This window comes from Triturus cristatus, chromosome 3_1 (assembly GCF_964204655.1).
Source record: "Triturus cristatus chromosome 3_1, aTriCri1.1, whole genome shotgun sequence".
Classification (NCBI taxonomy): Eukaryota; Metazoa; Chordata; class Amphibia; order Caudata; family Salamandridae; genus Triturus; species Triturus cristatus.
This window is the reverse complement of record NC_140583.1, coordinates 1,066,364,783-1,066,922,293: the sequence shown is the minus strand read 5'-3', so window position 1 is coordinate 1,066,922,293 and position 557,511 is coordinate 1,066,364,783. Positions and strand designations below refer to the sequence as shown.

Genomic DNA, 557,511 nt, shown 5'->3' with positions numbered 1-557,511 from the left:
AGGACAAAGGCCTGCGTCCTACCTTAGACCTCATGTACATCAACCGATTCCTCTGGAAGGAGAAGTTCAAAATGTTAATTTTGACTCCGGTCCTGTCTGCTCTCGACCCTGGAGACTGGATGGATCCCTGTCTAACCTGCCCACCGGCGTTACTTATGGTACATGGTAGGCCACGAGCATTTGCAGATTACCGTGCTCCCCTTTGGCCTTACCAGCGCCCCTCATCTGCGCAGATCAGGGATTCCAGTTTTCCCCTACCTCGACAACTGGCTGTTGAAGGCGGGCTCGCCCCAGGCTGTCGTCTCCAGGCTGCCGGGTACCTCCTGCATTGCTATCAGTGTGCCAAGGTCGCAGCTTATTCCCTCTCAGAAGCTTCTTTTCATCAGAGCAGTTCTAGATACAGCACAGTTTTGGGGCTATGCTCCCGAGCAGCGGGCTATGATACAGATGTTTCAGCCTCTATCCCAGATTTCAGAGAGAATGACTGAGGCTGCAGGGCCTCATGGACTCCTACATCCTGCTGGTAGATCATGTCAGATGGCGTATACGGGCTCTGCAGTGGGACCTGAAGTTCCAGGGGGAGCAGCATCAGGGCAATCTTTCCGATGTCGTCCAGATCTCGGAGGCGACTGCAAGTCAGTTCGAATGGTGGCTAACAAACCAAGATTGGGTCAACGGCAGAGCCCTCTCCCTTCCCCAACCAGAGTTTCACAGTGGTGACAGATGCGTCACTCCTGGGATGGGGCGGCCACATGGGAGAGGCGGTGATCAGAGGCCTCTGGTCTCCGGCAGAGTCTGGGCTCTACATCAACCTTCTGGAACTTTGGGCGATCCGTCTTGCACTGAAGGCATTCCTTCCTTCTGTCAAAGGAAGAGTAGTGCAGATGTTCACAGACAACACCACTGCCATGTGTACTACAACAAATAGGGCGGGGTGGGGTCATGGACCCTATGTCAAGAGGCTCTTCGCCTTTGGACATAGCTGGAACATCAGGGCATATCCCTGGTGGTTCAACACCTGGCGGGTTCCCTGAACGCCAGGGCGGACGCACTCAGCCGCTGGTGCATGATGGATCACAAATGGCGTCTTCACTCGGAGGTGGTGCAAGGTCTCTTTCAGCAGTGGAGAGAGGCTTGGTTAGATCTATTTGCCAGCGAAGAGTACGCTCAATATCAGCAGTTCTGTGCCTTGGAGTTTCCAAGGTGGCACTCGCTCGGCAACGCCTTTTGTCGCAAGTGGAATTGCAGCCCCCTGTACGCCTTTCCACCTGTACCACTTCTACCCAGAGTGCTGAAGAAGATCAAGCGCGACCAGACCCAAGTCATTCTTGTGGCTCTGGACAGGGCACGAAGAGTCTGGCACCCCGAGCTCTTGAGCATGGCCATCCTCCAATCAGACTGCCTCTTCAGGAGGATCTTCTGTCGCAGCAACAGGGGACGGTTCTCCGCCTGAACCTGTCGAGCCTCCACCTCCTTGCGTGGAGATTGAGCGGCGGCAGTTGACAGCTTTCGACCTTCCTCTCCATTTCTGTAACGTCATCTTGGCAGCCAGGCGTCCCTCTACTAAAATGGTATACACCTGTAGATGGAACAAATGTGTGGCATGGTGCACAGCAGAGACTGTGGATCCCCTTTCTCCCCCTCTTTCTGAGGTTCTCCTCTTCATTCTTTCCTTGGCACAGCAGGGCTCTGCACTGGACACCCTTAAAGCCTATCTTTTGGCCATTTCTGCCAATCTTTGCCTTCCTGATCAGCCTTCTCTTTTTAGGTCTCGGGACCATCCGGTCGGCAGACCGGAAGTCCGGAGATTTAATGACTTGGGAGAAGAGGGGGTTGAACCCGCCCCTCTTCTGCCCTGTTCTCCATTGGCTGGCCTCGTAAATCCTGGCCAGCCATTGGAGAAGAGGTCCCGTCACTCCAATCATGCCCCGTCCTTTTCGGATCGGGGGCGTGTTTTTTGCGAAAAGTCTCAAGGAGGAGACAACAGCAAAACACGCCCCCGAATCCGAAAAGGAGGCTGCCTTTCTCCGATTCATTTCTGCTCTGCCTTGGAGAAAGGCGGTGGTGTCCAGCATCAGGTTCGTGCAGCTCGCAGCTTCCTCCTTGTTTATAATCTGTCCCTTTCCTGGAAGAAGAGGGTTTATTGAAAAGGCTCTCTGGCAGCAAAGCTGCAGTGTCTCTCGGGTCTGGCGGTGATCTCAGCGCTCTCCCGTAATCCCAGCGCTCGCCGGTGATCTCAGGCAGTTCTCTGGTGCTTGGCATATGGTGTATATAATGACGAGTGCGTTAAGGGAAAATCAGATGTCTTTAAATGTAACAGCACTGTATTTTTCAGCTTCACGTGAACTTGTTTGTGCGCGTTTGGTAAACCACCAATTGTACAAACACACGCATGCGTGCGCCTAAAATTCAAAAGCTTGCAGAGTTCACACTGAAAGGCTTGCTGAATTCACAGACAAGCCTCCACAAACAAATGTTAGGTTTTTAAAATGATAACCTCCTATTTATCATGAGTTATATGAATACCGTTTGGCATTGCCCGCTACAAGCAGCACAACCTCCTCGTGAGAGTTGAGGCGCCATTTGCAACGGTTTAAACAAGAGATGAACGTGCTGGTGATAGATGGTGGCAGTGGCAGCCCACTCCCCCCTCACAGCAGCCTGCTCGAGTCCAGCGGACAAGAGTACGTGAGAGGAGCGGAAAGCTAGCTACGGAAAGAAAACATTAGGAAACCACAATAAACCACTGTTTTTAAGAAGCTTCCCATAAGCGAGCTGCCTAGGCTCGACGTAAACATGACCCATGCAGTAAGATTTATGATAGAACTGTTAATTTCTTCAATACTAGAGAACATTGAAGAGAGCGACATTCCATATGAAAAATCAGCAATGATTTAATGCTGTGCTAAACGCACATTGTGCGCCCCATGTGTATTTTTTTTATTATGATGCTAGGGGGCCCGTTTATTTAATAAAGACGTTCATTGTAGTAAGAAAACAAAAAACTTTAGGATTATTTCTAAAGTAGCGAACAGCAGATGGGTGAATGTTAAAATTGGGAAAAGCACAGGTTTGACCAATGAGATTGGGTGTTGCACAGCCATCCCCTCCCTGCAGGGCTTCAGCAGCTGCAGAAGCAGAGGCTGGCAAACAACCGGTGCTCCGGAGCGGCCCAGACTAAGAGATAGATGTGCCCTGAGGCCACTGTAGAGTGGTTAGCAGCGCTTTACAACAACCCAGCATAAAACAATTTAAACTTAAATAAAGGGATGGGGAGATGAATGGTTGAATTGGCGCCCTCTTTAAAGCACTGCATATCTTCTGAAAAAACAGGATTAAGGTATAGAAAACCCAGTAAAATAGCAAGAGGCGCAATCAGAGCGATAGACAAAATATGTCGACAGTCAGGGAATTAAGTATACGGCAAGAAGAATGACTTATTTTAAAACGCAGTACAGGATACGTGTAGCCCTTAAATTGTGTATATTATTTTTATAAAGCGCTGACGCTACCCGGGACGCACATAAATCACTGAATTTTCAGCCTGTTACTCTGCTCCTCCACTCAGACTGAGTCCTGGTGAGGTGCCTCAGTTCAACGCCTTGAGGGCGTACACGCAGTGCATCAGAAATCAGTGGAGAAAAGTGGCAGGTTCCTTCAGAAAAGCGGAGACCCCCGTTTGCAGTCGAGAGATATACAGTAAAAAAGAAAGGTGGGTAGCCGCCATGAAGATCAAACGCGCCGTGCTGCACCGCAATAAAATATATATATATATATATATATATTTTTTTTTTTTAAAGGGGTTTGGGTGAGTCTCGCTATAAGAAAGTTGCGCGGCCAACATTATTCAAGCTCAAATGTAGCATGCCAGTCCGCTTCAAAAAGTTTGGTGAGCTGCGTGTAAGAAAAAAAAAATGCAGTGGCCGCCATGGTTAAAGGTGAAGCATGGCGTGACCCGCTGCTTTGCTTGGATAATGTAATTAGCAAAATAATGCTCACAAACTGTAAATAACAGATCCTGAGTAACAACACATGAAACAGAGGCAGTCTTTTTGGAAGGGTACAACAAGCATGCATGTTCACAAAAGGACTCTAGCACATTTTTTTCTTTGTTGTTTACTGATCTGAGTTGGATAGGGAAACAAAAAGAGAAAAACAAGCATTTACAATGCAACGGTCTCGGCATTGTTAAAGTTAGAGCTATTGGCATTGCTCATGACAATGCCGTTTCTTTAAATGTTTTAAAAACAAAAACATAAACAAAAATAATGTCATGAGCAATGCCAATAGCTCTAACTTTACCAATGCCGAGACCATTGCATTGTAAATGCTTGTTCAAGTCTCCTATTGTTAACAGATTTCTGAAGGGCATTACTCTTTCCTCTTAATCCTTTCGTAATGCCCCAGTGGGACTTGAATTTTGTCCTCGCATATCTTATGTGTGCTCCCTTTGAGCCACTATATAATTGTTATCTTCCTCTTCTTACTTTGAAAACTGCTTTCCTGCTCACTATCACATCTGCTCGCAGGGTGAGTGAGTTTGAGGCTCTTTTTTCCACACCTCCCTTTCTTGCTGTCCATCCGTACAAAGTGGTCCTTTGTACTAGGCCTTCTTTTCTGCCCAAGGTGGTTACCTCTTTCCACATAGGCCAGACGATCACATTGCCCACCTTCTTCTCGCCTCCGCACCCTTCCAAGGAGAAGGAGAGACTCCACCATCTGGACCCAAAACATGCACTGTCCTTCTACCTTGACAGCACTAAAGAATTCCGGGTGGACGATCAACTCTTCGTGGATTATGTGGGCGCCAAGAAAGGTCGGGCAGTACACAAATGTACCATCTCTCGATGGATTGTCTTATGCATTAGAATCGGTTATTTGGCAAAAAAGGAACCTCTAGTAGGACTGCGCGCCCACTCTACCAGGGCGATGGCAGCCACTACTGTAAGAGACATTAGTAGTTATAGATTCCTTACCGCCCCACCCATCCTCCGCTTTCTGCGAACTGACTTCTAGGGATAGGGACTACCCTACAGGGCCCTAGTTATGTGCACCAGTGGTCAGTGTCTTACATGGCTTTGCGCGTGGAAAGTCGTGTCAGAACTGATAGCGCGCAGGAGCGGCATCTAAATAGACACTGCAATGGCATCCTGGCGACCACCACGCTGACGACGAACGCGGAGTCGACTGACGCCACATACGTATGGGCAGGGGTACTGCTACGAAAAAAATCTGCCAGATCTAGTCTGACGCCTGGGGGTAATTCTTAAGGTAACTTCTAACGTCTCTTACAGATACATCGTTACCGAAGGTAAGTAACTTGTTCTTCTGATAAATACCTCTAATCACAGATTCCTCACCTCAGAATATCCCCCCAGGGGCCAGACTAGAGACAGATTTTTGTGGCAGTGTTTCCGGACAGCGCTATGTGGCATAATGCACCTTCACCATGACTCCAAACCTCTCTACCTCCCTGGAGTGATGGAGAAGAACCTCATATAAGAGCCACCCCTGTGCAGTGATGGCAGTTCCTTTCTTTCCAGGCATTCCGATGAGGATCTGGAGCTCAGCTTCTGGCTTTGAATTTTTTCTGAGGACTCCAAAAGCTATCCACAGTGTTCTAGTGAACGATGTCCCCACTGAAAATGAAAGGGTTTAAGCTGTGACGCGACTGCAGGAAGCAGATGTCCACGAGGTGTGAATGTAGTGCCTGGGTTCAGGATACAACCTGAAGTGTGATAAGTGCACCCTCATGCTCCCTAGGTGATTCAAGACGGAAGCAAAGTTGTATGTTCCTGAACACAAGCAATAGTAATGGCCTTTATGTAGATCTCACTCCACATTGCGGACCAAGTCTCGGTCACAGGGCCGTTCCTGTGACTGTTCCACTTCCGGCTCAAAGTTATCCTGAAAGTAAAAGTCCAAGTACAAATGCCAGCAAACAGAAGCGAGGCAGGACTAGACCCAATCCAGCCACTCTGACTTCACAGAGAAAACACCAAGGTGCCAAGATATCTGTCGCGCTCCATTGATGTCACTGGACATTGGGTTGATCCTTTAGTTGATTCCAACGTGCTCCAAATTTCCTTGGCCGTCATTGATCCAGCAGGAGTTTGAGGCCTTCAAAGAAACCAGGCTGCAAATTTTCAGTGTGCTTCCAGCTCCCTTGGGCATACCTTTGGGCCCCACAGATCAGCAGGGATACTGCTGGCGGGTCCTCCCTGTCAGTCTATCCCCTTTGGACCTGTTAATGAGCCTGTACTGACTAAGATATTGACTTCCACCCTGGGCCAAGAGCCACATTAGACCCTCACACGGTGCAGACACCGGTAGCCGGCCTGTTGCCAACGCTGGTGAATGATACATTGTTGATGCCCATGTTGGATCCTGAACTAACTTCAGCTTGAGCTCGACTGATGTAGCACTATGAAATTACAAAATCATAACCTTCTGCAATGCACTCTGACTCATAACCCTGTGCCTCTAATGCATCAAACCCATGAGCAGAGGCTCCAGTCTGTTTTGCCTCTGATTCTGACCCCGTGTCAGAATAGGATACACCAAAGGGTATTTATGATGATAGGATGGTTGCCAGGTCTCTCATTACACTGATAATGCCTTATACCTTCATTTACAATATACCAGTAGGCTTGATATCTCCTTTTAGACAGAGCTTGATTTGCCACATGGGCCCCCGAATGGAAGAAAGTGCCTCATTTGCAGTGGTGGTTCGGAGGACAGTCGAAGTCCTCCAATTACAGCGAACCCACAATGAGTCTAAAAACATATGTTTTGACAGAAATTCTATAGCCTGGGCAATCAATATTTGAGTCTTTGCTCTCATTTACTGAATCCCTTACAGAGACTCTGGGTTACCTAGTCAAAACCATGTTTGTGCCTACCCAGGAACAGGTAGATAGCCAGACGTCATAGACAAGTGCCTGGTGATCCTTATTTTCTCATCAGGCATCTCACTCCAGAGATTCTTATTGTACAGGCCTTGACCATTAAGGTGAACTCTAACTCACTGCCGACCAATCCTTCGAACAGAGAATCCAAAAGGATTGATGCTTTTGGCGAATGTGTTTTCCTCTGCCAAATTGGTATTGTGATCCTTAAACTCGGCCTGTGTTGGGCCAATACACTAATGCCCAATGAGGCATGCCAGTGAGATGATACCAGCAGTCCCAGAGGATCTTACAATCTCTCTGGCTCAGAGAATACATAACTGGTGGGATACGGCCAAGTATGTTATCCATGATTGTCTGGATATCGCGGCCTGCATTCGCAGGGTAGTCTGTACCAGTGCTGTCCTTCGTAGACCTGCCTGGAATGGGTTCCCTGGTGTTGTATAGGCTTCACTAATGGACATGTCAATTGATGGGCCTTACCTCCTCAGAGAGACTACAGGTTCCACTGCTTTGTAAAGCTTCCAGGCTAGCAGAGCTACACCATGCTCTTAACATTACAGGCTGTTAACCCCTGTCAAACTATTTCCACACCTGTTCTGGAAATTCAGGCTTTATTCAAGAGGGCTGGTGTATAAGCAGAGACAGCTTTCTCAGCCAGTAATGGAGCGGATACCTTACTCCTTTTGGAACACAGATCCACTAGGCAATATGAAGGCGAGCAGCAGTATCAGTCTTCAAGCTCCTCTTTCTATGCTACAACGGCTAACAAAAGGATATAGTCTGCCCTCAGCGACACCAACTCAAGCAGTGGGTGGCAGGATTCAGCTCTATGTGCCAGGCTGGGTCTTGCAAATTGTTCAAACAGGCTATGCCCTACCTTTTCTCTCTTCCCCACCCAACATTCCTCCCACACCAGAATGAACTTCAGCAGAGCATCTACCCATCCTGCTACAGAAGTACATCTGTTGCTCGCCAAGGGTGCAAGAGAAAGGGTACCAGACTCAGAGAAAGACACTGCTTGTTAATCTCACAGTTTCTTCGTACCGAAAAAGGATGGGAGCCTCAATGCTCATATTGGCTCAGATCCGATCTGCTCTGTACGAAAGGGACTGCATGGTGGCCTCGGGCTTTCAGGATGATCATTTTCATACACCTGTCCGGCAAGCCCACATGCGTTATCTGTGATTCAAGGCTGACAGGCGCATTTTCAGTTTGCTGTGTGCCCCTTCACCCACACCAGCACCCCCTGAGTGTTCATATACGTTATGGCAGTGGAAGCTGCCCATCTTCAGAGGTCAGGAGTTCCACTATTCCCATACCTAGATGACTAGCTGCTGAAGACTTGCTTGTCGCAGTCAGTAGTGGACCACCTCAAGACAATGACATAACTTTGAGCATTGTTGGTTTCCACCATAAACGAGCTCAAGTTCCATCAGTGTCCCTCAAAGTGGCTTCCATTTACTTGGTGATGCTGGGCATGATGGTGTTCAGGATTTATCCTAAATAGCAACAAGTCCAAGACATTTGGGCTATGAACCCCATATTTCTGGCGCGATTGTGAATCCTCTACATCTCAGGCAATCACCTGGTCCTGAAGGCCTTCCTACCCACCAACAGGAGACTGGTACAAGTTCTAACAAAAGCTCTGCCATGTAGTACTGCAATAAACAGGACCTAGTGGGGTCCTTGGTCCTGTACCAGGAGGCTTTGCCCCTCTGGAGGGGCATTTTTCTGGTCGCTAACCGCCTGACAAGGTCCTTGAATGCCAAAGTGGATGTACCAAGCTAACATTGTCCGGCAAATGACAAGTGGTTTCTACATCCCGTGGTCGTGCAAGGTGTGTTTCCCCACTGGGGTGAGGAACCCTGGAAAGATCGTTTTACCTCTGTAGAGAACACAGTGTCTAACAATTTTGTACATTGGAGTTTCAGCTGGTATACTTGTTAGGAGACACATTCCGGCTGGAATGAAACAAGGGACTCCTGTACACCTTCTCGCCACTACAGCTTCTGCCCAGAGTTCTGAACGGGATCAAGCACGAGCATGCCCAACTCATACTGGTATCTCCGGATTAGGACAGCAGAGTATAGTACCTGGACATCCAGAACATGAGCATATGTTCTCCTATCTGGCTACCACTTCAGGAGCACCTTCTGTCCCAACAGCAGGGCAGGGCCCTCTATTCGAATCTGCACAACTTACTCCTCTATGCATGGCGCCTGAGTCGCAGCAGTTCACTGCTTTTTATCTCCCAGCTGAGGTTGTAGGTGCCACCCTCCCCGCCAGATGTCCCTCATTGAAATACATCTATGCTGGGAGAAGTTTGTAACCTGGTATGGTGCCTGGGACACCGATTTCTCTTTTGTTTTATCCAAATCCCAGCAAGGCCTTGCAGTGGGCACTGTAAAGGGTTATTAGTCAGTCTTCTTGGTCTTTCTACATTTGATGGACAAAGCGTCCTTGTTTAAATCATCTGTTGTGATGAGGTTTATTAAAGGTTTGAAGCATATGTTGCCTCCCTCCCTCTTTGTGTAGCTCCATACCTTAATTTGGTCTAGACATTCCTCATGTACATATTTCAAGCCTATGCATAGCTGCTCACTGTGCCTTCTGACCGGGAGGACTGTTTTCTTAATTGTGATTACATGAGTTTGTCCCATGAATGAACAGCAGGCACTGTCCGTGCAATATGGGGACACATTTTTTTATGGACTCAGGCAGCCTTCTTATCTCTTATCTATAGTAGTGACTCTCTTTCACGTTCGGCAGTCTTTCACTCACCCACATTTTTGGTCCCCCTCCTCTGTCGAAAGAGGAGAGCTTCACTGGTTCGACCCCAAAAGGGCTTTACCTTTTTACATAGATTGTACCAAGGACCATCAAATAGCCAATCCATTTTTTGTGGGGTTCTTGGGTGCACAGAACGGCAAGGCATATAGTCCTCTATTAAGAATTGCTATGCACTGGTCAAAAATCAGCCCTTGGAAGATCCAAGGGCCAATTCCACTAGACCCAAGGACACTATCATTGCGGTGGTGCATTGGTGTCTATCCTTAATATCTGCCAGGCAAAAACGTGGTCATCTGTACATATGTCTACAATCCACTACGACACTGACAGCCAGGTCCGGCAGAATGGGCACTTCAGCTGCTTGATTCCTCAAGACTTTTTTTGTCTAAGCTCACTCCACAGACTCTCAAATTTGAGGTTGTACTAATTTTGCATCTTGTCTAAGGTGAGGAATCAGTAGTTAGAAGTATCCATCAGAAGAATAAGCTACTTACCCTCAGTAACACTCTTTCTGGCGGGTACTTTTATTTAACAACATATTTCTCACTGTCCTCGCTTTCCTGTTCTGTGGAGTGGCCTCATCTTAACATCTAAAAAGGTCCCAAGTTAGTGGCCAGCACACTGTTACTAATATCTGTTCATGCTTCTCAGGGGTGTCTCCTTTATGCGCCTCTGTCAGTCCAGAGCCGCGTGTTGCCACCTAGTGGCACAAGGGAGCACTGCTAGAAAAATGCCTGGATCCAGTCTGGCACCTGTATATATTCTGAGATGAGGAATCTGCGAATAGAAGTATCCATCAGAAAGAGTGTTACCAAAGGTAGGTAACACAATAACACATGAGTACATACAGAGGAGCTTGACATATTGACCATCGAATGCTTTGTTTCCCTAAAATTTGGCATCTGATCAGAAAACGCACTGATTTTTAATAGGGTGCTACTAAGCAGACTCATTTCTAATATACTGGATATTGCAGCTTGCTATTCATTTTCGATTTTAATAGTACATAGAAGTAGAAGTCAGATATCTGTCATTTTCGGAGCTTGGCATTTCTGTTTGGTTAATCCACATGCTTTCCATACCAGCAGCGGCTCCTCTGCTATGGCGGAAAAGTGTCGCCCAACTTCTCTCCGAGCTGTTCAAACAGGAAAAATAATAATGATAATAACGCAATGTTATTATGATTTTATTTTTCTGTACTGCAGTAGCTCAGTTGGTTTGTTTCACGCGGAGCGGAGCTGGGCTAGCCGGGGGGAGTGGGGGGGGGGGGGGGAGGGGGAGTGGTGGGCATGACAGTTTGGCCAGTCATCTTGGGCCGGCCAAACAGTCCTGCGCACTTAGCATGTTCTCCACCAGGCTGTGTTTTACATCCTGGGTGGAGAACATGTACAGGCTCCCAGTCCCTGTCTGAGCGCCAAACTAGGGCGTTCAAACAAATCACGACGCTGCTGACATGCTGGTGTCAGCAGCGTTGTGATTGGCTAGGGGAGTCAAGGAGTCCGGGTGCTTCCTGCTGCCGGTAGCCAGAAGAGAAGAGGAAGGAGGAGAGGTGGCGGACGGCTGTACCCAGGTATCTGCTTTTTAATTTTTTTATTTATCCCACCCGCGCCTCACCACCTCCCTTTGGTAGCATGCCGCCACTGTTACATACTTCTGCCAACAATGGGCAAAAGTGCCACGCTAAACAGAGAGAAGTAAGCCTAGCCATACCTGCAAGTCTCTGAAACCCCCTAGTTACCTCTGTATGGAAAGTTGGTGTACCATTGGTTACGATTACAGTAGCATACTGGCTATATTATTCAAGGCCATTTATTAATAAAGTGGACCTCTGGACTAGGTTTTACTGCTTTTTAAAAAAGGTGCTAGTCACTCACCTGTTGGATGCTATCAGGCTGCTGGGAGACCTTAATGTTGACGAGTAAGGAAGTCGCCATACAGATTAAAAAACTTAAAAACTTACTTGATGCTCATGAATTCACAGTAGTGAACAGATACCAGTTTCATATTAATAGACACTGTATGCTGTAATGCATAGAAACATGACTGCTAGACTAATAAGGTGACAGGCGGCTGTCAATATTTGGGGAGTTTTACTGTTCGGTACCAGTGAGTAATCGGGGCAGACTCCGTGAGACGCTGTAAAATATCAACATATAACTTAGCCTTGGAGCAAATGGAACATAAAATCTAGGGAAAATATTCAGTCAAGTGTTGAATATGAGCCTAGGATACTAAAGATGCTTCATGTTACATGAACCATGCATGACATCGTTGCTCCTCCCAGATTCATAAATGGAAAAAAGATGCCCCACCATGGTTTAGTTCCACTCCAGAGGGCATATTCATAAGGGAAGTGGCGGATTGAAGCATTAGCCTTCCTGGCTTAACTCCTCACTCCGCCACTTCAGAAACGCAGGGCTGCGCCATATTTACAAGAATATGGTGCAGCCCTACATTTCCCCCTGCGCTGGCGCTGCACTTACAAGCCTAATGCCAATGCAGGCACCCTTGCACCATAGTGCAAGGGTGTCTGCGTGCAGGGGAAAATTGTTTATGTACAGGAAGGTCCTCCCTCCTGCACTTAAACAATCTTGAAATGCCATTTTGTAACTCCTATGTGTGCTGCTTAATGCAGCACACATGGAAGTTGCAAAACGGCATTTAAAAAAAAATATTGTTTATGTGCAGGAAGGGGGACCTCTCTGTACATAAACAATCATTGGCCTTTTGATGTTTTCATGTGTGGTGCGCAGCGCACATGAAAACAGCAAAAACAAGGAGAAATGAAAGATTCTTCCTCATTGCGTCAGGATAAGACCAGGTTTTCCATGGTCTTAATTCTAGCGCTATCTCCTATTTATGCTGCCCTTGTAATAGAGGGAAGTGTCAGAATCAATGGGTGTTGCGGTGGAACGCCCGCTACAATACCCATTGCCCTCCCCTTTCACGCTAAGCATAGCGTGAAAGGGGGCATTATTTTCAAGGCAGCGCTAAGCCACGTTAAGTGGCTTAACGCTGCCTTGTAAATATGGTGAAGCCCCTATCGCCAAAGGAACGTCGTAAAAAGTGACGATCCCATGGCGATAGGGGCTTGTAAATATGCCTTTGGAGACTTAATGACAGGATTGAAGGCGTGAGACTAAATGGAGTAAAACTAGAATGCTTGTGGGAAGCTTAATACCTCACATTAACCTATTTTAATACATTATGGCTTGCTTGCTGCCCAGTCTTACCCCCATTATGACTCAAGCAGAGGATTTCAATAACATCTTTATTTACATTTAAATTGAATTGGTAGGTCCATATTAGGAATACAGGTAAAAAAATGTGAGAAAAATAGAAGAGTGGTCAGAAATTCTATCTTCAGTCACACAGTCCCTGTTCTTCCATGAAGTCATGGAATCTTTAATAACCCCGGGCGGAGACCTCCGCTCTGCCCGCGGAGTGTGCAGAGATTTGCCTTCTCCACGTTCTCCAGTAATTTACATTTAAAATGATGATCCAGTAACTGGAGGGAGCTAACACACTGCACCGGTGTGCCGTTGGCGGCAGCACTGGAGTTGTTCAACCTGTAGAGTGCCAGAGCACACCAGCCTCTCCACGCAGCTGCTGAGCCTTCAGAACCGATGCGTAGTCGTTGTGGCCGCGACGAGGCAGCCCATACGAATTGCTGCTCGCCTCAAAGCGAGTGCCTGAAGAGAACTCTCACCCTGCTTGAGTTAAAATTGCTTTAGCGCATGGTGACAACACTGGTGGGGTCCAACAAATTACTTTCAGTGCAGCCACCGGCGTCAGTTAAGTCCGAAGAGCCTGGTGTCGTAGTAGCTCTGTGACAGCTGTTGGTGTAATCTGGTGCTGAAGGGTTGGGCACGTAGCGGTGCGCGGCCGGGGCGGACACCACTCTGCTGCTCATTAAACATTTTTAGGTCTCGCCTAGCGAATGCAGCGCATGCGCTGCTTTCGCCTTGGCGAGACTATTGTTGTCAGTTTTTCTAGCGAAGGGAGACCATGTGCGCGCACAGACAGGCGTTGTGCTCGTGCATGGCTTCTCCTCTCATCGAGCACACGATGAAGGGAAATCAGTGACTAGAACAGCAACTGCTTTTTTTCTATGCAGTGTCTATGTTTTTTTTTCCTTTGAAGACCTCTTAATCTTATGTTCATTTCAGGAGTTTTTTTAAAAACAATAAGCAAAATTAAGAAGATAAAAAATATAGGCACTAACTGATTATCATAAAGTCAGCAATTCATTCCCTAATCTCTATGAAGTATGCTTGCTAACTTGCAGCTTGTTGGCGAGGATGAAAGTGTAGGTAAAGTTATTACTTTAACTGTTGTATTTCCTCTGTACTGTGGTTGTATTTTGTAGGCACTATTGATTTTTTGTCAATTTGAATGAAACCTTAACAATTTTTTTTGCCTAAGGAATTTCTTTGCTTTTGTACTTCCGAATCTAATCCTGTGGCATCTAGGCACTCTGCCCTTTATGGGATTCAATGTTCATTGGCAAGAAAGAGCCTTAATGGGCTAAACAATTAATTACAGCTAGTCGCCCTAGGTATAAACCGCTAATGAATGGACACCTTTGAGTACCAATGGGCCCAGGTATTAATAAGGATTAATGGCCCCAGCCTGTAAAGAGATATAGTGGCCTAATATATTATTGAGCCTGTATGGCTCAATGCATGATTTGCTTTAATTGCCATTTGGAATGATGAGCATCATATCACCAGGCAATGTTCCCAGGGGTAATAAGTAGGAATGTCCTGTGACAGTACTGCGCCTCAATGAGCATTTGTGTGGTCAGACAGTAGTGAGATTCAATCGATGTAGGCCTTCACTGGCAACAATATAGCCAGCTATTAGGAAGCTTCAGTATTGGGAACAGGCAGTAAGGAAAATCCCTTTTTCCAAAAAATAACGCTTACTAAACCTCAGCAGTAATGTACTGCAGTGGCTTCCAGTATTAATTGCCCCGTGCAGGAACCCTTCTAGCATTCTACAAGGGTGGAGGGGATTTCTTCATCCACACTGTTACGCCTCAGTGCAGCAGGTGATCACGGCTGTGTTAGCTGTGAGATGCCCTGGTGTCCTTTCCATGTTTGCCAGATGGGCACCAGGGAGGTTGTATGTGGTCCTTCCCTGCCACCTCTTTTTACCGGAGGTTCCAGGACAAGGAAGTTCTGCAGAGCATTGTAATTTAACTTAAATAATTTAACTTTTTTTGCCTGGTGTGACCATCCTCTATCCTGGCCTTATGTGACAGCTGGGAGGGTTGTGGGTAACCATTCCTACATTACCCAAAGGTGTGAGGAAGTGTATTTGTGACAAAGACCCAGTCCATCGTTTCCAGGGCAGTTAATGTGGCCCGATGCTCTGCTCCACGGCATTGTGTGGAGGCAAGGAGGAACATGACTACATTAGAAATCTTTGACAAGGGAACACCAACACTAGAAGCAAAGCTATAAATGCTACAGTTTCTCCTCAAGAACAAGAGGGTCTCCCAGTTTAAGAGAAGAAAAAGATTTAATATTTGCCAAGGGAATGAGTATTAATCTTAATGGATTTATTTTTCAGATTTGTGAGACCAATTAACAGTGTCTTCTTCCAGGTTACATACATTTCATCTCCAGGATATCCATTTAGGCCACAAACCGTGGTACCCAGAGATCAAGACAGCTAGTGGTCAGAGAAGTGAAGTGGAGATTGGATTGTTTGCTTTAAGAAGAAATGGCAAGCTCTTTCACTTCTCTTTGGCAAATCTCACTAAACCAGCACTAGGTCCTCCTCTAAAATATGTATGTAAAGCATGAAGAGGAATTGAGCCAGCAAGCAACCCAGGCATTTGCGCTTTGCTGAACTGATATGGTCAGAGCATTTACATTCACTGCGATACCTCACTGCAACTGAAAGTGAGTGCATGCTCTAGCCCCTCAAGCCTAGCTGGACAGAAATTATTTCCTGTTTCGTAGCCCATTCTTGCAACATCTCCAGTAGGAATCAGCCTACCAATGTAACTGTATAATCCGGCAGTTAAATTGGACTTCAGCGATGTGGAGCATCCTAACTACTTGTTTTAAAAATTGGAAAGATGTAGGGCAGGCCCTATTACTGGGGAAACTTTAATGAACCACAAATGGTGTGTACTACCCTTCCCGAAGGAGACCCCATTGGTCTTAATTGTATTTTAATGTGCAGTGGGACACCATCCAGGACGTATACTAAACTCGTATTTGCTGTGCTGTTCTTTATAGTGATTAATATTTCCTGCAAAAAAGAGGACTTTATTCTGTCAGTCTTCATTGTCACTGTTACTTCTGTGTCAGGCTTGTAGAACCTTATACTTTTGAAATGTATTCTCTCCAGAGATATAACTATGTCAAGTTGTGACTCAAAAGTATTCCATGTGCATTGCTAGCCACTAAATACCAAACTTTCATAGAATTTTCAGCACTGCAGGGAACGTTCTGATTGACACATGCCACTCTCCTACTTTCCTGCATTGATGGTTTTCTTATAGGTAAGTGTTGAAAGTCACATTTCTGCATGATCATGAGGCAGGTTTTTAAGGCCTTCCGGAACTCATACACAGCTTTGCTACAAACACCAACAAATCTCCCAACCTTGTGTCCAGATAACCTGTGTTGCTCCAATCACATTGTATGTTAGGTAATTGGCTGCTTTATCCTATGGAACCTGCTGATACCGAGTTGTTTCAAATATTGTCTTGTAGTTCCTACTATTCCGTAGGATCTGCGCATTGTTTGGACACCATAAACTTAGGGCTTGGTGTCAAGACTGGTTCCGGACACCCCCGCAGGATATGTTGCCCTATAGACTAGCTATCTCATAGTGCCACCATAAGCCCCCCCTAACCTTACCAGGGAGCGAACTGAGTCTGACAACCACTGAACATGAGAGCCCTGATCACTCGGGGATCGTGGAAACCGTACAGACTTTTTCGCTCAGTCACTTGTGCTTACTTTCTCTCTGAGCAGTATACAGAATACACAGTGGGACGCTTTCAGTATATTTATTGAACCAATGTTGTTAGAACTGGGGTCTCTTTTTGGCAGAGGTAGGTACCTTTGATCAAATAGGGACCCTTGCTTCTAGTCAGAGTAAGGTGTATACACACTTTGCTCACCTTCTTGGTAGTTTGGCACGAGCAGACAGGCTTATCCCAAAGGCAATGTGTAAAGTATTTGTACCAACACTCACAGTAACACTGTGAAAACACCACAAATGGACACCACACCAGTTTAGAAGAATAAAATATCTTTATCTAAACTAAACAAAACGACAAAAATCCAACATACAGTTACTTAGTAGAATGTCTTTAAAAAGGTTGTTGCAAAAATAAACTTGTAGATGATAAATGCGACACTTGGTCTCAAAGTTCCTGGGATGCGTAACACAAAACAAACAAAAGGGTCGCAGAGAAGGCGATGTGTCGATTCTTCCTGCGCTCCGGTTCCGATGCGACAAGATGACGCCTCATTGCGGTGTGACGATCTGGTGCGATGCGACAAAATGGCGTCTTTGATGCGATGCGATAACGTGGATGCGATGCATGCATGCCCGATGGCCGTGCGGTGAAATCGGTGGCTTCCTGTGCCGCGACAGGCCCTGCGACACGCTTCTCCGGTGATGCGACGGCACCCTCGGTGGTGGCGGCACGTTTCTCCAGTAATGCGATGGTGATCAGCGGCGGCACGCTTCCTCAGCGATGCGATGGGCCCTGCGACACGCTTCTCCGGTGATGCGGCAGCGGTGACACGCTTCCTTGGCGGTGCGACAGCGGCTGCTGTGGCGGCGACACGCTTCTCCCTCGTTGTGTCGCGCTTCCAGCTCCCAACAGCAAAGGCCTCACACACAGTTACAGGCACCTTTTGGTAGGTCAGAACTCCCAGCAAGGAAGTTCAGGGAAGTTGGGGGGTGAAGTCCTTTTGTTTCTGGGACTTCAAAAACAGGAGGCCAGCTCTTCTCAGGCCCTTGGAGATTTTTCTTCAGATGGACACAGCACACAGCAAAGTCCTTCCTCAAGCAGGGGGACACAGCACACAGCAAAGTCCCTTGGTCCTCTCCTCAGCAACAACAGCAAACTGCAGGGCAACCCCAGGCAAACAGCAAGGGCAGTACTTCTCCTCAGTCTCTTCAGCTGTCCTCTTTGGCAACAGGTTCCTCTTGATCACGAAGTAGTCTAACTTTCAGGGGTTTCAGCCCTAGTATTTATACCCCAAAAGTCTTTGTTCTCTATGTGTGAGGGGTTCTGGACCAGTCTGGGTGCACTCTGCCAGTGCACAACTTCTTCCTTTGTTAGTGTGGGCCAGGGTCAACAGACACATCGCAGGAGGTGGAGTCAGCATTGTGGAAGGCAGGCCCAGCCCTATTCAGACCCAGGTGCTACTCCTCCCACCACTCCAAATGCAGATCGGCCTATTCAACCTAGTGCTGATTCACCCAGACTCCTGGAGCCACCCCAGCCCCTGTCACTCTCAAACCGGACAGTCAATCCACAAACAGGCAGAAAGGTCGGAAATAGCCACTTTCTAAAAGTGCTATTTACAAACACAGAATTTAAAAACCATCTTTCCTAAAAGATGTGTTATTAAATTCTGAGTTCAGGGATACCAGACTTGTTTCTATCTCACTCCTATGGGAAGATATGCAGGTACACATGTTACACAGCATTCCCCATTCTGTCCTATGGGCAAGATAGCTTTTCAATAGTGAAAAACGAAATTGGCAGTATTTCACTATCAGGACATGTTACACACACCAGTACATGTCCTACCTTTCACATACACTGCACCTTGCCCAGGGGGTTACCTTGGGCCTACCAGAGGGGTGTCCTATGTGGAAGGGAAGGGAAGGGTAAGGCCTGGCAAGTGGGTACACTGGCCAGGTCAACATGGCAGTTAACAAATTGTGCACAGGCACTGCGGTGGCAGGTCGGAGACTCATGTGGGTGGCACCATCAGTGCTGCAAGCCCACTAGTAGCCTTTGAATTACCAGCCCTGGCACACTCGGTGCACTTTACTAGGGACCTACTGGTAAAACAAATATGCCAATCAAGGATAACCAATCACAATAACAATTTACACAGAGAGCATATGCACGTTAGCACTGATCAGCAGTGGTAAAGTTCCCAGAGTCCTATAGCCAACAACCACAGGTCAGGAAAAACAAAGGAGGAAGAAGCAAAACGTTTGGGGACAACCCTGAAAAAAGGGCTATTTCCAACAAATGTTCAATACGTTCAAATACATGTGCTGCAATGATTAGGAGACAGAAGCAAATAAAGGAGATTACAACCACTGAAAGAATGAACATTAGATACATTTCTACCCTCATGCTGAAGCAATCAATATTTGTAGGCATGTATGCAAAATATGGTAATCTAACATCCGCCTATGATGTGTACCTAGATTGAGTATGGGTGTAGAGCCAAGAATCCCCCCCATGGAACGATCCAACCCATTACCTGATCGAATAGAGTGAAGGACCCTTCTTGGTCTCGAGCTGGACACCCCTCACGGAATGTCAGACCGTTGCGTGTCAGCAGAAGTACCTCTTCTACCAATCACACTTCTGCTGACACTCGTTCAGTGTCAGCAGAAGTGCCTCTTCTACCAATCTATCTGGATGCCTATTATTTATAATAAAAGCATCCTTTGCGATGTGCGCGTTAGATTAGTGATGTTATGGATATGTAGATAGCGCTGTCGCCCCATTAATGAAGATAGAACGACTTTTGCTACCTAGTGCAAAGAAAGGCCTGGTAAATGATGATCAAGGCATCATGATAATGTTGTGTGAAGCTGAATGTGCAAACAAAGTAGCTTCAGAGAAACTAATCTAACATTGTCGTGCATGCAAATGTGTGCAAAAGTTCGCCGCTGGCATGTTATTTTCTAGTTGTGTACAACAAGAGTACGAAGTTCCTCTGTGATCCAGAATAAGGATGGAGAGATACTGTAGAATAGAGTGAGTCCCTTAAGACCACTGTTGTGTATGCAAAGAAGGGGGGAATTCCCCTTATCGAACTAGGGCTCTCACAAACCCAGCAAGCTAGGTGTCATGCTTCATCATATGAGCCTGCCCCTCATCAGGTCGGTGCTGCAATACCTGACGGGCACCCAGACCGGGGCTCCTTATCGGGGATCTTTTGTTCCTGACGGTGGGTGCGGTGAGGGTGAGGGGCCTAGTGTGTGTAGATGTGAGGGGTAGTGAATCTAAAATAGGTCAGTTAGTCCTAGCAAACAATTTATTAAGAAGGTAATCTGCCTAATTTAAAAGAGCGAGAGGGGCAAAGGACTAGTGACAATGTATCTAGTTGTTCGTGCCCTGCTCTCAAGTGATCGACATGTTTCGTGCCATAAGTGTCAAATAGATCAGGGCACTTCCTCAGGATCAAAATAACGCTATCTACACTAAAAGGGTAAGTGAATTCTACATACCACGTTCTCTGGCTGATAACCTATACTGTCGTCAAGTAACTACTTGCAACAGTAGCCGGCGGTTGACAAGGACACCGATTGGGTCTGGCGTAAAAACACTTCAGGCGTACGACCTACCCTGCCACCGGCACCGGGATGAAGATGATGATGATGATGTTAATGTTATTTTCTAGGACAGTGTAAGGAATAAGCTATTTCGCTACATGGGCCTAACTTGGGAATATAACAATATCAGGATGGACTCTCCAGTGCTCCTAGGGAAGTGTAGCACTATCTTGGCAGTTACTTTATGGGGGTCAATCTGTGACCATTCTAATCTTTGGCCGTTGAAAATTGTTTTAACTCTTTGTTTAAACAAGACATCAGAAAATAAGATGTCAGTGTTGTGTAGGAGCATGTCTGACCACAATGGAAATCGGTCACTGTCCCTTCTAGCTACCTCAGAGCTATTTATGCAAATGAACATGGTCACTGAAACCAGAATATAATCAGTAATACTAGAGGCTTCTAGCTTAAAAGTTTATACTGGCTGGTATTTTAGTATAGTGGAAACCATTCTCACATAAAGTTATTATTTGTCCTACCTTTAATTGACAAGGTTCTAACATTTCTTGTTCTAGTTCAGCCATTTCATCAGAGCCCAGTGTATCCCGGCCTATGCTTAGATTATCACTACCCTCCTCCAGCACTATTCTCCCCAGTGAAAGGGACTGTCTGGCATATTTGGTAGCGGACATTTGTCCAAGAAAATTAATTAAATTAGTAAGGTGAGCTGGAATATTGCTGAAATAGATCCACTAGCGAAGGGAGACAAACCATGTGCGCGCACGGACAGGCGATGTGCACGTGCATGGCGTCTCCTCTCTGTTTTACAGGCTCTCAGCGCGCGCTTCATTTTTTCAGTTCGAAGAACAGAAACCGAAACAGACGGAATTGGGAGAAAGAGGGCACTGACAATGACGTTTCAGAGCGGCGACATGTTCCTGTGCGAGGGATATGAGTGTGTTCAAACGGTGAGTAATTTTACCGAATTCGAGTTGTGCAAACATGAAAAACAGAGCTGGAGATGTTGTTAAATAAAGTGCGCATTACCCTCATTCGCTTTTCTTTGCTCAGATCTCAGATGAGCCCTTTCTCTTCTTCGTTTGCTGATTAACCAGACAGAGCCCCTGCCCCCATACACTCCCTTCTATTCCAGAACTTTTAAGCTTCCCAGATCCACTCCTTCTGTACAAGTCTTAAGCTTAACCGTTTTTGGGTCTTGTAGTTTTCATTTCATAATGGGATCATAGTGGCATAGTTAGGTCTTGCATTACTGAAAATTAGAGCTATTGGTGTTGCATTATTATTTGCAACGCTAAAAGCTCTAACTCTAACTGATGCGAGACCTGTTGCATTGCAAATGCTTGTTATTAGCGAGTCTGTCCACGTAGGACCCAACCTGTGAGCGCCAAGGCCCCAGCGATTTCATTCTGGCGCCGGTGTGGAATCAGCTAGAAAGTTTACTGTCAGGGTTACTACAACACCAGGCTATGTTGACTTAATTGGTTAATTTATGATAACCATTTATGATATAAATGACCGGCCCAACAAATTACTTGAAGCGCAGCCAGCGTCGTCAGTTAAATGGAAACATTGACAACATGTTCACCATTTAACAGAAAATTGAAATAATTATTCATGTTGTCAACATATATTAATTTATGATATTTAGACAGCTGGCATCATTTAAGTCAGGTAATAAGATTCGTGTTAGGGGCCCTCAGTATCGCTAGCGCACGGTGACAACACTGGTATCGGTTATCCATTTATATGTGACAATTAAATAGTTTCTTTTAACATTCTGGTAACTTTCTCGACAAACCGGGGCCCCAGGTATAGCTGCTGCTGCCCAGAGCTGGCTGAATTAAATTACAGGAAGACCGACGCTTGTGTTCGACCTCCTGACCTCGACACACAAGTGCAGGTTAGTGCCCTTCCATTTAGAGTGCTTTGCAGCAGTTTAAAAATCTTCTTTGGGTTTATCGTTGCTCAAATGTGTGTAATTGCATATATATATATATTCACTTAAAAAACCATAGGTTTCACACAGGTTATAGTTAGGTGGACATTTCACTCGTAAAAAACCAATGAAATTCCCCCGTTATAGTTAGTTCAGATAACTATAACTCGCGCGCCCGCATTCCACTGCTCATGACGTCACATATTACATCACTCATGACATGGTCAGTGGCATCACTCATGACATCACTGATGACATCATCCTTGTGATAGAGTGGCGGTCGCGCGAGTTATAGTTATCTGAACTAACTATAACGGGGGAATTTCATTGGTTTTTTACGAGTGAAATGTCCACCTAACTATAACCTGTGTGAAACCTATGGTTTTTTAAGTGAATTTGCAAGGTTTTTTAAATGCTAATTCCTAACTATAACGTGTGTGAAACCTATGGTTTTTTAAGTGAATTTGTACGTTTTTTTAAATGCTAAGTTATGTATTTATTAATATATATATATTTTTAAGGTTTTTCACCGTGAACGCACCGTGCACCGTGCGCGCACGCCACGATTTTTATAAAAAAATATAAAATGTTTATTTTACCCATGGGGGTCCTTCTGTGACCCCCTGACAAAGGCTAGGGGGTCAGGAACTCTCTTCCCTGCCCCTTTTCACGTTTTCCACCTTTTTTCCCCCTTTCCTTTTCAGTGCGAGAGACAAAATGGCGGCCGACACTTCCTGATTTCGACCGATTCGAATGTTGACTGACATCTAACAACCAATCAGAATTTTGCTCACGCACGGCACTGTGCGCGCACGGTGCGCGCACGGTGCGCGCACGGTGCGCGCGTATAGATATTTATATGCTTTTAAATGCTATTTTCTCAGGAAATACTGAACAGATTGACACCAGACCTGCAAAAGGCACTTCCCTGACCTGAGGACTACCAAATTTCAAGTAATTCTGTTCAGCCGTTCGGGCTGTACCTTCGACTAAAGGTCCTATGGAAAAATGCATGGGGAAAACGCGTTTTGGGACCCCCCTTTTTTCTCAGCCCCCGCTTGATGAATCACCCCGAGACTTTCAGGGTAGGAGCTGAGTGGAGCGCCCCATTAGTTTTGAAAATTTCGCGAAGATTCGTCAACCGGCGCTAAAGTTATTCAAAATAGAATTTTAAGATTCCCTATGGAAACACGGTCCTAACTATAACTATCTACTGGCGACCGCCAGTAGATAATATAGATAGGTAGATATATGTTTCCCTCGTCTTCATTGCTTGATTTTGCTCATTAGAAAATGTCACTCATAGGCATTGAAATGTCATTAATAATTTCACAAAAATTATGAAAATGTCACACATGGCAATCTGAAACCTTGGCAGCTTTGCAACTTGTATACCACCCTCTCTGCCACCATACACCAGTCCATACCTCATTTCCAGTCTCGGAGCAGTGGTGTGGATATTGCCCCCCACAATCCGGCTATGTTTTGTTTCACAATCATTATGCCCAAGGAGACCTAAGTTTGCTCCCTGCGGCTCTGTGTAGTATCCTCAGCTGAACAAGATGAAACTGTACTCCAATCACCACCTCTTTAAGGGAGGCTAAGGCCTCTGGCCAATCCTCGCCTGCTAGGTCCCTCAGATCTGTCTCTCAGCGGCTTCATAACTGAAGGAGTGCATCTGGTGAGTTATTAATCAATTTTCTATACGTTAGTGAAATTGCTTTATGGGTCATTTGATCATCTAACAGCCTATCTTCCACTAGTGCCAATTCAGGAAGGACCTCTCCCCTGAGGATCACTGCCTGTAGAGCATGTCGGACCTGGAGGTAGCAGAAGATTTCTGTGACAGCGAGGTCATATTCACTATGTAATTCAGAGAACAGCACTCCACCAGCCCAGAAATATCCTACCTTGGAGATGCCTATCAAGTCCCATTTATCAAAACCATGTCTCTGTCCCAACATGCCCAGTCCCATAACAGTGTGGACTGGGTAATCCTACCTTCTCAACCCAGTCTTTTCAGAGTGGCGTGCCACAGATGGACCGCGAGTGCCAAGGATCTCGTCAGGGTCGAGCGTTTCGTGGAAGTATATAAGGCTCGTGATTAGCCATCAGGATGCAAGGTAAACGGTCTATACAGTACGCCGGGTCATCTGCGGGACTATGGACCCATTGATCAACAGTCACTAATTGTGCCGCACAGTAATATTTTTTAATAACCGACAGAGCTATTCCAGCATCATACCAGTCTAATGTCAGTTTATGCAAAGTTATACGAAGGGCACCCCCATTCCACAACAAGGCCCTCACATTGCTTTCTACAGTCTTGAAGTAGGTGTTGGGGACAGGGAAAGGTGTGCTTTGCAGCACATAGAGAATTTGCGGCAGTGCCATCATTTTGAACAAAGTAGCTTGTCCAAGCAGGGACAGCGGGGGAGACATCCAATGGTGAAAGTCTCTCTTTAGTTGCTGCGAATGGCCTTGAAGATTATTGTTGTTTAAATAGATCGGGATTAGTGGTGATATAGATAGCCAGGTAATGAAAGGCGACCATGCTGCCCGTGCCCCACAGCCCGGGCCAGTACTGGGGCTTCCCCACAAAGAACATATATTGTCAATTTAGACCAATTGATGGTGTACCTAGAGTATTTATCGAAGGCAGTGAATATGTTCAATATTCTACTGACTGAAGAGTGCAGACATATAGCAGAATATCATCTGCCTAAAGGGATATTTTGTCTTCCCATTAGTCTGTCCAATGCAAGCCACAGATTAAGGGGTCAGAGCGGACCTAGGTCACCAACGGTTCCGAGATCACAGCAAATAGAAGTGGCGAGAGAGGGCAGCACTGCCAGGTCCATGGCCACAGGAGATACTTTCTGGAAGTTTTGGCATTCACGACTCCCTGGGGCAAGGGATCAGCATACAACTGCTGCACCCATGAAAAAAAACTTAAGCCAAAGCCCATTCGTTCCAATACCGTAAAAAGGTATGGCCATTCAACAGTATCGATGGCCATTTGGGCACCTAAGGATAGAATGACTGCATCCTCTTGGATCTTATCTGCCTATCCTAGCACTCTGCAGAGTCGCCGTAAATTCAAGGCCATATTTGTGTCTGGACTGATCGGGATGTACCAATTCAGTGATAATTTGTGTCAGTCTAAGGGCTAACAACTTAGCAAGGGTTTTGGTCTTAGCTTTGAGAAGTGAGATGGGTCTGTAGGAAGAACATTTCTCAACCGGCCTGCCCTCCTATACTATAGAGGCCTACCTTTGGTCGCTTGGGGGCACACCCTTCTCCTGTTTCTCCATATACAGCTTATGGAAGTATGGCTTTATGATAGGTGCTGTAAGTTTGTTGAATTCTATTGGGAATCCATTGGGTACCATTGCCTACTACAAATTGCCTGGGCTATTTTATCTTCTGTTTTGGCATTTTCCATAAAGGCTCTGTCTTCAGCAGAGTGGGTTGGTAGTCGCAAATCACGGAGGTGGTCACAGGCGTCGCTCACAGTAGTCTAACAGGCAGGGGAGTAGAGAAGCGCATAGTAATCTGCAAAGGCATTTGCAATATCTTGGGGGATCTGTAAGAGGTTCTACAACCCTCTAAGAGACCCCAGTGACCCATTGGTTTGCCCTCTCTTTTATCCAACCACGCAATTAGTTTTCCAGCTTTGTCGCCAAGTTCGTATATGCGGGGCTGTGTCACATGATGACTGGTCTTAGCGGCATTAGTCACTAGGTCTCTATGTTCCAGTTGCTTAAGGTCTAGGTTATGTTTAGTGTCACCAATATTATCGAGCCGCAGCTTAGCCTCAAGAGCCAGGATATTGCTCTCAAGTCTCGCCACCGCTGCCCTAGTCTCTTTTTGATGCCCAACAGTCAGTGAAAGTGCACTTCACTTGATAACAGTTTTATACGCCTCCCAAAAGAATTGAGAGGACTCACTGAGACCTCATTTTCTCTAAAGTAGTTTTCTGAGGCTTTTATCAGGCCCTCTTTTATGCCTGGGATTTTGACATACCATGGGTTTATCAGGATAACCTTTAGTGTCTGTTGTTTATCCAAACTATAAATTGCCCTTACTAGGGAATGATCAGATATCCCCCTTTGCCAAGTGGCACACATAATGAAAGTGTGAACACGGTGGGCCAGTATTAGAAGGTCAATACGGGAAAGGCTACCTGAATGAAACGTAAAATTCTGTGCTCTGGGGTTGTGTGTGCCACCAGCCATCTGATATCCCCAGAGCTGAGAAACAAAAATCAGTCCATTGAGTGCAGGAGGGGGCTGTGTGTCCCGAGGCAATTGATCTATAGTGTTGCAAGTAGTCATGTTGTAATCTACCCCCATTAAAAGTTCTCCCGCTGGAAGTTCAAGTAGAAGTTTACCAAAATCCGGGAAAGCGACACTGTGTAGAGTTAGGGGAATATATATGAATAGAATATTTGTTTCCCCGTCCCAGAGAAGGCTGCATATCTACCTAATGGGTCAGTCCGTGATTGGTTCACCGTCAAAGGCAGTTGTTTCTGAGTAATATGCCTGTACCTCTAGAACCTGTTGTGAATCCAGCATAAACAATCATCTTGTAACCCCAGCGATCTAGGGCTTTGCAAGTGTTACCCCTGAGATGAGTCTCTTGGAAGAGGACAACCTCAGGAGAGTGTTATTTAATATATTGCAGCACTACTCCTCATTTGATTCTTTCACCCAGTCCATTCACATTTCAGGACATGAGTCGGATGCCAGAGTCGGCTCCTTTAGCCATTACTGGGACATCTTAGTCTAAAATGGGGCTTCTACCCTTCCCAGAAATTGTTGTCGAAAACCCAGTGGAGCTAGGACTGTTTGCATATGACCAGTTAGATGTAGCCAATGTGTCCGGATACAGCTGGTACCTCGTCGTCAAGTGGATTAACAAACTGACTCAACTAATCCCTCTCCCTCCCTCCCTCCCTCCCCTGATCAACATAACTTACCAGAACTGAGTCTTGAGTGAAGGACCCCTGCCTCTCTGCATGACTAACTTAGAACTGTTCGCCCCCCACCTCTGCAGAGTGCCTGTCGCCCCCACCCCAACTTGAAAATAATGAAGAAACTGTGGGCAATCCAAGGAATGTCCCCCTCCCCTGCTTCTTGGAAAATAAATATAGAAAGAAGTACCTCAGGCCATAATAGTGTACATCATGTATATGGGATATAACAAGGCTAATGTGCAACTTCACTAGTATACTTCACCCATTCATATATATCCATTATACCAGTCACCAATGAACAGGACTCATTACTCATCATCTGCGACATTTATCAGACAGTTCACAACCATGTTAACCTACGTCTCTCAGTGAACAAAATAATCGTCACAGACCGAAGTGTACAGTTTATGGAGTGTGCACTGGTGACACATCTGTTTTCCACATTGCAAGTCCCGGGCCTGCTGCTCAGATTAGTCTCTGAAGCGGCATCTGCGGCATCATGTTTGCCTACAGTTCTCCAGCCACTCCTAGGCTTCCTCAAGGGTCATGAAGAACCGAGGGACATATTAACAAGGAACGGGGAAAATTAACGCTAAGGGCGCTTAGCTTTAATTTTTTTAACGCCGGCTATCGCTGGATAATATCACCTGGTTATCGCGTTATTAACAATGCTAACCGCCTAGGCGATAAAAAATCCAGCGATAGCGACATTTTGGGAGGTTATCGCTGGTAATGCAGCGATAAAACTCCAAGGATAGGGATATCCTTGTTGATAGCCCATGGTGGATTTAGCCATGTAATCCACCTCCCATTGGATTACATGGCTAAGTCTGAAAATTAGCAGACGTAAAACAGCAGCGTTAACCGTGGTTAGCGCAGCTTTTTTTTGTTTCTAACAGGGTTAGCGTGAAGCTTGATAATAGGAGAAATGTCGCTTAGCGGCATTTCTCCTATTATTTTGCTCTGGAACGCCCACTTTGCATCTCATTAGAGATGCAAAGGAAAGCGTAGTGAAAAAGGGTGCTAACATGCGATTTTGCATGTTAGCACCCTGTTGTTGATAAGGCGATATTTTTATCTCCACTTTTTTGGCTTTTAATGCCAAAAAAAGCGGAGCTAAAGCCCTTGTTAATATGCCCCCAAGTCTTTCCCTCAGACTCCACCCTCAGGCGAGCAGGGAAGAGCGTTGAATATTTCACCGCTTTGTCTCTCAATACCTTTTTGACTTCAAGTAAGCTGTGACATTGTCTCTGGACCTTGAGTGTAGATTCCGGGATGAAGGTTATGTGCATATTCTCATAGGTTACTAGAGGCACACTGCGAGCCGTTTACAGTATCACATCTCAGTCCCTGATAGGTCGGGGAGGGGCCCCTGGCTTAGGATGCCCTCCCGGAACCCGATAGGCTCGTTCTACTGTGAAACACTAAGAAAGGCCACGTGGCTGCAGTTCCTTAAGTACAAGATCTTCCACAAAGAGGTCCACTGCTGGCCCCTCTGTGTGGTCTGGGACTCCCAGTATTCGAACATTGTTGTGTCAAGCCCTTTTTTCAAAATCTTCTAGTCCAGCTTCCATGACTGTATTCACCTCCTGTAGGCCATGAACTTGGCTTTTTAGGGTCTTAGAGTCTAGATGGAGAGAGTCAGTAATTTCCTTCACCTCTTTGACTCATGAACTCATAGCTCAAAGATCCCCTCTTAATAGAGACACATCATTTGTGACTGAATCTATGCACATCTCCAATGAAGATTGCAGCCCCTGGATCGCCGCCATGATATCGTGCAATGTCAAGGGTTCTCTCTCAGTGGACGACGTGGTGGACTGCGCCTGCTCACAGGCCTTACTTGCAGGCCTGCATCTTCCATTAGCCCAAAATGATCTAATTTCATCTGGTGGGCACCAATCTGGCCCTTACTGCCTGCCATGCTGTCACTGTGGGGGTACGATAGGAAGGGGAAAGACTAGGGCTAGGGGAGGTACTCACTGCTGCCTGCCCATGGGTGATGATGCACATTATGCGACCTGTCGGCTTTCTCACCACGCAGGGACTGGCCGCACAACTCCGAAGAATGCACTCCTCTGCAACAGTTACAAAGTCACCCCTAAATGAGGTCTAGAGTGGCTCAGTGGTTGAATGGGGAGTTTATGCCCCCAGGCAGCCAGCTCCGGGCCATAGAAAGGTGAAACACTGCCAATATTAGTGTGGGGCTCACTGCAGGCCAGTAGAATGATAATGAAAGTCAATTGAGAGTCCCAATAGAGGGTTCAAACTGAGCCTCTAGTCACTGCATACAGGGTGGATACCAAGGATCCAATATTACCCCTCTGGGGCACGCACCACTTCTTACCAGTACATGAGATAGACCAGTCACAGTCATCATTCCCTGATGGAGCCCCCGGAGGTGGGGGGCAGCGGCTAATCCAGCCCGTCACATTGCACGTCAATGGGTGCAGCCTGTTATTCAGTGCCACAGCTGGGACTCACGGCCCTGCAGTTACTCAGGTCTGCCTCAAGGAGCCCCCCCCATCGACTAGGGCTGTCAGAATCGAGCTCCATTGTTCCGTGTAGGGGCAGGAAGCTAACACCATGAGGGCCCCTTGCCACAGCACCAGCTCACACCGGTGACCCGCGGCGGGCTTCCTAAAGCCAATCGCCACCTGCCGTACATGTCACCACATAGGCAGTAGCGGGTCAATCCAGGCCAGCTCCTCTCATATTAAGCAGGGCCGCCACAGCCCGTATGCACCTATTCTTATCTTTGTCAGCACAGCTGGGCTCAATGAGTTCCCTTCAAACCTGTGATCAAGATAACATTAGTGGATCGCAGTGAGTGGGCAGATGTATGTGCAGATATTGCGGGAGAATGCAGCTGAGGCCAGCAGCTCTACAAATCGTCCTCCTGCATTGCTGGATGGCTACACCCCCATCCAAATTAGCCTTGACTTTGCTGCAGTGGGAACAGCCCAGCCAGAACTGCCGGGCCAGGTCCTCCCTGAACTGAAACACATCCAATACAGGACTGTTTCGCCCTGGCTAGGGCTCATAAACCAGGTATAGCTTGTCTCTAGTGATAGTGTGAACGGGACCCACGTCTGCGCATACCTACTAGGGAGAACACATAACCTGCATTCCCTGTTTGGCACGGTTTCGGAAAATGATTTTGATGTGGGTGATGATATTGGACAGTCATATCACTAAGAGAATTGGTATGATACCATACAAGAAGCTAGTGGTCTTAATACCTCACCTTTGTCTGGACTCCACTCATCCCCTGATCCTGCCACTTAAGAGAGCACTTTTCACACCATGGTGATGTGTAAGGCGGCCGAAGTCCTTGACTTCCAGCTCCCCACCTTGGAGGTCATAACTAATGTCCTGACAGAATACTTGTAGCTGGGGCAAGCATCCACTGATCCCTCTTGCCTATCAATAAGGCACCTCCGGAATACCTTGTTGGGGCTGGGCCAAACCTTGCTCTGGCCCCAAGTCAACAGCCAGATCAAAAGACTCCACTGCCCTGCCTCGGGGACTCTCAGGTTTTATTTCAGCACCACTCCCTTGAAAACCTGGTGGTGCTAGTGTGGACAACCAGGACAAACCCAAACACATTCACCACCGCCGGTTGGGAAGAGAGTTTTCTGAACCACCAGTGTGGCTTAGATTAGTGAATGCAAAACCAACAATTGATGGACAGAATGCAGAACAATGTCATACATTCACCCCAGTACAGAGATCTGGGCCTAAATCCATCATTTTTTTGCTCACCATGCCATTCCAGTTTGAACCCAGCCATATGCAAATCAGTCTTGACCCTGTGCCCCATGGGAACAGTCCAGCGCGAACTGCCAAGCAAGGTCCTCCCTGGACTGGAATCAAGCATCCTAGGACCGGTTTCGGGCTTTCAGCCCTCGTCAGCCAGGATAGCTTGATTCCAGTGGCATGGAGAGCACGGGACTCACGTCTGAGCATACCCTTCCCACTCGGGGTGACAAATGCAAAACCAACAATTGATGGACAGAATGCAGAACAATGTCATACATTCACCCCAGTACAGAGATCTGGGCCTAAATCCATCATTTTTTTGCTCACCATGCCATTCCAGTTTGAACCCAGCCATATGCACATCAGTCTTGACCCTGTGCCCCATGGGAACAGTCCAGCCCGAACTGCCAAGCCAGGTCCTCCCTGGACTGGAAACAAGCATCCTAGGACCGGTTTCGGGCTTTCAGCCCTCGTCAGCCAGGATAGCTTGATTCCAGTGGCATGGAGAGCACGGGACTCACGTCTGAGCATACCCTTCCCACTCGGGGTGACAAATGCAAAACCAACAATTGATGGACAGAATGCAGAACAATGTCATACATTCACCCCAGTACAGAGATCTGGGCCTAAATCCATCATTTTTTTGCTCACCATGCCATTCCAGTTTGAACCCAGCCATATGCAAATCAGTCTTGACCCTGTGCCCCATGGGAACAGTCCAGCCCGAACTGCCAAGCCAGGTCCTCCCTGGACTGGAAACAAGCATCCTAGGACCGGTTTTGGGCTTTCAGCCCTCGTCAGCCAGGATAGCTTGATTCCAGTGGCATGGAGAGCACCGGACTCACGTCTGAGCATACCCTTCCCACTCGGAGTGACAAATGCAAAACCAACAATTGATGGACAGAATGCAGAACAATGTCATACATTCACCCCAGTACAGAGACCTGGGCCTAAATCCATCATTTTTTTGTTCGCCATTCCAGTTTGAACCCAGCCATATGCAAATCAGTCTTGACCCTGTGCCCCATGGGAACAGTCCAGCCCGAACTGCCAAGCCAGGTCCTCCCTGGACTGGAAACAAGCATCCTAGGACCGGTTTCGGGCTTTCAGCCCTCGTCAGCCAGGATAGCTTGATTCCAGTGGCATGGAGAGCACGGGACTCACGTCTGAGCATACCCTTACCACTCGGGGTGACAAATGCAAAACCAACAATTGATGGACAGAATGCAGAACAATGTCATACATTCACCCCAGTACAGAGATCTGGGCCTGAATCCATCATTTTTTATTTTTTTTTGCTCACCATGCCATTCCAGTTTGAACCCAGCCATATGCAAATCAGTCTTGACCCTGTGCCCCATGGGAACAGTCCAGCCCGAACTGCCAAGCCAGGTCCTCCCTGGACTGGAAACAAGCATCCTAGGACCGGTTTCGGACTTTCAGCCCTCGTCAGCCAGGATAGCTTGATTCCAGTGGCATGGAGAGCACGGGACTCACGTCTGAGCATACCCTTCCCACTCGGGGTGACAAATGCAAAACCAACAATTGATGGACAGAATGCAGAACAATGTCATACATTCACCCCAGTACAGAGATCTGGGCCTAAATCCCATCATTTTTTTGCTCACCATGCCATTCCAGTTTGAACCCAGCCATATGCAAATCAGTCTTGACCCTGTGCCCCATGGGAACAGTCCAGCCCGAACTGCCAAGCCAGGTCCTCCCTGGACTGGAAACAAGCATCCTAGGACCGGTTTTGGGCCAGAAACCGATCCTAGGAAGCTTGTTTCCGGTCCAGGGAAGGCATGGCTTGGCAGTTCGGGCTGGACTGTTCCCATGAGGCACAGGGTCAGACTGATTTGCATATGGCCATGTCTGAACTGGGGTGGCAGAGTGGGCTAAAGAACGGTGATGGATCAAACCCAGATCTGTTGACTGGGTGTGTTTGATTGGTTCTGATGCTCCGTCCATCACCACCCCCTTTTGTACCGCTTTGTTCGCCATAAGTTGGCAGGGTATGCTCAGACGTGAGTCCCTTGCTCACTTTGCCACTGGATTCAAGCAAGCCTGGCTGAAGACGACTGAAATGCCAGAAACCGATCCTAGGAAGCTTGTTTCCGGTCCAGGGAAGGCATGGCTCGGCAGTTCGGGCTGGACTGTTCCCATGAGGCACAGGGTCAGACTGATTTGCATATGGCCATGTCTGAACTGGGGTGGCAGAGTGGGCTAAAGAACGGTGATGGATCAAACCCAGATCTGTTGACTGGGTGTGAGTGTTTGATTGGTTCTGATGCACCGTCCATCACCACCCCCTTTTGTACCGCTTTAGATTAGTGAATGGCAGCTGCTTCCTGAGGTGTTATTTCCACGCTCTTTAGGATTCAGTCTCTCTACTCTTCCCAGGTATTCCTGAATCTCTCTGACCTGTACTCGTCCAGGTTATACAGGACGGTTGTGATGTGGCCAAGTTCACAAATCGTTGTGGCTTGGATGCCACCAATTCCATTGCACTAGTGTTGGCATTCAGTGCCACACCTGGCTGCAGTCAACTAGTTTATCAGGTGATATCCAATTATCCCTCATGGACACTCTCCTTTTGGGAGCAAGGCAAATTCCACTCTGGAGCGGTTCAAGGGGAGTAGGGCCACGGCACGATGCCTGGGCTTATCTGTCCCACCTCCCCAACCGCTTCAGCCCTATTGCATCCCGTACCATCAGGAAATTCAGCCTAGGCAATGTGCCCAGCAGTTTCGAAGTCGAGGCCATGGTGGTCACTGCCCTCGTGGTCAAGGTCAACAGGCTGACCAGTCCACTCTTTCACCACACCCCCCTACCTACCAAACCCCCCTACCTACCAAAACCCTTTAGCATGCTCTTAATGGAGTATGTTATATAAAGTACAATGGTTCTGTTGGGTATAACCACACAATTACTTTGCTTTGCAATAGAATTTGAAGAAAGCTGAATATATCAATCGACAAAAAAATCAAACGAAAATTACATTTAAGAGGAACACATGAAAATAATAATAAGAATGCACAGACCAGGGTAGAGTCAGATTTGCTGGGTGGTAAGGTATTCTTTATATATAAATTGCATCATTTATATTATCACCCATATAATTCTTTTTAGCAAAAAAAGGCTGCCAAAGTTGTGAACATTAGAGTGAATTTGTGAATAAGTGACATAGTGACATAAGTGACACAATAGGTGCGTAATATATACAGAGTGAATAGAAAAAAATATATATACACAATAAAACAGGCCAGTATAAAGAAGAGCAATGACACTGTTTCCAGAGATAACTTAAGTTCTTTGTTAAACAAGGTCTTGAACTGGGCCTAGGTGCTGTCGACGTTTCAACCCTATATATGCGATCTTAAATCATCATGCGGGTCTTCATCAGGACTAAAAATACACGATGGCAACCTGCAAGGGCAAGTAAAGCACATGTCAAAAATGATCCTTGATTCAAGAATTCATGTGTTCCAAGTGCCCCCAAATTATGGTAACAGAGAGGGATGGCCATAGCTCACCTAACAAACAGTCTAGGCGGGCCTTGTATTGGCACGATGTAGATTAGAATCACTCATCCAATGGGATTCTACGAATCAAGATTTAAAATAGAGTAAGTTGTTTGTCATTTGTACACTGTGCAATCACTTTAGAATGAGAGATTGTTAATCGTCCAGCCCCCACCAACTATGCAATCAAGCACAAAAAGCAGTCCAGAACATTACATGACGCGTATGACCCTTTGCAAACAGATTGGTATGCAATAAACGGATAGCATGGAGAAATCCATAGAGAGCTAGTCGGGGCAAGCGCATAGCCATGCACACATAGGAAAATTATTTATCAAGCGAAAAAATGCTGCACAATATGTCGAAGGGTTAGGTTATCTCTATTGTCCAAATTACCGCTCTAGTTCTGACCAAGATAACAAATACTGGTAATGGTGCTTAATTGGATGTAAACCAATCGTCACGGCCAATATGGAGTAATGGCTGGTCAATGAGCATATTGTGGGAGTGTTTAAAATGAATCAGACGCATATTAAATTCAATATTATGGAGGACGCAGTCAATTATCGAGAGATAATGAAACCTAGTCGGGGCTCACCTTAAAGGTAGATATCAAGTGCTGGCTATGAAGCTCAGCCGAATGTGGAGTCACCGTCAGACTCAATTTAGAAGGAATGTTGTTTGAGGTCCTTTTACCAGCGTCTATAACAAAAACAGACCCATGCTCAATTAAGCGTACTAAGGGACAAAATCAAGAGAGACCAATTGGAAAGCTACTCAAGTGCTCACCTTAGTAGATGAAAACCGGAATACATCACGGTAGCCACGTGGGAGCAGTATTAAATCCTGCCGTTCAGCCACCTTTCGTCAATGTACAAAAGCCGCGTTTGAACGGCAACTGACAAGTCGACTAATAGTTATCAGTGTACGCATACACGTCCCTACGTGACGTGAAACGTAAAAAGCTCCGTAACGGTTGCTAAGCGAAGGGGGTAAAAAAACACAGACACAGCAGCTGATAGAAAAACGTATCAGCACGCACGTCCGTGAGTGACATAGGACGTCTAGCGTGAAGAGTTCTGTATTAGTTACAAAGCAACAAGGGTTGCTGCAAAGGGCCAGACCACGCAACTGATAGAGAGGCATAACAGTGTATGCCCACGTAGGCGACTTAAGGCAACTATTGCTCAATATATTGTTGGTTGAACCAAACGAGTCTCAATGAGGTTAACAGAACAAAGTAATCTTGGAAGCAGAAAAAATCTTGAAAACAATTTCATGTAACGACTTGAAAAACAAATAAACATAGAGAACAAATTTGTTTCACTACAGTTTCAACATTTCACCACAAATGAAGCACGTGGTGGTAATATGTCATAGCATTCTTACATCCAAGACACTAAAACAGACAATTCACCTTAAACATTCAAGTATGAGCGGCACTACTAAGTGTTAGAAATCCAACAGAGTAAGGACACACAAAGCTTTTAAAGTATGTATCTCTGAAAGAGAAAACACCTAAATTATAGTGCAATAAGTTTACAATTAAGATGTACACCTAAAAATCCATGGCGTGTTGTAGTGCACAGATCATGTAACAGTATCCACATTAAAAGCCTAACCTAATCAGAAGGGTAAAGATCAATAGCTGGCCATATTTATGTGGTACCAATAAAACTAAGGGCCACTCAGATCGTTAGGTTTGACATAAATGAGGTGGATTATAATTGACCCATCTGTCTAGACGTCTCCTCAAGCTCATTCAGACCCTGTTGGACAGTATTCAGAGAATGTATCCACCTGCATTCCTTTCTCTTTAAAGTTGGCGTAATGGACCCCCCTCTTGGAGCTGGGCTTACTTTTTCTAACACCCACCATCTGATACTTTCTGGCTGATGGTTCTGAGAGAGAAAGTGATCCACCATAGGGGCCCCTTGTATTCTGCATCTAATGCGGCTCATGTGTTGGGGTATCCTAGCTTTTATCTTTTGTGTGGTTGGACCCACATATAGTAGGTCACATGGACAACTTATTGCATAAATTAGATTAACACTGTTGCAATTTGTAAAGCACAATGATTTATATGTTCTTTCATGATAAGTAAAGGAGGAACCCTCCACCGTCAACAGACAGGCTTTACAATGGCCGCATTTATGATGGCCTGTGATTGGAGCCAGGCCCAGTTGGTCTCTGAGTCCCAGAGATTTTGGTGGCTCAAGGTATGCTTTGACCACGTTATCTTTTATGCTCCTACCCCGTTTAAAGGCAAATAGCGGTTCCTCTGTGGTTGGAAGTTCACTGGCAACGAGATTCCAATATTTTTTCATGATCTTCTTCATCTCGTTACTTTTAGTGTTAAACGTAGTCACACATACAATGTTCTCAATTTTTGGTGTTCTCACCTTCACCTCTAAGAGTTGGTCCCTCAGACAATACCAGGCACGCTTGCGTGCACATTTCAGTAGGCCCATTGGGTACCCCCTCTCCTTTAAACGAATAGTGAGGATCTCTGTTTCCTTAAAGAAGTCAGCTCGTCGTGTACAATTCCTTCTCAACCTGAGGTATTGACCATATGGGAGATTATCTCTCAGACTACGTGGGTGGTGGGAATCATATTTGAGGAGGGTATTCCTCTCTGTGGGTTTGCGGTACAAATCACAAACTAACTGTCCATCTTTAACTTTGAATGTTAGATCCAGGAAGTCAATTGTTTTGGTGTCGTTCAACATAGTGAATTGAATATCGCCCGATCTTGCATTTAACCAGTCATGGAACCGCTTGAGTTACTCCTCAGTACCTGACCAAATCATTATAACGTCATCTATGTAACGTTTCCAAACTATCATTTGGTTGATAAAAGGATTTTGATGACTGTAAAGATGTTCCTCCTCATATGCATCCATGAAGATATTAGCCAAGCTGGGCGCATAGGTGGCCCCCATCGCAACGCCTTTGCATTGATAGTAAAATTGTTTCATGAAAATAAAGTAGTTGTATTTCATCGCAATTTCCAAGAGACCAATTAGGAAGTCAGTTGGTATCCAATGAGGTCTTATTCTCCTATCAAGAGTAGCTCTAACCACTTCAAGAGCCTCAGCCTGGGGAATAGAAGTGTAGAGCGAGGATACATCCAATGTAACGAGTAATTGAGTTTGGGTGTCAAATGGTTGTCCTTCCAACAGTTGAATAATGTGCATCGTATCATGCACATATGATTTAGTCTCGGGTATCCAGGGTTGTAAAAAATGATCTATAAACTGATTGAGTGGTTCCAAAATAGACCCACAACCGGAGACGATTGGTCTGCCTGGCGGTTTCTCTAAGCGCTTATGTATCTTGGGAAGGGTATAGATGGTAGGAATCCTAGCTTCCCTTTAATTTAAAAAGTCACATTCTGGTTGACTTAAGGAACCCATTGCTACTCCATCCATGGTTATTTTCTCAATCAGTGATTTTACCTCTGCCGTAGGATCCCTCGATATAGGACAGTAACTGTCTCTGATTCCCAATTGGAGCTCCATTTCAGCAACGTAATCTTGTGTGTTCTGCAGGACCACGCCCCGCCCTTATCAGTGGCTTTGATGACAATTGCCTTGTTGGTTCCTAATGTAGATAATGCCAGTCTTTCTTGCTTACTGATATTATGCCTTATGTATTTCTTCTTTTCCATCAAGGCCATGATTTCTTCAAGGACAATTCTTTCATATGCCAGTATTTTTTCGCTCATCATGTAAGCACTTGGTGTGAATGTGGAGGGAGGTCTGAATGGTGTAGCTGCCACTGCTGGAGCATAGACATTTTTACTAAAATAATATTTCAAACGGATTTTCCTAAAGAAACGTTGCAATTCAACTTTGACGTTAAAGGAGTCATGCACGGTTGTGGGAACAAATGTTAGTCCTTTGGCAAGGATCACCCTTTCCTCTATTGATAGTGTATAGTCAGAAAGATTAATTATAGGGTCCAAGATTCCAAATGTCAGTGGATCAGAAATTCCTTGAATAGTTGCAGGACAGATATCGTTTTGAAAAACAGGCAATGTATCGTCAAGAGAATTAGGCTGAGGGACTACTGTGGAAATAATATCAAGATTATCCAACTGAGGAGTTTCTCCATCTGTGCCAGGGACCATCAAGTTCAAGGTCGACTCATATGTCTCGGGTCTCCATTGCAAAACAGGTAAGGGCAGGGATATACCATAGGTATCTGGGTCTCTAGAAGTCTGTGGTGAAATAGTCGGACCAATACTAGTTGAAATGCAATGCAGATTGGAAACAACTAGAGTATCCATATGTATGTTCACCATCTGTATGTTTGTCTGCGAGTCGAGATCTCGCCATGTGTTTCTGGCTAGAAGAAACGGACCCGTGAGTTGTTGCGCCGAGTGTTCCCACCCCTGTGACTGTTCCATCCTCTTGCTCGCCCCCAGAACTGGTCTGGACCACCCCCCCTGTTTAACTGCCAGTGGCCCTCCCCTAAAAAATGGGCCCCCTGGTTATCCTGACGGCTAGTGGAGGGTCTATCTATATCTGAGTCAGAACCGCTGCCCACTGAGGAATCAGAGAAGGTCTTGAATCTCCTGGGACCCTGCCTACTTTTATTAGAAAAGAAGCCCTGGCTGTCCTGTTGATAATAGTCGTCAGCCAGGTATGGGTATGTGAATTTATCGTAATTTCTTATGTCTTTGGATAATTTGTCCAACTTTTTATTGAGGGTTATTGTGTTAAATTCTGCTAGGACCTTTTCTGCCCTATCCAAAGCCTCCTTGGCATTCGTCAGGGCGCTGTCCCCCAGTATTTCCCTCTTGAGTTCCGCAATCTCTTGCGTGAGTTTCTTAACGTACTCAATCGCAGTTTCTACTCCAAGCACCATCCAGTGCCTAGAGCAATTATTGGCCACGTAACTGAAACCTTCCCTGAACTTTGGTACATCTATGAATATAGCTGGCTCATTTCGAACCTGCAGTCCTTTGGGAATTATATTTGATTGTAAATATTTGGTTAGTACGTGCCCATGCAACCTAGATCGGATTAGTTTCTTCTCCAATCTCTCAATTGTAGCCAATTTTTCATTCAGAACAGCATCTACTGATAATCTGTCTGAACCCAAAAGGAAGTTAGAAACCCCCTGCTCTTGTATAAGGTTTGTTATGTATTCTTCGCTGTATGCCAATGTCTCTTTATCTGACATAGTATGACTAACAAACAATTTCAATGTAAGGACAAAGACTGAGAGTAGGACTCCTCAAGTATTTACAAAAGCACACTAAATGAGAGAAAAAACCCTCGCAGGTCAGCACCTGCACAAAATATATTTCATAAACAATGGGGTGACCCTGTGTCCCTCAGAACCTGGGTATAGATTATATAAAGTACAATGGTGTATGGCCACCCGGTGGTAGGTAGGGTCTGATGATTCTTGCCGGGTTGGCAAACAATAACATTAGACAGGTGGGTATTGAAAATTGTTTAGAAGAGGTATGCCCTTCTCCAACCAGAGTGGACAGTGGGGACCCATGCATCCCTTCTGCATTGGGTTGGCCATCTGGCAGAGAAGGAGATCAGATGTGATCTAGTGGAGTCCCGGCTCCATATCACCCTTCCAGAGCTGAGAGTCATCTACTTGGCATTGAAAGCATTAATTCCGTCCATCCAGGGGAGGCTCACACAGGTGCTCAAAGGCAATGCCACTGCCATATGGGACTGCAACAAACAGGGCATGGCAGGGGGTCACGGACCCTGTGCCAGGAGGTTCTGCACCTCTGCAAATGGCTTAAGCAACTTTCTTGGTGATGAACCACCTGGCAGGATCTTTGAATGTCAGGGCTGATAAGCTCCGATGTCTGGGCCTAGTAAATCACAAGTGGCAGTTAGAACTGGAGGTGTAGCAAGGTCTCTTTTGCGAATGGGGAGAACCTTGGCTCGATCTGTTCACCGCCAATAACGTGCAATGCTAGCACTTCTGTGCTTTGGAGGTTCCAAGGCATCTCAAGCTTGGAGATGCATTATGCATTCCGACTCGAGTGAAATTCAGTACTTCTATATGCCTTTCCAGGTTCTCAAGAAGATTAGGACTGAACGGGCCCATATCATCCTTGTGGCTTGGGATTGGGCACAGAAGGTATGATGTCCAGAGTTTGTGCGCTTCGATCAGGCTCCCCCTGTGGAAGGATGTGCTGTTGCAGCAGCAAGGCAGGGTTCTGTTCTCGGCCTTTGCACCCTCTACCTTCATGCTCGGAGATTGAGCAGTGATAGCAGGACACCTTTGACCTTCTTCAGGAGGTGCTTGACGTAATCTTGGAAGCCAGTTGTCCCTTGACAAAAAATGTATACTCTTGTTCTTGAAACAACTTTGTGGCTTGGTGCGTTACATGTTAGACCCCTTCCAGGCAAAGTTATCTGACATTTTGTTGTTGGGTTTGTTCATGGGCTGGCAAGGCTTTGCTCTGGGCACACTTAAGGAGTACCTTTCGGGCTTTTTACTGTTGCCAGATCAGCACTGATTGTTTAACTCTTCAGTTGTTAAGCACCTTTGTGAAAGATTTACAACATTTATTTCCTCACTCTTACTTTGTTTTGCCACAATTGGACCTCAGCTTTGTCCACGCATAGCCGGTGGGCCTTCCCTATGCTTCCCCCCGAACGAATCCACCGATAGTTTGTTCTAGCTAAGTGCAGGCAGTTACCCATGACATGAATATTAATACCATGTTAGTACGTAAGACAGACATGTCTCTTGGAACTGGTGATACCACCCCTGACAGTCTCAGTGCACCAAGGCAGACTCAACTTGGATTGTGTTTTTTTTTTTTCTGCCATCAGGTTCCGATGTGTTCTGACACTCCATTCTGCTGTGCATCAAAGATCACACTTCAGTGACAGAGGACGCGTGCCTCATTCCAAAAGAGACTGAGACGTACAAGCCATTGTTGCAGAAGAAAGCAATTCTGCCCTTCCGTTATCAACTCCGTATCTCTTTCAAACGCTGACTGCTTCGGAGTCAAATCAGTGGAAGGTCATATGAGGCTTTATCTGGCGCCATGACATGGAAAACAATCCTTTTAGGTCCTGCCCATCCTGTAATAAAAACTTCCCATGGTCAGACCAACATTTTGTAACCTCTCTGTGAGGAACCGCAATGAAAGTGCCTGTTTGGCTTGTAAGCCCTTTAGATCTAAAAGACCATCTGGGATCAACGTGCCAGAAGGTAAGCGCATTACACCCTAATGCAGCAGAACTCTCAACTGCCCATCAGCAGTGGTTCCTCAGGAAGTCGAAGATGACTCCGATGTTGGAGGTTCATCCTGTAGCCTGGAAGCTACACAGGAGCGGAGTACTATTTAATGATGATGGCTACTTCTAATCTTAGATTCATCACTTTTAGAATACTCCAAAAAGTCCTGCTCCCAACTTCCGCTTAGTACAAGTCAAAGATCTCCTGTAATTGCAAAAAAAGCCAAGCAGAAGTCAACTCCATCTCGAAGCCTGGTGAGCTGGTGCAAGGGTCGCAAGCTAAAGATCTCACTCCTTCAGTGCCACCTAAATCAGATGTAGTCTCATAATTTTTCCCAGCGTTCCCCTCTGAACAGATAGCAACTTTCAAAGAAGCCTTGCTGCAAATTTTCAATGCACTTCTGGTTCCTCTGGCATGCTTTCGGGCCACAGGGGCCCCCAGCTGGACTTCTGCAGATGGGTCTGTGCCAGCATAGATTGTCCCTTTTGTATCCCTTACTGGGCTGTACCAATGTTGATTCAGATGTCCACGTCAGTATTGACATTCACACCAGTCCCTTCCATGGTAACATCAGTGCCAACTTTACAGTTTCAGGATCCGAATCAGATGCTGGTCCCAACCCTGAATCAACATCTGGCCACTGCAGGCCTATGGTACCCTATGAGATAACAAAGATGCAACTAATTATTCTTCAGCCAGAAACAAAGTGCTTTGAAACATTTGATTTTGATGTTGTTCTGCGCATACATAATGTCCTTTGATGATGAGGGGGCAATTTACTTCCTTCTCATTATATTGATAATGGTTTATTATTGGACTTTTACAAAATGCCGGTCGCCTAGATATACCACCTGAAATGGAGCTAGACTCACCACCTGGGCCACCAACTAAAGAAAGTGTCTGTGCCTCTTTTGCAGTGGTGGTGCGAAGGGCAGCTGAAGCCCTAGACTTTCAACTGTACTTATGAAACTGGGGCTGCTTTACCTGAACACCTACTGCCAATCTATGATGCCCTCACAACACCTTCATAGTGACATGGGCTAAGACTTGTTATGGCAAACCAGTTAGCTGACTTCTGTAGCTAAGTGAATTTAACTTGCACCTGGTGATCTGGATTTTCTGACAAAAAATCCTACACCGGAAAGCCTGATCGCACAGGCATAAACAAAACAATTGATCCAGAATTATTTTCCGAAAGTCCTCCAGATAAAGAGTCAAACCATATTGGTGCTTTTGGAAAGCAAATATTCCCCTTTGCTAGCTTGGCCCTTAGATCCATCAACACAGCATGCCTTTTCGGTAGGTACACCCACTGTTTATGGGACATAGCCAGTGAGATCTTGCTGCCTTTCTCAGACTACTGCATGACCTCATTAACCTATACAATACAGGATGCGGAGTAGGTTTGGTGTGCTGAACTGTACGCTACAGACTTCATAAGTAGAACTATTGGTATCAGTGTCGTACTCGGTAGGCCTTGATGAGATAAGCAGGGTTTTATGGAGACATACAAGTGTCTGTACTGGCCATGCCGCTTGATAGGTCCGGGTTATATGAAGAGAAAGCTGATGGAGCCATTAGAGCCACCACATGACCCTTGGGGCTTTTTGCCGCAGCAGTTCCTCCAACCATACATACATTGTAGGGTTTATTCTAACTTGCAATCAGCACCAGCCTTCACACCTTCACCAGAACCAGCCCTTTCAGGGCAGAGGACATGGCAGTGAGCGAGTCCATCGGCAGCAGCTGGGGCACTATCCGTCATCTCCTCATCCCCTGCTGCAGTGACTGTCAAGCCACTTTAGTTTGCCCTCCCAGGCACCAAACACATGCCAAGCTGGTGGGAGGCACGCTATGGCATTTCCACTTCATCTGAGGATCCACCATATCCAATAGGTTCAGATTTTTTCAAAAAGGCCTTGCCCTGCCCTTCACTTTCTCTGCCTCTGCTTTCTCCCACACGAGAACGACTTTTGGAGAATCACAACACCGTCTTGATGTAGGAAGCCAACCTTCTCTTTACCAAGGGTGCCACTGAGCGGATGGCAGACTCAGAGGAGAGGAGGGCTACTCGTATTATTTCCTCGCTTTGAAGAAAGACTTAGGCCTGCCTTGGACTGGTGGTCATTAAATACCTTTCTGAGGAATGAAAAATTCAGCACGCTCACTCTGTCACTGATTCTTCTACTATGGAGCCAGGAGATTGGATGCATAAAAATGTATCAGACCTGCAGTCCCTCAGGCAATACCTGCGGCTTACGGTGGTCTAAATATTTCCAATCTGCAGAGTTCTGGCCTTGCATCTGCCCCTTACGCGTTCACAAACGTGATGGTGGTGGCCACTACCCATCTTCAGAGGTTTAGAATACGTGTGGCCTTACTTCAATGACTGGCTCCAATGACCCGAAGTCTAAAATGTAAAGCACACAGATGATTCCCTTCATTGGGAATTTTCTGTCCCCCAGTCCCCCCCCCCCCCCCCCCGCACGTATCTGCCCCTGCAGTGGGATGGATAGGGAATGTTTGCTCTCAATTTGACCCCTACGGAGAGGGCAGAAGTGCAAAGAATCAAAATGGAACAACATTTTTGGTGTGGAGTGACCCCCTCCCTTGACTCTTGGTATTGTGTGTTGTTGGAGAATCTACATACCCCATAGATCCCTGCAATCAGAAGGGTATAGCGGACATAAATAACTGTATATTTCTTTTGTAAATCGATCCTAGTGACAAAAAGTACAGATAAAAATTTCATCAAAATTGCTGTTTTTTTCTATTTTTCTTTTTAATTTCAACTGTCAGTTTCTTTGCAAAAACCTCAAGGGGTCCACACAGATGACCCCTTGATGAATTCAGCACTTTGTCTACTTTTCAGAAATGCATAGCTTTCCAGGATCCCCCATGGGTTTCACACTTGCTTTCCACCATAAATTGTAATTAGGTTGAAACTCAAAACATTAAGAAAAATGGACTGTATTAGTAAAATGGAATAACGGTGGTATTTTTTTCATACAACTCTGCTTGTTCCTAAAAGCTGGGAAGATGGTTATTCTACAATAGCCAACATTGTGTTGTCATTTTTAATTGCAGACCCCAAGTATATCTGCAAGTCTTATCTGGCACCTGGCCACCACCCTTCGGATTGTGACTCCTGTACTCCAAAGATTCCAAAAGCTATCTGCGAGTGGGAACCCAAAGAATTTGTCTTGGACCCATAAAGACCCCAAAATAAAATAAACAAAGAAGGGGGTATCCTTAAATGAGAGAAGGTAAAAACCTTCTGTCTGTTAGAGAGTTCTCAGAGAAGACCCCTCCAGACATTCCCAGCCTGCTCCTGGCAAGGAGACGTACCTGTATATTTATATGATGCCACTGTATGTAGCCATAAAAACCTGTTCTATGCAAAGCACTCTCCCTAAGGCACTTAGGGGCATATTATCAAGGACGGCGTTTAAATTATCGTCGCTTTAGCGGCAGGAAACGGCCGCTAAAGCGACGATAATGGGCTTGATAATATGCCCTTGAGAATTCCCATAGAAGCCCATGTTCTGGTGTGAACATGGGCTTCTATTGGAATTCTCAAGGGCATATTATCAAGCCCATTATCGCTGCTTTAGCGGCAGTTTCCTGCCGCTAAAGGGGAGATAATTTTAACGCCGTTCTTGATAATATGCCCCTGTGCTTGTTACCCAAAAAAGACAAAATAAAAAGAAATTAAACTCCCAATATGTATGATCAAAGTTAACAAGAAAAATCGGACTTTAGCAACACCAGGACCATTGCACTTGATAAACATCTAAAAAGCTAACAGTAATTTCATAATTGAAAAATATCCGCAAGTGTATGAAGCCAAAACAAAAAGTTACATTTCTCGAGCCTAGGAAATACGTAATTCCTAAAGAGATGGACAAAATAGAGGAGAGGGTAAATCGAGGAGGTCGAAGAAGGCCATAATACATGCAGATTATTGTTGTGTTATCAGCTCCTTAGGTAGGCGCGGAATTTGTTGGACCAAAGGGTCTTCCTGCAACAACAAAAAATGAGCAAGGATGTTACTCTTCAAAAACAGTCCCACCCCTAAGACTGTTCAGAGAGTTGGTGGCGCCATTACTTGACACCAGTCTCATTTTCATCCCAACCTTGGTGCTCTTGTCCCGAAAAACAAATAAAACAAACTTAATGCCTTGGTGCTCGTTCCACAGAAGCAAGCACCCCGAGTGGAACGGGTATGCCCAGACGTGGGTCCCGTGCTCTCCGGGCCCCTGGAGTCAAGCTATCCTGGCTGAAGAGGTGTGAAACCCCGAAACCGGTCCTAGGATGCTGGTTTCCAGTCCAGGGAGGACCTGGCTTGACAGTTCGGGCTGGACTGTTCCCATGAGGCACAATGTCAAGACTGATTTGCATATGGCTGGGTTCAAACTGGAATGGCATGGTGAGCAAAACAACGATGGATTTAGGCCCAGATCTCTGTACTGGGGTGAATGTATGACATTGTTCTGCATTCTGTTCATCAACTGTTGTTTTAGCATGTGACGGCAACATTTTCTTCTGTGCGGATTTCAGCACCATCTGTAGTGCTGCTTTTAGGAATGTTGGAATATATTCTTCTGTTTCTAAGAAGAGGGCAATTGACTTCTTTGAAGACCAGACACTTGCCGAGCCTCTTTGAAGGGCAATGAGTTTTGCACAAGTGGAAGGACTCTTCAGGTCGGATTCAGATGCGCGGTACATGCCCAATCTGGATTTTATTCACATCAAGATTGACTATCTTGTCATCGCATCACATCTCCAAACTGCCAGCGGACTTCATATGTCGCATGTAGGTGGCATCTGTACCTTTTGGGTCTTCTGAGAAAGTGTGCACCTTCATGGTTCTTGTGCAGTAAGCATTTGGAGGCACATAAGCTCTTTCCATCTGCAGAACCAAATCCAGCGTGTGAGAAAGTGCCATCTTTCTTGCATGGTATGCCCCCACTTTTTGCTGAATTGCTGAATGTACTTTGACTTAGTGTGTCCTGGGCCCCTGCCAATCAGGTGCCCAGGGCCTATGTTCCTTCCCTAAAAACTGTGCGATACCTAAAACCCAAATTGGCCTGGCCACATGTAAGCCCCTGGTAAATGGTACACTATGTACCCAGGGCCTTCTGACCAGGGAAGGCCTCTAAGGGCTGCAGCACTTATTGTGCCACCCTTAGATGCCCTGTACCCTGGCACAAACACACTGCCCTTGCAGGATGAGTGTCTGGGTATAGGACAAAACAGAGTCTACATGGCACACATCCCTGTGTGCCATGCCCACAACATACACTGCCCTGGCATACATCAGCCACCCCTCTAGCTGGGTGCCCTATGCCAGTGGTGTGGGTATAGGAGCATGAGCCCTGTGCCCCTACAGTACCCAGGTCCATTCCTGGGCACTGTAAGTGCAGTGCTGCCATTTAAGAGTATATGGTGCTGGCAGATCGTCAAACACAAACTCCACGGCTCCACTGAAGACTGAGAAGTTTGGTATCAAACTTCTCAGCACATTAAACCTGCACTGATGCCAGTGCAGGATTTAATGTACAATGCACGACAGAGGGCATCTTAGAGATGCCTCCTGAACCTAACCTACAATCCACGTCTGGTCTGAGGGGCTGCCTAGGCTGCCAAACAGCAGACATGTTGCTGGACCCCTGGGTAGAGAGCTCTCCTGGGCCTGCAACAATGCACATCCTGGGCGGGGTGCTAGGTCTCCTCCCCCAGGATGGGCAGGGGAAGCTTCAAAGGCATGCCGCCTTTGTGAGCTTCTCCAGGCCACTTGCTGTACTCAGCAACTGGCCCCTACCGGTTCTAAACCTCCACTCTGGCGAGAAGATTGGCCGGAAACCCCAAGGAAGGACAGGGGGTGTGCCAGCCTCTGCCAACCCCACCCCTCAGGTGGGGGACGCGAGGTGAAGCACATCTCCAGGCTATCGCCATATTGAAGATGGGGAGCCCTTCCCAATCAGGACTAGGCTACTGCCCCCCTCCCACAGGAGAGTGGCAGAATAGGGGGTGTACCCACCCCAGGACAGGGACCCATTGGTCCCTGCCCTTTACCTACCTGTAACACCCCTAAATCTAGCATTTAGGGGCACCCTGAACCTTCCTTCCCCAGATTCCAAAAAACAAAGAAGATCAAGAAGAAAGAAGACCTGCCGTGTAGCTGCTAACAAGAGGAAGACACCAACTGCTTTGGCCCCAGTCCTACCGGCCTGTCGACCCTCGAACCTGCTCCTGCTAAATCCCGGCATCTCCCATGGTCAGCAAACTCGCAAACCCCGGAGGACCTGGCTACCTTGTGACTCTGAGCATCTGGGACTCCCACGAGCAGTGGTACTGCTCAAAAGGAAGTAACTGACCCCTGGCATCAGCCAGGAACCGCAAACTCTGCACACTCTGCACCCGCCAAGCCTGGCCTGTGCTGGAGTGGACAAAGACCACGAGGACTTCCCCCCGGCGACTGTGACCCTGAATATGGCACCCAAGGACCCACCTCAATGCTCCTGATGACGCCTGTAGCCTCAGAACCAGGGACCACCCCCAACCGCGATCAACAGAGGGTAAGATTTCCCGACACCAAAAGGCACCCCTGCACCCGGCACCCTGTGGCCCCCTGTGCCCAACTCCTAGGTACCTACCTATCCTCCAACTACCCACCTTACCTTTTGAAGTGGTGATCGTGGTCGCACCTGAAGAATCTTCGTCCCCGAGCTTGCAGCCTTTGTTCGTTCTTGAGTTTCCATTGCAATCCATTGAGCGCCTGACGGCTCAAAAGCATCCTGCACCCAGCCGCCCGAGTGGCCCTGGCAGTGCAACTTTTCCTCTAACCTACTTTCCCATTTGCCCTGAGCAAGTGACCAGGAGCCCAGCTCCCACAGCCGCGTGGCTTGCTAGTCAGCAGCCACCAACCACGGGCCCGCTGCCTCCCATAGGATAACATTGGGCCTACCTCACTCTGCACCCGGCTGCCCCTGTGCCGCTGAGGGTGTAGCAACTGTACTTACCTGACCCTGGGAGACCTGTGAGTCTATGCCCAGCACCTTAACTCTGCCAGTCGAGTACTTACCCAAAAGCCAATAACTCACTTTTCTTCCATAGGGTAACATTGGCTGGTTTCACTTGGAAATTCTTCTAAGTGTGGAGTTTCTAAACTTTAAAATATTCACCTAAAATCAACCGAGTACCGAAATCGAAAATACTCACCTGCTATTAGGAGAGATCCCAGTGCTGGATCTTGGTGCCCAGCACTGACCCTGAAAAGTAATTACAACCATACTTACTGCTAACTCAATTTTCTCCCATAGGAAACCATTGACTGTTTTTCTGTGAAATTTCTTCAAAGTGTCGATTTTTGTAAACTACAAATATTCTTTAAAAATCGTACCAACTGTGAAAACGTAATTATTTACCTGTTGTAGATAGATGTCCCAGTACTGAGCCTAGGAGCCCAGCACTGGATTACAAAAGTAACGAGAACATACTTTACCTGCAACTTGAATTTCCTTCGCTAGGATAACATTGCCTGGTTTTTGCTGAAAAAGTTTCTAAATGTCGATTTTGCAAAATTACAAATATTCGTTAAAAATCGCCTGTATAAGCTAAATGCATTCTCTCAACTGCTTACAGGCGGTACACTAGTGCTGGATCCAGGATCCAACACTGAGCTAGAAAAAGTAACAATAACCCCACTTACCTACTAAGTGAATTTCCTCCCATAGGATAACATTGGTGATTTCATTAGAAAAAGTTTCTGTCAACTTTTAAAATACCAAAATATTGCTTAAAAATCACAACAGTAACTAAATCGCATTTACTCATCTGTTTCGAGGAACTGTCCCAGGACTGAATCTAGGATCCAGTCATGGAGTTAGAAAAGTAATCCTAAAAGTAATCAATTGCATTTTAACTTGAAATTCCCATTGCGCTCAATGTATCATTGTGTTTGAAATTGTGTTACCTATTGCAACAAACTAACTATTGCATTCAAAAGTCAATTGCCTATTGCAAAGTATTTAACTAAAGCATCTCATTCTGAGAAAGTATATTTTGATACCTATTGTTGGCTCTAAAATAAAACAACCATATATTTTTATATACAAACCATTGGCCTAGATTTCAGTTCTTGAGTGTGTGAGACCATTTGCTGACTGAGTGTGTACAACAAATGCTTTACACTGTCCTCTGATACTGCCTTACTGCTCGACCAAGCTACCACTTCAGAGAGTAAGGTTATATCTAACTTTAGCCTCTGCCAAACCTCTGGGGACTGTGGACTCTGTACACGCTGTACCTATTTGGGAACAGTATATACAGAGCCACTTTCCTACACAGCGTTCTTACAGAAATCCTACAACCATGTTCACAGTTCTGAAGCCTCTTCTACTTTTAACCCCTTCAGCGCGGCGCGGATTACCGCGCTGTGCTGAAGGGTTCGTACGCGGGCGGGACCGTGATGGAGTGGTTCCGTCATCCGCACAGCGCGACCGACGCGCATGACGGAACCACTCCGTCACGCGCATCGAAGGGGTTAAACTAAGCTCAGCTGGACGTTGTTTGGCAGAAGCCCCTTCTGAGCCCAGCTGTCCGCTTCCAGATATCTCAACGCCATGGCTCAGTGTTTCTAAATTCTTGTCAACCACCTGCTCTCCCAAGATTTTGATGGTGCATGCATTTTCTGCAAAACCAAATCCCAACATCTTCCCCTTGGCAGCTCTGGACCTTCAGTCCAAACACCTTGACTTTATGGGGTGCGCAGAGATTTCACTTCTGTCTGGCTCTACGCCTCGTAGGTATTGTAACTTAACACATGGTGGAATATTACAAACCTGATTATGACTAGCCTCCTGGACCACTGTCTCCAAACTAAGTCTTAAATATAGTCCAGAACTGGAGGACGCAATAGCGCGATCTTTGGCTCCAGCAGCTATCCACCACAAGTTTTTCTGGATGTGCACAACTGGATTTCCTAGGGACACACTGGTTGACTTAAAAGACATGCCCATCGATTAGGAGAGGCTCTGCAGCAGAAATGTGGCCTCCTCTTTGGAGCACTTGAAGAACAGTCTTTCCATAGCGCACTCTGACCTATCCAGCCGATCAGTTCCATTAGCAGCATTACACACATTCATGGCTTCTCCGGTGGCCAACCTTTCTGTTTGCATCCACTCGCAGCTGGTTCAGACCTCACAACATTCCTCCCACTCATTTCATGGGTAAAGTAGATCTTAAGGGCAGCAGCTCTAGTCCCCCTTCTTTTGGTGGTTCTTTTACCTCAGAACTACTGTAATTTTCTCTATGTCCACCATCAACTTACGGTCGTGGGGACTTGGTTTCATTTTCTTGCCAACTGAAAGTCCATAACGACAGATCGCTGGTGCTCCACTTGGTCCATATAGTTATGTGATACCCTTCTTAACCTGATCCCGGATTGTCCATTTTCCACCTGGAAGTGCACGCCGACTCATACCTTGTTCTTGAAGGCAGAAGTTCTTGCCTTAGTGCAAAAGCTGGCTATAGAAGTGATGCTCAGGAGGAGGAGAAAACGACACAGCATTCTTCTCCTTTCCTCCTTCGTTTCTAAGAATGTTGTGGGACTCGGCCCATTCTGGATCTGAATCGCTCTTCATCAGGATAAATTCTAAGTGTCATCCCTGATTTGGGTACTCCAGGGTCTGAATGCAGAGGATTGGATGCTCTACCTAGATCTCTAGGATGCCCTTTTACATCTGTTGGTCCTCACCAAAGTATAAATTAAAAGAAAAATATAATATAACTTTACTTTGAGCAGCAAGGTCAGCTAAATTGACATATCCTTAAATATGCTCAGGGTAATGCCGGAACCACTTGCCCCGGAACAAATGGTCAACTGGCTGAGGATGAGCGACAGACTTCAACTTTAGAAGTGTAGTGCATGGGGGAGTTGGAGATTTTCCTAGTTCACTTAGTTTTGGTTTTGGATCACATCTCATGCACCAACACACAAGCACTCTTTAAATTTGTAGTACAGTCTAAACCCCCCCTTGACAGACATACTAAACATCTTGGAAATGCTCTCGCGGAATGTAAAATGCTTAAATAATAAAGTCAAGAGTAGAACATTGTTTCAGAACCTTAAAAGATATACCCTGCCTGTAATACTTTTACAAGAGACATTTATTGGCCAACTGCTGCCCCTTTCTATCCTGCGCAGGCGGCACTAGAGAGTACCACAGTGGCCACACCAATACGTCCAGGGGCACAGCAATTCTCTGCATAAACGTTTTTCGCTGCAGGTTACTGATCTTGCTATGATGACCTCGGAAGGTTCACAGCGCTAGATGAGAAACTGGTAGACACACACTGGTCCATCACGTCAGATTAAGCACACTTAAAACACTTACAAAAGTTCTATTGTACTCTCCAGCAGGCCACACATTTGTGGGACGTGATATCAACTCAGTGATGGTTACCAGGGTCGACACTAATAGTCTTCAACCTCTTAAATCACTCTTACTAAATAAATAGGGCCGGTCACTGGCTAGCTCAGATGCATGACAAGTACTACACCTGCATGTTAAAGAATTTATGTTCTACTCCCATTCCCACAAGTCTTTATCCAGGATTGATTTTTTTCTGCCCTCTGCAGACGTGAGTACGCTGGAAGATCACATCCTTCCCCAAGCTTTACCTTATCATGCCCTGAGCTTTAGCTTATCATGCTCTGGTACCTATAAAGCTTAAGTTGCCAGGAAGGAGGCAGCCCAGAATATGGCCTGGTGCTCCAGGATACCCTGTTCAGTGATTTCCTTACACAAAACATCATGGATTATTTTGAAATTAATAAAGGCATGGTCAACTCCCCAACCATGCCCTGGGAAGCTTTATAGGCAGTATTACGAGGCCAGGCTATCTCTTATAAAACTGTGGCTAAACAACCAAGACATGGAGAAATAGAAGACTTGGAAGCTGCTATAGGCTCAGCTGAAGCTCAACCGGTGAGTTCCTCCGAGGATCATTTGAGACACAAGACAGAAATGCTGCGACTGTAGCTCTAGCAGAAATTGTTCGACTCTGCATATCTGGCCTATTCGGCAACACACTAATAAGATATAGGAGGTTAGAGATAATGCGGAAGTTGGTCAACAGGAATCAAGAATTTAGGACAGTCCCCAGTTTTGTCTCCCGATACAGGACACACTCTCACAGACTCCAACTTGACTGCCCAAGAGTTTGCAGCCTACTATGCCCACTTATATGCTAGCCAACTGCTGTCAGCGGCCAAACTTGACTACCCAATTGTAGAACACCTGATAGTGCTCAGGCTCACCCGCACAGACATGCAGGGACTAGAGCAGCCCCTGACTGTAGAAGAAATTAGGACAACCATTAACTCACTCCCTTCATAGAAAACCCCAGGACCCAATGGATACCCACTCCAACGTTCTAAGAAGTATGCTTCAAATTTGATCCTGCCCTTAGTGGGCATGCATGAGGCAGCGTTGGGAGAACTTCCCTACGATTTATGCAAAGCTATGATATAGGCCCATTTCTTTAATCAATCGGCAGTCGAAGATCCTCGCACAGGCATTGGCTAATAGATTGGTAAAGATCACTAGAACAGTAATGCACCCAGATCAAAATGGGTTTATGCAGGAACATTGCACGTCACTGCCTTAGGTGCCTCAACACAAATTATGGTGTCAGCAAATGCAAAAGACAGAAGGGCCTTAAAAACTATTGATTTTGAAAAAGACTGACTCGATTCAATGGCATTTCATTCTTTACATTCTGGAGCGCACAAACTTCCATCCACTCTTTCGCAAATACAGATCAATGCTATATATGAAACCATGGGCATGGGGGGCAGGGTTAATGGGGAATGGTTCCAAGCCTTTGCCATCAAGCGGGGTACATACGCCCGTTATCTCCTCTCCTTTTTGACCGCTGGCGGAATAGGTTAGGTGGGATGCTCAACTAAGTGGTTTCAGATGGTCTGAACAAATTGAGGACTACATTTCATTATATGCTGTTGATGTCATGGTTTGTGTCAGTGACCATGACACCTCATTGCCCCAGCGGATGCAGATGCTTAAGGTATATGTTGGCGCATCTGGCTTAAAAGTTTATTGGAACAAATCGACATATTCCAATGAGTGCGACATATGAGGACATACAGGCTGCCACGAGTCTAGTATGGACTGACCAGCATATTGAGTATTTGGGAATGTACATAGCACCTGTCTAACACCCTCCCAGATATGTTGCAATAGGTCAACGTGGGAAAGTCTCCCTCTAAACATAGCAACAAGGGGAGGGCGGGGGAAGGGGTGGGCTGTTGAAAATCGTGCCCCCTCCACGACTGCTTTACACATTGCAAAACTTCCCTCCAATATACTAAAAACTTGTTGTAGTCCCTAAACTCAGCTAGTTGTGCTTTCCCCCTTGAGTGGCAAAAGATTTGGGGCCAGTGGAATGTGTATAAAGGTATTCCATGCTCTGCTCTCATTGTAATGTCCTCTGAAATGGACATTGCTGGGAATGCAGCCATTAATATATGTAGAGACAAAGTTATTGTGATGCAGAGAATTTTCCTATCTGGAGCAGTATTGTAATGTTGGTCATAATCATTAAGTCAAACTGTACCCGATGTGAAATCTTCATTTATTGTCGTCATGTACTTAATAAAAAAGATATATAAAAAGACTGATGTTGCATATGACTTTGTTCAAACGGAGGCAGCATGGTGTGCAAACTAACGATGGACTGGTGTAGGAAGGTGGAATCTGACTAATGGTTGCCCCCAACTTTTTGCCTGGTATTTGAGTGGTTTTTGACTAGTCTGGCTTGGATCCTGCTATCCAGGACCCCAGCCTATCTGCTTTCTCCCTAAAACTAATGTGAAGTACCCTAGGTACAAACCAATTGGATGCTGAGGGTGCCCTGACAGTCCCTTCTAGATGGTACCCAGGGCATGGGTCCCTCAGTGGGCCTACCAGGGCTGCAGCACTTATTGTGCCACCCTGGGACAGCCATACAAACTGACACCACCAGACCACTACTGTAGTCTGGGTAAGGTGGTGCTAGCACCCCTTACAGGGATATAGGTACCCTATATCCCACCCCATTACAACACATGTACTCTCATAGGTCACCCCTATAGCAGGCCTTGCTAATCCTACAGGGCAGGGTGCTGAGATATGTGTGAGGGGGGACCCCTACCTGAGTAGGACCTCTCTGCAACCCTCGTAAAAGAATTGCTGGGTTGTTTGTAGTGTAGCCATACCATATATTCTTAACTGCATTCTAAGTCTATCGCGATAACTTGAGAATGGCTACACAGAACCATATCGTGTTTGGTGTCAAACATGTAGGAATCATACCCCCAGTCCAGCCATGGGCATGAGGGTACGATTCCCCCCTGCTAGAGGGGCGATATGGGAAAAGCGGCAGAATTGAAACACCAATTTAAAAGTGCACATATAGTACAAAATGGCTACTACCCGCCACCCACACGACTCTGGCTGGCTGTTGCTGGGGAAAACCCCAGCCTCGCCAGCTGGACAATAGGGCTCTTGTGGCAGGGAGGTGCTAGCATCTCCCCAGACAGGATAATGTGGATTGGAACAGGGTGGGTGCACCGAATGTCCTTTCAGAGTTGCACGTAGGCAGCTGCAGAGCCCTCATTCTGCATACACCGCTTGGAACCGGTTCTGGGGCATCCTGCCCCTCGCCCAGGCGGGAAACACACAAAGGGGAGAGGGTGTAGCCACCCTTTCCCGCCTCACCACTCATTGGTGGACACTACTCTGGACACTCCCCTAATCTTGGGGATAAAGGTGAATAACGTGGCCCCAGAGCCTCAGATTAATCTTGAACTTTACAGTCTTGACCTTTGACTTGCTGCTGCCCAGCTGACGGAAGAAATCTCCCTTGGGATAAAGGAGTTATCCCCCTGCTTGGCAGGCACCTGAAACACTGCAAGTGACCTGGTTGGAACCTCGCTGCTCCTACGGACTTCGACGACTTCCAGCACCCTTGAGGTGGGTTTCCAGCGCATCCCAGAGGCCAGTGAGTGTGCTCAACGAGTTTGGGCACCATGGACCGCGTGGGTGCCGAGATCCCCAATACCCCAGGACACCGGCCACCTCTTGCGTAGCACACGACCCTGACCAGTGGGGAAGTTGTGCTTTGGCCCGTTTGAGCCAACCCCTATACAGCAATTGTGCCAAAGACCAGCACCCTAGCCCCCTCCGGTGGCTCGTGGGTGCCCTTTTACGCACTCCAAATTGCCGCCTCCCGCGGTCCCTTGTCTCTCGACTTGTGGGCCCTAGCGGAGGTCTATTTCTACAATCAAGATTTCGCCTGGTTGCTCCAGGCCTGCTCTACAGTCTCTCCAAAGGAGACCTCTCCCAGACCTCGTGGGTCTGCACTGTAGCAGATTTGTTTATTCTTTGTGGGTTGCGGTTGCCAAGGCTTAGTGGATCCAATCCGGTCACTAACACCGCAGCGACCCTCATCCGATGTGGGACAGTCGCCCTCCGGAAGCTGGCCTTCCTTGAAGCCTCCCGGAGCCCGTGGCTGCAGATCCAAGCTACACCACTTCGCACCTGAAGCACCCAACATCGAAGGGCTCTTTGCTTTGAGCCTCCTGGTCACTTTGCCGGGACCCAGACTCTGTCCCCTCTGCTTTCAGGTTCTTCTCTACAATCTTCACATCTTTAATCTTCACGGCATCATCAACGCTTTTGGCTAGCAGCACTTTTGAACATTTTCCTATAGAAAATCAGCCCGCGACCCAACACCAGAATCGACCTATGCACCGGCTTCCCTGGGGCAGGTAACAGTGGTACCTCGGTACTCTCGTGGTAGTGGGCTTCACAAAAGCTTAAGTCTAAAGTTTTAACTTTGTACTCCTGCTAGAAGTGACTTTAATCTGTGTAATTTCAACCGCGACATTCTCCAAAGACTATAATAGAGATCCCGATAGCAGCTACTTCCACTGCACGCGCCTCCCGTGGGTCCCCTTCCCCATAACCTAGGGTGGATTCTTAAGGGGCCAGCGATCCTAAATGCCCTAGGCATTGTCTGTAGAATTGTCGTGGTTCTTATACCACTTTTTTGATATATGGTTTGGTCCCCCCCTGGGGCCCTGTGATTCCTGTGCTATTTATTGTATTTATAAATGCTTGTTTGAATGGTAACTTTGCCACTAGCCTCATAAAGAGACTGTGGGATTCTGTCTAGAATAAATACATATATTTTATATATATACCTGTGTGGGCTACTCTTTCATTTGGTTATTCAAGAGGTTATTATGGTAAAACAATAAGCTTAACACTCCTTCAAGACTTAGCCTGAAGGCTGCTCTCCACAGCTACCACTAGGATAGCTTTCTTTAAAGGTTGTCTTAAACCTATCATCAATAAGAGTCGAATTGAACTGGTGCAAGGTGTCCCTATAACTAGGAGACAGCATATGCCAGGCCAACTTCTCACAACTGGGATTTGGCAAAGGAATTACCAGTGCTGAGATTAATACAAGCATTCCAACCATCACTTCCACACTTTAGTGTATCCCTTGTGGAGGCGGCAGGTCGAATGGAGGAAGAGGTGCCTCACCAGCAGCCGGGCGTGGCCTTGGTCAAGGTCAAACTGGCACTGACTGAGTCAGAGAGTACAAGTTGCATGGTAGGCTCAGATGTTAATCAACTTCGGAGATGTATGGTGCTGGCCTCATGCCTTCTTAGGAGAATTTGAGTGGCGGGGAAGGTTCACAGTCTCACTAAAAATGTCTTGATTTTTCTTTGACTTGCCTGATGACTAAGATGAAGACTGACTTCTGGAATAACTTCAAGATCTGGAATGTGACCAAACTTTAGACTTGTACCGGTCTCGTTGTGGAGTGTTTTGGTGCTTAGCGTTGTAGAGTTTCCCCTCACGGTCTCGTATGGCCTTTGGGTTCATCAATGCACAATTACTGCAGGCCTTCGTCATGACTCTACCTCAGGCACCCACATGCAAATCTGATGAGGATGTGTCACAGACATTTGCTTGCGACAGTCTTTACACAGCTTAAAAGCTGTCATTTTGGGAAAAGACATTTCTCTTGCCCGATGAAAAGTTGGATATGATAAGAGTCTCAGGGGCGTGGGTAGTTCTGGATCTTAGTCTGGTGGCTCGGATAGAAAGGAACTGATGTAAACACCTACAAAATAGCCATTTGCAGTTAGAAGTCTAGATCAGAAGTTCGGTTTTCTGATGAGTGCTCCATTCCCCAAGTGTGAAGCACTTGTGATAATGGTAACTATGTGAGGTGATTGTTTGGAAGGCCTGCCCACTGTAATGTCCATTATGTTGCACTCCTGTTTTTCTTTCAGTCGCTTCTCTGTGATAACCACTACATCCTCCCCCAGAAACCGGTTGCCTGTGACTACTGGTTCTGGAGCGATTGCTGGATTGGCCACATGTGTAGCCTGACATGCAAAGTAATTGGCATGCAGGATGCCATCATGTCCATTCACTTCTACACTGTCCTGAATGTCCCCTCCGAGCAAACTTGCCTTTACCAGTCATTGCCAGGATTCTCTTCAAGACCGGGAACACTTTGGCCTCCCTCAAATTTAGCATTGCTCCCAGGAGCACCTTTTTCATCCCCTGGGTTTTAGGGATGACTTTTGTAGGTTTAGTGTGACATCCAGCTTGTGAAGCATTAGCATCGCCTTGCGTATGCTATCCTGGCACTGTGTTTGCAAGCTCTCTAACCAAACAATCATCCAGGTAGGGGTGTACATGCATTCTCCTGCCTTCTCAAACGTGCTGGTAAATCAGCTAGACATTTTGTAACAAGCTTTGGCATAGCCAATAGGTCTCGCCTTTGGGACCTTATAAGTATTTAGTTATGCAGCACAATATCCTTGGTGCAACAACATCAACTGTTGCATGGCTAAACACTTATAAGGTCCCAAAGGCGAGACCTATTGGCTATGCCAATGCTTGTTCCCTTTGTCACAGTTTTTCCTCTTTTTTCTCTTTCTCCTTCTTTTCCCGCATGTATTTTTTCCCTCTCCTGATCTGGGTCAAAATCTTATGAGGAAATGTAAGTGCCGGTCCCTAAAAGGACAATGGGTGAGCCCGACCTGAATACACCTGCTCAAATTAAGGACTGAACCCTACCCCTAGAAAGCACCTAAACCATACTATGCTCTTCAAATTATAAGCAATAGTTATTTGTTGTCCTTTAACATATTGATGATAAGCATATGGCTGTCACATTTAGGTTGCAACGTGTTTCCTTTTTTTTCTTTGTTTTAATTTATACAACACGTCTGCAATATAATATAAAAAAGTTAATTGCATCAGCTTGTGTTTTTTTTTTTAACCTATGCTTCTCAGCCCCATATCACTTAGTAGTCAAAGCCAATATCAAACAGCAGTGGCATGCCCTGCTCCACCTTAAAATGCGTACGGCCAGGCCTCTAACCTCGGACACCCAGGTGAAAAGACATCCATCCACCCTGTCTCGATTCCTTTCTTGCCAGGGTGTCTGTTTTTTAATGACCAAGTGAAAATAGTGACCACCCGAGGGCTCCTATTAAGATGCAGATAGAGCTTCAGCCTCATACAGGAGTAAGGCAATGTATGGTACCGCTATAATTCTATTAGCGGTTTGACTCTTTCTCCCAGGTGTGTTGTACTTCTTGTATGTTTATGTCTGTTTATGAAGATCGTACAACAGTTCTTTAAACTCCTCTCACTCTCCCCGTTTTTAGTGTTTGCTACCCGTGGTGTACCTGTTGGTATGAGTGAGATATGACTGTGTGATCTTCCTCTTGCTACTGCCACCCTTCCTTTATTCTTTCTGTTAGGGAATGTTGAACAGCTATTGTTCGTGCTGTGCTTAATTTGAGCCGATGGATTCAGGTGGGGTCCCCATGCACTTATTTCTGTACACCGGCACTTACTTTTCCTCATCCAACTCAAACACAGGTCAAGAGAGAGAAAAACAAAAAAAGAATAAAAGAAATAGGAAGCGAAATACAGAAAAACAGCGATAAAGAGCGAAAGTAGGGGTGAACAATAACCTGCAATTTTGAAAAAAACGAGCAGAAAGTGGCTGGTGGTGGATGAAAGAGGCAGGCGTGAAGTGTCATCGGCACTGCACAGCGCTAGTATTTGGCACCCACGCCATTGGGTAGTGCCGATCACTGGCATCTCAGACAAACTTTGGGCCCGCTAATTATTATGGTTCAAATTAAGCACCGTTGTATCTTAATTGTTGAGTGAACTCCGGAATAAAACATCTAAGTCTAATGAACTTCCATTTCTCCACCACAACTTCCATTTGCCAGCTCAACAAACTGTGCAGCCCTCAAACTACACTCTTTCCAAATAACCGCCACAGAGTTTCCAACCGTGATATGAAAAGTGCAAAACACCCACCGTAAGCACCAGCAGAAGGAGCGCCACGGGCACTCCGGACATCATGGACGGAAGAGTCCGCCCCCCAGGTCCGCCGGTGCCAACTCCTGGGCCTGGCCGCCCCTCCTGGGACTGTCGCTGACTCTATCACCCTCCTGGCAAACTCGCCGCCTCCGGGCGCGGTGCCCCCGCTGGTGGCCTATGGACGACAAGGAAGCAGTGATACCCGGTGCCCGGCCTTCAGGGACCAACAACGGGTCGGTGCCCTTCCTGACTCGCTGCCGGTTCCAATGCCCCGCCTGGCAGCGTTAGTACCCCCGAGACCCGGTGCCCACGCCTCCAAGGCCTTGGTGCTCCTCTGCAGGTGTTTCTCGGGTTCGGTGCCCTCCTGAGGTCTCCCGCGGGAACGACGACTCTCTAATGTCACCTGTTGGGAGTTCTTGCCCCTTCAAGAAGCCTCCTTTACTTCACACCTACTGGTGGTGTAAAGTTCGCTCTGTCCCGTGCTCACGGTGGTTGAACTGCCCACCTCAGTGCGCTGTGCCCTCCTCTTGGACCCAATGCGCTCCGGTAGGCTGTAGGCTTCAGACTGAAGCAGAGCGGCCGGGGATCCCCAGGCTCGGCTTCCTGCCCCCGGATCCACACCGTCTGCCTCCCTGTCCCCGCCCCAAAGTGCGGAGGGTGTAACTCTGATGCAATATCCTAGGAATGCCCCGCAGCCGGTTTGTCCAGGGCTCACGCCAGGCAGAGAAATGAATGGCGATTATGCAATACCACTGTGAAAAGTACATTTATTTTAAAGCGGACGTAAACAGGTTTAAGTTTAAGAGCGAGAACTGTTTTTATAAATCCGGCCTTCAGGGAGGGTTGCGATGATGTATAAAACATTAAAAAAATCAAACTTTAGTATGCTTTTATTGGTGATTTCTCAGGTAGAAAAAAAGTGTTTTACAGAAGGGCACATCATTTGTACCTACAGCGGAAAGCAACCTACTTGAACTACATATCAGCCTCTACAAACTTATGAGGAAACTTAGACTTCGCCACTTCTTTGACAACGTTCTGACAACCACGAAAGAACAAGAAGAGGATCCCCTAATGGGTTTACGGTCTAAAAGCACCTTCATGGCACCAGTTAGCCATAAAAGCTTAGATTTATTTGAATCAGTTGTGAAAAACGACCTATCTAAACTCAATTACAACAGAAACAGATCCAAACACAGCAACCTCACCAACAAAGAGATAGGTATCTTAAAAACCATCGCACACAACCCTAACATCATTTGCACCAAAGCGGATAAAGGTGGAGCTCTCGTTGTACTTAATTCCGATTATTACAACTCCCAAATATCAACTCACGTCCAGGACTCTGAAATATACATGAAACTGGAAATTAATCCTACAACACAATACAGAGACGTCTTATCGGCAATTGTACAAGGTGCAGTTGACAACGGCACCATAAATGAGAAGGTCCAAAAATTTCTTATTCAACCAAATCCAAAAAGTCCTACTATCTTTATGGTACCCAAAATTCACAAACACCCTACCAAACCCCCCTGCCGACCCATCGTATCCACACGAGGAAGCCTTCATGAACCAGTTGGCAAGCATTTAGATCGCCATCTTCAACCCAGTGTTATCTCCATGAAATCATTTCTCAAAGACACCACCGACTTCCTCATTAAACTCAACCAAGTTACTATATCACATGACGAAAACATCATCTTCTGTACGGTGGACGTTAATTCCTTATATACCTCCATCCCTCATCAGATGGGCTTGGAGGCTATCGAACAGGCATTACTGCACTCGAAATATCCACACAACTTGCAGGTCTTCCTTATGGAATTAATGCAATTTACCCTTTTTCACAGCTATTTCGAACACAACAATGAATGGTACCAACAACTAACGGGCACGTCTATGGGAAATTGCGCAGCTCCAGCGTATGCCAACATTTTCATGAAGCAATTCGAAGAAGATCACATCCTCACCATACCCACATGGACCAACTACCTAAAAATATATCTCAGGTTCATTGATGATATATTCATCATATGGAAAGGTTCGGACCAAGCTCTCAAAAATCTTCTAGATGACCTCAATCACATTGACCAACGATTACAGTTCACCTTCAATATTCATCCAGATTATCACCTTCTTGGACGTCACCATCACCAAAACATCTACGGGATTTGAGACCAACCTATACAGGAAAAGCACAGACAGGAATAACACCCTCCATTACCAAAGCTTCCATCCGCCATCACTCAAACAACATCTACCATATTCCCAAATGCTACGTGTAAAAAGGATTGTATCTAACCCTATTAAATCCTTGGATCAACTCAACATTCTCACACAAAGATTCAAATCTCGTGGCTACCCTGATCAGGTACTACTAAAAGCGAAAGAAAGATCCACCACCAAGAATCGTGATCAACTTCTTACTACACAATCCAAACCAACCAGTAATCAAATCACGGTAGTTTCTAACTATTCCACCATGAGTACAAGCTACAGACGAATAATCAAAAAACATTGGCAACTACTTAAACTAGAGCAGGACTTTAATCGTATTTTTGACGAGGAACCAATTTTCTCTTATACAAGAAACAAAAACATCGGCGAAATTCTGAAACAACAAGACCAACCGTTCACACACTCTTCAATCAAAGGAACTATCCCTTGCTTGAACTGTAACAACTGCAATAACATTATAAAAGGCGACCACATCACACATCCCATGAGGGGACACAAAATCAAACTGAAGCTAACGGCAACCTGTGACACATCCAATGTTATTTACATGCTCAAGTGCCCCTGCGGCAAAGTTTATGTAGGACAAACCGAAAGAAAGATGAAAGTAAGACTCAATGAGCACAAATCTAACATTAGGACTAAACAACCCAAATCATCAGTCGCTCAACACTTCATGGAAGCTGGACATAATGTTAGCCAATTTAAATTTTGCATTCTTGAAATCGTCACAAAAAAAGAAGGGAGAGACAATCGCAACTTCATGCTACAAAGAGAAAACCACTGGATTTATTATTTAAATTCAATGAAACCGGACGGTTTAAATGATCGCACTGAATTTTCATGTTACCTGTGATTACACATTCTATATCTTGTATTCATGAAATTTTATTATTAATGTATGTTTAGTCTTGCACGTTTTACAGACTGATCATTGACTCATTAATAACTATGTACCACACATCAACTACCACACTTTATTCTTGCTTTACACTCATCCCCTAAATCCTTTACTACTGACGCTTCTGTTTCCATAGGTTCCGACTTCGACATATCACTACCTCTTTCTTGGCATTACCATCCCTACCATTTACGCTTACACCCACATAGGCATTTTTTTCTTTTTCTTTCCCACTCTTTATCACATTAATAGAACAACTACATCTCGCCGTCTTTTCTCCTCTGAATCTAACAATATCACCAGCATGGTCCGTTTACTGTTTTTACATCACCACAGTCCCATGTCTACTCTTATGGCCACCCCCCTCGACGCACGTCACTCACGTCAGCTTCCCAACATTTAAATCCATTCGCGCACAAACCCAGATGCGGAACACCACATACGGAAGACGCGATGAGGCTTTTCAGCACTCGGTAAGAATATTTTACATGTCACGATCTGCATGTTTTACGGTATGCCCTTTAACACCCTAGTAGTCGTTCACTAAGATTTGCTAGCTTCCCACACCTTGGATAGTATCCCGACGGGTTTTCCTTGCACGTTTTTCACTTTAAAAACTCCCCAACACGGAGCTATACACCCGCAAGCATTTTCCTTTCACCACGAGTGCGTTCACGTATATCCCCATGATGCACTTTTTGTTTTATATTTAAATCCACGTTTATATTTCATTATTTACCCACTAGACCTATTCCACCGAGCGTAAATAATCGCCATATGTCTCACTGTTCCTACACATAGCATTTACTCTACCTTTTTGCTAATCGTAGATTTCCCCTGACGAAGGCTCATGCCGAAATGCATTGGAAGCTCATTACCTACGCCTCTGCTATCGTAATGTGATTGAAATGAACGCCAAAAAAATGATGACAAATAAAGTTTTTCAAATTGAAATTCGATGAACTTTCAAGTTTAATCTTTTGACAAGCATTTGAAACCTCCACGAGAGGACAACAACTGTGCCCGAGGGACACACCCCAAGACTTGGGGAGTGCAGTTCTTACGTTTTCACTTACTCACTCAGATTTCGGAGAGTGAGACCTTGGAGCACGTAATAAAAGACAACCAACTAAATAACCACCAGGCAGTGCGTGTACTACTCACCTCATTTGCCATGTGTTTGGCCCCATAAAGATAAAAAACCTTTTACTTCAGAAGGAAAGCAGGCGAGGCCGTCCAAGTGGGACGGCAGAAAAAGTCGAACGAAAACGTCACTACCAACTCTTTTCCAATGGCTGGCCACCGTTTAACATAAAAGGTGACGCCAGCCAATGGAAAAGAGGGGCGGGGCTTAATGCCCTTTACACAAAATACCCCAAATCATTAAATCTCGCCAGCGAGACTGCGCATGTACGCAGCCTACGTCAGGCGAGACCTAAAAACTAAGGGCAATATTTTAAACTGATAATGTACCTCATCCACGCAGAACTGCAGGAACGTCCTGTGCTTGGTCTTCATCAGTGCATGCAGGTAGGAGTCCTTGATTTCTCTGGTTGCAAAGCAGTCCCCAAATTTTCAGGAGAGGTATGGCCCTCTTGAAGCGTGGTCAATTCTGGAGTTTTATTAATTTGTTCCACCATCTGAGGTGCAGGATAGGCCTTAGTATCTGATCTGATTTAGGTACCAGCAATATACCCCTTCCTTGATGTCCTTTTTTTGCCTCATAATAGAAACTTCTCCATTTCTTGCTGCAAGTGAGTTTTCTCTGTCTTGGTGTGGCCTCTTGATTTTAAAATTGTTAATTGGTTGGTTGTTTTGTACTTGTTGGAGGCGACTTTCTTCCACTTCTGGGAGAATTTCCCTTTTCTGCTCCCCTACTGGAGTTTTGAGCTAGGGGCATAGTGCTGAAGTCACAATTTATTGCAGGCCAGTGCTCTTGGAGTCTTGTCACCTTCCTCCTTGCTTGAACTTAAAAGGGCAGGCATGGTGTTAGGGGGTATTGCCATTGTGGTGCTGTGCTTTTCTGCTACGAGAACAATGTCTGAGTACGACTCGTCTGGAACCAGCCTCTATCAGCAGGTCTACTGGCCGATGTGGTGCCTCTGAACTGAAAAGCTGCCAAAGCGTTTGCTGTCTTGTGTCCTCAGTTTGTTTCAGTGCCTCCTCTACCTCACTGCTGAAAAGTTTGTCGCCTGTAATTGACACATTAATTACAGAAGCTTGGGCCTCCGATTTAAAACCAGGCACTCTCAGCCAGGCATGTCTACACAAGGTTGTTCCAGTGCATATCTGCCTACTTGCTGTGCAAGCCGAGTCCACCGCTGCTCTTTCCATTTTTCAACCCACCATTCCCACCTTCTTAATCTTCTTGTCCATTGACGAGAATATGGAAGAAAGGATTTTTACCATCTTACTAACTGATGTCATTTGTTTACCACTGCATTCCCCTTGATGGAGGAGCGGTTCTTGGATGTGTGCCTGAAATACTTTTCAACCCTCTGGGTCACTGCCTTAGAGGAACCTGGTTGTCTAAATGCTTCCTTTCTCTGGCCCTGGATGTGAGAAAGTGGCTCTGTATATACTGTTCACAAATAGGCACAGGGTGTACAGAGTCCACAGTCCCCAGAGGTTTGGCAGAGGCTAAAGTTAGATATAACCTTACTCTCTAAAGTGGTAGCTTGGTCGAGCAGTAAGGCAGTATCAGAGGACAGTGTAAAGCATTTGTTGTACACACTCAGTCAGCAAATGGTCTCACACACTCAATAACTGAACTCTAGGCCAATGGTTTATATATAAAAAATATATGCTTGTTTTATTTTAGAACCAACAATTGGAATTAAAATATACTTTCTCAGAATGAGATGCTTTATATAAATACTTTTGCAATATGCAATTGACTTTTGTAAACAGTTACAAGTGGTTGCAATAGGCAACACTATTTTAAACACAATAATGCTTTGAGTTCAATGGAAGTTTCATGTTATTTGCCACAGATTACTTTTAGGATTACTTTTGGAATTTCAAGACTGGATCCTAGATTCAGTCCTGGGTCAGTACTTGGAATCAAGTGATAAAAGTCGACTTAATTACTGTGATGATTTTTAGACAATATTTTGCTATTTTAAAAGTTGACACTTAGAAAATATTCCTGGAAAACAGTCAATGATTCCCTATGGCAGAAAATTCAAGTTGCAGGTATAGTATGTTCTCGTTACTTTTGTAATCCAGTACTGGGTGCCTAGACTCAGTACTGGGACCTTTATCCAAAACAGGTAAGTAATTACGTTTTCAGATATTATACGATTTTAAAAGAATATTTAAAGTTTGTAGAAATTGACACGAAGAAATTTCACAGAAAAACAGTCAATGGTTTCCCATGGAAGAAAATTGGATTACTGGTAAGTACAGTTGTAAGTATTTTTCAGAGTCAGTGCTGGGCACCAAGATCCAGCACTGGGAGCTCACCTAAGAGCAGGTGAGTATTTTCGTTTTCGTTACTCGGCTGATTTTTGGTGAATATTTTAAGTTTTGAAAAGTCCACACTTAGAAGAAATTTCTGAAAAAGACAGTCAATGTTACCCTATGGAGAAAATTGAGTTATTGGTTTAAAGGTAAGTACTCGACTGGCAGAGTTAAGGTTCTGGGCATAGACTCAGGGGTCTCCCAGGGTCAGGTAGGTACAGTTTGTTCACCCCCAGCGGCACAAGGGCGACCGGGTGCAGAGAGAGTTAGGCCCAATGTTATCCTATGAGAGGTAGGGGGGCCTTGGTTGGTGGCTGCTGACTAGCAGGCCACGTGGCTGTAGGAGCTGGGCTCCTGGTCACTTACTCAGGGCAAGTGGGGAAGTAGATAAGTGTAGAGGTTGCACTTCCAGGGCCACTCGGGCGGCTGGGTGCAGGGTGCTTTTGAGCCTTCGGGCTCTCAATTGATTTCAATGGGAAATCTCTGGTTTAGAAAAAGACTGCAAGCTCGGGGATGAGGATTCTTCAGGTGCCACCACCACTTTGAGAGGTAAGTTGGGTAGTTGGAGGATAGGTAGGTACCCCGGGATTGGGCACAGGGGGCTGCGGGGCGCCGGGTGAAGGGGTGCCTTTTGGTGTCGGGAAATCTTACCCTGTGTTGATCGCGGTTGGGGTGGCACCTTGTTCTGAGGCTGCAGGCTTCTTCAGGAGTGTCGAGGGAGGTCCTTGGATGCCAGACTCGGGGTCACAGTCGCCGTGGGGTCGTCCTCGTGATCTTTGTTCACTCCGGCACAGGCCAGGCTTGGCTGGTGCAGAGTGTGCTGGGTTCGCGTCTCCGGGCTGCTGCCAGGGATTAGAAGTAGATTTTGAGTAGAGCCTCTACTCATGGAAGTCCAAGGGGCTTAGAGTCAAAAGGTAGCCAGGTCCTCCGGGGTTTGTGAGGTTACTGGCCACAAGAGATGCCGGGTTGGAGCAGGAGCCGGTTCGCGGGTCGACAGGCCGGTGGGCTGGGGCCAAAGCAGTTTGTGTCTTCCTCTTCTTAGCAGCTGCATGGCAGGTCTTCTTTCTTCTAGCCCTTCTTCGGATTTTGGAATCTGGGGAAGGAAGGTTCAGGGTGCCCCTAAATACTAGATTTAGGGGCGTTACAGGTAGGTGAAGGGCAGGGACCAATAGGTCCCTGTCCTGGGGTGGGTACACCCCCTATCCTGCCTCTCTCCTGTGGGAGTGGGGCAGTAGCCTAGTCCTGATTGGGTAGGGCTTCCCATCTTCAAGATGGCAAGAGCCCGGGGATGTGCTTCACCTCGCCTCCCCCACCTGAGGGGTGGGGTTGGCAGGCTGGCACATCCCCTGTCCTTATTTGGGGTTTCCGCCAGAGTGGGGGGTTGCGGTAGCCTGGGGAAGCTCACAGAGGCGGCATGCCTTCGAAGCTTCCCCCTGCCCATCCTGGGTGAGGAGATTTAGCACCTCGCCCAGGATGCGCATTGTTGCAGGCCCAGGAGAGCAGGGGCTCTCCTACACAGGGGTCCAGCAACATGTCTGCTGTGTGGCAGCCTAGGCAGCCTCAGAACAGACGTGGATTGTGGGTTAGGTTTCAGGGGGCCTCTCTAAGATGCCCTCTGTGGTGCTTGGTACATTAAATCCCACACTGGCATCAGTGTGGATTTAATGTGCTGAGCAGTTTGATACCAAACTTCTCAGGCTTCAGTGCTGCCATTATGGTGCTGTGGAGTTCGTATTTGACAAGCTCCCAGCACCATGTACTCTTAAATGGCAGCACTGCACTTACAGGGCCCAGGAATTGACCTGGGTACTGTAGGGGCACAGGGCTCCTGCCTCTGTGCCCACACCACTGGCATAGGGCACCCAGCTAGAGGGGTGGCTGATGTATGCCAGGGCAGTGTAGTTTGTGGGCATGGCACACAGGGATGTGTGCCATGTCGACTCTCTGTTTTGTCTTATACCCAGACACTCAGCCTGCCAGGGCAGTGTGTGGGTGTTGGGGTACAGGGCCTCTAAGGGTGGTACAATGAGTGCTGCAGCCCTTAGAGGCCTTCCCTGGTCACAAGGCCCTGGGTACCTAGGGTACCATTTACCAGGGACTGACATGTGGCCAGGGTTTGCCAATTTGGTTTTGAGGTTTTTGTTTAGGGAAGGAACATAGGCCCTGGGCACCTGATTGGCAGGAGTCCAGGGCACACTCAGTCAAAGTACATTCAGCATTTCAGCAAAAAGTGGGGGTATACCATGCAAGAAAGATGGCACTTTCTCACACTGGATGCTTGCCAGGATGCTCAAATAGTTTTCATCTAGGTTTCTAGTAAAAAAGAAAAACATGATTCTGCCATATCACCTTCCAGTGGTACCCAATAGGTGTCAACCACCCTTTACATGTGAATTGTAGGATGCCAGTTTATCAGGCAGGACAGTGTTGATAAATAGAATTAGGTTCCCTCCTCTGGTGGCCCAAAACCAAGGTCTTTTCAACCCTTGTGTGCTTTGAGCTCCTTGAAGGATGCCTCTTCACCTTGATCCTCTTCTTAGTAGAACACCACCTCCTTCTCTTCCTTGTGGAGATATGGTGTTATTAGGGGCTTCATCCTGGTATGCTTTTCTCCCCGGACTGACTCCATCAATCTACTTGCAATGTGAAATCCCTTGAATGACAACTCAGGGGTATATTCACAAGAACGTGTGATAACTACTGCAAGAGTAGCGTAACACAACTTCCAATATCGCAGCCCATCGCGGGAAAATAACCCCGTGTCAACGTGATATTCACAAGGCATCACCATGCGATAGTCCGCCGACACCGCGGACAATGTCTGCGATACAACCACCACGACCGAGATAAAACCACAAACCACAACACCAAAAAACACACGATGGGCCAAAGCATGATGAGGAAATCAGCGATAAGCAGCGCCAGGCCTGCAACACACACCTGGCAGGCCGAAAAAAATCACCATAAAAGTAGAAAAAACACCCACACCCAAACTAACCTACACCCAAGCACCATGGAGGCAGCCGGAGCAGGCGCAGAGGACGAGCGCAACCCCACAAGCACCCCGGATGACCAGCCTGGGATATCGGGGACAGGGTAGGGCAAGGACAAGAAAACGAGGAAGACTAAGTTTAGTCCGCTGGCGAACAGGATCATAGTCACGGAGGTGATGGAACACCATCAACAACTCTACGTCACATCCAACGTGTCATTGGGCACCAAATCTGGAATATGGCAGGACATCGTCGACAAGGTGAATGCCGTCGGAGAGCACAAGCTGACAATGGACGAGGTCAAGAGGCCATGGAATGACATCAAGCGGAAGACCAAGGAGAAACTCTCTGCCAACTAGAAGGCAGCAATGCAGACCGGAGGTGGGGACCCAGCGCCACAGCTTGTGCTGGATGACATAGAGGAGCTGGTGTCTACAGTCATCAGTGTGGAGACTGTGGCCGGAGTTGGGGGACCGGACACTGCTCGACAGGACACAACACAACCGCAACAGGGTGAGTGACCACCAGGTACTGGAGGGACGGGTGGAGATGGCCACGATGGCACACATGCACAATCAAGCAGGGCACAGTACACACCCACAATGCCCTGGCTCCTCGCCCAGACCCACAGACTGTCACAGTGTACAATGCCATGCTGTCAGAATGTCAACCTGTGCCATACGGCTACATACATGTGGACACATTGTAATACACCATCTCCCCTTCACATCGCAGGGGCATTGTCAACACCTCCTGCAGAGCAGTCCCAGCCACTCTTCACTGATGACAAAGAGGACAACACCAGCATCAACGCACAAGCCCTCCTAGGCATCATTGACCTTATCCGCAACTCACATCCAGGATCAGGGCAGCCCAGGTACATCTAGGAGACCCCACCCACCACCCAAATCACCCAGCAAGAGGCACCCACAGTCCCGGCACCCTCTCAAGTCCCCCAGGAACAACAAATGGCCTTCCAACGCTGTGTGCTGGAGGGCCAGAGGGAGACCGCTGAGCAGGTGCGAGTGGGGTTCGAACTCATGGCTGCCAAACCGGACGCCATCCTTGGGTGTCTATGTCCGCCCCATGGTCTACAACGAGCCCTGACTGATCTCGCTGGAGTCATGACGCGGAGAATAGAACAGCTGTTTGCTCAGAGTGGCTCCAGCGATACCAGTCGTGAGCTGGAACACATGCGGAGGCTCATGGAGGACATTTTGCGGATGGAGGCGGAAAGGATGGCAGCCACCGCTGTACATCATCGACATGTAGCTGGAATCTATCATGTCCTGCAGACCTCCATCATGGCATTTCTGCCACAAGGTGTGGCGCTGATGAATGCTGCTGACCCCACACCATCCACATCCTCGCCCCCTGGTGTGTCAGTGCCTCACAGTGCGGCAGACGTTTCCACTCAGGCCCCTGATGTGTCAGTAGCACACAGTGCCGCAGCCAGTACTGCAACACCCACAGGGGGGGCAGGGCACACATCCGGGGACTTCCATTTCCGCCACCTGTCCTGTTCCTGCTTGGTGCCGCACATGGCCCCATGACCTTCTACTGACCCCCGATACACTCCGATGCACTCACCTTAGACAGCGACATTGACTGCCACATCCTGTTCGACGACCAATGACACGGCGGACAGACTGCAGACTGTACCCTTCCTCTTCCGCAGTATGTCATCCCCGGATGGACTCTGGCTGGCCCTCCACGGGCCCATAATGTGTAGTGTGCTCGGCATTGCCCTGTACCGCTCCAGCTGCATAACGGCACTGGATGTGCAAATAAACATCCAGTGACGCACTGCTGTGTCATGTCCTACATCATTCAGGTATGGATGTATGGATGAATGTGGGGACAGTGCCTTCCCTTGCATCAATGATGTTCATCCTGTGGGATGCGAGTCAGAGGGTGCGACATTGCATTTTGTGTACCTGGTCCCATGAACACAACAGGGACACACGCATCAGTCACTTCCTTGTCCGGACATGGACTGGACCACGCCCTGAGCCCATGAGTCATTGTGGCAAGCCCTGTGCTGGTCCGGCAGGCCAGACCACTCCGATGACGCACGAGGGAGGGCCATCATTGCTACCCGTCGCAGGCATACTCGCTGGTGGTGTGCAGGTCACTTGTCTAGTCGTCAGCATGTCACAGCCACTCCCTGAGGGCAGGTTTGAACACACACCACACCCATCCGGCAAAGGCGTCACTGGCCATGTGACTCCGCCAACATAAGGGTCCGATGACGTCACATTCCTCTCTTCCGGTGGTGACTGGATGACGGCCGCTCCACGCTTCTCATTCATAAAGGGCCCATGAGTTGTTGCGCACAGGGTTGGTGGCATCCGAGGCATGGCGCACGACGCGGGCCTACCGCCAAGTGGTGCAGACTGGGGTTGCACAGGGTTGGTGGCATCCGAGGCCTTGCGGACGGCCCAGGCACCCCGCCACGGGACGGTCACTTTGGGTGCACTGAGTCAGTGGCATCTTAAGCTGCAGAGCGGGTGTGCAGCCTGCGATGATGCCCCTTCCCGGCGGTCCGGCCAGCTCAGGTTTAGTGTGCCCTGCTGGACCGCAGTGAAGGCCAGAGCCAGTGGGCAGCACGGGACTACCGCCACGTGGTGTCGTTTCCGGGGTCCCAGAGTTAGTGGCACCCATTGGGCTGAGCGGGTGTGCAGCCTGCAATGGTGCCGGGTCCACTGGTATGTCCTCTGCCATGGAGTAATCAAGACCCAGCACCAAACGTGAGACCTGTTGGCCTGTGGAGCGTGGCTGCATGGTGTTGAGAGTGCCATGTCTACAGGCCCAGGCTTGTGGTGGCACGTGGTGGGACCTCCCGTCTACGCACCGGTGCCGGGAGGTGAGCAGTGAGGCCTGGGTGTGCATGGGCGGGCATGCTCCAATGGGCAGCGGGAGGGTTTGGGGTCCCTCTGCCTGGGTGTGTATGGGTGGGCAGGCGAGGTCTTGTGTAGGTGTGTGTACTGTGCCAGCCATGTATCTGGACTCTGTTTCAGCTGACGGCTCTGACTCAGATGTGTGACCTGGTGAACTGCGACACATACCGGCACGTGGTTGGAGACACACCGGTGGCAGCAGGTGAGCAGTGTGGCCTGGGTGCGCAGGGGTGGCACTCTCTCCCCCTCTTCTTCTCTCTCTCTCTCTCTCTCTCTCTCTCTCTCTCTCCCCCTCTCTCCCCCTCTCTTCTCTCTCTCCCTCTCCTTTGCTCTCTATCTGTCCTTTGATGTGCGCAGGACACACCTTCTCATCATGTTTTTTGTCTTGCAGGCTGGGACCGACGGATTGTCCCGAGGGGAGCGGCCATGTGCCTTCATTTCATTTCAGTGTTCATTTTAATAAAGTTTCATTTGTTGCTTCGAAAGTGAATGTGTGCTGCTCATTTCTGAGTCGATACATGCATGTCACCAGTTGTGATTGTGCAACGTCATTGTGCATGTTTTGGTGTAGCTGATGTGGCATGTCTTTAGTTGGGGGGTGCCAGGGAGGGGTGGTCCTGGGGGTTGTGTCGGTGGGTGTTGTGGCCCTCTTGGGTGTCCGGGCCGCATGATGTGTGGCTCCATGGCATCTGTTGCCTTTCCGATGTGGCCCTGGGCTGTGCTCCCTTTTGTTGTGCAGGCTGCCGTCCGACTTTACACCAGGTCAGAGCAGGTGTAGATTTCCTGGTGCTAACGCGCCTTATCGCCTGTTTTGTGTTTTTATCGCAGCTTTTGGCACGGGAACGCCCACTCTGCATCTCATTAGCGAATGTGCGGGGGGGCTCTGTGGCGATGTGTTTTTGCGGCTGCTATCGTGGGTATACCGGTGCTGTGAGCTGTTAACACCAGCTTGTGAATGGGGCGATAGATTTATCGCAACTTTGGCTGCGATAAAGTGCCGTTGGCTCGGCGATAGTTCCTTGTGAATATGCCCCTCAGTCTTTTCTTTTAGAGGTGGATTGCCATTTTGGCCAAGGGCACCTCTTGACCTGAAGTGCTTCAGCGTCAGCAGCATTTTCTTGAGTCTGGACTGGATTCTCTTTTACCGTTATCTTTCAGGGCTGAGACAGTTTCTGAGGGTCTCTCTCAAATAATGTCTTTTTGCTTGGACTAAGCGGCTCATTTTGCTACTTTTTAGCCGCAAAGTGTTTTAGCGGTCTTTGATTACTTTGAGTCCAATACTCTGCCCACAGTCCTGCTGTGGTTTTGAGGCATTACCTGGTAGCAGTTCCAGCCTTTACGCTCCTTCACTGACGTTCACGAACCTTTGTGTTTTTCGAAGTCGACACTGTCCTCCGCATCTGATCCTTCTTGCGCCAACTAGTTTCTTTGGGGAGGTCTTCCTCATCGCTGGATAAACAGAGTTTCCTGATATAGGACGATTTCAGCTGCAACTACATAATTGCATAATGTGAGCTTCTTCGTATTTTCAGGGCCTTGGATAGAAACTCAGTGCACGCTTTGCAGCCTTTGGAGCTAAAATGCTTTGGGAGGCAGAGTTTACATACCTTGTGTAAGGTAAACAACCATTATAACAAATCTTTTACACCGCATACCATGACAACGCAAATACCATTACTCCGCAATGAGATTACAACGCATGGCATTACATTTTATATGCTTTTACCACGAAATTCGTTGTAAATGCATGAATGGTAAAAGCATGTTTTTATATGTAAGTATAAGGTAAGTATAGGGTTTGGGGTGTAGGGGTATATGTTATGGGGGTTCAGGGGTAATTTTAGGGTTAAGTGTATGTTTGGGTTTTGGGGTGCTGGGGTATTTTTAGGGTTTAGGGGTTGGGGTACTGGGGTATTTTTAGGGTTCAGGGTGCGTTTAGGTTTTGGGGTGCTGGGGTATTTTTAGGGGTCAGGGTGGGTTAGGGTTTTGGGGTACAGGGGGTATTTTTAGGGTTCAGGGTGGGTTTAGGTTTTGGGGTGCTGGGGTATTTTTGGGGTTCAAGGTGGGATTAGTTTTTGGGGTGCAGAGGTATTTTTAGGGTGGAGTGAGAAGTTGGCCTGGTATATGCTGTCCACTAGTTATAGTGGGCAACTTGTACCAGTCCAAACAACCCTTATTGATGAATAGGTTTAAGACAGCCTTTATTGAAAGCTATCATAGTGGTAACAATGGAGATTAGCCTAAGTCTTGAAGGAGTGTAAAGCAGCTTGGTTTACCAGATTATAACCTCTTGAATAACTAAATGAAAGTAGAACCACAAAAGGTGTATATATACATAAAATATATGTATTTATTTCTAAACACTCTCTACTAACCGCTTTATGAAGTTAGAGAGCAAGGCACACAATAATACAGTTATAAAACGACAGTAAATAGCACAATATACAATGGGCCCTAGGGGCGGACCAAACCATATATTAAGAAAGTGGTATAAGAACCACGACTTGACTAGACACAAGGCCTAGACCCTGTAGAATCGCTGGGACCCAAAGGAACCACCCAAGGTAGTGACACAGGGGACCCACGGGGGACGTGTGCAGTGTGAGAACACAGCTGCGAGCTCTGTTAGCTTCTAGGGGAAAGTCGCAGTTGGAATTTTAAAGTTCAAGGACACTTAAGAGAGGACTTTGAGAAAACCCTTTTAGACTTAGAAGGTTCTAGGGCCAGCACCCACGGGAGCACCGGAGTACTCGTGTTACCTCACCCAGGGAAGCCGGGTGCATAGGTGTCAAATGGTGTCGGGAATCTTCGTTGTTTCCTATGGAGAGTTGCTGCAAAGTGCTGCTGCCGTGGAGAAGAAAAGTGCCCGGTGTGATCCAAGCCTGGATCGAAGATGTGAAGAACCTGAAAGCAAAGGGGACAGAGTCTGAGTCCAGTGACCAGGGGCACGACAGACTTATGCCCACCAATTTCAGGTACGAAGAGGTGAAGCTTGACTCCACTGCCACGGAGACCAGAAGGTGTCGATGACGACCACAGTCTGCAGGCTAGCTGTCCCGCTAAGGATGTCGAGTGCTGGGGGGTCAGTTTCCGGATTGGAGACCAATATGCCTTGGCAACTGCAACCCACGCGGTGAGAGGAAAATGGCTTCGGTGTGGACCAGCAAGGTCCTGTGGACTACCCAAGCGATGGAGAGTCAAGGCACATCTGGAGCAACCAGGAAAGCCTGTTGAAAGTTAAAGCACCCTTCTCAGGGACCCACAAGTCGACGTACAAGGGATCGCGAAGGGACCTCGAGAGGAATCACTAGATACCAGCCCATGGATCACTCGAGGAGTGTAGGCCAGCAATCCTCGGTGGAATCACTGCTCGGGGTCTGGACTACAAGTAGCCCAAAGCACAGCCTCAGGGATCGCCAAGAAGCATATGCTGCTGCAAATGGTCACGGTGTCCAGGGGTTAGGGTTCCACGGTCCCCACGAGGGCTTTGGATCTCAGAGTTGCTGAGAGCATGGATCGGCCTCGGGGAAGCTTTGAAACCCACCTTCTGTGTTGCAGAATCGTCAGCGTCCTTAGGGAGCAGAGTTGATGCAAACCGGACAGATGCGTCTTTGGTGCCTGCCTTGCAGGGGAGTAACTCCTTTACTCCTAGGGAGATTCTTCGGTCATCCAACGCCGTGTAGATAGTAGAAGTTCTGGGATTCTGTAGCAGACTTTCGTCCAGGAAAATCTAAAGTCCTGTAGCCAGGGGTTCCTACTTTATACCCAAGGAAGGGGTGGGACAAACTCTGGGGATCCACCTATGGGAGGGTCAGGAAAGAGGGGGGTGGCTACACCCATTTCCTTTGTCCAGTTTCGCGCCAGAGCAGGGGCTGGTAGCCCCTGCAATCAGTTTGCCCCCAGTGCAGACTTCAAAGCACTCTTGGAGTGCACCCACCCAGCCCCAATACACTAAAGCCTGTCTGGGAGGTGGTCACACCTCCCTGTGACAGGAAACCTATTGTCCAGGCCTCTCCTGACGGAGTTCCTTCCAGCAGCAGGAAGTCAGACTCGTGTCTGTGGCTGCAGCATCCACTTTGTGATGCCAGGGTTCTGTTAAGCTGGTACTGGGTGTACCGGTGCAGTCCAGTCATGTTTTTCCCTCTAGTAGGGTGGAATCATACCTCCCACACCAGTCACTGGTGTGGAGGTATGATTCCAAGGTGTTTGACACCAAACACAACATGTTTCCATGCAGCCATTCCAAAGTTAGCCTTTACCGCGGAGTTATAATGCACTTAAGAGTATATGGTTTGGCTGCATCACAGACAACCCCGGAATAAAGGTTCCGAAAGCTGCAGAGGGTCTCTGCTCATGCATGGGCACCCTCTCACATGAAAACCATCACCCTCCCTTCAGGATTGTTAATGCCTGCCATAGGGGTGACTGATGAGGTTTACATGGGTAGTGATACGGAGAGATATAGGTAACCTATATCTCAGTAAGGGGTGCATACACCACCTTACCCAGGCTGCAGTAGCAGACCTGTGGTGTCATTTTAGAAGGCTTCCCAGGGGTGGCATAATACATGCTGCAGCCCCTGGTAGGCCTCTGGGATACCTATGCCCTGGGTACATAGTATACCATATTCTAGGGACTTATAAGGGTACCCCAAAATCCAATCTGGAGTGTACCTAAAGTACTGTAATCAATTTTAGGGAGAAAGCAGATAGGCTGGGGACCTGAATAGCAGGATCCCAGCCAGACGAAGTTGAAAACCAGCAAAACACCAGGAAAAAAGTGGGGGCAACAATGCAAAAACTAGGTAACAAGCAACAAATCTCACAATCCCTTGGTTTAAAAGGAAGGTAAGGGAACTAGGAATATGAAGCTATATATGCTGTAGGCAATGCAAGCTAAGAACGGACATTAGCTTGAAGGGCTCCAAGCCTTCCAGCATCCCATCAGGCCATTTAGGTGGCAGTTACCTCAGATGTTTCTTTTATGATTTATTTATTTGAAAAGTTTTATAAATGGAGTCGAAATATTCGAACATGGAGATGACATTAACTTTCTTTATTTGATCTCTTCCATTAGGGAGAAGGGTGGATTGCTTATGATTTTAATGGAGTTTCTCCTGAAGGAGAATGTATAATGTCTTACCTGTAGGTGTAGTTTTGCAGCTTGAAGAATTTTCTGGAATCACATGCTGTGCATTATTCCACCATTTAGAGGTTGGGTCCAGAAATTTCTCCCATAAACATTTGTCCTACTTTTTTTGTGTTTGTTTATGGGCGGCATTGTACCTCTATTTGGAACTCATTGTGACATCATTGTGCTTCCTCCGGAAGCTCCCACCTTTGGTTACCATCTTTAGATTCTTTCTTTTTTCCCTTTAGATTCCCACTCATCTTCTTGGCAGGGGAGGGTGGGTTAGCTTGTGAATCCAGAAAATTCTTCAACCTTCAAAACTACACTGACAGGTAAGAAACGGTACGTTTTGCAGCATGAATCTTTTCTGGATTCACACGCTGTGCATAGATTTTGTAGCTGTGTTTTACTACAGTGGTGGCTGGGTTGAAGAGAAGCGTTGCATTTGAAAACATGTTGTAAGCACTTTTGTACTACTTGAGCTTCTTTGTTCATCTGAATGTCCTCACATTAGTGTTTTGTGAACATGTGCACTGATGACCATGTTGCTGCCATACAAATGTCTTGAAGTGGAGTATTAGCTAGGAAAGTGATGGTAGCTCCCTTCTTTCTTGATGAGTGCACCAGGATTGCTTTGTAGTGTCACACCTGCTTTTTTTTTATGGCATAACTAAATTGCTTGTGCAATCCATCTTGCAATTGAGTTCCTTGTAACGGGCCTTCCAAGGAAACGGTTTGCAAATGACACAAAAGTTACTTTGTTTTCCTGTCAGCCTTTGTCCTTTCAATGTAATACATTACTGCCCACCTTGCATCTAGAGTGTGTAATGTTCTTTCTGCATGCATCTTTGGTTTCTGAAAGAAACTTATCAGAATATTTTGACATATGAAATTGGGAGATAACCTTTGGCATGAATTGTAGGTCTGTTTTTATGATAATCCTGTCTTTGTGTATTTGAAATTAAGTTTCCTGTAATGTGAGTGCTTGTAGCCCACTAATTTAGCGTAGTGATGATATAGCCAATTAAAAAAAGGCAGTCTTTAGTGTGATTATTGGAAAAGTTGCCTTATGTAATGGTTCAAAGGTTGATTTCATTAATTGTGTGAGCACGATATTTGAATTCCATGTGGCAGCTGGCCCCCTTTTTGGGGGTGCAATTCTCTGGTCTCCTCCTAAGAGCCGTTTGAAGATAGGTGACATGAAGAAACTTCTTTAAATGTGACTCCTAGGGTAGGCCACTACTGCTGCCAAATGCACCTTTAGGGAGGAATGTTAGATTGTAACCTAACGGGTGTATAAAATATCTTAGCACTGTTTTTTGTACCTAGAAGAACAAGTTAGTTACCTTCGGCAACAATGTATCTGTAAGACATATATTAGTTATAGATTCCTTACCTTAGCATTACCCCCAGGCCTCAGACTGGATACGGAGAATATTTCTTCAGCAATACCCCTGCATGCCGGTAGGTGGCATCGGTCGACTCTATGTCTGTCTTCGGCATTGTGATTGCCAGTGTAGTGAAGATTGCTATCTGCATACGTACAATGCTGAGTTAGCACAACCGCGTTAGATGTTAGAAAGCCATCTTGCCGCTTTTGCACACGACAATGTAGTCACATGTTATTAATTGAGAGATGCTTGCTCGACTTTGCTTCACATGAGAACTGTCTGTTGTTCACATCCCGAACAGTGAGCAGCGACCTTGGTCTGAACATTGTGTAAAGAAACAGTCTGGGTTGCTAGACGGTGCATGCTGTTGGGTTCAGGTTGATCGGCCCACTGTTTAGCCATAACACACACGCAGCTGCAAATACCTGAAAGTCGGGTGCTTTTAATATTGCAGTGTTGCATGTTTTTCATTACATTCGGAAGAAGAGCTTTCCCAGGAGCAGAGTCTAGCTGATCCTGTGATGTGATTCCACTAAGCTGATCTTTACAGTATGGGGTTCCCCATTCAAGCCTAGAGACCTTTTATTAGTAATAATAATAATATTAGTTTACTAGCGAAAGGAAGGTGGCTGACATCCACTGTCATTTTATTATGATTACTCCTTTCATTTTCTATGGTATTGTAACTATGCTGATGGTTTTGATCTTAATCATTTGTCTGCTTATGTTAGCCAAAGTACTGCATCTTAGGACACGAGGTTTATAAAATAAACTCTTTAAACTTTACCGTGTCTCTGTTTATTCTGTTGTGGACTGATATGAGAATAATTACGAACAGGTATTTCTGATTCCCACCATTCCTGAGAATACCCTAAGTCGCTTGTTCTGGGTTGTCTATAGATTGGGACCGCCGAGATAAAACTCGGATAACGAATGGGACACTGATGCTGGTCGGATAAGGGGTTCTGAGGTGAGTTTTTGGTACACCACAATTCACTGAGGTCCTGGTTTCCTGTGCATAGTTCTGTGCATAAGCAGAATCCCTGCAACATGGCGCACCTAACCTTTGGTCTATTGATTTGAAACGCCTTAGTAGTGCTTATATTAGTCCACAACACCCTCACTCTGGTTTCCGGTTAACGGAAGTGACGGTTTAACCTACCTGTGTTTCGACTAATAGGTTCTTTCAAGCTTGATCATTAAAAATGTTACTTTTACTGAACCCCAGTGCTACTGTTGATATCGTTGATACTCTTTAGTGTGTCCTAATGGCGGTCGAGATATCCGCGCATAGTCGTACACCTCTACACCGTCATTGGACGACGTATGGGGTGCCAGATGATGGGATGGTTGTTATTTTTGTGGTGAGCGCTGATGCGTCCTCTTGGGTGACTTTTCCGGCGGTGGATGACAATGATACGTTTCATTCCTTTACTCCCACGCAGCTCCCTGCAGTCTATATCCCGTATAGGACACAAGAAATTCCTATCTCTGCCTGGCAGCATACCATTTGGTTTAATGGCGCCCTTCCCCATGCGGTTGCACCGATGAGGATGGGCCAGTTGTCTATTGCAGGGGCCACATGGCCGGTGGTGGCTGGCTTTACGCCTCATCCCCGCTATCTCACGGTGGCGGTGGCTGAGTTGCGGGTACTACACACAGCCCTGATTACAGTTCATAGGGCTTTAGTGCAGTACGTGTCACGCAACGTGCAGGTGGGGGCACCTGCTGTTGCGGGACAACCAACGGACCACCACGCGGTGGTTATTAGTCCCGTTATGGTTAATTCGGTAATGGGCAAGCGCCCCCGAAGTAAGTATGATTTTCCTTATTGGCTTACTGAGAAATTTGACCAACTGGAGGCGGTTTTTCCGCATACCACTCCTGTGGAGAAACACGAAAGACTTAGTCCCAGATATGGCTGATTGCACAAACTGGGCAAGGTCTTTCCCGTGACCTACTCGAAGTGCTTCGGCACTCCGTCTATGTCTGCACTACCCTCCGTCATCAAACGTGTTCAAGAGAATCACGGTGCGGAGGCTGCTGTTGAATTAGGAATGAGGCTTGTCGGAGTGTTCGATGTGGTGGCTTCCATGCTAATGGGCAACCTCAAAGGCAATGCCATGCAGTTCCAAGTAGCTAATAAGCTGGACCGCGTGGATGAACTCGACAGTCCCAAGGAGTTCGCTAAAATAATTGCGAAAGCCTATAGGACCGTGGGCCATAGTGCTTTGGGTGTTAAACCAGCCGTGGTAATTCCTGATATAGTACAGCAAACTAAGGTGAGCTCGTCTACTAAAGACGAATGCCCACATTTTCCTAAACAAAGTTGGCGAGCAAAGAAACAGGGGAAGCAGCAACAGAAACAGGGGTCTTGTCCTGCCTCGCCCATGCAGTCGTCCAGCGAACGCAAATATGATCTGCACGATCAATCTCGTATTAAGTCACCTGATAGATTTCAGGTTTCTGAACAACGCTCTCGTCATTCTTCACAGGAAACATCGGCTTTACAATCCGGTGGCGGAGACCGTGGGAAAGGAAGGGGTGCCCAAAGTCGTGAGCAACCCCGCCAGACACACGGCAAAAGCAAGCAGGACGAGTCTGCACGTCAACGACCCCCGTTTCAGAAGAAGAAAGTTGCTGCGCTAACAGCAAGGTATGCCACAGATGGTGCGGACACAGCTTCAGAACCTGACATGGGCACAAACGCTGCTCGACAGCGCGGCGGAAGTTACAGTAGTGCGACAAGCACTGCGTCCATATCTGGTGGCGACAGCAACTGATACATTCATAACTGTAGAAACTGCTGACACTAGAGTGGCTCCCCCTGAGAGACTATATAATATAGTCCTTTTAATTGAAGGTGACATACAACGCACGATTAAAGGGATTTTTTGGGATAATCTGACCTCTTCATATGATATTCTATTGGCAGAGGCTGATTGGCCCCCGGCTTTCATTTTAGATGCTCCTAGAGGGGAGGAGGTAATCCTCCCGTCCTTCGCGCAAACAGTGCCAAAGGACCAAGCTAAAAAGTTAGCCGAGGAGTGGGCTCTGGTGCTTGCACCTGCGCTGTATCGTAATCAGGTAGGCTGGGATAAATTGTCCCCCAGCCATGAAATTCCGTTGCGGTCCACGCCCCAGCCACAACCCCAATATCCCATGCGTCGCGAAGCAAGACCTCACGTCGCGGCTATCCTTGAACAATTGGAATATCAAGGTGTAATTGAAACATGTGTGTCACCGATGAATAATCCTTTATTCGCTGTGACGAAGCCTGACGGGTCGTACCACCTAGTTTTGGATTACCGGCATTTAAACTCTCATTGCCGGACATGCGCAGTACAGAATACCCACAGTTCGGCTCTCGTCGATAGTCTTGGGAGAAAACGGTTTAAAACCACACTTGACATTTCCAATGGCTTTTACAGTCATAACCTGTCCTCTCTTAGTAGTGAGTGGACGGCATTTACCTCGGGTGGCAAACAGAAACATTTCAAAAGATTACCGATGGCCTATAAAAACAGCCCTGGTGTCTTCGCCGCTCGCTTGGTCTCTCTGTTAGAGAGCATAGACCCTGATGCGTACTCGTATGTGGATGATATTTATCTCACAGATGACGAGTTGGGACCGAATCTCCGTCGCGTTGATCGCATTATTCTTTTGTTTGCAGACTTCGGGTACAAATTCAACTTTGCGAAGTCTCACATTGCGGAATATACAGTGTTGTTCTTGGGATACGAACTCAACAATGAAGGTCGAGGATTGGCTCCGCACTTCCTAGAGAAACGCACATGCCTACGTGCTCCTACGACACTGAAGAAATTACAATCTCTGCTGGGCTTTCTGAATTTCGGTCGAACGTACATTCCTGATTATGTCCAGCGTATCAAGCCGCTTTATGCCTTGGTACAACCTACTTTTTCCAAATCATGTTGGCTGCCAGAGCATTCAGCTATATTGCAATCATTGCAAGCTGATCTTCTTGCTTCAAAATACTTACTGACGCGTGATAACCACACTAACCTGGTGATAAGAATTGTGCCAGGCGCAGCGGGTTTCACATACTTAACGTTCAATGAGGGCGACACCGTCCCCATTGCCTACAAATCACACTTGTACACTTCGGCTGAACTCCGATTTTCCGCTGTTGAGAAAGTTCTGACGGCAGTACAGATGGCGATTCTGAAAGAGCGAGCGCTATCGCAAGGTAAACGCATGTTGGTGGTAACACCATATCCTGCCCTTGAGGCAGTGACAAAAGCAAGTGTACCTAATTCTAAGGCTTTGCATCCAAGGTGGCTACAATGGGCCACTTCCTTGACATCGCCGGACGTCACATATATCTTTGACGCGGCTCTTCAGACTCAGGAGTTTTTACAGTATGAATTCGTTCATCCAGCTCCTCTGTCTTTGCGCCCGCTCGAGGATTACCATTGTGTCATTTACACTGACGGTTCTGCGCAACCGGCTACTGGATCGAAGCATGCCTATTCAGCGGCCTGCGCAATTGTGATCGGTACTTTCGTGAATGGTGAATTCCAATCCGATGTCGTGCATGCGCAGTCATTGGGTGATTGTACCGCACAGTTGGCGGAGCTTCGTGCTCTGGTGCTTGCACTAGAGTTTGCTGATCCCAGAGTCACTACTCTTATAGTGAGTGACTCATTTTATTGTGTCCAATCTTACAACGACAAACTACATTTTTGGTCTCAGAATGACTACCATGATTCCAAAGGTAGCACGATTAAGCATAAAACGCTTTGGGTTCGAGTGGCAGAACTTAAAGAACATCTGCCTCTCGTGAATGTTATTCACACTCTCGGTCACCAACGAGTTGGTGTCCATGCTGTCGGCAACAGCCTAGCTGACGAAGCAGAAAAAACAGCAGTGGCGACATACTTAGTAGCAGCAGTTACAAGATCACAAAGTAAGATCGATGATGACATCTTGGCAGCTATTGCTGCTACAGAGAAGGGAACAAAATATCCTAGAGGTTTCCCTTGTTACCATTATCGCTTAAGTCCTGATAATGTCCCCTTAGTGAGGATTACCGACGTTGGTGACAGATTGATTCCCAACGCGGACTGCAGACCATCTTTGATATTAGCAGCTCACGAGGGCATGGCGTCCGCGCATGCCGGCGTTGCAGCTACTGTATCTCTGTTACAACAACGTTACTGGTGGTGCGGTTTATACAAACAAGCTCGCGCTTATGTTCTTAATTGTGACATTTGCCAGCAGATAAAACCTTCAACTGTGGCGCGGCCGCCACAAACTCAGTTGTACATATCTAATAAACCACTGGGTTGTGTTTAATTAGATCATTGCGGTCCATTTACCTCTGATACTGCGTACAAATACATCTTGGTTGCAGTGGATTCGTGCACACGTTTTCTGTGGGTGTGGCCACAAAGAAGTGCTGATGCCCGTACTGTCATCAAGGATTTGCGTGTCTTTGTTGAAAGTTTTGCATGTGGTACCTTTCATTCTGATCAGGGCCCTGCGTTCGCCTCTAAGGCGTACAAAGAAGCCATGAGAAATTTGGGGGTCCAAGTCAAATTTTCGTCTCCATACCGACCTGAGGGTAATAGTGTAGTGGAGCGAATGAACCGTGACTTAAAGCAATCTTTGACAGCCAGGGTTTTAGGTACTGGCCGGAACTGGCTAGCCCACTTATATGATGTGCAACGTGCACTTAATAATCTCCCTAGAAGGTCTCTGGGTGGGCGGACCCCATACATGATGCTCTTTGGCATACAAATGTTTGTCCCGGACCTTGATGGTCTAGACATGGCGGCGTCGGCCGCACCCTTTGACGTAGATGATCACTGTGCTGTATTGCAGAATCTTCAAGAAGCCAGAGACAGTCTAGCGAAGGAACACGTACCCTCCACATCTGATGCTGCGCTTCAGATTCCGGTAGTCGGCTGGCTACCTCGAGTTGGTGATCTGGTCCGTGAGAAGGTGGAGAACAAGGAGGAGTTCGGCCCCTCTTATCGTGCACCAGTTCCGGTGCTTGGTGTACAGGGAACACATACAGTCATTTTACCTCCACTTCCTGGTCGAAAGGATAACAGGTACATCTCTATTAACAATGTCAAGCTACAGCGAGTAGCCGATTCTTCTTAGTATGACACCGGCAGTTTCTTGCCCTTCGATGCCGAGAAATTCGGTTGTGGCCCCAGCTTCTAACACCTTGCCTGCTGTTGCCATCGAGATGCATACAGTTACTGGTCCTTTATTGTCACCGACACCTGGTGGTCTACCTGAAGATATGGAGTATGCTTATCCTGCGGATGTCCCATTGCCTGTTTTACAATCCACCACAGTTACCCAGTCACGATACTCCTTTGACACTAATTCAATGACTTCCATTGCCCCGTCCAAAGTTTCAATATTTGTTGCCTGGTTCAAAAGACATTTTTTAATTCCCCCTTGGACTTACATTTGGCTGGTGCTCATATTTATTTTTTTGTTTATGTCCATTGGCTTTGTGGTAGTGTTTTTTAGACTTATCAATGGACACTACCTGAAAGAACACTCTACAATTCGACTACTTGATGGAACTTTGGCCCCCCACTCCTCATCACATATCATGAAAAGGGACCAGACTTTTGTGAACATTACTGCCTGGCCTGTACGTGATGGGATCGCTTGGGATGCTGTAAAATTTCAAATTCATGACCCACTGAAGTAATCAATGTGCCAAATGTATTTCGTGTTTCTATGGGTGATGTAGTTAAGCAGAACATCCACTCGGATGATTGGGATGTACAAGCAATAGAAGCACTGTTTTCTGATTTGAAATATTATGCTGCATTTGATGCTGAAGATTTGTATTTAGATACTGCTAATTATGATGAGCAATTCTGCTATCAACATTATGGCACACATTTCCTACACAAAGCAAATACGTTTAGAAATTTCGTAAATTATACACAATGGGAACACTGTCCCCCCCCCCTAGGCTGGGCAGCTCCACCACGTTAGTGGACAAATTCACATATTTTTCGGATTTCAGTGTGTCAAATCCGGCCTCCTTTTATTTTAAGGTTGCGGCTGAGTCTGCTTCTAAAGTTAGACTGACACACACCAAAGTGTTGTATTCCAAGTCCTTTATGGACAAGTTGGCAATTGGAGGATATGATCTGTGGAAAGCTCCTATCGATCTTAAATCTGCTTGGGGTTCTAAACCGTGGCAGGTACAGGGAACAGAAGCTTTGCATCGTGCCTGCCTCATTTCGAACCACATGTTATTTTTGAATTTGTCAATTTTTCAGACCACCTGTTTTGGATTGGCTACTTCTAAAAAATTAAATTCTGCCTCCACCCCGGGTCTGGGTGCTTATCCTAATTGGGATAATCATACGGATCTGTCCCTTGCTACGTTGCAGTCATACCTTTCCAACACATCCTTCAATATTTCTGAATTGAATCCGGAAGGGTGGTTAGTGTGGCAAACAAGCTCAGATTCCGGTCAACATCGGTTTCTGGATTTAACACCGGGGTATACACAAGTCCGTGTAGCCCCCCGATTTGAATCTTCTCACACTGTAACTACCTACTCACTAGGGAAGTTTTGCCAATCTTGGCTGCAACATTCCACCTTAGCATCTGTTAAAACTCATTTATCACAATTGAACGACAAAATAGATTTGAATGATTTTGTTAAGGGTCCTGCGGTTGGCAGGTCCAAAAGATGGGCATATGCTATTTATAAGGAAGTTTGGAAGCTATCACAGATTGAGGCTGCATCCAGATTACGAGCTAATGATCAAGCCAATATGGAAAAGGTGTTGGCTGTAATAGATAATAGCATTAATACCCTGTCTTCCAGAATTTATACCTTGGATAATATTGTTTCATCTGTGGTAGACATTGTGCAGGATGATTATCTGTATTGTATCATGGTCAGAATCAATTGCGTTCCATTATGCAGTTCGCATAGACATTGCAAACGTTAAAGGCTGGGAAAGTCCCTTGAGATTACATGAATACTTCATCTTTGTTCCTCCCTTTTAATTTAATAGCGAAACAACAACAATTCCTGTCCATGAAAGATGCAACATATTCATTGCTGCACATTGAAAAGTTAGAACCTTTACCTTTCTCTGTTGCCGAATTAAACTCCGCTGTGTGGCTTATCCACGGGTTGATAACGTTACCTTTCCCCCTGTTTAAGTTCAGTTCGTGCATGAAACATTATGCCCTTGGCAGATATGAAAAACTTGGTACTGCCTTCCTGCACGAGGTTTGGTCACTCCCATTCACGTATAGATGCGTGAGGGACGGAAAAGAGGTCTATTTAAAAGGTGAAGAGTGCACTTCCACGCCAGATCACTCTGTAGTGTGTAGGCACATTCAATTGCATGGTGCATGTAATGTGCACGCTCCTAATTTAACTTGCGTCCTGAAAGGGAGCCCTGTGCCAGTTATAACACCGTCTTTTACGCTGCTTGCTAACGGTAGTTATTTGCTATTAAATAATGAAGCTTGCTGTGGGATGTTAGTGGGAATTCCCTACATAGTGACTGTATCACAGAGAGTAGTTTGCTGTAATAACGTCCTTTTCCCACCCCCGCAAGCAGAGTTCAATAAGATGAGCAGAATAAGGGCTCTATTGTCTCAAAAAGAAGTCGTGTTGACTTCGTCCAGGGAAACATTTGTCCTTCACGTAGCAAATACGCGCACAGAGGTGCAAGCGCTTTTGAATACTGATCTCCCACTTCATTTTGGGGCCCTGATTCAGACTATCTTTAATGCCTCGTCAACAAGTGGCCTGGCTAATTTTTTTTAAATTGTGGGCTCCGGCCTCATGACCTCCTTTCAAACTATTTTTGGTGTGATCCCTGCATTTTTTCATTCTATTTTTTCCAGCGTCTTCGGAGGTCTCCCTTTGCTTCTCGCCCTCGTAGCTGGGGTGCTTTTGTTGATCTGCGTACAACGCTATGGATGCACAACTTGCGTCACACAACAGCAGGTCCCGGCTGCTCCATCTTCGTAACCGGATGCTTGAATACTATGGCACTTTACCAATGGGCTCTGGATTTGAACCTGTCGAACTCTGTGTCTCCTGTCCCGGATTATGATCGGCTAATGAGCCCCTTAGTGGCTCATGAGTTGGACTGTTCTGGCGTCAGGATTATGGCCTGTGGAGCAGCACATGGAGTCCTTGGGAATTGGGACATCGGAACGGCTGCAGCTAAATTCTTAGCGAGAAGTTATCTTGAAGAACACACCAGTTATCCTCGAATGGTGCTGGAGGCTCCGGTTGTCGATGAACATGTGTGTTCCTTTCCCTTGCTAAACTGGATGGCAGTTAATTTTACAGAACGTTCCAATGATTTCCTCTTGGAAGCTTATTGTGCTTATACATTGATGGATTGACTTTTTGCACCTTCATTCAATCATACGTCCTTCAATGATGTTTTATCCTTTAAATGGTTTTTTTTCCACTCTTTTTATTTTTTCTTTGTTTTTTTTTTCTTCGAACTTTTTCACTTACCTTATATGGACTTGCAATTTATGCCCTTGGTTCCGTTCTATCAAACTTGAACTCTGCGTTCTTGCAAGTGCGCCCCTACTGGTTAGTGGTCCGATCAAGGGGGGGGGGTGTAGTGAAGATTGCTATCTACATACGTACAATGCTAAGTTAGCACAACCGCGTTAGTTGTTAGAAAGCCATCTTGCCGCTTTTGCACACGACACTGTAGTCACATGTTATTAATTGAGAGATGCTTGCTCGACTTTGCTTCACATGAGAACTGTCTGTTGTTCACATCCCGAACAGTGAGCAGCGACCTTGGTCTGAACATTGTGTAAAGAAACAGTCTGGGTCGCTAGACGGTGCATGTTGTTGGGTTCAGGTTGATCGGCCCACTGTTTAGCCATAACACGCACGCAGCTGCAAATACCTGAAAGTCGGGTGCTTTTAATATTGCAGTGTTGCATGTTTTTCATTACATTCGGAAGAAGAGCTTTCCCAGGAGCAGAGTCTAGCTGATCCTGTGATGCAATTCCACTAAGCTGATCTTTACGGTATGGGGTTCCCCATTCAAGCCTAGAGACCTTTTATTAGTAATAATAATAATATTAGTTTACTAGCGAAAGGAAGGTGGCTGACATCCACTGTCATTTTATTATGATTACTCCTTTCATTTTTTATGGTATTGTAAGTATGCTGATGGTTTTGATCTTAATCATTTGTCTGCTTATGTTAGCCAAAGTACTGCATCTTAGGACACAAGGTTTATAAAATAAACTCTTTAAACTTTACCGTGTCTCTGTTTATTCTGTTGTGGACTGATATGAGCATAATTACGAACAGGTATTTCTGATTCCCACCATTCCTGAGAATACCCTAAGTCGCTTGTTCTGGGTTGTCTATACATTGGGACCGCCGAGATAAAACTCGGATAACGAATGGGACACTGATGCTGGTCGGATAAGGGGTTCTGGGTTCTGAGGTGAGTTTTTAGTACACCACCATTCACTGTAGTCCTGGTTTCCTGTGCATAGTTCTGTGCATAAGCAGAATCCCTGCAACACTGGGATGATGTTGCGATGCCTACTTCGATGCCGCCCCTGCCAGCGGACGTCAGTTCTGCCATGACTTTCCATGCCAGAAGCGCAGAGCCATGAAAGACACTGACCACTGACACTAGGGCCCTGTAAGGGTGTCTCTAATCCAAGAAATCAGTTCGCAGAGCGGGGAGGATGGGTGGGCGGTAAGGAATCTAGAACTAATATACGTCTCCTTCAGATACATCATTACCGAAGGTAAGTAGCTTGTTCATCTGAAAGAGACCAGTAGTTATAGATGCCTTACCTTTGAATAGATGCCACAGCAATACCATCCCCGAAGGAGGGTCTGCGAACCAAGGTTACACCAGAAAATCTTTGAGGACAGAACAGGCAGTAATGTCTGGTGAAGGTGTGCATAGACGCCCACGTGGCCGCCTGGCAGATATCAATGAGTGGAACTCTCCGTGACAAAGCAGTTGATGCTGCCGTAGCTCTAGTGGAATGAGCATGCAGCCCCATTGGAGGTTACTTTTTAACCAAAGCGTAACAAATCTTGATACAAAGGACTACCTATCGAGAGATTGTACGCTTCTGCACAGGCCGACCTTTTTTGACACCCACATAGCCAAAAAAAGTTGATTGTCCACCCGGAACTCCTTTGTATGGTCAAGGTAGAAAGACAACGCACGTTTTGGGTCAGACGGAGGAGTCTCTCCTCCTCCCTGGAAGGGTGTAGAGGCGGAAAAAGGTGGGCAGAGTAATAGTCTGCACGATGTGAAAGGGAGTGACTACTTTAGGCAAGAACGAGGGTCTTGTTCGAAGCACCAGCTTGTCCGGATGGACTGAAAGGAAAGGAGGCTTAGAAGAAAGAGCCTGAAGCTGGTGATGGCAACAAGAAAGGCAGTCTTCAGAGTGAGAAGCCTGAGAGGACAGTTGTGAAGAGGCTCGAAGGGAGTGCACATAAGGTAAGTCGGACAACATTCAAGTCCCACTGAGACATTATGAAAGGAGATGGAGGAAAAAGATGAATAATGCCTTTAAAGAAGCGACTTTAAATAGGGGACTTGAACAAAGAGGGCAGATCTGGCAGTCGAAGAAAAACAGAAATGGCTGCCAGGTAGCCTTTATGAGTGCCCAGAGCAGAGCCCTAGTGGGCCAAAGAAAGAAGGAATAAAAGAACCTCGGAAAGAGGGGCAGAAAGGGATCCACAGCCTTTGCTGTGCACCATGCCACAAACTTATTCCGTCGACAGGCGTATACCGTTTTAGTGGAGAGACGCCTGGAAGACCGTCCCCTGCTGCTGCGACAGAAGATCCTCCCAAAGGGGCAGTCTGATCGGAGGATCGATGGCCATGTTCAGGAGCCGTAGGTACCAGACTCTTTGCTGCCAGGCCAGTGCCACAAGAATAACTTGGGCCCGGTCGTGCTTTATCTATTTAAGCACTAAGGGCAGAAGTGGTACAGGCGGAAAAGCGCAGTTCCACTCGTGACGAAAAGCGTTGCCGAATGAGTGCTGCCTTGGAAAGTCGAACGTGCATAACTGCTGAAATTGTGCGTTCTCTTCAGTGGTGAACAGAGCTAAGGAGTAGTTTCTTTTCTGTAACTCCAGTTCTGTAGTAGGGGTATCTCTGTTATAGTCATAATCTAGTGAATAGTCCCGCCCATGTGCGTGGACCCAGGAGCAATAAAAAATAATCTCTAAAGGTGACAAATCATGCAGACCTGCATACACCTTTAAGAGAGAATTTAATTTAAAGACAGATAATGCAGCCTATACCCACAGGCTACACTGTCCAGTACTTCAACTAGAATTCCACCAACATCCACAAACAGCACTGCCTGTCTAGCTTTTCTCCACATAGGAAAAAACCCTGCCTCTACCAGCAAAAGCCTCTGGAATGATAGAGAGGAAGGAGTGGACAGACAAGCCCCATAGGCTGCCATTATGTGGCTTAGAACAGGATACTGTGCCTTTAAGAAAACTTTCCAGATTTCCAGAACTTTCCCCAGTATCCCAGAATGCCCAGCAGGTCCCATTTACTTTCAGTTCTTTTTGAAGGAGTAGCACGCCAGACCTGTAGCATTCTTCATATGAATAAATATCTCTCCACCGGGGAGGAGGGCGGGCGCTTATGACAATAACAGAGATACCCCTACTACAGAACTGGAGTTGCAGAAAAGAAACTACTCCTTCTGTAGTAGGGGATCTCTGTGTATAGTCATAATCTAGTGAATAGAATGGCAAGCCCATCCCCACACAACAACAGCGGTGGAGAACAACAAGACAAACCCACACCTGTGCGAACAAATTTCGCAGCGAAGCCTGCCCAACCTGAGCATCTGCCCTGGCATCCGAGTCCAGACAGTAATGCGCAGCAAAGGTATGGACCGACTTCCAGGTGGCCGCCTTGCAGATTTCCGCAATAGGAACATTACGCAGCAAAGCCGTCGTGGCAGCTTTGCCCCTGGTGGAATGAGCCTTAGGCTTACCCCCTAAGGTCTTATTAGCCTTTTGATAACACAATTGTATGCAGGACACAATCCACCGAGAAATGGACTGCTTAGAGGTCGCAAGACCAGTCCTGACTGATCCATAATTAACAAACAATTGGTCAGACCTACGAATATCCTTGGTCTTATCCAGATAAAATTTCAACACCCTCCGAACATCCATGGAATGGAGAGACCTTTTCGCTGGCGAAGAAGGATACTGAAAGAACGTAGGTAAAGTTATGGTCTGGTTGACATGAAAGTCAGAGATAACCTTAGGAAGAAATTTAGGGTGAGTACGCATCACAATCTTAGCAGCATGAAATACAGTATAAGGTTCTTGACAACATAATGCCTGAAGTTCACTCACCCTGCGGGCCGATGTAATGGCCACTAGGAACGCCGCCTTCCAGGATAGGTGCTGCAATGAAGCCTTGTGAATGGGTTCAAAAGGCTCCTTCATCAGTCTGGACAGCACCACATTCAAGTCCCAGGAAGGCGAAGGAAGTCTGACGGGAGGAAACACTTTCTTCAAGCCTTCCAAAAAATCCTTGACCACAGGGATCTGAAAGAAGGAAGTCTGTGAAGGGCATTTCCTGTAAGCAGTCAAAGCGGCCAGATGAACCTTAATGGAATGGAAATTAAGGCCAGACTGCGCCAGATGTAAAAGGTATGGAAGGATGACATCTTCCTTACATGTCGTCGGATCAAAGTTCTTGGACTTACACCAGATACAGAACCTCTTCCACTTGTAAGCATAGGATGTCCTAGTGGAAGGTCGTTTAGACTCCTTCAGTATGTCCATACAATCGTCTGGTAGATTCAGATGGCCATATTGCACTATTTCAGGAGCCATGCCGCCAAACTCAAAGACGAGAGGTTGGGGTGCACCATCCGCCCCCCCGAACTTCGTGAGAAGGTCCGGCCTGCACGGCAACCGCATGTGAGGAAGGAGAGACCGGTGAAGTAGGTCCCGGAACCACCACTGCCTAGGCCACTCCGGGGCGATCAGGATCATCCGCGCCTTGGACTGGGACAGCTTGATGAGCACTGCCGGAATCAGGGGAATGGGTGGAAAAGCGTACAGAAAGCTGTTCGACCAATCGATCCATAGCGCATTCCCCAGCGTCCCCCGCTGGTAGTACCTGGATGCGAAGACTCGGCATTTGCTGTTTTCGGCGGTGGCGAACAGATCTACGTCTGGAGTCCCTCACCTTGCGAAGACTTCTCCTAGTACTTCGTCGTTTATGACCCATTCGTGGTTTTCCTGAATCAGCCTGCTCAAGGCGTCCGCCTGAGCATTCTGCACCCCTGGCAGATGCGTGGCCGTAATAGTCAGTCCTCGGGCCAGCAGCCAGCGCCAGATCGCCTGCGCCTCCTGCGACAGAGTGCGCGATCTCGACCCCCCCCTGCTTGTTGAGGTAATACATCGTGGTTGTATTGTCCGTCCGTATCAGCAGCGAGTTGGTCTGGAAGGACGGAAGGAAGGCCTTCAGTGCCAGGAAGAAAGATCTGAGTTCCAGGAAATTGATGTGGTACGTCGATTCCAAAGGAGACCACTTTCCTTGAATCTGCAAGTCCCCGGAATTCGCTCCCCAGCCCTGGAGAGAAGCATCCGTCACAACACTCGTCGTGGGAATGTCCTTGTGGAAGGGAACCCCCTTGAGGAGGTTTTCCGCCGAACACCACCACTTCAGAGACTGAAGAGCATGCAGCGACAGTCGTATCTTGTCGTCCCAAGAGCCTGTCCTCTGATCCCACTGATCCTCCAAGCACTCCTGCAGTGGTCTCATGTGTAGCCGTGTGTGAGGAAGATACAGGAGGCCATCGATCCCAGTAGAGAAGACACCTTCCTCACTGTCGTCGATGGAGCAGTCCTGAGGTCCTGAGGCTTCCGAAGGAGTGATAACCGTCTCTCCTCCGAAGGAGACACGCTTGCTGACCGCGTATCGATGGAGGCTCCCAGGTACTGTATGCACTGGACCGGAGTCGGGACCGATTTGGACATGTTGACGTGTAACCCCAGCTTGTGCAAGAGAGCGCACGTCCATCGGAAGTGATCTTGCGCTTCCGAGAAGGATGAAGCCTTGATCAGCCAATCGTCCAGATACGGGTAGACAAACACCTTGTTCCTTCGCAGATGTGCCGCCACCACTGCACTTCGAGAAGGTCCTGGGCGCAGACTTTAGCCCGAATGGCAGTACTGTGTATTGATCGTGATTGGCGCCGACTTGGAATCGCAGGAACTTCCTGTGCTTCGGTGCTATGGGCACATGGAAGTACCATCCTGTAGATCTATGGCACAGAGCCAGTCTCCCCGTTGCAGCTGAGGGTAAATCTGGTGCAACGATAGCATGCGAAACTTCTCTCTCCGAATCCATTTGTTTGCCTGTCGCAAATCCAGAATTGGCCTGAACTCGTTCTTGTCCTTCTTGCGAACGAGGAAGAACCGAGAGTACAGACCTCTTCCCCTTTGAGACAGAGGTACCTCTTCTACCGCCTTTTTTCTCAACAAGATGTCTGCCTCCGCCTGGAGCTCTCTCAGCTGGAACCGAGAGCTGACCGGCGGAATCGCTGGAGGCGGGCTGATAAACCGAAGACTGTATCCATTGCAAACAATATTCAGCACCCACTTGTCCTGAGTAATTTTTCTCCACTCTGCCGGAAAAAGTTGAATGCTTCCCCCCACTGGAGTGGGTAACGGTTGAGGGGGAATTAGCCGCTCAGGGCCGAGACCCGGCCGGGCCCTTGGTAGTGGTAGTAGCCTGCTGGCCTCCTCTACCCCTCTGGCGCTTCTGGAAGGGCTTCCGGAACTGCTGCTGTTGGTGCTGCTGCTGTCCCGAACCCTGCCCACGCCCTCTGCCCGAAGACCCGAACCGTCTCTGGAACGGGCGCTTCTTCTTCTCGGCCTTCTCCAACCCGACGGCCGTCAGGGTTTCCGCCTCCGCCTTCATGCGTGCCATCTCATCATCCGCATGTTTCCCGAACAGGGTTTCCCCCGAGAAGGGCAGGTTGGCCACTCTGTGCTGCGCCTCTGGTTTGAGGGACGTCAGGCGCAGCCACGAATGTCGCCTCTGGTGGACGCCATGACAGTAGGCGTGGGCGGCCAACAAGGATACATCCGCCGCCGCGCCGATCACCTGATTAGAAACCAGCATGCCTTCGCGCACTGTTTCCAAGAAGTCCTCCTTCCTGGTCCGGGGCAGCAGGTCCGCATACTGCTGCAGGGACTCTCACAGGGCCCGGTCGTAACGGCCCAACAAAGCCCCTGCACTCGCCGCCTTCATGGTGGTGGCGGCGGTCCCACACACCTTTCTGCCCGCAGAATCCAGCCAGCGGCTTTCTTTGTCAGGCGGGACCGTCGATGAAGGGGCGGTCGCATGTTTCCTCGCCGCCGTCACGATGACCGAATCCGGCTTCGGGTCCACACTCAAAAATGTAGGGTCCGACTCCGGGGCCCAATACTTTTTCATGAGCCTGGAGAGGGCGGCCTTCGTCACCGCGGGAGTGAGGAACAGCTCCAACGCGGGTTCCACCAGTCCTGGTACAAGGGGCAGTAGAGGGCGAGACAGATGTTTCTTATGAAGTGTCTCGAATATCACGGACGTCGTGGGTGTTGGAACCGTCACCGTGATACCCAACTTTGCTGCCCCTCTCAACAGCACCTCTTGGAAAGAGACCAAATCGTCCACCGGAGACACCCTAGTCCCCGGCGAGTCCGACAACGTCGGGGAAAAATCTCTGGTCGAGGATCACGTGTGCGACCTGGACCTGTGCCTCCTACAGCGCCGTCCTGAGTCCGACGATGACCGTCCATGGCTCCGTGATCTTCTCCTGAGAGAGCGGGAGCGCGACCTCTTCGGCTTCGGTCTGCCCGCCGGTCTAGCCGGTCCCGGCGACCGCGGGCGTCGTGGCTTCGGAGTCCCCTGCGGCGGAGTCGGGTACCTCGGAAGGGAAACCGACCGCGGGGGAACTGCCGGCAGCCCCAATGGAGTGCGTGGTAACGACCGAGGTGGGGGCGGCGGAGGCAGTGGCCGCGGCTGTGGAGGCGGTGGTGGCGGTGGTGTTGGCGGTGGTGGTGGAGGAGGCGGAGTAGGCGGTGACGTAGGCATCCGAGGAGGCGTATACACCACAGAGTACACCGATCCCGATGACTCCCTCTTCCTCGACGGCGACCTTCGCCTCGACGGCGACCTTTGCCTCGACGGCGACCTCCGCCTCGACGGCGACCTCCGTCTCGACGGCGACCTCCGTCTCGACGGCGATCTTCGTCTCGACGGCGATCTTCGTCTCGACGGCGATCTTCGTCTCGACGGCGATCTTCGTCTCGACGGCGATCTTCGTCTCGACGGCGATCTTCTTGACCTCGAGCGTCTCAACGCCGATCTCCTCTTCGCCGTCGATGTCTCCTCTTCACCGACGGCGAACGGCGATCTCTCCTCGACGGCGAGCGCCGAGTCCGATCTCAACGCCGACTGCTGGACGGCGCCGTAGACGGCGTCGTCGCCGAAGATGCCGATGTAGTAGACGGCGGCCTATTCAGGTCCCTCGACGTCGACCGTCGATGCCGCTTCTCCCCAGAGCCCTGGGGAGACGGCGAACAGATGGTAGTCATCCTCCTCGACGTCGCCGTCGACGCCCTCGACGGGGAGTGGGAACGCTTACTGGTCTTCCTGCCCCTGGGGAGCCCCCCAGAGGCCTCAGTATGGGCCAAATCAGCCCCTCCAGACCCACCTGGTGCCTTCAGCCTTCTCTCCTCCAGGACTTGAAGCCTGATTTTCATTCTGTCCCTCAGGGTCCTGGCTGAGAACGAGTGGCAGATATCACAATCTTCAGGCACGTGGGACTGGGGAAGGCAACCTATACACACCTCGTGTGGATCAGTTTTAGCCTTCTTTCTACCACATTCCGGGCACTTGTCGAACAAGCCAGGCATGTTGACAGTACCAGCCACTAAGCACTTGAAAAAGTGACAAAAAGTGACAAAAACTACAATAAACCCTTGAAAAGGGGAGAGCTCAATGCTCCAGGGTCCTGCTAGCAGGAGCCAGAAAAAAGAACTGAAAGTAAATGGGACCTGCTGGGCATTCTGGGATACTGGGGAAAGTTCTGGAAATCTGGAAAGTTTTCTTAAAGGCACAGTATCCTGTTCTAAGCCACATAATGGCAGCCTATGGGGCTTGTCTGTCCACTCCTTCCTCTCTATCATTCCAGAGGCTTTTGCTGGTAGAGGCAGGGTTTTTTCCTATGTGGAGAAAAGCTAGACAGGCAGTGCTGTTTGTGGATGTTGGTGGAATTCTAGTTGAAGTACTGGACAGTGTAGCCTGTGGGTATAGGCTGCATTATCTGTCTTTAAATTAAATTCTCTCTTAAAGGTGTATGCAGGTCTGCATGATTTGTCACCTTTAGAGATTATTTTTTATTGCTCCGGGGTCCACGCACATGGGCGGGACTATTCACTAGATTATGACTATAACAGAGATCCCCTACTACAGAACCAAGGCTCTCCCCACTGCTGAAAGAGACCTTGCACTAACCTTGAGTGAAGAGACCATTCGTGATCCACCAGGCACCGGCGGCTGAGTTAGTCCTCCCTGGCGTTCAAGGAACCTGCCAGGTGTTGAACTGTCAAGGAAATGCCTTGACGTTCCAGCCATGTCCAGAGGCGCAGAGCCTCCTGACATAGGGTCCACGACCCTACCCCGCCTTGTTTGTTGCAATACCACATGGCGGTGGTGTTGTCTGTGAACACCTGCACTACTTTCCCCTTGAAAGAGGGAAGAAATGCCTTCAGTGCAAGAAGGATCGCCCGAAGCTCTAGAAGGTTGGCATGGAGCCGGGACTACGCCAGAGACCAGAGGCTTCTGATCTTCGCCTCTCCCATGTGGCCGCCCTATCCCAGGAGGGACGCATCCGTCACCACTGTGTGCTCCGGTTGGGGAAGGGAGAGGGATCTGCCGCTGACCCAATGCGGATTCCTGAGCCACCACTGCAATTTTTGTGCATTGGGGACAGGTTCCCCTGATGCTGCGCCCACTGGAACTTCAAGTCCCACTGCAGAGCCCGCGTAAGCCATCTGACATGGTTGGTGTACAGGATGCAGGAGGCCATGAGGCCCAGCAGCCTCAAGGTCGTCCTGACCGAAACACGGGACGGGCTGAAAGATCAGAATCATAGCCCGAATGTCCCGGAGTCGCTGTTCGGGAGCATAGACCCGAAACTGTGCCGTGTCCAGACACGCTCCGATGAAGAGGAGCTTCTGAGAGGGAATCAGGTGTGACTTCGGCACGTTGATGGAGAACCCCAGAAAATGCAGGAGGTCGGCTGTACTCTGGAAGTGGGAGACGACTGTTTGGGACGAGCCTGCCTGCCTTCAACAACCAGTCGTCGAGATAGGGGAAGACAAACCCCTGATCTGCGCAGATGAGCTGCGACCAACGCCATCACTTTCGTGAACACCCGAGGGGCGCTGGTAAGGCCAAAAGGGAACACAGTGAACTGAAAGTGCTCGTGGCCTACCGTGAACCGCAGGTAACGGCGGTGGGCCGGCAAGACGGTGATATGAAAATAAACATCCTGCAAGCCCAACACTACCATCCAGTCTTGCGGGTCTTGGGCAGACCAGACTAAGTGTGAGCATCTTGAACTTCTCCTTCCGGAGGAAGCGATTGACGTTCCGAAGGTCTAAGATAGGACGCAGGCCCTTGTCCTTCTTTGGAACCAGGAAGTTGTGGTAGTAACAACCACGGCCTACTTCTGGCGTCGGAATGCGCTCTATGGCCCCCTTGGCCAAGAGGGCCGTAACTTCCTGCTGGAGAAGTGTCAAGTGAACCCCGACATGCGGTGGTACTGTGGTGGCATGGCTGTAGGGGTAGTCTCGAAGGGGAGGGAGTAGCCCCTTCGGACAAGCTGCAGAACCCACCTGTCCGATGTGATGGTGCACCAGTGGTGGAGATGATGGCGAATCCTGCCACCCTCTGGCGTCTGATGGGCCTGAAACACCGGACTAGGAAGGTTTGGAGGCAGTGGCTGCAGGGAGGGTTGTGAACTGACCTGCATGCTGGCCCCGTGACCCGCCTCAGCGGGTCCCACGTCCGCGGCTGCGCTGAGACTGTTGCTGCGCAGTCCTGTGGCTCTGAAACGAACGTGCCTGAGCACCCGTTCCTTGTCCACGAAAGGGGCGAAAAGCAGAAGCGGAAGGAGTGCGTGTAACTGAAAGGCCTAAGGACTTGGCCGTAGCCAGTGAGTCCTTAAAACGTTCCAATGCTCAATCTGCTTTATCGCCGAACAGGCAAGTGCCATCAAAGAGCATGTCCATCAATGTGTTATGGACATCCCCAGAAAAGCCAGTCGTCCGTAGCCAGGCATGACGGCGTAGCGCTATTGTAGTTGAAATCGCTCTGCCCAGCGAGTCAGCAGTGTCTAGACCACACCGGATGGTTAACTTGGCTGGGTCTCTCCCCTCAGCAATAGCTTAGGAAAGTTTTGCCCGAGCCTCCACCGGACACTGTGGCAGCACTTGCGCAACCATATCCCACACAGAATGAGAGTACCGGCCCAAGAGACATGTGGTGTTCACAGACCACAGGCCAGAACTGGCGGAAGAAAAAAATCTTATTCCCTATCTGCTCCAGTTTCTTGGATTCCCTGTCCAGAGGTGCGGAAGGGAATGTGGTTGGTGACGCAGAGGCTTGGACAACCAAGCTCTCAGGGGTGGGGTGTTGGGAGAGGAAAACAGGGTCGCCCGGGGGATGGCGCCGGGCCACGTTCTTGTCCACAGGAGCCCCTGTGTTGGGCCTGGACCAGGTGTCCAAAAGAACATCAGAGAGTGCATTGTTAAAGGGCAGCAGAGGCTCCGTAGAATCAGAAGCTGTCCGAAGCACCTCTGTCAGGAGGTTAGCCCTGACGGCCATAGTAGGGAGCTCGAGGTGGAGAGCCTCGGCTGCCCTACGCAACACCATAGAATATGAACCACCCTCCTCCATAGCCACGGTAGAAGGAGACAGTGCGCCAGATTCCGGCACATAATCCTGGTCACCTGCATCCCCCGGATCCTCATCCCAGTCCGGGTCTAACTCGCATTGAGTTGCATGAGGGTCCTCAGACCCCTCCCAGTCCTCCCCAGCCTGCCGAACAGGTGGAACATAAGGAGGTGGGTGAAGAAAGAGAAAGAAATTGCCAAACTGTGTCAAAATCGGCATCGTTAGACACCCTACCGACACCGGCCCCATGCCAGAGAGGAAACCAGGGACTGTGTCGGCCGGCGCCGGCGGTGGAGGTCGAACAGGGCCAACCGCAAAGGACGGGGCTCCAGGCCTGGATCCATGGGGGTCCCTCGGCGTCGAAACCGGCGTCTTCTACTACGTCGGGCCGGAGCTGGCGACATCGAAGAACTAGGACCCCCAGCTGGGCCCGCGGGGCCCCAAGGCGCACCGGCGGGGCCAGACAGTCTGAAGACACGTGCCATGGCTGAAAGGAACTCCTGCAGCTGTGCCAGACTCGCCGATGGACCCGGAAAGGGCGGGTAGGCCATTGGCAACTGTGTAGGTTCCGCCAGAGCAGCAGGGGCAGCACCACCTGCACCCTTTGCTGCGTCGCGCGACCGGCTAGAGGCAGGCGAAAAGCGACGACGCTGCTTCGCCTTACCTGACTCAGAGTGCGAAGACTTGAATGATGGCGATGGCTCCGTGGCCGGTCCCTTGACCTCCCACGGGACCTTGAACAGCACGGAGTAGACTCACAGGCCTCGAGCCACTTTCGCAAAGTTTTCGGAGCCATGGCACGGCAGTGGGGGCACGACCCGGAGTCTTGGTCGTGCCCCACGTGGTAGAGACACTCACGGTGCGGGTCCGTCACCGATATCGTGCGGGGACAGGCCACTCAGGACTTAAAACCAGGCATCCCTATGCACCTGTAAAGTGATATATACTAGAAAACAGAGACAAAAAGTTCCAAAAACTCAGTCAAAAAATGACTGGGGGTACCGCTCTCTCCGGATCTGCGCTTGCTGGCGTGGAAAAAGAAAGAACTGACGTCAGCACGCGTGGGCGCGTCTAAGTAGCTCCAGCGACGTCATCTCGGCGGCTACGACGCCAGCGACGTACGCGGAGCCGTACGACGACGCCTACAGACGCGCAGGGGTACTGTTGACGAAAAACTTTCCGGATCCAGTCTGACGCCTGGGGATATTCTAAGGTAAGGAATCTATCACTAACGTGTCTCTTTCAGATTTTATCACCATCCTCAGGGTGATAGGGAACAACTGGGATGAAGAAGGGCACAAAAGTACCCTCCGACGTTTAATTCAGTGTCGGCCGACGTCAATCCGGCTCAGGGTCCATCTCAGGGATGAGGACAGGGATGGCGTCGTCACTGGGATGGGCGCCGGGGAAGGTCGAGTGAGGTCGACCGGCGTCAATCCGGATTCAGGCCTGGATCCACGGGGACCCTGTGGCGACAGGGCCAGAGCCGCCAGCATCGAAGGCCCAGGGCCCCCAACCGCCTCCGCAGGGCCCAAAGACTCGCCAAGGAGTCAGGTTGCCTAAAGATGGAATGGAGGACTTTGTAAAATGGACGAAGCTGGGCAGGGGGCGCCCCGGAAACGGGAGTGGGTGGGGAGGAAAGGCTCGGAGTTGTGCCTGAATCACGGGCATCAGTTTGTGACAGGAGTCACAAGGCTTGAAGCTGGTTCAAGGATGGGACATCCCTCGGGCACCAGGAGTCGACGATTCGAAAAGAGTATGGTTTGGTTTGATTTTCAAGCATGAGACAATAAAGCTTGTCTGCTTCTGTGTTCTTCCCTGGTAGGTGAATAGCCGAAATGTCTATTTTTGTTTGGAAGGCCCAGATCCACATTTCTTGTGCTATTTATGACATTGGTAGCAACTGGATCCCCCTTTTTTGTTTATATAAAACATGGTGGTTGCTTTGTCTGTTTGAACCCATGTTGATTTGCCCTAGAGCTTCTTTTGAAAGGCCTTTAAAGCTAGGAATACTGACCTTTAGTTTTAGGAAGTTGATGTGCTGTACTGCATCCTGGGCCTTCCAGACTCCCCTGACTTTGAGATTGTTCAACTGTGCCTCCCCCTTCTCAATTCCTTCTGAGAGGTGTCCGTTATGGTCACAGTAGAAGTTGGCAGTGTGAGATTCCTTCCTCGTAGTATAGGTCTTCAGTTCTACCATGCTATCTCTTCCTCCATTTTCTGTGCCACAACCAGATCTTCCAAACTCCCTGTTGATTTTTACCATTGACTCTGCAACCATTTCTGAAATGGTCTCAAGTGAAGCCTTGAGTTTGGTATGAACAGAATGCAAGAAACCATCACTCCGAGCAGCTTCCCCACAGTCCTCACTGTCAAGAGCTTTCCCGTTCCAGCAGAGCTGTGTCTTCTTCAGAAGTGCTATTGTTCGCTTCTCACTAGGGGAAACCTTCCCATGCATTGAATTTATTTTTGCACCAAAGAATATCTTTTCTTGTTCTGGTTCAGGTGATGACTTTTCTCTGTGAATTGAGAATCCTAGTTAAAGTAGTGTTGCCATATGCCGTTTGCATTTTCTGTATGAATTAGCTCTCACCAGCCAAAAGTCCAGCTAGGGATAGACCTGTTTTCCCCGCCTCCGCAGATGTGCTGCTACTGTTGCTAGAGCTACCGACAAGGGATTTTGTTTGTGAATAAAGTAATTACTTGGTTCTATTTCTTAATGAATCCTTTTGGGGGTGTATTTAAGCAAATTATACATCAACAGTAAATGTTATCAACAAGAACAATCTTCAGATAAAGAGTACACACACGGGATTTCTTTTTTTGTGAATAAAACAAATCTTTTTATATATAAATCAGAGTAAAAAGGAGTACAAAAGAACCATTGGTTCGAGCAATAGATCATGAAAAGCGGGTTAAATCAGAACCACATTTCATCAAAAGACATCTATTTCAGTACAGTTATGACAGAGACCAATCTCATCATTGAGAAAATAATCAACTGCATTTATCTAATATTGTGAAATTAGATGATGGAGTCGACGTTTCGGTCTTGGATGGCAGAAGTCCGCCAGACCATCTTCAGGACAGATAGTTATTGCATGAAAAGACCCTTCGTGAGTTCTAGGAATCCCACGATACTTGTGTTTTTGTTGTTTTATTATTGTCAGGACGTTCTGGTTTAATACTGTAACCTATCAATTTTCAAACTTTCTTATGATAGGAGATCGATCGGGGGAAGTCCTTACTCGTTCTGTTTTCAAGTGATTTCTAATTCTCATTCAAACGCGCCAAAGTCTGCCAGGCGTTCCTGACCTCGGCAGACTTTGGCGCGTTTGAATGAGAACGAGAAATCACTTGAAAACAGAACGAGTAAGGACTTCCCCCGATCGATCTCCTATCATAAGAAAGTTTGAAAATTGATAGGTTACAGTATTAAACCAGAACGTCCTGACAATAATAAAACAACAAAAACACAAGTATCGTGGGATTCCTAGAACTCACGAATGGTCTTTTCATGCAATAACTATCTGTCCTGAAGATGGTCTGACGGACTTCTGCCATCCAAGACAGAAACGTCGACTCCATCATCTAATTTCACAATATTAGATAAATGCAGTTGATTATTTTCTCAATGATGAGATTGGTCTCTGTCATAACTGTACTAAAATAGATGTCTTTTGATGAAATGTGGTTCTGATTTAACCCGCTTTTCATGATCTATTGCTCGAACCAATGGTTCTTTTGTACTCCTTTTTACTCTGATTTATATATAAAAAGATTTGTGTTTTATTCACAAAAAAAGAAATCCCGTGTGTGTACTCTTTATCTGAAGATTGTTCTTGTTGATAACATTTCTGTTGGTGTATAATTTGCTTAAATACACCCCCAAAATGATTCATTAAGAAATAGAACCAAGTAATTACTTTAGTCACAAACAAAATCCCTTGTCGGTAGCTTTACTTTTTCAATTTATCCGCCTAAGCCCTCAAGGGTATATTGGGCTTGCCCTTCATCTGGTGCTGCTACTGTTGCTAGGCACTTGATGAATACTCTTGGTGCTGACTTTATTCCAAAGGCCAATACTTTGAACTGGTAGTGTTCCTCGTTTACGACAAATCTGAATAATCTTTAGTGACTTGCATTCATGGGGATGTGTAAATAAGTAAGGGTCCTTTAAATCTTTTTTGGCCATAAAATCCCCCAGTTGTCTTTGTATTCCCTCCTGTGGCGTAGTCATTTTGAACTTTTGAGTTCTTATGACTTTATTTAAAAACCTGAGGTGTAGAATTGGTCTGAGCTTCCCATCTACTTTTGGAATTAAGAAATATGTTGAGTAGTTCCCTAGTTTCTTTCCAGTTTCGGTACTAACTCTATAGCCCCTTTTGTCAGAATCTCCTTTTCCTTGTGTAGACGGGCCGTCTCTTGTTTTGAATGTACCTTTTTTCTTGGGGCTTTGCTAGGAGGTACTTTGTTTAATTCTAAGCATTATCAAAATTGTATTCGCTTTAATACCCATTTGTCTGTGGTAACATTCTTCCATTGTTGGAGGACATTTTGTAATCTGCCTCCTACTGGTGTTGAGTGTAGGAGCTCTTGTGTTTGAACACTTTTTGTTGCACTCTTGGGTGTTCGCGGAGTGTCATTTGTAAATTGTGAAAAAATCCCATGCTCGATTGTCCCTGCCCCCTGTGGTTGTCCTCTTCTGCGTGGACATCCACGAAAGGACCATTTACCATGTTAGTACTGCCAGCCGTGTGATTGCTGCTGCGGTCCTGACTGATTACCTCCCTGAAACAACTATTGGTACGATTGGTGAAATGCTGCTGCCTGGAAGGAGCACCTTGATGCAGGCCTTCTTGATGGTATTGATCCCTGCACGTTACCTCTGAACTATAGAGCCCCTATTGACTTTGCAGCAGTAGCGACCAGCGGCGGCTCGGGAGTGGCGGGGCGGGCCATGGGGGGTGTAAAAAAGAAAAAAAAAAGTACCTCCTCACCGCTCTCTCCCAGGTCTTAATTTCTCCTCTCTGGGCCTACATGGAGAACATGCGAAGTGCGCATGAAGGTTTGTCCAGACCTAGTGGGCCGGCCAAACTGTCATGTGCACTTAGGAGTCGGTAAACAACTTCTCTGCTCTCAGAGAAGAGCAGCCCCACTCGGCGGCGATGCACAGGAGGAACAAATACAATAATAACCTTGAGTTATCATTGCATTTGTTCTTTCTTTCACTGCTTTGCAGCAGTGAGGTTACGCTCCTCCGACTTGGCAGAGTAGCCGCCACTGCTTTGCAGTCTAGTTATCCTTCTTCATTTGATTCAGTGTATCGTCCACTGCACTCCAAAATAGCTGTTCTCAATTAAAGGGTGTCTTTAGTATACTAGCTTGTACCTCTAGATTAAAACCTGTGATTCGTAGCCAGACATTTCTTCTCTCCATGATCCCGGTCATCTACCTTCCTGGTGTTTCTGCCGCATCCAATGCCGATTTTAAACAGGTATTGGCAATGCCCTTACCATATTCCACCAAGTGACCTGCCCTCCTTTGTTACTGCTCTGGGAGGCATTTCATCAGCACCCCTATTTCTTCCCAATGTTGGTAGGCATGGCGATTGAACAGTGCATTGGAGTCTGCAATGCGCCACTGGGTTGCAGCTCTTCTTTCTTTCTACCTTTAGACCTATGATGTCTATTCTTCTGCTCTCCCTATCTGATTTGATCTGTGAATTTATATAGCGCCCGATTGCCCATGGGCGTCTTGGCGCTGAGTAGATGCAGCGAGACCCGGAATCTGCCTAGACTAGACTAACAGGAGATAAACAACCAGGTTTTTACCTCTTTCCTGAATGAAAGCAGAGATGGACTGTTTATGATTGCAATTGGGAGAAGATTCCAAGCCTTAGCCAGACCTGCTTGTATTTTGGCACTTGAATCAGTTTTGCTTGACTAGATCTCAAATTCCTGGATGGCTCATAAAGTTTCAAATGTGTTTTTAAAAACTGAGATCCCTTCCCATGAAGGGCTTTATAGGCCAAACACACACACTTAAATCTTATTCTTTTTTCCATTGGAAGCCCATGGAGGGTTCTTAATCTGTGTGCAATAGACTCAGATCTGGGAATATCCAGCACCAGCCTGGCTGCTGCGTTTTGGAAGCGCTGCAGTTTCGCAAGGTGCTGGGTCTGTTTCCCAGCATACAGAGCATTCCCATAATCTAACCTAGATCAGGCCAGCGCGGTTACCACCGTTTTACAGGAATCACCAGGAATAAACGGCAGGATCTTCCTCATCATTTTCAGAATGTACCATATGGTAGATGCCAATTTATTTGACTGAGCGTCAAACAACAGTTTGTTGTTCAGAATCACTCCCAGATTTTCTAACTTTATTAACTGGGGATGGGCAATCGCCTAACTATCTGGAGGTGGTCCTGTGGTGCTTGGGACATTTGGCTCTTTTCCTCGCTGGAGATGCTATAATCAATTCTGCCGGGACAGTTGCCTTTACCCAACTTGGGTCTTTTAAATAATTTTGTACTTCTTCTCAGCCCTAGGCGCGACTATCTTACAGTTCCAGTTGTATGCCATATGTCTCCGCTGCCCTCTTTATTACCCTATTATAGATACCAATATAGAGACCAGCACCCTGTAAAACGTATTCTACCTCCTCCTCTGCGAAGATTATAGTCTTCTTGAGGCTCAGTAGTTAGAGGTGGCTCTAGTTCTTCAAGGTCTTCGCCCATTTGCTCTTTCGAAGTCTAGGACTTGTTTGGAATTTGGACTTTTTAAAGACTTTTGTTGAAGTCTTTCTTCCTTTGTATGATGTTGGCCATTTCGGCCTCGAGTAATCTCCTCTTCGTTTTGATCTCTTCTTCTTGCTGTTGGCTGTCTACATAGTGTGTTTGTTTTGCTGACGAATCTTTAGAAGACAACGTGTTCACCAAACCATTTCGTTCCAGTTTCGATGGGTTTTTTTCCTCATTCGTCCTTAGACGTCATGATTTTTCAGTGATCTCTACCGCTGCGGTGTCCTTTTTGAAAGATCCAAGGGAATTTTTATCTTTGGACATGCTTGCAGTCGTTGATGGTGCGGACACAGTCTTCGAGGTTTTAGCCTCCGATTTTTATTTCTTGTCTACTAACTTTAAGCGCGGAGTCCCTTGCCTCTGATTTCGGAGTCTTCCATCCCCCTTGGTCGGTGCCCATGATCCAAATGTCAGCCTCTGCATCATCCTCTGGGCCTTCGGCAAAGTTCTCCTCTTCGTCACTAGATAGGCCCAAATCCCAGAGATGGTGTTGAATGTTGGCCCTGCATTGCATGATGGGCTGTTCTCTGCCGCTGTCTTACCCTCAAGTCTTTGGAGCAAATACTGAACAGGCGTTACAATCTTCGCTACTAAGATCCACTGGTGAGCAAATTTATGGTGGTAGTTCGTGCAAAACTGGAATGGTGTCTTCTTACCAAGTTCAGGGAGCCCCCTGCATGCGCATGTTCAGCATTCGTTGATGAAAATACCTTGCTCTGATCCGAGAACTTCTCTCATGGAATTTCAGTGATTCTTCCCGGATTTTCAGTAACTTTCTTCTTCAGGTCACTGGAGATCCTCCTGCATGCATCCAGACCCAATGGCGGAAAAGAATCTGAAGATGGCGACCAAAGGAGGGAAGTAAGACGACGTCACAAGGAGCACCAAATGGAGGTATGTGAACGCTCACTAACAAACACAAAATTAGTAGTAGGAGAAATGTTTTTGGGAGAATATTCCGTACCCAGCCACTGGATGGCGGAATAATGCACAGCATGTGAATTCAGAAAAGATGTATGCTGCACAAATGGAACCTATTGAATCCATTTAAGGATATACCTACTGATAACCATAAGCACTGAATAGAATAGCACTCTGCACAGCTTGTATGTGCAAGAGGATGTGGACTTCCTGCTGAAGCTTCTCTAGCTGTGTTGAGGATCGCAAGCATCGCTGGGACAGCAGGTTTGAAACCGAGATAAAAGGCACTTGGAACAATATTCAGAACCCATTTGTGGTTTTTGATGGGTCTCAAAAAATGCAAGATTCTTCTTCATACAGGCTTATCTGCTGCCGATTGTGACCTACTTCAGCTTTGGACTAGCACCCCTGAGTTTAGAAAGGTCTCAGATGTTGATGCTGCTGACCCATAGACCACTGAGGAGGTCTGAAAATTGCTGCAACAATCCCCAAAACACCTCTCATATTTGCCTCATAGCACTGTGGCACTCACATACTTCATAATGGTAGCAGATGTGCCATGCATCTGTCCTCCTACAGAATCAGGTTTCCAGCTCTATCTGGTACCACTGTGAACTAAGAAGAAGTGGCATGATGCTTTTTCTCCACCCTAACTACTGCAGAGTCAGGTGAAGGATCCTTCTGGACAAATAGTGGATGTGGATTCTGGTCAGCTTATTTGTATTTCTTTTGCGGTCTGGAAGGATGTGCTTTTGCTGTGGCTGGGGTTAAATAGTTCCAACTGCAGGGGCCAATAGAGCTGTAAATAAAAGTGAGCGACTTTTGGTTCGAGTCTTGACTATCACTAAATGAGATGAAATTAGAGGCAAAGAATACTTAGTTTATTAGCCCTTCTGATGAGTACCTCCTGAAAAGTGTTGATACAGAAGAGATTCTTGCGGGAGGAAAATCGGTCAAGCACGGTAAACATCTACCAGTCACAGAGGTTGGTGGATACCATGAGGAAGGCAAGCATGTTCTAGAACAATGTCAGGATCTACAAGAACGAAGCAAACACAAAGACATTATGGACGGAGCACTGAAACTTTTCAGACACTCACCCCCAGTCACAGATCTGGGTTGAATCCATTATAGTTCTTTATCTCACTTCGCCAGCCCAGTTCAGACCCAGCCATATGCAAATAAGTCTTGACTCTATGCCTCATGGGAACCAGACAGGCCAGGTCCTCCCTGTACCAGAAACAAGCATCCTGGGACCGGTGTCTGGGTAACACCCCTCATCAGCCAGGCTAGCTTGAATCCAGTGCCAAAGTGAGCAAGGGACCCACTTCTGGGCATACCCTGCCAACTTAGGGCAAACAAAGCAAACACAAGGAGATGGATGGAGCTCTGAAACTTTTCAGACAGTCATCCCCCGGTCACAGATCTGGGTTGAATCCATTATAGTTCTTTAGCTCACTTTGCCACCCCATTTCAGACCCAGCCATGTGCAAATCAGTCTTGACCATGTGCCTCATAGGAACAGTCCAGCCCGAACTGCCAGGCTAGGTCCTCCCTGGACTGGAAACAAGCATCCAGAGACCAGTTTCGGGGTAACACCCCATATTAGCCAGGCTATGTATGCCCCAAGTTGGCAGGGTAGGCCCAGACATGGGTACCTTGCTCACTTTGCCACTGGATTGAAGCTAGCCTAGGGTTGTTACCCCAAAACCGGCCCCAGAAAGCTGGTTTCCGGTCCACGGAAGACCTGATGTGGCAGTTTGCGCTGGACTCTTCCCATGAGGAACAGGATCAAGGCCGATTTGCATATAGCTGGGTCTCAACTGAGGTGGCAAAGTGAGCTAAAGAACAATGATGGATTCAACCCAGATCTGTTACTGGGGGTGAGTGTCTGAAAAGTTTCAGCGCTCCGTCCATCATCTCCTGGTGTTTGCTTTAGCATCTACAAGAACACCTGGGTAAGAGGAAGGTCTGGAAAGTCTAGAATGGCACATCCATGATCTTGTTCTGGATCTGTAGGGAAATCTACCATGACATGACTGTTTTAGATCTCATTGGCAGATTAGTGACTGGTGCCAAGGGTGGTCTCAAAGGAAACAGAGTCCAGAAAGACACTTGTAGTGGTGATCTGGATAAGGATGGCTCAGCAGATGTGGTTGGATTTTGCTGAAGAGGTGAGGCATTGGAGACAGAGGTGACGGTTAAGGAACTGGAAAATCTGGTATTACCACTTGGGATGAAGGTCTGGATAGTGAATAGGCTCTCGATTACTCAGAGTATGAGGTTGCAGATAACCTCTAATCTTCATCTTCCCAAGCCATTCAGCGTACTTCTCAATGGATGCAGTGTGCCTAAATGTCGAAAGGTTCTTCGACTTCATGGCCTCCCTCAACGCCGAATGCCTCCTTGATGTTGACCCAGTTGTCAATAGCAAACATGTTGGAACAATACTTTGCCTCAGTGTACTCCAAGAGCATGACAGTTTATGACAGTATCTCCTTTTATATCTCCTTCTGGAGGACTCCTCAGAGATGGGCACCGGAGTACTGGTACAAGGGACACCCTATCCTCACTCCTCTGACCTCCCAGTTCTTACTGATGGGGACCCCAGTCTGGGCTGAGATCACCGACACCTACAGGACAGGATGTAACACTGGAGGACTTGGAGCCCTTAAACAAGTGTCGGTTTACAGTCTGGCATGCCTGCAACCTATAAGGCTATTTTGTCCCAATTTTCCCTTCAGATCCTTTAAAATGAAAGGTTTGTTTTAAGTGATTGCCCCCCCATTTATCTGTTTTCCGTTGACATTTTAATAGGTTTCCAGTTTTCTTTTTTTTTTTTAAGTAAATAAAGGAAGTTGGTCAATATAGCCGGTTTTATAGGCTACTAAATTATTTAATATTTAAGGTAAGGCCTTCCTTAAAGGTAAAAATGGAATAGAGATATATTCTTTAAAAGTGTGCTCAGAGATCCTGCATGTGGACGATGGAGGAGACTATTCATGATTAGCAATGGGACTCCCCTAAAGGAGAATAAAAGCTTAATTGTACCTTACTAGTCTGAAAAAAGTTAAAATGGGAGTACGTTTAAATAGAACATTTTAGATTTAGTTACAGAACAAAGGTCAGGGAGTGGTGCACTGTTAAGATAATGATAAGGAAGGTGTTAGGAGAGAGTAGGTTAGGGCCAGGGCATTTAATAGGGTTAAAGGTACCTTATAGCATCTATGAGTAACTAACAACAACATTTCTCATTTGAAGTGAATAATTTTTACATTTTTGACTGTCAAACTGAATCACATACACTGCCTTAATTTGCAAACTAAGTTTCTCGCTTTCCGTTTCAAACTTTTGGCTTTTCATAATTTTTTACTTCAAACTTTCAAGCTATAATCCCCCCTAAGGTAAGCAGGGTTGGAGAACTGCGGATGAAAGCAACAGTTAATGGTGAATGCAGAAAACTCTGCCAGTGGTACAGGGTGACTGTCATTTCTGAATTAAAGGGATGGCAGAGATTTCTCTTGGCAAACAGTGAAAAATCGAGAGCTCACCTTTTTCTACGTCCAGTTCAATACGTAAAAATATGGCCTTCAAGCCAGGAGAGGCATAGTGCGAACATAACATTAATGCATACCCCAGGACAAAACAGTGCTACTGCCCCCAATGCTTTGTACCTGGATCATTCATTCATATGCACCCCTAGTTTAAGGATTACTTCCCACTCAAAAAATTATTTTCTCACAAGGAATGATGCATCACATGTTTGCTACAACAAAGAAAATTTATTTAAAAATAAAATGTTTTTTGTTTATTTTTGTTTTCCTGGACAGAAGATACATGATGACTCCCATCCCAAAAAATTATAATAAAAATGATCAGCTCTTTAGTGGGCAGCGTACACTGGGAAATTAATAAATAACATTAGTATAATTTCTAGACATTAATAAACGATGCTTCAGCAAACCAAAAAACGGGACACCCCAATAAAACTTAAAACTGTTCTACTCTTTTGTAAGAATATTTATCTTCTGTTTTATTAATTCTTTACAAGTTGACAGGATTAAATACAGCTAATAGAAAAGTCTTATATTAATGTCCTTATAATACTTGCAGTGGTGACCTGGGGTCGCACCGGACCTAGTAAAGAGGTTAAGGCCCCGGTGTGAAGAAGAGCAATGACCAGTCATGGGGCTTGCTAAAAAACGTTAAGGCCCCAGAAAGGAGACAAAGACTACAGCAGACAGATCTTCATTGCTCAAGAGGTTAGCGGCAGATTACATTTGAGCTGGCAGACACTTAAGGGCCTGCTAACATATGGTTGGTGTAATAGAGTGAAACAGAAAGAGTTAGTCAGGCCCTCACTCAGCCAGCTAAAGTCATTAAGGCCTCAGAGTGAAATCGAGCATATTTTGCCAATTGGGTTGTTAGACCAAGTTAAGAGTGACGAAGAGCACATTACCTTTTTTTGTCTTGACTGGATGTGCAAGAAGGTATCTTGAAAATAACAGGAAGGGTGTGCTGTCTCCGGTAGGTCTTTAGAGGTGTGCTATAGAGGTTTCGGAGTTTAATGGCCACCATAACTTTGGACAATGACCCAGCACACATTACTCTACAATCCCTTACCTATGTAGTATTTTGTTAGTAGTTGGGCTCATGTGTTTTGCATGCAGTACAAGTAGGATACTTTACAGTATTTGGCACTAAAAGTTATAAGTCCATTCCTCCGCCCCCCCCCCCTCAACTATACCAGTACGCAAACCCTTCTTACTGGATCCCCAAGTAATTTCTCACACCAATTCGACCAATCACAAAACCTGCAGCGCTAGACTGATAATATTTAGCCTACACCCATTATTAAAATCAGTCACACAATGGTCCAAAAATTATCTGGAATGAAATGAGTTGGACTTTGACTCTGCACCAACCTAGTCATCTGAGGTACATAGATCTGTCAGTGCAAGCTGTGATATTGCCAAAATATCACTGCAGCAATAAGATCGCCTGGAAATTAAAAGGTTGGGGGAGGCCCATGCATTTAAACAATGGTAGAGTTTCACAGTGGATCGCTGCCATCATGCCCATTGTTTTGAGCGAAGCAGTTACAATCTGCAGAGTATCCTTTTTCACACACCACCAGAATATCCAGCGCTGCACAAAGCAGCGATATCAAACTCTTCCACTTTTTAGTCAAGTGAAAACGTCTGGCAGAAGAAGGTCAGCATTATTGGAAATTTGCCAACAAAGAGTAACCTCAACCAGACAATGTCCCTGAATGGAACGAACAGCTTATTCCAGAGTGCAACATGGCCAGGATAAGACAATCAACCACACATTGTGCACAACTGGGCTCCATGTTGCTTACTGGAAAGTATGGTCAAGTTTGGACAAAGGCATGTTATCATGGGTTTCACATAAATGAATTATTAAAGTAAGATCACACTCTGTGTTTTTAGGTCTCGCCTGGTAATGAATGGATTATTTAGGATTTGTAGGGCAGCTACTCCAAATACCTATTGGGAAATTCCAGTAGTGGCCCCATATTCTTCAAATTACCCGCCTGAAGAAGGAAATAGTTTAAAAACTGAGAACAGTAGTTCTATTAGGTTTCTTTAGGAAACTCAGTGACAGTCAAGTGTCGTACCCCGGGGAAAAAAGAGAAACTTGGAACAAGTTGCTTACTGATGAAGAGCAGTAAGGGAGTACAAAATGGTGTACTTTTAGAGAAATTTTGTACAATTTCTTTAACATTTCCCAAAATTACACATTGGGCAAAACACCCACAAATTACATTTCGCTCAAATGTTTTCAAGCAAGAGTCCAGTTTGCTTAAAAAAAGTTTTAAACAATACAGACAGGAGACTAGTTCGAGCAGAACATGTCTATCGGCAAGACATTTCTGTCATGAACAATCATACTATGCAAACTACACAATTGTGTAATGCGAAATTTCACATAATGAGAAATTATGAAATTGTATAAATTTCAATAGCGGAATTAAAGATTTCCCCAGGACTAAACAGGATGCTAAACTGGCAGATTTTCTGTCATACAAAAGAACCACCAGACCAGCAAAAATATCAAATTTAAAAAACTGGTTTTAGCAAATATCAGATGGCACAGAATGCCTATTCACAAAACTAATAAAAAGCCCGAAAACAAATCACAGTGGCAGTCCCTATGATGAGACAATGGAACTGAGAAGAACAGTCTGTCAAATGGTTTTGGGTTACGGAAGAGCTACACTCCAAAATCTCAACTAGGCGCAGAACTTCAAATGAAAGTCACGTTGGAAAATATGAAATAAGAGAGCATAATAGCATCTTCTCAACAAATGCAGAAACCCAAGGACCGCTGCAGTTACCATAGCATAGCAAAGAGCAGCTTGTTAATACACCAATAGGTGAAAAAGTATGGGATATTAACAAACTAGCTGTTTGCTTAGCACTGCAGCAAAGGTGAACAGAAGCTACTGCGCATCCTTTCTCCTAACACCCTCAGCAGTGGAAGCAAAAAGCTGCCCTGGACATGCATTGTGCTTTATATCTACTGATTACTGTAGATTGAGGTCTTAAGAGAACCACCACTTGCCAACCAGAAGGAAGTTTCCCTATGTGGGAGGTGAAAACTAATTCAAGGGTTGTGGTTGAGGTTTTCAACAGGATACAGATTAGACTATGACCTGTAACTCTGAGGTCCAAAATCAACCTCAAAGTGAAAAAGTTCCACACAACAACCAGCCTCCAATATAAGACCTTACATGAAAACAACTGTTGATAATCTAGAACTGTAGTACAAATTTAGGAATGCACGGCCTGTAACAAGTTGACAATTGTAAAATAATTCCACATCTCTGCTGGACAAGACTTTAATCATAGTACAGCTTTGCAATGGTCAGTTGAAGCACACGGTGATTTTTTGCGAAAAACACCAGGTTCATCTAGATCAAACCTCTTCTCCAATTATTTTTGATCACCAAATTCCTAAAAGAACACCTGAATGGATTAAAATAAGGCAAGGATGTGATTAGAAAAAACCAGTAGCTAGGCTCGAGAAAACAGCCACTTCCAAATGAGCACAGATTCAAAGAAATACATACTTTTTGTAGGGCACAGGCCCCAACAGTTTGGATTTTACACTTCAAATGGTATTGAAGCTGGCCTTTGCATCTAGAGAAGATACATTTGTGGGTTGGAGGCCACAAAACCAAAGAAATGATTAGGTGTTCAAACATAAGGAAATACAGCAGTGTCAAAGCTCCTATATGAGCAGAGTTTAAATTCCCTGTGCTATTTTTAGGTGCATCAGCAATCCACCAAAGTATGTGGGGCATAAAGGACTTCAAGCAATGCTGCAATAAATCTTTGCACAGCCACAAGGAAAATGCCAGGAGGCTGAAAGGTGGGCTGCTTGCCTTATAGAAATTAAGTATTTTCCTCCATAGCAAAGATCACTTGTATTAGAAGATTGATGAACAGTGTAAGAGTGGGAACAAGTGACAACGGTGGAACGGTTTCGATTTTTTTCTTTTCAAGATCGGTAATGGAAGTGGAAACAAATTTGCATTAAAGCAGTGAAACGCCCATTCTGTGGGCATGAGGCTGGGACAAACCGCATTTTTAAGGAAAGTTAGCATATTGCACATAAGTAACTGGCCTTCAAAAAAGGGAGAAGCACTCAGACATGGGCCGAGTGCCCAGTATGAGGTGAATACCATCCCTAACGTCAGCTCAGCATCTATGCATCCTTCATTGCTGGTGACCACAGACGTGGCCTTTTGATGGTGTGAGAAAATCTCCATACTATTGTCCTTGTCTTGGCCACCAACCTTAAGGTACGCAAAAGAAGAAATGATGTAGGAAAGCCAAGACTGCAACCTACTTACTCAATACATTCCTGAACAGAGCTCTCGCTGATAACGTAACCCAGTATGGGTTGTCATGCACAGCGTATTCATTTTCAAAGCTTAACAGCATCTTCTGGAGCATGTAGCCTAAAGTTGCTAAACCAACAAGTTCTACAGTCACTTTGGTACAAATTCAACAGCTGCTCCTTAGGAGGTGATGCTGAGCAAAGTAACCATCGGCAAGCAATTAAAAATCCTATCATAGGACCTAATGTGTGAAAAAGAGTATTACGAATAAAACTGAAAAATATCTGGGGTAACAAAAGAAGAAAAAATGGAGCTAAAGCTAATCAGTCAGTGGCACAATCAACGAACTGGGAAGAGGACGGGTAGCGCTGGTTCTCCACGATCATCTAAATTAAGTTTCCAAATCACTCTTTCACCGAAGGACATTCATGGATGTCTAACACTAGAACCACAGAGTTCACTTTCCAGACTTTCCAAACCCAAATGCAAAGACCAGACACACCAATTTGATCCGTGATGTAAATTGCAAAATGTACTCTTGCATAAATTGTGCATCCTAGAATGAACCCTGTGTGTCGGCAAGATTGGAAACGGAGATTTGTTTTTTCTTTCAAAGAGAAAGTAGAGTTCTGCATACGTTTTGTAAAAATCACAGAGTTTCTAGTTATTCATCAGAGAATCTCAATTCTACAAAAGGTAAACTGTACTCCATAGCTATGACAGTACAACTGCAGGTCAGAGTTCATCAAAAGGGTGCATATTGACCAGCACAAGCAATAAAGGGCACCCTTAGTAAGAATGAACTGGTCAAAGGCAGTTCTCCAGCAAGTCGGGGGTGACAATCATGCATGCCAATATCCTCAAGCAATGATTGTTCCATTAATGCCAGAGAAAAATAGCTGGTGGCCTTGACTGCCACGGCAAGAATAACCATCCCACCATACAGAATCAACCTACTCTTACATTCCCAGCAATGGTCAACGCAAACTCCACCGGGACCCACAGTCTAAGCACACGGCCAGAGCTTCCCTACAAAACCTCAGGTCAAGCCATTTGTCTTCCAAGCGGCCATGCCCACTTAAACAAAAAATCATTAACCATTGCTTTCCGCGTACATAGGTCCACCCCACACAAAGCATTCAGCTGATTAAGCAGAAAGTTGTTTACTAACACCACACACACCGAATGGAATGGGCAGCTGCATAAGCTTTGAGAGCCTTACAAAGCATCCACTATTTTCTGTCATAGCCCGCTAAAAGCGAGAGGAGTGATCTGACCCTATATCATGTGCAATGAGTGACAAATACCAGTTGAGCATTCCCTTGAAAAATTAAGAAACAGCACTTTTGCATCTGAGAAAATTCCTTCCCGCTCTCCAGCACGGACAAGGAATTCTCAAGTCTTCTTTAAATTCACAGCTCCTTCTCCACCCTCCCATCCTACACAGGGAGAATGGAACCTGAATGCATCACCTCGGGGGTAAGCCATGTGGTGATGTGCACCACCACCACAGGCAAATCTGCATGGAAATGAAACTGGGAAAAAACAGCCATGTCAGAAATGACTTCTCCCAGAGGTAGCCTCGTCCATTTCTTCCGACAGCCAGGTCTGCGAACACAGGCACTGCTTCACTGTAGTCCATGTGGCAGGGCTGGAGCATCAAGTCCCTACGCACAGGGCTTCGCAGCTTTCTAGGCACATAGACACTGAAGCTGTAGAGCTTGTGGCTCCATTGGTCCCAGAGAGTTCACATACAGGGGGAGAATGCTATGTAGCCACATGAGCACGGAAAACAAACTCACGAAGAATATTCTTTGCCATATCAATGTTGTTGTGTGCTATAAGCAGTGCTTTCTGGATGTCCTGATATGAGTAGCCCTGGCTCAAGAGAGACTCTATCTCGCCAGACAGCTGTGGTGGAGTGGATGAGCTGGCTGTGGCCTGTGGAGAGCTTCCAGCGCGACGCTCAGAGTTCATCCGTCGTGGTAAAGGTTTTGGCGGTCTCTCTGGAACCTGGGACGGATCAACAAAACCTACAACAACAAAAATGCAGGTTAATTTCCATGAACCAAAGTGATATACAAATCTATTTACAGGCATTAGTTAACAAAAGAAGTGCTGGACATTGGCAAGAATGACCATACAGAATGACAAATCAGAAGCAAAGGTAAGCATAGCTACAGTAGATATCAAGAATGATAAGTCAGTAAAAAGGTAGTGTGGCCATATGAGACTGAACGAGTTCTCATCACAGTGCGAAGTTGAATGTAGGAACACACATATTGAACTGACAGTTACTGTTGTGATGGTGTCGCACCTGTTGCTGACGCCAACTGATCACTGTCCAGAGACATCCGATTGAAGGCAGGCAAGACACCAGCAACATCGGCGAGCGGGGGGCGATTGAGTGCAGCTGACAAGTGTGGCCTGGGAACATCATAGAAGTCCTCCTCCTCCTCTGGCTCTTCAGGCCCATTGCTGAGGAGCCCTACTGGCAAGTCCTCATCACCTGAATAGAGTTAGACTTAGTTAACAGTACATTCACATATACACTGGCAGACAAGCAGGCAAAAATACATGCAGAAATATATTAAATGGGCACAGGGACATCAACCCTTTGTATAACTTACACTTCATCAGACTCAATGGAAAATGTTTAATTTAAATGGCATTCATTAACTTATTAGACTAGTCTCTCTTGGGTTGAAAACGTCCTTGCATTCAGTCTTACACCACCATATGCAACATTAACTACTAAAGACACTGGGTTTACCATAGCAACCAGTGCCAAGGTGACTGATATTTAAAATATTGCGTAATTAAATCAAAAATCTATTCTGATCACACCCCAACTGTACTCCAGGGTGTGTCTAAGGGAGGCACTTTGTTGAGGTTGCATTTCCAGGTTGGGTCTCTAGTCTTAAATGGAACCCCTCAGCACATACCAGACATGGCAGCAGGTTCGGAAGCCGTTGCTTGCGCCTGGATTGTGCCCATATGCTCATATCGTATCTGCTCAATCAGCGGGTCACACTCGAACGGTCTGTAAATCAAAGAATGGTTGAAATAAGATACTGTATTGGAGAGAAATCACCAATCATGCAAAGTAAAGATAGCCAATACTATAGTGAATAGCCAGCTGTAAATTGGCGCTGTTGCTGACAGCAAAGACTCCTGCAGCATGACACCATAGTGTCAAACCTTTACTTGGCCTGGCATTTACTTCCAACACCACCATTATCTGCATTAATCAAGTTGCAGCACCACTTTGCTCAATGCATGGGGTCCACTTTTAAGTCAAGTATAATTGGGTGTCAGGATATTAGAAGATGAATTATATAAATGTAGTTTTATTTAAAATAGGGCTAGCACTAAACTTTAATGTCAAATTATTTATTTGAAGTAAAAGAAGGGTAAGTGTTAGATTAAACATATTGGATATGAAATACATCGATAACCATTGCAGTTTTAGTTTGTTTCTGTATCAAAATAATGGAATACAATCAGTTTGAAACAAAGTCCTTAACAAAACAAATGGTTGGCATTATTTTTAGGGCCAGAATACAACAATTATTCCTATTTAATTTAGTTTAATATTAAAATTTAACTAATTCTTGGGTCTGAGATTGGATTGCAATATAGAGTTCAATTCTTATTTATTCAAACAGAAGAAAAAATAGGTTGAGAGCTTGAATTTAAAATAATTTAACTTAAGGATATGATTTGTATAAGAATGAGGGAACTTATATAAAAATGAATGTAATACGATTTAGGATTTTTATTAATGAAATTTAATGTAATTAAAAATATGATTAAGGAAATGATCAACATAATAAGAAATCGGCGCACATTCACGCAATACCGTTGGCAGGGAGTTTGTGGAGCAATCAGGGAATATGCGGGTCCAACAGCACGATACCAGAGTGCCAGGAAAGCAAGGCATGAGGTGAGATGTAGAATTCCCTGTCACTGCCCCTCCCAGGGCCCTATTATTAGCCAGATACAAAGGCCTGAAAAAGCAGATAAATCCATGAGGCTTGCGCTGGCTGTGGCAGACATCATGTGATGATGAGATAGGCCTGCAGGAAAGATTACCTGAGCTTTCCACGACATGGTAACGCGACTTTTTGAACTGGAGAACCTCTCATAATAGAGATTACAGCCCTAGTCTCCCAAATGGCTAACTCAGTGGTGCATGGGATGCTTCAACTGTTCAACTCCAAACCCCACAAGCCATTATCACACTGCAACAAGAGCTACATAGCGCAAGAGGATCTCTCACAGCGCGGGCCCGTCACCCCCTTGGCTTTTCCATCAGAACCATTAACTATCCATTTGGCTGCCGCTTCCCTGATAAGGTACTTTGGATGCTATTTACAAGTCTATTGCTTCTTCTGTATGTGCCAGAACTGGTGTTAAATCGGTGTTTTAAACACAAGACTTTCAATTACTGCTTGTCCACTCTTGGGCAGGTATTGTCGCAACTCTCTACAAGCTATTTGGCCTAGACAGTATGAGAAAGATTAAATCTGCACTAAGCCCCCAGGACATGCAAATTATGAAAAGGGCAGCCAAGCATACTGCAGATATTGGGATCTAAAAGAGGAAGCAGAATTCATGTTGGGTGATGGCCGCTCAGTGGAAAAGTCAAATGGAAAATCAAAAAAAGCTGTCCAAAACCTGAAAAGAGAAGGAGCCCTATAGATCCACCGCTTAGCCTGACTCCTCAAAACAAAAATAGTTGCAATGTACTGCAGAAGGTTTTAACAGGCCTCGGATCCAAACCCCCACGAGGCTAGGAAATCCAGTTTAAATTAGTTAAACCACCCCCCTCCCCCCCCCCCCCCCCCCCAATATCCAAATCCCACTTCACTGTGATATAGATGAGTAGTGTTATGCATATTCAAATGGTGAATGGGATTACATCAAAATTACTTTAATTGATATCACTCTTGCTTGGGGTTCAACAATAGGCCTCAAATCCAAACCCCCTGGGGCACGGAAATCCAGTTTAAATCAGCCAACCCCCATTACATCCAAATCCCATAAAAGCCCAAGGCAATAATCCTACAGATACAGTGAGAGTATTACGTAAAGCTGCAAGCTGTTCAGATCAGACATATTACAGGACACGCTGACTCAAAACAGACAGGAATTTTGAAATCATTAATACTCACATTGTCTCTAAAAGACACCCTCAGTATGGATATAGACCAAAATTTGGAAAGATTAACTTGTGTTAAGATAAGCAATTTGAGTACAACTTCCAACTCTCATTCTTTCCTAACTTCAACTAGGCCAGAACATATCTGGCCTACTAGCTATTTAGGCTAGGATATACAAGTTTTCAAGCTGTGGCCAAAAACTCTGCTGGTCGACCTTCTGAAGGCTATATACAAGGATAGCAACTCTACTCCAATGTACTGTAAAAAGAAATCCATAGTACCTCCCAGTATATACTTGCTGTAAAGATATTAAAATATAACACAAAAGCCATTCTTTTAGTCAACATGTATAATAGGACTACGAACAAGGGAGCAGATTTTGCTACTTTATTTTACTGTCTAGCTTATCAAAATCGCATAGCAATGATTGTGGTGTTCTTGTTGGGGTGATTTTAATGCTCATTTTGAACCATCTGAGCCTGCAAGGAACCTAGCAAGAGACAAGGATGCATACTAGAGTATTCCAGAACTAGATGCCAGCCCCATAAACATCTAACAAAGGCGGATTACAATTTGTTGATATTACTTTGGTGCACAGCCTACATGCATGCAATGGATGCGCTGCTTCAGACCGTAATCCCAGTCCAACCTGTAGAAGGGGCTCTTGTAGGAGTAACATAGATTATATTTTCATTTGTGTTGGGCTGGGGAACCAGAGGGTCGATATGATGGTGGTACCAAGCCACGAAAGAAGAAAAACATAAAAAGAGGTACTATTGGAAACAGAGGTAGAACTAAACCGAATATATGACGCCACACTCACAGCGCTAGATCGTTTTAAAATAAATCTGAATTGCCCTACTAGATCGCTGGAAATAAATGGTAAGCTGTTTAATGATCTTAGGAAAATGTTTATTTAGAACATTGGGGGGGAGGGGGGGTTCAACCCAAATTGTTGATCTAGTTAGACCAATCTCAAATGTAATCAAGTCAGGTGATAGAGGCAAAATAAAGGCAATGAGAGTCTCCCTTAGAAAAGCCCTGCTAACCGCTACAATGAACGGTGAAATACAAACTGGGAGAAGCTCTTAGATGAAGCCACATGCAATGACGCGGTCCTTTTGGCATTTAGTAACCCATGGGGGTCGAAAACAGCACACGAGACCTGAGATATATTTGAGTGAGCGCCCTCTATTGTGTGGACCCAGACGATACACCAAGCGCTACTACTGTAAATTCCTTCTGTAGGAAAGTGGCCCTTTTTGTCTTGGTCTCCCCCAACTTTTGCTACTGGTACTGTTTTTCGATTGATGTGCACTGGGTCACAGCTAACCAAGCCCCAGTACTCCTTCCCTAAAAACAAGGTTAAATGGTTGAATTGTAACAATTTGCACCCACTTTTGCAGCTCTGTAAGTCCCTACAAAGTGGTATCTCTGGTACCTAGGGCATGGGCACTAAAGAAAGTCCCCTAAGGGCTGCAGTATTTATTATGCCACAGTAAGGGCCCCCATGCAAACCGCAAGCAGCCTGCCATTGCCGACTGTGTGTCATGGTGCAAACCATGAGCGAAAAACATAACATTGTGTGTCATGCTAAAGTCACTGCATGTAATATATGTATGTCACCCCTACAGCAGGCCTTGTAGCTCTAAGGCGGGGTGCATTAAATTACATGTGGGCACTTATCTGTAGGAGCAGCTATGCCCCTATGCTGTCTAGCTCAATTACTAGATGGTACAAGTGAACAAGGAAGCCTTCTAAAGTATGTGTACTGGGGCCTGGTCATTACGAGTTCCCCAGTTACATGATGGCATACTAAAACCCATGGTGTTCAGTAAGAAACACCTTGTCTTAATAAATCTGCACTGGTGTCAGTACTAGATTTATAATGACATGCACCCAGAGGGCACCTTAGAGTTGTCCCCTGAAAAACCTAGCACTATCTAGTATACTTGTTGACTGGTATCGTCCAGCCTGCCACCACAGAAACGTTTGACCCCCTGCAGGTGATAGCCTGCGCTCTGAGGCCAGAAACAATGAATGCCTGCTCCAGAGGAAGATGTTCAAATCTCCTACAGCAGAATGGTTAGAGATTTAGCCTATCAAGGCCAGGGCCTTCAAAGCCCCTGCCTCCTTTGATATGCAACCTCAGCTACCCCAGACCTGGCAGATGCCACTCACTGCCCTGAGGCCCATTTGGCATCAGGACTAGAAGAATACATTAATTACTTTCTGTAATGCCTGGTCTGGTAGAGACCAGATCTAGCCACAGATTCCTTATTTTAGAATTATCCCCAAGAGCCAGACTGGATCCGGACACTTCGGTAGATGGCGTCAAGCGACTCCGAAACAATGTCATCCACAAGATGTGATGTTAACAGAGTCCATATATGCCCTCCCGGGCGTGCGGACGTCAGTTTCTTCCATGACTAATTTCCACACTAAAAAGAGGAGCCACGTATAGAAACTGCTATGAAAAGTTGCCCAAAACTAATCTATTTGAAAACAGTTTATAGATCAATTATTATTTTATTTATATCAATCAAACATTTGTAAAGCGCGTTACTCACCCGGGGGGGGGTGGGAGGGTAGGGTGTATGGGAGAGGGGAGCAGCTACTGATTAAACAGCCAGGTCTTGAGGAGTCTCCTGAAGGTCAGCAGGTCCTGGGTCTGTCGTAGTGGATGGGTAGGGTGTTCCATGTCTTGGCGGCGAGGCGGGAGAAGGATCTGCCACCGGTGGTTGTTCAGTGGATGCGTGGAACGGTGGCGAGGTTGGCGGAGCTGGCAGTTGGGGGTGTAGACGATGAGTCGCTTGTTGAGGTATGCTGGTCCGGCGTCATGGAGTGCTTTGTGAGCGTGGGTGAGGAGCTTAAAGGTGATCCTCTTGTTGGAGCCCCTCGTGTATCAATGAAAGGCACAAGAGTGCACAGAAGGGATTTTGAAGAAAAAGAGAATCAGTTTATGGAGTGGGGAGGATGTGTGGGTCGGTAAGGAATGGTCTATACCAAATAAGGCGTTAACGAAACCAAGTAACTTATTCATCTGATAGAAACGTCTAGCTGCAGATTCCTTACCTTAGAATGAGATACCCAAGCAGTATCATCATGGAGGAGGGTCTGTAAACCGATTCCAAGAAAGATCCAAGACTAGGCTATTTGGTCTGTATAAGAGAGAGACCGGCTATATATCCACACAGAGAAATTTTAACTGTATAATAAAATGTGTCTAAGAAGGGTACATATAAACAGCCACATCGGTCCTGGGCCGAAGATGGTACAACGGCAAGCTGGCAACCAGCCACATGGCCCAGTATGAAAGGGAGAAGTAGGGGGTGGAAATCACACACCCCAGAAAACTAGGTGAGCAGATAGAAAACACTACGACTGAACGGTTACAATCAGGCAGTCGAGAGACTAGTGAAAAGTAAACAGCAGGGTAGAAACAACCCCACTAGAAAAGAGCAATAAAGACTACAGTAGAGGACTATAAACTGGGTTGAGTTGAAGGAAGCCAGCACAGGAGAGGCCCAATCAGATAGCTAGTACCCATCTTAAAAGGAAGAATAGAAGAAGGAGAAAGGACCCGGCTGAAGCAGCGGACAAAAAACTGAGAACACAGTATGAGAAGACCAATGCCAGAGAAGGTCCAACCAAAGAACCAATGTAAAGAACAGACGTAACAGATGCAAAGGTAGTGCCTATAGCCTAACAAGCGTGGAGGTCAGAGCAAAAGAAGTTCTCGTTTGTACAGAACGACCCGTACCTGGCCAAAAAGCCAGGTAACCTCGTGAGTGAGGATCTGGACGTCACCCAAGAACATATTTGTTATGCTCATTAGATTAAGGGAAATCGGACCCACCTATGCACCCAATGTCATGGCTAGAGTTCAAGTGGCCCACCGGTCCTGCGAAGGTTCCCCAGCAATTCTGAGCAAGTGTCCATTGTGGGTTGACCCCTGCCGGACTTCAAGTCGACACCCGCATCCTCTGCACAATGATCCACCCCCCCCAACTACGTAATGCTACGGTAAGCCCCTTTCCAACCTCTAAAGACACCCCTGCACCAGAAACCCCTGGGCCTTGGGGAGCCTGGCCAACGGTGTCCCTAATGTCCCAAGCTTCCTTACTTAGCTGGGCAGCCATGGGTTTTCTTCGTCCAGCCTCCTACCCAGGACCTGCTGCAGCCTTTTTCAAAAACCAATCTCCCTTTTGATTTTCATTGGGTGCCCAAATCTGTGTTGGCACTCTGCGCCCTGTGCCGCTGAGGGTGCAAGTTTGGAGCAGTCTTGTGCCCCCGTGTGCTTATCTTAACCCCCGGAGACTGGGTTAATAAACCGTGTTACTTGCCTATAAGGAGCATCTGTTCGATTACCCCCTTTCTCCATTGGATAACATTGGCACCAGATTCCAAATCTGAAACCTGCACCCAGACACTCCTGTGACGCTGGAGGTGCAGTTGTTACCTACCTGAACCTTACCTGGTGTTGATTCAGTACCCTGAAAGCCAAGACTGGAAGTCGTATACTTACTGGCAAAACTGCATTCTGGTTTTCCTCCCATAGGTTAACAATGCTGAACTGAAAAATTGCACTAAGTGTTCACTTTTTAAAATGAAAAGTATTTTTATTGAAAAACACTCATCTTTTAACGTAAATCTTGTCCTTGAACCTAGAAAGAAGCTTATTTTTCCAAAATCGGTGTGATCTCCTTTCTGGGGCGTGTGTCATTTATTAATCACTGTGCGTATAACAGATGTCTCACAATACCACAAATTGAGCACTTTGGGTTTTCATAGAAGCCCTGTAAACTTCTGGGTGAACCTCTGGACTCTTTATGCGATATAACCAATTATTGGTATTTCACAAAAAGAGACCGCTTCCTACAATGGAATACACACGAAAAATCCTGTCGGACAGGGAACAAGGCAACAGTACATCCGCACAATACCATGAAAACACCCCAAGCAGAAATTGGGTCGAAAGCAAGAGAACACGGTGCAGTCATCGGTGTAGACACCAAACAGAGCCAGAAAATAAGACGCGGCCCAAAATAACCAGGGACCACAACTGGTCATCGACAGGGTAGGAATGCAAGAAGCGAAAATACCTGCCGGAGCAGGAGCACCACAACGCATGCCGCCTGGAGGTGACGAGTGGAAAAAAGAGGCAACTAGCACTGCTCTACAATGGCTCACACAGAAAATAAATTAAGGAGACTATCCCTAGCCAGACAGAGTATGAAATAAGAAGACGGTATAGCAATCGGGGATTCAGATTTCAGTCCACTCCAATTATCTAGAAAATGGCGTAAAGCAGCGACAGCCTGAGACACAAACGAATATTAACCATCAAAACGCATGACAACAAAGACGGACTGAACAGCCTCAGAGAAGCCAGAGGTGCGCAGCAAGGCATGCCAGCGAAGAGCTACCGAAAAGACTATGGCTCATCTGACGGAATCTGTGGTATCCATGCCACAATGAAATAGCAATATAGCCGCCTGACGACCATCCTGGACCGGGAGTTACCAGGGACGGAGGGGAGCAAGCCAAGACTCTGCCCGACAGGAGTTCAGATACAAGATATAATAAATGGACAAGGGTACATAAAGGACTAGGATAGTCAACTCCCCTGCACCCGCAGGCATAGACTGCAGCTGCCCGATACACCATTCTGTCGAACCCCGGGCCCACCGAGGGAGCAGCAGCCCAGCAAAAGGTCTGTGTGCTTCAGGAGGTCATATCAGTCTCCTAGCCAAGTCGAGGTACCAGAGCCAGTTGCAAGCACCAAGGCTTGTTTGTGTTCAGTCGGAACACCACCACTGCCAGAACTAACCTGCACGTCGAGAAGACTCAAGAGGACAGCTCCACACGAAGAGTGGCCCTGCTGTTTCTTTTCCATCCTCTGCAGGATCACAGAGACCCATGAGATCTACTAACTCACAAACCCACTGGACAAAACACTTCTGCACCAGAGCTCCCCAACTCGGGCTCATGTAAACAGACTGCGGTCCAGAGACCCTCAAGAGCCGAAAGCACCTCTACACACGGATAATTCAGGGCAGGCAAACAAACTCTTGGTGCTTTTTTTAACCTTGGCCCCTATTTACCTTAAATCCAGAAGAACAGTCCTGTAAGTCATCTGTAGGTGTACCAATGTAGTGTATGTTTCTCTAATAGGATAACATTACCGCTTCGAGGCTCATGCCTCAATTCTGACAGCTGTCTTTTTCTACTGTTTCCACTGCAAAATTCTAAAGTACTTACCTGATTGCGATTTGGTGTCTAAAATTATATAAAACTATATATTATTTTTCTAAATTAGTCTTGATTTCTTCTTGAGTGAGTCATTTATTGACTCTGTGTTCAACATAACAGTACCCACTGATCAGCCTAAACTGCTTGCCCACACTACCACAAAAGCACGCATTTGGGATGAACTAAAGCTCTGTAAGCCAATAAGGGTTGTCTGGACTTTCTACATATTGTACCTCATTTTAGTACACTACACAAAGCCATCTTCCTACAATGTCCCAGAACACCAAGAGTCAATCTTTAACTGTTTTAACATCTCTTCTCTCTCTGCTACATCAGTGCATTTTATGGGCCAGAAACCAGGGAAGGTTCCAGGCCTTGGAAGGACCCAGCTGATCTCTTTAGCTCAGAACATGACATACATAAACGCTCTATCTAATGCTACATTAGCAGGCACCCCAATATAAAACTACATGAAAGGGAGCAGAAGGGATCTAGCAACCTACCAAGTAACAAACTGCCCGATAAGCCTGATCGATAACCTGCAAAAAATATTCTGTAAGCAGGTACTTAGTAAGATTATACTGCTTGGATGGCAGACAACAATATTCTGAGCAAATTCCAGAAAGGATTCAGATCAAAGACAAGAACTATCGAGAATGCTTTTTGATTCCTTTTGATCAGGTGGAAGGTTGTAAAAATTTGCTGGTGCAACTTATATGTTGTTTTTGTTGACTTACGGGCTACGTTTGAATTAGTCCCAAGACACAAGCTGCGGCAGGAGCTTTACGAGTTGAGAATGCACTGTGACCTCCGAACTATTATTAGGCGCCTGTATACTGATAATTCGGCACAGATAAGATATGGTCCAAAATGGCGAGTTTTCAGAAACCATAGATATTTAAAAAAGTCTTGCCAGGGATGAGTTCTAGCTCTAATCCCGTCTTCTCTTCATCAATGGCCATGTGGATTTCTTAGTCAACAGCATGAATAATTTGCCACCATTAGCATGCCAGAAGGTACCAGCTGTTTTTTCAGATGGCACTTTATTCATTTCTGAAACACAGAAAAGGCTCCAGAGTTAGCTTGAGAAAGTTTGACTTTATTTTGCAATAACCATGGGCTGCAGATAAATGGTTAAAAAAACAAACTTATGGTATTAACCCCAGAAGAAGTTGAGATGTAGGATACATTTGAGTGATAATACCCATGAAAAAGCAAAGGAATTTGTCTACTTGGGTATCAGATTGTCTAACTCACACCTGTGATGCGAACAAAGTGCAAAGAGAAAGTTCTTGTTAAATCATAGGTCTGCGCCTATAATTAAGTTTGCTAGACAAGCATCAAACCATCCTGTCTCTCGCGCCCTAAATTTCTATAGAGCGAAGGCTCTCAACATCGCCCTGCATGGCTTGGAATTATAAGGTCACTGTGGAGTTGGAAATCGTGGGAGAGCTGAAAATGATATAAGATCATTGCTGAGGATGCCTTGGAGCTCCTGCCACTGCGACTTGATTTATCTGTAAATCCTAAAACCGAATATGACAGATTGAGGCCCATCCTGTATAGGATAAGAATCTGGACAACAGAAGAATATAAACATCACAGAAGGTGGTTATGTGTGGTCATTGGTAGACCAAAACTGATCCAAATCCCCTGGCTGAGGCATGTCAAGTCTTTTACAGACCAGGGGCTAGGGGGCTATTGGTCAAACACAGTCTATTTTAACAGAGGTACTTATTGCGAAAAAGAGATTCCAAGGTTTCCAAGATTAACAAATTACCTCTAACGCAATGGGGAGACTAACAAAATGATTACTTACTGGTAGAAGCTTTGCAGCTTGAAGAATTTTCAGGATTCACATGCTGTGCATTATTCTGCCATCTAGAGGTTTGGTCCGAAATAGTTTCCCTATTGTTTCCTTTTTTCCATCGGCGTTGAACATTTGGGTTTAAACCCCTCCTTATGTGACTTCAGATGTGTACCCTAGAAATCTCTTGATGCAGTCGCAAACTTCAGGTTCTTTTTTCTTTAGGTTCTTTTTTCTTTAGGTTTGTTAGGGTTCATAAATACACCTCTTCTAGTGAACATGGGTGGGTGAGTAGTCGGTGAATCCAGAAAACTCTTCAAGCTGCAAAACTACTCCTACCAGTAGGTAACCATTTTATTTTGCAGCGTGAAGCTTTTCTGGATCTACATGTTGTGCATTGATTTCTAAGCGGTATTTTCTCCTGTGGGTAGGCTGGGTGTTTTGGAGTGTGAATACAAACATATGTTTCAGCACTCTTTATCCCACACTTCTGACTTTCTGTTGATCTGAAAGTCCACATGGTAATGTTTTGTGAAGGTATGTATAGATGACCATGTAGCAGCTGCACAAACTTTTTTAGTGCTACACTGCCTAGGAAGGCGAGGGTTGTTCCCCTTTTCCTTGCTGAACGTGCCTATAATTTTTCTGTAAGTGCTTCTCCCCCTGCTTTGTGACAGTACTGTATTGGTTCCACCAACCATCTTACAATAGTTTCTTTGATAACTGAGAATCCCCTTCTTGCGTGTGAGAAAAGAGACAAAGAACTGTTCTCCTTTCCTGATGGGTTTTGTTCTTTCCAGGTAGCACATAATTGCTGTTAGCATGTCTAGTGTGTGCAGTGCTCCCTGCCCGCGTTTTAGGCTGCTGCAAAAAATGCACAGTGGTTAGCTTGGTTAAAGTGGGACTTCGACACCACCTTAGGTATGAAACCTTGGGGTTGTCCTCAATACAGGTAGGTATGTATGTATGCATGCATGCATGTATGTATGTATCAGTAGATATGGCTCCTGGATGGTGAGCGCTTGTATTTAATATACTCTCCTTAGTGAGGCAATAGCAATGAGGAATGCGATTTTGAGAGTTAGGAATTCGAGTTGTGCATTCTGCAATGGCTTAAAGGGTGATGTCATTAGTTGCGCGAGTTATAAATTCAGATTTCATGTAGGCATGGGCACGCTTTTTCGGGGATGCCACCTTCTTTGCTCCCTCCATGAAGTGTTTTACAACTGATGAGATGAAGAAACTAGTATGTCTCTTGCGTATGCTACAATGGCTGCTAGGTGACCACCTAACCCCCTTCGACAGTATCGTTAGCACAACTTGGTGTGCTGGGAGTGTTATATACTGTCCTTTGATATCTCCACAAGGACTAAAAACCATGTCTATTGAGCCCATTGTGGGGCCATCAGGATTAGGTTGACCTGTTCCTGCTAGCACTTTTGTATCACCTTCGGTATCATTGGGATTAGTCGAACATTGTATGCAAATCTCGGACCATTTTATAGACAGGGCATTCCCCAGTGACTTTGGGTGGTAAAACCTGGATGCGAAGCTTTGGCATTTCGTGTTCTTGTGCGTTGCAAATAACTTGTGGTGTACCCCTTAGATCTGCAACAGCATTTCTCGTTTTAGCTTCCTTTTCTGCTTAGCCTGTTGGCTTCTGAATTGTATTTTCCCGGTAGGTGTATTGCTATTAGTGATACCCCATTCTTTATTGCCCATCTCCAAATCTCCTGGGTCAAGGCGGACAGTGGGTAGGACCTTGTTCCCTCTTTCTTGTTCAGGTAGAACATTGTTGTTGTGTTGCCTGTTTGGATCAGACTGTCCTTCCTCTTACATGTTTCTGGAAGTCCCTCAGTGCAGGAATAGTATCTACAGTTCCAGCACATTTATGTGTTGCAGTGCTCCGGAATTCCAGATGTCTCTGTTTAGCTTGTCCATGTGAGCTCCCCATCCTATGTAGTATGAGTCAGTTGTGATGGTCCCTGAGGGACTTGGTGGTTTGCATGGTTTCCCTATTGTCCGATTTTAGCGGTTCCACCACTGTATTTCTCTCTGAATCTTGTCCGTAACTACCATTACATCGTCCCAACAATCAGCTGACTGTGACCATTGTTGTTGAACTCATTCCTGTATTGGTCTCATGTCTAGTCTTGTGTGCGACACTAAGGGAATACAGGAGGCCATCATGCCGATCTTTTTTCCCCACTGTCAGACATTGGCCCTGCTGGTAAAGGAGAGACTGCTCTATGATCACTGACACTTGTCCACAGGTCTTGCCTTTGCAGTCTGAGAGTCCAAGATCGAGCCCAGCAACGTCTTCTCAGTGTCTGGGTTCTGTGGCAATTTTTCGTAATTGATGGACAACATTAGTTAATGTAGGATCTGTATGACCTTGTTGATATGGTTCCTGCACTGGCTGCTGGTCTTTGCTTTCCCTAGCCAGTCGTTTAAGTATCGGTAGATGTGTATTCCCTTTTGTCTGAGGTGTGCTGTGACCACAGCTAAACGTTTTGTGAACACTTGTGTGGGTAATTTGATCCTGAATGGTAGTACCTTGAATTTGTAGTGTCTCCTGCCAAATAGGAACCTGAGGAATTGCATGTGTCATTTGTTTACAAGTCTGTGTCGTTTACTGGTATGTGTAGGTAGGCATCCTTGAAGTCTATGGTTGTCATGTAGTCTCCCTTCCCTTTAGAAGGATGACTTCCTCTGGCGCTGCCATTATGAATCTTAGCATCTTCATGAATTTGTTTAGGGATCTCAAGTCCAGTACTGGTGTTAAGGTCTTGTCTGCTTTTGATACCAGAAAACTGTTTGAGTACATCCTTTGAGTCTTTGGTTCTGGGGTACCAGCTCTCTACCTTGTTTGCGGAATAGGTTTTCCACTTCCTGTTGTAGTCTACTTTTATCCTCTTCATTTTTGGTGGTGGTGTTGGCGGTTACTAGGTTAACTCAATGTAGTAGCCATATTTTATAATATTTAGTATCTATTTATTGGAGGTGATCTTTTCTCATGCCTTCAGGAATCCTTCGATTCTTTTACTATGGGTCATGCCTCGTCGATTGTTCCCTTATACTGTAGGGCTCCCATGGCTTTGCCGGTTTAGTTATCTGTTTTCATGCGCTGGAGCGCTTCATCTATTGCCTCTCCATACAGACTGTTCCCCATGAAGGGCATGTTGATTATGGCTGGCTGGCTCTCCTGTTTAAATCCTGAGATTCTCAGCCAAGCGTGTCTGCGGAATGTGGTGGCTGCGCAGAGCTGTCTACTACAGTGCCTGCTGGGTCTGGCGCAGATTTCATGTATGTATTAGAGAGTGTCTTGTTCTCGTGTAACACTGCACTAGCCCTCTTCTTGTACTTCTCTAACAGGTGATCTACGAGAGTCTCCATTTTGTCCCACTGTTGGTGAGCATATCTGTTTAGCAGGGCATTTGAGTTTGCTATCCACTTTTGTCTCACTACTGATCTTTCCATTTTTCTCCCTACCATGTCAAATCTCGTACTTTCATTCAGGAGGTAGTCCTGTAGATGTGGGGGTGTTTGCTCTCCTGCGTGCCACTGCCACGATGAGCGAATCAACTAATCAACTAGCACGTTTCCCCTCATGTAGGGTGGATCCTTGGATGAGAAGCAGTACTTCTCTACCCTTGGTATTATTGCATTAGATGCAAATGGCTCTTTAAATGCCTCTCTGCCCTGGTCCACCTTGCTGGGTAACAGGGAGAAATGGAGTTATTTTCTGCTCTGGTAGTAGTGTTTCAAGGAGAAAGCATGACTGACTGCTCTTCTTCCAGCTGAACCCAATAAGTACTTGCAACTCTCTTGATTACTGCGTTGTATGCAGTGATATCTTTCGGTGGCGATGGCTTAGATGGATAAGATTTCCCTGTTCATCTGGAGAGTCCGCATATATGTCCAGTCTCTCCCATTTGTGAAAGAACCTCTTGTTCTTCTTTCAGTATAATGAATTTCTCTTCCATCTCTTCCTGCAGCTCTGGGGTGATGGGGTTTTCCAGCTCTGGTTCCTATGCTTCAGCATGTTCTTTTAGTGGAATCCTGCATCTCTGAAAGGAAGTGTTGAATTCCCTTTTTTCTTGATAAGGACTTCGAGTTCAGGCTTAAGATGCTTCCTCTTTTGCTCTACCTCAAGCAATTTTCTTTTAGAGTCAAGTTTGGTTCCTTCTCTTTATTTCGATGTCCATGTCTTAAATTGTGGTGCCAAGGTCAAGTGTTTGGATGCTTTGGCGATCTTTTGTGTCAATGCAGAGTAGCTTTTTGGTGTCGTGGGCAAGGTCTTTGCAGACGTCATTGAGCTGCGTTTTGCTGTCGCCCTCCCATGCCTATGAACCTCCGTTGAGGTCGAGGCAGGTTTTGATGACGTCCAAAAAAATAAAAGAAAATAAAAGAAAAAAGAAAAAGAGGAGTACAAGGAGAATTCCACACCCAACCACTAGATAGCAGAATAATGCATACCATTTTAATACAGAAAAGATGCACACTGCAAAACTAGTACTTTTTAAAATATGATAAATGGTTATAACTTTGAAGATTTATTTGATTATTTTCATCCCTCCTCATGAAGAACTCTGTATGTGGAGTTCAGATTAGGTTCGCACCCATAGGCATCATTTGAGTGTGGTTAGTAAGTACCTCGATCTGATTGGTGCTCTATCTGTAACACTTGCTGAAACTGAAGAGGACGTGCTGTTCTTTTGTCAAGCATACATGGAGTTGAAAATATAGCCGGATTAAACCTCTATGCTCGAATCTGGGAGTAAGGCATTACCAAGGTACTTCAAGGAATTGCAAATTAGACACTACACTGCGTGGTAGTCGCAGTTTTGAAATTGACCCAACCAATATGGTGTATGAGAACAAAAATACTGAAAACAGCTAACAAACCGCGCTATTGCACAAAAAAAACCTTGCAAACATTTGCCATTTTATACATGAAAAGACATTTAATGCAACTGCACAGGATAGGATGTAACCCAAAAATCTCAATGATTTTTTAATGTAATTTTAAACTTATTTTAGATTCATATATTTTATGCATGTGTTGTTGATGGACTTTAAGTATCCATATTGACAAATGAAAGAATAAAGCTTTAACATAAGTGTGAAGTTTAAAGGACAAAGTGAAGGTAATTTCAATGTTTTGAACATGCGAAGAAGTAAAAGGATCAGGGCCACACGTTAAGTTTGATGAATATAGCTGACCAACTTCGTATTGCGACTGAAATCTATTTTAGTTATACTAAGGAGCTTTTGTTAGTGTACACAAGTATTCTATGGCTCTGAAATAGAATTGTTTATTAATGAACTGTTCAAAACTGTGCACTGTCCTTACACTCGTGTTTTTAAGCTTGATTTTAGTTTTACCACCTAGCCTTTCTGCTTTGACCCCATGAGGACTGTTGTGACTTTGTTTTCTCAAGCTCATTGGATGCTGGCAGTGAATCCTTACTGCCATCTTAGGCATAGCAGAGAGCCCGTTTGCTACAGGAAGGTCTAGTATATCCTTACCACCATCTTGGGTACAGCAGTGAGCCTGTTTGCTACAGGTAGCTCTAGTGTATGGCCCGGACAATATAAACACTGCTGCAGCGCATTCATGTGGATGGAGTGCCGAAGGCTAGGGCGCTTGTGCCTTTACACACCTTGACCCTAGCAATTTCCAATTTGAGGTAAGGAGAACTGCATTTCTAGCCATTAGAGACACATCATGCTGTTAAGATACCAACCACGGCGTTGAAGGAGTTTTTTGTGTGATATCCCTTTTTAGATACCAGGAAGGGAAAAACACAACCAACTCTTACCTCTGCCAGGTTCTTTATACTAAATAGCAGACTTAAAGGAATTCTCATTAATACACACTCTATAGCCAAACATTACTTAGAAAAACACAATTAAATAGGAGAAGCCAAGGTAGATTGCTTATTTGCCACGAAGACATGGCTGCAGGAAGATACCTCAGTAGAACTGTCATGGCTGTTCCCGCTGGCTGTTGGATAATACACAAGGACAGGACAGGAAAGAAAGGAGGGGATTTAGCATGCATTTGTAGAGAAAGTGTGCTGTTTAAGACTTTGGAAATTCTACCTGTCATGGAAGCAGAAACATTAGTGGTCAATATATCCATCTCAACCCAGATTTCAATGTAATGTATTCGGATAGATTGTCTCCCAGGCCGAGCCTCAAAATGTATTTCTACCTTTTCTGAGCAATCAAGGCATGCAAGGCTAAGGACAGTAAATTCATAATTCTGGGAGACTTCAATATTCACATTGACAATCCCCTGAATTAAGAAGGGAATCATTTACTGCATTTGCTAGACTGCTTAAGTCTTGACGGTCTTAAAACTGGCCCCAAGCATCAAGCAGGTCACACGCTGGACCTCATTTTAATTTCACAGGCCCACTGTAAATGCATGAGGTTATTAGCCCACTTACCTGGCCAGGTCATTTTGAAATGTCTTGACATATTAACCAATCAGACTAAACATAATAGTACTCCCATGGAAATTGTATGCGGAGTGGAAAAATATGAACCCTTGTACCTGGGCTAGCTCATTGAGTGAATACTGCCCACCACTTAAATAAGATGATCCTAAACGCACTGGTTATCGATTAGTGGACACGCACAGGTTATCGATAAGTGGATAATGAATTCTTTGGACAGTTTAGTTCCAATTGAAAAGAGGAGGCCCAAAAGGTTATCGCAATCACAGCCATGGTTCAACCGCAATCATAAAACCCCTGTAGCAAACCTATAAAAATCTCGAAAGAATGGTGAAAGGAATATCCTCTAGCTGACAAACAGTTATATAAAAGCACTCTCAGGATGTACTATTGAGCAGTAAAGAAATTAAAAGCAGATTTCCTGCAAAAGAAAATTTGAATCTCTAGAAAACCCACTCGAGAAGCTTTTCAATTTTATAGAATCTGGCGAGATCAGCAGTAAAGCGAAATCTGAAAATTCCCACACAGGCACAATGCAACAAAATGTCTCATTCTTACCATAGTGGGGCAACTTCCCTGCCAGTCAGGAAGTGATATCTTGCCCAACTCACTTTTAAGGAGATCCTTATGGGACTCCTTTATACGGTTGACGAGAAAGAAGTGGATGGTATTCTCTTTGCCGTGTCATAGCCATCACCAATTGACATTGCACCCATCCAGCAATTAAAAACGGTGAAGTATATTTAAGTCCCCTTACTTACGACTATCCAATTCTTCAATTAGAGTGTGCCTTTCTGTTGGAAGGTGGCCATGGTCACTCCGTTACTAAAGAAACTCTCTCTCGATCCTGAGATTCTATCGAACTATTAATCAATCTGTGTGCTTCCAACATATTCAAAAGTAACTGAAACTTTAGTACATAAGCAAGTTCCACCTCCTTGGAGGCTACCCAATTGTTACAGAGTGCAATCAGGTTTTCAGAAAGGCTTTGGTACCGAAACGATTGCTAGCCAATGTAAGTACCAAGTCGAAGATAAGGGTGGATTGTGTTCACCGAGTCTGCTATATCTACCTGCAGCTTTTGACACCATCTGGCACTCCATCCTGCTCCAACGGATGAGAGAGATTAAGATCGGGGGAAAGGTTGCGGATTTGGTTTACCTCATTGCTTCAAAACCACTCTGTCAGGCTGAAGAATTTTCAATCTTCGCCTAAACTCGTTACAATGGGGTTTCCAAGATTTCAGTGCTGAGTCGTAGTAGCCTTTTCAATCTTTATGTTGTTCCTTTGGCTAATCAGATTGACACATTCGGCATCTCCTCCTTCCTATATGCAGACAAACACTCAATTATTCAATTGGATGGAAAAGCGACAGAGGCAGCTTCCAATCTAAAAAACTTCCTTAATGAGGTTGCCGAATGGATGGCTGAAACTCCCTGGTCCTAAATGAGAAGACAACAAAGGATGTAGATTTTGGACTTGAGATGTACTGGTCCTCAACAATGGTGGCCATGTTATTAGATGCCCTTCCTACTTCAGTGTCATTTACAATAAATGTGGGTATCTACATAGATAAGGACCTCAACGTGGAAAACATGTACCAACCATTTGTCACAGATTTAAGCTTTTACAAGCCGTTCGAAAGATCATTTCTACGTTGGCCAGAAAGGCTACGGAACAGGTTATGATCATTGCCCGGTCGGTACTGTAATTCACTTTTAGTAAGGGCCCCAAATAACCTAATTCATAAACTATTGATGCTACAAAATACGGCTCTTGAGATTTTATAGGGCCACCGAAAAATCGAATCTCTTGGCAGCTCTAGTAACTACACTGGCTGTCCATTAGAAGATGATTCTTCAAGTCATTGTACATATCACACAAAACCCTGTATAATACCCAAAAGAAGACATTTAAAATTTCTCTTCACCTGGTATGCCCCCCCCAAGTGAAACTAAGATCTACCATTAGAATTTTCTTCACCTTCTCGAGATTTAAGAAAGCATGGCTGGGAGGACGTCCCTTGGCCATCACTATGGTCAAAGTTTGGAATGACTTGATATACGAAATTCGCTACCAAGGAAATCTTTTGGATTTCAGTAAGAGGATTAAAACTCATCTCTTCACTCACCCAGGCTATTAGCCTCAGTCTAGTTTGGGTTTTGCCGGTAGAATAATCATTAGGGTTTCTCTCGTGGAGCTCTGTGGTATATGATCCAAATATTCTCCCAATTCTAGTGCCAAGACACTGCTACGGAAGTAGTCGTTTTGGGGGTATATAAATATCTTTATTAAATCAAGGCATACAACCTCTAATTAACCCTATCCAAACAGATTGTACACTTAACTAAAGGAGCTCTGTGGACAGGAATCAATCCAAATTAATTTAATTAATGGAGATCATCACACTGACCTCTACAAAGAAATACATAACATTTCCATTGTCTAACAAACTGTCACATCTGCTTGAATGGCTGCCAAGGGGTCAAGATCTGCAACTGTAACAGGGGTGTACTGCAATCAAAAGCCAGATGCCGTCATCACGGACGACTGCAAACAGAAAGTGTGCCAATCAGAGTACTATTTAAATATGTATTGTAATTGCATTTATATAGCGCGTGTTACCCCTGATAAGGTGTTGAAGCTTTTTGGCGAGTAGCACGCTACTCCTGAACCCATAAAGGATTAGTGGTGAATTAGTATAGTGAAATATGCAAGTATTTTGAGTGGTGGATATTAATCAGTTATTTGGATTGAGAAGGATAGAGGAGGGAAAAATATTTGCATTTATATAGCACTCGTTACCCCTGTTGGGGTGTTGAAGTGTTTTTTTGGTGAGTAGCACGCTACACCGGAACCCACTAAAGGATTAGTATTGAATTAGTATAGTGAAATATGAAAGTAATTTGAGTGCCGGATAGGTTAGTCGGTTATTTGGATTGAGAAGGGTAGCAGAGGGATAGAAGGGGGACAGAGGTTGGCATATATATATATATATATATATATATATATAGCGCTTGTTACCCCTAATGCAGTGCTGAAACGCTTTTTCGGCGAGTAGCACGCTACTCCGGAACCCATAAAGGATTAACGGTGAATTAGTATAGTGAAATATGAAAGTAATTTGAGTGGTGGATATTAGTCAGTTATTTCGATTGAGAGGGAGGGAAAAGGGGTTGCATTTACATAGTGCTTGCTACCCCAAATGAGGTGTCCATCTACTCACCTTGGTGGTTCCTTGGGGTCCCAACGATTCTACGTGCTCCAGACCTTGTCTTGACCAGAGTCGGGGTTGTTATACCACTATTTTAGTATATGGTTTGGTCTCCCCCTTGATCCCACTGTGTATTGTGCTACTTACAACTTTTCTATTGATCTCATATTGTGTACCTTGTGTTCTATCCTTGGGTAGAGGATACTAGAGAGTGGTATAATAATAAATACATATTTTTATATAACTACTGTGTGGTTCCCCTTTCATTTAATTAATTCAGGAGGTGATATTCTGGTAAAACAAGCTGCTTTACATTCTTTCAAGACTAAGCCTGAAGGCTGCTCTCCACAGCTACCACTAGTATAACTTTCTAAAGGTTATCTTTGACCTCATACATCATAAGAGTCGATTGGACTGGTGCAAGGTGCCCACTTTGATTAGTGGACATCATATGCCAGGCCAACTTCTCACATTCTCACAATGAGAAGTCCAGGCAGTAGCACTAACTTAATGTGTCCCTTTTACTTCAATATGCAGCCCTGCAAATTTCCTTAAAAGACACTCAAGCGAACAAGGCAGTTGATGTGGACACACTTATTATATCTTGAACTGTAAAGGGAGGCCACCTTAATTATGACAGTACACTATGGTGCTGAAACCAGCGAGCTATACTTTGCATTGATAAAGACTGTCCTTTTCGGAGAGGACCAAGCGCTAAAAGAAACTGATTAGACTTTCTGTGCCAAGTCCTGTCTAGATAGAACCTTAGACATCTTCTCACATCCAGGGTATGACGTGCACCTCATTTGATCCTCAAAGTGCCTTCAGACTCATCTAAATGAACCAGCAGTTATTAACTTTTTTAATAATCATGCCAGTGCAGCAGAAACTCTAGCACACACGCATGAAGAAGTATTTTGTTCACCTCAGTCAGGCTTTTGTAGAGGTTTCTGTAGCTGTGAATTAATTTCTTGTGACTAGCTAATCGTTAAGATATGGAAATAATTGGAATCCTTGCTTTGAGACATGCAACACTGAGGCTATGAACTTTACAAATACTATTGGGGCTGATGGGAGGCCAAATGGGAGGACTTTGAATCGATAGTGAAGACTGGTTACATCAAATCTCAGAAGTCTTCGATGCTTGGTATGAATGAGAATGTGGAATATTCATCCTGTAGGTCTAGTGTGGACATGTAACCCTTTTTTGAAGGAGCCTGAGAACTTCTTGTAAAGGAACCATGCAAAATGTTTGCCTCTTGAGAATTTTTTTATTGATTTAGATCTAAGATTTGTCGCCATTTGACTGATTTATTTTGATCAGAAAAAAGCATGACTAGAAACCTACATTTCGCTGGGAGCTGGAGACCAGTTTTATCCCCCTTCTTTAATGTTGATGAGATATCTCCTAATAACACGAAGATGCCGATAGGATTTTTAGGATGGGAGAGTTGGGGGAGGTTTCTGGACGAACTCTATGGTATGTAAATCGTATAAAATCCAGAACTCAGTGGTCTGATGTTATCTTTTCCACTGCTCGAAATAAGAGACCTTCCTCACTACAGGACTGCATTAAATATCTATGACCATTACCAGACACTGACGTCTTGAGTCTTGGCCTTAGATTGCCTGTTGACTCTTTGTCGAGGAGAATTTATCTGATAGAAAGCTGTAGGCAGATTCAGTATTGAGAGGTATAATGTTGGTGGTAGGATGGTTGAAGCCAGATGCGCAACTAGAGCCAAATTTCGGGGGGGGGGGGGGGGGCTAAGAAAAAATGTCGGGGGGGGGGGCTGAATCTTTTAAGCCATAGGCTTAGAAGGGGTGAACAACAGCGAGGCCTCATTAACATGCAAATGGTCTTTTAAAGACCTGTGAAGTGCTCGGGTGCGGCTGTGTGCGCGCCGGGAAGCGGTCTCATCCCGGGCTGCCACACACGATTGGGGGGGCTGAAGCCCTGTGAGTCCAATGGGTGTTGCGCGCCTGGTTGAAGCATCTGCGACTGAAATCCGCTTCTACAGGAGTACTCCTCAATAGGACTAGGCACTGTTCACAATAAGGTGTGCGCGCACCATGGTCACCCGGAGCGCGCAGTGTCCTGGATTTAGCGCGCACACTACATCCCTGCGAGACCGCTCGTGCTGCTGCTTTTAAAACTCGAGCGGCGCGAAATACGTTCATTTCCAGGTTGCGGGAGGCAGGAAGAGACAATGGTGACACGAGGGAGCGGCAGGTAAGTGTCTCCCTTACCGGCTGTGGGGTTAGGAAGGGCTCGCATTCACTTGCTGCATTAATTTTCCTAATAGTGCACGGCTGCGGGGCTGATGTGGGCCTTTGACATAATATTCATATTAATGGCAGCGCACAATGGCGCTGCACTTAACATGAATACCATCTCAAAGGTCCACATCAGCCCCACAGCCGCGCACTATCAGGGAAATGAATGCAGCAAATCTAAAGCACGACGTGTGCTTTCAGGATTCTGAAAACACACGTCGTGTTGGTTGACTTTTTGCATTTCTTTTCGTAAGAGTGCGCTGTTGCGGGGCTGATGTGAGCCTTTGAGATAGTATTCATGTTAGTTGCAGCGCACAATGGCGCTGCCATTAACATGAATATTGTTGTTGGGCCATTTTCCCACCTCCACCCTCCGTCTTTCCCTCCCGTTGTCCGTGCCTTCTCCTCTCCCCCCCTCCCGCCTCCATTTGTCCGTGCCTTCTGAAACTGAATGAACTGTCTGTACAAGAAACTTGCACTGACGTAAGAGTGCAGGGCACTGAAAATGCCATTCTAATGACGTGCACTGAAGCTTTAAAGTGTGCAAATCGCTGAAAGCAATACTTGGCGTGCTTCTTTTATTTTGCCGGTCTGTGTGAAAACTGCCACAACCACGACGTTTGCCAACCTGCCACTGTTGGCATTTCGTTTAATTAAAAAAACAAAAATGGCCATCCTGGCCACTAGATGGCGCGGTCTCCTTTAATAAATAAACAAGAGGAAGTCGATATTCATTTAGAAGCTATTCTTCGCTGTAGAGCCGTGCAACAGCAGAAGCCGGTTTACCTTACACTAAAGGTAAGCAGACAATCACCATGCGATTACGCGAAGACCATCAGCTGTTTAAACGCACGAGAAATCAAAGCAAGGTTCCCGAGATGCCTCAGCTGTTCTCAGTGCGTGTGGACCTTCAACGAGCAGCTTTCCACTCAGTAGCCATGCTTGTTTCTTTTACTTCATACACATTACTATCAAGCATACACTGTTTAACTAACCAACACCGAGTAGAAACCAAAACAATAATATAAAAATATACAGTATTCTTTATTATTCAGGATCCTAATAGGATTCAACATCTAAAAACATTTTTAGTAATGAAAAACGTTAATAAAACATACACATCAATTATTGCACTTCAAATAATCACACTAGTTAAAAATATATCTTAAAAATAATCTGGAAGCATATATCAAAACAGTAGGGACATCAAAGACTTGTTAAGTCAAACCGGCACACCAAGTCCATATCTTTTACAGTTGATAGCCAAGGTTGATCACTTGATCGTGTTATTGTTATAATCAAACCCGGCGAAGCTTGAGTGCTCAATCGACATAGCGACGCGTTTCGGTGGTCTAGTATGGTTCACCACCTTCTTCAGGCTTATGTTTTATAATTCAGTGTCTCCCAACACAATCCGAAAAAATAGAACGTCTGTATAAATGAGGGGAACTGTCTCCTCCTCAAATAGTGGTGGCTGCTTTTTTCTCACAAGGCCCACCAGTCTAGGGGAAATAGGCACAGATGTGTCCTCCCCGAAAGAATAGAGCGTTGGTATACGTAAGGGAAACTGTCTTCTCCTCTACTCGCAGTGGCTGCTTTTTATCTCAAGGCCCTGCAGTTGAAGGGAAATAGGCGCCAATGCATCCTCCCACTATGCCTTTAAGGATTCTCTTCTAGTTCACATCAGACTTACTAACAAGTCTTTGATGTCTCTACTGTATTGATATATGCTCCCAGATTATTTTAAAGATATATTTTTAACTAGTGTGATTATTTGAAGTGCAATAATTGATGTGTATATTTTTTTTTAACGCTTTTCATGACGAAAAATGTTTTTAGATGTTGGATCCTATTAGGATCCTGAATAATAAAGAATACTGTATATTTTTATATTATTGTTTTGGTTTCTACTTGGTGTTGGTTAGTTAAACAGTGTATGCTTGATAGTAATGTGTATGAAGGATAGCATTGTGTTCTTGGATGCTTAAAAAGAGCCCAAAGGGATCTGGTCTCTGACAGAAGTGTCAATTTCATTATAGCATCAACTTACAGCTACTACATAAGCATCTGGAGCCATATTTTTAGGCTGAGCCTGGGCAGCGCATGTGCTGCGAGGTATGCTGTATTGACATTGACAATTGAGCATTTTAAAAGCATACATAGCAAAAGGCAAACCGTGTGGCTCCCGGCAGAGATCGAGCGGGAGCAAACTACAAAGGCCGACGTGAATCCAGTGGCCAAGAGCGCAGGGGGGTCTCCAACTCCCCACAGCCATTTAGGGGCAATTAGTCACAATCGGCCCAGGCCCAGTGAATTTCTGTGATATATGAGAGATTCAGGGGCCCTCATCAGACTCTGCAATCGTGCCCATCATTGTGTGTTATGCATAGGTTTCCCGGTTTTATAGTATTTATTTATTTTTAATTTCCATTTGTATTTATCCATATTTACTTTTTGGCCATCTTATTGGTATTTATCCATATTTATTTTGAGAATAAATGGAGCCATAAAATGGTATAGTTCCATATAGATTTAACTGCTGAACAGTGCACTCATAGATGGATGCTTTTCACGATTTAGCGAAGTAAGCAGCCCTGCATAACAACACACTATGCTCACAGGTATATATTAGCGTTGTACTACAAATATATGTTAACATATGGATGTATTTAAGGAAATCTCAACCTGTCTTTTTTTTTTTTTAACTCTCTATGCGGTGTATCTGCCCAGCTGTTGCCTGGAATTCCTTAAAGAGAATTGAGTCTCTCTCACAACAAGCACGATTTTCAGTATTTTTCTGCTTTTAAAAATAAATACAGACCGGAAAAACATTGTTTTCTGTCTGTATTTATCTGTAAAAACGGAAAACCGGAAGCCTTAGTTATGGACTACTAGGGGCTCTCTTCATGCGTTTAGGGAGAGGTTGTGGGCCATGTGCACTACTATAATTAGATCCCTTTTAAGTAAGGGCAATTATAAACCCATGCAGAGCGCTTTAGATGAGCACCAGTTGCATTACAGGCGGACACATTAATTTCTAGGCACAGGGAGATTAAAGGATTTGCCCAGAATCACAGGATGTTTGAGCCTCCCGCCAGATTCGAACCTGGTTCCTCAGCTTCCAAGTCGTCCACTTTGGCGGCTCTAGCTGTTTAACTGTATGGATAATGCAGCCCAGTCACATGGAGGTTCCACAGTGAGAACAAGTACCATGCTCCAGCTTTTACTGTAATTGTTGCTGTACTTACAATAATCAGTTGCATTGCTAGATACTTAGGTGCCAAAGGCAAGACCGATTGCATTGTAAATGCTTGTCTAATAGCCTTTGGACTTGTCCCAAAATTCAGTCATACTGGGCGGGAGTCACCCGAGTGATGTCAGCTGTAATGGGTCTACAGGTCCCAGTGGAGGCATGATGGCACATACGAATGACAGGGAAGACAAACTGGCTAAACTACACTAAACCATGGCTTAGACTTGTAGATGTGGTGACAAAGAGGAACGTTGAGCGGATATTGGGGGCGGTGGCGGCTCCAAAGATTGGAGACTGGAAGCGAGATGTGGATTGGTGCCAACAGGCTGAAAAAGTTATTTACCAAAGCAAAGGCTGCCCCCGGAGGTGGGTAAAGATATGGACTGCTTGGGTGCAGTCTAGAACTCAGCCATGAGGGTCCGGTATGGGTGGAATGGGGAGGGGAGTGCAGGTATATAATTTAGAGCTTAAAGTGGATAATCTCCTTTTTCTATTATATGCCTTTCTGTATGTGTACTTTTTATAGATGGATCCCCTGATTTACTGCATACCATACTTCACCCTGTAATGGTGCTATACTGAAAGATGTAAGCAGCAATGGTTTAATAAACAAGAATGTTAAAAACAAATCTGGCTTAAAATATGAAGAAATCTAACATTAACAATCTCAGAATCACTAAGTTCAAGACTACTGAAATAGTAATAGCAATGAAAAAGCAAGTAGGTGATCCACAGAGGGACTTAAAAACGAATCAACAACCTTTTGACTTTAGTACTGTAAACCGGAAATGTTGGTTTATCAGCTGCCTTGTGTTAACCAGTCAAGCATCCCGAAATCTTTTCCTAGCATGCTAACACTTGGCAGTAGGGACACATAAAATAAGGAATGCATATATCTTTTAGTCAGTGGTAAGACTGGCAGATGATAAATCATACAAGTGTGACTGACAGAAAACAAAGAAGGGTAATACAGAAATGCAGGCAGATGGAGAAACAAGGTCGGGAAAAGACAGACATTTAAAGAGAAAAGGAGCAAGAGATTAGGAAATTGTAGTTTAGTGTACAGGAAGGAACATGATAGGAGACAGAATAAATATGGTGTAAGAAAAGGAGCAAAGGATGGAACCATTGGGAGCTATGAATTAATTTGTGTACCTTTAAACTCTAGTATACATTTCAGACACCTATAAATAGTGCTTTTTTTGGTCAAGATGCCCCTATACCATCTATGCTGGATTAGTAAATGCTAATCCTCTCCAGGTCGGTTACAGAAAACATATCTTTTGCTGTCAGACGTTGACAAAGCAGCAGCCACATTTTGTTTGCAAAAAACTCAAGACCGACTCACCCTGATCACCAGAGTAAACTTCTAGACCCCAACACCTTAATAGTTAAACTCTACCCACCAAAACCAGGCTACTCAATGAATCTCAGAAAATCAGACTTCAAAAAGGTAGTCTTCGTCAACATTTGAACAGTTAAACCACCTGTCCTTCAGAAACCCTGCAAGTGCACCTCTTTGAACCACACTACTTTGTCCTATTTGATCAAGAAGCATCCATTAGATAAGCCATTTACAGATCTCATTTATTAATTCACTTACCCATCTACTTTTTTAAAGACGGCTTTGAGTAAAAGGTATCTTACCGTACTGCTGGACTAGAAGGTCTCATGGTATCAGCAGTCGGTCCCACTGGGACCGAAGGCACCACAGGCCTAGATGACGGACACATGTACTCTGTATCCTCATCACTATCTGAATGGTCTCCAGCCTGCAGCTGTGGCACTGGAAGTGGCCTGAGTGGAAGGAGAAGGTGGTGTTGGTAAGAGAAGAGACAGTCAGGATGAAACATTTGACATAAGTGAACATAAACATTCAGCATGGCGTTTACAGATAGCAAGTAGCATTTAGCAAAGAAAAATCGAAATTAAACCCTTAGCTGTTGAGGCTCCCAACCCCAGCCCCATCCCCGTGTTAAACACTTTAAAAATAAAAAAAATAAAATTCTTGCACTTCGTGCTCAGGACTTTATAACTTTTTTCCCCCAAAGAAATATTCAGACCAAATTTGCGCTCCTTTTTCACCACATTGACGATTCTAAAGGTACCATGGGTTTATTTGTGGATTCCCCTAGAAGGAATCGAGAATGTAGTAAAAATACTGCAACATTTTGGATTTGTTTGAAGAAATTTGCAAAAACGTGCTGTGCAGGAAAGCGTACGTTTGCCCCCAAAATATGGAATTAACAAAAGTTTTGCTGCACCAATATAATCTTCCCAGCTTTCAGGAGCAAGCAGAGTTTGAAAAAAATCTATAATTGAACTACAGTTTTTATCTTTTTCTAAATGATAATCGATTTCCTTTTGTTTGTGTTTTCTACATACTCGCAATTTGTTGAGGAAATAGTTATGAAAGCCTTGCGTAAATCAAAAAAGCTATACATTTTTGAAAAGTAGACCAACTTTGGAATTCTGCAATGGTTCGTTTGTGTAGATTGCTCGTGGTTTCTGCAAAGAAATTTATGGTTGAAATCAAGGGATACCTTCCAAGATTATCTTTCAATGATAACTGGCTCCCTAATCCCCACTTGATGCATGGTGACTTCTCCCTCCCATGCTCATAATGATAAGGCATAGGACAGGAAAGCTGAAGATGAGCAATTCAAGCAAAAATCAGTACTTGGTCCTCTACGCTCAGCGATTTTCAATCATAATCAATAAGGGTAGTTACCGTCATGACCTGAATGCCATATTGCATTCTCACAATAGGCGGCAAGGAGCTGCTTTCAGAGAGAATGACCTTCCAACACCCAATCATACTCACAAGGCCTATTCTCAGAGACCTCCTGCAGTATGGGGCTGGTTTCACCAGTTTTTGAATGGCTGATTTTGGTTTCCAGTCCACCTATGGTTAGAAAGGAGGAGTATGTGCCCTTTGGCTAATATTGCCAGGACCTAGATTCTCATGTAAGAAATGTTCCAGAGAAAAAGTTAACTGACAATATGTTTAAGTAGGTTTACTGGGGACTTGTTCCTTCCGTAGAGCTGTTAGGAGAAGTGCAGGACTCTTGGAGTTTAAAGTAAATGTTTGGTCCAATGTGAGGAAAGATTACATATAAGTTGTATATGAACTAGATACAAGAGTGTAAAAGAAAAGAGCTCTATGAAGTTAAAACATAAATTAAAGCAGATGCAGGGTTTCCTCTGAAATTGTGTACCTCGGGCTTACAATGATGATCTAACAGTAAGCTGTTACAGAGCTGGTAACAGCCAAAAAGCCAGCTATCCATGCACAGAAACCAGAAACATGGAGATTTAAGTTTCCTCAACTCTGTCAAACCAAAAGAGTAAGTTGTAATAGGGCAGGAGCACAAACTTGAAATGTCAAGACCACACTGGCATTAAGAGCAGCCTGAACTACATGCCAATATTGAGAACACGGACCTATGGTAGGTTCTTAACATCACACTTTGTGAATTAACGTTGCACTACATAAATCTAGGTGTGACGCAAAAGACAGATGCTTCCTGTGAGCACGGAAGCAAATGTTTGTTTCACAATGCAGTATTCCCTCGATCTTTGTAACAGTTTATTTAAAGAAGTTCTTTTGTAAACTCCATGCATGGTATCTCTCCACGTGGTACAATTTACCCACCAAAGTCTCTACCAGGGCATGTCCAGCCCAACTTAGCCTCGCCCCCAAATCACCCCACTTACACACCCCTCCCCCCATGATCATATGTGCAGCCCCAGTGATAAACCAGACAGTACATTTCGGCCCCTGAGGAACGTTTGTGAGTACCCATGTTCTAGTCAAACCATAAAGCTGACAGGCGTAAAGGTCATAAGAAGTTTAGCCAGAGAGGGCTACTAAATTCAAAGCACAATTGGGGTTAAAAATTCAACAATGTGTGAAACCCCCCTTAACAAACTCATACCCTATGGATGATACATAAACCAGCAAACTAACCACAGTCTCCAGGCTGGTCCTCGTTAAGCCCATTTTATTTACATTAAATGTCCAGCGGTAAAAGACGGCAGCGTTAAAAATTCAAAGAACTGCGGCTCCATATGTCCATGTTGAGTAAGAAGGAACACTGCTCATTGCTATCTTACAAATTAATCTCATCAGCATTCAACTTAACATTTCAACTGAACATCTAGTCCTACAGAATAACTTTGCCACAGCACATGCCCGCTTCCCACTTCAATTACAACATACAGCTATCAAAAAGATAAACTAAAACAGAGATTAAGGTACCTGGAAGCCAGAGCATACAAGGCATTGGCTGAGGATGAAGGTTTGACTTTGGGATGCTCAATGTCTGAAACCAAGGATGGCGTGCTGCTCATGTTCTAGAGGAAAGAAAAAAAACGCAACGTTAGAACAGGTGAAAGCACAACCATAAGTGGGTGTTATTATAGATGAATATGTTTGCCTTGAGGAGTTGTAAACTTTGTTAGGTAAGCTATCACAATCTTCAAAATCTTTGTGAGGTTTAGGAAGATACAAAAAAAATTAAATGAGGCAAACTCTTATGCAAACTGAAGGGGTCTGTGGGGAAAAAAAAAATGACAAAATGTTTTTACTTAACTGGTATAATAGTTTGAGCAACAATCGAAGATTTAAATGTGGAGCCATATTACGCCATCTAGTGGGAGCAAAAACCTCCCCATTCTGTGTGGTTGGTAGCGAATGGTTTAATACCTTCAGCGTCACTTATTCCGCATTGCTGAACTATTCATTCACATACTTATTACACACTGCTGGATTGTTCATTCACAACAGTAGTTTGTGAACCGATGAAGATGTGGTTGTAATTTTATGGTCTCATTCACAATGTATTTAACTGTATTTCCCTATTGCCTACTAGAATGAACCCCTGCCTACATTTTCAAAATCTTCAAGGAAGCAAATTGTTTTGCTGGCTTGTAAATCCCAGATGCTAAAACGAACTAATGTATTTTCCTCTGATCTTCCTACCTAAATATAATACATACTGCTCTTTTGACACCTAGACTCTGTAATGCGCTTTCTGCTGGAGGTTTGGTTGCTGAAGAAAGATGGTAAGTGAACGGATTTGCCAATATAAAACTGACATGACTTTATGGATATACAGGGGGTTGTTACCACTTTATCCCTGCACAGTAAGTTTCCTGAACACGACTTCTAACTCGCCCTAAGAAATGACGTGAGTGAAATTTGAGAAGAGGTCTTTATTGTTAAATACTAGTTCAAACTATGTCTTCAATCCTCAGAACATCAAAATCACAACAAATCCGCATTGGAGTACTAATTAAGCAAGATTGAACATTCTCTTTGCCACTTAAAACAATTCACTTGATTACTGCCTCTTGTATGTTATTCCCTTTTTGTATGCCACTTTTGCTGACAAGTGCATTCTATGTGACGCATATGAAAGTTCACAATCCAATAAGTAGTTGAAGTTTTCAACATTGTCACAATTGTTAAATCACAAATTATACCCCAAAGTAAGCACTAGCTCACAAACAATATGGATTTTCTAGAAGAATACTTTCTAGTGTTTAGTTTGCTTGATGCCCTCATCACTTCTATACACCTTTGTGGCAACTTAAAGTGACCAAATTCTAAGTCTTCAAGAGTCATGAAGCTAGGCTGTTCAAGTTGTTGTACCCATTATGGTGCCACTAATATTAGTATCATTCTGGTTTCTCTGCATCTGCTGATCATAAATGGATCAGAAGTATCGATGAAAAAGCGTAAGGAGATGTATGCCAATTGGCTACGAGCCCATTCCCCTGGAGGCCAAGTTTTAGCATTTTTCATTTGCTTGGGTTGCAAAAAGGTCTATGATTGGGGTACCTCGCTTTAGGAAGATCATATGAACTAGCTCCAAACGCATTTGGCTACGTAGTCCATTTACCTCTGCATTGTCGTTTTGGAGTAGGCATTTGTTTTGATGGAATCCTCCTGAGGGTCTCACTTCTAGATTCCCTGGATTAGTGTTAGAAGGTAATATATTACCTTCTAACAAAGTTGTTGTGTTGTAAATCTGTTTCTATACAAACAGTTGTGCCTCCAGTTGCTGTAATGTCTTCAGTGCTGATTAAACCGTCTTGAGTTCCAACATTTGTGCGCCTTACTGTGTCCTCTTGTGTCCACCCATCGTGAATGTGCTTCTCTCATCTGTACACACCATCCTGAGTGTGACATACCCGTTGTGATGGTCAATGAGGAGACTGGGTTTTTGAAAACCCTTCTCTTCATCATGTTGTCCTCCCACAACCATTTCCCGGAGTCTTCCCTGCCCCCCTTCTCCTGCAGCCCTTTGACTACCGTGCCCCTTCTCCCCTTCGTCTCCCCCCTTTCCTTCCACAGCCCCTTCTGCCCTGTGACGCCTCTGTTTTTCCCACCACGTCATGTCTCTTGTGCCCCTTTTCCTCCTGTAAACCATCTGGCCACCTCTCAGAAGCTGTCCTGATGACATTTGCCCGGTAACATCCAGCACCCCTCTGCTGCTCCGAGACTCCTGTGCTGCCCCCACTGCCACCGTGTCTACTACGCTCCTTTGCTCGTGCAACCCGTCTGGCCCTTCTCCCATCCTTGAGACTCTCCTGGACCCCACAAACTCCTGTTACCCCTCCACCCCTCTTCAATGCTGTCCTGCTGCACCACAGGGGAAAGTAGGTTCCCCGGTGCCATAGAGCAAACTGAAATTTGCTCTCTCTGGAACCAGAAATCTCGTGGTGCTGATGTCTACTCTACCAACTCACAAGCCCCAGCAGTGACAGCACAGGCAAACTGCACTTTTGAAACCAGCACATTTTATGACCATCACAAAAATAAAGCAAATTCGTAGATTCTGGGCAGCAAATATTTTTTGGCCTGCAAAAATTTGCCGACCCAGGGAACAAAATCCTGGTACGGCTGGTATCCTTCAACAGTCAAGCGTTTTGGCAGAACAAGTGGACTTAGTCTTGCGATCTGATGTGACCATCCCGAAAAAATATCTTCCAAAGTCTATATCCCTCGAGACGTTTTTGGAGTCTAATATTTTTTGTGGCATTGGTTGTTACCCCCATGTCTATGGGTGTGCGATCTTTCGCATCGTATCCCTAGAATTTTCCCACATCAGCTGCTCCAGGTCCAGGCTGCTCCAGAGTCTTCATCATCTGATTATACATATCTATTCCATGGAGAACTGTTTTGCCTGTGCAGTAATGCAGTTTGTCCAGCACAGTTTCTCCCAGACCTGAAGGGTCCATTATTTGAAGCTCTTATGCCTGAGATCCCTCAGACTTATTGTCCTTCGGGAGACAAAGGATGCAACTTTGTGAGAAGCTTTCTGTGGCAATTTATGATGCTGCTTTAGCTATCACTGCCCTTTTAAGGTGGAGAAGAGGTCCAGAGATTACATGCATCCCTGAAACATGAAATCTTGGACTTTCCTCTGGTGAAAGCTGAATTCGAAAAAAAATCTCAGATTTAAAAGTATATTTCATCGAAAATTTTCTTTTGCTTTCTCACATTCTCATCATATTGCTGCTTATCAACTTCAAAGGGCAATACTCCATGCAGATCAACAGTGGAAGAAAAATTCACAAGATGGAGACTATGTACTAGGGCACTGTGGGTTTAACCTATACATCAAGAGGAGCCCAACAAGGAGAAGTTAAACAGCACAGATTTCCAGATGGAACCAGTAGATGGCAGAACAACAATGGATACAAATCTAGAATACGTAACATGATCTACAAATTCCTTCGCAAAGGGGAGCAAAGTTAACCAACTTTACAGGCAAAGTTTAAACTTCAGGCATCCTCCAACTTAAACGCCTTTCTGCTGCTTTCTAATAGGGGTCAATGGAGCTTACTCATTTTTTTCTATAAAACCTGTCCTCCTTGTAGGGCAGTAAACTTTACAACTTCACATGCAAAAAAAAAATAATTATACAAACTGTGGGAGGAAAGCCAAGTGGGATGTTCTAGGGCAATGCATCTTGGATCTGGTGGCGAAAGTAAAAAAATAATTACCTGCAACTATTGCTCATTGGTATCTTTCATAGATTCACACGCTTGAATCATTCCCCGCCATCAATGTATAGATAGACAGGCTCACCAGATCTGAGAAGATGAAGAACCGCCTTGTCCCACCACCACATCTCTGCAACTGCTTCCGAGCAATACTGTATTGTGAAGGTGTCTGTTCCTCCATGTTGCAGCTCAGCCAATGGCTACTAGTGCCACTAATACACAGAGCACAGATGAGGTCGCCAAATACCTATCAAAATGGGCTTCAACTGTGTAAGAGTTCTTCCTACTTTTGGTTGACAAAAAGCTATTGTAGCAGCTATCAATCTTGATATTCCCTTTTTTGTCACTGGGAAACCTTTACAAGGTCTACAGTGATTTTTGTATTTGCTTAATTCTATCTAGATAGCCAAAGACATCTTCTGACATCCAATGAATGCAGAGCACTTTCAGTCGGATGTCAGATTTTGAAGACTGTCAGGATTACAGATCGTTCAGATGAAACTTGTTGAGGTTAGTTCTTATTATGGCTTGATCCTTTGAGACTGTAAGAAAGGTTTTGTGACAGTAAAGGCCTGGATCTCTCCTCGCCAATGTTATGAGAATGAGAAATATAGTTTGAGATTAAACATTTTGGGCTTCATTTGTGAATTGGTTTAGATGAGTTTGACAACTGAAAAAACACTGAATTTAGTTGCTAAATTGTTGGCGGATTTCTCAATAGTGTGAAAACTCTGAATAAGCACTTAAGAAACTATTTCACAATCCAGTGGGACCATATAGATGGTTCGGTATTATTATGCCCTTTTAAAATATGAGATGTCTGACAGGTGACCTCTGATTGAGGTAGGTTTGGTCCTAACTGCCAGTTTCAGAAGATTTGAAGTATTTGGTGGGCCTGTGCATGAATAGGCTGAAATACTTAAGCCTGACACTACACACATCTTTCACCTTACACAATATACTTCCCTTTTGTATAACAGCACTGGCTGTGCCAAGATATTGTTACAGTCTTCCGGGACATCTAATTTTCCAAACTCATGGTACTCAGGAACTAAGTCACTAATTTGAGACACTGTGTTGTGGTGAAGAATCCATCTTCAACATCTGCATAAGAGATCCTGTCTTGACTCCAGCAGAGTAGGTGGTTCCTGTGCTAGTTGTAGCATATCTGAAAAACAGTACTGGCTTGGCGGGTGCTAGGAGTATCAACCTGCAGGGTTCTCTTCGTTTTGGCAATCGCAGGAGAGAAATCGATGGAAAAGCATAGGCAAACACCCTGTACCAACCTATCCAAACAGCATTCTCCCACAAATTTGGCAATGGATGCCTGCTTGCAAATGAGTGACATTTCATGCTGTCCTTTGTAGCAAAGAGGTCTATTTTTGGTTTGCCAGAGATGTGAAATATTTTTAAGGACACGGTCAGTTCTTCAACTCCCACTTGTGACATTCCAGTAGCGTTCTGCTGAAGTAATCTGCTTGATCACTGCATGTTGGAAATTGCGCAGTGCCAGAATGTTTTAGCTTTTGTGGACCGAATTAGAACTTATTCCACCCTTCTTGTTTATATGAAACATCAGGAAAGTGTTGACCGTGCAGAGCAACACATTCAAGTTCTATATGCAAAAGAAAGGATTGCAGTGCTCCTCTGAACTTGAACAAATGTATGTGTAAAGTTTCTCTTTGTGCAATCCCCAGGCCTTTGGCAGAAAGTTCTTCTAGGTGAGTTCCCACCATATATTTAAAAACCATAGCAAAAAAAATCCACTGGGCATACGTCTAATCCATGCTCCAAGGGGCTCCCTGTGAGAATTGTTAAATTGTAAGACCATCACAGTACAAAAGAGGAAGGACTCTCCCAACAAATTACATTATGCCCTTGATAAGACTAGAATGTACATCACTACTGAAATTATGATCATCAGGGGAACTGAAATTGTTTTTGAAAAATGCTATTCTAAGATTAAGCTAAACTTTAGATGGTCATTGCTTAAGTTTAAAGCTGTATAAATCTTTCCCAAAGAACGCAGAGTTCAGACAGGCTCATGCATACCTATTCTTGGAACATGGTATCAGAAGTATAATATTACTCTTAAGATTAGGCAATCTCTGAATTTTTGTATAGGAAATCGGACAGTTTTGCTGAAAATATTTCAAGTGTCTATACAATATGTTGCCTTAATGTAGTTAATATATTTGAGAATGGATTTTATCAAATCAAATACCATTTATAAAGCGCCTGATTACACCAATGGTGTGCCACGCACTAGGATCATAGCCTCAGAGACAGGTAGAGCAGTTAATTCAAACAGAAGCGGAAACTAAAAGGGGAACAACAACTGATTTTTAAGACATAAATAGCCAGGTTTTCAATTGTTTATGAAAGGTGTGTTTCACGGATTGAAATCTCAGCATTATAGGCAGGGTGTTCCATATTTCTGCTGCAAGATAGCTAAACGAACGAGCTCCAATTCTGGCTTTTTGAATTTTAGGAACCTTGGCCAGGAGGATTCCTCTAGATCGGAGATTCCGATTGGGAGTGTAGGGAGTGAGCAGGAATCGGAGATAGCTCAGGCTCTTATTCCACCAAATTTTGAGGCAGAAGCACGTAGCCTTGTAGATGATTCTCTTCTCTCCAGGCAGCCAATGAAGGGGGGTGAGAGCCTTAGAGGCAGAGCATCTTCTAGGGCAGAGGTCTTCAAACTTTTGGGTGCCGAGACCCCCTTGTCAACATTTTCAGTCGTAAGGACCCCCTCCTGACAAACATTTCTAAACCTGTAGGCCGGGCTTCTGGAATTACAAGGTAGGTGAGGACCAAATTACACGACAGGCTTGACTAAATTGTGTGGGTAGAAAATGTAAATAATGTTATGTGTTGCCGCGTTATTTTGGGATAGAATTGCTTCATTATTTTGACATTTTTTGCACACTAACACTGTGGAAAGATTTCTCCTCATCAGTACCAGTTTATAACCAAAATACAGCAATTAACATCAGAAAGATGTCTAGTCAACCTTTGTGATGGGCCTTCCACTCCGCAGGCATATGTGCTGCCACATTAGAAGCTCACCTGGCCCTGGCAGGGAGCAGCAGGGGTCCCTTAAAACCCTGGCGGTCTTGTGCAGAGTTAAGCAAATTACCCATGCCGCTTTCCTCTCACCCCTCCCTTCCATCCCTCTCTCTTCTCATCTCCCAATCCCGGATCCCTCTCTCACTTTGCAGGCCATTTTCTTTCACCCCTTTTTACAACTTCTGAACTCTCCCCATTCAACTTCTCACTTCACCCTTAATCACCTCTTGCCATCCTGTCTTTTCACTGCCCTCATCTCTAACAGTTTCTCGCATTTATCTCATGGCATCTCTGGCCCGTCACCTCCCGTGCCCATCTGCACTTCTCATTCACCTCAAGTCTCTCCATTCAAATTGTTGTCTATTTGTATCTTACACCTCTCCAGTCGCCCATTCATCTTTCATATCTTTCCTTTTTTTTTTCACACCTTCTTGAACCAATGTCCCTCGCCACTGTTACCTCAGCACCAGAGCTTAATTTGAGCAGGTGGTTTACGGTGCTCCGCACTGGCACCTAATTGTGCACACTGGCACTATGACCGTCTGCCACATGGCGGCTCTGTCTGTGTAATTTAGAGATGAGCAGAACAGCTGTTTATTAATTCAATATACATTAAAAACTCCTGACATCCATGCCATTCTTATAGCTTTGGGGGCTTGAAATAGTCACACTTGTACAGTGTTATAGTTGGTAGTTGCATAGGTATTGTCATTGGCTGCACAGGCAAGGCAATGGGTGGGTGGTTAAAGTTGCAGTGGCCTACTGGTGAGGGCCCTGGCATATGTTTTATTACAAATTAATCACTGCTCAGCACCCACCCCAGTACTCCCTCTCTTCCCCTATCGCTGCTGTCCCTCACCCCGGTCGCATCAAATTACCTTTTAGGTCACAGATCATCTCTCAGCTATCTTCTCTCACAGTTGGACAGTAGCCCTCCTCTGTGCCCTCAACTTTCCCTCACACTCACTTCTTGCGTGTCTGCACTTTCCTTCGGCACTTCACATTTCTCCTCATCCCTGACCTCTTCAATCAAATTCTCTCACTCCCTTGCTGTCCTTTCTCATCCTCTCATCTCTCCTCACCGAGCACACAGGTTGGACCCGTATGCTCCTCTTGGCCTGTACCACTCTGCTTATTGTTCCCTAATTCAGGAAGGCATGAATTGTCTGTCTTGCTGTTTTGGTGCAGGCCACACAGTTATGGAACGTGCATCCTCCTTTGCTGCGCTCCACCAAGAATCTATTATCCTTTAGGAAGATATCAAAAACTGGCTCTATGCTCTGTAGGTCACCCCATTTGGCTGGTTATCCTTCTCCTTCTGTGTGTTTCTCATTTGCCTTCAGGCAGCAGATGGCTATTAGTCCCTGGACACCTTTTGGTAACAGTAGCACACTACAAATGTAAATAATAATAGTAATAGGCAGAAGCAAGAGAGCCACTAGCCCCAACGTTCGTGGGGGGCCTGCACTCCCAGGCAGGGCTGGTCATAGCACTGGTCACACATGGCGCAACAGTCTTTTTTGGTGCCCCATCCCCGTTTCCTCCTCCTCCATAATTTCCCTCACTAGCACTCACCAACAAAGCACCTCATCTATCTGTAGCACCTTTCTGACAAACATCTTTTTCTATAGTGCTACTCATAGTTTACTCACACTCAGTTCTGTGATCTGCATAGTACATGTTCTTTGTAGCAGGCTCATTAACCCTCTGCACTCTGTGGATGAGAAGAGTGCCCATGTGAGTGCGCGGTGAGCGATGCAACAGTGTGAGAGTAGGGAAAGAGGAGTGACTGCAGGGTGAGTGAGGTGACCATATGAATTTGGGTGCGGATGTAAGTGCAGAGTGGGACAAATAAATGCATGGTTAATTATGGGCTTGTTTAAGTGAGTTGCAAATTGAGCAGTGAGGGGGCAGGTGAATGAGGTGTCACATGAGTGCAGATGAGTAGTGTGACTGCAGGCTGAGGTACAGGGTGAACAACGCAAGTGCGTTGTGATTGCAGAGTGATCACTGTGAGTGCGGGGTGAGGGTGAAAGTGAAGTGCGAGAATGAGAAGTGAGTTCTCTGAATGCAGGGTGCATTCCCAGACCCTTGAAGAAACTCAGCATGTTATTGACGGCAGCGTAGGGTTTAAAGATACAAGTTAAACTATTGCTATTAGGACATTAATCAGGGATCGAGGGTGGAGGAAATAATGTGCTGATCCTGCAACACAGTTCCAGTCCTATGGTTAGGGTTGCCTACTCATTATTTTGATGTCACAGACGGTACAAAAATAAGCAGTCACCTAAAGCTGTATATTTCAGCACTCATCTGTGCGTACTTGGAACAGCAAATATAAATAGAAAGCACTTTTAATTGTGTTCTAGGGCGGCCTCAATGATCCATGACTGATAATTATAGGGAACAAAGACAGAAAAGTCACATTACGAATGAATGCATATGATTTTATTTACAATCCCATTTAGTGTCAAGAGGAGGCCTTTGCAGGCTCTTTAAACATTAAAAGGCTGGGCTGGTATTTTCCTTCTTGCAACCCTACTTTATATTTCTTTTCATGAAATGCATTCTAACACACTACTGCAGTAAATGTAAAATACAAATGTAAGGAAAAGGCAGAGTTGGGGCCCAGGGGGTACTGGAACTAGAAAAAAAACTAAGCCTCAGTAACCAGTTTACAAAAGGTATGCAAACATGCAAATGGTCTTTAACGATCTGTGAAAAACTCAGGCGTGCCAGGCTGTGCTGGAGATAAGACTGTAGACACAGCCCAGCGGAGCCCACAGCAGCTGGAGATGAGACACACTACGGGGGAGGAGGGGGGCTGAATCCCTTGTTGTCCGATGGGCCTGGGCAGAAGTGTGACCGGGAATGCGCGACCCCCTTTCCATCACTTCACGGCCCCCTGGGGGTCGCGCCCCACACTTTGAAGACCCCTGTTCTAGGGAGCTGGAGAATTAAACGTGCTGCTGCATTCTGAATGCAGTAAAGTTTGGTAAGACTGCCTTTGGGTGCTCCTAAATACAGAATATTGCCGCAGTCTAATTGTGATGAGACCAAGGCATTAACAATAGTCTTCCTGGCTGCTATGGATAAAAGATCGTTAAGTTTCCTTAGAACTTGAGAATTTCAAAGCACTTGCCAGCGACTTTCCTAATTTGGTTATTGAAAAGTCAAATCATATCCCCAGATTTTTGGCTTCTCTTTAGGGGTGGGGGTTTTGCCCCAAGGACTCCGGCCACCAAGCTGAGGTCCAGATAGAGGGAGCTATCCCAACAATCAGTACCTCAGTTTTAGTGCCGTTAAGTTTAAGGCAATGATTGAAATCCATGATGCTAGCTCTTCTAGACATTGGGGAAAAAAGGTAGGCCGTAGCCTAAGTGTACTGAGAGAGGCTGACAATTAGCTGCGTGTCATCTGCATAAGACACAATAGTCACATTGTGTCTTTCCACAACGTCCGCAAGGGGACCAATATAGAGATTGAACAAGGTAGGGCTCAAGATAAGAGGCTTGTGGAACCCCTTGCATAAGGGACATGCTTTCTGACAAAGGGATTCTGAGACCTGGAAGCTTTGCTCATGAAGAAAGGAGCGTAGCAATCACAAAGCTCGACCTCCATCGCTGCATTGTATTAGCCTTTGTAGGAGTAATTGTGCTGTACGGTGTCAAAGGCAGCACTTAAAGTCTAGTAGAACTAGTGCGGCTGTTTGTCCGGCATCCGCACACTTTCGCATAGTTTCTGTGGCTAGCAGGAGAGCAGATTCCGTAGTATAAGAGGCTATGAAGCCTGACTGGGTCGGATGATATAGGTCGTTTGTGGTAATGTATGTGGTTAGTTGTCTATTCACCACTTTCTTAGAGATTTTGGCAAATAGAGGTAGCAGGATGTAAGTTTTCTAGTACCGTGTGGTCTGCAGAAGGTTTTTTCTGAAGTGGGAGGACGATCGCCTGCTTCCACTTCAGAGGGACTTTGCCTTCCCAGAAAGAGTGTGATGAGCTGTTGAACGTATGGGAGGATAATATCCTTCTCCTGCATCAAGACCTTAGGTGGAGCAGGGTCCGAAGGCGAGCCGGACTGGATACCTGACGATATGTTCTTCAGCTCCTCTAGGTTTGGGGTTGTAAATTCCTTAAGACTGTTCACTCTAACCTGTTCTTCCAGGAGGACGTCAAGATTGATGTAACTACGCGCTTCTAAAGGGAAGGTATCATAGATGGTTGCTACTTTGGACAAAAAAATGTTCAATTTTATTGCAGCTCTCAACCGATGAAGGTGCGGGTACTGTAGTTCGGTCCAATGAAGACAGTGATTTCATATTGTTAACCTCAGCTGAGGATTAAATCAATAAATTGAATAATGGTACTATAAGGTGAGCTCCCCATCTTCCATCGAGACGTTTGAGGTGACCACAAAACTTCCGAACCGGTATTCTCTATTCACGTACACCAGGGGAGTGCTAGATTCATTTTTGCAGTTACAACTATCCTGTCTTCAAAGGACCAGAAATGTTAGTCCACTTCTTTTCTAATTTCTCCTCTATGGTTAACATGTGCAGTCTGCAAATTGGTATTAGTACTATGCATGACAAAATCATGCCAAGAAAACTCTTTAGGAGATGCACTTTTACTTCCCCCTGTTTCGACATCTGTTTCGCCAGTATAGATAAAAACCTTTGTCTTTCCATTAATGGAAATGCTTTTGATTCTGCAGTGCCCATTATTGCTTATAAGAAGTGGTCTTCAAAGGCTTCAGAAAAGTCTTGCTTTTGTTGATCTGGAGATCAGTGATTTGAAGAGTCTGATTGAGGCTGCAATAACATGGTTTACAAAGCTTATGAACGAACCTTTGAACATTCAGTCATCTTCATAAGGGTTGACCAATTGTCCTAGTTTTCGAAGGTGGGCCCCTAACGGAGCCCCACCTTTGGTAAAGATTCTGGGTGCAGATCAAAGGAGGACTCAAAATTGGTAGTAGCAACCAGCTACCTTGAATCTTAGGAACTTGCGATGTATTCTGTGAATGGAAAGATACTTTTTTTAGTTCTAAGTATGCCATTGATTCACTACTCATCAGAAGTGGTAATACTTCTTAGTGTGTCACCATTCTGAATGATTGTTTAATTTGAAAGAGATCGAGTTGGTGCAGATCTAAAATGAGTCTACAGTCCTTTGCACTTTATTTATAAGGAAGTACCTGGAATAAAATACTGCATTTTGATGATGTTTTGGAACAGTTTTTTAGCTCCTTGTTAGAATTTCTGCCTTTAACAAGTGCAGATGTTGCGTTTTATTTTGGATGGCAGAGTCATTGTTGGGTGTTGTATAAACGCAGGAGCATGACCATACAGAATCACATCCAGCACCCATTTTTTTTAGTGATTGCTTTCCAGTTGTTGTAAAAGGTACAGATTCTGCCCACCTCGGGGCCGAATATCTTCGTGGTCTTTATATTGGAATCCCGAGCCTGAAAATTGTCAGTGACATCTGGAGTTTTGACCTTTTTCTTGGGCTTTGCGTTTCTGAGATTGTCTTGAGAACAGCTGCTGTTGTACCAGTCTATATGGATACTGCTGTTGCTGATGGAGTCCATAATCCTGATATTTCGAGTGAGGTTGGCAAGATAGTTGTTATGGTGGATATCTATATACGTGGTATAGACTGCTGCATTTCTCAGTCTTCCTCGAAAGGACTGAGGCTTTCTTTCTTGTAGGGAACCCAGGGACCTGGCTGTGTCTGCTTAAATAGTCTGCAGAGCATTTTCCATGTTTGCCAAATAACTGTTCTCCGTAAAATGGCATATCCATCAGTTTATTCTGACTTTACAGCCTGGACGAAGTGGATTTCAGCCATCCGTATGAGTGTAGCAGATACATTGTCTGTTATATAAAAAGGAAAATGCTACTTACCAGTATGCATCTGTTCTTGGCATGTAGAGCTGCAGAGTTGTACACTTTGCATAGATCGCCATCTGGTGTTGGGCTCGGATGTTTGCATGTTGTTTTTGTCTTCGAAGATGTCTTTGTAGTCACGAGGTTGGTGACTCCGCCTTCGGTCGACAGTGCGCATGGGCACCGGCTCCATCCTTAGATTGTTTTTGCCACATAGGGTTAGATGGAGTAGTGAGAAATTGAAAGATTTCCATGTGTAATGTATCTAAGTAAGAGAATACTGGAACAGATAGAGGTATCCGGGGAAGCGGGTGGGCGTGTACAACTCTGCAGCTCTACATGCCAAGAACAGATGCATACTGGTAAGTAGCATTTTCCTTTTGAGGCATATGAGCTGCAGATTGTACACTTTGCATAGACTATATAGCAGTTACCTCGTTAGCAGTGGTTACCTGCATCTGTTGCAGTAGTTTGAAATAGTGTTCTTAATACAGCCCGGCCCACACTAGCTTGTTGTTTTGCGTGCACATCTACACAATAGTGTTTTGTGAAGGTGTGTGGTGTAGCCCAAGTTGCTGCTTTGCATAGGTCATCTAGGGGAATGTTCCCTAAGAATGCCAAAGAAGCCCCTAGTTTGCATGTTGAATGAGCTCTAGGGGAAATGGTTAATGTGCGTTTGGCTTAGATGTAGCATATTTGTATGCGTTTCACAATCCACCTTGCAATTCCTGTTTTGGATAAAGGATTACCTTTATGAGGTGGGGAGAAAGCCACAAAAAGTTGTTTGGTTTTCCTAAAGGATTGTGTTCTTTCAATGTAGTAGAGTATTGCTCTTTTAACATCTAAGGTATGTAAAGCTCGTTCTGCCACTGAGTCTGGTTGAGGAAAAAACACTGGGAGTTCAACAGACTGGTTGAGATGGAAGGCAGATACTTCTTTGGGTAAAAATTTTGGGTTAGTCCTAAGAACCACTTTGTTATGATGGATTTGTAAAAATGGTTCTTGTATAGTTAATGCCTGGAGTTCACTAACTCTTCTGAGAGATGTGATGGCAATTAAAAAGGCTACTTTCCAATTGAGGAACTGTAGCTTGCATTTGTAGAGAGGTTCAAAAGGAGGACCCATTAGTCTGGTAAGGACTATATTGAGGTTCCACACCGGAGAGGGTGGAGCTCTAGGTGGAATTTTTCTTTTAAGTCCTTCCACAAAAGCTTTGATAGCAGGAACTCGAAACAAAGACAAGTGTTATCTGTTTTGTAGGTAGGCCGCTATGGCGGCTAGATGTAACCTAATAGATGTATGCGGTAGGTTACATTGTTGTAGATGCAAGAGTTAACAGATGATGTTCTGAATGAAAGCATCTAGTGGGTTGATCTTGTTGTGCGTGTAATAAATTACAAATCGCTTCCATTTTGCTGCATAGCATGGCCTTGGAGTAGGGCGTCTAGCTTCTTTAATACCGTTCATACAGTCTGGTGGGAGATTGAGGTAGCCGAACTCCAAGATTTCAGGTGTCAGATCGCAAGGTTGAGTTGATTGGGATCTGGGTGTCTTATCTCTCCATGGTTCTGAGTAAGAAGTTTAGACGAGAGGTGTAGCTTTTGATGTGGTACTACCGATAGTTCAAATAGAGTTGTGAACCATGGTTGCCTTGCCCATGTTGGAGCAACTAGGATCATTGTGAGGGAATGTTGGTTGAGTTTCCAAACTACTAACAGAATGAGTGGGAGAGGCGGAAAAGTGTAGGCAAATTTGCCTGACCAATTCATCCATATCGCATTGCCTTTGGACAATGGGTGTGGATACCTGGATGCGAAGTTGAGGCATTTTGCGTTTTGATGTGTGGCGAACAGACCTATTTCTGGGTGTCTCCACATGCGGAAAAAATGGATAAAGAACTTGAGGATGAAGTTGCCATTCGTAGATCTGCTGTGCTTGACGGCTGAGCAGATCTGCAATCTGATTGTGTATCCCTGGGAGAGGTTCTGCAAGGAGGTATATATTTGGCGGAATGGCCCATCTTCATATGCTTTGAGCTAGGTGTGTGAGCTGCAGGGAGTGTGTCCCCCCTCTTGCTTCTGTATGTAATACATTGCTGTCATGTTGCCAGTACAGATCAGGACAGTTTTGCCTAGAAGGTGTAGTTGAAAAGATTTCAACGATAGGAAGATTGCTAACAATTCCAGGTAGTTGATGTGAAATCGTTTTTTGTTAGGGGGTCCAGATATCCAGAATGGTATCGGTTTGATGATGAGCTCCCCAGCCAGTGAGCGATGCGTCCGTTAGCACTATCTGTGGAACTGGCTCAAGGAACGACCCCCCCCTTTGGAAAGGTTCTGTGTGTTCCACCATTGTAGATAGCGATGGGTGCGGTCGTCCACCAACACCAGATCTGTTAGTTGACCTCGACCCTGGTTCCACTGACGTGCCAAACACTCTTGTAATGGACGCATTTGTAGTCTTGCATGAGGAAAAAGAAAAATGCAAGAGGCCATCATCCCTATTAATTTCATGACCACTTGTGCTGGTAGTGAGTGTTGTGGCTGAAATTTTTGGACTACAGCTTGTATAGCACTTATCCTGACTGGGTTGGGATATGCTAGGGCTGTGGAAGTGTTTATTGTAGCTCCTAGGTTGTGTATTCTGGACGGTTGGAGGTGGGATTTGCTCAGATTTACTGTGAATTCCAGACTGTGAAGCAGTTGTATTGTGCTGAGTGTGTGTGTTGAACACAGCTGTTGTGGGATTTTGCTTTTATGATCAGGGAAGACATGAATGTGTTGCCCTCTTAAATGGGATGCAACCACTGCTAGGCACTTGGTGAAAACTCTGGGTGCCGTCATGACCCCGAATGGTAGAACTTTGAATTGGTAGTGTTGACCATCTACCACAAACTTGAGATATTGCCTGTGAGCGGGATGAATGGGAATGTGGAAGTAGGCGTCCTTAATATCTAGGGTGGTGAGAAAGTCGACTTGCTGAAGTAGTGGAAGCACTTGTTGTAAAGTGACCATGTGGATGTGGTCTGATTGGATGTAGAAGTTGAGCGGTCTGAGGTCCAGTATTGGCCTGAGAGAGCCGTCCTCTTTTTGGAATAAGAAAATAGAGGGAATAGATCCATGTGCCTTGATGAGGCAAGGGAACTGGCTCTATTGCATGTTTTTGTAATACTGCAAGAACCTCTTGTTTGAAAAGCGTCAGGTGTTCTGATGACATTGGACGCTGTTTGGGAGGAATTTTGGGAGGGGTAGAAGTGAGTTCCAGGCAATAACCATACTGGATAATTTGTCTTACCCACTTGTCTGTTGTGATGGAATTCCAGACAGGCAGGAACTGTGAGAGGCCTCCCCCGAAAGGAGTGGGATGATCGGGGGGAAGCGCAGGGAAGTCACTGTTTGGTGTTAGGGGACCTGCGGGTGTTATTATCCCTGCCTCTGCCCTTGTTGTTGTTACCCCTGTAAACTCCTCTAGAGTATACTCTGGAAAAAGAGCCCTGGTTGGGACTTTTGTAGGATGAGGACGGGAGTTCTGGTGTATTTCTTTTGAGCCTGCTCTATACAAGGAGCGTCGAAAGGAGCCTGTAGTAGGGGTTGACTGCAGGACTCCCATAGACTTGGCAGTCTCTGTGTCCTTTTTTATTTTTTTCTAAAGATGTGTCACTGTAGGGCCAAAGAGATGCTCATGGTCAAAAGGCTGATTAAGGATACTGTTTTCTACTTCTTGTTTAAAGCCAGATATCCTGAGCCAGGCATGTCTGCATAGCAAAACACTAGTATTTACTGCGCGGGACGCAGCGTCTGCTGCGTTGAGCGCGCATTTGATGGATGTGTTAGTGATTGGTTTGCCTTCCTGTGTAAGGTAATTGGCTTTGTCTTTATATTGTTGAGGTGGGTGTTGAAGGAGCATTTCCAGCTCATCATAGTGAACCCTGTCATACCTTGCCAAGAGGGCTTGTGTGTTGGCTTTTTTCCAGTAGTTTGCAGCTTGAGACACCATACGTTTGCCTGATGAGTCTAATAATTTAGATTCTTTGTCAGGATGTGGGGTGTCACCTGACCCCTGAGAATTTGCCCTTTTGCGTGCATTGGCTACGACCAGGGAATCTAAGGGAAGCTGACCCTTAATGTATATGGGGTCAGAGGGAGCTGCCTTGTATTTTTGATCTATTCTGGGGTTAAGCACCCTAGCTCTAACTGGGTCTTTGAACACTTCAGGAGCATGTCTAAGAAGACCTTTTAACATTGGCAAAACATGAAATGTTTTTTGTGGCAGGTCAAAGGTTTCTAGAAGAAAATCCTCTTCTACAGGGTCTGAGTGTAGTTTGACTCCATGGTATGTTGCTGCCCTATTTATTAGTAGGGCAAAGCCCACATTGTCATCTGGTGGGGATGGGTTTGAGGGTTAGAAATCCAGATTATGCAAGTCAGGATCAGTATTATAATCATGCCATGGGTCTGGATCCTGTGGTGGCTCATCGGTATCCTCAGTGTCTAATGGGATTATATCATTGTGAGAAGTTGGCCTGGCATATGCTGGTCACTAGTTATAGTGGCCACCTTGCACCAGTTCAATTCGACTCTTATGGTAGCTGTGGAGAGCAGCCTTCAGGCTAAGTCTCAGAGGAATGTAAAGCAGCTTGTTTTACCTTATAATCTCTTGAATTACCATATGAAAGGACACCACACGGGTATATATATATTTCAAATATATATGTATTTATTTCTAGACACACTACTAATCTCTTTATGAGATTAGAAGTCAAGAACATATGCAAATATCAACGTTTCACAATAAGTTAAGCACAAATATGGCTGGGGCCCTAGGGGCGTACCAGACCATATACTAAAAAAGAGGTTTAGAAAAGTCTATTGCAAGGGGACAAGGCCCAGGGCCTGTAGAATTGCTGGGGCTTCACTAATCCACCCAAGGTAGGTAAGTAAGAGACCCACGGGAGACGCGTGCAGTGTGAGAACACAGCCGCGGGTTCCCTACTGATTTCAATGGAGCAAGTCGTGGTTGGATTTTTGGTTGGATTCTTGTAGAGCGTCGTCCAGGGATATCTGATTTGCAATGGCAAGGTTTCCCTAACTTATACCAAAAGAAAGAGGGGGACTAGCTCTATGACCACTCCTCTGGGAAGGTCAGGGGAGTGGGTGGTTACACCCACTTCCCTTTGTCCAGTTTCGAGCCAGAGCAGGGGCAGGTACCCCCTGAACCGGTTTGAGCTGGCATATGCACAGAGGAACCTACTGCTCCCCCAGTGTAGGACTTCAAAGCACTCTAGGAGTGCACCCACCCAGACCCAATACACTAAATCCTGTCTGGAAGGTGGTGACACCTCCCTGTGACAGCATGCCTATTGTTGGGCCTCCTCCACTGCGAGTTTCAGTTAGCAGCAGGAGGGCAGCCCAGTGTCTGTGCTGGTGGCATCCATTTTGTGATGCCAAGGCTCTTTCAGATTTCTACCGTGTTTCCACAGTAGGTACATGTCGTCCCCTCTAGAAGGGTGGGATCATACTCCCACACCAGTTACTGGTTTGGGGGTATGATTCCAAGTTGTTTGACACCAATCACGACATGTTTTGATGCAGTCATTCCAAAGTTAGCATTTACCGGTAGGTTATAAAGCACTTAAGAGTATATGGTTTAACCACATCCACAAACAGCCACAGAGAATAGACTCTGCCAGCTGCAGAGGGGCCCTGCTCATGCAGAGACACCCCCTCACATTGTAAACCAAGCACCCTGCCCTCAGGATTGATAGGGCCTGCCTTAGGGGTGACTGATAGGTTTATATGTGTGTGTAAGGTGAGATATAGGCACCTATACCTCAGTGAGGAGTGCTAACACTAACTCACCCAGGCTGCAGTAGCAGACCTGTGGTGTCAGATTTAGTCTGCTTCCCAGGGGTGGCATAATACATGTTTCAGCCCCTGGTAGGCCTGTGAAGTACCTATGCCCTTGGTACCTAAGGTACCATATACTAGGGGCTCATAAGGTACCACAGTATCCAATCACTAGTTCACCTAATATGCACTCCAAGTTGTTTAGAGAGAACAGAGAGACTGGGGCCCTGATTAGCAGGGACCCAGCCAGACTATAGCCAGAAAGGAGTAGTTTCTTTTCTGTAACTCCAGTTCTGTAGTAGGGGTATCTCTGTTATAGTCATAATCTAGTGAATAGTCCCGCCCATGTGCGCGGACCCCGGAGCAATAAAAAATAATCTCTAAAAGGTGACAAATCATGCAGACCTGCATACACCTTTAAGAGAGAATTTAATTTAAAGACAGATAATGCAGCCTATACCCACAGGCTACACTGTCCAGTACTTCAACTAGAATTCCACCAAAATCCACAAACAGCACTGCCTGTCCAGTTTTTCTCCCCATAGGAAAAAACCCTGCCTCTACCAGCAAAAGCCTCTGGAATGATAGAGAGGAAGGAGTGGACAGACAAGCCCCATAGGCTACCATTATGTGGCTTGGAACAGGATACTGTGCCTTTAAGAAAACTTTCCAGTTTTCCAGAACTTTCCCCAGTATCCCAGAATGCCCAGCAGGTCCCATTTACTTTCAGTTCTTTTTGAAGGCGTAGCACGCCAGACCTGTAGCATTCTCCATATGAATAAGTATCTCTCCACCGGGGAGGAGGGCGGGCGCTTATGACTATAACAGAGATACCCCTACTACAGAACTGGAGTTACAGAAAAGAAACTACTCCTTCTGTAGTAGGGGATCTCTGTGTATAGTCATAATCTAGTGAATAGAATGGCAAGCCCATCCCCACACAACAAAAGCGGTGGAGAACACATAAGACACAACCACTACTGTGCGAACAAATTTCGCAGCAAAGCCTGCCCAACCTGAGCATCTGCCCTGGCATCCGAGTCCAGACAGTAATGCGCAGCAAAGGTATGGACCGACTTCCAAGTGGCCGCCTTACAGATTTCCGCAATCGGAACATTACGCAGCAAAGCCGTCGTGGCAGCTTTGCCCCTGGTGGAATGAGCCTTAGGTTTACCCCCTAAGGTCTTATTAGCCTTTTGATAACACAACTGTATGCAGGACACAATCCACCGAGAGATGGACTGCTTAGAGGTCGCAAGACCAGTCCTGACTGAGCCATAATTAACAAACAATTGGTCAGACCTACGAATATCCTTGGTCTTATCCAGATAAAATTTCAACACCCTTCGGACATCCAGGGAATGGAGAGCCCTTTCCGCTGGTGAAGAGGGATTCTGAAAGAACGTAGGTAAAGTTATGGTCTGATTGACATGAAAGTCAGAGATAACCTTAGGAAGGAACTTAGGGTGAGTACGCATCACAACCTTAGCAGCATGAAACACAGTATAAGGTTCTTGACAACATAATGCCTGAAGTTCACTCACCCTGCGGGCCGATGTAATGGCCACTAGGAACGCCGCCTTCCAGGATAGGTGCTGCAATGAAGCCTTGTGAATAGGTTCAAAAGGCTCTCTCATCAGTCTGGACAGCACCACATTCAAGTCCCAAGAAGGCGAGGGAAGTCTGACAGGAGGGAACACCTTCTTCAAGCCTTCCAAAAAATCCTTGACCACAGGAATCTGAAAGAAGGACGTCTGTGAAGGGCACTTCCTGTAAGCAGTCAAAGCAGCCAGATGAACCTTAATGGAATGGAAATTAAGGCCAGACTGCGCCAGATGCAAAAGGTATGGAAGGATGACATCTTCCTTACCTGTTGTCGGATCAAAGTTCTTGGACTTACAACAGATACAGAACCTCTTCCACTTGTAAGCATAGGATGTCCTAGTGGAAGGTCGCTTAGACTCCTTCAGAATGTCCATACAATCGTCTGGTAGATTCAGATGACCGTATTGCACTATTTCAGGAGCCATGCCGCCAAACTCAAAGACGAGAGGTTGGGGTGCACCATCCGCCCCCCGAACTTCGTGAGAAGGTCCGGCCTGCACGGCAACCGCATGTGAGGAAGGAGAGACCGGTGAAGAAGGTCCGTGAACCACCACTGCCTGGGCCACTCCTGGGCGATCAGGATCATCCGCGCCCTGGACTGGGACAGCTTGATGAGCACCGCCGGAATCAGGGGAATGGGTGGAAAAGCGTACAGAAAGCTGTTCGACCAATCGATCCATAGCGCATTCCCCAGCGTCCCCCGCTGGTAGTACCTGGATGCGAAGTCTCGGCATTTGCTGTTTTCGGCGGTGGCGAACAGATCTACGTCTGGAGTCCCCCACCTTGCGAAGACTTCTCCTAGTACTTCGTCGTTTATGACCCATTCGTGGTTTTCCTGAATCAGCCTGCTCAAGGCGTCCGCCTGAGCATTCTGCACCCCTGGCAGATGCGTGGCCGTGATCGTCAATCCTCGGGCCAGCAGCCAGCGCCAGATCGCCTGCGCCTCCTGCGACAGAGTGCGCGATCTCGACCCCCCCTGCTTGTTGAGGTAATACCTCGTGGTTGTATTGTCCGTCTGTATCAGCAGCGAGTTGGTCTGGAAGGACGGAAGGAAAGCCTTCAGTGCCAGGAAGACAGCTCTGAGTTCCAGGAAATTGATGTGGTACGTCGATTCCAAAGGAGACCACTTCCCCTGAATCTGCAGGTCCCCGGAATGCGCACCCCAGCCCTGGAGAGAAGCATCCGTCACCACATTCGTCGTGGGAATGTCCTTGTGGAAGGGAACCCCCTTGAGGAGGTTTTCCGCCGAACACCACCACTTCAGAGACTGACGAGCATGTAGAGACAGTCGGATCTTGTCGTCCCAAGAGCCTGTCTTCTGATCCCACTGATCCTCCAAGCACTCCTACAGTGGTCGCATCTGTAGACGTGCGTGCGGAGTGAGGAAGATACAGGAGGCCATCGATCCCAGTAGAGACGACACCTTCCTCACAGTCGTCGATGGAGCAGTCCTGAGGTCGTGAGCCTTCCGAAGGAGTGATAACCGTCTCTCCTCCGAAGGAGACACGCTTGCTGACCGCGTATCTATGGAGGCCCCCAGGTACTGTATGCACTGTACCGGAGATGGGACCGATTTGGACATGTTGACGTGTAACCCCAGCTTGTTCAAGAGCTCGCACGTCCAACGGAAGTGTTCTTGCGCTTCCTCGAAGGATGACGCCTTGATCAGCCAATCGTCCAGATACGGGTAGACAAACACCTTGTTCCTCCGCAGGTGTGCCGCCACCACCGCCATGCACTTCGAAAAAGTCCTGGGAGCAGACTTTAGCCCGAATGGCAGTACTGTGTATTGATAGTGATTGGCGCCGACTTGGAATCGCAGGAACTTCCTGTGCTTCTGTGCTATGGGCACATGGAAGTACGCATCCTGTAGATCTATGGCACAGAGCCAGTCTCCCCGTTGCAGCTGAGGGTAAATCTGGTGCAACGATAGCATGCGAAACTTTTCTCTGCGAATCCACTTGTTTGCTTGTCGCAAATCCAGAATGGGCCTGAACTCGTTCTTGTCCTTCTTGCGAACGAGGAAGAACCGAGAGTACAGACCTCTTCCCCTTTGAGACAAAGGTACTTCTTCTACCGCCTTTTTTCTCAACAAGATGTCTGCCTCCGCCTGGAGCTCCCTCAGCTGGAAGCGAGAGCTGACCGGCGGAATCGCTGGAGGCGGGCTGATGAACCGAAGACTGTATCCATTGCAAACAATATTCAGCACCCACTTGTCCTGAGTAATTTTTCTCCACTCTGCCGGAAAAAATCGAATGCTTCCCCCCACTGGAGTGGGTAACGGTTGAGGGGGAAGTAACAGCTCAGGGCCGAGACCCGGCCGGGCCCTTGTTTGTGGTAGTAGCCTGCTGGCCACCTCTACCCCTCTGGCGCTTCTGGAAGGGCTTGCGGAACTGCTGCTGTTGTGGCTGCTGCTGTCCCGAGCCCTGCCCACGCCCTCGGCCCGACGACCCGAACCTCCTCTGGAACGGTCGTTTCTTTTTCTCGGCCTTCTCTAACCCGACGGCCGTCAGGGTTTCCGCTTCAGCCTTCATGCGGGCCATTTCATCGTCCGCATGCTTCCCGAACAGGGTTTCCCCCGAGAAGGGCAGGTTGGCCACTCTCTGCTGCGCCTCCGGCTTGAGGGACGTCAGGCGCAACCAGGAATGGCGCCGCTGGTGGACGCCATGACAGTAGGCGTGGGCGGCCAATAGCGATATATCCGCTGCTGCGCTGATCGTTTGGTTAGAAACCAGCATGCCTTCGCGCACCGTCTCCAAGAAGTCCTCCTTCTTGTCTCGTGGCAGGAGGTCCGCATATTGCTGCAGGGATTCCCACAGGGCCCAGTCGTAACGGCCCAACAACGCCCCTGCACTCGCCGCCTTCATCGTGGTGGCAGCGGTACCACACACCTTCCTGCCCGCAGAGTCCAGCCAGCGGCTTTCCTTGTCCGGTGGCACCGTGGAGGCCGGGGCGGTCGCATGTTTTCTCGCCGCCGTCACGATAACCGAATCCGGTTTCGGGTCCCCTCTCAAGAATGACGGATCCGACTCCGGGGCCCTATATTTCTTCATGAGCCTGGACGGAGCGGCCTTCGCTGTTGCGGGAGTGAGGAACAGTTCCAAAGCTGGTTCCACCAGTCCAGGCACGAGAGGCAGGAGGGGGCGAGACAAGTGTCTTTTATGAAGCGTCTCAAATATCACGGACGTCGTGGGTGTTGGAACCGTCACCGTGATATTCAGCTTCGCAGCCCCTCGCAACAGCACCTCCTGGAACGAGACCAAGTCGTCCACCGGCGACACCCTAGTCCCCGGGGAGTCCGACAGCGTCGGGGAAAGGTCCCTGTCCGAGGAGCGCGACCTGGACCTATACCTTCTGCGGCGTCGTCTAGAGTCTGACGAGGATCGCCCTCGGCTCCGCGATCGTCGCCTCCTGTGAGAGCGGGAGCGCGACCTCTTCGGCTTAGGCCTGTCCGCCGGTCTCGCTGGTCCAGGCGACCGTGGGCGTCGTGGCTTCGGGGTCCCTTGCGGCGGAGTCGGGTACCGTGGAAGGGAAACCGACCTCGGGGGGACCGGCGGCGGTACCGCAGGAGTGCTTGGCAGCAACAGAGGCCGGGGTGGCGGAGACAGAGTCCGCGGCCGCGGAGGAGGCGGTGGAGGAAGTGGAGACGGTGGTGGAGGAGGTGGCGGTGGTGGTGGTGGTGGTGGAGGAGGCGGTGGCAGAGGTGGGAGAGGAGGAGGCGACGGAGACCTCCGAGGCGGGGTATACACCACTGAGTACACCGATCCCGGCGACTCTCTCTTCCTCGACGTCGACGTGTGCCTCGACGGCGATCTTCTCGGCGTCGATCTCCTCCTCGGCGTCGACTTATGTCTCGACGGCGACCTCCGCCTCGACGGCGACCTCCGCCTCGACGGCGACCTCCGCCTCGACGGCGACCTCCGCCTCGACGGCGACCTCCGCCTCGACGGCGACCTCCGCCTCGACGGCGACCTCCGCCTCGACGGCGACCTCCGCCTCGACGGCGACCTCCGCCTCGACGGCGACCTCCGCCTCGACGGCGACCTCCGCCTCGACGGTGATCTTCGCCTCGGGCGATCTTCGCTTTCTCGACGTCGATCTCCTTCTCTTCATCGACGGCGAGCTGCGATCCCTCGACGCCGAACGCCGACGCCGGGTCTTCTCTCGACGTCGACCGCTGGACGCAGTCGAAGACGGCGTCGTCGCCGACGACGCCGATGTAGTCGACGGCGGCCTATTCAGGTCCCTCGACGGCGATCGTCGACGCCGTTTCTCCCCAGAGCCCTGGGGAGACGGCGAACAGACGGTGGTCATCCTCCTCGACGTCGCAGTCGACGCCCTCGACGTCGACGGGGAGCGGGAGCGCTTACTGGTCTTCCTGCCCCTGGGGAGCCCCCCAGAGGCCTCAGCATGGGCCAAATCAGCCCCTCCAGACCCACCTGGTGCCTTCAGTCTTCGCTCCTCCAGAGCTTGAAGCCTGCTCTTCATCCTGTCCCTCAGGGTTCTTGCTGAAAACGAGTGGCAGATGGTACAGCTTTCAGGCACGTGGGACTGGGGAAGGCAAGCTATGCACACCTCGTGTGGGTCAGTTTTAGCCTTCTTTCGACCACATTCCGGGCACTTGTCGAACAAGCCAGGCATGTTGACAGTACCAGCTACTAAACACAAGAAAAAGTGACAAAAATTGCCAAAATCTCAATGAAAAACCTTGAAAAAGGTAGAGCTCAATGCTCCAGGGTCCTGCTAGCAGGAGCCGGAAAAAAGAACTGAAAGTAAATGGGACCTGCTGGGCATTCTGGGATACTGGGGAAAGTTCTGGAAAACTGGAAAGTTTTCTTAAAGGCACAGTATCCTGTTCCAAGCCACATAATGGCAGCCTATGGTGCTTGTCTGTCCACTCCTTCCTCTCTATCATTCCAGAGGCTTTTGCTGGTAGAGGCAGGGTTTTTTCCTATGGGGAGAAAAACTGGACAGGCAGTGCTGTTTGTGGATTTTGGTGGAATTCTAGTTGAAGTACTGGACAGTGTAGCCTGTGGGTATAGGCTGCATTATCTGTCTTTAAATTAAATTCTCTCTTAAAGGTGTATGCAGGTCTGCATGATTTGTCACCTTTTAGAGATTATTTTTTATTGCTCCGGGGTCCGCGCACATGGGCGGGACTATTCACTAGATTATGACTATACACAGAGATCCCCTACTACAGAACCAGTGTTAACATCAGAAAAAAAGTGGGGGCAACATAAGTGCAGATCCTACTCTCCTACAATCATTATCTCTTTGCACATCCCCATGTGCATCGTCACTATCCTCTGGTTGTGGGAGAATATGTACTGGAGAAATCAGTAGATTAGGGTTAATTGGTGAAGGCGGTGAAGGAGGTGGTGAAGTATTAGTGGCCATGTGTATTTTCTTTAGAGGAACTGGTGCCTTTGACAAATGTTCTGGTTTCCTCTTTGTAGGTAGCGTAGTAGCTATATGACCAGTTTTTGGATGAATAAAGATGGTGGTTTGCTTCGGATCTGGGAGAAAAAGTTCTTCGGAATCGATAGTTTTCTTTGGCATGGAAGATTTCTCTTTAGAAGCTGTTTTTGACTGTTTAGCAACAGTGTCCGGTTTAGAGGCCTTCCCTGGCTCCGAGACCCTCGGTGCGGGTTGTTTCGGCTCCGGAGGTTTTTGTTTGGGAGGCTTAGTAATGGAAGGTTTTTCTTTAGATGGTTTCGGCTCCGAGGTCTTCGGTGCCAAAGTCTACTCCGGCTGCTTCGGTGCCGAATGGTCTTTTGGCGGCTTCGTCGCCGATTGTTTTTCTGGTGCCGGCGGAAGGGGGCACGGCATCTCGGACGACTTGGTGTTCTGTGCCGAAGGTGTTTTTTCGAGACCGGGTGGCTGGCTCGAGTGAGAGCCGGAAGGCTTGTCTTTGTCTTTCGGAGCCAGGCCCGGAGGCAGGGTGCTCAAAATGTTTGTTCGTGTGGACCTGGGTCCGGAGGCGAAGGTGTCACCGGAGCCTTTGGTATGGGCTTGGGTGGGGCAGGGGTCTCGGTACTCACTTCCCGTTGAGCTGGGGTGACGTCATCTTTGGCGTCAGAGTCGTCTGCTACGGAGACAGAGACCTCTTCCTGTTCTGGTTCCGGAAGGCTGTCAGGGCCTGGATGGAAGATGTCTGGAATGGAACCGGTGCCTCGGGACATCTCGTGGCGTTGAGCCAGACGATCCCGGATGGTTTTCTTGGACTTGAAGGATAGACAAGCCTCACAGTTGTCCTCTCGATGTTCCGGAGAGAGGCACAGATTACAAACGGAGTGGAGGTCAGAGTGTGGGAATTTAGCATCACACTGGGGACATTTCTTAAAGGGTGTCCGTTCCATCGACATCCGTCGCTACCGGCGCGGATAGACCCAGCGGCCCGCGTGGAAGTTCGCAAGATTTTGAAGTTTTTCGAAGTAGTCGGCGAGGGTGCGCGTCAAAGGGTATGCGATCGAGACAATACTGTTATTCAGCAGTGATTGCACGTGGAAGGGGGTTCGATACCGACACCGACCGGAGTGCAGCAAGTCACATCCGAACCCGATGGCAGAAAAAAACAATCCAAGGATGGAGGCGATGCACATGTGCACTGTCGACCGAAGGGAGTCACCAACCTCGTGACTACAAAGACTTCTTCGAAGACAAAAACAACATGCAAACATCCGAGCCCAACACCAGATGGTGATATATGCAAAGTGTACAATCTGCAGCTCATATGCCTCTAACTAGCCTTCAACTCTTACTATTTATCTTCAGGCAATAGGTCCAAATATGGGACTATAGCTGACCTCATGTTCAGTCTGACATGAGGTACTATGGCTATGCATATAGCCATTATACCAAGAAGACGCTCCCAGGTAGGGTTGTATTTGAAGGGTTAGAGTTGGCATTTGACTGCATTGATAAAGTCCATTTGATTAAGTAGATTCATGGTGGCTGGAGTATGCTGGAAGCATTTTTGACGAGCTGCACTTTTGTTGAGCCAGTCATCTAGATATGGAAAGACATGGATGTTTTGCCTGCCTAGGCGTGCAGCTATTACTGAAAGACATTTGGTGAAGACACTGGGGGCAGTTGTGACCCCGAAGGTAAGCACTTTGAATTGGAAATGCTACCCACTTATTACAAATCTGAGGTATCGGCGATGCGTTGGGTGAATATGAATGTGGAAATCTGCGTCCTTCAGGTCATGTGCAGCCATGAAGTCGCCCTGTTGTAGTAATGGAATGACATCTTGAAGAATGACTATGTGAAACTGCTCTGAGAGAATGTATTCATTTAAGGGTCAAAGGCAGGGGTCTTCAAATTGTGGGGCACGACCCCCAGGGGAGGGGGGAGCGTGGAGTGATACAAAGGGGGTCGCGCATTCCCAGCACACTGCTGCCCAGGCCCATAAGACTACAAAGGCTTCAGTCCCCCTCCTCCCCCTTCGTGTGTCTCAGCTCAGCCAAGGCTGCTGCAGTGCAGCTGGAGCTGCTGGGGGCTTGGCTGGGCAGTGTCTGGAGTCTTATCTCTGGAACGCACAAGTTTTTCACAGGTTTTTAAAGACCATTTGCATATTTACATGCCTTTGTAAACTGGTTACCGAGGCTTCGGTTTTTTCTGGTTTCAATTCTCCCTGGGCCTATTCCTTACATTTGTAGTTTACATTTACTGCTGTAGTGTGAAAATGCATTTCATGAAAAGGAATGCAAAATAGGGTTGCCAAAAGAAATATGCCTGCCGTGTGTTGTTTAAAGAGCCTGCAAAGACCAACTCTTGACACTAAATAGAGTTATAAATAAAAAGGTACGTATTCATTCGTTATGGGACTTTTCTGTCTTTGCTTTCTTTAATTATCAGTCATGGATCATTGAGGCAGCCCTAGAACACAATTAAAAGTGCTTTCTATTTATATTTGCTGTTCTAAGTATGCACAGATAAGTGCTGAAAATACACCTTTAGGTGACTGCTTATTTTTGTCTGTCTGCGACATCAAAATAATGAGATGGCAACCCTAATCATAGGACTGGATGTTTGTTGCAGGATCAGCACATTATTTATTTCCTCGATCCCTGATTAATGACATAATAGTAATAGTTTAAGTTATATGTTAAAACCTACGCCGCCGTCAATAACATGCTGAATTACTTCAAGTGTCTGGGAATGCACCCTGCATTCAGACAACTCACTCCTCATTCTTGCCCTTCACTTTCACGCTCATCCTGCAATCACAGCGATCACCATGCACTCGCACCATTCACGAGCTAACCCTGCACTCACCAAAAAAGACGGTTGCACTGTGTGCGACCAGTGCTAGGGCCAGCCCTGGCTGTGAGTGTTGCCCATCCCCTCCCCCCCCTTGTAGTTCGGGTCTAGTGGCTCCCCTGCTTCTCTCTATTATTATATTATTATTATTTACATTTGTAGTGCGCTACTATTACCAAAAGGTTCCTGGGGATAATACCCATCTGCTGCCTGAAGGCAAATGAGAAACACACAGAAGGGGAAGGAGAACCAGCCAAAAGGGGTAACCTACAGAGCATAGAGCCAGGTTTTTATATCTTCCTAAAGGATAATATAATCTTGGTGGAGTGAAGCAAAGGAGGGTGCAAGTTCCAAAACTGTTCGGCCTGCACCAAAACAGCGAGACAGACAATTCATGCCTTCCTAAATTAGGGAACAATAAGCAGAGTGGCACAGGCCGAGAGGAGCATACGGGTCCGACCCGTATGCTCGGTGAGAAGAGATGAGAGAGGACAGAAAAGGAGTGAGAGAATTAGATTGAAGAGGTCAGGGATGAGGAGAAATGTGAAGTGCCGAAGGGGTGTGCAGACACTAAAGAAGTGAGTGTGAGCGGAAGGCGAGGGCTTCTGTTAAACTGTGAGAGAAGATAGCTGAGAGATGATCAGTGACCTAAAAAGATCATCTGATGTGACATGGGTGAGGGACAGCAGCGATAGGGGAAGAGAGGGAGTACTGAGTTGGGTGCTCAGCAGTGATTAATTTGTAATAAAACATGTGCCAGGGCCCTCACCAGTAGGCCACTGCAACTTTATCCACCCACCCACTGCCTGGCCTGTGCGGCCAATGACCATACCTATGCAACTACCAACCATAACACTTGTACAAGTGTGACTATTCAGACTATTTCAAGCCCCCAAAGCTATAAGAATGGCATGGGTGTCAGGAGTTTATTTTTGTTATAAACTGGTACTGATGGGGTGAAATCTTTCCCCAGTGTTACTGTGCCTAAAAAATTTCAAAATAATGAAGAAATGCTATCCCAAAAAACGCATCACATACCATTCTTTAGATTTTCTTCCCATACAATTTAGTCAAGCCTGTCGCGTAATTTGATCCTCATTTGCCTCATAATTCTAGTAGACCTGCCTACAGGTTTAGAAATTGTCAGGAAGGGGTCCTTATGCCTGAAAATGTTGACAGGGGGGTCTCTGCATCCATAAGTGTGAAGACCTCTGGTCTAAGGTCAAAGACTGATCTTAGGGACCAGCCCTTTTTGGGACTAATGAAGTAGAGTGAATAGACTTCTATACCCAGCTGGTGTATAGGCACTGGTTTTATGGCTCCTTTTTTTGAGGGGTGCCTGAACTACTTTCTTGAGCAACTGTTGATGTCATGAGCTTCTGTTTGCGAGGGGAATGTTTGGGGGTGTGGAAGTGAGCCCAGACGATAACCATGTTGGACAATGCCCCATGCCCAAGACCAGTTGGTCGGAGGTGATATTTCGTCATGCTGGAAAGAACTGTTGTAGTCTACCCTCAACAGGTGTTGTGTGATTGGGGAGAATGTTTGGAAAGTCTACTGGTTTGGTTGTGGTGGCGGAGGAGAAGGAGGGGTGGGGGAGCTTGATGTAGTCACCTTGCCTATACCGTTGAAATTATTGCAGCAATAGGATCATCTGTAGTATCCCTTGGGCGAGTTGATCTGTGCCTGGGGAAGCTGGTAGGAGGTGGAGTTCTCATGGGAGATGTTCTTGGATCCTCCATTTTAAGCGAGGCGATGAATGGAACCACGTTGTGACTGCCTCCAACGCCCCCCTGGCCTTGAACGTTTCATCATCTTTTTAAAAATCTTTTCTTTATCTTTTCTAAGCGGGTGCAGATCTAGGGACCAAATAGATGTTCTCCGTCAAAAGGGACAAATAAGACACTTTGCAGCACTTTCAGGTTCGAAACCTGATACTCTAAGGCAGGCACGTCTCTAAAGGAGGACACTAGAATTAATGTACCTAGCTGCGGTGTTAGCAGCGGCGGGCGCACCAAATTGTGGTATTGAAATTAGTTTGCCTTCTGAGGCAGTCTAGTATGCCAGAGTCTTGTGCTTTTCTGGGAGATGTTGGAGGAGCTTTTCCATCTCATCCCAGCGGGCCCCGTTGTATTGGGATAGGTAGCAATGGAATAAGCAATCCTCCAGTGGATGGCAGACTGGGAAGCTACCCTATTACCAGCAGCATCAATCTTTTTACTCTCTTTATCTGGTGGGATGCCTCACCAGATGTTTGAGAGTTTGTCCGTTTGCATGCGTGGCAAGTACCAAAGAATCAGAATCAGATGGGAGTTGTCCTTTTATGTATATAGGGTCACTGAGTGACGCTTTATATTTAAGAACAATTTGGGATTCAACCCAGATCTGGGACTGGGGGTGAATGTCTGAAAACATTCAGTGCTCCGTCAATCATCTCCTTGTGTTTGCTTTGTTCGCCCTAAGTTGGCAGGGTATGCCCAGGCGTGGGTCCCTTGCTCACTTTGCCACTGGATTCAAGGAAGCCTGGCTGATGAGGGGCGTTACCCCGAAACCGGTCACAGGATGCTTGTTTTCGGTTCAGGGAAGACCAGGCTTGGCAGTTCGGGCTGTGCTATCACCATGAGGCACAGATTGATTTGCGTATAGCTGGGTTTGAACTGAGGTGGCGAAGTGAGCTAAAGAATGATGATGGTTTCAATCCAGATCTGTGACTGGGGGCGAATGTCTGAAAAGTTTCAGCGCTCCGTCCATAATCTCCTTGTGTTTGCTTTATATTTTGTCAACCCAGGGTGGGATGAGCCGTGACCCAACGGTGTAACTGAATATATCTATTGTGTTGTGCAGCATGCCTTTGAGCACTGATAAGTATTGTGTTGAGCGTTTGCTGGAGGACAACGTTTCAAATAAGAAATCGTCCTCTAGAGTCTCAGTATGTAGTTGGACTTTGTGGAAGGTGGCAACTCTGCCAATTAGGTTGTGGTAGGTAGTTGTGTCGTCTGGGGGAAAGGGCTTAGGGGCTACTGATCCGGGTCTCTACCTGCAGGTGGTTTTGCATCACAAGAGTCCAATGGGTCATCCTGTGGTGGGATGAAAAAACCCTCTCTATCATTTCCCCTTCCTCTCCCGTCAAAGAGTGTATGGAACCCTCTGGAGAGTATGGTGTGGGTTATGTAGGTGAAGGCAGTGGTGACTGCGTGTGGGGCACAGCAGGCTTTGATGATGGGGGGGGGGGGGGCTAAAGTGCACTGGGCTTGTGGCCTTGTCCACCTTTTACTGCTTTGGTGGTATTGGGACTTCCAAAGCTTCCTCAAATGATAGTTGGCTATGCTTTAGATTGAGCAGGTTTAGTAATGATACGACCAGAATACGGGTGTATCGTAATGTGTTTTTGTCTCGAGTCTATCTCCTCTTGCAGCCCTAGTAGCACTGGTTATATCGACTCGGTATGCTTGCGCAAGGTATGGGATCTCAGTTCTGATGTCGAAGATTTTGGTCCCGAGGGTTTCAACTCCAAAAGTGGAATTTTCAGCGCCGAGGTGGAGCAATGTTTCGACGCAGAGAGTCTCAGCTCCGAAAGTTGGCTCGACTGCGATGGAGTTGTCGGCTTAGGAGCATGCGGCCTATGGTGCTTTTTCGGTGCCAAGTTGGGGCTGGGCATGTCTGATTCAACCGGTCGGTGCTGACCATGGTCCAAAGGCAGTGGTGGCTCAACTATAGTTTTTGGGTGGTCTGGTAGGTGACACTTTCTGGTCGACGGCTGTTGTCATGGAGGGGGCACAGTACTTACGACCTGACCTGGTGTCGAGATCCTGCAACTCCAGTTCGGATCTGTTGCTGTCCTCATGAGAGAAGGTGCCCTCATCAGCAGCTGACGCTTGGGCCTGCACCTCATCTTAAGGATCTTCTGGTCTTAAGAGTTCTGGTTTATCCGCAACAGGACGGTGGGAAATCCCTAGGCCTCTAGCTCGACGGTCATGGAGCGTCTTTTTCCGATCGAAAACTTGAAGGTGTCGGTGAAAACTGCCTGGTGTTCAGGGAAGAGGCACACAATACACACCTGGTGGAGATCGGTGCATGGAAACTTGCAGTGGCAACAAGGACAGAATTGGAGAGGTGTCCGTTCCATCACAGAGTGGACATGGCATAGAGGGAACTTCGATGTTATGAAGTGCGCCCGAATGGTGAAAGCCCACGAGGGCCTCAGCCGACTCAAGTTGCCCAGACGACGTTGACATCGATGAACGGGCGTGGTGGACTGATAAAAGCCGCAATCGAAAAACAAAACCGACAGAATAGTTATGGAAAACTAGTAACAATGACTGTCGAACCAGAGCACAGGCGAAACAAAATCTAACAATGAAGTCAATAACCATTTGCATTACCAGCAAGAGGAGGAGTCACTATACCTTATGACTCGAGAAAGACTTTGTTAGAAGAAAAACAACTTGCACATTTCAGAGCCCAACACTAAATGTCAGGATTATGCGAAGCATGTGGATCTACAACCAACCATGCCTCAAACAAGTAGTTATAGTGACTGCAGGAATGACAGTTTCTCAGAAAAATTGTGCAAATTTCAGCACAGAAAGCATAAGAACCCACCAGATGATACTTCTTCGACAAGGCAAGTAGGCCATGATAAAGTCAGCTGTCAAGACTACTACAGTTTGTAAACTGATGTGAGGAGCAGAGAGGGTATATTTTGTTCAAACAGCCAACTGGAACTTTATTAAAAATAAAAAAACCTTAAAGGAAAAGGAGACAAAAGGGAAGAACTGCCCAAAATAATGGAAACTTTCGGAGACGGTGTTCCATGCACCCTGAAGAGGGAGCCTAGGACAAACTATTATGAATGAGCAGAGTTACGAAGCTCGTACTGGGGTGCCTATCAAGGATTAAAGGGACACGATTCATTACGTTTTCTCCAAGGTTGAATGTACAATTGGCGCCCTGAAAATCAGTTGGGGTGAAAATACACCAGAAGATGGGCTTCTTTTTCAGAGAGCTTTGAAATAGCAAAGCTGAAAAGGTGGCTTTGAAATGACAACTAGCAAAGAAATTAAAAGGGACAATAAAATGTTGGGCAAGTCTGGTCACACTCTTTGAACATTCAAAAAAAGGAGGAGGCTATTCAACAGAAATCCCCACGTTTCCCAAAATTACTTGCCTGGGTACTGTAAGATGTTGGTTATTAGTTTGGAGGAAAAATGCCTAAAACTCAATGCCTTGTTAAGATCAGTAGGTTCAATTAGAAACCTGTGAATAATCAGGGTTAGGAATGGCACAAAGCAGCTGTTTTTCTCTAGAGACTAGTGGTAAGAATTAGCAAAACAAGACTAAAGTCAGGAAACGCAGTAAAATTTCCAAAGCAATTCAGTAAAAAAAAAACCAGGAAACGATAGGAAAAATAACAAACAGTTAAAAATGGATAAAAGGAACCAAATTAAGATGTGTAAAATATTTTAGGTCAAATAATACAGAGAAACCTCAAAACATCAATGCAAGTCTACATACACGACTAAAAGCGACCACTAAAAGCCACTTTGGCACCACATAAAAAAGCAATTACTAGCCAACTGTTCTTCTCACATACGCTGGATGGGCAGGGGCATGGTCACGTTGCAAGCTGATACACTCATGTTGCTGAACAGCTTGCTCCTTGTTACACTTAAGGCTCCCTCCCAGACTTCCAGCAGAGACTGGATACCAGGCCACCAACCAGTAGGGGTCTCAACCAATTCACTCCAGACAGGACTTCAGTTATGAATCCCAGTTCCAACTAGTCCACAGTTCTTCCATTTCAGTCTAAGAGGCTAGAGGAGGCAAAACGATCTACCCCTTGAGAATCACTTCCAGTCCTTGGCTGAAAATAGGCAGTGGGCAAAGCAGGGACAGACATCTCCTACTTTTAACATTACATACTTAGGCCCTCTTAGCTCGAGGCACTACTCAGAAATAACTTGGCTAATGTAAATAGTAAATTTCTCCGTCTCGAAAAAGGTTTTCTCTGACAACTGATGCTGCAGTGTATAGGCTTTTATCACCCAAGGATGCAATGGCAGACACTCTTTTAAAGTCCCTCTTAAATGGTGTAAGTACTTGTGTAGCATTTAACTGACAGCACATGTTCAGTTCTGTGGCAAATTTCTGTGACTTTACTTAAAGGAACAGTTGAATACATAATTTGCTCTTAGCCAATCTATTACCTTATTTTAAGGATCTGAGCACATGTATTGAATATTTGGTCAGCATTCTCCCAGTGCCTAAGGTGAAAAAAAATTAATTAATAAGTTACCAGACCTGCAGGTCTAGTGACTTGAATAATTTAACTAATGTACTTGACCCGTAACCTAGTCTCAAATTGTGCGATTCTTGTCAAAAATTTTATTTTACAGAGTTGCCTTTTTCTTCATCATCACATGACATGTGAGTTTGGCATTTCTGTTGTACAAAAAATTCTTGTTTGATTCAATAGAGTAAACGTTTGCTTCATGCATAATGATAATCTAGCAAAACCTAAGGAAATGATGGACGGAGTGTTGAACATTGCAAGCACTCACCCCCAGTCAACTGGGGAGAGCGCCTGGTGGGGTTGCTAAGAGACCCAGACTCTGATAGTGAGGATGCAGATGATATTGAGTTGAATGCACAGGACTTAGAGGGCCATCCGGAGGGGTCACAAACTTAATGAGAATAATACATTGGCATTTGGAATGTTTTGCAACTAGGGATGGGATCGTGTAAATGTGCATGTCCATATTGTTTGAATTTGAGTATTTTTTTTTGTAACCTATGTGGTGTTCCAAAATAGTGGAAATATGGTGCCGGTCCTGAAGCGACATGCCTGGGGGGGGAGTGGGGAGGGAGGAGGGTGGTAGATTAGCGAGTTGATGGGACACTGTGGTTAAGCATATTGGAAATATGCGCGCACAATCCTGATATAACGAGATACGGTTGACGAGTTGTAATGGGTTGTTTAGTGCTTATATCATTGATTTGTGTTAGAGGCCCGAGGGGAGTGGGTGGGTGGTACGAGCAGAGTGCCACATAGAGTAGGATTAAGACCAAATGAAACAGAGTAGTGATATTAGCGAATGTCATTGATTTTTGAATATGCCAAATGGATGTACATTGAAAACTCAAAGTTTGTTAAAAAAAAATGTGTGTTTTTTTCAACTAGGATATGAATAACTCTTTCCACTACAAATTCAGGGATAGGGCAAAAAACTGGAAGCTTAATAGATTGGTTGAGATGAAAGTGAAAGACTTCTTTGGGTAGAATTTTAGGATTAGTACGGAGAACCTGGGGGGGGGTGCCCATGTGCAATATCACCAAGAGGAGGAGTCACTACCTCGTGACTCAAAATAAGTCTTCTAAGAGAAACAACTTGCCTAGCTCCGAACCCAACACTAGATGGCAGGAGTATGCAAAGCATGTGTATCTATAGCCACACGTCATTGAACGTAGGGTTTTCCAGCAGCCAGACAGTAAAGACGCAAGGATTGCTTTGGCATCCTGTTTCCCTTACTTTAAGTGCACCCCCAGTGTTCTACGTAAAACACAGAGACGGACGTCTGGCAGGAGAAAGCAACATTCATCTGCAACCAGACAGTGGATACACAAGAATTATTTTGGCATATTGTGCTCTGCCTTTCAAGTGCGCCCCAAATATGTAAATCCAGCAGACCAGTCAAGCAGGCTTCAACATTCAAGCAGGATTTGACACAATGCTCAAAACAATACACACAAACCCACCCTTCATATTCTGGAAGGTTCAGAAGAGTATCCACGCCCATTCAGGTCAGCCGATTGTTTGCTCCAGGGAGGCATTCCCAGCTATTAAAATGCTAATTACAGGTTGTCAACAGTGGGAGAGCAAGTGCAAATGTAGCCTCTGGAAAAACTTCAGGCAAAGATAAGGTAACTTTCTTAATGTTACTTTTCCTTAATATTTATTAAAAATAACGCTTCACCATTGAATTGGATTTGTAATAACTATTAAAAATTGTGGTTTCATTATTTTTCTAGCTACTCCCATTCATGATAAAAATAATTTAACCTTTGAATCTGTACTTTTGTTTTTCTAAATTGGACACTTAGACCTGCCACAATGAAAAAATGGTTTCTGGTTGCTAGTCACTGTGCAGACATATTGACATTAAATTTCTACATGTCCAACTTTTAAGTACCATGTACTCTACGTTGAGGAATAAAAGGCCTACATAGTTGGGACTTATTATTATGCAAAAGGGAGACTTTTACCTGTCAAAAGGGTTTAACAGGTCAAACTGCAGTTTTTACAATGCCACAGTCAGGCTGCACACAGTAGACCTGAAGCCATGTTTGCATTACCACTGAAGTGGATGGAGCAATAGGTGTTGAAGTGCACCAGCGACATTTAACTTCAAGGCCCTCTGTACACCTTGCACCACATACTAGGGGCTCCTAGGTAAGTTAAAAATACCAATTAGGAGTATGCCAATTCGACCACGTTTAAAGGAGGAGCACAGGCCCGTAATCACTGGTTAGCAGTGGTAAAGTGCACAGAGCTATAACACTAGCAAAATTATAGGGTCCAACAGAAAGAAAAAATAGTGAGATACAAAAAAGGTAGATTTCCTACACGCCCTATTCACAAAGATACAAACTAACAACACAAGGGTACCATTTAATTGGAATTAAACCTGCATAAAAAGGTTACAAAAAAAGAATACAGTAGAAATATCAATCACTCAAACGCTATAGATGTGATGTGAAAGGAGCAAAACTGTAAAAGCATGGGTTTCAGGTCCTTGCTCTTCCTGGAAAAGAGAAAGTGAGACAGTTGTGAACTGCCAACGAGTACAGCAGTTGTGAAGTGAGGCTACCATGAATGAAAAAGTAAGAAAATCCAAGTTTCATGTTACACATTTCAAATCAAAGAGCTGCAGATGTTCAACCGCGGTGATGCCACAATTTGTTGATTAGACAAGGGATGCCCATAGTCATACAGACTCAACCATTAAGTTGAAATTTAACTCATTCTTTACTGGCTTCATAAATATCTAGACAATCCAAACGTCACAGAAACCACATTCTGCCTTTGTGCTTGGACATCTAAACTCCAATCTTGTAACTCCTGAGCTGATCGGTTTAGATAGTTTGAGAAATCAGAAACATGTTCCACCTAAGTTGTAATCTGGTACACACTTCACAGGGTATACATCCCTTCCTTCGGCCTACTCACCGTACTAGTGTCCAAGCTGAGCGTGCTTCCATGGCGGTGACCATCCAACCGGGAGTCCATCTGTGAAGGGAGAGTAAAGGGGAGGGAATGTCTGTTGGTCAACTCCCGACTCGCCCAGGGCTCTTGAGCACTCAAACCTGCAGCGAGAGCCTTTGGAACTGGCCGTTGCTGCCAAGACTCCCCCTGACGGTTTGACGGTACAGGAGGCAGTTTGTCCCTGGCAGGAAGGTCACCAGGTGTGGAAGGTAATGGTCGTCTCTGCGATCGACTCTCTGCTCCAATGCAATGCGGTCGGTCAGGTGGGGGAGGTGGTGGAAGGTCTCTCAGAATGGGAGGCATTGGCAATGGTTTATCCTTGTGCATGGCACCAGAGCATGCTGAAGACTGAAATGTGGGGAAGAAAAGCATAGGGAGGATAAGTGTCACAGCCACCTAAGACAACCTTCCCATTGTACAACATATATATCTAAGCATTAGCTCAAACCAGCTTTCCTTTCACTGCCTTTTCTTTCTCCACCTGGACACATTTTAAAGCCACTGTGACACCCAAAAGAACAAGTTACTTACCGTCAGTACCTTTTTTCTGGTGGGTATTGTAACAGCTGATTCCTCACCTTTTGAATCTCCCCAGGCACAAGACTGGATCTGGAAAATCTTTCAAAGCAGTGCTCCTGTGCCGGCAGGTGGCGCCAGGCGACAACGCATAAATGCCAATTGGCTCTGGCAGTGGCGTAGGGAGTCACGTATAAACACCACCCTTGTGCACTGAAGCCCGTTTCCTTCATTCATATGCCCATGCCCTTTGTCACTGAACAACTGAAAAGCCAGTGTGCAGATTCCTAATTTGGGATCCTTTTAGACTGAAGAGACCATTCCACAGACCTGGGAAGTGGGAGGGCAGTGAGCAATCTGTGGTTAGAGTATCCACCAGTAACAGCATTAATTAAGCTAAGTAATTTGTTCTTCTGATGGATACTTCTAAACGCAGGTTCCTCACCTAGTGAATAGATACCAAAGCAATACCTCCCAAGTTGGTTGGTCTATGCAATGGCTCAAACTAAAAAATGTTCCGCAGGACGGAGCGGGCTAAATGCCCATCTAGGCAGTCCAGGCTGTAAAGACAATAGTGTTTCATTAATGTGTGCACTGATGTCCACGGACCTGCCTGACAAACATCATGGACATGTACTTTGAGTGCCTATGAAGTGGTAGTAGCTGTGGCCCTGGTGGAGTTAGCCCACACACAATCTGGAGGCTACTTTATAGCCAGTGCATAGCAGACTGATGCAGAAAATGCTCCAGTGAGAGATGGTCCATTTTTTCACTGCACTGCCCTACCTTTGCCCCTGAGAACCCCACAAAGAGCTGATATATCCAAAGTGAAAGCTGAGCGTTCACTTAAGGTCCAAACAATAGTCTCTTTTCCTCGATTAATGGATGGGACGGAGCAAAGAAGGTCAGAAGAGTGGTGGCTTGTCCAAGGTGAAAAGGCGTGACTACCTACGGCAGAATGTCCTTGGCAACAGTTTGTCCAAGAAAAAGATAGTATAAGGAGGCTGGACCAAGAGGCCTGCAGTTCATTCACGCAACGTGCAGATGTTAACACACAGAAGACCATCTTCAATGTCAGTAGAGACAATGTAAAATTGTGCATTAGTTTGAAAGGAGTACACATCAGAAAGGCCTGGACTAAATTTAAGAGGCACTGTGGCACTACAATGAATTCTGGGTTGAACAGGTAGTGGCTGCAAGGTATACAGCAGTCCAGTCCTCCACTCTATACAGAATGCGTCTCCAAGAGAGACCTTTCATGGGAACTCAATTGCGTAAAAGCATTGATATTGCACGCACTTGGCAGTGGCAAACCAAACTAGCCAGGTTTCTCTCTCATGTTTTAAGAATCCCTGTGCCACCTCTAGAAGCAATTGCTATTCATGATCCACTAGGCATTCCCGACTGATTTCAAATGCCCTGGTGTTTAAAAATCTCCCCAGGTGATGCACCCACAAGAAAATCCACCGATGATACAGCAAGCTCTCTGAACCCCACTCTGCCCAGTTTGTTACAATACCACATAGTGGTGAGAAGCTGCAAGTGCCCCCCACTTCCCAATGATGGTGGGCAGAAACACTGGGAGACATGACTGAACTGACCCTCGTCCCCACACCCGAAGTAGCATTATTAGGTTATGTGGTAAACTTCCGCAAAGGAATTCTGAAATTTGTCTCCCTTAGTTTACTGCTGGCCAAAAGGGAAATCGCTATTCATTGGGGCCGCAAGACAGTTCCCACATTACAAAGTTGGCTGAACATTACAAAGTTGGCTGAACAGTCTACCATTCTGCAACACTAACAGTGAAGTCTATTCCAGTACGTTGCCTCGCTCCTCCAGTCCCAAAGATATTTAGGGGCCAATCAGGAATTATGTGGAGACTGAACACCGAGCTACTGGCTCGCAACTCTAACAAGGTATTGTCCCGGCCGGGGTGGGGTAACCAGCTTGTTGATCACCATTGCACATTTACTAATGTTCCTCTGCATGTTGCTGAGGTCGTTATTCTTGATTATATGTCTGTATTCGAAGCTGCTTTTTTGCGGGAGGGCTGGATGTTGGGCTGATGAAGGTGGACGTTTTCATTTTTGTGAGTTGGGCGGGCCACCGGGACTGTAGTCACACATTTTAATTGGTTTCCTTCTTTCCCTTTCGCTTCTTGATGTATTGGCTTCTATTTGGTCAACACTTTTTCATTGCTAAGTTGTTGTGGCAATGACAGTGATCACTCATGTTTGTACTGATGTAACGTACTAATCCACAAATCCCAAGAAAAGAAGGGGGGGAGAAGGGAGGGAGGGCATTTAGTACATGACTGCTGTCCCTGGCAATCGGCCACACTTGGGGTTGGCTGCACGCGGCGGGGGGGAAGCAGGAACTGGCTGGAATATAGTCCCCGATTGTAAGAAAGTGCCCTCTTTGCATGGTTGCCCCTACTTTTTGCTAAACTGTTGATGTACTTTGACTGAGTGTGCCCTGGGTTCTTGCCAAACAGGTACCCAGGGCCTATTTTATTTCCCACAAAACTGCATTTAAACAAAACTCAATTGGCACTCTTTGGCCACATGTCTGTCCCCTGTAAATGGTCCCATAGGCACTGTGGCCAGGGAAGACCTCTAAGGGCTGCAGCACGTATTGTGCAACCCTTAGAGGCCCTGTATGTACGTGTGCTCTCGTGCTCTCTCCCTCTCGCTCTCTCCCTCTCGCTATCTCCCTCTCCCTCTCGCTCTCTCCCTCTCGCTCTCTCCCTCTCCAGGCTGCGTGTTTTGATGCAGAACAAAGTGAAGAATCGACATGGCATCCAACCCTGTGTGCATGCCTACAACCCACTGCCCTGGCATAGGTCATCCACCCCTCTAGCTGGGTGCACCATACCAGTGGTGAGGGATCAGGTGCATGAGCCCTGTACCCCTACAGTGTATAAACCAATTCTTAGACATTGTAAGTGCAGTACTGCCATTAAGAGTATCTGATGCTGGGAGTTTGTTATTACAAACTCCACGACCGGAGCTGGTAAGAAAACCAGACGCCTAAAGACACCCCTGCACCAGACGTCCCACGCCCTTGGGTGGCCCAACCAACAGTGTGCCAACATCCCCAGGCATCCCAACTTACCTCTCTAACCGGTGGTCACTTCCAGAAGATTTTCGTTCCCGAGCCTGCAGACTTTGTTGCAACCGGAGAATCCCCATTGAAAACAGGGCACCCTGCACCCAGCCGCCCCGGAGGATGTACTTTGGGTGCTTACTTGGATCCCCCCTTTGCCCTGAGCCTAACACCAGAAGCTTTGCTTCCACAACCTTCTGGCCTGCTGCTGAGCAGCCACCGACCGGAGGTAGTAACATTGGGCCTCAACACTCTGCACCCAGCTGCCCTAGTGCTGCTGAGGGTGTTCTGAGAGTGCATCCTTGACCCTAGGGGGACCCTGTTTCTAACCCCAGAATACCAACTCCCACAAATGACTGCTTACCTGTAAACCGATAACTCAATTTCCTTCCATAGGATTGCATTGGCTGCTTTTCTTGAAAATTGTTGTGTGTGGAGTTAGTTTTGTATGAGAACTTAATATCTCAAATCTGCTTTACTTACCTCTTCTCTAGGAAATGTCCCAGTGTGATATCTTGTAGTTTCTTACCGGTCGGTGTAGTTTTGCAGCTTTAAGACTTTCTGGATTCACTATGCTGTGCATTATTCCGCCATCTAGCGGTTGGGTCCTGAATTTCTTTTTTTTTTTCGTGGCCCAGGTGGGCGTCGACATACCCCCATTTGGTGCCCTTCGTGACTTTGACGCGCTTCCTACGGAAGCTCCCACCTTTGGTTGCCATCTTTGGATTCTTTTCCCGTATTTTCTTTTTTTTTCTCCTTCTCCTTTTAAAGTTTTTCTCCTGTTTTAATAGTCTTCCTCCTGTCTCATCTTTCTGGCGGAGGAGGTTGGGTTCGCTAGTAAATCCAGAAAGTCTTCAAGCTGCAAAACTATACTGACATGTAAGAAACTATATGTTTTGCAGCGTGAATCTTTATTGATTCACTATGCTGTGCATAGACTTTGTAGCGGTTTGTGGTGCCTGGGTGGAAGATGAGCTCTGGTTACTGAATATGTGCTGGAAGAACTTCTGTCCCACTTGCGCTTCCTTGTTCATTTGAATATCTACGCAGTAGTGCTTAGTGAACGTGTTGCGGCTTGGCAAATGTCTTGAATAGGTGTGTTTGCTAGAAAAGCAATTGTTGCTCCTCTCTTCCTTGTTGAGTGAGCATGAGCTGCTCCTTGTAAATGTTGCCCTGCTTGTTTGTGGCAGAATTGTATGGTTTGAGTAATCCACCGTGCAGTGGTATTTTTGGTAACTGGTCGTCCCCAAAAACTGCTGACAAAGATCCCGAATTGACCTTTGGTATGAGGATGTAGGTGGACTAGACCCCCTTGTTCCGTTCCTTGTATGGTACTATTTCTATGGCTCCTTTGTTTAGCAGTTCTTGTGCTTCCTGCAGCAAATGTGCCCACTCCTTTGCGGAGTGGACTCTGCCTCTTGGCTTTTTGTTTGGAGGTGGTTTTTCTAGTTCTATGCAGTAACCGTCTTGTATGAGGTTTAGTATCAATTTGTCTGATGTGATTTTCCTCCACTCCTTGAGGAAGTGTTTTATCCTGCCTCCTACTTGTGTTGTGTGTTGGAGGAATGGTTGTTGATCTTGATTTGGTCTTTGTGTTGTCTCTTTCCACAACCCTAGAGATGTTGGCTGGGTGTGCGTTGGTTCTACCGAGTAGTCACTTGGATGTGGGTTGTTGAACCCCTCTGTCCGTTTTCCCTTCCTCGTGTGCGCCCTCTAAAGGATTGCCCTCGGGCTGGTAATGCCAGCTTTGCTGCTGCTGTCCCTGCTGTTGTCCCTGGTTACCTCCTTGATAACCTTGTTGGAAGGTTTGGTGTGGTGCCACAGGTTGGTGGTTCCCTCTACCTGCTGGCCTCCTTGATGGTGTCCCCGTTCTCATACCTCTGAACTGCAGCGTCCCCATAGACCTAGCTGTTTCGTTCTCCTTTTTGAGTTGATTCAATTTTTCATCAACTGGAGCACCGAACAGCTGTTCCCCGTTGAAGGGTGTGTTGAGAATGTTTTTCTGAACTTCATTCTTGAAGCCCGAAATCCTTAGCCAGGCATGCCTCCTCTCTGTTATTCCAAGCATCATCTGCCTGCTTGATGTCTCTGCTGCGTCTAGGGCAGACTTCAAACATGTATTTGCCATGTTCTTTCCCTCTTCTACCAGGTGGCTCGCCCTTCCCTGGTATTGCTCTGGTAGGTATTTTAGGAGTTTGCCCACTTCATCCCAGTGCTGGTATGCGTGCCTGTTGATGAGAGCATTGGAATTGGCGATGCGCCATTGGATCGCCGCACTTCTGTCTATCTTCCTCCCCATTAGGTCCATTCTCCTGCTCTTCTTATTTGGAGGCGGTCCTGTGTTTGTGGGTATATTGGCCCTCTTCCTAGCCGTCGATGTGATAATCGAGTCGGCTGGTACTGATCCCCTAATGTACAAAGGGTCCTTTGAAGAATGTTTATATTTCTTCTCTGTTGTTGGGGTTACTGCTTTACACAAAGGGTTCCTTGAAGGACTCCTTCTCCTGGTCCAGCACACTTGGGAGCATGGGCAGGAACTGGCTTCTAGTCTGTTGGCAAAAATGTCTCCAAGAGAAAGCAAGATTAGGGTTTCGCTTACTCTGGCTGCACTCCATATGGGTCTGCAGCTCTTTTGATGACCAGATTGTAGATCCCGAAGTCGTCCGGCAGCGAAGGCCTCGAAGGATACGATTCTACACCTTCTTCCGGTGATTTGGCGTTGAGATCCTGCCACTGCAAGTCCTGCGCCTCCGAGGATGCCGAGCCCTGGTAAGTCTGCTCGTCTTCCTCCCTTCGGCGTCGCCGTAGTACAGCTCTTCCTCCTCCTGTTCTTTGTCAGGTTCTGGGGTGGTCCGTGGCTGGATTTCCTCGACGCACTTTTTTGCCCTCTGCCGTGGTTTGATGGTATGCGGTACATCTCTATTTTCTTGTCGAAGTCTTTCATGCGTTGCAAGATGCTTGCCATCTCGGCCTCGAGCCTTTTCTTCTTTTACATCTTGGCCGCGTGTTTGGCGTCGAGGGTTTCGGCTTTCCTTTTCACAGTTGTCGTTGTCGAAGTCGTAGCCGCTTTCAGGCCTTCATCTTTCGACGTCGAAGCCTCCCTTTCGTGGCTGCTCTTCGACACTTTCCCCTTTTCTTGGGTTTTCGCTGTCTGGGAGTCCTTTTCAAAGGAACCGACTGTCTGTTTGTCCTTGGATGCAGTTGTCGACGTCAAGTGTTTCGATGGCAATGCTCCCTTCGAGGACTAACTTGCTTCTGCGAGTATCAGTGGAGTGTTTGGGGTTGGAAGACTGTTACCTCCTTCGATGTTTTCTTCTCGACCTCGACGGCTATGGCGTCCTCCGGTCCTTCGGCGATGTTGTCCTCCTCTCCACTGGAGAGTCCCAGATCTCGAAGCGATGGGGGTGACCCCGGCCCTTGCATGCTGTAGTTTGCTCTTCTTTGCCTCTCTCTTACTCTGAGGGTCTTCGCTTCGATGGTCAAGCGGCAGGCAGAGGTTGCAAACCGGGTGATGGTCCTTCTGCGCGTACTTGTGGTGGCAGTTTGCGCAGAATTTAAAGGGAGTTTTGTCCACCACCGCGCCCAGGAGCCCCCTGTGTTGGCATTCTCTGAAGAACGTTGAAGTTTAATGTTCTTACCCTCTTTCGTCGTCCTCTGTATGCGACTCGTAATCCGGTATGTTCGCCAGTGATCTTTCGATGTTTTTGTAGATTTTTGTCGATTCTTCTCTCCAAAGTTTTGGAGCTCCTTCACTGTCGATCCAGACCCAACGGCGGAAAAAATTATCTAAAGATGGCAACCAAAGGTGGGAGCTTCCGGAGGAAGCGCGTTGACGTCACGAAGGACACCAAATGGTGGTATGTCGACGCCCACCAGGGCCACGAAAAACAAACAAAAAAAAGAAGAAGAAATACTACAATTCTGGACCCCACCACTAGATGGCGGAATAATGCACAGCAGAGTGAATTCAGAAAGATTCACGCTGCAAAACTAGGATTATCACACAGAGTAGAAAAAGTAATCTGAAAAGTAATCAAAAGTAATCTAACAGTAATTTCCACTGTATTCAAACGTATTTACATACCTGTAACAAAGTTATTTCATTCAGCTTGCTTGTATTGTTCAACTCGCCTTGAAAAGTATCACTTACACTTACCTGCACCAGGCTTGCTTGGTTCTAGAAAATAAATTTAACTAAATAATATTTTTTATACAAACAAATTGTTCTGAGTTCAGTCTTTTAGTGTGTGACATTATTTGCTGCCAGAGTGTGAACAACAAATGCTTAACACTACCCTCGAATTAAGCCTTACTGCTCGCCCACACTTTCACAAATAGAGAGTAAGGTGCTATATACTTTTAACTCTGCCTGCCTTTTGGATTCCACTGGGCTCTGTACACACTATACCTCATTTTGGTATAGTATATACAGAGCCAGCTTTCTACATTGCATTTCAACCCCTGCTGTGCACAGACCAAGGTCTAGGGCAAGGGGAACTGCCCACAACGGAGTGTTGGAGCCTAGGCCTGCACCCAATTTCACTGTGCAGGACAGGGGGCCATGGATAATGAAGACTACCGAGGGTATGGCACATAGCCTGTAGGACAGGCCCTGTGGGGTTTGGCCCGCTTCGGAGGAACTCTTGAGTATAGTATATGATCAAAAATGTGATAAAAAGTCCCCAAAATTCTACTAAAAAAACGAAATTTCAAGTGAAGTTATGGTTGGCTTTGGTTAATACCTGAACAAACATTTAAAAAACCTCAGATAGTCTCTGTGCAGTTGTGGAAATGCAGTAGAAACCAAAAATGCACTTAAATCTCTAACTTGCACAATAGCCACGCAAACCGCAACTCGAACATGAAATGAAGAGACACAAATACATACACACAAACATAAGTACACATCTTGCATAGTGGCATAATTTGTAGTTATGGTTCAGACTCTGGCACCATTGAAAAATCAGTTAATTTGCCTGTAGCTTGAGAGGATAGACTTCCACTACGTGGCAATCTATTAAGTCCACTAAAGTTCAGCATGTCACGTTTGTGAAGATCCGTCCACAAGAAAAAAAAAGGTGTAGTGAGGGAGGGAAACCTGGGGATTGGGGAACTGGAGAATGAAGTGCTCTCCTATCTTGGGAGGGGGGGGTTTTAGGCCGGGCCTTGCCTGGCATGATGATGGCCGCCTTGTGATAGAGCTCCGCCACACACCGTCTCTATCCGACAGAATGTGAGGCTTCAACCGTTCCAATCCTTCGTGGGACGACGGCTCCATAGCCCTGATGATCCGCTGGCGCTGGGGTTGTTATGTTATGTTATGTTATATAATTTTATATAGCGCACGGCTGCCGCAGCAAAGTGGCGTCCCGGCGCTTTGGAGAGTAGTAAACACAACACGACAGAAAAAATGAAAAAGATGGGCCTAAATTGTGGTGAAAAGGAAAGTTTTAAGAGCCTTTCTAAAAGGAAGCAACTCAGAGATGGAACGCAGAGGGGCAGGCAGAGAATTCCAAAGAGTAGCCGCCAACACTGAGAAAGAGCGTCCGCCCATCCTAGATTTTTGGAAACGTGGCACGATGACCAGATTAGATCCAGCAGAGCGAAGAGCTCTGGCAGGAACATAGTGCTGGATAGTCTGTGCAAGGATGGGAGGGGAGGCTGCTTTGAGAATCTTAAAAGTTAAGCAAAGAGCTTTAAACTTAATTCTCTGCCCCACCGGCAACCAATGAAGATCCTGAATAGTCCGACGGGCCGAGACAAACTTCGGAAGGCCAACAAGCATCCTAGCTGCCGCATTCTGAACTCTCTGAAGACGAGATAACTCGGCCTGATTAAGACCCAGAAACAGGGAGCTAGCATAATCCAGCCTGGTGAGAACCAGGGCTTGGACAATAATCTGTCTGGTCTCCGCATCGAAGAACTTAAAAATAGGTCGGAGACACTGCAGGGTACCAAAACAGGTACCAGCCACACGTTTTGTGTGGGAAGTAAAAGAAAGCTTATGGTTGAACCACACCCCAAGGTTTCTAACCTCAGTTACAGGGGAGGGAACGGGGCCAAGATCGGAAGGCCACCACTGATCTCCCCATAATTCACTATCCCTACCAAAAATAATAACCTCGGTCTTAGAGGCATTCAGTTGGAGTCGATTGTTCGCCATCCAGCCAGCCACAGCTTTTAAAGCTGACTGAAAGGTGGGGGCATCCATGTTGTGGTCACCATTAAGAGCCACCGCCAGCTGCGTGTCATCGGCGTATGACACTAAGGAGAGACCAAAACTATGGGCTACCTTCGCTAATGGCTGAACATATAGGTTAAACAAGGTAGGGCTCAGGGCCGACCCTTGGGGAACACCCTGGAGTATGGGGCGTGAAGCAGAAACAAAAGGGGGTGTGGAAACCTTAAAGGCTCGATCTTTAAGAAAAGAGCGAAACCACTCAAGTGCCACCTCTCCCACTCCTGCTTCCATCAGGCGGTGTAAAAGAATCTGGTGAGACACCGTATCGAAGGCGGCACTGAGATCCAACAGGATCAGCGCCGCCGTCTGACCACGATCTAGCAGCTGCCTGATGTGTTCCACCACAGCCAGGAGGGCAGTTTCTGTGCTGTGGCCAGCACGAAACCCATTTTGGGAATTGTCCAATATATTAGCTTCCTGTAAGTGAGAAGATAAAATAGCGTTAGCATGAGCTTCAGCTAATTTAGCAGGCCAGGGCAGAAGGGAGATAGGTCGGTAGTGTTCGGGCTTGGTGGGTGCCTGAAGTTGCTGATTCCTGGAGCAGGACTGATAATCTGACTGAAGAGGTTTGCGGCGTGGAGAGGCCTACTCGCCGCACTGCTGTGGGTGGAGCCTGACGCGAGCGCTGTTCCCTGGGCCGTGGTCGGAGCGCCGAAATGAACGGGCACCCCTGCCGTGACTGCATCCAGTTGTGTGTCCCCCGGCGTTGCCTGTTGGAAATGCTGTGGTGCCTCGGACACGCAAGGGTGAGGGGCCATTGCTGTTGGTGACACGGCGGAGTCCCTGTCGGCCCTGGTCGCGGACGTCCGGAACTGCGGACGATCTGGAGTGCCCTGCTGCCTGGGAAATCGTGAGACGTGGCTGGGCCGGGTTGCGGGGGTGGGGTGGGAATGGGGGTCGGCGCCGTGATTAGGTTCCTGGGCTCTGCATGGCCTCTCTCGCGGTCTGGCCTGGCTGCTGGATCCTGGTGCTACGTCGTGGCCAGGGGGGCACTACATATAGTTCCCCACTCCTGGAGGCATTGAGTGACGTAAGCGGTGGACCCGAGCCCGGTGGGGCGAAGAGCTGTGTGCCGCACCGCGCTGCTGGGGGCCGGCTCCTGGCCTCGCTGGCCTACATCTTCGTGGCCTGACTTGCTGGTCCCCGACTGGAGTGCAATACCTGCAGGTGATGCCTGGCATGATCCTCCTACCACCATCCTCTTTGCGCTGTTGCACACGCTGGGTCGCCCCCTCTCCCCCTTTGGGAGTTTGAATGACGGGCGTGCTGTTTGCGGTCTGCCTTTTGCTGAGTTTTCCCACTTTTACTGACAGAGCCCATACGTTCTGGTCGCTTTTACCGCTTGCTAAACTCTCTTAACTAGATCCAGCAAGTGTATTCCTGTGTGGGACGTTGCGCTGTGGCTATCATGATGGGGAAGCCAGACAAATCTCAGTCCAAGCTCAACTTTGAGCAGCGCAAGTCTCGGCGCTGCGAAGAGGCGGCGGACAATGCGCCGAGTCGGATGGCCTTCTGATGACCCGGTAGATGAGATTAAACAGATTATTGCATCCATGCAGAAGGGTCTCACGGCCATCGACTCGAAAATTGATACGCTAGTCTACAGGATGGATAGGATGTCAGAGAGGGTTGACAAACACTCTGAGCGACTAGATATGGCAGAGCGCCGCATCACAGAGATCGAAGAGGCCCAGTCTGATTCTGGTGGCGCCCAGAAACGTGTTGAACGAGCACTAACTACCTTGCAGGATAGAGCTGAGGATTTGGAGGCCCGGTCACGGCACAGCAACCTCCGTATTACAGGCCTGGCAGAGTCTACAGCCACGGGTAATATGGAGTCCTGTGTAGACTGTTGGGTGCGGACACTTTTTCTCATCTATCTGTCGTGGAGAGGGCGCATCGCTCACTTGGCCCTCGCCCTTACCTTGGTGCTCCACCTCGGCCTATAATTGCAAAACTCTTAAACTACCGGGACAGAGAGGCTGCGCTGCGTAAGGCAAGAGAACTGGGCGCCTTACAATATGAGGGGGCCTCCCTCTCTCTGTTCCCGGACTTCACCCTAAAAGTGCAGGAGGCCAGATGGCAGTTTATTCCCCTAAAACGCAAACTAGGTGAGCAGCACATAGAGTATGCTATGCTATACCCGGCGCGACTCAAGGGCTTGTTTGATGGCAAACCTAGGATCTACTCTGACCCCCAGTCCCTACAGAAAGCGTGGGAAAGTGCAGAGTGACACTCCTGCTGCCGCTGATGGTGCTGGAGGAATTGATGACAAGGACTGAGGGGGTGTGCCATTATCACAAGCGGGTTGCTGATTCGATGTGCTCATTGTAGTGGTTTTATCAGGTTATAGGGGTGCATGTATGTCATGATGGCTGGTGGGCCGGGGGGTTGGTTGAGATGGCTGCGGTATTGTTTATTTGCATCGGGCACGCATCTTCTTTGCTCCCCCCCGTCCTCCTTTCTTTGTTCGGGGGGGGGGGGGAGGAGGGGTGGAGTTGACTGCATACATACGGGGGGCACATCCAAAGCTGCTGTTTAGTTGTTTCCTTACTGATACGTGTCACTTTTTATGAAGCTTTATGACTAGTATGCGGTGTTGCGGCGGTGGTCTGGATTAGTTTGTATTGTTGGGCAACATCCGCCCCATTGCGTCACCCGCTGTATTTTCTCTTTTTCTAGGGGGTCATTGTAGTATTCATGATGTGTGTGCATCATGGTTGTGTATTTTCGTAGTATTTGGGAGGGCTGATATTCGCCTTTGCAAAGGTGGGGTGTGCAGGGCGTGGGTGGAAATGTTTTTCAGGCTTAATTTCTTTTTTCTTACAGATCACATGTCCTTTTTAGGTCTCGCCTGATCCAGCGCATGCGCTGGTCTGGCGAGACACTGGCACGCGCGCAGCCGCCATGTGTCTTACCTCCGCCGTGCTTGATCGCGTCCGATCACTTTCACGGGCCAGTTGACTCCTTCGCCACGGTTTGGGAGTCGTTCTAGGTTTTCATAAGAGGGGTTGCCATTAGCATACATGCGGGTGTTCTCCGGTCCATCCGAGGCCGTCTTGCTCTGCTTGAGGCCCTTCCGTCTGATCTGGAGGCTAAACTGGCTCTCAGCAATGACCCCGAATTGCGCAAGCAACTCAAAGCCACGCTGGCTGACTTTCATGAGGAAGCCGACAATGAGGTTAAGCATATGGGCAAGTATGCTTCAGGCAGACTTTATGGAGAGGCTGACTAGTCGGGTTCGGTGCTGGTGGCATTGGCTCGCCGTCGTATGGACTCTGGGTGCATTTCTGAATTGATAGACGATGAAGGCACAGTCCTGACAGAACAATTTTAAATTAATTAACAGTTTCGCTCCTATTATCAGGAGCTTTATTGCTCCAAGCTTTCCCCCAGTGACGATGACATAGCACACTATCTAGAATATATTAAACTTCCCTGGCTACAGAATTGGCAGCGCAAATTCTTGATACGTCCCATTGAGGTCGCAGAGGTTCGGCTATCTCTATGCTCGATGCAGGAAGGCAGTGTCCCCGGGCTGGATGGTATCACGGTCACCTTCTATAAGGGTTTTAGCGATCTTCTGATTCCACATCTAATAACTTTATTTCACGAGATAGCTGCGGATGGTATAATGCCTTCTTCCATGTGCGAGGCGTTGATCATCACTCTGTTGAAACCGGATAAGGACCCCCATAGGTGCCCCTCCTATCGCCCGCTTTCACTACTCAACGTAGACACCAAAAGCTACGCGAAAATTCTAGCTAATCGTCTATCCCCGCTTCTTCCTCAACTGTTCGTTCCTGATCAAGCTGGTTTTATACCAGGATAATCTCTGTACGGTGTTTGGTGCCCTGCAACATGTCCGGCCAGAGGTGAAGGCGACTGCAGTCTTTTAGACGCCGAAAAGGCCTTCGATTCCATCGAATGGAGGTTCATACATGCGGTGTTGCGTCGCATGGGAGTCGGTGAGGTCCTTCTGCAATTGATTTCGGTGTTTTATAACTCGCCAATGGCTCACGTTCGTACGGGCGATGCAGTCTCAATCCCATTTCAAATATCCAGAGGCACCCGACAGGGGTGCCCTTTATCCCAGTTATTATATGCAGTGGTGGCTGAACCCATGCTACGGGCGTTACGCGAGTATCACGGTCATAGAGGGCTCCGTTTTCCTAACTAAAATCTAATCACTTCAACTTATGCTGATGATACACTCTTTTATATTTGTGATCCTGAGGTCCACCTGGCTCCTGTTATATGTGAGGGACTGCGCTTCGGGCGACTGTCTGGTCTTAAGATTAACTGGGATAAGTCCATAATATTCCCATTGACTCCTGCCACGGCGCGGTTCCCAATTGACTTCCCACTACAATGGACGTCCGACCCGGTGTGTTATCTGGGCATCCAAGTGCACTCAGACGCAGATGTGGCAATTAAGGCTAATTATGGTAGGGTGATTGATAAGCTCGGTGATGATATAGATATGGATCCGGCTCCCGTTGTTCTTGGCCGATAGGGGCTCATTAATGAAGATGATAGTGCTCCCTCGCCTGCTCTTTCTGTTTGTCAATATTCCTATAGTGGTGCCTCAGCACCTGTTCCAAGAACTTCGATCTCTGATGACTAAGCTTGTTTGGGTGGGTAAATCCTCTAGAGTCGCCTTGGATACTCTCATGCTCCCGTACACAGCCGGGGGGATTGGGTGCCCCGAATCTTGAACTTTATTACAGGGTTGCGCAGGCCTCTCATGCATACAGCTGGGTGCATGGCCCACATGATTTGCCTCATCTCCAGATAGAAAAGGTCGCTGCTGCTCGCTTTTTAACTCAGGCACCCACGAGACGTTGCGGAATACTTGACTCGGACGGGTGGGCACATGGGAAGAGGTGGCTGGCGATGACAATTCACAATCGGCGCTGACGAAATTCCATTATTTTTAGAACCCGGCACGCTATGCGAGCTGTACTTGGGGATGAGCTCCTAGAACCCATGGACATCCTACCCCTGACTACACTCTTGAGCTCACAAACTCCTGGTAAGGTGATATCTACACTTTATGCCTTGGCCTTAGCCACTAAGACTTCCACTCTTAGTAAGGTTAGACAGGCCTGGCAGGCGGGTATAGGTGTCCCAATTTCGGATGAAGTATGGTCCTATTGCTGTGAAGTCACTCGTAAGATTTCTATAAATGGTAGTCATAGGCACATTTAAAATTTTTAAACAGAGTTTATTATTCCCTTCTATGCCTCTTTAGATATGGCTTACGTGATTCTGACAACTGTGAACGCTGTGATATGCCGGGGGCTGGGTCCTTTCATCTGGCCTGGCAATGCCCTCAGGTGGAAGCCTATTGGGGTAAGATCTTTCAGATGCTGAATGACATAATTGGGCTCACCCTTGCTCCGGATCCCATGCTGACGCTCCTAGGGTACACCAAGCATCTCTGGAAAAATGTGCGTAAACTCATGGCGATGGGCCTCCTGTTGGCTAAGCGTAGACTGGCGCTGCGGTGGATGAGGGGTCCTGTACCTGCTGTTGCAGAATGGGAGCAGGATATGACCTACTGTAACACCCAATCAGATGTTTATAACGAAATGCTCCCGCCTTGTAAGCGCCCGAAAAGCTTTTGGGGTCTGTTTGCCCAATATCGCCTGCCCCAGCAAACCTCCGAAGACGTGCAAGACAGTTAAAGCATTATTGTTGTCCTTATTTCATGCCCTAGTGTATTCTTGCAGATAATTCGGCACGGTCATGCGATTGATGTACATTTGTCTACAATGCTCATTATTGTATAATGTCCTGCGTGTAACTAAATTCTCCTGCAGTGGGGTCATTCATGTCCGTCCCCCCCCCCCCCCCCCCCCTTCCCCCGCTCGCCACTATACCATGTATCGACATATTGCGTTTCGAAACTGATTTTGGTCTATGTGATCTGCATCTTTGTTTTTTTTTATTTTCGTTTGTGTTTTTGGGATTTAAACTGCAATAAAAATTTGTTCACACCTACAGCTAAACCGCTTAACAGATTTTGGAAAAACGTGGCATGAAAGTGGAACTTCACTTAGAAAGTGTACTTTCAATTGTTTGGTGCAAATCAGTTCAATAGTTTCATTAGAATTTCTCAAGTGCACGGGGTGCCGAGAGGCACTGAGGCATGGAACAGTTTGCATTAAATGACCCCCCCAAAGCATTTGAATTGAGACTTCAAAGGAGATTTCAATATACAGGTAGGCATTTTTGGGTGCAGCAAAACACCACCATTCTGTGCTGAAATTCATACATTTTCTGCCCCCCCAAAAGTGGAAAAAATAATGGAACACAGGAATATTTGCCTATTTAATAAAAGAACACGTGGGAATTATAATTTCCCATTTAAAAAAAAATTATGGGAAAATTAATTTCCAATAAAAAAGGGCAACACAGCCTACAGCAGGAGTTGGACATCAGCGATAGTTTGGGTATTAACTTGGTCACTACAAAAACATACCTGTCCTTCCCCCAAATAGTAGGTCCTGCAAGACAACAAAAATTGGGACATGTACCTCCAAATATACGAGTCAAGGCTAGAGATGGTCAAACTTTTTAGGGCACAATACTCCTTAAATAAAGATATTCTGTCACAGCTTTAGTGACAGACTCAACTGCACAGCTGATCCTAGACGCCTTACCTTTGAAGTGGTGCCTGGGCTTGAGGCTCCAAGGGGATTGGGTGCACGGTGGGGTGGAAGATCCAGTCGTGGTGGAACCGGGGGAAGAGAAGGAGCCATGGACAACGGGGATGGTGGACGTTCAACCTACCAGGGAAAATAAAGCCATGGATGAACAAAGATGCACAAGAAAATGCATATTCTACAGGGGTTTATCTTGAAACAAAATCAAAATCTACAAAAATGAACAACTTTTAGTCAAGAATAGTCAAAAACATTCGGCGAGTCCTGAGACTAACCACACCATTCCTAGAATATGCAAGGCGACCACATCACATCACAAACTAATGTGTGAACCTCCATGCAGTATTCAGCCATCCCATATTTCAGTGTCACCAATGGGCACAAAACTCACAAAGTACTTAACAGCACAGGACTTATCAACACTCAATTCAAACACAAGTCATGTACCAGCTTCCCTGTTCTAATTGTGCTTAACAGATAATGGTTTAGAGCTTATCTGTGCCCTCCAGAAGAAAGGCTGAAGAACTGTCTGCTACATAGATGGTCTATACAGCTCATGGGATTAGGGTGCCTCTCCATCTCCTGCTAACCGAACTGCATGAAAAATTAAAGCATAACCAAGAATGCGCCCTTACAAACGGTACACATTTTTTCACTCCTTACAATGCACAGTAGCCTCTTTAACACTTCATTCTCTTCTGCACAATCTAATCCGGGCTAAGGCTTTCTCTATTGAGCATAGTAAAATGCTCCTAATTTAAGATATGGAGAGTATGATTAAGTAACATGCAGTGTGATGAAGGAATATGCTACTTACCAGTATGCATCTGTTCTTGGCATGTAGAGCTGCAGAGCCACAAAGCCACACACTAAGGATAAGATCGCCATCTGGTGTTGGGCTCGGATGATTGCAGGTTGTTGTCTTCGGAAGAAGTCTTTGGTCACGAGATTGGTGACTCCTCCCCTGGACAACAGTGCGCATGGGCATCCACTCCATCCTCAGATTGTTTTTCGCCATGATGGGAAATGATGGAGTGTGTAAGAAGTAAAGAGAAAGGATGTCCATGTGTAGTGTCTAAGACAAAGCTGGAACAGATACAGGTCCCGGGGAGGCAGGTGGGCGTGTGTGGCTCTGCAGCTCTACATGCCAAGAACAGATGCATACTGGTAAGTAGCATATTCCGTTCGAGGCATATGAGCTGCAGATCACACACTAAGGATAGACTATATAGCAGTGTCTCCCCTAGCGGTGGTCACCTGTATCAGTTGCAGCAGTTTGGAATAGAGTTTTTAGGACAGCTTGGCCTACTGAAGCTTGTTGTTTGGATTGCACATCAACACAGTAATGCTTAGTGAAGGTGTGTGTAGTAGACCATGTGGCTGCTTTGCAAATGTCTTCTAAGGGGATGTTCCCTAAGAATGCCATAGAGTCCCCTATTTTACGCGTGGAGTGCGCCCTAGGGGGAACGGTAAGAGTACATTTAGCTTTTTGGTAACATATTGGGATACATTTGACTATCCATCTGGCGATACCCGATTTGGAAATAGGGTTGCCTTTATGTGGTGGAGCGAAAGCAACAAACAGTTGCTTGGTTTTCCGAAAAGGTTTGGTTCTGTCGATGTAATACAGCAAGGCTCTTTTAACATCTAAGGTATGAAGTGCCCTCTCGGCTACTGAGTCTGGATTAGGGAAGAAGACTGGCAGTTCCGCTGACTGGTTTAGATGGAAAGGGGAAATGACTTTAGGGAGGAATTTTGGATTCATCCTAAGAACCACTTTGTTCCGATGTAGTTGTAGGAAGGGTTCTTCGAGAGTTAAGGCTTGTATTTCACTTACTCTTCGCAGGGATGTGATTGCGAAGAGGAAAGCCACTTTCCATGTTAGGAACTGCAGTTCGCATTTGTGCATTGGTTCAAATGGGGGACCCATGAGCCTTGTTAGAACAATATTAAGGTTCCACACCGGGGAAGGTGGTAACCTTGGAGGAATACTTCTTTTAATGGCTGGTACCTTAAAGAGGGACAGGTGTTGTCTATTTTGCAAATAGGCTGCTAATGCCACTAGATGTAGACGTATAGAGGAATACGCTAAATTGCATCTTTGCAAGTGTAATAAATAGCAAATGATGTTTTGGATGGAAGCATCCAGTGGTTGTATGTCATTGTTAGCGCAGCAAATGGCAAATCGTTTCCATTTTGCAGCATAGCATGCCCTAGTAGTAGGTCTCCTGGCTTCTTTAATGATATTCATACAGTCTGGAGGAAGGTTGAGGTACCCGAACTCTAAGACTTCAGGAGCCAGATTGCCAAGTTCAGTGTTTGAGGATCTGGGTGTCTGATTTCTCCATGGTTCTGGGTTAAGAGATCCGGGAAGAGATGCAGTTTTTGATGTGGAACTAGCGATAGTTCCAAAAGTGTGGTGAACCAGGGTTGACGTGCCCAAGTGGGAGCCACTAGGATGAGTGTCAGCGACTGTTGTTTCAGTTTGCGTACCACAAATGGAATGAGTGGTAGAGGCGGAAAAGCGTAGGCAAATCTGCCTGACCAGTTCATCCATATTGCATTGCCCTTTGACCGTGGGTGTGGGAACCTGGCGGCGAAGGTTGGGCATTTTGCGTTTTCTTGTGTGGCGAACAGGTCTATGTCTGGTTGTCCCCACTTTTGGAAGAATGGGAGTAACACTTTGGGGTGTAGTTCCCATTTGTGTATCTGCTGTGTGTGGCGACTTAAGAGGTCGGCCACCTGGTTCTGAACCCCAGGGAGGTGTTCTGCTAGCAGGTAGATGTTTCGGGGAATTGCCCATCTCCAAATTTGTTGCGCCAGTTGGGACAGTTGTAGAGAATGTGTCCCTCCTTGTTTCTGTATGTAATACATTGTGGTCATGTTGTCCGTGTGGATGAGGACAGTTTTGTTTTTTAGATGCACTTGGAAGGATTTCAGTGCTAGGAACACCGCTAGAAGTTCTAGGTGATTGATGTGGAGCTGTTCTTGTTGAGTGGTCCACTTTCCCTGAGTGGTGTGTTGAAGGAGGTGGGCTCCCCACCCCGTGAGAAAGGCGTCGGTGGTCAGCACAACTTGTGGAAGGGGCTCCAAGAACGGCCGCCCTTTGGACAGGTTGATGGTGTTCCACCATTTCAGTGAGCGAAGTGAGCGGCTGTCCACCAACACCAGATCGGTAAGTTGTCCGTGGGCCTGATTCCACTGTTGTGCTAGACATTCCTGTAAGGGACGCATTTGAAGGCGTGCATAGGGTACTATGGAGATGCATGACGCCATCATGCCTAAGAGTTGCATGAACACTCTTGCGGGGAGAGACTGTTGTGTTTGAAATGTTTTGATGAGACTTTGTATGTTGGCTATCCTGGCTATGCTGGGATAAGCTACGGCTTTGGCTGTGTCTATGGTGGCTCCCAGGTATTGTTGTACTTGGGAGGGTTGTAGTTGAGATTTGGGATAGTTGATGGTAAATCCCAAGTTGTGTAGGGTTTGAATAGTGCGGTGAGTGTGGAGAACGCATTTGTCTAGAGTATTGGCTTTTATGAGCCAATCGTCCAGATAGGGGAAGACCTGGATTTCTAGTCTCCCGAGATATGCTGCCACAACTGCCAAGCATTTGGTGAACACCCTGGGTGCAGTTGTTACTCCGAATGGGAGAACTGTAAACTGATAGTGCTGACCGTCTACCACGAATCGTAGATACTTCCTGTGAGCGGGATGCATAGGGATGTGAAAATATGCGTCCTTGAGGTCTAATGTGGCAAGGAAGTCTCCTTGTTGAAGTAATGGAAGGACCTGTTGGAGAGTGATCATGTGGAAATGATCCGATTGTATGTACTGGTTTAGTAGTCTGAGGTCCAGTATGGGTCTTAAGGTTTTGTCCTTTTTGGGAATGAGGAAGTATAGGGAATATACTCCTGTGCCCTGATGTTGTAGTGGAACAGGTTCTATTGCGTGTTTTTGAAGCAAAGACTGTATTTCTTGTTTGAGGAGCGTGAGGTGGTGAGACGTCATGGGACGGTGCCTGGGTGGTATGTTTGGGGGTGGGTTTATGAGTTCGAGGCAGTAGCCAGATTGGATAATTTGTCTTACCCACCTGTCTGTAGTGATGGTATTCCAGACATGTAGGAACTGTTGAAGTCTGCCCCCGACCGGAGTGGAATGGTCTGGGGGGAGTGGTGGCAAGTCACTGTTTGGTGGCTGTAGAGGTGCGGGTGTTGTTGTTGCCCCGTCCTCGGCCTTTAGTATTGTTTCCCCGATAACCTCCTCTAAAATATCCTCTGTTAGGGGATGTTTGACCTGATGCTTTGAAGGTGGAAGAGTTGTCTGTTCACACATTTTTGGAAGCTCCTCTATAAAAGGAGCGACGAAAGGAGCCTCTGGGTTGAGTAGACTGCAATGCTCCCATAGATTTGGCAGTCTCATTATCTTTCTTCATTTTTTCTAGGGCAGTGTCTACTGCAGGGCCGAATAATTGCTCCTGATTAAAGGGTTGAGCAAGAATGGTGGTTTGTACTTCCGGCTTGAAGCCGGAAATGCGCAGCCATGCGTGGCGTCTAAGCAATACGCTTGTGTTGACTGCCCTAGAGGCGGTGTCCGCAGCGTCTAATGCACATTTAATGGAGGCATTGGATATTAGTTTGCCCTCTTGGATGAGGTCAGTGGCCTGAGTTTTGAATGGTTCAGGCAGGTGTTGCAAGAGATCCTCTAGTTGATCATAATGGGCTCTATCAAGCCAATAGGGCTTGTGTATTTGCGATACGCCAGTGGTTAGCAGCTTGAGCGGCAACCCTTTTGCCGGAAGCCTCCAGGAGTTTAGACTCTTTGTCTGGGGGTGGCGTGTCTCCGGTTGTTTGGGAGTTCGCCCGTTTTCTGGCATTTGATACGACTAGTGAGTCTAGGGGGAGTTGCGCCTTGATGTACGCAGGATCTTGTGGCGCCGGTCTATATTTTTTTTCTATTCTGGGGTTGAGAACCCTGGCCCTGACAGGGTCTTTAAAAACCTCATTGGCATGCTTTATCACTCCCTTAATCATGGGTAGAATGTGGACTGTTTTCTGGGACTGCTCAAAAGTGTTGAGTAGAAAATCCTCCTCAGGAGTGTCGGTGTGCATGGTGACACCATGAAACGATGCTGCTCTGTTTAGAAGCTGACCGAACCCTAAATGGTCATCAGGAGGAGAGGGTTTTGAGGGGTATGGAGTGGGGTCAGGCATATCAGGCATAGGGTAAGTCCAGTCATCTACTGGTGCTGTGTCCGGGAGTGTAAAGGGATCGGTAGGATCAGTGGGATAAGTAAAGAAATCTGGGTCTCCCCCTAAATCATCATCATCCTGTGGAGGTGGTGTGTGAGAAGGAGATGGTAGAGGTGAAGGCGGTGGGGGGATGGAATAGGAGGTAATGTAGGAGAGGAAGGACGTATGGGTGAAGTGGCACAGTCCTTCTTTGGAGGTGCTGGAGGAGGTGTTGTGTCAGCTTCCTTTTCTTGTAGGGCACCGCTGTGAAATGTCCAGTTTTCGGATTTATGTAAATCCGTTTTTGCTTTGGATCAGGCCGAAAGAGTTCCTCACTGTCCGAAGGCGGCTTTGGCGCCGACTTTTTTGGTTCTTTATGGACTTGTTTTGGCACTGAGGATGTTTTGGGTGCCGAAGAACTTTTCGGTTCCGGTGGATTTTTCGGTGCCGAAGAACCTTTCGGTGCCGACGAGCCTTTTGGTGTCGGTGGAGACCTCGGCGCCGAAGAACGTTTCGGTGCCGGTGGAGATGTCGGTGCCGAGTGACGTTTCGGGGCCGATGGAGATTTCGGTCTCGGAGCCTGCTTCGGTGCCGAAGGTATTATAGGCATAATGACATGAGGTTTGCTCGAGCCCGAGCCACCTGCAGGCTTACTTTTCTTCGGAGCCGGGCCCGAGGGCGGGGCTTCAGAAGATGTTTTTGGATCGCGACTGGGCCCAGCTGGCAGAGTCTTGACCAATGTCTTTTTGGGTGGTGTTGGGGTAGGGGGGCTGGTACTCACAGGCTGCCCCGGATCTGAATAGTCTGCCTCGGACACAATCTGGAGATCTTCGGAGGCATCGTCAGGGACATCCTGTGCAAAGATGTCTTCTGGTTCCGGAACCAGCTTGGCCATGATGTGGCGTCGAGCTCTTTGGTCCTGGATAGTTTTCTTCGAACGGAATGCAGCGCAGGCTGGACAGCTGGATTCGTTGTGGTCTGGTGAAGGGCACAAATTACAGACCTCGTGGTGATTGCTATGAGGGAACTTTGCTCCACATTGGGGGCATTTTTTAAAAGGTGTCCTTTCCATCAGCCGCGTCCGGAGTCGGTCCGATATGGTTTTCGACGTCGAGTTTTCAAATTTTGAGAGTTGTAGTGATTGCTATAAGTTTTCTGCTGGAGCGGAAAAAAGTTCATCCGAACCCAATGGCGGAAAAAAACAATCTGAGGATGGAGTGGATGCCCATGCGCACTGTTGTCCAGGGGAGGAGTCACCAATCTTGTGACCAAAGACTTCTTCCGAAGACAACCACAACCTGCAATCATCCGAGCCCAACACCAGATGGCGATCTTTTCCTTAGTGTGTGATCTGCAGCTCATATGCCTCGAACCAAATGTTTTTAACAGTTAATGGGTATTGTTTTTAAAGGCTGGTTCAGAATGTCTGCTATGTCAACATGTTAATACTGCTCCATGTGTCGTCTTCATACCACGAGTATAAAGAGATCATCAATGTATTACCCAAACACTAAAGTTACACAAAGAAACTCGACGTTTAAACAGTATTATTTTGACAACCATAAAGCAAGTGCTAGCCAGATGCATAGTGTTCCGATTTATTACTTGAATTCAAGTGGTAAAGCGGTCACTGAGGCCCTTTAGAAGTGTCACAATGATTGACTTGCAGATTGGCCAGTGAGAGAAGCAGTAAATAACTGTGCCAATCATTAAGTATGACTCCAAAACAGATACCTGGGTTGGCAAGGTTTCTGGTTAGCTTGTTTGCATAGTTGATTTTTTTCTTCAGTCTATAATTGTAGATTCTGGGATCAATGGATTAGCTTGCTTCTCTAGTCTGTTTATGAATATCAAAGAAGAACACAAAATGAAGAAAAAGTTTTGAATTTTCAATCTTGAGCTTAACCATGGGAATAGTCTTTGAATTCCTAAATACGGTCATTTCAAGATTTTTAAGGCAGAAGTACAGCTGTAATGTCATTAATTAGATCCTCAATCAGGCATTCATGGCCAAATGAACTATCCAATAGATACAGATGTGCAATTGGAAATAGAGATAAAATTCTCCTATGCAATAGGCCATGGCAATATACACCATTTCCCAATATTTAGGTCGAAGCATACAAGATGAACACGTTACTTATCGTTGGTAATGTTTTTTTCTGGTAGAAACTATCTAACTGCAGATTCTTTACCTTAGAATATTCCCCAGGTATCTGACTGGATCAAGAAAATCTTGAGCAGAATCTCTGCATGCCGTTCGTTGGAGATGGCAGATCTGCATTGACGTCTTCCACTCCGGATGAGACGAGTCCGGTGCCAGTGTAGACGGAGGCGGGTCTGCAAACTGACTCAAACTAAAAAATCCAGGAGGACCGAACGGGCAAAATGCCCGACTCAATAGACCACACTGTCCAGGCATTAATTTCTTGTCAACATGTGGAGCAAAGCCCTATAGCGGCCTGGCAGAGGTCCAGGACAAGCACTCATCATGCTAACGCATAAAGGTGGTCTTTGCTCTGGTGGAATGAGCCCGAAAGCCCTCAGGGGGCCGTTTCTTAGCTAGAGTGTAGGAGATTTTATACAGAGTGCAATCCATCGAGGGATGGATGCGTCTGCACTGCCTTGCCATTTTTCTCTCTAGCGAACCAAATGAAGAGCTGATCGTCCACCCTGCGTTCTTTGGTCTGATCAATAATAAAACAGGGCTTTTTTGGGGGCTAGGAAATGGAGTCTCTCCTCTTCCTTGGAAGGATGAGATGGAGCAAACAATGTCGGCAGCATGATGTTTTAGCAGACATGGAAGAAAGTCACCACCTTCGGTATAAAGGAAGTGCTAGGCCAAAGAACCAGCTTGTTTGGGTAAATGCTGGTATGCGGAGGGTTAAGTGAAAGAGCTTGAAGCTTGCTGACCCTCCTGGCCACTGTAATGGCCACTAAGAAGCCTGTCTTAATAGTCAGCAGTCTTTGAGGACAGCTGTGTAGTGGGTCAAATGAAGAAACACAAACATCAAAACTAAATTAAAATTCCATTGGGGCATATTGGAAGGTGTAGGAGGGGAGAAATGTAAACCCTTAAGGAAATGTGTCACACCTCATGACTTGAAAAGGGAGGGCTGAATCTGGCAACCCCCAGAAAAACTGAAATGGCAGAAAGCTAATTTTTAATCGTGCCCACAGCAAGGCCTTTTCGAGCAGACAGCACAAAAAGGACATAGGCAGGAAGTGGGTCAACTTGTCAAGAGGAGCACTAAGCCACAAACTTGTCCCAGTGGCAAGCGTATACTGCTTTAGTTGAGGGATTCCTAGCTGCTAGAATGACATCGCAGATCTTGGAAGGCAGATGAGACACTTGGCTGTCGCCACTCAATTTCCATGTATGAAGGTGAAGTGCACAGGTTCTGGTGCAAGACCCTGTCCTGGTGTTGCGACAGGAGATTTTCCAGTTCAGACACTTCTGTATGCCATGCTCTCCATGCCCAATCCGGATCCACAAGGATGTCTTGGGCCCGGTTGGTTCTGATCTTCTTGAGAACTCGGACAGGAGAGGTATCTGGAAAGGTGTACAGGAGTCCAGAGTTCCATTCTAAACAGAACGCGTATCCGAGCAAGAGAAGCCTTTGGAAACTCTAACGTGCAGAAGTGCTGACATTCTTGGCAGTAAACAGATCGAGCCATGGTTCTTCTAATTCTCTGAAGAGACCCTGTCCTAACTCCGGATGCAGACGCCATTTTTGCTTCACAAGACATCAAAGGCCATAATTCCTAAAGTGAAAAGAGTTTGAATTGGTGGCTCCTTTTTAACATCGTCACTCCCACATTTGCCTGGTAACTGATGCGGTTTCAACTGGAAGTGCACTGGGCTCCTGCTAACCAGGTCCCCAGTGCCAGAGCTTTTCCCCAAAACTGTACAATTATTCCCCCAATTGGCAAAACCTTAACCACCCTCTGCAAGTCCCTAGCAAATGTTACCCCTGGTACCTAGGTACTGAAGAGAGTCCCTAAGGGCAGCAGCACAAATTGTGCCACCCTAAGGGACCCCTCAACAAGCACATGCAAGGCTGCCATTGCATGCTGCTTGTCTTGGTGCAAAGAGAGAAAAGACTACATGTCACACATCCCTGTGTGCCATGTCCCTTAACACTGACTGCATGTGTTATGGCAGGGTGCTGAATATTACTTGCGAGCGGGTAGAGAACAGGGGAATGATTCGGTTAAGGATGAACAGAGGTGGGAATCCTGATATATACACAAAAGCAAGTTACCTCTGACACCATAAATCCAAACTTTCTTTTTACTCCAGTAGGATTTTTTAATTATCCCTGGGTTATTGTTAAATATATGTTACATTTTTTACACTTTTTTTCTCAAAACAGACACCCTTCACGGGACAAGCTAGAAGATGACCTTCTTGCCTTATTTTTTGTGCATGTAAATTATATGAAAAAGTGATTCAAACAAAGAAATTTTTTGTTACAGTATTGGAAAGACAGACATGTGTGATTTACAAACATAAGACATTAATGCGACAAACACATTTAAACCTGTACATTACATCAAGTAAACAGTAGTCCTATTAGTTTTAAAAAATAATAGGGTACAGGGACTTTTTTTTCTTTTTTAACCTCCAAGTACGCTAATGTTTTAGCCAGAGAGAGGTCAAACCCATGTTTAGAACCGGAGTATAGAGCCCTGCACAATGTGCTCTATTATGTCCAATTTTAGGACGAAGCGTGTGCTTGGTTCTTAGAAGAGCCTCTCAATAGATTAAAACCTTTTATCCTCCAAGTACGCTAATATTTTAGCCAGAGAGATTTCAAACCGATGTTTAGAACCTGAGTATAGAGCGCTGTACAATGTGCTCTATTATGTCCAATTTTAGGACCAAGCGTGTGCTCGGTTCTTAGAAGAGCCTCTCAACAGATTAAAACCAACGCGTTTTGACCTTCTGGGGGGCACTTGTTAATACGAAGGTCTTCATCAGGGTATGGTTATTTCAAGAAGGACTTAGAATACCGTATTTGTGTTTACACCTTTCATGGCGGAGTATAGGAAATCCTTGGCGGTCATTCAATGGATGTGTAAGCTTCTATTTCTTGGTTTGTTCTTGAAACGGCACGGACAGCTTGTTCTCACAAGGCGCTCAGCGTTATTGGAGAACTTCCTACTTCGGGATACTGCACGTTTCTCCACTCCTCGTGCTGCATCGGGAATTCTACAGCGGGCAGTGCTTCATGTTTGAGTGTAACGCCGGCTTTGCTACTGTTTACTTGATGTAATGTACAGGTTTAAATGTGTTTGTCGCATTAATATGTTTTATGTTTGTAAATCACACGTCTGTATCTTTCCAACACTGTATACAAAAAAGTTCTTTGTTTGAATCACTTTTTCGTATAATTTACATGCACAAAAAATAAGGCAAGAAGGTCATCTTCTAGCTTGTCCCATGAAGGGTGTCTAGGTTTTGAAAAAAAAAGTGTAAAAAACGTAACATATATTTAACTATAACCCAGGGATAATTAAAAAATCCAACTGGAGTAAAAAGAAAGTTTGAATATTACTTGCGAGGGCATACCTGCATGAGCAGATATGCTTCTGTGCTGGTCAGTCACATTGCTGCCAGTGCAGGTGGACAGGTAAGTCATTTTAAAGCATGTGCTGGACAATGGTGAAAACGTGTTCCCCAGCTACACAATGGCTTCACTGAAAATAGTGATGTTTGGTATCAAACATCTCGTATGGGTAAACCCACACTGATGCCAGTGATAGATTTAACAATACATGCACCTAGAGGGCACCTCAGAGATGCCTGCTGAAAACCTACCAGCCTCTGGTGTGCTCCCTGGCTGGCTTCTGCCAGCCTGCCACCCGAGGCATTGTTCTGACCTCCTAGGGTGAGAGCCTTTGCTCTCAGAAGGCCCAGAACAAAAGCATGTCCAGGAAGAGGGTGTCACACCCCCTCCCACAGGATGACCTGCTGATTAGCATTCAGAGGCCGGCAAGCTTCAAAGAAATGCCACCTTTGGAATGCGAATCTGGCTTCCCCCACAGGAGAGGAAGCCATCTCCCTTTGTCCAAGACCCCTTTGGCACCTGGACAGGTGGGGAAATTAGCTAGTCAGGTAGGCTTGCCACCTCTGGCTAGTACCACCGCTAAAGTGGGCTACACTGTGGTGGACACGACTTTTCAGAAGTAGTCATTTTTGTGATGGCATATTTCGAATTCTGAGAAAGGGTGATGCCCACTTCCCACAGGAAGTTGTCACATAGGGGACGTAGTGACCCAAAGGGTCAGTAGTCCATTGGCTACTACCCTACACTCACCTATCACCACAGAGGCAGAGCCTGATGACTTAGGAAGAGAGGACACCGAAGAGTCGCAAAAGCAGTGAAGAAAGAAGAAGCCCTGCCAGCCGGTCTGCATCTCTTGTCCAAAACTGCGCCAAAGTCGACTCGTCCTGCAGCTGTTGTCTTCAGAAACCGGTCTTCGATAAATAACCAAGACCTCCCGTGGGACAGCAAAACTGTTCCCTGCATCTTGCAGCAACTCCAGAAGTAAGGACTCTGAAGCCTACGGAACTGCCAAAACCCGTCACCTGAAGCCACCACTGCACCTGTCGCTCCAATCCTGAGTCGAAGTGGGCTAACGATGCCAACAAGGTCTCCCAGCCTTCCAGAGCCCGCGTCCATTGTCGTTTTACTCCTGGTAGAATCTACAACACCGCCTGCAGCCTCTGCACACATGCCCCCTCTACCGTGACTGCTCCGGTAAGGAAAAACCTGATGCTTAAGGACACCTCTGCGCCAGTCATCCCCAGGCCGTGGAGAAGAGGACCAAAGGAGTCCCTACGTCCAAGAATCCCACGGCCTGAGTCTCCTTGTTGGTTCAGCCTGACTGGCCTCCTAGCCAGAGCCTGCAGCCTCTTTTCGCAGAGACCGAGCTCCATAGAATAAAATTGGGCTTCCAACGCTGTTTTGCACCCTGCACCCGGCTGCCCTCATGCTGCTTGTGTGCAGCTGGTGGTGTACTGCCTTGGACCTTGCCCACCACTCACCTCAACTCCTGGAGATCGGTTCCGTAAGTCACTGTGCTATGCCGGGTTGCAGAAATTCTTCTTCCTTCCATAGGACAACACTGCAGAACTCAAACTGCACTGTGTCCGCTTTTTTAACTGAAAAGAATTCGTATTTAAAAATGTACTTACCCGAACTATTTTTCTCTGATGCCTAAACACATGTAAAGATATGTGCTATTTTTATAAATTGGTGTGGACCTTCTTAAGTCATGCATGTAATTTATTGATCATTGTGTGCATTTGCAGATGTCTTGCATGCCTCTCGGTTAAGCCCAAGTCTACCCAGGAGAAGGTCCGGGAGGGCTTCCTCAAAGGGGAGTATTGGGCTCCACAGAGCTCAGCCCTGGTTGAAGCACCTTGGTCAAGACATTAGTCTTGACCACAACAGAAGGAAGCTGGAGGTAGAGGACCTCCGCACCCTTTTCACTACCATGGCAAAGGATGTGCCTTCCTCAGTGGCAGGTCTCAGAGGAGAGACCAAGCCAGAATATGGAAATGTGTCCAGTCCACTGGCATTTCCCAGGTCATTGTACCACTTGCCCATATGACAGAATTGGGTCAGTTAATCAACTGGGTCCATAAACCCATAGCCATCGGAAACACTGTCTCAAAGACAGAATGTCTGCGGTTTCTGTCAAAAGACAGAGGCAGTGTTTCAAAACCAGACTGTTGGCGGTTTGAACGGCGTCAGTGTCTGCATCTCAGAGTTGGACAGGACAATGGGTTCTGCATTGCCGGCATCTGAGAACTGGGTCTGGTATGGGGTTAGATGTCAAGGTCATTTCAGATTCAAGAACAGGTCCATAGTGTTCAGCTGGCGTCAGGGACGGACCCACTAACAGTAAGCCAGCTGGGGCACATCTCTGCTCCATGGGGCCTGAATTTGCTCTAGAGGAAGTCCGTGGCCCAAATATGGTGTATAGCTTCATAAAATTTCCTAAGATGATCAGGGATTGTTCAGGGGAATTCGGGGAGGAGAGTAGTGGACCCAGCCGCCTCAAAAAAGTCAAAGCGTTCTTGACCATCCCTAGTTGGCCCTGAGCTTATGAGCTCAGGGCCAACTAGCGAAGGTCAAGAACGCTTTGACTTCTTTTTGTGATTCTTGAACTTACCCAACCGATGACAATAGTCTGTGAGACCCACTCCAATACCTGTCCCAAGATCTTTCCCAGGGTAGAGACCATAAACGGCGCAGGGCCTTCTTATTCGGCACTGCTAAGAGCTTCACATCTCACTGTCGGATTGCCTTCCGGTACACCGACAGGCAGTCGTCGCAGGCCCTGGAGTTGTGGTCCGACCCGTGACACCAAGACAGACCAAGCGGAATAAGACAGACATCTGCCTGTAACATTCCCCACAAGGTTTAAAACTTGTATGTTTGTTGAGAAACATCTTTAAAATAGTAAGAGCATTTGCTCAAAAAAATTCAACAGAAAAAAAAAAAACCAAGGTAGCTCTCCAGATCCACGCTGTTTGTGCGGAAAGAAGGTAACTAATTTCAGAGAACGGGGTAGCGCCTATATAGGCATTGTGCAGGTTACATCCGAAGTGAACGACGTCAACGCAAACCCACAAACGCCACCTACCGGCCCCGCAGAGGTACAGCTCAAGATTTTACGGATCCAGTCTGACACCTGGGAAATGTTCTATGGTGAGGAATCTGAGTTTAGAAGTCTCTATCAGAAATCACATGCGTTGACAGATGCCAGACACTTGGCTGGCAGTGTGTTTAGAGTCCGTCCACTGCTTACCATTAATTGGCTTCATTGTCACACATTTGGCTGCTTCTTATTTATTTGCTGTGTGGTCTCTCCTTCTTTGGGTTTATCACTCCCCTGGAACATGGACGTATTACTTCAGTCCTTCCACAGCTAATTTTTCAGGTGCTACTTTTTAGGTCTCGCTGGAGGTGAGTTTTCAAAGTGCTGCTGGCTGGCCTAGCACGTGCGTTCACACGAGCAGGCACGCGCGAACCGCTAGCCTTCAGCAGCGCTTTGAAAACTCGTGCTTTAGCGCGTCATCGCGATGACTTTCACTTTTACGGCCACGTGGCGTTAGCTTTTACTGCCGCCCGGCCAATGCTTTTGCTTTTCTCTCTCCTTTTCGTTGCTCTCCCGCTTGCTGTTTCTGCCCCCCCTTCTGTTTGTCTTTCTCTGTTGTCTCTTCTTTTGCTCCCCCCACTTCTGTTCCTCTGCCTTTCCCTCTACTCCACCCTCGTTTTTTTCTGTTGCAGTTTTTATGTGGCACAACCTCAACTTGAAGGTATTGGAGCGCTTTACCTAAGCACCGGTTTAATTACGCAAGGACACATTCATTTTTGGTAGGAAGGGGGAGATTAAGTGATTTGCCCAGAATCACAGGCTGAGCCGACGCAGAGAGTCAAATCTGTATGCCCAGTTCCAAAACCAGCTGTTCTGTCGTTACGCCACATCTTCGCTCACCTTATCTCTTCTTTCACCGCTCCACAGTCTGCTGTTTCTCTATCCTATGTAAATAAATTCCGAGACCTCGTCTCCACTGCTGTTCCTGTCTTTCCTGTTACTGTAGTTTCCCTCCTGTCCCATCCCTCCACGCCGCCTAGCTCAGCTGTTTCTCACACCCTCCCTTTGCTGCTTCTCGACCCATCCTCTCTGTTGATTTGCCCTGTCCTACTGTTGCTCTTCCTTTAGCGCCCGTCACCTGCTCTGTCTCTCCGCTGGTGTTACCCTTTAATGTTCAATATATCTTTCACTCTTCCTCCAACTGCTGCCCCCACACTTTTCTCTTTCTCTCTCCCTTCTGTTTATATATCTCTGCCCTAATGACTCTCCCTGCTGTTATTATTTATGGCTCCTATTAGTGTTTCAGTCTCTTCCCTCCCCCAGAATTCTGTCTGTTTTTGTCTTCGATTTGCTATAGTTGATTCTCACTCCCCCTCTTTGCTGTTTCTCTTTCCCATGCTGTTATGTTCGCCCAGATGCTCTTTATCTTTCTTGCGTCATTCCTCCCCACCCCTCCTTTCAGTGGGCTTCCTCACTCCTCATTACTATTTTCCACCCGCTCCTCTGTACAGCTAGCCCACCCATTGCTAAAGTCCATCTACCTCTCCTCATTGTCCACTCATCCCTCTTTGCTTTCCCCAGATTACACTTCGATCTACCGATCTCTATATGCTGTCTACCTATTCTTCTCTGTTGTCCATTTACCCACTGTACAGTCCGCTCATGCATTTCTACTGTCCACCTATCCTAACTTATAGTCCACCCACCTCTCACTACTGTCCATCCATTCCTCTCTTCTGTCCTCAGACCACTCTACTTTCCACCCATATCTTCTGAAACATCCACCAGTTCCTCTCTGGCATCCACCCATACCACTCTACTGACACAAACTTCTCTTCAAGTCTACCCATCTCTCTATGCTGTACACCTATTCTTCTATGGCAGCTACGCATACCATTTTACTTCCCCAAACCGCTCTTCTGTCTACCTATCTCTCTATGCAGTCCACATACTCCACTCTATTGTCCACTCACCCTTCTGTACGGTCACCCATACACTGCTAAAGCCCACCCTGCAGATTATACAGTAGGCACATCTCTCTCTGTAGTCTACCCACACATCTCTTCTCTCCTTTGAGGCCCCTACATCTTTTAACCCTTTTGCTGCCTTTCTCGTTTGCTCCTCCAACCCTCTCCCCTTCGCCGCCCTTACTTTATTCTCTTCCGTTCTGCTTACCTCTCTCCGCTCATTCGTACTTTGTGTCCTCCCTATTAGTTTCTTAACTTGTGTCCACCAATTATCTCTTATATTTTTTCATCCCACCCTTCATTGGTTCTCACTTTAGTCCATTCACAATACCAATCTACTTCGTTGCATCGCTTCACTATGCACCATTCTACCCTCCTGCATTTTTTTCCTGTCTCTCTCCTATCTCTTTCTGTCTGCCTCTACGCTCAATTGCCTCTCTTCTCTCTGCTCCTTGCATCTCTCCCAACATTTTTATGACTCCGTACCTTTCCTTTGCCTCCCTTCTTCTGGGCGTCCCTCTCTGTACACCGTTCTGTATCGCTTTCTACCCTTCTTTAATTTAAATCGCTTCCTGTTGACCTGTTTATTCATCCTCCCCAGTGCCCGTCTCCACTGTCTACCCAGGTTCTCCCATTAATGCCCCCTCCCGAGCCTGTGAATCTCACCCTCTTCTGCTTTTCTTACTCACACTGCAGTTTCTCCTCCCTACCAGATGTTTGGCTTATTCTTTCATTTTCCTTACTTGAAGGTGATCTTATGCCCTGCTGTTTCTCTTACACATCCCGATGTCTCATTTACTTTCCTATTTTCCATACTCTTTAAAGGGGATCTTCCACCCACCGGTTTCTCGTGCTCTCTCGCAGCTAGATGGTTTGCTTATTCTCTCATTTTCTTTACTCAAAGGTGATTGTACCCCTACCTCCTGTTGTTTTCCTTATTATCTTTTAATACTTTGCCGCCTCTCGCTGCCCCCTCTACAAGTATCTTTGTAGTGCCTATATCTGCCTTTTCGTTATTTTCGTGTCCGTCTTCACTATTTTCTGTACTTGTTCCTTGCTTTCTCTGCAAGGCTTTCCGTCTTCTATTTCGCTACCTTTCCCTTTGTGTTTTCGCTCACCTCTTCTCTGCCATCAGCCTACTAACGCTTTCCCCTCATTCCCTCCATGTGTCCCTCTCCACCATTGGCTCTCACCCTCTCACTTGGCAGGGTATTCACTTCACAGCTAACACACACAGCATTTGTTTCCTGCCCATGCACTCCCCCCTCCCTTCACGTTCGCAGATGTATCTCATCCATGGGCTGAATTAGACTCGGAGACAGCTTTATTGTCCCTACATATTTCAACAAAATGGGTCCTTCCCCTTTGGTCTCTGTGTTTTCACCCATGGGGCTTGTTGCTTTTTTCCCCGTTGTTTCTCTATTGTTGTTATTTGCCCCGTCGTTGTAGCTTTGTCATTGCTTGCGTCGTCATTAACTGCCCCGATGTTGTTTGCCCCTTCCACCCCCCTCAGGCGATGGAACCTGCAACTTAACATGCGTCTTCCTCCCACATTGCTTGCACTGAACCCCACACGCTCTTGCTTACACCTCCCAATCTCTAATGCCATTCCGCGTCCTTGCTTACTCTGCCCCACTCCTGCATATGTAGCTTGTTATAAGTTAAGTTAGGACAGTGCTTGGGTTACCTTTTAAAGTTGTCTTTTTGCACTGTGTTCATAATGGCCAATGGAGACTGCACGGAGTTAGACATGAATGAAACGTTCCACAAAGTATTTAGAATCCATTTTGTATTATGCGCTCGCTATCCACCAAGTCACAGTGGAACACGCTTTCATAGTAAATGGTGGACATTGCACTGTTTTGTTAATTTACTTTTTTTTGTTGCAGGCAGGGTTTTCACTTCACAGCTAACACACATAGCATTTGTTTCCTTCCCATGCACTCCCCCCTCCCTTCACGTTCGCAGTTGTATCTCATCCACGGGCTAAATTAGACTGAGACAGCTTTTTTGTCCCTACATGTTTCAACAAAATGGGACCTTACCCTTTGGTCTCGGTGTTTTCACCCATGATCTAATTTAAGAGATCTTTCTCACCACTTATCGATGGCACACACAGCGCTGTTGAGGGTTCATTAAATAACAAAAGGTGAAGGTGTTATTCAGTTCAGTGTCTGCATCCCACATGCAAGAGCCCGAGTCCGGACAAAAAGGATACAAGAAGAAACAAGCATTGGCATAGCCAATAGGTCTCGCCTTTGGGGCCTTATAAGTGTTTAGCCATGCAACAGTTGATGTTGTTGCACCAAGGATATTGTACTGCATAACTAAATACTTATAAGGTTCCAAAGGCGAGACCTATTGGCTAAGCCAATGCTTGTTTCCTTTCTGTTTATGCACTCTACAAGAGTGCATGTTTTCCAGTGGTCTCCTTATTGCCCCTCCCCCACACTCCCTGCTGAGCTCTCTTGCCTATCTACTTCTTCCCTACCTGCTGCCGTGGTTCTCACCCGTTTACTCCCCCTCAGTGCTCTACATTGTTTTCTCTGCCTCAGTTAGTTTGCTTCTGCCCCAGAGTCCCTGTGCTGCATCCACCCCTTGCTTCCTCTCAACCCTTTCCCATCACTAGCTAATCAGCATGCTTCATTCCCAGAGAAGTGGAGGATATTTGGGACTGCTTCGCCATGGAGAAAATGACCTGCATGACTCCTGCATCAACTTTGCCGGAGACAAAAACTGCAACACCGCTCCTTAAGGGATATAGTGGCACCAAGCTCCTAAGTAATTAAGGCACCTGCATAAAACATGGGACTACAATCCTCTGCTTTACAAAGGAGGCAGGCAGCCTGACCAGCATTTAGACGCCTCTTTGTTAGTTTCCTTCTATTGCATCTAGGCTAGACATATCACACAACAAAATGCAAACACCTAAAACAAGCCAGACCTATCAGCTTTGAGAGCGCTTGTTAGCAGTATGACATAAATGAGTAAATTATTTTGTTGTAAACAGTCATAATGGATAATTACAAATAGCACATGTAAACAAGCACATGTAAACATCACTATGTGTACACTGGAGAGAGGCCAAGGATAGGGCGAACATGTAATCTCAACACTGTTATGGACCACTGACTCACACTGCCTTCTGCATCAGCTCCAGTGCGCTCAATCATGCCCCATTATGAACATTCTCCTACAACCAGAATTCACTGGGACACCTAAATGCGACTCCACTCACATATATACTGTATAAGAACTGGAAAACCTAACAGCTCAGTCTTTTAAAGCTGAAACCTCTTGGCTTTGCCAATGCTTCGTAAAATACAATTAAAACAGAAAATTGCAGTAAAGCCAAAAGGTCCCACAGACTTTGACAATGCCAGTTGATCTTTTTTACAAGACAATTAAAGTGGGATTTTCGGACTAAGAATTTTATGGTGATGATTTAGCTTTGCGAGTAAATTATTCTTTCAGATATTTCCTTTGTTGAGGGTATTAGGAGAACTTATCATAAAAATGTAGTCTTCTGCCAACCACCAAAATACCCGAAAGTGTATTTTCTCTCCTTTGAACTTTATTTATAGTTAAGATTTTTTTCTCCCCGAAAAGCCCTTGGGGGGGAAAAAACCAAGATACTTATTTCTATGTGCTTCACTATATTTTCCCAATTAGCTACTCTGCTGTGGTCTAGTCATAAACTTGTTAATTTATGATTCACATACTGAGCCTTCCTCCTCCATCTAGTGACTGGGTTCAGAATGGTCTCTTCGTAGTTTTTTTTGTTTTTTGTTGCCAAGTGTTGTTCATGTATCAGGCATTCAGCCTCTGACCAAGGCATTTGTCATAGACATGGTAACAGAGGGAGTTGAAGTGATTTACTGAGAATCACACTATGTTGTTAAGACGGAGTCCATCGTCCTTCTCTGTGATAACTTGCCCAACCCATAACAGCAAAAAATACAAGGGCTACAATGAAAAATAGTGATTTTTTGAAGAAGTACTATATATGGAGGAATTTCCTTCAACATGCTAACTCTACGGTCGCTGGGATTCAGCTAGTGCCACAGATTCTGCATTGGAATCAGTACTTCCACCACAAATCAGGGACTTTGCACCATATCACACTCGAAACAGCAAAACACTGGACACTTGAGTGATTTAAAATCCACAGAGTATCATTTTATGAACTGTGCCTCTGACATGGTGCTTACTCACATAAGAACCCGCGGGCCCCATAACCTGCTGTCATGCTATGCTAGGCAATTCTTAATTACCTTTGAGCAGGCCAACTCTTTCATCAAAAAGAGTGAGTCGTCCACACGGTCATCGTCGTCATCATCGTAGCTGGGAGAATGAGCCCCTTCTGCACAGTGCCGCATCAGTGCAGCCATGCCTCCACCTCGGGGATCGAAGGGGTCCACAACAATGGGTTCAGTTCCTTTAATTTCACACCGGCAAAATGGGCAGCCCTGGCCCTCAGACTCCTGCAGTGTGAAAAGTATATGCACATGTAAATAAAAGAGCCAGACCCAGCTTTTGTGAAAGGTGAGGTGTTGTGCCCTCCTGCAGAAAGGGAAGGGCTTTTTTAAAAAAAAAAAAAAACATTATTAATAAATATTTTACTGCACTTCATTAAACGAGTGTCAACAATGACTGTCTTGGAAAGCAGTGTTTCACAATCCTTTCTAACTGATTAAGCACACACGTGCACAGGGTGGTAGAAGGATGTGCTTTACAAGAGATCTACAAAGAGGTCCATCCAACGTCACCCACGATAATAAGTAGTGGACAAGCCACTGCTTCTTTCCAAAGACGAACAGCTGAGAGATCCTTCCCAATGGGTGCTACACAAAAGGGTTTCACACATTTACCTGCAGGTACACAGCTCAAGCCCAAACTCACCCACTAATTGTTTAGTGCAAGTACAAATAATTAGATATGTGAGCCCCCGCTGGCGTTGCAATATTTGGCAAAGGCATTACTGACGGTGGCAATGCAGGCAAAAACTGAAAACCAAGAGGGTAGATACACTGAAGAGCTAGACAGAAAGGAACTGCTGAAATACACCCGCCTGTCTGTTCACAAAATGCAAAGACTGCAATTAATAAAAAAAATTCTAAAACAAGTTGGTCTTCGGTAAGGGGGCTTGATGAGTGAGAGTCTGGTTAGCCTTGCAGGAGCGTCAAACATTTTCTGTAAGCTGTGGGAAACAGTTCATAGCATTTGTCGGGGCAAAGAGCACATGACAGCAGCACAACGCACAGTGCCTTTCAGGAAAAATGCAAGAAAGTTGAGACCTCAAAGAAAACAGAACAGGGAACAGTACCTGTGAGGTGGAAAGGCAGAAAAGGACATGATGCAGAGTACATCAGGAGGTAGTGCAAGAAAAGCATTAGACTTGAAGGCAGAACCCTGCAAGGATATACAGGCATGAAAAGTCTGCACAATACACAGTACCTGCCAGGAAGTAAGACAGGAGGTGCACATGAGGTGGCCACAAGGTTCGATCTTCACATCTTTGTCATTCTCGGCGCAGATCTTGCAGAGCTGAAACGTGGAGCCCATCTCACAGTACAACTCATATTGTTCCTGTGAAAAAAGAGGTCAGTTGTGAGTAAATATTTGCACAGAGCCAGAGAGTGTTACAAAAGAGTACGGTCAATTGACATCCAAACAGACTAGTAAACAACCCCACTAATAAGGGTGAACATATGCCCTGTATTGTACAGGGCACATTTTCACCCTTATTAGTGTTTTCACCTTTGCAGTGTCTTCCTTTTGAGTCGAAGGAGTCCAGGGCTCAGTAGAGGTGGCTCACCTGTGTCACTTTAATGTGGTCCTGGGGGGTTGGCTCACACAGGCCAGTCAGGTCCGGGTTTTGATTTCGCCCATCTGGATAAAGGTAACTGTAGTAATTGTTGACACCAAAGACACAAAAAGTTAAATTCCGCATCAGCGTGCATTTCTAAATCTTTTGTAACAAACAAGTAAACTTTTTGTGTTCAACTGATCAATAATTTAAACAATCAACTTCACCCCTCAATATGCCTTTTGTGTGGTAACACTTCAAGCCACAAATATTAGTAATATATAAGCGCATGGGTTTCTCACACTGAGAAGCCAGACAAGTGGACCCAATTGTAGGCCCTGCAGTGCTCCACTAACATCATCAACATGAAACAGCAGAAGGGAAAACAAAGCACAACAGTAAAACAACCCCAGTAAAAATGTTCTTCAGTACAGAGCAAACACCGCAGATGTCAGAATATGCAACATTGCTCATTACTGGTGCAAACAGATATTCTTCATAATATGCATCAAGGCTTCCTAGATCCTACTAGAGACTGCCTTGTGGCTTTCAGAACATGCCACAGACCAGACAAACAAGTTACTTATCTTTGGTGGAGCACTTTCTGGTGGATATTCTAACCACAAATTCCTCACTTTCAGAATATCCCCAGGCAACAGACTGGATCTGGTAGATTTTTCAGCACAGCCCCTGTGCATCAGCAGGTGGTGAAGCACACCTGTTTGTCAACTCCACTCTGCCTTGGAAGTGACTACTGAAGCAACATATAGGCCGTAGAACAAGTTACTTACCTTCGGTAACGATGTATCTGTAAGAAACATTAGTTAGTTAGATTTTTCGTCAGCAATACCCCTTGCGCGTCGCTAGGCGTCGTCTGCGGCTCCGCGTCCGTCGTCGGCGTCGTGCGCCGGAATGACGTCGTCGGAGTACTTTGACGTCGTCGGAGTACTTAGACGCCGCCCTCGCGCGCAGACGTCAGTTCTTGTACATAGCTTTCCGCGCCAGGAACGCAGAGCCATGCAAAGACCGACACTGGTGCCAAAAAGAAAATCTAGGGGCCTGAAAAGGATAACCTGAACCCTAGATGTCAGTTCGCAGAACGGGGAGGATGGGTGGGTCGGTGAGGAATCTAACTAACTAATGTTTCTTACAGATACATCGTTACCGAAGGTAAGTAACTTGTTCATCTGAAAGAAACACGTTAGTTAGATTCCTCACCTTAGAATAGATACCCAAGCAATACCATCCCCGGTGGTGGGTCTGCGAACCAAGATCACACCAGAAAGTCCTGGAGGACAGAACGGTCAAAGAAGCCATCCCTCCGGACTTGGCTGTCAAGGCAATAATGCCTGGCAAACGTGTGTAGCGAAGCCCACGTTGCCGCCTGACAGATGTCCTGCAAAGGGACACCTCGTCCCAAAGCAGTAGTAGCCGCCGTGGCCCGAGTAGAATGGGCGCGCAGCCCAACAGGAGGGTCCTTTTTTGCCAAGGAGTAACAAATTTTGATGCACAAAACGACCCACCGAGAGATGGTCCGTTTGTACACAGCTTTCCCCTTCTTAGCACCCACGTATCCAACGAAAAGTTGGTCGTCCACCCGGAACTGCTTTGTGCGGTCCAAATAAAAGGAGAGCGCACGTTTTGGGTCCAGACGGTGGAGCCTCTCTTCCTCTTTGGAAGGATGCGGAGGGAAAGAAGGTGGGCAAGGTGACAGACTGCCCAAGATGAAATGGAGTCACCACTTTCGGAAGAAAGGAGGGACGAGGCCGAAGGACAACCTTGTCCGGATGGACAGACAGAAAAGGAGGCTTTGAAGATAAAGCCTGGAGCTCACTCACCCGTCTAGCCGAGGTGATGGCTACCAGAAAAGCAGTCTTAAGAGTCAGAAGACGAAGAGGACAATTGTGAAGAGGCTCGAAGGGAGCGCACATCAGGAATGTCAAGACAAGATTCAAGTCCCACTGAGGCATTACAAAAGGAACAGGAGGGAACGTGTGAGTAATGCCTTTTAGAAAGCGTGTAACCACAGGGGACTTGAAAAGAGAAGGCTGATCAGGAAGCCGCAAGAAGGCAGAGATGGCAGCAAGATAACCTTTCAGGGTGCCCAGGGCAGAGCCCTGCCGGGCCAAAGAAAGAAGAAACAGTAGAACCTCAGCAAGAGGGGCGGAAAGGGGATCCACAGCCTTTGCTGTGCACCATGCCACAAATTTGTTCCACCAGCAGGCGTATACCGTCTTTGTGGAGGGACGCCTGGCTGCCAGAATGATATCACAGACTTCAGGAGGCAAGTCAAATGGCATCAACTGCCGCCGCTCAATCTCCACGCATGGAGGTGGAGGCTGGACAGGTTCGGGTGGAGGACCGTCCCCTGCTGCTGCGACAGAAGATCCTCCCGAAGGGGCAGACGTATCGGAGGATCGGTCAACATACTGAGTAGCTCGGGATACCAGTACCTTCGTGCCCAATCCGGAGCCACCAAGATGACTTGGGCCCGGTCGTGCCTGATCTTCTTCAGCACTCTGGGCAGAAGTGGTATAGGCGGAAAGGCATACAACAGACCGCAACTCCACTCGTGACGAAAAGCGTCGCCGAGCGAGTGCCGCCTTGGAAATTCCAACGCGCAGAACTGCTGACATTGCGCGTTCTCTTCGGTGGCGAATAGATCTAACCAAGGCTCTCCCCACTGCTGAAAGAGACCTTGCGCCACTTCGGAGTTCAGACGCCATTCATGATCCATCATGCACCGGCGGCTGAGTTCGTCTGCTCTGGCGTTCAGAGAGCCCGCCAGATGTTGAACCACTAGGGTGACGCCCTGGTGTTCCAGCCACGTCCAGAGGCGCAGAACCTCCTGACAAAGGGTCCACGACCCCACCCCGCCCTGTTTGTTGCAATACCACATGGCGGTGGTGTTGTCCGTGAACACCTGCACGACACTGCCCCTGACAGAGGGAAGGAAGGCTTTCAGTGCAAGCCGGATCGCTCTCAACTCCAACAGGTTGATGTGGAGACGAGACTCCGCCGGAGACCAGAGGCCTCTGATCTCCGCCTCTCCCATATGGCCACCCCATCCCAGGAGGGACGCATCAGTCACTACGACATGCTCCGGTTGGGGAAGGGAGAGGCTTCTGCCCATGACCCAATCGCGGTCCGTGAGCCACCACTGCAACTGCTGTGCAGTGCCCTCCGAGATCAAGACATGGTCGGACAGGTTGCCGTGATGCTGAGCCCACTGAAACTTCAGGTCCCACTGCAGAGCCCGCATACGCCGCCTGGCGTGATGCACTAGTAGGATGCAGGAGGCCATCAGCCCCAGAAGCCGCAACACTAGCCTGACCGAAACCCAGGATAGAGGCCGAAAGATGGGAATCAGGGCCTGAATATCCCGGACCCGCTGTTCCGGTGGATAGACCCGGAACTGCGCCGAATCGAGAACTGCTCCGATGAAGAGGAGCTTCTGAGAGGGACTCAAGTGTGACTTCTGCACGTTGATGGAAAATCCCAGCAAATGCAGGAGATCCGCCGTAGTCTGGAGGTGGGAGACGACTGTCTGGGGCGAGCCCGCCTTCAACAACCAGTCGTCGAGATAGGGGAAGACTGGAACCCCTGATCTGCGCAGATGAGCTGCGACCACCGCCATCACTTTCGTGAACACCCGAGGGGCACTGGTGAGGCCGAAGGGGAGCACGGTAAACTGAAAGTGCTCTTGGCCCACCGTGAACCGCAGGTAACGCCGGTGGGCCGGCAGGACGGGGATGTGGAAATATGCGTCCTGCAAGTCCAACGCTACCATCCAGTCTCCAGGGTCTAGGGCAGCTAGAACTTGAGCCAAAGTAAACATTTTGAACCTTTCCTTCCGGAGGAAGGCATTGACGTTCCGGAGGTCCAAGATAGGGCGCAGGCCCCCTTTGCCCTTCTTGGGCACCAGAAAGTAGTGGGAATAACAACCACGACCTACTTCTGGGCTCGGAACGCGCTCGACGGCCCCCTTGGCCAAGAGGGCCGAAACTTCCTCGTGGAGAAGATTCAAATGATCCCCCGAGATACGGTGGTGCTGCGGTGGCATGGCTGTAGGAGTCGTCTCGAAGGGGAGGGAGTAGCCCCTTCGGACGATTTGCAGCACCCACCTGTCCGATGTGATGGACCGCCAGTGGAGCAGGTGATGGCGAACTCTGCCGCCCACTGGCGTGGAATGGGCCTGAAAGCTCGGACTAGGAAGGCTTTGAGGCGGATGCTGCCGGGGTGGATGTGGGCTGACCTCGTCGTCCTCCAGAACCGCCTCGGCGGAAACTACGTCCGCGACCGCGCGCAGGTTGGTTCTGCGGCTGGTGGCTAGGCGTACGTGAGGAGGCACCCCTTCCTTGGCCACGAAAGGGGCGAAAAGCGGAAGTTTGCGATCGCGGGGCCGAGAGGCCCAAGGACTTGGCCGTAGCCCGGGAGTCCTTAAAGCGATTCAGCGCACTGTCCGCTTTCTCGCCAAAAAGGCGAGTGCCATCAAAGGGCATGTCCATGAGAGTGCTCTGAACATCGCCCGAAAATGACGTGGACCGCAGCCAGGCGTGACGTCTAAGCGCCACTGTGGTAGAAATTGCCCTACCCAGCGAGTCCGTAGTGTCAACCCCACATCGGATAGCGTGCCGTGCTGCATCCCTCCCTTCGGCCAGAGCCTGGGTAAGTCGTGTCTGGACCTCCTCCGGACACAGGGGCAGCACGTCCTCCACCGCATCCCACAGAGAGTGGGAATAACGGTCCAAGAGACAGGCGGTGTTCAAAGACCGCAGGCCCAAACTAAGGGAAGAGAACAGCTTCTTGCCAAACTGTTCCAGTCTCTTGGAATCCCGGTCCGGCGGAGCGGTCGGGAAGGAGGATTGGGAGGTAGAGGCCTGGATAACCAGGCTCTCGGGGGTAGGGTGTTGGGACAGAAAACTGGGGTCGCCCGGAGCAGGGCGGTGGCGCCTGGCGACGTTCCTGTCCACAGGAGGAACTGTGGAGGGCTTGGACCAGGTGCCCTGCAGAACATCAATGAGGGCCTCATTGAATTGCAGCAGAGGCTCAGTGGAGCTTGCTGCAGACTGAAGCACCTCAGTGAGGACGTTAGTCCTCACAGCCACGGCAGGTAGCTCGAGCCCAAGGGCTGCGGCCACCTTGCGCAGCACCACAGAGAAAGCTGCGCCCTCCTCCGAAGCCACAGTCGGAGGAGAGACGAATCCAGTGTCCGGAGAGGTATCCAGGCCACTGGCCTCCCCCTGTTCATCTGCCCAGTCCTGTGACATTTGAGCCTGTGCGGCCATAGGATCCTCGGATCCCTCCCAGTTGTCCCCATCATCCAATTCCTGGTATACAGGAGGAAGGTATGGAGCCGGGCGGTAGACATAATGTGTCTCTAGCGGCGCCGAACGCGGTGACCATCGGCGCCGGGCCCGGAGCGGGACTGAACTGGGGCTCGACGTCGAGCGGAGTCGGCGTCGGGGGTGGTACCGGTGTCGACGCCGGCGGGGGAGGCGTGACGAGGTTGACCGGCGTCGGCGGGGACTCGGGAACGGGTCCCTCGGGCGCTTGCGGCGTCGAGGCCGGAGCCGTCGACGGCGCCGGAGCCACCGGCAGGCAAGGCAGCCCTGTCGGGTCCGCGGGGCCCGAAGGCGCGCCAGCGGGCGTCGACGGCGGAGTCAGGCTCCTCATGGCCGAAAGGAAGGCACTGACCTCCGCCGGCGTTGCGTTAGTCCCAGGGACCGGCGGGTATGGGGACTTGCGCGGCGCCTGCGGCTCCGCCGGAGCCGCGGGGGTGGAACCACCCTGACCCTCGGCCGAGTCGCGCGACCGGCGAGGGGAGTCCGAAGAGCGGTGTCGCCTCTTGGATTTCTTGGAATGCTTCGACTTACCCGAAGACTTGGATCCCGACGACCGATGGTGACGTCGGCTGCGGCTCCGCGACCGATCCTTGGACCTCCTCTTGGACCGGGATCGAGAGGCGCGCGGAGCCAAGTGGCGAATCTCGAGAAGCTTACGGGACCGCTCCCGTCTAGCCTTCGAGGTCAGGGCCTTGCAGTCCGAACACGACTCCGCGTCGTGGTCGAGGCCCAAGCAGTACAGGCACTGGCGGTGATGGTCCGTAACCGACATCAGGCGGTTACAGTCAGCACAGGCTTTAAAACCAGGCATCCTACCGGCACCGGCGTCGTTAGACAAGATCAAAAAGGATCGAAAAAGTTAGTCAAAAGGTGACTAAAGGGGTAGCTCTCCGGGATCTGCGCTTACTGGCACGGAAAAAAGAACTGACGTCAGCGCGCGAGGGCGGTGTCTAAGTACTCCGACGACGCCATTCCGGCGCACGACGCCGACGACGGACACGGAGCCGCAGACGACGCCTAGCGACGCGCAAGGGGTATTGCTGACGAAAAATCTTCCGGATCCAGTCTGACGCCTGGGGATATTCTAAGGTGAGGAATCTAACTAACGTGTTTCTTTCAGATCCCAAGTGCACGGATGTCAGCTTTTTTTTTCTGGACACAGTGCCCAAATATCAATTATTCGTGCAGATGTCTACTTTAGGACCTTTTTAGATAGAAAAGTTCATTCCACAGAATAGGGAGGTGTGAGGGCGTTGATGAATCTGCGATTAGATTTAGTATCAACCAGAAGAAAAAGTTACCTACCTTGTGAATAGTCAAAATGTAGGTTCCTCACCTGTAGAGTAATACCAGACTTCAGACTGGATTCAGAAGCTCTCTTACATCGCTGGTAGGGGGAGCTGGCTTCGTAAAGAGGCTGGATGTGGCATCATATGACATCACCGAAGCCCTATATCGCCCATCCACGGTGCAATAACGTCAGTTTCAATGCATTTTGTCCCAGCTTTCGAAGGTGAGTCGACAGTCACTTGGATATAGTTGTGCAGTACAAAAACTGACATTTTTTTAAACCCTCCCTATAACGCATCCATCAAATCGTGTGACAGTCTGCATGTAGATAGAGTATCCACCAGAAAGATTGCTACTGCAGGTATTAACTTTTTCTTCTGATTGAAACTTTTACCTGCAGATTCCTCACTTGAAGAATAGATTCCAAAGCAATATCCTGTCAGGAGGAGGGTTGATGGATGATTAGCTGAGGAAATCATGCAGAACGGATCTGGTGTTGCATCCATCTCTATGCGTTTCAGAATACAAGTAGTAATGTTTGGAGAAGGTGAAAGGAACACCCACATTACGGCTTTTTAAAATTTCTGCCACTGGAATTCTTCTAGTACACTAGTGGTCGATTAAGCTCTGGTGGAACAGGGCCTGATCCCTTCCGGAGGTTCCTTTCTGGCCAAAGCATAACAGGTCTTATTGCCGAGGTTGATGCACCTGGACAAGCTCCTTTTCTGCATTGCATTGCCATTTTTGGCTCCACATTAGCCCAAGAGCAGATAGCCATACGAGCTTGGAGCGATCCAGGTAGCAGTTGACTGCACGCCCAGGATCCAACCTCTGCAACCACTCCTCCTCCTTCATAGGGTATGGGTGATGGGCTAACTGAGGTGAAAGTGAGCCACCATTTTTTGAAGAAAAAGCAGCCTTGGTTTGCAACACCAATTTTTCAGAGTAGGAGGACAAGAACTAAGAGCTTGCAATGTCCACATTCTTACAGGACAACTATGAAGGAGCTCAAACGCAGTCCCCAGTAAAATAATTAAAACTAGTTTGAGATCCCAATGAAGAACAACAAAGGAAGCTGGAATATACAGATTTCTTTCAAGCCTTTCATAAAACACATCACAATTGGGAACTTGAAAAAGGAAGGCTGGTCTGGAAGACAGAAGAAAACTGACCAATGTTCCTTTATTATATTCCCTCATCTTATGAATAACTTAACCTATAAGCCTAATCGACTCATTGAAGAAACTTTTCTGCAAGCAGGTGTTGCCACGAGTCCAGGACTGGATCTCTGATCAAAATAGTCTGAGCAATTTTCAAGCGGGCTTCCGTGCGCACACATTAGACCAGGTTTTCCGCTTCTTTTTTATCTAGTGGAGGAGAGCCAAGTTGTGGAGAGTGTTGGCAGAGTTGGGCATACCTCCTAACCGATTAGAAATGTTAATTTGATTGCACTCTACAAACACAGCACAAGTTAGGTGGGGGGGGATAATCAACTCACTGAGCAATTCCCTGTCGAATGTGGAGTGAGACAAGGGTGCGTCTTAGCGCCCACGTTATTCTCTCTTTTTATAAATGGGGCGATTGATTATATAGGCCGGGATGGATGCGGCGCCCCAAATGTGGGAGAGAGAAGAGTACCGGCCCTACTGTTCACGGATGACACCCTATTCATTTCTAAAACCACCCCTAATGGTCTGCAACAATAGTTAAACAATTTTATAGAGTTCTGCAAGGAGCATGGCTTGGTATTAAAAGAGGCTTAAACGAAATGTATGAATTCCTCTTAGAGGAATGCCAAGCCATCAGAAAGATCAATGTATGCAGGAAATAGCACTCTAGAGCAAGTTTTTGCCTTTGACTATCTGGGTATCCACTTAACCTCAAAGCTAAATTGGGCGCCCCACATCGAAAAAGCCCAATTATCACTAATCCAACAAACTGCTCACTTAAGCAAAATCCACAAAAAGTGTCCAGGAAAGTGGCCCCAGCACTGGAAATTTATAATACCAAAATATTGGGGGGCGCCCTCTATGCGGCAGAATTGTTGGGCATTGAAAACACAAATTCCCATACTTATGTAGAAAATCGGTTTCTCCGCTTAATGTTAAACCTTCCCACTAGTACCCCCTAGGCTTCTATGTTTTTGGACAAGATGAGCTACAAGCAGTTAATGTTCTGGCACCGTCCGTGGTCGGTTAATGAGCTCTCCCCAAACAGAGCAGAGACTGATCTCCTGAAGCGATCCCAGGTTAACTCTAGCCCTTGGTTTAGCTCCCTGAAGAACCTAGTGAAGAGACTTGGGATGGAGGAATATTGGTCCTCCCCAGAAAGATTGTGCCTTATCCCAAAATGCAGGGTCAAGGAGATTTACTGGGATACTATTATGGTGAAGGGGTGGCTAAACTGGTGAGGACACTGACTCAGGATTTTATCAGTTTTAAATTTGCCCCATTTTATGAGGAAACTATTGATGAAATTGTCCCACCGCTGACACAGAAATTATTTATACAATTCAGTTTTAAAACCCTACCCACTAAACTGTTCTGTAAACAATAGTGTAGTAAGGCCACCACAGATGACCACTGTCCCGCATGTAAGGCTTGTTCAGAATCAATAGTCCACTTGCTATTCTTTTGCTACCATTATAGAAGCCTCCGGGGCAACTGGATTGTAAAAAATCAAAAGGGAGTGGACCACTTGTCCTGTGTAGCCAGGGTCTTATTACTGTTCTTTCCTTCGTAAAAGAACCCTCATAACCATACACAGGTACCAGAGGCGGCATGAACTGGGTTACCGCTTAAGTGTAAAAGTGCAGCATCATCATAGGGTCTTTTTTGAATGTACGCTGCCCTCCACCCGGAGGAAGACCTTCTGGTTCAACAGTAGTGTCCAGACATGAAAAACAAAAAAAGTGAGAGGGTTCGTATTTAGTGAGTTAAAATCTCTTGGTCATTGTTTCCATAGTGACTTTATTATTGAAAGCTTGATCAGAGAGTTAAAAGAAAGGAGTGCGGGGAGAGACGGGGTTACTGGTCTCCCGTACTCGTCATGATATAGGGGTCAACATGTTTCAGCCTTCTGCAAGGGTCTAAAGGCTTTCATCAGGACCGTTATTTGTAGGAAGGCGCTCTGTCGCTCCTAAAGTGAGAAAACTTGTCACTTGTTCTGAGTAAAGGGGTCAGATCAATAGTATCTGTACCTCAGACAAGTTTGGTAACATTCATACGTGGATTCATTTCGATTCTCGCACGTTCGGTGTCTGCATCTGCCTCTTCTCGCGGTATACCCAACCGCGAGAAGAGGCAGATGCAGACACCGAACGTGCGAGAATCGAAATGAATTCTCGTCCTGCCCCCGGGCATCCACGTATGAATGTTACCAAACTTGTCTGAGGTACAGATACTATTGATCTGACCCCTTTACTCAGAACAAGTGACAAGTTTTCTCACTTTAGGAGCGACAGAGCGCCTTCCTACAAATAACGGTCCTGATGAAAGCCTTTAGACCCTTGCAGAAGGCTGAAACATGTTGACCCCTATATCATGACGAGTACGGGAGACCAGTAACCCCGTCTCACCCCGCACTCCTTTCTTTTAACTCTCTGATCAAGCTTTCAATAATAAAGTCACTATGGAAACAATGACCAAGAGATTTTAACTCACTAAATACGAACCCTCTCACTTTTTTTGTTTTTCATGTCTGGACACTACTGTTGAACCAGAAGGTCTTCCTCCGGGTGGAGGGCAGCGTACATTCAAAAAAGACCCTATGATGATGCTGCACTTTTACACTTAAGCGGTAACCCAGTTCATGCCGCCTCTGGTACCTGTGTATGGTTATGAGGGTTCTTTTACGAAGGAAAGAACAGTAACAAGACCCTGGCTACACAGGACAAGTGGTCCACTCCCTTTTGATTTTTTGCATTATACATAGGAAGCCGAATGGACCACAGCTTCTTTTTCCCTCCCTTTGATAACTTGCAACTGGATTGTGCCATTGTGTAAACTGATTCGACCTGGACATTACCTAGAGGTTATGAGAATTTTAGCTACTGACATTCGCAGGGTGGTTGTTTTTGGTTTGGTCAGATTTCGGCATGCATTATTGGTCAAAGTTTTAAATGTATAACAGGAGCTGCATATTAAGCTTTTTAATTCTTGCATATCAAATTTTGGGCCACCTTATGCAAAATGACTTAACTTTGTATTGTTTTAACCATTGTTGTAAGTGTACCTTGTAAATAGTCTTTTTTATTGCTTGTACAATTTTTATATTGTATGGCACTACGCAATTTATAAGATCCTTGTGATCGAAATAAAGTATTTGATTTGATGATGATGAAAAACTTATCCATGGTTATAATGGCAGTCTATATTCACAAATGTAATCTGTCATATGGTTAAGAGAGTAAAATAGTGACTGTCCAGGAACTAGAAAGAAAAAATATATATACTGCATGAAAAACGTATACTTCTTTAACTGATGGGAAGTAGCGATAGAAGTGAAAGGGTCACTTACCACTTCCCTGTACTGGTGGAAACGAAGTCCATTAGTGAGTTCATTCTATGTGGGAATCTCCCTGGGGCTGGCGCACGATGCTCACTCTTACAGTGGAATTTGCTTCCCCATGCAGCGTAGGCTTCTCCTTTGTGTATCCTGGTATTGGAAAGCCGCAAACGCTCATACTAATGGCTAACTCTCCCACACTGATTTCCTCACTAATGTAAGTGTGAAATTTTATGCAAGGAGACAGGGACCCATATTTTTTTTTTTAAAAGACCCCGGCGAAGGGGTAAAAATCTTCACCATCTTGGAGTGGTATGCAACATCGTGAAGTGAACACCTCTTCTCAGTAGAGAGCTGAAACTGTACTTTGGTGAAGTAATTAATAAGCAGACGATATCTGAGAAAACCTTCGGATCTCCAACACACAAAAGCATCCACTCTGTGCTTTCTATGCACTGGCTAACAGATTGAACCAGGGTTCTCCCCACTGCTGGAAGACTCCCTGCACCGCCTTGGGAGAAGCTGCACTTTAGGATCCCCTGGGAGTTACCCAAGTTTGCCCGACCTGGTATTTAAAGATCCTTCCAGATGGTGTACGATCAGGAAACTGAGAAATGCCATGATGATTCAGCCAGTTCCAGAGGCACTGGGCATCCTGGCAGAGGGTTCAGGATCCCATCCAGCCCAGTTTGTTGCAATACCTAATAGCACTTGTGTTAACTAGTGAGGACCTGAATCAGCCTTCTGGATCCAGGGCAGATAGAACCTGGGCCAGCCCAAAATGGATTGAGTTAGCCCAGAGAAACTATAACCCATTGCTTAGGGCTCCCCCGGGAGTAACTCCCACTCATTCGTGCATGCCAGTTATAAATGTGGCATCTCTAGGCACCCATCTCAGAATACTCCTGGACCAGTGGAAAATCAGAAGAGGATTGGACTTGCTGTGTGATACCTGAGAAGAGCCTTAAATGACTGGATCTCCTCTACTTATTTTTAACCAGGACAAAGTGGACTCCAAGGTTCATAGGGCTAACCTCTTTTTTGAGTTACAGGGATGTCAAAAAAGTTACAAGAGGCATTTCCTGCAACTGTCCCGCTAATCCGTGGCGACTGGACTATGCTTAACACCCTGTGAGTCTAAGTACACCCTCTGAAGGGGGTCTAGAAGTAGTGTACTCCTGTGGTGGACTGGGAATTGAATGACTAAAGTCATAAGGTAAAATCTTAGACCAGGGTACTCCTGGTTAGTGTACCGTGTGCGCGCTCTACCACAGTCTGCATTAAACTGTGTTTAGGTCCTAGACAACCCTGTCCATGGACTATCATTGGCACTTTGTGCTTCTTGGTTCTAATTTTACTGAAAACTTAAAAAATTCACATTTCTCTTTGCTGGATTTTTGTCATTTTGTTTATTAAACTTTATTCTATTTTTTTATTTGTTGCGGTATTTGAATGGTTTAGCATTTCAACTTTATTACTGTTATTCTCCCCCCCCCGCCCACCCCCCGCAATAAGAAAGCCCTCCACTTCCTCGATCACATGGAGGTGATATCAGATGGAAATGGTTTAACTGGGTACAGTTCTAAGGAATTGTAATCCTGGGGGAATCAACTTTGTAATATTGTAAAACATGACAAGAGTTGTCTCAATCATCAGTTGGGAATGTCTCTATGTAGGAGTTTAGAAGATCTGCAGGATTAGGCTCTGAACTGGTTGCTGAAGGGACATGGACTGATAAGAGGACTTTTCTGTCATGGCCTAGTCTTGTTAGGGATTGGGAAGGTTCAAAGTTCTCCAGACAATGTCTCTTAAATGTGAGTTGCTGCTTTTTGGCATGGGGTTGGACTAGCGGTGTAGTGTGTGGTGGATGAGTTATGATGTGCCCTGTCACATTGTCAATGTAGACTCGCATCTGCCTCAGGTCAGATTGCTCTCCTTGGTCTTCTAGTGGAGCGGGGTCACTTGACATCAAGGCCAGTGCAGGCATTTGGTTCGATTTCAGAGTCTACCTTAACTCAATGACGGGCAGTTTTGATTCCTGCAGCCAAGTTGGAGTCTCTTAACATCTAGGATCGAGCCCTTGTTGTTGAGGCTTCTGTGGAGCAAAACTCTTCTGATGATGAGACTGCTGCAGACTGTCAAGGCTTTTTCAGAGGAAGTTGGGGGTTGGAGTCAAGTACCTCTCAAAACTGTTCCCTGCCTGGAGCAGAGGATCATCTCAATGGCGAATCAAGAGGGAAAGATCCTCTAAAGGGGTCTACTGGGAAGCCAGGTGCCTGTTTTTGTTCTGGACTGCAATTCACAGGAGGACTTGGAAACTGAGCATCTCCGAAGCTGGAGTCATTAGAGGAATTAGAGGAAAAGTACTCTGTATTTTGCTCCTTCAGCCCCTGGGGAACTAGAGGGTCCTTCCCTTTCTACAGCGAAGTGAGTTCGACGCTGGTTGTGGTCGATGGCTCTGGAGTTTACGCACTTCATTCTATAGTGCATCCACCGTCCGTCTTTTAGATACCAAATGGTCTTTTTTCACCTGAAGACCTAAGCAGCAGAACAGGACAATTCCTCATTGACCCTCAGGAAATTGACCCTATGTCATTCCTACCTGGGAACTTATTACATTTAGGACAAAACTGGGAGAGTGTATTCTCCACACATCAGCATTCAACAAGTCAGTGTCACACAACCTTCCCTCAAAATGTTTGGTCCGATTGGATTCCAAAGTAGTTGGCCGAAACACAACTTCTCATTATGCAGGAGTGAATTTCGGTATGGCAATTAAGCTTTCTGTCCTATAACGCAATGGTCCTGGAGCTCTGAAAGCTTTCTCTGAGTCGGATGGTGGAGAAAAAAAAACAATCAGAGGTAGAGTCTGTGTCCTAGAGCATTGCAAGTTTTAGAGGGGGGGGAGATTAGGAGTCATCTCAAAATCTCTGCTTTGAAGAACAACAACTTGCAACGTCTGCACCAATTATTAGAGGACAAGAGTGTGCAAAGCATGTGAAACAAGTTCATTTCTCTCCTATACAAACAATGTCCACAAAACTGGCAAACAGTGTGCTCACCTCCACACCCCCTTTAAACATAGGAGTGGCAGCAGCTCTGTTCAAGAGAAGGTTTTAGGGGTTCAACTGTGAGGAGGGGTATGCAATTAAAGATGGATTTGGACTTTAAGGAAGAGAAGACATCACCTGAACACGTCACTTTACATCACTGCTGACTCAGGACTTTCTTGGGTACATGTGTGAAGGGATTCAACCCTCACTCAGTAGTTTCTGGGGAAGCAACAGGCCCACAGCTTCCATCCCCAACCAAAAACCCTTGGCTGAATTAAGTCTCTGAAGGCCTGTGTAACTTTTTCAAGGCAAGGCCCCAGACACTGAAACCACAGAGGACTCCTCCACTTATAAAAATGGGTCTTTACTGATGATCAGAGACCTATACAAAAAGGTCACACCACCACAAGCTGGTCTTGCCTGTACCCCAAAGCCTATGCTAAACCAGGAACATATGCAGTGACCACACAATGTTACTTCTTTGATGCCAGGGTTTGTATCAAATACAATAAATCCAAACTTACATCCATGTAATTAGAGCATTTCAGCTTCATGTTAAAAAAATAAAAAGTAAAAAGAAATATGCAGTGATAGGCAATCTAAATCAGGGGTGCGGAATTCCTATCACCCAACACCCCATGTATATTGTTTGGGGGTAAAGGACATGTATATTTTGTCTACTGGACAGACGTCCCCTATCCCCTCAAGCCAAAGCCCTTTGTCTGGAAGTTTACAGTACCATCGTAAAGATCTTTTAATAGGGCGGTCTACAACAGACAACATTTGTAACCATATGTATACTTTGTTTGAACTTATACACAGTTCATTAATGCAAAGTCTTTACTCTTTAACGGCGAGCACTCGAAGGAAAATGCCATGACCTATATTTGCATTGCTAACATTGGTTCTAACATTAAAAAAAATGTGTACAACCATTTACAAAATTTTATAACTAGAAACTATTTATAATGCCCCTAGAATGTCCTTGAATTTCTGCAAACACTTGCAGAAGCTTGAGAACAAAACTGCTCATTATTTGCTTTCAAAATAAAATGCACACCAAAAGATTTGTAACTTAAAATATTGATAAAATATTGTGTAACTTTAGATGCTATTCTTCTGAAGGCACCATTTTGTAAAACACGTTTGATGCATGTTAACATTCAAAACAAAGAATAATGGATTATCAGTGCAAAACCAGAATCGGCAACACAAAAATTAATTAGGTGCCTACTGCTTAAAGAAGGTCACAAAAGAGCACCCTCGGGAAACTGTCCTTGCATTGGTATGGATTCAAACTGTTTAGGAATTCATAAGAGTTTGCAGGAGGAGGCCTGGAAACTGGACTCCCTACAAAATTTGCACATTTAATTTTTGCATAAGCAAATATACACTTGTATATTTGCTCATTCAAAAACGTACTAAGCAATTGCAAGCTCACTTTCCTTCAACTTACTCTTCTCCCCACCCTGGAAAACTTTTTCCCTCTGCCCTAGCCAGGTACGTTTTCAGCCTATACCAATTTAAGAAGAGATTGAAGAGAAGTTGGTGACCACCCTTTAACATGGAATTTTGTGGTGTTCGCAATCAAACAGGGCATTCCAAATCTGAAACTATTGCTTCTCGCCTACTTCCAGCCCCTGTATGTAGACTTGCAGAAACAGAGCAAAATATGTGCCTTGCTAGAATCCATCCAAGCACTGATAATGTGCCTAGACAGGTCAGAAAAGCTATTATCTGTGATTTAATGAGAAAGCTGCCATAATTTGTCACCTACTGGCACCAAAATGGAGAAGTGGATTTTTATCAGGAGACGTGGATTTCTGAAGCATCTTGTCCATTAAACAGTTACTTTTTTTTTTTTTTTTTTCAATTGCACACCAGTTTGAACGGAAAATAAAAACCTGAAAAAAGCAAGTCAATTAAAAACCACATACTGAATGCGGCTGAGTCAATATGTGGGTTGCATGCTAAAGTTATCAAAGCCTTACCTAGAAATGCAAAGAAGGGGGCAAGTGGAGGGCACAAGAGTGTCAGATTAGGAAGAATGAAGATAAAGTGACATGAGCTGAAGGGCATTCTCTGTAGTCTACTTACAAGCCTTCCCTGAAGCCATCGATCAAAGCCTGGAAGAGAGGTTTGTTGTGAGGGATAGTCTGCAGTATATTTCCGTCAGCCGTCACATAACCAATGGCCCATTGACCAAGCCGTGTACAACTCAGGCGAAAGATATAACTGTGGATAAATCGAAAATTTTAAAAAGACTGTCAGTGGGCAATATAATGCACTTACTGTGTGACATGCACTGAGATGTCACTTAAAAGCATTTAGGCAAGAAATTGCTAAGTGAAAGCTGAAAACAAACTTATTACCAGTATTCTCATGATCCAAAAGACAACAAGAAGAAACACCCAAAAGTAGGAAAAGCCAATGTACTAACCATAACATGTAGCAAGTAGTTGGGCTCAGACTATTTCCAATAACAGCTCTGGTCAGACTGTTGAGAGTAGTACATGTAGCATTTTACAATCTATGTTGATAAATATTTGTTGGCAATCATTTAAAGGGTGAGAATAAGGAGCAAGATAACAAGTACAGAATGAACAAGTTACTTACCTTCAGTAATGCAGTCTGGTGGGTACCCTACGCAACTGCAGGTTTCTTACCTTGTGAATAGCACAAGGCACCAGACTCGATCAGGAGATTGTTCAGTATTGCTCCTGCACAAGTGGAGCCATGCAGCTTCGGCCAAACCCAGAATTGCCACTACTGCCAGATAAAAACACCAACCCTGTCTGCTGAAGTCAATTTCTTTCTCTACTCTGTCTGGGACGTTGAACACAGAGCGTAAATCTATCAGATGTGACAGTATGCAGTCATAAGCTGGGAAGTAGAAGTAGTGGGGCCGAGGAATGGGCAGGACACTGACCCTGCCGACCTGAATGTTATCAGCTAGATCCTCAGCCCCAGCCTCAAAAGGCCTGTTGGTTTGTTGCAGGGCTGGAGGGCCTTGGCACTGCCTCTGCGCCAAACACCTTCCAATGCCACAAAAGGGCAAAATTGCAAAGTATACTGTGACACAGGTGCAAAAAGGCCTTTGAAGCGCTCTGTGGCCCTACTATCTTTAAAGAGCTCCTGTGCCAATATTGCGTTATCTCCGAAAAGACGGGTGAAGTCAATGGCTTATCCATTAAAGAAGCTTGGACATTACCTGAAAAACTCCATCCAATCCACATGTGGCGCCGAAGCACCACACTGGTACTGCCTGTCTTGTCGAAGAAGTCAGGTGGGGAAGGTGCTGCATCATGCCCATCCTGGATGATCTGAGCTAAATTTACAAAATTCCTCCGGGATGGTCTGCAAAATCTTGCTGACCATATCATTCAATTTGTGTGATTATCTCCTCGAGAGGCAGCTAGCATTGACAGCGCAAAGAGCTAGACTGGCAGAAGAAATTCTCTGTTTTCAGAACGCTTCCAAACGTTTGGATTCCCATTCAGTGGGAGATGTACAGAATGAGATTGGTTGAGCCTGCTCATACAAACATGGACAACCAGACTCGGGTGTATGATGCTGTGCAAGGAAGGCAGGGTCTTCAGGACCCTACTGGCACTGTTGCCTTCCTCAGATTCTAGCTGTGGGGCTCAGGTGCAAAGGTGCTTTGAGGCATCAGGTGGTAGCGGTCAGAGGCTCACTCTTTGTCTTCGTTCTGCAGAAAAGGGACAAACAGGACAGCTGGGCCACTCGCAATGTCTCTCTCTTTATCATGGAGGTCTCTCTGCGTGCAGGCTGGATACAAGCAGGCTTGATTGCTGGAAGGAGTTTGTTACTTCAGTAATTGGTGCAGCATCGGTAGTCCATTTAAGCGAAGGCAAGTGAACAGGACCTCGCTTCTTCCGTGCCTGAGATTGCAGCAGAGTAACTCCTCTACTCCAAGGGAGTTGTCTGGTGATTTGCAAAGCACTGGCAGCCCTCCGGGTTTCTTGGAGTATGCAGAGCAGCAGGATGAGTCTGCTTCTCCAAGACTGTTGGGGCAGCAGGCAGGCTGACCGGGTTGGCGCTAAGTCAGTAGTTGCTCCTCTGTTCTCGTGTCCAAACTTCTTTGTCCATTCCTTTTTGTCAGTGGAATCTGATGTCCTGGCATCAGAGGTGCCACTTAAATACTGCATTTTGGGGCATTATAGGGAGTGAGGTGGTAGCCAATGGGCTACCTACCTTTAGAGTGACTACACCCTCTACAGGACCACTTCCTGCGGGAAGTGGGTATAACCCTGACCCAGGGGACTTAATTCCAGTAAATACCAAGATGATAGAATTTTCAACGTTGTGTGCACCATAGGGGTGGTACTTGCCTGAGGGTGAACACCTCCTGACTAGCTAATTTTCCCATCTCTACTGGTGACAAATGGGCCCTGGGCAGGGGGTGGCACTTCCCCTGTCTGGCAGAAGCCAGGGTGGCATATCAGACAGTGGAGGCCTTTGAATCCTCCTTCCTTGACGCGGATTACCAGTCAGTCTGCTTGGAGGAGGGGACATCTCCTGCAAGAGCAGGCATTGTTTCAGACCTCAGAGGGTGGGCTCTCACCTCGAGGGGGTCAGACAGACATCTGTGGTGGCAGGGTGTCACGACTTGTAGTGTTTTTACCGGTTCTGGCATGTCGGAAGGAGTCTCGACTTCAGTTCTTGAGGGTTCTGGTCTGTCCTAAGTAAGGGCGACCCCTTCTAGTAGCCACGGCACTGCCAACAAGGAAAAAAGGCCAAAGCAGACCGTGCCTTCCAAAAGGAGTCCCAAGAGGAAAAACAATCCCATAGGGAAAACCCTCTGATGGAAGTGGTACTGAAGGAATGAAAAGGAAGAAAAGAAGCTACCAGTAAGGAGGAAATAGACGGCAAGGAATCCAAACTGGAATACAAGACTATAATCAGGAACAAGGAACACCAGAAGGAATCACAGATACACCAGGCAGGAGCACAGGATACCAACAGGAGCAAGGACACACCAGCAGGAGTAAAGATTGTTGCAACGCACGGAAATGGAAGATTCAGCCCTTTAAATACCTATGAATAGGAAGTGACCGAACAGGAAGTGACCAAAAAGTAGTAACCACCATCATGGATAAGGAAAAGGATAGTGGATGGAATAGGAAGGTTGCCATCTTGGAACTGGTAGAGCAGATACTTCCTAAGGCCTTCTGGGAAGAAAACTATGGAATCATGGGAAGGCAAAGATGGTCCCAAGAAGAAATGAAGAAAGAAATGTATATCCAGTAAAAGGATTGTAAGAATATAGTGCCCCAACATGTGAAAAATAGAACATCGCAGTTCCAAAACCGGAGCTGCGGCATTCCTGTCATGCAAATTGTCAGATAATGGGCCACCACATATGTATGCGGCGTGCCAGACAGAAAGAGAAAAGGCACAACGGGACGCACCCACGATGCCAAAACAGCAACATCGGACCGCTGCACAGCACCGCAACGCGCCAGAAGAAAAGAGGGAGGCATCACACACTGTATCGCGGTCCACAAGGAAGAATCGGGCAGCACCGTGGGCAGAATCACAGTCCAACAGTAGGCGGGACATGACCAGTGAGCACACTAGACAACTAGTAAGGTTCAGGGAATACCTCCAAGGTGCCCTCTGGGGTGCATGCATTATTAAATCCATCACTGGAATCAGTGTGAGTTTATTAATACAAGCTGTTTGATACCAAACACCGTAAGTTTCAGTGAAGGCATTATGTAGCTGGGAAACTCGTTCTGACCAGTGCCCAGTATATACCTGAAGATCGCTTCCCTGATCACTTGTAATATCCAGCAATAGAACTAGGCATTACAGGGGCATATCTGCTCATATAGATATGTCCTCACATGTGCTATACGGCATCCTGCTGCAGGGCTCCAGGCCTGCTGTAGGGATGACTTGCATATAGCCCACGCAGTGTCGTTGGCATGGCACACAGGAGTATGCCATGTCATGTTTTCAAATACGGTTTGCACCATGTCACGCAGGCTGCAATGGCAGTGTGTGTGGAAATTGTGTGTGGGTCCCTTTGGGAGCCATAACAAATGCTGCAGCCCTTAGGGACATTCTGTACTACCTCAGCCCCAGGTACCTGGGGTACCATTTACTAGGGATTTACAGGGGTGCTAAAGTCCTCAATCAATTGTCAACAATCAGACCTCTTTAGTTTAAGGAAGGAGCACTGGCACCGAGGTGTGGTTACCAGGCCTTAGTGCACTGTCAGTGTCGAAAATCAGCATTTGATAGCTAAAGAGGGGGCAAAAATTGGGGTGGGACAACAGCAACAAAAGCCCCATTTCCTACACCCAGTTGGGAGGAAGGTTGGGGGAACTCAGACCATTGTCATGGGAGGAGTCCAAACCACTAGCCTCACGCAAATTCCTGTAAAGATTTACATCATAAAATTGGGTACCATACCCATCACCTCCTCGGTCATCTGAGATTACAATGGCTTTAGTCAGTCTGATCCAAACAAGTTGTGGAGGGCTTGTGGACAATTTCCTGGTAGGGAAGTGTCCTGTCTGAGTCAGAACGACCCGGAAACATTACAGCAGATAAAGAGACTTTGGCTGAGTCGGATTGGTTTCAGAGTCAGACAAAATATCTGTGTCCTCCTTCGGCGTAGTCAGGGCCAGCATCAACATGGGTCTTGGCACAGGCATTAAAGTCCGGTTGGGCGCCGGCAAAGATGTGGGGAGACCCGCCAGTGTAGTCAAGAGGCACAGATTGTGCCCAGAAAGGATCTGCTGACGTTAATCTAACTCCAATTCGGATACGTGGGTCCCTAGGGCACACCAGAAGCGGACGGTAGGCATGGCTACTTTGAAAGCCTCCATCTGCTGCAACAACCCTAAAGAATCCTGTGACTGTGGGTGCGTCAGAATAAAAGGATGGATCGGTTCCTCTGTAACGGACCAAGATCAAGAGGCACCTTGATGTCTGTGCAACTTCTCTGGTCAAAAGTGGCAGGACAGGGATAAAACCCGCTTCAACTTCTTGCTTTTCCTTCTACTTTAACCGGGAACAGGACTTCCTTGCCTGCAATGAATGTCTGGCAACAGAGTTTGGCTTTGCATTTCTGGATTGCTTTGGGGTTTATCTTGGTGCAAGCCTTGGAGTTGTACACCAACCTTAGATACCAGAGGCAGACCTCATGGCGGGGAATCGGGCATACATCTGCTTTTGAAAGTTCCTTAAAGGTTGCAAAAAATCTCATAAAAACCAAAGTAAAACTTCAGGTACAAGTTCTGAATCTGCAGGCTCAGAAAAAGGAACTAACACTCAAACTGAGGGTGGAGCTTATATCAGGTTCAAATGTCACTTCCTGGGCATGAAGCAGCCAACATGGAGCCTCACGTCACCTGCTGGCCCACGGGAGCAATGCTGAGCAAATTCCCAGATCCTGTGTGGTGCCTGGGGATATTCACAAAGTGAAGAATCTGCAGTTCGATGTATCCATCAGAAAGAGAGCGACACTGAGACTGATCACAGCACCTTAAACTCATTAAACCATCTGCTGAAAAGGCACTTCTATACGAATTGATACAACGGGTTGGCCATAAACTGTTGCTTTTCCAAATCTTTCAAAAGAGGAGGCCATTTGCTTAGAATCAGAGATCAACAGGAAGCTAAATCCATGGTCCCGAACTGCAAATATGCTTGTGCATTTGATGCAGAGCATGTTCTCGTAACATGGAGTAGCTTTAGGTTGGCAGAGTGGGACTTCTGAGGAAATTCCAATATTTAAACAGAAAAGGAAAAGTTATATACCTGTAGACATAGTTCTGCATGGTAGGAATCCTCATCATTAAAGTCATAAACCTTGAATAACTCTATGCTGCCGGAGCGGTCCCCAGAACACTTTCAATACATATGTAGAATCCAGGAAGGAGATCAGTATAGTACTGATCACTGAAAGCCATTTTCCATATATTTACAGTGGACCGAAAGCCATCTTCCATATATTTACAGTGTAGACTGCCCGATGTATTTTCCTGGAGAATCTGGAAAGAATTTCAGAAAGAATGTACTTAAAAAATATTGCAACACTGTCATTGGAAAATGGCTGTTTCTGCTAGATACAGCAAGCAAGGAAAAGACAGCCTGATAGGCTAACACTAGTAAGTTCAAAATCTGACCTGTACCTTTAAGTACCCTATAGAAACCCTATCTCACAATGCACTGCAGTGACAGTTTGCCTGCGAGAGTCAGTTCTTTTTTTGGGCTCCTTCAGGCAGGATCTCACAACTCAGGTGTTTTTTTTCTTCACCTTATTACTTTCGAAAAATCATCTCAGCGCCATTAAAGCTTCTTTACTTGACATTTTATCACTTTATTTGAAAAAAGGATTTTATTCAACCGTCTAAAGAAAATGTTTGTCAAAATGCATGTGGCAGAACTAAAGCTTCCTCCGATGCCCACAAGGTTTGTGTGTTTTTATCTCCTCCGCAACTCACAAACCGATGTGACATTTGCAGCAAAATGTCAAAAAGAACACTTAAAAATAGGGAAGGTATCAGGCTGCATGGCGGGATGGAAGACTTGAAAGCAGATAAGGAAAAGATTGTAGATTTCTTCCTCACATCAAACGACAAAACAAAGGTACAGACTCCCACAAGAGGAGATCTCAGTCTAAAAAATATCTCTCAACACCGCCATCATTTGCATCACCGCCCTGCGCCGGTGTCAAAGTCGCAGAGGTCAAGAGGCCTGCTCCCATCCTGTTAGCCTTCAAAGAAAGGCTGAACGTCGACGGGACTCCTACAGCCTCAATGTTCGACATTCAGATCAGCAACTGGATCTTCTTCAACACCAAAGACAGCCACGGCACCACCGTCGCACTCTCGATCTGTGTGACCATCACATTATTCGATGTCAAGATCTCACTGGTCAGTCAAAATGTCAAAATCATGTCACTTGAGGTAATACCATTCTGTGTTGAAGTCTCAAGCATCGACGCCGAAGCAGCATTCCCACTCGGCATCCAAGAAACGTATCTCCCCACCAGGGACTCCGGCTAGGTCTAAGAGATGGTGTAAGACGCTGATCTCTCACGTCGATATTCATTCAGATAGAGATTTCTTCTTACTCACATTGGTCAGGATCGTCTCAATGTACAGACTCCCCCATCACCTGAACGAGACACGAGTATCCCACCAATCCGAACAATTATTCCCCCTACTGATCCTCTACAGGTTCCTTTGCAACCTCTAAACGTATCTCCTGTGTGACACCACACAAGAGGGACCCCAATGACACAACTTCGCAAATGGGAGGCTTCATCACCTGTCAAAACACCATCCCCAAGAACTCATTCCCCTCAAATGCTCATTAGCGTAGTCGGCACGATCAGGAACAAAATCTCTGAATACAACCTCAACATCATATACGCCGACCTCTCCAGCCCACTCCCTGTCAGGGGCTTCACTGGTTGATGAGATCACCACATTTCAAGATGCACTAGTTAGAGGAGCATCTAAGCTTAACATTCAAGTTGACATTCCACAGTCATCAGTGTCTGTGATAATGGAAACTGCAACCTAGAGCTATGCCGAGGCCTCTCTTACCTCTGCTTCCAGGCCTTATGGATATAGCTCAAGAAACATTCCTTCTTCCAGCCACAATAAATACAAAGCTTTCCTGGATTCTGAATATGTATTGAATAAGGTGTTCTGGGCTCCACGCAGGTAACACGGAATTATTCAAGGTTTAGGACTATCAATGAAGATCCTATGATGCAGTAGCTGAAGTTATAAATCAGTGCTTAGATGGAGGGAGAAACTAGCAACCAGCCCCATTCTGTCTCACTATGAAGGCACGGAATTGTTGAATCAGTCGTGTAATTGCCATCTGTGTAGCACATTGCCCTTGGTGTTAGCATGATTTACATTAGGTAGCACCAATGTGGTTCCAGAGTAAGCATTTGATCTAGTTTGCTCTGTTGTAGAGGAGGTGTTAGATTACAAGCCATCTTAAAGATCACTTCAACCCTGTGGAGTGAAATGCGCATGGGAGCTCTGGCATTACACGTGGTGCATGAGTATCTCCATCATATGATTTCTGTATGGTGCTTCTTTTACTCAGACAAACAATCACCAATGGGATGCAGCAGCAGCAACTACATGAATGGTATCTATCAAAGTCTTCATCCCTTTGACACAATCGCAAAAAATATTCTGATGGCTTGACATCGAGTAGTTCTAGGTTTCAGAAGGCATTACGTAAAATAAGGCATACACCTTTGCAAGCGGAGGAGGATGTAACACAGTCATGAAAAAGGCAGAGCCAAGAATCATACAAAAGATAAAAAGGCACATGTGCTGTGCTCAATCATTAAAACAAATATTACTAGATTTCACCCCCAAAAAGGAGCACCCCAATAACTTGGAAAAAAGACTTGGCTGCATAATGGAGAAATAGTCTATAAGTCTGGGGTGCGGCAAGAAACAGATCACTTCACTGTTTCTTCCAGCACTGATCCGGTGTGGTCAGCAAGCTACACCAAAGTATGAAATTGGGAGGCTTTTGCAGGCTATGCACAAGAAAAGAACACAAGGCATGAATGGACGCATCTCATGCTCTCCTGTGAATCCTCGATTATCTTAAGTGACTCATCTATTTGGCAGATACCAGAATTATTATGCCAAAACTGGATGAAAGAACTTCGGTTGGTTTACATCATTGCTTGATAAGCAGCCCACCAGGTCAAGCTATGTGCCATTCTCAAAAACAACCACCATCTATTATCAAGTAAAGCAGTGTTCATCTTTCTGCTGTTCCTAATATTACACCCATGACAAGCAATGCCAAGCCGATGTACCAACGAGACCAGAAAGTTGCAAAATACAAGCAGTTCTGAGGGAGGTATCTCGAATCAGGAATTCTACCCCCTTTCATCTTTTTTAATTTTTTCATCAATTTCAACTTTTTTCGGTTTCAGAAATATAAAACCATAAAAGTCACAAAGAAATTACATAAAAATGACATTTTTTCCATCACAATTAACACATTTCGCAGGAATCCATAAAAATCAATGATTTAAAATACAAATTTCATATACCGATAAGCATAGGCCATAAATTAGAAGCCTGCCAACAAGACTGCACCATCCCAGGCCTCCGAGTTTAAAAGCAAACTTAAACCCTGGTGCATATTAGTATTTAATCGAGACAGGCCCTAGATTTTGACACAGATTTCATGTAGCCAAGAACGAAAAAAATACACTCATCCTTCAACAGTTGTAAATACAGGAGAACTGGGCGAGCCTGTTTAAAATCCAGCCTCTTCAAAATCGGCACAATAAAAAACTTCCGGGGGACCTCATAAAATCTACAGAATAATACAAAGTGTAGCAAATCCTGTGGAGAGACTCCGTCGCAGCCACAGGGTGCTAACTCTTGCCCTCTACTTCCCCCCTTGGTATGGCAAGCAGGAGGTGAAAAAGATCCAGTGGAAACCTGGTCAATAAAAAACTTTTATAAATAGTAAAAACACCCAGGAGGTAAGGCTCAGCTAATAAGGTTGTCTTTAACATTATAAATTTACGTACACTAGGTTTACGCAGTTCCAGCTCTTCCCTCTCCAGTTTCCTGAGATTGCCAAAGGACTTCCTTATTATCCCCACATTCTGTTTGGTTATTAGATCAGGGTTAGTGTACAGTTCGCCTCGGCCTAGCCTTTCAAAACTGCCTTTAATGTATCTAAGCCATGGGATGCCAAGCGCGTAATCGGGTCATACACTCTTTTAAAATCATCTGATTCAGGGTTTATTCCTTATTCAGCCATACTTTTAACCAAAACGTTAAGGAACGGAGAGCCAGGATATCACTTAGAAAAGGCACCATAAGTTCTTCGTGTACCACCATATTAGATGTGCCACGAGGAACACCCAATAGGCGTTTCAGAAAGCCGCTCATCTGTGGAGACCTGTCCCCATATTTCACTTCTGTGGGAAGCTGTTGCTACACTCTTCGCTTGATAAATCTTCAGCAGGGCTGCAATGGGTCGCTTTCCTAACTTAGATGCAAAGTTGAAGATGGTCGCATTCACCCGCATCAGATCCCCTTTCTTTCTTTAAGTGGGCCCCATTTTCCACACACATCCAAGACGACCCCCAGATATGAGAGAACGTCTGTGCGCAGTACCTTGGCCAAACCAACCCTGAATTGAAAAAATGTTGGGGCGTATCCCTACTTGCATGACATGGGATTTTTTATCGTTAATAGATAAGTCCTGATCCGCCATAAAAGCGGAAAAGGCATCAAGTAGGGATTGTAGCCCCCTCGCAGTCCTGGATATAAGGACTGCGTCATCCGCATAAAGTAATACAGGGAGGCCGCGTCGGCCTACGTGCGGATAGTCAACCCTTGTAGACAAAAGGGCTTTATCTAGGTCGTTAATATATAAATTAAACAAAAAGTGGGCCAAGATACACCCTTGACGAACACCTCTTTTAGTATCAAAATCACAAGACACACGTAGGTCTTGCAAAAATCTAACATTGGCCTTGGTTGCGCGATGGAGGTCTTCTAGAAAGTGAATGATGTTGCTATCTACCCTGAAGTCTTTCATGGACAGCCACAGTTTGGTCCTATTCGCGAGATCGACCGCGGAAGACAAGTCCATGAAAGCTAAATAGATAGTACCAGGGCGTGCAACCGTATACTTGCTAAGGATCATAGTGAGGTTTAGGCACTGGGCCACAGTGGACCAGCCTGGGTGGAACCTGTATTGGACATTTGATAGAATATCATGTTCCTCTGCCCATCTGGTCAACCTGTCTAAAAACACACGGCCCACCATCTTAACCACCGATTCCAGCAGCGATATCCGTCTGTAACAATGTGTGTTATCACGATCCCCCTTCTAGAAGACTGGCACAATTGGCGAGGTGGCCCAAGACTCAGGGCAACCCGTCCTTGCCGCTGCATTAATTACGGCGGTAAGTACCGGGCCCAGAACGAGGGATCAGATCAAAAAAGATCCGGGGGGGATACAGTCAGGACCCGGGGCTTTGTTACTAGTCAGCCCAGCAACGCCTCCCTCGATCTCCCCCAACACAAAAGTCAATATGGTGGAAACTACTTCTTGACCTGACTCACAGATCAGCTCTGGGGGTGGGTGGGTGGTCTCTCAAATATCTCTTTAAAATAAGACACCCACTCATCCTCTGTAATGTGTGCGCATATGGCGCTACCTTCAGCATGCTCAAGGAAGGGGCTGTTAATGATGCTCCAGAATCTAGAGTCTTGTTGACCCCTTTTCCACAGCTCCCCTTTTACATGGCATTAATGGTCCTCGCAATTCAACACACAGGGGGTTATGATCACTGCAAGCGCTTTCTTGTATAAACAAGCATTTGCAATGCAATAGGTCTCGCATTTGCAAAAGATTGAGCTATTGGCATTGTAAATGACAAACCTTTTATCTATATGTTGGATTTGAAAACAGATAAATGGCATGGAGTAGTTTTTCTGTAACTCCAGTTCTGTAGTAGGGGTATCTCTGTTATAGTCATAATCTAGTGAATAGTCCCGCCCATGTGCGCGGACCCCGGAGCAATAAAAATAATCTCTTAAATTGTCAAGCCATGCAGACCTGCATCTACACTTAAGAGAGAATTTCAAAGACAGATAATGCAGCCTATATCCACAGGCTACACTGTCCAGTACTTCAACTAGAAAGAATTCCACCAACAACCACCAACAGCACTGCCTGTCCAGCTTTTTCCACAGAGAAAAACCTGCCTCTTCCAGCAAAATCCTCTGGAATGATAGAGAGGAAGGAATGGACAGACAAGCCCCATAGGCTGCCATTATGTGGCTCAGAACAGGATACTGTGCCTTTAAGAAAACTTTCCAGGACTTTTCCAGTATCCCAGAATGCACAGCAGGTCCCTTTTACTTTCAGTTCTTTTTGAAGGCATAGCACGCCAGACCTGTAGCATTCCTTATATTAACATTCATCTCTCCACCGGGGAGGAGGGCGGGCGCTTATGACTATAACAGAGATACCCCTACTACAGAACTGGAGTTACAGAAAAGAAACTACTCCTTCTGTAGTAGGGGATCTCGGTGTATAGTCATAATCTAGTGAATAGAATGGCAAGCCCATCCCCACACAAAAACGGCGGTGGAGAAGATTACAAAATAATACCACTACTGTGCAAACAGATTTCGCAGCGAAGCCTGCCCAACCTGAGCATCTGCCCTGGCATCCGCGTCCAGACAGTAATGCGCAGCAAAGGTATGGACCGACTTCCAAGTGGCCGCCTTGCAGATTTATGCAATCAGAACATTACGCAGCAAAGCAGTCGTGGCAGCTTTGCCCCTGGTGGAATGAGCCTTAGGTTTACCCCCTATGGTCTTATTAGCCTTTTGGTAACACAACTGTATACAGGACACAATCCACCAAGAGATGGACTGTTTGGAGGTAGCAAGACCGGTCCTGACTGATCCATAATTGATAAACAATTGGTCTGACCTACGAATATCTTCGGTCTTATCAAGATAAAACTTCAACACCCTCCTAACGTCCAGGGAATGTAGAGACCTTTCCGCTGGAGAAGAAGGATTCTGATAAAACGTAGGTAAAGTTATGGTCTGGTTGACATGAAAATCAGATAAAACCTTAGGAAGAAATTTAGGGTGAGTACGCATAACAACCTTAGCAGCATGAAATACAGTATAAGGTTCTCGGCAACACAACGCCTGAAGTTCACTCACCCTGCGGGCAGATGTAATGGCCACTAGGAACGCCGCCTTCCAGGACAGTTGCTGCAACGAAGCCTTGTGAATAGGTTCAAAAGGCTCCTTCATCAATCTGGACAGCACCACATTCAATTCCCAGGAAGGCGAGGGAAGTCTGACCGGAGGGAACACCTTCTTCAAGCCTTCCAAAAAATCCTTGACCACAGCGATCTGAAAGAAGGAAGTCTGTGAAGGGCATTTCCTGTAAGCAGTCAAAGCAGCGAGATGAACCTTAATGGAGTGGAAATTAAGGTCAGACTGCGCCAAATGTAAAAGATATGGAAGGATGACATCTTCCTTACAGGTCATAGGGTCAAAGTTGTTGGATTTGCACCAGATGCAGAATCTCTTCCACTTGTAAGCATAGGAAGTCCTAGTGGAAGGACGTTTAGCCTCCTTCAGTATGCCCATACAATCTTCTGGTAGATTCAAATGGCCATATTGCACGATCTCAGGAGCCATGCCGCCAAACTCAAAGACGAGAGGTTGGGATGCACCATCCGCCCCCCGACCTTCGTGAGAAGGTCCGGCCTGCACGGCAGCCACAGGTGAGGAAGGAGAGACCGGTGAAGCAGGTCCGTGAACCACCACTGCCTGGGCCATTCCGGGGCAATCAGGATCATCCGCGCCCCGGGCTTGGACAGTTTGATGAGCACTGCCGGAATCAGGGGAATGGGTGATCCATAGCGCATTCCCCAGCGTCCCCTTCTGGTAGTACCTGGCTGCAAAGTCTCGGCATTTGCTGTTTTCGGCGGTGGCGAACAGATCTACGTCTGGAGTCCCCCACCTTGCGAAGACTTCTCCTAGTACCTCGTCGTTTATGACCCATTCGTGGTTCTCCTGAAGCAGCCTGCTCAGCGTGTCCGCCTGAACATTCTGCACCCCCGGCAGATGCGTGGCCGTGATCATCAGTCCCCGGGCCAGAAGCCAGCGCCAGATCGCCTGCGCATCCTGCGGCAGAGTGCGCGATCTCGACCCCCCCTGCTTGTTGAGGTAATACATCGTGGTTGTATTGTCCGTCTGTATCAGCAACGAATTGGTCTGGAAGGACGGATGGAAGGCCTTCAATGCCAAGTACACGGCTCTGAGTTCCAGGAAATTGATGTGGTACGTCGACTCCACCGGGGACCACTTTCCATGTATCTGTAAGTCTCCGGAGTGCGCTCCCCAACCTTGGAGAGACGCATCCGTCACGATACTCGTCTCGGGAATGTCCTTGTGGAAGGGAACCCCCCTGAGGAGATTCTTCGCCGAACACCACCATCTCAGAGACTGAAGAGCATGTAGAGACAGCCGGATCTTGTCGTCCCAAGAACCTGTTCTCTGATCCCTTTGATCCTCCAAGCACTCCTGCAGTGGTCTCATGTGCAGCCATGCGTGCGGAGTGAGGAAGATACAGGAGGCCATCGACCCCAGCAGCGAAGACACCTTCCTCACTGTCGCCGATGGAGCGGCCATGAGGTCCTGAGCCTTCCGAAGGAGCGATAACCGTCTCTCCTCCAAAGGAGACACGCTTGCTGACTGCGTATCGATGGAGGCCCCCAAGTACTGTATGCACTGGACCGGAGTCGGGACAGATTTTGACATGTTGACGTGTAACCCCAGCTTGTTCAAGAGAGCGCATGTTCTCCGGAAGTGCGCCTGCGCTTCCGAAAAAGATGAGGCCTTGATCAACCAGTCGTCCAGGTACGGGTAGACAAACACCTTGTTCCTTCGCAGGTGCGCCGCTACCACTGCCATGCACTTCGAGAAGGTCCTGGGAGCAGACTTTAGCCCGAATGGCAGTACTGTGTATTGATAATGATTGGTGCCGACTTGGAATCGCAGGAACTTCCTGTGTTTCCGTGCAATGGGCACATGGAAGTACGCATCTTGCGGTTCTATGGCACAGAGCCAGTCTCCCTGTTGCAGCTGAGGGTAAATCTGATGCAACAACACGCATGCGAAACTTCTCTCTGCGAATCCATTTGTTTGCTTGCCGCAAATCCAGAATGGGCCTGAACTCGTTCTTGTCCTTCTTGCGAACAGGGAAGAAACAAGAGTACAGACCTCTTCCCCTTTGAGACAGAGGTACGTCTTCCACCGCCTTTTTCCGTAACAGGATGTCTACCTCCGCCTGGAGCTCTCGCAGTTGATACCGCGAGCTTACCGGCGGAATCGCTGGAGGCGGCCTGATGAACCGAAGACTGTATCCATTGCAAACAATATTCAGCACCCACTTGTCCCGAGTAATTTTTCTCCACTCTGCCGGAATAAATTGAATGCTTCCCCCCACTGGAGTGGGTAACGGTTGCAGGGGAAGTAGATGCTCAGGGCTGCGACCCGGCCGGGCCCTTGGTAGCCGGAGCGGACTGCTGGCCCCCTCTACCCTTCTGGCGTTTCTGGAAGGGTTTACGGAACTGCTGCTGCTGGTTTTGCTGTTGTCCCGAGGCCTGGCCACGCCCTCTGCCCGCAGACCCGAACCGTCTCTGGAACGGGCGTTTCTTCTTTTCTGGCTTCTCCAACCCGACAGCCGTCAGGGTCTCTGCCTCTGTCTTCATGCGGGCCATCTCGTCGTCCGCATGCTGGCCGAACAGGGTCTCCCCCGAGAAAGGCATAGTGGCCACTCTATGCTGAGCCTCCGGCTTGAGCGAGGTAAGGCGAAGCCACGCATGACGTCTTTGGTGGACGCCATGACAGTACTCATGTGCCGCCAGCAGGGACACATCCGCTGCCGCACTGATCACCTGGTTTGAGACCAGCATCCCCTCGCGCAAGGTCTCCAAGAAGTCTTCCCTCTTGTCGCGAGGCAGCAGCTCCACGTACTGCTGGAGAGACTCCCACAGGGCACGGTCGTAACGCCCCAACAGAGCCTCGGCACTTGCCGCCTTCATGGTGGTAGCAGCCGTCCTACAGACCTTCCTGCCCACCAAATCTAGCCATCGGCTCTCCTTGTCGGGCGGAACTGTCGATGAAGGGGTGGTAGCATGTTGCTTCCTCGCTGCCGTCACAATGACTGAATCCGGCTTAGGGTCCGTCCTCAAAAAGGTCGGGTCCGAGTCCGGGGCCCGATACTTCTTCACAAGCCGGGAGGGGGCAGACTTCGTCACTGCCGGAGTGAGGAACAACTCCATAGCGGGCTCCACCAGTCCCGGCACGAGAGGCAGTAGGGGGCGAGACAGGTGCTTCTTGTGCAGCGTCTCGAATATCACGGACGGTGTCGGTACCGTCACCGTGATTCCCAACTTGGCTGCACCCCTCAGTAGTACCTCCTGGAAGGAGACCAGATCGTCAACCGGCGACACCCTCGTCCCGGGTGAGTCGGACAGAGTCGGTGAGAAGTCCCTGGCAGATGATCGAGTGCGCGATCTGGATCTGCGCCTCCTGTGGCGTCGCCTCGATGTTGACGACGAACGCCCACCGCTCCGCGATCTCCCTCTCCGTCCGGAGCGGGAGCACGATCTTCTTGGCTTCGGTCTATCCGCCGGCCTCGGCGACAGTGGCTTACCCTGGCGCCGCGGCCTAGGCGTTCCCTGCGGCGGCGTCGGATACCTGGGCAACGAGACCGATCGCGTCGGAACCGGAGGTGGGTCCGAAGGCCTGCGAGGCGGAATAGCAGGAGGTGGAGGAGGAGGAGGAGGAGGAGGTGGTAGTGGAGGTGGCGGTGGCGGAGGCGGCGTATATACCACTGAGTACCCCGAGCCCGGGGACTCCGTCGAGGGACTCCTGGTGTCCGGGCGCCCCCTGCGCCTCCTCGACGTCGATCGCCTCCGTGACGTCGATCGCCTCCGTGACGTCGATCGCCTCCGTGACTGCGAATGCCGCCTCGACGGCAAATGCCTCCTCTTCGCCGACCGTGATCTCCCCTCGACGGTGAGCGCCGACGATGCCGAAGTCGTCAACGGCGGCCTGATCAGCTCCCTCGACGTTAAACGTCGACGTCGCTTCTCCCCAGAGCCCTGGGGAGACGGCGAACAGACCGTAGTCATCCCTCTCGACGCCTTAGTCGACGTCATCGACGCCGGTGGAGAATGGGGGCGTTTGCCGGTCTTCCTACCCCTGGGGAGCCCCCCAGAGGCCTCAGCATGGGCAGAATCAGCCCCTCCTGACCCACCTTGTGCCTTCAGCCTTCTGTCCTCCAGGACTTGGAGCCTTATCTTCATTCTTTCTCTCAGGGTCCTGGCTGAGAACGAGTGGCAGATCTCACACTCTTCCGGCACATGGGATTGGGGAAGGCAGCCTATACACACCTTGTGTGGGTCTGACTTAGCCTTCTTCCTATCGCACTCCGGGCACTTGTCAAACAAGCCAGGCATGTTGACAACACCAGAAGGAAGTCCCAACACTAAAACACTTGAAAATTTGACATAAAAATCACCAATAAACCCTTGAAAAGGGAGAGCTCAATGCTCCAGGGTCCTGCTAGCAGGAGCCGGAAAAAAGAACTGAAAGTAAAAGGGACCTGCTGTGCATTCTGGGATACTGGAAAAGCCCTGGAAAGTTTTCTTAAAAGGCACAGTATCCTGTTCTGAGCCACATAATGGCAGCCTATGGGGCTCGTCTGTCCATTCCTTCCTCTCTATCACTCTAGAGGCTTTTGCTGGAAGAGGCAGGTTTTTCTCTGTGGAAAAAGCTGGACAGGCAGTGCTGTTGGTGGTTGTTGGTGGAATTCTTTCTAGTTGAAGTACTGGACAGTGTAGCCTGTGGATATAGGCTGCATTATCTGTCTTTGAAATTCTCTCTTAAGTGTAGATGCAGGTCTGCATGGCTTGACAACCTAAGAGATTATTTTTATTGCTCCGGGGTCCGCGCACATGGGCGGGACTATTCACTAGATTAGGACTATATACACAGAGATCCCCTACTACAGAATGTCATTTACAATGCCAATAGCTTAAACTCTCCCATTGTAAATGACAATGCCTTTTTTTGTTTTTAATAAAAAAACAAATAAAATGCAGTCATTTATAATACCAATAGCTGAAACTCGTGTAAATGTGAGACCTATTGCATTGCAAATGCTTTTTTTTTTTTTTACTTTGCTTATGTGATGGCAAATATCCAGCATAGTGAAACACTAACTTAAACGCTGACCCTTCTTCCAAAGACCAGTTCCTGCAGAGTCTCCCAAATAGTGAGTGGCTCTTATTTGCATTGGATATTTCTCGTTCACTTTACACCCTTTTGTGGGACACTCCGAGTCAGAGGCGCAACTAGAGACAAAAACCAGCTTGCGATCCACCAGTGGGTCGCAACTCACAGTTTAGGAAACAGTAGCATAAATGGTACACAACTACACAAATACAGCACCTGCACTTGTCTGTACAAGTCAGGAAGATGTTACTATTACTTTTAAGTTGAGGCTGGCACAAATGTTCTTTTAGGCAGCAAACACCACCAACAGAACACATTAAACAGAACACTGAATACATATCAAACTCACATGCAATATACCATATAGCTAGGTATCACTGGCCAGGGTGCCTCCTTCTTTCCCTCTCAGCTGCTTAACTTCATTTGACTTTGGCCTGGGTAAAATGGGCCCTGGCACGTGCAATCTGGTCCGCTTGCCGCAAGCATTTCCAGAACTACCGGCAAAATGTTTAGTTTGCCACTTGGGCGCTCACTCTTCCAAAGACGCAGGGCAATTTTTAAACTTCTTCATTGCAGTCTGGTGCTCTGCATTTGCCCTTTGAGGTGGTACCCTGAGGCAGCTGCCTACAGAGGTTTTTATGGAGCACTGGCACCGAGTCTATTGGGCTTAATGACCTTTTTTAGAAGTTGAAAAGCTTTAAGTAAAACATGCACAGAGTGCAAAATACTCATGTATTACTGTTGTTGGGTGTGGGGGTCCTTGACCTGTGAGAGGCAAGCCTTGAGAGGGGGCCGCTGGACACTGATAGGGGAAGCAGCGCTGCTGCAACATGCTCCGAAATTACAGCCTCCCTCAGTTAAGAAAAAACAGACACCCAAGAACAAGGAGCAAGCAGGATGTCCCTCACGTACATATTGACCACCTTCTTTGATAGACACAGGCAAATCCCTCTCACATTACCAAGAGCAGGCAGAGCACCCTGATTGTATTACATACAGCTAATAAGCCCCATGTTCTCACACATACAGTACCATTTTTTCACAATTGAGAGCAGTAATAACCCAGCAGACACCATTAAGTAATTACACGCCTCCGCTGCCCCCACGAAAGTTAGAGAGAAAGACAAAAAACCAGTTTGCTGCGACTCCCAATCAGCTTGACCCTCCACCACAACACACACAGGCCCGAGGGTATTTGTGAGTCCTGCTCCACAGCCCCTGGCAAGAGTGGTTTGCAGGCAGCGATAAGTTTGGAAAAAATAATATTTTCGAACACACTCAGATATGGGAAAGCCGGAAAGGGGGGTGGAGGAAGAGAGAGCAAGGACCTGGGCAGAGCAGGGGAACGGGGCGGGAGTAGGGAATGGACAGTAGGCACGAGAGGGCATAGAAAGGAAGGTGGGGGGCGGGGGGGGGGGAGGGGAGCTGCAGGAAACTGCTTTTGCTGCCGGTGTTAGGGCAAACACAAATCAGTAAAAACGGAAAGCTACTGTTAATTTGAAAGCCTAAAGGTATGGGATAGAATGGAATTAATCCCTCAATGAAACAATATAAACAAGCATTTACAATGCAATGGTCTCGGCATTGTTAAAGTTACAGCTATTGGCATTGCTCATGACACTCTCAAATGCGAGACCTATTGCATTTGCACCCACACACACACAGCCACCCACACACACAGAGCCACTCTGCATCGGAGAAGGAAACATAGGAAGAGAAAGAAGTAAGAAGAAAAAAATAAGGCAAGGAAACGAAATAAATGAAGGAGAAATTAAAATTGAAGAAGAAACGGAGGAAAAGGTGAGCGAGACCATTAACACCGCATATACTGCGGATCTGGCACTAAGCTGTTTGCCTCTGCAGAACCCCTAAAAAAAGAACAGGACGGGAAAGTAAGGAAGTAAAGAAAACAGGATGGAAATCCGAAAGTAACTTCTCCTTTAAGCCTGCCTCAGTGGCTCAAGCCTTCACTGGATTCCACGATTCTCGAGCTGGGCATGTATGGTGGCGAAGGAGATTGGAGGGGAGGGGGGGGGGATGCAGTGTGGGGGCCAAGGAACAATAGACATGCCACTGACCACAAGAGCCCATTCAGCAGACCCTGCCGCAGCAGCACGGCAATAACCCAACTGTTAACTGATTTAACGCTCTGCCAGCTGCCGGCCAGGGGATCAGAGGAGCGGGCACTGCACTGGGCCTTTGAATATTACATTTAACGCAATTGGACATATGTTACTTTAATACAACGTTTCGCATTTGTTAGCTGTAGAGATGGGAAGGGATACATATGAGAAGAAAGACGTGGTGGTAGATTACCTGAAATACTATCCGAAGGAGAATGAATGGCAAAACAGGGCCCTTTGAAGTCTGAAGTGCAATTGTGCTAGTATGCATGTGAGTGTGTGCTTTTTGTGTGCCAGCAGTTTTTTTCTTTTTAACCATTGCACTGGCTTGCCATATTAGCTTTGTCAATGCTTGTTTATTTAAGTTAAATGTATGTAGAATGAAAATGGGATTAGTTATGAACAAGATTTGGAGAAAAGGGTACCTGTGCAAAACTGAACTATCATTATGTTCTATTAATCACCAGATTCAGTGTTTTAAAGCTGATGTGATGAGATTTTAACCACATACATCCAACATTGGGGCACTTGTGACTCACTGAATGCAAGCCTATCCGATTGATGTATCTTAAATAAGGGTGGGGTAAATTTGATAGTATCTTAATAACGTCAGCGTTCTGTAGGGAAGACAAAGCTAGCTTTATGTTGGTCAACCAGATCTTCTAATTCAACCGTATATGCTGATACCAGTGTACAGTTCTGTGTGCGATCAAGGTTTAGAGATGCTATGGAAATAGTGGAGGTGCGTTCATACAGCGAGTTGTTTTAATACTTATTTTCCCAGTATCTTGTTTAGTGACTGCTGAAATTAATTAACAAGCGCAAGAATATTTTGACAGCAAGAGGTACTTCTCTCTCCAGCAACACAATAGGAAACATCCCGCCTACTACTAGCAACCTGACAACCTGTCAAACGTTTCCACAATAAAATGACAGACATTACAACACTCGCTGCCCGATTCTTGCATTAAACATGAATATGCTTAGTTATTGTTTGGCTGATGCTTGGGAAAGACAGTCTGAGTAGTGAAGTTACCCATCAGCAACAGAGCAGCCTGGCTAACCCAATGTTAAATGTCCACGGAATTCACCCATTTCAATGTAATGTACTAAGTCGTAAATAGACCAATTTCCGGAAAATGTTCAACACAAGTGTCCGATACATCATGAGGTAGGTTGTGCACAGAGTGTAAAATCAAGGCAATATGACAAAGTCAAAGAGATGCATTTTAGGGTGGCAACTAGGGAAAGCCAGGGCAGCATTCACCACCCCGGGCTTGCACTTGTCACCTCAGGCACTGCCTTTGCTACGTGTTATCCAAGGGGCACTAAGGGAATGGCAAAAAAACAAAAGGAACAAGTAACACATCTTGACCATACCCTACCCTTTAGCAGCAAAGCTGAGGCTGTAGGGTTTAGGCCGGGGTTGAGAAGGCGCCTCCCTGCGATGGCAACAGAATAGGCGCTAGGTGAAAGAGTTTGCAATGTTTCTTCTGCTGCGGCGCACTCAGCATTCATGCATGCACCCTCAACGACCGAATACCCCAAAACTGTACAAAACTGGTTTCAGTGGGAATCATGATGAAGTTCACAATTTGTTTTCAGAATGTGTTTTGGGCGCAAGTATTGTAAGGTATTATGACGTATTTTATGTAATCTATAAAATGTTGAAAATGAAACCAAAATGATTTTTCTGGTTTGTGGCTTAAAGTCTGCGCTCCGCACCGTTTCATCACTGATAGAACAATTCACGGAATCAACGTGAGGGTTTTTTGCTTCCCAGTGACATTACGGTGTGCACAGGGTGATGCCCCCAGCAGGCGCACCAAGTGTTCTGAAAGAAAACCTTCCAGGAGCGTTCTTGCATCTTCAGCAACTACGGAGATGCACTGGTGCAGCAGAGCCCTGCTGGCCCTTGAAAGTCGTGCGGGATTTCCGAGGCCATGTGGCTAAACTGTAATCCTATATAATATCAAGTAATATACGTGACTCCTACTCAACGAGGAAGACAGAGTCCTGTTACTTCTCTGCTGCCCGTGAACCATGTGAAATGAAAGCAGGAACAACATTGTTACCTTAACGCTTTTACTCACCGGACTTGAAACGCCGATCCAGCAGCAAGGAAGAGGCGACCCCACACCCCGCTCCGACCGCGCACAAAATGGACGAATCTTCCGACGCAAAAATTTTTTTTTAAAAAACGCCCACCACGTGTAAAAGGGGTGGGGCTTCAAAAAAGCGAAAGAAGTGAAAAAATCACGCCCCCGAATCGGAAAAAGACGGGGCTTGTTTGGAGAGACAAAGCTCTTCTCCAATGGCTGACCAGCATTGAAGAAGCCAGCCAATGGAGAAGAGGGAAGAAGAGTGGCGGGTTAAAGCTCCACCTCTGAAAACATTAAATCTCGCGAGCGAGACTGTGCAAGCGCAGCCTTCGCTAGCCGAGACCTAAAAAGGCAGGCAGGTTTAAAGACAAGGTCCTTACCAGACCCGTCCAGAAAACACATTAACATTATGATTTATTTAGATTTTTTGAGACTTTGGATATTTTGTGAAATTATTTGGATCCTTCAAAATTGCCCTTTTCGTAACCCAGAGTACTATGGCGCGTAATGCAACATAACTCAGCATATAAAATAACTTAACACTATACAAACTAACAAAACATCACGCCTTGACCCTAGAACCATGACAGCTATGGTGGATTACCTAAACTATATACAATTGTCGGTTTTGTATAGCGCTAACTTGACCCTAAGGGTTTGGAGCGCTTTACATAAGCACCAGTTACATTACACAAGGACTCATTCATACACATTCTGAAAATCATCACGTTCACTTGGAAATGTTAAATATTATTTCGTCCCCAATCTTTTCTAAGCAGTCATACACATGTGCGGCTGAACGGAAGTTACTTACGGGACCCACGACATGGTTGTCACTCCTTAAGTCTCGGAGGCCGCATTTGCGGTTCTTGCCCTTTAACCGAGGGACTGACCCACTTTAAGCCGCAGCTGGTATATTCCTCTACGTTTCTGTGGTTGGCACAACATCTAAAAGCCCGAAGTGCACGGTGGGGCCGCAAACACCAACTGGGATATCGCTTTCCTTCCTGGGGCCTGCCGAGGGGTCTCTTTATTGGACCAGCTCTCTCCCTCCCACGGGTGCTGTTCAATCGTCCGCGCTTCACGAGCTGGTCTGCCGGGCTTGCTGCACAGGTCCGCAGCTTCTTAGGAGTTTGGATGATCGCTTCCTGGCTGCCAGCGGCTCGAGGACTCACACACATCTAAGAGACCTCTGGGGAGGGCGTGGCTTACTGCAAGCTCCGTTTTGCAGTTTTGTATAGCGCTAACTTGACCCCGAAGTGTTTGGAGCGCTTTACATAAGCACCAGTTACATTACACAAGGACTCATTCCTACACATTCTGAAAATCATCACGTTCACTTTGAAATGTTAAATATTTTGCAAATGCTCGTTTTAGGAAGTCAGTGGGCATCTTGCCCTTGGGCCTTATTGCATTTTTGTCCTTTTAACTTTGGGGTGCGCAGACCCTGCTGGCTTCTGTTAGCCCCCTATCGAAACCATTAGGACTCTTTCAAGCACACAAGGGGCAGTCTGTGGCACTGTGTGCATAAACTATTAGTCAAAAAGCCCAAATGTGGTTTGTGAAAGTTTTTATCCCCAGCCGTTTGCACAAAGTGTGTTTGCGTTGTGTGCGCATGGGCATTTTGCTTAAGCAGCTGGCAGTAATATTTTAGGCATCCCCTCTGTAGGCACAACTTTTTCAGCCACAGTTAAACTAATCTCCGAGTGTATCCAAACCGTCTGTGTGTGGTCTCTTTGTGTAGTGCTTCCTGCTGCCTAGGGACCACTGGAGAGGGGGGGTGGAGTAAAATGAACGGGGGCATGGAAGGGGAGGGGGGGGGCGTCATGGTATTACGGGATTCTGTGTCTGTTAGCGTTTTATTTTGCTTCTCAGTGTAATGTTGTTAACTACGTCTGAAAAATTAAGTTGCTGAGAAAAGGTAAGGACGAAATGGGTTGTAAAGTGTTTAAATATTTCCAGAAACATAGTGGAAAAGCAGCGCACAAAGAGAACGGAGGGCTTTGCCGGCACACACAGCGGGGGCACAGGCACCCATGTGCGATGCGTTGAAAGGGTCTGCAGAAGCACTCTAATTCAACAGGTAAATAAAATGCTGAAACTGCGAAGCGCTTGTCTTTTAGGATTTTGCCGAATCTTTGAACATTGTGTTCGCACTAAATGCGATCAAATGAGGTAAGATGTCTTGTAAATGAGGTAAGATGTCTTGTGAATGCGGAAATAGCTGATCGCCATTAATTCCAAGCAGTTTTCAGCGCGGGTCCAGGCACGCGAGGCCTTCCCGGTTCAGCCCAGTGCAAGCAAGACCCGCCCTTGGGACAGCGAGTCTACAGCGTGTCTTGCTCACACTGCCTGCACGTGCCAGTAGGCTCGCTGATTGGCTGACAAGGTCCACCAATCACAGTGCTTATTTGGTAGTTGCCAACCAATCAGAGAGCCGACTGGCGCGTGCAGGCAGCGTGAGCAAGACATGTTGTAGACTCGCGGTCTCATGGGCGTGTCAAAAAAGCCACAGAGCGGTAAAAAAAACGCTGCAGACCAATGAGAGCATAATAGTTTTAAATAAATATTGACGTTGCCCAATCCAACGCATGGGCGGGAGCAAAAGTACTTATCCTAAAATCCCCCTACCCCAATAAATCTCTCGCTGCACGAGCAGCGCTGCAACGCTAGGCGCGAGACCTAAAAAAACACAAATTGAAGAATGTAAAAGCGATGAGATTAGCATATAATCAATAATTGTACCACTCCCTCTTCCTTTAAAAGAAGGGACGGCTGCCTTACTGCAAGGGTCACCTAATGACAAAAGGGATATTAAATCAAATTCATGTAGGAGGTGATTCAGAGCATCCCCCTGGGTAGAATGCTCAAAATGCAACCCCCTCACACGAGGGCAACCTAGTTCACCTAATCTAGTAGCCATGGGTTCTCCACAAAGATGTACATTTAAGTTCCCTGTAATCATTAGGTTTTGGAGTTCAGTTATACAATGGTGCCTTATAAAACAATCCAGTAGGCCCACCATTCATACTGGATACTGAGTTATAAAAGTTGGTAAGGCCCAGTTTTCTGGAACCCTTTCTTAAAACCAGATGTTGTATACAAGGGCTTGGTGGAAGCGGAACCTGTATGTGACAATCCACAGAGACAGAGATAAAAATGACCAGACCACCCTATGATCTGCCAGCCGTTGAGGGGGAAGCTGGGACAAAGAAAGAATTATAGCCCTCCAAAAATAAACTGCAATCTACCAGCCATGTTTCCTGTAAACAAATCACTTGAAATTGTTTCACGAATGCTATCTACAGTGTGTTCGGAGAACTTATTAGCCAGGCCTGCGACATTCCAGGATATAACATTGGTATCATGTCCACACAAACTCTGCTGGTTTTGCCCTGAAGAGTCCCGCCGCACTATAGGGTTCACCGGGTCCGTTAGTGGAGAGCTACAAAGTCAATCACACGTATCCAATCTAGACAGGTGAGAGAATCTATTTGACAGCTCCAAAGACAATGGACCAAATCCCTGCCGGCACAGAGGCATCTCGACGGGGTATGCTGTTGCAAACAGTTTCGGGTGAACATTCCTGGTGGGTGAAGTTCTCTACGGCAAGACATCATTTGGGGCCCTATCGACAAGATTCATGTATGTACTCCCTGCAGAGTCAGGTTTATAAAAAAACCCGAGTGGCAGGGCCACGATGGCCGACTCGAAGCGTGAGTGATCAGGATGTAACCTTGAAAATAGAATCCTTTCTGCTAAATGGGGCCTGTTAAAATTTACGATAACAGTCCCCCGATAGTGATTTGTGTGAGCTACCAATCCACCTCACTCTTCGTACCATGATAATGTTTTTTCCCACCCTTGTTCCCAGATGTGTATTATATGATAGCCAATGTAAGACTTTGTTCTTCAACTGGGAGAAGTCTTCTTTCCTACCCCCTGCAAGAGTTGGCACATTCCCCAGTACCACAACATATGTGGTAGATTTCGCAGGCAGGTGTATTATTGGTAGATCTTGGGAATGAACATCACCTCCCCTCGGTGGCCGTGCCCCTGATGGGAAAATCTCTACCTGAGACTGGAGCTGTGGCTGCAGAGACAAACTGCTACTGGGGTGATGGGATCCACTCTGCATCAGCAATGGGTAACTTACATTATCTTGTCTGCCCTGTCGCTGTGACTGACCCCTGTCAAATTTTGGCGGGCAGTCCACATTAGGGCGGTCTGGTAGACAGCTTTGTACAGGTTGGATGACTATGCCTCCAGTCGGTACTGATGGAGCAGGGCATTTAGGGTCCAATAAACTCTTTAATTGCTGCCAAACGTTGGAATATCGGAACCAACTTTGAGTCCAATATGTTCTCCATCGTTACCTGGAGAGATTCCAATGCACCCATCAGGTCTAACTTGGACAATGTAGGTGTAACAGTGGTTGGGGCTTTAGCGAGCAGGTTGGGTTTGAGTCTTTTGGCTTTACCACCCGTTGTTTAGGATTTCCTTTTGGTACCTATCCCTGTCCCACCCAGCTCGGTCAGAAGAGAGTTCCCTTGGACAGCTGCAGCACGCTGGAGAAACAAGTCCATAGAGGTTACTGGGGCAGTAGTGCCAGCTGCAGCCCTCCCAGGGGCTAGCGTCGCTTTACGTCTGACCATGGTGAGTTCAGTGTTAGCTGTTTAAACAATTAGCTGGCAATATGTAGTGCTGTTACTCGGAGGGGTTGTCAAGTGTTAGGGCCTAAATTAGCAGGGTGACCAGATGCAACTTCAGGATACCCCAGACACAAAAAGCAACCCTATAAGTTGCGCGGTTGATTTATACAGATATGGAGCAGGCCAGGCGCCTTCCTACCTTCACCTAAGTCACTAAGGGTTTTGCTGGAAGTCCTGTAGCAGTCCAGGGCAACCAACGGTGCTCCTCTGGGGGTAGAAGTCAAAATTCTGATAAATCCAGCATATAGGACCTTCCACTCCACTGACCTGTTTGATAAACTGCTCCAGAGTTCACGCACCAATCTTCACACGGGACTGGGAATTCAGTTGCTCCAATGTGTGTTCCCTTATAATGACGCTCAGTGCTCCCCCCGCTGGACTGCAGATTATTGCTCACAAGTAACCCGTACACAATACCAGATGAACCAGTTACAAGTGGGACAGACCTCGTTGCACAGCAGGCTGCTATCATGTCAATTATAGACACTGGCCAGCCAAGGTGCCCTGCCCGCAGTCCCTCCACCAACCGTCACATATCTCACAGTCCAGGTCCTTGGCACTATTTCTTTTCAAAAACCAAAGGGAATGATGGACGGAGTGTTGAACATTGCAAGCACTCACCCCCAGTCAACTGATCTGGGTTTAATCCATCACCATTCTTTAGCCCACTCTGCCACCCCAGTTCAGACATGGCCATATGCAAATCAGTCTGACCCTGTGCCTCAAGGTAACAGTCCAGCCCGAACTGCCAAGCCATGTCTTTCCTGGACCGGAAACAAGCTTCCTAGGACCGGTTTCTGGCATTTCAGCCGTCTTCAGCCAGGCTTGCTTGAATCCAGTGGCAAAGTGAGCAAGGGACTCACATCTGAGCATACCCTGCCAACTTATGGCAGCTTTCCGGTCCAGGAAAGACATGGCTTGGCAGTTCGGGCTGGACTGTTCCCATGAGGCACAGGGTCAGACTGATTTGCATATGGCCATGTCTGAACTGGGGTGGCAGAGTGGGCTAAAGAATGGTGATGGATTAAACCCAGATCAGTTGACTGGGGGTGAGTGCTTGCAATGTTCAACACTCCGTCCATCACTTCCTTTGGTTTTTACTATTTCTTTTCAAACAGTTTATGTTCAACCACATTGTGCCTGAAATGCCTCCAACTTCGTTCAAGATGCAGCACTCCACACTCACCGGGGGGTTGAGGTCTCCACAGCTCCCCACCGCCGCAGTGAAACACTGATCCGGCACGGCCTGCAGCAAGGTAAACGTTGGGACGGCTCAAGCCACGGCACCGTAGGGCCCACGGCATGGGACTCAACCGCTTTTAACCCTCTGTCTCACCGCCAGCAGTTGGCATATATATCCAGTCCTGCGCCGCTACCACGCCGCCCAGCACACCGGACAGGACCACACAGCAGGCCACATGCACCAGTCATCGTGGGCACAGCCACCACTCAGCCCCCCGACCCCCGGGCCGCGAGAGGAGCGACACAGGGCAGCAACGGCCGTATATTTTCACTAGTCCTTGCTCACAAAGAGCACAGGACACAGCTGCCACATTCCGCGGTCTCCGGCACTGGCCTCACCTCCGGTCAGAAGCGCCTCAGTAGGGTGCAGGGCGCCCTCTAGCTCCAACCAGTCAGAAGAGCAGGCTGTTATAACAAGCTGGTGGGAATTACACAGTGGGGGTTACATGAACAACACTGCCAGTAACACCCAATTCCATAGTGCTATGTAAAACTGGCAACCCCATGAATGATCACAGGACCAGATGCATCCTTCCTTAAAACAACCAAACAGTGCTTTGATACAACCACGAAGCTCTCAAAATAAAAATAAAATTGAATAGGCTCAAGATAGATAGTTGTGGTTCATTGTCATTGTGCAGAAAGACGGAGTATGAAGCACTCCAGTCCAAAACACATGCTTGAGTTCTTATTAAGCTTCAGTTAGTGTGGAAGATGTTTGCACAGAGAATTATGTATCTCTTTGATTGTGTGCAGAGCTCCTAACGTACTTTGTATGCACTGGCCAACAGTGACATTCTGCACACAATTCCAGATAGTAGCAGCTTGCAAAGAAATGCCTCCTTGGCCAACCTGGCATTAAAAAACAGCATGTCATACATTAGAACCGGTGCACAAAGTTTAACACCTCTGCAGCTCTCATGTATGACAAAACACATCTCAGCAGTTTTAGATGGTGTTTACGGCTTAATCATGTCGGATTAACACAATGCTGTTTTTGAGTTCATTGCTTATCGTGTGCTTTGTGTCACTACAAAGAACCCAAAGTTCGCGTTTGTTAGTGCGGCGAGTAGTTGAATTAGCCTGAAAGCAGCAGCAAGGGCTCCCTGGAGACTGAACTGGTGTAGATTAGAAGTATAACAGACTTTCAGTCTATGACAAAGCTACATACATCCCCAATTACATCAATGTGAAACAATGGTTTTCATTTAGTTCAGCAGTAGGAAAATCACTGACAAACACCTGTAAAATTCAGTGCATACCACTACCTGGAATGCAGCATATGTACATCCTGCCTAACTTACCCACATCCCTTTCCCCAGCCCCCCAATTGCCTGCCCCTCCACACACACAATTCCTTGCACTCACTCTCCATAGTTTCCACTTAAGTCACTTACACACCCGTGTTTCACACATACCCCATTCAACTAAGTTATCAACTTAACCTCAAAGGGTTTGCTCTATTTCCTTAAGAAAAAGAGCACCAAAGAAGGGAAAAAACATCTCCGATGCAACAATTTTACAATGCTTTTTAAAAAGATTATCCTTAGTCTCCACACTTTAAACACCCCCACCAAAACATACTCACTGTACGTTAACCACCCTCACAACACACTACACCCACACACCTTATGTGGCGAGAGTTCACAAGCACTGACCTGCCAGGTTTGTGGATGAATTTCTGAAGTCTTGCTTTCACTTCATCGTATGTGAGGAATGCCATGTAACCTGGATGAGTGACTGCCAAGCTGTTCCAATTCCTGAGTAAAGATGACCATGGCTGAAGAGGTAGGACAAATGGGGAAAGATGGAGACAGAAATTTATCAAAAGGCATCCACTTCCAAAGATGAGCATAACTTTGACTGTCAATGGAATCACCAACGCCCATGAGCTCCATCTGGTGAATTGCTGTATAATTTGTTATCACAGAAGATGCTCTACAGTATCACCACAGCTAAGGGCCAGAACCACATCATGCTGTGGTGGCTGAGACCAAGCCTAGGCCACCTGAGTAGCCTTGCTACTGCTGGGAAGTGTTGGGCTTTGCTGCTCCAGGAAACTGAGCAGGTGTCTGACCCCGTAGGACAACAGTGAAGGCCTAGTGGTCTGGACAGCCTAGAGGAGCTGAGCTAGCCCTAGAGCCCAGACACAGCATCTGGCTGTCAGTGAACGAGCAGCAACTTTACATAACAGCCAAGTACGTAGCTGGATTCTCAGAAGACTGTCCAATGCAGCCTTCTCCTCCTCTCACCTCCCTCTTAATATGCGTGAGACTGTTACCATAATTCAGCCCGGGGGTAATGTGTCTAAAGCTGCTCATTGTTTTTGGGAATTTATAAACCATCTCTACACAAAACTCGGTTTAAACCTTTGACATAATACCACCCAGAATCAGGCACAAAGGTATCTCTGGACATGCCCTTTCAACCCTGGGAGGACAAGTATTTTTGCGTTAGACACTTTAAAAAAAAAAAAAAAGACTCATTCTGCCAATGAAACAACAGCATCAGTGTGGGGGAGATTCTGACTCAAAGAAAGACCTACAATGACAGGTGTAAGGAAACAGGCCATAAGTTGTGTGGCCTGCACAAGTAATGGGTTCACAAAACCGTCCTCCACCACTTCCCCCACAACAATTCCCACTTACACTGCAAATAAAGGGATACCATGGGGTGAATGAGGAATTCTTATATCAAATATTATTTAACCCCTAAGAAAAACAATACCTCTCAAAAGAACTCCCTGGAATATGGTCGAACCCATCCTCACCTTTAGGAGTCAGGATGAACCCGATGATGAAGCATGCCACTACTACAGTAGGTGAGGGTTAAATATAAAAAAGGTTTTTCCTTTCCCCACCACTGAGTGCGGTGTAGTACAGGTAGATTTCTATCCCCTTTTTACACTGGATTCTGAAGGGAGGATACTATTTAGGTTTTGGTTACTGCATAGGGAGTATGTATCCGCTTTCCTTTCAGTTTTGAAAGGCCAATCTACCCTTCCAGAACCAGGAGTCGTTTTCCAGGTCCTAATTGGTTAAAGTATTATGTGGTGCTACCTCGCAGGAAGTGTGAATTTTTAATGGGCAGTGCCGGACACATTCCTTTGTTGCATCCACAAGGCTTCAAGCACACAGTTTGCTTTCTTTAACTTTTTTTTTGGGCCAGGCACCCCAGATGGAATCCTTTGTTGGGGCAGCTTGGGATGCACAACCCTGGCTGCCATGCCCAGCACCCCATTTAAGCAGCATCCTCCTTTGCTGTTGCGGGAGCTGGTCCTACGGGCAGGGTGTTTTCCTTCATGGTGGCCGCAGCCCTTGCCCCAGACAATGGTAGGGGGAGCGAGGGCAGGCAGACCACAGCTGGGGGTAGTGTGGCAGCACTCCCTCTTTATCCTTGGATATCAGGGCTCAAAGATGGGGGCCTGGGCCACTTTTTTCTTCATTTTGGGGGCAAAGGAGGGGACTTGAATGGGAGGGAGGGGATGTGAATGGGAGGGGGTGGACAGGGACATCAGCACTCACCCACTTCTTTGGAAGCTGGGACCTGGAGATAGGGTCCTGGGACCCCCTACATGTAAACTATGTATCTAGTTTGCGCTATATAAAACTCTTTAAAAAAATAAATAAAAACAAAATAAAAAAAACAGGCCAGAGGGTTGGGATCTCTAGGCCCTCCAGAGCTCACCCCCTTCTCAGGGTCCAGAAATTAATGATCATCCTTGCGCTGACCCGCGAAGGGTGTTTCTTGGCCTCAGAGGCGGAGCTCCACATGCCCAGTGTCATCACTGAGGGAGGGGAGGGTGATCGTGGAAAGTCAAATCCTACTCCCTTGGATATCTCAGGCCTGTTTTGAGCTATCTTGGGCTCATTTTGCTCCTGGTGGTGAGCCCTAGCCACCTGGAGCCTTTTCATCAGGCCTTCTGGGCTCTAAGACAGCACACAGTGTGAGGAGATATTTCCACTGGCTCCCCGCGCCAGCCTTTTTCTGTCCTCTGATGCTGCTTTCCTACTTGGTGCTCAACTCCAGTTCTTCCCCAAACTGGTCCTTAGGGGATGCCAAGGCGCCAGCTTCCCTGGTCCCGGAAAGCGACCCACTTGTACTGGAGTCAAGTGTAGTCAGAGTCCTTAGTCCAGCTGGGCATCAGGGGGTTGCTCCTTCAAGTTGTCCAAGGCTCCTACGTCCAGTCCTGGTGTCCAGCTCCAACAAAAAGCAGTCTTGCCCACTTGAACAATACTTTTTAAGTGGGGCTGGAAAATTTCAGAAGCTAGGCATCCCCGAACAATCCTAAGGTGCCACTTCATCTCTCCACCCCTGTCCCAATGCTCTTGCAGAGCATGCTGGGACAATTCAAGATGGCGTCATCCAGGAGTCACTGGTCCCATCTCCTCTGGGGCCCTCAGCTCTGCCCTCGCCGACATCACTTCCAGGACCTTCCCCACCAACACTTTAAAGAGGAGGCCCTGTGTTGGCTCGAGGGTCTGGGCTCCCTCCTTTGTACAGTGGGCCTGGGTCGTCCAAAACATGGTCCCATGTGACAGCTAATTCACGGATGCAGATCTGCTTCCCAACTCCTTCCTCCTCTGGAGCAGAGTGAAACACTGTTAACTGCTTCCTCTGTGTGGGGAGGTCTTTGTTCCTTATGCCCAAGAGCAATGTAATTAACTTTGCCCAGTAGCGTGACTAAAGGCTTGGGCTCTGATCCTCAGCTAAGCCAGAGAAATATGACAATTCTAGATGACCCATAAGGTGTACAGATACCTTCTTAGACCCTGCAGATTTGATCTTGGCGCATATCTTTTGTCTTAGTTAAATACTACACTGGGCTTTGTAGGCCAAAGTGAAGCAAAACTGCTCTCCAAGGCAGATACCCATTAAGTTTATAATAAAGTGTCACTGCAGACAAAAAGAAAACCATACAGACTTTCATCCTGAGCATCCGCAATTATAAGGCCTACCCATCGGTCAATATGCAACCCTGCAGTCTCCTCTGTGCCAGGCTACCTGTGCGCAGATTATCGTGCTGCATGCAACAGTAGTATTACATGTGCAGCCTACATCACATGCATGTGTACACATGTTACCAGCCAAGAGCCCCATACCCTTGCTGTGTGTCTGCGCTCCTATTGGCAGTAAATATGCGCAGTCTGGTTACCAAGTGTTTGACGTGGGAGAATCCCCAGTTGTGAGGCCACAGTAAAAAGTCCAAACCAGGTGTTTCAAAAGTGAAAAATCCAGGCGGCCTAAATGGGCAGTATCCATTTCGTTACAATGTTGGTTTTCAATGGTCTGTAAAATACGATTATGGTGGATTGGTGAAGCTGAACGTGAAGCCAATAAACATGACAATAGAAATATATCGCAATCACAAGCATGGGCGCTAAAACATGCCAACTGCTTTAAGATTGTCAAGATCTGAGGTGGTGTACGATGTGAAGGATCCTCTTTAAAAAAGTGTGCATATTCTTGAACTAATAGCATTTCATAATTACTCAGCGTCATGGGGGATGGAGGAAGTGCATATAAGGAAGTAAGTTCCATCCCTCTACCCTGGCTAGTCCGTAGATCTATTGTGGTGACCATGTATTCACTTTCATGAGGAACTGAGACCTGGTGACTGGTTACACTCTGTTTTTAAATGTATTAAAGAAAATAAAAAACAAATAAACAAAAACACCACAAGGCCAAGGATCAAAGTTGCAGCTTGAAACTTTGACTGGGGTACAATTGTGCTTATTCCATGACAAGAGTCATCACATACTGTCAGGTTATTAAACAATCTGAAAGGGGAGGAGATGCAAGGCCATACCTTTAATGGGAAATGAAAGATTACAAGTGCCAATAAGAAGACGAAGACTAACAGGTGTGTTGTAGGACATGTGCCTCTGATCGAAAAGGAGTTCTATAGAGCCAGGTACTACGAATACCTCTATTTTCATTCACTGTTGTCACTAAAAATGAACTAAAGAGTTTGCAAAATGAGGATAACAGGGGCATCTATGTTTTTAATAAAAAAATCCCTACTTTATACCTTGTAAAAGGTGCTGTTTCCAGGGGTGTGGGGGGGGGGGGGGGGGGTAACACTTATCAAAGCAGTATGTGACTAGCACGCTAGCGCCCCAGCCTGAAGCACTGTTCCTCCACTTTACTCAGCAAGGCAGAGCACTCAGACTTGCATTGCCTGCAAAATGTTGCATGAGGTAGGAGAAAAGAAGGCAGTCGCACAGTAATGGCACCTCAAAGACGGCCCTAGGACCAGACTATCCCCTGCATCCACCCCCCCAACTCAATGAGTGCCCAAGTACAAATATCTGGTATTCTGACCCAGCCTCACGCTAATCTAGCATGTGAGCAGAGCCCTAGGCCGGTCTCTTGACATAAGTAAGGTCCTGGACCTATCCTGTGATCTGAAGGGAGGCACCAAGAGAGCCCTCACTGGCAGACAATGGACTACTGACCCTGTCATGGATTTTGCGCAGACTTGGTGCCGACATACAGAGTTTTGTAAGCCCATAACTGTAAAAATGTTGTGTCCAATACATATTCAATCGCTTAACTTGGATGAATATTTTAGGACAACTCATTGAGTTACAGGTTAGACACATGGGACCACTAGCTGCAGTTAACTCTCATATCAAAATTCTGAATGCTTTTAATGATATACAATGCTTCTCTTTATACACGGTAACAGAAATTGCATCAAAATTGAAAACTAATTTTAAGAAGGGTTGAATAAACATGGTTGGATATGAAAGGGAGAAACATTAGTGTTTTGGAGAAGTGACTGTCCAGGTTGAGTGAGGTGCAGCGTGGCCCTAGTACTGTGGAGGGTCCCTAGAAGAGGACTGCGAAAAACAAGCTTTGTACCCTTGTGTTGGCAAGAGAGCCTCGGTACCAAATGTTCCTGGCTGCAACCATGAAGACTACTTAATGATCTCCGAATCACTGTAAGGGCTGTGATCAAAATTGGTGTGGTCTGTACAGCCGAAGTGTCCAGAACAAATGCTGCTTGAAAACCTTTCTGGAATCACACGCTGTGCATTATTCTGCCATTTAATAGTTCTGTCCCGAACTGTCCCTATATGCTGTGCATAGATTGGATCTGCTTGCGGGAGACTACATGTGGGTTTTCAAAAAAAGTTTCTAAAGACCTTCTATCCTACTTAAGCCTTCTTGTTTGCATGGATGTCCACATAGCTAAGTTCTGTGAAGGTGTGGTTGATGACCATGCATAGGCCATTTATGGAGACATTTGCTATGAAGGCTAAAACAGCCCTATTTTCTCAGGTGCAGCGTGCCCAGGGTCTTTTAAGAGTTTTTCCTGCTGAAGTATGACTGACCTCGATTGTTTGTAATAGCTATCTTGCAATTGTACCCAATGTCAACAGTAGGCCTTTTTGTCAGTGCATAGGAAAAAGCTATTTTATTTATTGCTGCCAATACATTACTTATCTCCTGGCATCCAACATATGCAGTGCATCTCTGTTTTCAGCTTTTTCAGTATTAAAGCTGCTATTTCAGCTTCCAAGTGATATTTCTTCCTTTCAATGTTTATTCCTGGGTGTCGACCATCGAAGCTGCCTCCCCCTCCCACACACCGCCCCACCTTCCTAGCATTTCTTCCGTTCCTCTTATCTCACTGGGGGCTTGGGTCAGGGTGTGAAGGTTTGTCCCCTCTAGTATTATTCAACAAGGAGTCATTCGGCTACTTTTCTTTAGATGTTCCTTGACTACAGTGTGTCAACTTCGAGGATTACGTAGGGGTCTTTGAGTTTGAACAAATTGCAATCCTGCGTGTCTATGCTTTTTCAGAGTCAGCGCTATTTATTTTAATGTCTTTTGCCCCACCTCTTTTTCCAAATCCAGGAAAGCAGTAGCTTCAGCATCAGACCCATGTTCATCTTGGGTTTCCTACGTTTCTTCGAGAATATACTCCTTATGCAATAGCCCCAAGTCCTTATGGGACACTTATTTAGAACGAGTCAGTGTAATGAACCCAACTCTACTTTTAAGAGGGGCTATAGGGTCCTATTGAGAAAATGCTTACTCCCCTCTGACATATGGTGCTTCGGTAGACAAAAATCCTAAACTTTGTCTTTCTGGGCCAAATTGTGGTGGCAGTTAAGAATAAAATCTAAAAGGAGTATTTTTCCATCCGTTACAGATTTTGGTGATGGTCTAGGGAAAACTATGATTCCCCGATTGCATGTTCTCTGACTCACATGGTTGAAGCCCAAAAGAAAAACATCTCTCCCCTGAGATTTTTTTGATGGTTCCCTTCTTTGCAGTTAACTGACCGTTTTCAGTGTTTTTATTCCTGTTCCACTTCTTCGGCAATCACTGAGCTGGAGCTGTGGCCTTGCTTTCAAACCCAAACAGCAGAAAAAAAAGAAGCTGATGAACGACGACCACCCATTGGGGCATTGTGAGTCTATGTTCGCTGTCAGAGGCAGCTGGCACTGCCTACCTACTGGTCGATGCCCATAACGATTAAGGCACAGGATGTGAATACAGAAAAGGTTCATGCTAAAAAAATCACAGCTTTAACTGAGATGTGTCCAAAAGAAGTGTAGCCAGAACAAAGCCATACTGTCCAGAAGTAAGGCTGATAAGCAGCCTTTTTGCTCAGCTGGAGACGGGACATGTGTGGATGCACTGCTATGGAAGGCCGGCCTGTGTGTGTGTGTGGCAACACTGCCTGGATGAGATCGGCATGAGTGGCGTCTCATAGATCCCAGAGCTCCCGCCCACCTGTGTGGGTGTATGATCCAGACTACCGCAGGGGCCGCAGTTCCTGCCTGAGAGACAGCCACCTACGACCACTGGAAATATGAAGCAGCAGCCTCGTAAAAGACATCTGTCAGGTGGGTGCCACAGAAGTGGCCCTAACAAAACTGCCAGTTATGTGCTTTCCCACAAGTGGGATAGAAGAGATAGGCAGAGAATAAACCAGGTGGCTGCCCAACTGGATTATATCTACCATGGGCGGTTTTGTCTCAGCATACAGCAGGCAATCTGCATCCGAGACATGATAACATTATTGCAATGACCTTGAGGAAACCGCCAAGACCCGTGGTACGGGGAAGAGACAGCAGGCAGAGGAACAACCCGACCTCAGCACCCAGGATGTTGAAATGGGTTCTTGCCTTTTTTGTGCATTCTAATATAATTATAGTGTCAATAAAGATCTGTTCTTCTTCAAAGTTAAGCACTGGGTTGGACAATCAGTTACTGCACAAGCACCCACCCCATTGCCTCCCAAGACATCTGACTGCTCATCATCTGTACTATTGACAGTCAACAGCTGAAGTTTGCAAAGCTATAGTAGCACGGACACGGTGATTTAAGAAGCACCCCCCACCGTTGCAGTCCAGAATCCTCAGCTTGCTCGTGGCCACAAAATGCAGTCTGACTTGATGACATGAGAACTTTATGACACGAGTGTTCGAACGAAGGCACAGTGTTTTTCAATAAAACTGATACATCCAGCTGATTTGCATATGCAAAATCTAATATGTTGATAAATTAAAGTATTTGAAAAACTTAGAACTACTGTCACGAATGTACAACGGGTACCACGTACTGGAAAATTACTTTTTTTGTAGGCATGGCGGGGTTTAGGGGTGGGGTTCTGAGTGGCAATTTTTCTGCTAATAATTGTCCAGTGCACGCCCTGGTATAGGTGCAATAGCTCTCTGGCCGTTGCCTGAAAATCTGCATAGTTGAAGTTCAAAAGAGGACAAGTGACTGGCGAGGGCGGGTGGATGAATTGCACAATACTTAAGCAGCAAATTGGAAGTGGTAATTGCTCCCATAATACTTATTTAAGGGCTAGCGGTGACTAGCAGAATAACTACTGGGGACCATTATTGGCAGGACAAATGCACAATGGGGCAGGAGTACTGCCACAGATATATGGCAACGGAAGGACACTTAGCAACATTGTCTGAATGACTGACCACAGAGACAATACTTTTTAAATGACCATATCTAGTCACTGCAGTTCTTGCTTCCATTTCTTATAAAAGAACAAAAGGGACCAACAGCTTTTTCAGGCTTCATAAATACAAACTTTAAGGTAGAAAAAAAACACAAGGTGTGGCTTCCTCCTTTAAAGAACTAAAATACAAAAGAGGAAACAGCTAAAACTGAAATAAATAAAACATATAAACAAGCATTAGCAAAGCCTATAGGACTTGCCTAAGAGAGCTATTGGCGTTCCCAATGTTTTTTAGCAATGCTGTGAGGCAGCTGTGCAGCGTCTGACTTAAAAAAGAAGAACAAAAAACTTAGAAACTGTTAAACAAAATAAAAAAGCTGTGGCAGTGTCAAAGTGTTTTGTTCATTTTTTTTTATTTACTGCTGGTAGGGTGGAAGCAACAATGAGGGAGGGCTTATAGGGGCAACACTGGCAGAGTGTGGGGGGGAAATGTTTGGTCACATTCACTTCATAAGGCTTTTTATGTTTATTACAGGAGGAGGGAGGGAGCAAGCAGACAACAGGCGGTGAGGGAGAGATGGGGCAAGCGAACAATGGAGGAGGGAGTGGGCAAGGTCACAACACCGGGCGGGAGGCAGCAACCTGACAATGGGGGCAGGGAGGAGTGACAGGCGGGAGGAGTGACAGGCGGGAGGGAGATAAGGAGGAGTGCCGGGAGGGAGGAGTGCCAGGAGGCAGGCAGGGAGGAGTGCCAGGAGGCAGGCAGGGAGGAGTGCCAGGAGGCAGGCAGGGAGGAGTGACAGGCGGGAGGGAGGGAGTGACGAGTGACGGGAGGGAGTGCCAGGAGGCAGGGAGGAGTGACAGGCGGGAGTGACGAGTGACGGGAGGGAGTGACGGGAGGGAGTGACGAGTGACGGGAGGGAGTGACGGGAGGGAGTGACGAGTGACGGGAGGGAGTGACGGGGGAGTGACGGGAGGGAGTGACGGGGGAGTGACGGGGGGGAGTGACGAGTGACGGGAGGGAGTGACGAGTGACGGGAGGGAGTGACGAGTGACGGGAGGGAGTGACGAGTGACGGGAGGGAGTGACGGGGGAGTGAGGAGTGACGGGGGAGTGAGGAGTGACGGGAGGGAGTGAGGAGTGACGGGGGAGTGAGGAGTGACGGGAGGGAGTGAGGAGTGACGGGAGGGAGTGAGGAGTGACGGGAGGGAGTGAGGAGTGACGGGAGGGAGTGAGGAGTGACGGGAGGGAGTGAGGAGTGACGGGAGGGAGTGAGGAGTGACGGGAGGGGGCGACAAGCTAGAGGGGGCGACAAGCTAGAGGGGGCGACAAGCTAGAGGGGGCGACAAGCTAGAGGGGGCGACAAGCTAGAGGGGGCGACAGGGGGCGACAAGCTAGAGGGGGCGACAAGCTAGAGGGGGCGACAAGCTAGAGGGGGCGACAAGCTAGAGGGGGCGACAAGCTCGAGGGGGCGACAAGCTAGAGGGGGCGACAAGCTAGAGGGGGCAACAGGGGGCGACAAGCTAGAGGGGGCGACAAGCTAGAGGGGGCGACAAGGGGCGACAAGCTAGAGGGGGCGACAAGCTAGAGGGGGCGACAAGCTAGAGGGGGCGACAAGCTAGAGGGGGCGACAAGCTAGAGGGGGCGACAGGGGGCGACAAGCTAGAGGGGGCGACAGGGGGCGACAAGCTAGAGGGGGCGACAAGCTAGAGGGGGCGACAAGGGGCGACAAGCTAGAGGGGGCGACAGGGGGCGACAAGCTAGAGGGGGCGACAGGGGGCGACAAGCTAGAGGGGGCGACAGGCGAGAGGGGGCGAGAGGGAGCGACAGGCGAGAGGGAGCGACAGGCGAGAGGGAGCGACAGGCGAGAGGGAGCGACAGGCGAGAGGGAGCGACAGGCGAGAGGGTGGAGTGGCGAGAGGGTGGAGTGGCGAGAGGGTGGAGTGGCGAGAGGGTGGAGTGGCGAGAATGGCGGGAGGGTGGAGTGGCAAGAATGGCGGGAGGGTGGAGTGGTGGTAGGGAGAAGTGGCGGGAGGGAGGGAGCAAAAACTCAACAGGGGGCTCAAGCTGACAATTGGGGCAGGAGCAAACGGGTCAATGATAAGTAATGGGCAGCCTCCAAGCCCAATGTTAGAATACAATGTGCCTCAAAGAGCGCGTGCACAGAGAAAAGGGTGTGCAGCCTTTCTACTAAGGCCTGAAGAGTTCCTAATACCTTTATGCAACTCCACTCCAAAATCTAAGATAAACACCACCCCAGCCTCAGCATCTAGGAGCACTCCACTACGTTTATGCACACTGAATGAAAAAGACTGCCTTGTAAGCATGCTACTTCTATGCCCCGCTGCCCAAAATAGCTTTCATAAGAATAAAGATCCCATTTACCTGAAATAATCGTGTGAAGATGTCAAATTCAAAGACCGAAATATAATCGTTGCACGTCAAGTCGATGGTGGACTTCAGTGCCATGGCCTCCAAGCCCGAGCTGATGGGATGCACCTCATGAAGGGCCTGCCGGAAAACCTTCCAAGGAACGATGGTCCTGCAAGACAAAACATGAGTCATCTTCTATACCGATCTATCCTACCACATATAGGGGCCCTTGTAGCGAGGGTCGGTAAGCAAACTTATGACTGTCACCAATTGACATCAGTGGCAAGGACAGGTTCTTCCAATTGCAGAAAGTGTGAACTAATGTTTGGGCCCACGTGTCATAGAATAATCTTTGGCACTATAAGCAGAGCCAACGCCCTGAACTCTGTAGCACAATCATCATTGGAATCTCTTCAGGACAGCTACCAGAGCAGTGGAGCATCCAACACACAATCCCGATCTTAAGGTTAGTGTAGTGGACCGGCAGGGTGAGTCTTAAAGATAGACATTTGATGATTATCAACAGCTTCCGAGGGAGGCAAACTGTGCAAATATAATGCATACAGTATTGCAGGCAGTTCTAGTTTGTTCACATCAGCCCACCCCCCACTCCCACCCCCTCCCCCCCCCCCAGGTAAGGAAACTGAAAAAGTTGGAAGGTTAACACTTTATTATTAAAAAGATGCATTTTGGAGTTTCAGAACTGCACCAGGTCACCAACCTATACTGCAACAACAGGTTCCGCTAGCTTCTTTTGCACCTATTGTTTCTTTACTCAATACTTTGGGCACATGTCCCATGCCTCGCCTAGTTATCCCTACATTGTATTTATCTTTTGCGGTGCACACACGGTTGACACTTTGTTCTACCTTTAATCCAGTATGGTAAAGATTTTCCTGTCTTCGACATGATCAGCTTTCAAGCATGCACTGCCTAGACATCAATTTTAGAGAACATTTACACAAGTTCACTATATCCAACTTGCCCCGCACATTTACCACACATCCCAGCTGGCCCCTCCTTCATACAAAGTATTTGTTGCTCTATTAGGCTTGTCAGAGTTGCACCAAGCACTGACTGCATCACTCTAGAACTCACTTCTCTCCAAAAGCTTTCCTCCAGAACTCTGCTGCATCTGCTTTAGTGATCCTGAAGGTGTCTCCTTGGAACACGCCACTAGGAAGAATTCCCTTTAGCTCGGCCAGCATATGACTGAATATCAAGGACAACTTCGTCAGGTTACGCCTGCAAGAAAGATCAAACTGAGTGAGGGGAGGTAACCACATTCACATTGCACAGACATTGCAAAATGAGCCTCTTGGCACTGTTAATTTACTGAAGGACTGAGCTTGGACAACACAACTAGATGGAATGGGATGGGATAGAGTGCGGTCAGAGACAGAACATCTGTTACAAGCAGAGAAATAATAACTGAGCCAACAAGTACTGGCAATGCCAATAGATCTGGGTTATAAATGAAAGTGCCTCTTTACTCACTGATGGGTTTGGTCACTGAGAAAATAATCACACGTACTCTCATCCTTGCACTCCTACATCTAATCACTACTCACTTAGCAGGGCATCAGAGAGCACAGATACAAGACTGTCGCAAATCAGTGAGGCTCTGAACTCGGGCAAGAATCCACCCTCCACCTCCGCAAGAGAAGCAGCACAACATTAGCCCAGCACTGCCGAAGCACACCAGATACCAGCTGACATAAGCTAAGGGCAGGTGCAGCAGAGACAACGGAACTACCATTAATAGCTGTTGCTTGCTCCAGCCCATCGGCCCACTTATGAGCCATCTTTTGGGTTTGGACCCACACTGTGCCAAAACTGGCGTAGAAATTGCCCACAGCAACAAGGGTCATACTAAGCCTGGAAGAGACACCTGAACAGATCTAAAAATTAAAAATCTTCGATAAGTCTGCTTATGCCCCTGTCCAATCAACAAAGATGCAAGAATAGCGCCTGTTCAACAGACTGCAGCTTCATTTAGCAACAGCAGGTTGACCAGACCTTTGCCTAAACACAGTAGAGAGCACACTTAGACTGCTGAGCTCATAACCAAGCAATCATCATGAAGAATGCAGATGAGAAGCAGTCTAGTGGCTATTCGAGTCTACGCAAGACCCTGCTACAGACAATTCCACAAAGGAGCACTCACAGCTACTTGAATTAACCCCTTCCCCGCTCATGACGGAACCACTCCGTCATGAGCCACGGTTGCGCTGTGCTCATGACGGAGTGGTTCCGTCATGCTACTGCCGTTGGCGGCCGCTCCGCCCACGCGGCGCTAATTCCCCGCCTGTGCGGGCGATTAGCACAGTGGGCGGAGACGTGACGGAACCACTCCGTCATGAGCACAGCTCAACCATGGCTCGTGACGGAGCGGTCCCGTCACGAGCACCGCGCCACCGCGCTGCCCCCAAACCCCCCCCAGCGCCGCGGCGGAATTCCTGCCGCGGCGAAGGGGATTAAATGACAAGTCTGACCTGCGGATGCTGCTGCTACTAGAAATGAAACAACCTTGAAAAAAAACATAAGACTAAAAAACAGGCACGCTAACGGACCACATAGGCTGCATGAAAGAAAGAGCAGACTGGCACCACAAACATATCGGAAATCTACGGCAACAAATCTCCAGCACAGAAGACTCCAGCTACAGATACAATGAGAAACTTCTAAAAATAGAAAAGGTGGTGGAAGTCCTAAAAGTCAAAATCTAGATGCAGAAGCACAATCACAGAGCAACAACCTGCGGATTATAGGGATCCCTGAATCTACAAAAATGGGAAAGATGGAAGAATACATAGAACACATGCTTAAACAACTTTCCGAAAAACTGAATTTGTTACCATGTTCTCAATCAAAAGGGCCCACAGATCTGTGGGGCCACTCCCTTGGGCACTAGCCTTACCAATTATCTCCAGACAATTCAACTTCAAAGATCGTAACCTGCTCCTGAGGCCAGCCCATGAAAAGCAAGAGCTGCAGCATGGAGGCAACACAATTCCAATATACCTGGACTTCAGCTCTTCAGAAGCAGCACACTAAGTGTTTTGGTCAGTAAAGGAACCACTGCAAAGAACAGGATTTAATATGCTTTCCTCTACCACACCAAACTACGCATCATAATGAATGGTAAACTGCACATCTTTGCTAACGTCTAACTGGCCAACAAATTTGTCTGTAAGAGTGCAGAGAAATCCACATACCAGGAGAAAGAAGAAGCGCCTGAACCCTCAAGGCACCATAGCAACTTGAACTAACTGGATGTGGGCCAATTCACACCAAATGTATGATCATTGAACCAACGCAATTGTTTTTTCTCAAGGCTGTCCAGATCCCACATCACACACTGCCTGAGATTCCCCTTGATTAGGTAGATCTCTGTAGGAAAGTGACCCATTTGTAAGTCACCCCTACAGCATGCCTGACAGCCCTATGGCAGGGTGCTGAATATTACATGTGAAGGCATACCTGCATGAGCAGATATGCCCCTTTGTTGGTCCGTCCCATTACTGCCAGTACCAGTGACCAGGGAAACCTTTTTAAAACGTGCTGGACACTGGTTAAAACGAGTTCCCCAGCTACATGATGGCTTCACTGAAAATAGGATTCTGGTATCAAACATCTCATAATGGTAAACCCATACTGATGTCAGTGTTCGATTTACCAATACATGCACTGAGATGGCACCTTAGGGGTCCCCCCTGAAAACCTACCAGCCTCTGGTGTCCTTGGTGAGTGATTTCTGCCAGCCTGCCAGTTGAGACGCTATTCTGACCTCTTAGGGTGAGCGCCTTTTACTCTCAGGAGACCCAGAACAAAAGCCTGTCTGGGAATAGGGAGTAACACCCCATCCCACAGGATGACCTGCTGATTAGCCTCCTAGGGCAAGCTTCAAAGAGCTGCCACCCTTGGAATGCTAATCTAGCTCCCCTCACAGGAGAGGAAGCTGCCCCCCATTGTCCAGCACCCCCTTGGCAACTGGACAGGTGGACAAAATAGCTAGTCAGGCGTGCCACCTCCAGGCTAGTACCACCCCTAGGGTGGGCTACTGTGAGGTGTACACTATTTTTACAGTAGTAGCCATCTTTGTGATGCCATACTTAGGAATTCTGGGACCAGGTAACGACCACTTCCCACAGTAATGGGACATGTAGAGGGCGTAGTGACCCAAACGGTCAGTAGCCCATTGGCTACTACTCAACACTCCCCCAACGCCCCAACATTCAGTATTTAGGGGACTCCCTGGCACCAGAGAAGCAGATCCTGATGACCCAATAAGAGAGAGGAGACTAAAGAGCTGCAAAAGCAGAAAGGAGAGAAGAAGAAGCTGACCTGGTAACAACCGTCAGCCTGTATGCATCCCTCATTGAAAGCTGCATCATAGTCGACTCTTGCTGCAGCTGTTGACTCCAAAAACCTGGGAGGACTACCTGTTTTAAAAAAGACTGAAAATCTCCCCACGAACAGCGGACCTGTTCTGAAAAAAACTCCAGAAGAGAAGACGGAGGACACCAATGCACCCATTGCCTTCAGAACAAATTGAAGTGGCCCACCAATGTCAACAAGGTCCCCCAGCCCTCGAGTCCATTGTGGTTTCACCACTCCTGGACTCCCAGACGTCTTCTGCAGCCTCTACAGAAAGGTCCCTCTCAACCGAGACTGATACCAGTAAGGAAACCAGACGCTTAAAGACACCTCTTCATCCCTAACCACCGGGCCATGGAGAAGATAACCTGCACCCAGCCACGCCAATGCAGCTGGTGGTGCCTTGGACCTTTCCCACCACTCACCTTAACTACTGGAGAATGGACCCGCAAGTCACTGTACTATACACGTTTGCAGAACTTGCTCTTCCCTCCATAAGATACCATTGCAGAACTCAGAATTTACACTGTGTCCACTTTTTAAAGTGAGAAGAATTTAAATTTAAAAACGTACTTAACTAAACGATTTTTCTCCGATGCCTAAACATATTTAAAGATACGTACTACTTTTATAGGTTGTGTGTGTTATTTATTGCTCCTCACTGTGTTTATTTGTAAATGTCTTGCAATACTCTGTGTTAAGCCTAAGGCTGATCGACCACACTACTCCCCAAACAGAGCACTTTGCAACTGCATAGCAAACCCCTGTCCACTCATAAGGGAACCCTTAGACTCTTTAAACAGTGTATCAGATTTTTGATATACCACACAAAGATCAAGCTTCCTACGATCCCTAATAATGAACTTGATGACTCTAAATGCCCTAACATAACCCCACTGGAGGCACTCTGCCAAATTAGAATCCGGTATGAATGTGAAAACACCACACGACTAGATGGCGGGGGCTGCTCTCTTCGATTGGGACAGACACGTTTGAACAGGCTTTCACAACATATGTCTCTGCAGCAGCCAACTTCGATGGAGAACGACAAGCCTCTATGTTTAGCATCCCAGCATGAGTTCTGCACACAAAGTCAAATTTTATGAGAACTGGATTGTCTTTATCTTCTTTACTTAGGAGGAGGATGAATTAACTGTATTCTCTGACAAACTTGGACAGCTTTTTCATTGAACACACACACACACACACACACACACACACACACACACACACAAGGCAGGTGCGTCTATATCCGACACCAAAAAACACTAGAATACTGAAAATATTACACAGAACTTATTAGTGCTAGGATAAATCCCACCAATGCCAACCATGCTGCATATTTTGACTTTAAGCTATGCTGATTTGTAAAGCTCGTAGCTACCCTAATGGTTCCCAGCGCGGAGTGAGGCACAGCCTTTGATGGTGAATCAATGCTAGACCGCATGGCTAGTGGAGATATAGCCAAGTCTTAAGAATTTCCCTGAAACTGATCTCATTTGTTCCGTTTCTCAGGCCAGCCGGCTGGCATAGCATTCCAAAGTTTCGGGGCAAGTATGAAATGGATCTGCCGCCACATTTGTTCCTTTGAATTAGAGGCACCTTTACAAGTTGCGCCTTAGAAGGTCTTAGAGTCCTTGAAGGGGTATAGGGAAACAGAAGGTCCATGATGAAAGAAAGGCCCTTCCGATGTATTCCTCTATGGACCAGGCAGAGAGTACTGACGTTAATTCTCTTTTACTGGGCTCTAGTGCAATGTGGCTAATGTACTTGTTGCTGAAGCGTGTTTGGACAGTTTGAGAGTCAGCTTAGAAGCTACATTCTGGATCAGTTGCAGTCTCTTGATGATGTATTGAGGGGCACCCAGATACAAGTTCTCATAATCTGGACGAGCTAGGATAAGGCTTGCACTACTTTACTAGAGAGAGTGGGTAAGAGGTCAAGAATTTTTTGTAGGGTTCTGATCATACCAAAACAGGAAGCTATGAGTTTTCTTGCCTGGGCTTCCATATTTAAGGCACTGTCAAGCCACATTCCTAGGTTCTTTATGGGGGAGATGGGTGGTCCTAAATTCTCCAGCCATTCTATATTCATTTGAGGGTTTGGTTTGTTTCCTAGAAACATCACCTCAGTTTTATCTCCGTTTAGTTTAAGTGAATGGTTTGCCATCTACCACCCAACTTTCTCTAGGCATGGGCCCATATGTGGTCAGTTTAGGCCGGTCTATGGTGCGAGTGAGACAACAAGTTGTGTATCATCTGCAAGACACGATCGGTATTCCAAATCCCTTGAAAATGTCTGCTAATGGGCTTTGATAAGTGTTAAACATTGTTGGGCTCAACAAGTAGCACTGTGGGATCCCACATTTTAACGCAAAGACATCAGAGTAACAAGGGGGCTCCCATATTTGAAAGGACCTATCTCCCAGAAATTAAGAGCCAGTTCAAGGCAATGTTTTTGTTTTCTATCCCAGAGCCTCTAATTTTCTCAACCAGCAACGCATGATCGACCGTGTCGAAGGTAGCGATCAGGTCAGGACGTACGATTGTCGCAGAGTCTCCTTTGTCGAGCAGCAGTTTAAGATGCAAGTTCATTGCGGCGATCTGTAATGGGATTGGGCAACAAGTTTTCAGCTATTAGAGTGGTAAGCTAGTTGACGATGCGGAAGAGCTCCCTTTTATATTCCCAGCATGGCTGGAGGAGACTCATCAGCAATACCTAAGCACCCAAATTACAATAGAGAAACTAGTGAAGGTGATTATAAGTAGGGCTCCCGGTTTTATGTTATTTTTTTTTTTTGCCATTTCCGTCTGTATTTATCCATATTTATTTTTTGCTAATTTTATCTGTATTTATCCATATTTATTTTGGATTTCGTGGAAACATTAAGCTGAAATTAGTATATTTCCACATTTATTTAACCAATAAATATGCGCTTATGCTTGAATGTCTGCCAGGTTTCAGTGCTGTGAACACCCGCAGAAGATAAATCAGTGCATTATATGAAAATATGTGCATTTCAGTATCAACCTTGTGCATATCTACTGTTGTTAAAGCCTCTTTGCTAAAATTCCTTTTTTTAACCCCTTTATCTATCAATCCACCCATCTATTGGCCTGGCAGTCATGGCAAACATTCTTTAGAATTACTCAAAAGGCACCACAATTTCCGTTTTTATCCACATTTAAAAATAAATACATATGAAAAAATAAATGTTTACTGTCTGTATTTATATGTAAAAATCAGTAAAAACAGAAAACAGGCAAAGCACAAGGCCCAGATGGACTCACACTCCTATGTAAGGAATATGCCCAGTTGTTGACCTCACACTTGCTGGACATGTAGGGAGTCATCGTATGAGAGGGGCGAACTCCCATTCTCCCTCAAAAAGGCCTTCATAGTAACTCTGCTGTTGCCAAAACCCTTTCAGACAAATCAATAATAAAATCCTGGCCAAACTGCTTGCTATTTGGGGAGTACCATGCTCCCTCTTATAGTGCGACCTGACCAGTCCAGAATTATTCCGGGGGGGAGGGGGGTCTCCTTCCCACAACCTCTGCACTATTTAGCCTACTGCATCTATTAGACCCTGGATTAGAGTCATGGCCATCTTCCTAAATGCGACAAATGGTTTCGATTTGACTGAATGGAGTAACTTATTTCCTCTATTGCCCAGATTTGGGTTCTGCACTTCATTTATAAGTTGGGAGAGGTTTCTGTACCAGGATACCACAACTCGTATGAGACAATGGGATTGTATCAATTCCTCTGGCGATCACAAGGGGAACGCAACAGGGACATTAGCAGTAGCCTAGCCTCTTCACTACTACTATGGAACCACTCGCCAAATAACTCCAGCAACACCATGCTGAGAGAGTACTCCACTTTTTGCCCTGGCTCATTCTTGTGCCACCATTAACTGACAATGCCTTCCCGTATGTCAAAAATCCGGATATCAACATCCCCACTTTTTAATCCAAGAATTCCTCAGATTTTGCTCCTTGTCCAACATATCCACAAACTGGACCAAGTCGGAAATGTAGGTCTAAACTAAACTACCCACTCCACTGGTGCGACTCCACAGTTAAATATTTGGGCATTTGTGTTAATAGTGACATTGAGATTGTCCTGAAAGAAAACTATGGCACAGCAATGACTCACAGATGCCCAAGCACACAGCTTGATCAAATTGCCATTCTCAGTGGTGTGCAGGATGGGGTTAAACAAAATGCTTCTATACTTATTTACCAACATTCCTATTATGTTAAATAAAATAAAAATTGCAGGGCCCAAAAACAAACATGACTCATCTGTTATGGAGGATAAACAGCCTAGATTGAAATGGGAAGCCCCGACATTGCCATTGAAACCTAGGGGCCTGAGGCCCCTGACATCGTATTATACTATCCATGCGAACAGGCACAGTTTGTTCACTTCTGGCAGATCCCATTGCGCTAACACACCCAATGTGATGATAGACTAAGACTCCATACACCCCAACCCATTGAACTCCGCTATCTGCTCACGTCCAAGACACCCACAGGGGGAGGGTGGCACTGTAAGATGTACACAGTGGACATAGGGGGGCCAAGCTTGAGATTCGAGATGCTCAAAAGAATACCCCTGGCACTCAATATTCCCTTCCGTTGCAATGAGACCTCACGGCACAGAGGCAGCTGCACGAATTGCACACAACTACACTAGGCAATGTCTACCTTAACACCTTTCTATCTCTAGACACTGTAAAGACCTTTAGAAACACACAGTGCTAGAATTTGTGCTATATTTCAGGCCCACGTGGCATGTACATCCACCTACGGACAATTTCCAGCACCACTACGGACATTCGTTCATTAGAAAAACTGCTAACTACTCCTACGCAGAATAGAATAGTCTCCATCTTGTACAAAGAGGTACAGAATGATGCGCTGACATGTACTGCCACTGTATGACACAGATGAACAACTGCCATTATACCACCCTTAAGAGAGCCAGAAGTGGAGTTTTGCTGTAAACTAGCAGGGGCAATCTCACCCACATAACACTTTAAAAGGCTCCACAAAATCTATTACACTCCAACCTCCCTGCATCGAAGGGGTCTGCGGGCCGACAGCCGCTACTCCAGGTGCGGTATGGCCAAAGATGGGGAATGGATGTGGCCTAACGGCCAATGCAGTCGACCTCGAAGATGGGTAACCGGGATCGAGTCTCAGCAGGTAGGCTCAACATCCTGTGATTCTGGGCAAATCACTTAATCTCCCCGTGCCCAACAACATGAATGTGTGTCCATCTATAACGCTACTGGTGCTCATGTAAAGTGGTCCGATAACTTTGGGTCGAGTTTGTGCTATATAAAACAACCCCCCAAAATAGATGACTGTACACTTGGCATGGTACTGTCCGATGGTTTACAACTACTGGACAGTAACACTAAAACAGATATAATTGGCCAGACAGTACCGTAATCTGTGATCAGGATCGAACTTTGTACCTCAGGCTTAAAGCCTGAAATGCGTAGCCAAGAGTGCCAACGCAAAAGGACACTGGCATTTACAGCTCCAGAGGCGGTATCTGCCACACCTAGAGTGCAACGAATGGTGGTATTGGTTATTAGTTTACCCTCCTGTATGAGGTCGCTGGCCAAGAGTTTAGACTCTTTATCGGGTGGGGCTGTGTCACCTGATGTCTGAGAGTTAGCTCTCTTCCTGGCATTGGATACCACCATGGAGTCTAATGGAACAGGGCCCTTAATTTAATGACTCGAGCACAAACAGGATCTTTGAATACATCAGGAGCATGCTTAATAACTCCTTTGAGCATGGGTAAAGTAGATGTTGACCTTTGTGTGGTGTCTAAAGTGTCCAACAAGAAATTCTCCTCGACGGGGTCTGTGTGTAGGTCGACCCCGTGGTACTATACAGCTCGGTGTACGAGCCGATTAAATAAAGCCCATGGTGTCCTCTTGTGGGGAAGGCCTAGAGGGGTAGATGTCGTCTTGCAGGAGATTAGGGACATCAGGTGTATTTTATTCATCCCAAGGGTCAGGGGAACCAGGTGGGCTGGGAACCCCTAGTGGCACATCGTCTGCCCCCCCCGTGTCAGAGGTGTCATCGTCTACTGGTGTAGATGGTGTAGGAGAATGAGGTGGTGGGGAGGGAGAGGAGGTGGTGGGGGAGGGAGAGGAGGTGGTGGGGGAGGGTGAGGAGGTGGTGGGGGAGGGGGAGGAGGTGGTGGGGGAGGGGGAGGAGGTGGTGGAGGAGGAGGTGGTGGAGGAGGGGGAGGAGGGGGTGGGGGAGGAGGTGGTGGAGGAGGGGGAGGAGGGGGTGGGGGAGGAGGTGGTGAAGGGACTCTAAGAGGGGATGTAGCAATGTCCCTCTTTTTAGGTGGTGGAGCAGGTGTAGGCTTGTCCAGTGGTCTTTTCCTGGAGCTTAGTGTAAATTGACCAGTTTTAGGGTCTTTAACCAGAGTTTTTGTGCAGGGTTTGGTCGAAAAAGCTCTTCTGATGAAGGCCGGTTTTTCAGCGCAAAGTGTTTCGGTTCCGAGGGCTTTTTCTGCACTGGCTCCGGAGTGTCCTTGGGTTTGGACCTGTGTTATTTTGCAGTCTCTGTATGTTTTTGGGGTCCCGATGATTTTTTTCAGCTCCAAAGAGTGTGAGTCCGAACACTTGGGGAGTGGCTTCTTGGTCGGCTCCGAGTGTTTTTTCGGTGCCAGCGAGTCGGTGCTTGTTGTTTTCAGTGTCGAGGGCTTTGAGGTGGAAGCAGCGGTCGACACGGAGGAGGAGGGCGGTTACTTTTTGGGTGCCGAAGATTGAGTTTCGGCACCGGACGCAGGCTGACTCGAGCCTGAGTCGCTTGAAGGATTGGTAGGCTTCTAGGCCGGGCCCGAGGGCGGGGCATGGGAAGCGGTGTGTCGGTGTGCACCTGGGCCCGAAGGCGAAGGTGTGACCGAAGCCTTTTTTGTATGGAAGGGGTCGGGGTCGACGTCTTTACTTACGACCCTCTGCGCCGGAGTTATTTCTGCGCCGGAGTTATTTCTTCGACGTCGGAGTCATCGGCTTCGGAAGCGCTGACAAGGCCTTCTTCAATCCGCTCCGGCGCATCAACGCCCTCTTGGAAGATGTCGTCGGGAATTGCTGTCGACGAGCGAGCCATGGTCCTCCGAGCTCGCCGATCCCGAATGGTCTTCTAGGAGCGGAAAGAGGCACAAGCTGGACAGTCTCTGGCCTCGTGCTCCGGTGACAAGCAGAGGTTACACACCTCATGCAGATCGGTGTGGGGAAACTTCGACCCACATCGAGGACACTTTTTGAATGGCGTCCTTACCATGAGCCAGATGCTAAGGCCCTGGTAGGCCCGAAGGCCTTCGTCGACGACCGGAATCAAAGACTTTGACTTGGAGAGATGCGCGATGAGTAGTGTTCGCGATCGAGACAATATCGTAGAAAGGGTGAAGGATTGCGCGTCGAAATGGAATCGGTAATGGTTCCGAAGTGGAGCGCGAGAAACACATCCAAGCACGATGGTGGAAAAAAACAATCTGAGGATGAAGCCGATGCCCATGCGCACTATGATCCAAAGGAGGAGTCACCTACCTTGTGACTTCCAAAGACTTTCCAGGACAAAAACAAGTGCAAACATCCGGGCCCAACACCAGATGGCGATCTATGCGAAGTGTGTGATCTGCAGCTCATATGCCTCGAACATAAAGTTAACCAATGGTAAGCTTCGGGCGGTCTGTAACCCTACCCTAAAGTCTTGGTAAGCCCACATCAGAGCTTCATACCCAGAGAGCCAGCACTGCCTGGTAGGTGAGACATACAAATGCTGGATGAGTGTTCATAGCTACAGCAGAGGACATCTTATGATTTGTGGTGAACAGAAGGCTGAAATTAAGACAGGTGTGTGGAACCCACTGAGTAGAACATGAAAACATACTGCAAAAATTATCTTTTCAAAAACGTAAGATTTAAAACTGTTTACCAAAATCTGGACCTTAATTAAGTACCTTTCAACAAAAAGATAAACACCCACCTAATCTTACTATTAACAGAGTTGAGTTTCACTGTTTTTACAAATTATGTACACATATCCATTTTCTTGATGACTATGTATTTATTTGAAAGCCGCTACTTTGATGGACGCTTTAGAAAACTGAATTTTTATCATTATGTTTTTACATGGAACTGTTATGTCAATAGGCGTACAGGATATGGACTGAACAAAAATACAACTCTGGCTGAGTAGCCAGCAGTGCACAGCAGGCATGGAAATGAGTTTAGAGAACCTTATCTGTTGTCAATATTCAAGTATGCAAAACCACAAAAACAAGCAATGAGCAGCCGTTGGCTAGGCAAACTAGACCACACAGTAGTGCATATCATACAACTATCTACGATAATAAAACAACCAATGGCGAAGCCGTAGGGTCTTTCTAGGTAATCTATTGCCAATGGTTTTAGACATGCTCATGGCTAAAGAATTAAAAATTAAAAAAATAGAGCGTGTGTGCGGGTGCGTGTGTTCGAGTGTGTGTGTGTGCGCGTGTGTGTGTGTGCGCGTGTGTGTGTGTGTGTGTGCGTGTGCGTGTGTGCGTGTGCGTGTGCGTGTGTGTGCGTGTGTGTGTGCGCGCGTGTGTGCGGGTGCGTGTGTGTGTTCAACCTGGGTGAGGGAAGCAATGTGGGGATGCAGAATCAACGCAGAGGCAATACAACGGGTGCAGGTAGGGAGAGGAGAAGCAACAGACGAGAGCAAGAAAGCATAGGTGGGGAGAAGCACACGCGTGAGCAGGCATGGGGGAACACAGGGATGGGGAGGGTAGGGGAGCACAGGTGTGGAGAGCAACACAGAGGGTGGAGTTGGGTAGGAGATGCAACTGGCAAAAGAGCAGCATGGAGTGAGTGAGAAGCGCACGGTCAAGAAAACGATGAAGTGGGTATAGGCAAAAACAACATGAAGGGGGCAGACAGAAGCACATGATCGAGATTAACACAGTGCACGGGGAGAGTACACAAAGGATACAAATGGAAAAAATATGCACTCCCGTGGAGTGCTTAACCAAAAAGAAATAACCTGCACTTAAAAAGCAAGCAGTGGCAGAACAGAAACCAGCCAATCAACAGACACAGTGAAGAAACAGTGCTCCATTGGAGGGGCAAACACAAGACTGACAGCTGGGACACGAATAAGAAGCAACCAAATGAGTGGCTGGAAAGCTTGTTGGGTTAAGCTCCAAGCCTCTGTGTGTTCTTGGCAAGCCCACAATGTGCGTCACAATAGACTGCCAAGTGCAGTCTAGTAGGCTCAACCTAAAAACAACTACGTGCCCCAGGGCAACCTACACACGAGGAATGTGTATGCATGTTATATGCAAGGCACGCAGCTGGTGGTGGTGGTGTGACAAGGGTCAGGTACTTCCCAAGACATGCTGATGAGACCCATCAAGGACATCTTAAGACCATGTGTTCATCCACATGGCACTTACTAGTTCTCTGGTGGAGTTCTGCTTTTAGCCCTGCGCCACGAGAAATTACAGTCCAATCTTCTTCGCCAGCTGTTGATCTAAGGCGCGTCACAGGTTAATTGTGATCTGTGAATCGCACTGAAGGCTCCGGTCAACTGCGAAATGGAAAGTGAGCTGGCCAGAAGTCACAGATTGTGACTCTAAGCCACAGAGGTTGCGAGTTAATCACGATCTGTGAGCTGCACAGAATTCGCAGGTCAGTTCAGTGAGACCTGTATAAAAGCTGCAGGTCACTAGTGATGGTGATCAGCAGCAAAGGCGTCTGCAAGTTATTTATTATCTGTAGTGAGCTATGGATTAAATGTGATCATAATATGCCTTAAAAGTCATCTTAGGCTAATTGTTAGCTCTACAGAAGTCGCTGATTAATTATGTCCTTGAGCTCTGAATGTAAATTGTGAGTCGGGAAACTTTGCGATTAAAGATATCGCCCAGCTGTAGAGGTCCTAGCGCAATTAGGATGTTAATGAGATCTAACGATGAATGAGGTCAGAGAGCTCTTTATAGGTAAATTAGGAGGTGTATGATATAAGTGTAAATTACAAGTTAATCATATTGGTGAGCTCTAAAGAGACAGCAAGTATGACGTTAATGGGCTCTAAATATTATTTATGAAGTCAGTGACATTGATTAAGGGAGAGACAGGTTAATCATATCGGTGAGCTCCACGGCACTCCGTGAGCTCCACAGCAGCCGCAGGTTAATTAACAGCTCATACTCCTCTTGAAAACCCAGAACTTACTTCAGGACTGCAACAACCAGAGCATACAGATCCCAAACACCTACAACATGAGGACTGAACTACCTTCCCACGTTGTGCGTGTACACAACGAACCGAAATTCAGAAAAACTGCACATGTTGTGCACTCCTCGAGTTCTGGTTGTCAGGCACCACAACTTGCTCCCGTACACCCATAACATGAGAACTGAATGCCTTGCCCAGCAACAACAGACCCACATACAGCATAACCTGTACATGCTTCAGCCAGACAATTCGAACTCAAAGACAGCACAACAACTTACTCATGCAGTTAAACTCCCAGAACTTGCGGACTTAAGAACAACTTCCAAATGTTGTGCCCAACACACAAACTGCAAACAGCAGAGCAACCTGCACATGTTGGACCTCGACACCCAGAACTCAAGATAGCTGAACAAATTCCATATGCTGCACACGGACAACCAGGACTCGAAGACAGCACAACAACCGGTGCATACTGTACCCAGCCACCCAGAACCCGAGGACTGAGTAAATAACTTCACAAGCTGTTCCTTGACACCCAGAACAAGCTATGGATCTTCCAACCAGACACCAAGAACAAATAATACAGGTCGATAAACTGCACATAATGCACCTCGACACAAAAGTCCAGACAGCAGAACAACCCACACATGCTACGCCCAGACACAGAAAGCCCATACACAACAACAACTCATACATGGTGTCACTGGATAATCAGCACAGTAGCCACAGACAACAGAAAAATGCATCTGCTACATCCAGACACAGACAGCAGACCAACCAACACATGCTAAGAAGGGGTACCAAGCTCACTCACACCAGAACAACCTGTATATGTGCCTGAATACCCAGAACCCACGTACAGCAAGCACGCAGAACACCCACACCAGAAACTGACAGTCCACAAAGCACTGATTACCTATACAATCTGTACCCAGAACTCAAGACCCGGAGAACAACCTGCATAGGTTGCGTCCTAAATACCCCGAACTGAAACACCAATACAATCTATACGTCCTGCACAGGGGCACCCAGAACTCAAAGTACTCAACATACAGGCCCAAGCACTGAAGACCAGTGCGTGCTTTGCTCGGACACATAGGGCTCGGACAGTAGAAAAGACTGCACACGCAGCGCCCTTGATTAGTACCTTCAATCTTCTAACCACTATGCTGCCCACCTCCTGCCACTCGTGAAGCACAGCTTCCGCGTGCAGCGGAAGGCAACAGGGCGTTGCTCACGTCTGCCTGATTAAGGGTTGAGAGTTCACCGCATAGAGATGAGACCGAAATAGACACCACCGGAACCGCTCTCGACACCCTTAATTCACAGGAAAGGTAATGCAAGTCAGCTGGACTCATGGCCAGCAGCGCCTCTAATGTGTTCGAGAGCACATCAGTGCTCGTGAAGCACGCTCATCTCTGGAAACCTCTGCTCACAAGCGCACTGCGTGTCAATGACCGTCGAGCAATGAGTCAGTATGACTATCCAGGAAGCATGGATGCTGTAGGTAAGAATACTATTTGTTGGAACAATGCCGCACAATACTCAAGTAGGACTTTACACATGGGGCGGTGGGCCCTCACTCCTCGAGACAAACTAATTCGCCAGTAACAGCATGACACTTGCAACCCCTGAAAAGATCCGAAGAAAGCACAAATCCGGTCTACCCAAAATCAGCCACAACAGACAATCCAATCCCTGCGTTGACAGATTAAGCTGACCTTATGCCCAAATGCCTCATATTAATGGAAATCAAGCAGCCAGTGTTCGTTGCAGAGCCTCTGCTGCTAATGTGGATCTCTTCACCCCTGAACTCATTGCACTAGAAACAGTTTCCTTGCGCAACTCGCCAACTGGAACATGCTCGTCACGGAAATACTTGGATTTAGGTCACTCAAGCCCCTTAAAGTTTCAAGAAGATTCTTTCAAGCAAGCTCTTAAAGGTGGTGTACATAGAGTGTAGTATTACAGCGTGGTGCTCGCCTTCCACATAATGGAGTGCACTGTACCGTGGTGGAGCACAAGATCCACCCTTTCCGAAGTTACATTCTCACATATATTCATTCTCCATCACTCAAGTTTCTTCTGGTTGCCACCGGAGTGATAGGTTTCGTAATACAGTGTCCAGTGTAAGACAACAGTAAGCGTACCAGTCCACCTGTATCTTGCTGCTACCACAGCACGCTCCTGCCACCTCGCCGCCAATGCCTGGAATGCCCCCCCCCCCCTTCATCTCTGCACCGCACCCTCGCTGACCTTCGTTATTGTGCATTTAAAAAAAATATATATAAATATATATATATATATTATATGTGATCAAGGCTCAGGGAGAGCCGAAACGTTATGGCGACACTTTTGCAGTTAAGCTATTAAATCTTTGCACGAAGAAGTTGGTCCGTGTTTGTGTTTTCTGACCAGAGGCTACGAGGAGGCAGCCCTGCCAGGGGTACAATTCAACTGATATATATATATATATGTTGCATGCCTGAGACCAACTTAAGTAACGCATGCTTATGACACCGGTTATAGAGACAAGGTGTTGTTTTCACCTCTTAAAAACCCTGCCTGGCAAGAGGTCATATCCACGGCTTGGAGACTTACACTACCAATATATGTGAACCTGCTTGCAAAACGATCTCTGCTAACAACCAGTTGTGTTTTCACAGAAGGCTTAATCCCATATGTTGGTGCGGAGTTCTAAACCTTCATTAGTCCTAGTAACTAGTACTGCAGGATGCAATCCCTGTATAAACACAGACTAACATTTCCTAATTAAAGTAGAGTTGCGACATCTCTACACCTGAACTACAAACATGACATACTAGAGCCTCATAGTCCGCTGTAGAGGGCTATACCGGTTGTTAAACCCCCTGAGCCGGAGTTCTAAGCCACAGGCACTAGAGAGAGCCTTTTTACAACCAGTATAGCCCGAGGCAGAAGGGCTATAAGGCTAATAGAACATTCCACCCACTGAGGATATAAGATGCGAAATTAAAAAGGGAAGAAACTGAAAGACAAACATTGGAGTGTAGCGGGCTATACCGGCTATTAAAGGCCCGCAGCAGCGTTAAAGGCCTGAGCCGAAGGCGAGGGAACTTAACAAAGCAGCTGGACTTTAATTGCCTATATAACCCTGCTACGAAGGGCTATAAGGCTATTAGAACATTCTGCCACTAGAGGGCAGAATGTTCTAACAAATAAAGCCTTCAGGGAGCGTGAGGGGATTGAAATCCCCTCGGGCTCCCTGAAGCCTTTGTTCACAGCCAGAACTGTGAACAAAATAACATTGGAATGTTGGAGCTCCGGGCTTATACCAGCCATTATAAGCCCGGAGCACTCCATTGTTTCCAATGAAGCTACCAACATTCCAATGTTCTAATAGTCATTAGAAGCCCAGAGCTACGGCATGGTCTTCAATGGAGCTCTCAACATTCCAAAGTTCTAATAAAACACCCTAATAATGCCAGCTGCCGAAAGCCAGCAGCTAAGGTGAAAGGCAGATCGCTACACCTACAGTTTAAACCAGGAAAACAAGAGCTGGGATTTAGTTCTTCCGACTCGTTTCTCTACCTGAACAGTGATCAGCAGACATAAGATATTTATGATTAAGTATGTTTTTCTCAGCATAGGCCATTACAGGGAAGCTAGCATCTGTTGACTTCTACACACTATGAATGACAGCATTTTAAAAGCGGATTTGGATTAAACTGATTGTAGCATTTTTACAACATATCACTAACTGCTTTTTTGGCATTTGCAATTTCGCACAACACATTCTATGTTTATTCCTCATGTCTACCACCATACTCCCTCTTTCACATGAAAGAGCGAGACATTAAGGAATTAAGGTTTTTTGGAAAGGATCATGGTGTTAATATGCATTATGCAGCAAGTTAAAAGGGTATTGCAAGTCCCTCGGAGTTACTCGAAGGTACTAAAAAGAAGTTGCCCTTTGGCCTTATTGTTCTAAATGGTATCATTACTCTTACAATATCCTTATAATGTGCGGCAATGGGTTCTCGTATCACCTACATAAATGCATCTTCAATATTCCAGCCCTGTGCGGTGTAGATGGTGCTTTGAACATTGAAGACAATCGGGAGGAGCTTTTTGATACATCAGTGCCTAGCTGAAAAATGTCAGCTACAAGCATTGTTTTAATTAATTCCTTCTGCCCCCAAACTTGAAAAATCGACAAAGAAAATATTGTCTGTAAAAATAGAATTGCGGTCTTGTTTTCTCCGTGCAATTCGGTTATCTTTCCTTGAAATACTCCAGATTCATACTCCATTTTCTAACATTACTATTGCAGGTTTATTTTTGTTGTTCATTCCCTCGCCCCCACTGGCACATTCTGCGTCTGAATCTTCCATTTTGAGGAAACTCGACAAGTGAAAAGATAATTAAAAAAAATAAAACAAAAGTATTTCACGTTTGAATACTGGATATTATTGTTTCAACTGGGGCCATTTTACCTAGTCCGAGGTGCCGACGAGTGTTTCTTTACTCTTGATCTTTTGCCCAAGGTCCTGTGTACTACATTATCTCGGCATACAACATGGCCAGGTCATAAAGTTAGCATGGTGCTAATAAAACAAAGTTGGGAATTTAGGGTGAGGCAGGCGTGACCTCTGTAATTATGTTCAACTGGGGTCAAGCCAAGCGCTGGCACGATTCACGTTCATTACAACTTCGAGAGCCGGCATTTTTAGGACAGAGCACGACGAAGGGGTTAAGAAACTAAGCAGGAAGTGGCCATGGCTAAAGAAAATGCGTCACAGCAGCCATGGAGCTGGAGCACTTCCCGTGTACACTTCCTCTTGCAGGGGACGTAGCAGATCTGTCAGTTAATGAGAAGCAGCCTTCGCTGCCTGGGCGCCTTCCACTTCTGAGAAGGGGCGTCAGAACAAGTGATGCTCTGTGCTCGGGCCTGGGCGGGCTGCAACGGTCTGAGGCCAAGGAACTAGGCCAAGGTCACGGCTGTGGTTCATGCTGGGCTTTCAGGAGGGGTTGCGACCCTACCCCAATCCAAACAGTATACACCTACAGTCCCCACATACCTGTTCATGCAGAACTAAGATGTAACAATCACACTCCAGTTAAGGAGAACCGTCTACATCTCCAGTTAAAATCTTACTCAAGCCGAAGCACCTATACATGTGCTCATCACACCTCAGTCCTAGCAGAACTACCTGCAGATGCAGCCCTCGCATGTCGATTCACAGAGAACTGCCCAAATCTGCAACAATCTCACGTCGGATCAAGAGTAAATAACCAGAGCTGTAGCTTTTGCATCTGGTTCATGTAGAGATGTCCAGAGTGAACTCATTGTACCCGAATCCAAACAGAACCGCTTACACCATCAACCATCGCATCCTGGGCCACGCAGAAAAATCCAGAGAGGAGGACCGCTCACCAAGTCCACACAGATTCCCCTTTACCTGCAGCACTCACAAACCAGCTTAAGCAGAACTGCACAGAGTGGTACCCAGAGCATAGTACTCTATTCGAGACAAAGCCACCATCTGCAGCACAGCACCCTGCTACAAGCAGAATCACCTACAGCATCAGTGTTAACGCGCTGGATTAAGTAAAACTACTAAGAGCCATGCTGCAGCCATCTCTCCCAGATCGAGGAAGAACCTGAGTTCTGCAGCAATCAGACTCCATTCCCATCAAACCATTCGGGTGCCTTCGCCTGCCAGTCTAACCCAACCTGCGTAAACTACTGCCTTAACCCCACAGTCATAGCAAAAACGGCAAGCTTGACAACCATCCCTCCCCAGTCTAAGCTGAGCCACCCAGAACCAAGGTCATCACATCCCTGTGCACCCCCCCCCCCTCCCAAAGGCTGAGACCACCACGTTGCAATCTATGAATAGCGCAAGGTGTAGCTAACAAACCAACACATTCTACATACTGCCCCATGCAAACACCCAACATGACCACTGCACCGCTTATTCCAGCTGATATGTGCCCTCCCCCCACAACAAAAACAAACAAAAAAAGAAGAAGAACCAGTCTACCAGACTGAAAGCTCTCTCAGCATAAAGCAAAGCTAATATTGTAGGGACTTTTTTCCTCACTTTCTTGATGAGGTGGACTATCCTCGAATTTTATTATGCGTTTGCCTCCCTTGAATAAAGCCTGGTTAATCATGATGGATGAGTGTGGGAAGTATGGTCTCCAACACTGTATACAATTTGACATCCACTTTAAACAGCGCTAGGTCTCTGTAAGACGTGAATAGTGTGGAGTCTTTTCCAGGTTTTGGAGTTAACGAAATGTGGGTTCACTCATAGGGGGTGTCACTGTTCCACCTTATACTAAACAGCTGAAAATGTTAGTCAACGGAGCACCAACGTTGCTGTAAGTGTTTTAATAAAAAAGCCTGTGAACTGATCCAGCCAGAGAGCATTTCGCAGTGCCAATGCCTGAACAGAATTCCCAACTTCTACATTAGCCATTAGAGCGTTTAGGGACTTTCTGGTCACCAGTAAGATTTGGAAAGTTGGCAGATGTTAAGAATTCAATTTACTTTTCTTCTATGTGGGAGCCTTGTGTGTTGAGCTGTATAGCACTCTAAAATAACTTCTAGTTGTCCTATTCCTTTTATAGCATTTGCCCCGAGTGGAGATTAATATCCCCAATGTAACTGCAGTAAAGCTTGTGTCAGACCGGTCTGGCTACACGTACCCACTTTATTACCTTGATCATACGAGGTCCTTTATTTTCAGTAGGAGGGCAGCAATTTCTGCTTCGTTATTAGTTAATGTTTGCCTCTCAGAGACATTATTTTGCGTTTTAATGCCCTGGTGAGGTGGTCAGTGATTTTTTTTCTGGAAGCACCAGTTCAGCCTCAAAAGTGTGCATTCTTACCTACTTAATTTCTATGCACTTGCTCTTTATAACAGCTGTAGAGTAATCCTATGTGCTTCTTCTGTGAACTGCTCCGGAAGTACTATACAATTTGTTCTCAGAGCTGCACCTTCCATATTGGACCTCAAATACATAGGGCCTCACACAGTTGTAAAGGACTTTTGAAAACTAGAAAGCAGGGCAGTTATTTGAAAACAGGTGAGTATTCCAATCTCCAGTTGTTTTTTTCCTCCACATACATTTTTTGTCATCTAGTTTTCTACTAGCCGTATCTCATCGGACTGCCTAACGACCGTACATTTTATAATAAAGATCAGCAATCTAATGCACAATTTCCACTACTGCTAATCCTCTTACCCCAGCTCAGTTACTATTGCTTGCCCTTTGGGCCACCGTTGTCTGGACAAATCTCAGAAAAAGAACCTCCCATTGACCAAATTATCCCCTTCAGACTGTGTTCTCCAATAGGACTGTGCCCGTTACATCCTTCCCTGCAAGCCTGGTGTGCGTTCTAAACATCCTCTCTCCTGCTTTATAAGCTGGTCAAATACTCCAAAACTAAGCAAGAAATGTTCTGATTCAGTGGAACTCTGAATGCGGTCCTATTTGCTCGGGCATGAAAGTGAGCAGCACTGGCCACTAGGTCTTTCACAGAAAAAAGCGGAGGCGTGCACCCAGATGACAAGCGGTAGGCATTTGAAAGTACTTCCCTAATCCTAGTGTGAGGTTTGCGCTAAATAAAAGCGTTAAGCAAGACAGGCTATTTCAACCATGTGTATGGTGAGCAGAGACCCGGCACTGCTTCTTCTCTCAGTTTACCCTTCATAGTCCTTCTCCAACACTTTGGTCAAGTGATGCCAATTTCCAATGGTCGCACTATTTCAAGGGAACTGAACAGGGGCCAAAGCACAAACCCTGCAGCTCCAATGGTCACTTCCATGCCACACTGTTCATTAACCAGCCTATTTCAAATGGGCAAACAAAAAACATGCCTTGTTATCACAATGCCTCCTGACAATCAAAAGCAAGTTTAACAAAGGCAAACTAAGGGAAAATTAAGTTTACCTTAAAAAAAAAATGCCCACATTTCAGTTGGATAACTTCATACCAGGGTCTTCAACTTATTTAGTTTGAAGCCCGGGTGAGACATTAACCTCAAATGAGTCAAAACTGATTCTCACTTCCTACGCACACTTATTCATTTAAAGCTACAAGACAGATGTTAAACATGCCATTGTTTGACTGCATGATCTCTTTATCCACAGCCTTTGTGACCTACTTTTGTGGTGTCTCCAATCTTTTGGGGGGAAAAATGGCAGTGTGTTACTTTAAAACGAGCAAAAGTGGAAATCATAATTCTCTGTCCTAAGCTGTTTAAGACCGTGCCCACCAAAATCAGAACATGCATTTGCAATGCAATAGGTCTCGCATTTACACAAGTTTTAGCTATTGGCATTGTAAACGACAATGCCTTTTATTTATGTTTTAAAAAAGAAAACAAAAATAAAAGGCATTGTCATTTACAATGTCAATAGCTCAAACTCGCGTAAATGCGAGACCTATTGCAACGCAAATGTTTGTTAATTTATGTATTTGGACGAGAGTCTTTCACTGCTGAAATTATTTGTTTTATAAAAACTAAACGTTTAATGCCCCCTGTTGCAGTAGGAACTGCAGGGAGTAAATCGTGCTCACGGCTGAGGGCACTGTTCACCTTTTGTCCTTGGCATTGCCATTGCCACCCCTGAGGAGAGGGCTCACAGAGGCAGTGACGTCAGTGCACCCTTATGAAAAACACCTCCCTATTCTCACTGTCTGCGCCCATAGAACAGAAACTTTTCTAGGAATTGTACCATGTCCTTTTCTGTGCAGCTCAAGCACGGACTAATGCCTACACCTGATTCCACAGTTAAAACGCCCTCACAAAAATTAATATAGGGAGACAGAATTTAAACCTTAAATAGGCCCAAGAAGGAAACTGGGATTTGCCTCCATCACACAAATGATACCTGGTGAAACTTATTTGGATACAACTTAGGTTGAAGAAATGTAGCAGATTGTCTCCTTGCTGTAGGCAATGTCCTTGGGCAATGGAATGTTACTTATTTGTTGAGGAGTTTTGTAAAGTGCTTTAAGTTGCTATTATATTACTTTAGTGTGCCGAGGATGGTAGGTGTATAGAGGAAAATGGTGGGACTTCAAAGTCTGAATAGACTGTTGATAATGATGCCTGATGTTATTAAGCACAGGTTGGAGTGGATGAAATCTATTGGGAACGATGTTTCCAAGTTTTTTCAAGTTTTAGCTAAACTGTTCACCTACTTTCTGACAAAAGAACAACGGTTCCTGACTCTAAGGTACATACAGCGTCCGTTCTGAGCATAGCGCATCATATAAGAATACAGTTTTCATTGATTGACCTCCTTACAGTGCTATTGGTGGCTCATAGCCGCTTCAGAGAGCTAGTGACAGGACAACGCAAACATACATTCACTTTATATATTGAGCATGCGTCCCCTGATAGACAAAACGTAAATACATACCTGAAAAGCGTCCGTCTTTCCCACCCTGCCTGGTTCACCTGTGTCCTCACGAGCGCAGCACTCCCAGAACACACTTGTGCACTCCCTGGTGAAAGCCTGGTCACTCCTTTTAACTCCTAGGAGATGCGCTGTGATGGACCATACCCTTGTGTTTCATCATAACTGAAGCATCAGAGGGATCGGGTTTCGAAGCCGGTAAGATATGCTTCCAGTCAGTTAGTGCCAAGGGTCAAAGGAGTTCGGCCAGAATGCCGGAGCTTGCCTCAGCTCTCATCAGAATTGCAGAACACGTCCCTGGGCCACTGGGTGGACTTGTTCTTTGCTTATCTTTGTTTAAAAACGGATGAACTGGGTTATCCTCGACCTACTTTAGCCTGATCTTAGAAACTCACAACTGGACGAACACCCTGCCTACGCTCTGCTGCGTGTTGAATCGAAATGCTTACGTCATAGAAGTTCGTAGGTGCCCTAAGTGTTGCTATTTTGCATATGTCGTGCGTAGCCATCCTCAAGCAGTCATAGATTTCAAGGAACATCTAACTCTGCACCGGTAGTTTTGATCCCTTACTTCTAATGAGAAGAGTGAAACTACAAGTCCTACCATGCACAGTCATCCTGGCTAAAATGGCAAAACTGTCTGGATTTGTCAGTCATGACTTGGTACCACGCCCATCAATGTAGCAAAAATGTACATCATCGCAGAGCGCCTTAACAGATTGAGCCGTAATTTTTCCAAGGAATACCTCAAATAAATCTATTTACATAGTGAGTTACATTACACCTATTGAATGCATATGGAACATCATCTTACAAATTCTATATAGCACGAACTAGACCCAAAGGTATCGGAGCGCTTTACATGAGCACGAGTTGCATTACAGACATTAAATAAATCGGCTCGCCAAAGGGGTGATCGAGTTTCACTGGTAGAACGCGAGAAGCAGAGAATCGCAGGCCACACCGGTATACTTACTACATGGTCCCGGCAGTTGCTGAATGAATATCGCTGCGGTAAAATGCAAGTTTCGAAATCCCCAATAAATTCCTCTTTTTGTAAACAAGACACCAAAGAAAATGACTGCGCACCAAAACCTACGCCAAAACAGCAGCAGAATAACTCATAGAAATGGTGCACCTACCTCCCGAGTGAATGACTTCAAAACCTCAAAAGAAAATACATTTGAAACAAGAAGCCTGAAGTAGGGGTCGCGAGGAGTGTGTGTGTGTGCCACACTCTGCCATGTGAAGTGCACACATCAGCTGGAATCTTTCGATGTGACTATCCTCCCTCTTTTCATATCCACTTGTTTAAGACACAAAAGGGTGGGGGCGGAAGGGGGGGTTGATGGAGCGCGATGAGTGCGGGAGAGTACAGTAGAAGAGTGAAGACATAGATAACCGACGTGCAGAAGTGAATTTTGGCAGGGACGATGCAGGGCATTTAAACGATTAGAGAGAGGGGCGTGAATGGTGTGTAGCAGCGTAAAGAAATGCTTGGCTGGAAATAAGGGTGCTGGTGAAAGACGGGGAGCTGCGGCGTCGGCGCTGCAACAGAGACCAGAGTATGCTTGGTGGCGCGTGAAGCCCTGAGGTGAGCGGCAGTTGGGGCGGAAGGGGGGGCAGTTGATACAGCGGATTAAAGTGAAAGCGCAGTCTGCTCATTTTCTAGCACTGCACTCGTGCTTGTGGCACACCCCTGCGTGCTCCCGCAAGGTGGATGCTGCCACAAGCACGAGTGTGTGCTTCGAAAAAGAGCAGAACGATGGCTAAAGGTCCTATTATGCAGCGCATGTGAGCTGCGTGGGCAAGACCTAAAAACACAGAGGACAGCTGGTAAGAACGTGGCTATTACCATAGTCGTTTATTGCCTCTGGAAAAATTATCAGTTAGGTACCCTAGGGGCACAGAGTCAGAGGGTTGCTTTGTGGCTCGAAAAAGGATCTACAATTTGGTATTCAAGTTAAAAGGTGAATTTTCATGCACTTTTCAGGGTCCACTGTGTTATCATTAGATCACTTAGAACACCCAGTTTGTCACGGACATAGGACCACTAGTTAAAAGGCACTCAAGATCCTTCAACAGATGCCAGGTTCCTGTGGCCAGTGTATCCAACGCCACTGCAGTACAAATGGCACCTCAGTATGTACACTCATCTTCGTCAAAACATCCATCTTTTTCGCAATCCATGCACCCGATATATTGATTTAAGCATTCCATTACTCTATGCCCTCACTATCAAAAGGCAGAGGCATATGTAAAAGACCGGTGGTGTATCTGGCCAGATAAAAGTCTATGAGTTAAGATGATGGAATGACTTCACTTGGCTACAATTAAGTCCCTATTTATTTAGGAAAGTACGGCACATTATTACTGCTAGACAAGTTTTACATTAAGGCACATTGCCGCAGACGTAGGCCAAGATTTAATCGAATTCATCAACCAGAAAGATGAAAGTTTTGAACAAATAAGCTATTCTGCAGCGAAGAAGCAACAATTCCCCAACAGAGGGGAAACAATGCAACTATGCATATTACCATAGTAAAGCACAGTCTAGTTGTGGTGCAAAGCGCTTCATTCGTTATTTTGTTTCAGACTTGAAAGATGACATTTCAGAGTAGTTTTGAGCACGAGGGTGTGGTAGGCCCAGATTTCAGATGGCAGCGAGTTACAGTGATGGGACCTAGAATATTGAGGAATCAGAATCCCGACAATATACTATGTGGCTTGGGTGTGACCAGCAAATTCTGAGTCACAATCATACACACCTTTTTGTATATGTATTGGGTCAGTATGTTGGCAAGGCAGTCTGGAGATGAACAGGAGACTACCTTATATATAATTGGCAATACTTTGTTGATGGCACTGTTTTCAGCAGAGACCCACCCAACTTTGACAAAATAGACAGGTTGGTTTGCACCCTGGCATGCTAAATAAGGTTCTAGTGGCAAATGTAAGGTCCTGGACCAGTGGGGAGTATTATGAAGACCCGAAAGCAGTGTTGTAGTAATATAATTTTCCAAGTACTCGTGTATTAATCAATCATTTTCAATGTTCAAAGGAAGAAAATGGCAAATTTTTCTTATATTAAGTACCTGGAAGTGTGCTGCCGTGACTGAGGCAGAGATAAATGGGTCTATCAAAATCAAATGGCTAAACAGAATCACATGGTTACTCACCCATACTGAGACATGCACTCAATTACCAACAAAGCTATACAGACACTTTCTCACCCATACACCTTCACAACATCACGGACGACATCACAACATCACGGATGACTTCCAGTGACAGAGTGTTTTAAAAAAGTTTATGAGTGTTAAATATATATACCAAGGTATATTGGTGAATCAGTGGGTGTATGAGTGAGTGATTGTATATGTGAGTGATTAGGTGTCTCAGTGAATGTATGGATGAGTGACTGGTTGTGGGAATGTGTGCATCTGTCTGTAAGATCATGTCTAAGTGGGTGTATGAGTGTGTTAGTAGTTACATGAATAGTTATATGGGCGATTGATTGATTCTCTGACTACCTCTATGGCTGTCTGGTTCTCTGGGTGTGAGTGAGGTGTGTGATTACCTGTATGGATGAGTGAGTGGGTGAGCCAGTGGCTGTATGGGGTACGGTGTGTGTGTGTCTAAGAAGCTGTATGAGTGAGTCAGTGTCTGTATAGCTGTGTTGGTAATTGAGTGCAAGTGTCAGTATGGGTGAGTAACTGGGTATATGAAAGGCAGTATAGGTGAGAGACAGAGTATGTGAGTGACTGTATGCATCAAGGAGTGAATATGACAGAGGCTATATGTATCAGTGCAGGCTTCCATCAGTGACTGTATAGGTGAATCAGTACATGTTAATATTTGTATGAGCAAGTTCTATGTGTATGTAACTCTTTGTGTGTAGGTGTGCGAGTAGTTCTATGGGTGACTCACTCCGTGTGTGAGAGCCTGTGTGGGTATATGAGTGGCTATGTTGTTGACTGTATTGCTTAGTGAGCGGATGTATGTGTGGCAGTATGGGTGAGCAAGTGGATGTGTTTGTAGATCCATGAACTAGTGAGTGGGTGTGTAAGTACTGGTATGGCTCTGTTAATGGGTTTATGAATGGTTGTGTGGGAGTGGCAGTGGGTGTAAAAAAAGATTCTATAGGGGTGTGAGTGGGTGCATCAGAGGATGTGGACAAGGTCATCACTGATGTCATGAGTGATGTCATTTGAGATGTAATGAGTGATGTCACTGACCATGTCATGAGTGATGCAATATGAGAGGTCATAAGCAGACTATTGCGGGGCACAAGTTATAGTTAACTCAGGTAACTAAAACAGCTGAATTTCTATGGTTTCGTATGAGTGAAATGTCAGCCAAACTATAATGTACCTGTAACCTTCGGGTTTTTTTTAAATTGAATTTCTAAGGTTTTTTTTCCGTTTTTTTTAACTAGCAGTCACATTTGCAGAGTGGTGGAGAAAGGGAGCTGGGCCTCTGACCATCTCTCAGGAATTCCGCTGCGTAGGACTTACAGGAGGTACCAGGAGGGCTTCTTGGCCCCCAAGGTCCCTCTGGAGCCAAGGGGACTTTATCCCCCAACTAGATATGCGCCAGGAGGCACGTTTGCAGAGCGGTGGAGAAAGGGGGCGTGGCCTCTGACAACTCATCAATCCTGCTGTGTGGGACTTACTGGAGGTAACAGGAGGGGTAGTTAGCCCCCATGGACATCCGTGGGGGCCAACTACCACTCCTATTACCTCCATACAGCAGGATTGCTGAGATCTGATAGCAGGCCACGCCCCCTTTCTCCACCCTCTGCAAACGCACCTCCTCGCGCTATTGAGGGTCCGTGGGGGTCAACTACACCTCCTGTTAACTCCAGCAAGTCCCATACAGTGGGTTTTCTGAGAGGTTCTCGGTGGCCATGCCCTCTTTCTCCTCCACTCTGCAAACGCACCTCCTGGCGCACTACTATTACAAACATAGAAAGCCCATGGAATATAGATGAAAATCATGCAACTTAAATAGTTTCAACAATAAAATGAAGAGGGGCAGTACTAGAATATGCTAAAATGCTTCAGAAATGCTCCTACCACAAAAGACACATCTACTAGGCACAAAGTGTAGCTTTCTGGTTTACAACATGTACACTAGAATCTATCATTCTGAGTTACCAAGGGATAGGGCGAATTTCATAATGCTTCATAAACCTTACAATTGACAGTCATGGTGATACACAATGATATTTTGGGGAGTTTGGCGATCACTGAAATGCCTGAGGGTTGCACTCAGACAATAGTCTGTGTTTACTAACTCGCAGCACCCTACATACCCTGATAGGATTGCAAACCCCTTCTTCACCTAGGATGACAATAACAGGGGACACTTTGAAATCAGTTATGGACCCCACAATAGACAGGAGTACAATTATATCCCAAATGTTGACTTCACTGCCTAAAAGGATAGATCCGGTAGATCTAGTCCCACTAGTGAAGCCTGTCTCGTGGGCACTTACAAGACAGGAAACACATGTCCAACTTAAGCCAGACCATTCCTTCTCCCAAATTGATTATTTCTTTATTACGGCTTTGGAGTTGATGAGGTTTGTAATAACACTCTTCTTGAGATGCCTGCCAGACCACCATCCAATAGAGAGGATTGGTCCACACAAGAAGTGGTCCCAGGGGATTTTGGCATATTAACGCCTTGTGGCTGCTACAGAAACATTTTTCGAATTTTCCTCAAAGAAATTGTGTCATTTAATTTAAATCAAAACAGTGCAATTAAAATTACTTTTTGGGAGGATTTTAAAACAGTTATCTTGGGATAGCTGTCTCGTTTCTGTCTGGGAGAGCCAGGAAAAAACATGAGGTTGGGTCTCTTGAAACAACAACTAACACTTTGGAAGGGAAATTTGTACAAACACATGACAAAGACACTCAGTAAATTAAAAGTTGTCAGACTATCTCAAACAGTGTTTTCTTGACACTGCCAGATTAGCCTAGGTTCTGTCTCAATGCATACCATACAAGGGCAGTGGACAAAGCAAACACATTATTGTATTGTTCATCCAACCACAAACTTGAGACTAGGCGAATATCCTCGACCTAGAACCCATTGAAGGGTCCAGTCGTAGATTCCCTCAGAACAGCGGAGGCCTTTGTCAATTACTACAAGCAACTCCACAATAAAGACAGAATTCTATGATAAATGACCTAATAGTAACTAAAATTACACAATGCCGAAATATAAATTAGAGCTTTCCATAAGGCCAGAAGACATCTAAGAGGCCATAAGGGCAATTCGATCAGGAAATATTTCCGGATCTAACCGGTATAGCTGAAATTCTTTAGAAAGAACGCTGTGCATCTAGCCCCACACCTATTGCCTGTGTTGGGACAAGCCTTACAAACCGACTGCATGTCTTATAAACTGAGGTAACACAATCATCTTGGTCATATTTATGCTTAGGAAACTCCAAATGAATGTGCATCAAATCGGGTCATATCACTCATTAACATACAAATTAAAATCTTTATAAAAATTGTGGCCAACAGCCTACCCAAGATAATCCATTGGGACCAAAATGGCTTCATGCCAGACTCCAAGAGCTCTCCACTAAATCAATGCTTATAAATCACACTGGCAAAAGCAAACTAATTCCAGGGTCCCAATGAGCCAGTTTTGGTAGACTTTGAAAAAGCAAAAGCTCAGTTGATTGGCACTTCCTCTACCAAGTCCTTAAAAAACTGATTGTATTCCCATCTTCTTTGCATACATTCAAACTTAATTTACAGCCCCTTGGGTCCAAACTGGTGTTAATGAAGTACTCTCCTACCCCTTTTCAATTCACCATTCCAAAGGCATGGCAAATGTTGAATTTGTGGAGTGCCACCTCTGTTTTCTCTCCCCCTGCCTTTTGATCATTAAAGCAATACAAGATGAGGAAGCTGGAGAGGAAAAAAGCTTGGTGCCAAGGAAGGTGAATTATAGGGGCAGAGAAGAGTAGAAAGGAGATCTGGTCAAAGCAAGCATTAGTAAAGCCAATGTGTCTCACCTATGCAAGATCTGTTGGCTTTGTCAATTTTTCTTTTAAAAGCCATGTTGTGCAGCAGCACGAATGCTGTGCAGCATGGTTAGAAGTTGTTAAAAAAAAACAACAAAACAACAAAACATGTGTTGACTGCGTCACAGCACTTTTTCTGGGGAACTGTTTAGGGCAACCAACAACACGGGGGGAGGGTAGATGAGGGGGCAGGAGCACCTGACAAGCAAAGATGGGGGATGGAGAAGCAACTTTGATGGAAAGAGGCAAGCAAGAGGGTGGGGGAGCAAAGCAACAATGACAGGAGGTGGAGGCTAACATCGACAGGAGGGGGAAGGAAAGGGTTGAGTAGCAAACAATAGGAAGGGGTGCAGACAAAGGGGGGGGGAGGGAGTACAAGCAAGCAAGCAAGAATGGGTAGGAAAGAGATAATGGGCAAACAACGAAAAGGCAATGCCGACGGGGAAAGTCGCAGTGAGCAATTAAGCAATACTTTGTCCATGCTCCACTGAAGGGACAAACACCCAAAGAAGATGGTGAAACCAATACATGCTGACCAATGAGAAGCAAGGAAATGAGTGACAAAGCTAACCAATGGTAAGTAACGGGTGTGCTCTGAGCCTTTTTTTTTTTTGTTTAAATGACGAAAGATCTCTCAAGAAACAGTGCATGCGCGGTCGCAGAAGATATCTAAAAATGGTAATAAAATGAAGTGTTGCTAAAAGCAAATTAAGTAGAAAATGCATGATCGAAATACAAACATTGGCAAAGCCAATAGGTCACACACCTTTTTTACCCATTGGCAATACATTTTGGAAATGCTTTGCAACATTCGTAGAAAGCATGCATGCTTCATCGCGCATGTCTAAGAAATTACATGAGTGCCTGTGTTTCTTTACCAAACCATCTGGATTATTTTTCTTCAAATAATTTTAGTAGCATGAAAGTGCTTTTTCAACAGCAGAGCAGCACAACAGCAAATGGCTCCTCTTCAGCACCCCCAAAAAATAAAATTAATATAAAAAAAAAGTTACAAACTGCGAGGGGTTCGGGAAAGAAAGGGGAAAGTGGTGTGGGGAAAGAGTGGCTACGAGAGAAAGAAATGGTGAGTGGGCGGGGGGGCAAAGGAGCAATTGAAGAGCTTAAGGTTAGAGATAAGGATGCCCAAATATAACAAGCATTTGCAATCCAATCGGTCTCGCCTTTGGGACCTTATATGTATTTAGCTATGCAGCACATTAGCCTTTGTACTGAAACATCTACTGTTCTTTAACATGGAGGGAAAGTAAGCACCAAACTTCGTGACACGCCAGGTATGGGAACACATGGAGAGAAATATTGCCTTTCAGCTGGAAATGGTATAGTCCAAAGCTCTGTTTTTAATATAAAATCAGGGTTTTCGGTGGTCAGATCACTGAAAATACAAGATTTGAAAAAAATATTATTGTCTACGGGTGCTCGTGGATGACAATTTATATGGACTGGAATGTAGAGAAAGCTAAAGTGATTTTGGTATTTTACTTACCTCTGCTGGTTGTTTTCTATCAAGACAGTTAAATAGAGGCAGTTGAACAAACAGAAAGCAATTCTGGTATTTTACTGACCTCTACTGGTCGTTTTCTATCAAGACAGTTAAATAAAGGCAATTGACCAGAAAAAAAGTCCCTAAGCAGAAGCATACAAGTCCTAGGGCTGATCTCCAGAGCCCACAAAGTACATACACATATAAGTATATACTAAAGTATATACAAGAGGTCTCGAATGTTCGATCTAAAAAAGTCTGAGAGGGATGGAGAAGCAATGGGCAAGCTTGCGTGGGATATAGAGATGAGGGATCAGCATGAAGTGCGGCAGGGACGGGTGTTTGGGACACAAAAACAGCACACACGGAAGAAGTAGAAAGCATATATGCACTTTCAAGAAAAGCTGAAAGAAACATTTTAAAAAGTAGTTCCCTAGATGTGAGCATTGGAAGGCAACAAGTTAGCCAATCAAAAGGAGGGTGGAGGGTAAAGGGACAAGAACAAGGTAAGCCTTCAAATGCTAAGCAAGCAAACCAGTGACAATGCCAAACAATGGAAAGCAATAAGCAGGTTCTACAGTGGTCTGGTTGGCGAGACCTTAAAAAGACTTGTAAACACAAATAAGAAGAAAAATAAGAATGAACTGTGCAACTGGATAGAGTAATTAACAAAACTAAAATGACTAAGCCTAAAATCATGCAATTTGAATTTTTTGAGTTTTTTTAAATGTGGAACCTGCAATTGCGATATGCAAAAACTTGTAATAAAGTCACCACTAAAAGAGAGACAGAGTCGACCTCGTCAGGAGATCGCGACAGCTTTCAGCAATCTACAGAATGTACACCACTACTTTCCTTTTCGTTCTTCAGATAATGAAAAGCCTGATGCGAAGAAAATCTGGAGGTTATTAAAAACACAGATACATATAGCTCAGGAGTCTTTATAAGGTGCAGTGCCAAGCACTGAACATGGCTCGGTAGGATATGAAGCGAGAGACCGATTTGGCAGGATTTAAGTTTGATTCGGACAAATTCACCCTAAATCCTACATTAGTTAAAAACTGCAACACTGAAGTTAGTGTGCAGCTCTTCAAATGCACTGCTCCACGGAATCACTAGTGTGTCTTTCTGACAAAATATCACCCTGACACATAACCAAGTCTTTAGAGAAAGGAGCATTTTTGTAAAGCAACACAAGAGCAGATGGCAAATTGAAACGAAGGCTTAAAACATTTTGGTTTGTGGTCTCTAGTGCAAAAGGGAAGTGCCTCTTTGGAAGACTGTGACCAAGGCTTGTGTGTGGAGAACTTGCCTTTTTCGGTTCTTTTTTTGTGTTGACATTTTTTATTGAGTTTTACAATGAGAATATGCCATAAGAATAATAAAACAGTAAAAATTGGTAATTAATAGGCAACAAAATCTGGAGAGATAAAAAGCAACAGTAATTATGTGACGTTTGTTATTTAAATAAAACCTAAATATGGCATATATAAATAAATATATTACGAATAAATAATTAGATAATTTAATAGATAAATATATAAATAGAGCAAATTAGTAAAGAGTACAAGGTAAAATAGCGAGCAAAGGGGAGGAAAGAAGGAAGGGAGAAGAGGAGGAATTAATAAATATGTAGATGACAGATATAAATATAGAATATATTAGCAATTCAATAGATAAAAATAGTACAAAAATAGATACAAGTCAAATAAATATATAGAAAAACAGTAAAATAATCATTTAAGAGTGTGATCATAAGGAAATACTCACCATGCAAAGATTAAAACAAAGTAGATTGGGAAGAGAAGAAGGTAATGTATATATGAGAGAAAGAGAATACTATAAGGTAGGAGGAGTAATATAAGGGGATGATGAGTAATGTAAAGGGAATGAGCCAGGGTACAGAGAAATGGGGGAGAAATAGGTGGGGAAAGGAGGTAATAAGAAAAGAAAAGGAGATGGGAATTATGGGAGAGGCAAAACAAATCATAAAACAGAGTAAACAAGGATATAGGATAATGAATTATTCTCCTTGGTGGGATATATTGGGAAGAGCAGAAGAGTTGGAAGGATCAACAACTTTTGTTTTAAGGAAGGGTGACCATGTCTGAAGAAACACATCAGTTTGATCTTGAAAGTTATACATTATTCGTTCATGTGAAGCTGTTTGTATCATGGCTACCAACCAGTCTTCCTGTGAGGGTGGTGAGGATGATTTCCAATGACCTAAAATACATATTTTAGCTGTGGCCAATGCAGTGTGGAAAAAACAAAGTTGTGGTTTAGAGAGCTTTGGGGAATGGCTTAAATCATGTAAGAGAATAGTGGCTGACTTGACTGGCAGATGTAAGTGCATTGTGGAAAGCAAAGTTGTACCCACATAATTTCAAAAAGATTGTATACTTGGACATTCGCAGATAATGTGAGTTGTGTCGCAACCAGAATTGGAGCATCTCCAACAAGTAGTATGGGAGAGTAAACCGGCTTTATGTAATTTGACTGGCGACCAGTGCCAATCATGAAGTATTTTAAAGAGACAGAATTTGAGCCTTGCTTCACAAGCTCCTTTGTGTAGATTCTTCAAAAGCTGTTCCAATTCAGTGTCTGTATAAGAGGTTGATTAACGGGACTGCCATTTACATTGAAGATTATGATTGAGAGGTTGAAAGAAAAAAAAAGATAAGATGTAAAGGTTTTATAAAGAGCAGAAGTCACTCCTTTAAGTTTCCCCCAAAGTAGTTAAATATAATATTGGAGAATTATGAAATAACCAAGGGGGTGGTCCTAAATGTTTTTTCAAACTCTGTTGGAGCGGAAGGTATTTGGAAGAATGTTGTGTAGGAAGATTAAATTCCTCACTTAGTTGTGAGAATGGTTTGAAGTCGCCATTATGAAGAAGTTGATCCAGGCAGTAAATGCCTGCTGCTTGCCACTCGGGCCAAGACAAAGTACGACCATTATTACGAATACCTGATTTATTCCAAAGGGGAACCTTGCTATGAATAGGCGGGTTAGAACCTAATAAACGATGCCCTCTTTGCCAGGATTTATGCAGAGCGGCTAAAATTGGGTTTTTAGAGTCAGAACGACTAGTACCACTACCGTACAAAAGAGAGAGTCTGGAGTCTGTGGATAGAAGATAACATTCTATATGAACCCATTGTGGAGCACCTTTGATTCCTGGTAACAAATAAATTTGAGAGATGTGCAATGCGAGGGAATAGTGTTCAATGGATGGGAGACTAATTCCTCCGTATAATTGGTGAGCCTTCAGCTTTGTCACAGCAAGACGAGGTTTAGTCGAACCCCAATTAAAAGTTTTAATCTTGGAATTTATTGAACGGAGTATGGATAAGGGGATCTGGAGGGGAAGCATGCCCAAGGTGTAGATAAATCGCGGAAGAGTGACCATTTTAATAGCTTGAACTCTGCCCCAAAGAGAAAGCCCTAAAGCCTTCCATTTATAAATTCACGTTGCATTTGAGAGATCAGAGGAGTTATAATATCTGTAACCATATCTTCTAAACCTTTGACTAGAATGCCCAGATACTTAAGACCCGAGTTTTGCCAGTGAAAAGGGAATTCATGCATTTCTGCTTTGGTAGTTCCATTAGAAATGGGCAATGCCTCACTCTTGTCCCAATTAATCTTGTACCCCGAAAAGGAAGAAAAATCATTGATAATTTAAAGAAGAGATGGAAGACATCGGGTGAGGTGTGTAAGAGTAAGTAGAATATCATCAGCATATAGGTAAATTTTAGAGTGTCCAATTGGGAGGGGAATACCTGCGATTTCATCAGATTGGCGAATGGTAGTAGCTAATGGCTCCATAGCTAAGAGGAAAAGGAGGGGAGATAAAGGGCAACCATGGCGCGTCCCTCTCCGAATCGGGAATGTGTCTGATAAAAATCCACCACAGTTCACCTGAGCAGAAGGATTGTCATATAATAAGCGTAGCTTAGCTATAAATTGATTACCCAATCCAAATCTTCCATTCTCGTGAAAAGGTAGTCCCACTCGATGCGATCAAACAGTTTTTCTGCGTCAAGCGAAAGGGCTAGTGCATCATCTGAAAGGTGTTTAGCCGACCAGAATGTATGGGCTAATGTGCGAAGATGATTCAGAGAAGGACGCCCCAGGACAAAACCAATTTGAGTGTGGTGTATCAAGGAAGGCAAAACTTTACAGAGACGGGAGGCTAGCCAAAATTTTAATATCGGTATTCAATAATGAAATGGGGCGATAACTACTACATAACAGGGGATCTTTACCAGGTTTAGGTAAGACAGCGATAATAACTTTATTGGAGAGAGGTCCTAATGAAGATACACTATCCGCTTCTTGGAATGCAGCATGTAAAGTATCGATCACATTGTGACCTGCCTAGCGATAGAATTTGGCAGGGAATCCATCTTCCCCAGGAGCATTATAAGGCAGAGCAGCAATAGCATGGGAAATCTCATCTTTGGTGATTTCGCCTTCAAGTAGGGCTCTACCATTATCAGAAAGACGAGGAAGGTCCACCTTTGTAAGCAAAGTACACATCTTATCCAAGTCTATATGGTTACCTGGAGTATAAAGCGATTGGTAAAAGGAGGTAAATTCATTAACAATGGCTTGAGGTTTCGTAAGCAGATCTCCCTGCGTCGTTCGAATGGCCGGAATAGCCATAGCTGCCTCTCTATGACTTAATTGTGCAGCTAATAATATCCCCGCCTTTTCTCCCTGTTCATAATGTCGCCCTTTAATTTTCTGTAAGGCATATTCTGCTTTGGATGTAAAAAGACTATTTAGTGCCATGCGAGCTTGTTCAAGTAATTTACGATACTGCAATGTTGGGGTAAGTGTGTACAAGAGAGTAATGTTGAATATCACGTTCGAGTTCTGTTTGTCTCATAGCGTTTTGTTTATTAACAAGTGCTGCATCGCGCATTATTTGACCCCCGAGGGTGGCTTTAGCTGCAGCCCAAATAGTCCTGCTGGAGGGTACATAGCCCTGATTAGTGGAAAGATATTCTTGAAGATGTGATTGAAATTGAGATTTACCTTTTGGAGTTCTGTGACGTTGGATGCTCATGCGCCACGGTTTACGCCCTGGTCTAGAAAGTCTCAATTCAAGGGATAAAAGGGAAGGGGAGTGATCAGATAGAGCAGTTCCCAAGAAGCGGGATTCCGTGAACAACTGAACTACCTTCTGTGATGTCAAAATATTCTCTAAACGAGAGAATGTGCCATGGGTGGAAGAAAAGCAGGTGTATTCTGTATCTGTTGGATGACTAAGACGACAATGGTCAACTAAACCGTTAGCCAATATTATGTCACCTAATATGGCTCTATCTAAAGCATTTCCCCTGTAGAATGGGGTCTTGCGTCAGATCCCAATCTCCGCCAATTAGGTATTGTGATGCATTTATTTCTGTTAATAGGTGAGACAACTGAAGAAAGACTTTTAGGTACCTGTCGGAGCGTAGACGGATCCTACGCAAATGTATGTGTCTTCAATTCGCAATTTTACAAATACATAACGTCCATCAGGATCTGACCATGTTTTTGAGACAGTGACCAGAAGTTATTTGCGAAGAAGAATTGCAACTCCACAATTGCGTATAGGGCCAGCGTCTTTGGATTCACCCTTTCGAATACTGCTGTGAATGACCTTTCCCACCCAATCTCTGCATAGTTTATCAGATTCTTGTGTGTCTAAATGAGTTTCTTGTAGCAAGGCCACATCCACATGTTTGGACTGAAGATAGGAAAGCACTTTCTTCCGTTTAATGTAATGGGTAAGACCATGCACATTCCATGTAATTGTACATAAAGGGTGTGCGTTTGTCATGTTAAAGTAGTATCAATACTAATAGGAGAAAAATAATAAAACAATATTGAATGTCCTTATCTAGGTGGGGAGAAAAGAACATTAAAAATATAGAGAGACAGAAGAGATAGAAAAGAGGTACCCTGGCTCAGCACAAAAACATAAGTATGTGGGTAGATAAAAACAATCAAGGATGAAGAAAATGAGCTAGATAGATAGTATAGTGTAAGTGATGTAATGAGATGTTTGTTTATTGGGAATATAAGGAGAAAAGGCAAAGAGGATTTAGGGTATAGTATAATAGTAAAATGAAAAGAGAGTATAGTTGGAAACAAAGTTGGGGGTCCTAAACTGTCAACCGCGGGCCCGGGCTCACTAGAGCACTGTCGCGGGGGAGGGCCCGGTGGAGAAAAGGAGGAATAAGTAGGGCGGGTGATAGTATAAGGTAAAAAGGCCCATGATAGCATATTAGTAGAGGTTCATAAATACAATAGAAAATATCATAAGCTTGAGTAAAAACAAAATAAGAATTTAGGAAACCTAGAATAGGTCATAGTAAAGAGAGAAAGATGGCAATAAAATATACATATACCAATCTAAAAGAGTATACTCTCTCTCTCTATATATATATCTATATCTATATCTTATCTACTGGCGGTCGCCAGTAGATAGTTATAGTTAGGACCGTGTTTCCATAGGAAATACGTAACATTCTATTTGGAATAACTTTGGCGCCGATTGACGAATCCTCGCGAAATTCTAAAAATAGGTGGGGCGCTCCGTTCCGCTCCTTCCCTGAAAGTCTCGGGGGGATTGGTCAAGCGGGGGCTGAGAAAAAGGGGGGTCCCAAAACGTGTTTTCCCCATGCATTTTTCCATAGGACCTTTAGTCCAAGCTACAGCCCGAACGGCTGAACAGAATTACTTGAAATTTGGCAGAGAGGTAGCCCTCAGGTCAGGGATGTGCCTTTTGAAGGTCTGGTGTAAATCTGTTCAGTATTTCCTGAGAAAATAGCATTTAAATCAATATATATATCTATAGGCGTGCTCAGAGCGCGTACCGTAAGCTTACCGTACGCGCACGCCGCCGTGCACGAGCGCGATTCTGATTGGTTGTTAGATCTCAGTAAACATTCGAATCGGTCGAAACCAGGAAGTGTCGGCCGCCATTTTGTCTCTCGCAGTCTGAGGGGGTGAAAAACAAAGGTGGAGAACGTGAAAAGGGGGCAGGGTGGACAGTTCCTGACCCCCTAGCCTTTGTCAGGGGGTCCCAGAAGGACCCCCAAGGGCAAAAATTAATTTACATTTTTTTTCGAAAAATCGCCGAATGCGCATAGCGTACGCGCACGGCATAAACAGAAAAATTCCGCGAACTTCGCGTAGCTCTTACGCGTACCGTGCGCGCACGGCAAAAAATTGTGAGGTAAGGTTGGCTCTTAAAAGAGCCGTTGGGTTAATACAGGGATAGAGGAAAGAAAGAATGGGAATATTATGAGCATCTACAAACGTGCTGGTCTATCTTATTGTTAATAAGGGAAACACTGGTCTCCCCAAAAACAATAAGACCACAACACGTTGTACACCTCATTGAAACCCTCCGAAATCGAGGGTTAATGTCCAGAGGAGCAGAAGAAGGTGATGCTCCCACCTCAGAGGAAGGGTTCAGCTGAGCTGCCGATGATGTACTCGGCTGAGCTTCTGAGGTTGGGCTCTGGTGACTTACTGAAGAGTTTTCTTCAGTATGTCGAGCAAAGGTCCTGGGATGTTTATCCCTAATGTGTCTCATCATAGAGTGATTTCCAAAGGAATACTTCTTCCTTGGATCTCCTCTAGATAAAACACGGTCACAAAGTGTGCAAGTGACCAATGGAGCATTGACCTTTTTCTGCCCCTCTGGAAAAGTAAAATACTCCCACACAAAATAATCCTTTTGTTTCCTCCTTCTCTGTCTGATGATGGTGCTGCTAGGCTCACTCTCAGAAGAGGTCTGCTGCTCTGCCATTGTATCTCAATGTCAATTCAGCTCCTTCTCCTAGGGGATCTCAAGCAGTAATGAGGGGAATGGGTGTGGTGTGGGAAGTTTCTGGAACTGAAAGTAGTTTCAACCAATGAAAAGTGTTCTTTGTGGATCACATGACCTACCGTGCGCGCTCCGTAAGGTTACGGTACGAGCTCGTAAACAAGTACGCATGCGCAAACGTGACGCTTACGGAGCGCTTACGGAGCGCGTACGTAAGACGCACTCGCGCATGCGCATTACACGCCCCGGCGTAACCGCGACGTTGCTCCTGCGCAACGTGCATGCGTGTACGCGTACGTCACGTACGTATCACGTAAGCGCACTGTACTTATGACGTATGGAGCGTGTAGCGTCAGCTTACCGTACGCGCATCGTATCACGTAAGCGCACCGTACTTATGACGTACGGAGCGCGTAGCGTCAGCTTACCGTACGCGCACGGCAAAAAATGCATAAAAAAATACAAATTTCAAGAGTTGTAGAAGATAATAACTGATGTACAACTGTATGCAAACATTAATTTTTAAAAAATTAACCATTCCATAATGCAGGATATAGTACATATATTATTTTATACATAGGTTGGATATTATTTTTTACCAAAAATCTCAAAAAATAATTTGCATTTAAAAAAACGTGCAAATTCACTGAAAAAACCATAGGTTTCACACACGTTATAGTTAGGAATTAGCATTTAAAAAACCTTGCAAATTCACTGAAAAAACCATAGGTTTCACACATGTTATAGTTAGCAGGACATTTCACTCGTGAAAAACCAATGAAATTCCCCCGTTATAGTTAGTGCAGGCAACTATAACCCACGCGACCGCAATCCTCTGCTGATGATGTCAAATATTACATCACTGATGACATATGTGTCTTTCTGAAAAAAAAATATTTGTAATATATGTATAGCTGAAAATTAATGGAAGACGACATGGGTAAATAAGTGTCTAAATACAGTGATGTAATATTTGACATCATCAGCAGAGGATTGCGGTCGCGTGAGTTATAGTTGCCTGCACTAACTATAACGGGGGAATTTCATTGGTTTTTCACGAGTGAAATGTCCTGCTAACTATAACATGTGTGAAACCTATGGTTTTTTCAGTGAATATATATATATAGATATATAGATAGATAGATAGATAGATAGATATATAGATAGGCATTAAATTATACTAAGGCATTATATGCAAAACATTTTAAATATAAAAACGAATAAGTAAATAGAGTAAACATGGCAGAGTATGGCCTATAGTAAAATACTATAGCTTATGATATTTATAATATCAGATGAAAGGCTTATTAGGCTAAAACAGTAAAATATAAAGGAGAAGAATACAATATATAATGGCAGAATGAAAGAAGGTACAAATATCATTGGCCTATAATGTAATGTAGATTATTGGTAATATGGGTACTAATAAAGAAAAGAGCCTAAAAGTGGTGTGAAACATACTAGTAACTAACATCAGAGGTTTTAAATAGAATAATCGAGGTTTAAGATAGCATACTGTGTTGAAGGTAATAAAATGCACTATAACACGTTGGAAATAGCAAACAACCATTATGAGGGAGGACAACATTATAAATATAGAATTGGATAAATAGAAAGTAGAATAATACAAATGACTATAATTCATCTAACAGTGTTTAAATATCATAACATATATGAGCAAAGAAATTAGTCTTGGCATTAGCGTTAACGAGGGAAGACCAAAAATAAATATGAAGTCTTCTATTAACTACAGCTAAATATAGGAACAGCAAATTGAATAACAGGAAGTTATTCAGTCCGCATCTGAGGGAGTTTTAAGAGGGGACCTAGATTTGTCTCTATGAGGATCTTGTGTAAAAGTAGAAACGGATTGCAAAGCTGAGTTTTGTCTTCTTGGGAGCGGTTGGGTCTTTCCAAGTCCCTACCACGATGCCTGGAGTTACTAAGGTTTCGTCGTCTGTGATCCGGCAACTGCGGGGAGAAGGCAGAAGATGACGGAGATTGATCATGTTGCGAAGATTGTACTTCCATGTCTTGGAGTTTGATACAGTCTAGGAATTTCTGTAGATTTTCAGGTTCATAGAAATCTTTAGAATCTCCGTTTCAGGTGATACGAAAGCGCGCAGGCTCGAACAGACCATATTTGGTGTCTAATTGTCGCAATTGGGGTCGCATGGAGAGAATTTTTTTCCGTCGCTCATTTGTTTCCTTAGAACAATCAACTGCCAGGTGGATGAGATGACCCTCAAAGGAAAAGGAACCTTGTGAGCGAGCTGCAGCCAATAGCCAATAATTGTCTTGTTTGCTCATGACGAAGGAAACAGGCATTAATCGGTCTTGGACGTGCTGTAGGGTCTTTACGTGGGGGACCAATTCTGTGAGCTCGTTGGATTTCTAGAGGGGGAGTGAAAGAAATACCAGTCAAATTTGGAAGGATATTAAATAGAAATACTCTGGTATTTTGGCCTTCGATGTGTTCCGGAAAACCAACGAAGCGGCTGTTGTCTCTTCTACTGCGGACTTCTAAATCGACGATTTTACTATGGAGGAATAGGTGGTCTTGGTCTTTGTTTTGAAATGAGTCAAGGCGATTTTTCATTATCAGGATTCTGGAGTCAAGACCCTCAATTCTGGTATGGAAGCCTGCAATGTCTGCTCTAATTGACTTGGACTCTTCATCCAAAGATGTGATTGTGGCATCCATACCTTCTAGTCGGCGACTGACCCCAGACATTTCATGTAGTATACGTTGCATAGTTTCCGCTGGTGCATGTTCAATAGTAGGGGGTGAAGTTTGAGGCAAGTTGGGTAGAGAAGATGTAGGTCCCTTTGTTGGCATGGGGTTGGACTGTTTGAGAACTTCTGCGAAGAGAAGTTGTTTAGAGGTCTTGCTTCCGTGTTTATTAGTAGACATTCAAGTATTACATTTGAAGGAAACTCTGAAGTAGCGTAGAGACGTCGCTCCGTAGTATAAAAGAATTATATGTAGTCGATTTGAAGATCCTGAGAGGAGGTTGGTAAACTTGAGTGACAATGTGGTGAGATGAGCGTACTAGAATGATAGATAACTGAAGTATTAAAGCTTGTTGCTGATATGTCAACTTTTTGTAAAAGACGGTGTTGAAAGACTCGCCTTAATAATAAAAGAAAGCAATGTGCTGTTTTCAATTCCCCAGAAGGTCACTGTTGTGTTATAAGAAAGGCTCAGTCTTGGTTGAAGTAAAAATTATAACCTCAACAAATCACAAATAAACTGTCATAGCAATGACAGAAAGCACGTTTTCAGTGAGCAGAAGAAAAGCCTCCTTAATTGCAGGAAGAGGCGTGTCTGTGACAGAGATGAGGAGGGACGGCTCTGTCAGGGAAAAGGGCGCGGCCTCAGAGGTGCCGTTCACTCAGCAACGGAAGGCGCGGCTTCCATTGCGGCTCGGCTTGAGGCTAGAAGGCGCGGCTTCAGGTTAGAAGGCGAGGCTTCATTAGAGTAAGGCGGCGCGGTCCAGGCAGGCGTAATGCGTGTAGCTCCAGACAGCATGAGGGGCACGGCTTTGTGAGGGAGAGGAAGTGCGGCCTAGCAAGACGCGCCAGGCGAGAAGCACGGGGCAGAACGGAGCCGCGCAAGCACCTCACCAACGCTCAATGTCAGAGAGCCGCCACCGCCAGCTACCTGAAACTCAACCAAATCCACCCACATGCCTTCAGACTGACTGGGCAGGAAGAAGAAGCCCTGCAGACGCAGGTAGGTGAATTTATCCAGTCAGGGGCCCATCCCGCGACGGAGCTCACTCTTCAGGCGGCCATCTTCCTGCGAGGCCAGACCACGCCCCCCTTTTTCGGTTCTTAATAGAACAAAAGGTAAAGCCACAGAAAGGCTCATCTCTGGCAGAATTAAACTCGGACTGTAGGGTCGCTCCTACCGCTAATAGAATGATTACATTTAAAGGTTAAAGCCCAAACCTGGTCTGCTAAGGTGCAGACAGGGGGAGAAGATAAACCAGGTAGGGGCTGCTCCTGAAAACTAGCAAACAACCAGGGCCTGAACGGTCACACTGGGTTGAGGGGGGCACACTCCTCTCAATACTTTAATCAAACTCAAAAATCACCAGGGGTCCACAGAGGGATAAAATGGCAGACCACACCTCTGCCATAAGAAATGGGGTTAAAAGAGAAAAGAAGAAAGATACAAGGAATTAAGACCAATGGACTGAGGTGAATAGGGAGACAGCGGGGAGCAAGAGCAAAAGGGCTAAAGAGGGTTGCAAACAAGGGAAGGAGCAAAGCTGAAGAAAAATTATGCTCTCAAGGGAGGGAAGAGACTTCAAAATGTAAAGAGTGAAAGTACTCAAAATGGTACGGATTAATCGCAAAAAAAGATGAAAAAAGTAATGAAGCCAAAAAGTATGCAATAACAAAGGGCCCCCTAAAAAAGGCCCAAAAGTGTGAAAGGGGTAAAAAAAAAATAAAAAAAAAAAATGTCCAAAAGGCTGAGCAGACAAGGAGACCCATGAAGATTTAAAGCAAGAAGGTAGGAAAAAAAACAAAGGAAAGAGCAACAAAGACAATGAGAAACGGTCTGTGCCATAAAGGGAAAACAAGCCTAAGGGGTGAGAAAGAAGGTGACCCTCCCAACCCGGTGAGAAATGGAAGGAAGCTTCTAGGGGGTGAAGAGGATGAATGAGGCACTATAGGGGGCAAGTACGGATATAGAAATAAGACTAACGTGGACCCTGCATCTTCATCTGCATTCTTAGAGGCCTTCCAAAGACAATCAATCTTTTGATCCTTGCCCAGGACCAGCAAAACAGTTTTCTCTCTGGCCAGCCTCTTGCACAACCTAAAAGAGATTCAGGATCAAATATTGTGCGCGAGGAACCTGGGAATTGTCCCAATAAAGCCACCACAGGGTACTGCTTCCAAGCAGCCATATAGGACGCAAACAGTGCGCCATATGCTCCAGTCATATTGAACCATTGTGGAAGGAAGCACTTAAGAACACTCAACGCATTTAGTCATCTGTTAGGATACACATTTATGTATGTGAGTACAGATGGGAAACAATAACCTCCATTTTAGACCAAGAGCCAAGTTGCTTGGTCTTGGGGCATGTACACATAATTTCTGCACCAAAGCAGAGATAGAAGGGAACTAAAGCAATTACAAACAAACACAAATGTCCAGAAGTAACGTGTCAAGGAAGTCCGAAGGAGGCCCAGAGGTAGCCATCTTTGATCGGTCTCACATCAGACGTCACCATGACACACAGGATGCAAGAAGCATCAATATGAAGCTTACTCTGAATACAATTTAACAGAGAAGAACTAATGGACTGCACTTGCTAATAGACTGCAGCTTGCAACTGGTTACACCTCTGCCTGTACAGGATGAGAGTCAAAAGAGGAAGGGGTGACCGTGGACAAGAAGAAACCAGTTAAGGGGGGAGACCCAGAGGGGATTTGATGACAATAGGGTTAAAACAAATGCGAACCTCTAAATATCCTTAAAAAACGACAAACTTACTAGGCTCCACACCAGAACATGGGGGGCAAGCATGGAAGCTAAGTCTGAACATCCTAAACAAAAATGACTTGCACCGGGTAGGAGAAGAGCAAGTAACTATGGAAATAAAAGCCAAAAAAGTAAATCAACAAATACAAATTAAATTATCACCTCGATAGACAAGGAGGCACCTCGAAGAAACAAAGGGACAAAAGAACAAGTTGTGTCTGATTATCATATAAAGATTGACAAAATTTGTTGATAACCTTGAACGACCAGAAGAAGACCCAAGCATGAGCCATGTATGATCAGCTAACTTTGAAAATACTTCACTTCAAACTACTGATCTTGAAAGGCTAAGGGCCCAATAAGCACAAAATTCAGTGGTTGTCACTGGGCTGAAACCTGAGTTGAGACAGTCTTCTCCCAAACACGTTTCTTATTGATATGCTCAAGAGCGGTCTCTACTCATTGCATCTACTGAGACTAGGGCAACTACAATGCTGTGCAAATAGTGTTGTCACCTTTCACTTATGTATTCATCCGCCATGCCCATTAGTCTGCCTAATGTTAAGTGCGGACCACACCCTTCATAGTATAACCTTAAGATCAACTTACTGAGAATGTTCTTGTTTTAAAATATTTTAAAGCATAACCCTTAAAGAATTATGCTAAATATATCCAATTAAGTAGTAAACATCAGTAAAAAGGTGCTCACTCAGATCTTTTACATAGCATCAATGTTCATGACTTAATGGTAAGAGAGCGTAAACACTGCAGACCTACATATATGGTTTATGTAATGTCCTTTCTAAAGGTTTAGTCGTTATAAACAAAGGCAATTAACGGTAGTCAGGATACATGTAGTTAAATCATGGACTGAGATAAACTGACATTAAATAGGCTTTGCGACTAATAGCCCGTAAGGACTACTTAAGTGCTTTCTGTGAGGGAGTATGTAGCATTTTCTCACGTCATACTATATTTTAGTAATCGCACTGAATTTTGCCTTTACACTAAATAATGCCGTATTGGACCACTTTTTAATCACTGACATGGCATGACAAACATTCACTCTCAATAAAAAGCAGTACCTACTGCGCCTCTCAACAACCTTAAAATAATTTGTTTACAATTCACTTCATTATATGCTTCTTTGAAAGTCACAGAATGGGTAGGTAGTGTCCATAATTGGTTCCTCACACGATTTCATGAAAATTACACAAAATGGATATTCCTGCTATCTTAAGGCAGCATTTTACTGGAGAAACACCTTGCATACGTCACGAGATACTGGCACGACACTAGTTCAAGCATAAAGTCTTTTTTCAGTGACATCTTCAGCATTAAACAGTCCAAGTGAGATTGTCAAATGCTCGAATAACTCAAATTTTGCAAATTCAATAAAAGCTTCCCCTCAAGTCTGCTATTACAATCTTTGTAGCATGTATTTTTGCTTTTTACGTGTTGCCAAACTTCACTATTCCATTTTAAATTTTTTACTTGAGCCATCAGTTCGAGACGGCACTAATTATCTGTGTAATATTTCACACTCTCACGAGACAGTCCTATTAATACATTTTATAGTCAGAAGTCTGATGCAGTGTTCAAATGTAACTATGGATTAGAAAAATTGTGGACCTCAATGCGGTTACAGCAGGACGCTGGTTGTTGGTGAATGTGTGAACTGCCACAGCAGGTCTTACAAGAAAAGACAATTACAAAGAGAACTTGCCTCCAGGAAGTGCACAAGAAACCCTGTTGACAAGTAAAGACGACCTCAATACACACAAACAGCCCTCTCTGCAGGGGGTTCTGGAGTTCACATCCCATCACAATGAATACTACCTACAGCAATAACCACCTCATATGGACGCCCCGCTACAGAGGGATGGATACCATTACACTATGTACTAGCCTTCCGGTGCTACCCTACAACGGTGGTTCGAAGAATCTTTTTGCTGTGGGGTTGTATAATACGTTTGCACCACCGCGCTGAAAAACGGGGTGCTCATTGCACTGTTCAATACGTGGTTACTATTATATATGTGAATCAAAATTCACGGCTGCTGTGTATCTTATTTGTGGCTAACTCTATAACCAATTTGAGGCATCTATCAAGCTAGCAAACTGTTTTGGAAACAAACGCTCACCACCTCCCAACAAAAAAAAAAGACATTTCGCCCATGATATTTTAGACCAGCTCACAATTGACGTCTCTCCTGAATCCCTTCCTTCCCTTACTAGCATACATACATTTTGGCTGGCCTGATGAATAACATGTGAAATGAGCAATGTCTTACCTACTCTTCGTCCAGGAACATTTCCTCTGAACTGTTATACCCTAACTGCCAGAGAAATCAGGACTTGATTAGAGCTGCTTGTGACTTCGTTTCTCCATTAACAAGTAACAGTGCGTTAAACCGTGAAATCGTAAATCTGCATACAAAGCAGAAAGGTTGTTGGGGCTGAGACACTGGCTCTTATAACAGTCAAATGGACCCTATAAAAGCATGAGTCTCAGGGGTGGCTCCTCTGTTAAGGTGAAGGAGCGTCGCACCACTGTTGAAAGGCAGCAAAGGTAAAGTAAAATCAAACTATTATTTTATTTTTCACTTACTCGGCCAAATCCGCAGAGTCTAGGGAGGGGGGAGGGTCATGCTCTGCGTCAGCAGCAGCCGTGGACGAGTGGTAGGTGTACTGTAAGCACCCAAGTCGGTTTGGCCGGCCGTCTTAGGATGGCCAAACCTACACGCGCACTTACATTTCTCCAGCCCAGTTGTCTTGCACAGCCAGGTAGGAGAAGAGGCACAGGCTCCCTTCCCTGTCCCTAACTGAGCGGTATTCCAGCCCAGTCAGACCAATCCCGGAGCTTCTCTCAGGCTAGGTAATAGCATGAGAGCAGCGTCCGGATTGGGTGGGGAGGAGAACAGAGGAGCAGCGGGAGCAGAGAAACACCGAGGAGTCATCCAGCAGTGGCAGGTAAGCACTTTTATTTTTATGTTATTATTATTCTACGTGCTGCCTCACCAAGTTTTAGTGGCAGCAGCCGCCACTGACCAGGCTCCTGTGAAACCGCTAGAATCCCTAAGGGCCACTCCAGGTCGGTTAACTTGGTTATACATTCTACATACACATTCCAGTAATATTAGGAGGTGAAACTGCCTTATACAGATCAGCTGTGCTGGAAAGAAGTTAACTGGGGACACCACTATACAACTGTAATTAAAACAAACAAGCTCTTGCAAAGCTGGTGCGGAGCACATTGCAACAGAAGAGATTAAGCACACCGACAGAGTGCTTTTTGGCACCATTTTGCTTTTCTTGCACCTGAAAAACCAACAAAGCTGATCTTCCTATTGTTCTTTCATGCGGCTGATGTAAAAACTTAACACCCTCTAAGGATCAAGGTGATGGAGGCTCTCCTCATCTTTTGAGGGGTGATATGGAGCAAAGAACCCTGGCACAGTGATCCCTCAGGCAACATTGAAAGGTGGTACAAATTTAGGATGGAAGAGCATCTGTGCCCTTTAAATGAACTAGCCCGGAAAAAAGGTGGTGTAGAATGTATGTGCCAACAATGCCTGCAGTTCACTGACGTAGTGCCCCAACATGACGGCAATAATTAAAAAAACCGTTTCCAACGTTCACAGCCTTTAGGAACAGCTGTGAAAAAGCTTTAAAGGTGTGGACATAAAAATGTCAACAGCAGGTTCAGGTCCCACAGAGTCATCACAACCAGTTTTGGGGAAAACGTTATTGAAACCTCACACAAAAAGGGCACATAGAAAATCCTTTATGGTACATATTGCAAGACTATGACTGACTAACAAAAGAATAAACATAACTCATAAAATTTGGCAGGCAAAGGGGTCGTATTTCAGGCACCACATCAGGCAACAAGTTTCCCCCAGCTCCCCGTATAGATGGACTTTGTGGAGCAGCATCTAGCGGCAAGGATTTAATCAGCCACCTGTTTCAGCAAATCAAAAGCATTCGGGTCCCTTCGATCTCCATACAGAGGTGTTGGTAATGGTGGCTCAGACACAGGAACCGACACTGTTGCTTAGAGAGAAGATCCTCCTGAAGTGGAGGCAGAAAAAATAAAAAAATGCTCATGAGTTCTGGATACCACACTTTAGGTGCCCAGTCCGGGGCAACTAGAATGACTTGGGCTTGCTCTTCCTGATCTTCCGAACCCAGCAAAGAGGGTGACGTGGCAAGAATGTGAACCCGCATTCCATTCCAGTCAGAATGAGTACTTTTAAAAATGCCTTAGGGGAATCTCGAAGTACATTCGATGGTGGTGATTAGTTGCAGTCAGGGCAAAGCAATTTGTGGACCCCACTAGTTGGTTGGCAACCATGAACATTTTCTGCCGGCCCTGCCAGCTCCAGAGGGCTAGGGCCTCCTGGCACAGGATCCATCACTCCACCATGCCCTGTTCGTTTAAGTATCACATGGTGGTAGTCTTGACCAGGGTTTTCCAAAGTCTGTCCTGAAGGGCCAGATCTAAGCCAGATTTTTAGCATTTCCCCATTTAGATAAATTTAGTTATCTTAAAAATCTGGCATAAATACGGCCCACAAGGACAGACTTTGAGGAACCCTAGTCTTGACCAGGAGGCCTGCAGCAGCCTCACTTTGATGGATTGCAGAAAGGCTTTGAGGGCCAGACGGATCCCTCGAAGCTCGAGCTTATTATAGAGCTAGCTCCCTGCCAAAAATGATAGGCCCCTGAACTCCACCTGCCCAAGATGCCCCCATCGCTAACCCAGCCCACCAGCGCTTAGTCCATCACCACCAAGAACTCTGGGTAGGGGAGGAAAGAGTTGCATGCCACAGATCTGGTAAGTTTCTTCCAGCCATCATTGCAGACCCTGCTCTATCTTGGTTTGAAGGTTTAGAGTTGGAGAGGCAGGCCGGATGCTGGGCACCCTGGGATCAGCGGGGCCAATACAGAATCCATATGTGCCAACTGGGCTTTAGATTGAGGACACACAAGGCCAGGCCAGGAGACCAAGAACCCCCAGAGCCATCCTCACCAATACCCAGGACTGAAACCAAAACATTAGGGTAATATCCTGAAAGTCCAAGACTTGTTCTGAATTACACAAATAAATGGAAGCCTTTGTGTGGGGTTCATGTGGGACTTTGACTCCGTGATAGGCAAATGCAATGATGTCAGGGGTTTGAATGTTACCTAGAGGTGATCTAGAACGGACTCCAGTGGGCCTACTACTAGCACTTGATCATTGAGGTACAGGAGCTAAGTGTACTCCGGACCTCTGAAGATGTGCAGCAACCATCCCCTTCTCTTTCGTAAGCACCACAGGGGCTGAGCTAAGGCCAAAGGGATGTTAGGAAAACTGAAAATGGCTTTGCTTTAAGCACAGGTAATATCCATGGAACTACAGGACAGGTATATGGAAATGTGCCCCCCCCCCCCACCCCAAGTCCAAGGATACCATTCAGCCTCTTATGTCTACAGGAGAAATTTGAGCCAGTAGGAGAATTTTGAATTTGTTCAACAGGTGGAATTCCAGATTAGGTTTGAGGCACCATCCTCCTTAAGAACAAGGAAGTAGTGTAAACAGCACCCTAGTCCGTTCTCAGAGTCTAGTATCCTTATGATGGCACCTTAAGGAGTAAATTATTGATTTCCTGCATCAAGATTGCACACTGCTCCTTCAAAAACCTATTCTGTGTGAGAGGAGGGTGGGGAGTAAATGAAGGGAAGAGTGCAGCTCCTTGAATACTCTAAGACCGATCCGTGACAATCGCCAGCTGGGAAGGAAATGTAGGATCCCACCTCATACTGGCCAGCCATGAATAATTAAGGCTAAACTAAAGCAGCTTGGTAGCCTCTGCAGCAGGGGAGGCAGAATTGGAAGACTGCTGGACTGTACAATTCTTAGTACTGGTGCCGCTTTCACAACCTTGAAAGAGCTATTCTGGCTGCTGTACAACTGGTTCATAGGACTGGGCACTGCCTCTACACTAGCTCTCTAGAGTAACACGGAATTTCCTGAGCTACTGAGGAAAACTGCGTGGCAGGTGTCAATCCAAAGGATCATGCAGTGGCACAACCGTCTTTTAATAATTCCTGTGATTAATTTGTGCCAGTGTTTTCCTATTTCTTAACAACGGCACTTTGATAGCCTACCACATAGTGGCACTGCCCGATTATTCTTTTAAATGAGTCCATCAACAGAGACCGTAACAATTTAATACATTTAAAAAAATCCCAGCGCATGGAGGCAATTTTTACAGCTTTGGGTGACATGGAATATTTCAAACTGTCACACCTGTAGGAGTGAGAGGATTAACACCGGTACTGTTATTTGGCAGCGCTGGCAGGGGAAGTCGGTGGTGTAAGCAGCAGTGGGCCACTGAGAAATACATAGAGGCACACATTTTTTTAAACTAAATTAAGCACTGCTAGAGCGGCATCATTGTTTTCATCGAAGATCCTGAACCCATCAAATGACATATCCATAAGGAATGCTTCCATGTCAAAGAAAACCTATTTACCATCATGCAGACATGTTGTCTGTGCACCATACAGGTGTCAATAGTTCTGCCAATGCAAAAGTATGCATTTTGTTGTGTCCTGGTCATCATGTATCAAGCAAGCCAGCGGCCCTGAAGTCTCCTGGGACGGCCCGCAAGATCTCATTGATTCCTGTCTCATAAGGTTTGTGTACCTGCCGAATATGCATGTCAGGTTGGTGGATCCAATGACCAGGCTACTAGCGGATTCATTTTTTTATTTTTATGAAAAAGTTAATTCTTTCGGGTTCCCACTGCCAAGGATTGATTGGAACAGAATTTGGATTGACCTTACTTGATGAGGCCAGCACAGCCAGGTTTCCAGGGTACGGTGTTTAGTAAGATAGCTCTGATCACCAGGAGCATGTTTGTCACGGAGTCTAACATGTTTAGACCACATAGCCATTAAAGGCAACAGTGAGGCCTTCATTGAGTAGCAGTTATGGCTCTATTGAAGTATGCCCTGGCTGGAGAATCTCAGCCAGAAGCTAAGTTTTCACCTCAATGGTGGGTGACTGCAATCCAAGTGTCTCAGCTGTCCTCTGAACCACCAATACAGACGAGGGACTTTATTCTGTTGGTGGTCCATGGGCTGAGCAATGATCTGTTTCATGAGACGTATCTACCCTACTGGCACTTTACAGGTCTAGAAACAGTGCATCATCAGTCTAATGAGTGGGGAGAACTCCACCATCATTATCTGTTTAATTATGGGCTATATGTACCACCGGTAATGGGTCTGAATCAGAACTAAAAAAGAATGGAATGCAGAATCGGCTTGAATTCTGGAGACTATCAAGGGTACGAAGGAGGTGTGATTTTCATTTTGATGCCCTAGCGTCATTGTGAGATTTATAGTGATAGGATGGGATGGAGGTTGAGTTCCGCTTCATCGTCTTATGTTTAGACTTAAGAGTCTCTTACTGGAAGAATAGGAGTCTGTGAATTGAAGTGGGACCTATGCTTCAGCTAACATCTCTTCTCTCTGTTCAGCTAGGTAGATTTTCACCTCCCAGTCTCTGATCACCTTCTGGTACACAAGGGCACACGTGATGCACAACAAGCCGTGAGTGGAGCCTAAGAACCAAAAGGCATACCTTGTGCAGATCAGTGACGGACATCTGAATAGTTTTCTGTGGGAGCATGGTTCCCTAGTACATGGTCAAAGAATTTTGAAATTGGCGGGAGACTGCCAAAGTAGGACACAGAAAGCGCATAAAGAAAGGAATGGAACGCAGTGCGCAGGGATGGTACATATATGCAGCTCCACTCCAGATCCAGTTTAGCTCCTGGGGATAGTATAAAGGTGAGAAAACCATGGTCAGACGCATCCATCAGAAAAAGCAAATTAAACTCTTACATGTGGCCTGTATAAGCGGTGAGTTGAAACTGAAACCGCCCTGATACTCAGCAGCTGCCCACTGCCTCAATGTTTGCTTTCCCTTGCAAATGTTTCCAATTGAGCTATAGCACCAAACATCAGAGTGGGTAAGCTTTTTATACTAAACTAGGACGGAAGCAGGCCTGGAGGAAAGGTCGTTGTAAGAAAAAGAAAACACAGAATTTAAGGGAGACTTATTCTGTTCTAAAAGCTATTAGGTCTCAGATTCAGGAGAGAACTGTACAAACATGTTCATAATGTTAACAATCCGTTTGCCTGAATTGTAAACAAAATTCTGACCCCAAAAGCAAGAACCAAAATTTGGCTAACTTGTCAAAGGTGTTCAGCAGTCCTCATCAAAATGAGAAACGCACATCCTCTCCGTCCTTGGCCAGTCTCCCTTGAGTCAGGATTTAAATACCCATAAGGTTGTATTTCAGACTACCAAGCACACATAAATAGTGCGCTCTAAAGTTATTGTAGACAAAACATTGACCACCAGACTACTGTGAAGGTTTATGTATGTATAGTAAACATTTAAAAATCTTAAAACGACATGTACCAACATTGACGATATATATACACACACACACATACGTATACACCTCCCCCCATACACCAATAACCATACAGTTTTAGTCAATATTGTGACTACACTATTTCTAGCATGATATTTTAGAGTTAACATTCCGTTAGTATACCACTTATGGGAGAAGCAAACAGTTATTCAATGCAGCCATGTTTACCAAATGGAAGATGACCGTTATCCTTGTATTTTGGTTACAGGCAGAAGAGAATCTGACGCAGTTCAGGGCTAGGCTGTTCCCCTTACAATGGTAAGTTCACATTACTAACAGTGGAGGGAGGGTCACTTTCATGGACCTTCCTATCCTCTGTGCAGAGGCCTGTCAGGCCACTCATGAGCATCCAACAAGCATTGGCGTCAGGCTGTTGGAAGAGTTGGGTTTGGGTGTGAGAGGCACACATCTCTTACCTGGGCTGAGAGTTTTCCTCATACATCCGCTCCTTCCCATCCTTAAAGAGGCTGATTGTCTGCTTGGTTTTCTTCATCAAATTCTCCACAAATACCCGGAAGTACTCGTTCTCACCGAGCGTCTCCATCTTACCCTCATAGCGGGACAGGATAGTCCGAAGGTGCTGGTAAGTATCAGGCAGCAGATCCAGGATATAGGGGGGGCTGTTCTTCAACGCAAGTTTTGGATTCTGGCAGAGACGCACCACCTGCATCAGACAGAAAAAAGGATACTTCTAGCATTTTTAGGCAAGCAATTCACCAATTAGGTTTCAATCGATCACATCGCAACCAGTGTTCAATTTTTCTTTTCTTAAAAGTTATTGACCTTTAAGGGAGTTTAAGCACACTAACGACGACATACAAAAGATTTAAAAAACATTTTTAAAAAGTGAATTTTAAACGTCTTCTGAAATCCTCTAGTAGGCATTTGGCAACTCTGTGAAAGACCTCAAATTGGAGCACTTCCTTGAAATACCAGCTTATGGCACCTCAGATGGCAGGATCTAGGAGCTAACCAGTAAAGCAAAGATTGGGGCACCAGATATCATGAGATTTCACAAAAGGTGCATGTAGATTAGCCACGGATTGGTTCCTCGCTTCCAAATATTGAATTTTAGGAGTATTTATGTACTGCCTTCCACACCCCTTGTGAAGTCTTGAGGTTTGGCTGCGCTGTGTGGTGAAGCATTTGTGTTACAAGGGTGAGAGACGCAGCTGTGCAGACAGGTTTTGATCTTATTGTCGGTGGATTGTATCACATGAAGAAAGGGCTGTTCATGTGCATCGGGAGAAGTTACTCATGTATACCCAGGATCAAAAGAGTAAGCAACCAGTGGAGGCACGGTCAAACCGCCAAGGATTAACAGTCAAGCTAAGTGTAGCAGATGAGCAACACACTGGAGGTATAGCAAAAACCACAAAAGGAGTAATAGGCAGAGTCTACCCAAGAGTGGCATGTAAACAACCGAATGACGGTACAGTTAAACTGGGCAAAACACATTGCAGTCACATATGGTTGAAATGGGCAGGGCACCAACAAAAAGTAATGTTCAGGAGAAGGCCTTCTGGCCTAGGTCCTATCTGGCCCTGAAAGCCTCAACATGGAAGATGCCAAAGGAAAATACCCTTATCCTGTCGCCCTTTACCTGGACACCCTTCCCTTCATGGACTACCAGCCCAAGGAACAGCAACTGCCTACCCTTACCTGATTGGGTGTCCTTCGTAGATACCAATTTCCCCTTTTCGTTTAAGTCTTGCAAGGAGGTTCTATCACACCAAAAAGGGTTTATTTGCATTTGTATCCAATGTTCATTCATAGACCTTATTTAATAAGCATTATATAATACCATATCTACTAGGGGCCTCTGAAACTGGGAACATTTTGTTTTGCCTTTGGGTACTGTTAGTTACTCCAATACGGCCGCCTCAGCACCAATGAAGGCAGGAAATAAGCTCTCTGCTCTGATGCAGCAAAGGTTTGTATGCCTCAAGCCTCTCTTGCACTCCCTCCCTTCATGCCCCCTCTCTTGCATTAGAATCTCCCCTTCATTGTCCTCTCACCTGGCTCGTCTCTTCCTCCACTCTCGTACTCTACCCGTACTCCCTGCTATATTCTTTTCCTCCTCCCTTTCCTCTGTCTTTTCCCTGTTTTTTCTTTCTGCTGTATCCCGTTTTCCTCTACTTTCTCTTTCCTGTCTGCCTACCCACTCACCCCCACTTTCTAGTACGGGATTTCACCTTCACCCTCCTTTGGGCTCTTCTTGCTTCTCGCCTTTATTAGCCGAACGTCGAAGGCATAGCAATAGGCCTTTATTTACTGGTTGGAAATCCTTTGCAGATAATGGCCAGTCTCCCGGGGGGAGGGGGATCTTAGCGAGTGTGGGGTACTATTGTACTACAGTTTGAAATCTATAAAGATTAGTGGCCCACTTTATACAAAGAGAAACACTTACCTGTTTCAAAGCTGAGCTCAGTGTAGAACAGTCAGAATAGGTAAGTAATATAAGATCAGTCAGATACTAGTGACTGAGGAACAAGGATGTGAAGAAACCTGCACAGTGGCCATTAAGGTACAAAAACCAGCATTGGCAATGCCACTAGATCTGAGAATATATATGTATATACACACATATATATACATATATCTGAATATGCCCCACTAGATCGGAGTGTGTGTATACCTGAATATGCCTCTTCAGTTACTGGTACGTTTAGGTACTCAATACATCATCATGCATGCACTCACTCTGTCACCCCTCCTTGCACTCAATCATCTACTTATCAGCCACTGGCTCATTCTTGCATTCATCCACAACACACACAAATACAACACAAATATGCAAGATAAAGTTAAAGAAAAGAAGTTAAAAAGGGTCAGTCATGTGCGTACACTTAAGAGCAACCAAATTAAACGTAGCTGTGAGTGACAATTTTGAAATGGTATAGTCTATAGTGATGAACTCCTTTACTAATCTAAGAGGGCTGCCAAGCTGCTTCTAAATGTGGCGGTCATCTTGGAACAGTAATATAATGATACATTATGGACAATACCCTTCAAAATAGCTACCCAGTTAAAAAGCAGAGGGCATGCGGAGTGCAGAGCACGGCAAATGAAAAGAATGGTAAATTAGTGTCTTGGAGTGGCTTGGAGCCGGCCGGGTGCTCCAACAGAACAAGCATTTGCAATGCAACAGGTCTCGCATTTGCGAGAGTTTGAGCTGTTGGCATTGTAAATCACAATGCCTTTTATTTACGTGTTGGTTTTTAAAACATAAATGAAAGGAATTGCCATTTATAATGCCAATAGCTTAAACTCTCGCAAATGCGAGACCTATTGCATTGCAAATGCTTGTTTAGAAAGGTGATATGGTGCTGGCTGAGCTCGTAAGTGTACGAATGCTCTGAACCTCAGATTGAATATTTATGTATTGTTTATTTATTTTGCAGTTTTAGCACGAACACAACCCAAAGGTTTGAGCGCTTTACATGAGCATCAGGGACATTAAAGAAGTACACATGGATTTGTGTGTGTGTGTGTGTGGGGGGGGGGGTAGGCATGGGGGAGAATAAGTGATTTGCCCAGAATCACAGGATGTTGAGCCGAGTCGGCAAAGTCGGCAGCTCTGGCCGCTTGAGGCGTGGAGCACTTTCACTGTAAACATGTCGCCATTCCATCAGTGGCGCGCACCTCGGCATCGTCTTACACCTTTCTGGACACATATGATAAAAGAAAATGCAGTTCAACCGAATTAAACACCATTAGTATTACCTGGACGGCTCTTTGTGTTCTCGACCCGGGGCACGCTATTATCTTGGAAAAAAATGCTTGAGTTCCGGTTCTGCTGCAAAAACTGCCAAAGCCGACCGTTCCCTCTAGTACATTAAAATACCACCACTACAGCCAGTCTGTCGGAAGCATCCAACGTTTAATCTGGATGCGCGCGTGCACAGAAAGGTTAAGAGCAGAGGCACGGCCGTCCACTTAACTGAAAGATCATTCCTTGATAACTCCGGCGCACTAGCTTGTAACATAACACGTCTCTGCCGAACAATTTAAAAGCCGAGAGCGGTCTATGTCCGTTTTCCATGCAGGGAAATATAAACACCAGCTAATGAAAACGAAAGACATATGATGTAAAAAAAAATCTATCTCTGGTGTTTCAAAATAACAATTTAGGAAGCTGAATTAAAGCCCTTGAAAGGAAAATAAAACAAGAGGCGACGCTAGGACCGAAAGGCTCTGCGCATGCTCACATCGCACAAGCGCTCGCCATGACGTACTTGCTCGGCTTCTGCCAAAAGGTTTCTTGTCGTTATGGGGCCATGTGTTTGGCCCCATAAAGATAAGAAACCTTTTGCGACCAACACAAAGCAAGCGAGTCCGTCCAAATGGGACGGCTCAAAAAGCCAAGCAAAAACGTCATCGACACCTCTGTTCCAATGGCTGGCCACCGTTTAGCATAAACGGTGACGCCAGCCAATGTAACAGAGGGGCGGGGCTTAAAGCCCCTTACAGAAAATACCCTGTTAACACTAAATCTCGCCAGCGAGACTGCGCATGTGCGCAGCCTACGCCAGGCGAGACCTAAAAACCCACAAAGGACAATAATAAACTGTGATCCAAAAAAAAAGCTAAACAAAAGGGAATGGAGCACTGGCTCTAAAGAGCATTCACTCACTATAGGGTAGGTGATCAGGCACAATGCTGTCACTCAGAGGGCAATGCAGGCAATTCCTAAATTGGGCTGATACATTGTTACATATTATAGACAGTTATATTGAAAAAAAGGGTTAACAACAGACTAATGGAAGAAAAGGGCTGACTCAAAGTCCATCTCTGTGTGTATGCATGCATGTTAATGATTTTTTTATTTATTATAAGAGCCTGACAGAGTTAAAGTTCAGTTTCTGTTCTAAACTCAGAACTAATAAGTACTTTAATACACACAACTAATTGTCATGCATACAGTTACACATATGCATAAACTTATAGTAGGTAAAACAATATATAACCAACCCTGATATGTCTAATAAGGATTCTTGAGCAACAATCTTCTACACCCAGGGCTTGTAAGAAGAGGTATCAAACACCAAAGCCTAGAGGACAGGAAGCAAGAGGTTTGGCTACCTCCCTTCTCTTCAAGCAGCCAAAATGTCTCAGTCGGGGTCTCTCGGGGGTCAGCTTTAAGATCCACGTTATTTAAAATCTATACGCCTCCCCTAGCTGAATTGGTTGAGCTCTTTGGAGACAAAATAATATTCTATGCTGATGACACCCATGCTATTTTCATATTTGACAAAGGGGTGCCAGTTGAAGAGGATATAAAACCATGCCTCTCGCCGTTTTGCGTTGGGATGAGCTTCTTCCAACTGAAGTGGAATGCAAAAAAGACAGAGGTGTTCTGTGTGGGGAATACTTCTGACCTCAAGTTGGAGGTGCACTGTCCAAAGGGGGCACCTCCACCCAATAGGCATGTGGAAACAGTCCATAACCCAGGTGTGAAATGTGATAATAAATTGTCCTTCCATAATCAAATTAATTCTGTGGTTGGCAAACATTTTGGCATATTACACGAAATTCCTACTCTTTGTCTGTCCCAATATGGATTACGGTGGTCCTGCCGTTGTTTATGTCGACATTGGACTATTCCAATGCCCTATACGGAGGCCTCTTGCAATATCTGCTGAAGAAACTTCAAACTGTACAGAATTCAACTGCTAGGCTTGGTTTCAGTTTACATAGAAAGAAGCACATTTCTCCTCATCTGTGGAATTTGCACTGGCTTCCTATGCACAAGCGGGTTCTTTTTAAGACCTCTTTCCTTGTGCACAGAGCGCTTTACAACTCGGGACCAGACGGTCTTCTAGGATTTCCTTCTACAGCCCTTCGAGAAAGCTGCGCTCCTACAACAACCTCTTGCCAACGGTTCAGAGAATCGCCTTGCAAGAGTTGGCAGGCAGTCTCTCTCTCTTTTCGGGCCAGTGGGCTGGAACAAACTTCCTTTAGAACTGAGGCATACGGAGGATGAAAGACTGTTCAGGAAAATGCTGAAGACCTGGCTAGTTGTCCAGTAGACAGCTGTTTCATTCTCTTCCTTGCCCTTACTGTTCCGTTCGCGCCCTGACACACTCTTAAGTAGCTGCGCACTTTATAAATCCCCCCCTTAACATAACCTTTGCCTACTACACGAGCCTATCAAATTTCATGTAACAGAATACCAGTCCTCAGGTTAACACAGTAAGCATAATAATCCACTTTAAGACCTATTGTTGTCAGCATGCTTTTCACTATACATTAGTCAGTCCTACTGCCTTTTCATGGTTTTTGTAATAAACAGAACAGACAAGTGGTCTGACAAAACTTTTTTCAATTAACAATTCGGGTCTGTAGGCTTCATTATTGGCTTTTTAACATAGTCAACATTGGCCTACTGTGTGAAGCAAAAAGTTAATAAAAACATGGCAACATGTGTCGCCGCACAGTGAAAATGCCCTACGCATTAATTTCCTGCTCACCTTTAAAGTGCGTATTAGTGTGACTGAGCGGTAAAAAAATTCTGATAAGGTTGAATCTTTGCTCAAACATTGTTTAATGTGTTAAAGACAAAATAATGCAGTAATAACATCACAAAATGTACTGCATTAAGCTGCATGTTTTGCCTTATGACACAAAATTTAGTCAACGCTTCCTCATAATTTGGCACTCCTCGACCGCATTATTCCATTGGCTAAGTTTTTGCCGTTATGCAACAGCTAGACATACAGGCATGAAATTACAAATATGTACAAAATTAAAGCTGGCAAAACATTATGCAATACAGTCCCTCATAAGTGAGCCTAAAAGGAATACCCACAGTGTAGATCTACCATGAGGGTTTTAAATAGGGGGAACAAACACAATCTTTTGCTTGCTACAGTTCTAAGATGTAATATGACAAAATACTGGTGTACAGGCTTTTAACATCAGCAATCCAATCTTGGAAGCCTACTGGCTGTGTAACACATGCATTTCACAAAAAAGGTATGGCCTACAGCCTTTTTTAAAAAAAAAAAAAAAAACCTTCACAACAAACAGGTCAGACCTATGGCATCAGCTATGACTTTTCCCAATGAATCAAATCGGGCTGATTTGATTTTATAAAACGTAACAATTACCCGGAGGTGTCTTGGCGCTATAGGAGGGATGAAAGAGGGAATCAGATTACATTTTAGTAAAGAGACAGGTTTTTAGAAGCTTGCGGAAACTCCAGAGAGAGGGGGCAGATTTAATTGACAAAGGAAGCTTGTTCCAATTTTGGGTCGTGCAGACCAGAAAACGCCTGCCTTCCCAATAAGAAGAGCTATAGGGGGGCACTACCAAATTCATCGCTGAACTAGACCCCAGGGTCCTCCAGTTGGGCACATACCTGTTGAGCTTTCCCCTTAGGAAGGCTGGCCCTTGACCCTGAAGTGCTATATTGGTTATACAAAGCGCTTTAAAGAGGATTCTTTGCTGAACAGGCAGCTAATGCAGTCTTACAACTGGGCTCTTGGAATTTTCACCAGGAGTCTAGCTACTGCGTTTTGTAGAATTTGTAATTTTTTTCAGTTGAATCTTCGATAGGTTAACATAGAGCCGTTGCAATGTTCAATCCTGGAGATTACAAGGCAGAGGATCACAGTGGACAATAAATTAGAATTAAGAAACTGAGCTATTTTCCTGATCATGCGCAGCAGAGATTACCTTATTAACCTGTTCCTTGTAGGTAAGTTTTTAGATTTTTCACCCTGTTCACAGGTACCAGGTGAAAACCCATTTCCTCCGGCCACCAGGAGGGATTCCAATGGGAAGTGTTATTACCAAAAAGAATAACCTCAGTTTTTGTGGAATTCAGCTTGAGGCAGTTCACATCCATCCGACCTCTTGCATTCATGCCCAGAATGATTCACTCATGTCCAGACCCCTTCTGGAAAGACACAACAATCTGGGTATTGTCTACGTATGAAACGGTGGAAAACCCAAATGACTTCACCAAAGCAGCCAACAGTGCAACATAGATGTTAATAAGAGTTTGACTCTTTGCAGAGCCCTGATGTGCACCACAGGGCAGAGAAAAGGATTTCGAGTTGAAGTCACCCAAAGCTACTGTCTGGGTTTGCTCAGCCAAAAAAGATCTGAAGAGGGCAAGGGCAAGGGCAACCCCATCTACACCCAAATCCACCAGCCGGTGAATCAGTAGGTCATGATGGACAGTAACAAAAGCTGCTGTCAAATCGATAGGGATGAGGGCAGCACTGCCCCCCAATGTCAACTGAAAGCCCTGATCATTTCAGTGGCTACAATCAGAGCCGATTCCGTAGAGTGCCCACTGCGGAAACCAAATTGAGAGTCATCCAGCAATCAGTTACCGTTCAGGACAGCCGATAATTGGAGATACATTTTTTTCTCTAAAATCTTTTAAGGGAAAGACAGTCTGGATATTGGTCTAAAGCTGACGGAGTCAAGGGAACTCAAGTTGGCTTTCTTCAACAGAGGAAGAAGAGACAGTTTTCCACATTTTTGGAAAGACACCCGTCTTAAGTATTGTGTTAAAGAGGGCCGTCAGTTGGGCAGCAACCAGGTCCGGAATGAGAGAGGAGTTTGGATAACGACTACTAATTGACTTCCATAATAATAATAGGACATTATTGTACCCAGAAGGAAGTGTTGCAGTGATCGAGGTGAACTTGTTAAAGAGGACTGCCACTTTATTCAGAAAAAAGATGCCAGGGAGTCACAGAAATCCTGGTTAATATGTTCCAAATTCATAGCCGCTGGTGAGGAGAGTTTGGAGACCACTTGTAAGAGCCTTAGAAGAGCAGCTGGCTGCTTCTATAGAATTAAGGAAGTACTTTGATTTTTCCTTCAAGATAAGCTTTTTATATCTGCCAGCAGCAATTTATATTTTTCTTTTTCGTTATCGTAATTTTCCCTCCATATCCGTTCTGGTTTCCTACAGGATTTCTTGGCAGCGCGGAGCGTTTTCCTGAACCACGGGGAAGTGGGTTTGCTCCTCCTAGAAAGTGACTGTTTGACAGAAGTCAGCCCTTTAATTGCTCCAGCTAGCCAGAAAGCATAGTTGGAAACCATTTCATCAGGAGAGCCAGAATTTAAGGGTGGAGAATTACCAAGTACCGATTCGAGAGCCTGGGCATAGACCTTTTTCCAAGCCTGTGAATAAATTTGCTTCCTAGGAACTTTCTAAGGGGCATTATTATGATGAACAAGGATTTCCCAGCTAACTGCACTGTGGTCAGACATGGCAAAGTTAATGAAGAGATTATAATTAGGAAAGATCCCATCTAAGGTGTGGCTGCACGGAGGGTAGGCCCAGCCACACGTTGCTCTAAGCCAAATCCAGACATTAACTCGAGGAGAGCAGCCGTATCATGATCATTGCAATTCTTTACATGAAAACTGAAATCCCCCAACAGAGTGAAATCAGTTGTAGAGAGAGGATTCTAGGGACTGCCCAATTACATCAAGAAAGTGGGGTTTTTGGCCTGGTGGTCAATACAGTAAGAGACTTAAGTAACTGAGATTTGGAAAGATCAAATTTAAAAGTCAAACCTTCAAACTCAGTGTTATGAATTGGAGAAAAGTTGGCCGAGTAGATACCCCGATAAATAATAGCAAGTCCACCACCTTTCCTGTACGCCCCCCACCCCCGGACGGGCACAGACTGGCTTGCCTTCGGCGCGCCCGAGCCATCATCTGTTTATGTAAAGGAGCTGGCGCCACTAGAGAGTTAACCTCCTTCCCTCCGAATACCTGGAAGTGAGGGAGTCAGCAGGAGGCTCTCTCCATGCAAACGGTAACGCAGCGGTGGACCGGAGAACGTAACCCCTTCTAAAGATCAAACCCTTCAAAAACTCAATGCCACTTTCCCGCCCGCAATTTTTAAGACCAGTCCAAATACAAATACGGTAAAAGCAAAATAAAGCAAAAAGTAAAAACGCATTGTGAGATCAAGCCCCACTGTGGTGACGGCAAGCCAGTCAAAGGCCTTATAGCTTTAGTCATTGGTGTGTCAAAATAACTGTACTACTGTATTAAACATAGGTTTTCCACTGGGCAACAGTCATAAAATTACAGAGGGCAAAACAATATACCAGACTGCATAAGCAGGCCTAACAAAAGGGTAGAACGGTGCAAATCCAACCTCAGCTATAGTCAGAGAGAGTGACCTACACCAAAACACTTGCCTGTTATGGGAGCCAGTAAGACTGAGTAACTAAATACCTGTCTCAAAGTTTTAACAAAGTTTTTTCACTGCAAGTCCGACCTATTGCCCATGTTGTAATTTTTCATCAGGAACAATTCTGTGGTATGACATGACAACGTTTCCCAATGAAGCATCAGGTCTATAGACTCTCTCATTAGTTGGTTATGGTGAAAAAACCAAAGGATAGCGAATTGAAGGTGAGATTCCCCACAAGACAACCATTGGCATAGTGCCCGAAATTACAAATATGCGCAAAACTACAAATAACAAAACCTAAATGAGGCTAACAAAGCTTCTCGCACTGCAAATCTTCTACTCCAAGGGTTTTTCAGAATCTAACCAACACTTAAATCCAGGCCTACTTACAGTAATCCGTGTGATTCCATGCAACAAATCTGCATACAGGTTTCACCACAGTGTAATGACAATTCAGTTACAAGCCTAGTGACTTGAACATGTTTTCCACAATAAATAAGTTAAACTAACTGCCCAGTCATAACTTTTCACAAACAGAATAGACCTATGCCATCTGACAAACAGCATAACAATTCAGGCCTACTGTTTTGAACACAGACTTTCCCACAACGCAACCATTTGTATACAGTGATAACTTCACAGTTGTACAAAACTACAATTGGCTAAACAATATACAACCACTCTTAAGTAGGCATACCAAGGATTCTGGGAGAGCAAGTCTTCAATCAAAAGGGTTTATCAGAGAGGATAAACACCACCACAATTCTTGCCTAGCATGGTCATTTGTGAGAGTTTAACCTAATACCAGTATACAGGCTTTACCACAGAGTAATAACAGGCACGCTGACTTTAACAAATGTTTTTCACAATAAATAAGTCAGGCCTGCCTGTGTCATAACTTCATTAAAAAAAAACAAGAGGATCAAATCTATGCCATCTGAAAAATGCAATCATTGGCTGTTCACCATAACCAATTCAAGCCTACTCCATTGAGCATAAGCATTCCAAAAAGGCATAAAGTGTAATATAAGCACTCTTTTGCAGCAGAAGCCTACAACTTCTGCCCAATCAAATGCTGTAGTTAAGTTTCAACATGTAGGAGGAGCCAAGCCTCTTTCCAGTACTGTTTGGTAAATATTTTATTTCTGTTGATCACAGATGGCCTCATGACAGCACACTTTCGAGCAAGACCTAAAACTAACAAGTACTGCTGAAGATATAATGCTTAAGGCTGCAAAATATGTAGGCATTTGGCAAAATGAAGATTTTCTTTAATGTATTTAGATGGAAAAGAATATCTTAAAATCGCCCCAGGTAGAGTTGAAAGTCCCTTGGTGTAGAGTCCATGTAACAACCTGCTATTATCATAATGTTCTGGTTTACCCGCTATAATTTCTGCTGCAAGGCATGAGCAACACATCTTTTAATCAGTGCACTTCCTGAATATGGTGAATTGCCCACCTAGGGAGTGTCAGACTCTGCTGATTATTGGGGTGCATCAAAAGAGGTACCAATTTTAACATGGGTGACTACTGGCTCTATGGCCAGGTCAGGAAATTGGCCTGGTATCAGGTGATTTCAGTAGTGGGTGGCTACAGACCTTACTTGACCCTCTGTTAGGATGCTCTGCAACGAAAATACAAAAATAAGCTTTGGAAAAGCCAACAGTTCTGTCCTTGGCAAGCAGTCAACTTTTTGCTGTGCACATGTGAATAGGAAAAATGCTGTAACTCACAGTGTAAGACAGCCAGTGATTGAAGTGGGACTGGCCTACTGCCCTGTGTTGCACGATATTGTGGGTGGAAGCAAAATGAGACTGATACTTGAATAGACCAATGGATGAAGAGGGAGGACTCAAAATGTCATATGTATGCATCTATGTATGTATGTGTGTAGAAAATCCAAATTTTCTTCATGGTCACCCCAGATTATTCATCTTTTTCTGGACCCTATTTTTGCTAGACTTACAACTGTATGTTGTTCCCTGCAAAACAGAAGCAAAGCGTGTGTACTCCCCTTTAACCCCTTCGCCGCGGCGGGAATTCCGCCGCGGCGCTGGGGGGTGCGGGGGGGCAGCGCGGTGGCGCTGTGCTCATGACAGAGCCGCTCCGTCATGAGCCACGGTTGAGCTGTGCTCATGACGGAACGGTTCCGTCATGACTCCGCCCAGTTGCGTTGTCCCCCGGCACAGGCGGGGAAACAGCGCCGCGTGGGCGGAGCGGCCGCCAACGGTCGTGGCATGACGGAACCGTTCCGTCATGAGCACACGGCAACCGTGGCTCATGACGGAGCGGTTCCGTCATGAGCGGGGAAGGGGTTAAACATGGTTAAATTGGCTAACCTAGAAGTCCAGGTACACGGTGTTGAAAAGCACCCAGGGCCTGGAAGTTAAATGCCACCTGTGGACTGCAGCAACTATTATGAAACCCATAGGGCGGTCATTTAAAACATGGTTCAGACCTACCATATATACCCCGATTACTGCAGTTAAAACCTCTCGGTCAACCTGTCAAAATAACTCTTTGACAGGCAGAAAAGCCTACCTTCAAATAACAGGTCTACCAAGTTCACCTGGTTTCCTACATAATAGGATGCCTGGTATTTAACAATGGAACATGTTGAAATTAAAGTTGGTATGTTCCTCCAGTGACTAGCCTCCAAAAGTTAGTCTTTTCATTTGCAGAGCTGTAGCTGGATCCTAGAGCATGGCAAAGTACAGACTATAAATTTTAATCTAACGTTTGACCGCAACAGAGTACACTTCTCATTCAAAGATTCGTTTTCATACTTATTAGAAGCACAGTTCATTGGCAGGGTCAGGTTTGTAATAAATATTTAGGAAAAATAACTTTTATAAAGTTACCTTATCCGTGCCTGAAGCTCCGTGCCAGAGGCTAATCTGCATTAGCCTGCCAGCAGCTGCTCAGCCTATACTTTTTTTAATGAAGTGTTAAAACTGCTGCTAGATCAGGGACAACAGCCTAGGTGTGGGCGAGGTGTTTTACTTCCCCTTGCAGGATATCCAGTTAGGGTGGGCCCAGGGACTTTACTAAATTGCAAAGGGCCTGTTCTTTCAGAGAGAAATGTAAGGTGAGACCTCGAAAAGGAAACCACCCCAATCAGGCAGGCTCTATGCCATGGGAGGAAAATTACCTTCAGAACCAGATAGGACTGACCACAGAGGAGGGGACTGGTCGCTTTACTGACCACACCTCTGGGTGGGCACAAAAGCCCTGCACAAGGTTTCTCCCATCTCAGATTTTGGGAGGATGGCTATTGTGGGATTGTTTGCGTAGGATGAATAGGAACCCTGGAAAAAATGGGCAGTGTTGCCACTAGTAACTTTTCCCCCACTGGTTAGGGAAGGAGTCAGGATTAGTCAACAGCCCCACCTTTCCCAAACCAGACCCACTAGATTGTGCCAACTAAAGGTGACACACAAAGGCACCTTCCTCAGGACACTTTCTGGACCTGTGGAAGATCAGAAGCAGACTAGACCTGCTGTCTGTGACCGGTGAGGAGCCCTGAAGTATTGGATCTACTCCTTCTCCAAGGGTCACTTTGCTTACCTACTGTGTGGCTTCATGGAAACAACAAGTTTCAAAAGGCATTTTCCTTGGAGTAAATAGTTGACTAGTATACTGCAAATGAACCTGGACTTGACTTTTCTGGCGGCATCTGCTGCAAAGATTCCTGGTCCTTAAGTGCTTGCCAAAGGTCCTGGGAGCATTAAAAGTGATCCAGATGAGTTTCTCCAGAAACACTGAAAAGTTGGGACTTGAGAAACAAAATCTGAAAGGAAAAAAATCTTTGACCAGGATGAATCTGGCTAGTGTATCCGACCCATGCTCCACTGCAATCAGCCTGAAATCATGCCAGGCTATACAATTGTATTGGCAAATAGCAATTTAGGGCGCTATTCTTACTTTATATCTTTTGAAAACTAACATCTGCGGTACCCCTTATTGGATTTTTGTCGTTTTGGTGGTGACTTATTAAATGTTACTCTTTTTCTAATTAAGTTTAGGATTTTTATTGTTTGGTGTTTTGAATTTTTTACAGTGTTAGGGCAATGTGTAAAGAATGTGTGTAGTACTAAGTTAAGCAAAAACTACCAGGGGCTTGAGTTTAGGTAAATTTAGTGACTTTGGGGGATCTCGCTTGACAAATTAATGCTACTATTCCTTGAGGTGGGTAAATACTCACCTCAAATAATAATCCACTTTCTAACAATGCACTTTTATCAATTTCTAGGGTGGGTGGGGGATACGGAGTTGGCGGTCAGAGCAATACACTGGCAAAAACTCCTGTGCTGTCTCTAAGCCAAACCTCGAAAATGAACTTGTTGATTTCTGGTTCGGGCTGCTATGACTCTTATGTAAACAAAACCCTTCATCACCTAGAAAAATCTGAGAAAGCAAACAGTCACTTAGGGTACCAAGACTTAATAATCAGAGGAATTAACTTCACTCGCACTTCACCCTATCACCAATCATCACTCTGCTAACAGTCTTGGAAAACACCACAGCCAGACTGGTTCTAAAAGAAATAAGATATGTATTCAACCTACCACCCACATTAGAATTTCTTCACAACCAACATATCTTCCTAGCAAGAAGGTGAATTTAATATCTTATTGACGCCCTACGTACCTGACTGACAAGCTTCCTCTCCTGTAACTGCTAGTTGACTTAAAACACTCTTAACTGACAACCCTCTTTCTTTTCCCTCACTGTTGAGAACTTTATGATGAAATACACACGTTTTCTTTATGGGAAGAAAGCAACCGATGATAATTAGGTAAGCTAGTGATTATCAACCAGCAAGCCCCCCTTGGTGTTACTACCGTGAGGTGCTTTTTTCTCTCTCACAATTTTTTCACGCACCTCATTGGAATTTTCTGTTTTTTTGTATGTATTGACATGTTTTATTAAAACTTGACTATATAGACACTTGGACTAGTGGTAGCAAGCCTTTCCTTAGAGGGAGTCTTTGAAAAGTACTATAGACCCCTTTAGTGTCTTAAATTTGAAGGGGTGTTTTTTTTCAATACCAGTCAGGCCTGTTTTGTTGAGATAAAGGTAGCACACACCACAGCTGCGCAGAGATGTGAAAGGAAGCACGCACCGCGGTGATGAAAAAACGCGAATGTTAAAAGGTGCGGTCCATTTTGACGCTGTGTACTGTGCAATTAGGGGAAAGAAGCATGCACCACAGCTGTGTACTGTGCAGAGATGTCAAAGGTAGCAGGCAACACAGCTGCGCAGAGTTGTGAAAGGAAGCACGCACCACAGCTGCGCAGAGGCATTATTTAGCAGCCGGTGCCAGCAAGCACGCACAAAAAGCAAGTGCTAATTATGAAGTGCCCATGTGTGCACCGGAAGACACCGGTTCAAATTAAGCCCCCAGCAAGGGGCTGCGTTACGCCCCTGGATCGAGCTAGCACCAAAAGTAATCTGGGGAAAGGAAACGCGCACCACAGCTGTGCACTATGCAGAGATGTCAAAGGTAGCACGCATCACAGCTGTGCACAGGTGTAAAAGGAAGCACGCACCACGGTGATGAAAAAATGCTAATGTTAAAAGGTGCAGTTAATTTTTAAGATGGTACTGAAAAAGAGGCCACTATAGAGGCCAACTGCAGAGTACAGCATGTCTTGACAATAACATACTAATACAAAGATAACGGTGCAGGAAGAGAGTGCTGACAGATGAAATGCAAGTGCTGGAAAAAGCACGGGCACTCTTGTGGCTGTGGGGTCTGTCCCTTGGCCAGGGTGGAGGGGACGCGCCTTGTTAGTATCTTAGTCATGAATGTGAGTGCAGGAAAAGAAGCGCGCACTCTTGTGGCGGTGGGGTCTGTCCCTTGGCCGGGGTGGAGGGGACGCGCCTTGTGAGGAAAGCCACATGGTCTTGAAATGAAACCTGATTCACAACAGATGGAAAGCTGCATGCCGCTGCTCGCTCCCGACAGCTAAACGCTGTGGGAATAAACATTTTCAGAAAAGGTGGGACATGCACCCGCCTTTGGCCAATTGCATGCTTTCATTTTTGAAAGCCATACGCAAAGGCCAATAGCATGTGTGGAAAATCCAACACCACACGCACAAATTTGCAGAAAGTCTGTAGTGATTCCAAGAGGCCTTCTCCTAGAGCAACGCAGGAGTGCTGCGCTAGGCTCGACCTAAAGACTAAATGGAATCAATGTTGGTCTCCATTAACCCCTTCTGTGCTCCCATCGGGCAACGGCCGTTGCGAGCACTACCTGGCTAGTGCTGCGCACGTCTGTTGGCCGACGCGCCCCGCCCACTTTTTCAAACCGCCGCACCGCGGTGGAATTTGCGCCGTGGTTAAGCGGTTAACCCATTCAGAAATGCGTGGTTAGGCAGGCCCTGCAACTTAGGACTCAGGCTAGTGATTGACAGATCACAGGTGGGGTGGCACGTAATCAGCAGGACAAACGCGCTAACAGGAAAAACCCAGATTAGTCCCACAGATAGGCAGAGACACCACAATGGTCAGGGGAGACTGACCCCAATAAAATGCACATGGCCACAGAATTAGATGCCACATGAAGTTAGGAACACTCAGCCAATCAGGATACAGCACACACAGTGATCATGCACTTCCCACGCCGGACATCTCGACACGTTAGTCACTGGCCCCGAATGGGTCTGCGCATGGTCGCGACCCACCTGCATTTGTCATCAGGTGGGAGAAATTTATGGCTCCATGACTAGGCCTACATTCTTCTCCCTAAACAGGATCTGGGAATTGTTTTATGACGCTTCAAGAAATGTATAAAGACGCTCAAAACAACTGTACTTTGAGACAGTCGTTAGACCCAGACTCTGTACCTGTGCCATTGTGTTGGATTAAGCCAACTGCTCAGGTCTGTTTTTTCAAGGTAAATTCATATTCGAGCAACAGCCTTGACCGTCCATTTTCCAGAAACCAAGGGTCACAAACAGATCTATTGAAATTGTTTTGAAGAGCCCTTGGAAAAGCCACTAAAACAAAGTAGTCTTTTCAGTTTAACAGACAAGCATCACCGCTGCTGTACACACCCTGCAAGTTGCATAGACTTCTCTGGGTAACGGAACAGTAAGCGGTTTAAAATGCAGCACGTTTGCTGAACTTTAGCAGTCTGCCTCATCGGAGAACTCAGAGCAGCATGGCAGCGCCAGGCACTGTCTCCCTGTCAATAGCGCTCAGCCACTTCTGATATGATCGCACACTCCAGAGGTTCAGAAAACTGATCAGGAGTCAAATCTTGCTGTAGTACGAAAATATCTTACAGCCGCGTATGGCTTCCCGTGCATTTGCCCGCATCAGGACGAAGCGTGTATCAAAGTGTCAACATGGCCCTGGGTTATGTACCCCATCCAACTAAGGCAGCAGTGTTGTGGTTAAGGTAAAGCCGTGTAAAGAACACATCTTTAAGTGGAAATATATCAGGTATCAAAAGAAAGGAAGGACACTGTTGTAATGAAACAAGGATCCAGTTCCAGGGTAAACTTAAGGAAGTATTTATTCATGTAGATGGTTCCAGATAAAAGGTACAGATAGCCCCACCAGGAGCAGCCATCCTGCTGCTTAGCCCATTCTCCAACTGTCAGCCTCACTCATCCAACATTACGCAGCATCATCCACACCAACATTCCACCCCACACTCACAATGGCTGAGCAGCAGGTACAACACTTTTCCCTTCCTCATAGTGAACAAAAACACAATGCAATGGGCCAAGAAAAAAGCACATATTGGTAAAAATGACATGCACCGAAATCTGAAAGGATCCATTGCAACAACCTGAAGATGGTTAAGGGCAAACCAGATAGGATAACAAGCATTGGCATAGCCAATAGGTCTCGCCTTTGGGACCTTGTAAGTGTTTGCCCACTCACCAAATCCAGAAGTGCACAATGCACAATCCCCTGTGCGGGCCTAGGAGGCTGATCTCACCTCCCAAGGAGGGGAGACTGGGAGGATTGCCGCAGAACCGGGGGGGTAGAAGGGGACAGCATGAGTGAAGAGGAAAGATGGTGAAGAGAGAAAAAAGTAATGAGGAAGTTACTATGAGACTAGCAGAGAGGGGAGGGGGGCAGTGAGAGAGGAAGCACAGCATGGGGGCGAGAGTGGAGAACGCTCACAGGTGAGTTGGTTGAGGGAATAGGAGTGGGGGAAGTGACGTGGCAGGAGGGAGACAGGGCAGAAAGAAGGAAAGAAGGAAATTAGACCTTAGAATACAGAAGGAGACATGGGGGAAGATGAAAGGCGCAGAAGGGGGATAGCGTGGGGAAAGAAGGGTCAGGAGGACTTCAGGGCAATAACGGGAGCGGAAAAGTGGAGCCTGGAGGGAAAAAAGGGCATGACCTGGTGGAGGCGGGAGAGTAGAGAAGCATAGGGATGTTATGGGGCAGCCTAGCACGAGAGAAGTTCGCAGAAGCAGAAGAAAGAGTGGGATAAGCTTGTGGTAGAGCAAGAAAGGGGCGACCGGGCGAGCCAAATGGTGTGGCCACAACAATGAACACGCAGAAAGTAAAATCATGTGCATGCAACGGTCCGAGGCAGTGCTAAAGTAGCTTGGACGGAGGGGTGAGGGACGAGGAGGGGAGAGGGCAGCAAGCAACGGAGCGGGTGGTGCAGCCGCAATAATGAACACGCTGAAAGCATAGACAAGACCGGGAGTTGTGTGCGCGCGCTAAAACGAAATAAACAAGCTGCGAGACGTGCTCTGTGGTGGGAGAGGGCCATTGAAGAGAGGCACGCATGTTTGGGCGAGCGAGAGGAAAGCCAGATGGCGCCTCTGCTCGTACCTGTGCGCGTAACCACACACTGTATGCCACACAAAGCTGTGGTCGGACTTTCAAAAGCCCACTCACTAAATGTCTCGCCAGAGCAGCTCATGCGCTGGCTTAGGCGAGACCTAAAAAACCAAGGAGAAAACAATACAATGGGCTTGCAAGTTAACATCAAAATGCAGGAAAGCAAAGGAGAAAGTGACAAATTGCATGAATGTCAACATAAGGCAATGCAATAATGAAATAACGATGAGTTGCATAACTAAACACTTATAAGGTCCCAAAAGCGAGACCTATTGGCTATGCCAATGCTTGTTTTAACTGCTGCAATCTATTGAAGCCTCACGGAGAACATCAAAGCGGCCGTGAAAGTGATCGCGATCAAACATCAAAGCGGTTGCAAAAGTGAAAGTAACCGCTGTAAAGCGCGACGCGCGCGCACTGTAGGTCTAGGCTGGCCTGGTAGCACTTTTTGGAGCCCTCACAAAATGTCTCGCCAGACCAGGGCATGCGCTGGGTCAGGCGAGACCTAAAAACGACAATGCCCACCCATGTACTCACAAAGATGGAAATACAAACTGGACAGGGAAAATCAATCTTTAGACAGAAAGACAACCTTTAAGCAGAAAGACAACCCCTACTCACATCCACTCCCTTTCCACACAAAACACACAAAACTCCCACCTTACCACACAAACCATCCAAACCTGCAAACTACTACACCATGCACAACCAACCAACCCCTTGTGCCACAAACATACCAGCTGGCCAGGCCGAAACCCAACGTAAACACCAAGGGGAACAAACCACAATGGTGCAGAAGAAAACACACCACAGCAAACAAATGCTCAAACTAGGACAAACCCCCGAGCCATAAAGGAGAAAGAAAAGGGAGGACAATCACACTGAAAATGCTCAGCCACAACGCCAAAGGTGAAGCAAAATTCTAACCACACAAAGTTGGTAGAAACGAGTGACTGAAAAATAAGTCAACTCCAACCAACGCCCACAAGGGAGACAAACCTATGTCGACCCACAACCACAAAAATAGTGGTAGGCCAGAGAGGCTCTGCAACAAAGAGCATTCTCACGCACACACACCCCCAACAATGATACACACATACTCCCACGACAACAAGGGGTAAACTTCAACACATTGCTCACAAAGGTGACAAACCTATGTCAACCCACAACCACAAAAATAGTGGTAGGCTAGAGAGGCTCGGAACCTAAGAGCCTTCTCGTACACACACCCCCAAAAGTGAGATACACACACTCTCACAACAACGACACGGGGACAACACAGCTTTCAGTCCAACCATTTAGGGCAGGCCAAATAAATGACCATCATTCTTACTTTGTAGAGGCCCAGCCATAGATGGGAAAGTTTATTTATTTATTTATTTAATGATTCATTCCCTAGCTGGAACAAAACTCGTTGATGCAGATGCCTTTCTGGGACATCCAATGATTTAATGAGACACTCGACAAATATATTGCCCATCTTCATGGTACTGACCATATGAAGCTCTACCAGATAAAATGCTTAGCTGAGACTCAAAGCAGCAAATTTGCTGGTTTATGGAGATAGGATGCAGCCCTCCTATTTACATCTTAATTATATCAAACTGATTTTTACCGTTCTATGCAAGAATACAAGCAGCAGACATCTCAGTGAATCAGGCAGGGTTGCCAGAAGAAATGTAAACAATCATTGCCATAGCCAATAGGTCTCGCCTTTGGGACCTTATAAGTGTTTAGTTATCCGCACAATATCCTTGGTGCAACAACATCAAGTGTTGCATGGCTAAACACTTATAAGGTCCCAAAAGCGAGACCTATTGGCTATGCCAATGCTCGTTTCAAATGAATTACCCACCCATCCACTTAATCTAAGTGAAATCGATGGGGTAAAGCCAAATACGTAGCGCTTTTAGGCACCATCCACCTGAATGTTAATGGACTCTGAAATCACATACTCCTTCCAAAATTCTTTGGGAATGACCAAAAGTTACCTAGAGTTGCACATGCACTTTAGCCAGCCTTGAAGTACCATCGAATATTGCATGATTTCAAACGTTCAAATACAATATTCGGTTCATTCTATTATTTATTTTCACTAGATCTGGCCTCAGTGAAGATCTTGTGATTTTAGTAACATTCTAGATACATTATTCTTAATTATAGGAAGGGCCAATGGAACTGTACAATCCTGCGGCCACTGTGATTTTCACATAACTATCTATCTGCCACATAATCTGCAGATTTTACCAAAAAAACATTTGTTTCTAGCTCAAGCAGATCAAAAGTTGCTAAAATTGCAGCAACCAGCGCTGCCTTAGAGTGGATGGCCCGATGCAAAGATTTGTATTTCAGTTGCTTTTTACTGTATTTGCATCTGAAACTGGTATTGAAGAGGTGAAATCTTTGCCCAGACAGTGTAAGCATGTGGAAATAATTACAAAATTATGAAGTAAAAACGAATACAAAGTGTGCCGCTTTAGGTCGCATAATTTGCAGTTTCTTGCTGCTTAACTTAGTCAACTACGTTGCATATTGTGGTCCTCCTCCGCCACATAATTCAAGGGGCCTTGCTTAGGGGATCATTAAACCAGTCACCTTCGTGCATTGATCTTTTTTTGTGTCATTCCCATTTTTCTTCCATCCACTACAGTTACAGTATACTGCAATGTGTCAGCCCACATCAGCGATTGGCTAACTTCACTGAGAGCTCTTGCATGTGCACTCGTATAGAAAAAGTAAGGTCCTGTAATACAAGGAACATGTGGCCCAGCGTAGGCTTTTTGATGGAGCAAAAATTAACAAGATCCCTAAAACAAAAAGGGTTACCTTCGTAAAAAAAAAAAACTTTACAATACCCAACAAAAGTCTAAGCATTCGAGAAAAAAAAAAAAAAAAGGTTGGAAGCAACGCCAGAGCTATTGGCTTTGCCAACGCTTGATTTTATGGTGCTGCGTCCACATCTAGTGGAAAGCATAAATGTGTGTGCGTTAATCGTGGGCGGTGGTTACGAGAAAGGAACGCTTTCTACTAGAGTACAATATGGCCTAATGTTATTTTTAAAAGTGGCAACGCAAGAACATTACTGTATTTTAGATGATAAAAGAGGCATGTGAACTGCAAGAACGAAACCGTGGTGCATTTCTTCTTCGTACTGCCGCTGGCTGGAGAATAATAAAACGATAACCTAAATCCCTAATGGGCATGTGATTTGAATAATATATATCATGTTTCTACCTAGCGCCAACCAAGAAAGACTATTTCAATATGGCCGCCATGTTTATAGCGTTTAATGTGGATGGTATTTTTGACTCTTCCACTGTTTTTGGCGCTGTGTGTTGGAGGGGCTCAGCTCCAGCATAAGTCTGTCACAAATCTTCTGCACTGCCCTGTCACAGCTCAGAGCGGAGGGTGTAGCACAAACCCGCAGCATTTTCAATTTAACGCCAATGAAAATATTGACACATATTCAATGAATACTAATCGCATTTTTTTTTTTTTAAGCCAGCGGCGGTCGAAAGCGTTTTCATAGCCATGCGGGATTTGAGAGGCCCTCTTGGGTCAGGCTGCTCCATTCTAAAGTGACACAACAAAAGGGGCAACATAAATGCATGCTTAACACACAGTCCTGACTAAATATATATATATTTTTAAAGGTCAATCACCACTTTGTGTATGCAATGCATGTATAAAATAGAGGATGTTGTGTGGCGATTCAGTACTTTTGTAATGTACACTATTCCCATATGGCACTTTAAAGCAAGCACTTCATATGAGGCAACATTATACACAGAGCCAACAGTATCAGGTGAGAGTAATACTCCTCTGGGGTAGCAAAAGCCCAATGTGTAGATGTTTAAGTAATGGTAACAATAGGTATCCTGCTGCCCCTCCAGCAGGCCCGGTTCTAGCGGGTGGGCCAGCGTGTGGGCCGGGCCCACCCAAACATGAGCCTGGCCCACCCAAACGGGAGCCTTGGCCCTCGCAGTGAGGGCTTGAAGGCAGGCGCGCAACGGCATTGGGCTCAAAGGGCTGTCTGTGTGTGTGTGCGCCCGGGCTGAGACAGCTTCCCGGTGCGCACACACAGACCGCTTTTGAGGTTATCGCAGCCGCACCCGAGTACTTCACAGGTCTTTAAAAGACCATTTACATGTTGACGAGGCTTTGTTTAATTTTTCACCCCTTCATCTCCACATGGCGAAAGGCGACGAATCCTTTTTTTGGCCGCGGTAACCTTTGCCTACTGTTCAGCTGCGTGGATATTTCTTTTTCTATGCAGCGCAGGAGGAAATAAGTTTGTTTATTCCTATTCACCTTTCCCGACCCCTGCATCTGCTTATCACATCAGGCTGTGACACAAAGTTTGATTAATGGAGTAGGTAAGAAAATGTGCTATTTGTTGTTTTTTTTTTTTAATCTGCACATGCCCAGAAGGACATGTACTTCGTGTGAGCTTCATTTAAACAGTTTTTATCATTATCATGGCAGATGCAGGACAACGATAACACAATAAAAGATGCCCAGATAACGCTGGTGATTAATGATCCTGCTGGAGAGCAATCATTTGTCTGTTAGTAGTTTTTAAATGCTGATGAACTGTATTTTATGTGTAAGCTCAGTGGGTTACTGCCTTTGTCACAGAGATTCTTGTGTTACTTGCAGTTCAGTAGTTACAATCCTAACATAGGACAGTGACCTCTGAACTGTCATCAAAGAGCTGCATGCAAACATGATTGGTATAGATAGAACTTCGCTTTTTTTGTTTTGTGATATAGTTAGAACTTCCCCCAGTCTCATTATTCTAATGTTGCTAAAATGAGTATGTTTGGGCAGATATACATTTTTAGCAGTAAAGCTGACACCCATGGAATACTCTTTAAATCCTAAGGTTGTGTTTCCCCAGACCAAACCCTCTTAAAACATACTCCCCACCAGTATGGATGACATGTGATTCCTACACCTTGTAATCCTCATTGGCTTATGTGGCATTCCCTGTAGACTGATTTATATACTTGTATGATTCATTGTCTCTGTATAATGGGTGCGTGGTGTAAAGTACTGACACACACTACACTGATATGAGTAGCGCTGTACAACAGATGAAATGCATGTGAGAGAGAGGCTACGGGCACTGTTGGAGGGTGGCAGTGAGGGATTCCGAGGAGGAGGTCAATAGGGGGAGGGTCTATGGAGCAATGAGGGGCACTGTTGGAGAGTGGCAGTGAGGGAATCCGAGGAAGAGGTCATGGGGTGGAGGCGGGAGCTAGGGAAAGATGAGAGGGAATCCAAGGAAGAGGTCATGGGGTGGAGGCGGGAGCTGGGGAAAGATGAGGGGCACTGGTGGAGAGTGGCAGTGAGGGAATCCGAGGAGGAGGTCATGGGGTGGAGGCGGGAGCTAAGGAAAGATGAGGGGCACTGGTGGAGAGTGGCAGTGAGGGAATCCGAGGAGGAAGTCATGAGGGGGAGGGACTATGGGGAGATGATGGGCACTAGTGGAGGGTGGCAGTGAGGGAATCCGAGGAGGAGGTCAATAGGGGGGTCATGGAGGGATGAGGGGCACTGTTGGAAGGTGGTAGTAAAGGTATTTACGGAGAAAGAGGTTATTGGTGAGGCGCCAAAAAAGACTTTCGCATCAGCGCTGAAGCCGGCCCTGTCATGGCCTTTCGGTTTTTGTTTATTTAATTAGCAGTCGGGTCATAAGGGCTACTGTGGAACATACTTTAAAGTGCCTGCTAATTATATTTACTGCTATATTCAATGTTTTAAGTTTGAAGGTGATTTTACTAATGTTTTTACCGGGAAAAATGAAAGTGGAGCCCGATGGTGCCTGATATGGGGCTGGGGCCCAAGGTCAGCTGTGAGATAAAGTGCACTGGAGAGGAACAGTGGATAATCAAGCCTGTAAGGGGGTGCGTTGCAGAGTCTGGGGTCAGGTGGAGGCAGTAATGAAGAGGGATTCCTCCTGAAGGCTCGCACAGAGGGAGCCTGTAAGGGAGTGCGTGCAGAGTCCGGGGTCAGGTGGAGGTAGTAATGAAGAGGGATTCTCCCTGAAGAGTCGCACAGAGGGAGCCTGAGTAGTGTCGCTTGCCTGATACTCCCACCTCAGAAACCTCCTCTTCCCATCAAAGGAACATTACATGGAAAAAACACTTTTTAAGTGTGATAACATTTAGAAAGAGATTTGGAAAAGAGTGCATTTTACTGGGCCTTGTAAGACTAAGAGGAGATAAAGGAGGGCCCTGAAGCAGTCCTGTCTAGACATATATGCGACAAATCGAGCCTGCAGTGGCCCACCCAAATGCACCCTTGGCCCACCCAAATAAAAATTCCTGGAGCCGGGCCTGCCCTCCAGGCAGACCTAACAAGATCTCGCAGGAAGAGGCTCCAGTGGTTCTCTTTCTACTAAACATTTGCATGAACTGTTGTAAAAGGCGTTACATACACTGCCAGGTGCTCCCACAGATCACTACCCTGAGTCCACCTTCGAAGCACATTTATAAAAACCCTATTTCGGAGGGGTATTCTTACGTGCCGAGCGGCCAACATACATACTGTGAGGTAAAAACAAAATGCACTCGGATACATAAGAACATGTGGCGCCATCAGCGTCAGCAGCAAATAACATTATTTAAATAAAAGCAGCAAGCATTTTACAGTAAATATAAATCATGTGGCATTTATGGAAGATTTCGCCATGCCATCCCTGTGTTCTCGGGCTGCTCTGCGTCACCTCACTAGCAAATGATGACGCAATAGTACTTCCAAAACTTCAGGTATTGTGGCACAAAAAGGGGGGGGGGGAGAGGAACACCCACATGCTTACATGGTTTAATCTTGAGCTGGAGTTCACATAATGCGCGCACAAAGCTTACGACAGCGCGGTCATGAATTGACATCACTGTGCACAGCACTAGCTGCTGAGAACACCACGGAAATTGCGAAATCTAACGCCACGTGACGCCCGTGCTGCAAGAGAGCTGTGTTCAGAGAAAGCCAGGTGTACCATAACGTAAATATAGCCACGCCTTGCACCGCCCTTCTACAACCGAATGCTCCAGCATGCCTGCAAGCACAATGCAGAGCGGGCAGCTGGTACACGCAGAGAAGAAAAGATTAAATGCGGTTCAAAACAAAGGTTGGGGTCCCTCCGCACACCTGGGGTAAGGGTAGTATTTTTAATACCAGTCAAGGTTTTACGCAGTACATGTTCCACTTTGTAGTATGTGGTATGACGAAAGGGTTCCTATCCATTACCCTTCAGCCTATCGCATCAAGAGTGCTCCTTATTTTCTCAAAGTTCATTCTACACGTTTGTGCATATTCGAATTTAATCATCGGTATTGAATTATATCAAAGAACGTAATATAAACATTTCCATCAAGGAAGTCCAGAAGGAGTAAAGAGGAAATCTAAGCCACGCGTACTGCAAAGGGGGAAAAAAGACCGTGTGGAGGAACCAGAGCTGAATATAGTGTACGGGATGCAGACATGCTGTGATGGAAAAGGAAAAATCGGCCAGACATAGTGTAAAGATGAAGAAAATAACTGACCGTGCTGAGCATAGGTGCTGTACTAGACGAGGAAGAGTATACAATTGGGGAGTCGGGGCAAATGAACCAGACATAATTGTGGAGGTGGGGACAAGATTTTCACCTATTGGGTAGCACAGGAGATCAGTTCGGTGGGGTTAGAGCTTAGGCGGTGCAGCGTTTCCTCGGATGGGAAACAGGGAGCTACCGGGGGTAACAGGCACTAGGCACCCAACTGATACCGAGCAAGAGAGAAGAATATATGAGAGGGAGCTAATGGATGGTTGGTCAAGCTGCAAGGAGAAGGGAAAGGAGGTGAACATGGGAGCAACAGACAGGTGCAGGTGACTGCTTTCGATGGACAAGGGCGGGAGCTTCAGGGAGGAAGGAAACCGAGATACAAAACGAGGAGCTGAAAAAGATGCCAACGGTCATACAAGATGCAGAGAAGGCAATGGAGGAAGGTATGGTTGGGGCATTTAACATGTGTGTGGCCAGGATGCAGCCACTTAATGAATTGTAGGAACAGGATGTGCAAAGGTGCAGGCAGTGGCAGTAGCACAATTCAGATAGAAATTAGGTGAAAAGATAATCAAGTTGTGGAATTCTCGGCATTTACAGCCGAGGCGGGAACTTTCGTAAAAAGCCTTTCATAAGAATTTCAAAATATGGGTGTTTCAATTTGCTCTGGAACACGGTCATGTTGGGTAAGAGTGGTAATAGTAGTTCGCTGGCTTCGTATCTATTTATAGGTGAGGATCGTTGGGCTGTAGGTTTCTGGGTTCTCCTCCAGGGCAGGGACACGCCTTTGGGATTAACTATGCGCTTTATAAATCATATTGTGAATCAGGCATAATAACACATTTCGAAGCATCTGAAGCTTCCTGGTGCCCGTTCTAGGTACTGCGTGCGTTACTCTGGGCTCGGCAAAGAGCATACTTCTCACCTCAAGTGAGCCATATGTTCCTGTAAGCTATGCAATGAACCCCTCATTCCTGGGCCTGCAGCTCTGCCGGCCACTCCCTCGCAGCCGTGTACCTATATGGTGTGGTGCTATAAACAGCGCAGAGGGGGCTCTAACACCTGTGTGCAGGACTGGTGCTACTGTAAGCTCTGCATGGAAACCCATCGCCCACTCTGCCCATACGACATGTTACTCCTAAATCTCTAAAGAGCCCGGGTGACGCACTAGTTTGAGCCCTGCACCCAGTTTCTACTCCCCCGGAGTCTGAAACAGCTGACACTGTAGGCATTTCTTGCCACCTGTGCTCAGGCGTCACCAGTAGTACACGTGCATCTGCAAGGTCTGCAGAACATGGAGGTCTCTCACACTAGGGCTCGGCTACAAAAGATGCTACTTTTGCGTCATCACAATAACGAACTTCCCCCTTGATGTGGTTCCATGGCTTATTTTTAAACGCGTTCCAACCCGCGCTCACCAACCCTTATGTTTGCACAGCTTCCATTACCCTCATTCTGAGCACACCGACCTCTGTGTCCTGTACACAGTGGAACTTTTTCCTGTAAACTATACCACCACATGCGACATCCAGAGTTTCCATTTAAAAGCCATGTAATGGTGAACTTCATGTCAGGGCACCTAGAACGAGGCACCCCTTTCGAAAGCCGCGCGGCAATCAATGCCGCTGGGAACAAACTGCGCCCCTCCTAGCGCTCCAAGGAAAGACTAGATGTTGGCACGCGGTAGACTTGTTAATTATCTCAGTAGATTCGATCGCTGTACAGAGGCGTAAATATTTAGACTCTGATCCAGATGGCATGTAAGGCAATCCAGTGTGCGCAGTTTCGAGGAGCGGAGGAGAAGCGCGGTAATGGAGGGAGCAGCATTCACAACGAAACATTTACTCACAGAAAGCGTAGTTGGCTTTAGAGCAATACATGCCATAAAAAAGTAAAGCAACATGGGAAAGGTCGGCTTACAGGAGCCGTGATACAGCTGCCTCGATGGCAAAACAGGCATCGAGGAAGGACTGAGGTGCAGCCAGAGGAAGAATAGGCCTGCATGGGCCAGTCTGCCCTCAAGTTCCAAGCTTTCTTCCCTTTTAACTATTTTTTTTTTTTTACTGTGGAAATATTTCAGCCTCACATTTCTGCGGACTGGACAGAAAAAGAAGGCGCAGATTTTCAGGACAGGAAAGTGTCTTAAAGCATTTTATGTGGCTATTAATCAAAACAGGCGAAAAAAGATTTTTTTTTTTTTTTAAGACTGCTCTTACTTCATAGGAAAGAACTAATAATGAAGGCTGGACGAGCTGATGAAGAGGTCCTTCGAACAGAAAGCGTGCTCGTAATATTAGCCCAGCCTGAAGCCTGCCAGCATACCATATTCGATACCGTGCACAGCACTTGTCAACATAAAGTATGGTCTACTAAAACTAACTTGCCGATTTTTAATTTTTGGTTTTGCTTAGCTAATTTTGCAATTACGACCTCGGAGCATGCTGCACAATGTGATGTGCAAACTGAGTAGCCACAAGCGGAGGGATACTTTCCATCAAACTGATCTCATTAGTGGGTATGCATTACATACTAATTGTGCAGCATTCACAAATCACTTTTTGAATACTTAAAGTGCATGCCAATTTAGAGGTATGCTTCCAAACGTGCCATATTCTTTCTAGCAATTTGTGTAGACATTAAGGTTATGTACGTTTCCTCTCCAGTTTAACAACTGATACATAAAGTTATGTACATTTTTTCTAGTATTTACTTTTATCTAGGGACATGTAGTTATTACGGATTAGGTAAACCTCTGTTAGAGAGCGGGAAAATGATGCCCTTGGCAACTTAATTGTATGTAGTTTTAGGTTATAGCAGCTGGGCTCGAGTAATATTGTTGATGGACCCCGTTATTTACGGATTAATACCGTTTTTCATAGCTTTTCCTTGAGACATAGAGAAATGAGGCTTTTCTAATCTCCAATGGCATAACCACGATATTCCAGGTTTTATAAGTACAGAAAACATTTAAAGAAAAATTTTATGTTCCAATGTTTGACACTCTCCAACTATAAACAATGCAAGCAGATTGTACCGAGGCTGCAGGGCCCAGAAGTGAATTCTCTGACAAAGGTAGCCATAAGCCCCAATTTTTTTTTTTTTTTTAAATGGTCTAGTGGATCTAACATTTTTAATGCATTACAAAATGTGATCATCGCTTCAAATTGAACCACAAAAAACATTTTTTGGAATCACCACAATATCCATCTGTCATCTTTTTACATCTGGCCACACTTCAACAACTGTCCAGAACCGGCCACTAAGGACCAGAACTAGGGATCCGGAGCAATAAACATCAATTTTATCCCTTAGGTTATGAAAGTGGTTTAAAGTGATTGCTTTGCATCAAATAATCCTAAAACCGACCAACCGCAAGATATACAAGTCAGCCACAGTGGAAAGCTCTAATTCTGTAGAATGAACAACCATTGGAAGATCCAGTAGGTCTCGCATAAACAGGAGCCTCTGGCACCGTCAATGTCTTTTAGCCATGATGTAGAGCAGGGTGGCTGCTATGCAGCATGGCTGAAAGTGGAAAAAAGTGCTATTGCGCGACCAGCACAGGCAAAGTGATATTGTTTTTTTGATCTGGCAGGACAGGAGCAGGGCAAGCAACATCGTAGGAGGGAGCCGGGCAAGCAACAATGCGGAAAGTAACGCAGGAGTGGGAAGGGACAGGGCAGTGGGTAAGCAGCAAAGCGGAGGGGCATTTGAGGTGGAGGGGGGGGCAGATGGCCTGCAAAAACATGCACTCTTGGAGTGCTGCAACTAAAGAAGCAAACATTGGCATAGCCAATATGTTTCACCACTTTGGCTTTAAAGAAAAAAGAAAAAAAAATGCTATGATGCGGTTAACACTGGCAAAGACGTAGCACATAAAAAAAAAAACTTTAAGCCATGTTGTACAGAAGCTAGCACAGCTGTTCAACGGGTCCTATAAAAAAAAATGGCTGTGCCAATGCTTGGTGATTTTTAGGAGCGAGGATATTAAGTGATTTGCCCAGAATCACAGGATGTTGAGCTGAAGCACGGACTCAAACCTTACCCACTAGCTCCAAAGTCAGCAGCTCAGGCCATAGCGCCATATCCTTTCCCCTGTTTTTCATCACAAAGTTTCTATATTATGATATTTAGCCGTATTGTGTTGCACGTGTAAGGCCTAAAAGCATCTGGTGCTTTGCATTTAATGGCAGAATTCATAAGTATACGAAGATAATGCTAATGTTATGGAGTTTAAGAAAAGAGGCATTATAAAGCAGTAGATAAACAGATTTATACACGAAATATAGAAAAGGATACTATGTGTCATAAAAAGCACTAGATTTAAGTTGGACCCAGGGTGTCTTTACAAAGAATAAAACATTAAAAAAAAATCAAACGGGTCAAAAGTATGGATTTAGTGTGTATATCAATTGGTTGACAGCAGATGGCATTCGAGCACGAGGCGGTGTTGTGCACTCCTGCACAGCGAACAAAAAGAGGTCAGTTTCTGTGCAAGTATGGGGGGTGGGGCAGATCAGTTAATTTTAAAAGTCATGTTACAACGGATAGGATGCATGAATGGATGGCTTTATTCGGGGGGGGGGCACATGGCAGGAGGTGGGGGTTGCATTACAGACGTGTACACAGCTCTTCTTACCCATGTCTGCGGCCAGAACAGCACATCTGTAAACATTTCACATACGTACACCACACACGCACACTTGTGGCCACACAGCAGTAAGCTGATGGGGAGCTTAATATCCCAACAACGGACAGCATGAGGGAGCTCCCTCTGGAAAGTACCACAAGAAACATGCATCCAGTGGTAGGACAAAGGCAATCGGCATTGGTACTTGTTCCAGGCTTCATGGCACAACAGAGTTGAGGAGAAGGCACTGACGAGCAAGGAGACAAGAATGACTTTGTGAGCCAGCCAATGGTAAGTAAAGGTAAGCAATAGGCAGGTTCTAAGCCCCTTTTAGGATTATTATTATTATTTTTTTTAATACAAGAGATTTCGCAAGCACACCGCAGGCAAAACCTAACAAGCATTGGCATAGCCAATAGGTCTCGCCTTTGGGACCTTATAAGTATTCAGTTATGCAGCACAATATCCTTGGTGCAACAACATCAACTGTTGCATGTCTAAACACTTATAAGTTCCAAAGGCGAGACCTATTGACTATGCCAATGCTTGTTTTACGAATGGTTTTATCATGTATTTGGTGATATTGTACAACCTTGAGAAAAGCCCCATGGCTGCGAACCCTAAGGGCTGAAACGTGTTGGCTGCTCTTGTGGAAACATGGTAGAATGAAATAAGAAAGTATCAGAAATAAAAGATAAGAAAGGTCACAAACCAGCTCCACTTTGTGTTGTAAACAGTTTTCACCACCATCTGTGATAAACTACTGATATGTTTAAGATACGAAAATGTTCTGACTTTTCCTGCAATTCTTCCTAATTGATTCTGATTCTTGTGGGCAGGGGGATTTACTCACACAAAGGAATTGTTAAAAGCACATTCAATACATTTGTAGCCTTGTCCAAGAGGTTAAGGCACCAGGGGGATCCCCCCTTTCCTACAGAGCTCTTTGAACTGCACATCTTCCCCCAAAGAAACGTTCTAAATTTGTGAAGTGCATTTCTGGGGTGTTAATGAGCAGAAGTCTCCGTGTCTACATCGTTCATCCTCATCTTATGTCTTCCTTTTGAAAATATTTTTGCAACGTGAACCTTTTTAGGTAGATTTTAGGGTAATTATTTCCTGTACGGATTATCACATGTTCCCCTCTACTAGCCACGGAATCAGTGAAACTGCCACCAATCAGGAAGACACTAATGATTTTAAGGAGGTAAGGGCTATGACTGATCTGTAAACAGTGGCGAAACTCTTGTAAGTTTGTTCACCTACCCCATACTACCTAGCATTGCATTCCATGTATGTTGTTTCTCACCAGGTGTTTAGAATAGTAGCCCTTGAAGAAAAACACTGGCACTTCAGTGTGGTTGGTGCTCTTACACCATATCTGACCCTGAGGTTCTTCGCATGGTAGCAGTGGCAGAAGGATGCATCACATTCAGAAATGCTACAGGCTGGGCAAGTGCAACCAAACAGACAAGACTCAAATAAATGCGTGGACCCTCATTGGCTGTTAAATGAAGAGGTGGACTGAGGACCTCTTGGATTGAAGAAATTAAGAAATTACTACTCCATTTAAGAGGAAGACAGAACTCTGATGAACTACTTCTCCCACTTGGGCATGTGGCATGGGGAAATCAAGTGTGTGTGAGGGAGCAGGGTGTGCAAATGAGGGCCCCTAAGCCCGGTTCGCACTTTGCTTTCTCAAGAGAGCCGCCTCTATGTCAGTAGACTGATGCAGTGTGTTAATGCATTTATTTCAGGGTGCACCAACACACAGTGGACCAGAGGTGCTCTTTCCTCCGCGTCTGTGCCCAGTTGTCCATGGTTATGCAAACCGTGTAAACAGAAAAACCCACCATTTTTCCTAGTGAGCGTGGGTCAATGGTAGTGGAAAAGGAGGTTTGAGGCAAAGAAGGGGAGGCGCTAAGTAGGTAATTGTGTAATATAATTTCTGGATACTCTCTGATGGGGAGTATCTGCAAAATGTGTCAGGCCAAGTCATTTTCGTGTTTTTATTAAGTCGAATATCTGTAAATTTCTGGCCTCCAGGGGTAGAAAATCCCAAACTCAGGGTCGGACTAGGACAAAAAAATAGGCCCGGGCACCAAAATAAAAGCGGCCCCAATTAGCGAACCAGCTAAAAGGGTAGCCCATATTTGCAAATCAGGCCAGTTTGGAACATGTAAAGACACAATTTATTGGTATTTTTCACGGGATGTAAGACTGCTTGCATTTGTGTTTTCTGCAGGCAATGTTTGTGGTAATGTCTGGGAAATTCACAGTAAAAACCGGCCCACCTGACCATAAAACACGCCCACAAACAGCAAAAAATATGGCCCACACCCTGATCTATCAGATCAGCGATCCGGGCACAGCTGCCATGATTGCTCTATAGTCCAGTCTGAACCTGACCTCTACTAAATATGGGGTGAGTGTTTTTTTAAATCACCCTCTCCTTTGATTGCTTAACATAAAATAATTTACATACATAGAGCTGTAAAATGAAAAATGGATTAAAGGTGACCTACAGCAAATCAATTTACCCCGTCACAAAAAATAATCACCCTCTATAATTATGAATATGTCTGGTTCAGATCAAATTCCTGAGTTATGCTCGTCTGTCTAGCCATGCCCCCCCACCCCGTTCCCGTCGAATGGGAGAGATCTGAACCAGTGTCCACGGATGGGACAAGCGGCGAAAAGGAAGATTAGAGGCTGGCAGACAGTTTAGGTTGAAGTAAGATAAGTAGTTTAATGAACAAGGACTGCTGAACTCTAAGATGAAAGAGCTTGCAATAGGGCCGAGGATAAGAGAAAGATTGAATGCTGGGGAGATAAGAGAATGCAGGGGAGCACGAGGCATTAACAGGGAGAGAAGGTGAGATACAGAGAGAGGGAGGAGCTTCATTAGAGCTAAGCGAAGCATTGTTTTTGCCCAGACAATAAGCCATGATTGAATGTGGTGCCTCTGTGGTGAAAAAGTCTGCAGTCTGTAGTATATATTATTGTTGCTTACTTTGTAAAACGTCAGTTCCTCTCACTGTATGTTTATGGTGAGATGTGTTTTTGGGGGGCGCCCTTGCTCCCCCACAGGCAGCGAACTGAACACTCAGTTAACACAATAGGGAAACGATGTGCGGGGCTTTAATGCATCTGGTGTAAGTTTCTTGCAGCACTCCTGGGTCTTTTCCAGTTGTTACCGACAGGGAGGACACGGCCGGAAGAGGGCATTGTCAGAACGCTGAACTTTGAAAGAGTGCCGCTCGCGCAGCGTCCAGCGAATAGACGTCGCGGTCCTTCTGCCCTCAGAGGGGTTAGGGTCGGCTCCTATGGGGCGCTGATGTTTTACGGCACGTAGTTTTGTCCTCATCCTTGAAACCAGCACTTAAAAGGACGGAATCATACAATACTTCGGGCTCCTGATCTGTTAGTAACACATTCCCGGAAGAATGATTGCAGGGTGACAGAAAATGCAGGGTATTAGCACTACACGAGGAAGCGTTTAGAGAAAGAAGAACGCGCTTAAAGGTTTCAAGTCTTTAATTAACGAGCACTAGCGATTATGTAGTTCTCGAGACTGGTCAAATGGTGTGAATAACAAGAAACGCAAGTGGTGCGCACGTGCACGAAAAGTGAAAGTAGGCTACGCGCGCAAGTGAAAGTGAACGCGGCTAGCTGTAAACATTGCAAAGCTGCCGGCTGCGCGCGTGAACGCAAGCGCTAGGCCAGCCAGCAGCACTTTGAAAACTCATCTACAAAAGTCTCTCCGAGCAGCGCATGCACGCTGTCTCAGCAAGACCTAAAAAGTAGCTGTAAAAGAGAACAGCAGACGGGCATGGGATAGGGAGCACTACATGGGCCAAGTTCCACGGGGATGGGTGGGCAAATACACAAAGAGGAAGTGAAGCAGACACATGCTGACCAGAGAGGAGCAAGGAAATGAATGACAGAAGTCAACCTACAGCAATCAATAGGCGGGCTCCAAGCCTCCTGTGAGTATACAGAATTTCTTGCAAGCCACAGCGCATGGCCTGTCTAAACAGAGACCTAAAAAAAGCCAGCAAGTTAATTTCAAACCATGTTGAGTGCTTAAAGCATGCAAGAATATTCAGGCCTCAAACAATCTACGCGCCCACTCGCTATGGTGAATTAGATTCGGGGATGAGACATTTTTAGTTCCTACTAACAGGATCTGGCAAGAGACCTGCTGTTCTGTTCATTTATAAAAGTGAATGAGCAATTAAGACGCCTTTAAATCTTGTTTAAATTTTGTCATAGATTTGCTGTTTGTCCAAAGACCGATGTCAAACGTCAGCTTATGTCTTCTTACAAATTGCTGATTAATTTATATTGGAGATTGGGTTTACTTTTCTTTCTCTGACAGCAAAGTTAGATTTCTTTAATGATTTAATGATGATTGTTTGACAATCGTGCTGGGTACAAGGAGTGTGAAATGAAAGGCTGTTAGAAGTCAGTTTTTTTCTAACACATTTGATTAGCTTGTAAATTTACTTTACAAATATTTTAAAATTGATCAGCAGTTTAAAAAGTAATTTTTTCACTATTTCTGAAGCGCGATGGGAACAAAGCTTAAATTGGGATAAAACAAATCAGAACACTATTTGATGATGTGCAAATGATAAATGTTTGCTGAAACCCGTATTTCATTTGTATGCTATATTATTTTGTCAGACTAGAGGGAATATGTATTGCCGTTCAATGTAAAATGAGCTGTCTGTAAAAGACAGAGCGCTACCACATCATGCTACAGTAATATTTATTAAAAGTGAGAGCTTTTAAACGAGCTGAAAAACATTCCTGCACTCACCCTGATGACAATGTTTTTGGTGAACTAAGAGGCAAGTCAGGGTTCTCGTGTACCCTACATGTGAGCTGGTTTCTTAATATACATGGAGCAAAAGTTTAGTCTAATAAATCAAACAAGAGTTTTTGTACAACAGAAATGCTGAACTCACATATTTGAATATGCGCCACATATAAAATAAAATATTAGCCTAGAGATCACACAATTTTACACCAGTTTATGGGTCAGGCGCATTACACTTATTCAAGTCACTAGACATGAAGGTCCGGTCAGATTTTTAGGAATTTTCAAAGCACATTAATAAATACCAACTGCTATCCTAACACTCAGGTATGCATTCCTCTGCTGCAACCAGAAACGCCAGCTCTCGCAACAATTTGTTTCAAGCCACATCTCACAGTCCTCTGCTCCAACCACCTACTCAATACATGCCACCTTGTGATTCCCACGTCCCTACTCTGTATCTATTCACACAGGTTCTTCTAAGAACTAGTCTTCTTCCTATGGGATGTTCAACAGTTGTACGAGCCACAGAGCCATATTTTTAAAATAACCACAGACAATGTGCATTGTTCCGTTTAGATAGTATGCACATTTTTTGGATATCTTTAGAGTACAGCATGGCTAGGTTATATGTGGACAAAAGAAAATGTACAATCCTGTTGTAGGCAAGCCTTGTTTAAACTAGAGCTCCTTCGCTTATGATAATAATTTTAACTTCAAACTTACTTTTTTTAACATATAATCCAAATATGTTCACATCAATTGGGTGTCTTTTGCTTTCTCGCCCTAAGTGCGCCGATCGGGCTGGACTGTTCCCATGAGGCACAGGGTCAAGACCGATTTGCATATGGCCAGGTTTAAGCTGGGGTGGCATGGTGAGCAAAAGAATGATGGATTTAACCCAGATCTCTTGACTGGGGGTGAATGTTTTGATTTGTTCTGCATTCCGTCCATCAATTGTGTGTCTTTTGCCAACCACAAGACTTCCTGCAAAATTCAGGATGGAGGACGTTTAAGGAGGGCAATACTGATCAGCACTTGGGCAGCTGAAAGTGATCTACCTTATGGCACACACATCACACAATAGCCCCTGTCATTTAAAATCACTCAAACACAAAATCCAAACCCCAAAATAGAGGAGTTCAGTGTAGACCTAAGAAGGACAAACAAAGTAGTTGAACTTAGATGATTTGTACAGAAATTATTTTTTATGTGGATATCCTTAAAATCTGCTGATCATCCCATTTATATGCAGGTAACCCCCACAATATCCAGTCTTGACCAAATAAAACTTAAAATATACCAAATAATTGTGAAACCTAGCCTTTTCTGTTCCCTCGTTCAACAAATATCCTTGCAAATAATGCATAGTCTTCACACAAAAAACAACCCCCCCCCCCAAATCACATGCCGAGTGCAAGTTGATTCAGCCTTCTCATAGTTGCCTGAACCAAGTAATACAAGTGCTGTCCTCGCTGGATGTGAGCTGGAGGAAAATGAACTACTACAAGGGCACCCCTAACAGGAATGCATTTGACCCAACATTTTGGGTTAGGTTAATTAAGCACTGACCCATGAGAAACTACGACATTTAATAAGAATTGGCTACAACCAGATCTTTGAAGCACTTTACAATCCTGGGCAGGGCAATGAATAGCTGCTGGAGCTTCAATGTTGCTAAAGCCTACCTCGGCCACCCCAAATCTGCAGCAAGATCCAATTTGTTTTGGCTAACTGCAGAAGAGAAATTTAAATAAATATATATATATATATATATATATATATATATATATATATATATATATATATTATCTACTGGCGGTTGCCAGTAGATAGTTATAGTTACAACCTAGTTTCCATAGGAAATCTCAAAATTCTATTTTGAATAACTTTGGCGCCGGTTGACGAATCCTCGCGAAATTTTCAAAACTAATGGGGCGCTCCGTTCAGCTCCTACCCTGAAAGTCTCGGGGTGATTCGTCAAGCGGGGGCCGAGAAAAAGGGGGGGGTCCCAAAACGCGTTTTCCCCATGCATTTTTCCATAGGACCTTTAGACACAGCTACAGCCCGAACGGCTGAACAGAATTACTTGAAATTTGGCAGAGAGGTAGCCATAAGGTCAAGGAAGTGCCTTTTGCAGGTCTGGTGTAAATCTGTTCAGTATTTCCTGAGAAAATAGCATTTAAAAGCATATCAATATCTATACGCGCGCACCGTGCGCGCACCGTACGCACACCCTGCCGTGCGCAATTCTGATTGGTTGTTAAGATGTCGGTAAACATTCGAATCGGTCGAAACCAGGCAGTGTCGGCTGCCATTTTGTCTCTCGCAGTCTGAGGAGGTGAAAAAAAAAGGTGGAGAACGTGAAAAGGGGGCAGAGTGGACAGTTCCTGACCCCCTAGCCTTGGTCAGGGGGTCACAGAAGGACCCCCAAGGGTGAAAAAAACAAAGGTGGAGAACGTGAAAAGGAGGCAGGGTAGAGAGTTCCTGATCCCCTAGCCTTTGTCAGGGGGTACCCCGAAGGGTGAAAAAAACATTTTATATTTTTTCAAAAATTCGCGGGGTGCGCGCACGGCGGCAAAAAATTCTGAATTGAACTATCATCCCGCATTCCTGGCTTCCCTCCTACTAAAGGACTTTAATTAGCTGAAAGATACACCGAGGGACTGAGGCTACTATAAGGAAATAATTTAAACTCACTTTTTTTTCGGACTACAAAGACCATCGTGCTATTAGGCACATATTGTAAGCCACGCCCACTAAAGGCGGTTCTATTCAATAAAAGATGAATGAATTAAAAGGTGAGCCTTCACTCCCTCTGTGCAGCAGCCCATGATTAAGAGGCGTTTTTCAGCCTCGAAACGCGTCGGGCATGGCAGTAAATTATGAAAGTTGGGAAAGCGAGATGCACGAGGCAGGCAAACCGGATGGTGAGGACGGAGTCGAGTGCCCTCTCGGAGCTCAAGGGCGTATATATATATATATATATATATATATACATATATATATATACATACATATACATATACATATATACACACACACACACTATAAAAACCATAGGTTTCACACATGTTCTAGTTAGCTGGACATTTCACTCGTAAAAAACCATTGAAATTCCCCCGTTAGAGTTAGTTCAGCTAAATATAACTCGCGCGACCGCAATCCACTGCTGATGACGTCACATATTACATCACTGTATTCACTAAGATACTGTTAATAAGTCAGTTATACAATTAATTTTACAAAAAAAAACATCCATTTAGACACTTATTTACCCATATATTCTTCCATTAACCTTTAGATATACATATATAAAAAATATATATTTTTCAGAAAGACACATTCACTGGATGATTTCATCAGTGATGTAATATGTGATGTCATCAGCAGTGGATTGCGGTCGCGCGAGAAGGAGCTGAACAGCTTTTCCAGTATGTGAAAATGGCAGAACAGCAGACTTCTTCAGGGAGTGATGAGGAGACCTTTGTGCCACCAAGGCAGAGAAAACAAAAGGACTCATTCATATGGAAGTTCTTTACTTATCCAGAGGGCCAGAAGAAGGTGAATGCCCCAAAAGTCACATGCACTGTTTGTGGAGTTGTCTTATCTAGAGGAGATCCAAAAAAAAATAATACTCCTTTAGTATTCATTCTATGTTGAGGCACTTCCAAACAGTGCATCCTGTGGCTTATGCTCGTAAATCTAGAAGAGCCACAAGAAACAACCCTGCAGCTGCTCAGCCGAGCACATCATCTGCGGCCACAGATTCACCTGCTTCAAGACCTCTGGATATCCACCCTCTGTTCCAGAAGGTTCATATACGGTGCAATGTGTGCAATGTTGTTCTCTGTTATGGTGAGACCAGCATTAACTAAATACAGCAGCACACATGCTCCACCCCATAATTTTTTTCATTTTTTTGTTCCTGTTGAACAGTTTTTCATTCCCTGTTTTTTTTTTGCCGTTCTAAAAAAAAAAAATCAAAAAAATACAAAAATGTTAAAAAACTAAAAAAAAATACAAAACAAAAAAGACAAAAAAAAGTTATTTTCAGAACTCACCAACATCTGAACACTTAAACTTGATTTTTAATTCTATTTTTTTAATGAATTTTTTGCCGCCGTGCGCGCACCCCGCGAATTTTTGAAAAAATATAAAATGTTTTTTTCACCCTTCGGGGTACCCCCTGACAAAGGCTAGGGGATCAGGAACTCTCTACCCTGCCTCCTTTTCACGTTCTCCACCTTTGTTTTTCAATGCCACACACAAAATGGCGTCCGACACTTCCTGATTTCGACCGATTCGAATGTTGACTGACATCTAACCACTAATCAGAATTACGCTCGCGCACGGCACCGTGCGCGCCTATATTTATGTACTTTTAACTGTAATTTTCTCAGAAACTACTGAACAGATTGACACCATATATGCAAAAGGCACATCCCTGATCTGAGGACTACCTCTTTGCCAAATGTCAAGTAATTCTGTTCAGCCGTTCGGGCTGTACCTTCGACTAAAGGTCCTATGGGAAAATGCATGGGGAAAACGCTTTTTGGGACCCCCCTTTTTTCTCAGCCCCCGCTTGACGAATCACCCCGAGACTTTCAGGGTAGGAGCTGAGCGGAGCGCCCCATTAGTTTTGAAAATTTCGCGAGGATTCGTCAACCGGCGCCAAAGTTATTCAAAATAGAATTTTCAGGTTTCCTATGGGAACTCGGTCCTAACTACAACTATCTACTGGTGACCGCCAGTAGATAATATATATATATATATATTTTATATGTTGTGGACTAATATGACTACACTATGCTCACTTAGCACTGGAAAACACCCAGGGCTCAAAAAATCCACTCGCCTGCTCGCTATGGTAAGCCAGATTTATTCAGGCTGAGCTATTTTTAGGGTCTACTCCCCTTTCTGGCAATTAGGTAGTCAAACTGACTTTTGACCTTTTCTCTGAAAGTGGACCAAATGGACAAGATAAGATTTAAAGGCATCTTTATAGCTCACAACGTGAATGAGCAACAAAGATGCCTTTAAATCTTATCTTGTAACATTTGCTTGGCTTTCAGAGACAGAGGTCAAGTACATTACAGTTAGGTCGAGTAGATTTTTAAATTTACTAGACCTGCAGGCCTAGTAACATTTTTGTGATTTTTCAAGCCCCGACACCTACTGTTAAAACACAGTGTCTAGAAACCATTGACATCATGCCCTTGGAAAGAAGCCCCAAGCAACAAAAATAACTCCTGGAAACCGCGAATGGTCTATGGGTGTCGGAGTGAGGGGATTCTCTAGGGGTAGGGCTTGACCGGGGAAATTCGTACGGGATGCAGCATGTACCATGTCAGTAGACCCGTTCAGCTACTGTGTGCTTTAAACTGTAGGGTCATAAGTAGGCCTGGGCAAACTTTTAATTATGGCGGAGTAATTTCATGTCACTCGTCGTACAATTACACCTGCTCGTGTAATCTAGTGCATATTGTGCATAATGACCAAGAGCAAATGTTTTACCATTATAATCCCCTTAAGTTTCTAAAAGGTGCTTCATTTTAACCAAGCCAAAAATGATTGAATTATTGGACACTTGGTCTTGACGCCCGCACAAGCCTATGGTTCAATATGCTCCTCCAGTCCTTGAGGAGCATTTGTGAGTATGCACTAGAGTACATGCAGTCAGTAAAAATAAAAATAATATATATAAAAAAAAAAAGTACCTGCTGGCCAGTGGAAGGACACTGGCCACAGGAAGCAGTATTTGGTCCATGCTCCATGGCAGGGATCGAAGACTCCGAGGTTCAGGAGGAAGACAGACGCCAGTAGGAAGTTGACCAATGGGAAGCAAGTAAACGGTGATGTGGAAGCCCGCCAATAGAAAGTAAAGGTAAGTAATGAGCAGGCTCCAAGCCCACTTTGAGATAAAAAATAAATAAAAAAAAAAAAGAGAATGGCTTTCACTGACAGCCCATGCACGCTGAAGGCAAAACCCTAAAATTAATCTCTCATACATTCCAATGGAAACCCTTCTTTGAAGCCAGCATGATACACCAAACAGTCAGCAGAATGGAGTGAGAGTAATACTCCTTTGGACGTGGCCAAAATCTCCCAAAATGTATATTTTAAAGAATTGGTAACTACAGGTAAACCACCAACTATACTGCCAAGCCAGAACTAATACAACTTTCACAAGTTGATGATCATGGGGAAAATGTGCAGTCAGATAAAGTGTTGAGCAGGACCAGCTTATAGACCTCTGCACTTTCAAAGTCATAAAAACCTAGGTAGCAAAATAGCTGCATAATGCCTAAGAACCCGTTTTGTTACAGGCTTTGCAGCTACAGAATGGGGCCAAAGCCACTATCGACAAACTAGAATACAAAATCAGAGCTGGTGCACCCCAAAACAAACATTAAGCAGCCCGTTCTCGTCTCTCACTGCGAAACTTGTAGATTTAAGCAATCGGATGCTGTGAAGCAAAGGACTGAATGCAAATGCGGTGTAGCAGATTAACTGCAAGCTAAAACAAGCATTGGCATAGCCAATAGGTCTCGCTTTTGGGACCTTATAAGTATTTAGTTATGCAGCACAATATCCTTGGTGCAACAACATTAACTGTTGCATGGTTAAACACGTATAAGGCCCCAAAGGCGAGACCTATTGGCTATGCCAATGCTTGTTTTTTAATGTATTTTTTTTTTATTCTGTCGTGGAGTAGATCGCGGCATGGTTGAATAGGAGAGAGAGAATGTAACTAACTGCACTCAGGATGTGGAACAGATGCTCCTAGGCCTCAATCTCTCTGTGTAGCCTGTAGTAAGTGTTTCCGGTCCTATCTTTTGCCACCCAAATGTTTCTGCGATTTGTAGTCATTAATTGCTTATACCAAACAATATGGTCTGACATATGTGAAAAATATCTGAAATAGAATGTATATGATTCCTAGGTGATAAGAAGAGGTATAGTAATCTTATGTGAAAAGGGGCAGAGCATGGATGAGTCCGCACAGGAATTGTGGGAATCGGCGAAGTGCTGCAGGGGCATAAAAAAGAAGATACTGATAAAACGGGGTAGTGACCCTAGGCGCTCAATAGATTCAGTTAGTCTTGGTTTTTAGACAATTCTTGTGTAAGTTTCGACTTTGGAGTACATACTTAGAAGTTAAAATCGGAACTGTAAGTTATAGAATGCAACTTGTTGCTACTGAACAAAGGAAAGAGTGAGCGAGAGAATCACGGGGTCACAAGGGGGGTATGAAAAGCATGACTACACATAAGGAGGGGCGGTCACAGAGGTGCAAAGGAGCGTGGGAATCAGAGTAGTAAAGAAAGTATATAGAAATCCAAGGAGCACTGGGTGTATTGAGGAGAGGGAGAATGTGATAAACTGATGGTTACATTTCTCAGAGGAGCAAAACCGTGAGACCAAATAAGTGCATTCTGGCAAAGCTGTTCTCCTCGAGAGCCACATACCCCTAAAGCCCTCTTGTGCACAGGTGCGTGCATCCTACAGTTTGTGCTATAAGAGAAGCTCTGACCCCTGACCTGGGCCGTGCATTACCAGCAAGGGCACCATCACTGCTTTTATCTCAGATCTTCCTGTCCTCAGCTCAGCTCTGCGAAGGGTCTCGGTAGAGTCCCGATGCTGCCAGAGAACAGAGCGGCCATCACAACACCCTGTTTATGCAAAAGGCACCTTTTCACACAGTGCGGAGGAATCTGCCCTGCATCTTCTGTGCTTGACCTAAGTTGTGCATAAATAAAAGGGCAAACGTTTGTGGAGTTTGTTTCTCTGGCAGCTGCCGCTAACCAAACAATGAAACTATACTTTAAAACGGGTATCAAATATTTGAATTATACATCTGCACGATTTAGGTCTCATCTCTTAAGGCAGATAAAATAAAGATTTGCTGGCAATGGTTTGGCAAACAACAACTTGGGTATCAAACAAATGAGCAAACCAGTTTAAATAAATTAAACGCTGTAAGGAGGGACGCCGCGTTTCAAGTCGATTACGCAAACGGAACACACATCTCCGGCCGACGACTCAACAGATACAGTGCGACAAGGCGACTGCGATTCTTGCGGTTTCCTCCTTCCGGACTACGGCGCAGATCGGAGACTAGACTACGTCTGAAGTAGACACCCAGAAATCGGACTCGGATGGGAGTGTGGCCCTGTTCCCCTCTGCGGATGGATTGATTCCCAGAACTGGGTGAACAGTGTTACAAACTCGCACCTGGACAGTAATGTATATGACTGCGTTAATTTTTACCAATATATGTGTTATACAGGGATTGTATTACTTGTAATTATGGCCCAGGGGCCGTTTGAATTCCAGGGCAAATCGGAGCAGGAGAAAGAGCTGTATGGGTAGGTGTGGCCACGTACCCCAATATGCGAACGCTTTGCATAGATGTTACACGAGTTTCTGTGTTTCCTGTTTAGTTGGGTGGTCCGATATAGTTTTACGACCGGACCGAGTATTGGGAATGGTTGGGGAGGGTAATGGTCCTGCGAGGTGCACTCTATTGCGTTGGCACGGCACTACACCATATCCGCTGCCTATACGGTGGCCACATCCAAACACGAGATGCAGATAAAGAATAAGTTTACCATAATAACGTGGAATGTTAGGGGTCTGGGGTCAGTTCAGAAGTGGCATAGAGTGCATGCACAGTTATTAAGGCGCAAGGCGCAGATAGTGTACTTACAAGAGTCTCATTTGATTGAGTTAGAAGTAGGGAAGCTGCGTAAGAAATAGAGAGGGCAGGTGTTCTCAACCACATGTTCGGGGTATGCGCGGGGTGCTACGATCTGGGTCAGGCATGGAGTGCCATTCGTACTAGCAGAGCAGAGAACAGATCAGCAAGGACGGTATGTCCTGGCCAGGGGCACCTTGGATGGCCAACCAGTAGTACTGGGCTCCATATATGCACCAAACTCGGATCAGGACAAGTTCCTATGTAGGTTGTCAACTGCCCTAGTGGGGTGGGAAAGCTACCCATGGATCATCGGGGGGATTGTAATGCATGTATTGCTGGATAGGTCGCACCCTCCTCTGCATGGGACGGGGGTCTGTAAACAAGCAAATGCATAGTGTGAATAGGCGGAGGGCTGGGGGTTATGCGATGTGTGGAGGATGAGGCACCCATCACACAGAGAATATTCCTTCTACTCCCCAGTACACGTTACACACGCGAATTGATAGGATGTACTGCTCCTCTACTATTGCAATGCAGGTTCTGAATACTACATACCTAGCGAAGACCTTCTCCGACTACAGTCCGTTAGAGGTGGTGCTTGGATGGGGCAGGGTGCCCACCCCAGTGCCAACATGGCGGTTGTGGCCTCAAATGCTAGAGGATTCAGTGTTCCACGCTACCATGTCGGACACCATCCGGCAGTATTTTGCTGACAACAGTAACACAGCGTCCACCAGAATGATCGAGTGGGACGCCTTTAAAACAGTGGTTCGTGGGAAGGCCATAGGGGCAACAGTAGGGGCAAGACAAGAAATAAATAAGTCTTTGATAGACATTGAGGAGAAGCTCAGTAGATTGGAGCAGGAAGCTGTGCAGGACGAGGACCAACGTGCTCCCTTGCAGGAAGCTAGAATCAGACATGCCGAAGTCTTGGAGTCCCTCCGAGTCATTGACCAACAAAGATACACTCAATTGACCCACACAGAAGCAGACAAGGCGGGGACGTTGTTGGCGAAACTACTGCGGGATGACCCCCCAATGTTGTGATTAATGAGGTTACTAACATCACGGGAGGTATAGCGGCTACCCAAGGAGAAATTAATGAAGCCTTCAGGCAATATTACGCTGGACTTTACAGTGTGCCTGAAGAGGAAGTAGGTACAGCCATAGACAAGTTTTATCCGCAATTCAATGCCCCCAACTGTCGGCGGAGGCTCGGAAAGAATTGCTGGGCCCAATACCTCAGTACGAAATCAGGGCTGCCATTAAGGGCCTACCCCGCAACAAAACCCCTGGGTTGGACGGCCTACCGGCTGAATTTTATACCTCTTATGCAGATCTCCTTGTACCCCAATTGTAAATCCTATATAAAGAAGCACTGAAGGAGGGAGCTTTGCCCCTCACTACAGCGCAGGCGCTAGTGATATCACTCCCGAAACCGGGCAGGGACCCCGCTGATAGGGCTAGTTACCGGCCCCCATCATTATTGTCGACGGAGTACAAAATACTTAGTAAAATCCTGGTCAACAGACTCCTGCCAACACTACACAAACTGATTCATATAGACCAGACAGGCTTTTTACCAGCGCGCAGTACATCCCTGAACACTAGAAAACTGCACCACCTTCCTGCAGAGGCCCCGAGCCGAGCAGACTATGCGGGCTGTATCACGTTAGATATGCGTCAGGCGTTCGACACAATCAAATGGGAATACATATTTAGGGCCCTGACAAGATTTGGGCTGCCGGAAGAGTACATTGCTTGGATCCGACTCCTATACAATGCTCCCACAGCCAGGGCACGGACAGGAGGGCATATCTCGGCAGAATATAAAATATATAGGGGTACGAGACAGGGGTGCTCGCTCTCACCGCTTATTTTTATACTGGCACTTGAACCCTTGGGGTTAACAATCAGGGCAGAATTGACCGACTTGGGGATCACTGTAGGCGACACCACGCACCTGCTATCGGCATATGCCGACGATATACTATACCTGCGCGACCTCCGCTCCCCTATGGATGCTATGGCTGCGCTCTTCGCCTCCTTTGAGAGACTGTCAGGTCTAGCTATTAATCCGGCGAAATCGACGGTTTTCTTCTTTAAAGAGCAGGCGCCTCTACCGGACTTTCGATTTGGCTTGCTGAGGTTTAAGGTTGCCTCCCACAAATTTAAGAACTTAGGCATACATGTATATAGGACCCAAACGGATATGCTAGAAGGCAACCTGAACAGAGCTCTGAGAGCCATACGATCTAGCATTAACTTCTGGACATCCCTTCCGTTTTCAGTGGCAGGCAGGGCAGCGATTGCCAAAATGTTGGTCCTTCCGCGACTACTCTATTATTTAACGAACATACCACTTATGCTCCCGAACTTTTAAATTGATGAACACCTTGCTGGTTGACCTTATTTGGGGGTCAGGCAGGCGGAGGATTAGCCTAAAGAAGTTGCAGCACGGCTGGAGGGGGTCTAGGGGTACCTGATTTAGGGCATATATTTATGCCTGTCAACTACAGTGGTTATCCTTTTGGATAGCAGGGCATAACTTGCAGGAGATGGGGCTGACTGAGCGCGATATAGGTAAGGGGACGCTAGACACCCTTTTATTGCCGCATAGCAAGATGCCGCGGGGCCTTCCCCCACTTCTGCACACGACATTGCGATGTTGGAGGGCAGCGCTGCAGTTTACAGGGGTCTCCCCGGCCTATACTGGTAACATCCCTTTGCTTGGTATTACCTTACAGGGCGGACGACTGTCCATGTGCAGGCTTACACCCTGGGTGGACGTAGCGGTCACTACAGTTGCAGACCTCTTCGGTGAGGGGATGTTACTAGACCACGATAATTTTGTTTGGGAAACGGGAGCACCCGATTATCTATTCCTCTAACATGCCGCACTGCTACAATATGTCCAAAAGTACTGGGCCCCGCAGAGACAAAAGCCCCCCACTAATGACCTAGTCAAAACATTGTACTACATGGGTAGGAGACGTCATCTCATTAGGTGGCTATACGTAGGTCTACGCTCCCATGCACAAGTAGATCTGACACCGCTTTGCACCGTCTGGGAGGGGGACATGGACAGGGCGCTTGAAGATAAGGAATGGGAGAAAGTGTTGGAACACCCCAAAAGGGTATCACGGAATGCGCGCTTTAAATATACTCAAACTATGATACTGCACAGAGCGTACCTTACACCACGTAGGTTCGACAGGATGTACCCGACCGCACGTCACCACTGCCCTGGATGCCAGTCAGAGGGAGCAGACCTAGCACACATGATATGGTCCTGCCCGCAGATCGGTAGATATTGGGCCTTGATTCGGGGACACACTGCGGAAATCACAAAGAGGGAAATAGATGCTACGGTGGGGAGCTGTATCCTTGAACTACGGAAAGGAACTTCCAAGTATAAAGTGCAATATAGATTTGAAAACCTGGCGCTCCTCTTGGCGGTGCAAGCGATCACCATGCGGTGGAAGTCGAAGACGCCACCTATTCATGCATGGCACAGCGAACTGATGCGGTGGGGTGTTGCAGAGAGCGCTGCACTGAGGCGGGAAGAGGCCAGGGGACTGCTCAAGCCCCGATTGCGATGGACTGAGACATCATGTTGGAGGCATGTAGATCTTTGGACATACCCTTAGACACTAATCTCAGTAATACCTAAGGTGAAGACTGCACCTATAGATTCGAATGGCCTGACCCTGGGTATCTGTATCAGTGAGATGAAAATGCGGAAAATGTTTGAGCCAGTGCTGGCGAGCGAATCTGGAGAGAATTTTTTTTGTTTATGTACATATGCAGGATCAGAGGGTGGGGTGTGGGTGAACTACAGTTGTGGGGTTTTTAAGTATACTATGTCCAGGTAAGACAGCAATATAAGAGTGCGCAAAGTCCTGTACTGTTATAGGCGAGTTGGTATGCTACCACACTATCCTCAGATTGGCTTAGTAAAGGTTAAATCATGGAGCAAGTAGAAGTTAATAACGCTGCCTGTAACGAAAGACGGTTGGCTTTTGTAAGGTGTATCATGAGCACTGTTAGAATATGTTGTCTGGACTGTCATATAATGTACAATACACAGATTTGCTAATTTATGTAAATATATGCTGTGATGAAAAATAAAACAATAACATTTTGTTTTAAAAAAAAAACCAGAACGCTGTAAGGAGCATACCCTTTAAACAAGCAGGGAGGGTGGGGAAGGGTATGGGGTGGGGCAGCAATACAGAAAAGTGCTCGGTGGGAGCAAATAGGAAGAGTCTCGAACAAAACATATAAGATAAATCCTAAATTGAGCTTGAGCAGCAGGGAGGCGACGGAAGGCAGCAACATGGAGAAGTGGTAGGTTGGAGATGAAAGAAGAAATGCGAGCAACTTTCTTTATTAGCTACTGGAAACAAGAACGCCACAAACAAAACATTTCAAGTAAATTTAAATAATCGTAAATCACAGTGTGAACATATGAACAACAAATAGAATGACGGGCGGGAGGTGAAATTAATTCATGCGTTCTGGCAAGATGGATTGGGAAACTCCGTATTTGGGCCTCAAACACACAAACACAACTATGTCAATAAATAAAACGCTGAAAGGAGCCTACTTTTTAAACCAGCGGTGATGGTGGGGAGGGGTGTGGGGCGGGGGCAACAAGACAAGAGACGTGCTGGGCGGGGGGGGGGGGGGAAAGGGAGCGAGTGAAAGCACGAGTGCACAACAATGTCAATAAATGAAACGCTGAGAGGAGCCTACTTTTTAAACCAGCGATGACGGTGGGGAGGGGTGTGGGGCGAGGGCAGCAAGACAGAGACTTGCTGGGTGGGAGGAGAAAGAGAGCGAGTTAAAGCACGAGTGCCACGAGAAAAATAGCTCAAGTAAATAAAAATAAACAAGCATTGGCCGGGCGCGCATCACGCTCAAAGTTAAAAAAAAACAACAAGCAATGGCCGCGCGGCGCGAAAGTGAAAGGAAAAAAAGCGGATGAAAGCCAGATGGCAGCTGTGCACGTCACGCGCGCTTCTGCGCGTAACAGCAAGCTGGTGGCCGGCAAAAGCCTCTGGGTCGCACTTTCAAAACCAGTTACTAAATGTCTCACTTGAGACAGCGCATGCGCTGGCTCTCAGGCAAGACCTAAAAATTAGAAAGCCTTGAATCAAACAAAGAGGTAGATGTCATACATAAAGTTAGTGATCTTCGCTCCCCTTAGACAGATGCATAGGGTTTTACTGGTCCTTTGATCACATCAAAGGAAAAAGGAAACAACATCAAAGAGGAGATTTGATAAGACTATTAAACGTTTTTTATTTCAAACATGTTCAAGAGAAATGAATAGAACGTTATTTCTAATGAGTGACAAGGAAACTCCAATGCAGAACTTTCGCCAAACTGCATTTAGTACGTATATAGATTTGTGGCACGATTATACGTTTACAGGAGGAATAAAAAATAAAAAAAAGAGTCCACACATAGGCAAATCATACTTGGCTGGTGGCTTAGTGGACTAATGTGTCAACTGTAGGGGCTGTTTTCGACCTCATGGTCACTAGTTGGAATCCCAGCAGGTCCACTCAGCCTTTCATCCTTCTGAGGTCGATAAGATAATTAAATACCATTGAGTTGGGCAACAATAAACATCTGTTATAAAGCGCCAAGATACCCTTGGGTGAACCTGCGCTTTACAAATACACATCTTATGTTATGAATACAAGTGCTTCCGTGGCAGCAATCTTTAAAAGGAGTTTCTGAAATATTACATAATACATTAAAAGGCCACCACAGATGCACATGTAGCCATGGTGGAAAATGTTTAAAGCAATTTATTAAACTTTAAAAAACTCTATTCACAGATGGACATCTGGAACGCACGTGATCTGCGGTAGCCATCTTTGAAAGGGATTTTGCACTGCTGGATGCCCAACGGAGGCCGTCTTGTAACAGTAGAATTTTTTTTTCAGAAAGCCGCCCACGGATAGTGTGACAGGCATGCCTAAAACCACAATTCCACACATCTAGTGCAGTGTCTGACATCACAGTGAATCGATCGCCTGTAGGACCAGTGACAAGATCTTGAATCTCAGAGCGTATAATAATTTCCTCTCCGGAAAGTAGGAAAGGGATGGGGGAATACAGTCTGAGGAAATATTCTAAGGTTCAGCAAATTGTAAATTTTATTTTCATGGATTCCACTAGGTACACCATAAACAGGGCAAATAAATACTCTGCCAGCCTAACCTGCAGGACTCAATGAGCTTCACCTCAAGGGGAAGTGACCCTTGACCCTCTGGTAGGTCACTTCCCCACCGCTGCAGCTCCGCCTGCCTGCCCGCTTTGCCGCCAGATCCTCCCCAGACCAGCGCTCTACTCGATCGCCGCCTGGCCTGCCTGGTGGCTCTATACTCGTGTGCCTGCCGCCCTTGCCGGTTTTATTTCTGTACCCCGCTTTTTAGTGAGTGCCTCGTGTGCCGCCCCCTCTCTTCTTTCTGTACCCCGCGCATTCGTGAGCGTCCCGTGCTTCTTGGCCCTTCTCCCCTCCCGCTTTCCCCGTCTTTCCCGCCGCTGCCTCCCGTGTGGCCCCGCCCCCCTACACCCATTGGCTCTTCCCTCCCGCCTCCCAGCTGACCACTCCTCCCCTCCTCCCTCTTATGGCAACCGCACAGAGGACGCACGCAGCGGGCGCGCCGCTGGCGCGCTAAAGGCAAGCCCGTCTGCGCCCGTCCGCACCTGGACCGCGCCCAGCACCAGGACCCCTGGCCCCCGACGATGCCAGCCCACACGACGGACTTACGCCGCCGCCACCCTCAACGCACTCAAACCCGGCCGGAACCCTGCCTGCTACCGAGCCAGCCCGAAACGCATCCACGGACCCTTCACCTGCCAAGCCTGCAATTTCACCTGCCTCCGGACCTGCACCGCACCTGAAAGGCCAGGCACCAGCAACAACCACCTCAAGTGCATCCTGATCAACACCCGCTCCGTCCACAGACACGCCGTCGAACTCTGGAACCTGCTCGACACAACATCACCAGACGTCACCTTCCTCACGGAAACCTGGATGAACGCCTCCTCAGCCCCCGACATCGCCATAGCCATCCCGGACGGATACAAGATCACCCGGAGGGATCGCGTCAACCAGACCGGCGGAGGCATCGCCATCGTCCACAGGAACACCATCCGCATCACGACCAACTCCGACGACACCCTCAACGCCGCCGAGCACCTTCACTTCCAGATACACACCGACCCCAAGACCACCATCAGAGGCACTCTCATCTACAGACCCCCGGGACCACGCACACAATTCAGCGTAGCCATCGCAGACTTCATCAGCCCGCACCCCCTCACCTCCTCCGACTACATCCTCCTAGGGGACTTCAACTTCCACTTGGAGAACAACAATGACAGCAACACTACCACCCTGCTGGACAACCTCGGACTCAAGCAACTGGTGAACACCCCCACCCACTACGCCGGCCACACGCTTGACCCAGTCTTCTCCGCCAGCAAGCGCATCTCCTTCAGCCACTCCACCGGACTTCATTGGACTGATCACAGCTGCGTCCACTTCAACTTCAGGAAAACCACGACCCACCACCACCCGCAACAGGTTCCCCGCAGGAGCTGGAACAAGATCACCGCCGACCAGCTCACCACCTCCCTCAGCCAGAACCCTCCCGCCAGCGCAACGGACCCCAACGAAGCAGCCCGCAACTTCACACAGTGGCTCACTAACTGCGCCGACGACCTCGCACTTCTAAAGAACCCACCCAGCAGACCCAGCAGCAAGAAAGCCTCGTGGTTCACCAACGAACTCAAAACATCCAAGAAAAACTGCCGCACCCTCGAGAAAGCCTGGCGCCACGACCAGACTACAGAAAACATGACAGCCCTCAAGAACGCCACCCGCATACACCACCAGCTGATCCGCACCACCAAAAGAACAACATTCAAATAACGACTGGACAACAACACCCACAACAGCAAGGAACTCTTCAGCATCGTCAAAGAGCTCTCCAACCCCAGCGCCGGAAACAACGACATCACACCCTCGCAGGACCTCTGCGACTCACTCTTCCACCGCAAGATCGCTGACATACACAACTGCTTCGGCGCACAGACAAAGCACCCAACCACCAAACCAACGCCCCCCACCACCACCACCCTCTGCAACTGGACCCCGGTCAGCACCGAAGACACCACCCGCACGATGAACACCATCCACTCCGGATCCCCTACCGACCCCTGCCCCCACCACGTCTTCAACAAGGCAGACTCCATCATCACACCCCAACCCCGGGACATCATCAACATCTCCTTCACCACCGCCACCTTCCCGGAGAGCTGGAGGCATGTCGAGCTCAGCGCCCTCCTGAAGAAACTGACAGCGGACCCCACCGACCTCAAGAACTTCCGCCCCATCTCGCTCCTCCCTTTTCCTGCCAAAGTCATCGAGAAGACCGTCAAACAGCTCGCCCCCTTCCTCGAGACGAACGGATCCCTCGACCCCTCACAGTCCGGTTTCCGAGCCAACCACAGCACCGAGACCGCCCTCATCGCAGCCACCGACGACATCAGATCCCTGCTCGACAACAGGGAAACAGCTGCCCTCATCCTCATGGACCTCTCTGCAGCGTTCGACACAGTTTGCCACCACACACTAACACAGCGCCTCAGCAACACCGGAATCCAAGAGAAGGCACTGGAGTGGATCATCTCGTTCCTCGCCGGAAGAACCCAGAGTCCACCTCCCCCCGTTCCGGTCCGCGGCCACCGAAGTCACCTGCGGCGTACCTCAAGGATCCTCGCTCAGCCCCACCCTCTTCAACGTCTACATGAGCCCCCTCGCAGCCATCGCACGCCAACACAACCTTAACATCATTTCCTACGCCAACGACACCCAGCTGATCCTCTCCTTCACCAACGACCCCGCCAGAGCCAGCCTACACGAAGGAATGAAAGACGTCGCCGAGTGGATGAAGAACAGCCGCCTGAAACTGAACTCAGACAAGACTGAAGTCCTCATCCTGGGATCATCCCCCTCCGCCTGGGACGACTCCTGGTGGCCCCCTGCCCTGGGCCCCACCCCCAAGCCAACAGACCACACACGAAACCTGGGCTTCATCCTGGACTCCTCCCTCTCGATGACCAAACAAGTCAACGCCGTCTCGTCATCCTGTTTCAACACCCTGCGCATGTTCCGAAAGATCTTTCGATGGATCCCCACCTAAACCAGGAAGACGGTCACCCAGGCACTCGTCACCAGCCGACTGGACTATGGGAACACCCTCTACGCAGGAACCACAGCCAAACTACAGAAAAGACTCCAGCGCATACAGAACGCCTCCGCACGACTCGTCCTGGACATCCCCTGCCACAACCACATCTCCGCCCACCTGAGAGACCTGCACTGGCTCCCCGTCAGCAAGAGGATCACGTTCAGACTCCTCACCCACGCACACAAGGCCCTCCACGACCTGGGCCCCCAAGTACCTCAACAACCACCTCCCTTTCTACACGCCCACCTGCCAGCTGCGATCGAACAGCCTCGCCCTCGCACCACGCATTCGCAGAGTCACCGCCGGAGGAAGATCCTTCTCCTACCTGGCAGCCAAGACATGGAACTCCCTCCCCATCCACCCACGGCTGACCCAGGACCATCTCTCCTTCAGGAAGCAACTCAAGACCTGGCTTTTCGAGCAGTAACGGACCCCCCCCCCCCCCCAGCGCCTTGAGACCCTAGCGGGTGAGCAGCGCGCTATATAAATTGATTGATTGACCTCTCCGAAAGTAAGCAGGGCATCTGAAACTGATAGCAGGCCACTTAATTCATATAATATCTAAAAATCGGGGACATGCTGCCACAAAACGAAATCCAAAAGACAAACTGTTCGCATGAGGCACAGGGTCAAGACTGATTTGCATATGGCTGGGTTCAAACTGGAACGGCATGGTGAGCAAAAAAACGATGGATTTAGGCCCAGATCTCTGTACTGGGGTGAATGTATGAATGTATGACATTGTTCTGCATTCTGTCCATCAACTGTTGTTTCTGCATTCTGTCCATCAACTGTTGTTTTTGCATTTGTCACCCTTAGTGGGAAGGGTGCTCTCCATGCCACTCGAATCAAGCTATCCTGGCTGAAGAGGGGTGAAACCCTGAAACCGGTCCTAGGATGCTTGTTTCCAGACCAGGGAGGACCTGGCTTGGCAGTTCGGGCTGGACTGTTCCCATGAGTTATAGGGTCAAGACTGATTTGCATATGGCTGGGTTCAAACTGGAACAGCATGGTGAGCAAAAAAACAATGGATTTAGGCCCAGATCTCTGTACTGGCGTGAATGTAAGTCATTGTTCTGCATTCTGTCCATCAACTGTTTTTACAAAACGAAATCCTGCACACGTAAGCAAAACGAGCTCCTGGCATGCACTTGCAACGGGGGAACTGTACTCATCTCTTACAACCTTCTTGAGATTGTTGCTGTAAATGAAATTGGTTTAATAGATCTTCTAAGAGCTCTATGTAACCCGGATGAGATAGCACAATGATTAGATCACAATTCCATTAAGGTTGGCAATGTACCATCCCTTAACTCAGAGGAGTGCCATACCTGCAAACATTAAAATGATCCTTCTAGAGTATAGCGTCTTTCAGAGACACCACTGATGTTCAATGGAAATGGCGGAGGAGTAGTGGCATAACATAGGCTCCAGCAGCCCCCGCGGTGCAGGGGTGGGGGGCAAGCCGCCAGAGGCGCCCCCCCCTTCAGCACAATACCCTGGCCGGAGAGCTCCTGGTTGAGTCTGGAGGGAGGACTCTCCATGTACCTTGTAGGGCACCCCCCTCAAGTTGTTACGCTACTGCTGAACAGCCCACTACCAGGGCAAAACTCGTCCTGGATTGTTGGTGTTTCGGTTCAGGGAGGACATATACGGCTTGGCAGTTCGAGCTGGGCTGTTCCCATGAGGAACAGGGACAATGCTGATTTGTATAGGGCTGGATGCAAACTGAGGTGAAATGGTGGGTGAAAAACAATGGATTAGGATGTGGCCCCAAGCGACTGCCAGCGGCTGAGATTATTTCAAGCATTTCATCCATCACCTTGCTGTTTTTGCTTCAGGTATTAAGGCAAGGTATTACTCCATTGCACCAAGATTCAAGAAACGTACATACAATTGACATTAAGTGTGCAGATGTTAAAACCGGTTTACCCTAGAAACCAGCCTGATTGATGAGCAGGTGCTGAATTGCTCTCACTCGTTAACATGTCTGAACTGGTTTTTGAACTCTTACAACCACACTACCATCTTTTTTTTTCCCAGAACCTGTTTTTTTTCCCAGATGTTGCATTTAACTGCTTCCTGATTCCTTGAATAGAGTCTCAATCTTCATGTTGCCTACTAGCACATTATGTGCGTTCTAACATGTTCACCAATGATCAACCTTTAATACGATCTCATGCATTCCTACTCTCATCCCTAAACTGTTCAGTGTAAACACTCTGGTGCCTTCTTGGTGGGAAGTTGCTACAAATACTTAGTAAGCAACCAACTAAATAAACAGGCTAGAAAGCCTTTAACCCAGTATTACTTATTTTCACCTCAGTAACAGGCGAAAACAGTGTAATTAATATCAAGATGGCAAAGAAATGTTATACAAACCACGTAGTTGGACTCCATTTAGAGAAGGCAGACAGTCTCAGTTACTTAATCTGCACAATTCAGAAAAAAGTTCACAGAGCTTTGTTCTACCCATGGAAAAAATGTTTGATGCTCCAAGCACAAATTACTGGAGGCTGTGTTTTATAAAAACTAAAATACAATTCTACCCCAAAGGAGAACTAAACGGGTATTAGCATAGCCAAATAGGTCTCCCCTTTTGGCCTTTTCCAATGTTTTTTTCCAAATGCTGTTAAATAAAAGAAAAAAAGGCGGTATTACATGTTTGTGTCCTGTCAAGCTGCCACACGAAAGGGTATCAAAGAGGAAGCAAAGAAATTTAAGTGACCAAGCCAACCAGTGGTAAGCAAAAGGTAGGCTATTTGCTCAGATAAGCCTACAATAGGTCTTTTGAAACCCAACCTAAAAATCTAAGTATCAAGAAAATGGGTTTAAAAAAAAAGTTCTTCCAAGAGCTGAACCACCATTGGGGCACCAAAGTATGGTTACAATGGCTGAGTGAAGCTGAAAGGGATGATAGGAGGCCTTCATTTCAATCACTTGTTTTTATTTCAAAAGCTCCTAGTCGTTACATTTAATTAAACGCAATCGGTAACAAGCTCTTAGAGCCCAAAAAATCCTCTCACTCCAAATGGTAAACCATAGCTGGGGAACGTACCCCACCAAAAAATCCATTGTAAACTGACCAAACACCAGCAGACACCAACTACTCTGAAAGCTCAACCAAACTCACCCTCCCACAACAGTATCTTCCAAGCGCAGGAATGCAAAACATGCATTCCTTACCCCTTTTTACCATTCCCCCATTACCTTCCATGCCTGATTTGACGTGTGTCTTGGCTATACTATGCGCTAATAACCCATGTTATTGTGTATGCACTGTTTTTCTCCTATGTTATACTTGGCTGCTGTAACTGATGTAATTTTGTAACTTGTAACTCGCTGATCCTCATGTAAAGCGCTCTGATACCTCTGTGTCTAGCCAGCACTATATAAAACTCTGCAAATAAATAAAACAGAAGATGTAATTAGGGCCACTGGAATTATGATGCAGGGGAGGGCCAAATTATTGTGTCAGGGTTGAGAAACTTTTGCGGCATGAAAAAGCTAATTATGTAGTGCAATATGGCACATTTTGCAGTAGCATTACTTCATTAGTTTGCCATTTTAAAACTTGTTAACGCAGCGAGTATGGGTTACCCCTCACCAGTACCAGTTTAATACCAAAATATAGCAATAAGCAACACAGAAAGGTGACCAATCACCCTTTGCAAAGGTCCTTCTGCTACGCAGCAACACGCGTCACTCGGCTTTTAGGAACTTTTATTCTGTACGAGCAGGAAACAACTTTTTTTGTTAAACTCTGCAGATTATATAGCAGATGACGGATTATGTTGCAAATCTATAATTCTGTGAAAAACACTGCAGCTGCACAACCTTATAAATTCAGTGGCCCAGGATGTACTTCATGGTATACATACACTCATATGCTGCTCTCGATAGATCGCCATCAGCTACAGAACATTTTCTAGGTCACAAATGTGATCATTTCTTGAGAGAAGTGAATAAAGGGAGTTTAAAAAATGAAACTAAAAGGTAGTTATAAAAGGCAAGTGATAATGCAACAGGTAACGTGACATTTTCAGGTATAATGCAGTGTGAGATGAATCGAATTAGCCAGGATAAGCTTCAGTGGCCAGGGAAGCATGCCAGTTTTAGAAAGTTGGGTAAAGTGACCATAAAAACATTGTCGAAACCATCACAGAAGACTTGCAAGAAGCAGTATTCAGATGTTCCAAAAGGGAACGAGAAAAGATGTCCAGAAAGTGGGTACCAGAAGAAAGGACAGGACACAAAACAAACCAATAAAGATAAGCGCCTCCAAGGGCTATTGCAGAGCAACGGCCATGGGCGCTACTGTGGCACCAAGTTCAGGAAAATGCAAGGCAAGTAGCCAGTGTTACACAGGCAAATGCAATATTTTTCAAAGAGGAAGGAAAACTGTCTGATGCAACAGTGTGCTGCCATAATCAGTTTTCGAAGTACAGAAACAAACTGTGGAATGCTGCAACACACAATTTAACAATCTGCATTTAAAAAAAAAAAAAAAAAAAAAACACACACAAAGGTTTTTTGGTAGAGAAAATGAATATTAATTCAATACAAGAATCCTCTGCTGAGGTACAATAATGAACAGTATATACTGGGCGACAGGAAAAGCCTTACAGAAAGGATGAGGCATCCTCATCAGTTGGTGTGAGGAGGGTGAGACGTATATCCGTGGGAAGTCTCCATGCTCCGAGGAAGGTTTTGTCATGTGCATATTTTAAGGTACAGTAACACTATGTCTCATACCAGTCCGACTATTGACTAATACTAAGGAACTTTTCGGTTGGAGCTGAAATTATTCCCCCCTGAATAACGGAACAAGATGAATCAGTGGACCTTAAAGGCCCCTAAAGCGAAACTAATTCGGCTGCCTGTTCACATGCTTAAAGCCTCCAGTGGTCGATTCTGACACCGGCAAATGCTACAGCCAGAAGAACACTGAGCAGCGAACACTTTTTAGAGGGCCCCTTGGAGGAAGTGAGGGGGGTTGGCCTTAAAAATAAATCACACACCGACCTTGAAATACCCACCAGAAGAGAGCAAGTGGGCGTAAGGGCTTTCAGTGATCATTTTTTAACTAACTTAACCACGGGTGCTCGGGACATAAACACAGATCAGTGAGAATATCGAGAGGGGCGGTCCTGATCACGGAAAGGACGGGCGAGGGAGTGAAAGGGAAGATATAGCAAGAAATGTCTTGCGCTCTGGAGGCAAACCGAGGTGACAAAGGGAAGTGGGTGTTGTCTCAAGAGTACGAAAACTAGCAAATTGAAGAAAAGCGGAGATCAGGGGTTAGAAACTTGGGACTGAACAGACAGCAGCCTAAACCATCACGATCTAAACAAGGACGAGATTGTGAAAAAAAACAGGCTTCGAAAGTTAGGACATAAACAGAGTCCAGAAACGGGAATGTGGGGAACCCAGCTTTGAGAAATAGGGTAAGTTGATGATGCATCAGAAGTTCCACATTTTGCGAGGTTTAATGCAAGTTTAGAAGAGAAAAAACAAGTATGGGCTGTCATGACAAAGGGAAGGAAAGAAATAGCCCCATGTACAATTAAGAAAGAGAAGTAATTGTGAGGTGCAGAAACAGGAAACACCAGGAAGAAGATAAGTACCAGGCATCCGGTGACGGGCAGAAGAAATTAAGAAAGAGGTCAATTGTACAGGGGCACATGGGGATTTATAAGGGAGCCGCCTCAGATGGAGGCTTAAATCAGGTCAAATTAGGTGCCATAGGAGATGTACACATGCAGAGTTCTTGGTCAAGGTTTTGCAACTACACAGTTGCAAGACATGGTTCAGTTTACAAAAGGAGGTACAAATGTTAATTTACAAGATGCAAGCCCAAATCACTTTTGTGATGCTGCCTTCTAATATTCCTAGCCCTGACCGAGCAGAGCAGTCAGCAGCTATCGATATACAAGACTTTTCCATTCCCTCAGCTTCACTGTGCTCGGTCTGCACTTTTCCGACAAATTGTTCAATCTTGCCCCTGGTTAACTCCCATTTCACCATGAGAAGGCTTCCTTCAGCCTGGTTTACGCTCAAGCCTCACATTGGAAACAAAACCTCGCATTTACTCTTCTCACCTGCAGCAGAAGGGTTTCCACTGCTCCCTGTAGGCTTCCAAACCCTACCAGACCTAATCAAGGTTACACCATGGATGACTCTGATCGTGCGTGGCTTGATCCTCACATCATTCTTGGCTTCTTAAAGATAATTTGGGGGCAGCAGACTCAACATTCTCACCACTCTCAGTACCGTAAATTTCTCAACTCCACTTGTTTTCCACTAAATAAGGAGCCTCGACATAGTATTTTCAGGGTTCAAGCCCCCAGTGAACTGTCACACTTAGACTCCGTGAGACAGTAAGGTCTCTGTGATCCCTCACAAACTACAAATCAGCTCTGTTAGATCATTTAACTTCCCTTGTTGTCACAATAACTGGAAACGTTGACATAGTCTAACACTGGGATTATAGAAGGGATACCTGGTCTTCCATTTTACCCTAACAAAGGAAAACAAAAAGAGAAAACTGTTGACCTAGAAGCAATGTTTCAGAAAATATTCTGCCATTCTTTACTTACAATAAGTCTGTTTTAAGTTCTTAGTGCCAGCATTTCTTGCTCCAGCTACTAAGGTATCCCTTTGCCAGCTTACATTGCCCCTAGACAAGCCCTGGAAACCATTAATGACAACAAATAGAGACAAAAAGATCTAATGCAAGTTTAAAGTAAGACAATCAACAATGAAACGGGTCCCCTATTATGACACTCGCTGCCACAGTTCAGGCAGTTTCTTTGGAACCGCTAGCTAGGCTGGTTTGCATAAAGTTGGTTCCTGCTTGAAGACGCTTACTGAGAAAAGAAAATATGTACTGGAATTAGCACAGAGTAAGCAACAACAGCTAGTATTAATTTAGCACTCGCCCCATCATTTTCTGACTGTCAAACACACTCAAGGCACAACGAAACGAGACAGCTTCTAGCCAATTTAAGAATCGAAACTTAACCCACGTTACATTTCTCACCCCAGCCCTTAATCACAGAAGTGGGCACTGTGCATCCTGAGAAAGTTTGAGGCTGTCCTCTTGAAGAGGAAAGTTTAGTTGGAGGGGGCAGTTACAATGCTTCGGTCATCCCCCTTTTAGAGTAGTGTGTCTTTCAGAGACACCACTGATGTTCAATGGAAATGTGGCTGTTAGGAGATACCGAACAAAAGCGCATCCTGAAATATCTAACATAATGAAGACCAGAACTGTAAGGTACAACAGATAAAGAACTTCTGTTATTATAGGCTTTCTAGGTCAAAGGGGCATGGGAATGCTCAATTGGCAGACAATTAATTCAGATCTAGGAGATAATCTCTAATCCCGTAATCTCTTCTGCCAGCTTTACTCCACTTTGAAATCTAGAACATACTATTATCTCCGGCCCCAATGCCCATTATCTTTCTGCATATCTTTCCATATGCCATCTTTGCTTTTTTGTTTTGTCTTATTTCTCAATAATGATCATGTACTGGAGTTTTCTTACGTAAATCAATCCCCTTCATGCGTCCACTGTTCTTACTTGCTGGGTTCTTTCACTTTTCCTTTGCTTCAAAAGTTTTATGATCAACCTGAGGTTTTCCATGAGGTGTAAGATTGTGAATTGGCAGCTCCAGGTTACTAACCCATACCATATTTTATGTTTTCATATCTGTACTCCTTTGCGTGGTTAGTCGCGAAACCCTTTAATATTTTAGGTATCTTGGCATATAGTTTTCATATTTAATGTTTCTAATCATTAGTTTCATGTTTTTTTTAAACATAATTTGGATATATTATCGCAAGAAAGATGTGCCGTAAGATATTACCGGCCAATTTGCCAACTACAATATGGGGAGCCGCTCTGTATTCTGGATGCACATCCTATGGGTACTCTACCACCAGGGTCTTGATAAGTCAGTAGCTGTTACTCACCCTATACTCCTGAAAGGGTCTGCTTAAGAGTTCCGAAGAACTATGGAAAATGCAACTGCACCATGCAATATAATCAGGGTCACTGGAATTATGCGATTGTGGCATTGCTGTGATTTTCACATAATTATAGATTTGTCGCATTTGCCACGTAATCCATCATCTGCGCATAAACAGCAGATTCTACCCCAAAACAAATTTGTTTCTAGCTCAAACGGTTCAAAAGTTACTAAAAAATTCAGTGATGTTGGTGCACAGTGGAAGGCTCTTTGCACAGCTAGACTGATCACCTTTCTGTTGCTAATCGCTATACTTGGACTAAACTGGTACTAAAGAGGCGCAACCAATGTACAGACAATGTTACCAAGTTTAAAAATTACAAGTAGTAATACTATTACAAAGCATGCCACATTATGCCACATAATTTACTCAACCCTGCCGCATAGTTTGGCCCTCTACGGCCACAAAATTCCAGTAGCGCTAAATGTAATGCTACCATGTGGTAGAAGCACTTTACTTTAAATCTGATTGGTATAGAGCTGCGGCACCAGTGTACCCTACACCTTACATGCAGTGCCTTTACCTTTTTCCCTAGACATCTCTATCCTCTTTATCCATGAGCTTACAGCACTTCCCTCTGGTACACTATTATGCTCATGCGAATATTCCTTGGGGCTGTGTCTCTCTCTGGATACTGCACTGCATCAAGTGCATGAGTTTATAGCTCATAGGTCTTATGTCAATTATGGCACTTGCCCACTGTACCCCTCTCAGTTGTGTAACCATTATTTCCAGGTACTCCCCTCAATATGTCCAAGAGCCTCAACCGTTTCCCACATTAAATTCCCTTGTGCTGTTGTTATCCACCACCCCACCGGGGTGTCTAGTATGCAGCTCCCCAAAGAGCATCACCCCTCCCCCAGACTGGCCCTATAGCCGCTCACTTTCGTCATGAGCTTTGTACAAACGCCAGATCCCATATGCCGGGTTTACAATGGATCGGTCTATACCTCTCCCAGTGAGTATATCTCTCTCCTACTAGTCTTGTGCTTTTGATTAGAACAGATCTGCTTTATGTTGTAATCCATGTTATGATTTGAATAGTGACATACATATTTTTTCTCACAATTTCTGGTGGTATTTTATGGTCTGTACATTTCTTCCTGTTTCTACGGTATAGGGTATAGTAATGTACAATTCTTTCTGGGCCTGGCTTTGTCTTTACCCCGATTATTGATGGAGTACATTTATAATATAGGGAATTCTATTTGGGAAGGGTGCGTTCAGAGACACCCATTTGTGACTTATGGCATCAAGACACTAGAGATAGACCGTAGATAACACATCGTCCAGAAGAAGGATAGAGGGACTTCGGCTCACCGTTTGCCTGTGAATTGCCAGGTCTAAAGGGCTTTTCTGAACGGGAGCAGGAGAGAAATAGATCTGAGTGCCAAAGGTAGGGAATTCCAGAGGTTACACGCTGCCACTGAAAAGGCCCTATCCCCCCCACTATTTCTTCTTTGTTCTTGGCACCAAAAGTTGCATTTGATGAGAGGAACAAAGTAGTCGGCCTGGGGAATACCATTTGAACATGGTCTTCAGTCTCAGAGGATAGGAGGCATGCAGTGATTTATGGACCATACACAGTGCTTTAAAACTAATGCGTTGCTCAAAAGGGAAGCCAGTGTAGGTGTTCTAGTCCCTTTTTGGCTGATTGTCTTTTGGGAATATCCAGAATGAGCCTTGCCAGTGCTTTCTGCTGTACCTGGAGTTTATGTTGTAAGCCCTTACTGGCAGCCAGGTAGAGAGCATTGCAGTTGTCTAATCTAGCAATTACCAGAGCCAGAGCTACCTGGATACTGGCTGAACGCTGGATGAAAGGGAAGATTTTTTTTAACATCCTTATAAGCCAGGAACATGAGGAGATGGTACGATTCACTTAAGCCATAAAGCTAAGTTCCGTATCCATCAAGACTCCCAGATTCTTGGCCATTTCGCTCAAGACAAGACAGCATCCTAAAGATTGAGGCCAGCAATTACTGTTCCATTTGGCTGCCCCTGATCCGAATACCATCACCTCTGTTTTCTCCCCATTAAGTTTGAGGAAGTTAGCCGACATCCAGTTTGCTACTCCGGACATGCAGCCGCGGATATTCTCTGACCATGAGCTCAGCCCCTTAGGGGTGGTAAACCATAATTTGTGTATCATCTGCATATGACACCACCTCCAATCCAAAGGAATAGATTACTGTAGCGAGGGGTGCCACATACAGATTAAAAAGGGTGGGACTCAAGGAAGACCCCTGCGGGACTCCACAAGGTAATGAGTAGGAGTCAGAGTGAAAATATTTTAGATTCACCCTTTGGGATATCCCTGTCAGCAATGAGGACAAGGGCTTGATGAGAGATGCCAAGACTCCGCAGTCTGTCCAGCAGCAACATAGAAGAGATGGTGTCAAAAGCTGCTGTCAGAGCCAAGAGAATTAGTACGACTCCCTGCCCTTCGTCCACCTTACGCCTGATGTAGTCCGAGGCTGAAACCAGGGCCGTTTCTGTGCCGTCATGCCTTCTGAAACCAAACTGTGACTCATTAAGCCAGAATTTCCTATCTGCCATTTCCATAAGCTGCTTATTAAGATGTATCTCCAAGACTTTTGCTGGAACAGGTAGCAGAGAGATGGGTCGGTAATTCTTACAGTCCCTAGAGTCCAGATTTGGTTTCTTCAGAAGAGGTCTAATTATGGCTTGTTTCCAAGAATTGGGATAAATTCCAGAGCGGATGATGATATTCATTAATTTACAGAGGGGTTCTGCTATAGTATCGGCAACCATATGTAAGATAACCGGTGGGCATGCCTCCATAGGAGAGCCGGAATGCGTTCTCGTAAGATATATGTATGAGAATAGGGGGTGTCAGGTCACAGAATATTTGAAGACCTCTGTGTTAGTCGGTAGACAACAATGGACCATCTTTGATAGGGCTGTTTATTGTTGGATTTACAGTGGGCATATTTGAGTTTGCCTCTAGCCCAGTGTATATGTCCGTGACCTTGTTCTGAAAAAAGGAGGCTAATTGATCACAAAAAGTTTGTGATGTGTCAGGTTCTGCCAAGGATTGAGAGGATGAAAGCTGTCGTACCAGCTGAAACAGTTCTTTGGTAGATTTAGAGTTATCAATTGCCTGTGAGCAATACAAAGATTTTTCTTTCACAAGCGCAGCTTTATACTCCTTGACGCTAGCTTTATAAATAATTCTATCATGATCCTCTCGAGTTTGTCTCCATGCCCACTCAGCACGGCAACAACATTGTTTTGAATGCCTTTGTTTGTCATTGTACCAAGGAGCGGCATTTTTTCTGAGTGTATATTTTAGGAGGTGCCACTATATCCGCTGCTGATTTCATCCATGTATCAAAGGCCTCAGCTCCTAAATTAGAGTCCTCATAAATAGTACAAGAAGTTTTTTCGAAGGCATTAATCAGAGTAGTAGCTGAAATTCCTTTCCAGTTTCTAAATGTGCTAGGACCTTGGGAAGATCTCTGTTGTTTGCTAACTACTGAAGGCAAGAATTCAAACTGAACTGCACTGTGGTCGGACGAGCAGATAGGTATTGTCAGTTGAAAAACGATACGCGAGTCATTGGAAAAAATACTGTCCTGATTTGTGGGTCGGGCTGTTACTAATTGGGCAAAGCCCATACTCTCGAGTGTCTCTAGGAGGGTACTTGAGTCTGTATTTTCTCTTTCTTCCCAGTAGAAATTAAAGTCCCCTAGGACAGTTCGTGCGTGGTCAGCTACGAGTCTCTAGAAGTTGCTTAATTTCTTGCAGAAAAGGCACCCTAAGACCAGGGGGTCTACAGATCAATAGCCCTCCAAATGTACAGGGATGAGAAGAGCCTCACAGGTAAGAAGGTTGTGATCAGGTTCGATGATACACTTATACTTGGATTTAAAAACACTCCAATAGGCTAATCCTCTCCCCTCAAATTCCCTTTCCTAAGGCCAAGTCCTGTAACATGCCCTGCATTGTCTAGGAGTTTCAAGAACTTCTCCACAATCCTCTTTTACCATGCTAGGAACATAGTCCTGGGTGGTGTGTGCGTGTGGAGCGTCCCGCTCACCAGGATTCATAATGTACCGCCTTACACTAGTTCATACAATTCTGCTCAGCCTTCTTAGCTCATGATAGGGTTGAAACAATGGAGGGGTACTGGAGGGCATACTCTCTCTCCCAAGGTGTCCCTTCTCAAAACCCAAATCATTTGCCACGTGCTAGTTCTGCACCCAACAAACACACCTTGTTCAGGTGTGTCCAGAACTTCACCATGACAGTCAATCAAGTCAAAATATCTTTATTCTGCCAATACATACGACAATAAAAGTACAAAATAAAACCACTTTACATTTGTGTAATTACTACAACGAAACAAAAACATTTAAAATAGATAAATTATATCAACATTTCTTAAACAGAACCTGTCATCACCATGAACCACTCCAAACAGATTAAAAATACATATACTTTTTAAAGCCAATTGTCACTGACAGTGATTCTCAAATGGATAGCTATTGTCTACTTAATACATAAAGTGCATAGTTTCTTCTGAATTTGATTGCAGTAACGATGTAATTAAGGACAGAGATACAAATTTTCACAGAAGATAATTTTTGCAAATAAATTAACACCTCCCTATAAGATACAGAAACACCCTTTTTTTTGTTTAAAAGAATAAGGCGCAAAACAGTGAAAGTGATTCATACAATGTGCAAATAAGCACAAAGTGCTCAGTAGATTGGGCACTGGCTGCATCATATGGACAAAATGGAAGAGTGGTGTGCCAGGTGCATTCCATAGGAATAGCCACAAGCAACAGGACTATATTCAGTGAAACTAAAGGTGGGGGGTGTTGGTGGTCTAGGAAGTGGCGGTGCTCTGGTGCTATAGCTTGTAGTGTGCTAGATGCCTGCAAGTACTGTGCCAACAGGTAGAGGAAACACCCTGTAACCCCTGTGTGTGTGAAGGAGAAATCCCACACAAAGGACTATATTCAGTCTGAACCTGGTAAGGTAAATTCTGTGCTCAGGTTTAGTTATCCAGCTGAGATAGGGCTCCAGGTCTCTAGATACGGAAGTTTGCATTGATTTAATGACAGATGACCTATCGAGCAGCTCCTCAAGTCTTGTTTCCGCTTTGAGTGACCTGAATGCCCCTATAACTAACCTCTTTAGATCTACGGTCAATGTTTTCAGGGTGGTCAGAAGTTACAGAGGCCCAAGCTGCAAAAAATGTTTTTAACATAAACCAGCCATGGAATGGCAGACATGTTCTCTAGATTTACACAATCTGTCACCTGCTGTGAAAATTGGGCCTTGGGGGAATTCCATATGATTAGCCATAAGAGAAGCGGGCCAAATTAACTTGGTCTTCAATAAAACCTTAACTCAATTCCATGTGTGCGATGAGACTCACAGTAGATTTTGTTACAGCTAGTAGTCTGCACAAGAAACTGTTTTCGGCAACCTGAAGTTACCCAGGGGGGAAACATAACCCCAAACACCAGCCTCATAAGTGCCCACTGAAACATTTACTCTTATATAGCTGAAGCATCTCCCGAATTAGCTTTCGGACAAGCCTTTAGGCAAATATAAATATTGCGTCACCAGTGGCCCCATTTTCTGCGTTGTTTGAAATATTAACTTGCTCCAGCTCCTATTGGTACCCAATAATATTCCTGAATAATTATAAGTAAGCACTTTCTCGTAGGGTCTTTCTTCTATTAAAAAAATGTTTTAGACTTAATATTTTTGGGGCACATGACATTATAAAAGTTTGCTGATTCACCTTAAGTGTAAGGCTAAGCATAAAATTGCTAAAACCATTTGAAAGTTTCTGGATGCCATTTGCCATACGTACGAACTAGGAGAACTGCATCGACTGCATACAGTAGTAAGGGGAAAGTTTTTACTACATGACTTTAATGCTAATCCAAAGAAGTTATATAAAAGAGGATGCGGAAGGGGGCTAAAATGCAGCCTTGCCCAACTCCTCTTATGACAATTGGGGCCGTGCAATCTCCGGTCTGTGTATATCGCACTCTAGTTGTAGTGCACCAATGCAAACTCTTGAGAAGGCCAAGTAGGGGGAGGGATCGATTCCAGCCTGCTCCATCAAGTCCCACAACAAAACCCTATCTACAAGGTAAAAGGCACAGGAGTGGTCCATTAAAGCCACATGCATGGTACTGCTCCTGGCCTTGACATACTTACTTACAATAAGTGTTATATTAAGGGTTTGTTCAACAGTCTCCGGTCCTGCCCAAAAGCCAAATTGGACTGTGGAAAAGAAGGTATTGCTTTCTGTCCAGGTTTCCAATTTCATTAAAATAACACATACCAAAGTTGAATGTATCAGAGAACTTGGCCAATAACATGAGGGTAAATTCTTATTGTCCTTTTTAAAAATGGGCACTATTATGGAACCTGTAGATGAAATAATTGTGCCTTCCTTCACTGCTGCCCTCAACACACAGGTGAACAATGAGGCTCAAAACTCCATTAGATTTAAACAAGTCAATTGGTACCTCGTCGGTGCCTGGGGCCTTCCCATTTGCAGCATCATAATAGCTTCAATTACAGAAGATCTACGAGGTACGCTATCCAAGCATCTTTTGTAGTCTAAAGGGCCAAACTATTGGCCTTGGTATCTTGTCTGTCCAATCTATCCAGGTTAAACACTAGAGAATAAGGATTTACCCAGTCTTACCCAAGGATGTGACAATCTATCATCTTTGAGGACGAATTATACTGGAAAAAAGGCCGATTGACCACCTCCCAAAAAAGACTGCAGTCGTTTAGCTGTGCTGCTCTAATTAAAACTTCTGAGGCATGCAGCTTTGTCCTATGCTGTAATGCATGCTTATACTGGAGTCTGGCTTTTCTAATTTCCTGGACATTTCGAGAGATGGCATTTGTGGCCGCCTTCAACACACTGAGTGGAGCAGTACATTAGTGAGTAAACCATAAATGGCCGCTGCGCTCTTTGGGTATTTTTTTTTTTTTTAGGTGAGCCCACTAGAGACTGCTCTGCTAATCCCCAGTAAGCTGTCCAGAATTTTCCCTACAGAAAGGAATCCCAAACTCTTATCTGAATTTGTGGTAAATAGATCCTCAAATAACGTTTTTGGTTCAAGAGAGCCCCACCTTATACGAACCACCTTATTTACTGAGAAGTTGACTTGCGATATATTCTTATCAGGTAGGGAGCCCGGAAAGGAAAATGTCAAATGATAGGTTTATAAAGGATTTACAAATTAGGTCTAAGATACAATACAGCACTTATCTATATCACGGGAGTAGTGTCAACTTATGGTGCGAAGATCAAGGAAACAAGACCCCTTGATTTCCTAAAAGAGTGAAAGAAACTTTCACAAAAACAGTTACACAGAAGATTTGATCCGCACACAATGAAAAGTAAGAAAGCGATTCCACCAGGTTGTCGTAATTTAAATATATTCCTTTATTCTTTGAGGTATAATTTCTTTCTAAACAGTAGCCAACGCGTTTCGTCCTATTTAAGGACTTCTTCAGGGCTCATCAGTTGTCTTTTGGATAGTGTACGGTTTCATCTTGCTTTCGTCCCCTCTACCTCCTATTATTCTTTCTGTAAAACTGGGATATCAAATTCCCCGATCCCATTGAGGTAATTTCTTATCGGTCTTTTCTATGTATCCAATTTTGCAAGTTTGCATAGATTTAATGACAGATGACCTATCCAGCAGCTCAAGTCTTGTTTCCGCTTTGAGTGACCTGATGATGAGTCGACCATGACTTGAGCCTATTGAAGGACCTTATTTATAAAATATCTACGTAGTTACGGATTTTTGGACGAATATACAGCTTTGAGTGTTACCACTACTTCAAATTGGATACATAGAAAAGATCTATAAGAAATTACCTCAATGGGATGGGGGAATTTGATATCCCAGTTGTACAGAAAGAATAATACACGGTAGAGGGGACGAAAGCAAGACGAAACCGTACACTATCCAAAAGACAACTGATGAGCCCTGAAGGAGTCCTTAAATAGGACGAAACGCGTTAGCTACTGTGAAGAAAGAAATGATAACTCAAAGAATAAAGGAATATATAAATTACGACTACCTGGTGGAATTGCTTTCTTACTTTTCATTGTGTGTGGATCAAGTCTTCTGTGCAAATGATAGGATTATGGTTGCTTTAGGGCAATGATCGTACCTCGTAGCCATCAGGATACGGATCTACAACTCCAGATAATATGCCTAATTCTCTAACACTGTTCTTCCTGTGACAGTCACCCACAAGGAGGGTCCACACCCTCTCCACTCCAAGGTGCATGTACTTGATCCGCTGGGAACCTTCCTAAGCAAGGGCAGGTATTACCATCTTCTCATCCCCAGGATATTCCAGCAGTTTTCAGACGCACTTTTAGAGGCAAGGAGGGCAGTCTCCTTTTCTCGCCAGGTATTCTTCCAGGCCCACCTTCTCTGTGCCTATAAAATTACACAAGCTACATCAACTCCTAAGAGAGTAAAGAAAACTCCTGCATCAGTGATTATATACACATGTCCAGAACGGGTACCTAGGCACATCCTTCAGCTGGTCCATTAACTCTCATTGCTTGTCCGCAATCCTTTACTCTCTTGCAGGGCTTGTGTTTCTCCACTCCCTCTGGTTGCTGCTCCTCCCAACCTTTTTCACGAGCTCCACTGAAATATTCGGGGTTCGCACAAGTTGGGGGATGCACCCCACCCACTACCATCTTCCTCAGGTCATGCCCCCATAACTATATCCATAAGCTTCCACGAACTGGAGGCCCATGGCAGGGGTGCATCCGCTGAGGAGGTTTTACCAGCCCTGTATAATTTCCTCCCCCACAGACAGGTCGTGTACCCTTTCATCGTAACCATGAGCTTCTAGGACTTCGCCAGCGTCCGCTTATCCTCATAATGCAATATTATGATTGTAAACCACGACCATGGCCTGTGCCCATCGCAACTAGATGTACCCTCCGCTCACCTTGTCCATGAGCTTCCAACACTTCTCAACAGTCCGCTTGTCCACGGCCCCCGGCTGAGCCGGGTTGAGGTGGTGATGGTGAGGATTAAGGGCGTCCTTCATCAGCCCGATCAGACCTCCTCCACGCCGCAGGTTGGCGGCCATGTCCGGTTCCAGGGGGCCCCGGGGGTAGAGAGGTCCCGAGGGGGCACCAGCCACAACACTGTCTGGGGGAATCAGCTGAGACAGGTCTGCTGAGGCCCAGCTGGGTATCCCACTGGCAAGGCTCCGGGTTCAGGACTCTCCGATCACAGACTAGCCACTCTCTCCTCCGGCCCTCGCCCCTCCATCCCCCACTCCCTCCTCCCCGCCGCCCCCGGAAAGCGGAACCGACGCGCCGCACACTCTGCACCGCCCACAAACAGCACCGGCTACGCATGCGCCAGTGTAGGGCGTGACAGGAAATACCAATGCGCCTGCGTGCTGCTGTCTGAGCTGGGGTAGTCCGGGTTGCAACCAACCGTATCCTGTAATGGTCCCCCGCATGCTCTCTCGTAAAGTTGACATCCCACAGTTTCCCAAGGCAAAATGACCACCACGTGCGCCATGTTTATTAAGGGCACAACACGCACAATGCATGGTTTCGTGCTTAGCTACGATTCTAGTCAATAATACCGGCCCACGGAGCCATGTTTACTATTGGAAAGGCATATGTGTGCCGTTGTGCCAAGCTTTAAGCTCCAAAACGTGGCCAAATTGAAATGGGGACATCAGGATACATCACCCTCGAAGGGAAACAAAAAATCTTTGTAACTTCTGCAAGCGCTATGTTGACACCGCTGAATCTCGAGAGCAAACAATACTGATGAAAGGCTCCAGGTCTAAAAGTGAAAAGTTTTCAGCTTGCTTATGTGTGACGTTTTTATGTCTACAGTACTTTTATTTGTGACATTTTTAGTGCCTTGAGTGTGACACTTTAAGGGTCAGTTTATCATCAGAACCAGACAGTTATGCGAGTGAAAATACATTATTTGAAGACATTTATCTCTTTTCCATCCTTGCCTTGTTGTTAAAGACCAGGAAACTCGTGATACTTCTCTACATCCTACGGGCCATCTCATGCAAGGGCATTCACGCCGACGTCTTTCCACTTGTCGTCTCCCTTCGCTCCACTTTTGTTGTCCACCCCCCTCTTCTCGTTTCTCATCCTCTCTTCACTGTCATTCCTTCCTGTTCTTCCCTTCCACCTCACTTCTTCTCTACATCTTTTTTCCATCTCCTGTGCTAACTTTCATCTCTTCTCTTCCTTCTATTGTCTCCCCTTCCCTGTTTCTCACTGCTCCTCCTTTATTTCCTCTTTTTGTCACTCTTCTCCACCCTTCTCCATATGTATCTGTGCAAACTTGGCTGTATGTTTCGTCTTCTAATAGAATGTTGTTTGTTTTTGTTGAATGTAGTTTGTTTTTGTTGATCTTATATGTAGGAATCAAAATGATGACCAGCACTCTGGACATAAATTAAGTAGTTGGTTGTAATATATACAATACATGTTCCAGGCGCGCAACACCCATTGGACTCACAGGGCTTCAGCCCCCCCCGTCGTGTGTGGCAGCCCGGGATGAGACAGCTTCCCGGGCAAAAAAGCAGCCGCACCCGAGCACTTCACAGGTCTTTAAAAGACCATTTGCATGTTAATGAGGCCTTGCTGTTGTTTTACCCCTTCTAAGAGCCCCTGCAGCTACACTCTGCCTATTGCTTAAAGTTCAGCCCCCCCCGAAATTTTTGCTCAGCCCCCCCCCGAAATTTTTGCTCAGCCCCCCCCCGAAATTTGGCTCTAGTTGCGCCTCTGACATGTTCCTATTTGCTTTGTTACGTTCTCACATTCTGTTAGTGAGCTCGTGTTCATGTTAGCTTGCATGCGCGTGGTTTATGTACACGCGCATGCTGTGTGATATGATTTGAAATTAGCATCTCTTAAAGATGCATCCCCGTGCGTTCAACCTTCTTCTGAGCTATGAACGGTATCAGTAAACAGTTGCCGTTCATACTTCAGAAGGGAAGGACGCACTCCAGTGGTGTCTTCATGAATGCTTAATAAACCTTCAAGATCTACTTCTTCTTGTCAAATTGGATTATTATCTTTCATTCTACAAGTGGTTAAATGCAACTTTACATTTGGCGACGATTTATTTTAACTAAAAACCCAACACCACAAAGATTTGTGCTTCCTACTCACATTCAACAAGGAAAAAACCTCGTTTCTTCAAGTACGTCCGTCTCGCTAAGGAATCTTCTTTTCATTTCTGGATCAAGACTGGAGGAGTTTCCGGATTAGCGTAAGACGCACCAAAGAGTTAACGCGTCTCTTTCACGTTAAGCTCTTCATGTTATGCCGCGTTGTAAGTAACCGCTTGATTGGTTCACGCAGCAATCTCCCTTCGTCATCCAAACGTGCACGGCCATTGGATATAACCGTGTAATTGATTTTTCACACCTCGTAGTATACCTGCAGCGCTTTTGTTTTCACGCGCATGTGTTTAAAATCATCGGATAACGGAGAAAAGTAAACAGAGCCCACCAGGGAAGCACTCTAATGACAAAGTAAGTGTTTTTTCATACGCTCAACTTGCCTATAACTTTAATTATTTAATTAAACAAAGGCAGAAGCTAAATCTGGGATTTATTACATCTCTGACTGAAAGAGCAGTGTGTTAAGCACAGTTTATACAAATTTAAAATGGCTTCTTAGCAAATATGTCAACTGGATCAGTTTCTTCCTAAAGCAGGATAGCCAAAAGAGCTTTGGAAACTTTGGTTTAAATCTTTTGAGAATTACCTTGTTGCAATAGATGCTGAGCAATATTCACCCAAACGCAAACTTGCAATACTTTACAGTTTTTTGGGTAGTGCTGGACGAGAAACCTTTGACAATTTACCTGTCACCATCCCACCCCCAGGAGAAGGAGATGGTTGGAACTTTTACACTGATGCTGTCAACAGATTAAACAAAAAGTATTTAGAGCAACCAAGCGTGATGCTCGAGAGATTTAATTTTATGAAAAGAAAACAGAATTCAGATGAATCCATTGAAGATTACATATCAGTTTTAAGAAACCTGGCGGCAAATTGTAACTTTGGGGCTGAACTAGATTCTTACATAAGGGATCAGTTTGTTTACAGCTGTTTTCACAAAAAAATTCAAGAACGCCTCCTCAGCTGCAGAGATCCTTCCTTAAGTGAAGTTATTGACATTGCAAAAGGAATTGAGAGATCTATTATAACGTCAAAATGTTTAAGCAATAACAATGTTTCACCTGTTAACATGATTCAAAATGATCCTCACATTAACAATATTTCTTTCAGGCCAAAATTTGCAAAAAACTTCTCTCAAAAACAGTTCAAAACTAACTCTTTTTGTTTTAGGTGTGGTTCAAAATCACATTTAGGTGATAGTCCTATTTGTATGGCACTAGGTAAAAAATGTACCAAATGTGGGAAAATGGGTCATTTTTATACAGTGTGTAGAAGTAAGAAAATGGTCAGGGTTAGTAATTTAGACACTGATGAAACTTCTAGAAATATTAATGTTGAAGCTATTCACTCACTTGATGATAATCTTGAAAGACATATGTTGTCTATTGATTCTTTAGATTTAACCTCTTCAACTCAGAAATTTAAGGAACCATTATGTGAAGTCACCATTGGAAATGTTAAGGTTGATATGATGGCGGACTCTAGTGCACCAGTCACCATTGTGTCTGACACTCTGTTTGAAGAGTGTTGGTCATCCAAGAAACCTCTATTAGCCTTGGACATTATTCCAAAAGCATATGGTGGTCACATAATCGACATGCATGGGTATTTCTTGGAATTTGTTACGTGCTTAGAACGAAAAAAATTTACAAAAATATATGTAGCCACTAATGGCAAAAACATTATTGGATGGTAAGATTTAGCCAAAATGGGCCTGAAACTGGTCCCTGGCTCAGATAATCCCATTCAGATTAATGAGGAATTTGTAATTTCCTCTATTAATGATCATAATAACTTGCTTAATTGTACAAATATTGCTGAAACCATGCTTACAGAATTTCCTGAAGTTTTTACAACAAACATTGGTAAGGTCAAAAAAGTAGAACATGTCATCAAGCTAAAAGATAATGCTATGGCAATTTGTCATAAAGCAAGACCAGTTCCACTAAGTGTAAGGAATGATCTTAAAGTACTGTTAGATAAGCTGGTTAAAGAAGGTGTTATCCAAGCTACAGAATCATCAGAATGGGTAAGTCCAATTGTAATAGTAAAGAAAAAGGATAACTCTATTCGTCTGTGTGCTGACTTACGCACACTTAACAAGAGTATCATAGTTGATTGTCATCTGTTACCAAAGATTCAGGATTTACTATCCAATATAGCTGGCGCAACCTGTTTTACCATTCTGGATTTAAGGTCAGCCTATCATCAAATACCATTATCTGGATCATCCACTGACTTGACCACATTTGTAACACCTTTTGGTGCATTTAAATATCTTAGACTCCCTTTTGGTCTAGCATCTGCGGCAAGTGTTTTTCAAAGGTTTATGGATCACATATTAAAGGGTATTGACTCTGTCCAAGCTTACCAGGATGATGTTTTGATTTTTAAAAAAAATAGAGTTGAACATTTATCTACTCTCAGAGAAGTCCTTAATAAATTCAAGGAATATGGGGTTACTTTAGGTACAGACAAATGCAAATTTATGGCTGAATCCATTGAATACTTAGGACACACTATTTCTGCCTCCGGAATCAAGCCTAAGTTTTCCCTCACTCGAGCTATTGATGAGGTTGTTGTACCTGAAAACAAAGATCTGTTAAGATCATTTCTGGGCATGACAGAATACTATTCAAAGTTCATATCAAATTATGCTCAAGTGGTCCAACCCTTACGTGTTTTGTTAAAAAAGAACACACGCTTTGCATGGGGTATAGAAGCACAACAAGCTTTTGAATTAATTAAGAAACTCATCATTCAAGCTCCTGCTCTCTCTCCATTCTCACCAGGTGAAAAATGCACCTTGTCCGTTGATGCTAGCCAAAATGGTTTAGGGGCTGTTCTCTGTCAATGGGTCAACAGCAAGGAAAATACAGTGGCTTTTTCGTCCAGATCTCTTTCTACTGCAGAATCAAATTACAGCACAATTGAGAGAGAAGCTCTTGCTTGCACATGGGCTGTTGAGAAGTTTAAAACTTTCATTTGGGGTACACAATTTGAAATCTTATCTGATCACAAGCCACTAATACATTTACTAAATGGAAATGGTACAGGAAAGGCTTCCTCCAGACTTGTTCGTTTATTGTCACGCTTACATGAATACAACTTTATTATAAAACACATACCTGGTGGTCGCAATTCAAGAGCGGATTGCCTCTCTAGATTATCTTTAAAAGATAACTATTCATGTTCCAGATTTGATGATGTAGAATGTGTGGTAGCGTCTATTGATGATTTTGTCATTGACTTACCTCATATTACACGAGAGGACTGGCTGAAATCGTCTGCGGAAGATTCCATTCTTTTAGCAGTAAAAAACATGATTGTTTCAGGTTGGCCTAAAGAACGGTCTCTTCCTTCTCCGTTAAAGTCTTTTGCACAAATTAGTCAAGAACTTTCACAAGTTGAAGGATTGGTTATGCGTGGCGATCTCGCAATCCCTCCAACCTCTTTGCGAAATAAAATTTTTAAAATAGCACAAGAAGGGCATCTGGGTATAGGTGCCACCTCAAGGAGGTTGAAAGAAAACTTTTGGTGGCCTGGTTTAGATTCAGATGTTACCAAGTGGATAAATTCTTGTGCACCTTGTTTGGTATCTGATAAACACTGGAAAACGGTAAAAACACCTTTGCATAATGTTCCAGTTCCGGAAGAAGCATGGACAAAATTAGCTTTGGATTTTGCAGGTCCATTTGATGTACTCTCGACTGACAAAAAATACATATTAGTCTTAATAGATTATTATTCAAAGTGGGTGGAGGTAGAATTTTGTTCTTCCTCCTGCACCTCGTCTGTAATTGATTTTCTTTCTAGAATTTTTCTTTCTGAAGGATTTCCGAGAGAATTAGTTACAGACAATGGTTCTCACTTTACTTCAAGTGCAATGGAGAGTTTCTTGGAATCTCATGCTATTAAGCATTTAAAGGTAGCGTTGTATTCCCCTTCGGCCAATGGATTAGTGGAACGAATGAATAGATTTATAAAAGAGGGAATACAGTCAGCCTTAGCTACTAATGTACCTGTGGACATGTTTTTTAAAAAAAAGATTTGGTCATATCTTACAACCCCCCACTCTTCAACTGGTGTTTCACCATTTAGATTGCTCAGGAAAAGAGATCCAAATGGAACTCTTTGTCCATCATGGATTAGAATTTTGAAGAAAAATGATAATTCATGTCTAGCTTGCAAAGACAAACAAAGCATGCTCAAAAAGGTTGCAGTTCAACAAGCTATACAAAAGAAAAATTTCGATACCAGAGCCTGTAACTATTTTAATGAATTCGTAATTTGAGACTGGGTGATGATAAAATCTCCTAAGAAAGGGTCTTTCTAAACTATCTCTTCCTGTACACATTTTAAAATTATCTAAAGGTTCTGTGTTTCTTGGTCAGAAAGGTTGGTGGAGCAAGAGAATGTTAATTAAATTATCTCCGCATCAAGCAAAAGAAATTTTGGATAAAAAAAAAAATGTTCTTCAAGATGATTTACATTTTTCACACTTTCTAGATGCTTCTATTTCATCAGATGTACCAATGTCAGTTAGCAATGAGTGTTTAAGAGATTGTGTTTCTAGATCATCATTTTATGCTGACCCTCAAAATGTTGTTGTTAATAATTCTTCTGAGTCTAATTCTTCAAAACCTATTCGCAACTGTACATTTTCTTCTAGATACAGGGATTTTTATTTTCATTAAATTCAATTTTCGTTTTCTTTGTGAAAGGAGAAGGGTGATGTAATATATACAATACATGTTCCTATTTGCTTTGTTACGTTCTCACATTCTGTTAGTGAGCTCGTGTTCATGTTAGCTTGCATGCGCGTGGTTTATGTACACGCGCATGCTGTGTGATATGATTTGAAATTAGCATCTCTTAAAGATGCATCCCCGTGCGTTCAACCTTCTTCTGAGCTATGAACGGTATCAGTAAACAGTTGCCGTTCATACTTCAGAAGGGAAGGACGCACTCCAGTGGTGTCTTCATGAATGCTTAATAAACCTTCAAGATCTACTTCTTCTTGTCAAATTGGATTATTATCTTTCATTCTACAAGTGGTTAAATGCAACTTTACATTGGTTTAATAAAAGTAATTTTAGTCAGTGAAAAGCCCACGCCCATAAAGCAAGATAGTTCATATGTGGCCAGCAACCCTCCCAAACCATATACTGGTGCCCTCCAGAACCAACCCACAAAGCCTGGCCTGGACCAAATATGAACAATAGGTGGACAGAGAAGCTGAACCCTGACAACTACAGACCAATTACAAATGGATCTTTCCTGGGCAAACTGATAGAAAAAGCAGCAATCGCCCAGATGTCACAATTCATTGCAGATAATGCCATACTTTCAGACTTCCCAAGCGGGATTCCGTCCTGGAAGAGTCACAGAATATGGGATGCAATCTGACCGCAATGGGGTTGCTGCGCTACTTCTCTTGGAACTCTCGGCTGCCTTTGACATGGTTGACAATGACACTGATTCAAAGACTCTAAGAAGCCGGCATATAGGGGAGTGCTCTAGACTGGATCACACCTACCTTCGCAACAGAACTAATGTCATCCATACCCCCCTTTCTTGTCCAAATTGTACCTCACAAAAGCAGGGGTCCCTCAAGTCTCTATCATCTCGCCGACGCTTTTCGACATCCACATGAAGTAATTACCAGCACTGATCAATCATTTTTACCTCATGTGATATAGCTATGCAGATGACACGCAAATACTCCTTCAACTGGAAGACTTTGGAAATTCGTAAATTTTCCGTTGTTTCAGAGCCGTGGATCAATGGATGACGTGGAGCAAACTCAAATTGAATGCTTCCAAAATGGAAATACTCATGTGTGGCGATTGGAAAAATTATGACCTGCTCGCCGCCTGGTCTGATGATCTGAAAACACCACCTAAAGTATCGAAAGAAGTAAGAAACCTCGGAATGACCATTGACTCCAAGCTGTCAATGAATGCCCAAGTGGACAAACTAGCAAGATCAAGCTTTGTTACTATAAAAACTCTGCGACAAATCTTCCCCCATCTGGGTTTTCCACAGAAGGTCCAGGCTACCATTTCTCTTGTTCTGTCCCAACTCGATTACACCAATAGCCTCTAACACGGATCACCTTTAAGGACTATAAAAAGACTACAATGGATTCAGAAGTCGGCTGCCAGACTACTCTAACATATAAAGCCGAAGATCACATCTCCCCTGCCTTGAAAGCCCTGCATTAGTTACCGGTTGCCAGAAGATCCACATTCAAGCTGCTTTGTGTCACCCACTCCTCATCAGGAATAAAATCACCAAACACATTCAACAAAGGAACTCCCGCTCTAGAGTGGCACCTCGTCTCAAAATCCCAATGTACAATAAAAAAAACATGGGTGGCACATCCTTCTCTGTTCAAGCACCCAAACTATGAAACTTTTTACTCCTCAACATAAGATCCACAGATAACCCCCTTATCTTCAGAAAACGACTCCAGAATGATGATTCTCCAATTATTATGCAGAGAGAAATCTTGATTTCATTAAAGACAAACAGAGGCTAACATTATGCAAATACTTTTATTTGCTGCCCAACATGCAGCCCTTTAAAGAATGTTAATACATCACAAATACATAGAACGTTAACAACATCATAAGAAGACAGTGCCCACTCCCATCCTCCTCTTAGGCTGTGATGACACAGGGAAACAACATGGCATTCCGTTTGCTCCTAAGCGTTGTTATCTGAGGATCAAGCAAAAAAACACTGTATAGTGAAATGGAATAAAAAAGTTCTATACCAAATGGATATTAATAATGCATAATACATTAAATGTAGAGAAATATAAATATAAACATATAAAAATGAAACAGTTACCAAACCCAACCCTATCAGGGAGAGTAGGGTGGGATAATGTTAGCCTCTGTTTGTCTTTAATGAAATCAAGATTCTCTCTGCATTATAATTGGAGAATCGTCATTTCATTACAAGACCAGACGCTACCATTATTCATGTTTAAAGTCATGTAAAGCTACACTGCTAACATGCTCTACTGGTCTCAAGTAGAACTTTGAGAAGGTACTAGCATTTGACCAATCAGCAGCTTTGATTATTTCGGGCAGGGATCCTCCCGCCCAAAATACTTTACTAACCATTGCTCCCTAGAAGAGTGGGCTCCAAATTTAGAGCGATCTACCTCAGCTTCATGCATAATCAGGCGGACCGATCTAGCTAGGGTGGCTGAAGATACAGGTCTAAAAGGACTAACATATGACAGGAGAAGTTGATCAGTGCCAACAGATCTAAATGCTGAGATTTTATTTTAATAACACTTCATACAGCTAACAACACACAATTTTTCACACTCATGAAAAAAGGGATAGAAAATAGATTCTGACATTGTTTTGGTTCTTTTCCAAATATTGAAGTGAACACCTTCGGAGGAGTAGAATCTATTAGAACGTTCTAAAGCTTAAATGTCTGAGACCCTCATAAGGAAATCAGACACAAAAGAGTCACCATTTTCATGGAAAGGGATACATAACGAGCCTTGGGGATCTCCTTAGCCTAACTCCTTTCATAACCCTCTTGATTAAAGGGTTGCTACCAATAGCAAGATTATTAATCAGGGCATGACCCGAGGAAATTGTCGATCTGTAACAGTTAATAGTTCTATAAGAGAGACCTGACTCAAAGAGGTAGGCTAGATAATTGGCTACATGTTGTAAAGAACTTTGTACGGGATCCAGATCCCTTTCCATGCACCAACAAGACCACTTTCTCCAAACACCTTTGTATCTTTTTCTAGTACCTGGTGCCCATGAGTCTTCCAAAAGGCTCTTAGCTTCTCCTGAAAGGTCATAATATCTGCCAGAACCCCTGAAATCTTCCAAACAAGAAGGTTCATCCTCCCTTCTAAGACCAAAGGATGGTCTTCTCTCTCCAGACCCTGGAGTAGGCCTGAGGAAGACGGGATTAGCCACGGAAAATCCACTGCAAGTTCCATTACCCCGGGGAACCAAACCTGGGATTTCCAAAAGGGGGTTACAAGAATGATGGAGCATGACTCCATTCTCACTTTCCACAACAGTCTCTCTCTGAATCATTGAGAAGGGAGCAAAGGCGTAACCCTTGATCCCCTTCCAAGGTTGGAGAAAGGCATCTACCCCTGATGCATTGGGATATGGTCTCCAGCTGAAATACTTCTGAACTTGCTGAGTTAGTCTGCTGGCAAACAGGTCTACCAGGACTGGACCCCATAACTCCTGGATTAGAGAAAAGGCCTCCGGATTCAACTTCCGATTGCTGGAGTCGTGGAGAAAGTGAGAATTCCAGTCTGTCCTTAGATTTTGAATTTTCGGAATGAATTCCGCCCTGAGAGTAATCTTTTGATCCCAGCAATAATACCAGATCTGTTTGGCAATATCTGACAGATTCTTGGACCTCGCGCCCCCCCCGGCGGTTTACATATGAGACAGCAGAGAAATTGTCTAAGCGGTTTAAGGAATTGGAGTTCTTTAGATACTCCTTGAAGCTCATAAGAGCATTCAGAGCCGCTAACATATCTAGGGAGTTTATGTGAAGGGATTGTTCCTCTAAGGACCACCTACCCCCGGTTTCAAAATTGATTAGGCGAGCAGAGGAGCCATAACCAAGGTAACAAGCCGAAGTGGAACCTTACGTCACCAAGAGGTGCGTGTGCAGAAGACAAAGGCTCGCTCTCGCATCTCCCAGCAGGTTGCAAGGAGACGCGGGGAAACAAGTCACGCAAGTGTGGTTCCCGTCTTGTTTCTTTTTTTAATGTCTTTTATTTAGCAACATGAGTTGGTTACAAAAGGTTACACAGGAGTTACGAAGCCCAGAAACCAGTATTGGACCCCATAACTCCTGGATTAGAGAAAAGGCCTCCGGATTCAACTTCCGATCGCTGGAATCGTGGAGAAAGCGAGAATTCCAGTCTGCCCTTAGATTTTGAATTTTCGGAATGAATTCCGCCCTGAGAGTAATCTTTTGATCCCAGCAAAAATACCAGATCTGTTTGGCAATATCTGACAGATTCTTGGATCTCGCGCCCCCCTCCCCCTCACCGGCGGTTTACATATGAGACAGCAGAGAAATTGTCTAAGCGGTTTAAGGAATTGGAGTTCTTTAGATACTCCTTGAAGCTCATAAGAGCATTCAGAGCCGCTAACATATCGAGGGAGTTTATGTGAAGGGATTTTTCCTCTAAGGACCACCTCCTCCCGGTTTCAAAATTGATTAGGCGAGCAGAGGAGCCATAACCAAGGTAACGAGCCGAAGAGGAACCTTGCGTCACCAAGAGGTGCGTGTGTAGAAGACAAAGACTCGCCATCGCATCTCCCAGCAGGTTGCAAGGAGACGCGGGGAAACAAGTCACGCAAGTGTGGTTCCCGTCTTGTTTCTTTTTTTAATGTTTTTTATTTAGCAACATGAGTTGGTTACAAAAGGTTAAACAAGGAGTTACGAAGCCCAGAAACGGGCTTGAGGCTACAATGTAAATGATGGAAAGTGCATGTCATGGAGCGAGGCTGCCGAGCGGCATGGGGCATGGGGTGAAAAATAGGCGCATAACAAACACTTACTTGGAGCTCGTCAAACGATCGTAAAGCGATCGGCCAATAAATCTAAATACCAACCATTCCCCGCCATAAACTGGACAAGGGAGAAGGCGTACTGAAAGAGAAGGGTGTTAATACAAATATTAACGAGGCAGGGTAGGTAACAAAAACCATTATTAAAGCGAACCTAAAATAAAGGTCATAATAATAGTTAAAATATATATAAACAGTACTATATTATTAGATACAATAAAGAAGCAGTAATGCCACAAAGTAAAGTGTACTTAGCTCTGTCAGGAGCAGCGAACCAAAGAGGAAGATGGGAGTGTGCACCGTCTTCTTATGATGTTGTTAACGTTCTATGTATTTGTGATGCATTAACATTCTTTAAAGGGCTGCATGTTGGGCAGCAAATAAAAGTATTTGAATAATGGTAGCCTCCGGTCATGTAATGAAACTGTCTTTTCCCCACATAACCTTCATACGCAAACAGAAATATACAGCATATCTGTCTGTATATAAGAATGTATTTGAACTAGAGCTATGCACCTATATATGTGTATTGCATTGTATAAACATGTATAGGAATTATGTTTTTAAAAATATAGATATTCGTTAGTTTTGCTTAACAAATGTACATATTACTGATAGTTACATTATTCTATGTTTTTAACATGTGTATAAGTGCCCGCATAAATAAGTAAATCTTTTATCATTACTATCACTGCTTCACTATTGAATTAATTATTGAAAGAAATCTCATTAAATTTAAGTACAACAACACTTGAAAGCCAGAGTTTCTTAAATGCATCTTTAATCTATGTATACTACTTCCTTATGCATATATATCTTCCATGTACTTATGTATCTATATCTTTTTTACTTATCTTCTAATTCAGCATATCCAATGCACTACCTTATTTCTCACCCTATACCGCTTTCAATATATCCTCTACCTCAAATCTCTCAGACTCATCTTAAACCACATTCTACTACTCTTTCCAACGCATTACCCTATTTCTCACCCTATACCTCTAACAATATATCCTCTACCTCCAATCCCTAATTCATACCAAACCCCTTACCACTACTATGATCACCAAAATAACCCTTTCTAGACTCTTCCATCCTCTACCCTCCTTTCATCATCTCATACCTCTTTTACAATTTAGATCTCCCAAACAAGTCTTTCTAAACTCTTCCCTTTGGCTCTTCCACTTCCACCCCCTTTTACTCATCCCAAGCCTCCTCCTACTGCTATAAGCTCCAACAAAAAAGAATTCTAAATCCTTTCCTCTTCTATCCCTCCACTATCCCTTACAATCAAAATTACAGACTAACATGTTCACCACTCAAATTACATTAGTATTGCACTATACTAATTCACCTCTAATCCTTTATGGGTTCCCAAGTAGCGTGCTACTCGCCGAAAAAGCACTTCAACAGCTCATCAGGGGTAACAAGCGCTATATAAATGCAAACCTTTTTCCCTCTTCTATCCCTGCACTATCCTTCTCAATCCAAATAACTGACTAACATATGCACCACTACAAATTACTTTCATATTTCACTTTACTGATTCACCACTAATCCTTTATGGGTTCCGGAGTAGCGTGCTACATCTGGAGCGGGTAGTACAAAATTTTGTATACCCCCCCCCCATTCTGCATGTTTATATTAATCTGAATAATCAACTAATAGTAACCTTATTAATTTGTTTGAAGTGAAAGACTTACCAATTATATTAACAAACGAATTACACGTGGGAATTGCACTCTGCATGCCTAAACTAATTGTATACTAACATATGTACGCATACTAATAGTAGAAAATTAGAATATTGCATGATATATGTTGCTTTTGTGATGTGATTGTAAGTTGCGCATCATTGAGTGAGTATAAACGCTTTGAATGTTGCTATTCTGCTAGATAATTACTAACACATAAGGGAATTAGTGAGGGTTTAACATTTTATTAGCCATTTCTATGTTTTAATTACGTTTTTGTGTTTGTTTTGCTTAAGTTGACCATTTTGGCCTAATCCAAGATGGCTGAACGAGACGTACAACGTGACTGCTCCTGACACACGAGGTTCTGGGTGAAGTGCGCATGCGTCACTGCCAGCAACAATGGCCTAGTCCTGACCCCAGGAGATGATATTCTTACCAAGGACACTCTGGGAGCTTCGCCAAGGATAATACAATGGATTGTCTTTAAAACCGGAACCAGCAAGTGCGATGACTTAATCCTGCGGACTATGTGAGAACTTTACCGCTTGACCCCACGTCCACCAATGGGGACAGTCTTAAACCCCAATCTCGATACATTTTGACATTATTTTCATTATAAAAGTAGGTAGGAAAGTGAACTAAAAAACTCTTCTTCTTTGACGAACTCGATTTCCTGACGTTATGCTGACGGAGAGGACGGTGACACTGCTGGACAGCTGTTATACTGAATCTTTGAGAGACTGAATTGCGGCCTGACTTTGATGAATTTAAAAGTTTTTCCACGACTTGACTGACTTAGAGGACGACTATTAGCCAGATTAGGTAAATATGATGTTCTGCGGTTTGGATGATGATTTCTAACAATTTGCAATATTATTAGATAAACGATATTTGATTAATTGATAAATGTGTTGTGTCAATTATTTGAAGATGAAAACTAGGATAAGAGAAGAGTATAGATACATGAATTGGATCACTAAACTACAAAACAACTAAATTGATTCATCACCCAATGAGGGGAATATCACAAGGTCGGAGTTAATAAAGTATTCAACGTATTTAGGGTTTAGGTAAAGATATTCCATTCATGTCAGCGTTTGGAAACTTATTCCTCTAGGGAAGCAGATCAATGAAGTATGAGTGTTGGTGTTATGGACCCCACCAATGAATGTTTTGAGTGAATTTGCTATTGCGGTATTTGGTCTGTGACAAAGGGGAAATTTGATGTTCCACGCTGCAACAGTTTTTCTGGTTGCAGAGTTATGGTTTTTATTGTTTTGGTTTGGTGAATATAGCTTGTAAATTGCTTATTGATTATTGGTTATTGGTTTATGTACTAACACTCTATGTGAGTCGCGTTGAGTTTTGTGTTGTTTGCACGGCTTCTGGGATGTAGGAAGTCGGAAGTTTGTAACGGTTCCGTAGTAGAGCAGAGGTAAGCGCTGTTCTCGGGAAAGACGGAATTGTTGTTACCCTGTACGTACACAGGGAGAAACGTGTAACGATTGAAGTTGCACGACGCATTGTCTGGGTTCGATTCGGTGACATCCCCGTGTGTTGCCATTAGAGACGTTTTCTGTGTGAGAGAAGTGTGTATGATAGCAAAGGTCACCTGTGAAATTTTGGTCTTAGGTACCAGGAGTCCGAATGGCATTCCGAAAACGCTTATCACTGGAAAGGTAACAGGTGTTCTCTGAGCTTGCTAGAAGGACAAAGTAGAGGGAAGCGCTGCTTTGTTAACGTATGTTATAATTCTGTAGTAGGACAGACTGTTCGCTGTTCTCGGGAAAGACAGGATTCTGTGTGAATGTACTACATTTTCTAGTGTGAAAGTGCGTGAATGTAAAGGCATTCGGGTTAATTGTGAAACTCTAGTTTTATTTCTCAGGAGCATTGGGTCTCCATCTATGTGTCTTAATCCTGGAGAAACGGTTAGCTAATGCTTGTTAGAAGGGTAAGGTAGAGGGATGTGCTACTTTATCAACGGAAGTAACGATTTCGTAGTAGGGCAGAGGTAAGCGCTGCTCTCAGGAAAGATGGAATTCTCGTGAGAAAGGTCTATTGCTATTCCCTGGTTAGCGAAGCGGACAATGGTGGTGCTTTTGTGTTGTTACTAACAGAATTGTAAATTTGAAACAAAAACGTACAGAGTGGATTTTGTAAAGGAGGGGTAGACAGGAGCAGGAGCTGCGGCAGCGGCTGCTGACGTCAGAACGACCGCGCTGGGATTGGACAGTCGGTCAGAAACGTAAAATGCTCGGATTGGTGCGTTAGTGTGCGCCGCGCTAGGAGTGGAGAAGTACAGGGTGACATAGACGCTCCATATTGGTGCGTTAGTGTGAGTCGCGCTTGGATTGGAGAATTGCAAAAGTGACATAGACACTCCGTATTGGTGCGTTAGTGTGAGTCGCGCTACGATTGGACAGAATAGCGGTACAGTTGCAAGGAGAGACCAGTGATACACGGAAAGACAGGAAAATTTATTACGATCCACCAGAAAAGGAGAAAAAGTCTTGGTTTGGTAGAATTAAAAAGTGGTTTAAAAAGGACAAACCGATTGTAACTAGGGAAGGACAGTTACTTCCTCCACCGAAAACCCCCACATCCTTTATGGTTGCGAAATATGGATATCACACCTGTATTTGGTTAGATAATTGGGTCAAGTATACCAAAAAGGACGGAGTGTTGGCTTTTCCAGAACATGGTTCATTTAATTTGGCAGTTTTGAGAAATTTAAGAGAGAAAATGATGAATTTATAACCAAGACCTAGACCAACACAATTCGAAGCATTGATGGAGTGGGAAGATGAGATGCATGACCGAGAAAGACAGAGAAATGGCAGAGGATATAGGTACATGTTTGGTAGGTCATACGGACATGAGACGCATGATGATCGAATGAGAAGGTGGCGGAATGCGAGTATGACTGAGGGTTTGTTTCCCGTAAGAACTGCAGGAGAGAATGAAGGAAGAAAGTGTGTAGAAAAGAGACATAATGTGGAATCGAGAGGATATGGAGTGAATGAGTCAGAGGATGATGTTCTTGATGACATGTTCTATAAAAATCCACCCCCATATCGACCAGAACCAGAAATATTAACCCCAAGTGCCCCAATGAAAGAAACAGTACGAATCATAAAATCGGAACCAGAGTTCCAAGATTTGGGAAGAAACAATTCCATTAGAGAGGTAGAGAAGAAGTTCGGAGGTAAAATAAACGATGACAATTCAGCAGAACTAGCAAAAACGACCCTAGAATTAACAGAGAAAATAAGAGAATTTACTAAAAATCTAGAAGCAGTAACAGTTCCAGTAACGATAGGTCCAGTAATGCCTATTTTTCATAAACAGAAAGACAGCGAACACTGTTTGACGGTCCCTTATAAAAGTAATAAACCGGTTGAACAACCAAGAATGAGTCAGAATGAGAATCCATGGAGACAGACTATGAGTATGATTGAACCACATTTTTCAAATAACCCGTTTGTAGGCCAAAACTGTGCAGAAAGGCGTATGACAATAGTGGAGTCAATATCAGAAACACAAAAGGATTTTGGACAAGGAAATGTAGAGAAGCCAGTAGGACCATCTACAGAGGAATTGAGTGAATGGTTGAGAAGCTTGCAGAAGAAAGACAAATAATCTCAGTCAATAGATGTGGCCAAACTACGAATGGTGCTGGAAGAATTAATAGTAGGAACTATCCCTACGGAAAAATAAAAAAATTACCAAGATGAGGAGTTGTTATTTCTGTGTAAAAGCGTAACATGGAGAACAAAACGTCTCCATGAAAGATTAGAAGAAGTGGCAAATGAAATGGGTATTGATATTGAAAAGGTAAAAGCACTACAGAAACCATATCGGGTAGATTTCACTGAAAAAGACATTGAAAACATGAATACCACAGGACGAATAGGTCAGATTAAAGAGATAATTATTTTGTTGAGAAAATGGAGAGATGTGGACAAATGGAAAAGTAGATGGTATCGAAAACGAGATGAAGTTTCAGATAAGACTTTTTCAGCTTTCCCTGTCAGAGGAAAAGAGAAGGTTGTGACAGAATTCCCTATGAGAGAGATTCCAGGAGGAGGATATGTACATGTCCCATGGACTAGACAGGATATTTTATCATTTACGAATGACTTCCCTCGACTACGTGAAAAACCCATCGAGTGGTATAGGCAGGTGGACAGATTTGTAAAATTGTCCAAAGTATTGTGGATTGATCTAAATAGCTTGTTTGACATAATAGTACCAGCAGATCTATGGACAGAGTGCAAAATCATGATAGATTGGCCGACACAGGAATACCCAAGGGATCCAAAAACAGGGGCGCCAGACCCCGAGGCCATGAAGAAATATGAACAGGTTATGGCATTTTTGAAAAACAAAGTACCTCCTAAGGAGACAGACTGGGTAAAAATTGACAGAACACATCAGGAAAGCAAAGAGTCAGTACATGCCTATTATGAGAGGTTAATTTTGGCCTTTAAACAATTTAGTGGAGGTGAAAATCTAAGTGAAAAGGATTTGAGTCATTTTGTATACAGATTTGTATATGGTCTTCGTCCAGAAATTAGTGAAATGATAAAACAGCATACCGTAGACTGGCAAAATAAGAAAATAGACGAAGCACTGAGACATGCAAAATATTTCAGTGATGAAATTGAAGCAAATCAGCGAAAATTGAAAGAAAAGGCTATGTGGGCACAAGTAAAGGTAGCAGAGAGACAGGAAGCTCAATTAGCAGAACAAGCTGGGTCAGGACAAAAATGTAATTTTGAGAAAAATAAAGGAAATATCGAGGAAGCTAAAAAGAAATTTCCGTGTCATAATTGCGGTAGGATAGGGCATTGGAAATCCGAGTGTAAATTTCCTCCGAGTACTAACGATGAAAATGCATCATTGAATCCACAGGTGCAGAATGAGGTGAGTGGTCAACAGGAGCGACAACAGCAGGTTGTAACACAACAGAATCAGGTGCCAAAACCACCTTTTCCACAGAACAAAAATTACCAGAAGTATAGTAAAGAGAATGGATTCTACAACGAAGAACTGGTAAATAAGCTGCCACACGCTGGCGCTGCTTCGCAGTATGGGCTGCAACGCGATGAAAGCGATTCAGGAGAGGTTATTGACGGTGCCGAAGGGAGGAAGAAGAGTGCGTGCTTGGCGCAACTCTAGAAGTAGACCAGACAGGCCCATTTGTAGATGGAAAAGTTAATAATGAAAATATTACTTTCCTAGTTGATACTGGTGCTACTCGATCAACTGTTAGATCAGCTGATGTCAAGATTCTTCCTCTCTCGGATGAAACGATCCAAGTAGTTGGTGTATCCAACAGACAGATTAAAACATACCTTACAGAACCAGTGAAAGTTAGCATAGGGAAATTTTCTGAAATGCACCGGTTTGTCGTGTGCGACACCAGTCCTGTGAGCTTGTTAGGTAGAGATTTATTGTGCAAGATGAACTGCACTATATTTTGTACTCCAGATGGAATAGCATTTGAAACACCAGATGATGATGTGCTGTATAAAATGACAATGGCAAACAGGGAGAAAGAGGTTACTGGCATCTATGCTGTATTTAACCCTGACGAATTACCAAAAGAATTAAAACAACCTGTAAAAGCAGAATTGTGGGATTTCACAGGAGAAGACGTAGGATTGATGAGAAATGTAGACCGAGTAAAAATAACAGTAAAAGAAGGAGTAAGTTATCCAAATGTCCCTCAATATAAATTGACACCTGAAATAATCGAAGGAGTTACTCCAGTGATTGAGAAAATGATAAAACAAGGAATTTTGAGAGAAATAATGAGTAGCCCATGTAATTCACCAATAATGGGACTGAAAAAGCCTAGTGGGAAGTTCAGGATAGTGCAGGATCTGAGAAAGATAAACAAAATTGTTGTACCATGTTGTCCCATTGTACCGAATCCATCTGTGATTTTATATCAGATCCCTCATGACGCAGAATGGTATACAGTGATTGATCTATGCCATGCTTTCTTTTCCATCCCTTTGCATCATGGCAGTCAGCAAATTTTTGCATTTCGTTTCGGTGAGCGTATTTTGCCGTGGTGCCGAATTCCACAGGGGTATACAGAAAGCCCCTCAATATTTAATCAGCTTTTGAAGAAGTCTTTGGAAAGTCTAGAAATGCCTGAAAATTCTGTTTTGGTTCAAAACATCGATGACCTGCTTGTGGCATCGAGAACTCGTGAAGCTTGTGAGGTAGACACGTAGCCTTGCTGAATCATTTGGCAGATGGAGGACTAAAAGTGTCACCATCGAAATTACAATTTTGTAAGAAGGAAGTACAATATTTAGGACATAACATTGAAAAAGGACAGAGAAGAATAACTATAGACAGAATCAGGATCATAAAGAGAATGAGTCCACCAATGACCCAAAGAGAAGTGAGAATGTTTCTGGGAATGGTTGGATATTGTCGTCAGTGGACTAGCAATTTTTCATTGATCGCAAAACCTTTGGTACGACTGATAAGAAGTGATGTGAGAGATCCAATTGATTTGAACAAAGATGAATTGACAGCATTCAAAAGATTGAGAGAAGGATTGTGTGAAGCACCTGCATTAGGAATGCCTGATTATGAAAAGGAGTTCGAGTTGTATTGTAGTGAGAGAAATGTATGTGCACTCTCTGTTCTAGTACAGAAGCATGGAAAACTGAGGAAACCAATTGAATATTTTTCATCCATGTTGGACCCAGTAACTGTAGCCCTTCCTGGGTGTTTGAAAGCAGTAGCTGCTATATGTCGAAGTTTGGAACAGAGTGAGGGACTTGTGATGGGTTATCCTGTGAAAGTGTTTGTACCTCATGATGTGGCGATCCTTTTAACAAGGAGTCGTACTCAGTATATGACACACAGTCGGCTGACTAAGTATGAAAAGGTCTTATTGGGTGCAACAAATGTGAGTCTTGTGAGATGTGTGAATGTGAATCCTTCAACACTGTTGCCAGATGCAGAGAATGTGGATGCAAGAGATGAAGCAGATCATGACTGTTTGGATGTACTTGATTTCTGTACAAAACCACGACCTGACATAAAAGATGAACCTTTACCAGAAAGTGATTATGTAATGTTTGTTGATGGATCCTGTTTGAGGACAGATGATGGAGTGGTGAGTGCAGCATATGCAGTATGTACAGTTGCAGCAGTAATGGAAGCATCCTATTTGAAAGGAGTAAAATCAGCCCAAGTAGCTGAATTCGTTCCCTTGACGAGAGCGTGCAAGATTGGGAAAAGTGTGAGAGTGACAGTGATAACTGATAGCCAGTATGGCTATGGGGTAGTCCATGACTTCGGCCACATATGGCTGCAGAGAGGTTTCTTAACCTCGAGTGGAACTCCCATTAAGAATGCTGAAGTGGTTGGAAAGTTGCTTGAGGCGATACAGCTGCCTAGGCAATTGCCGGTTGTAAAATGTGCTGCCCATAGTCGCAGTGGTGATTATATTGCCACTGATAACAAATTTGCAAATGACATGGCGCAATACTGTGCACGAAATCAGAATTTAATCAATTGGGCAAAGGAAAAGGAGGTGATGGGAAGAAGTAAGACAATTACAGGAAGAAGCAGGAGAGGAAGAAATAAAACAGTGGGTAAAAGCAGGATGTGCACCAAGAGAGAAAGATCATATGTGGGTCTATCGAGATGGAAGACCAGTCATGCCTGATAGCATGATGTCTGCCATGGCACGGATGTATCATGGACAGGGACACATAGGGAGAGACGCTATGATTAGGTCCTTTAAGCAGACTTGGTATAATGCAAAATTCAGACTTGTAGCAGAAAGTCTTTGTCAGAGATGTCTAATTTGTCAGCAATACAATCCAGGAAGAAAAACAGTAGTGAGTCTAGTAACAATAGGTCGAGAAGGAGGGCCTTTTACCAGAATGCAAGTGGATTTCATTGAAATGCCTCCCTGTAACAGGTTGAGGTATGTTTTGGTCATGGTATGTCTATATTCCAGGTGGGTAGAGGCGTTCCCAACAAGAAAAAATGATGGGATGACAGTGTCAAAATTACTTTTGAGGGAATTTATCCCTAGATTTGGGTTCCCAGTTACAATTGAATCAGACCGAGGAGGACATTTCCATAATGAGATCATAAAACTGATTTGTGAAGCATTGAATGTATGACAAAAACTACATTGTGCCTCTCGACCAGAGGCTTCTGGTGTAGTAGAACAAATGAATGGTACTATCAAAAACAGAGTAGGGAAAATGTGTTTAGCCACAGGTATGAAATGGCCTGATGTCTTGCCTCTAGTACTCATGACTATTAGATGAATTCCAGACAGAACTACAGGGTTGAGTCCACATGAAATCATCATGGGACGAGCCATGTGCCACGTTTTTATACCAGTCAACAAGCTGATGACTATAACTGATTACATGGTGTTGGAATACTGTAAAAACCTGGCTGACGCAGTTCATTCTGTGCTTTATCAGGTTGGAGCGGATGCCACCACCCTTGAAAAGAAGCCAGCCCATGATCTAAGCCCAGGGGACTGGGGAAGGATAAAAGTCCACAGAAAAAGAAACTGTTTGGTTCCCAGGTGGGGAAAACCAAGACAAGTTATCTTAACCACAACAACAGCTGTGAAGTGTGCTGGATTAAAGAACTGGATCCATGCAAGCCATACTTTGAGAATTCCAAATCCAGTCGACAGCAAAGAAAAGAAGTATTTTAATGAATTAGAATCCAGTACTGAGTCAGATGACGGAGAGCCAAAAGACAAAGAAAACCCTGAAAGGGGGGAAACAGCGCCGAGTCTAACTTTAGTCCCCAGAAGTAATTCCCTGAGGAGAAGGTTACAGATTTCTGATACCAGCTCAGACTCAGAGACAGAACAAAGAGCACACTCTTCCAGGAAAGAACAAGGGAAGAACAGTGGAGAGACAATAAAAGAGATTCATGAGAAAGAAGTGCCAGATGAAAGATTGAGAGAAATTCCACCTGAAATAACACACTTAGATGAACAGGTGCCAGATACAGAGAGAGAGGGAAAGATTATTGCGGAACACCCCCGAGGAGGTGTAGGGAACTCCAACATCCAGTTAGAAGCAGGGACAAGTAGTCAGCAGGAAGATTGCGTGTCGGAGATTTGAGGAAGGACAGAAGTAGGGAAAACAAAAGAAGTGGTGGAAAAAGAAACTGTTGAGAGTAAAAAGCAAGTTGAAACAGAGTCAGAGGAAAGCGAAGATGAAGTACCAGAAGGCCGAGTTCTGAGAAAGAGAGCTTGGAGGACTGAAAAGAACGATAAAGGGAGTTAATTGAAAAGAGCGGCAAAAGACGATGTTTGGCCAAATAAAATAAAACGATTGAGATATCGACTGACACGAGTAAATTCACCAAGGGCTGAACAGGTGAATGAAGTGACGAGTCAGGAGAAATCGAAAGAAGAAGAAACAATTGTGGTTAAAGAAAGCAAAAGAACAAGGAAACCTAACCAGAAGTATAAATCACTGGAATGGACATATGTGGCCCTGCCTGAAGTAAAAGAAGAGGCGGATAGCCAAGGAAATCCAGAGGTGGTTGTACCGGAAGTGGTTGAGGAAGACGAAGAATCGGAAATCCTGAGAGTTATCTTGTCCGATATTGGAGAAGAAGCGGATGTTCAGGACATTCTGTATACCGAAAACGAAGGAAAAGTGAAAGATGATGAGATGCCAAACTGAATGAGACAAGAAAACTACTGATAGAAAGACAATAAAATACTGAAAAAGACAAAAACTGGTAGAACCACGTAGGTGCTTAGAGCCTTGGGCTGGAAAACTAGTTGTGAAGTAGAGGAGGCTAAGTCAAAAGACACGGTCCATTTTAGCAAAGATGGCAAACATAGATAGTAGCAAAGGTAGATGTACATTCTTTAGAAGATGGTGTAAAATGTGTTGTTGTTGTACAGGATTATTAATGCTTCTTTGGAGTATACTTGCTCTATTAATCTCATTTAAAGTTACTATAGATACCTTAGAAGGACATAGTGATAACATAACTAATATAGGAAATATTCAAAAAGTAGTTCCGACTAGAATAGATAAAAATTATTTGCATAAAGACAGGTCTATAACAGATTTTTCTAATAATGTGTTTTCAAAATTGTTCTATGAATATGTAAAAACAATGGACGTAAGGGATTGCTACGTATGTATGCAGTTACCTGCATCTGTATCTGAAGGAGTGACTTATCATCACCTTCCAGTAACATATGGAATAACATGTAGTGTAATAGCTAGTTTATTTTATCAAACAGGTAAATTAGAGTATTATTTTTCAGATGTAGATACTATATTTTCACAAGTACCGGCAATTAACAAACTAAACAAGGTAAAACCTGCAAAGGTATTAGGTGAATTTTTCTTAGAGACTAAAGAACTAACATTAGAATACATATTTAGAAATAACTTGACTTGCAGTTTAAAGAAAGAGGAGAAGACATTTTTAGAAATGGTTGAAGAAAGGAGATTGAAAATGCAAAGAAAGGCTTCAGAATGGTAAGTAGAGAAAACAGTTTGGGATGTAGAAATGGAGAAACACTTGAAAGGGGAAACAACTCCAACTATGGCTTTAGAGTGGCCTCAGAAAGGGAAATTGTGTATTAGAAGGAATCAAACAGCATATGATAATTATTTTGTAGGGAATAGTGAGTGCCATGATACATACCGAATCATGGGAGGATGGGGATTTAAAGGTGGAAAAGATCCAGTTTTTCCAGGACTGTATTTCATTTGTGGTAACAGGGCATATTATCATTTGCCAGACCATTGGTATGGCATATGTTATGTTGGCCTGGTTTTTCCAAAGATTTTTCATATGGACAGGGGAGAAGATGGTGTACATAGTTTAGGTAGTTTTTTAGCACGTAGTAAGAGAGAATCTTGGACAGATATTGTGGGTGACATTTTTGGAGCACTGATACCCGCAGTGGGAATATCTCTGAATGCAAACAAAATTAGAAGACTTTCAACAGTAGTGGATCGCTTCTCAACAAGCACCGCTGGAGGACTCTTATTGGTAAATACTGAAATGGTTGCCATGCGCGCTATGGTAATGCAAAATTGACTTGCCCTTGATATTTTATTGGCAAAAGAGGGTGGAGTCTGTAGATAGCTGAAAGTTCAACATTGTTGTACTTACATTCCTGACGAAAGTAGAGATTTGAAAATTTATATTAAGAATATTGCAGAATTGCATGACGAAATTGCACCACTGGAGGTTGAAGGTGTTTGGGAAAAGATTGGAAAGAAACTATCAGCTATTAAAGATTTTGTAGTTAAACTAGATAGTAAATTTTTAGGTAAGATATTATTTCCATTAACATGTGTGATTTTCTTAGTATTAATATTTAGACTAGGATGTATTTGTCGTAGAAAGGACAAAAATCAGAAAAGATTAAAAAGAAAACGTAAGGAGAAGAGATAAGAAACAAGAAAGAGAATTTGAAGAAATAGAATTGTAAGAAATCAAGGAGAGTATGTATAAAACAGCAAAAAGAGAAGAAACAGGGAAACTAAAATATGAATAAAACAAGAAATCACTTTGAAATTCCATAAAAGGGGATACACATTTTTTTGTTGGTGTGGTGATATAATCACCCAAGGGGGGATTGCTGGAGCGGGTAGTACAAAATTTTGTATACCCCCCCATTCTGCATGTTTATATTAATCTGAATAATCAACTAATAGTAACCTTATTAATTTGTTTGAAGTGATAGACTTACCAAGTGTATTAACAAACGAATTACACGTGGGAATTTCACTCTGCATGGCTAAACTAATTGTATACTAACATATGTATGCATACTAATAGTAGAAAATTAGAATATTGCATGATATATGTTGCTTTTGTGATGTAATTGTAAGTTGCGCATCATTGAGTGAGTATAAACGCTTTGAATGTTGCTATTCTGCTAGATAATTACTTACACATAAGGGAATTATTGAGGGTTTAACATTTTATTAGCCATTTCTATGTTTTAATTACGTTTTTGTGTTTGTTTTGCTTAAGTTGACCATTTCGGCCTAATCCAAGATGGCTGAACGAGACGTATAACGAGACTACTCCTGACACACGAGGTTCTGGGTGAAGTGCGCATGCGTCACTGCCAGCAACAATGGCCTAGTCCTGACCCCAGGAGATGATGTTCTTACCAAGGACACTCTGGGAGCTTCGCCAAGGATAATACAATGGACTGTCTTTAAAACCGGAACCAGCAAGTGCGATGACTTAATCCTGCGGACTATGTGAGAACTTTACCGCTTGACCCCACGTCCACCAATGGGGACAGTCTAAAACCCCAATCTCGATACATTTTGACATTATTTTCATTAGAAAAGTAGGTAGGAAAGTGAACTAAAAAACTCTTCTTATTTGACGAACTCGATTTCCTGACGTTATGCTGACGGAGAGGACGGTGACACTGCTGGACAGCTGTTATCCTGAATCTTTGAGAGACTGAATTGCGGCCTAACTTTGATGAATTTAAAAGTTTTTCCACGACTTGACTAACTTAGAGGACGACTATTAGCCAGATTAGGTAAATATGATGTTCTGCGGTTTGGATGATGATTTCTAACAATTTGCAATTTTATTAGATAAACGATATTTGATTAATTGATAAATGTGTTGTGTCAATTATTTGAAGAAGAAAACTAGGATAAGAGAAGAGTATAGATAAATGAATTGGATCACTAAACTACAAAACAACTAAATTGATTCATCACCCAATGAGGGGAATATCACAAGGTCAGAGTTAATAAAGTATTCAATGTATTTAGGGTTTAGGTAAAGATATTCCTTTCATGTCAGCGTTTGGAAACTTATTCCTCTAGGGAAGCAGATCAATAAAGTATGAGTGTTGGTGTTATGGGCCCCACCAATGAATGTTTTGAGTGAATTTGCTATTGCGGTATTTGGTCTGTGACAAAGGGGAAATTTGATGTTCCACGCTGCAACACTACAAGCTGAAAAAGCGCTTCAACACCTCATCTTCATTTCACTTATATAGAACTTTGTAACTCAAAATTTGTTTGAACTCCAAACCAGCAGACAACGCTCTTTGAATGCCCTCCTTTAGGAAATGGTTTGAGCTTTCTACTATAATATTTGAAGCTGGAATATAGGGAGCTACTTTGTGGTATTTAATATCATGTTCTTTTACAAATGTGCACATGTTGTATGACCCGAGCATTCATATGAGACCACCAATAAAACTAGCAAAGTGTTTTGCAGGTCGTTGTTATACCTATATGACCCTCACGTGCAAATTTGATAAAAGAAGCATTAAGATCTTTGGGTGGTACAATTAATTCATGTATTTTGCAAATACCATTCACAAAAGTAAACTCTGAACCTATTTGAGCAAAGATTTTAAGCTCCTCAATCAAATTTCTGATGTATGGCCAGCTTTTGCGTATATGTAATAACTTGCTGCTGAGCATCATCAGCTTCGGAACCCTCAAGTCATTCTTATTCTGTAAAGACCCTGATGCATTTGTCCACTGCATCAAAGGGGGCAGCCACACATTCAATGTCATCTTTAGACTCAAATCAGTACTATCCATTACAATGGGCATTTTGGAAAGACAATCTGCGCTAAAACCTTCGCCATCTTGTATTTATTTTACAGTTATGTTATACTTCTGTAATTTAGACAATAACCTTACTAGTCGAGCAGAAGCTTTGCCCAAACCATTACTAGCTAATAAGTACACTAGGGGTTTATGACCTGTGTAACAATTAACTTTTGGAAAAAGTTGGCTGCTGATGCAAACCCACATGGTAAATAGAGATATTTATATGCTCCAACTAGAGTTATGAATGTGGTTAAATCTTGTGACTCTTTGATAAACTGTATCTGATGGTAAATAAAATGAAATTTTATGATAGAAAATACCTTGCTTCACGTAGCCTAGCTAATATCTCTTGGATTTCGGGTGATATGTGGAAATCCACCAAAATAATTCTTATTTAACATTTGTAGATTTACACACAGGCATACATTTCCCCAGTGCTATTTGGCTAGAACAACTAGAGAATCCCATTTAGGTGAATATGTCAGAACTATGATACCTTCAGAGCAAAGATTATCTAATAATGTTTTCAAATCATTGCACATACTCAAAGGCACTGACTTGAGTTTGTGTTTAATTTTTTTGACCTAATTTTGTGCTCAAAACCTTTAACAGCTCCCAGTTTATTGCTAAAAACTTGTTGAAATCTTGAAATGATATTCTGAACATAATTTTCCTTCTGGTCAACATTTAAAATGGGCATATCTCCAAGTACCGTGTGAGTATCTGAACCTGGTTTAAGCAATAAACCCAGTAATGCAAAATCTTTCCACCCCAGTAATTCATGTCCCTTCTCTGCAACATAGGCATTGGTTTGTACCTTTCTGCTTAAAATATTTCAAATTGACCAACAAAAAATTAAATCATTTCAATATCGTGGTCACCTGAGGATTTGGAACTTACATCTGTATCCATCAAAACTTTGGCTTGTAGCTAATTCTTAAAGTATGTATTGGCTGAAAAAATATTTATTGGTGCTCCAGAGTCTGCCATCACACCTTTACATACACAGTCAATTATGGCTTCACACACATGACCTTTGATGTTACCTGAATTCTGATGCATTGTCATATCTAGAATAATTATTACAATCTTTAAATCTCTTTCTCACTCATCCAACCATATGGTGTTAATTTTCACTCTATAACTTGAAAGTGTCCCATTTTCCTACACCTTTTACTAATTGCAGGACAAAATGCATTATTACTTATTACCACAAGTATAACATAACATTGAATAGTACGTTTTGTCATCAGAAATTTAGATCTGTGATCACTATCAACATAAATATCAGTTTCATCTATGCCGTTATTTACTGAAGATGAATCATCATGAGAAACGTAAAGCTTTTTGTGAAATATGAGGTCTTTCAGTACTTTTAGCGATGTCTATATTCTCCGATAGATTCGAATCTTTGCAAATCAGTAATTGTTCCTGTATTTTCTTCGAGTTGCAATTAAATACAAATTGGTCCCTGATGTATATGTCAATCATTCCCTGGCATTAAAATATTTCTGATAAAATGTGCAGTGCTGCTTCATATTCTTCTACAGTTTCTTATTGTTTTTGGTTGAAAAAGGTATGGCATTCCAACAATACACTTAGTTCATTATCAAATTCTTTACTTATCTTTTCTTTCACTTATTTGTTCTCATCCCACATGCCAAACTGCCCATGTGGTGTGTCTAATTCTGCTAGGTTTTTGAAAACCCTTTGATTGGCATGTCCAGTATGAATAAATATAAGAGCTGTTTTGCGCTGAGGATCGTACTTTACTGCATCAATTGCAACTAGGTATTTTTTGAAAATGTGTGGTCATTCTTTCAATTTAGTTTGACAGCTAATTGTAAAAATGGAGAAAGTTGCATAACCCGCTGTGGTGTTGCCATGACGGTATAATATGGTAAGACAAATAAGAAGAACTGTTTGGCTGTACTGCAATGAATTACTGTGTGGAAACAAAGGAGTCCTATGAAGATCCAAAGGTAATTGCAAAGGTACAACATTGAGCAAAAATGTTATCTCCAAAAAAGCATCTTGTTTGAAAATAATGCTCAGGAATGATAGAGAGGAATTCCTGAAAATAAATGATGCACCTGCTTTTTGAAGAGATCTTCACTCTGTCGCTCCCTGCCGTCGCTGAAAACACTGTTAATCCTGTCACTTTGAACAGAATTATGGGCTTTGACCAATCCAAAATGGCTGCCCTAACATAATACGTGTATGTGACAGAGTTACGCAAAGCGTGTTGACTAATATGATGAAGGATGACAGCAAGGCAATGAGTTGGAGATGGAATGCTGCAAGTGCTAGGTAATATTCTACTTAAATGTTGTGCTCGAGCCGGTGACAGTTATGGTTAAAACAAGGTAATTTGCAATAGTAGTATATTCTTACCAGGGCGGTATTATGCAATGTGGCACATTTTCCTTGCTATCCCTAGGGGCACCGTTCAAAAGGTGCGCTCACAAGGAGAGGGCACTGTATTACATTAAATGTGCTGCCCACGGGCAGCTGTGAACTCGTGCTGCCCTGTGGGCAGCGCATTCAAGTGAAATACAGAGCAGCTTTGAAGTAGCTGCTCCGTCTTTCACTATGCAGGCAGCAAACCCGCCTGCACTTTTAAGATGGGAGAGAGATCCCTTTGCAGACTGGTGCAATAAGTGACTCACCCGCCTGCAAGAGGATTTTTTTGTGAGGTCCATAGGACCTCCTTTCCCTCCTCTAGAGGGCTGCCATCATGGATGCAGTGACAGTGCTTCTTTGACCTCCTGACAGCACCTTTGCCTCTTCGCCCACATCTATAAAATGACACAGAGGCAAAGGAATTCCCTCATATGCATGTTCATGGTTGCGGTATTTTGAGAATATCCTAATAGGTTTCTCACACTCTCTATGGTACTAAAGCCAAATAAATTAGTCCTGAGGAGTCCCTTCCATTCAATTTGGGATGAAACGTAGACATTTTACCCTGGGCCGATGATCCAATGGGATTACTATGGATATGCAATCATATACTACGTGTACTCATTTTGAATTGATAGTTGAACCCAGGGCATGCAGTGTCTTTTTGTGTATGATTGATATACCCTCACCCTCAGTTGAGCATTTTGTATATATTGGCATATTAATTATTGCAGCGAATCTGGAGAATATACTTTATCAATGAAACCCTTGTCAGACCTGTTTGTATTTGTATATTTTGAATTGAGATAATTCTCTATACCAATAGAGTTAGTGCATTAATTGAGGGATTCACTAATTCTTTGTGTGTTTTCCTGCTAATCAAATGATGCCCACAGCACTTTGTTTACTTACATAAGCTATATGTGCGCCAGTGCTATCTGTATTACATAAAGAGCCGCACAAGCATCTGTGGGCCTTTCTGTAGTACCAAAGTGCCCCGAGGGCACGCAAAGCGGGCACACATGCCTGTTGTAGCCACGGGCCACTTTCCATAATACGGCCCCAGAATGGTTGAGATCAGCAAAGTAATGGTGATGATGATCACCAACATTCCTCACAGTAATTCTCACTGTGCATGCAATCCGCTCACAGTAATCCCAAGTGTGCACTAAATCCGATGCAGCGATAGCTGTATTAACCATGTCGGTGGGCTCCCAGTTCAGAATCGCATTGGCAATAGGTAGAGGTTGAAATGACGACCAGCATGAAGGACATAAACTAAGCAGTTGATTTATTAAAAGTAAATTACGCGCGAAGAGCCCATGACCATGAGACAGCGAGATAGTTCATAAGTGACCAGCAACCATCCAAAATCGAGTGCTTGTGGACTCTTAAAACCAACCCACCATTCCTGGCCTAAACCAATTAGGAATAATATGTGAACAGTAATGGAGATATCTATGGACGTCACTGTTTCCTAACGAGTTATTGCTGGAATGAAACCTTTTAATATTAAATTACTTTAATGTCGAAGTGATCATTATATAGATTGGAATACTGACACTGCATTGTTTTGGTGACAATTTCAAGGTTTGCCAGAAAGAAAGCAGTGTACCTTTAAATCCATACTACACGATGAAGAACTAATCCAGCTTTCAGAAGATGTTTCACCTCATTTGTGGATGACTGTGACAAAGGGGGTGTCGTGACTGAGTAAAGGAAAGAGATTTATGTTGGATTCTTCCACTTGGGTTGCCGCAGCCCTGTGGTAGCCAAGGTGAAAGAATGGAATGCGGTGGATGGAAGGTTGAGGGAGGCAGTTGAAGGGGAGCGTTGGTGCTGGTTTCCTTCCTTCGTCCTGTTGTCTACGATTGTACTTCAATAAAGTATGTTCAAAGACCTGCGTTTGTCTTCCCTGCAGTTTACCAGTTTGGATCAGTGGTCTTGTCTTTGGAAATTACGGCATAGTCAGGCAGCCAGGCAGGTGCAATGCTTAATTTGAGTCGGTGGTGGCAGGTAGGGCCCACTGGCATCCTTTTATGGGGACCAGCACTTATTTTTCCTCATCAGACTTTGACCCAGAGCAATAGAGAAAATACCAAAAGGGAGAAAGAAGCAAGGAGAGTAAAACAGAAGCATAGAAATAAAGTAGGAATGGAAAAGAAGATGAAAGATGGAGATAAAGGGATAGCGAGTGTCTGGTGTTAAATGAAAGAGGGATGAGGTGGAATCAAGACAACACAGCCTTGGTATTCAGCACCCTGACATTCGTTAGTGCCAGCCGCAATCATCTGAGGAAAACCTTTGGCCCGGCACTTATTCTTTTACAAATTAAGCACTTGGCAGGTAAGGCGGCAAACTTGTCTTAATGTGTGCTGCACAGTGACATATTCAAGCAGCATATTATTTGACAGCCATTTAATGCAATCGTGCAAATTAAGGCAGCATCAGAGAACAAATCTTTTGTATTATGGATTATTTTTATGCCTTCTGTCAGAAGAAGGTAAAAGGTAACATTTTACAGAAAAATAAAAACTAGTACCACACATTCTTATATTCAAAACCCTTAACAGGTTTAACATTATTTTGTATTCTCAAGCATTTGCAGAACATATACGAGTTTTTCAAAGTTTGACATGCATTCTTCTACCGATTGGCAAGCAGTGTAATTTGCTTATTGTGGCAAGAATAACTTTGGAAACAAGAACATGGCTTATTTTCACAGTGTGCAATCAGTAATTCCTTCTATGCAGGTTTCAGGCAAACCTGAGCTAAAGGGGAAACAGTGGTATCATGCATTTTAAAATTATGTGATAGCAACTGATGCTAAGAAGGTTGATCATTTGAAGGAGAATACCAATTGACCTTATTATTTAATGCTTTGGGAAATGAGGGTCAGAAAAGCTTCGTCCATTTGCCAAAAATATAGTCTGATTTTGGCAGATGGGAGGAATATGTGGGTAGCAGTCAAACGTCTGGAAATATATTTCAGGAAAAAACTAAGTGTGGTTGTTGAGCGGCACAATTAGTACAATAAGCCAACAGTGAATCAATTGATGAACATCAGCTGCTGTTAGCATCCTTTTTTTTTCCCCCTCATTTTGCCATATTTCTTGCCGGGTTAACCTCGGCACCCTCTAGGTCTTACAAAGAGGGCAACCAGACCATTGACCTTAGGAGGAATGGGACGAGTATTGACCCACAAGTGTAATACTGTTTCCACTTCCATCTCCTTAACTAGCGAGACTACCCAAGGATGGGAGTTACCATGGCCGACAGTATAGGTGGCATAATCATAGGACTCACGTTTCATTCTCTCTCCACCTTAACAACAGAGCCCATATTCTTTCCCTGCTTTTTGGATCACATGCCATGTCTGATTCAGATATGTATATAAAGTTTCTAAGGCATTCGGAAAACAGTGGGGGATTTTCAGATTTCTATAACTTGCAAATCTCACGCCTTGCCAATGGAATTACATAGAACATAAACTTTGATTCGACTATTGTGATTCGAACATCTTGTCCCAAAATAAGTCCCAAAAATATTACACAAGGGCTTACTATAATACGAGACCCAATGATATCTCTAACAAAGTCGCATACTGAGTTCCAGAATGGTGCTATTACTGGGAATGACATAAACAAATGTATATCATCAGCAGCTACTGACATACACCTAGGGCACGTATAGATGTTACCAGTAATTTTGGAGAGCTTCACTGGAGACCAATAAACTCTATGTGTTGTAAATAAATGATTTTGTTTCAGTGATGCGGGCTTAACTACTTGTCTTAAAGAATTACTCCAAATTTGTGCCAGATCCTCGCCGTTGAGCTCTTCACTCTACAATTTTTGAATTTCGGTCTCGATCTTCATACCCATCTCCAAGAAAGCCCAATACCAGAAAGACGTTCCTTTTCCCAGATGACCTGTTCTCATTACTTGATCAAATTTGGATTCGAGAGTTGATAGTATTTAAACGTAGTCAACATACCATTAGTACAGTTAGATAGTGCTTCCCAACTCATCAGATTTATGCTTACTTTAAGGTCTGCCCAATAGCTTATCCCCCCTGCTTTCAAAGGCTGACTTAGTTGGTCCCTCAAACACTGGTGAGTCCTAATGGGTGCCCATGATGAATAATATGGGACTCTCAGAGTTTTACATACATACATCCATGCATATAATGCAGATCTCAGAATCTTAAGCCTCACCTTTTTAAAAAACTTTGGATTTCTGTATTTAAAAAGAAAGTGAGTTCGAACTTGTGGGACATCCATTAACATCGCCTCAAAGAGTAAACCTATCATTGTGTTATCTATCCTATTAGCAAGCATGCGAACATTCATAAATTGAATAGCATAGCAATAAACCAATATATCCGGCAACGCCAGGCCTCCAATTTCAAGCTTCCTACACAACTTTTCCCATGAAATTCTAGGGCTTTTGATGCCCAAATAAAACTTCCTATTTTCCCCTGAAGTTTTGCTATGGCCTGCTTCTGAAAAGCTAACAGGATGGTATTAAAAAGAAAAATCACTTTTGGAAGTATAATCATTTTTATAAGGTTTACCCTTCCATAAATATTCAGAGGTAAGTTCGCCCATTTTGAAAGTAGGCCGGTTACTTCCTGACTAACCTTCCTCCAATTAATTTTTGTAATATCCATTCTCTGGGTAATTAAAACTCCCAAATACCGTATTTGAGTTTTGACCACATAATTTACCATATCCTGATTCCAGGCCATAATCTCAGTTTTTTCTACGTTTACTTTATATCCAGAGATTACACCAAACCTTTCTGCCTTTCTCATCAAGTTTGGAATTGCCTCTTGCGGGTTTCTCGCGTACAGCAACATATCGTCTGCATATAATGCTAATTTAACTTCTAGACCCCGTGTTTAAAAAGGGAGAATATCAGTATCCATCCTAATCAAATTGGCTAAAGGCTCGATATATATGTTAAAAAGGAGTGGGGACAAAGGGCATCCCTGCCTGGTCCCTCTAGAAATTTCAAACCAATCTGGCAACCCCCCATTTATCAGAACCCTATCTTTAGGACCACTATATACGTTTTCCACTGCCATAACCATATTTTGCTGAAAACCGAAGCTTATCAAAGCCTCCCAGAGATAAGGCCAATGTACCTGATCAAATGCTTTGGCAGCATCTACAGCCACTATAGTCAAGGGAAGATTCTGAGCCACCGCACTATCAATAACTCCCAACAACTGAAAAGTTAATTCATTCAGCTGCCTCCCTGGTAGGAAGCCCCTTTGGTTAAAATGAATTATCTGATGTACTACCTTCGCTACCCTAGATATTATGATTCCTGAAAAGATTTTATAATCCGCATTCAATAAGGATATCGGTCTATATGAATCCACTTGCTCTGGATCCTTATTCGGTTTCAAAATCAAAGTAGCTGTAGCCTCTAGCCATGAGTTGGGGACTTTCTTTCCACTGATATATATCTCTTTAAATAAAGATTATAAAATAGGGGTTACTGTTTCAATAATACAAGAAAAGAGCTCAATTGGTAGACCCTCTGGCCCTGCTGCCTTTCCGTTAGCCATTATCTCCTCCTCCTTAATCTCTCCTTCTAAACCTTTCTGTTGCTCTATAGTTAAACTTGGAAGTGTCGTCAATCCCAACCCCTCCTTTATCCCTTCTTGGCCAGGATTAATATCATCTCTGTAAAGATCTCTCATAAAGCTACAAGCCTCACTGCATATATCTGAGTTAACAGTTAATAGCTCACCAGCTTCTCTACTGATTAGCTCCCGAATTGTATTTCTAGCCTTGTCTACCTTTGCCTTCCAGGCTAATAATGATCCACATTTTTCACCATACGCAAAATGTTGGAGTTTACTCATCTTCCACCTATCCAGCAATTTTTTATCAAGCTGCGCCCGAAATTCCACCTGTAGTCTCTCAAGCTCTTTACTCAGACTTTGGACTCTGTCTGAATCTTCCATAGACGCCTTCTGTAGTTCCTCTTCGTTTTTCTTAATTTCTTCCATTCTATTCTCCCTTTGCTGTTTCTCCGCTCTATTTTTCCCTATCATGATGGATTTTAGGACCCCTCTTAAATATGCGTTGAAAGCATCCCATACTATATGTTCTTTTGCCGAGCCCTTATTGGTGCGAAAGAAGTCCTCAGTTTTTCCCCTCAGCTCTCCAACCACATTCTCATCAAGAAGTAGCGTTCTATCTAAAGTCCACCTTCTATTCTGTTCTTTTTTAATAAAACCTCATGATAGCATTACAGCAGAATTATCCGACACTATTGCTGGTATGTGAGTCACCTCCATCACCTCCCCACTAATTTCCTGATCTAATAAGAAATAATCTATACGGGAGTGGTGCCTATATTTTTTGCTGCAAAATGTAAACTCTCTCACCTTTCTGTTTTTAATACGCCAAATATCAACTCAATTAAATTCTTTCATGATGCTTATCAATCTAGAGAATGTTTTTGGTGGATTAGTGTAGTTAACTTTTGAGGTCCTGTCCAGTGCTTTATTCAAAACTAAATTAAAATCCCCCCCTATTATAATGGGGGCTGTTGTCTCCAATTGACAGGACTCGAGTTTTTCCAAGGCCTCTGGATTATCATTATTCGGGCCGTAATACACTTCACAAACCAGAGGCCTACCTTGAACTAAGAGGGTTGCCACTAACCACCTGGCTGAGAAATCTGTTTCAAACTTAACCATTCTTATTTCTTTATTACTCTTAATGATTATATCAACCCGCCTAGTACTCCCTCTCTGTTGTGAACATAAAACTTCCTGCACCCATCTTAATTTTTCAAAACACTGCTTACATTCCGTTCTTTCCAAGTGGGTCTCTTGTAATAGTATAATTTGAACCTCGCTATGTTTTAGAGTTTCAATAACTCGTGATACTTTCTTCCTGGATCTTAGCCCATTCACTTTCCAGCTTAATAAATTGATCACTTTTATATCATCCATACTCTATTTATAGACTCAAATCTTTGCCTTGTTAAACGTATCTGGTTCCCAGAGTAATCTATAGCTAGCTCAATGAGGACAACTTTTTAAAACAAATTCTCCCCCTGCAACTCACACCCGGTGCCTCTATTCCCCCCTCCCTCCCAGGAAACCCCCATTCTACCTCTTGGGCGATACACTTCGCCATTCGTGAACCCCCATTCCAAAGATGAAGAGAAGAGAGAGGAAAGCCAAAAAGAATAAAAAATAAACCAAAGGCAAGCAGCCTATCTATACAACGCAAACATCTATACATAATTATTACATCACTTCTACAAACATCAGCTCATCCATCCATTTGCGAGATGAACCTATCCACTTCCTCCGGATCGCTGATGTTGTACATTTTGTTCCGCAAATCACACAAGATGATGGACGGAATGTTGCACATTGGCAAAGCATTCACCCCCAGTCACAGATCTGGGTTTAATACATCGTTATTTTGCTCTCCACGCCACCCCAGTTCAGACATAGCCATATGCAAATCAGTCTTGACCATGTGCCTCATGGGAACAGTCAAGCTCGAACTGCCAAGCCATGTCTTCCCTGGACCTGAATCAAGCATCCTAGGACCGGTTTCGGGGTTTCACCCATCTTCAGCCAGCATAGCTTGATTCCAGGGGCGTAGTGAGCACGGGACCCACGTCTGGGCATACTCTTCCCACATAGGGCAAACAGCAAATCGCACAAGATGATGGACGGAATGTTGCACATTGGCAAAACATTCCCCCCAGTCACAGATCTGGGTTTAATCCATCCTTATTGTGCTCTCCACGCCACCCCAGTTCAGACATAGCCGTATGCAAATCAGTCTTTACCCTGTGCCTCATGAGAACAGTCCAGCCCGAACTGCCAAGCCATGTCTTCCCTGGACCTGAATCAAGCATCCTAGGACCGGTTTCGGGGTTTCACCCCTCTTCAGCCAGCATAGCTTGATTCCAGTGGCGTAGTGAGCACGGGACCCACGTCTGGGCATACCCTTCCCACATAGGGCGAACAGCAAATCACACAAGATGATGGACGGAATGTTGCACATGGGCAAAACATTCACCCCCAGTCACAGATCTGGGTTTAATCCATCGTTATTTTGCTCTCCACGCCACCCCAGTTCAGACATAGCCATATGCAAATCAGTCTTGACCATGTGCCTCATGGGAACAGTCCAGCTCGAACTGCCAAGCCATGTCTTCCCTGGACCTGAATCAAGCATCCTAGGACCGGTTTCGGGGTTTCACCCATCTTCAGCCAGCATAGCTTGATTCCAGGGGCGTAGTGAGCACGGGACCCACGTCTGGGCATACTCTTCCCACATAGGGCAAACAGCAAATCGCACAAGATGATGGACGGAATGTTGCACATTGGCAAAACATTCCCCCCAGTCACAGATCTGGGTTTAATCCATCCTTATTGTGCTCTCCACGCCACCCCAGTTCAGACATAGCCGTATGCAAATCAGTCTTTACCCTGTGCCTCATGAGAACAGTCCAGCCCGAACTGCCAAGCCATGTCTTCCCTGGACCTGAATCAAGCATCCTAGGACCGGTTTCGGGGTTTCACCCCTCTTCAGCCAGCATAGCTTGATTCCAGTGGCGTAGTGAGCACGGGACCCACGTCTGGGCATACCCTTCCCACATAGGGCGAACAGCAAATCACACAAGATGATGGACGGAATGTTGCACATGGGCAAAACATTCACCCCCAGTCACAGATCTGGGTTTAATCCATCGTTATTTTGCTCTCCACGCCACCCCAGTTCAGACATAGCCATATGCAAATCAGTCTTGACCCTGTGCCTCATGGGAACAGTCCAGCCCGAACTGCCAGGCATGTCTTCCCTGGACCTGAATCAAGCATCCTAGGACCGGTTTCGGGGTTTCACCCCTCTTCAGCCAGCATAGCTTGATTCCAGTGGCGTAGTGAGCACGGGACCCATGTCTGGGCATACCCTTCCCACATAGGGCGAACAGCAAATCACACAAAATGATGGACGGAATGTTGCACATTGGCAAAACATTCACCCCCAGTCACAGATCTGGGTTTAATCCATCGTTATTTTGCTCTCCACGCCACCCCAGTTCAGACATAGCCATATGCAAATCAGTCTTGACCCTGTGCCTCATGGGAACAGTCCTGTCCGAACTGCCAAGCCATTTCTTCCCTGGACCTGAATCAAGCATCCTAAGACCGGTTTGGGGTTTCACCAGGGTATGACGTGGGTCCTGTGCTCACTACGCCACTGGAGTCAAGCTATCCTGGATGCTTGATTCCGGTCCAGAGAAGACATGGCTTGGCAGTTCAGGCTGAACTGTTCCCATGAGGCACAGGGTCAGACTGATTTGCATATGGTCATGTCTGAACTGGGGTGGCAGAGTGGGCTAAAGAACGGTGATGGATTAAACCCAGATCAGTTGACTGGGGGTGAGTGCTTGCAATGTTCAACACTCCATCCATCATTTCCTTTGGTTTTGCTTTGTTCACCATAAGTTGGCAGGGTATGCTCAGACGTGAGTCCCTTGCTCACCTTGCCACTGGATTCAAGCAAGCCTGGCTGATGACGGCTGAAATGCCAGAAACCGGTCCTAGGAAGCTTGTTTCCGGTCCAGGGAAGACATGGCTTGGCAGTTCGGGCTGGACTGTTCCCATGAGGCACAGGGTCAGACTGATTTGCATATGGTCATGTCTGAACTGGGGTGGCAGAGTGGGCTAAAGAACGGTGATGGATTAAACCCAGATCAGTTGACTGGGGGTGAGTGCTTGCAATGTTCAACACTCCGTCCATCATTTCCTTTGGTTTTGCTTTGTTCGCCATAAGTTGGCAGGGTATGCTCTGACGTGAATCCCTTGCTCACTTTGCCACTGGATTCAAGCAAGCCTGGCTGATGACGGCTGAAATGCCAGAAACCGGTCCTAGGAAGCTTGTTTCCGGTCCAGGGAAGACATGGCTTGGCAGTTCGGGCTGGACTGTTCCCATGAGGCACAGGGTCAGACTGATTTGCATATGGTCATGTCTGAACTGGGGTGGCAGAGTGGGCTAAAGAACGGTGATGGATTAAACCCAGATCAGTTGACTGGGGGTGAGTGCTTGCAATGTTCAACACTCCATCCATCATTTCCTTTGGTTTTGCTTTGCTCGCCATAAGTTGGCAGGGTATGCTCAGACGTGAGTCCCTTGCTCACTTTGCCACTGGATTCAAGCAAGCCTGGCTGATGACGGCTGAAATGCCAGAAACCGGTCCTAGGAAGCTTGTTTCCGGTCCAGGGAAGACATGGCTTGGCAGTTCGGGCTGGACTGTTCCCATGAGGCACAGGGTCAGACTGATTTGCATATGGTCATGTCTGAACTGGGGTGGCAGAGTGGGCTAAAGAACGGTGATGGATTAAACCCAGATCAGTTGACTGGGGGTGAGTGCTTGCAATGTTCAACACTCCGTCCATCATTTCCTTTGGTTTTGCTTTGTTCGCCATAAGTTGGCAGGGTATGCTCAGACGTGAGTCCCTTGCTCACTTTGCCACTGGATTCAAGCAAGCCTGGCTGATGACGGCTGAAATGCCAGAAACCGGTCCTAGGAAGCTTGTTTCCGGTCCAGGGAAGACATGGCTTGGCAGTTCGGGCTGGACTGTTCCCATGAGGCACAGGGTCAGACTGATTTGCATATGGTCATGTCTGAACTGGGGTGGCAGAGTGGGCCAAAGAACGGTGATGGATTAAACCCAGATCAGTTGACTGGGGGTGAGTGCTTGCAATGTTCAACACTCCGTCCATCATTTCCTTTGGTTTCACCCATATTCTCTGGCAGTGCCCGAAATACAGGCTTATTGGAACACAGGCCTCCAGGACGTCGATTCCATCCATCACACCGAAATACCCAGATTTCCCAGCTACACCCTCCTGGGACTGCCAAATCCCGTTACCTACCCTCTTAAGTCATCACTTTAACACTAGGAGCCGCCAAACAGGTGCTATTGTCTCGTTGGGGAACTGAAGAGCTTCCGACTAAATTAGACTGGCAGTACAAGGTATGGGAGACAGTGGGCATGGAAAGGATTACAGCCGGTTTGGCCCGCACTCTACCCAGGTTCGATAAAGCATGGGGTACTACTGTCGAATTTCTTTCCTCCGAATTTATGGAACTTACTTGCCCAAGATGCCTCCAAGTTCTCCTACTCCCCACTACAAAATCCCAGCCAAGCGACCAACCCCTGACATGGGAATAATCCCCCCTGTGGCTACCCGTTAGCAAGTTGTAATCAGCAACCTGTTATAGGCACCAAAACTCTCAACTTTTCTTCTCTTGTATTTCTGTTTCTTGCTCCTTTTCTTTAATTTTCTCTTGAATAACTTTTCTTTATTGCTCCCCACCGGCCATGGAATGTACGGGGTGGCTATTGTTAACCTATGCATCTTCAAAATCAATAAAAAAAGATTGAAACCATAAAAAATCATACAGACTAAGACTTAAAACTCCATCATTAAAAGCATGCTTCCCCACTAATTTCATCAATCTAACAGCCACAGAGATAATATCATAAACCATCATACTCATATGTAATAGCTGTAGATAGAGCACAACAGGCATAAACCTTCTGATATTCAAAGACCTCAGCAGTGGAACTAGAGTTTTTTTCAAGGTATAACATAAGTTACAGGAAAAAGAGAAGTGGAGTGTAGACTGAGCCGAGCACAAGTCACAAGGACAGGGCTCTTAGTGAGATTCATGATATGCCTTGATGGGACATGAATCCAGGAACTGAGCTATAATAAATCTAAACCTTATCAGATAGAATTTCTGATGGTGTTGAAAGGGTAAAAGAAGATACGGTAACATAAAATATGAGGTCACTAATGGCATATAGATAAAAACTATTTTCTTTCTCATCTATCTACTATCTCTTAACCGTCTCCATGCAGTCAGAAAATCTAGCTTTAGCTGATTTTTAGTGATGGAAGTGATACTTTGCTGACTATAAAATTAGTCATATGCCTAACAGAGCAAATTATTCCCTTACATATCACAGCCACGAAATACTTTGGGCATTATCTAGTCGTAAACAGTCATTAATAATTTCTTGATTTAAAAAGGGTTCATGTTTAGACCAAATCGAATGCGTCAATAAGCAAAAAGAGTTATTTCGCAGGTGCTGTTGGTTGTGTGTTGTAAATCCTTTATTTTCATATATCCTTTAAACATTTAAGATACAGCCAATGCGTTTCACCCTTCAAAAGGGCTTCTTCAGGGCTGTAAATACACAAAACATAACTTGTTTTAAAATACTATTGATCAATTTAGTCATGATTTAAAAAAATACAACTAATCAGGTAAAGTGGACCCAGATTCTCATATGAAAAGAAGAAAAAAGGTCAAGGCTAGAAAGAAGAACCAACCGTGCAAAGTCGAAATACGGAATTGCGTGCTCATCTCAAGATCAGTGTTTGAACCGTGAGATTTTGCTTTAAACAACGAGAGTTTGTTTGAAAACATAAATATTTAAAAAGATGTGATGATTTCCAAACAGAACAGTGCATCCCATGTGCAAACTAGAAAGATACAAGAATCTCCAGTGCCAACAGCTTACCAATTTTTTTTTCTTCTATTCATAAGTAGGTAAGGTTCACGTGTCCAAATTTTGGAACGCCAACGGAGAGAAGCGTCATGAAGCATCACTCGTTCAGTCCGATATCTCCATTATCCCAAAGGCCTAAGTACAGATAAAAGTCATTCAAACTATGTATGGTAAGAGCAACAGAGTAATACCCAGTCTACAATGGCCATAACTGGGTCTCAAAGAATAAGTGGTGTCTCCAAACCCCAATAGAATAGGGGAAAGAAGATCAGAAGGCCAAGTAATATAGTACATCTAGGCTAAGTTAAAGTCCTGGATAAAGTCTAAGGTAGATTATAAATCCAGGTAAAATGAGAGGCAGGTGGTAGTTAGGACAGCACCTAATAATGGTCAATAAATCAAGCATCGGCCTACCTTAACATGTTCGGTATGCCACCAAGGCCTCAATAATCCTCCTAGTCTCAGGCGTTTCCAAAAAGTCTGTAAAAGGTTTCTCCTATAAGGAACGGCAAAAGGAGGTGGAATCTCTTAGTAGTCACCAAACTGGTATAAGGTAAAAAGTGAAACTTTGAACAAACCAGCCTAACCACGGTGAAAGGGGAGGGGGCATAGTAAGAAGGCATCCATAGATAAATGGATAAAAATAAGTCTGAATCGACTAGCATAAGTAGCCACATCTTTAAAAAAGAGAAGAAAAAACGCCCTGACAACTTGAAAGCTAGCCCAGACTACACTAGTCTGCATTAAGTGCCAGAATAAAAACATCTTATTGTGAGTTATAAATATAATGATCTCCAGAAGCTTCAAATGCCAGCATCAGATGGTAGAAACTTCAAATGCCAGCAACACATGGTAAGGATCCAATAGGTGTACAAAGTTCCGCTGTAGTTAGAATTGATAATAGCTGTACGCCTGTCTAAAAAGAATTAAATTCAGTTCAAGAAATAAATAGGTACGAGACAAGTCAAGTCTCCAAAAATGTACTCACTGTATATTCTGATATTCACCCCATCTTCAATCCAAAGCAGTACTGTCCAGTCTAGCGACAGCGTCCATTTAAGTAACAGAGTAAATGACACGTCCATCCCTAGCGTGCACGTGGTTATCCCTGCGTAACCAGTGTAGGGAGACCAGCGTCAACATCTGTTGTCACAGATATGCGAAAAGAGTTCTTCAGGTCTCCTAAAAAGACTAGACTGCTGAGATATGCGGACATACAAGCAGAAGCGGTTGCAGGCTGGTGCTCGCGGAATCTGTGGCCAATAAAGGTAAAAAAGAAACAACCAAAGAGATCCACTACCAGGTCACAGTCGTAAAAATGAACTCACGCGGCCAAATAGGGTTTAGATCCAGTCTCTTAGATCCACAGAATGGGCTGCCCAAGTACACAATCCCTTGTGTATTTGCACGTGCGGGATTGGTTCGAAAGAAGGCAGTGATAAATATAATTTAAAACCGCGCTATTTCACCGTGATTTAAATAATATGAATAGTGCGACTGAATTATTACAGATGAACAGGATTAGGAAACACATAATATTAACCAGATAGGGATAATAGAAAAAGTGTATACCGGCCTATGTCACGGAACCAAAATACCAAGAGAGAGAATGTGAGAGACTAAAGAGTCATGTCCACAGAAATACATTAGACAGAAAGACATTAGGTATGAAGATTAGTGTTAAAATTGCAAATAATACTGAGACAGCTAGAACAATGTCATTTTTCATCTGCTTCCCAAGTGGTTAATCAACTAGTGGCAATGATATTAACGCAAATCTAGGGTAAAAAAGAAAATTATCAATTCATCCACATTCCGGTACTCTTTTAAGCAGAGTAAGAGAGTCATGGTGTTCTGATCCTGAGTTACATCAATTAACATTTTCTAACCAGAACCACAGTGGCAATGTAATGTGTCCTTAGTGAGCAGTAAAGGTTATAAGACCACGGCATTTTTTTAAACAGAATTAAGAGTAATCCGCCCACACGAGGGTAACATTAGACATGATAAGGGCTCCATGGTTACAGCGCCCATTAACAGAAGAAACCAGTCCAACAATCATAGAGGTTAGCTCCAGTATGTAACCCAGAAGTTCCAGGAGCAGTTAAGATCTGGCACATATACATAAACAAAAGAGAAAACAAACCATTTTATCCCAAAAAAATCTAAAAAGTGAGGGGACATTGAGCTCAGAGAAAATAGTGCATTTCTTTACCCGAATTAAGACCCTCTGTGGTAGTTCATAAATTACAGATCCATCTAGCTTCCAGTTGCCTGAGAGACAGCTCCCTGTCACCGCCTCTCTTATTAGGTAGGGCAACATCTATACCATGGAAGAGGAACCTAGATCTGTCAACACCTTCCTTGCACTTATGTAATACCAAGGCATATTTAGTGTCTCCATTCAAGCATGTCCTACAGTGTTCTTGGATGCGTGTCTTGAGCTGGCGTGGTGTGCTACCAACATGAATCTTATTGCACCCACACATCAATATTTATACCACATAACTCATCAGGCAATTAATAAAGTGACGTATGCTGTGTTGTTTCCCTGTGTTGTAGCTGAAACACAATGTTTTATTGCACCCCAAGTTGCAAATACTGCATGTACCACAGGTATGGAACCCTAAAGATTTGTTAAGGCAACCTAGTTTATGTGAGGTATTTTGAAGTGTGTAACTGGGACAGAGTGTGTCCTTGATGGTTTTGCTTCTTTTAAAAGTGATAGGGGGTTTGGCTGAAATGAGGTTGCCAACACCCAGTACCCCTTTTAGTTATGTCCAGTGTTTGCTAAGCACTCTGAAAACATCATGATTGAGTGCAAAATGCGTGGTGATGAGGGACAGTCGTTGGTTGCTCCCATCCTTGCCCTTTTTCTTTATGTTGACTAGGGTGTCTCTCCTACTGGTATTCTTTGCTTGATGTTCTGTGACAAGTAAAACTTGCTGATCATATCCCCTTCTTGTGAGTCTGTCAGTGGCCAGTTTGGCTTAAGACTCAAAATTGGCCTCCTAACTGCAGTTTCTATGGATGTTTAGCAGTTCTCCATTAGGGGGATAGCTTTCTTAGTAGAAGGTGGATGTGCCCTTGTGTAGTGTAAGATGCTGTTCACTGCTGTCTCTTTCCTATACAATGTTCTCTGAATTCTGTTGTTACTGACATGGAGTTCTAGGTCAAGAAATTGTATCCTTGTTTGAGGCATGCCAAGAGTGAAAGTAACATTCAATACATTGTCGTTCAGGAAACCAAAATATTCCTAAAGTTGTATTTCAGTCCCAGTCCAGATAATGATAATGTCATCTATGTAATGACCCCAGAATTGTATATGTTTCGTCCATTCAGCAGCCGCTATAGACCAAGCATATGTGCGCAAAATTCACCCCATGAAGAGGTTGGCGTTCAATGGGGCGAATTTAGAACCCATCGTAGTTCCTTGTTGCTGTTTAAACCAAGTTTTGTTAAAAAGGAAATAGTTATTGTCAAGAATTAGATCAATCATGTTTAGGAACATCCTATTGTGTTCAAGAAGGTTGGCCCGTCTGGTGGATAGGAAAAAATCCACAGGCATTTTCCCAAGATTTCTCTGACTACAAGTGTAAAGGGATTCCACATCCAATGTTGCGAACCACATAGAATCCTCCCACTCCAAGTCACCAAATGTATGTCCCTGAAGTATGAGGGCAGATTCACTGCTAGGGGCTGGAGAAACGTGTCCACAAATTTGGAAAGTGCTTCCGTCATAGAGCCAATTGCAGATATAATTGGGCGACCTGGTGGAAGATTCTTTATCTTGCTAATTTGCACGTGGGATGCACTGTTCTGTTTGGAAATCATCACATCTTTTTAAACATTTATGTTTTCAAACAAACTCTCATTGTTTAAAGCACAATCTCGCGGTACAACAATGATCTTGCGATGAGCAAGCAATTCTGTATTTCGACTTTGCACGGTTGGTTCTTCTTTCTAGCCTTGACTTTTTTTTCTTCTCTTCATATGACAATCTGGGTCCACTTAACCTGTTTAGTTGTATTTTTTCAAATCATGACTAAATCGATCAATAGTACTTTAAAACAAGTTATGTTGTATGTATTTACAGCCCAGAAGAAGCCCTTTAGAAGGGTGAAATGCGTTGGCTGTATCTTAAATGTTTATAGGATATATGAAAATAAAGGATTTACAATGCACAACCAACAGTACTTGCGAAAGAACTCTTTTTGCTTATTGACTCATTGTTTTTGTCTGTATTGCCTCTCATCAACCCTTAAGCATTTAGTATTTATCTGTGGCCATGTGGCAGCTGGCGATTTGAGGTGGGCAATACATGTGCCTATAAATATTAGTGACCAGACAAGGTGGTACAGTTGTCGTAAACCCGCTGCCTTTCTCTTGTGTAGAAGACCAAATGGAATGCCACAGAGTTAGCGAATTTAGCTTAATGCGGTCCTCCACATTCAATAAGCCTAACTCCACATGGCATAGAAATATGGATAAACTGTTAGGTGCAGACAGGAGCCTTCTCACAAACGCATTTTGATTAGACTGTAGGGGGCAGTGCCACAATATCTCCATACCATAGTTCCATAGGTCATAGCGGAGCAACAGTGAGCAATATAGATATTAATCATGGCCTCCAATGGCTTAGAACCTAGCTTCCCAGCAAACCTAAAAAGAGCCTCTTTGGGCTCAAACTGGGCTTTTCTGACCGTAATTAAATGAAACAAAGTGTCTTTATGATCAAATGGAATCCCCAGATAAGTGAAAGATGAAACACACACAAGTTTTTTACTATTAATAAAATATGGCCCGGAATTAGTGTCTGTATGCCCTATGACAATAGTATGTGACCTGGCAGTATTTTCCATTAGTCCCAGTTCACTCATATATGAGACAAATCTATTTAACAACTTCTGTAGCGCCGCCCTGGTTCTCAACATCAGAACACGATCGCCTGTATATAACAAGTCATGGAGTTTCCTCAAACCCACCCTAGGAGTGTCTGCTCGCCAATGTTTAAAAAGTGTCAAAATTATTGATATATAAACAAAAAAGAAACAGGGCCAGCACAGATCCTTGGCTAACACCACAGTTCATTACAATGAGATCTGCACATTCCCCATTATTTCCATACCTTATGCAACCTATCACTTCCTCATGCATCTGAGCCAGAAAATGAACCAAATCTGCATCCACACCCATGTCTAACATTTTGCTCCAGCGTTTCCCTCTGTTCACCCAGTCAAAAGCTGAGGTGAGATCCATGAAGGAAAAATACAGTCCTTCTTCGCCTGTGTATATTTGCTTATAATTAAGTAAAGATTCAGCGATTGTCCAGTGGTGCCAAAGCCCTGTCTAAATCCATACTAGACTGGAGAAATATGCCTTTGTCTGACACCCAAGCCTCCAGTCGATCCAACAGAATCTTACCCAAAATATTACTTGTCGAATCAAGTAATGAAATAGGGCGATAACATTGTGGGTCTCCTCTACTGGCCATCTTAAAGATGGGAACAATGATGGAGTTTGACCATGACTTGGTTGGTTCTACAGTAACTGCACTCCTTAAAACATTAACAATGAGTGGTGCAGATAAATCAATATTATAATGAAAAAGTTCAATTGGTACTCCATCAGGGCCGGAAGCCTTGTTTTTGCAATCCGTTCAATCGCTAATCTGACTTCTTCTAAGGTGATGGGTGGCATTTCACTACGAAGCCCTGAGGGACTGACCACTATAGTATCACAAAAACTATTAGGTTTAATTTGATCATGGTATACCCCGGAAACATGTTCCACCCATTTATGAGGCTTGATAACAATATCCGAAAAAGCATTATAATTTTTTTCAAAATAGGGGATGTTGACCATTTTCCAATATAAACGGATGTCATTCTTTATGTTCGCTTCATGCAAGTTCTCCCAACCTTCTTGCCTTATTGCCATTTTCCTATTGAGAATAGCTTGCTTATAGTTCCCTTCACATTATCTTACCGCCTGTTTCAGGGCAAAAATAAGGTCTTTGTGGGCCTTTGAACAAACTTTATCAAAACATCTTTTAGACCTGTCCTTTCAAGCCACTGTGAAATATGTCAATAGCCCTTTAATAGTTTGACAGATCCCATGAAATGCCCCAAACATTCTGGGGGTTCAACTCATTATCCAGACAAACCAATATCTGTATGCCATTTCTCACTACAAGGTCTTCTAACAAACACCCTGTGTCCACCATGGCCCACTTACGAAGGATTCCTTTATTTTTATTTAATACAATGGGGGCTGTAGTGAGTATACAATGATAATTGTCCTTGCCCAGATCTAGAGAGATTGCCAGGGGATTAAGATCATTCATGCAATTCCGCAATATTGAAAAATCAATAGCCTTATACTTATATTGCAAAGGGAGGGGTATGGAATCAAGGAGGCTATCTTGGCCTTTGCCATGGTAAGCAGTGTGTCCTTGTGTATGGGTAGAAATGCTTACTCAGAATAGATTTAAAGATATCACCACATGAATTGTGCTAAAAATGAGAATATTTTTCAGCATCTTGTCAGAATACAGAATTACTAAGCTTTAAACTCAACCTACAATTAATGTCCCCCCCCACCTCCACAGATCAGGATAGAATCCTTATCAAACTCATTCAGAACCTTTCTAAGAGTTTGATCAAGGGAAAGTGCTATATCTGTGATACTGGTAATGAAGTTGTTATGATAAAAACTTAACCATGATAAGCATTTCTTTAGTCTTGTGACGAAGGGTAATAAATAAAAAATGTGGGAAACAAGACAAGTTTTACGAATCCTCCTATCTAGAGTAGTGGAAATCAATGTTAACAAACCACCTCTATGATGGCCCCTTCTGCAGTGAACAGTAGGCGTATGTATAGACATAAACCCATCTATATAAACTGCTTCACGTGCCCATACCCCATATCTGTTGTAAGCAGATAATGTAAAAGAAATTGTGTGTATATATATATATATGTATATATATATGCAAAAAAGAAGGAGAGAACTCTGGGTAGTTCCCAAGGGTATTGTTTTGATATATATTTATATATATATGTACACAAACTATTATTTATTTTGGTGAAATATGCTGAACGAGACTGTATTAAGCTGGCGGAGGATATCGCCACCCTCAATAAAGAACTGGAATCAATGGAAGGACAAGATGAAGTTGAAAAACTCAAAACTGACATGAAGAAAAGACTCAAAAAGGAAGAAGACATAATCAGAGAGAGAAAAGCGTTCAAATTCCACCGGGACCGGTGCGACTATGAACAAGGCAAAATCTTTACGTTTGCAAGGAAGTTTGAAGCATTGAAGGCCGACAAAACTGTCACCGCAGCAAACCAAAGACACGGGACAGAAGCTAATATGACGCAACCGGATCTAACCTCTGCATCAGAGTTGAGCTCAGCTGTAGAAAGTGGGTCTGAATCTGAATCAAATATGAAAGCCAAACAAGCAGCAACACGCAGACACTCACTAACAGAGGAGGTGGATTTTTTATGTCGCGAGCGCCTCCAATCGCTCAGACCAAGAAAGCAACAAGCGAATCCAAAGCGAGGCGAAACATTAAACGGAGAGAGAGAAGGAAAGCAAACCGACGAAAAAACAAACAAAAGACCACCAAGACGTCAGCAGAAGAAATTCTGGAAAAAATAGGGGCTGTAGACCCTCTAACAACCAGCGACAAAACCGTGATTAATTTAACTGACGTGATCCTCAATACAGCAGGAAAGCAACTTCTTGCCTTAGGTCTGTCATTCTGTCCCGAGAGTTCATTCAAGTACGCCAAATCACGTGTGGATATCTACAAAAGCGTCAGAAAACTCAAGCTTTTAAAATATCATGCACAAGCCAAAAAGAAAGAGAAAATTGTTGCAACACAGATCAAAATTGATAAACAACTTGCAGAAACTGTTCCTCCAGAGTTTACCCAAAATGAATCCAATAATTTGGTGGACACTATTTATGACTTGATTCACGAAAATGACCAAATGGACAGCAACACCAGTGGTGAAACAATGACAACTAACATCAAACTATGTCAGACCCCCTTTAAGCCACCATCAAAATTTTATCCGCTCATGATAAAGGACACAATAGACAGTTTTCAGGAACAAGTCATCAAAGACTTAAAACAACTGAACAAAACTACAATCAAAGAAAGAAACAAAAATGTAAAAAATAAAAAAGAGCTCCAATATCACCAGCTAATGACGAAGATAAAAAACAACAAAGAAGTGGTCATTAGAAATGCGGACAAAGGCGGCAACATCGTACTGTGGAAAAGAGATGATTACTTAGCAGAAGCAATGCGCCAACTCAATGATAAAACTTGCTATGGCAATAGCAACAGAATGATCTTCAATTCAATACAGACGGCGTTCAAAACGAAACTGATGGAGTGGCGTGATACTGGCCAATTAACAACAGATGAATACAAGTATTTATGGAATGCGAATCCCACTATTCCCATTCTATATTTCATCCCGAAAGTGCACAAAAATGAAAAAAATCCCCCAGGAAGACCAATAATATCTGCAAGGAACAGTATATTTGAAAACACCTCAATCTATATTGACTTCTTCCTACAGGAACATGTCCAGAAACTAGCATCTTATATCAAAGACACAGGAGACTTCTTGGCTAAAATGGCAAACTTTCCCTGGCACAATGACTACTTACTGATCACCCTTGACGTGACATCCCTGTACACCTCGATCAAGCACAAGGATGGCTTACGAGCACTACAATATTTTTTGTGGAAAAGAGGAACTCAATACTCTGACCATACTAAAATGTTAGTAAATTTGGTAGAAATGTGTTTGTTGAACAACATATTCATGTTTCAAAATGCTATGTACCAACAGTTACAGGGAGTAGCCATGGGAGCCAGCTTCTCCCCCAGCTATGCCTGCCTACACATGGGCTGGTGGGAGGAGCTGGTTCTCAAAATTAACTATATGGAAATTCTAGAAACCCACGTGAAATGTTGGTGGAGATTCATAGATGACCTCTTTCTGGTATGGCAGGGCACTGAAGAGTCAGCACTAAAATTCATTGAATCTATCAACATCAATGATATAAATCTTAGCTTTACCGCCAACATCAGTAGAACCAATGTGGTGTTTCTTGATGTTGAACTTGTTGTTAACCAAGATAAATTAGACACCAGACTCCATAGAAAACCCACGGCAGGGAATGCTATTCTCCATGCTAAAAGCGCACATCCAAAACACTTAGTGCAAAGCATTCCATATGGGGAGTTACTGCGAATTAAACGCATCTGCAGTAACGTCAAGGATTTAGAAACAGCACAAATGGAATGTTTAACCAGATTCAAAGAACGAGGTTACAGCAAAACATGTCTGACTAAAGCTCTAAATAAAAGCAATTTGAAAACAAGGGATAATCTGCTTAAGCAAAAAGACAAAGAGAGCAAAGCAGATGCATCAGACAGCAAATTTAGATTTATCTTGGAATACAACCAACATGAGTCAAAATTACGCAAAATTATCAATAAGAATTGGTATCTAATCAAACAGGATCCAGTCATAGGAGATACAATCCCTAAAAAACCATCCATAACATACAAAAGAAATACCTCAATGAAAGATACTCTGGTGGACAACGATCCCTGTGGCCTTACAGCCAAGGGATCATGGCTAGCTCAAAGGACTGGATTTTACAAATGCAAAACATGCAGGGCTTGTCAGTTTGGGGTAACAACCACCGAATATGCAACCCCCTTCGGTGGACCAAACAAACAAATTACAAAGGCCCTAAATTGTAAAACCGAATTTGTTATTTATGTGTTGGAATGTCCTTGTAAGTTAAAATATATTGGCAGTACCATCTTACAAGGACACAAGCGCATACTCCAACACATAAGGGCCATCAAAAATCATGATCAGGCATATCCTGTGGCCCGTCATTTTCATGAGCAACATGACGGAGATCCAAAGGATCTTAAATATTTCCTATTGGACTCAGTCCCCAAAAACAAACGAGGAGGTAACAGGGAAAGAACCCTGCGTATCCTGGAAATGAACTATATTCTGAATCTAGATACCAAACAACCAAATGGACTCAATAGCTCTGATGAACTTCATGCGAGTCTGTAATAATTAATATGGTCCACCAGCACTGACACCAAATGAGTAACTAAAAATGCTCCTCAGATATACACCGTGGAACATTTTGAGTGAAATGATAAACTAACATTATAAAAAGAGAAATAACAATATTCGCAACAAGAGACCCCAGTAACAAACATATTGGATATTTGAACCACTATAAAAGTTACCGTCATTATTCCAACCATTTTACCTACTGAAACCTCCCTTCCCAAGTGAACTGTTTTTAACCACTTTTTTAGATCAATTTTAGGCACTTAGCACTTTTTGTACCAGCACTAAGTTTTCAGACACTTATGGGTGTTTTTTATTCAATAAACACAATAACATCATTAAAGTTAACAATATCCTTTTAGAATACCAGCAAAGGTAAACCATTACATGGAAATGATTAAAAACAAATCATCTATCTAGATCAGCCGATACTCAGTATAAATTCTAATATAGTGAATAAAATGAGCATTTTAGGCGGATCTAACAAACAAGGATTTATCCTGTGATGTTAACTTTTATGCATGTATTTATTTATTTATAATAATAATTTTATCATGCAATGTGACGCATTTAATCACCATAAAAAATGATTTTTACGGATTTTTTAAGGATGTATTTTAAGCATAAAATCGTGCTTTATTTGCATTTTATTAAGTATCTAATTTTTTATTTATTTATTTATTTATACAATTGCAAATTTGCACACATTGCCTTTCACCTTATGTTTATCATCAAAACGAAATCTGAAACCTCAATTTAAATGATTTTAAATTGTGATGACAACAAATAAGCAATGTATATTGATGTCTTTTACTAGCTTTGAATTATTGTTATCGATGATTTTAAGATACAAGCACAATTGTAACACATAAAGTTAATGTGGGAAAAAAACGAAGTAAAAGGAAAAAAAAACAAACTGGGAAAAAAAGTGTGTATCCTATAAAAAGCATTCCTATTGGCAAAGGCGCGTCATGTGATCAAGTCCCCAGGGAGGGATGAAACGCGTAATGGCTGCCGCTCCTGTTGTGTAAACTTTGCAAATAAACTGAGCGGTATTACAAAAGGATTCTGTGGTCCGTGCTCTTTGTCTCCAGTATCCAGTATCCAGATGGAAGGAAATGCGGTAAAAGAGTATTAAGGTGATATATATATATATATATATATATATTCAGTGAAAAAACCATAGGTTTCACACACGTTATAGTTAGCTGGACATTTCACTCGTAAAAAACCAATGAAATTTCCCCGTTATAGTTAGTTAAGCTAACTATAACTCGCGCGCCCGCAATGCACTGCTGATGACGTCACATATTACATCACTCATGACATGGTCAGTGACATCACTCATGACATCACTGATAACATCTCAAAGCCAACCTTACCTTTCATCTATTTTTTATATATGTTTTTAAAACTTTTTTTTGATTTTTTTTTTTACCGTACGCGTACGGTACGCGTAATTATTATTATTTTTTTAAAAAAACACTAAAAATCAATTATCACATTACAAGGTCCTTGAGAGACTACAATGAAAAACTGAAAATGTGATTGTGGAGAAGTGGAAAAAAGGGACCATGAAATTTTTGACTTACCATACCCACTCAAAAAAAATATTTATTAATTTAAATTTAATTGCTTTAAAAATGGTTCTAGTTGTCGAAATCTGAAAAAAAAGAAAAAAGTATTAATATTTAATAAAACATTTTATAATACAGTACACATATTTACATATTTTTCAAAAAAAAAATTTGCCTTTTTTTTGCTGTTTTCAGAATATATTGCATTTCACTATAAATTGTGAAAGCAATTGCATTCATCATTTAACAGCGGGCAAAAAAAAAATTAACAATCTCAAAGATTGTTTTAAAAAAGCCCACAATCTCTTTTTGCATAAACATAACTTTATAGAAATGCATAATATTCTTAAAAAATATCATCTAATATCAATACTTATTTCTTTAAAATACCGTCTGACATTTTTGTTTCAGAAGTATAATCACAAAAATATATCTCAAATAACTCCACAATACATCTGATTCCATTTCCTTTAGGCCAAATAGTAATTTTAAAATTATTTTTTGATTAAATTTCCAATGGTAATCCAATTTGAAAGCACACTTACTACTCAGTCAGTCAGTCAGTCAACAATAGCTTTATTCGGTTAATAATTAAAACCATCAAAGCATACAGAAAATTTCATTTGCAAATAGTTACAAATAAAGATAATTAACAAAGAAAATTCAAACAATGCAAAATACACAAATATACATAAAAATATGTTTAAACAGATAATTGGCGAAAGTGAACGTTAAAAGATATAAAACAGGCCAAAATTTAAAAGACTATTTCATGATTTCAAAAGAAAGAAGATAAAAAAGGCCTGGTCTCGGACTCTCAAACGTTATAAAAAGAATAGAGCTAAAATATATTAAACTACGTTCGATTTCTACTTCTAATAGCCCCTGAAAGATAACTGGCAACTCCAAAACAGACAAAAGGAGAGCCCAGCATTTGCAGAAATACCAAGGCGGGCCTTACTTGGTCAAAGTGACAGTTCTTAAAAATTGGGCAAATAAATTTCTTACGTAACAGAGTGTAAAATTTGCAGCAAAAAATCATATGCAGCGTATTTTGTTCGGAGGCGTTATCACATGGACAGGGGCCCAAAGTGCCCTCTTTAAAAAAGCCCTTCGGGTGTGCTAGGAGCCAGGGTAACATGTCATGTTTAAACCTAATCAGTAAAAACAAATGAAAAGGGTTATTTATATAAGTCAAGTATGGCTGAATCTCATTGCCCATACTTAACATGACAAATCTCCTAACAGACGGTTTACACACTTCCACGCCTTCTCTCTGCAACTTTGCCCTGCACATGAACTGAGACTTTAAGTCTTTTATTTTCAATTTGGACAGCTCACATGGTCTCTCAAATAATTCTAGGCAGCCAAGACTCTCCATCTTAGATTTAATATATCGTAGCCAGGGAATGCACATGGCTTTGTCAAGGACCAGACAATCTTGTATAATGAGCTGGTTTAGGGTTGGTGGGTGCTGCGCCCAAACCCTTAGCCAACCCATTAAAGGGGCAACGGCAATCTGGTCCACTAGATACTCGGCCCCCAAATCTTCATGGATATTAAAAATTGAAGTAGAAACAGGCAATGACAAAAGTTTCCGGAAAAAGGCATTCTCAATTAGTTGAATCTCCACTGCGGATGCATAGCCCCAGACCTCACTACCGTACAGGGCCATAGGCACACACTTAGCGTTGTATATTTTCAGAATCGCGGGCAAGGGCTTGCATCCCAGCCGTTTTGCAAAACCCAACAACGCTCCAGTTGCCCTGGCGAGGATATTCTGTTTCAGCGCGCGTTGCGCGACCCATGATCCTCGGTCATCAAAAGTGACCCCCAAATATGGAAAGGTCTGGACTTTTGTTAGCACCTGCTTATTGCAGAAGAATTTAACCTTTTTTGCAGCTCCATCTCCTATTGTCATAGAATGGGATTTCTTAAAATTTATTACTAAGTCCAAAGAGACCATAAAATCGTTAAAACCATTTAAAAGGGCTTGAAGGCCTCTTGCAGTTCTAGCCAATAAGACCGTGTCATCCGCATACAACAACGCGGGAATCAACTTAGTACCTACTCTTGGGATGTCTTTACAAGATGAAGACAAAACATCCCCCAGGTTATTAATATAGAGTGAGAAAAGCAGGGGGGCAAGAATGCACCCCTGTCTCACCCCACGCTTCACCTGCCAGGCATCAGTTAGATTCCCGTCCTTATTATAACGGACCGCCGCAGTAGTATCTTCGTGTATAAGTGCCAAAAAGGAAATCAGCACAGGGTCAAGACCCATAGTTGCCAGGGAAGCCCATAGTTTTTGGCGGTTAACCAAATCAAAAGCAGTCGATAGGTCCATGAATGCTAAATGTAAGACCCCCTGCTTCGCAATCGTATACTTCCCAATGATGAGATGCAAATTAAGGCATTGGCCAACCGTGCTCATTCCCTTTCTGAAACCATACTGTAGGTCCGAAATAATGGAGTTATCCTCCAGCCATGATGTTAACCGTGCTAGGACAACTTTACCCATTATTTTTGTTGCGGAGTCAAGAAGAGAAATAGGCCGATAACATGCCGGATCCTCTCTTGCACCTTTTTTAAATATTGGTACTATCACGGCCTTACCCCAAGAACGGGGGACACCCTCCTTTGCTGCCGCATTAAAAACTAAGGTTAGAAGTTTCGCCCAGTAAATGGAATCTGCCTTGTACAAATCCGCCGGGACACCATCGGGGCCGGGTGCTTTGCCCTTTGCCATTGATTCAATGGCGTCCTGAACTTCAGTCTCAGTAAAATTAATTTTCGATGACAGATTTGTATCCCCAAAATTTACAGGATTCTGGTCAGGAATCTCAGAATAAAGCCCACTAAAACCTTACCTTTCATCTATTTTTTATATATGTTTTTAAAACTTTTTTTTTATTTTTTTTTTTACCGTACGCGTACGGTACGCGTAATTATTATTATTTTTTTAAAAAAACACTAAAAATCAATTATCACATTACAAGGTCCTTGAGAGACTACAATGAAAAACTGAAAATGTGATTGTGGAGAAGTGGAAAAAAGGGACCATGAAATTTTTGACTTACCATACCCACTCAAAAAAATATTTATTAATTTAAATTTAATTTTAATTGCTTTAAAAAGGGTTCTAGTTGTCGAAAATTTTCTATCTCAATCTGAAAAAAAAGAAAAAAGTATTAATATTTAATAAAACATTTTATAATACAGTACACATATTTACATATTTTTCAAAAAAAAATTTTGCCTTTTTTTTGCTGTTTTCAGAATATATTGCATTTCACTATAAATTGTGAAAGCAATTGCATTCATCATTTAACAGCGGGCAAAAAAAAAATTAACAATCTCAAAGATTGTTTTAAAAAAGCCCACAATCTCTTTTTGCATAAACATAACTTTATAGAAATGCATAATATTCTTAAAAAATATCATCTAATATCAATACTTATTTCTTTAAAATACCGTCTGACATTTTTGTTTCAGAAGTATAATCACAAAAATATATCTCAAATAACTCCACAATACATCTGATTCCATTTCCTTTAGGCCAAATAGTAATTTTAAAATTATTTTTTGATTAAATTTCCAATGGTAATCCAATTTGAAAGCACACTTACTACTCTTTTTTTTGGCAAGTGATAAACACTTTTACAGACTGACACATTATGAATCCACTTTTCAGATTCTGATAAAAGCACATGTCCAAACTGCTTTTTCAGACCAGCACCATGTGTAACCTGGGTGACTGACTACACTCCAGCAAGGGCAACCAGCCTTAGTGATGCTGAATGTATTTGCATTACTGACTGAAACCTCAAACCCCACTCGCTTGTGAATACTGTGCATGATTCCACAGGGTAAGCAGCTGGGTGTGTGCTAAGAGTCTGCTTCTGCACCAAAAAATGGCTCCCCCTTTCCATCTAATGCAACTGTGAAATCACCAGAGCAATACGCAATAAATCTCTGCCTGTAATTCCTTTTTGCACACAGAGTCATGTTTTCATATTAGTCACAAAACGAAATTTCTTTGCCAATTTGAAAGCACACTTAGTACTCTTTTTTTTGGCAAGTGATAAACACTTTTACAGACTGACACATTTTGAATCCACTTTTTAGATTCTTAAAAAAGCACATGTCCAAACTGCTTTTTCAGACCAGCACCATGTGTAACCTGGGTGACTGACTACACTCCAGCAAGGGCAACCAGCCTTAGTGATGCTGAATGTATTTGCATTACTGACTGAAACCTCAAACCCCACTCGCTTGTGAATACTGTGCATGATTCCACAGGGTAAGCAGCTGGGTGTGTGCTAAGAGTCTGCTTCTGCACCAAAAAATGGCTCCCCCTTTCCATCTAATGCAACTGTGAAATCACCAGAGCAATACGCAATAAATCTCTGCCTGTAATTCCTTTTTGCACACAGAGTCATGTTTTCATATTAGTCACAAAACGAAATTTCTTTGCCAATTTGAAAGCACACTTACTACTCTTTTTTTTGGCAAGTGATAAACACTTTTACAGACTGACACATTTTGAATCCACTTTTCAGATTCTTAAAAAAGCACATGTGCAAACTGCTTTTTCAGACCAGCACCATGTGTAACCTGGGTGACTGACTACACTCCAGCAAGGGCAACCAGCCTTAGTGATGCTGAATGTATTTGCATTACTGACTGAAACCTCAAACCCCACTCGCTTGTGAATACTGTGCATGATTCCACAGGGTAAGCAGCTGGGTGTGTGCTAAGAGTCTGCTTCTGCACCAAAAAATGGCTCCCCCTTTCCATCTAATGCAAATGTAAAATCACCAGAGCAATACCAAACAGCTTTCTGAGACCAACAACATGTGTAACCTGGGTGACTGACTACACTCCAGCAAGGGCAACCAGCCTTAGTAATGCTGAATGTATTTGCATTACTGAGTGCAACCTCAAACCCTAAAAGTATTCCTTATTTATACCAGTACACCTTAATTTATCGTGAAAACATAGTCCATATTATTTTACATGTTCCTCACATTTAAATTTCTCCCAAAACAGAAAATGATAAACACAACTTCAACAAAAGGAATTCCATTTCTATTATTCATTTCTTAATTTACCATATACATCCCCTCTCAAACTCTAAACTCACCTTTAAAATTAGTTAGTTGTGAAAGAAATGTGGCACTCAAACAGCAGATTATCAGAGCCAGGATCTCTGTTCTTTACACCTCTCTCCTCTCAGCAGAACCAGATAATGGCAAACTTTCCCTCTCTTTTTCCACACATATACATGTTAATTTCAAATCTCAGTGCTTCCCCCTTTTTTTCAAATGTAATCACACATTTCTATTGGTTGAAAACCAACCCTTTTCCAAAAGTACCCTTCCCCCAACTTGACTTCTGCCTAGTACCCTTCCCCCAACTTGACTTCTGCCTGCTACCATAGCAACAGCTCATGGAACACTGCTGTGTGGAGTTAGGTCAGAAGTTCACCAAACAATGTTTCATTTCCAAAGAGCAAGAGTGCTTGACTTTTCAAACCTAACAGCAAATCCATAGTACTGTTCTTTGGTAACACATTTTTCTGTACCAATACAAAACATGCTTCTATTAATTTACACATACAGCCTAGTTTTTATTGTAGAATGGTATGAAACAGCCAATCAGTTCTTTTTTTTATAAAAAAAATATGTATGCCCCCATTTCCAAACTGTCTTTCATTTCTTTTTACCATTCTACTGAATTACACCTCCTGAGTGCATCCAGTTCTCCTTTGAAGATGTTCACAGTGTGGATTGTAGGGCACAGCTATGTCTTCTGGAGTGAAAAGTATGCAGAGAAAACAGATATGGTGAGAGACCTTGCTTTGCCAAATGTAGACATTAAATGGATTGGTCAGAGAGGGTTAAAGTGGCACCAATTGATGCCATTGGTGAAATCCTTCATGCAAATCCAACACCCTGACCTCATAATAGTGCACTGTGGTGGCAATGACCTAGGCACTTTGACTGGGGTAGGTCTGAAAATGCTTATGAAGGACACCTTTGCACAACTGTTTTCACTTTTCCCTAAAACTGCCTTTGTGTTTTCTAACATATGCCAAAGGCAAAAATGGAACTGGTCCAATCATTTCTGTCCACAGATTGACAAAGCAAGAAAGCACGTCAACAAATCTGTTTCTGCTTTCCTCCGTGACTATGGTATGGGTTCCATTTACCACAACAACTTGCGTTACGACATGCAAGACATTTATAGAGGAGATGGTGTGCACTTCACTGATGAAGGGAACAGAGTCTTCCTCTTGAACCTTAGACTCTGCATCGGTACTTACTTGTAGGTACCACTAAAAAATCACTTCATAAACACAACGGCTCTTTTTAGAGCCCCCTAATATCTAAACTCTTAAATCTGCATTTCATTTCTTTTATTTTATTTTTTTTCTACCGTACGCGTACGTTAAGCTTACCGTACGCGTACCCCGCGATTTTTTTTAAAATCAATAAATGTTTTCTTTGTACTTTTCTGTCCTTCTTTGACCCCCTTACAAATGTTAGGGGGTCTGTAACTCTCTCCCTTGCCCCCTTTTCAAGATATCACTCTTTTTTTTCTGAGTGAAACACACGAAATGGCGGCCGCCGCTTCCTGGTTTCGACCGATTCGAATGTTTACTAAGATCTAACAACCAATCAGAATCGCGCTCGCGCACGCCACCGTACGCGTACGGTAAGCGCACCGTGAGCGCACCGTACGCTGGCTCAGATATATATATTGATTTAAAGGCTATTTTCTCAGAATCTACTGAACAGATTTACACCAAACCTACAAAAGGCACTTCCTTGACCTGAGGACTACCTCTCTGCCAAATTTCAAGTAATTCTGTTCAGCCGTTCGGGCTGTAGCTGTGTCTAAAGGTCCTATGGAAAAATGCATGGGAAAAACGCGTTTTGGGACCCCCCTTTTATCTCAGCCCCCGCTTGACGAATCCCCCCGAGACTTTCAGGGTAGGAGCGGAGCGTAGCGCCCCACCTATTTTGAAAAATTCGCGAGGATTTGTCAACCGGCGCCAAAGTTATTCAAAATAGAATGTTGCGGATTTCCTATGGAAACGTGGTCCTAACTATAACTACCTACTGGCGACCACCAGTAGGTAATATATATATATATATATATATATATATATATATATATATATATATATATATATATATATATGCTGTGGGGCAATAAAGTCACTAGCACTCACAGGAGCAATAAACCCCAAATTTATTGGGTATAAAGTACGCTAAGACGTTTGTCGGCTACTGCCTTCGTCAGTAACGGCGGGTGCCGAGAAACTAAAGATTTAAATAATTCTGTTCACGGACATCAACAAAGGACACTGGACATCCTTCTGTCCATCGGTGTCGGCCATCTTACAACATGCAAATAAACAGTATAAAATAATTGCAACTCCAACATTACTGCCCTGAATGGTCGAGTGCTCCTTGAAACATATTCCTTTCTCAATAATCTGCATGTAACATAAAATTTGTTACACATTCATGTGACCCCCTGTTCACGAGTTCAAACACTTTATCGTCCTGAATGGGCTTCTATCATCAGCCTCAATATCATGATCTTCATTATATCACCAACTTCATCTGAGCCTACTCTGCCTTAGTATTCTTACAACTTTTTTTATATCATTTGATGCCACAATTCATTCCCAAATTTCATCAATTCAGTACACTGTTCTCAAACAATGATTATAAATGAATCGCCAATTTCTCCCCACTATTCAGACCCCACTGTATTTTTGTTTGGGTGTCGATAATGTACCTAGACTCTAGTCTACGAAGCTGTAGTTGTCTATCACCTCCCCTTATATTAAGGGGAACATGGTCCATGCAAAAGAACTTCAACAGATCCCTGTTGCTTTTGTGATGCGTCTCAAAGTGTCTTGCCACAGGGTACGTGGTATTCCTGTTGGTATCCCTGTTGGCAATCGCTCTAAGGTGTTCTAAAATGCGCACCTTAGTTTAGTGTATGGTGCTGCTAATATAACTCAAGCCACACGGACATACCAAACAGTACACCGTGTGGCTGGTAGTGCGATTCATGAACTTCATGATTCTCTTAGGTGCCTCAAGACCGGGTACATTATAGGATAAGACTTTATGGCGATTCCTACATGCCTTACATGTCCCGCAGGGGAAGAAAGCTGTTAATTCTCCAAAGGCCGCTGGTCTGCTGTCAGATGGACAATGACTCTGCACTAAGTGGTCTCTGAAAGTCCTAGTTCTTCTAAATGACAAAAGCGGTGCCCTAGGCAAATCCTCACCTATTATGGAATCGGATTTAAAAATATGCCAGTTTCTCCTTAGCACAATCCTAATGTCATTAGCATCGCTAGAGTAGTCTATGATCATCCTCAGATTATTTGGGGCTGTCTCTCTTTTGCTACTACCATTAGCTTGTGAATTCTCATTGACCAACTCCCATCTCAATTTTGTGTCCACCTTCCTTTTTGCTTGAAGGAGAGTATCTTTACGGTACCCCCTTGTCGCAAATCTCTGCATGCTGTCTTTCACTGCTGCCTGAAAATCGCAATCTCTTGTGCAATTTCTCTTAATCCATAATAGTTCATCATACGGTATGCTTGTTTTTATTTTATCGAAGTGGCAACTGCTAGCATGTAGCAGAGAATTCCCAGCAATTGGCTTCCTGTGCAAAGATGTGCACAGTCTGCCCTCTGCTGCGAATACTTTTAAATCCCAAAAATTTAATGATGTTTGACTTATCTCACCTGAGAATTTAAGTTTCAAATCATTATCATTAAGCACTCTCAGATACTCATTTGCTGATTGTACCGTACCCCTATAAATGATGAAAAGATCATCAATGTACCTTTTCCAACTAATCACATTACAGGTCCATTCATCATTGGCCTTTGCCCAGGCCACCTGCTTCTCTCACCAGCCCAAAAAGAGATTTGCATAACTGGGGGTGAAGCAGGTGCCCATGGGCGTACCACGTATCTGTCTAAATAGTTGCTCCTGGAATAGAAAAATATTATTGCTGAGACAAAAGTCAACAAATTCCATCAGCATCTTTTTGTGCTCAATACATTTCATTGAACATTCTTTCAGGAAGTAGTTCACAGCCTCAAGACCTTTCTTATGTTCGATGCTCGTATAAAGACTTGAGATATCTAATGTCATCATTACAAAGTTTGTCTCAAATACAACATCTTCAATCCGCCTCAAAAAGTCTTCGGTGTCCTTGACGTAAGAGACCAGTTGGATCACAAACTCGAATAAGAAATGATCTGTAAATCTGGACATGTTCTCTGTTCAGTTGCCTAGAGACAAAACTATAGTGCGGCCAGGAGGACATACCTTGTCTTTATGGATCTTCGGGAGGTGATAAAAGGTTGGAAGGCGAGAGTGCTTACATTCCAAAAAGGCATACTCCGCCTTCTCCAACATACCTTTGTGATAAGTGTACGGTAAGCCCCTATGCTGCTTTCGTATTCCTTTCTTCCAATCTTTTTGTAGCTCAGAATATCATTGAGTTGCTTCAATGCTTCACTTCGGTAGTATTCTGTTGTTAACAATACTACATTGCCCCCTTTATCTGAAGGCTTGCACATGATCGTCCGATCTTCCTGCAAACTCTTTATTGCCTTCCTCTGTTCCTCAGTAATGTTACTTTTGATTCTCCTCCTGTTGTTCCTTATTCGTAATTTGGTCAGTTCCTTAATAACTGCCTCCGTGAACACGTCAATGGCATCTATAGGTGTCTGTGGAATAAATTTTGATTAAGGTTTAAAAAGACTCCCCAGGCTCATTTGAAAAATTCCCATCTGATCAGTTCTGTTCCTCCCAGTTGGGATCAGTTTGCTGGGGTTTCCTTCATTTTGTAAATCCTCCAAAACTGCCAATGTCTCCAGATCCTTGACCGTTAGACTATCCATGTCAATGTCTGTAGTATTCACTCTTATCCCTCTGCGTGCTGTGTTTTGCAGTTTGAAATATTTATACAGTTTGATTTTCCCGGAAAACTTAAATAAATAAATCCTTGTCTGAGTGCATTCTGACTTCTTCGATGGACAGAATGTGAGTCCTAATCGCAGTACTGTTTCTTCAATTCGTTCTAACATTCAAGGTGTTAGATTAACAATCATGAGGGTCTCGGATGCTAACGCTTGGTCCCTCGTTTGCTCCGAGTCACCCGTGGTGAGGCGCTACTGTTGCCGCCCCTCCTCGTCCTACGTTTGCTTTTTGTTCTTGGGGCTTCCCACTTCCTCCTCGGCCCCACGTTTGCCTGATTAGGCGAAACTCCTCGTGGGAAGGAGTAGATGACCCCTTTGTTGCAGAGCTTGGTCCAATTTCTTCACTGGACAGCTCTGGGTCTGTCACATCTGACTCCGATGTTTCTCTCTGTTCCGTACTTTGATGATTCTTATTACTCAACAGTTGTTTCCGTGGCGCATCAAATCTCTTCGCAAACGTAAGTACACTTCCCAACTCGCAGTCTCTTGCGTCTCGTTCACATTTATCCTGCTCTCTTTGCTTTATTTTTTGTTCGTAATTGATAAAGTGTTTTTTCATTTCGGTTTTCATCTCTTCCTGTTTATTTTTATCATTGTTTTTGGCAATTTCACTCTCTAAAGCCTTAATGTCTTGTAGTGCACATTCCCTGTCACTATAGGCGAACTTGACTAGAATGACTAGCATGCCCTTGGATTAATTGGCAATATGGTCAGCCCATTCTTCTAGAAGTTGCGGGTCTGGGTTCTCATACGCAGGAACTGTATATGCGCGTAGTGTCAGTGGTACCCGCTGGAACATCAATGTAATTCTGGAGGGAGGTTGCCTCCCACCACTTTCTAATCTCCTCTTCGTACAGTTTCTCCAATCTATTAAGCTATATATATGTATGTATATAGTAACATAAGTATTAAAAATATTTATTTTACATTATAAATTAAATCTATGAATATTACTAAGTATATGCATGTGCATTATCATATCAATACATTAACAATTTAAAAAATATATATATAATGCATGATACATTTTTTTATTAGATTATATATATATTTATTCATATTAGTTAATTTAGAATATAAAAACATTTCATGTAAACTAAATACTTTTATTATGTTACACTACATATATATGTATATATACCTATATTTATCAATTAAAAACAAACACATATGTGTTTGTGTCTTTATATAAGTATATATGGTTCTATAGTATTAAATACTAGTGGAATATATTAATTTACAGTTTATTACATTTATATATTTCATTATTTAACATATAGACAATCAATATTAAAAAATTGATATTCCTGTCTATTTTTTGACGATATTAGTGTCAATTATACATTTTTTCCGATATTTTTGTACTTACTATTATAAGTATAGGGACACGATATTTTGGTAAACAATATTTTTGACACAATATTTGTGCCAAACAATATTGTTTACTTTGATATTGTGTCAATGATCCATCACTGGAACCCATCTGAATCTGGAGTTCTGATCCGCTATCATGTTCTGTTTGCCTAGCAGATACTCCACTGTAATTGATATGTGCTTTTCCAGACAGAAATGCCAGAATTGTTCACAAATTCTGCAGTGTTCCAGTATCTTATGCCCCACCGACTATTGATAGATCTTACCGCTGACACATTACCCATATTCAGGAGCAGACTAACACCTTGTCCTTTGTACGGGATCTGATAGAAAATAATCCTTACAGTAGCTTTAGGCAGTTTATGTGGAACTGCAGGTTGTCGTCTGTCCATTCCCCTCGACCCCTGTTACAATGTTCCTTCACATGGCTCCCCAGTCCTATCGGCTGTTATCTGACTCTGTGATCATGTCTGGAGAGGTCCTGAATATTGTTCTCACTGTTCAAGCTGCTATATGATCCAGCCACCACTGGATCTCTGTTCTGGCTTCTGTGACTAACTCAATGAGCTCTGAGTACTTCATACCCTACTTGAGATGGTTTGTCTTCAATCTCTGTAGAGCTCTGTAATGTGGAGGTGCCGGGCAGATGGCCTGAATAGACGACAATAGAAGTTCACACACTCTGGCCAGTTGTCTGAGACATTTCCTCAAGATGATATGCAGCTCCTTTTCGTTGGCCATTATTTTCTTTGGTAGGCTGAGGGTGGCCTTCACGAAGTCTATGACAAAACCCAGGAATAACATCTCCTGTCGTGTGTGTAGTTTCTCCTTGTTGATGACGAATCCTAGGTCATTTAACACAGCAATAGTCATGTTCAAGTTGGTGCAATGCAGTAGCGGCTGCTCCATATGGGCTAATAAGTGTCGCCCTGCCCCCACTGAAGGTGCAGCCAAAGTGAAAAGCAAAATGGTAATAAACTTTGTTTATTACCATATTTATTTCCTCTGGCAGCCCGAGCTGTGAGGCCAGGGAGGGGCTATTGCTGGAGATTGGCAGCAGAGACTGAGAGGGTTGGTGACAGCAGTTTAAAGTACGCATGTCACTTTGGCCAGCTGTCTTGCGACGGCCAGCCTGACATGGGCACTTTAAACCTCTCCAACCCGAGTTGTCTAAGTCAGCTGGGTGGAGAGATGGCACAGGTCCACAGTGCCTATATCCAAAGGAGTGTTAAACCAGCCCGCACCAACCAATCCTAGCGCTTTTCTTATGCTGCTAACATTATCAGCAGCATGAGAAAGCTTCTGGACTGGTACAGGGGAGTTGGCTGAGGCGCAGAGACTCCCACTGGAACTGCAGAAGAAGAACACTCCAGACGCGGCGTGGGTAAGTAAACTCTTATTATGCTTTACGTTTTTGACCCAATGACAGGCACTGGGAGAAACTCACACTGCCTGAACCCTCAAGTCCAGAGATCTCGTCATGTCTCACTGTAAGTACTGTTTATAACAAGCCACGATCGAGAGCTTTGGCACTGAGTCTAAAGGCAGTGCTGGTACCTCTCAGTGAGTGTTTGCTCGCCCCACTACTTAATATTGTCTCCAGCAGCTATTGGTGCACTGTTGGTGCAGGAAGTGATTTATCAGCAGTAGGTTGTCTAGATATATGAGCAGTCTGATGCCCCTCATTTTCAAGTACTTTTCGACCGGTTGCAGGAGTTTGGTGAAGCATTCTGGGAATGAAGGGAGAACGAAAATTATGAAACTGAAATACCTGCTCCCTCCACATCAACTGCAGAAATGTCCTGTCTGAATTAAAATGGGAACCATCAGCCAGGCTTCTTTATGGTCAAGTCTGACCATCCAGTCTCCCATGATAAGCATATTCCTCAAGAGATGGAGTCCTTCCTTCTTAAAGTGGCAATAAACTTGCCACTCATTGAACTCCGTTTATCACCAGTCTAAACCACCTCTCATTTTTGACCAGGAAAATATTGCTTGTGAAGCCAATGGGATGCAATACCAACATGCAAATTGTGCCTTTGGTACCCAGCTCTGTCACCTCTTTGTCTATGATGATTTCCTCCTGTTATGAAAATATCATAAGATGTGGATTGGAAGTTTGTATTAGGGTCCTATAAAAGTCTATATAAAAGGCTAGAACCATTTCCAGGACCCAAAGGTCATTTGTCAATGTCTACCACTTGTTTTTAAATCAATACAACTGCCCCCTCTAGCTCTAGTAGGGAAAATGGATAATCCTTACCGGAGAGCCCACAAGGGGAATTGGCTCTTCCCCTGAAGGATCCTCTTCCTTCCCTGCCTCTAGAGTAGCGTGTGAGTGGAAGACTGTTACGGACCAGCATGTATTCTGCCAGCCATTAGTTCTCCCGCTCTGTACTCCAAAGGAGCCTCGGTTAAATGGGTGTCCAGAGGATCAGCCCCTGCCTGTTCCGGCCTCAGAGAAAACCTTTCCTTAGAAGATCTTCTTAATGGACAATTGGGCTTTGTCCAGGAGAAAGTTTTGATAAACCTCAACTCTTTGATGAAAGGATCTCCAAAGAGATTCCCTTGGGTGATGAATCCTAATCCGATGTGCCCAGATCAGGGAATGTCAGGAAGAATTTTATGAAAAGAGGGGGTGGGACCAGGCAAGATGGCGAGCAGAAGTGATCCCAGATTGCTTTTGGCAGCCCCAAGCCAGAATCCTACAGAACCTTGATCAAGAACCTATCTACGCCGTGCCCCATTGGTCCTAGGGAACTCCACACATCGGGGGCAGCAACAATAGCGATGCAAGCGGCGCAGGTGGATAGCGGCTGAGACCTGTGCTTGCCGGGCCTGTGTGGTGGCCACCTCTCAGCTCCGGAGGAGGAGCTCATCTGACCGTGGCTGTTGTGGAGGTGCCCGGGAGCCCTGAGGTATGGTGCTGCGGTTGGGGTCCCCTGGAGAGACAACATGAGACATCAGATGGCAGTGGTGGCTCACTGAGCTACAGGAAAGTCCAGCAGGTGACGGTGCAGAGCAGGAGAGAGCGACCTGCGGATGGACAGCGTGGTAGGAATAGAGCGAAAAGGTGTCCATGTGGCAGAGGACAAGCCGCATTCCAGGTGAAGTGCCTCACCGAGGTGGTGCGCGGTCCCTGGAGACACGGACTGATGGCATGGGGTCTGGGAGCAAGCCCTGTGGGGAGAAAAACACTGTATGTGGCAGAAGGCCAATGGACTGGGGTGAGAGCATCGCTATGCATGAAGCTCTTGGGGAGGCGCCTGGGCAGGAGACAGGCCCTGGGCTTAGCGGGACATCCTCTGGCCCCCACCCGAGGAAAGAGTGGACTGACAGAGAGAGAGCATGGTGCAGGGAGATGAGGCTCTGCTAGGTTGGTGCTGATAGGGGATGGTGGACTCTCATCTGTGCACTTTAGAGGCCTAGACCTGTCATACGCCCCACGGCAGGTAAGGTGTGGGTAGATGTCACGTGGCCAAACTAGTTGGTGCTGATCAGGACCTGAGTGGTGGTACTGGGCAAAGAGTGGGGCAGAGCTGCGACTGAGGGGTGTCGGGTGGGGCCACTGAGACTACGAGAGAGAGGGCCCAAGCGCACCCAGGGGAACACTATGATGAGCTATGCTACCCCGCAGTCTAACACACTGAGGACAATGCTTTTGATGAACGCTCAGATGTCCCAGGTTCAGATGAAGACTGCAGGGGAGCATTTGAGGGTGGAGCTGTTGGTGATGATACATGGGCCCCGGATGGCCCTGGGGTGGGGGATTGAGACGGCCTCTATCGACATTAACCTCCGCTGCGCTGATTTCTGCAAGGTGGTGGACAGAGTCCACACCGTTGAGGGTATAGTCACAGACCTGCAAAGTGAGGTCAAGACACTGAAGGAACAAATGGCTAAACTAACGACAGAGACCAGGGCACTGCAGGATATGGCAGAACAATCTCCACTTCCTGGGGTTCCTGGAGAGGGCAGAGGGAGATGACACCAAAACCTTTTGAGAGAATTGGATAAAAAGTGAGCTTTGTTCAGAGTACTTAATGAGGAGGTTCAGCCCTGAGAGCTAAAATAGTGCGAATCCTGAACCACAAAGATCATGACTGCATTCTGTAAGCCTATAGACATGCGGAGAACCATGATATATCTATTTACCCAGTCTACACCAAACAAGTCCAATCACGCAGAAAAACTTACTAGGAGGTGTAACAACAGCTCAGCAAGATGTGTCTTCAATATATGCTGCTGTTACCGGTGCATCTAAAGGTCCTTGCACATGGAAAAAAACACTTCTTCGATAACCCGGAGGAGTTCTGGACCTGGCTGGAGGTTGAGATAAGGCAGGATGGACAGACGTGAGAGCAGGCTTGAGTGACATTCGGGGTACCCCTTAATGGGCAGGGAGGGATGGCGTGGATCTCAGCACCAGTCAAAAGCTCGGATAGTGGGACAAAGGTTGACACCCAGGATCCTGGTACAAGAGCATGGGACTCTAGCCAAGGAAAGAGGATCTACCTCCGATGACCTGGAGGTGTCTGGAGAGGGCCCTGGCTTGCTGGACAGCCAAGAGACTGCTCCCACGGATGGGGGGACGCTTCATAAATAGTGTGGCTACAGGTGGGATGCTGTCAACTGATATCTGAAGGGAGAGAGTGGTGTAGGACAGCTCAAGAGGTAGGGTTACGTACACTGACTTGGTGAACATATACTCTGGAATGCAGGGGCCTGGAATAATTTGGAACACTTTCTAGTGGGATGTGTGCTTATAGCCCCTCATCAATGGATTGGGGCTGAAGATGAGGGAGGAACAGCCTCCCACTCCTGGCACATGGAGGGGTTGATTGGTTGGGTCACATCCCTCACCTGGAGGACTGGACTGATTCCTCACGGAAGAACACTGCTGATAAACTTGCATCGGCTGTGGATACCCTACTAGGGGTGGCCCTAGGCAGATATCGGGCAGCCTGCAAGAACATTTGTTGTAGTGAGAGGGGGAGGAGGAGTCATGGAACAGACCTCTGAGGGGTGGACCTCATTGGCACACTGGGGTGGGGTAGGTACATGATTGCATTCCAGAATAGGAGGCTTTGACGATACATTTAGGGGGACACACATGTTGGGGTATTTAGTAACTGCCTGTCGGGAGGGTGGAGGTTTTTTTTCTTTGAGGTTTGTATTTTGTTTAGATTTCAAGAGCAAGGACATCTACTGCAATGGGATGCTGGAGGGGGGGGGGAAAGGTGAGATAACTGGACATGGCCATTTGCAGGGCCTGACTCTGCTGGACAGCTCACATGGGCAATTTCCACAACTATGGTTAATGTACGGGGTCTCAATGGATACCCGAAAAGATACAGAGTGTTATCCTATAAGACCTGAATAGTTATGTTGCAGGAAATGGTCCTTTTGCAGAATAAAGGAGCGAAGCTATGTAAATGACGGAGAGGTCATTTGCATGCTGCTACTAGCTCTAGCTATAAGAGAGGGGTAGTGACTTGGTTGCCGCCAGTTGTGTGATGGCGAGCAGTACATGCAGATCCCAAAGGTAGATGCCTGATAGTAGTGGGGTGCTGGACGGTTTTGAGACCTGCCTGCCCCTAATGTTGATGATGACTCATTCTTTCCAGAGTGGCATGGGCGATGGCCCCATACATGGCCGTGGGAGCTATTTAACTGTATACAACATTAGCACCTAAACAAATCCCCACCAAGAGAAGGCCTTAAGCCCCACATAGAAAGGACATTGACGGAGGCCAAAAGTGACCTGCAACTATTAAATATTTGGAGACATCACCACTCAAGAGACAAGCTGTTCCCATATACTATTCGTTCGTACAAAGGGGGGAACAGTAGTGCGGACTATGTGTTGGGGAGGAGGGAGGATTTGAATTGGTATGTGTCCTAAGTCTACCTAAATAGATATATGTCAAACCATTCTCCTCTAATCCTAATTCTCCGTGCTGGGTAGATTAGACCGAAAATCCTGTTGTGGAAATTGAAAACAGATGTGCTGACGGACGGTGCTTTTCACATCCACACATTAGGGAGTACACCCTCTAATTTGTCCGGCAAAACTAGGATACCACAGTGAGTAGAGCAGTGGAATGAGAGGCTTATAAGGTTGCGCTATGAAGGGAGTGCCTGGCCCGAGTTGTTGGAGTACGAAGACAGCTAGAACCAGAATTAGCTGACCTAGAAAAGGGACAAGGAAGACTGAGGAATCACCCTACGACCGAGCCAGATGGGTCTAGGTAAATATTGGACACCACCAAATGGGTGGAGGAGGCATGGGCACTCTGAACACCACGATCTTGGCTTCTCCCCATTAATTTTAAGCCAGTTCTCCGTCATCAACCTGCTGGTCTCCCACATACAAGCCCTAAACTTGTCCCCCACCTCTTCCCAGTCATCAGATATGGAGATGACGATCTGGGTGTCATCTGCATAGGACAATGCCTGGAAACCAAAAGACCGTACTAGTTTCACCAGGGGGACGACATACAAGTTAAATAGGGTGGAGCTCAGGGACGACCCTTGGGGAACTGCACAGGGAAGCCGAAAGGGGGCTACTCTAAAAATTGCCACAGCTCACTGTTATCGTTCTATCACACAGGAAGGACTGCAACAACGTAAGGGCCACATCATTCATCCCAGCCTGCCGCAGCCTTTGCACCAACAGCAATGGAGATACGGTGTCAAAGGCTGCTAACAGGTCTAGCAAAACCAGGATAGCCACACTGATTCACTGGCCTGCAAATAGAATCTACTGCAGCAATAAGTGGCGATTCGGTGTTATTATTTTTCCTGAACCCATTCTGCGAAGGGTCCAGGAGTTCTTGATCAAGGAGATATTTGGCTTGTGATTCTGGTATATATGCTTCTCCAAGATCTTTGCTGGAGCAGGCAACAAAGAGATCATGCGTAAATGTTTGACATTACTGAAGTCACAATCAGGTTTCTTTTTCAGAGGAATGACAACTCTTGTGGGTCCATCCCGGTCTCCAGGACCTCATAATAGATCTTCTCCATAGCCTCAGCCATGAGGTCCTAGACCAGCTGCAGGGCCATAGGCAGACATGGATCATCCAGGTAACCTGAGGTGGTACCAACTAACAGGGTCTTGATCTTAAACGTAGGCAGCGGGGACAATCTGGTTAAACAACTGAGGGTGAGTTGCTCTGAGACTGCCCTGTCCTCACCATAGTCTGACTGAGCCCAGAAGCACCGGAACAATCAGTAGGGGCCGGGAAACCACATGGATCTTCCTAATTTTCCATTGAAAGCATTCAGCTACTTTCTTTGCAAAGAATTTGTGAGTTCTTAACTTCCTGAGGCATCAGAGGTCACATACAGGTGCGTACAGTATTAAAGAATTCTTTCAGGACATTAATGGCCAACCTTACCCACTGGGAGTGGTATGCTACTCTCGCTTCTTTAATTGCCCTTTATATGAGCTCCCTAAGTTTGATTTACTCTTCCTGCTCAGGTGCCAATTTCCATTTCCGCTCCTGCACTGCCTTTGGAGCTCCATAAGCTCCTCTGAAAAGTGAGGATCCCCGGCGTTGACACAGTTGAAGAAGGATCTGATGGAGTGAGCAATAGGTGATGAACTTCTTATTAGGCTTTCGAGGGGAATGAGACAGTGGACGATGACTTAGTAACTTGGGACAAGATGATTAGTAAGATGATAGAGCCATCAGATGACCCGGCCCTGTGAGCACACCCACAGGGATGGAGAGGGAAGGGGTTTGGAGAATGGGATGTGAGGAGACCTGAGAGAATTAGACCTAGAGGTAGGGTCCTCTGTACATTACACCAAAAGACACGTGGAACATAACCTAAGTGTATGGATATTTATGAATACACAGCACCCACTTAACTGGTGCTTTGCTCACTTGATTACCGTTGTTTATACAATTAAAACAAATCAATAATGATATTTAAAAATAAAGAAGAATTTGATGAAAAGGGACCCACTCATTTCCAGTGCACAGTTGACATTCCCCAGCACCCACAATGCCTGTTTAGCCGAGCTGGACACCCCGTCAGTGGGCACAGGAGTGTCCAAAGTCTTGGCTGCCTCCACCAAATTCAAGATCTTTGTCATAGTGCTAACCACGGCTAGTAACTTATCCTGGCTTGCCTTCCATGGGTGCAGGAGCAGTCAATGCCCTTTTTCGGGTTTTTGACATACTTCAAGAAGAAAGTACACATCCGTGTGTCAATCTCTGGAGTTTGGGTCACCTTGCCTTCCAAGGAGAGTCTGGGGCATTCTGCCCTCAGCCTAACCTTGACCTGATTAGCCAAAGGTTGTCTTATTTTTTGAACAACATAATCTGCCACTGTTGTGATCGGAACCCATTGCGCCAATCTAGGATGGTAGATCTGATTAGATTGAACATGTCTGGTGTATTTGGTTCATTGTCTGATCCTCCTGTAGGCAAGTTTGTTCAAGTTTGTTCACCTGGGTCTGCCTGCTGTCCCCTGGTTCATCATCATATATATCAATATCTATGCCTCCCTCTTCTTTTGCTAGGGACCCTGTGTTGGAGTTGAATTCCACGCGACACACATCCATTTTCAGTAGGAAATACATGGGCGGGTGGAGGATAATGTGCCACCATATGCTCGCTCTTGTGGAAGGATTCCCTCAGTTTGTCGAATCCTTCCAGGTGCCCCATGGCACCCTTTTTAACAGCTTTCAAGTGTCGTTGAGTGTCGCTACACCCAGATTTCTCCTGATTATGTCCCTAAGGGTTTCTCCCTCGCCTTAATGGCTCTGGGAGCCTAGCTGCTAAGAGCAAAAGTTGATTATTAATAGACTTTACAGCAGAGATCTTCAAACTGGGGGGCGCCACCCCAGGGGGGGTCTCAGGTTATCCCAGGGGGGGCACCAGCCTCTATCCAAAATAAGCATTATGTTGAAGCTGCTCTGTAATGGGCCAACACTAACATCTTTAGTCATTTATATCCTGCCTGGGAGTGTGTGTCAAAAGGGAATGGACTCCAAATATTCTTTAAAACCCTCACCACCACTGTGGATACTTTTACATGTTAGTAAGACCAGCCTGACCAGAATAGCATGGTTGGCAATTATGTATTTAATTGCATTTTTATAACGGTGCAATGCCTAAATAAGTCTGGACATATTTAAACACTGCCAATTTAATAGAACAATTGTGAAAAATTTTGAAGGGAGGCTCCAATGATTTTTTTTCCGGGGGCGGCAATAAAAAGTTTGAAGACCACTGCTTTAAAGTCTCTGGCACAACCTGGCAGTGTCTTGCCTAAATCTTCAGGAAGACCCTGCCCCAAAGAGGGCCATTCGCCGCCCTCGCCTCTATAGCAATGGGAGTGCTCGTGGTCACGAAAAGCTTCCATGCCGGGGTCCTATACCAGCCTGCATATAATTAAAAGGGGGAGGTTGCACCTCACACAAATCGCCCATGTATTTTAACGACTGCCCTGCTCCATAGTGGAGCAACATCGGTGTTTTTTTGGGGTGTTTTTTTTTTTGGGGTGGGGTCTTGCTTACTACTTAAATGGGTGTGTATGGAGACTGGCGGCCTTGAATGGTTGTGGCTTTCAGGCACAGCACTCCGATAAGAGGGCCCTGTACCAACCTACAGCCTCGCCAATCTCATTTAGGGTTTTGAACGTTTACTTTTTACCAGAGTTTGCAAACTCTAAAAGTTATTTGTCCCTTGTGGCAATACTGCACATATTTGAACACAAATGTTTAATGTTAACCCGAATCTGAAGACCTGCTTTTGTAAGCTCAATGTTACACCTGCTGCAGAGATCAGTCCCTGACACTTTCATCCAAGGGAGTTTTCTCCCTGCGGTGGCACTGCTTCCGGGATTAAAAGCATGAAGGGATCGGTTTCTTCAGATTGGGACTATCACTTTTAACATTTGAAAATGTCGTGGCCCATTTGCGAGCACAAGACAAAGGCTGTTTGCTACAATGGATGTGAATCAAGGCAAGAAAATGCTGGTCGTGCAGGTTGTCCTTATACAAGAGATGGGAAATTCGAAGAACATCAGCAGCAGAAAACAAATGTTGATAGGCCAGCTTCTTTCTCAAATATTGAAGAACATTCAAATAATATGAATCTGAGAAATCCTAACTCTTTTCCAAATCACCTTTAAAGCTCTCTAAATTATGCCAAGTTACTCTGTGCCTTTTTTCAAGCAATTGCTCCGTGCAATCCAATACATGTTTTAACATGAAATCTAAAGCACTTGCCTTTTAATTGTATTTTGAGATCATACTTCAGTTTTTGAGAAAAAAATACATGTACGTCTTGGGCACTTAGTGCCTCCTTTTCAAGATGGACAATACAGCTGTTTTAAAAAAATCACTATATAGAGAACAAGGAAAAATACAATTCTGCCTCGCAGGGCGCAGTAGCTTCACTTACTTGGGTGAAAAAGTCACGGAAGAGTTTAGGTTTCTTTTCACATCTTACCCTGATGGGAAAAGATCTTATTTCATCCTAGCTTTGTACCAAATTCTCAATAGCTGGAAACAAGGTAATTCATTGAGTCGATAATTTGCACAACAAATGTAAAAGAAACAAATCTTGCAATTCAGGCTGACTCACTTCCAAGGAAGGAAGGAAGAAATCTCTCTCTCTCTCTCTCTCTCTCTCTCTCTCTCTCTCTCTCTCTCTCTCTCTCTCTCTCTCTCTCTCCCCCTCCCTCCCTCCCTCCCTCCCTCCCTCCATCCATCCATCCATCTATCTATCTATTTATCTATCTATCTATCTATCTATCTATCTATCTATCTATCTATCTATCTATCTATCTATCTATCTATCTATCTATCTATCTATATATATATATATAAATTATCTACTGGTAGTCGCCAGTAGATAGTTATAGTTAGGACCTATTTTCCATAGGAAATCCGCAACATTCTATTTGGAATAACTTTGGCGCCGATTGACGAATCTTCGCGAAATTTTCAAAACTTTTGGCCAGCTCCGGTCCGCTCCTATCCTGAAAGTCTCGGGGGTCCCAAAATGTGTTTTCCCCAGGCAATTTCCCATAGGACCTTTAGCCGCAGCTACAACCTGAACTGCTGAACGGAATTACACCAATTTGGCAAAGAGGTATATATATATATATCTATATAGTTTTTTTTTTTTTCAAAACACATGCTTCTACATCAACATAGTCCATCAGTGGCTTGTTTCACATAATTATACAGAAGTTTGAAATGTCTGGTAGCCTGAATGGTGACGTCCACATTTGAAATTATCATTGTAATATGCAGGTACTTGTTCTAATTAGAACCTGTGGGCATTTTAGGTTGCTTTGATTTTCTGTACAATTGAAGAACCACTCTCAGTCCCATCATAACAGTTCAATAAAGTATACATTATATAAATGGAGGTCCTTATAAACTTGCTTTTAAGATAATAGTGCAAGTGCATTATTAACAATAAAGCTTGGTGGTGTGACGAAACAAAAGCACTCAATACAATGAATGAGTCTGGGTAAATTTTGTCTGGTAGTCTGAAACCACAGTGTGTAGTGCAGCTGGAAGAGTGAAGCTGATCAGCACGGTACACTTGGGGACACCTCTGCTGCTGTGACCTAAGATTAACAACATATTTGTTTTTGTAAATCATCACTGTATATAGCAAAGCAAAACAATTAACATCACCAATCTAAAGTTAAAAGCAAGTTCCATTTGTGAACCCAGCGAACAGAAAACTGTTTTAAGAGTACTACAAAGTGGAGACTTGAACACAAACATGTGGCTGGACTGAGAAGCAGCTTAAAAGTAGAGTTCTGAAAAGTTTATTTAAATGACTCATGTATGCAAATGTGTTATTGAAGCAGGGGAGAGCCTTATAACCACAACTAGGAAACGTTTCTCCTAGATACCAGAGCCAAATAAGCATGCATGGCATGCTGAAACAACCTTGAATACCAAATATGACATTTTTTCACAGCACGGACAGTCGCCAACACCACAAATAAACACAATCGCAAGTTACTTACTTGAATTGGATTTCTGGCTCTTGTACCAACACTCATGGAGGATTTTTTTTTGCAGCCCCTAGAAAAGATTCCAAATGGGAAGACTGACACTCCAGCCAAACTCATTCTCCGCCCTCACTCAAGCACTAATTTTCTTTTAAAGCTTGCAAGAATAGTGTGAGCAAGAAAACATGCAGTGTGCCACATCAGAAGAAAGAAGTACCCATTACAGCATTTAATATATGTAAAACAGAATACATTATATACATTACTAGATATCCACGCAAACTTAAATATGTCAGTATTACAATTTTTTCAGAGAAGAACTGTATTTTAGAACACAAATGTACCATCAAAAAATTGAGATGTGACATCTTCGGTTGCACACCATTTTTTACAAAAAGCATAATGGTACCCCAGAATTTCTTAGGGCCTGATTTATAGTGCGGTTGCTCAGTCAGTGGAAGAGTATTTACTCCGTTACCCTGACAAAGTAACTGCACTACAAATTTAGTGATATGACCTGCCCCAGAGGACATCTCTTACATTGGCAGGAACCGCTACCACGGACCGCCAGGCCGGCTGAGGCGAATGCCAGTGGTGGAGAATGGAGTAGTCTCCACCACTGACTTACTGAAGGTCTGCCCAACTCTAAATGAGGCGTGCAAGCCTTCAGGACAGAGGAAAGAGTACTCTATTACCTTTGCAATGGAGTACCCTTTCCACCACACTCTAAATTAGGCCCTTAGTTATTAAGAGATAGGCACTGTTAAATCAAATAAAAGAGTAAGAGACGGTAATACGGAACGTAAGTTGTGCAAACTGAAGTCAGAATGCATTATTTTATGTTATATTTTTTATAAACTATACATCCTACAGGTTTGAACTTGTAAGAATTGTGCATACATTTGATTTCAGTGAATCGAAACAGTTTCTAAATTAGACATGAAAGCCAACCAACCATGGAGTCCAAGTTTACCTATACATTTGATACTTTTTATTTTATCTCATTTGCTTTTAGAAACTTGAAAGGGCGACTCATATAGACTCCTATATATTGTTTTACAAAAAATGATTTCCAATAGTGCTTGAATGAGCTCTGATTTTATGTATCCATGTAAAACACTCAATGAATAAACCTTTAACTGCTGAATCCAAACAGCCCATAAATATAAGAAAAGGCTCTTTTAAAGAATCAACATTTAAAGTTTTATAACAGGTTGAAACATCCAACAACCTGTTTTTTATCGACTGATTCTTCTTATAAGTAATACAGTTAGAATGATGATTGTCTACGTGTGGAATGTATGGCGTTACAACACAAACAATTACAACGCATGCTTTTACAACGCAGTTTTAACATTGCAACTACCATTACATCGCATGAATTTACAACGCATGCCATTACAACGCATTTTTAAAAACTACCATTACAACGCATTACATTACAACGCATACCATTACAATGCATAATACTTTTAGGGCAACAGTAGGGTAAGTGTTGGATAGTATAGGGGTAAAAATTACAATTTCCACTCCAGATAGTGCAACAGTAGGGTAAGTGTTGGATAGTGTAGGGGTTAAAATTACTATTCCCACTCCAGTGAGTGCAACAGTAGGAAAAGTGTTGGATTGTGTAGGGGTAAAAATTACTATTCCTATCTACCCCAAAACCCATACCCAACCTAAAACTAAAAAATCTGCATTACTTACCTTATAATGCGTTGTAATGGCATGCGTTGTAATGGCATGCTTTGTAGTGACATGCGTTGTAATGGCATGCGTTGTAATAGCATGTGATGTAGAGGCAGTTGCGTTCTGACAGTTGCGTTGTAAAAGAAGTGCGATGTAATGACTGTGTTGTAATGGATGTTTCCCCTACTTGTGCATAATCATATTCTTATGGACATTAAAAGCTTTTCAATTTAGAATATCAGGTGAATTTATTGTAATATTGAACTTGTCGATGTAGCAGTAATTGCATAAATTCATGCTAGGTTTATCACTGAATATGATTAAGCAAGCATAAAGACAACGAAAAAGAGGCAGAGTTATATTTTTTCTCTGCTTTCTATTGACTAAACACTGACTTTGTCTAAGATTTTGCGTATTTCTCCGGGGAAGAAAGATACCACTCTTTATGTCCTAGGAAGGTCCATGAGGGGAAGGCCGAAACTTATTACACTGCCACATTTTTTACCCAATTTCTTTACATGTGCATTAAATTATGCATTCCACTCTGCTGCCTCCTTGTAAGCTGGTGTCTTTTTTTCCTCATCTGTCAGGAGCATTCTGTATGCATATCAAAGAGACTGCGCGCACCAGCACCAGTTCAAAAGGCAGCAAAACCTCAAGTCAAATTTGGGATTGACGTGTATTTATTCATGTGTTTTCTATTTAGGAAATGTTTTAATTACATGAGTCTAAACAACTAAAGCGGTCTCTAGGTCAGACATAAAAAGGAGGAAGGGAAATGTCCTAGGTCAAATAGAAATTTGACATAAACGTGGACAGAAACAAAATTAAGAAATGCTTTGTGTCCTTCTGAACACCATAAAAAAGGACTAAAACTTACCTGTCTTTATGGCTGATATTTGTATAAGGAAATCAGCCTTCCATGTCATCTGCTTATCACATCCCTTGGCCAAGACTCACTGAACAGGGAGAAAAATAGAATTTCAAGAGCCACTTAACAATGTTCCTTATGGAAATCAGCTCCTGTAAGCACCACTGACATTAAACAAAATGTGCACAAATCTGTTCACCATGTGCCACCTGGCCTGATGCAAGATAAAAAAAAGACATCACAATCCCTAAAAACAATTACCACCTTAACTCGAGGCCATTAACTCTTGTACACTCACCTATTTGGTCGATTCTTTGTCACACTTCTCACAATAGACCATGCTAACAGAAGATGGGGACCAAGCGTCCAAGTTCAGAAATTGTTGATGAAGGTAGTGAACTACATATCCCTGATGCATAGTCATCATAATGCACAGCATCTTTAGGGTGCTTTTGCAGGTCCAAAAACATGAACCAGTTGAGGCAGAAAGGTGCTACAAAAATCACCTGGCACTCTGGAAAGTTAGCAATCAAGATGGAGAAAGACACATAACCCCACCCTTTAGGGAGAAAACCATTCAATCCCTAGAAAAAGAGGACTATACCAAGTCCAAGATACAACCAGTATGGTCCTTAGACATGAAGAGGTCCAGAAATAGAGATTCCTGGACTGCAAGCTCCCATTCACAAAAGGCACACGCTTAGTTAGTCATTGGTTAAATGAATGGCTGAGATACCCGTTTCAGCACAAAGTGCCAGGTTTGTAGCTTGGCCAGGATTTGTAAATTCAATATCTCTAGTTGTGGGGTGGGCGAAAATCAGTCATGATCACGTAAGTAGGACCTGTAACGAGGAAACCCGAGAGTGGAGTGGTGTACCCATAAGAGAGAAATCTGGTGTAGAGTTAGTGACATGAAGACATTACTCCAATGTCTGTCCTTTACCTGTACTGGCTTTATTAAAGTGTGGCTCTGAATGTCACACAGGATCCATTTGTGCTCAAATGTTTAGAGCAGTATGTTTTTTAAATTCATACTTGCCAACTACTTCAAAAAAAACTTGCAATGCCACATTGAGTGTGTACTCTGGGGCCTACTATCCTGGGGCAGTCCATTGATGGCGCCACCACATATTGTTTGGGGAATAACATGCAGATTTTGGGGTTTAACACAGCAAAATCCCCATGACACGGTAAATACAGTGTGTTTTATTTCTTGTTAAATTTCAGCATGCTTGACCTGCCGAAATGTAATGATGATTGAGTTCTTTAACACATCTGATAATGATTAAACGCGTTAAAAACCTAACAACTCATAATTCCAACCTTAGCGTAAACAGGGGTTTACGCTGGGGGGTGGAATTTACCACCTTTAAAGGCAAAATTTGGCAAAAAAAGATGCCTTTAAATTTTGTTTTTATCTTTCACATTTGCTGTGCCTTCATAGACAGAGGTCAAATGCCAGGCTTTGTCTTCTGACAAATTTCTTAATAATCTTTTAACAGAGAGATTGTCTTTACTTTTCCATCTCTGACTTTAAAGTTAAAGGAGTGTCTGACAATCTTGCTGGGGTTCAAGGAATGTGAAAGAAAGGCTGTTGCGTGTCATTTTTTTCTAACACTCAACAACCTTTAAATACCTGTAAATAAACCGTACAAATATTTCAAAATATACCAGCAGTGATAATCCAAGAGCGATAAGCCCAGCCCCTGGTGGCAGCACCAAGCCATCAGGAGAAACTACATGGTGTCAACCCAAAAGCAACACAAACTAGCCCCTGGCCACAGTTAGCTGAGTTGCAAGCTAGCAGTACCTTGTCATAATGCCGAACTATCATATATTTATACCTTACTACTGGTTGGGGGATGCAGAGGAAGCAAAGACTCAAACGACTCACATTTTCAGAGCCGGTCAACCAGAACCTGCCCACCAACATCCTGGCAGCAGATGTAGGCCCCTCTTGGCTGTGATTAATGGAGGCCATGTAAGGGGTCCGATGAAGAGGAAAGCTCCTACTGCTCCAAAGATGGCTTCCAGTAAGAAAGTCAATTCCTACTATAGAAGGCTTCTTTTCCTGTTTCTAGCTACTCTGGAAAATTACATCCAGAATCCTAATGCTGAAGCTCATGGTCCAACCGGGTGTTTGAACACTCAACACATGGAACAGTGGAGCATTTGTTCTTTTGTCATTTGGATATTCTACTAAATGTACTCAAAGACTTGAGGACAACATTTTAGGAGACAAAGAACACCTGGCGGAAGGTCCTCTTCCTGCGAAGAATCATTTGGATGCATGCTACTGTGCTATTCAGACTGATCCAACCTTTCCTTCTGATTAATGGTGTAACTTCATGGCTGGTTGACCAGGGGCTAAGGGATGCGGCGGACGCTGCAGGAATTGGTTGTTTGACCAATGCTGTTTCATTTGCCATCAGTCACTCTGATTTAGTCACTCAGATTTGTAGGCAGAAATTTGTAACTTGGCAGATCTGGCTTTGTGAACTGCCTTGCACCTCCCCCACAAGCAACTCCCATGTGGCAGTTACGGTAGGGGATCCGCCATAGGGGAAAAGCTTATGAGACCAATACATCTGCCTTTAACAAGACTGTTCATTGGATAAAGAAGCATACTCAAGCACATACGTCATGCCATTCTGCCTTGCCTATGGCTCATCACTTTCTTGGGTGGGTTCTTCTGGGAAAAACATGCCAGAGGACTGCATCGTGTTGACTTTTCGCTCACCATTTGACATGAAATTTAGCCCCACAGATCTTGTCTCCACCCGTTTGCCACAACAGTTTGGGGGAATTTTACACTTAGGTTGTTTTTTTTTACATCCACTAAGAAAAAGAGGACAGGTGGGATTAGATCGTTAGGGGTGGATGAGCGCAGTTGTCGATTCACCAGTCTAACTGTATGTATGACCAATTGTCAAAGATACTCCTATTCTAATTACAATAATCAAGTCTAGAACCCCTATTTCATTTTGCAAGGGGCTCAAACACAGAATAGGTTTAAGACATTGTCTACTATAGACGCAAATGGTTGACTTGCAATAGGGGACCCGATTGTTGATGTCCCTTTGGCAAAAAAGAAGGTTAGTCAGGGTAAAGGAGATGTTATGCTGGAGAACCAGGGACAAACTTCTCTAAATTGAAGCTACTGTCATGGAATATTGCAGGCATTGAGGTTACAGGACACAAAGTGGCCAACATTTGTCATCTGCTTACACACACCATTCCAGGAAACCTGGTGCAAGAGCCTTTCATTTGGACAGTTTTCAGTCCAAGGTTGTCCATGCAGTATGATCACAGCAGGTCCAGCCACCAGGTGATCTTCTGATACTGATCTCATTGCCTTTTCCCTGCACGGTTACAGGTTCGACTGAATCAAACACATTTTTGGTCCTATCGCTGAGCATTTTAGATGATTCACAGGCCCGGGATAAATTACTATAATCATTACTTTTGTATAAGTTTTTCCATGCATCCAGTCGCATTGCAGAAATTCATGAACATTAAGGAGAGTGACTTCAACCTGACAACAGCACCTTTTTCTGTGATTACCACAGGTGACTTTAAAAGAAAGATAAGCACAGGCCTTGATCCTGAGCTTTTATCCTGTGAGCCAGAGATCTATACTAGGTATCCCAGGCATCCAGGATAAAGACAACGAAGGGGCATATTTACAAACCCCTATCGCCACACGAACACCACAGCCTAACGCTGCCTTGGAAATAAGGCCCCCTTTCACGCTATACTTAGCGTGAAAGGGGTGGGCAATGGGTGTTACAGTGGGAGTTCCACCACAACACCAATTGATTTTGACACTGCCCCATATTTACAAGGGTGGTGTAAATATGGGGCAGTGCCAAAATTAAGACCAGGGAAAACGTGGTCTTAAACAGGCGCAACAAGGTTAATGTTTATTTTCTCCTCGTTATTGCTGTTTCCATGTGTGCTGCGTTGTGCAGCACACATAGAAACAGCAAAAGGCCTTTGGTAGTGCATGCACAGGAAGGTGTCCCTTCCTGCACATAAACAATCAATAAAAAAATGACGTTTTGCACTTTCTATGTGTGCTAGAAGTTTCAAAACACCATTTAAAGATTGTTTATGTGCAGGAAGGTGTACCTTCCTGCACTTTCAATGCAGGCAAGGGTGCCTGCATTGGCGCCAGACTGCTAAATTTAGTGCCACTGTAGGGGAAAATGCAATTGTTGTAAATATGGTGCAGCCCTGCATTTCAGAAGTAGAGAGTGTGACGTTAAAACAAGGAGGCTAACGCTGCACTCTTGCCACCTCTCTAGTAAATAGGCCTCCAAGTGAGGCTCCTTATTGATTTCATTAGTGTACATTTCATTCAGTGGCCCTGGTCGATGCCCTCCCAACAAGGCCGAACTGCCTGCCCTATTTTTATTTGGAAAGGTATGCCCTCAGTTTTTTACCATATCTTAGTATCCTCAAATCTGTGGAGCTCTGTACAGTCTTTAGCTATTGTGATATGACTAACAGCGACCACGACCATCTGTTATTGACAGCTTATCACTATTTTTGGTGTAACATCGGCTACCTACATCAGCAAGAGAGTGTCGACAATGATAGGAGACATTGACGGTCTCAGGTAGATCCAGTAGCTTTGACTAGGAAGCTGATCACCAATGTCATGCAGAGCATTGCAGGTTTTTAGATTTAGAGGCAAATGCCGAAGAGATATTGAAGTTTTGGGTTAATAATAACCATCTCAGATACATTGTAGATTTGTGTGCAACCCAGGCCTACTCCGCCAACCGAAATGGCTCACTAGGGAGTGAAAGAAGGCTAAACGTCAATCGAGTCTGGTAGCCAAAACTTTTCCTCGCATCCAAGCTTTGGTAACAGAAAGAATGGCATATTATGAAGAGACCCTAAAGAAGCCCAAAAAGACCTATGTAATATGTGCCTGAAGTGAACATGGACATATAAATAACGCCAATGAAGCACAATAACCACCCCCCAGTTCACAAGGGTTTTACAACTATGTGGTACATTCACATTTACAAATATGTGGGGATCTAAGATCATGATTTCTTCTTGATCCCACTATTGAAACTTTAGAAGGATCATGTTGTAAGGGTGATGGGACTGGGCAACTGGCTTGGGTGTTTTCTCTGAAGGACAACACAGAGCGCACAGTGAAGTTGGTATGACGGAACAGTGCTTGAATCTTTATTTGGTTTTGTCCAAAGCCACTTTATGCCACAGAGTTCCACTCTACCAAGGGGCGTTAGCAAGACACATGTCCTATAAAAAGAAGTGGGGGACTAACCTAGTAAGGCAGTATGCAAGTGACATCACAGCACATGACACCATGCCGCAAGACATAATGGCACACAACATCACGGCGCATGACATCACACATGGCGTCACAGAAACTGACATCATAGAAAGTGGCATCACAAGCCACGACTTTACAGGAAGTGGCATCAATATCAAGATCTAAAGCCCTCACATCTATGTTTAGCAGGTCTATCATGTGTACGTTTGAGCACATTGTGAGCTGGTAATTATGCTCACTTACTCACAAAGAAGTTGTTGGCACTATCTGCTACTATCCCACGCTGCTTTGGTCCAGTCCTTAATTGTGTTAAAAACCCAGGAACTCAGACGTGCCTTATATGTAAATTTATGCATTCAAACATCAAAAGTATACACGCCGGTAAATCTTACAAAGACAATGAAAGGGTCACATTTGTCCCTGCGGGTCCTAGAGGCCAGAATAGGCTTCAGTGTGCTCTCATCAATGCTCGTTCGTTGATCAAACATAAGTTTAAATTTGCAAACTTTGTATAAGAGCAGGCCCTCGACATTTGGTTTGTCGTGGAAACCTGGGCAGATGAGACCCTGGGTCCTGACCTGGTGGTGGCTATCCCGCCAGGTTTCTCTTTTACCAGGAAAGATTGCAGAGGTAAAAAAAGGGTTGGGCTAACTATTGTTTATTGGGACTATCTGAAAGCATCCTTTGATGAGATCTCTACTGGCCCTATTTGTGAAGTGCTCTCCTTCAAGATAGCCATTAATCACACATACTCTTTTAATGGAATGCTGATTTATCGACCCCCTGGACCTAGGATTAACTTTCTACATACTTTGGGGCATTTGCTCAAACATAAAATTAATTCCCAGGACTATACCATTCTTGGGGATTTTAACTTTCATCTAGATAACCAGCATAATAAGGACTCGATCGCCCTTATGGACCTATTAACCAGTGTAGGTCTGGCACAGTTGACGGGAGGCCCCACCCACAGAGCTGGATACCTCCAAGACTCTGTTTTTTCAGATTGTCCGTTCTTGGAATTTAAAAATATCTTGCAACTACTTTGGTCCGACCATGCAGCAGTTATGCTAACTCTCACATTGCCTCCTACAGCCTGCAACAGACCGCGTCCAACTAGAAGTCACAGGCAATACCAATGGCATTGCCTGGATAAAATCAAGTTTAACACTCACCTAACTATGAGCAGACCCCTCCTATCTCAAGATCTGGAGATAGCATCCTTAGACTATCACAACTGGATTAGGTCTTCAGTTCAAGCAATAATTCCTCAAAAAGCTGGGAAAACCACAAGGACGGTTCCCACCAAACCTTGGTTTTCAGAAGAGCGTAGACTTCTTAAGAGGCAATGCCGCAGACAAGAAAGGCGCTGGAGACATAACTATGATATAAAGGAAAAAGAATGATATAAGGAATTATTAACTCAGTACAAAGGAATGATCCATAATACTAAAATCAAGCATTTCTCAGAAAAAATTGAAAAAGCGAAGAATAATTCTAAAGAATTGTTCGCTACAGTCCGATAAATCAGCCGAGTACAAGATCCCAGACACAATGTACCTGACCAAGCCTTTTGTAATACCTTAGCTTCTACTTTTTGTAGTAAGGTACTGTGGATTTATGAGACGTTTACAACGCTATCTGGAGTCGATATTATCACTCAGTCTGCCCTCCCTGATGATGGTAGAGGAGATTTACATTTTTCAGAGTTTCCGCCTATAACATACGAGCAAGTCACCAAACTTCTTTATGCCACTTAATCCGGTTCACCATTGGGCCCATGCCCTGCTAAGATAATACACTCTGCGACCAAGTTAGTCACCTGCCATCTTACGGAGATATTCAATCTTGCCTTTAAAACTGGTATCTTCCCTAAAAATGTGGAAAAAGACCTCCATTCTACCACTTCTAAAAAAATCTAACTTGGATTAAACAGATACAGGCAACTACCGTCCTATCGCCCACCTGCCACTACCGGCAAAACATTTGGAAAAATATATGAACCAAGTACTGGCCACATTTATCAATAGCAATGATATTCTGGATCCATCACAGTATGGTTTCCGAAGTGAACATAGAACCGAACTTGCATTGATTATGGTGTCAGAAGAAATCAGGCGCTCTGTAGATTAGGGAGGCACTGATTTTACTGGATCTTTTGGCAGCGTTTGATACAGTAGATCATAGCCACCCAATACAGTGCCTCCAAGAAATAGGCATAGCTGGCGCCGCCTTATCTCTGTTCAAATTCTTCCTTTCGGAACAGGAACAAATTGTGGAAGTGGATGGCCTTAGGTCCCAGAGCTTCAAACTCCTGTGTGGGGTCCCACAGGGCTCATCTCTGAGCCCGACCCTTTTTAATCTATATGTGGTCCCCTGGCTAGACTGATTAAATCTTACAGATTTGCCATGGTGTCATACGCAGACGACAACCAGATTATAGTTTCTATTTCAAATAATAACCGCACACAGCTCACATCTTTCACACCTGTATGCGACAGGTGAGTAGATGGATTTCAGAGAACTGCCTTAAGCTGAACTCTAATAAGACCGAGGTTCTACTTTTTGGCAGAGATTCATCCATCTTGTCCTCTGACTGGTGACCCACGGAATTAGCCCCCCCCTATTCCAGCCACCAAGGTGAAAAACCTGAGAGTCATTTTTTGGCACCACCTTGTCCTTCTCCCATCATGTGAAAGTGATCACTTCATCTACCTTTTTCCTTTCATACTGCTGGACCTTCAGAAAACAGTGGTTTCTGCACTTATTTTGTCGCTGGACAACTGCAGTGGCCTTCTGATTGGCATAAACAAAGCTTTCCTTGTGAAACTGCAAGTTATATAGAACTCTGCCGCCCGTTTGCTCTTTGAAAACCCAAAATATTCTTCCGCCAAGCTGGCCCTCAATGCTCTACAGTGGCTTCCAGTGGAAAAACTGAATAATTTTGAAGCACTTTGCATCGCCTTTAAGGCACTGCATAATCAGGGCCCTGCATATCTGATTGACCGTTTCCGCTGGTATACCCCGACTGGAATACTGCAGTCCTCTTCACACATGTTGGTGGAGGTCCCCAAATCATGACTGTCAAACAGGGGTGGCAAACGTTTTTTAAATATCAGAGTCAGATTGTGGAACTGTCTGCCTTAAAACTCAAAATTCGCCTGACCTGCTTTCTTTTAGGAAAGATTTGAAGACTTGGCTATTTACTGCATAAATTTGATCATACTTTGACTTTAGCCCTTCTCTTACCTCATTGCTGGAAGGATGTTGGATGACAAGCGCCTCGACGCCCTAGGCTATTAGCTGCGCTATACAAATAAATAAATAAATAATAGCACCGTGAGCTATAGAAATGATATGTGACTTCTGTACCTTGCAATCCCCCAGTTTTATGTAACACATCCTGTACATTCATTTACAAACGTATATCATTTATTGTACATGTAATATGCTCATGTTGATCTAAAGGCCTCTGACACCCTGCATTGAAATGAGTAGGGCTATACAAGAAAAAATAGTGGTACTTAAATTATTTAAACGCCTCCTCAGGTGTAGTAGGCTCTATATAAATGCAATTTGCTTTGTGTAAATACTGGGAAAGACCAACACATCTGATATTCTTACAGTGCATGCATATCTCCTAAAACGGGACTGATCAATTTGAAAAGCTGCCTGTCTTAAGTATGTGTAAAGTGCTAATAAGGTGTGAGCCTTTGTTTCCAGTCCGCTTCATTTTCATCAGGTGTGAGGCTCCTGACTGCTCCCAGCCAAGAGACTCGCACAATAGGAGGCCTGATGACCCCTCAAATTCGGCCTTTGTTATGGGCCCAGCAGGAGTCTTAAATAAGAAAGCCTCGTCCCCGCCTGCACGCTTGTTGCAGATGGAGAGCAGACAACGTGCAGGCACTGATGAAAGTGTTACGGTGTTTGGCAATTACACCAGGACGAGTTCAGCACATTATTCAGTGGTGCTCAAATTCTTTGCAGGGTGGATGGCGTTCGCTCTGTGAAAAAAGTGGGTGGACACCTGTGTGTACCCCGGCTCTTGCCCTGGGGGTAACGCAGGCCCCTGCAGCCCCTGTGGCCAAGGGGAACCCAACACTTAGGAAACCCTCAATACTTCAAAGGACTCCCTTCCAGCCCCAGGCTAATTAATATCTGTGAGATATGAGAGACTTAGAGGTCCCTCATCACATTCTGCAGAGGGACACCATCATTCTGCTTTACACCACTGACCTTGAATTTCGGGACCTGTCCTTCAAGTTTGCTCTTGTCAACAGTTGCAAACTGTGGGTGTCTGTCCTCTTTAGGTTGGATAGAGGTCTAGTACTTCTTGTATAAGCCTTGCACAGTAATCTCACTTCCTCAGTCAGATATGGCCCGAGACTTCACATTGCAGCTCTGACTGAAGGTCAGACAAGGATGTGTTTTAGCCCCCTTCCTGTTCAGTAATCAGCTAGAATCTTAGCTGGTGGGTGAAAGTCCGAAAGCCTGTTGTATTCCATGGTCAAGCCCCATGAGACATTTTGCAACACAACTAGGTTTGGATTATTTTGCGAATACACCACACTCTCTCGTAGCAAAGGATGTCAAACTGATTGTAGCAAGGTTTATGGTAAATCAAACTTTAGAAAGGGAAACAACTGAGCTCCTTAAAATCCTCTGTTAGGTCTTCTATCTGCACTTCGTCTTGTATGGGCATGGAGCCATATTTAAAATGTGTATGAGTGCATGTGAGGATGTTGTGCCCTCTCACTTGAAGTTGAGTTTGGTTTCCGAGAGACTTAGCTTTCCCAGAACTAAAGATCTGATAGTGCGGGTTTCCCCAGCCCTTGCGATTCGATCTGTGGGCAATGATGGGTGCACTTTCTTCTATGTCTATACTTTTTTTAATTTTAAACAAATCTGCGGTGCATCTATATATGTACCTAGGGCTGGTGGAAGAGGAGACTTGAGAACGGACATCTACATTTGTTACTTTATGCTATCACTTTTCAGTTTTCTTGTGGGTGTCTTTAGGCTAAGACAGAGCCTGGAAGAGTTTACTTGTATCAGTGAGCCTTAAGTAGTGGGATGTACTGAGGTTTTTATTCTATTTTACAATCTGAGGCTCATCTCTTTGCTATTTGTCAATGGGTCGCATCATATGTCAGCATTTTACATTTAAATGAAATGACCTTTATATTTAATCTACGTTTTAATGTTTTTTTTTTTAATTTTTGTATGTGTATGTTTTTGTGACCTTGGTCGAAGTAAAAGTAGGATAATCCATGCTCCCATTTTACTGTGGTCAAGTTAAAATGTATAATTGGTTAACTGATACTATCCATGTTTGCGATGGTGACTAATGTTATAAATCAATTTATGGACATTTGAAACCAACGAGAATAGGCAGAGTGTCCCACCTCACCGGGGCGCTGCATTAAGGGCCGGTGATCAAGGGCCGGGCCTCCTCGGCTCCCCACTCCCACGACTCTCTGGCCATGGGTTGGAGGGGGGTGTAGGTCTACTTATGGATCGGTCCTGAGGCAGCCTCTGGGGGATTCGTGGGGTCAGCGATTGCAGGAGTCACATCCGCTTCAGCAGTCGTGATAGTCAAGCCGATTTAGGGCACAACTGCCCTGGACCCCTCCTTTCCCCTCGGAGGCATCGCATGATCCCACATTGTAAGTGGGGTCCAAACATTCGATCCAGGGCTCCGAATGTGTCAGTCACGCGTCTCAACGCTGAAATGGCCAAGCTGTACCCCGGACTGGGATGGCTGTGGAACATACCGCACAAGTTGATCAGGGGTGATATATTTATCACACAGATGGGGTCCACTTATCTGACTTGGCTACTGTCTTGTTTATTGATGGCATCTTAGCCTTTACTCAAATCTTGTTCTTTGGTGGGGAGGGCGAAGGACCGGTTGGTCCTGGTCGCCCTTGTGGCGAAAAAGTGAAACACATTATTGCTTTGCAACAGCGGGGGGAGTCCTCCAACTCATTTCCTAGGGCAGCACTGAGCAGGGAGACAGCAATCTGAATCCCAAAGAAGAATGTTCACACCGGCTTGGGGCAAGGGCGCACGATTAGACAGTGTAGGGCATGGGGCTCCAGCCCCTGGTCATACTAGGGGCTCCGCAGACAGCCTGGTGTTGGAAGGGTAGGCCCCTGGGAGTGTGAACAAAGTTACCATGGGTGTGCACTGCCACTCAGGTATGCAGGTGGAGTGTGGTTCTCCTTGGGATGAAGGTTGACTGGACTTCAGTGTTAATTAAGTAATGGAGGCTCCAATAGGACCAACTGCATAACATCAATGATTTCAGCACGACAATGTCCGATTGTAAGGATTTGCTATTCTATGTTTATTCAATTGTAAATGTGTTTTTCTTGACCGTGCTGACAAGTTTTTTTAAGATGTGTGCTGTGTTTAGATTTTTTAAAAGATAAGAATGTAAGATTGTCTTGTCTGTAATAAACATGACCCTCTTCCCAAAACAGTTTGTTGTCTGTCATTGACTCCTTGGGCTTGGGCGGGGGTCCGGGTCCTAATTCTATCTTCTTATATGTGGAACTAATCTCAGAGTCTGCGTTCTACGCTGTCTGTCACCAGCCAATGACGAGGGGCAGAACAATCCTGGCATGCTATCATGTCGCGGGTAAGTGGGCTCAATGCAAGATTTCCCCAAACAGGTTTAGATGTCTCCCCTCCCTGTTTTCTTTCTCTGGTAGAGTCCGCGAGGTAAAAACGCTCTCCCTGTGCGTGGACACAGGCTGAGGGGTTGGGAATTTGAAACCCTCATGGCAGGCCCAGTCCTCTTGTCTTGGCTTGCTTCATTGCGTACGCACAACCGCAATATCACAAGTACCAGTTCCTTTAATTTAATTGTAATAAAGTCTTTAATTCTGAAATGTGGTAACACATAGTTGATGGACAAGCTTATGACACCTGATATCTATTAAAAATTGGCCAAAAAGGGCTGAAATTTGGTTTGGGGCAGCCTTTACATTCCAGCTCTACCTCAAACGTGTTCACATCACACCACATCCGGCGCCTGGCTACCCTTTGGGTGATAAGTCAAGCTCTACAAATCCAAATAACATAACATCATGTTGTCTCTATTTTATGGTATAGCTGCGATCAGACTTGACCACAAGTTGTCGTCCAAGTTTACTTTTCTGTCACTGTTTTAAAATCCTAGATATGGCACAGCCTGAAGAATATTACAATCCACATGATGTTTTTTCTTCGTCAAAGATTTTGATCCCTGAGACGTCCCAGTGGTATTTCAACAGCGGCAAGGAAGACTCTGGAAGGTACAGGTTTCTAGGGAGGCCCAAAGTAAGTAAATTATCCTTAAGCGTAACTCTTACTGAAAAGATTGTTTGTGCATACTCGTCTGACCACTTGCTCTCTGAGGTTGGATACAGGCTCTCCTCATCCAAGATAACAAGCTTTGGAAAAGCCAATAGGTCTCGCCGATGAGACATCTATTGGCTTTGTCAGTGTTGTTTTTGTTTTTTGTTTTAGTTATGTTGTATGGTATGGTATCGTATAGTCTGTTGTGCTGTAGTCTGTCATTGTATAGTATGGCATAGTGTGACCTGTCACTGTATAGTATGGTATGGCCAGTCATTGTATGGTATGGTATAATATGGCCTATGATTGTGTAGTGTGGTATGGTATGGAATGATGTCAACTGTCATTGTGTTGTATGGTATGGGATGGCCTGTCATCATATTGTATGCTACGGCTTGGCATTGTATAGCATTGTATGGTATGGCATGGCCCATCATTGTACAGTATGGTATGGCCTGTCACTGTATAGTATGGTATGGTATAACTTGCCATTGTATAGTATGGCATATTATGGTTGGCCTGGCATTGTGTGCAATGGTATGGCCTGTCATGGTATGATATGGCATGCTATTGTATGGCCTATCATTGTGTAATATGTTATGGTATGGGCTCTCACTGTATAATGTAGTATGGCCTGTCAATGTACAGTATGGTGTAATATGGCCTGTCATTAGATAAGATGGTATGGAATGCTGTGGTCTGTCATGGTATGGTATGGTAAGGCTTGGGATGGTATGCTGTGGTTCGGTATTGCCCGTCCTTGTATAGTATCGTATAGTATGGCCTGTCATAATATAGAATGGTATGGTATAGCCTGTCATTGAATAGTATGGTCTGGTGTGCCATAAAATGGTATGGTATGATAAAATATGGCATGGCCTGTCATTGTATAGAATTATATGATATGGTATTGCATGGCCCATCATTGTACAGTATGGTATGTTATGGCCAGTCACTCTATAGTATGGTATGGTCTTCCATTGTATACATGCATGTGTCTGTGATATTTGGATCTTACACACACACACACATGTGTACACTTTTACACCCATGTGTGTATACATTATTAGTTCTTTAACTACTTTAATGTGTTTTAGTGCCTACATGCATCCCGAGGTACCCAGGTCTGCTTCTGGGCTCCTGACACCCCAGAGTAGTCCCGATCAATACATCTTACATCTATTTCCCAGAGGTGGGTGAGCCAACAAATTATCAGTGAGAACCGAGCCAGAGCCAAGCTAAGGCTCTGGTGTGGATCTTAGAGCCCATGCACGAGCCGAGCCCTGAATATGTTTGCAATGTAAATCATACAACAAACATCACGTAAAATATGATAAAGCCTCTTTAAAAAAAGTGTATCTCTTTAACATGTGGAAGTTTCGACATTAATACATCACATTATAGCACCGCACTGAGAAGAACTTCTCAGAAAAAAATGTTTTTAAAAATGAGCTTAGAAACATTTCTACCCCTGGTCCCACCCTGGCGACAGCACGATTAGTGAACTAAGGGGCAAGACAGATGTCATGTGAACCCAGTATGCGGCCCAGACTCTCATAGACAGTGCAGCATTATAGTATGTTAAATGAAACGCAAGTTTCTATACAACTGGTATTTTGAACCCACATATTTATTTGAAAGTGCTTTCAAACGAGAGTATGAAGAAAAAAGAGTTTTGGTAAAATAATTTATGTGCCCAAAATCACACAATTTAAGAGAGAAAGCTGCGATTTATTCAGGTTTTCTGGTTTCACTTTGTAAAAATCAGCCACTAAAGAAGTCCCTCTCTCTTTTTTTATGATAATGCTTTTTCCCCCCCCTTTTGTGTATTTTTCTGCAGTTTTTATATAGCACAAACTCTGACCTGAAGGGAGTGGAGCGCTTTACTTGAACACCAGTTACACTACAGAAGATCACACTCATATTTTCTTAGGCGCAGGGAGATTAAGTGATTTGCCCAGAGTCACAGGATGTTGCACTGGCACCGGTTTCCCAGTTCCAAACTCGGTAGCTCATGTGCAACGCCAAATACTGGGTAGAGTAGAGTGTGGGAGGCAGAAGCCACTTGAAAGTTCGGCTCGTTATGGGCTCTAGGTTCCAACAGGATCTCGAGCTGAGCCAGGCTTCTGGCTGGAGCCAGGCTCTAGCTTTCAGTAGCTCGCCCACTTCTAATATTTCCTAAACGATTCATGGAAAAACACACCCCTAAAATATACAAATGTGAGAAGATAGTGAACCAAGTCAGTGTATATCTCTGAAGATAACCATGTTCTACATTTATTACTACGCATGCAACTGAACAAAACATAGAGGGGCAGATTTACAAGGCCCTTGCGCCACTTTTGCGTCACTTTTCCCACGATAAAAGTGACGCAAGAGTGGCGCAAGGGCCTTGTAAATCTGCCCCAGAGTATCCCAAAAGTTCACATGCCTGCGCGCAGTAGTGACTTTCGTTCCCTGCTCTTTGTGCCTAAAGCATGCATCGCTAAGAAGAGTTTGGGAAAGTTAGCCACATACATTGGTCTATTTGCAAACTATCAAAATGCTGTATGACTTTTTGTTTTTTAATGAAAGATATTTGTACCCAGTAGCTGCTACATGTTCGTTTAAAGTAATTGCTGGAGTAGGAAACAGTCCAATGTCCCTAATTTGGCGAATCTGCCGGATTCAGTGCCTGTGCACTTGGAGCGTGTGCACGTCGGTGCACCGGCTGTGTACAGTGGCACCTGTCTCAGAGCTTGCATCACTGTCCGGTAACACTCACCTGTGAAGACATGTTCAGGGCTCGTGTTCCCACAGGCTAAGTAGTCACTCAGAATGCTAGGTCCAGGAATTCACCCTCCCAACTCGGGCTACTTCCAAGTGTGCATGGAAAAGAAATGACTGCTACGTCCCATTAGAACGAAAATTCATTTTTCACCGTATTTATGAAATGCAATGCATTCCTGTCCTTTCTCTCTGCACTGGTGCCTAATTTTCAGCCTAACGCCAATGCAGGCACCCTCCCACCATGGTGCAAGAGTGTCTGTGTTCTATGCAGGAATGCTTTTGTGCAGTAAGTGCCACCATCCTGCACAAAAACAATCGTGAGAGGTATTTTCCTCTTTCTGTGTGTGCTGAAGAGCACACATGGATAGAGAAAAAAACGAGGAGAAATACAAATATTTCTCCTCGTTACGCCTGCTCTGAGGAGGCGTAAGGTTTTGGCAGCCGCGGCCCATGGAGGGAGTTCTGTGGGGCGGAAAGGCAGGGCGGGGGAGGGGCAGCGTGGGGGGTACTAAACACCGGAATATGGATAATTGCAGGTAAGTAAACAATTAAATAAATAAAACGAATTTCGTAGCGCGCCCTGCATCGCAAAATGCGAAGCAGCGCGCGCTACGAAATTCGCCCCTCCCCCGCCCCGCCTTTCCGCCCCACGGAACTCCCTCCACGGGCCGCGGCTGGGTTTTGGTGCTGCCCTAGGTTTACGTGATTAAGTAGATCTGGGGCAGCATCAAAATCGATAGGTGTTGCGTAGGAAAACCCACCTCAATGCCCTTGGAACGCCTCCTTGGCGCAGAGGAAAGCAACGCAGCGACTTGCGTTGCTTTGTCTTACTCCCTATCGGTAAGGCCAGGCAAACTCACACCAAGTGACTTTGCATGGCCTTATAGATATGGTAGAGAGGTTTGCGCCACTGGAGCGTCAGAAAAAGTTAAGCTCCGGCAGCGAATGCCTCTCATGAATAAGCCCCTTAGTAGGTCATCTACTATAGGAACAAATCACACAGTGGATTCACCAATTTAAAAGTTTAAATAGTCACTTGTTATGCTTTGCAGTTAGGATTATTTCATGAAATGTAACTTAGCATATTCTTTAAGTAGCTTAGTGGATCAGAGCACCTGGTACAGGGATCTGAAGTTCACAGATTCAAACAACGAGGAATTCTTTCCTTCATCCGGTGCCAATAAAGTGGGTGACATTAGCTTGGTTTCAGCGCTTAGAGAGCTTTCAGATTACACTCTGCTCTATGAAAATATGCTTTACTGCTGCAGTTTGGAGCCCGGCCTGCTGGACTTTGAACAGACACCTGCCGGCACTAGGTTTTCTGTGTAACGGTGTTACTGACTGCACATACATCTCATATGTAACACGTATTTACATATGCAAACGTAACAGTGCAATGGACTGAACACATATCTCATATGTTGGCTTGCCTATCGATGAGTACATCCATTGTGCAGAATTACTATTGTGTACATATTTCATATGCTGAGTGTGTTTGTGTACTCGTTTCTAAGTTAGTTGGCACTATGTGCAACAGTTTAATCCATATGTGTATGTCTGTGTGCCAGTCCTTCAGTGCACACTTTTTGTGGTCTGGCTTGACAGCGCAACTATCACCACACAATTATGTGAGCATCACTAGAGAGGGGTTTTGGCTCCGTCCACGTATTGGGAATCAGGTGTACATGTTTTGATTGGGCAGAAGTTGTGTGCTTTCACAAAAAAGTACTTGTTTTCCCGCACAGCTGTGATCATTGTGTTTATTTATCCAGCTGCATGAGCTTGAAATTTCAGGGGCACACACATGACATTGTACTGCTAATAAGTGTCTTAGATAACTAGGTAATTTATAGTGGTGTTCTCTGACAGCAGCATAGACGGGAGGAGGGCAGTCATTAACCTACATTGATATTTAGGTATGGCTTGACAGTGCAGCTGTCTCCTGACCTTTTAGCCATCAACATTATTCACATATAACACATTCACCCCAGTACAGAGATCTGGGCCTAAATCCATCGTTTTCTTGTTCACCATGCCATTCCAGTTTGAACCCAGCCGTATGCAAATCAGACCTGACCCTGTGCCCAATGGGAACAGTCCAGCCCGAAACTGCTAAATCCGGTCCTAGGATGCTTGTTTCCAGTCCAGAGAGGACCTGGACTGGCAGTTCGGGCTGGACTGTTCCCATTGGGCACAGGGTCAAGACTAATTTGCATATGGCTGAGTTCAAACTGTAATGGCATGGTGAGCAAAAAAACGATGGATTTAGGCCCAGATCTCTGTACTGGAGTGAATGTATGACATTGTTCTACATTCTGCCCATCAATTGTTGTTTTTGCATTTGTCACCCCGAGTGGGACGGTTATGCCCAGACGTGGGTCCCGTGCTCTCCATGCCACTGGAGTCAAGCTATCCTGGCTGAAGAGGGGTGAAACCCCGAAACCGGTCCTAGGATGCTTGTTTCCAGTCCAGGGAGGACCTGGCCTGGCAGTTCGGGCTGGACTGTTCCCATTGGGCACAGGGTCAAGACTGATTTGTATATGGCCAGGTCTAAACTGGGGTGGCATGGTGAGCATAAGAATGATGGATTTAACCCAGATGTCTTGACTGGGGGTGAATGTTTTGATTTGTTCTGCATTCCGTCCATCAATTGTGTGTCTTTTGCCTTCTCACCCTAAGTGCTCCGGGTATGCCCAGACGTGTGTCCCGGGCTCACTGTGCCACTATAATCAAGCTATCCTGGCTGAAGAGGGGTGAAACTCCGAAACCGGTCCTAGGATGCTTGTTTCCTTGTCCAGGGAGGACCTGGCTTGGCAGTTCGGGCTCGACTGTTCCCATGAGGCACAGGGTCAAGACTGATTTGCATATGGCCAGGTCTAAACTGGGGTGGCATGGTGAGCAAAAGAATGATGGATTTAACCCAGATCTCTTGACTGGGGGTGAATGTTTTGATTTGTTCTGCATTCCGTCAATCAATTGTGGGTCAGTGCAATAGACTGCACATCACCTGCACCAGCTCAGTATGCCGTGGTAGTGCATGTTTCCGATTACCATATGCGGAGTGTGTATCCGCTACTGTGCCTCACGGGTGACAGGCTCTGTTGTGAGCTGGGGTTTATACACTCACCAGTAGGAGGGCCGTCTGCACCGAAGATGTGTGTAGGAGGCTGCTGCCCGTGCTGTGTTTACAGGAGATGGGTGTTCAATGTGCTCCCGGTGTCTCTGAGCACTTTGCCCTGATTTCCACCAGTACAAACTTCCAGGGACTCTTGTGAGACTGTCCTCATGGGAACCAGCCTTACTCCAGGGTGTGGACATGTTGGGAGCCGCGTTGCTTTGTTTCAAATCCTTTAAACACCGAGTGCCGCGTTATAAGTTGGTGAAATGCTTACATGTATGACCTCTCGGTTGCTAACCCAAGATGACGTACTGGCCATGCTGCCCAGTTTATCCTAGAGCCCAGTGAGAGGTGGCATGCACGACTGCTGTAGGACACCTAACGTGTGACACAATGGTAAACTGTTGACCACTGACACTTTGCGGTACTTAAAGAACGGATAAATGCCATAAAACCTAAAGCACACTGAAACACAAAACACCAGAAGTCTATTTTATTGTAAATTATTGTAAATGGGTGACAGCGCTCTCTGTGTCTTTAACTAGGGCCATGTGTTACATGATTTTATTCACTGGTCGGACAAATAATTTAAATTTTTCTTGTAGCAGCAACCCATCCTGGTGTACTAATTTTAATGCAGGTGGACTCTGCCGATACCCTCCTTGGCCCTGGGGTAATACCGCCCGTCATAGGCAAGCGGGGGAGTGGCAGTGCATTATTGAGAAATCAGCTCCATGAAATTGCGTATGATCATGTATTGTATTGAGTTGTCATTGCATTTATATAGCACTTACTACCCCTGCTGAGGCGCCGAAGAGCTTTTTCGACGAGTAACACGCCACTCTGGAACCCATAAAGGATTAGTGGTGAATTAGTATAGTGAAATATGAAAGTAATTTGAGTGGTGGATATGTTAGTCAGATATTTGGATTGAGGAGGACAGTGGAGGGTTAGAAGATGGAAAAGGTTTGCATTTATATAGTGTTTTCTACCCCTGATGAGGAGTTGAAGTGCTTTTTTGGCGAGTAGCAAGCTACTTCGGAACCCAGAAAGGATTAGTGGTGAATTAGTATAGTGAAATATGAAAGTAATTTGAGCGGTGGATATGCTAGTCAGTTATTTTGATTGAGAAGGATAGTGGAGAAATAGAAGAGGGAGAAACTTTTCATTTATATATTTCTTGCTACGCCTGATGAAGTGTTGAAGTGCTTTTTGATGACTAGCTTGCTACTCTGGAACCCAAACAGGAATAGTGGCAGTTAGTACAGGGAAATAAGCAATTAATTTGAGTGGTAGACATATTTTTTTAAAAATTTTTATTTATTTATTTTTTGCAGAGTTTTATATAGCACAAACTTGACCCGAATCGGGTATCAGAGCGCTTTACATAGCACCAGTTACGTTACATGAGGACACACATTCATTTTGGTTAGGCAGGTGAGATTAAGTGATATTTGGTAGCAATTAACTGTTTCTTCTGTAGCTTCTTATGACTTGGGTGTTTGTTAGATTTGGTTGGCATAAGTTGTTGGGAACGCACTTTAAGGGCTGTCACTATGGTGCCTATGTAGCATGCTTATCACTCTTTTGGTATAGGCTAATGAGTTGCATATGACACAATTGGCAAAGGCGGCTCATGTAGGTGTGTGTATTCTTATGACCTTACTGTTTGGATATATTATGTACTTGACTTGTTTGTTCAATATATTTTCATGTCTTTTGCACTTTTTTGTTCGTGGGCGTTGGTACCATCAGCTTTCCGTTCTGAAATATCTGATTTGTGATGCATTTGTTTATAGACCTGTTGAAGTCGGAGGTGAATTTGCGATAATGACTAAACATGTGTTGGCTGTGTTGATATCAAGAAAAAGTGACTTTTATTTGCTATGTTGATATCAGGAGAATGTCATTTGTACTGATGTCAAGAATCGTGGGCTTAAGGATCATAGGGAGAATGTGGGTTCAATAAAGAGACTGGAACATAAATGTATAAAATATTGTTGAATTTGGTTGGTGTTATTTCTGTAACAAATGTGAGTCTCAGGGCAACTTGGAATTGTGGAAGCATTTGTTTTTTTAGGGGTTTCAGGTGGCCTTCCCTCACCCTTAAGCACCAGGTCCTCTGTGGTATTATTTGAAAACTCTTTTTGACACACTAATGAGTGCATCTGTGTGCCTGGCCACCTTGCATGGATTCATTTGTTTAGTCTGAAAGTAGCCTCTGTGCACACAACAGGATCGAGACACCATATCGTTTTCTCATTTCTTGGGTAATATATCTAGTGTGTCTAATGCATGCATTTTTCCACAGAAGCATTTCACAAATAACTTGAAAAAGTCAGTGGTGACTCCCTTACTTAAGACGGATTACTTACATTCTACACAACCAGTACATCATAGGCCTAGTTCCATTTTATCATCTCTGGCCAAAATAGTGGAAATAATGGGCAGCTTCAGTATTACCTGGAAAACAGCAGTCTTTCAACTCCCATCACGGTTTCTCTTTGAAGCAGTGAAATAATAGCCATAGATGCTACGGAGTAACTGTTGGAATTACAGTTTGGCAGCTCTGTTTTATATCTCTTAGCTGCCTTTGACACCAGGAACCAGGGTCCTTTTGTGTCACTTGGATCAAACATTAGGTGTGCTTTGCAGTGCCATGAATTGGATCTGTTTGCCTCTGAATAACCACCATTATCAGGTTCATTTGGGGTAATTTACATCGGCAAAGAATACATTTCCTCTGGGGCTCTGCCCTATCATCCATTTTATTTAATGTCTATGTGACTCTTTAAATATGGATTGTGGCTGATGCTGGTCTCTTGTTTCAGATTTATATCAATAACCATGTATTTTCTTTAAGATCTTTGTTGCGGTTCAGATACGCTCAATTTCCCCGTGTTGGCAGGCTATACAAATTTGGATATATAATCAATAGGGGGGACTAAAGAGCTAAAATTTATAGAGGTCCTGTACCCGTGCTCCTCAATGTACATATGCAAGACACTGTGGGTAGACAGTTCCTCTGTTATGGCATTTGTGTGGAAGGTGTTACTGTATGCCAGAAATGTTTGTCGCTGGGAGATCTGATTTTCTGATCATAATGCCCTCACACACCTGTTTAGGGTGTCATGCTTCATCATAGGGCGCTCCTCGTCGGACCGGCGCTGCAATGTCCAGCGGGCCTGGTGGCTGCTTTGGCGGAGTTCTTTTGATCTGCAATCGCCGTATGTGAAGGGTGTTTTTGGGCAGTCAGTGCTATGTGTATAATAACGTGAGTGGGTGATTTTAAAATAGGCTCCAGGTCTACAGATATTTTTAATTCAATGCTAGAACTGGGTCTAAGTAAAAGCAGTGGTGCCAACAGCAGGACTTAAGGTACCTAGGTGGCATGTGGAATTTATAAGGTCGACATGTTTCGTGTCATGGAAGCTCCGAAATTGAGCGACACTTCTTCAGGACCTATGGTAGGTAATGATGAACCCCAATAGAGAACATCAAACAAAAGGAACCTCCTGAATCGGAGGATGTCGTTGGATCACAAGTGAATCCCCATTAAAAGATAGCCAACGACTATGAGGAGGGCATTGCCTTCTCATTGCAAGTGCAAGTGCAATGAAAAGGCAATGCCCTCCTCATAGTCTTTGGCTATCTTTTAATGTATTGGGCCGACTCCCTCCTTCCATGTAGTATCACTCTCCACCGACTCAAGGTGGAAAGGTTAGGTGAAGTCCCTAATGGGGATTCACTTGTGATCCAACTACATCCTCCGATTCAGGAGGTTCCTTTTGTTTGATGTTCTCTATTGGGGTTCATCATTACCTACCATAGGTCCTGAAGAAGTGTCACTCGATTTCGGAGCTTCATGACACGAAACATGTCGCATGTCGACCTTATAAATTCCACATGCCACCTAGGTATCTTAAGTCCTGCTGTTGGCACCACTGCTTTTACTTAGACCCAGTTCTAGCATTGAATTAAAAATATCTGTAGACCTGGAGCCTATTTTAAAACCACCCACTCACATTATTATACACATGGCACTGACTGACCAAAAACACCCTTCACATACGGCGATTGCAGATCAAAAGAACTCTGCCAAAGCAGCCACCAGGCCCGCTGGACATTGCAGCGCCGGTCCGACGAGGAGCGCCCTATGATGAAGCATGACACCCTAAACAGGTGTGTGAGGGCATTATGATCTCAAAATCAGATCTCCCAGCGACAAATATTTCTGGCATACAGTGACACCTTCCACACAAATGCCATAACAGAGGAACTGTCTACCACAGTGCTATACAAATTTGGATAAAGACTATTTCTGTCTCGATAGAAAAATAGAAATGATTCTGTTATTTGGATTGAAAAAGAATAGTGGAGGGATAAAAGAGGCCAGGCTCTAGAACCTTTTCTTTTGTTGGGAGTTTATAGCCGTAGAAGGTGGTTTGGGGTGAGTAAAGGGGAGGTGGAGGGGATCTATACTAAACAGATGAGGGGACTCTGTTAGCAATCAGTAAAATGATCGTGACGCCACAGATTTCGACTCTGCTGATGCAACTGCACACGGTTCTTTGAGAACTTCACACACTTATCATGCTCCTGTAGCAAGCTTTGTCAAAGCCTATAGGTCTTACCTATGCGAGATCTGTTGGCGTTGTCAATATGTCTTTTTAGGTCGAGCCTACCGCAGCGTGCATGCGCTGCTCTAGGAAAACGGCCTCTTGAAATCAATCTGTACTTTTCACACGCTCGCGTGTGTGTTTTCTTTGCTGCTTACTTTCTATTGGGCTTTGCGTGCGAAGACAGCACGCAATTGGGCAAAGGCGGGTGCAATTCACACCTTTGCTAGCAAATGTAGCCGCCCAGGCCTATGGCTTGCAGTGTCGCGCAGCGGTGCGCACGGTGCCATCTGTTTTGCACGTGCAGCGGCGGGCACAAGCGCGCGCGCACCATTCCCGGTCTTGTTACAGCTTTAGGGCCTATCATAGGTTGCATTGTCACAATTCTGTGTTTTGCATGCACACCAAGTCGCGTGTCCTTCTTGTCTTGCAAATACACTCGGTGTCAGTATCAACATGGACCAGACCGCCCAGACCTGGAAACCCCTTTTTTTCCTGCAGCACAATTTGTGCAGAGTAGTGGAACACATCATATCTCCAATCAGTATAGAGATTTGAGCGACCTGCATGCTGAATCAAGGACCCCGCGGCCCAGTGTCCTCTTATATATTTTTTCCAAGACAGCTCCACACTGCCCTTGATTTAATCCCATGGCAACACCTTTCTTTAAGTGCTTGGGCTGGGGGGCTTTCTGTGCTTGTGTGTGTGTGGGGGGAGGACATTATTGCCCTGCGTGTGCTTCGTTTTTATTCTGTTCTGTTTTACTGCGGGGCGCCTTGTGCTGCGTGGACACGCTCAGGGAACGCTCGCCACACACCTGGCTTTAGGGTTGGGGCAGTGCTGCCACACAGCCCTGGCTCCTCTGAGTTACACATCTTTCACTTGACGCAGAATGATTATTTACACACCTCCTTGTCCCCACATCTGCACATCTAACTATTCATTAATGTGTCCCTTAGTGTACTACACTCTCCGACCACCTCTCTCTGCAACCAGCTGTCTGCTTCCCTCCTTAGTTCTCTTTCTCTCTAACATTTGCCGCTTTGTCACCAAATCTCTACCCTCTTATATCATCTGCTCTGTCCATCCATCCATCCATCCATTCATCCGTTTATCCATCAATCTATCTTGTTCAGTAGCATCATTCATACTTACGGTCTTCGTAGACCATCTATCCATCCATCCATCGTGTTCAGTAGCATCATTCACACATACACTCTTCATACACCATCCATCCATCCATCCATCCATCCAGTTCAGTAGCATCATTCATACATACACACTTCATACACCATCCATCCATCCATTGTTCAGTAGCATCATTCATACATACACTTTTCATAGCCCGTCCGTCTGTCCATCCATCAAAACCATCCGCCCATCCATCCATCCATCCATCCTGTTCAATAGCATCACATAGTCAGGACTGACGTTGAGTGGCCACAGGGAGATGGGGATAGGCTGAGGAAAGACTGTAAGAATTAGCGGGTTTTTATTGTGCGGGTGATGAATGGGTAGAAATACATTCTTTATTTGGCCAGGGAGCAGGTTCACAAACAAGCATTTGCAATGCAATAGGTCTTGCATTTATGTGAGTTTAAGCTATTGCCATTGTAAATGACAATGCGTTTTATTTATGCTTCAAAAATGTAAACATAAATGCTGCATAAAAAGAGCACCTGCTTGTTTCTGAGAAGTGCCAGTACTCTCCAATTAAAAGTATACTATTTCTCTTGAGAAGTGCCGGTACTCTCCTCCTCAAAATAAACAAGCATTGGCATAGCCAATAGGTCTCGCTTTTGGAACCTTATAAGTATTTAGTTATGCAGCACAATATCCTTGGTGCAACAACATCAACTGTTGCATGGCTAAACACTTATAAGGTCCCAAAGGCGAGACCTATTGGCTATGCCAATGCTTGTTTAAGTCATGCTGTACAGTCAGGCGAAAGTAAAAACAATAAAAGCGCTGTCCATGTCTTAGCGTTTTATCTTGTTGCCTTGAACCATGCGCTCAACGGCAGCAATGCTGGACAACATGACAACAACTGACAAAGCCAAATAGTTGTTTTTTTAAGGTTTTGTCAGTGTTTTTACGCCACTTTGTACAGCAGCGTGGTTGCTGTGCAGTGTGATGGAAAGTAAAGAAAGAAAATCTATTATGCGGCCAGCATTGACCACGTCGTAGCCTATGCTCCCTCCAAGGTGCGCGCCTGAGTGGCAGCGCGACTCTTCATACTCCACCACGCATTTCAGTTCCAGGAGAACACACACTTTTAACTCAATTCGGAATGTTTAAAACACTCTGGCAGAGTCTGTCACGTTCTCCCTTTTAAGTGTGGGTCAGACCGACCTCTGCCCCCTGCCAAACACGAGGGCAGGGTGTAGCAAAGTGCATCGTTAACAGGCATTTACACTGATGAGCCTGTAATCATCCCCTGCAGACACCACTTTATGTTCAAAGCAGCGCTTTTCACCTTTCTGCTCTGCGAATGAAATGCTCCCCTGGGGGCCCAGGGTGGGACAAACAATTTAAAACAATCTCTGCTGTTATGAGGTGACGGAGAACAGTGGAAATATGTGTGTCCTCCTGTTTAGCAGCTCGCCTGGTTTTTGGGAGAGAGAGACAGACGTGGACTGATAACAGTACAATTGCGCATGCGTGTGTCTAAGAGCCCTCAGCATCTCATAGCAGGTGAACTTACCCAAGCAGCCCCCTGGAGGCCAGCCAAGTTGTGAGAGTGAGCTACAGAGACAGTAAAGTCATGGAATCAAAGTACAGCGAAAGAGAGTCTGGGAGGAGAGAGGGGGAACTAGGGTGCGAGGTGTGGAAGGTGAGAGTAGGAAAGGAAATGTTGTTGTGTTGGTTGTGCATTGTGTGCTTTCTTCATTCTTTTCTGGGTCTCCTTAGTTTAATTTATTCAGAAGGCGGTCCACAGAGAATGAGGAAGGAATCATAATTTGGCTGCTTCTTGGGGTGAGCTGCTCCGCGTATCCAAAGACGTCCCTCTCACATCACTTTCATGCTCTCATACTAGTGTTCGGTCCACAAGCAAGCCACAGGCTGCAATGGTAGAAGTAGAGATACTCACGAAAGACTGATTTCATGGGGCTTCAGTGCTGGCGATAAATTTGTAGGGGTGGGCGAGCCAACAAATTACAAGGCGGGGCAGAGCCAAGGGTCTGACTTGGATCTTAGAGACCATGTACGAGCCGATTCCTGAAAAAATGTGCTATGCAATTCATGCAACAAAATTGTGTAAAATATGGTATTTCAAAATTCAATTATTTATTTACCAAGCTTTAACATTAATAAGGCACATTATAGCGCTGATAAACTAAATCTAAATGAAACATTTTGAATTCATTATCAAATAAAACTTTATCAGAGTGAACACAACTAATTTTAGAAGCTCACGCACAACACTCGCATGCATAGTGAATTTTCACTAGTCTTCAGTGCAGACAGCCTTAGCTACAGTGCACAGAAACCCTTCATTGCCGTATACAGTGGAAAACAATTAGACGGAACATTGGTCATAGTTTCTTTATTTTCCTTTTTTCTTTTTTTAAAACTTTTAGCCGTACTGTACAGCAGCCGTGCATCATGGCTATAAAAACATTGACTTATCCACTAGCTCACACATTGGCAAGACCTGTTGGCTTCATCAATGTTTCTTTGCTGATGATGTTCAACATCTGCAGTAACACATTTTTGTCCTTATGCTGCTGTTGAACAGCATTGGCAAAAAGCACTGTCAAACTTGAAGGCAAGACCTATTGGCTTTGCCAATGTTTGTTTCTATAGCGGGTGAATAAAATATCTTTGCCAAGAATCAGCAATTATCAAATGGTATATGTACAATAGGCCCTATCTGTCTGGCACATAAAACTGGAGAGAACTTCAAAATGAATATATGTGTCATGAAATGTTTGAAAATTATGATCTGCCAGAACTGCCCCATCTACTTCATTGATGGTGAGAAAGGGTTCAGAGGCACCCCATGATCCACTGTATCGAAGCAAATAAATTTTCAATAATAAATCCGGTGCAATCCAGAAAGGTGCGTAAAATGCCAGGCACTTGACATTACCAGCACATAAGACGAACCTTGGGACTGAAAAAAGGGTTTAGTCAGTGCTTTAAATGGGCGGGTACTGTCCGATACGGAGTGCCGGCACTTTTTTATTTCGAGAGGGAAAGTACCGGCACTTCTCAAGAGAAATGCTATACTTTTAATTGGAGAGTACCAGCACTTCTCAGAAACAAGCAGGTACTCTGCTACAGAGTATCTGCACTTCTCTTTTTCCATTTGAAGCACTGGGTTTAGTTTAATTTAATACTATGCAACCCACCCGCAATAAACCGTGGTCCATGCAGCTTGTGATTGCTTAATGTGTGAAAAAAAGAACACTGTGCATGTTTTAAGTAAAAGAAAAGTCAATTTGATTTGAAACAAGATGTTTGGAAAAATAAGCACAAGCAAAGCAGCCACTGCGCAAAAGCGCGCTTAGCGCTTGCATACTTATCGCCGGCTATCTCTGGAATTTATCGCCCGGTTAGCGCGTTATCAACAACGCGCATCGCCGAGGCCATAAAAATTCCAGAGATATTGGGGATATCGCCGTTTTCCATGGTGGAAAACGGCGATATCCTAGATGATAGGGCCTGTGGTCTTAGCCACACAATCCACCCCCCATGTTAAGTATGCCTTAGTCAGGAATTTAACAGACGTTTAATTCCTGCATTAAGGCATACTTAACGTGATATTAAATATTCAATTCAATTCAATCAAGCTTTATTTCGACATGTGATGTCATAAAAGCACAGTACTTATAAAAAACACAATTACATAAAAAGACAGTACATTTAAAACATGTCGTAAAAAAGATCTAGAATACATAGTGAACAATAAATAATTAAAAAAGAATTAAACTTAGCAGCTTTGATGGAAAAAGAGAGATTATCTAGGGCAAATCAACCTCTGCCTGATCAGCCATGCCCATCCTAAAAATTTTGCCACTCCACAAATTATAGTGGTATTTGTTGTAGAATTAAGGATTCTCAGGGCAGTAGAGCTGTCCCTTGTCCCAAGCTGCAGGCAAGCAGGCCTGAGCCACTTCCTTCTTGGGGACGCATAGGCTGGACAGACAAAGAGAAAATGGGAAATATTTTCAACAACACCTAAACAGGTAGGGCAATCAGGGAGCGTCTTATGCGGGGGATTCCACTTGCTGGTGCTATCGCGGAGGGGAAGAGTCCCGAACCTGAACTGGATAAAGAGCGTCCTATCTCTGGGCTTAGAAATAAAGTCCAGATATGGTTCTAGGAAAGGGAGAAGCTTGTGTTGGTAAAATGCCTCTGTAAGCCTACCATGATTGGGGTCACTAAGGGTCCGGGCATCAATCCATGCCCAATATGCTTTTTTAATTGCATCCTTAGACAACGGTGTCCCCAGGACCCGGTCAAATGCGAGACCTGTTGCGACCAAGAGCTTCTTAATTTTTGTCAACCACTCGATCTTATGGGCTCCCGGTAAATTCATGACCTCCCTGAGGCCATCAGCATAATTAGAGAGCTCAGGGGTACGCCACAACCGCGCCCAGTGTAACAAAGGACGAAGAGTGACTAGGTCTCTAATAGAGTGCCTTCCAAGGTGCATCAATAGAGGACTAGTCGGTGTGCCCCTCGGGAGTGATAGAAGGTCTCTAAAGAACTTGTTCTCATTGGTTACTAGGGTATCTACGCAGCAAAAGCCCCATAATTCTGCGCCGTATAGGGCGCTACCTACCGCCTTTGCAGCATAGATATCCAAAGCTGGGGCGATGGGTTTGGTAGTGGAGGCACGAAATTCCTTCCCCAGGCTACCTATGACCCGCCTATAATTAAGTGTCATTTTGTCAATATGGGGCTGCCACTTGAGCCTATCAGTGACTCTAATCCCCAAGTAGTCAAACTCCTTAACACGCTCAAGTGGTTTTCCATCTAGGGTCAGGGTGGACCGGAAGGATCTGGTAGGGTTGAAGTAAAGGAGTTTGGTTTTGGAGGTGTTGATGACAAGGCCTCTCAGCTCACAGAACAAGAGGAAGCGGTCTAGGAGCTTCCGTAGTCCTGCAGGTGTTTTTGAAATTAGAAGAGTGTCGTCCGCAAAAAGAAGGGCAGGGACTTTGTCGCCCGCCAGTGTGGGGACGTCAGCTTCAATTTCGAGCAAGTAAGAAACTACGCCATTCACGAAGAGGGTGAAGAGCGTAGGTGCCAACACACAACCTTGGCGAACCCCTCTATTAACCGGGATTTTATCGTTTTTTTGATCCTGAGTTCCCCATCGGATGCGTGCAAAATTGTTAGTATGCATCCGGATGAGAAGATTCAGGATGTAAGGGGGGATTCCCAGCTCCTCCAACATCAACCACAGGCGATCGCGAGGAACCAGGTCAAAGGCGGTCTTAAGATCGATGAGATATTAAATATCGCTAACCCTCGTTGTCAATATGACGAAGCTGGGTTAGCGATATTTTCCCAAGGGAGTCTTGTCAGGCACGCCTCCTTTGCATCTCATTAGCGATGCGATGGGAGGCGTGCTGACAAGGGGCGCTATTGCAAGGAAACACGCGCTAGCGGGTCCTTGTTGATAGTGCGATAATATTATCGCCGCTTTTCGCCTGAAAACAGGCTCTAAAGCGGCGATAATATTATCGCCGCCCCTTGTTGATATGCCCCCTGGAGAGTTTACTATGCCCCACAAATGATGTCTTCATCAAGTGTCATAGCTGTGGCAACCGCCATGTGCACATGAAAAGACTGGGGGGCAGATTTACAAGCCCCTTACGCCACTTTTGGGTCACTTTTCCCATATTAAAAATGACGCAAAAGTGGCGCAAGGGCCTTGTAAATCTGCCCCTGGGAGCGTTGGCGTCACAGATGAGCTGCCAGCTACGCTTGCACGTGCGCATTTCCAAATGTAACCATAATAAAAAGAGAAGTCTAGAGCGCGCATCTACCAGCAACTTCAGCTTGCATTGGTAATAATCAAATGAGCGGCTGTTTGATTCCAGCCTCTACATCAATCAACAACTGGCAACTGGCTGCTGTGAACACCACACTAAGGGGCATATTATCAAGCCAGGCGATAAAATTATCGCCGCTTTAGCGGCAGAAAACCGCCGCTTAAACGGCGATAATGGGCTTGATAATATGCTCTATGGAATTCCAATTGAAGCTCAGGTTAGATGTCCTTCACATCTAACATGGGCTTCAATTGGAATTCAATGGAGCATATTATCAAGCCCATTATCGCCGTTTCAGCGGCTGTTTTCTGCCGCTAAAGCGGTGATAATTTTATCGCCTTTCTTGATAATATGCCCCTAAATTGCTGAGAAGGAGGCAGAAAAATACCAACATCATGTTGTAAAAAAAAAAAAGAAATACGTTCATGTACCCACCTCATCGAATGGACGCCCATCCAACATTTTAAATAAAACGTTACACTTACTGTTACTCTAAATACAAACCTAATGTCAAACCGAATAATAAATGAGAGAAGTTGTGGGGTAAGGGTCAAAGCTGCCGACTTTGTATCTGGGCAAGGGCAGAAGCCGGCACCCAAAGCGTGCCTAGAGGGGGCGGTGGAGTAAACCACGCAGAGGCCCGGACCTATGGTGGGGGTCCCAAAGGGACAAACAAAAGAGGTCAGAAGTTGCACCTGCACCCCTAAAGAAAGTGGGGGGAGGCAATGGGGAGCGGCGGTACCAAAAGGAAAGAAAAGAGCACGAACCCTGTGGGCCAGTGTGGGGGGGGGCAGACCTTTTTTCAAAATTGCCCCATGGCCCCGTGAGCAGTGGACGCGCTTTAAAGGTGCTGACATGACCTTACTGTCAGGACAAGAAAGAGAAAGTGAGGAAGATGTAGCGAAGACGAAGGAGCAACACATGGGCATGGCAGGACTTCCAGCTAGCTTGCTTTCCCATCAATACCCACAGGCTGAGGCAGCTAGCCAACCAACATGACAAGAAGACAGGGTTTGAGGTAGGTTGCAAAACCCGTTTCACAGGGTCCATCAGGTTGAAAGACACAAAAAACCTTCGCTTAGCTCTCTCACACCCCGAGATAGTACTTAAGAAGATCGAGAAAGAGAAGGATTTAGGGAGAGTAGGGGCCTGCCTCATTCCTCGCGCCCACCTAGCCTGGTGATTTCTCCTTTGGGAGTGGCACCCAAGAAGGAACCCCGCCAATTCAGACTGATACATTACCTATCGTTTTCTGAGGAGGGTTCAGTGAATGACAGGATCTACCCAGAAGACTGCTCTGTAATGTATGCCTCTATTGATGACGCAATTGAGTTAGTATGCACAGCATGGCAGGGTGCCTCGATGGCAAAGGTGGACATTGAATCTGCTTTCAAACTCCTCCCAGTGCAACCAGACAAATACCACCTCCTGGGTTTCAGGTTTGAAGGAAATACCTATTTTGACCAGTCGTGCCCATGGGGTGCTCCATATCATGTGCATATTTTGAACACTTTAGTACACTCATAGAATGGACACTGCACAAGGTTCACCCTTAGGGGGACAAGCTCGAATACTTGGATGATTTCTTAATCGCAGGTAGACCAGGCGGGGTGGAGTGTGGAAGCTTCCATCAACTGGTGGACAAGCTAAGTGTCCCACTGGCCATGGACAAAACAGTGAGCCGCACAACAAAGCTGTTTTTTCTGGGCATAGAGCTAGACTCCACCACGGGTATGGCCCGCATACCAGAGGACGAGGTGCAGTACATAACAAAAGGGATCAAGATGATGGGAAGTAAGGAGAAGGCTACACTGGGGGAGCTGCAGTAGCTCATAGGGAAGTTGAATTTTGGGTGAGGGTGATCCCAGCGGGGAGAGTATTTGCGCAGTGCCTCACCAGCATACAAGATTAGGGATGGGGTGAAACAGGACCTCAAAACCTGGGTTTGACGTTCTTCGAAGATTTTAATGGAGTACTCATATGGAGGGAAGGCTGGGTGTCAGACAGGGAAATCGCGCTGCATACAAATGCATCCAGCAGCCTGGGCTTCGGTTGAATTCCAGCGGACAGCTGGTGCGCAAACAAGTGGCCCCAGGAATGGTCCTCTGCAGGACTGACTTGGAACATCATATTTCTGGAGCTATTCCCCATAATAGTAGCGCTGACAGTCTGGCAGAGGAGGCCAAAAGACAAGAAGCTAACATTCTGGTCTGATAACCACGCGGTAGTGCATGCAATCAACTGTGGGGCAGCCACAGGCCTGTGGGTGTTGTAGCTCCTAAGGTATATACTAAAACTGAAGCTAGCAAGCAACCTTGAGCTAAAGGTGAGGCATGCCCTTGGGGTCAATAACACTGAAGCCCATGCACATTCTCAATTCCAGATGGGAAAATTCAGGAGACTGGCACCAACGGCAGAGAGATTGATGACCCCTTTTCCAGACGAGCTCTGAGCATTGGCACATGTGATCTGTCCCAGTTGATAGAGCATGCTCTTGACCCCAAAACAGTGCAGCGGTATGCAACTTACCCTAAAACAGTACAGAAGGTCACCAGGCTAGAATCTTCCAAGGTTGCCAGAAGCGCAGCAGGGACAACAGAGCAGTTTGTGAGATGGGCTTTCGAGCTGAAATAGACAACATCCTGGGCCAAGGCAAATCTAGCAGTGATAGCACATTTCTCGTAGCCCGCCATCGGGGAGGACCCCGCGGCTCACATTACCTCAGTGCAGCGATGAAGGGTTGGCAATGACTGGAAGGGAAAGGGCAAGGCAGAAGGCTACCCAATTCATTTGTCACCCTAGCACACCTGATGAGGGTCCTGAACTCAATTTGTGTGGGTACCTTCGAGGTCACACTATTTAAATCCGCATTTACGCTGTGTAGGAAGGAGGAATCTGACTACATGGTTGCCCCCACTTTTTTTTCTGGTGTTGTGATGGTTTTTGACTAGTCTGGCTGGGATCCTGCTATCCAGGACCCCAGCCTATCTGCTTACTCCCTTAAACGACATGGTGTGCACATTAGGTGCACTAGTGATTGGATACTGTGGTGCCTTATGAGTCCCTAGTATATGGTACCTTAGGTACCAAGGGCATAGGTACTTCACAGGCCTACCAGGGGCTGAAGCATCTATTATGCCACCCCTGGGAAGCAGACTAAATCTGACACCACAGGCCTGCTACTGCAGCCTGGGTGAGGTAGTGCTAGCACTCCTCACTGAGAAATAGGTTCCCTATTTCTCTACCTGCACACACATATAAATCTATCACTCACCCATAAGGCAGGCCCTATCAATCCTGAGGGCAGGGTGCTTAGTTTCCATGTGAGGGGGTGCCTCTGCCTGAGCAGGGCCCCTCTGCAGCTCTCAGGGTCCATTCTCTGTAGCTGTTTGTGGATGCGGTTAAACCATATAATCTTAAATGCATTATAACCTCACGGTTAATGCTAACTTTGGGATGGCTGCATCAAAACATGTCGTGTTTGGTGTCAAACGCTTTGGAATCATACCCCCACACCCGTAACCGGTGTGGGAGTATGATCCCACCCTTCTAGAGGGATAGACATAATCCTACTGTGGATACACGGTAGAATCCTGAAGAGCCCTGGCATCACAAAATGGATGCCACCAGCACAGACACTGGGCTGCCCTCCTGCTGCTGACCGAAACTCGCAGTGGAGGAGGCCCAACAATAGGCATCCTGTCACAGGGAGGTGTTACCCCCTCCCAGACAGGATTTAGTGTATTGGGGCTGGGTGGGTGCACTTCTAGAGTGCTTTGAAGTCCTGCACTTGGGGAGCAGTAGGCTCCTTTGTGCATATGCCAGCTCACACCGGTTCAGGGGCTACCTGCCCCTGCTCTGGCGCGAAACTGGACAAAGGGAAGTGGGTGTAACCACCCACTCCCCTGACCCTCCCATAGGAGGGGTCATAGGGCTAGTCCCTCCCTTCCTTGTAGTATAAGTTAGGGAACCCTTGCCATTGCAAACTAGATATCCCTGGACGACGCTCTGAAAAAGAATCCTGGACCTTCGACGTTCCACTACCTCTGGAAGACTGAAGAATCTCCCTTGGAGCCAAGGGGTGACTCCCCTACTTGGCAGACACCAAAACTTTGCATCAACAGTCGCAAACTTTCCCACTCCCACCGGAGTCCGAAGTCTCTGCAGCCCCAGAAGTCGATTTCCTGACTTCTCCAAGGCCATCATGAGTCCCCAGCGACGCTGAGGCAAGTGGACCCCACGAGTGACGAGGAACCGCAATACCTGAGTAACAGGCACTATTTTCGAGTGCAACCCCTTCACGACGTTCTACAAACTTGTGCATTGGACCACGTGTGGTCCAAGCCTCCAGCAGAATTTCCTCCAAAGATCAGAGGCCTACCTCTTTCCGAGTGACCGTGGGCTCCTGGTGAGTGAATCCTCCTGAGGCGTCTTCGCGATCCCTTGCCGTTTGGCTTGTAGGTCCCCTGAAAACCAAAGGGCTCCCCTGGTTGCTCCAGGCCTGCCCTGACTTACCCTTGCTGGGTGAGTCCCTCAGACCTTGCTGGTCTGCACCGCTGACTTTTTACACTTTCCACGAGGCTTGCTGTTACCAAGGCTTGTTGGCTCCAATCTGGTCATCGACACTGCAGTTAGCTGCAGACTTTCTGGGATACACCAAATCCAGCTTCTGGTCATCGTCACCGCCTCCTGGACCTCGTGGCTGAAGAGTCAAGACACCCATGATCACCTGAAATCACCCGACGACTGTGGGCATCCAGCTTCCTTGCCCCTGGTCACTGCCAAGTGACTTTGAACACTGTCTCCTCTGCTTTCAGGTCTTCCTTCTTCTGGATCCAGCCTTGGATTCCACCGGACACTTCTTCTGTCTTCACAAGCAGCAAGTCTTCTTTGGCTCCCATTGAAAACGACGCCGCAACCCGACACCAAAGAACACCTATGCACCCGGCTTCCCTGGGTGAGGTAACTCCTGCACTACGGTGCTCCTGTGTGTATTGGCTCTAGAACTACTTACCCTGTAAGTGACCTGCTTGCAGACTCTCCCGAAGTATCCTAAAACTTTAAAATTCCAACCGCGACTTGCTCCATTGAAGTCTATTGGGATCCGCGGCTGTGTTCTCACACTGCACGCATCTCCCGTGGGTCTTTTACTTACCTGCCTTGGGTGGATTAGTGAGGCCCCAGCGCTTCTGAAGGCCCTAGGCCTCGTCCCTTCTCAAGTCGTTGTTCTTAAGTCTCTTTTTTAGTATATGGTCTGGTACGCCCCTAGGGCCCCAACCATATTTGTGCTTAATTTATTGTGAAACGTTGATTTGTGCATATGTTCCTGACTTCTAATCTCATAAAGAGATCAGTAGAGTGTGTCTAGTAATAAATACATATACATTTGATATATATATATCTGTGTGGTGTCCTTTCATTTAGTAATTCAAGAGATTATAAGGTAAAACAAGCTGCTTTACATTCCTCTAAAGACTTAGCCTGAAGGCTGCTCTCCACAGCTACCATTAGGATAGCTTTTTTTAAAAGGTTGTCTTAAACCTATCTACCATAAGAGTCGAATTGTACTGGTGCAAGGTGGCCACTTTAACTAGTGACCAGCATATACAAGGCCAACTTCTCACACACTGGTATTCTTTGGGGTATTCAGGGTATGCGAGCTGCTACACCCATTGAAATATGAGGTTGGAGATGTCTGCCTGTAAGCACAGAGCATACACTCGGGCCAGGGTCAAGTTGGGATAATGCTAAGGAGGTCCAGAATGGACCAACAGACCAAGGAGACACGAAGATAGGTGCACTCCCTGTCCAACCAGAATCTATGTATATGCACTGGGTTCGAGAATATTGGGTGATACGCCGCTGGGAAGTGGGCACTTTTCAGATATATCAACTTGGAATCAGAGCAGATTCCAGTTCCAGACAGTGCTGAGGATGGTGCTGGGAACGCTGGGCTACCAACAGCAAGCTTCTGCAGGCATTCTTTTCGCATAGGGGCAGTGATAACAGCTGCACAGCTGGGGGACACAGAAGAGGGCATCCATGTTTTTGGCAGGTGGCGCTCCATGGCATACAAGAGCTACATAAGAATCCAACAGGAAGGGGGGGTCTTAACATGCTGCCCATCCCCCCCAACCCAAGCGCCCGGACCCAACAAACACCCAGGGTGCTGGGAGCATGAAAAAAACAAGCTGACAGTATTTGTCTTAGCAGGAGCCAAGCATACAACAGTGTGAGTAGGCGGGCATTTGTTCATTCAGAGGATCCAGGCATGGTGAAACTGAAGGGAGAACGCCAGACACCCCAGTAGGCCTGGGTGGAGTTTCCCTCTGCGGGATTCAGCTGAGTTACCGGAAAACTCTGAAGAATTCCGCTGGGTTTCGTGAGCAGGCTGAGTATTGCTCGACAATCCCTAGTTCCCCTATGACTACTGGTGAAGAGCAGAAATGAGCACCTGAAAACCCAGACACCTTCCTTCACCACTGCTATTGAAAAAACATACTACACTATAGAGAAACACAGGAATGAGGCAGCAGCACCATAAAGAGTTTCCCCGCTGCCTTCCCATGCCTTGGCCACACGCCAACCTCACCCAGCGCAGCCTCACAGAGGAAGGAGCAGGGGCTGCTGCAAGGGAGTCTCAGCTGATCAGGGTTTAGAAGCCATGTGACTCAATACAAGGGGTGAGGGGTGACAGCAGACTTTCAGTCAGCTCGTTATGCTATGCACTCTGCTGCACATGCATTCAGAAACTGGAAGAGTTGGTGCCAGACGTCATGCAAAAAAGGAGGAGGATTGGACACATTCCACTATTTGCACAGGTGTAGACAAACTCAAGAAGAAAGAAGGGCAGCGAAGCAGCAGTGGTGGGGGAGGAGGGAGTCTGATTGTAGTTTAGCCTCAATTCCTAACTAGAGTTGAGTCTGCAGAACTGCCATGTTTTATTGCGGTACAAATTCACATCAGGCGCCTATTGTTATTTTAATTTTATAAGGCCCACAGCTACCCTAGGTTTTCCCGGCGCCACCTGAAAGTGCACGAAGAAAAGAAAGAGAACTACATATTAAACAGCCACGTTTTTAATACCTCTCCGGAAGATCTCATAAGAAGATTCACTACGGAGACCTGCCGGAGGGGAGTTCCATAAAGAAGGACACAGGTAGGAAAAAGAGTGATCGCCCACACGCACTAGTCTCATCCTAGGAATGACAAACTTCGCCTGAGTAGCCGATCGAAGTGTGCGGGAAGGAACATAAGGGTGAACAAGAGTCATCAAGTAGGGAGGAGCCTTCCAGATTTTATCTTAAACATGACTCAAAGCCTTAAACTTAATGCGGCATTCGATCCTGAGCCAATGAAGTTCTCGAATTGAGCCTGAAATAGACGCAGTTTTGGGGATCTTACAAAGCGGCGTTCTGTACTAACTGCAGCTTACGTAACACTTCCTTAGAGGCACCCAAGTACAAGATCTTACTTTAGTCCAGCCTTGAGGTGATAAGCGCCTGGACCACTGTACGTTGGACGGAAGAAGGTAACACCCATGATATTTTTAGAATATTACAAGAGGAGCTTTAACTCTTTCTTGCTGGCAGTAAGGTTCATGGAGCACCCATCTGTTCCTCCTCTGCAACATCAATGCATCAGCAATTTTAACAGTACCGAGCAAATCACCCTGCTTCCACTCTACTTCACGATGGCACGCCCCTAGTACAGCACACACATACACTTGCGCCCCACAGAGTGAACTCCTCAGCAACAAACCGCGCTCAATGACTCTGATAGTCACCTATTAGGTTCATCCTGCCAGAGGCATTGCTCTGCATCAGTCGTTCCATTAGCTTTAGTATTTTGCTTCACTGTGGCTGCTAGTACACTCAGTACACCAAGTCCAACAGCCTGCATAATGCATTGCCTGGAGTGCGCACCAGTCCTGGGAGGCAGACCCGCGTGCATCTAGGCGGCTCTAGCATTACACAGGAGTAGGTGACGTAGGCATGGGGGGCTAGGGCATTGGCGGCGCTGGGAAGTGTAGGACTGTCTACTGGCTATGTCAGTTATTGAGCATGGTTTCCGGATGAATGGGATACATTTCTCTTTGAGAAGAGCTTTGGTGAGCAGCACAAGTAACTTGAGGTGAACTTTGCAGTGTTGTTTGGGGGACAGATGCAGCCGAGATCTGAAATGGTCACCAAGTCTCAGTGTTCTGGCATGGGTGTATCCTCATCCCAGCAGTAAATGAGTAACAAATGAGTCCACTGGATGAACGCACTGATAAATTCCACTCCGTTGGTAGTTGCGGAGAGTTTTTGCCAAACTCCACACTCCAAACAGGGCGCGGAGTGGCTAAAACTCCATGAACTATGCCCGCGGAGTGGAGTTTGCCGGCCACCCCTGCTCCCCAGGCCCGATAGGGTGGACATCAGATGGACAGAGTCATCAGGAATGCGATTGGACCAGCTGGGGGCTACTTTAGAGAAACTACACAAGGAAGAAAAAGTCGAACCAGACCTGCTCATCGTGCATCTGCGGGGAATTACCTGGCCCAGCTGGGAAGGAAAGAGCTGCTGGGGCGCATAAAGAATTGCCTGACAATGGCAACCACATTGTTCGGCAGCACCATTCTGATATGGTTAGAGATTATTCCCAGGCAAAAATGGATTGGGGCTGGGTCCATCGGGGCTCAAGACAAGTCCACCAAAAAGCTCATTATAGCAGTCGCTAAGTTCTTCAGGGTGAATGGATGGGAAACAACCAACTTGATTAACCTTAGGCACTCCGATTTATGACTGTAGAACAAGCCTTCAATAATCCTGTCTAGTTGATTTATGATGACCCTGGATAGCTTTATGGCTTGATTTATGGTGATGCTTAACCATTGATCACACTTACCTTGACAGTGATTGATTTATGACCCACAAGCAGGCAAAATTATTTATGACCACAAATAAAGTAAATGGGAGCACATGCTGTAAATCCGTTTGAACAGTTAAAACTTTGGCCAAATACTTCCAAACACATACAAGTGTTGCTATTACAATGAGAGTGACTGTGTGCAAGGTTTAATCACTTGATCTCCCTGTGCCTAAAAAAGAGGAATGTGACCTTGTGCAATGTAACTGGTGCTCATATAGAGTGCTCCAATACCGTTAGGCCGAGTTGTTGCTATACAAGATTGCAAACAAAAAGAAACAAAAAAAGCATGGTGAAAATGAGGAGGCATATGGAGAGGGGAGAGAGGGAGAGAGAGAGAGAGCAATATGGGTGCCGGTTGCACTGAATCCCTGAATCACATTCTCTCACACAAAAAACTCAAAAAGGCAAAGAATCTGCTATTGGAACTACCCCTGGGAGTCTTGGCGATGGGAGGAGATTTTAATTTGACCATGGACGGTACTCAAGACCGTCTTCCGGTTCAAGAGGTCCCACCGCGGGGCTCGCAATTATTTGAATTCGCTAATGCTCTGGGGGTAGTGGACATTTGGAGATGGCACAATCCTCTAGACATGCACTTCACATTTCAGTCTGGGGCACATGGGAGCCAATCTTGTATAGATCATTTATTCAAACATGCCCATAACATTCACTCCTTCACGAGCGCCACGTGCCTGGATCGTGGGATCTCGGACCATTCCCCTGTCTGGACATTTTTTACGACGAGTCCGAAGCCCGGGTACACTTACCGTACGGCCATGGGCGTTGAGGGTCCCCCACATTAAGGACGCATTTGCTTCTGGAAGAGGCTACAATGCGCTCCCTGTCTCACGGCACTGGGTGTATGAACACGGGGAACGAACGTGTAAACTCCTGGCATGGTTGGAGCGTAAAGAGCAGGCTTCACGGTGGGTCCGCATAATCGCAGCCCCGGATGGTACGCTTCTCACAGATCCCCACTTTCGCATCTTATTTTGAGGAGGTCTATGCCGCTTCGCCGACTTCTCAAGCTCCGATGTTGGCTGACTTACTGGCCACCATAGAGGTGACCAGCATCTCCCCGCAGGACAGGGAGGCGTTCGAGGTGGATATCACCGAGACTGAGATCCAGAAGGCTATTCACGGAGTCCGCTCTGGGAAGGCAATGGGTCCAAACGGGCTCCCCATCGAGCTTCTTAAACCCATGGCTACACTGTTGGCCCCACACTTGCTGAACCTCTACCAGGAGTGCTTTGAGCTGGGACTCCTCCCGGCCGATGTCCGTAACGCCGCCATCATGGTCATCCATAAACCCAACAAGCCGGTCGACGATTGCAAATCCTACCGCCCTATTTCCCTGCTGATAGTCGAGGCCAAAATCTTGGCTAAACTCCTGGCTAATTGACTTCTTCCTTATGTCACTGACTTGATTCACCCGGACCAGTCCGGCTTCATGCCGGGCAGAAACACGGCCCGAAATCTACAAAGGGTGAACGGGGCTCTCAGTAGGATTACTACTATCGAAGAAGACGTGATCCTCCTATCTTTAGACGCCAGCATGTCATTTGATACTATTGAATGGGACTTCCTTTTCGCAGTGCTGGTTCGCATGGGGTTCGGACCCAAATTTATACGCAGGATTAGGTTATTATATACTCAACCCACCGCACACATCACGTTTAACAACCACCGCTCGGCCACATTTGCTCTGCACCGAGGTACGAGACACGGGTGCCCCTTGTCTCCCCTGCTCTTCGCCCTGGTTTTGGAACCGCTGGCCATCTGGTTCAGGGGGGTTCCGGACATCCGGCGGATCATGAGGATCGCATTTCTTTATACGGCAACGATATTCTCGTATATTTAGCCTCTCCAGCACAATCCATACGGCGGGTGCTGCACATTTTCCATATTTTTGGTTCTCACTCTGGCTATAGAATAAATTGGTCCAAAACCCAAGATGTTTGCGTTGTGGGGTGCTCCCCCCACCAGTCCAAGGGGCTATGAAATACCGGTCGCGACCCGCGGCTTTCGCTACCTTGGCATATTTGTCACCCCGGATGCTGATCTCTTCTACGAACAAAACCTAGTTGGGCCTCTTCAACGCCTTAAGTCAGATGCCCTCCACTGGCGGTCTCTCCCCCTCACCCTTCTGGGACACGTGTTTCTGTTTAAACTGCTAGCGCTTCCACGCTTTCTATATGCACTACAAAATGCCCCTATACCGTTTCCAGAGTCCTATTTTGCCCAAATCGATGGCGTGTCCGGGGCCTTTTATGGGAAGTCCGAGCCCCACGCATTTCACTATCCAATCTCATGATGGGATGGTATGACGGGGGCATAGAGTTGCCAGATCTACGACTCTACTATCAGGCCTCCCAAATGATTTGGTATTAACAGCTGGGTGTTCGGCCAATATGATGATCTCAACTTCCGCACGGACCGTTGGCTCATGGGAACGGGTGGCTATAATAGGGCACTGTACACAAATCCCCGTAAATTGCAGTTAACTGGCCCCACTGCCCGTACGGTGGAGACCTGGCACAAAGTCAGTTGGGGTGGTCCAACCGCCTGACCAAGGCGACACCGCTATGGGAGCCTGAAAAGTTGGGTCGACTCAGGTAGTGCCCTGGGTTCGATAAATGGGACACAATAGGGATTTCCACAGTGGGAGACATGTGGGTGAAGGGGAAGATAGCTTCATTTAGTGACCTCCAGACAAAATTCCAACTTGCGCCATTGGAGGCATTTAGGTACCTCCAGATCAGCCACGCCATTTCATACCAAAGGGAACCCCTCTTCCTGACTCATCCCCCCTGGAGGACAGGTTGCTACTAGACCCCATGGACCGCAAGGCCATCTCGCTCATGTACAAAAAGCTTGTCAATAACCGTCCTGATCCAATGCATAAACTGAAAGGGTGTTGGGAGGCAGACCTGGGTACTATAGAAGAGGAAGATTGGCGTGACGCTTTGGCCTCCCCCAAGGAAGTAGCCATTCCTATGCGGCTACGGTTGATTCAGTTGAAGATACTCCACAGAGTCTACTTTGATGCCAAACTCCTATTCCGCCTGTGTAGGCGTCCCGACACGCTCTGTCTCCGACACTGTAACCTAGTAGGTACTTTTTTTCATATTCTATAAGAATGCCCACAAATACAACAGTATTGGGAAGCAGTCACCCATCAAATGGCGAGAACCTGCGATAAGCACCTGCAAATGTCCCCCTAGCTCTGCCTCCTAAACATCTGGCCGGCGACTGACCTTTCCCAGGCCGAACAGGCTTGGGCCGCGTTGGGCTTTACTATCGCAAAGCGAAACATTGCACAGAAATGGGGGGTGGACGGGGTCCCATTGGTCAGAGATTGGGCAAAGGATATGGACGCGGCCATGATCGCAGAAAAAACAGTGTTCAAGGGACGGGGCTGCCCTGGGAAGTGGGACCACAGGTGGGGGAAGTGGAATAGATACCAAGGTGATATTTGTATCTCCCCTATGATAGAGCTGCTGCGAGAACGACAAGAAATGTTGGACCAGTTAGCGTCAGAGGTTGTAGCCTCTCCCCTCCCCGAGTAGGGAAATATACCATGCATAAACCTATATTATTTCCTGTGTTTGTTCATGCGTCCACCCCTAGTGCTGAGCCCCGAGGAAAGCTTCTCAACGATCAGAGGTATTGCAAGGCTCGAGACTGTGCTGAGAAGTGTATAGATATTAAGTTCTGGACATATTATGTTGGGGTCATAATCAATGTACTGACTCATGCTGTATGCCGATACTTTTTTATTGACAATAAAAATTGTTTAAAAGAAAATAAGTAAAGGCAAAGAATGCAACCTACAAAAGCTCTGGTAAGCTTGAAGACATGCATGTGCTGCTTTAATAGTTGGTGCCTTTAAAAAAAGTTATGTCCAACAAAGTGGAAGATTGAACAAAAAAATGGCCATCTGACAAAAATTGTTGTCCAAAAAAAGTGAAGTGTAGAAAAAGAAAAGTTGCAACCTAAAATAAATGCTGTAAAAAATGTTCTCGGAAACACAGCACAAATTGCGGAAGGGCACAAATTAAGCTAAATTAATTACTACTTTATCCATGCACCGGAAAAATATAAGGAAGTGATTTCAGGGATATGGCAGCCAATTCTGAGGCAGCTACATTGAGTGACAATCGAGTCTGCAAATGGTAAGTGATGGCGGGGGCTCCAATCCCTTTACTGCATACAGTACCTCTCACAGCAACAGTGCAGAGCACTGATAGGCGAGACCTAAAAAGGAGAAGAAGAAACAAAAAGTACATGAATGCCAGTTGGGTCATCGAAAGGAGGACACTAATAAATGAATTAATCAGTACTTTGTTGATGCTCCATCAAAGGGAGAAGCACGGAAGAAGAAAGTGATATGGCAGACGCCGGCCAATGAGAATCAAGGAAATGAGTGTCACATGAAGCCAGCAAATGGTAAGGAATGGTTGGGTTGCAAAGTACACTTTTTAGGTCTCAGCTAGACAGCGCTTGCGCTGTCTCTTCAAGACTTGTTGTTTATACTTTGTGGGTTTACAGCCCACCCAATGCCTTTTCATTCTTCCTTCCATTGTCCTATAAAAATGCTTGCTTTTTGTTAACTCCCACGGTGCACAGCACAAGTAATGCATCTTTACAATTTGGTTGTTTATGTGTTCATTTTGTGGAACTATGTTTTTCTTCCTTTCCTGCCTGTGTTTACTGTTATCTGTTTTTTTGTGTTCCTTGTGCTTTACTGTTATAAAATCAGCATGTGCTTGCGAGGCAGTGTAGCGCAATGTAGCACCAGCAAAGAAACAATTATCTTTAAAACGGGCACCCTGGTCAAATGTGAAGATATAGAATGTGTTTCTAGGTTAAGAAAAACATGCTCTAAAATCGGTTTGAGTCTCTGCATTTTGCTCCTGTGCCTACTCCTCTGAATGGCCGGTGCATGCCCCTTTAACAATCCTTATGCCCGTGCTCTGCTTCACCTTTAACTCTGTCCTCTTTCATTTCCTCTTTGGCTGTAGCTGGAAAAAACACAACTGGGGCCCTATTACAGATAGGGTGCACTTTCTCCACCTAAAATCAGGGCGCCTGGTGCAAACAGAGAAAGCGTGCCCTATTTTGTTGAATAGATTGCCTTCAGGGCAACTGTGAACTTGCGCTGCCCTTGGGGCAGCACATTCAAGTGAAAAACGGAGCGGCTTTGAAGCAGCTGCTCTGTGTTTCACTATGCAGGCTGGAACCCTTCTGCACTTTTAAGGGGGATTAGAGATCCCCTTGTAGGCGGGTGCAGTGACTGACTGCACCTGCCTACAAGAGAATGTCTGAGGGATCTAGAGGACAAGGGGTCTAGAGAACCCCTTGCTTTCCCCTCCAGAAGGCTGTCATCAGGAGGCGCATAGACCAGTGCGTCTCTTGACAGCTTCTTTGCTTTTTCCCCTGTGTCTATAACACGGCGAGGGCACAGAGGCAAAGGGGTTCCCTCATTTGCATGGGGCCACACCCCTATACAAATGAGGGAACACATTCTAGTGATAGCGCTGGTGCTATATGTGCGCCAGCGCTATCGGCATTACAGAAAGGGCAGCACAAGCGTCTGCGGTCCCTTCTGTAATACCAAAGTACTCCGCGCAAACTGGGTACAAATGCCTGTTGCACCCCTGGTGCACTTTGTATAATACGGTCCCTGTTGTGTTCTGATTGGAGATGTTGCGGCGGGGTGCTCTACTGCCCGATGAGTGCAGGCGCACTCTCTCGCCGATCCCGCTCTTTTTTTCCTGGTGATATAATCTGCCTACAACATATACAACCCCTCACCTCTTCCTACATTGCTTGCCCCTTGTTTAATTTGTTTTTCCTTTATGACATTTCCACCTCCAAGCTCTCGCATACCTTGCTTTACCCTGCGTCACATCAAGGTCCCTTCCACAGGTCTGTTCACGCACCTTCTGCCCTGTTGTCTCCACATCAACCCTGTGACCACTCCCACACTTCCCCGGCCTGATGTACCCTCAGCCCTACGCTCTTCTTAAACCGTGCAGCTGTACCACGTGCACTCTCCACAGAGGGTCGTGCTTTGGCGCCCATCCTTCGATCTTTGTAACACTCACTTGCAGCCTCTACACTCTGCTGTACACCCACAGAGTCCCATACTCTTTATGTAATTCTCTTCTCCTTAAAAGAGGAACACATCCTCAGCCTCGTGCTCTCTCAGCGCTGCGTAACATCCCTGGATCAGATGTCTAGCTCCCGCAAAGTGCTATATCGATCTCCTTTACGTTTTCTACGTAAGTGGGCACAGTGCTGTGAGGTGAACAAGAGACCTTGCTTCCTCATGACTGCAAGCATCCGCAATCTGAGTTTATTAGACATGTGAGAGGAAGTCTGACCACCAAAGAAAACATTAAGTCTGTGTTAAATGTAACCCTGCAGCTGTACTGCAACTACAACGTGTCAACAACATCGATAGTCACAGACACACTGCTGACAACTAACGGCTCATTAGTGATTACTGTGGCGAGGAAGACGGACGAGGAGGTAATGCCCCGGTTACTTACCGGTAATCTTCATTACTCCGAGTCCTTGTCTTCCTCGCCACAGTACTCACTAATGAGCCTTCGGCTCCCACAGAAACTCCAAGTATAATTTTACAGTCTAGTCTCCCTCTCCCTCCAATATGGCCCCCGACTACACAGCCAATCCCATAAAGGGACACATGAACCACCAGTACGACCTGAGAACCAAGCCGCAGACATGAAGCCAAGAAGAGGGCCGGGAGGGAAAGGGAAACTATACTGTGGCGAGGAAGACAAGGACTCGGAGTAATGAAGATTACCGGTAAGTAACCGGGGCATTACCTCCTCGTCCGTCTTCCTCGCCACAGTAATCACTAATGAGCCGATACCAAAGCATATCAGCTTCATGGAAAAACAGAGTCCACCAGTAAAGTCAGCAGCAAATGCAAACTTTATTACAAACACAGGAAGAGACACATAGGGGCAGATTTACAAGCCCCTTGCATGACTTTTGCGCTGCAGTTGCGTCACCTTTTTGACGCAACAGCGGCGCAAACAATGCGGCCTATTTACAACGTGACGCATCTAGGGAGATGCATCACGTTGTAAAGCCCTGCGTCACATTATACCTGTGTCAGGTATAATGTATGCAGGGTGGGCGTACCCACGCAGGAAGGCCTCATAAAAGTGACTCCGTGAAATCTACAAGATTTCACTGCGCCACTTTTAGGACGCCACTGCGTCAAAACCTTACGCCTGCTTCAAGCAGGCGTAAGTAGTGACACAGTGTAGTGGGAATAGGCCCCAAAACGCATTGCTGGAGTTGCGTCGTGCTTGCGACACAACTCCAGCAATGCGTGACTTTTCCGCCAACAGATGCGTCAGAATTTCTGACGCATCTGTCAATCCTTGCGCCATAGTGCGCCGTATTGTAAATACGGCGCATCTATGGTGGCGCATGGGTTTCTAAGGGTGGCGCAGGGAAAGTGACGCATCTGTACAGATGCGTCACTTTCTTGTAAATCTGCCCCATAGAACCTCCCACCTATGGGACCCCGGAACTCAGCACAGAAGAGGCAAAGGCAACCGACGCACCCCCTCCAATTTGAAGACGGTAGTGCGACATGAAGGTATGAGGGGAAGACCAAGTGGCAGCACGGCAAATATCCTCCATGGACACCCCCTTGAAAGCGGCCCAGGAGACAGCAACCGAACGAGTGGAACGCCCCTGAAGAGGAAGAGAAGGAGCCAAGGAAGAAGAACCGTAAGCCAACAAAATAACGTCCTTAATCCAACGACTGAGAGTGGACAGGGAAGAACGTAAACCCCTACGGGACAATCCAAAATTCACAAATAAATTGTCCACTTTGCAAAAAGAAGAAGTCCTATCCAGATAAATTAACAAGGCGCGCCAAACATCCAGAAGATGTAGCAAAGACTCATCCACAGATGAAGGATCAGGACAAAGAACCGGAAGAATAACCTCCGCGGAACGATGAAAAAAGGAATTCACCTTAGGAACAAAAGTGGGGTGAGGAAGCAACACAACACGATCCTCCAGAACACATAAAAAAAGGAGCAGACCGCAGGAAAGCTCCCAATTCCCCAATTCTCCTGGCAGAAGCAATAGCCACAAGAAAGACGACCTTAAGAGTCAAGAACTTGAGATCAACCGACTCCAAAGGCTCAAAAGGACCCAACTGCAGCGCACACAGAACCAGGGGAAGATCCCAAGGAGGAGAAGACAGAACAGGACGGGGACGCTGAAAGGCCAGAGACTTCAACAGCCTGGACACCAACGGCGCCACAGAAAGCAAGGGAAGAGCAGGAAATGCCCGAATAGCAGCCCACTGCGCACGAAGAGTAGATATGGCCAACCCTAAATCGAAACCCTCATGCAGAAAGTCCAGAACGCGGGCGGGATCCAAATCAGACAGAGGTAGATCGTGCCGCACACACCAGGCAGCAAAGTGGTCCCAGTGTTTGGCGTAGGAACGCAAAGTAGACGGACGCCTGGAACGCTGAATAACATCAGCAACCACCGCCGAACACCCACCTAGAATCAGGGATTCCCTCTCAAGAGCCAGGCCCGCAGACCCAAGGACCGGAACACCGGAAGAGGAAGAGGAGGCCCCAACAGGGGAAAGGGATCAAAAGGTAACAGCCACCCCGAGCCCACCGCCAACTCCAACAAGAGAGGAAACCATGGGCGGCGACGCCAACCCGGCACAATCAGAAGAACAAGGGACCCCTCCCTCTTGATCTTCTGCAACACAACAGGTATCAGGGGAACAGGAGGGAACGCATACAAAAGGCCCTTCGGCCACGGGAAGGACAGAGCATCCACCCTCCACGCCTCCGGACACGGCATAATTGTGCAAAAGCAACGGATCTTCGCATTGAACTTGGAAGCAAACAGGTCCACAATCGGAGACCCAAGCCTCCTCCGCAAAACCCTGAACATCTGGGGCGTCAGGGACAAGGAACCCATGGACGGAAAGACCCTGCTCAGGCAGTCCGCAACCACGTTCACCTGACCCGGAAGGTAAACAGCTGACAGGGAGGCCAGGTGCAACTCCCCCCAAGAACAAATCTGGAAACAGAGTGAACTGAGGGAAGGAACCCGGCAGCCCCCTTGATGGTTGATATACGCCATGACCACCTGATTGTCCGTCCGGACCTGAACATGATGACCCAAGAGAAGGTCTGAAAAGGCCAACAGACCCAACTGGACAGCCTTCAGCTCTCGATAATTCGAAGAACAAGACCTCACAATCGGATCCCAAAGACCCTGAGCCAAAGAGTCCCCCAGATTAGCACCCCATCCCAAAAGGCTGGCATCTGTAGTGAGGACCCGAGAAGGAATCACAAGAAAAGGACAACCCCGGGCTAGATGAACCACGTCCAACCACCATCCCAGGGCCTCCCGAACCCCCAGAAACACAGGAATCAGGAGATCGAGATCTAGAGAACAGGGGTCCCAATGCCGCAAAATGTGGGAAACCACTGGGTACATGTGAAGGCGAGCCCAAAGAACCACAGACAGGGAAGCGGACATGAGACCCTGAACCCTCAACCAAAGTCTTGCAGGCTGGGAAGGACGTGACAGCAGGGACTGAACAGCATACAGAACGGAATCCATCCGAGCAGGAGGCAGGAACACAGAGCCCAACAGAGTCATGAAACGAGCCCCTATGAAAGTCAGATCCTGTGCAGGAACCAGGGATGACTTCCCCACATTCACCAGGAATCCGTGCTGTTCCAGGACCAGGCAAACCCTCTGGACATGGACCACCGCCTTAGAAAGAGAAGAAGCAGAAATCAACACATCGTCCAGGTAGGGAAACACCTGAATCCCTTCCCCATGTAAATGACCAATGACAGGGGCCAAAACTTTCGTAAACACCCGCGGAGCAGAGCAGAGACCAAAAGGCAATACCTGAAATTGGAAGTGTCGACCCAGGACACAGAACCTCAGGAAACGCTGACTGGCGGGGTGCACCGGCACATGGAGATAGGCGTCCTGGAGATCGATTGACGCGAGAAAGTCCCCCCGAGAAATCAGAGGGAGGATCATCTTAAGAGACACCATTTTGAAAGTCAGAGGAGGAACGAACCCATTCAGCCATTTTAAGTCCAGGACAGGCCGCAGATCCCCCGTGCGCTTGGACACAAGGAACAGGATGGAGTACACCCCCAACCCCCGCTGATCCTCCGGAACCGGGACCACAGCACCTTTTGCCAGAAGAGAATCTATACCGGCCAAAAGCGCCGCCTTTTGAGAGCCAACCTGGGGCAAGGAGTGGATCTGAAATAGTCTGGAGGAACCTGGTTGAACCCAAGGCGAAAACCCTCGGAAACCACCCGAAGGACCCACTGATCTGCCACAGTCACCTTCCAGTATGCCAGGAAGAAACGAAGCCGACCCCCAACCGGACCCTTCCCCAGGGACACAGAGTCATGATTTGGAGGGAGCAGAAGCGGAGGACTGGACATTGGAGTACCGGGACTTATCAGTGGAAGGGGCACCCCGGCCACGCCCCCTACCACGAAAGGGCTGGTGAACACGGCCCCTACGAGAAGGCCCAAAGGCACGGGTAGCACCAAAAGAACGGAAACGACCAGCCCGATCCGGAGCCACCAGCTTCCTATCCTCCGCCGTCTTCTTCACCATATCCTCCAAAGGAGACCAAAAAGCTTGACACCAGTAAACGGAATCTTCATAAGCAAAGATTTTGGTGCAGCATCAGCCTTCCAAGAGCGCAGCCACAACTGCCGCCGACCTGCCACAGAAGAACCAGCAGCAGAAGCCGCCGCACCCAAGGCATCAAAAGAGACGTCCGAAAGGAGACAAACCTGTTGTTCCATCATGGCCAACGTAGAGGAGACATCCTCGCCCTGGTCCAACAGTTCAGCCAAGGACTGAAAATCCTTCAGCAAGGACTGAATGGTATAAGACGAATAAGTGTCAGCCCGGATGGAAACATTTGCAGCAGAAAAGGCGCGCTTCACCGCCCCATCCACCTTCCGATCCACAGGATCCGCCGGGGAAGAATCCTCAGAGACCACAGACCCTTGAGAGGACATAGCCGCCATCAACGAATCAACCTTCACCGAGGAAGGATACTTGGAAGAAAAATCCTGTAAAGGGTAACGTTTCGCCAAGTATCGAGGAAAAGCCCCTTTATCAACATCCTTCCACTCAGTCTCCAACACCTTCACCACAGAAGAATGCAGCAGAAGATTATCAGGATCTGGACGCTGATACTGCGCAAAAAAATCATCCTCCATCGGAGCCACCGATTCAGGAAACAGCAAGTTGGTGCGAATGTGCCCCAGGACGCCTTTAAGATCAGCACCCTGCACAAAGCGACCACGAACCGCCACATCCTCCTCAGCGTCAGAACCAACTTGGGATTCAGGATCCGACCTGGGCTTTTTAGAAGGAGGCGCAGTCAACTTGCCACGCAATGCAGCAGCCACAGCAGAATCAATCATCTGCTGGAGTACAGACAATGAAGGCAAAGCCTCCTGAGACCCAGAAGCGACAGCCCCAACGCCAGGAGCAACAGAATCATCAGCAACTTCCATCACAAAACCAAACGCAATGCAGCAAGGCGAGAATCAACCAGCAGCACAAATCAGCAAGCCAACAGCCCTTTAAATGGCCACCAGGTGCAACTAATCAAAAATGCAACACAGGACACGCCCCAAGCACTTAAAGAAAAGAGAGCCAGAAGCCCGCGCCCTCCAATGCAGAAAAAAACGCCACCGAGAAATCCCCAGAAACGCCGAGGAAATCCACAAACCAGCACCACAGCAAGTAAGCATTCGAAGGAAGCAGGAAGTGCGATCCCGAAGAGAGCGCCGACCGCAGAAGTCCGCTAAAGAAGGACGCGCGGTCGGCAGACACCGAAAACGCGCCTCTGAAGTCCGCTAAAGCAGGACATAGAGGCACATTAACATAAGGAGGCGGGACACAAAACGACCCGACCGCCGCCACTCCGGGTTCGCTAAAGCTGAAACCGGAGAGGCACGCTGCACAGGGGGACAACACACAATGGGGCAAGGAGTCTCAATGCATAAAAAAACGCCATTACATTTCATAAAAGAAACCAAAGTCCCCCCTACCAAGCGAATACGGGGCCCCAGAGTCCGCTAAAGCAGGACCGCCGCCCCACACATACCTGACCAGCAGGAACACAGCACTCGGAGTAGTGCAGAAACAAAAAAACAAGTCGTAGTGGTGGTTTATGTGTCCCTTTATGAGATTGGCTGTGTACTCGGGGGCCATATTGGAGGGAGAGGGAGACTAGACATAAAATTATACTTGGAGTTTCTGTGGGAGCCAAAGGCTCATTAGTGATTACTGTGGCGAGGAAGACGGACGAGGAGGAAATGTAGTGTGCACCCCAGCCGCACTCCGTCACGCCCAGCCATTTTGAATGCAATGCAGCCACTGGTAATTAAACAAAACTGTGAAGATGTTTCCAAAGCCACCTCTAGGTTTTGCTCACAGTAAGGTTACCGGGGCCATCATCTCTGAAACTGCTCCTACGCACAGAACTGCATGAAGAGTTTGCATGGCTGACGGATCGACACCCCGCCATCCCGCTCTGAACGTCATCAGGCACGCCTTCTGTGTTGTGTACCATTCCCATTGAACTCTTCGCTCTCCAGGTATCCCTCCTCACTGTTAGACTCGATTCATGCCCCCAACACTTGATTAATGCCTTGTTTGCAGACAGACTCGGTCAGATGTCCTTCCCCAACACTTTGAATACTAATAACTTGTTCTGCATATAGCACTTCACACCGCACTTCTGATTTTAAAGTCTGCTGTTAGCCAAGATCTTCTGGTGTTAATACAATTTTATAATATACTTAACGTATAGAGACTTTCACCAACTCTCCTCATCCATTCGTCTCTTAATGTGTCATTCGGATAGATAAGGTTTTAATTGTTAGTTAAAATCCAATTAATAATCACCCAACACTACTCCTGCTTGTGTGTGCTTTGAGCATCTTTCGGCATATTGTGGGCGACCTCTCATAGGCATTGACAGCCAGGGCCGGCTCTAGTGCGGTGCGACCGGTGCCACCGCACCGGGTGCTGACTCTTTGAGGGGGCGCCTATTTGGAAGTATTTTATGGTTTTAAAAGCACCTGCTGCTGCATTGCTGGCCTCGCTATTTTTAATAAAAAATAAAAATGTCAAGATAACTCGGTGATTAATGTTTCTCCTGGAGAGAAAAGGAGTTTTGTCAAGTGGAAGTTTTAACTCATTTTATGGTAGCACAGAGGGTTAATGTGCCTGCTGCAAAGAATGTGTACCATGCAGATCACAAAATGCATATAGTTTAAATAGGTCAGTGCTTTTGTCAGATAGATTCTTTTCTTAATAGCAGTGTACATGTAAAAATCCTAACATGGAACAGTGAGCTTATAACTGTCATCAAAGAGCTGCATGCAAACTGCTAGGTATAGATTAGAGTATTAAGATGTTTTCCTCCGTCTTTCATAATTCTAATGTTTCAAAAAGGGTTCATTTGGGTTAAAAAAAAAATCATTATTATTAAATGTAACCCCCAACCATAGGGTTATGATTTAATTTCTGAGTCTGTGCTTCTCCAGACCAAGCACTCTTAAACTATACTGTCTACCAGTATTGCTGACATGCAACCCCTATACCTTGTAGTCCTCTGTATTATGTAAATGTTCTATACACTGATTTACACACCTATGATTGATTGCCTCTGTGTAGTGTGTGATGTAAAGTGCTCTGACACCCTACACTGGTACAGGTGGCGCTATTAAATACGTCTGAGAGAGAGTGGTTATGGAGACTTCAGGGGGTACTGTTAAAGGGTAGTAGTGAGGGAGTCTGAGGGGAGCACCAGTGGGGGGCGCCAACAAACATTGTCACACAGGGCGCCATCAGCGCTAAAGCCGGCCCTGTTGACAGCCCCAAAGATCTCTAGTTCCCCTGCTTTTGGCTATCCTCGATATCCCCTACTCTTCTGTTCCTAACCCACCGTACACAGTTTTACGTGTACCCCAAACAAGTTTGAATCCAGAGGTTTAAATATGTTTGAAAAAGCTCTAATAGTAAGTAGGGAAAGCTCAAGGGGTGAATGTGCAAGTCTTGTTGCTGTTTTTTTTTAGCGAGTATGTAACAAAGAACTGTGTTTTCATTTAAAAGGATCACATTTAGATGTTAGTGCATGCTTACAAATGCACATACGTACTGGCATGAGTTATTTTCTTTATAGTAAACATAAATTTTGTATGTGAATTAATGAATGCAAGAATATGACTTAGACCCCCCCCCAAAAAAAATTGATTAAATCAATATAGTCATCATGTAAAATTTGCTCTCAGGCACGAAAGTTATGATGTGGGCGCCTTTCATTGAGGACACTGCCAATGAATGAATACTACTGCTGGGAGTTCAGTAAAACCAGCCCCAGCCGTACAGAAATACATTACAATTGTCAACACCTACAGCTCTCAGATTGCCACGACCTATTGGCTTTGCCAATGCTTGTTTTTGGTTAACAAAAGCTATCGCAAGCAGCTGTCTCAGGGGAGACCTAATAAAAAAGCAAGTACTTTTAAGGCCTACAATGCAATACTTTCTCTACGAACCAAAACAAAGGGCTCTGGGCCAAATTGAAGCAGAAAGTGGTCCCATGTCCATACAGAATGGACTGGATTTGATGAAATCCTCTCTTGTTAGTCAATATTCACCTTTAAAACGTCATGGCTGTTATCAGAGCTTTGAGGGGGATGAAAAAACTGGGGCGCTCTCTCAAAGGGGCGTTGCCAATGTAACTAAGGGCGTGGCTTAAAACACTTCGGCTAAAAATCTGTGTTTAGCATAGTGTGCTGTCCGACTTGTATTTTGCTATTTCTGTCATTGCATCCAGATATATGATTCAACAAGTAACATCATACCTACAACAAGTCAGGACTATTGGCTTTGTCAATGGTTGTTAGTTGCATAAGATAAAAAAGCAGCAACTATGGCTTGTTTATAATATTGAAAAAACTTTAACTTAAAGCCCCATGTGACACCACGACAAAATTGCTGCTCCTGAGTTTCAAAAAGAGAAGGGAAATCCAGAGAGAAAATGACTGTCTTTAAAGGATTTCCCTTCCCCTACAACGCTCACCTGGCATGACGTCATACCGTAATTTCTCCACTCGTGAGAAGTGAGCAGTGTGAGCACGCGCACATCGATGTGCCTGCTGTCACTGCAGTCCGGAAAAAAAAACGGGGCGCTTGTGCCAGGGCATAAAACCGAGCCCAATAGAAACCCGTTTTGAGGCCCCCTTTAAAAAACTGCCTGTGCTCAGCACCGGTGAGACCCGGCCCACTTAAAGCCCTGCCTGTTATGCTTTTTAAGACACGTGTTCTATTTATTATGATCTCGTGATATTTTGTCCAGAATCTGAAGCAATAAAGGTGTCTCAACTCTGAGGAAGAAACAGATCAAGAAGAGAGAAGTGACTGTGAATTGTATACAGATTAGCAGGGCACCTACTAGGGAGTGAGGTGAGAGGCAGCAGAGACTTAATAGGATGTTCTGGAGTTTTTCTTGAAATCTAAGAAATCTTGAATAGAGAGGAGATATTTTTCAATGGTGGGAAGCACGGGTGTGGTCCAAATGCTTCATTTTAATCTGCTGTTTCTTAGAAAAACCAATGTGTCCGCTGTCTGGCCCAGTCATAGCCTTGTTGAAATGGGTGGGATCTATCGGGAAAACCGTTCCCAATCTTTTTGATCTTTACACTAGCAGTTATCATACCTCTTGTTTCAATTGCCCCCAAATTTGCTGACTCTTTACTATCATCATCGTTCCTATACTTTTTAAGCACTTCAACCTCTGATTAAAAAAAAATACTCCCATTGCGCACACTCCACAACCCATCTAAGTTTGTGCACACTTTCACTTTTTTTTAAAAAGCCTATCAGTCAATTTATTAATCTTCTCTGTTTGTACATCGTTCGTTTATGAGACTTTGGGGGATATTCACAAGGAGCTATCGCCGAGTTAACGGCACTTTATCGCAGCCAAAGTTGCGATAAATTTATCGCCCCATTCACAAACTGGTGTTAACAGCCCACAGCACCAGTTTACCTCGGCCCCACCCCCTCAGCCTGGGACGACTCCTGGTGGCCGACGGCACTGGGAGCAGCACCGACACACACCAACCACGCACGCAACTTGGGGTTCATCCTCGACTCAACACTCTCCATGACCAAGCAAGTCAACGCGTCTCATCCTCCTGCTTCAACACCCTCCGCATGCTCCGCAAGATCTACAGGTGGATCCCCACCGAAACAAGAAGAACGGTCACCCAGGCCCTCGTCAGCAGCAGGTTGGACTACGGAAATGCCCTCTACGCAGGAACCTCAACCAAACTCCTGAAACGTCTACAATGCATACAAAACGCCTCTGCACGTCTGATCCTCGACATCCCCCGCCACAGCCACATCACACCCCACCTGAGAGACCTGCACTGGCTTCCAGTCAACAAGAGGATCACCTTCAAGCTCCTCACCCACGCACACAAGGCACTCCACAACACCGGACTAGCATACCTCAACAGACGACTCACCTTCTACACCCCGAACCGCCAGCTCCGCTCCGCCGACCTCGCCCTCGCCACCGTCCCCCGCATCCGAAGAGCGACCACCGGTGGCAGATCGTTCTCCTACCTCGCCGCCAAGACCTGGAACACCCTCCCCATCCTCCTACGGCAGACCCAGAACCTACTGTCCTTCAGGAGGCTACTCAAGACCTGGCTTTTAGAGCAGTAGCAGCACCCCTCCCCCCAGCGCCTTGAGACCCTCACGCGCTTTACAAATTTCTTGATTGATTGATTGATTGATAGCAGCCGCAAAAAACATCGCCACAGAAGAACCCCGCCACTATCGCTAATGAGATGCGTAGGCGTTCCTGTGCCCAAAGCTGCGACAATACCACTCCACAACATTCACAACGACCAGCCAGACCAGCGATAAGAACACAAAACAGGCGATAAGGCGCGTTAGCAGCAGAAAAATAACACCTGCTCTGACCTGGTGCAAAGTCGGACCACAGCCTGCACCACAAAAGGGAGCACAGCCCACAGCCACACCGGAACAGCAACAGATGCCATGGAGCCACTGGTCATATGGCCCAGACACCCAAGAGGGCCACAACACCCACCGCCACCACCCCAGGACCCCAACCCCCACCCGGAACACTCCCCCCAGACCACCACAGAGGCAGCGCAGACAAAGACAGCGGACCCCCAGGAAACGCACCAGCCACACAGACCCAACACCTGACAATGTCATTGCCCACTACAGGCTCAAAAAGACAACCATCCTACGCATCCTGACCAAGAACGCCCAACAGGACGACGGAACTTACACAGCGGACAACCAACATCCCACCCCACACAATGCTGCTGGCTGTGCCACACCTGTTGGTCCCTGGTACCCCCAACCAATACCCACCACAGTCGGAGGAGTCACACAGCCAGCCACATCCAAGTCCCTCACACCTGTCCTGGACATCAGCATCAGCCTGTTACCCCAGTCCCTATACGTCCAACACAATGCGCAGGATCCACTGGACACCAAGCAAGGACCATACGCCATAGCTGGATGCACGCATGTGTTATGGGCAATCCACAGCACACATGTCATCCCTGTGCCCCCTGCCGACACAGCACACAATCACTGCAACAGAAAGAACAAGTCTCACATCAATGTGCAGGCAACAACCGAGCACAGTGGAACCTCCACCAATCTCGCCTCCAAATACCCAGCCAGAGTAATTGATTCCTCCATCCTCCGACAGTCCATCAGCAAACACCATTCCCAGGATGGCACCAAGGGAAATACACAGCCCCTTGGCAAGTTCCAAATGAACACCCCACTCATCTTAACTCCACAACCATGCAACTCACAACTCTGGCAATGCACACGTCACAAAATCACATACAACATGCAAAACAACATGCCCACCCACCAGACACGACAGAACAACTCACAATGGTAACCTGGGCCAGCCGTGAACATGAGCCATCAACGGCATGGCACCTCAGCCACACACTAGCCGAATGTGGGGAGAGGTGGCAACCAGGCATGTGTGAAGGAGGCAGGGGAACCATGACTGGGAAAGTACACAATGCCAAGAGTGGCGGAGATGTGCTGGACAGACCGCTGTATGCAGAACACACCCATATCCATGGCGACATACACCTCTGGTGTATGGAGTGTAGTGGACAGTGGACGCAACCATTTCACCCTGGCCAGTGGGGGAGTTCGCGGAAATGTTGCCTGCTACGTCCCCCCCGTAAACGTGAGCGGAGTGGGATGGCCCGGCATACGCCAGGCCAACGTAGGGGTGTGAATAAAAAGCATGTAGCCCTGTGCGTGGTCCTCTTCCGGAAAGCCCAACTTCTTTGCCAGGGTGGCGCCTCTCATCACGCCACGAGGCCGACACCGTCCTCATGAGCGGAGTTGCCTGAGATCCCGTGCGCCTGCCGTGCCCCGGCCTGCTGGACCCCGAACCCGTCAGGCCCACCCCTGCGCAGCCAGACCACACTGATCACCTGCCAACACCAGCGTGTGTCAAGGAGGGCCCACCACGTGCCGGTGCAAGCGCCAAGCAGCAGTTTTGTGACCTCTGCAGCCTCCGCAGACCATCGCTGGCCCCCCAACGCTGGCCCACATTACTCCTTCCTCATTCACATACTACACCAGCGTCCTCTTTGGCCCAGTAGGTCCCATATGTGAAACTGTGTCCTGAGTCCTGAATGCCAGTTACCCCAAAGACAGGGCAGCGGCCACAGCACCAGACCACCCCACTCCCGATCAGTGAGGCATAGTTCCATATGGGCCTCTTGCGACACGTGGTGCCACTAACACTGTTCAACGCCAGCCGGCAACATCTGGTGCCACTAACCCTGTTCAACGCCAGCCGGCGACACGTGGATGAGGGACCAGGACTACCCTGTGGACCAGTAGGTTCCATATCCAGCACTTAGTCACGAATCACGAATAGCAGAGTCCACACCAGTGGTCGCACGGAGAGGAGTAAGAGGAAGATGCGGCTCAGTCCGGACGAAAGCTGGGTCACAGTCACGGAGGTGACCGAACACTATCAACAACTGACCTGGTGCCATCAACCCTGTTCATTGCAAGTACACGTCCCATGGTGCCACTGAACCTGAACCACGCAGGCTGGTGGGGCCATCCAACCTATGCCGGCGACACTCGGTGAATGGCCCGTGCTGACCGCTGCCTCAGGCCTACACTGTGGTCCAGTAGGTCACACATGTGGAACTGTGTTTTGAGTAAGATGTGGAGGAATCTACAACATTGGACACGCATCATTGCAGGCAGCATCCCCTAACAGCACTGGTGCCACTAACTCTGTGCGCAATTAGTCATGGGCACCATCTGGTTGGACCTTGGTGGCATCAGAGCCCATGGCCTGGTGGTTTTCTGCATCTTCTTCTGGCTGGACCGGACTTGGTGTCCGACATGTGTCTGTTCCATTCATCTCCACCATAGTGACTGTATCAGCGTAGGCCTGCCCTCCGCATCCTGCCCTGGGGGTACACCTTCCACTGTCCATCGAGACACTCCGCGACAAGGCCCCTTAACATCCCGTGAATCTGCTCTGCACCTGTGCCCCTTCCCCAGTGCACTGCAAGTCAGCGGCCCGTGGCGGCAGACCTGTGCAGGACATTGTGCATCCGGGGCTACTAACTCTGTGCAGCACAAATCATGGGGCCTTTATGGTTGAATGGTTGTGTCCTTTACGATGTACACTGTTGTCGATTTCTGACTGCACCAGGCAGCCCTTGCCAGCTGGTGTGTACACACCCCACACACATCCAACACAAGTGTGATTCGGTAAGTGTGCCTGATAATAAATGTGGCCATGCGCAAGTGCCCGTAGCCATTCACACCATCTAAGCAAGTGTGTCCATGTGTTCATTGTGTCAGCATGATGGGCACGGGCCCTGCAACATCACACTGTGCTGTCTTCTGTGGACGTTGCCATGTCACCTCAGCGTTGGCAGTGACCCTGGACATGTAGCTCCGCACCTGCCCCCCTGCATGCACAGGCTGCGTGTGCTGGTTTGGCAGGGGGGGCAGGGCGTTGTCCGGACCTGGCCCGGTGTAGGAAGTGCAGTAAGTGTGTCTCTGTTTTGGGGTGTTGTCACCAACAGGGCCACAGTACACGATGTTGCAATGTGGCATGTACCAGGAGGGCGGGCCCGCAGGTATGGGGACATGTAAGTCTTGGCACATGCATGCCAGGTGTGATGTGTATCAGTCTTGCGGATGCATGAGTCTGTTGCCTGGCCTCATTGCAGCGCGATCCCATCCAGCCATGGGCTGACACCTGTGTCTACCCTGTCCGGACCATTGGCCTACACCCAAGTGGGAGCACACCTTCGAAGGCCAGCATCGCGGTGTTGTTGGCATGGCTCTGGACATGCGCGGACAGGCATTAGAATGGTGTCCCGTAGGAGTGCACGTGATGCGACCGTGCAGCGCACACACGTGTGGGTGCCCGTGGCAGGGAGGAGCAACTTGACACACAGTGAGTCCGCTCATGTGCATCATGCTGGGCATATCATCCATGATTCCCAGGGTCGCAGACGTCCCACCACACCCACGATCGGCCTCTGTACGTCTCCTTTATGCATGCAGCTGGTGAAGTTACTGTAGGGATGAAAGGTCCTTGTCTGTACTATGAGGCGGTAGCACATCTGCAGCTCCGAGCAGGAACTTGCATGTGCCCAGCATCCCCGACAGGTACGATAGCATTTGCTTGTGACTCCCACACTACGCACTGCCCGACATGAGACCAACGTGTACACATCCCACACACAGTAGTCCTTGGTCGTAGTTGGTGTGCGTGAAATGGCCTTCACACGTACTCCCACCCCACTCAAGGCCTGCACCCGTTGCACACAGACACTACTCATTGCACCAAGCTGTGCCATTTCATCCACAGGACTGTCTCAGGGCAAGCCAGTGCCGCTTCAAACAGAGCCACTGACGCAATGGCAGACCATCCCGGACACATGCTCGACTCCAGTCACGTGGATCTGTACCATGCACACCTGCTGCATGTACTGGGGGCACTGCCATTGGCAGTGCTGCAGATCAGTTACCAGCTGAGCTTCCGCCTTGTGCACGTCACCTGCGTGCAGCCTCTGTTGCATTGTCGCTCGTGCATATTCAAGTGGTCCATGGATGTCTGCCTCTCCAACGTAATGGTAGCTGACCTGCATTACGACGTGTGTGTATGCCCCCTGTTGGCCCACGACCAGAAGTGTCACCAGGATGACCGCTTATGTCATGCATGCATGTTTGGCAGTCAGGCTGGAAACTGGACCTGGGAGATTGCACGAGTCGTTGTGTGCAGTGAGCACATTGAGCCACTACCCGATTGGGCTTTGGTGCACATTGGGTCCAGTGGTTGGAGTCAGCACATCTGTCCGGGTCAGCTGATGGATTACGTCAACGACATGTCAGATGTGGTGGACGACGATCGCTCATTGGAGATGTTGGCCTACGCAACTGCACTCGCGTTCATGGATGAGTGACAAGGTACCTGCAGCCACAACTGGATATGAGCCATTGCACGTGTCCCGACACATGGTTGCATGTTGTGGATATGGTCACATGTCCCAAGACGACAGTGGACATGGCTGCATTGGCCAGGACTCATGTTCGAGGCGCGGACAACCAACACGGGTTGGCACTGACTTATATTGGTGAGGTACTCCCCCGAGGTGGACATGGGCGCTTTCCTACGTTCCTCATTCAGAGATGCTGCTGCATTTGTCTGCATATCGTGGCACTTCTCTTGGCTGTACTGACTCGCACTTGTTAATAAAGTTTCCGCACTTTCACTTGTCTCCAATTGTGTTGTGTCTTGATTTGTATGCCAATGTGTGTGTCACGGACTCTCTGGCACCCTGCCATACGTGCATTGCTACCCCATCAGGACTGTGTATTTGTACTTGTACATTATCATGTCCCTGTTTCGTGCTTTGCCAGATGCGTATGGCCGTTTACCGGCCACAGGCGGGTGCACTTGTGTCCTGTGTTTGGTTGTGCACAAGTTGGTGTTTGTACCACATTGTGTTGGATGTTGGGGTGCTCTGCTTCCTATGTGTGTGTGCAGTATAGTGTGGAGATGTCCCTTCAGCTCTGATTTGGCTCACCCATCTCCCTTTCAGGCGGTGTTGTCTTCACTTCTGTGCTTGTTCAGTGGTGTGACATTGCCGGGTTGTGTGACTTGTGCTCCTGGTTGGTGTTGTTACTCTTGGGCATGGTTTGTCTGCAGTTGTGCTGTGCTTAGTTGTGCATGTGTGCCATTGTGCCCATCTCCCCCCGTCCCCCAGTCCCTGTTGGTTCCTCTCCCTGTTGCTGCTGTGTCTGTTGTTTGGTGCAGTTTCCGGTCCCCGAGTCCTGCCACCATCTCTAATCTGATGTGGTGGACAACATTTCCTCCATGTCATCTAGCTCCTGGTGTGGCGCTGGACTCCCACCTCCAGTGTGCATTGCTGCCTTCTTGTTGTTAGTGTGTTTCTGCTTGTTTGTGCCTTTCGCATCATTGCTGGAGTTCTGGTTATCTGCCATTGTCCTCCTCCGCTCTCAGGCTGCATTCATCTTGTCCAAGTTGGCCTGCCATGTACAATGTTTTGTTGCCAATGGGTTTGGTGGGGTTGTCTGCTGGCTCGGGTTGCCTCCATTGTGGTTGGCGGTTGTTTTCTGTTTGGTCTGTCTTACTTTTTCAGGCTTTTGTTGTGCTTATTCCCGCCTGCCATGTGTTTTGCGGTCCTGGCGGTGCTTATCCCTGCTTTCCTCATTGCGAATGGGATCATCGTATGTTTTCTGGTGTTTTTGTTTGTGTTTTTATCTCCGTTAGGGTGGTTGTATCGCGGACATTGGCCACATTTTCGGGGGACTATCGCATGCTACCGCCGTGTTGTGAATTCCATGTTAACACAGGGTTATTTTCCCGCGATGGGCTGCGATGTGTAAAGTTGCGTTAGCATTTTTTGGTGATGTTTAGAACACGTTCTTGTGAATATACCCCAATTTTCTTTTGTCTCCTACTTATCTCATACATCCTCCCCCGGTAAAGCGCTCTGATACCCTCTCGGGTCATGTTTGCGCTATATAAAACTTTATAAATAAAATAAATAGACGAAAAACTGCGAAATGTAAAAATGTCTACTTTACAGTTAAACACTTTAATAAGCAAAAAAAGAGGGGTGGGGGGTGGCTAGACAACAAGCGCCTAATACGCGGTATTCATCTAGTTCACTCTTTGAAATAAGGAGAATGCTTGGAACAGAAACTGGAAAAAGGAAAGGCCAATAGACACAACAACATAAACAGGAAACAACCGATAACAGGATCTGCCCTCTGCCGGTTTGGCGGGTCGATGATCCCTGCCACGTGGTGCCACTGGCTCGAGATCTATTTCAGTTGCTGCCCGACCTGATGAACAGCTTTACAGCAAAAATACAGGTTTTCCTTCACGTTGCAGTCAAACTAGCCCAAGTAATTATGGGTTTCAATAAAATATCCATATGCGGAAACCTACACACGGCTCCTCCTATACTGTACTCCCATATGGAATGAATTATCATTTTGTCCTCCCAGAAAAAGGGACCACACCCTCTCAACCATGTTCAGATCACTACATCTTGATATCAGACAGACTGCGAGAGTGTTTTTTTGGCACATTAAGCACCCAGTGTTATGACACAAACCACTGAATACTTCTCAAGCTATTAACTTAAGGATAATTAAATGCTGGCGGAAGTCACAGACACGGAAGGGGTGCGCCTGCAGCTCAGACACAGATATTTGCAGCGAGTGCTTTAGCCCCCTGAGCTACCCCTTTGAGAATGAAACTTCTGCTCCTCGACATGCAAAGCGGCCTGTGCACGATAAGGAACCAAAGAAGGTGCAACTGCAGCTTGTAGGACAGATGTAGGTAGACCTGTTCCCTTCAGATTACAAACAACAGGCCAAGAAGCCGCTGTCAACCCACTGACCTATACTTAAGATACTACTATGTGTCCTGCAGAAGCTCATACATAGAGTCCTGCAGCAGATGTTTTAACCCACTGAGCTTTATCAGAGGTGATAAGACCTGTACAGTGCACACGTAAATAAACACCCGCTTCTATATGGATTAAACCACTGAGCTGTATTACACCTGATAAACGAAATATCTCAGAAGTATAACTGTTATAGAGACGAGTGGTATAATTTACGGGAGTGCAGTAAGTGGCGAATAAACCTCGAAATAGCGCTTTACGACTTACAAGCTACCGTAATGAATGTATTTTGGTGGCTCCGGGTGCTGAGCGTAGTATCACGAGCAAAAGGTTTTCTATTGAGGTAGGAGCTCTAAGGAGCCATCTCCGCCGGGGTGTAAACAGGCTCCCAGACACACAGACGACTGCTATAAAAGTACTGTAAACAAACGAGACCCCGAGTGTTCTAAGCCCCATTTATTTAACCACTTGGCTGCGCCCATCTCCTGGGGTGGTGTGACGTGGTTCTTACGTCCACGCAGGGCCGGGTGGCTCACCACGTCTTCCCACTTTAGAGTGCTACTCTGTCTCTTGGGTCAATACCATTATTTTCAAACTTTTGCCAGCTTTACAGACGTGGTCCTGGAGTCTCTGGCTTGGTCTTTCACTTGGTTTCAAGTCAAACTGCGATTTCTACGGACACTGGTAGAGCTTCTGCCTGAGTGTGGCCTGTCCCCGGGGGTCTTCGCCCCTCTGGCGGTGCTGTCCTGTGAGCGTGGTGACGGGGACTGGTGATCTAGGGGTCCATTCCCATTTCTCACTCTCCAGGCAGAGGGTGGGCTCCTAGACAGCATGTGTCGGTTAGGGTATTTTTTTTAAACATTGCTGTGTTTGGTTTTACTATCTGTAGGCCCATTATCATTGTTCCATTTACATCAATACCTGTCGGTAGAACCTTCTCATAGGGAGTGTGAAATTTCCACCCCAGGTGGTGACCCTTGACCAGAACATGGTCATCCACACGCAGGTTGGCATGTGTTGCTTGTCTTCGTCTGCTCGTTGGTTTTCCTAGTTTTCTGCTGACAGTCACTGGTGTTTAGCGATGGTGTCCCTCAGCAGCCTCCCAAATAACAAGGTGCCAGGAGCACTCTGAGTGCAACATGTTCTCAGAAAAATGTGCAGAGACCACTCCTTGTTGTGGTTCACCTCGATCCTGGTGCTTTGTTCAGGGTCCTCATGAAGCGTTCTACCTCTCCATTGGCTTGGGGTCATTGAGGGGTTGATTTTGTCCTGGTGCACTACAAGCTATTGCAGATAATATTGAAAGTCATTCCTTTGTAAGGGTGGTGTGTTGTCAGTTTTTATTTCCTGTGGAATCCATAAGTGGGAATAATTATTTCTAATTTGGGTTTAATATATTCAAATAATGTGGACCTTACAAGTTCTATTGATGGAAACTTAGTGCAGGAGCCAATGATGACGAGGGCTTGTCGTCCATCCGGAAAGGTGCAAAAGTCTGTGCTCATCATCATCCATGGTGTGGGGCACTGGACCTTTGTGAGGATAGGATGAGGCCGTTCATCTCCACTGGTGAGTTGGCTCGACCATCTAACCATCCCAGGGAACCACAGTTTCTTGCAAATCTAGTATTTGTCTTTGTGATCCCCTGGAGTTCCTGGTGCACCAGGGTGACTACTCTCTTTTGAAGGGTCATGCGGGTAACTATCTTGGGTCCTCGCAGGACAATGCCTTCTGTTATCACGCTTAGCTCAGATCGGGATTGACACAGCTGTTATAACGTGTTTTGGGTGTGGCTGTCATATGTTCTGATGGTCATTAGGAATGTCTTCCATGCACCACTCTGCATCGCTTGCTGTATTTTCGGAAGACATTCATCTTGTTGACCTCCCTGCGCAATTTCATCTACTATCAATGCTTTGGGGCATGCAGCTTGAGTGACTGCCTTGACTCATTCTTCTGTTTCATCGCTCATATGATTTCCCTTGTCAATGTTGAAAGAACGTGGGCGTCACAAGAAATTATTAGTGGTATTATCAGTTCCTGATTGATAATGCACAGTAAAGTTATACCTTTTCAGTTGCATTACCTATTTTCCTATCATCAGTGGCGGAAGTTTTGAGGTTCCTGCAAAGAGGTCGATCAACAGTTTGCGGTCAGTGATTATTCTGAACATACTTCTATAGAGGTTTAGGTGAAAATGTGTGCCCCCGCCCCCCTAATTAATCGCCAGCGCCTCTCTTTCTGACAGTATTTAGTTTCTGTTTCTGGTAGGGCTCTGCTTTTAATTGCAAGTTATAAGTTTCTTGAGGGATAAAGTACATCATTGTGACATTTTGTAGGACGGAGTTTTTAATGCTTTGGAATGGTAGGGCTGGTCAGGATTTTGTCAATGTGGCTAGAATAGGTTTAAAGCACCCATAATAGTTTACCATACCTAAAATACTCCTCACAACTGTTGGTGAGGTTTGGGCCAGGACGTTGGGGGAATGTTCGGATATACTTTGATCCTGTCTTCCAAAAAGACAGATGCGAAGAATTTAATCTGTTTTTTTTTTTTAATTTCCATTTCTTTTTGTGCACATTGAGGCCTTGGTCTGACAGTTCTTTTAGTGTGTCATGTAGGTAATTGTAATGTTAATCCAGTCTTGGAGAAGATCAGGATGTCATAATCGGTGTTTGTGACTCCTTCGAGTCCCAGTGATTCATTGATTGTTATGATCATATTGAAATACTTCAGCAGCAGAATATATTCCAAAATTGAGCCTCTTGTATCGTGGGAACCCCAAGTGCATTGAAAAATGTTGATGTATCTGCTCACTGGATATAGTAGCATTGGAGTCAATGAGTGTTCTAATCAATGTCCTATGTTTCTGTACCTCACACATAATTTGTGGTCAACTCTGGGGGCCCGATTCACAGAACAAACTTAAGACTAAATCCTAAACTTAGTACCATTCTGGTATTCACAGAATGCACCTAGTACTTCTGGTATTCACAGAATGAACTTACTACTTTTGCTATTCACAGAATGAACTTAGTACTTTTGCTATTCACAGAATGGATTTACGACTACTAAACTTACGTCCGCACTCGGGCCGGAAATTCCGGCCCGGAGGCGGAGCTTCCGGCCCGGAGGCGGAGCTTCCGGCCCGGAGGCGGGGCTTCCGGGCCAGAGGCGGAGCTTCCGGCCCGGAGGTGGGGATTCCGGCCGGCCATTCTGTGAATAGCAAAAGTACTAAGTTCATTCTGTGAATAGCAAAAGTAGTAAGTTCATTCTGTGAATACCAGAAGTACTAGGTGCATTCTGTGAATACCAGAATGGTACTAAGTTTAGGATTTAGTCTTAAGTTTGTTCTGTGAATCGGGCCCTGCGTTTTCCCATTATAGATGTCCAAGATGAGGAACATCTATTCTTCGTCGTCGAAGTCACTGTCTGTCGTGAAATTGTGTGCTGTTTTGGTTTGGTGTGCAGGTCTTGAGGCAATTTTCTGTAGGGACAACAGTGTTGATGTTCTCTCCATTGATTATCAACCTCTTCCCCGCTGCAACAGACTCAGTCAAACTGACTGGTTTTCTGCATTTAGGAGAGGTCTTGCTTTATGTAGGTAAACAAGTGGTGCTTGGAGTTCCATGCTGCAATGCCCAGATTGACCCATGCTCTGTCTTAGGCCGGCATGTTGGGTTAGCGGGGACCTCCTACTCCATATTGCTTCAACTTTTTTATTCTTTCGTTCATGGCATGGTTTCGGTGCAATCCATACCTTTGCAAGGGCAGTCTCAATCTCTTCGGCTCTACTGTTGGAGAGTTTGTTAAATGAGGGTAGCAAAATATGGGGTCAAGCTTCATTCCAGCTTCTTTCAGCCTACGGAGAACTAAATGAGGAGCTGCATCCCTGTATTATTTGTGCCCAAACCTCCTTTGCGGGAGCATCACCAGTGCAAGTACTTGCTATCTCATGCACCCGCACATAGAAAAAGTCTATAAACAACCCTTCCCACTGTCTTGCTTGTCTAAGCTTGAAACTATTGTTGGGGGTCAAAGGATCCACTAAGGGGAGCTTTTCAAACAGTGCACCTCTTCCCCTGCCAAGAGGAGCAGTAGAGATATTTTCACAATGCCTTCAGTTTCATGGGTGGTCCAGATGTCAATATCGAGCCTGCAGAGGCATGTCTTCCAGTGGGATACTGACTGCTGTGGCAGGGTTCATCTGTTCGCTGAATGACGGAAGTACAGTCAATTGACAGGATGCCCAGGGCTGGTGGTGTACATGCTGGCACTGCAACTTTTGCAAAAGATTTTTGAGAGAAGCCTCTCCCTGTTTCTGGTTATCTGCCATTGCCTGCACTAGTATAAGATGGACTTTCATTTAAAATGTTTGTTGGAGGGCAGGTTTGCTTGGATTGACTTTTGACCTTTGCTGACTGGTGTGTTTCCTGTGTGAAGTCCTCCTGGTCTATTGTGACTGCCACAGTTGTCAGGTTATAGTGGTCAACGTGAGGATGATCCTTGTTTTGTTACCTTTCCCAACCCTGTGGCTTTATCATGTATGTGCCACCTTTGAATCATGGCTTGTACGCTTGTCCTGGGCATGTTACGGCTGTGTCCTGGTAAGGATAGCCAGTGGCGCACCTTCTCAGCACCTCGCTTCAGGGATTTTTATTTATTTAATGCGACTTTATATCACGCGAACATTACCCAAAAGTGCCAGAGCGCTTTACAAAAGAACCAGTTGCGTTACATAAGGACTTTGGATTACATGAGTTGCATGAGAGATGCAGGCAGAAAAAAATTGCAAATGTACAAGGTGTAAAGTCACACAAGGAAGAGATAAAAACAGGAAAAAAATTGCACATGTATAAGTTGTAAAGTCACTCAAGGAAGAGATACAAACAGAAAAACTCTAAAATCACATAGGAATGGTAGTAAGTACAAAGGTCTACTACATATACTAGTGGTTAGAGTTCTATATATACAAATAGTAAGTAATGGTAGATTTACAGAAGGGCACTGTGAGGACGAGCTGAGAAGCTGATGGCCCGCTGTCCTCCATCTTTGCGCAAATCCTGAGGAGTCCTCTTGCCTCAGGCACCTCACGGGATCAGTGCGCTGCAGTCCGAACAGACATGAGGGCCAAGTCGTCGAGCACAGCCGCCAGCCCACTGCACTGCTGGTGAATAGAGGGCTGCAGGCCAGGGTGTTATGTGGAGTATACAAAAAAATCGGGAGCGACCCCACTGCCCAAGAGACAGGGTACCTCAAGTATATGAGAATCATCAGTCTATTATTTTCACAATAGATCTTGATATGAAACAGTTCCTGGATTTTAACCAATTCTTAATGGCAGAAGTGTCGACGCGTTTCGGGGGTAGTTGCTTATTTAAGTTCCACCTTCATCAGGACAAGAATAATAAAATCTCTCCAAAATTTCATAAAAGCATAAAATTACCCCTTATGTGGGTTAGATCCAATCAAAGGAACAGACTTATTACTAGTTCCTATTACGAATGTGTTCCTAATGGAATACCTTGGTCCATCAATTTGTTCAGACTATTAGGTCCACAGTAATCTCACTATGATATAAAATATATGTACATATATATGTATGGGTCCAACCGGATTTATCCAGAGGAATTCGAAGAGATGTTCCAATATTTGTATTAATTAATGGAATCTTCTCGTGGATAGCATGTAGTCAAATCCACCTTCGTAACTTGGTTCGAAATGATCCTCTCAAATTCCACTACGTCTTCCCGTACGTCTCGTTTCCGGATAAGAGACCGTGCTATCCACGAGAAGATTCCATTAATTAATACAAATATTGGAACAAGCGTCGACAATTGTGCCATTAAGAATTGGTTAAAATCCAGGAACTGTTTCATATCAAGATCTATTGTGAAAATAATAGACTGATGATTCCTATACATTTATTTATACTGGAGTCATACATTTCTTTGATGAATATATTGATTTCACATCACGTTCTTGCTCTCTAACTCTTTCTTTCTATTTTATTTTTATATGCTTTTGGTGTATTTTATTTTATGAGTATTGTATGAATCTGTCAATTATTATGGATGTAGATATGTGATTATATAATTGTCAATAAATTGTGATAATCATTTTTAACTGATTTAGCTTCTTTATCATTTAGTCATATGCGGTTGTTATTTGGTGATCCACATTTAAGTTTGAGTCCGGTTGAATATCAGGATGTTTGTAACCCTAATTGGGAATGAGAATGATTAATATATGCATGATATGATATTGTATATCTGAGGAGAAGGTGGTTTTCATTATACCCAAGAGAATTCTTTCTCTCATATGTTATGTGGAGTAGGCTGTCGATACCTTAGCTGTTGAGACATCACGCAGTGCCACATCAGGTCCATTCAGCGAAGAGCATCTGAAGATGATCAGAGCGCAAACTTTGCAGCAGTGTAAAGAGAGTAAAAAATGGCAGTAGACCTAACAATTTGTCCTGGGGTGTAAGCAGGCGCCCAGGTGAACTGATAAGTCCTGTAATAGTACTGTTCCAGAAAAAGACCCGGGCAGTCTTGCCCCATAGGCCGTGCCAGGCCTTCGGAGTACATATTTTTGCATTGCACATGCTGGATTGGAGGGGTGGTAAAATGTTGATATGAGGGACGTTTTTAGTGGGACCCCAATACTTATATCATGTATATTGAAGGTGTCTTGCTTTTATTGTCCTTCACCCTCAATGGTAAGAAGAGTCTGTTTCTTTACCAACGAGAGAAGAAACTGTAGGAATAAAATGATTTAAAAAAATGTTATAATGACAATAATACATTATTATTAATCCATACAAATGTCACTATAAAACTTTGGAGAATATCAATGGGTAAGAACACTGTGAAAACAACTCAAAATATAAAGGAAGGAAATGAAGGCTGTCTCTTAGGATGTTTTTATTTGATACTCATTGTAAAAATATACTTTAAGAATATTAATTACATGTGTATGAAATTAGGCATGGTAAAGAATAATATATATACAAAAAAATGTCCATTGATGCCTATTATGTATAAATGTTTTTAGATAATCTGTTTAGCAATTATTTTTATGGAGATATATATTTTATGTTTCCTCCCAGTTTTAATTCAGTTATTAGTCCTGAAGAAGGTGGGATGAAGGCCAATGAGCCTCTGACACACTGTGTCAACACAATAACATTTTAAATACTTTGCATGCAGTTGTTTTCTTATGTTAATTTTGGGCCAAATGTTTTTGATGACATATCTGGCCCAATGGATGATAAACTATGTTAACAAATGTCACTAGTATTTTAGGTGTATTTTATTAAATATTTATGAGATTCTTAATATTGTGATTGGAGCATAATTAGTTATTTTTTTACATTGAAGTTATATCTGTTGTACTTAGGTTGATAATTAAATATCCACATAGCGAAAGTTGCTATTTTAACAACAAGTCCAGGGGAAAAACATTTGTATAGGTTTCAGATCAAACCACTCAGTGATGGACAACCTTGTAATGGTCCAAACTAAACTAGATAAATGAATATGTGGTAAGAAATCACAAATCCTGTACAATGCCTTTATTGATTTCTCGAAGGCATTCGATAAAGTCGACAGTCCAACCCTCTGCAAGAAACTGAGCTCACTGGGCTTTTCTCTGAATTTATGGAGACTACTTATAGCATTACATTCCTCCATGTGGTGCAGAGTGTTAATGGGAGGAAGTAAGAGCCTAACCACAAAGATACAAACGAAGAATGAACTGAAATAAGCCTGCCTGGTGACCCCATTTCCTTTTCCTCTATATTTCAGTGCCAGCCCACTTTGCAAATGTACACAATTTTCCTCCATGTGTCACATTTTATAATTTATATATTTGGAATGTATGCAGACGATGTGATTTGATTCGACCGTACTCCTTTAGGTCTACAATGTAATTTAGAAGTTTTGAATGAGTATGCAGGAAAATATCACTTACAAATTAATAGCACAAAGTCGAAAATAATGACTTTAAAGGAAGTACAAATGTAGGGCATTTAGCTAGCATAGAACACCTTTGGAAATGGTAAAATCATATACATATTTAGGAAAAGTATTGAGTCAAAATCTCGATAGTTAATCTCATTTTACACATTTCAGGAAATAAGGCCATGGGGCATATGGCTATTTTAAATCAATTCTATAAATCCTAGAGTAGGAGGAATTTAAAACATTTACTAGAAATATATACCGTAAATTTCCCTCCAAACCTCAT

The 557,511-nt window shown here is 45.3% G+C and overlaps 2 protein-coding genes across 2 annotated transcripts; both read right to left on the bottom strand.

Moving 5' to 3' along the window:
- Positions 1–111,605: 111,605 nt before the first annotated feature.
- Positions 111,606–406,692, bottom strand: CBL (Cbl proto-oncogene). The gene is made up of 16 exons (XM_085645920.1): positions 406,258–406,692; positions 335,663–335,910; positions 281,893–282,039; positions 280,807–280,963; positions 270,140–270,261; positions 240,556–240,693; positions 224,274–224,361; positions 223,913–224,044; positions 222,730–222,939; positions 202,639–202,764; positions 186,073–186,456; positions 148,413–148,507; positions 145,799–145,948; positions 118,659–118,756; positions 118,031–118,222; positions 111,606–117,746 (listed from the first exon to the last, which is right to left on the bottom strand). The coding sequence occupies exons 1-16, from the start codon at positions 406,399–406,401 to the stop codon at positions 117,481–117,483; spliced, it is 2,697 nt and encodes an 898-aa protein (XP_085502046.1). The 5' UTR covers positions 406,402–406,692; the 3' UTR covers positions 111,606–117,480.
- Positions 406,693–535,817: 129,125 nt separating this feature from the next.
- Positions 535,818–536,741, bottom strand: LOC146861546 (lamina-associated polypeptide 2, isoforms alpha/zeta-like). The gene has a single exon (XM_085646251.1). It carries the CDS (start codon positions 536,739–536,741, stop codon positions 535,818–535,820), a length of 924 nt encoding a protein of 307 aa, XP_085502377.1.
- Between the last annotated feature and the right edge of the window lie 20,770 nt (positions 536,742–557,511).

Coding starts and splice junctions, on each gene's coding strand:
- LOC146861546 (XM_085646251.1), bottom strand. CDS start 536,741: ATGGAAGTTGCTGATGATTCTGTTGCTCCTGGCGTTGGGGCTGTCGCT.
- CBL (XM_085645920.1), bottom strand. CDS start 406,401: ATGGCCGCCAACCTGCGGCGTGGAGGAGGTCTGATCGGGCTGATGAAG. Junction 335,911..406,257: donor GTTGGAAGCTCATGGACAAG/GTGAGCGGAGGG, acceptor TGTCTGATGCAG/GTGGTGCGTCTCTGCCAGAA. Junction 118,757..145,798: donor CCTTCTAGTCCAGCAGTACG/GTAAGATACCTT, acceptor TTTGATTTACAG/ACCGTTCGAGTGTGACCCGC.